At 38.4% G+C, this 487,500-nt stretch overlaps 3 protein-coding genes across 7 annotated transcripts in view; all 3 read right to left on the bottom strand.

The window, feature by feature from the left end:
* Positions 1-15,182: 15,182 nt before the first annotated feature.
* On the bottom strand, positions 15,183-331,181 carry LOC128660121 (gap junction gamma-1 protein). Of its 3 annotated transcripts, XM_053713763.1 has the most exons (3): positions 331,151-331,181; positions 253,163-253,265; positions 15,183-21,680 (listed from the first exon to the last, which is right to left on the bottom strand). In XM_053713763.1, the coding sequence occupies exon 3, from the start codon at positions 21,657-21,659 to the stop codon at positions 20,421-20,423; it is 1,239 nt and encodes a 412-aa protein (XP_053569738.1). In that variant the 5' UTR covers positions 21,660-21,680; positions 253,163-253,265; positions 331,151-331,181; the 3' UTR covers positions 15,183-20,420. The 3 variants fall into 3 exon arrangements, with proteins under 3 accessions (XP_053569738.1, XP_053569739.1, XP_053569737.1); XM_053713764.1 differs by lacking the exons at positions 253,163-253,265; positions 331,151-331,181 and adding an exon at positions 222,454-222,575; XM_053713762.1 differs by lacking the exons at positions 253,163-253,265; positions 331,151-331,181 and adding an exon at positions 58,083-58,575.
* On the bottom strand, positions 163,373-165,444 carry LOC128660120 (60 kDa heat shock protein, mitochondrial-like). The gene has a single exon (XM_053713761.1). It carries the CDS (start codon positions 165,387-165,389, stop codon positions 163,653-163,655), a length of 1,737 nt encoding a protein of 578 aa, XP_053569736.1. The 5' UTR covers positions 165,390-165,444; the 3' UTR covers positions 163,373-163,652.
* Positions 331,182-463,805: 132,624 nt separating the features above from the next.
* LOC128660119 (5-beta-cholestane-3-alpha,7-alpha-diol 12-alpha-hydroxylase) overlaps positions 463,806-487,500 on the bottom strand; it is a 35,102-nt gene continuing 11,407 nt past the window's right edge. For 2 of the 3 annotated variants that reach the window (XM_053713759.1, XM_053713760.1), the window contains exon 2: positions 463,806-466,690. In XM_053713759.1, coding sequence (XP_053569734.1) covers positions 465,147-466,682 — 1,536 coding nt within the window. In that variant the 5' untranslated portion in view covers positions 466,683-466,690 and the 3' untranslated portion in view covers positions 463,806-465,146. Of the gene's footprint in view, positions 466,691-486,829; positions 486,904-487,500 lie in introns of those variants that run through there. The other variant, XM_053713758.1, reaches the window with a different exon arrangement.

Raw genomic sequence — 487,500 nt, 5'->3', positions numbered from 1 at the left:
TGTATGTTTATCTATCTATATTAGTGTGCATAAATAGGAGCATGCTTTAATTTTTCATTAGTAGGTCTTTGGCATGGACAATAGTTTTGACTATGGAACTCTGGGGCTTCCCTTTATATGATTTCTGGAAGTGCCTCTGTATTAGATAGTTAAAAATTGCCATTTCCCAACTAGAGTTGCCACCTTTGCGATAATTAGCATTACACCTGCATAACTCAAAACTCAAAAACGTATTTTCATTTTAAAGTACCAGCTGGGTAAGAACCATATTCACAACCATTACTACCACTGTGCGTGTTGCCCATGTGACCTGGAGGTCTTAGTAATGCATGGAGGGCTTGCTGTACTCTTAGGGGATGTACCTCTTAGGGCCTTATAATGAGATAACCCTAAATTCATCCTGGTTTAGAGCTTATCGTTGTAGTGCAGAGTTTGTCAAAGTCACAAATATTTATTATACATCCTTAGACAACTCACATATAAATACAGGAGCAAGCTGATAATTCATAAAACACAATCTAGCATTCTAGACTAAGACAGCAGAGTGAGATTCCAGCCACAGTTACCTACAATTATCCTGGTTGCTCAGCCTTATTTTGATCTGATACACAAGATGCCCAATAACCAAAACTGACGAAGAACACAAATAATAACAACCTATATCAATCAGTAGGGGGCGCAGAGGCACCTGACTTACTGTAAAATGGGGAAAGAGGAGAGTCCAGTTTTTTAGTGTCAGAAATTATATGTTTGAGGTCATTGTGTTTTGGGTGATGATGTCTCACAACATGCAGACTAGCCCAGGAGCAGTGGCATATCCACATTGCTAGTAGTGCAGGGAAGAAGAGAGTCTGTCAGAGTATATAGCTCAACCTCTGCATCACATTTAGAGGGACTAGACCCCTTGTTTGAAAAACAGGAGGGTCCAGCCCTTTCAAGTGAGGGTCTTTTTGTCTCTCTAACCTGCAAGTGATGACTGTAAAAATGGTGATCGCCTGAATCTGCAGCTAAACTACAATTTTGGATGAAGGGCCCCTCTGTTTGACCTAGAGGGACAAGTAACTGCCCATTTAATTATATGATAATTTTTGGTGTAATTATGTTAGGTTTGGTGTTTTAACTAATTTTTATTACTCTAGGTGAGTTTGGACAGTGTAGGAGTAGGCAGACGTTTTTACGTTACAGTAAAAAGGTTTGTAGCAACTGCACAGCATATTGTTAACAGCAATGCACAGAGCATATTATCCATGTGTTGGTTTACTTTCCTCAGAAGACACCCATCCAATGCAAGCTTTATTTTAAATTGCATGATGGTGTCTAATGCAGCCAATCTGAAGTCATACCCACTGAGTCATGCGTCTCTGCTTTAGCATATGTGTAATGTTACATGTGCAAACTGTCTCCCATTACACAGCCACTGATACACTGGTATGTATGTACAGTGGGTATTGAAAAGAATCACATTTTGTTGCTTTTCAGCCTGAAATAAAGACAGACACAGTTTTTGTTTATCCAGTTGTAATTGCTCAGTGCAATTTATAACATCCAAGTGAAAGATATAACACCAACATGCCACGCAAATTTTTTTTTCAAAAACAAAATCACTGAGTTGCAAAAGGATCACCCCCTTGTGTCAGTATTTTGTTCAACCACCTTTTGCTTTAATTACAGCCTTTAGTCCGTTGGGATATGTCTCTACTAACTTTGCACATCTGAACTGTGCAATATTTTCCCACTCTTCTTTGCAGAACTGCTCCAGTTCCTTTACATTTGATGGTGCCCTTTTGTGGACTGCAGTCTTTAAGTCATGCCTCAGATATTCAATGGTCTTTAAGTCTGGGCTCTCACTAGGCCATGCAAGGACATTCACCTTTTTCTCCTTCAACCACTGTGTGGTCATTTTTGCTGTGTGCTTTGGGTCATTGTCATGTTGAAAGGTAAATCTTCTTCCCATTGACAACTTCCTAAAAGAGGGCAGCAGATTTTCCTTAAGAATTTGACGGTATTTTAACCCATCCATTTTTCCTTCTATCCTGACAAGTGTTCCAGTGCATGCTGCAGAGAAACACCCCCATAACAGGATATTACCACCTCCATGCTTTACTGTAGGTATGGTGTTATTTGGATGGTGAGCTTTATTGGATTTCCTCCAGACATATAGTTTGTTGTTGAGGCCAAATAATTCAGTTTTAGTCTCATCTGATCATAACACCTTTTCTCCATGTGGCCTCAGAATCTCCTAGGTGTGATATGGCAAAGCTCAGTCGTGACTGCATGTGGCCTTTCTTAAGGAGTGGCTTTTTTTCTTGCAACCCTCCCATACAAGCCACATTTGTGGAGAATTTGTGATATTGTTGTCACATGCACACAATGACCACTCTTTGTCATAAATTCCTGCAACTGCTTCAAAGTTGCTGTTGGCCTCTTGGTAGCCTCTCTGACCAGTTTCCTTGTGGCTCTTTCATCCAGTTTGGAGCGATGTCCTGATCCAGAGAGGGCCTGTGATGTACCAAATACCTTCCACTTCTTAATAATAGACTTAGCTGTGCTTCTAGGCATTGATAAAGCCTTTGATATTTTCTTGTGTCCATCTCCTGACTTGTGCCTGTCCACAACATTATCCCAGAGATCTTTTGAGAGTGCCTTGCCACCCATAGTTGATTGTTTGCTTCAGTTACACTACCAGAGACTGAGATACTCCAGGAAAGCTCTTTTCATGCTGAGCTAATCAATATGCCCACAGCTGATCACAGTTGAAGGTCAAATGGCTTTGTGTGTGCCGTTGAGAAGGGAATTAGCTACACCTGATTGAGTTTACAAGTAACTTTAGAAGGGGGTGATCCTTTTTGCAACTCAGTGACTCAGTTTTTGAATTGTCTTTATTTTTGCCTGACATGTTGGTGTTATATCTTTCACTTGAATGTTATAAGTTGCACTGAGTAATTACAACTGGATAAACAAAAACTGTGTCTGTCTTTATTTCAAGCTGCAAGGCAACAACATGTGATATTTTCAAGGGGGTCGTTATTTTCTATACCACTCTATATGAATATACATAAATAGCAAGGATTAATATGCTGTGTACTACTCTAAGCAATATTCTGTGCAGTTCATATGAACATTTACTATCCTTTCACCCCTCTGTGAAACCAGAATTTTGGTAAGTTTAAAATATATATCTAATATTTTATGGTTACATATTTCACCTGTGCCCAGTTTTTGGAAAAACTGCAGGATGAGGTAAAGTGACAAAACTCATTTTCTAATTTCTCCAACATAGGTGTGTCCGGTCCACGGCGTCATCCTTACTTGTGGGATATTCTCTTCCCCAACAGGAAATGGCAAAGAGCCCAGCAAAGCTGGTCACATGATCCCTCCTAGGCTCCGCCTACACCAGTCATTCTCTTTGCCGTTGCACAGGCAACATCTCCACGGAGATGGCTAAGAGTTTTTTTGGTGTTTAAATGTAGTTTTATTCTTCAATCAAGAGTTTGTTATTTTAAAATAGTGCTGGTATGTACTATTTACTCTGAAACAGAAAAGAGATGAAGATTTCTGTTTGTAAGAGGAAAATGATTTTAGCAACCGTTACTAAAATCGATGGCTGTTTCCACACAGGACTGTTGAGATGAATTAACTTCAGTTGGGGGAAACAGTGGGCAGACTTTTGCTGCTTGAGGTATGACACATTTCTAACAAGACTTGGTAATGCTGGAAGCTGTCATTTTCCCTATGGGAACCGGTAAGCCATTTTCTTAGTTTAGTATAAGAATAAAGGGCTTCACAAGGGCTTTAAAGACTGGTAGACATTTTTCTGGGCTAAAACGATTACTTTATAAGTATATTTAATGGATGTTAACTATAAATAGTTCTTTTAATCTTGGGGATGTATTAAAAAAACAGCAGGCACTGTATTGGACACCTTTTTCACTGGGGGCCTTTTCTAGTCATAGGCAGAGCCTCATTTTCGCGCCACTAATGCGCAGTTGTTTTTGGAAAGCAAGGCATGCAGATGCATGTGTGAGGAGCTAAGAACCACTGAAAAAGCTTATTGAAGGCGTCATTTGGTATCGTATTCCCCTCTGGGCTTGGTTGGGTCTCAGCAAAGCAGATACCAGGGACTGTATAGGGGTTAAATGTAAAAACGGCTCCGGTTCCGTTATTTTAAGAGTTAAAGCTTTCAAATTTGGTGTGCAATACTTTTAAGGCTTTAAGACACTGTGGTGAAATTTTGGTGAATTTTGAACAATTCCTTCATACTTTTTCACATTTTCAGTAATAAAGTGTGTTCAGTTTAAAATTTAAAGTGACAGTAACGGTTTTATTTTAAAACGTTTTTTGTGCTTTGTTATCAAGTTTATGCCTGTTTAACATGTCTGAACCATCAGATAGACGATGTTCTGTATGTTTGGAAGCCAAGGTTCCTCCCCATTTAAATATATGTGATGAATGTGACATAGTGTCCAGACAAAGTAGGGACAATGATGCCACTGATAATGATGTTGCCCAAAATGATTCCTCAAGCGAGGGGAGTAAGCATGGTACTGCATCATCCCCTTCTGTGTCTACACCAGTCTTGCCCACACAAGAGGCCCCTAGTACATCTAGTGCGCCAATCCTTCTTACTATGCAACAATTAACGGCTGTAATGGATAATTCTATTAAAAACATTTTGTCCAAAATGCCTACTTATCAGAGAAAGCGCGATTGCTCTGTTTTAGATACTGAAGAGCATGAGGACGCTGATGATAATGGTTCTGACATACCCTCACGCCAATCTGAAGGGGCCAGGAGGGAGGTTTTGTCTGAGGGAGAAATTTCAGATTCAGGAAAAATTTCTCAACAAGCTGAACCTGATGTTATTATTTTTAAATTTAAATTGGAACATCTCCGCGCTCTGCTTAAGGAGGTGTTATCTACTCTGGATGATTGTGACAATTTGGTCATTCCAGAGAAATTATGTAAGATGGACAAGTTCCTAGAGGTCCCGGTGCCCCCGATGCTTTTCCTATACCCAAGCGGGTGGCGGACATTGTAAATAAGGAATGGGAAAGGCCCGGCATACCTTTTGTTCCTCCCCCTATATTTAAAAAATTATTTCCTATGGTCGACCCCAGAAAGGACATATGGCAGACAGTCCCCAAGGTCGAGGGGGCGGTTTCTACTCTAAACAAACGCACTACTATTCCTATAGAAGATAGTTGTGCTTTCAAAGATCCTATGGATAAAAAATTAGAGGGTTTGCTTAAAAAGATGTTTGTTCAGCAAGGTTACCTTCTACAACCAATTTCATGCATTGTTCCTGTCACTACAGCAGCGTGTTTCTGGTTCGAAGAACTAGAAAAGTCGCTCAATAAAGACTCTTCGTATGAGGAGGTTATGGACAGAGTTCAAGCACTTAAATTGGCTAACTCTTTTATCTTAGACGCCACTTTGCAATTAGCTAGATTCAGGTTTTGCTATTGTGGCGCGCAGAGCGCTTTGGCTAAAGTCTTGGTCAGCGGATGTGTCCTCCAAGAACAAATTGCTTAACATCCCTTTCAAAGGTAAAACGCTATTTGGCCCTGACTTGAAAGAGATTATTTCAGACATCACTGGGGGAAAGGGCCACGCCCTTCCTCAGGATAGGTCTTTTAAGGCTAAAAATAAGCCAAATTTTCGTCCCTTTCGCAGAAACGGATCAGCCTCAAATTCTACACCCTCTAAGCAAGAGGGTAATAGTTCTCAAACCAAACCAGCCTGGAGACCGATGCAAGGCTGGACCAAGGGTAAGCAGGCCAAGAAACCTGCCACTGCTACTAAAACAGCATGAAGTGTTGGCCCCCGATCCGGGACCGGATCTGGTGGGGGGCAGACTCTCTCTCTTTGCTCAGGCTTGGGCAAGAGATGTTCAGGATCCTTGGGCGCTAGAAATAGTTTCTCAAGGTTATCTCCTGGAATTCAAGGAACTACCCCCAAGGGGGAGGTTCCACAGGTCTCAATTGTCTTCAGACCAAATAAAAAGACAGGCATTCTTACATTGTGTAGAAGACCTGTTAAGAATGGGAGTGATTCATCCTGTTCCATTAGGAGAACAAGGGATGGGGTTTTACTCCAATCTGTTCATAGTTCCCAAAAAAGAAGGAACATTCAGACCGATTTTAGATCTCAAGATTCTAAACAAATTTCTCAGGGTTCCATCGTTCAAGATGGAAACCATTCGAACAATTCTTCCTACCATCCAGGAAGGTCAATTCATGACCACGGTGGATTTAAAGGATGCGTATCTACATATTCCTATCCACAAGGAACATCATCGGTTCCTAAGGTTCGCCTTTCTGGACAAGCATTACCAGTTTGTGGCACTTCCATTCGGATTAGCCACTGCTCCAAGGATTTTCACAAAGGTACTAGGGTCCCTTCTAGCGGTGCTAAGACCAAGGGGCATTGCAGTAGTACCTTACTTGGACGACATACTGATTCAAGCGTCGTCTCTGTCAAAAGCAAAGGCTCATACGGACATTGTCCTAGCCTTTCTCAGATCTCACGGGTGGAAAGTGAACATAGAAAAAAGTTCTCTGTCCCCGTCAACAAGTGTTCCCTTCTTGGGAACAATAATAGACTCCTTAGAAATGAAGATTTTTCTGACAGAGGCCAGAAAATCAAAACTTCTAAGCTCTTGTCAAGTACTTCATTCTGTTCTTCTTCCTTCCATAGCGCAGTGCATGGAAGTAATAGGTTTGATGGTTGCGGCAATGGACATAGTTCCTTTTGCACAAATTCATCTAAGACCATTACAACTGTGCATGCTCAGTCAGTGGAATGGGGATTATACAGACTTGTCTCCGACGATCCAAGTAGATCAAAGAACCAGAGATTCACTCCGTTGGTGGCTGAACCTGGACAACCTGTCACAGGGAATGAGCTTCCGCAGACCAGAGTGGGTCATTGTCACGACCGACGCCAGTCTGGTGGGCTGGGGCGCGGTCTGGGAACCCCTGAAAGCTCAGGGGCTATGGTCCCGGGAAGAATCTCTTCTCCCGATAAACATTCTGGAACTGCGAGCGATATTCAATGCTCTCAAAGCTTGGCCTCAACTAGCAAAGGCCAAATTCATAAGGTTTCAATCAGACAACATGACGACTGTTGCATATATCAACCATCAAGGGGGAACAAGGAGTTCCCTGGCGATGGAGGAAGTAACCAAAATAATTCAAGGGGCGGAGAATCACTCCTGCCACTTGTCTGCAATCCACATCCCAGGAGTGGAAAATTGGGAAGCGGATTTTCTGAGTCGTCAGACTTTCCATCCGGGGGAGTGGGAACTCCATCCGGAAATCTTTGCCCAAATAACTCAATTATGGGGCATTCCAGACATGGACCTGATGGCGTCTCGTCAGAACTTCAAGGTTCCTTGCTACGGGTCCAGATCCAGGGATCCCAGGGCGACTCTAGTAGATGCACTGATAGCGCCTTGGACCTTCAACCTAGCTTATGTATTCCCACCGTTCCCTCTCATTCCCAGGCTGGTAGCCAGGATCAATCAGGAGAGGGCTTCGGTGATCTTGATAGCTCCTGCGTGGCCACGCAGAACTTGGTATGCAGACCTGGTGAATATGTCATCGGCTCCACCATGGAAGCTACCTTTGAGACAGGACCTTCTTGTTCAAGGTCCATTCGAACATCCGAATCTGGCTTCACTCCAACTGACTGCTTGGAGATTGAACGCTTGATTTTATCAAAGCGTGGGTTTTCAGATTCTGTCATTGATACTCTTGTTCAGGCTAGAAAGCCTGTAACTAGGAAAATTTACCATAAAATATGGAAAAAGTATATTTGTTGGTGTGAATCTAAAGGATTCCCATGGAACAAGTTAAAAATTCCGAAGATTCGATCCTTTCTACAGGAGGGTTTGGAGAAAGGATTATCTGCAAGTTCTTTGAAGGGACAGATTTCTGCTTTATCTGTTTTACTTCACAAAAAACTGGCAGCTGTGCCAGATGTTCAAGCTTTTGTTCAGGCTCTGGTTAGAATTAAGCCTGTCTACAAACCTTTGACTCCTCCTTGGAGTCTCAATTTAGTTCTTTCAGTTCTTCAAGGGGTTCCGTTTGAACCCTTACATTCCGTAGATATTAAGTTACTATCTTGGAAAGTTTTGTTTTTGGTTGCAATTTCTTCTGCTAGAAGAGTTTCAGAGTTATCTGCTCTGCAGTGTTCTCCTCCTTATCTGGTGTTCCATGCAGACAAGGTGGTTTTGCGTACTAAACCTGGTTTTCTTTAGAAAGTTGTTTCTAACAAAAACATTAACCAGGAGATAGTTGTGCCTTCTTTGTGTCCGAAACCAGTTTCAAAGAAGGAACGTTTGTTGCACAATCTGGATGTAGTTCGTGCTCTAAAATTTTATTTAGAGGCTACAAAGGATTTCAGACAAACATCTTCTTTGTTTGTTGTTTATTCTGGTAAAAGGAGAGGTCAAAAAGCAACTTCTACCTCTCTCTCTTTTTGGCTTAAAAGCATCATCCGATTGGCTTATGAGACTGCCGGACGGCAGCCTCCTGAAAGAATCACAGCTCACTCCACTAGGGCTGTGGCTTCCACATGGGCCTTCAAGAACGAGGCTTCTGTGGATCAGATATGTAAGGCAGCGACTTGGTCTTCACTGCACACTTTTACCAAATTTTACAAATTTGATACTTTTGCTTCTTCGGAGGCTATTTTTGGGAGAAAGGTTTTGCAAGCCGTGGTGCCTTCCATCTAGGTGACCTGATTTGCTCCCTCCCATCATCCGTGTCCTAAAGCTTTGGTATTGGTTCCCACAAGTAAGGATGACGCCGTGGACCGGACACACCTATGTTGGAGAAAACAGAATTTATGCTTACCTGATAAATTACTTTCTCCAACGGTGTGTCCGGTCCACGGCCCGCCCTGGTTTTTTTTTTAATCAGGTCTGATGAATTATTTTCTCTAACTACAGTCACCACGGTATCATATGATTTCTCCTATGCATATTCCTCCTTTATGTCGGTCGAATGACTGGGGTAGGCGGAGCCTAGGAGGGATCATGTGACCAGCTTTGCTGGGCTCTTTGCCATTTCCTGTTGGGGAAGAGAATATCCCACAAGTAAGGATGACGCTGTGGACCGGACACACCGTTGGAGAAAGTAATTTATCAGGTAAGCATAAATTCTGTTTTTCATGTAATGAAAAACATATGTATGAAATTCTAAATGTTGGGTTTTTTTAAAGGTGAAGTGATGCTAAATGTAGAACCATAAAGCGTGTATTTTACCGTAATTGTCCTGAGTATAGGCCGCACTTTCCCCCCCTAATTTAAATCTTTAAATTATTAAACTAGGGGTGCGGCCTATAATCAGGATGTTATCGACGATGTCCAATGTCATTTAATATTATCGATAGCTGCTACATTCGATAATGCTATTTCAAATATGCTTTTTGATTTTTTTACGCCTTTGACTGCAATTGGAATATCACTGTATGTTTTTATCTTTGTTTGTATACATTTATGTGTTGTTAATTAAATTAATGATTGTTACCATAGTTTAATTGATCACTTTTACTCTCAAATCTTTTTTTAAAGGGGATAATGGTTTATAAAAACAGTACAGCTACCGTATTTCTGTGAGCATATATATGCCGTCAAAAGCAGGACTAACTGCATAATTGATACTAAAAGTGTTAAAAATACTGGTACACGTGTTTTCCTATTCTTTAAATAAACTACTGTTTTACTGTTCTACTAATGTGTATATTTTCTTTCAAAATAAAATTTTCTTTAAAATGGCACCAAACTTTAAGGGTGGGGCTTATAATCTGGTGCGGCCTATACTCGGGACAATAGGTAAATATTCAGGAAATAATAATGACCACATTGTTGCTTACTCTGGGGGGTAGTTATCAACGTGTCAACTTTCCTGCCTTCGCCGGCCCAATACGCCCGCCTAAGCTCGCCTCACATCGCCGCCGCGGACATGAAAAATTTCGCCTAAGTTATCAAATAAAGCTGTCAAAAAGCCGCGGGGCGATGAGCAGCGGACTGTGAGAGTTATCACTCATCCGATCTCGCTGCTCTTCGGCTTTTTCCCAGCTTTATTGCTAGCCTGTCACTAAGCACCCACACTAACTACACTGTTCTACCCCCTATACCGGTGCCCCCGGAGCCCCCCGCAACTCAATAAAGTTACTAACCCCTAAACCGCCGCTCCTAGACCCCGCCGCAACTCTTATAAATGTATTAACCCCTAAACCGCCGCTCCTAGACCCTGCCGCAACTCTGATAAATGTATTAACCCCTAAACCGCCGCTCCCGGACACCGCTGCCACCTACATTATACCTATTAACCCCTATCCTGCCCCCCCTACACCGTCGCCACCTATAATAAATTTATTAACCCCTATCCTGCCCCCCACTACACCGCTGCCACTGTAATAAATTTATTAACCCCTAAACCTAAGTCTAACACTAACCCTAACACCCCCCTAACTTAAATATTAATTAAATAAATCTAAATAATATTTATATTATGAACTAAATTAATCCTATTTAAAACTAAATACTTACCTTTAAAATAAACCCTAATATAGCTACAATATAAATAATAATTATATTGTAGCTATCTTAGGATTTATTTTTATTTTACAGGCAAATTTCAATTTATTTTAACTAGGTACAATAGCTATTAAATAGTTATTAACTATTTAATAGCTACCTAGCTAAAATAAAGAGAAATTTACCTGTAAAATAAAAACTAACCTAAGTTACAATTACACCTAACACTACACTATACTTTAATAAATTATTCCTATTTAAAACTAAATACTTACCTTTAAAATAAACCCTAATATAGCTACAATATAAATAATAATTATATTGTAGCTATTTTAGGATTTATTTTTATTTTACAGGTAACTTTGTATTTATTTTAGCTAGTTAGAATAGTTATTAAATAGTTATTAACTATTTAATAACTACCTAGCTAAAATAAATACAAAATTACCTGTAAAATAAATCCTAACCTAAGTTACAATTAAACCTAACACTACACTATCATTAAATAAATTAAATAAATTACCTACAAATAACTACAATTAAATACAATTACATAAACTAACTAAAGTACAAAAAATAAAAAAAGCTAAGTTACAAAAAATAAAAAAAATAGGTTACAAACATTTTAAAAATATTACAACAATTTTAAGCTACTTACACCTAATCTAAGCCCCCTAATAAAATAACAAACCCCCCCAAAATAAAAAAAAATGCCCTACCCTATTCTAAATTAAAAAAGTTGAAAGCTCTTTTACCTTACCAGCCCTTAAAAGGGCCATTTGTGGGGCATGCCCCAAAGAATTCAGCTCTTTTGCCTGTAAAAGAAAAATACAACCCCCCCCAACATTAAAACCCACCACCCACATACCCCTAATCTAACCCAAACCCCCCTTAAAATAACCTAACACTAATCCCCTGAAGATCATCCTACCTTTAGTCGTCTTCACTCAGCCGAGCCACCGATGGAACTGAAGAGGAGACCCGGAGCGGCAGAAGTGATCCTCCAAGCGGTGCTGAAGAAATCTTCCATCCGATGAAGTGATCCTCCAAGCGGCGCTGAAAAAGTCTTCCATCCGGGCGATGTCATCTTTCAAGAGGCGCTGAAGAAGTCTTCTATCCAGGCGATGTCATCTTCCAAGCCGGGTCTTGAATCTTCATCCCGCCGACGCGGAACATCCTTCTTTACCGACGGACTACCGACGAATGAAGGCTCCTTTAAGGGACGTCATCCAAGATGGCGTCCCTTCAATTCCGATTGGCTGATAGGATTCTATCAGCCAATCGGAATTAAGGTAGGAAAAATCTGATTGGCTGATTGAATCAGCCAATCAGATTCAAGTTCAATCCGATTGGCTGATCCAATCAGCCAATCAGATTGAGCTTGCATTCTATTGGCTGTTTCGATCAGCCAATAGAGTGCGAGCTCAATCTGATTGGCTGAATCTGATTGGCTGATTCAATCAGCCAATCAGATTTTTCCTACCTTAATTCCGATTGGCTGATAGAATCCTATCAGCCAATCGGAATTGAAGGGACGCCATCTTGGATGACGTCCCTTAAAGGAGCCTTCATTCGTCGGTAGTCCGTAGGTAAAGAAGGATGTTCCGCGTCGGCGGGATGAAGATTCAAGACCCGGCTTGGAAGATGACATCGCCCGGATAGAAGACTTCTTCAGCGCCTCTTGGAAGATGACATCGCCCGGATGGAAGACTTTTTCAGCGCCGCTTGGAGGATCACTTCATCGGATGGAAGATTTCTTCAGCGCCGCTTGGAGGATCACTTCTGCCGGTCCGGGTCTCCTCTTCAGTTCCATCGGTGGCTCGGCTGAGTGAAGACGACTAAAGGTAGGATGATCTTCAGGGGATTAGTGTTAGGTTATTTTAAGGGGGGTTTGGGTTAGATTAGGGGTATGTGGGTGGTGGGTTTTAATGTTGGGGGGGTTGTATTTTTCTTTTACAGGCAAAAGAGCTGAATTCTTTGGGGCATGCCCCACAAATGGCCCTTTTAAGGGCTGGTAAGGTAAAAGAGCTTTGAACTTTTTTAATTTAGAATAGGGTAGGGCATTTTTTTATTTTGGGGGGTTTGTTATTTTATTAGGGGGCTTAGATTAGGTGTAAGTAGCTTAAAATTGTTGTAATATTTTTAAAATGTTTGTAACCTATTTTTTTTATTTTTTGTAACTTAGCTTTTTTATTTTTTGTACTTTAGTTAGTTTATGTAATTGTATTTAATTGTAGTTATTTGAAGGTAATTTATTTAATTTATTTAATGATAGTGTAGTGTTAGGTTTAATTGTAACTTAGGTTAGGATTTATTTTACAGGTGATTTTGTATTTATTTTAGCTAGGTAGTTATTAAATAGTTAATAACTATTTAATAACTATTCTAACTAGCTAAAATAAATACAAAGTTACCTGTAAAATAAATATAATTCCTAAAATAGCTACAATGTAATTATTAATTACATTGTAGCTATCTTAGGGTTTATTTTACAGGTAAGTATTTAGTTTTAAATAGGAATAATTTATTAAAGTATAGTGTAGTGTTAGGTGTAATTGTAACTTAGGTTAGTTTTTATTTTACAGGTAAATTTCTCTTTATTTTAGCTAGGTAAGCTATTAAATAGTTAATAACTATTTAATAGCTATTGTACCTAGTTAAAATAAATTGAAAGATGCCTGTAAAATAAAAATAAATCCTAAGATAGCTACAATATAATTATTATTTATATTGTATCTATCTTAGGGTTTATTTTACAGGTAAGTATTTAGTTTTAAATAGGATTAATTTAGTTCATAATAGAAATATTATTTAGATTTATTTAATTAATATTTAAGTTAGGGGGTGTTAGGGTTAGTGTTAGACTTAAGTTTAGGGGTTAATAATTTTATTACAGTGGCGGCGGTGTAGTGGGGGGCAGGATAGGGGTTAATAAATGTATTATAGGTGGCAACGGTGTAGGGGGGGCAGATTTGGGGTTAATAAATTTAATATAGGTTGCTGTGGGCTCTGGGAGCGGCGGTTTAGGGGTTAATATGTATAGAGTAGCTTGCGGTGGGCTCCGGGAGCGGCGGTTTAGGGGTTAATACATTTATTATAGTTGCGGCGGGGTCAGGGAGCGGAGGTTTAGGGGTTAATATGTATAGAGTAGCTTGCGGTGGGCTCCGGGAGCGGCGGTTTAGGGGGTAATAACTTTATTTAGTTGCGGCGGTGTAGGGGGGACAGATTAGTGGTGTTTAGACTCGGGGTACATGTTAGGGTATTAGGTGTAGACAGTTCCCATAGGAATCAATGGGATGTCTGGCAGCAGCAAACTTGTACTTTCGCTATGGTCAGACTCCCATTGATTCCTATGGGATCCGCCGCCTCCAGGGTGGCGGTTTGAAAACCAGGTATGCTGGGCCGGAAAAGTGCCGAGCGTACCTGCTAGTTTTTTGATAACTAGCAAAAGTAGTCAGATTGTGCCGCACTTGTGTGCGAAACATCTGGAGTGATGTAAGAATCGATCTGTGTCGGACTGAGTCCGGCGGATCGAAATTTACGTCACAAAATTCTACTTTTGCCGGTCTCTAGCCTTTGATTACTAAGGCGAATCAGCCTCGCCACAAATACGCTGCGGAATTCCAGCGTATTTGAGGTTGACGGCTTGATAACTAGGCCCCTGTGTGTCCTGTAGATAATGACAAAACAACTACTTCATAAAAGTGCTTGGAGTGCTGAAAACACATACTTTATGTGGATAACTCAAATAAAAAGCATTTAAATTATGCATTGCATACAAAAGACCCAACACAGCTTCAGCACAGGTTTATAAAATGTCTGAGCAGAGAAGGTTTTAATCGTGTTAAAAAGCCAGCTTCCAATTATGGTGGGTTTGTCCCCTTTTACCCAGTCAATTCCTAGACACATTTTTAAGGGGAGTAGGTGTGTTATGAAGACGTGATAGGGGTGTGGTTTGTGGGTGTAGCTTCACACGCAGAGTGCAGACAAGCTTGTTTCCAGGGAGTAGTAGTGACTGTGGTCCTGATATTCAAAACCTTGCTGGCATGGAAAATCTTTTGAGTTTTTTCTAGACCATGTAATGTAGGAGTCTCTGTTTCATATAAAGAACACTAAATAGCAACATAAACATTTCTCAAGATAAAATTTGTGTTTCTAAAAATTTTTTAAGGGCCTCGCCGTACCGACGAGGATTCTTAGAATATCTCATCTGAGGGGCGAGGTTTTAAATATCAGGCCCTGTAAGAGAATGTTTGTTCTCCTCATCTCCTGAGAGTGGGCGGAGCCTGAAACCTGTGCAGATCACACCGGAACAGGGGACTTAAAACTGGAGCTACCCTGTCATCAGTGTTCCCTCTAAGACGAGTTTTGTGTCCCAGCAGTGAAACAGTTAATTAGGTAACCACACTCTGCAATTAGCAAACACTGCTCAATGCAGACTGCAAGGTATGGTTCTATTATTAACTGTTTCACTGCTGGGCTGCAACAGAAGCTGGCCTTAGAGGGAGCACTTCCTGTCATACCAGTATGGGTGAGAACCCTAACCAAGCAACGTTGGCCAATAATATTTCTATTTATGTATTAGGGCCTTTTCAAGTTTGTTTTCTGATGTATGAGTCATTGAACACCACAGGGATGATATAAAGAAACATTTTATTCAAGTTTTACCAGGCTTTATTAGTGTGCATTGTTACAGGTGAACACTGAACATTTATTGCAGATTAGAGATACAAGACACATACAGGAGTCCCACTTGCAGTCTCACTGAGTCTTTATAAATGTTTCTACCATTTGTACAATGTGACACCTCTAACTAGGCTCCTAGTCACCCAATATAAAAGTTAAACAAGACTTTTCCTAGATTGATATGTAAATATGATGTCATTTGATCATATTTCCCTACTCTGACTGTGCTATGTAAATTTTAAACTATTTACAATTGGATCTGAAGAGTAACCCTTTAAATATTGTTTGAGTTGACAAGGTTATACAAACACCAGGGACAATGTTATTAACCCTTTGGTTACCTGCAATGTATTGTTATGTAATGAGCTGAAATGTCGTGGATGGGGGAGACTAGATTATGTGGGAGGGTGAAAAAGGAATATGAAGATAGTCAACATGTGTTATGGGGTAAACTAGCATAATAATGTGTCCTACAGACTTAAACACGGGACTTCAAGACTTGCTTCAGAGAACAGACTATAGGGGCTGCATAAGTAATGCTCAAGAAGCACATATGGACCTGAGAACTCCACTTGTCCATCACTGCCCTAGTGTAAGGGATGTGGATTTTTGGAGGGTTTGTACTTTATATTATATAGAGAAATTCAGAGGTTTAAAGGGACATTGCACTCTTTAATAAAAAAAAAAGCCCCAAATAAACATGTTTTTTCTTTGCCAGAAAAAAATGTGAAGTTAAAGCATGCTCATTGTACCAGCCAATGAGCATTAGCAGGAAATACCTGTCAGCCAATAAGCATTAGCAGGAAATGCCTGTCAGCCAATGACCATTAGCAGGAAATGCCTCTTAGCCAATGAGCATTAGCAGGAAATGAGCATTAACAGGAAATACCCATCAGCAAATAAGCATTAGCAGGAAATACCTCTTAGCCAATAAGCATTAGCAGGAAATACCTCTCAGCCAATGAGCATTAGTAGGGTGTACCTATCATCCAATTCATATTCTTTAACTGCACATGGTAGATTTTTTAGTACAATATCCCATTTAGGAGAACAAATATATCAAGCTCATATGAGGTCGACTAGTATATAGGTTTGGAATGTTTTTGTCAGGTACAGTTTAAATATGTATATATAGCTGATAAAATGAATGCTTCCTAAGTACATTTACAGGTGATCAGGAGCCAGGTGCTAATGTTAATATTTAGTTTCCTTAAGATCCATTAACCTGAACTTTGTAACAGTCACTCAAATATGGCAATATAGAAACAAATACAAGTTATAAAAACATTTATCAAATATTTACATATTTTAGTAAAAAAAAACTTTCTTAATAAATGTAAAAAACGAACAGAAAATATAAAGAAGTTAACTGACTCGACAGTTTGAGAAAGCACCCAGGCAACTATGTATAATTTGTTTCTTACAGTTTTTGTGTTTACTCTCCCAGACTTCTATAGATTTTCCTGCAGTCTTACCAGAAATAATAAAATACATAGACATGTTCTTTATGGCTTTAAGACAGAAATAGCTGAAAAATAAAAAAAAGAACACCCTGTATATGGGGGACATTACTTATGTTTGTATCTAGCGACCTAGTAACATGTTGGATAATGCTACTTGGTCATCTTTTTCCACTGATTTTAGGCTTTGAGATCCACCATAATTATGTTTTTGCTTTGTCATTGATTTATTTGACAAAATGTTTCAACACTGTGCGTTTATTCAAATGTTGCAGTTCTGTACACAGCTTCAAAAGAATGGCTACTTCTGACTATACTATTTTATTTGCTTCATTGGCTACTTATTTTAACCCTTTATAGGCCGCTGGTTGTTGATGCGCCACATTTTCATACAGGGGGTCGCCATCTTGGAACACTCTTTTATTTTGCACTGTACAACAAAAGCGGTGAACAATCACAGATCAGTGATGTTGCTATTTCTTTCACAACTGTAGCCTGGTGCAGATTAACACACAGAATGCAAAGTGGAAGGTTGACATATTTGCAGCTTTTTATATAATAATAAAATAATGATTATAAATAATATAGAGCAAGGGTGATCAACCGTGGCCCTCCAGATGGTTTGGAACTACATTTCCCATGATGCTCAGCCAGCTGAAATGCTATCTGTGCATCATGGGAAATGTAGTTCCAAATCCCCTGGAGGGTCAAGTTTGATCACCCCTGATATAGAGCAATGCAGCCACTGTTCATATTTACATGGAGAGTAGTAACCATGCTATTGTAGTTGTGCTCACAAGTCTAATGTCCCTTTAAAGAGGCATTATTTACAAACATTATGCTTTGTTTCAGATATATATATATATATATATATATATATATATATTCATAACTTTCACTTCATTTTGACAATTTTAGCAGCTAGAAATATTTTCTTTTATTACAATGGATGCCCAGGATCATAATCATACCAGTTCAATTATTTAGAAAGCTTTTCCCTAAATTTAGATGTATAATGTATCATGTCATTACAAAACCAAAACACTGTTTAAGCAAAAATAAAACTTTTTGGGTGCTCAAGATTCCAAATCATCAGAAAAGTTATGTATTGCAGCTGTAGTGACATTTTGCGGTTTTACACACTGTAGCAATGCATAAGAGCTGTCATTTGAATTAAACAAATAAATTAAATTAGAAAATAATATCACAGCTAAATGTAAAAAAATATAAATCAGGAGTGTTCTACTGCAGGCTTTTCAAAGGATTTTCCACAAGCTTTTTTTTTTTTACCTTGACAAAGACAAAAGACGTGTTGTCACAGCAAAATTACAACACGAGGCATATTTATCATATGTTTGTCGGACCTGATCCGACAGTGCGGATCAGGTCCGACAGACATCGATGAATGCGGAAAACAATACGCTCTCCCTATTCAGCTTTGCACCAGCAGCTCACAAGAGCTGCTGGTGCAATGCCGCCCCCTGCAGACTCGCGGCCAATGGGCCGCCAGCAGTGGGGTGTCAATCAACCCGATCGTACTTGATTGGGTTGTATTCCGGCGATTCCTGTCCGCCTGCTCAGTCTTTAGACCGCTGCTCCATAACTTGTGTTTCTGGCAAGTCTGAAGACTCGCCAGAAAAATGGGCCCTCAAGCTCCGTTCGGCGCTTTATAGATAGGCTCCAATGGGTTCTTAGACACTGATATCAATTCATGACATGAATAAAATTAATTGTTTCTTTTATCTAATTGATGTTTAAAAGGGAAATTTGAACTATATTTCCTGCCTAGTATTTAACAAAGTGAAGTGAGCATGTGCAAGAACTTAATTATGAAAACAAAATGTAAACAGCTAAGAATCACCTCTAGAAATAGGTCAAAATGGATGATCAACAAGTCCATGATGTAGAATTTAAAAAGTTAAAAAGTAATTCTAAGAAAAGCTTCTGGAAAAGTGTTTCCTGACGGATTGGAATTCAGGTGTTGGTTTGTCTTCTAGCAAGATTTAGGGGGGGGGGAGTATTTTACATTTGAAAACCTTGAATGCCCCCTTTTGATCAATGCATCATTTTTATCTTAAAGGGACATGAAACCCACATTTTTTTCTTTCATGATTCAGATAGAGCATGTGATTTTAAACAACTTTCCAATTTACTTCTGTTATCTAATTTGTTTTGTTCTCTTAGTATCCTTTTGTTGACAAGGTTACCTTGGTAGTCTCAGGAGCTGCTGATTGGTGGCTTCACATATAGGCCTCATGTTGTTTGCTCACCCAAAGCATTTAGTTAGCTCCTAGTAGAGTATTGTTGCTTCTTCGACAAAGGATACCAATAGAATGAAGCATATACAAAATCTTACTAGGCATATACAAGACACATTTTCTCATCACATATTTACACAACATTCATGAAGCCTAAGAGCCCTGCATTTTATTTTTAGTAATCAAATTGTCCTTTAACAGGATGTTTATGAAACAATATTGCATAGCAATGTCTTTGCAGTGTAAAGCTGGATTAGAAAGTTGAATTCCAACATAGCTCCTCCTTAAACATTTAGTGATCCTATCACCAAGCACCAATTTCTATATAAGTTCACTTCTCGAGTATAAAGATGCCATCCAGTTAGTATAGTTACTGGCATGATGGGTAATTTTAAGATAGAATCCAAAATAGATATTAACAAATAAAGTTATTTTTGTTGAATGTTACTACATAATCTTGTACATTATTTGGCCATATTTATTACAACCAAGATGGTGTGCATATATTTGATTGCTAGATTAATTGTTTTACCAACTTCCTAATGTGTTTTTTTAAATTATTATATAAGCAGAAAAAAAAACGAAAAATTGCAGCTATTAAAAAAGTTTGTAATTGAAAAAGATTACATAGCCTTTCTATTAATTTGAGATGTATGTGTCATCTTCTCTAAACAAATTAATTATTTTATTAAATATATTCCATTCTTACCTTTCAATCTGTTTTTTAAAATTCACCTGACCACCAAAACAAAGTAACTAAATTAATATAATAAACAGTCTCTTTTGTTACAAATGCCCCCCCTGCTGTAAAGCGTTCTAAGCAAATAAAATGACTTATTATATTGAGATTATTCTTTTAAATTCATTTGTTTTTTTTTTGAGAGGGCTATTAAGAGATTAATCAAATACTCTTTTTTACTGGAGATGACACAAATAATTCAACTTCCTAAAAAACACACATTTATAATACAAATTTTCTTATCTGGGCTTTGTTGTCATGGTGACAAATGTTTAGTGAAAATATTTGAAAACAGATAACAGAAAGAACATCCATTTTTTAAATAAAAAGATTTATCAATAGGTTATAATTCTTATCAAGTAAATTTAGCACAACAACTCTATTTCCAGTCGATCAAAAGGACTTATTTAAAAACAAAAAATAATAATAATCATCATCATTTTTAATAAACTGATATTCTCTGGATGTTTGTAGCTCTGTAACACACACACACACATGAAACCTAAAAGATAATAACAAGTACACTTTTGAGCCGCAGAAAAAGGAAGACTGGGAAGTAAAAATATAAATCCTGGTATTTTGTTAGAAAAATGAAAATTTGGCATTTGTAAAAAAAAAATATTACTTAGTGCTTTCATTTACATAGTGCATCAGATCTGCAGTGGTTCAAAGTATGATACTGGCATATTAACAATACTTGGTCTTCCAGTGGAATATGCATTTAAGACTATTTATATCCATACAGAGGTTTTTCCATCTTTACTGCTGGTGCTGCCTTTTTCTGAGCTGGCTTTAGGCTTAGCTCCTTGTTTTTCATGAGCTGTATTAACCCTGTTTTGTTCCACCACTGTCCCACCAGACGCTGGACTACTGGTCCTAGAAGTTTGAGGATTTACTTGAGTATTATAGCTCTGGAATGCTATATCTAGTTGCTCCTGTGCAACTCTCATATGTTTATGTAAAGTGGACAGATCTGATGGCACGTTCTCATCTGGACTTGTGCACTCTTCTTGAGCAACATTGGCCAAGTTCTGTTTATGAGTAATCACACTATTTGGCATTTTTGTAGTTTTCTCTGATTTAACCACCATATTGTATTCTGGAGGACAGGATATGTTTTTTTGATATGAGTAATTATAAGGTGGCTGTCTTGTTCTATTTGTTCGTCTGCTGCGGATAGCGTCCCTTAGGGTACCAAAACCAATGTGAAACATCTCACAGATGTTAAGCAATAAGCATAGACAGCTCACTACATACATTATTAAGAGAAATATTGTCTTCTCTGTTGGTCTGGAAACAAAACAGTCAACGGTGTGAGGACATGGTTCTGTACTACACTGAAAAGAAGGTAAAACTTCAAAACCATACAAAAAATATTGGCCTGCCAAGAAACCAACCTCAAAAACAGCTCTTGCTAACAGCTGAAGGATATAAATCTTCATTAATCCGTCTTCCTTGATTCGACGGCGGCCATCATGCTTTTCATGCTTTTTCTGTTCCTTGTCCTTGGCCTCAACTTTCTCTGGTTCTGATGGTCCGTCATATATCATTGGTTCTTCTTCTTCTTCTTCTGGATCTTCAATGTTCTGACCAGATCGCCACTTTGAGTAGGATTTTTTTTTCTTTGATGGCTTGAATCTCCGTTCTTCTTCTGTAGCTCTGGCAATTTTATGTATTGCATAGCCAAGATACATCACAGAAGGAGCAGATATCATGATGATTTGGAAGACCCAAAAACGTACATGTGAAAGTGGTGCAAAGGAGTCATAGCAGACATTATCACAGCCAGGTTGCTTTGTGTTACAAGTGAACTTACTTTGTTCATCAGAGTATATTGACTCCCCACCAACTGCTGTTAACACTATACGGAAGATGATCAAAACTGTAAGCCAAACTTTCCCCACAAATGTGGAGTGATTGTGAATTTCTTCTAAAAGACGGGTTAAAAAGCTCCAGCTCATGTTGGGCATAAGGGCTACTCATTTATAAACCTATAAAAAAGAAAAAAAAATACAATCAAATATAACTAATAAGCAATTAGGCACTGTATTGCATAAGATCTGCATACATAATCATAATAAACATTTTAAAAGCATTTGTTATTTTATTTGCTGTAGCCAGTTAGGGGCAACAATGAGCGCTTTTACTGATTAAACAGTCACTGTGTAGCATGTATCAGTTTCAGGGCTTTGAATTCTGCTGTACGCACTTCAGCTTCTCCAGGGGGGTGGGGGTTGAAAAACACAATTTTTGTAGGTGAATTACAGTAAGGGCAGGCAAAATAACTACTCAATTTATAAAGTAATCTTTCTACTGTTTTTAACGTGATATTAAGCATTAAAGGGAAATGAAACCCAAAAATGTTCTTTCATGATTCAGATTGAGCAAGCAGCTGTGCACTACATGGAACTAGCGGAACACATTGATAAGCCAATCACAAGAGGCATATATGTGCAGCCACCAATCAGCAGCTAGCTCCCAACTTCTCAGTCTACCTAGTTATACTTTCAACAAAGCGAACAATGCAAATTAGATAAAAGTAGTAAACTGGAAAGACATTTAAAACTGTATGCTCTATCTGAATCACAAAAGAAAGATTTTGGGTTTCATGTCCCTTTTTAATAAATACTATATTAACCTGAGAACAGTATGTAGATCTATTTGCTTAAATTAATATATAAGTTTAAATCTTAAATATATAGTTGTAAAGTTTTAATTTATATAATGTACGTTAGTTTCTAAAACATAATAGGTGTTGCTACGTTTAGGACAGGGATAGGCACAGATAAAGTCTGTGGCGGACATTTTCCAAAGTACAGACCTTAGTCAAGGACACCAAGGTACATTTGAAATTAAAAACATTATTTTATAGTGCTTGGTGTTATTATACTGATGCAGATACCATTGACCCTATAACCAGCCCTCCTCTGGCTATACCCATGTGCCAGTGTCACTACTGTGTCATTATATAGTGCTTGGTGTTATTATGCTGATGCAGAAACCACTGATCCTATAACCAGCCCTCCTCTGGCTATACCCATGAGCCAGTGTCACTACTGTGTCATTATATAGTGCTGGGTGTTATTATACTGATGCAGATACCACTGACCCTATAACCAACCCTTGTCTGGTTATACCTATGTGCCAGTGTCATTACTGTATCATTATATAGCGTTGGGTGTTATTATACTGATGCAGATACCACAGACCCCATAACCAACCCTTGTCTTGCTATACGCATGTGCCAGTGTGACTACTGTGTCTTTGTATAGAGCTGGGTGTTATTATACAGATGCAGATACACATCCAGTATTTCACTCAGGCTTTAGTTATTCCATAACATCACCCAATATCGCTAGCAGTCTCTTGACAAACCACTAACTTTATTCACACTACATATTTTTTTTATTCCTATTATTCAATCAAAACATATACTAAGGTTGTGGAGGACACTGCAAGGGCTAGTCACGGACACCAGTTTGTTGTGTATGTGTCAGAGTATGTACGGACACCTTGCCTATCCCTGGTTTAGGGACATATCTAAAACAGACAAAAACATGGCATTTGCAAACAAAACTGTGTGGATAGTTACCTTAACAAACATATATTCCACACAGCCTTGTTTGCAAACTCTTTCTTATATCTGTCCTAAATTGTCCTCAGCCTAAAAGATAAGGGAAATACCTAGGTTCCAACATGGCAGCACCCACTACTCTACAGAAACTCATTGAGAAAAAACACAATCTAAATTAAAGCAATAGGAGACAAAATAAAGAATGAAAGTATATTGTAGTTCTTTACTTCACTTAATTAAACATGTATGTTACAATCTCAAACAATCACTTTAAACCCTGCTAAAGCTATAATTGCACAACCTAAGAAAATCATGTATATCCTCCAATCAACAACTGTGGAAAGACCCTAGATTAAACAACAAGAAAACAACATAGATCCTTAAATAAATGTAAGTACATACGAACACAAGAACATATACATAATATATACTTATAAGTCATATGTATACGCCTAAGGATAAACTAGTGATGGTCATACTCTGACACATACACAACAAACACTAAACACACTGTGGTACATACAAATACAACAATGTATAAACATTAGCAGAAACATAACCACACTTGGAGGGATTCCTTGACAACTTATATGTATTATTATTATTATTATCATTTGCTTATATAGTGGCACCATATTGCACACCTCTATGCCATTCAGAATTAAGCTGCAGAGTACAGTATTGAAAATACATTTATATAAATCATAAAGGGTAGAGAGCCCTGCCTGTTAGACAGTGTGAGCTGTAAACCACCTTTATATGAGATGATCAACAGGGCAGATGGACTTGTGAGCTTACAATCTAAAGTACATGGCACAGTTTAGGAGGAGGGATCAGAGACAGGGGAGGTTTCTTACTATCCCTAAACAGATATGTTTTTAAGGGAGCTTAACATTTTTAAAAAACTGAAGCAAATCTTACTGAGCGAGGCACCTTTTCCATGCACTGTAACTACTCTGTCCTCTCATGCAGCCTTTCATAAAACGCCTTTATCTTTTAGGAATTGAACAATGTCCCCTGTACACACACTAACATCTATCTTATATAAAGCAGGGATTTTTTCCCCATGTATATTTGTATGAGTAGATTGTGTGTCAGCTAAGTATAGCTAATGGTTCATTTATTTATTTATTTTTTAATTTATTTATATATTGTTAAAGGGACTATAAATTCAAAATTAAACTTTCATGATATAGATAGAGCATGCAGTTTGAACAAATCTTTACTTGTATTTCTAAATTGTACTCAGTCTTTCTATATATACACAATTTCTGAGGCACCAACTCCTACTGAGCATGTGCAAGAGTTTACAGTGTATACAGTATATCAGGCCCATTTATCAAGCTCCGTACAGAGCTTGAAGGGCCGTGTTGCTAACTCGCCAGAAACGCAACTTATGAAGCAGCGGTCACAAAGAGCAGGCGGACAGGAATCGCCGGAAATCAACCAGATCGAATACGATCGGGTTGATTGACACCTCCCTGCTGGCGGCCGATTGGCCGCGAGTCAGCAGGGGGCAGCGTTGCACCAGCAGCTCTTGTGAGCTGCTGGTGCAATGTTAAATGCGGAGAGCGTATCGCAGTGTCGGATCAGGTCCGCAAGCCCTTTGATAAATGGGCCTGTAAGTCTGGGATTTGCTGTTAGCTGGAAAATGATACAGGGAGAGTGAAATAGAAGGAGATTTTTAAATTTTGTCAGAAAAAAATCTACTTCTTATTTGAGTAAGTACAATTTCATTGTATTTTGATTATGCATGTATTGATTATTCAGTTTTATTGCTTTTAAAGGAACTTCAATTATCAAATTTACTTTGTTCTCATGGTATTCTTTGTTGAAGATATATCTAGATAGGCAGTGTGCACATTTCTGGAGCAGTGCATGGCAGAAAACACTGCTGCTACCTACTGTTCTTTTCAAAAACATAGTTATAAAACTACTGCCATATATTGCTCTAGTCACATGCACACTCCTACACCTTCTTAGCTGTTCTTCAACCAGCGATACCAAGAAAACAAAGTAAATTTGATAAAAGATTTGATAATAGAAGTAAATCAATTTGATAATATAAATAAATCAAGTTTTTAATTTTAAATTCTATATGAATCAGGGAAGGATTTTTTTTTAATGTCCCTTTAATAGTCCTTTAAGGGTTTATACTGTATAGCAAGCATATGTTCAGATTCATGAAAATGTGCTATACCTATTCACTAGACATGGAGGGGCCAAATTATCAAGGGCCAAATGGCCCTGAATACCTCTGTTTCAGCGTGAGCCTTGAGGCTCGCCGGAAACAACAGTTAAGAAGCAGCGGTCTTAAGACTCCTGCTCCTTAACTGGTCCGCCACCTCTGAGCGGCGGACAGCAATCAACCCGATTAGATACGATCAGGTTGATTGACAACCCCTGCCAGCGGCTGCAAATCTGCAGGGGGCGGCATTGCACAAGCAGTTCACCAGAACTTCTTGTGCAATGTTAAATGCCGACAGCGTATGCTGTTGGCATTCAGTGATGTCTGGCGGACAAGATATGCTACAGCATATCAAGTCCACCACACATTGATAAATCGGCCCCAGAGTATTTGATATATAAACACCAGTGAATGGTGGGTGGACTGAGGGCAGGGACATAACTACAGGGGTCTCAGAGGTCCCAATCAAGGCCAGCTCATACTAGGGGTCCTGTAATCAGAATTGATTTTGCTACAGGGGGTCCTGGTGTGGCTTGGGCTGTGCCTGCATCATGCCTGGCCCCTCTGTGTGCCCACCTGCAAAACAGGGCTCACAGTGTAAGGAAAGTGTATGGATTTGCCTTTACAAGTATGGGAGAATGGTTTCCATGATAGTGCCACAGTGTTGCTGTACAAAAAAACCTGCCAACATATTTGTACAGGAAAGTTGCACAAGTGCACTGCATATCGTCTGCCGATGACTAACCAAGGGGAAAGGAAGACTCACAATCACAGAGAAGCAGCTCTTTCTACTATGAGCCCCATTTATCAAGGGGTCGGAAGCGCCATCAGATGCAGGTTCGCATAAGCAAACCTGTACTCAAGATCCAAGAAGCAGCGGTCATTAGACTGCTGCTTCTTAAACCACTTCTCCAACTATTATGTGGCATAAGTCATTCCCCTCCGGACTATTCTGACCAGTGAGATTGACTGACCTTGCTCTTGAACGATTGGCTGCACGTGAGCAGGGGACAACATTGCACACTAGCCGTATTGCTGCCCGCTAGATGTGAAGCCATGGTGATAGGGTTGAAGGTGTACACCTCTGTCCGGCTTACTTTCTTAAATTTGGCCCTATGTGGCTCATCTTCTACTTATCATAAAGAGCAAGAAAGGGAACTGTTGAAACAGAAGCTTTCGCTTTGTTGTGGGGCCTAATTAGTTTTTTTTTATGCCCCTGACTAAGGGATATACACATTAAACTTACTTCCTGAAAGAAAGTACAGAATTACACAATCTAAGAGCAAGTACACACTATCTTTTATGATTTAAAAAATATAAGTGGTCAGTGATATATTGATAGGGACCTAGAAAGCTTGTGCAATTTGGACATTATGGGGCCGAACGGCCCCTGATGCCCCTGTTTTCGCGCAAGCCTTCAGGCTCACCGGAAACAGCAGTTATGAAGCAGCGGTCTCCTTAACTGGTCCGCCGCCTCTGAGGCAGAGGACATCAATCCGCCCGATCCTATACGAACCGCTATACGAACCGGTTGATTGACACCTCATGCTAGCGGCCAAATCTGCAGGGGGCGGTATTGTACAAGCAGTTCACTAGAACTGCTTGTGCAATGTTAAAACATTCAGCAATGTCTGGCAGACATGATACGCTACAGCGAATTATGTCTGCAAAAAAAATGATAATTCGTCCCCTATGGCTGCACTTTTAAGTACAATAATTACATATTTTGGCATATGATATGCAGCAATCTTTTGATTAAAAAAAGTGTAAAAACTTGTCAAATATCCCTCTCTTGTACATACTCAAACCTAACTCTCATTTGATATTATCCGTCTTTCACTACTTTTTCTTCAACTTTTTCATGTTAACAAGAAAAGACAATGCAATTTATTATTTCCGTTAATTCTAAACATAAATTTGAGTAATTTAATACTAATTAGGTGACACTTTCAACCAGAAATTGTTACACACTAGTTTGCCCAGTAACCCTGACATAAAAGAGGAGCAAGGAGTGAATACCAAGTGACTTTTTTTTATTAGAGTAAAAAAATTAGTGGTGTTAAAGGGATAGTATACACCTTTTAATTACAAGACACTTAGGCCCCAATTTATCAAAGGTCTTGCGGAACTGATCCGACACTGCGGATCAGGTCCGCAAGACCTCACAAGAGCTGCTGGTGCAACGCCGCCCCCTGCTGACTCGCGGCCAATCAGCCACCAGCAGGGAGGTGTCAATCAACCCGATCGTATTCGATCAGGTTGATTTCCGGCGATTCCTGTCCGCCTGCTCAGAGCAGGCGGACAGGGTTATGGAGCATCGGTCTTTAGATCGCTGCTTCATAAGTTGTGTTTCTGGCGAGTCTGAAGGCTCGCCAGAAACACGGCCCTTCAAGCTCCGTACGGAGCTTGATAAATGGGCCTGTTAGTTATAGTCTAGTTATAGAATAACATGTATGCCAAGTCTAAACATTTTTAAAACTAATTAACATCTTCATTTCTGCAATTGTTTCAATAGCCAAACTCCACCCACCACCAGCCTCATTTGGAGGAGCCAATCTAGGCTTGAGTATGCAGCGGACAAGGCTAGCCACAGTCATTATGTTAGAATTAAGTACACTGTTTTGCAGTTCTAATCTGTTAAAGCAAATTTGTTAAAGATATGTAGCAGGTTTTTCCTTAAAGGACAATTAAATACATTAGAATCACATAATCAGCAAGTCCATAATGGAAGACAAAGCAAAAGCACTAAGTTTAAATTTCTAATAAGTAGTAGATTTTTTTTCTGACAAATTTTTAAAGCATCATGTGACAGTTATCAGCCAATCACAAAATGCATAAGTATATACAGTAAATTCTCACACTTGCTCAGATTGTGCATATTTTGATAATGGAACTGAATTGGAAAGTTGTTTAAAACTGTATGCTCTATCTGAATCATGAAAGCTTTATTTGGACTTGTGTCCCTTTAACTTACATGAAATAATGAAAGTGCATTGCAAAGTTTATACTCATTACTAAATCTTTTATATTAAATCTCAAGGTTTTTACTCTCCCTTTATTTTTTATTACAAGAAGTGAGACTGCCAGCCAGTGGGGTCTGGTTTGAGATTGAATATGGTCATGTTTATTTACGTAAAGTATTTATTTTGTTAGAGTCTGGGCCACAGGAGAGCAGCTGGCTGCAAGTCTTAAAAAAATAATAATGTGGTTTTATGGAAGGGAAACTGCATGATTAATATGAATAACTTGTAGGCTGAGAACAGGAATAAAGGAAAGGGCAAACTTTTAGAAAATGGTAAAAAATAATAAGCCTGCTGGTTCTAAAAACTGTGCAAATATGATGTCTAACTACTTATCTATCTATCTATCTATCTATCTATCTATCTATTTACCTATGTATCTTTCTGTCATCTATCTACCTACCTATCTTTATATATGAGAGTGCATATCAGACTTGGTTAAGTCTTTGAAATATATAAATATATATATATATATATATATATATATATATATACATATATACATACTGCTTACAGGATCTGTATTTCGAAAAATCTGAAAAACATAAATTATGACACTCATCTATTCGCAGAATTTAAAAAGTTGCTTTTGCGATATATATATATATATATATATATATATATATATATATATATATATATATATATATTTATATAGTTACAGAATGCCCTTATAATTACATATGTATATTTATAAATGTGTGTGTGTGTATGTGCATAGACACTATATTCTGTTATTATCCAGCATAGGAGGTTGCTATACGCCTGTTTGTTTTGTCTCCAAGTTACCCAAATAAAAGCCGTTGCAGATAATGATTCAGTTCTACTAACCCACATCATAACTGTGCTGATTTCTACTGGAATCCGCTTGGCAGAACCAGAACACGTCATCAGCTGATGACTACTATATTCTGCAGACAATTGTTCTTTGCCTGTTTATTTAACCTTCCAGGAATTTGGTAATTTTAATTTTTATTCTCACTGTGAGGGCTTTTCCTACAGGCGTTTGCCAATAGATTTGTGTCTGTAAAAAAATAATATTATAGTATTGGGAAATCAAACAGCTATTTTATTACTGATGTAAAAAAATGTTGTAAAGTCTTTGATGTGGGAGGATTTCCCTTGCTTGTTTACCCAAGAGAGCATACAGTAACTCAAGTGCCCATTTATATACTTTGGTTTGTCTCCAAACAAATGACTCTAAGGAATGTGTCCTTAAACATATCTGTATATTGGGGGGACATTCCAAAAGCAAATACCAGCTACATTGTTTTTCTTGCTAAGGCAGAATGGGGCATTTTCTGGTGGAACTTCTGAAACTGTTACATTTAACATTTCAGGGGCATTACTAGAAAGATAATGTAGATGGAGCCTTAGTCCAGTGAAACAAATCAGCCCGATACATTGCTATTTCACCATTATACACAAAGACACAACTTATAGTTGAAGAGTCAAGAAAAGGCAAAAGCAAATGAAGTGACTGAAACCAAGGGCTTAAAGGGACAGTCTACACCAGAATTTTTATTGTTTTAAAAGATAGATATTCCCTTTACAACCCATTCCCCAGTTTTGCATAACCAACACAGTTATATTTATATACTTTTTACCTCTGTGATTATCTTGTATCTAAGCCTCTGCAAACTGCCCCTTTATTTCAGTTCTTTTGACAGACTTACAGTTCAGGCAATCAGTGCTGGCTCCCAGGTAACTTCACGTGCATGAGCACAGTGTTATCTATATGAAACACATGAACTAACACCCTCTAGTGGTGAAAAACTATTAAAATGCATTCTGAAAAGAGGTGGCCTTCAAGGTCTAAGAAATTAGCATATGAACCTCCTAGGTTAAGCTTTCAGCTAAGAATACCAAGAGAACAAAGCAAAATTGGTGATAAAAGTAAATTGGGAAATTGATTAAAATTACATGCCCTATCTGAATCATGAAAGTTTATTTTGGACTAGACTATCCCTTTAACTCAACTGGACTCAGGGCTTTAGCCCCTGAAAGTCCTTTAGACACCACTGGTACATCCTCTATTCTTATTTGATGCAATAATAACTGACTCAAGCTCCATACTGGAATCTCTAATGAATGTAGATCCCCAATAATAATTTTGACCAATTTTTCCTACTGAGTCTGCTATACTTGCTGTTAGGAGGTTAGTATTCTTTCACAGCATGATAAAATGTGATAGAATATACTATACAAATATTAACACATTAATATATATGTATATAAGCATATACATATAAATTTACAGGAAACACACAGTTTTCATAGACATTTTTTAGGGCCTTTTTTTTCTAACACCCCACTGCCGCCAACTTTACCCACAAAATACTGCCTATTGCAGTTATTTTAATAAAAAATAAAAATGCTACAATTTTTATTTTGTAATAAAATACTCTCCACATTTGGGGGCTTTTGGAGCACATTTTTAAAATTAACCAAAGATCTGTCCTCTGGTTAATTTTATAAGTGCTAATTGCTATCGCAAGTTCCCGGTAGCAATAACCAGCCACTTGTAATGGCAGGTTATTTATCGCGCTCCTGCAAATTAGTGCTCCATTTGTAATCTAGCCCATTATTGCTTGAAAGACTTTTAAGGACTAACTCTGGGACTATAAAGCGTACCTTTAAGAATTTTCCTATATTAGCCCTGAGTGGTAGAGAAACCCATTATGCCTGTTAAAGTAAAGTCAGATTTTCATGATGTCCGCCACAGAAGAAAAGTAATGCTGCACATGTGACACTTTACCATACATGTACAGTGTCAGATGTCAGTAGTTAATGACAGCGGTCACCTACATAAGTACCATGTACAGCAGCAAAGAACGGGTAAGTACCACTGCTACAGAATATTTCCACTGAATGTGTTACTGGCACAAGATGGATGATACCACTGCACTACATGTTATTGCCACACAGTAGTTAAATTACTGCTCTGTGTTCAATGCAAAAAAAAAAAGGAAAAAACTCTGCTCTTTGTGTTATAGGCACAAAAACTGCTGTGTATATTACTGACACAAAGGAGGTAAATTGCTGCTCTATATACTGCAGTCACAAAATGCTCTATGTATTACTGGCACCAAGAGGTTAAATCACTGCTCAGTTTTACAGCCTCAAAATATGTTAAATAACTGCTGTATGTTACTGGAACAAAGGGGGCTAAAACCATGTTTTTATATTTGTTACCTACGCAAAAGAGTTAAAGCACTATTATATTTGTTATATTCCCAAAAAGGTTTTAAACTGGTCTATGTTACTTTCACTTGAGTTAAATACAAAATGGTTAAATCATTGATTAATGTGTAATTGTCAGAAAGGGGTTAAACCACTGTTCTCTACATAACTAGCATAAATAATTAATTCACTGTTGTATGTGTTAATAGCATGCTGAGGGCTAAATCATGGTTATCCATGATTGGGTCAAAAGAGAATAATCATTGTTGTATGTGTTACAACATGGTTAAATCTGTACAACATGTGCTACATATGGCATTGCTAGAGAGGAGCCAATAATTAGGTTTTGGGAAGGGGTGTTTGAATGTATCCATGGATTAAAACACTTGGGGGTCAATTTATTAAATGCCAGGTGGACATGATTCGCTGTAGCGAATCATGTCTGCCCGGTATCGCTAAATGCCGACAGCATACACTGTCGGCATTTAACATTGCACAAGCATTTCTTGTGAAATGCTTGTGCAATGCGGTCCCCTGCACATGGCCGCTAGGAGGGGGTGTCAATCATCCCTATCGTATCTGAATGCGGTGATTGCAGTTCACCACCTAAAAGGTGGCGGAGAAGTTAAGGAGCAGGGGTCTTACGACCGCTGCTTCTGAACTTCTGTTTCCGACGAGCACGAAACTACGGGGGTATAGATAGCAGCATCTGCTGCTTATAAAATCTACCCCCTGGTCTTTTCACAAATTAGAAATGCTGCTTTCAACAAAATATTCTGATGATACATCCTGTCTGCCAGACAACTCCCATTTTTGTATTCTCCAAATTTATTTTCAACATGGGAATATTAGGTAGAATGTCAATAAACCTCAAAGATTTTAAATATCATTATTTTTGGTAATTTGCATAGTTTCAAAGTAAAAATAGGCATCATATTTCAACAGCTTGGAGATCCTCTGTAGAGAAGGGACATGATCAGCTTAAATCATGCACACATCACCTTCCACCTCGCAAGTGTTTGTATAAACGCTATCAGATGCCTCATTCTGACCTTCAGTTCCTTTCTACACCAAACTGTTTCCTTCATTATTGATAATGAAAATGACTGTAGACCCTGAGAGACTATAAAAAATGATGAATTGTTTACTTGGTTGTAAATGTACTGTAGAAGAATGTGGCAGAGGCCAAGCATGACAATATAAAGACAGAAAGGTATTATAACAAAGCTAAAGTGGAAACACTATTAAGAACAAAATGTTTATACTTCCAGTAATCTGCAACACAATGCCAACTGGTCAGCTTCAAACATTACTGTGGTTTAAAGTAGGAATGGGCAAATATCTGTTTTTGCCATTTGTACAGTATAAGAAATGTATAAGAAATGTTCCCCTTGATGTCTGTTTTTTTTTTTCCAACTGATTGTTTGGATGTGTCATTAAAATTTTGAATGTAACAATCTAAAACTCAAATGTAATGTTTGACTATTACATTTGATTATTGATTCCCACAAAGTTATACTGAAGCCTGTGAGAAACAGCATTTAAAATGTTAAATCTGATAAAAAGAAAAATTCACTTATGAATGTTAAATGCTCACAAACTAATGTGAACAAGAATGGTGCTGGCCCATAGTTTAAAGGGACAAGGAAGTCAACATTGAAAGCTTTCCTGATTGCAATTTACTATTGGCGATATCCCCCCAACATAATGGCTGGTTCCCACATGTGCCCCAATACTGACTTATCTGAATCATGGAGCAGGAGGTGGCGTCGCACATTTTTAAAAAAATAAAATGTTTTACCAGGAAAAATACATCAAGATTTCTCTTATTTTCAAGTATGTTATTGGATATGCCAGCAATACATTACATATTGTACAAATAGTTACATTTTAATGCCCCCAGTCAGAGAAGCCCAGGGGGCTCGAGAAACGCAAATTCACAGTTGGCGTAGCATGTTAAAGTCTATCAGTGTCTATTACATCTCCACAAGGGAGCAAAAGACATTAGCGATCTGCTTCGCTGACGTGTTACACAACCTCAATTATTTAACAATAGCTGGGTATTACTGTGCAAGTCTCATATAATAAATACAGCAAAAGAGGACTCCGTCAGGAACGCCTGACGCACATTTCACATCACAGCTTTGACAAATCAGGCCTTTGACAAAGCTATGATGCAAAACGTGCATCAGGCGTTCCTGGCGGAGCCCTCTCCTTACTAAGGACACTCTATATTTGGAAAGTTTTCAGATAAGTATACAATTGTTTTTTTATGTATATATTATATGAGTATAGCACTGAAATAAACACCTATTGTTAAATAATTGAGGGGGTGTAACACGTCAGCCGAGCAAATCGCCAATCCCTTTTGATCCCTTGTAAAGATGTAATAGACACTAGTAGACATTAGTTAGGGATGATTACCCACATTGTGCTTGTCTCAGTGTAAAAAAATAGATATTGTTGACATGCATTAACTATGGTAAGGTGATTTGGATTGGACTCACCAGGTAATTTTTTTAATATATTTTTAACTTTTTTCTCTTATCTCTTCTATTCTGTATATAGTTAATAAATATTAAGTTTTATTCTGAATTCAAATTGTAGATTTGGGCTTGTGAGACATTTATGGTATATTTCTTCTTGAGTGCTTAGGAGATGCTATTTCCTCTTTCCTATTTTTTGACAAGATTTTTTTATTGCATCCAGCACTTACTAATTGGGGTCTTCCCTCTAAGGTATTTTATTGAATAAATCCACCTTTCTTCTCTTACTTTCATGTGTTTTTTTTAATGTCTCTTTAATTGCGATATGAATATGCAGAAATAAAAATAACTTTAATGTCTATTTAATACACTTTGAAATTCAATTTAAATTAAAAGAGCATGCAAGGCAAAACTATCTTTCATTACTAAGATAGAGCATGCAATTTTAATAAACTTTTCAATTTACTTCTATATTAAATTTACTCTATGATCTTTGCATGCTTTGTGGAAAAGCATATCTAGATAGTCTCAAAAGCAGCAATGTACTACAGGCTAGTGATTGGCGGTTAAACACATATGCCTCATCATTAGCAGGAGTGCATTGCGGCTATGAAGCTGACTTTAACTTTATGTTTTTAACATGTAATTATATGCAAGCAATCTTGTAATATTAGAATGTATATACAGTAAACACATAATAATAAAATTAAAATAAACAGATCAAAATAAATTGCATATAAACACAAAAAACTTTTATTTTTGCACATGTATGTCCCTTGAAGAGTTTCCTATTCAGAAAATGTAAAGAGCTTGTGGAAGGCTTCACAAGCCTAACCCTGAAATGTATCTGTCCCTAATTAGCTTTAGCAGAGATTATTAGGTAAGGAACTACAAAACAATGGTCTGGTTATTTTGCCAACATAATGACTGCTACAAGTTCATATTGGTTCCTCTAAATAAAGTAAGTGGTCGGTGGAATTAATTTATAACATTTTAAACTTACCCACTATGGCAATTTATTGCAAGACTGCATAAAAATGTAATTACAATATATTCACTCTCCCTTTGCCTTAAAACAGGCAAATTAGGAGTGAAATTATCATTTTCAGACGTTCTAGATTGCATTGTTCCCCTGCAGCCCCCCCAGTACTGGCCTGTTCTTGGTATAAATACTCCCCTGTAACCAATGCTTGAGACTTGTTACATAGGCATTAGGCAGCTGATGCCAGACTGAAAGCCTTCACCTGCATTTTAGAGTGAATATTATTTGGAGGAGGAAAGAACATCATGTCTCTCTTTTAAAGATATATGAAACCCTTTTTTATGATTCAGATAGAGCATGCAATTTTAAGCAACTTTCTAATTTACTCCTATTATCCTCCTATTTTTAGTTCAGCACCTGGGCAGTACTTGCTAATTGGTGGAGGTGGGAGGAAGGGGGAGAGGCCCTACACAACAGAAAAAAGGGTACATTACAGAAAAAGGGTGTAATGGGGGAGCACCCTACATAACGATCAAAGGTTTGGGGGAGGTAGGTTATGCCTGCACTACAGAAAAAAAAATACATTAAAAAAATAAATAAAAATACCATTAAACTATGTACTGGCAGAAAGATAATGATTTTTTTTTTATATGAACATATTTCGCAAAGAAATATACCAAAATGGGCCTAGATCAATACTTTGGGATATCTACTAAATATATTTTTCTCTTGTTAAGTGTATTCAGTCCACGGGTCATCCATTACTTATGGGATATATTCCCTTCCCAACAGGAAGTTGCAAGAGGATCACCCAAAGCAGAGCTGCTATATAGCTCCTCCCCTCACATGTCATATCCAGTCATTCTCTTGCAACCCTCAACATAGATGGAGGTCGTGAGAGGAGAGTGGTGTTTTATACTTAATTATTTCTTCAATCAAAAGTTTGTTATTTGTAAATGGCACCGGAGTGTGCTGTTTTTTTCTCAGGCAGTATTTGGAAGAAGAATCTGCCTGCGTTTTCTATGATCTTAGCAGAAGTAACTAAGATCCACTGGCTGTTCTCGCACATTCTGAGGAGCGGGGTAACTTCAGAAAGGGAATAGCGTGCGGGGTCTCCTGCAAATAAGGTATGTGCAGTAAAATATTTTTCTAAGGAATGGAATTGACTAAGAAAATACTGCTGATACCGATGTAATGTAAGTACAGCCTTAAATGCAGTGAAAGCGACTGGTATCAGGCTGATTAATGTATATTCAGTAAAGTAATTTTCTAAGGAATGGAATTTGACTAAGAAAATGCTTCTAATACTGAAGTAATGTAATAAGCCTTAAAATGCAGTAGAAGGACTGGTATCAGGCTTATCAATAGAGATACATACTCTTTAAAAAAGGATGTTTAAAACGTTTGCTGGCATGTTTAATCGTTTTTGTGAGGTACATTGGTGATAAAACTTATTGGGGCATGAATTTTTCCACATGGCTGACTTATATTTCTGCATAGAAACAGTTAACTGAGGTTCCCACTGTTGTAATAATGAGTGGGAGGGGCCTATTTTAGCGCTTTTTTGCGCAGTAAAAATTCAGTCTCAGTCTTCCTGCTTCTTCCTGCATGACCCAGGACGTCTCTAGAGAGCTCAAGGGCTTCAAAAGTCATTTTTGAGGGAGGTAATCAGTCACAGCAGACCTGTGACAGTGTGTTGACTGTGTTAAAAACTTTTTTTTCTCTATTTGATTATCCGTTTTGGGTATTAAGGGGTTAATCATCCATTTGCAAGTGGGTGCAATGCTCTGCTAACTTAATACATTTACTGTGAAAATTTGGTTGCTATAACTGATTTGGTTCATTGTTATTTCAACTGTGACAGTTTTTTGTGCTTCTTAAAGGCGCAGTAGCGTTTTCTATATTGCTTGTAAATTTATTTAAAGTGTTTTCCAAGCTTGCTAGTCTCATTGCTAGTTTGTTTAAACATGTCTGACACAGATGAATCTGTTTGTTCACTATGGCCTAGATTTGGAGTTCGGCGGTAGCGTCAAAACCAGCGTTAGAGGCTCCTAACGCTGGTTTTGGGCGCCCGCTGGTATTTGGAGTCAGTGATTAAAGGGTCTAACGCTCACTTTTCAGCCGCGACTTTTCCATACCGCAGATCCCCCTACGCCATTTGCGTAGCCTATCTTTTCAATGGGATCTTTCTAACGCTGGTATTTAGAGTCGTTTCTGAAGTGAGCGTTAGAGCTCTAACGACAAAATTCCAGCCGCCTGAAAATAGCAGGAGTTAAGAGCTTTCTGGCTAACGCCGGTTTATAAAGCTCTTAACTACTGTACCCTAAAGTACACTAACACCCATAAACTACCTATGTACCCCTAAACCGAGGTCCCCCCACATCGCCGCCACTCTATTTAAATTTTTAACCCCTAATCTGCCGACCGCCACCTACGTTATACTTATGTACCCCTAATCTGCTGCCCCTAACCCCGCCGACCCCTATATTATATTTCTTAACCCCTAACTTGCCCCCCACAACGTCGCCGCAAGCTACTTAAAATAATTAACCCCTAATCTTCCGACCGCAAATCGCCGCCACCTACGTTATCCCTATGTACCCCTAATCTGCTACCCCTAACATCGCCGACCCCTATATTATATTTATTAACCCCTAATCTGCCCCCCTCAACGTCGCCGACACCTGCCTACACTTATTAACCCCTAATCTGCCGAGCGGACCTGAGCGCTACTATAATAAAGTTATGAACCCCTAACCCGCCTCACTAACCCTATCATAAATAGTATTAACCCCTAATCTGCCCTCCCTAACATCGCCGACACCTACCTTCAATTATTAACCCCTAATCTGCCGACCGGAGCTCACCGCTATTCTAATAAATGTATTAACCCCTAAAGCTAAGTCTAACCCTAACACTAACACCCCCCTAAGTTAAATATAATTTTTATCTAACGAAATAAATTAACTCTTATTAAATAAATGATTCCTATTTAAAGCTAAATACTTACCTGTAAAATAAATCCTAATATAGCTACAATATAAATTATAATTATATTATAGCTATTTTAGGATTAATATTTATTTTACAGGTAACTTTGTAATTATTTTAACCAGGTACAATAGCTATTAAATAGTTAAGAACTATTTAATAGTTACCTATTTAAAATAATAACAAAATTACCTGTAAAATAAGTCCTAACCTAAGATATAATTAAACCTAACACTACCCTATCAATAAAATAATTAAATAAACTACCTACAATTACCTACAATTAACCTAACACTACACTATCAATAAATTAATTAAACACAATTCCTACAAATAAATACAATTAAATAAACTAGCTAAAGTACAAAAAATAAAAAAGATCTAAGTTACAGAAAATAAAAAAATATTTACAAACATAATAAAAATATTACAACAATTTTAAACTAATTACACCTACTCTAAGCCCCCTAATAAAATAACAAAGCCCCCCAAAATAAAAAATTCCCTACCCTATTCTAAATTAAAAAAGTTACAAGCTCTTTTACCTTACCAGCCCTGAACAGGGCCCTTTGCGGGGCATGCCCCAAGAATTTCAGCTCTTTTGCCTGTAAAAGAATAAATACAATACCCCCCCCCCCAACATTACAACCCACCACCCACATACCCCTAATCTAACCCAAACCCCCCTTAAATAAACCTAACACTAAGCCCCTGAAGATCTTCCTACCTTGTCTTCACCATACCAGGTTCACCGATCCGTCCTGAAGAGCTCCTCCGATGTCCTGATCCAAGCCCAAGCGGGGGCTGAAGAGGTCCATGATCCGGTCAAAGTCTTCATCCAAGCGGGGCAGAAGAGGATCTTCCATCCGATTGAAGTCATCATCCAGGCGGCATCTTCGATCTTCTTCCATCCGGAGCGAAGCGGCAGGATCCTGAAGACATCCAGCGCGGAACATCCATCCGGACCGACGACTGAACGACGAATGACTGTTCCTTTAAGGGACGTCATCCAAGATGGCGTCCCTCGAATTCCGATTGGCTGATAGGATTCTATCAGCCAATCGGAATTAAGGTAGGAATTTTCTGATTGGCTGATGGAATCAGCCAATCAGAATCAAGTTCAATCCGATTGGCTGATCCAATCAGCCAATCAGATTGAGCTCGCATTCTATTGGCTGTTCCGATCAGCCAATAGAATGCGAGCTCAATCTGATTGGCTGATTGGATCGGCCAATCGGATTGAACTAGATTCTGATTGGCTGATTCCATCAGCCAATCAGAAAATTCCTACCTTAATTCCGATTGGCTGATAGAATCCTATCAGCCAATCGGAATTCGAGGGACGCCATCTTGGATGACGTCCCTTAAAGGAACAGTCATTCGTCGTTCAGTCGTCGGTCCGGATGGATGTTCCGCGCTGGATGTCTTCAGGATCCTGCCGCTTCGCTCCGGATGGAAGAAGATCGAAGATGCCGCCTGGATGATGACTTCAATCGGATGGAAGATCCTCTTCTGCCCCGCTTGGATGAAGACTTTGACCGGATCATGGACCTCTTCAGCCCCCGCTTGGGCTTGGATCAGGACATCGGAGGAGCTCTTCAGGACGGATCGGTGAACCTGGTATGGTGAAGACAAGGTAGGAAGATCTTCAGGGGCTTAGTGTTAGGTTTATTTAAGGGGGGTTTGGGTTAGATTAGGGGTATGTGGGTGGTGGGTTGTAATGTTGGGGGGGGGGGTATTGTATTTATTCTTTTACAGGCAAAAGAGCTGAAATTCTTGGGGCATGCCCCGCAAAGGGCCCTGTTCAGGGCTGGTAAGGTAAAAGAGCTTGTAACTTTTTTAATTTAGAATAGGGTAGGGAATTTTTTATTTTGGGGGGCTTTGTTATTTTATTAGGGGGCTTAGAGTAGGTGTAATTAGTTTAAAATTGTTGTAATATTTTTATTATGTTTGTAAATATTTTTTTATTTTCTGTAACTTAGATCTTTTTTATTTTTTGTACTTTAGCTAGTTTATTTAATTGTATTTATTTGTAGGAATTGTGTTTAATTAATTTATTGATAGTGTAGTGTTAGGTTAATTGTAGGTAATTGTAGGTAGTTTATTTAATTATTTTATTGATAGGGTAGTGTTAGGTTTAATTATATCTTAGGTTAGGACTTATTTTACAGGTAATTTTGTTATTATTTTAACTAGGTAACTATTAAATAGTTCTTAACTATTTAATAGCTATTGTACCTGGTTAAAATAATTACAAAGTTACCTGTAAAATAAATATTAATCCTAAAATAGCTATAATATAATTATAATTTATATTGTAGCTATATTAGGATTTATTTTACAGGTAAGTATTTAGCTTTAAATAGGAATCATTTATTTAATAAGAGTTAATTTATTTCGTTAGATAAAAATTATATTTAACTTAGGGGGGTGTTAGTGTTAGGGTTAGACTTAGCTTTAGGGGTTAATACATTTATTAGAATAGCGGTAAGCTCCGGTCGGCAGATTAGGGGTTAATAATTGAAGTTAGGTGTCGGCGATGTTAGGGAGGGCAGATTAGGGGTTAATACTATTTATGATAGGGTTAGTGAGGCGGATTAGGGGTTAATAACTTTATTATAGTAGCGCTCAGGTCCGCTCGGCAGATTAGGGGTTAATAAGTGTAGGCAGGTGTCGGCGACGTTGAGGGGGGCAGATTAGGGGTTAATAAATATAATATAGGGGTCGGCGATGTTAGGGCAGCAGGTTAGGGGTACATAGGGATAACGTAGGTTGCGGCGGTTTACGGAGCGGCAGATTAGGGGTTTAAAAAAATATGCAGGGGTCAGCGATAGCGGGGGCGGCAGATTAGGGGTTAATAAGTGTAAGGCTAGGGGTGTTTAGACTCGGGGTACATGTTAGAGTGTTAGGTGCAGACGTAGGAAGTGTTTCCCCATAGGAAACAATGGGGCTGCGTTAGGAGCTGAACGCTGCTTTTTTGCAGGTGTTAGGTTTTTTTTCAGCTCAAACAGCCCCATTGTTTCCTATGGGGGAATCGTGCACGAGCACGTTTTTGAGGCCGGCCGCGTCCGTAAGCAACTCTGGTATCGAGAGTTGCATTTGCGGTAAAAATGCTCTACGCTCCTTTTTTGGAGCCTAACGCAGCATTTGTTTGAACTCTCGATACCAGAGTTAAATTTATGGTGCGGCCAGAAAAAAGCCCGCGGAGCGTTAGCAGCCCTTTTACCGCCGAACTCCAAATCTAGGCCTATGTTTGAAGGCCAGTGTGGAGCCCCATAGAAATATGTGTACTAAATGTATTGATTTCACTTTAAATAATAAAGGTCAGTCTTTATCTGTAAAGGAATTATCACCAGACAACGAGGGGGAAGTTATGCCGACTAACTCTCCTCACGTGTCAGTACCTTCGCCTCCCGCTCAGGAGGATCGTGATATTGTGGCACCAAGTACATCAGAGACGCCCATACAAATCACTTTACAAGACATGGCTACTATTATGAATAATACCCTGACAGAAGTATTATCTAAATTGCCAGAATTAAGAGGCAAGCGCGATTGCTCTGGGATAAGGACAGAGCGCGCTGGTGCTGTGAGAGCCATGTCCGATACTGCATCACAGTTTGCAGAACATGAGGACGGAGAGCTTCATTCTGTGGGTGACGGATCTGATCCAGGGAAACCGGATTCAGAGATCTCTAATTTTACATTTAAGCTTGAGAACCTCTGTGTATTGCTAGGGGAGGTTTTAGCGGCTCTGAATGACTGTAACACAGTTGCAATTCCAGAGAAATTATGTAGGCTGGATAGATACTATGCGGTGCCGGTGTGTACTGACGTTTTTCCTATACCTAAAAGGCTTACAGAAATTATTAGCAAGGAGTGGGATAGACCCGGTGTGCCTTTTTCCCCACCTCCTATATTTAGGAAAATGTTTCCAATAGACGCCACTACACGAGACCTATGGCAGACGGTCCCTAAGGTGGAGGGAGCAGTTTCTACTTTAGCTAAGCGTACCACTATCCCGGTGGAGGATAGTTGTGCTTTTTTGGATCCAATGGATAAAAAATTAGAAGGTTACCTTAAGAAAATGTTTGTTCAACAAGGTTTTATCTTACAGCCCCTTGCATGCATTGCGCCTGTCACTGCTGCTGCGGCATTCTGGTTTGAGTCTCTAGAAGAGGCCATTCACACAGCTCCATTGGATGAAATTATGGACAAGCTTAAAGCACTTAAGCTAGCTAATGCATTTGTTTCTGATGCCATTGTACATTTAACTAAACTAACGGCTAAGAACTCCGGATTCGCCATCCAGGTGCGCAGAGCGCTATGGCTTAAATCCTGGTCAGCTGACGTGACTTCTAAATCTAAATTGCTTAATATTCCTTTCAAGGGGCAAACCTTATTCGGGCCCGGCTTGAAAGAAATTATTGCTGACATTACTGGAGGTAAGGGTCATCCTCTTCCTCAGGACAGGGCCAAATCAAAGGCCAAACAGTCTAATTTTTGTGCCTTTCGAAACTTCAAGGCAGGAGCAGCATCAACCTCCGCTCCAAAACAGGAAGGAACTGTTGCTCATTACAGACAGGCCTGGAAAACTAACCAGTCCTGGAACAAGGGCAAGCAGGCCAGAAAACCTACTACTGCCCCTAAGACAGCATGAAGGGATGGCCCCCTATCCGGAACTGGATCTAGTCGGGGGCGTGGCAAGAGATGTCCAGGATCCCTGGGCGTTGGAGATCATATCTCAGGGATATCTTCTGGACTTCAAAGCTTCTCCTCCACAAGGGAGATTTCATCTTTCAAGGTTATCAGCAAACCAAATAAAGAAAGAGGCATTTCTACGCTGTGTACAAGACCTCCTAGTAATGGGGGTTATCCACCCAGTTCCGCGGACGGAACAAGGGCAAGGATTTTGCTCGAATCACCTTTCAAGATTATCTGCAAACCAGATAAAGAAAGAGGCATTCCTAAGCTGCGTACAAGATCTCCTTGTAATGGGAGTCATCCATCCAGTTCCGCGGACGGAACAAGGACAGGGGTTTTATTCAAATCTGTTTGTAGTTCCCAAGAAAGAGGGAACCTTCAGACCAATCTTGGACTTAAAGATCTTAAACAAATTCCTAAGAGTTCCATCATTCAAAATGGAAACTATTCGAACCATCCTAACCATGATCCAAGAGGGTCAGTACATGACCACAGTGGACTTAAAGGATGCCTACCTTCACATACCGATTCACAAATATCATTATCGGTACCTAAGATTTGCCTTTCTAGACAGGCATTACCAGTTTGTAGCTCTTCCCTTCGGGTTAGCTACGGCCCCGAGAATTTTTACAAAGGTTCTGGGCTCACTTCTGGCGGTTCTAAGACCGCGAGGCATAGCGGTGGCTCCGTATCTAGACGACATTCTGATACAAGCGTCAAGTTTTCAAATTGCCAAGTCTCATACAGAGATAGTTCTGGCATTTCTGAGGTCGCATGGGTGGAAGGTGAACGTGGAAAGAGTTCTCTATTACCACTCACAAGAGTCTCCTTCCTAGGGACTCTTATAGATTCTGTAGAGATGAAAATTTACCTGACGGAGTCCAGGTTATCAAAACTTCTAAATGCTTGCCGTGTCCTTCATTCCATTCCACGCCCGTCAGTGGCTCAGTGCATGGAAGTAATCGGCTTAATGGTAGCGGCAATGGACATAGTGCCATTTGCGTGCCTGCATCTCAGACCGCTGCAATTATGCATGCTAAGTCAGTGGAATGGGGATTACTCAGATTTGTCCCCTCTGCTAAATCTGGATCAAGAGACCAGAGATTCTCTTCTCTGGTGGCTTTCTCTGGTCCATCTGTCCAAGGGTATGACCTTTCACAGGCCAGATTGGACGATTGTAACAACAGATGCCAGCCTTCTAGGTTGGGGCGCAGTCTGGAACTCCCTGAAGGCTCAGGGATCGTGGACTCAGGAGGAGAAACTCCTCCCAATAAATATTCTGGAGTTAAGAGCAATATTCAAAGCTCTTCTAGCTTGGCCTCAGTTAGCAACACTGAGGTTCATCAGATTTCAGTCAGACAACATCACGACTGTGGCTTACATCAACCATCAAGGGGGAACCAGGAGTTCCCTAGCGATGTTAGAAGTCTCAAGGATAATTCGCTGGGCAGAGTCTCACTCTTGCCACCTGTCAGCGATTTACATCCCAGGCGTGGAGAACTGGGAGGCGGACTTTCTAAGTCGCCAGACTTTTCATCCGGGGGAGTGGAAAATTCATCCGGAGGTGTTCCTTCAGCTGGTTCATCGTTGGGGCAAACCAGAACTGGATCTCATGGCGTCTCGCCAGAACGCCAAGCTTCCTCGTTACGGATCCAGGTCCAGGGACCCGGGAGCGGCGCTGATAGATGCTCTAGCAGCCCCTTGGGTTTTCAACATGGCTTATGTGTTTCCACCGTTTCCACTGCTGCCTCGACTGATTGCCAAGATCAAACAGGAGAGAGCATCAGTGATTCTGATAGCGCCTGCGTGGCCACGCAGGACCTGGTATGCAGACCTAGTGGACATGTCGTCCTGTCCACCATGGTCTCTGCCTCTGAGGCAGGACCTTCTAATACAAGGTCCTTTCAACCATCCAAATCTAATTTCTCTGAGGCTGACTGCATGGAGATTGAACGCTTTATACTATCAAAGCGTGGCTTCTCGGAGTCAGTTATTGATACCTTAATACAGGCACGGAAGCCTGTTATCAGAAAAATTTTCCATAAGATATGGCGTAAATATTTATATTGGTGCGAATCCAAGAGTTACTCATGGAGTAAGGTTAGGATTCCTAGGATATTGTCCTTTCTACAAGAAGGTTTAGAAAAGGGCTTATCTGCTAGTTCGTTAAAGGGACATATTTCTGCTCTGTCTATTCTTTTACACAAACGTCTGGCAGAAGTTCCAGACGTCCAGGCTTTTTGTCAGGCTTTGGCTAGGATTAAGCCTGTGTTTAAGACTGTTGCTCCGCCGTGGAGCTTAAACTTGGTTCTTAAAGTTCTTCAAGGTGTTCTGTTTGAACCCCTTCATTCCATTGATATTAAGCTTTTATCTTGGAAAGTTCTGTTTTTGATGGCTATTTCCTCAGCTCGAAGAGTCTCTGAGTTATCTGCCTTACATTGTGATTCTCCTTATCTGATTTTCCATTCAGACAAGGTAGTTCTGCGTACTAAACCTGGGTTTTTACCTAAGGTAGGCCTAGATTTAGAGTTCGGCGGTAAAAGGGCTGTTAACACTCCGCGGGCTTTTTTCTGGCCGCACCATAAATTTAACTCTGGTATCGAGAGTTAAAACAAATGCTGCGTTAGGCTCCAAAAAAGGAGCGTAGGGCATTTTTACCGCAAATGCAACTCTCGATACCAGAGTTGCTTACGGACGCGGCCGGCATCAAAAACGTGCTCGTGCACGATTCTCCCATAGGAAACAATGGGGCTGTTTGAGCTGAAAAAAAACCTAACACCTGCAAAAATGCAGCGTTCAGCTCCTAACGCAGCCCCATTGTTTCCTATGGGGAAACACTTCCTACGTCTGCACCTAACACTCTAACATGTACCCCGAGTCTAAACACCCCTAACCTTACACTTATTAACCCCTAATCTGCCGCCCCCGCTATCGCTGACCCCTGCATATTATTATTAACCCCTAATCTTCCGCTCCGTAAAACGCCGCCACCTACGTTATCCCTATGTACCCCTAATCTGCTGCCCTAACATCGCCGACCCCTATGTTATATTTATTAACCCCTAATCTGCCCCCCACAACGTCGCCGACACCTACCTACACTTATTAACCCCTAATCTGCCGAGCGGACCTGAGCGCTACTATAATAAAGTTATTAACCCCTAATCCGCCTCACTAACCCTATCATAAATAGTATTAACCCCTAATCTGCCCTCCCTAACATCGCCGACACCTACCTTCAATTATTAACCCCTAATCTGCCGACCGGAGCTCACCGCTATTCTAATAAATGTATTAACCTCTAAAGCTAAGTCTAACCCTAACACTAACACCCCCCTAAGTTAAATATAATTTTTATCTAACGAAATAAATTAACTCTTATTAAATAAATGATTCCTATTTAAAGCTAAATACTTACCTGTAAAATAAATCCTAATATAGCTACAATATAAATTACATTTATATTATAGCTATTTTAGGATTAATATTTATTTTACAGGCAACTTTGTAATTATTTTAACCAGGTACAATAGCTATTAAATAGTTAAGAACTATTTAATAGTTACCTAGTTAAAATAATTACAAATTTACCTGTAAAATAAATCCTAACCTAAGATATAATTAAACCTAACACTACCCTATCAATAAAATAATTAAATAAACTACCTACAATTACCTACAATTAACCTAACACTACACTATCAATAAATTAATTAAACACAATTGCTACAAATAAATACAATTAAATAAACTATCTAAAGTACAAAAAATAAAAAAGAACTAAGTTACAGAAAATAAAAAAATATTTACAAACATAAGAAAAATATTACAACAATTTTAAACTAATTACACCTACTCTAAGCCCCCTAATAAAATAACAAAGACCCCCAAAATAAAAAATTCCCTACCCTATTCTAAAATACAAAAATTACAAGCTCTTTTACCTTACCAGCCCTGAACAGGGCCCTTTGCGGGGCATGCCCCAAGAATTTCAGCTCTTTTGCCTGTAAAAAAAAACATACAATACCCCCCCCCAACATTACAACCCACCACCCACATACCCCTAATCTAACCCAAACCCCCTTAAATAAACCTAACACTAATCCCCTGAAGATCTTCCTACCTTGTCTTCACCATCCAGGTATCACCGATCCGTCCTGGCTCCAAGATCTTCATCCAACCCAAGCGGGGGTTGGCGATCCATAATCCGGTGCTCCAAAGTCTTCCTCCTATCCGGCAAGAAGAGGACATCCGGACCGGCAAACATCTTCTCCAAGCGGCATCTTCTATGTTCTTCCATCCGATGACGACCGGCTCCATCTTGAAGACCTCCAGCGCGGATCCATCCTCTTCTTCCGACGACTAGACGACGAATGACGGTTCCTTTAAGGGACGTCATCCAAGATGGCGTCCCTCGAATTCCGATTGGCTGATAGGATTCTATCAGCCAATCGGAATTAAGGTAGGAATATTCTGATTGGCTGATGGAATCAGCCAATCAGAATCAAGTTCAATCCGATTGGCTGATCCAATCAGCCAATCAGATTGAGCTCGCATTCTATTGGCTGTTCCGATCAGCCAATAGAATGCGAGCTCAATCTGATTGGCTGATTGGATCAGCCAATCGGATTGAACTTGATTCTGATTGGCTGATTCCATCAGCCAATCAGAATATTCCTACCTTAATTCCGATTGGCTGATAGAATCCTATCAGCCAATCGGAATTCGAGGGACGCCATCTTGGATGACGTCCCTTAAAGGAACCGTCATTCGTCGTCTAGTCGTCGGAAGAAGAGGATGGATCCGCGCTGGAGGTCTTCAAGATGGAGCCGGTCGTCATCGGATGGAAGAACATAGAAGATGCCGCTTGGAGAAGATGTTTGCCGGTCCGGATGTCCTCTTCTTGCCGGATAGGAGGAAGACTTTGGAGCACCGGATTATGGATCGCCAACCCCCGCTTGGGTTGGATGAAGATCTTGGAGCCAGGACGGATCGGTGATACCTGGATGGTGAAGACAAGGTAGGAAGATCTTCAGGGGATTAGTGTTAGGTTTATTTAAGGGGGTTTGGGTTAGATTAGGGGTATGTGGGTGGTGGGTTGTAATGTTGGGGGGGGGGGTATTGTATGTTTTTTTTTACAGGCAAAAGAGCTGAAATTCTTGGGGCATGCCCCGCAAAGGGCCCTGTTCAGGGCTGGTAAGGTAAAAGAGCTTGTAATTTTTGTATTTTAGAATAGGGTAGGGAATTTTTTATTTTGGGGGTCTTTGTTATTTTATTAGGGGGCTTAGAGTAGGTGTAATTAGTTTAAAATTGTTGTAATATTTTTCTTATGTTTGTAAATATTTTTTTATTTTCTGTAACTTAGTTCTTTTTTATTTTTTGTACTTTAGATAGTTTATTTAATTGTATTTATTTGTAGCAATTGTGTTTAATTAATTTATTGATAGTGTAGTGTTAGGTTAATTGTAGGTAATTGTAGGTAGTTTATTTAATTATTTTATTGATAGGGTAGTGTTAGGTTTAATTATATCTTAGGTTAGGATTTATTTTACAGGTAAATTTGTAATTATTTTAACTAGGTAACTATTAAATAGTTCTTAACTATTTAATAGCTATTGTACCTGGTTAAAATAATTACAAAGTTGCCTGTAAAATAAATATTAATCCTAAAATAGCTATAATATAAATGTAATTTATATTGTAGCTATATTAGGATTTATTTTACAGGTAAGTATTTAGCTTTAAATAGGAATCATTTATTTAATAAGAGTTAATTTATTTCGTTAGATAAAAATTATATTTAACTTAGGGGGGTGTTAGTGTTAGGGTTAGACTTAGCTTTAGGGGTTAATACATTTATTAGAATAGCGGTGAGCTCCGGTCGGCAGATTAGGGGTTAATAATTGAAGGTAGGTGTCGGCGATGTTAGGGAGGGCAGATTAGGGGTTAATACTATTTATGATAGGGTTAGTGAGGCGGATTAGGGGTTAATAACTTTATTATAGTAGCGCTCAGGTCCGCTCGGCAGATTAGGGGTTAATAAGTGTAGGTAGGTGTCGGCGACGTTGTGGGGGGCAGATTAGGGGTTAATAAATATAACATAGGGGTCGGCGATGTTAGGGGCAGCAGATTAGGGGTACATAGGGATAACGTAGGTGGCGGCGATTTGCGGTCGGAAGATTAGGGGTTAATTATTTTAAGTAGCTTGCGGCGACGTTGTGGGGGGCAAGTTAGGGGTTAATAAATATAATATAGGGGTCGGCGGGGTTAGGGGCAGCAGATTAGGGGTACATAAGTATAACGTAGGTGGCGGTCGGCAGATTAGGGGTTAAAAATTTTAATCGAGTGGCGGCGATGTGGGGGGACCTCGGTTTAGGGGTACATAGGTAGTTTATGGGTGTTATTGTACTTTAGGGTACAGTAGTTAAGAGCTTTAGAAACCGGCGTTAGCCAGAAAGCTCTTAACTCCTGCTATTTTCAGGCGGCTGGAATCTTGTCGTTAGAGCTCTAACGCTCACTGCAGAAACGACTCTAAATACCAGCGTTAGAAAGATCCCATTGAAAAGATAGGCTACGCAAATGGCGTAGGGGGATCTGCGGTATGGAAAAGTCGCGGCTGAAAAGTGAGCGTTAGACCCTTTAATCACTGACTCCAAATACCAGCGGGCGCCCAAAACCAGCGTTAGGAGCCTCTAACGCTGGTTTTGACGGCTACCGCCGAACTCTAAATCTAGGCCGTAGTTTCTAACAGGAATATCAATCAGGAGATTGTTGTTCCATCATTATGTCCTAATCCTTCTTCAAAGAAGGAACGACTTTTGCATAATCTGGACGTAGTCCGTGCCCTGAAATTCTATTTACAGGCAACTAAAGATTTTCGTCAAACTTCTTCCCTGTTTGACGTTTACTCTGGACAGAGGAGAGGTCAAAAAGCTTCGGCAACCTCTCTCTCTTTTTGGCTTCGTAGCATAATACGTTTAGCCTATGAGACTGCTGGACAGCAGCCCCCTGAAAGAATTACAGCTCATTCCACTAGAGCTGTGGCTTCCACCTGGGCCTTTAAGAATGAGGCCTCTGTTGAACAGATTTGCAAGGCTGCGACTTGGTCTTCGCTTCACACTTTTTCAAAATTTTACAAATTTGACACTTTTGCTTCTTCGGAGGCTGTTTTTGGGAGAAAGGTTCTACAGGCAGTGGTTCCTTCCATTTAAGTTCCTGCCTTGTCCCTCCCATCATCCGTGTACTTTTGCTTTGGTATTGGTATCCCATAAGTAATGGATGACCCGTGGACTGAATACACTTAACAAGAGAAAACATAATTTATGCTTACCTGATAAATTTATTTCTCTTGCAGTGTATTCAGTCCACGGCCCGCCCTGTCTTTTTTAAGGCAGATCTAAATTTTTATTAAAACTCCAGTCACCACTGCACCCTATGGTTTCTCCTTTCTTGTCTTGTTTCGGTCGAATGACTGGATATGACATGTGAGGGGAGGAGCTATATAGCAGCTCTGCTTTGGGTGATCCTCTTGCAACTTCCTGTTGGGAAGGGAATATATCCCATAAGTAATGGATGACCCGTGGACTGAATACACTACAAGAGAAATAAATTTATCAGGTAAGCATAAAGTATGCAAGTTTTTCTCTGAAATTCCTGGTAGAGACTAGAGGGGGGGTTAAAGGGACACAAAACCAAAAATGGTTTTATTTCATAATTTAAATAGAGCACGTGATTTCAAACAACTTTTTAATTAACTTTCATTGTCAAATTTGTTTAATTAGTATTGTTTGTCGAAGCACTAGCTGAGTATTTCCAATGAACCAATGAAAAGAGGCATTTATGTGTACCCACCAATGGGCAGCTATCTCCCATTAATGCATTGCTGCACCTGAGCCTACTTAGGTATTTGTTTCAACTAAGGATACCATGAGTGAAGCAAATTTAGCTAAAATAAGTAAATTGGAAAGGGGCATGAAATCTTTTTTATTTCTTTCATGATTCAGAAAAAGCATTTTCATTTAAACAACTTTTTAATTTACCTCTATTATATAATTTGTTTTGTTCTCTTGGTATTTTTTGTTGAAAAGGATACCTAGGTAAGCTAAGGAGCTGCTGATTGGTGGCTGCACATATATGCCTCATGGTATTGTCTCCCCGAATGTGTTCTGCTAGCTAGTAGTGTATTGCTGCTTCTTTAACAAAGTATACAGGAGAAGGAAGCAAATTAGAAAATAGAAGTCAGTTGGAAAGTTGTTTAAAAGTGTATACTCTATCTGAATCATGAAAGAAAAAGTTTGGATTTCATGTCCCTTTAAATAAATTGATAACTTGAGTAAATTGCATGATCCCTTTAAAGTTGGTACCAATAATATAAGTTACCACAGTTGTATAATATGTCTGAGAACAATTGTTTTTCTTACATTTTTAAAGGGGTATTAAAGACATTGTTGTATATATCAACAATTAAGCATTGAGCAAGCAAGATCCACATGTTCCTCCAATGACCAAGCAATCAACATGTATAGTGTTGCAGGGTTCTGTATCCTGCAGGATCTACCCAATCTTTTATGATGGGCAAAGGGAAAACTACAATGTACAAAAATAAATATCTAGAGTGTGATCTTGGGAATAGGCAGTAAAAGAGCACTTAATTTGTCCCCAGGGTAAAAAAGGGGCATGTGAGAAATCACTTGACCCTCTGTCTCAGCAAAAAAATAAATAAAAAAGAATCCATACAACCATGAGACAAATGCCTCAATACAATCTCCTCTTTCAAATGAGCAATCTCTTGGCCCACTAGATAGCACGCAGTTAATGTAAAATGTCAATTTCATAACCAGTTATACATCAGATTTACAGTTAAAAAAAATCTATTATCAAATTTGCTTTATTCTCTTGATATCAATTGTTGAAGAGTAAACAAAGCTAGGCTCAGGAGCAGCAATGTTCTACTGGGAGCTATCTAAACACAGTGGGTGAGTCAATGACGCTGTGCAATATGTACAAAAGAACATTTAAATCATTTGACACATGACCCTTTAGATATGATATGATTGACGTGAAATGTGACTTTTTTTTTAACCTCTCCACCCTAGAAACATTTCTGACGATAAGTGTTTCACTATATTTGAATAATTCTTTTATACTTAAAGTGAAGGTAAACTTTATAGTTTGTAGTTACAATATTTGTAATCATAAAGTAAAAGATGGGGACTTTCATTCATTGTTAATTTTTTTAATAATTACCCTTTCATATTTTCATACATTGCACTGTTTTCTGCCCGTAACGGATACTCTATTTTTTCCTTCACTGACGATTCACGCTGTAGCCAATCTTATTGCGCCCCTTTTGGCGTCCAGCAAGTAAATTATAATGCCCCTGGTTTTGGATGCCAAAGGGGGCGCAATACGATTGGCTACAGCCTGAATATGGGCAGAGGAATGGTGCAATATATGAAAACATGAAAGGGTAATTATTAAAAAAATTAAGCATTTACTAAGCCTTTCATGAATGAAAGTCCCGATCTTTTACTTTATGATTACAAATATTGTAACTACAAACGATGAAGTCTACCATCACTTTAAGTAAAACCTCTCTATAGGTTAACAAGGGGAACCAGAGATATTTATCTCACTTCAGAGTCCTCTCAATCTAGATAAAAGTTGCAATTCCTAAAGCTCAATACAAGTGTAGAGGAGTTTGGTGTCATTTTTACTGGCTGCTGATAGCATTAATATAACATCAGGTCTTACAAATGGTCCTTTGTTGGTTACAATACATAATGTATTACATTGTGTGCCTGAGCTTTAAAGCTATGATTTTATTTTATGTTATCTCAAGTTAATACACGTTGTGTACAGCCTTTTAGCATAAAATAATGTATACATTTAGATCAGTTTATTTTCTTACCACATTCCTTTCAAAACTAATTGTAATAGGATATGAATAATTAATACTAAACCTCAAGATGGGAATGCGACCATAACACATAACGGGGAGGTGAAGGAAAGTAACACGTAATAGCACAGAGTTTATGTTTTTTTTACTCTGCAGTTATTTTTTATTCCAGACAAGACACATTTGCCAAGTAAATGAGAAATCAGTCTTGGGACAGTAGTTTAAAGGACATGAAAGTCAAAATTAAACTTTCATGGTTTAGAAGAAGCATGCAAATTTAAAAGAATTTTTAATTTCTCAGTGTCTTTTGTTGAAAAGCATATTTAGGTAGGCTCCGGATCAGCGATGAACTGCTGGGAGCTAACAGCTGATTGGTGGCCTCTTATAATTGGCTTACCAGATGTGTTTTGCTAATTCCCAGTAGTGCATTGCTGCTCTGGATGTGACTTTCATCTATTTAAAGGGACATAAAACCCAATTTATTTATTTCAGGATTTAGATAGAGCACACAATTTTAAACAACTTTACAATTTATTTCTATTATCAAATCTGCTTCATTCCCTTGATAACCATTGCTGACGTTACAGCACTGCACTACTGAGAGCTAACTGAACACATCTAGTCAGCCAATCACAAAGACAAATATGAGCAGGCACCAATCACCAGCTAGCGCCCAGTAGTGTAGGATTTGTACATATTATTTTTCAACAAATGATACCAAGAGAACAAAGTACATTTGAACATAGAAGTTAATTTAAAAGTGTCTTAAAATAACATGCTCTATCTGAATCATGCAAGTTGGATTTAGACTTCACTATCCCTTACTCTCTTTTCAGGGGTTAAACACGTAGTCATACACAAGCAACAGTTCTTTGTTTGCAAGGAGCAGAGAAAGAGAAATACTGTACCAGCCTCATCTAGGGAAGGTTTACCTTTGTGAGAAAACAGAAAGCTAAGTATACATGGAACTCCATTAATAAACATGCTGCTACCTAACCCCTCTGCCACCTAAAGTGAAGCAGATTTCAATAATCTTGATCAGGTCAGATTGGGATGATTAAAAGCGCCACTTCCGCACAATCGGCCATGTGCGAGCAGAGGTAGGCACAAGCAGCGTCTTGCCGCGAGGCCGGGCAGATAAGGTTCATGATAGCGAACCTCGACTGCTCGGCAATTGATAAATGGAGTCAATGATCTGTATATGGACTAAGTAAACTGTTGGTGCAATTAAACTTTCATGATTCATATAGAACATGCAATTTTCAACAACTTTCCAATTTACTCATATTATCTCATTTGGTTTGTTCTCTTGCTATCTTTTATTGAAGCATACCTAGGTAGGCACTACTAGGAGCTAGCTGTTAATTGTTTTTTGTACATACATATCTCTTGTCATTTGCTCACTAGGGGTTAGATTACAAGTGGAGCGCCAACTGTAGCATGCAAGCGATATCAGCTTTTTGCTTGCAATGGAAATAACGCTCATATTACGGGTTGAAAGTAAATGCGTTCGCTCAAGTGTAACTGTGATTTATGCTTGACAGGTTAATGCGACTTCAGAGCTCGCATAAAGGGTAAGGGAGGAAAAAGTTGCATTGGACATAACATAAATACATGTAAAAGTACAGTAACACTCATTAACACTATCAGATAAAATGTATTAAAAAAAGTTATAAAAAAGTTATAAGGGCACAAAGATATATGGCATAAGGTTTTTGGAAAAAAAAAGGGCTGCAAAGAGCTTTATCATATATATACATACATACACATATAAACAGATAAATACATACTATATGTGCACACATAGATACACATATATATATATATACAGTATATCTATATACAGTATATATGTGCATCGGTGCCCTTTGCAGTCAGAAACCTGAAAACATGAAAAAACATATTTATTCAGTATTAATATTTTATAATGGTTTAAACTGTGTATTTACTGTAAATATTTCACATTCCAATGTTCTTCACAAAGGGGAATATCTTCTATGTATTTTTAAATAGATATTCCTATATATCTGTATATATCTATAGCTATATATATATATATATATATATATATATATATATATGTTTATTTAAGAATAACTAGAACATAATCTTTTATGTGAAGTACATTGAAATGTGAAATATTCATATTTCATGTCGGGTTTGGTGCTCCTGAATAAACGCGATTGGCTTAGCGTGTGAGTATGTGTTAGTCTCCCCCTCCCCCTGTTTTTGTACGCTCCATTGAAGTCTATGGGAGAATACGTTAATGCTGTCACGATATTCGAAGTTCAAATTTTTGCATGCATCAAGCTTTCGCTCTCACGTTAACTTTTTACTTTCAACTTGTAATACTAGCGCAACTTGACACACGTAAATAGATTACTTCTAGCGAAGTTAATGCATGAGCCGGAGTGCTAAATAGTGCTCCACTCGTAATTTAGCCCTAGATGTTTCCGCTAGCTTTCACTAGTGCATTGCTGCTTCTTCAACCAAGGGTACTAAGAGAATGAAGCACATTTGACAATAGAAGTACATTGGAAATGCATTTAAAACTGGATGTTCTATCTGAATCATGAAAGAAATTTTGGATTCATAAAGGACATTATGGGGCCGATTTATCAAGTGTCTGGCGGACATGATCCGCTGTAGCTTTCATGTCCGCCAGACATCGATAAATGCCAACAGCATACACTGTCGGCATTTAACATTTCACAAGCATTTCTTGTGAAATGCTTGTGCAATTCGGCCCCCTGTACATTCGCCCCTGCACATGGCTGCTAGCAGGCCGTATCTGATTGTATCGTATCTGATCATGATGATTGCAGTCCACCTCCTAAAAGGCGGCAGAGAATTTAAGGAGTAGTGGTCTTAACTCTTAACTCTTGTTTCCGGTGAGGCTGAAGGCTCGCACGGAAATAGGTGCATTAGGCACAATACAGGCCATGATAAATCGGCCCCTATATATCAAATTGTGTAATTAGCAACACAATACATGTCACTGTTAGCTCTGAGTAGGCATAAGCTGTGACAATAAGTGAACGTTTTTACTAAACATACTTTTGCTAATATTGCAAAAATGTTTCTAATTAAAACTCACATGCCCTGATGTACTCTGTTTTATCTACAATGTCCCTTTAAAGCAATTTATCATATTGCACCCATTTTTATTATATAACCTATATGTGTTATTCATACACTGAAGAATATGTTAAGGCTTTTATAAGTAAATGAAAAATAATAAACCATTACAATTTATATTATTAAGTATGTTCTTTAAAGGGACGTGCTTCTCTGTTCCATCTAAAAAAGAATGTTTCATAATGTATTACTTTTGTTTTGCTTTTTGTTTGTTTTTTAAAACTGATGTTCCTGTTCTGAATTTGCCAATTTTATTTGTGGGAGTTATCTTTATCAACCAGTGATCAGGAATCTGTTGGAATGTGTCATTGTTTTAAATTAAATATATCTATTTCCTCTTTACAGCATACAGTATATGTTTTGAAGAGGGCAAAATTGCTGTTGAATTTATGTATTTAAAATTCTGACATCTGTGCAAAAAACAGGGCTGCATAATGGTGCAAAAAATGTGATGGTGTAACGCCAGCCAGTTTCCTGATGAATACACAGGAAAAAGGGCGTTAAGGAAGGATATTGATGGACAATTTTTGGATTATTCATGAATCTGCTGATCTAATGAGTCACAAGATGCTTACAATGGACCATGTGCGTCTCAAACCATGCGGCTGTTATTGAAGCAGTCAGACACTAACTAGCCTTGTTAGCTCAGAAAACCACTGGAAAACAACATTTGTACAGCAAGCTTTGTACAGACCCTCTACATGTTGTGAATATTAGGATTGTCACACCCAGATCTGCCAACTTTTAAATATATTTCACAATGTGTGCAATGTGTACATGGATATCTGGAGGAGGGGGATAAGAGGGGACAAATACCACCATTTCGCTCAATCAGCATCGGCACTAACTTAAGTCACTCTTTCTACACCAATGAAACAATGTGAATCTCACGTGTACGGCCATGTTGCCGCTAATATTTTGTTCAGAGCCTATCCCCACCCCCAACATGAGTGTGTTTTAATTTGAAGCCACAGAGAATGCCATTACAGGGATAAATGTAGCATAAAATAAAAAAAATATAAATATAAAATATATATTAATAATTAAACTTTTTTATCTGTTTCATTTTTATTTGGGTCTTAGAGAAATATTTTTTTAACATATGTTGTTTGCTACTCAATATATTTTAAAAAGTGATAATCCAGGAACCAGAATATGTTCTAATATATTAGATTCATATATATTTACTTATTTTTATTATTTTAAAACAGAACAAACTAATTAAATGTAGTAAAGTCTCATTGTGAAACCTGAAATATATTGTAAATTAGGTGTCATTCAAAATTAAAAAGATATTAATTTATTTATACAGCAGTTTTGTATATAGTATTTGTATACAATTTATAAAATTAATTTTATTTAAGGTTTCAAAACCATTTTAGTTGATTTAATGTGACAGAACAATATTAGCTGTTATGCATGAGATTTTTTTTATTTTTTATTAAATAGTGGGATTTTTTTTATCCATAGTGTGGTCTGAAGAACAGACTTTAAATAGTGTGTCACCTTGTCTTATGGCCTGATTTAAGACCTCTGCACCTAGCTTGTATATCAGCAGCATGCCAAGTAATTTTATCATTTTGGCCCATGTAGATAATAAATACAAATAATATTAATACAGGCCTACTTTTTGTTGATAGTGCATTAAAGTTCCATTGAATAATTTAAATTAAAATAAAATCATTTTAAACAATAGATACAGTTATAGTTCCCAAATAAAATCACTTCTAAATTTGCGATAAATTATGTTAATTACTAAGGCCATATTTTTTTTAAGAGTCAAACATTTTAAAGGGAACTATCAGTTAGAATTAGAAAATAATTAAAAACCAAAATAACTAAAAATGGCACAAGAAAAAGTACAAGGAAAAATGAACACAGCATGCATTTTTTTTCAACATAGGTCCCACATTTTAAAGGGATTATTAATTGGTAAAGAAAACAATTAAACATAAGCCTTGAATTATATATATATATATATATATATATATATATATATATATATATATATATATATATATATATATATAAAGCCACAGCCTGTAATCATTAAGCTAAAAGAGGTATTTCATTAAAAAAATTAAAACACATAAAGTTATGTTAACATTTCTCTGGACATCCCCCCTCCCCCAATTACAAAAGCTTCTAAAATATTTTTTTTTTTCAGTCCAGTGAGGGAGCAAGTTAACAAAAGATCTACTTTGAGCTTTACTAAATATAAATACTCACCGGCAACTCTTCTCTCACGAGAACATTTTCACTTTACGGTACATAGATGAATCTAACAAAGATTGGTTTGTTTTGAACATTTGAAAAAAGGCAAAAAAAAGAATTTAAAACATTGCTGGGAAATATATTCATGTAGTAACAACCACGGACAAGCTTTTCTGAGTATTAAACATCCTGTCAGTGTGAACTATACATGTACCATCTCAATACATCCTGCTCAGGCAAGTTTACATTTTCCTCCCTCCTGTTGCTAAAAAAATCTTCTTTTGTGCTTGAATAAAATTCATCCTTTTGTTATTTCCCCTTGAACAGCCGCTATTCCACACAAAAAAATGATCCCCTCTGGATAGGTTTGGGATAAATCTTTGATGGGACACAATGTAGTAGTGACAAGGAATCTCGTTGCCTGAGAGTGAAGCCTGGAATTTGATGGGGGATTTTTTCTTCTCCTTTTTAGTCTCTCAAGAGAGTAAACAAGTTAGCAGAGCACTGTCTTAAGAGGCTGGACTAAGAAAGAACTACTAATGTGAAACATATCCCAGAAAAAGAAAGCTCCACACGTGTCAGTGGCCTAGAAACAGTGCCCACCCCTCAAAATGAAAGAAAACATATGGATGAATATGAAGAATATAACATAAATCTATTTAAAAATAAATACATAATAATAAAAAAAAGTAACAAAAAAAATATATATACAGTGCTTAGTTTTCTACAACATATGTATTTATAAAACTAAGAAAAAGCTTTGAAATACAAACTGAGGTCACCACCACTGTTGCAGATACAAATTATATGGCACCAGTTAAGATAAAGGTTTAGTGTTAAGAGTTAGAGGTACTGTTTTATAGTGGCCCTGCTTTGCTGGCCACTCTAGTGTCCAAGGGGTTAAGTACATTAGACCAGACAAGAAACATTTTTTAAACATTGACAGAAATTCTCACATTACTAGTGCTGCCATCATGGATAACAAACTACTATTACATTTTATAGATGTGAGTTTATAGTAAATGGTAAAAAAAATATCATTTGGAGCCTTAGCACATTTGTGCAGTGAGATAGCATTTATTATTTTTACTTTTGTCACGGATACCAGGCTGCCAGGGCAACCCCTTTCCCTATTTGGATTGTTCTGCTTCCTACCAGACTGCTTTGTTTTTTTTGCAGTAATTGAACTTTGCACTGAAAGAGCAGGGGCCCGATCCGATATGCAGCGTCGCCCGCAAATGCCGGCGACGCTGAATTTTGCGCTGGTTTGGTATCCTATATACGGCGTAACCTAGAAGTTACGCGCGTATATTTCTGCTGTCGTCCGTAGTTTTTTGGGCCATAGGCAGGTATACCAAACCAGCGCAGTTTGGTATCCAATATACAGAGTAAGGACTTACGTGGCGAAAATGGAGAAATCTTACTCCATTTTCACCTCGCCACAAAAAGCAGCCGTAGTAAGCCTTACGCTGTCTATTGGAGCCCCGTAACTCCCTAAATTAGCTACAAAATAAACCTAACACCTAACGCATGCGCAATGTCTAGCTGACACCCGCGATCTGCTAAATAAAACCTAACACCTAACGCATGCGCAATGTCTATCTACCTGTCAACCGCAATCCCCCACCGCAATCCCTAATAAAGTATTTAACCCCTAAACCACCGCTCCCAGACCCCGCCGCCACCTACAATAAAAGTAAAACCCCCTAATGTGAGCTCCTACCCCGCCGCCAACTACATTAAACTACCCCCTAAAGTGAGCCCCTTACACCGCCGCCATCTATTTTTAAATTATTAACCCCTAATTTAATCCCCCTACACCGCCGCCAGCTATATTAAATTAATTAACCCCTAATTTAATCCCCCTACACCGCCGCCAGCTATATTAAATTAATTAACCCCTAATCTAATCCCCCTACCCCGCCGCCACCTATATTAAATTATTTAACCCCTAAATTACTAAACCAAGATGGCGTCCGTCGAATTCCGATTGGCTGATAGGATTCTATCAGCCTATCGGAATTAAGGTAGAAAAATCTGATTGGCTGATTGAATCAATTGAACCAATCAGCCAATTGGATTGAACTTGAATCTGATTGGCTGATTCAATAAGCCAATCAGATTTTTCTACCTTAATTCCGATTGGCTGATAGAATCCTATCAGCCAATCGGAATTCGACGGACGCCATCTTGGATGACGTCATTTAAAGGAACCTCATTCGTCGGGAATTCGTCGTGCCGGATGGATGCTCCGCGGCGGAGCAGCGAAGAAAGAAGATTGAAGATACCGCTTTGCTTGAAGACATCACCGGATGGAAGAAGACTCTCTGCCGCTTGCTTGAAGACATCGCCGGATGGAAAAAGACTTCACTGCAGCTTGCTTGAAGACATCGCCCGGATCGGATGAAGAGTTCTGCCCGGCGGGGTGAATACAAGGTAGGGAGATCTTCAGGGGGGTAGTGTTAGGTTTATTTAAGGGGGGTTTGGGTTAGATTAGGGGTATGTGGGTGGTGGGTTGTAATGTTGGGGGGTGGTATTGTGGTTTTTTTTTTCAGGCAAAAGAGCAGTTTTCTTTGGGGCATGCCCCGCAAAAAGCCCTTTTAAGGGCTGGTAAGGTAAAAGAGCTAACTTTTTTAATTTAGAATAGGGCAGGGAATTATTTTTTTGGGGGGAGCTTTATTATTTTATTAGGGGGCTTAGAATAGGTGTAATTAGCTTAAAAATCTTGTAATATTTTTTTTATTTTTTGTAATTTAGTGTACGTTTTTTTGTAATTTAGTTTAGTTTATTTAATTGTATTTTAGTTAGATATTTGTAGTTTATTTAATTTATTGATAGTGTAGGTGTATTTGTAACTTAGGTTAGGATTTATTTTACAGGTAAATTGGTAATTATTTTAACTAGGTAGCTATTAAATAGTATAACAGTGGAAAAAAGAAATGTCCAGACCGGCTCCTCCTTAACAATCTCGCTCTTTATTTGAAAAACCAAAGAGCTAAAATACAGCACAATATAATAACGACCATGTCGTAGCACCTACAGGCAAAGGTAAAAAACAGAGATTTTGACAGGTACCCCCTCACATCTACGACATGGTCGTTATTATATTGTGCTGTATTTTAGCTCTTTGGTTTTTCAAATAAAGAGCGAGATTGTTAAGGAGGAGCCGGTCTGGACATTTCTTTTTTCCAGTGTTATACAAATTTGACCGGTCCATAGGGCTCTCCAATAGCAGTTGTTCGAATACTCGGAGAACGCTACCTGGACTTTGAACCGGAAGCAGACGTGCAGCACTCTCGGAGCAGCGGTGGTGAAGAAGGGAGCGGCACAACTGATGAAGCTGCATCTCGTGTAAGTCCGCTTTGAATATTCTTTATATTTTCATATTCATATTGAGAGTGTTGCACTTGATTTACTATATCTTGCATGTGGTAGCGTACACAGCGTGGGGTTGTATCCGAGTGTCTTAGTGCCAATTGTCTAGTGCTGGTGCTATAGAGGAGTTTGGAAGCTATTAAATAGTTATAGTTATTAACTATTTAATAGCTATTGTACCTAGTTAAAATAAATACCAAGTTACCTGTAAAATAAATATAAACCCTAAAATAGCTACAATGTAATTATTAATTATATTGTAGCTATCTTAAGGTTTATTTTATAGGTAAGTATTTAGATTTAAATAGGAATATTTTAATTAATAATATTAATATTAGATTTATTTTAATAAGAGTTTAGTTAGGGATGTTAGAGTTAGATAGGGTTATTATGCTTAATATATATATATATAATATAATAACTATATTAACTATATTAACCCTAATATAATTAGGGTTAATATAGTTAATATATATAATATAATAACTATATTAACTACATTAACCCTAATATAATTAGGGTTAATATAGTTAATATAGCTGGCGGCGGTGTAGGGGGATTAGATTAGGGGTTAATGTGTTTAATATAGGTGGCGGCGGTGTAGGGGGATTAGGTTAGGGGTTAATACATTTATTATAGGTGTCGGCGGTGTAGGGGGATTTAGATTAGATGCAAAAGAGCAGTTTACTTTGTGACAAAGCCCCACCAAAAGCCCTTTTAAGGGCTGGTAAAAGAGCTGATTTCTTTGGGGCATGCCCCGCAAAAAGCCCTTTTAAGGGCTGGCAATAGAGCAGTTTACTTTGGGGTAATGTCACGCAAAAAGCCCTTTTCAGGGCTATTTGTAGGGTTAGACTTAGGTTTAGTGGTAGGGATAGTTTAGTAATTTAGGGGTTAAATAATTTAATATAGGTGGCGCAAACTACGCTGCATATCGGATTGCGCCCCAGATCGCTACCTCGCTTTACCCCCTTATGGTCTTGCCGAGTCCCAGTCGGGATTTTATGGAACTATTCGCCGGCTTAGTTCGCTAGAGATTCCTGCTGGACTTTAACCTAGGTCGCTCCAGAAGCCCTTTGCTCCAGAGCTCCGCTCTTCTGGGGACTTATTATACCTTTGATGGACATGAGTTGGGGTGATTACTAAGAGGGAGATCACTCGGGAACCTGGGGTTTTTGACACCCCCCACTTTGGACTGTTCCTGAATACCCTTTGCCAGGCTGCCGCTCCGGTCCCCAGCAATGGATCAGGTTGCTTTCTGGACTGTGACCTCTAGGGACCTGGAACTCTCTAATGATACCCTGGGATAGCCGCCACTCCCTAGGGATCACCCCGAAACTACAACCTAGTTGTTGTGGGGATCTCTATGTTCCTATGGCTTCTATGGAGGCGCCAGCCTGTCTGGAGGAGGCAGGTCTCTCTTGATCAGTTAAGGCTCTTATCAGATGGCAGATGTGTATATAAGCTGTGTGTTTGTCTCAATAAATGAGTTCTTGTTTCACCTTAATACTGGTCTTGTCTGGTTATTAGGGTGGGATACTTGCTAAAACTACACTCCACTCTACAGCTACAGTTTCCAGGGTCGAAGAAGGTCTCTTTTGGCGGAGATACCCAGTCCATCACAACTTTGGTTAACATACTTTTGTGATTGGTTCAATGAACTGTATAATGCCTCTATATGACCACATCAGATCTCAGACCAGATGCATAACCCTGCAGTCCCTTTATGTCTACTATGTATTCACAATATCATACCCCCAAACCAAATTCATGCCCCCAGTAACACCATTCTGTCAGCTACATACTTAGAAAGACCTCAGATTGAATGCATGCAACCTCTCCGTGCCAGAAATATACCAAAACATTAGCACCTAACCCAGATGCTACAGAAAAGTTTAAATGTCAGATACATGATCAAACATACCTCTGATCAGATGCATACCTTCTTACATTTTTAGCTAGGTATTAGGGACTCAAGACGGAGGTTGATGGGGCCATTAACATGTTGTAAATGGGGGGGTTGTTGAGATGGGACGGGGTCATGGGTGTATGGTGGACGGGATTGTGGGTGTATTTTGCGTTTTTTAGGTGTGCCTGGTTGATTTGTAGGTGTGTCTATGTGTGGGCGGGGCTAAGGGAGATTCTGCTAATTGGAGCATATGGCTAAGGGACAGTGGGACAGAGCTGAGAATGAGGGACTGCCACTCTAAAAAAGGGACAGTTGGGTCGACTGCAGATGTGTGTCCCCAGCAACCGCCTTTTGCCATCCTCTTTGTGAAAAACAAACTTCAGAGCAGATTTATGTTATTAACAGCACTTTTATGCCATCTAACTACTAACCAGATGAGATGAATGACCCAGCAACTCCTATGTACACTATCTACACCCCAAGTCATATGCATGTCCCAGTAAACATTTTAATATGGCTGACAGAGGAATGCTGGGTAAAGGGTCTGATTTGATATGGTAATTTAGCTGACAGAGGTACTGCAGATCCAGTGGTCTGATGAAGGGGAGTTTGCAACTCTAAATGTGGGGTCCTATTCTTAGCACCATGGTACAAGATTGCATATGCGGCGTCGCCCGCAAAAGCTGTCGATGCCGGTTTTTACGCTGTTTTGGTATTACATATACGGAGCCGCATTCTAATCCACCATTAACCCACAACGCAATAAACCTAATAAAACTATTAACCCGTAATCCGCCATTAATCCACAACGCAATAAACCTAACAAAACTATTAACCCCTAATCTGCCAAACCCACACAACACAATAATCCTAATAAATCTATTAACCCCTAATCCACCAAATCCCTACAACGCAAATAACTAATTAAATTACTAAACCCCCTAACCTAACACACTCTAAATTAACCCTAATTACCTAAATTAAAAAATACTAAGTTACAATTAAAATAAAAACGCTTACATTACTTTAAAAAATAAATTTAAAAAATTTAAATTAATCTAAGATACATAAAATAATAAACCAAATTATCAAAAATAAAAAAAATAAACCTAATCCCTATGAAAATAAAAAAGCCCCCCCAAAATAAAAACACCCCCTAAACTAATACTAAACTACCAATAGCCCTTAAAAGGGCCTTTTGTAGGGCATTGCCCTTAGTTAAACAGCTCTTTTACCTTAAAAAATACTAAGTCCCCCCTCTAACAGTAAAACCCACCACCGAACAAACCCTCCAAAATAAAAAAAACTAACACTAAAAATCCTAAACTACCCATTGCCCCTAAAGGGGCATTTGTATGGGCATTGCCCTTAAAGGGCATTTAGCTCTTTTAAGAGTGCCCAATAAATCCCTAATCTAAAAAAAAAAAAAAAAAGCTTAAGTTTAGCCCCTAAATAGGTACTTACCATTCCTAAAGTCTGGAGGAGAAGGTCCTGTTCCAGGCGGTGAAGTCTTCTTCCAAGCAGCCGATATCTTCTTCCACTTCCTTCTTCACCCAGGACCAAGCCGGCGCAGAGCGGAGATGAGCACGGAGCAGGACCAGAGACCGCGAACCCATGGAGCGTGGAGGATCCCCTTCATACATTTGCCACCATACACTGAATTGTGAATTCAAGGTACTGAAATCCCATTGGCTGATTAGAATAGCCAATAGGATTTCAGTAGCTCTCATCCTATTGGCTGATTTGAATTTGAAGAATCAAATCAGCCAATAGGAATGCAAGGGACACCATATTTAAACGCGTGCCTTGAATTTACTTTTCAGTGTACAGGGGTGATCGTAGGAAGAGAATCCTCCATGCTCCATGGCTCCGCGGTCGCTGGTCCTGCTCCGAGCTCATCTCCGCTCCGTGCCGGCTTGGTATGAAGAATTAAGTGGTCCCTGCTGGAAAAATATGTCAGCCGCTTGGAAGAATACTTCACCGCCTGGAACAGGACCTTTTCCGCCGGACTTCAGGAACGGTGAGTATCTATTTTGGGGTTAGATTTAGGCTTTTTTTTTAAGATTAGGGATTAATTGGACACTCTTAAAAGAGCTGAATGCCCTATTTTATTATTGTATGCAATTTGGGGTTAACTTAGTGGGTGTTAGGTTAGGGGGGCTTTTTTATTTTTATAAGGCTATTAGTTTTTATTATTGATAATTTTGTTTGTTATTTTTTCGTAATTTAGTGTTTGTTATTTTTTGTAATTTAGAATTTTTATTCTTTGTAATTTTAGACTTAAATTTTTTTAGTAGGTTTTTTTAATGTGTAATTTAGTTTTTTTTAATTGGTAGTTATTTTAATTTTAGTATAATAGTTTAGTATAATAGTTATGTTAGGTTAATTGTTAGTTAAACAAAAAAAAATTCACAGGTAAGTTTTTATTTATTTTACGATAGGGATATTGTAATCTTATTTTAAATTTAGGTGGTGATAGGTTTAGGGGTTAATAGTTTAATTTATTAGTGGCGATGTGGGGGGGGGCTGGCGGTTTAAGGGTTAATAGTTTTATTTAGTAGTGGCGATGTGGGGGGGCTGGCGGTTTCGGGGTTAATAGGTTTAGTTAGTGGTGGCAGTGTTGGGAAACGGTAGAATAGGGGTTAATAACTTTATTATAGTGTGTCGGGGAGCGGCAGAATAGGGGTTAATAACTTTATTATATTGACGGGGATGTGGGCGGGCGGCAGATTAGGGGTTGATAAATTTAATATAGCGTTTGCGATGCAGGAGGGTGGCGGCTTAAGGGTTAATAGGTAGTTTATGGATGATAGTTTACTATGTAACAGTTTAGTTATGAGTTTTGTCATACATTTTTTGTTACATAAAATCCATAACTACTGGTCTCAGATGGCGTAATGGATTATGTCGGTATAGGCTGTAACGCAAGATTTTTAGCCTTACCGCACAACATGTAATACAGGCGCTATGGAAATCCCCCACAAAAACGTCATTTTTTTTATTGCGCCATTGACGTTGCGTTACAGGCTACAATGCTTGCAGTATAGCTATACCGAACCGACTTGTAATGGCTGCGTTACTGTTATTACGCTGAAATTGTCATTTTTTAGCGTTAAAACCCTAACGCACAACTCGTAATCTAGCAGTTTGTTATTTGTGTTGTGGGGATTTGGTGGATTAGGGGCTAATAGGTTAATTAGGGTACTTGCATTGTGTGGGTTTGGCAGTTTAGGGGTTAGTAAATTTTATTAGGATTATTGCGTTGTGTGGGTTTGCCGGATTAAGGGTTAATAGATTTATAAGGTTTGTTGTGATGTAGGTTAATGGCGGATTATGGGGTTAATAGTTTTAATAGGTACTTTGTGATGTGGGTTAATGGTGGATTAGGGGTTAATACATTTATTAGGTAGTTTGCAATATTGAGGTTTGTGGATTTAGGGGTTAATACTTTTACTAGGTAGATGGCGATGTGGGTGAATGGCAGATTAGGGATTAATAGTTTAATTTGGCATATTGCGTTGTGGGGGGTTGTCGGTTTAGGGGTTAATACTTTTATTATTAGTTGCGATGTGGGGGGATTGCCGATATAGGGTTTTTTACATGTTAGGTTTATTTTTGGGAGGCGTGTTAGACTTTTACGAGAGATTTGATACATTTTTTTTATTTTCTTAGGCGCCGGCAGTTTCTAAAGTGCCGTTAGTCACTGGCGACTCCATAAGTGTGTATTTACGCACATTTCTGCACATCGCTAGTTTATCCAACTTACGGCACTTTATGGACTGCCGGCACCGTATATGTGATATCCTGATGTGCGAGGTGAAGTTACGGGCGGCGCGGGTTTCAGCAGTTACGCTTAAGCATGCGCTGCATATGTAATCTCGCTCCATATCTTGCTCATGATTGAACATTATTATAATATAGAATATAAATAAAAAGGGAAGCAGATAATCTAATTTGGTTGCCAATAAAGGCTGTATTATAAATCAATGGCTCATTGGTTATGACACCACTGCAATAAAATTGTCTAACTTACTTTCCCTAAAACAACTTGATGTATAGATAACAAATAAATCCACATAGTTCTCTACGTGCTGTCAGATGTCAGTGCCACATTCACATTCTTTCATAAATACATGCCAGATGTTTACTAGTTCCTAGCAGTTTCTCCAGATGTCCTGCTTCACATAGCCCTATTTAACCACTCACTGCTCGCCACATTTGCAAACTGATAACTAGATCATATACTTAAAAAGGCACCGCTGTCAACAAGTTTGTAAGATAAAATGCAAGAACCTAAAATACGTTAGCTTGGAAAAAGGCATTAAGCATGTATTGGTTTCTTTGAAGAGTATCAGTTGAGTAAAATCAAGTAGACATAAAGGTAAGCAATGTACTCATATTCATAACATGAGGGTACAAGACATCAGAAATTAGCTGCTGAGTGCCTGCTAAATAGTGTCAGGCTTACTAGGTAATTTCCAAAGGTGTGAGTGGGGTCACTGCAAGATATTTTTTATGTATCACTTGCACTGTATTATTTTTATAGCACATTTCTGCCCAAGGTTAGAATACAGTTTAGGAATACCCAAGTTTATAAATCCCAACAATTAAAAAAAACAAAACCCTGTGCTGCTAGTGATAGGGTTTTCAGAAGCTCTGGGGGCACATCTGGGAGTTCCAGGTCCTGGAGGTGAGCTTACTCTGAGCATCAAGACTGCCTGCTACTTAGAAGTGTTCTAGGCACTATATTTTATAATTGTGGCAAAAAGGGAGGTGGGTTTAAGGAGAGAAGTTCCCTTATGATCAGCGAGTGTCTCGTATAGCGAGGAATGGTCAGCCCTCTGCAAATGAAAGAGGCATTCTAGCAGTATACTTTGGCTGTATGGCCTCAGTACAGTTTAGAAGCAATTTATGTTAAATCTAATGGCTGATTTATAGTTTCTTTTTTTTTTCTTAAACTGTTATTGGCACTTATTTACAACCACCCTTGCCAAGCTCAAAGCATTCACAGCTGCTCTGTAGATGAGCTAGATAACACATGTTAGATTACATGTTCTAGATTACATATACAGTACTACAGTACACATGCTAGATTAAATGTGATAGAGTACAAATGCTAATTTACCCATGCTATAGTACATGTGCTAGATTACAAATGCTATAGTATACATGCAAGATTTCACATGCTAGAGTACACGTTCTAGATTGCACATACTAGAGTACATATGGTAGATTACACATGTTAGATTGTACATTCTAGAGTACATGTGCTAGATTACATGTGCTAGAGTACACATGCTAGATTTCACATGCTAGATTACACATGCTAGATTTCACATGCTAGATTACACATGCTAGATTTCACATGCTAGAGTACATATGATAGATTACACATGCTAGATTAAACATGCTAGAGTACATATGATAGATTACACATGCTAGAGTACATATAGTGGATTACACATGCTAGAGTACATATGCTAGATTACACATGCTAGAGTACATATGCTAGATTACACATGCTAGAGTACATATGGTAGATTACACATGCTAGAGTACATATGATGGATTACACATGCTAGAGTACATATGGTAGATTTCACATGCTAGTGTACATATGCTAGATTACACATGCTAGATTGCACATGTTAGTGTACATATGCTAGATTACATGTGCTAGATTGCACATGCTAGAGTACATATGCTAGATTACAGGTGCTAGATTACACATGCTAGAGTACATATGATAGATTACACATGCTAGAGTACATATGATAGATTACACATGATAGAGTACATTTAGTGGATTACACATGCTAGAGTACATATGCTAGATTACACATGCTAGAGTACATATGATATATTACACATGCTAGAGTACATATGGTAGATTACACATGCTAGATTGCACATGCTAGAGTACATATGGTAGTTTACACATGCTAAAGGACATATGGTAGATTACACATGCTAAAGTACATATGATAGATTACACATGCTAAATTACAAATGGTAGATTACACATGCTAGAGTACATATGATAGATTACACATGCTAGATTACACATGCTAGAGTACATATGGTAGATTACACATGCTAGAGTACATATGATAGATTACACATGCTAGATTGCACATGCTAGTTTACATATGCTAGATTACACATGCTAGAGCACATATGATAGATTACACATAATAGAGTACATATGATATATTACACATGCTAGAGTACATATGGTAGATTACATATGCTAGAATGCACATATGCTAGATTGCACATGTTAGAGTACATATGCTAGATTACAGGTGCTAGATTACACATGCTAGTGTACATATGATAGATTACACATGCTAGAGTACATATGGTAGATTACACATGCTAGAGTACATATGATATCTTACACATGCTAGATTGCACATGCTAGTGTACATATGATAGATTACACATGCTAGAGTACATATGGTAGATTTCACATGCTAGTGTACATATGCTAGATTACACATGTTAGTGTACATATGCTAGATTACATGTGCTAGTTTGCACATGCTAGAGTACATTTGCTAGATTACAGGTGCTAGATTACACATGAAAGTGTACATATGATAGATTACACATGCTAGAGTACATATGATAGATTACACATGCTAGAGTACATATAGTGGATTACACATGCTAGAGTACATATGCTAGATTACACATGCTAGAGTACATATGATAGATTACACACACTAGAGTACATATGGTAGATTACACATGCTAGATTGCACATGCTAGTTTACATATGCTAGATTACACATGCTAGAGCACATATGATAGATTACACATAATAGAGTACATATGATATATTACACATGCTAGAGTACATATGGTAGATTACATATGCTAGAATGCACATATGCTAGATTGCACATGTTAGAGTACATATGTTAGATTACAGGTGCTAGATTACACATGCTAGTGTACATATGATAGATTACACATGCTAGATTGCATATGATAGATTACACATGCTAGAGTACATATGGTAGATTACACATGCTAGAGTGCATATGATAGATTACACATGCTAGAGTACATATGGTAGATTACACATGCTAGAGTACATATGGTAGATTACACATGCTAGAGTACATATGATAGATTACACATGCTAGTGTACATGTGATAGATTACACATGCTAGAATACATATGGTATAGAGTACATATGCTAGATTACAGGTGCTAGATTACACATGAAAGTGTACATATGATAGATTACACATGCTAGAGTACATATAGTGGATTACACATGCTAGAGTACATATGCTAGATTACACATGCTAGAGTACATATGATAGATTACACATGCTAGAGTACATATGGTAGATTACACATGCTAGATTGCACATGCTAGAGTACATATGGTAGTTTACACATGCTAAAGGACATATGGTTGATTACACATGCTAGAGTACAGATGATAAATTACACATGCTAAATTACAAATGGTAGATTACACATGCTAGAGTACATATGATAGATTACACATGCTAGATTACACATGCTAGAGTACATATGGTAGATTACACATGCTAGAGTACATATGATAGATTACACACGCTAGAGTACATATGGTAGATTACACATGCTAGATTGCACATGCTAGTTTACATATGCTAGATTACACATGCTAGAGCACATATGATAGATTACATATGCTAGAATGCACATATGCTAGATTGCACATGCTAGAGTACATATGCTAGATTACAGGTGCTAGATTACACATGCTAGTGTACATATGATAGATTACACATGCTAGATTGCACATGCTAGTGTACATATGATAGATTGCACATGCTAGAGTACATATGATAGATTACACATGCTAGAGTACATATGGTAGATTACATATGCTAGAATGCACATATGCTAGATTGCTCATGCTAGAGTACATATGCTAGATTACAGGTGCTAGATTACACATGCTAGTGTACATATGATAGATTACACATGCTAGATTGCACATGCTAGTGTACATATGATAGATTGCACATGCTAGAGTACATATGATAGATTACACATGCTAGAGTGCATATGATAGATTAGACATGCTAGAGTACATATGGTAGATTACACATGCTAGAGTACATATGATAGATTACACATGCTAGATTGCACATGCTAGTGTACATATGATAGATTGCATATGCTAGAGTACATATGATAGATTACACATGCTAGAGTACATATGATAGTTTACACATGTTAGAATACATATGGTAGATTACACATGCTAGAGTACATATGATAGATTACACATGCTAGAGTACATATGGTAGATTACACATGCTTTATTACACATGCTAGAGTATATTTGGTAGAATGCACATGCTAAATTACACATGCTAGAGTACATATGGTTGAATACACATGGTAGAGTACATATGGTAGATTACACATGCTAGAGTACGTATGGTAGATTACACATGCTAGATTTCACATGCTAGAGTACATACAGTAGATTACACATGCTAGAGTACATATGATAGATTATACATGCTAGAGAAGATATGGTAGATTACATATGCTAGATTTCACATGCTAGAGTACATACGGTAGATTACACATGCTAGAGTACATACGGTAGATTACACATGCTAGAGTACATATGGTAGATTACACATGGTAGAGTACATATGGTAGATTACACATGATAGAGTACATATGGTAGATTACACATGCTATAGTACATATGATAGATTATGCATGCTAGAGTACATATGGTAGATTACACGTGCTAGTGTACATATGCTAGATTATATGTGCTAGATTGAACATGCTAGAGTACATATGATAGATTACACATGCTAGAGTACATATGGTAGATTACACATGCTAGATTGCACATGCTAGTGTACATATGCTAGAGTACACATGCTAGATTTCACATGCTAGTGTACATATGCTAGATTACAGGCGCTAGATTACACATGCTAGTGTACATATGCTAGATTACACATGCTAGATTGCACATGCTAGAGTACATATGCTAGATTACAGGTGCTAGATTACACATGATAGAATACATATGATGTAGATTATGATGTGCAGGGTTTAACCCACTCTGCATTCTTTACCAGTTTGTCACAGAAACGGTTAACCAATCGTTTTCACCTTAACCAGTTTGTCTCAGTCTAGCCACTCGAGGCAAGCCTATGACTTAGTTCAGTGGGTGCAAGAGCTAACAAACACTATCTCGCCGGTACTAGACCCAGAAAATGCCCAAACTCCCCAATAATGCAACCCACACTAAACTATCTCTGCTGCCACCACTTTAAGATTATTATATGTGAACTTCTAATTAAAAAACAAGACTGACAGATTAAAATCCCAAAAACACAATTTGGCAAAAATCTAAAAACACGATACTGTTATTACTAGTTGATAACTTGGTATAAATATTAGACAAAGGCAAAAATGTACATTTATTTTGAACAAAAGAGTCACAGTGCATTTAGATGAAAAAAAAGGAGTTAATAAACACAATTGCACAAGATAAAACAGTTTTAGAAAAAATTAACAAAACCTATAACTTTACCAGAATAGCCTCTGTTCCAGGGAGATGGCAAAGATTTGCAAGATTACACGTGCTAGATCTCACATGCTAGATTACAGGTGCTAGATTACACGTGCTAGAGTACACATGCTACATTTCATGTGCTAGATTATACATGCTAGAGTACACATGCTACATTTCATGTGCTAGATTACACATGCTAGAGTACACATGCTAGATTACATGTGTTAGAGTACATATGATACATTTTATGTGCTACATTTCATGTGCTAGATTACAAATGCTAAATTACACATGCAAGATTAGATTTGCTAGATCTCACATGCTAGATTACACATTCTAGATCTCACATGCTAGATTACACATGCTAGAGTGCACATGCTACATTACATGTGCTAGATTACACATGTTAGAGTACACATGCTACATTTCATGTGCTAGATTACAGATGCTAGATTACACATGCTACATTTCATGTGCTAGATCTCACATGCTAGATTACAAATGCTAGATCTCATATACTAGATTACGGGGTGCTAGATCTCACATGCTAGATTACACGTGCTACATTACACATGCTGCATTTCATGTGCTAGATTACACGTGCAAGATTACACATGCTACATTTCATGTGCTAGATTACACATGCTACAGTACCCATGCTAGATTACACGTGCTACATTACACATGCTACATTTCATGTGCTAGATTACACATGCTAGAATTAACATGCTACATTTCATGTGCTAGATTACACGTGCAAGATTACACATGCTACATTTCATGTGCTAGATTACACATGCTACAGTACACATGCTAGATTACATGTGCTACATTACACATGCTACATTTCATGTGCTAGATTACACATGCTAGAATTAACATGCTACATTTCATGTGCTAGATTACACGTGCAAGATTACACATGCTACATTTCATGAGCTAGATTACACATGCTAGAGTTCACATGCTACATTTCATGTGCTAGATTACACGTGCAAGATTACACGTGCAAGATTACACGTGCTACATTTCATGTGCTAGATTACACGTGCTACATTTCATGTGCTCGATTACATGTGCAAGATTACACATGCTAATGTACATATGCTATATTACACATGCTAGAATTAACATGCTACATTTCATGTGCTAGATTACACGTGCAAGATTACACATGCTACATTTCATGTGCTAGATTACACATGCTAGAGTTCACATGCTACATTTAATGTGCTAGATTACACATGCTAGAGTACAAATGCTAGATTACACGTGCTACATTTCATGTGCTAGATTACACGTGCTACATTTCATGTGCTCGATTACATGTGCAAGATTACACATGCTAATGTACATATGCTATATTATACATGCTAGATTGCACATGCTAGAGTACATACGATAGATTACACATGCTAGAGTACATATGGTAGATTACAAATGCTAGATTACACATGCTAGAGTACATATGATAGATTACACATGCTAGATTACACATGCTAGAGTACATATGGTAGATTACACATGCTAGAGTACATATGATAGATTACACACGCTAGAGTACATATGGTAGATTACACATGCTAGATTGCACATGCTAGTTTACATATGCTAGATTACACATGCTACATTTCATGTGCTAGATTACACGTGCTACATTTCATGTGCTCGATTACATGTGCAAGATTACACATGCTAATGTACATATGCTATATTATACATGCTAGATTACACATGCTAGAGTACATATGATAGATTACACATGCTAGAGTACATATGGTAGATTACACATGCTAGTGTACATATGATAGATTACACATGCTAGATTGCACATGTTAGTGTACATATGCTAGATTACATGTGCTAGATTGCACATGCTAGAGTACATATGCTAGATTACAGGTGCTAGATTACACATGAAAGTGTACATATGATAGATTGCACATGCTAGTGTACATATGCTAGATTATACATGCTAGTGTACATATGATAGATTGCACATGCTAGAGTACATATGCTAGATTACAGGTGCTAGATTACACATGCTAGAGTACATATGGTAGATTATACATGCTAGAGTACATATGATAGATTACACATGCTAGAGTACACATGATAGAGTACATACGCTAGATTGCACATGCTAGAGTACATATGATAGATTACAAATGCTAGAGTACATATTGTAGATTACACATGCTAGAGTACATATGATAGAGTACACATGCTAGAGTACATATGGTAGTTTACACATGCTAGATTGCACATGCTAGTGTACATATGCTAGATTACACATGCTAGATTGCACATGCTAGTGTACATATGCTAGATTGCACATGATAGAGTACATATGCTAGATTACAGGTGCTAGATTACACATGCTAGAGTACATATGGTAGATTACACATGCTAGATTACACATGCTAGATTACATATGATAGAGTACACATGCTAGAGTACATATGATAGAGTGCACATGCTAGAGTACATATGCTAGATTACAGGTGCTAGATTACACATGATAGTGTACATATGATAGATTGCACATGCTAGTGTACATATGCTAGATTATACATGATAGTGTACATATGATAGATTGCACATGCTAGAGTACATATGCTAGATTACAGGTGCTAGATTACACGTGCTAGAGTACACATGCTACATTTCATGTGCTAGATTACATGTGATAGAGTACACGTGCTAGAGTACACCTGCTATATTTCATGTGCTAGATTACACATGCTAGAGTACACATGCTAAATTACACGTGCTGCATTTCATGTGCTAGATTACATGTGCTAGAGTACACATGCTACATTTAATGTGCTAGATTACATGTGATAGAGTAAACATGCTAGAGTACACGTGCTAGATTTTATGTGCAAGATTACACATGCTAGAGTACACATGCTACATTTCATGTGCTAGATAAAACGTGCAGGATTACACATGCTACATTTCATGTACTAGATTACATGTGCTAGACTACACATGCTACATTTAATGTGCTAGATTACACGTGCTAGAGTACGCATGCTACATTTTATGTGCTAGATTACACGTGCTATAGTACACATGCTAGATTATATGTGCTATATTTCATGTGCTAGATTACACATGCAAGATTACACATGCTACATTTCATGTGCTAGATTACACGTGCTAGAGTACACGTGCTAGATTACACGTGCTAGAGTACACGTGCTAGGTTACACGTGCTAGATTACATATGCTACATTTCATGTGATAGATTTCATGTGCTAGATTACACATGCTAGATTACACGTGCTATATTTCAAGTGCTAGATTTCAGGTGCAAGATTGCACATGCTGTATTTCATGTGCTAGATTACACGTGCTAGAGTACACATGCTACATTTCATGTGCTAGATTACACGTGCTAGAGTACACATGCTACATTTTATGTGCTAGATTTCACGCTCTATAGTACACATGCTAGATTACATGTGCTACATTTAATGTGCTAGATTACACATACTAGATTACACGTGCAAGATTACACATGCTAGGACTCATTTGCTAGATTACACGTGCTAGATTACATGTGCAAGATTACACATGCTACATTTCATGTGCTATATTACACGTGCTAGAGTACACATGCTACATTTCATGTGCTAGATTACACATGCTAGAGTATACATGCTACATTTTATGTGCTAGATTACACGTGCTATAGTACACATGCTAGATTACACATGCTACATTTCATGTGCTAGATTACACGTGCTAGAGTACAAATGCTAGATTAAACATGCTACAATTCATGTGCTAGATTACACATGCTAGATTACACATGCTACATTTTATGTGCTAGATTACACGTGCTAGATTACACATGCTACATTACATGTGCTAGATTACATGTGCTACATTACACATGCTACATTTCATGTGCTAGATTACATGTGCTAGAGTACACGTGCTAGAGTACACCGGCTATATTTCATGTGCTAGATAACACATGCTAGAGTACACATGCTAAATTACATGTGCTGCATTTCATGTGCTAGATTACACATGCTAGAGTACACATGCTACATTTAATGTGCTAGATTACATGTGATAGAGTACACATGCTAGAGTACACATGCTAGATTTTATGTGCAAGATTACACATGTTAGAGTACACATGCTACATTTCATATGCTAGATAAAACGTGCAAGATTACACATGCTACATTTCATGTGCTAGATTACATGTGCTAGATTACACGTGCTAGAGTACACATGCTAGATTGCACCTGCTACATTTCATGTGCTAGATTACACGTGCTAGATTGCACCTGCTACATTTCATGTGCTAGATTACACGTGCTAGAGTACATATGCTACATTTCATGTGCTAGATTACACGTGCAAGATTACATATGCTACATTTCATGTGCTAGATTACACATGCTAGAATAAACATGATACATTTCATGTGCTAGATGACATGTGCTAGATTACGCATGCTACATTTCATGTGCTAGATTACACGTGCTAGATTACCTGTGCAAGATTACAGATGCTAGATTTCACATGCTATATTACAGATGCTAGATTGCACATGCTGTATTACAGATGCTATATTACAGATGCTAGATTTCACATGCTATATTACAGATGCTAGATTGAAGATGCTAGATTTCACATGCTATATTACAGATGCTATATTACAGATGCTAGATTACAGATGCTAGATTTCACATGCTATATTACAGATGCTAGATTGCAGATGCTAGATTTTACATGCTATATTACAGATGCTAGATTTTACATGCTATATTACAGATGTTAGATTGCAGATGCTATATTACAGATGCTAGATTACAGATGCTAGATTTCACATGCTATATTACAGATGCTAGATTGCACATGCTATATTACAGATGCTAGATTGCAGATGCTATATTACAGATGCTAGATTACAGATGCTAGATTTCACATGCTATATTACAGATGCTAGATTTCACATGCTATATTACAGATGCTAGATTGCACATGCTAGATTACAGATGCTAGATTACAGATGCTAGATTTCACATGCTATATTACAGATGCTAGATTGCAGATGCTAGATTTTACATGCTATATTACAGATGCTAGATTGCACATGCTAGATTACAGATGCTAGATTACAGATGCTAGATTTCACATGCTATATTACAGATGCTAGATTGCAGATGCTAGATTTTACATGCTATATTACAGATGCTAGATTGCAGATGCTATATTACACATGCTAGATTTCACATGCTAGATTACAGATGCTAGATCTCACATCCTAGATTTCACATGCTAGATTACCAATGCTAGATCACAGATGTTAGATTTCACATGCTAGATTACATGTGCTAGATCACATGTGCTAGATCACAGATGCTAGATTACACGTGCTAGATTACAGATGCTAGATTTCACATGCTAGACTGACAGGCAAGCAAGTGTACAATTTCCCAATCAGTTGCTCTCTAGACTAAAAGATCAGCACCGGGATTTTGTTAACATGAAAAATATTGCAAATGGTTTTTTAAGCCCCATAATAGTTTTTTTTCTCTCTAAAATGCTCTTTGCATTGCAACAAAATCTGTTTGTTTTCTTTAACAAATATTGAACTATTTATATTGATTTTATTTTTTATGACTCTAATAGAAAACTATAATTTGTGGGTGGCAGTTGATGAATTATACACCAGTACAGATTTCTATATTTCATTCTAGGTATGACTGCCACTACAGTTTTATGAAGAATGGGATAACAATTTTACAGTTTTACAAATTGGTGGATAGAGCCATATGTTTTAATTTTCTTTTTGTGCTTTGTCCTTAAATAAACTAGTCACTGGTAAAGTTATTTAAGGTCACAGGATTATTTTATATTTTACAAACTAGAATGCCAGTTTGAGCAGTAAAATAATATACAGTGGGGTGCTTTGTTTAAACAGTTTATAGTTCACATGACCTTGGGTAGCTTTTCAAGAATATATCTAATAAATTCAATTGCCAAAGTCATTGTCATGCAATTTTATTCCCACGAGAAAAGAACAATGGTAGCTGATATTTTAGAATTATTACTGATATTAATGATACATTCAAGTTTTTTTTTTTAAACTTAGGTTGTAAAATGTAGGAAAATGCAAACGTATGTACTGAAGATTCATTAATGTACAATCTGGGTATTAAACTCAGAGAAAGACATAGGCTAAGTGATTCCTCCTTCCTTTATTATTTGTACAGTTTGAGCTTACACACTAGTGTAGTGACTGTGTGGGCATGTTATGTGGTTTCTGCGTGTGCTGAAAGAACCACAATGAAAATGCATAGGACAGCTTAGTATGGCTTGGCAAAAAAACTGCTGCTAATAACCACCCTCTTACTTTCACTGGTAACTAATCAGACAACTTCCTGCAAGTTCTCATTAGTCATCACATCAGCACTGCCCAGTATGATGGGGTCCTGTTCTAAAATGATCCTTACCAATGCCACACCTAGACAGTGGTCTAATGTCTGACTCAACATACAACCACGTCTGACCACTCCTATACAGTCTTCATGCCTTTACACTTTATAATCATTTAAACTTTAAAGTTACATTCAAGGGTAAAAATAAAATACTGTAATCTGTTAAGAGTATTTTATTTTTTGAATAGCTTCCCTTCTTTAATATGTGTTTAACTGATTCAAAAGGGTTTTACACCTAGTCAAAGGTTTACTCCTGAAACATTACCATTCTGCTTGAGATGATGGTACAGCCAGTGGTTGGAACATACACATGTATTCCTGCTCCTGATTGGCTCATTAGCTGTATCCTGCATGCTCTTATGTATTTAACCAATTTGCAGAGGTTAAATACAAAGTAAAAGGGAAAATAATTTGATAAAAATAAAATGCACTAGTGAAATAGCATTTTAGATTTATACAAAAATGTTGTTTATCCCTAAAAAAAATCATTGCAATATGTATTATTCATCTATTTAAATGGATTTTTTTTACACATTTGTGCAGTGTCTATTACTTCCTGTCACAGCCCTACAAGGAGGAGGGGGCATCTGCAGGAAGGTTTATCTTAGCCTTATGTCATAATGCATCTAGGGGCTACACTGAGAAATTCTAAGTGATCATTTTGCAAGAAAACAAGTAAGTTATTTGCTGTTCTTTTACACAATCCATTTTTTTAATGTCTACTTTGATTTAATATATTTGTTTTGACCATAGAAATAAAAATATATAGAGGGCACCCTTGTAAAATAAAGTAATATGTGCAATTATGATTAAAAATAATATAAGTAGATAGGAACCAATAGGATAATATATACAGTTATAATTATGACTACAATAGTGGATTTTGACTGGTGGCAAATGTAATCATACACCGTCTTAGTAGAAATAGACAAATAACATAAGGACAATAATGTGTTAAAAAGTGAACTCAGTAGAAAAATTCTACTACCAACACACAAAAAATAAATATCAGGGTGCAAAATGTCCATATATAGCTATTGTATGGTGTCAATATTGAAGGATGGCAAGTCCAGAAGGCAGCTATCTGTAGGGGATCAAGGCCGCGATCCAAAGTCAGTAATCTGTAAAGGATAGAGAAGGACAGAAGTGCCACATGGCCTAATACTGAGAGATAAAAATCAGAATAATGGAGGTGATGGTTTCACTCGCATGTACTCAGACACCCCTGGTGGTGTGGAAGGAGCAGTCTAGGATCAATAACAGTCACCCAGAAGACTGGCCTCCGATCAGAGTTTAGTAATCTGTGTAGAGGATAATATAAAACACAAAGGGTGCCTATATGGCCTAGTACTGTAGATACACAATGAGTGGTGGAAATATATGAAATTCCCTCACAATAGGTGGAGCACCTCCTTTGGTGCTGCAGAGGCAAGCTGGGATCAATATGGTCACCCAGTAGACTTAAACTCCAGCAGTTCAGGAACTCACAGTTGTCCAAAAACCAGATTGGTAGGAAAATGGAGTAGACTATAAACAGGCAGCAAGTGGAAAGTAATAACTTACTTTATTAAAAATTAAAATAAATAGCAACGCATTTCTCAGCCACCAGTGGCTGTTTCATCAGTGCTCCACCTATTGTGAGTGAATTTCATATATTTCCACCACTCATTGTGTATCTACAGTACTAGGCCATATAGGCACCCTTTGTCTTTATATTATCCTCTACAGATTACTAAACTCTGATCGGAGGCCAGTCTTCTGGGTGACTGTTATTGATCCTAGACTGCTCCTTCCACACCACCAGGGGTGTCTGAGTACATGCGAGTGAAACCATCACCTCCATTATTCTGATTTTTATCTCTCAGTATTAGGCCATGTGGTGCTTCTGTCTTTCTCTATCCATTGTTTTGACCATAGGAGCACTATTTAAAGGGACATGAAACCCAACAATTTTCTTTTATAATTCAGATAGAGCATAAAATAAAAAACTATTTTTCAATTTACTTCTATTATCAATTTTACTTCATTATTTTGCTATCCTTTATTGAAGGAAAAGCAATGCACTACCAATCAAAATAGACATTTTTGTGCAGCCACCAATCAGCAGCTAGCTCCCAGCTCCTGAGCCTACCTAAGTATACTTTTCAGCAAAGGATACCAAGAGAACTAAGCAAATTAGATAATAGAAGTAAATTGGAAAGTTGTTTAAAATTATATGCTCTATTAAGAAAGAAAAAATATTGGGTTCCATGTATCTTTAATGGAGACAAAAACTTTATACTTATATTTTCAGTATTTAAAAAGTAATAAACATTATACATGTGCATTTGCTTTCAGACAAATTAGTATTAAACCAAATTTATATCTGTTCGGTGATTTGTCTGAAAAACGAATCACTGAATATAATAGCGAATGAGAGGAATATGTGAATCAATTGATTTGTTTGTTTAATTTATAACCATACCAAGGGGCAGGAAAGGGAGAATGAGCTGATACATTTGGCTAATCAGCTTTGTTTACAAAGATGCACAGGGGGGGGTCTGTTCATTCATGTGTCAAATTTCTCCTGTCCAATCCCGCCATTGTATTATTAATTATTGATGCTAGGTATAGCCAGTCATGCACTAAATGTTGATTTTAGTCATACAGGCTTGTTCAATCAAGCCTTAAAGGGATACTAAACCCATTTTTTTTTTAATTTTATGATTCAGATAGAGCATTCAATTGTAAGCAACTTTATAATTTACTCCTATTATCTGTTCTCTTGCTATCTTTATTTGAAAAGCAAGAATGTAAAGCTTAGGAGCAAGCCCATTTTTGATTCAGGACCCTGGGTAGCTCTTATTGGTGGCTACATTTGGTCACCAATCAGCAAGCACTACCCAGGTGCTGAACCAAAAAAAGTGTGTTTAGTATCCCTTTAATCTATCATTGGGAGGTGGGAGACTAGGGAATCACATTTTCAATCACTTTGAGTAGAGCTTTTGTAAAGTGCAGTTGTGTGCTCCTGGAGTGTTCAAGTCATTTGAAATCTCTTTGTTCCCCTCAAAGAATATTTTACCAAATTGCCAGTATGTAACTTTTTAGACTTACTCCCAAATTTACACAAATTTGGAAGATGTAATTATCATGTGCTTTATCTATGCAAGGATAAAGGGACAAAAATTTGGAGAAAGCTATAGTAAGTTTTATAAAAGTGACATCCGGTGATAAAAAGACCTTCTGTTTATAATGTATCTTCTCTTAGACTGCGCTGTTGTTGGTTATATAAAATTATTCATAAAATTAGTTAGTTATATGTTGTGTTAGCATTAAAAGATAGGCTGTTTAAGTTGTTTAAATTCTACAATATAAGATTTTTTGCTAAAAATGTGTTGTATATTTTGCTTTTCATTCTAAACAATGGGAACAAATATACGGCTAGATTACGAGTCTTGCATTATGAGTAAAAAAGCAGCGTTAAGGCTCATAACGCTGCTTTTTTACTACCGCTGCTATTACGAGTCTTGTAGGTACAGCTGTCCCGCACACTTTTTTGGCCTTACCGCAAATCAACTTACGCAAATTGCGTATAGTCTTTTTTCTATGGGACTTCCATAGCGCCGGTATTACGAGCTTGTCCTGGGAGGCCAAAAAGTGAGCGGTACAGCCTACCCGGTCAAGATTCATACCGCATTGTAAAGTCAATAGTTATGAGTTTTACACTACAAAGCTGTAGCATAAAACTCATAACTAAAGTGCTAAAAAGTACCCTAACACCCATAAACTACCTATTAACCCCTAAACCAAGGCCCTCCCACATCGCAAACACTAAAATAAAATTATTAACCCCTAATCTGCTGCTCCGGACATCGCCACCACTATAATAAACATATTAACCCCTAAACCGTCGCACTCCCGCCTTGCAAACATTAGTTAAATATTATTAACCCTTAATCTGCTGTCCCTAACATCGCCGCCACCTACCTACATTTATTAACCCCTAAACCTCGCTGCCACAATATTATATTTATTAACCCCTAAATCTAAGTCTAACCCTAACACCCCCTAACTTAAATATAATTTAAATAAATCTAAATACAAATTGCTATCATTACCTAAATAATTCCTATTTAAAATTAAATACTTACCTATAAAATAAAACCTAAACTAGCTACAATATAACTAATAGTTACATTGTAGCTAGCTTAGGGTTTATTTTTATTTTACAGGCAAGTTTGTATTTATTTTAACTAGGTAGAATAGTTACTAAATAGTTATTAACTATTTACTAATTACCTAGCTAAAATAAATACAAATTGACCTGTAAAATAAAACCTAACCTAAGTTACACTAACACCTAACACTACACTACAATTAAATAAATTCCCTAAATTAAATACAATTAACTAAATTAAATAAAATTAGCTAAATTACCAAAAAAACAAACACTAAATTACAGAAAATAAAAAGCAAATCACAAGATCTTTAAACTAATTACACCTAATCTAATAGCCCTATCAAAATAAAAAAAAGCCCACCCAAAATAAAAAAAGCCTAACCTAAACTAAACTATCAATAGCCCTTAAAAGGGCCTTTTGCGGGGCATTGCCCCAAAGTAATCAACTCTTTTACCTGTAAAAAAAAAATACAAACAACCCCCCAACAGTAAAACCCACCACCCACACAACCAACCCCCCAAATAAAACCCTAACTAAAAAACCTAAGCTCCTCATTGCCCTGAAAAGGGCATTTGGATTGGCATTGCCCTTAAAAGGGCATTAAGCTCTATTGTGGCCCAAAGCCCTAACCTAAAAAGAACCCCCACCCAATACACCCTTAAAAAATCCTAACACTAACCCGCTGAAGATCCACTTACCGGGATAAGTCTTCATCCAAGCAGCAAGATGTCTTCAATGAAGCCGGCAGAAGTGGTCCTTCAGACGGGCAGAAGTGGTCCTCCAGATAGGCAGAAGTCTTCACCCAGACGGCATCTTCTATCTTCATCCATCCGGCGCGGAGCGGCTCCATCTTCAAGGCATCTGGCGCGGAGCATCCTCTTCTTCCGATGTCTTCTTCTGGAATGACGGTACCATTAAGTGACATCATCCAAGATGGCGTCCCTTAGATACCGATTGGCTGATAGAATTCTATCAGCCAATCGGAATTAAGGTTGAAAAAATCCTTTTGGCTGATGCAATCAGCCAATAAGATTAAACTTCAATCCTATTGGCTGATCCAATCAGCCAATAGGATTGAGCTCGCATTCTATTGGCTGTTCCAATAGAATGCACATCTCTAATATACATCTGCATATTATTCTCAGACAAAGTTTTGCAATAAATACATCATTCTACCTAGGATTTACTTTTTAAGGACCCTTTAAAGGGAGAATGTACTCAAAAATCAGTCTTCCTTATGAAAGAGCAGAATCAAAACATGTTGCACATATGTATATAGACACACATGAAAAAGTATAACACTGTAAACGAAAGCACTCTCAGGACTTCTCAATAGTGGGTAAAAAAACAGTGTTTATTAACGTTTCGGGGTTCACACAGACCCTGATGAAGGGGTCTGTGTGAACCCGAAACGTTAATAAACACTGTTTTTTTGACCCACTATTGAGAAGTCCTGAGAGTGCTTTCGTTTACAGTGTTTTATATATATATATATATATATATATATATATATATATATATAATATATATATATACCGTATATATATTTATATATATATATATATATATATATGTAATATATATATATATATATATATATATAAATATATATATATATATATATATATATATATAAATATGTATATATAATTTGCATGGAAAAATATGAATTCAAATCTGTTCAAATTGAATTTAAAACTAACATAGTTATATCAATTATGTACCTCTTTCAAGAGCTCATTGGCTATTGGCTGATAGACTTTTCTAGCTACAGCTGATTGGTTAATTGGTACTTCTACACTGCTAATGCTCAAGTGAATAAGTGCACAATTGATATTTGTATGATAGTTGAAATTTACACAGATTTTACTTCATATCTATTGTGCAATATAAATGTTAATAACATTGAGCAGCAGAACATATTTCAGTAGAATGTTCCTTTAAGTGATAATATGCAGTTGTCAAGTACCCAATTGCTCTCAGACGCACATACTTTACCAGGCGCACTCACTTGACAAGTGCACGTAGTGCAAACATAATCTGTCAGACACACATGCTCATGACGACAATGTATCAGATGTAAAGAATTCTGGGAATGTGATTCACAAACTTGCACTACTTTTATATACATATTTTATGTTTTAGCTAAATTTTAAATATTATAGTATTTTAGAAACAGTACTAGAAATGGATATTTTAACTGTGCAGCAGAGTATTCATCTTGGTATAGGATTACTGAGCAAACCACATGTATGACCCGCTGTCCTGTGAATACGGAAAGGTAGGGGAGACAGAACTTGGTTTGGTGCAGTCAGACAGACTTTACTGATGCTCTGTGTTGTGTAAAGCTGTGTATGGGCCTGACATTGCATAAGTGTGTGTGCTGTTTTCAGTTTATGACGGTTGCCAAGGGATGGATACAGTCTGTAAAAGTAACCTGACACCACCATACTGCTGCAAAGCTGCCTATAAAACTCTTATACTGTGTATGTTCAAAATACGTCTATGCAACAGTTATTGAATACTCTTAACCCCTTCCCAACCAGCGACATACCCTGTATGTCATGGTTGTTAAGGGGTTAAAGGACATTTTATTTAACCAACTAAAGAAACTAAAATGTAACTGATATGTTAAAGTACAAACTAAACTTTAGCTAAATACAAAAATAAGGTACGAAATACTTAATGGATGCTGTATGTTCACATTAGATTAAATGCATTAACCGGACAATAGAGTATATCAGCAGGCTGTCTAGTAAAATCAATACAAAAATACTGGACACTATTTTTTTTATAGTCTCCAGAGTGTCAGCTAAATTTGAAAGGGCCCCTATTACTCCAAAGCATTACAAATATGGACGGCAAAGAAGCGACATTGTGCATATTCTACTCTATGTGTAACTGGCAGCCAGAGATGGTAAAAAATAATCCTTTTTCGTTTGTGTTTCTAGTCTTGGAGAGTGTTAAATACTGACTTGTGTGCGTTATGTGTAGCAACTGCGGTAAAATCTCTGCTCAATGTGTTTTCCGCTGGAAACTATGGGGGTGTAAAAACACTGCTCTTTGTGTGCTACTGGCAGTAAGAGGTGGTAAAATCACTGTTGTGTGCTGCGACAGTCAAAGAGGTAAAATTATTGTTTGTTACTGGCAGCCAAGGGGATCAAATCACTGCTCAGGTGGGTTCTAAAGTCTAAGAGCTTTAGAGAAGGGCCATATTGTGTGACTCAGTCACCTACAGGTTGACCAGTATTTTATAGAGGACAGTTGGCAACTCTAGGTAGCCACCACTCACATTATTAGCTTACCATAGGCCTCTGATTTGCTGTAAAGTCCACAGGGGACGGACTGAGGGCTGCAAGAACAGGTCATTTTCATATAAAATATGCATGGAAAAAAGTATGCTTTAAATGCTTCCCCCTAACATAGCCACTCTAGGGAATTTAAAGTGATGCATTAAAGTTAATGAATCATTACAATATCCCTTTAAACAGGGCCGGACTGGGAATAAAAAGCAGCCCTGGAAACCAGCCCTATATTTCTCAAAGGGGATTATTGGGGTACTCCATCCCCCAATAGTTTTTTCAGAATTATATTATATTTGTATTTTTAAAAAAAGTGCAATGTTGTTATTATATAGGCACCCTATAGCCCAATTCAATCCATTAATCACCACTTTATATTGTAGCTTTCCAGCCCCAGCTGCTGCAGCCCACTGGGAAATCTCCTGGTATCCTGGTAGGTCAATCCAGTCTTGCCTTTAAAGTACCTCAGATATGATTGGGATGATTGACACCCCCTGCTAGCGGCCGATTGGCTGCAAATCTGCAGGGGGTGGCACTGTGCAAGCATTTCACCATAATAGCTTGTGCAATGTTAAATGCCGACAGTGTTTTGCTGTCAGCATTTAGCGATGCAGGGCAGACATGATACGCTACAGCGAATCATGTCCCCCCAGGGTTTAATAAATCTACCCCCATGACTTTAAAATTCTGTCAATTATCAGTTAGCACCCAGGTATGCTTTTCAACATAGAATACCATGAGTAAATGTTATAATTGAAGTAAATTGAAAAGTCTATTAACACTGCCTGCTTGATCTGAACAAAAAAAAACAAAAAAAAGTTTCATTTTTATGTCCCTTTAAGTTCTAGAAGAATGTAGGTTTTTATTTTGGGTCTAACAATATAAGTTAATAGCATGTGTGCAATTAAAGGGTTACTAAAGTCAAAATTAAAGTTTTATGATTCAGATAAAGTTTAATTATCAAAATATGCACATTTTTTTATATGTACACTTTCTGAGGCTCCAGCTGCTACTGAGCATGTGCAAAAGTGCACAGTTTATGCGTATATGCATTTTGTAATTGACTGATAGCTGTCACATGGTACAGGGTGTAAGGTGAGGGGAGGTGTCTGGAACTCAGTATTTAGGAATAACAACCAAAAACAAGGAAGTATTTCTAGAGTAACCTTTACTGAAGGAATGATATGCAGAAGCAGATTAATCAAATAAGAGAACAGAGCTGTACCAGAACAAATCTTACAATGCAATTTTAAACTAAGTCTCTCAACAAGCACAGAACTCAGTGAGTACTGTTGGTGAGGTATATTGTGAAATGTCCAGAAACAAAATAGCATATAAAAGTAGGTACAAGATTCAGTTGAAGAATAAGTATTACAACAGGGGTCTTTGGTCTCAGCGGCAGTATAAGCATACCCAAGTATGTCAGCAGAGGTCTTTGGTCTCAGCAGTAGTAGAAGTATACAACAGTATTACAACAGGAGTCTTTGGTCTCAGCGGCAGTATAAGCATACCCAAGTATGTCAGCAGAGGTCTTTGGTCTCAGCAGTAGTAGAAGCATACAACAGTATTACAACAGGGGTCTTTGGTCTCAGCGGCAGTATAAGCATACCCAAGTATGTCAGCAGAGGTCTTTGGTCTCAGCAGTAGTAGAAGCATACAACAGTATTACAACAGGGGTCTTTGGTCTCAGAGGCAGTATAAGCATACCCAAGTATGTCAGCAGAGGTCTTTGGTCTCAGCAGTAGTAGAAGCATACATCAGTATTACAACAGGGGGTCTTTGGTCTCAGAGGCAGTATAAGCATACCCAAATATGTCAGCAGAGGTCTTTGGTCTCAGCAGTAGTAGAAGCATACATCAGTATTACAACAGGGGGTCTTTGGTCTCAGCGGCAGTATAAGCATACCCAAATATGTCAGCAGAGGTCTTTGGTCTCAGCAGTAGTAGAAGCATACATCAGTATTACAACAGGGGTCTTTGGTCTCAGAGGCAGTATAAGCATACCCAAGTATGTCAGCAGAGGTCTTTGGTCTCAGCAGTAGTAGAAGCATACATCAGTATTACAACAGGGGGTCTTTGGTCTCAGCGGCAGTATAAGCATACCCAAGTATGTCAGCAGAGGTCTTTGGTCTCAGCAGTAGTAGAAGCATACAACAGTATTACAACAGGGGTCTTTGGTCTCAGCGGCAGTATAAGCATACCCAAGTATGCAGCAGAGGTCTTTGGTCTCAGCAGTAGTAGAAGCATACAACAGTATTACAACAGGGGTCTTTGATCTCAGCGGCAGTATAAGCATACCCAAATATGTCAGCAAAGGTCTTTGGTATCAACAGTAGTAGAAGCATACATCAGTAATTCAACAGGGGTCTTTGGTCTCAGAGGCAGTATAAGCATACCCAAATATGTCAGCAGAGGTCTTTGGTCTCAGCAGTAGTAGAAGCATACATCAGTATTACAACAGGGGTCTTTAGTCCTAGCGGCAGTATAAGCATACCCAAGTATGTCAGCAGAGGTCTTTGGTCTCAGCAGTAGTAGAAGCATACAACAGTATTACAACAGGGGTCTTTGGTCTCAGCGGCAGTATAAGCATACCCAAATATGTCAGCAAAGGTCTTTGGTATCAACAGTAGTAGAAGCATACATCAGTAATTCAACAGGGGTCTTTGGTCTCAGAGGCAGTATAAGCATACCCAAATATGTCAGCAGAGGTCTTTGGTCTCAGCAGTAGTAGAAGCATACATCAGTATTACAACAGGGGTCTTTAGTCCTAGCGGCAGTATAAGCATACCCAAGTATGTCAGCAGAGGTCTTTGGTCTCAGCAGTAGTAGAAGCATACAACAGTATTACAACAGGGGTCTTTGGTCTCAGCGGCAGTATAAGCATACCCAAGTATGTCAGCAGAGGTCTTTGGTCTCAGCAGTAGTAGAAGTATACAACAGTATTACAACAGGAGTCTTTGGTCCCAGCGGCAGTATAAGCATACCCAAGTATGTCAGCAGAGGTCTTTGGTCTCAGCAGTAGTAGAAGCATACAACAGTATTACAACAGGGGTCTTTGGTTTCAGCGGCAGTATAAGCATACCCAAGTATGTCAGCAGAGGTCTTTGGTCTCAGCAGTAGTAGAAGCATACAACAGTATTACAACAGGAGTCTTTGGTCCCAGCGGCAGTATAAGCATACCCAAGTATGTCAGCAGAGGTCTTTGGTCTCAGCAGTAGTAGAAGCATACATCAGTATTACAACAGGGGTCTTTGGTCTCAGCGGCAGTATAAGCATACCCAAATATGTCAGCAGAGGTCTTTGGTCTCAGCAGTAGTAGAAGCATACAACAGTATTACAACAGGAGTCTTTGGTCCCAGCGGCAGTATAAGCATACCCAAATATGTCAGCAGAGGTCTTTGGTCTCAGCAGTAGTAGAAGTATACAACAGTATTACAACAGGGGTATTTAGTTCTAGCGGCAGTATAAGCATACCCAAGTATGTCAGCAGAGGTATTTGGTCTCAGCAGTAGTAGAAGCATACAACAGTATTACATCAGGGGTCTTTAGTCCTAGCGGCAGTATAAGCATACCCAAGTATGTCAGCAGAGGTATTTGGTCTCAGAAGTAGTAGAAGCATACATCAAGGGTCTATGATTACAGCAAAGGAGCAGGAACCAGGAAAGCACCTACCAGCAGTAGTAGAAGCATACAACAGTATTACAACAGGAGTCTTTGGTCCCAGCGGCAGTATAAGCATACCCAAGTATGTCAGCAGAGGTCTTTGGTCTCAGCAGTAGTAGAAGTATACAACAGTATTACAACAGGGGTATTTAGTTCTAGCGGCAGTATAAGCATACCCAAGTATGTCAGCAGAGGTATTTGGTCTCAGCAGTAGTAGAAGCATACAACAGTATTACATCAGGGGTCTTTAGTCCTAGCGGCAGTATAAGCATACCCAAGTATGTCAGCAGAGGTATTTGGTCTCAGAAGTAGTAGAAGCATACATCAAGGGTCTATGATTACAGCAAAGGAGCAGGAACCAGGAAAGCACCTACCAAGTCAATAACTCAGTGCAGAATGAAGCACTGAGTAGCCTTTTATAGGAACTCCAACACCTGTGCCTTTCAGGTGGGAGTTCTGTAATCAGTTACTGGCCCCTTAAATCTAGGCAGCGTGCGGCCGCACGCGCCTAGAGATTCACAGCTGCTGCTGCTAGCAGACTGGTCTCAGCGGCTCTCCACGTGGGACGCTGAGACGGATAACTGGGGCCTGTCTTCACCGCAACAGCAGCCAGAGACCCAGCATTAGCCGCGACGGCGGCCAGGTAAGTCAGGAATCCTGACACTGGGGGAGGGAGAATTGTGTTTAAATGTGTAAGAAAAAAATCTACTGCTCATTTCAAATTCAAAGTATTGCATTGTCTTTTTTTTGTGTATCTCTCAGTTATTTAATTCCACTGTATTTAGTGGTCCTTTAACAAATGTTAAATCAGAATAATTTTATATTTAAAGGGACAATAAACTGCTGGGCACAACTGTAATTTCATGGTTACTACGTACCAAGCTCCATTTGCTGTCTGATTGTTCCAGAGCTCTTTAAGAATCTCCTTTAATCTGCCATTTATTAAGAGAATCTAACAGCACCTGCTACAGCTTGCTTTATATTATAGAAGCTTCATGTAGATAATATATATACAGGCAGCCATTTACTTTAGCCCCATGTCCTGCGGCTGAGGTTGGGGAATCTCGCAGAGTATAGCGTTCAATATCTACTAAGCTACTCTACAATTCATAGATCTGGAGTATGTTCCTTTACTTTGTTCAAAGTCCCACATAACGTATAGACTATGGATATACATAAGACTCTACAATAATACATTCCTGATGGGATAGCTTAGGGCCCCACTAGTTCACCCAATAATTAAAATAAAATACCACTCTAGTTTTATATAAACGTTCTCTTAGGACACTTGTCCATATCTCTTTTGACAAAAGCAACCCTGCAATTTGGATGTTAAGGTGCTGGTTCAACTTTTCTTTATTTTTATATTTTTATTTTCTTCTGGTTTTCTTGATGAGCGGAGAGGAACCCTAAATGTATCTTTTCTTTTCTCACTTGCTCTATAATTTCTTAAACTTGCAATATTTGAGTTAATAAATATTGAAGAAGGTTCATGAGAGACCTTCTTGAAATAAAACTCTATATTAAATAAGATGTTTAGATCTCAAAGGTACATGAGTGACCTTAAGCTTCATTAATAGGGTCAAAAAGAGGACACCATTATTGTCTGCTTAGTATTGTTTATTATCTTGCAAATAAATAAATAAAACACTCAACACACACACACACACACCTTGTACACAACTTACAGGCATCTACCTCTTTCCTTTTATTATTAGTGACATTGTATTTTTGTAAATATCCCTCTGTCATTGTGCACTTGTAGATTATGTTGACAATTTTTAATTAGATAATGATAATTTATCCATCATGCAATCTATCATGGATGCCTCTGCCAGGCTCATCTTCCTTCTGCATCGTTCCTCATCTACTGCACATCTCTGCTAATGTCTCCACCGGCTTCCTTGCCTCAGGAATACAATTCAAAATTTGCTCCCTACGCTCTGCCCACAGCCTACTTCTCTCCTCATCTCTCATTACTTCCTCACACTCTGGTCTGCAAGAATTTTCTAGAACTGCACCTATCATGGAACTCCATTGCCTCGCTCAGTGAACCAAAGATTTAAGCCTTTCTTAAAAACATACCTGTTCAGGGATGCATAACACTATAAAGGGACCCTAACCACTACATACATTTCATGCACCTCCCTCTAATCATGGGTGCTGCCATTACGGAACCTAGTATCCTTCAGATACTTGCAAACACTTCTGCACTGCAATGTACTGAAGATTTCAAAATGGCGCCACCCATGATTAGAGGGAGGCAGAGCATAACCTCAATGCTTAGAAAATATATGTAGTATTTAATTCCCTTTAAGATATCTATCCTGCTTCTGTTCCCTCTTCATTAACTCCCCTACATACAGTACTTCCGTTAGAATGTAAGCCCACAAGTCCACCTGTCTTGTTGATCATCTTATGTAAAGAAGGTTTACAGCTTACAGTGACTAGGGATGGGCAAATGTTTCGCAAAATTCGAAAAATGAAACGAATTTTAACACATTCGTTTGTTCGAATCGAATTTCGAATATTTACATAACATTCTAACATTCGAATTTATATATTTGTAATAGTATTTTTAGTGCATTCTTTAAATGTAATATTCGAATTATGCAATATTCGAATTTATATATTTGTAATAGTATTTCTATAATGCTTTATTTAAATGTAATAATCGAATTATGCAATATTTGAATTCGAAAAATTTGAATTTACATGTTTGTAATAGTATTTCTAATGCTTTCTTTAAATGTACTATTCAAATTATGCAATATTCGATCGAAATAGAAACATTCGAATTGATATATTTGTATTTATTATGTATCTATTTACTAGATTCCCTAACACATGAACTATGGAACTTCTGAATAGCATTTGTTAAATAGAATGTTAAATTCGAGATTTCGAATGTGGACATTCCATCTAATTATAAACATTCGAATTCGAAAGTGACATTCGAAAACTGTAAAGAGCATTCGATTATAGAATTTTTAAGAATATTCAATGGTATCAGTATTCGGATTTGTAATTAGAATTTCGAAAATTACATTCGTTCTTACATTCGAATTCGGAAATGTACACATTCGCCCATTCCTAAAAGTGACACACAGGATAGGGCCTTCTACAGTTTTTTATTTATGCACAACTGTATACTTAATGTTACAGCGCTGCATAATATGTTGATGCTTTATAAATAAACAATAATAGAAACATTTTTAAGTGAAAAAAATATTTTTAACACAAATACTTGCTGTTATTTCATATACATAGTAGAAAATACAGTAGCCTACAAAGATTAACTGACGGTTGCTTCACCTGATGTACCAAACATATTGCTGGTGGGCGTTCCCAGTAAATGTAAATATTTAACTGTAGAATATTCTCGTGTCTGTTATAGACAGAATGAGAGGATGACTGGGTGGTGACCGTGGGCATTCTGGGCATTCTGAGAGCGTGATAAGCATTTTCACATATACCTCAGCTAAGCATGTGGAATTTATAAAGGCATTTCTGACTATTTCAAAGCTGATTCTATATTTTTTACTTCATTTTTCTTTTACTTTTTCACAGTTCAATGCCACGGAATTTGGTGGCATTATACAAATAAACAGTAATAATAGTAAACAATTATTCTTTTCAATATATTTTAGTATGGATTGTATTTTATAGGGTGTATTTTTTACTTTTTAGTTTTTGTAATGCTGATACCCTTGACAGTGACAGGGCAAAAAGTGAGTGGTTGCAAGATAGATGCGGTTGCATTGATTATAATAGAATTGAAAATACAACAACGATGAAGGGCAGGTACAAATCTCTTTTTATTTCTGCAGTTTTTAAGTTGTGATGTGTCAGAATTTTTTTCTGCAAACAGATTTAATTTAATTTTATCAAATCAGTCCAAGGGTGATTTTTCCTCCACCGATTCTACATTAAAGGAGAGGCTTTAGGAAGCAGCGATCAGCATTGGCTCCTTAGTATAAGGGAAATGGTGGGTATAGAGCAAGAGTTGAAAAACAATTGCAGCAAACAAGGTTTAGACTATGCTGATATGTTAATTTATTAGAAAACTGTAATAAATGTATTTATAATGTTTTTCCTGAATTGCATAAATTGCTAAATCACACTTCTATAAAAAATGTGTATGAAATCTGGAGTCATCATGGCAGACATTGCAAGGGTATAAGTCATTAGGGGGAGAAGTGTGCGGTGATAGGTACACATAGATTCAACATCCCAATAATTACACAAGGAATCTCTGTGTACCTGGCACAGTCTCTTGTGTAACAGACTTCATCACACAACTGTCATGTTATAAGCAGGGGGTGTTACTGAAATATATAAATAATATACACATTGCACATATTCCAGTAAGAGTCAAAGCAGAGCTGAGAAAATATGGGCTGGAAAACAGTAAAACAGATTGAGTCATTCAACAAGCATTTTGCATGTATATATATATATATAAATATATGTATATATTTATACACCTATATATATATATACAAGCAGAACTCCAAAGGAATTCTACCTTGAATCATTTTTGGAACATTGCTTTTCTTTACCTATTATATATATATATATATATATATATATATATATATATATATACACATACATATATATGCTTTTCTCAAAGTTATTGAGCAGAATATATCAATCAATAATTAATGAGTACCGACACCTTTTTTTTTTTTTGGAGTACCCGCACCTTTTCTTTTACAAAAAGCACTGTGTATGTATATATATATATATATATATATATATATATATGATAGAAATAATAGAAATCAGCGCTAGAAGTTTATGAGTATGCTGCTGGTCTTACTATATCTTCCCATCCACTACTGGAAAATATATATATATATATATATATATATACACGCAAGACACTTGCTAGTTAGGCAGCAAACAGTCTCATTCAGTCAAGTGTGGCAAGTCTATGGATGTGTATTATTCATTAATATCCACAATGCTAGTTCCTGTGTGCTGTGGAGGAGTAGGCTGCTCGTCTGAGAGAAGAAGAATGATCCCCCGCAGGGCAAGGTTCCTCTTAGTGATCTAGAAGAGTGTGAGACAAAACAAGCGCCCAGAGGCACACTTTGTGTAGTACGTTCAAATAAATTACTTATACTGTAACAGTTGGAAAAAATCCGCTCTCACCTGGTTCAACCTCAACTTATGAGGTATGTAATAGGCACTTCTGTTTATATACTCTTGTCCCGTATCGTCCTCCTATAAGTCCTCAGGTCTCCAGTTCTTCCTAGGAGTCTGCAGAGTGTTCCTGGAACTCTGCAGCCTATATTTAGAAGGGGACTAGGGCATAGGAGTAGGGTAATGTGTAGTGTTTAAAATATACAACTACCAGGTGATAGAGATAAAAACAGGTGTTTTATTTATATACAAAAAGTAATTTTTAACAGTGCAAGATAAAAAGCCCCTGCAGGCCTTTCTTTTTAAAAAGAGAAAAAGATATTCCACGTTTAGCAGAAAAACACTATAGAGCTGTAGTCCTACAGGTGTTACATCCAGCATACAGTGCTAGAAACACTGGTGACTAAATCGCTCTGATAAACATATGAACAGGTATGGAGCACCAAAGGATATTCGCAGATCTGCTTTATATGAGTGTATATTAAAGCAGTCCAATCCTTTATGCAGCTCCGTGTAGATGTGTAGGCACAGCGTGCAATATCAGCGTGTGGCGGGGGGCGGAGCCTAACGCGTTTTGTAACCAATGGGTTACTTCATCAGAGGTGAAGTAACCCATTGGTTACGAAACGCGTTAGGTTCCCTAGGAGTGCGCTTTGTTTTTTCTGTTTTATATATATATATATATATATATATATATATTTATTTATATACATACATACATGTTAGAGAAATGTATTCGTTTTCATACGAAAAGACATTCATGACAAAAATCGGATATTCATTTTCGTTTTAATTAAATTAATATCTGTATGAATGCAAATTAAAGACAAACATAAAAATACTGATGAAAATTATTAGTATTTATTAATTTCCTTTCATTTTGTTAAGGGGTAAATTCTTACCTTAATGTGCTTTAGAGAGAGCGCTAACCCATCCTCTTCTTGCCAGTGCCCTGACCCGGCTAACAGGAGCCTTAGCACTCTCTGCTCCCATAGCTGCGACTAACGTTAGTGCAGGTGCTGGGAGCTGAGAGCGTTAAGCCTGCTGTTAGCACAGCCGGACTATGGCAAGAAGAGGATCAGGTTAGTGCGCTCTCCAGGGCACATTAAGGTAAGAATTTGTAGCTACAGGTGAACTTTTCTGTATCTCTGAACATTTACATTTGTTTTAACGAAAATGAATGTAAATGTTTAACTAAAATTCAGTATTTGTTTTGTTTTAATTTAAAGGGACAGTTTAGTCAGCAAAAACTTTCATGATTCGGATAGGGCATGTAATTTTAAAGGGACAGTAAAGCCAAAACTAAACTTTCATGATTCAGATAGGGCATGTAATTTTAAACAAATGTACTTTTATCATTAATTTAGCTTTTTTCTCTTGGTTTTCTTAGTTGAAAGCTAAACCTAGATAGGCTCGTATGCCAATTTCTAAGCCCTTGAAGGCCGCCTCTTATCTAAATGCATTTTGACATTTTTTCACAACTAGAGGACGTTAGTTCATGTGTGCCATATAGATAATATTTAGCTCATGCTCGTGGAGTTACCTAGGAGTCAGCACTGATTGGCTAAAAAGTCTGTCAAAAGAACGGAGATATGGGTTCAGTCTGCAGAAGCTTAGATACAAGGTAATCACAAGTAAAAAGTATATTAATATAACCGTGTTGGTTATGCAAAACTAGGGAATGGGTAATAAAGGTATTATCTATCTTTTTAAACAATAAAAATTCTGGTGTAAAATGTCCCTTTAATACTGAACAGAGCAGCCAACAAATTTCAGACGAAACGAATATCCCTGAAAATTCGGTACCAAAATTTCAGACAAAACTAAAATTTCTTGGCTGCACAAGTCTAATATATATAAATATGTTATACAAATATTTACCTTAAAGACCAGCAACCTAGCCTGTACGTCGCTGGTCTTTCTATGGTGGTGTCTTTTCAATAGCACTATTTTAGTAAGCTTACAGGAGGAAGATAGGCTCTACGTTTTGCTCGTGGCAAGACTCACGCTATTTTACCCAGACAATCCCTTAACGACCAGTGACGTACAGGGTACGTCACGGTTGTTAAGGGGTAAAGCCAACTAAATATCTGAAATAAATATTAAATAAGAAACAACATATACCATCTAAATAATGAATCTTTCATAATCAGAAAGAGCTTGGAATTTTAAGAGACTTTTCATTTTTTTTTTTTTTTTAAATAACACTAAATACATTTTGGGCCAGATTAAGAGTGGCACAAGCAAAAAGGTGTTTATTGTGGGTGTTTGCACATGGCGGCTTTATCGCTTGCATTACAAGTTCAAAGAAAATGCGAACTCGTGAGTGCGATCGCAATTTAAGCTAAAATGATTGCTGCGTCAGAGCTATGGTTAACTGGTTCGCAAAACAAAAACGTATCAGAAAACACATCAAAAATACATTACAAAGTACAGTTACACTATATATATATATATATATATATATATATATATATATATATATATATGGCAAGCAGATGACAGCACTCTCTGGCCTTAATAATCAAGTAGATTTATTTAATATATATATGTGTGCTTTGGAGCCCTTTGGTGACAAGTAGATGCAAACATTAAAAAACATATTTATGCAATATTCATATTTAATAATGTGTTATACTGTGTATTTACTGTAAATATTTCACATTCCAATGTTCTGCACATAGGGGAATAAGTGTTTTTAAATAGATATTCCTATATATATCAGTATATATCTATAACTATATATAATTATCTATATATTGGTATAGATAAATATTGTATCAAAATACCATCAGATATAGGTAGAAATTTGTATTTATGAATAAATAGAACATATTCTGCTATGTGATCAACATTGGAATGTGAAATATTCATATTTTCATGTCGGGTTAGCGCACTTAAGAATATGCGATCGGGTTTGCGTGCTAGTAGGGTGTTAGTTTTTTCCCCCATTTTTTTGCTCCATTGACTTCTATGGGGAATACATTAATGAGCGCAATATTCTAACTTCAGCTTTTTGTGCACATCGGGTTAGTGCGCAAGCGAAAATGTAATACGAGCAGTAGCATTAAACACAGCTCCACTTGTAATGTGGCCCTTTATAAGCACAGTAGTGAGGTTATTCCCCGCCTCCCTCTAGTTATGGGTGCTGCCATGTTAAAATCTAGCTTTCACTGCATTCCACTGCTGATCTGTTTGCTCATGTGCAGCAACTCTCCTTCAGATACCTGCAGTGTAACCTAGATGACAAAATGGTGGCATAATTAGAGGGAGGTATATTGAATGTTTTTAGTGTTTAATGTCCCTATAAATACTTTTTATAGAGAATGGGACAATTACAGGGAGTGCAGAATTATTAGGCAAGTTGTATTTTTCAGGATTCATTTTATTATTGAACAACAACCATGTTCTCAATGAACCCAAAAAACTCATTAATATCAAAGCTGAATAGTTTTGGAAGTAGTTTTTAGTTTGTTTTTAGTTATAGCTATTTTAGGGGGATATCTGTGTGTGCAGGTGACTATTACTGTGCATAATTATTAGGCAACTTAACAAAAGACAAATATATACCCATTTCAATTATTTATTTTTACCAGTGAAACCAATATAACATCTCAACATTCACAAATATACATTTCTGACATTCAAAAAAACCCCAAAAACAAATCAGTGACCAATATAGCCACCTTTCTTTGCAAGGACACTCAAAAGCCTGCCATCCATGGATTCTGTCAGTGTTTTGATCTGTTTACCATCAACATTGCGTGCAGCAGCAACCACAGCCTCCCAGACACTGTTCAGAGAGGTGTACTGTTTTCCCTCCTTGTAAATCTCACATTTGATGATGGACCACTGGTTCTCAATGGGGTTCCGATCAGGTGAACAAGGAGGCCATGTCATTAGATTTTCTTCTTTTATACCCTTTCTTGCCAGCCACGCTGTGGAGTACTTGGACGCGTGTGATGGAGCATTGTCCTGCATGAAAATCATGTTTTTTCTTGAAGGATGCAGACTTCTTCTTGTACCACTGCTTGAAGAAGGTGTCTTCCAGAAACTGGCAGTAGGACTGGGAGTTGAGCTTGACTCCATCCTCAACCCGAAAAGGCCCCACAAGCTCATCTTTGATGATACCAGCCCAAACCAGTACTCCACCTCCACCTTGCTGGCGTCTGAGTCGGACTGGAGCTCTCTGCCCTTTACCAATCCAGCCACGGGCCCATCCATCTGGCCCATCAAGACTCACTCTCATTTCATCAATCCATAAAACCTTAGAAAAATCAGTCTTGAGATATTTCTTGGCCCAGTCTTGACGTTTCAGCTTGTGTGTCTTGTTCAGTGGTGGTCGTCTTTCAGCCTTTCTTACCTTGGCCATGTCTCTGAGTATTGCACACTTTGTGCTTTTGGGCACTCCAGTGATGTTGCAGCGCTGAAATATGGCCAAACTGGTGGCAAGTGGCATCTTGGCAGCTGCACGCTTGACTTTTCTCAGTTCATGGGCAGTTATTTTGCGCCTTGGTTTTTCCACACGCTTCTTGCAACCCTGTTGACTATTTTGAATGAAACGCTTGATTGTTCGATGATCACGCTTCAGAAGCTTTGCAATTTTAAGAGTGCTGCATCCCTCTGCAAGATATCTCACTATTTTTGACTTTTCTGAGCCTGTCAAGTCCTTCTTTTGACCCATTTTGCCAAAGGAAAGGAAGTTGCCTAATAATTATGCACATCTGATATAGGGTGTTGATGTCATTAGACCATACCCCTTCTCATTACAGAGATGCACATCCCCTAATATGCTTAATTGGTAGTAGGCTTTCGACTCTATACAGCTTGGAGTAAGACAACATGCATAAAGAGGATGATGTGGTCAAAATACTCATTTGCCTAATAATTCTGCACACAGTGTACACTCTATCTACTGCTGGCAATACATTATTTCTGTACAAAAAAAGTAAATATAGGTTGTTCTTAATTTACTTTCCCAACAGCTGGATCACATAAGCCAACATTTTTTGTTTTGTAACCCATGCTCCAGTATTGTAGATTAATTTCCTGTCCAGTAATGTGTTTGAGCCTTTCTTTTATATCAATTAACAATGGCTGGTTGGATAGGAAGCGAAGGTCTAACCTGATGTCATCACTGTGGGTCAGAGAGCAATCTACATGTAACCACATTTCCCTGACTTATTATTATATAGTCTAAAGAACATATGGACTGTACATTTTGTTAACAGATTTATAGCATATGTACTGTATTTGTAAAAAGACACCACATTTTACAGCTATAAACCATAAAACATATACTGAGTTTAAAAAGGCACTGAGATAACTTAACTGTATCAAAAATATTTTAAAGCATTTTTATTTAGTCACTTTCATTTTAATGTAAAAGGACATAAAATGACAGTAACATGCTGAGGCTGTACTGTGAATAAGCTTCTATTTATTTGTTTATCATCATGGTATCAGGTACATGCACACAATGTTGATTTCTTTGCTTATTGGTACAACTGTCCCTATTTCAGAGGGACTGTCCCTAATTCTGAGCTCTGTCCCGCTGTCCCTCTGAGGCAGACATATGTCCAGATTTGTAGAAGTTCCCTTATACCCGCTCCATAGACCACCCAAACATGCACATGAACAGCCCAGACACACCCACTGACTGCCCAGACACACCCACTGACTGCCCAGACACACCCATGATCTCACCAACTATCCACCTGTGACCCTCCCCTCCAACACTGCTCCGCCCACTAAGCAGTGGCTGCCCTCTCAATCTCTTGAGTCCCTAATAGCTATCCACAAATGTCAGAAAGTATCAATATGTGCAGCGGAGTGTGCATGTGCATGGAACATACTTACTAGTCAGAGCCTGTGTGTGCACTGGGCACACACACATAATGTCAGTAAGATGATAAAAAAAAAATCATTTTTATTTGCCTCTATGCACAGCACACTCCTGTATCTGTGTGTCTGCCCGGCCTCTCTGAGCAGACATCTCACGCATGCGCATAGTTCTCTCTCACTGGCACACACAAAGTAAACAGTGAATCGCATGCATGTAGCAGTGAGATACACTGTTTGTGTTGTAAACTAGTTGCAGTGTGCCAGTCCTGTGCGAGAACAAACCCCTTCTGATATAACTAAACAAGAGGTTAGTACTTTATAAAGTTACTGTACAGGAAAAATAATAATAATAAATAATAAGAATAATTTAAAACTAATAATTATTTATTTAATTTACATTATTAGCTTATAATTATTAATGACTTTAAAAAAAATATACATAAATAAAAAAAATACAGATAATTTACATAGGTATCTCTTCAACAAAGAAAATCATGGGAACAAAGCAAAGTAAATTTGATTTTTTTTAAAAACATTGTATGCTTTTGTCTGAATCACAAAATATTTTTTAATTAAATTACAGAAAAAGGAAGCAAAATAAATGATGACAGTATATTGCAAAGTTGTATTACTACACATAGGGGCATATCTATCAAGCTTTGAAAGGAGCTTGACGGCCCGTGTTTCTGATGAGTCTTCAGACTCGCCAGAAACAGCAGTTATGAAGCAGCGGTCACACAGACCGCTGCTCCATAACCTGTCCGCCTGCTCTGAGCAGGCGGACAGACATCGCCGGAAATCAACCCGATCGAGTACGATCGGGTTGATTGACACCTCGCTGCTGGCAGTCCATTGGCCGCGAGTCTGCAGGGGGCGGCGTTGCACCAGCAGCTCTTGCATTCAGCGAGGTCTGGCGGACCTGATCCGCAATGTCGGATCAGGTCTGCCAGACTTTGTTAAATAGAGGCCATAATCACATAATTAAACATTTAAATTGTCTACTTTCCCAAAATATTAGGCATCAACAGAAGCATATTTATGTTATTTAAGGGCTTTCTTGGGTCAAAGTATAATATATAAAAAAAATGCAAAATGTAATATATATATATATATATAAAAATATTATAAATATTTAAATGATTATTGCTAAAGAGAAGTATAGTATATTGCTGTTCCCACCCTATAACTGTGCACTGATTTTCTGCTGCATAAAGCATCTCCGTGACCTGCACTTCCCAGGAAGCTCACACCAGCTGCGCTTTGTGCCTAAGGAGACAAATTCCTGCTGCTTGGAATGTGCTCTCCATGACACAGTGAATTAGGTGAAATTTCTTTATACCTGTTTCTGCCTTCCTAACTTCCTGTAGCTAGTGCTATGTGTTTCAAAATCAGCTTTATAACATATGATTTTTAGAAGAATCATCAATAAATACAAAGATTATGAGGAAAAAGTTGTGTTATTGCATTGTATTCTGTGTGAAAGGGACAGTGTATGGTAAAATTGTTTTCCCTTAAAGGACCAGTAAATACAGTAGATTTGCATAATCAACGAATGCATGATAACAAGACAATGCAATAGTACTTAGGGGCGGATTTATTACAGCCCTAAAGGGGCCGTATACCCCTGTTTCCACACGAACCTTGAGGCTCGCCGGAAACAGTAGTTAAGAAGCAGCGGTCTTAAGACTGCTGCTCCTTAACTCATACGCCTCCTCTGAGGCTGCGGCATTAATCTGTCTGATCGTTTACGATCGGGTTGATTGGCACCCTCTGCTAGCAGCCGATTGAGGCGGCCGTTTGGGGCCGATTTATCAATGTCTGGTGGACATGATCCACTGTAGCGGATCATGTTCGCCAGACATCGCTGATTGCCGACAGCATACGATGTCGGCATTTAACATTGCACAAGCAGTTCTAGTGAACATTCGGCCCTTGATAAATCGTCCCCTTAGGGTCATATTTATTAAGCTCCGTATATAGCTTGATGCCCCTTGTTCAGGCTCACTGGAAACAGAAGTTATGAAGCAGCGGTCTAAAGACCACTGCTCCATAACCTGTCCGCCTGCTCTGATGTATTCGATCGGGTTGATTGACACCCCCTGCTAGCGGCCGATTGACCGCAAATCTGCAGGGGGCGGAATTGCACCAGCAGTTCACAAGAACTGCTGGTGCAATGATAAATGCCGACAGCATATGCTGTTGGCATTTATCGATGTGCGGCGGACATGATACGCTACTTCGTATAATATCCGCTCGCACATTGATAAATATGCCCCTTAGGCCTCTAGTTATGAAGCCGTCTTCTTAACTGCATTCGCCGGCTCAATACGCTTGCCTAATCTCGCCTACCATCGCTGCCGCGGACCTGAATACATTCACCAAAGTTATCAAAAAATCTATCAAGAAGCCGCGCACCAAGTACGGAGCGATGAGCAGCGGACTGTTTTTAACTGACCGTCATCGATCTCGCTGCTCATCGGCTTCTTTGCAGCTTTTTTGATAGCCTGTCACTAAGCACCCACACTAAACTACACTGTTTTACCCCCTAAGCCGCCGCTTCCGGAGCCCCCCACAACTAAATAAAGTTATTACTCCCTAAACCGCCACTCCTGGAACCTGCCGCAAATATAATAAATGTATTAACCCCTAATCCGATGCCCCCGGACCCCGCCACCACCTACATTATACCTATTAACCCCTATCCTGCCCCCCACTACACCGCCGCCACCTATATTCAAGTTATTAACCTTTATCCTGCGAATTCCGGACCCCGTCGCAACTAAATAAATTGTTTAACCCCTAAACCGCCGCACCCGGAGCCCACCGCCACCTATATTAAAGTTATTAACCCCTATCCTGCCCTCCACTACACAGCCGCAACCTACATTAAACTTATTAATCCCTAACCCGCCGCTCCCGGACCCCGCCGCAACTAAATTAAATGTTTAACCCCTAAACCGCCGCTTACCTGTAAAATAAACCCTAAGATAGCTACAATATAACTAGTAATTATATTGTAGCTATTTTAGGTTTTATTTTTATTTTACAGGCAACTTTGTATTTATTTTAACTAGGTAAAATAGCTATTAAATAGTTAATAACTATTTAATAGCTACCTAGCTAAAATACTTACAAAATTACCTGTAAAATAAATCCTAACCTAAGTTACAATTAAACCTAACACTACACTATCATTAAATAAATTAAATAAATTACCTACAATTACCTAAAATGAAATTAAATTAAATAAACTAAACTATAGTACAAAAACAAACAAACACTAAATTACAGAAAATAAAAAAGAATTAAAAGAAGTTTAAACTAATTACACCTAATCTAAGCCCCATAAGAAAATAATAAAGCCCCCCAAAATAAAAAAATGCCCTATCCTAGTCTAAATTACAAAGTAACCAGCTCTTTTACCAGCCCTTAAAAGGGCTTTTTGGGGGGCATTGCCACAAAGTAATCAGCTCTTTTACCTGTAAAAAAAAATACAACCCCCCAACATTAAAACCCACCACCCACATACCCCTACTCTAACCCACCCAACCCCCCCTTAAAAAAACCTAACAAGATCACCCTACCTTGAGCCGTCTTCACCCAACCGGGCCGAAATCTTCATCCAAGGTGCGCAGAGGAGGTCCTTCATCCGGTAGAAGTCCTCATCCAGGTGGCGTCTTCAATCTTCATCCATCCGGAGTGGATCGGAGCCATCTTCAAAGGAGCCATCCTCTTCAACCGACGACTGAACGACGAATGAAGCTTCCTTTAAGGGACGTCATCCAAGATGGCGTCCCTCGAATTCCAATCGGCTGATAGGATTCTATCAGCCAATTGGAATTAAGGTAGGAAAAATCTGATTGGCTGATTGAATCAGCCAATCAGATTGAAGTTCAATCCGATTGGCTGATTGGATTCAATCAGCCAATCAAATTTTTCCTGACTTAATTCCGATTGGCTGATAGAATCCTATCAGCCAATTGGAATTCGAGGGACGCCATCTTGGATGTCGTTCAGTCGTCGGTTGAAGAGGATGGCTCCGCATCGGCTCCTTTGAAGATGGCTCCGCTCCGGATGGATGAAGATTGAAGACGCCGCCCGGATGAAGGACCTCCTCTGCGCACCTTGGATGAAGATTTTGGCCCGGTTGGGTGAAGACGGCTCCAGGTAGGGCGATCTTCAGGGGTTTAGTGTTAGTTTTTTTTAAGGGGGGTTTGGGTGGGTTAGAGTAGGGGTATGTGGGTGGTGGGTTTTAATGTGGGGGGGTTGTATTTTTTTTTACAGGTAAAAGAGCTGATTACTTTGGGGCAATGCCCCGCAAAAAGCCCTTTTAAGGGCTGGTAAAAGAGCTGGTTACTTTGTAATTTAGACTAGGGTAGGGCATTTTTTTTATTTTGGGGGGCTTTATTATTTTATTAGGGGGTTTAGATTAGGTGTAATTAGTTTAAACTTCTTTTTTATTTTCTGTAATTTAGTGGGGTTTTTTGTACTATAGTTTATTTAATTTAATTTCATTTTAGGTAATTATAGGTAATTTATTTAATTTACTTAATGATAGTGTAGTGTTAGGTTTAATTGTAACTTAGGTTAGGATTTATTTACAGGTAATTTTGTAAGTATTTTAGCTAGGTAGCTATTAAACAGTTATTAACTATTTAATAGCTATTGTACCTAGTTAAAATAAATACAAAGTTGCCTGTAAAATAAAAATAAATCCTAAAATAGCTACAATATAATTATTAGTTATATTGTAGCTATCTTAGGGTTTATGTTACAGGTAAGCGGCGGTTTAGGGGTTAAACATTTAATTTAGTTGCGGCGGGGTCCGGGAGCGGCGGGTTAGGGATTAATAAGTTTAATGTAGGTTGCGGCTGTGTAGTGGAGGGCAGGATAGGGGTTAATAACTTTAATATAGGTGGCGGTGGGCTCCGGGTGCGGCGGTTTAGGGGTTAAACAATTTATTTAGTTGCGACGGGGTCCGGGATTCTCAGGATAATGGTTAATAACTTGAATATAGGTGGCGGCGGTGTAGTGGGGGGCAGGATAGGGGTTAATAGGTATAATGTAGGTGGTGGCGGGGTCCGGGGGCATCGGATTAGGGGTTAATACATTTATTATATTTGCGGCAGGTTCCAGGAGTGGCGGTTTAGTTTTAAATAGGATTAATTTAGTTAATACGAGCAATATTATTTAGATTTATTTAAATAATATTTAAGTTAGGGGGGGTTAGTGTTAGACTTATGTTTAGGGGTTAATAATTTTAATATAGGTGGCGGCGGTATAGGGGGGGTAGGATAGGGGTTAATAACTTTAATATAGGTGGCGGCGGGGTCCAGGAGTGGCAGTTTAGCGGTTAAACAATTTATTTAGTTGCAGCGGGGTCCTGGATCGGCAGGATAGGGGTTAATAAGTTTATGTAGGCGGCGGTGGTATAGGGGGCAGCGGTTTAGGGGTTAACATGTTTATTATAGTTGCGGCGTGGTCCGGGAGCGGCGGTTTAGGGGTTAACATGTTTATTAGAGTTGCGGCGGGTTCTGGGAGAGGCGGTTTAGGGGTTAATAAGTTTATTTAGTTGCGGCGGTGTAGGGGGGGGGCAGATTAGGGGTGTTTAGACTCGGGGTACATGTTAGGGTGTTAGGTGCAGACATCTCCCATAGGAATCAATGGGATATCGGGCAGCAGCGAACATAAGCTTTCGCTATGGTCAGACTCCCATTGATTCCTATGGGATCCGCCGTCTCCAGGGTGGCGGATTGAAATCCAGGTACGCTGGGCTGGAATAGTGGCAAGCGTACCTGGTAGTCGTTTGATAACTACCAAAAGTAGTCAGATTGTGCCGAACTTGCGTTCGGAACATCTGTAGTGACGTAACCATCGATCTGTGTCGGACTGAGTCCGGCGGATCGTATGTTACGTCACTATATTCTACTTTTGCCGGGCAGTAGGGCTTGATAACTATGGCGAATCAGCCTCGCCACAAATACGCTGCGGAATTCCAGCGTATTTGCGGTTGACGGCTTGATAACTAGAGGCCTTAGTCTGAACTTCAAGTGAGTAGTAGATTTTTTTCTGACAAATTTCAAATTTATGTCTTATTTTCCACTCCTGTATCATGTGACAATCCACCAGCCAATCACAAAGGCATAAAGGTATATTCTGTGAATTCTTGCACATGCTCAGTATGTGACTCAAAAAGTGTAAAAATAAAAAGACTGTTCACATTTTGTGAATGGTAGTAAATAGGAAAGTTGTTTAAAATTGCCTGTTCTGTCTGACTAATGAAAGTTTAATTTTGACTTGTGTCTCTTTAATGTGTTTACAGTCACTTGTTATACCAGCTGCAGAGTTTAAAATTTATGGGAAATGGCTCATTTAGGTATACTTTTGTGTATGAAATAACAAATACTGTATTATTGGTTTTGTATTACTTGCTAATATTGGAAGACTGGCTAAGGGCTAGGTAACTGTAACACGCAAGAGATATAGGGGCCAATTTATTTATGTGCGGACAGACATGTGTGAAATGCTTGTGCAATACCGCCCCCTGCAGATTCGCTAAGAGGGGGTGTCAACCAACCCGATCATATCCGATCGGGCTCTTTGCTGTCCGTCGCCTCAGAGGAGGCGGACGAGTTAAGGAGCAGCGGTCTTAAGACCGCTGCTTCTTAACTCCTGTTTCTGGTGAGCCTGAATGCTCGTGCGGAAACAGATACATTCTGATCAATAAGGGGCATGATAAATTGGCCCCATAGTTTTTTCCCCCTGCTGTTTGCGTGCAATGTAAATAGAGTGCGTATTATGATTTGAAAGTAAACACATTCGCTCAAGTACAATCGAATTTAACGCGTCAGGTTAGCGCGATTTCAGAGCTTACATAAAAGGTAGGGGAAGAAAAATAAGTTGCATACAACACAACATGACTACGTGTAAAAGTCCAGTTACACTCATACAGGGAGTGCAGAATTATTAGGCAAGTTGTATTTTTGAGCATTAATTTTATTATTGAACAACAACCATGTTCTCAATGAACCCAAAAAACTCATTAATATCAAAGCTGAATAGTTTTGGAAGTAGTTTTTAGTTTGTTTTTAGTTATAGCTATTTTAGGGGGATATCTGTGTGTGCAGGTGACTATTACTGTGCATAATTATTAGGCAACTTAACGAAAAACAAATATATACCCATTTCAATTATTTATTTTTACCAGTGAAACCAATATAACATCTCAACATTCACAAATATACATTTCTGACATTCAAAAACAAAACAAAAACAAATCAGTGACCAATATAGCCACCTTTCTTTGCAAGGACACTCAAAAGCCTGCCATCCATGGATTCTGTCAGTGTTTTGATCTGTTCACCATCAACATTGCGTGCAGCAGCAACCACAGCCTCCCAGACACTGTTCAGAGAGGTGTACTGTTTTCCCTCCTTGTAAATCTCACATTTGATGATGGACCACAGGTTCTCAATGGGGTTCAGATCAGGTGAACAAGGAGGCCATGTCATTAGATTTTCTTCTTTTATACCCTTTCTTGCCAGCCACGCTGTGGAGTACTTGGACGCGTGTGATAGAGCATTGTCCTGCATGAAAATCATGTTTTTCTTGAAGGATGCAGACTTCTTCCTGTACCACTGCTTGAAGAAGGTGTCTTCCAGAAACTGGCAGTAGGACTGGGAGTTGAGCTTGACTCCATCCTCAACCCGAAAAGGCCCCACAAACTCATCTTTGATGATACCAGCCCAAACCAGTACTCCACCTCCACCTTGCTGGCGTCTGAGTCAGACTGGAGCTCTCTGCCCTTTACCAATCCAGCCATGGGCCCATCCATATGGCCCATCAAGACTCACTCTCATTTCATCAGTCCATAAAACCTTATAAAAATTAGTCTTGAGATATTTCTTGGCCCAGTCTTGACGTTTCAGCTTGTGTGTCTTGTTCAGTGGTGGTCGTCTTTCAGCCTTTCTTACCTTGGCCATGTCTCTGAGTATTGCACACCTTGTGCTTTTGGGCACTCCAGTGATGTTGCAGCTCTGAAATATGGCCAAACTGGTGGCAAGTGGCATCTTGGTAGCTGCACGCTTGACTTTTCTCAGTTCATGGGCAGTTATTTTGCGCCTTGGTTTTTCCACATGCTTCTTGCGACCCTGTTGACTATTTTGAATGAAACGCTTGATTGTTCGATGATCACGCTTCAGAAGCTTTGCAATTTTAAGAGTGCTGCATCCCTCTGCAAGATATCTCACTATTTTTGACTTTTCTGAGCCTGTCAAGTCCTTCTTTTGACCCATTTTGCCAAAGGAAAGGAAGTTGCCTAATAATTATGCACACCTGATATAGGGTGTTGATGTCATTAGACCACACCCCTTCTCATTACAGAGATGCACATCACCTAATATGCTTAATTGGTAGTAGGCTTTCGAGCCTATACAGCTTGGAGTAAGACAACATGCATAAAGAGGATGATGTGGTCAAAATACTCATTTGCCTAATAATTCTGCACTCCCTGTATAAACACTGTCTGATATTTTAAAAAAATAATAAAAAAGTTATAATTGCTTAAATATAGATGGTATAAGGTGTTTGAAAAAAGGGCTACAAAGGGATTTACCTTATATATGTATACATACACATGTCTAAATATGTGTATGTATGTGTATATATATATATATATATATATACATATATATATATATATATATATACATATGGATGTGCTATGTATAGTAGAGCTGATCTATACTACCATATTGCTACTTGCAGATTTAGCCCTAGTATAATCCTTTCTAAAGGTCATCTCACATATACACACACACATACACACCTACACTCACATATACTCACATATACACACGCACACCTACACTCACATATACACACACACTCACATATGCACACACCCACACTTACATATACACACACAGACACTCACATATACACACACCCACACTTACTTATACACACACACCTACACTCACATATACTCACATATACACACGCACACCTACACTCACATATACACACACTCACATATACACACACCCACACTTACATATACACACACACATACACTTACATATACACACACACTCACATATACACACACACTCACATATACACACACACACACTTACATATACACACACACACACTTACATATACACACACACTCACATATACACACACACTCACATATACACACACACACACTTACATATACACACACACATACACTCACATATACACACACACTCACATATACACACACACTCACATATACACACACACACACTTACATATACACACACACATACACTCACATATACACACACACTCACATATACACACACACTCACATATACACACACCCACACTTACATATACACACACACCTACACTCACATATACACACACTCACATATACACACACACTCACATATACACACACACTCACATATACACACACACACACTTACATATACACACACACATACACTCACATATACACACACACTCACATATACACACACACTCACATATACACACACCCACACTTACATATACACACACACCTACACTCACATATACACACGCACTCCTAAACACGTGCAAATATACACAGACATACACACTACTACTAACTACTGTATAGTTTGGTAATTTCCTGCGTACAATTTTGTTGATTCCTAAATCTTCCTTCATTTTTTGAAGAAAGGTTGTTAACCCTAGTATCACTTCAATAGAGAATACCATAGGAACAAAGCAAATTTGATAGTAGAAGTAAATTGGAAACTCTTTAACATTATATGCTCTGTCTGAATCACAAAATAAACTTTTATAGAAAAATTATTAGATAAACTTCTCTAAATGCTTTTGATCAATCCCATAGTTCTGATCAAGCAATAGTACAATAAAAACATGTTAAAACGCATTATATCTTTTTATTATTTAATGTCCCATTAAGGATTATATTTTTAAGTATAACAGTTTAAAGGGACATAGAACTATTTCCTGTCATGTAGTACTCCAGACATGTGCATAATACCTATCTAGATATCTCTTCAAAATAGAATACCATGAGACAGAAGCAAACTTGATGATAAAATTGAACCGTTTTTTTAAATCGTACTCTCTGAATCATGAAAGAAAAATGTTGGGTTTCATCTCCCTTTATTGCATATTTACAGTTATAAAGTGTTTGAAGTTTACCACTTTTGATCAATAATAAAGAGAGAAAAAAGCTACTTATTTTTTCCCATCATTAACAGAGATAGCGCACCAAGTGTATTTCCACAGACCCCCCCCCCAGGCACTTATCAAGAAAGATAACCACTGGGAATTAAAAAAAAAAGACAAATTTAGCATCGGAAAAAGAGTGTCCATTCTCATGAATTGTACAGACCATAAACAGATTCTGTGAAAGTTCATAAAATGCACAATAAGTCAAAAAATAAATTGTTTGTTTCTCATTTTCAGCCTTATCTCATTATCTGTTGTAACATTTTCTCCCATGTTTCTATGGGAAGAAGAAAAAGGTCAGTCAACCCGCTAGACTTCAAACACGTGGTTTATACCAAATTAGGGAATTTGATGGCTGCCATCTTGAATTTATTTTAAAAGTAAAATGTTATTCTACCCCCAAAAAACTGGTATGGGATTACTTTACAGGTCAGTGTTTCTGAACTCCAGTCCTCAAGAACCCCCAACAGGCCAGATTTTCATGATATCTTAACTGGTGCATAAGTGAAATAATCAGGTGTTGAATAAGAGCAAGTTAGTAGCCATGGTTACTGATAGGCTGATTATTTCACCTGTGCTCTAGTACAAACATCATGAAAATCTGGTCTGTTGCGGGTACTTGTGGAGTGAAGTTGAGAAACACTGTTATAGGTTACTAAGAGCTAGATTATGAGTGGAGAGCTATTTAGCGCTCCTGTTTGTGCGTAAACTTCGCTAGAAAATATATATTTTTTAAAATAGTTTTTATCAGACAATGTTTATAGGAGTGTAACTGTACTTTAAATGTATTTATGTTGTGGTTAGTGCAACCTTTTTTATTTTTTTATTAAGTCAGCCATTCATGAGTTATCTTTTGAAAATCACAAATGAACATGTAAATGCTTGTTTTATCTTAATACCACCGTTGAATCCAGTTAGGAACGGATATGTAACATAGGGCATGTTTCCATTGAGGTGGTAAATTGTGGAAACCGGTGATTAAAACGTTTATCTCCATTAAAGTCTATGGAGATTTTTACCACAAGTTTCCAAACTTTACCACCTCAATGGAAACTAGGCCATAGTTAGGCAAGTGAAATCTGCAGTGTGCACTTCCAAATCTCAGAATTGGAAAACCCACAATTTTCATATATTTTGCAAAGTTGCTTTTTTACTATCATATTCACACACACACACAAACAAACACACACTAGTGCTCTGTAATTATCTTTATACATTTGTAATATTTAAAATAATAGTTCTGTATCATAAATTCAAAATGTTACCTATCTATAAAACAAAACTATTTAATATATGTGTGCCAATTAATTAATGAGCTCCTGTACAGATCAAATAACCACTGTGTGGCATTTTGCAGGGTCAAAATCAGAATCAGGCAGGATGCACTCCAGCCTCTCCATAGAGACTCAAAAAGCCACAATTTCCATTACATCACAGAAAAAAACAAGCAAAATAAATAATAAAAGTTGATTACAAAATATATTTACTAAGCATTTTATGGGGGTTTAATTTTGAGTGTAACATCCCTTTCATAGAGTATCTACTTCTGCTTCATAACATTCCATTCTTGTCCTCTAGGTCACTTGTTTTTTGTTTTGTTTTTTTGTAAATTAGTAAGACAAGTACTTTAAATTGCTTGTTTTTTATATCTGTCCCTTTAAAGCTCGAATGTGAGTTGATTATTAAATTTCCATTTAGATCCATATGTTTGGTTCAACTGATCCTGCCAGAGGCCACTTTGGATCAAAGCATCATATGATTTGAATAACATCCTCTTTCGTTGGCCACAAAGACCTATTCTAAGACTGTAGCAAATCACATTAATCAACTTACAGAACAACCTTCTGGTTTATCGAGTATAAAAATAAAGTTCCAAACCTGGCTCTACGCATTCCATATGTACAGTTTAAAACAAGTTCATTCCAAGCATTGCTTTGTCAGTTTTAAAACACCAACTCTTATTCTACTGTAGATGTAATATATACAAATTATTATAATATTATATTTAACGTATGAGATTCCTGACTGTACTTTCCCAACTTTTTTACTAGCAGAAAAGTTAAAAGGAAGAATCTTGTATGTATTCTGGTAAATCTCAACTGTCTGCAAGATCTAATCATTTCTCCAAAATATTTTCCTGGAAACGATAAAAAATACTAATCTGTTATTGCCATAATTTACTTGATATATCACCACAAAAATAAAACAAACAAAAAAAATATTTCATGACGCATTCTATTCTAAAATAATTATATTTGAAACTATAAAATGTTAAGAAAATACATTAAAAATCATTAAAAAAGGAGAAAAAAGTCTAAATATCATATTACTTTAGAGTATAGCGAAAGAATATTAAACACTAAATAAATGCTAGATAGAATGATGCATTCAACGAAAAGATTAGTTTGAGAATAACATGTAGATATATTTTTTAAAGTTTCAGTATTCTAAATATTGACAAAATAAGTGTCAAGTTTTAGGGTGCAATTACATATACGGCGCAGGCTTCTGCGCAAGAGCTGCAACCCGCGCCGCCCGTAATTTTATCTTGCACATCGGGCTATTACATATACGCCGCCGGCAGTTCACAAAGTGCCGTAAGTTGGATAAACTAGTGGGGCGCAATCCGATATATGGCGTAGCGAGGGAACCCGCGCCGCCCGTAGTTTCACCTCGCACATCAGGGTATTACATATATGGCGCCGGCAGTTGCTAAAGTGCCGTAAGTCTGATAAACCAGCGATGTCCAGAAATGAGAGTAACTACAAATTTCTGGAGTCGCCAGTTACTTACGGCACTTTAGAAACTGCCGTCGCCTAAAAAACTAACTAACATATCAAATCTCCCGTAACTGTCTAACACGCCTCCCAAACATCATCCCGACACGTATACCCCTATATCCGCAATCCCCCCTCTCACTCCTAATAATAAATGTATTAACCCTTAGACCGACAACCCCCCACAACACAATAAGCCTAATTATTAACACCTAAACTGCTATAGCCCACACCGCAATAAACCTATCCTAGTATTAACCCCTAGACCGCTGCTCCCGGAGCCCACCACCACCTACATTATATGTATTAACCCCTAAACCGTCGCTCCCGGACCCCATCGCCACCTACATTAAATGTATCAACCCCTAATCTGACTCCCCTACACCGCCGCCACCTACATTAAATGTATCAACCCCTAATCTGACTCCCCTACACCGCTGCCACCTACATTACATGTATCAACCCCTAATCTGACTCCCCTACACCGCCGCCACCTACATTAAATATATTACCCTCTAAACCTAAGTCTAACCCTAACACCCCCCTAACTATATTATTATTTAAATAATATTAACCCCTTAATGACCACAATGTACCCTGTATGTCACTGGTCGTTAAGGGTTTTTTCAGGACATAATAGCACAAGTCTAGCATGAACACACTATTAATGCACTCCCTCCAGCAGGCTTTGTGGAATAGAGCAGTCTCAACGCTGGTAGCAAGACCACGCAATAAAACAATCAAGTCCCAAAAAAAGGCCAGCGACATACAGGGTACGTCGCTGGTCCTTAAGGGGTTAATATTATTAACTAAATTATTCCTATTTAAAACTAAATACTTACCTATAAAATAAACCCTAAGATAGCTACAATATAATTAATAATTACATTGTAGCTATTTTAGGATTTATATTTATTTTACAGATAACTTTGTATTTATTTTAACTAGGTACAATAGCTATTAAATAGTTAATGCGAGGTCAATTCTATTGGCTGATCCAATGAGCCAATCGGATTGAACTTCAATTCGATTGGCTGATTAAATCAACCAATCAGATTTTTCCTACCTTAATTCTGATTGGCTGATAGAATCCAATCAGCCAATCTGAATTCGAGGGACGCCATCTTGGATGACGTCATTTAAAGGACCAGCCATTCGTTGGGTAGTCGTCGGGCGAGAAGGATGTGGTCTTCGAGATGGAGCCGCTCATCGCCGGAAGGATGAAGATAGAAGATGCTGCTTGGATGAAGACTTCTGCCGGATGGAGGACCTCTTCTGCCCCGATCGGATGAAGACTTCTGCTGGTGCGGATGTCCTCTTCTGCCGCATCGGATGACCAGTGGTGCCCGGCTGGGTGAAGACGGCTCAAGGTAGGGTGATCTTCAATGGGGTATTGTTAGGTTTATTTAAGGGGGGTTCGGGTGGGTTTTAGAGTAGGGGTGTGTGGGTGGTGGGTTGTAATATTGGGGGGGTATTGTATTTCTTTTTTTTTACAGGTAAAAGAGCTGATTACTTTGGGGCAATGCCCCGCAAAAAGCCCTTTTAAGGGCTGGTAAAAGAGCTGATTACTTTGTAATTTAGTTTAGGGTAGGGAAATTTTATTATTTTGGTGGGCTTTTTTATTTTATTAGGGGGCTTAGATTAGGTGCAATTAGATTAAACTTCTTGTAATATTTTTTTATTTTTTGTAATTTAGTGTTTTTTTTTTTGTAATATAGTTTAGTTTAATTAATTGTATTTTATTATAGATAATTGTAGTTAATTTATTTAATTAATTTATTGATAGTGTAGTGTTAGGTGTATTTGTAACTTAGGTTAGGATTTATTTTACAGGTAATTTTGTAATTATTTTAAGTAGGTAGCTATTACATAGTTATTAACTATTTAATAGCTATTGTACCTAGTTAAAATAAATACAAAATTACCTGTAAAATAAATATAAATCCTAAAATAGCTACAATGTAATTATTAATTATATTGTAGCTATCTTAGGGTTTATTTTATAGGTAAGTATTTAGTTTTAAATAGGAATAATTTAGTTAATAATATTAATATTATTTAGATTTATTTAAATAATAATTAAGTTAGGGGGGTGTTAGGGTTAGACTTAGGGTTAGGGGGTAATATATTTAATGTAGGTGGTGGCGGTGTAGGGGGTCAGATTAGGGGTTGATATATTTAATGTAGGTGGCGGCGGTATAGGGGAGTCAGATTAGGGGTTGATACATTTAATGTAGGTGGTGGCGGTGTAAGGGGGTTAGAATAGGGGTTGATATATTTAATGTAGGTGTCGGCAGTGTAGGGGGGTCAGATTAGGGGTTGATATATTTAATGTAGGTGGCGGCGGTGTAGGGGAGTCAGATTAGGGGTTGATACATTTAATGTAGGTGGCGGCGGGGTCCCTTTATTAGGGAATGCGGTTGACAGGTAGATAGACATTGCGCATGCGTTAGGTGTTAAGTTTTTTTTTTGGAAGGCATTTTAGGGAGTTACGGTGCTCCAATACTCAGCGCAAGGCCTGCTATGGGTGCATTTTATGGGTGAAAATGGAGTAAGATTTCTCATTTACGTAAGGCCTTGCGCTGGATATTGGATACCGACTTACGACGCAGTCCCATGTTAGCCTATGGGAGTAAAATTTGCGGGCGACGGGTGAAATATACGGGCATAAGTTGTATACTACGCCGTATATGTGATACCAAACCAGCGCAAAATCTAGTGTTGCTGGCTTTTGCGAGCGATGCTGCATATCGGATCGGGCCCGTGATGTCTAGAAATGAGGGTAAATTTTCTGGAGTCGCTAATGACTTACGGCACTTTAGAAACTGCTGGCGCCTAAGTAAACTAAAAAAAAATCTAATCTCCCGTAAAAGTCTAACACGCCTCCCAAAAATAAGTCCGATACGTAAAACCCCTATATCCGCAATCCCCCCTCTCACAACTAATAATAAATGTATTAACCCCTTAACCGACAACCTCCCACAACGCAATGTCTAATTAAACTATTAACCCCTATATCCGCCAACCCCAACATCGCAAACTACCAATCAAAAGTATTAACCCCTAAAACGCCAAAACACAACGCAAATAAATAAATTACTAAGCCCCCTAGCCTAACACCCCCTAACCTAATTTAATTTTGCTTCATTTAGGGGGTGTTAGGTTAGGGGGTGTTAGGCTAGGGGGTTTAGTAATTTATTTATTTGCATTTTGGGTTTTTTGCAGTTTAGGGGTTAATACTTTAATAGGTAGTTTTCGTTGTGGGTTAATGGCGGATTAGGGGTTAATACTTTGGTTAGGTTTATTGCGTTGTGGGTTTTGGCGGTTTAGGGGTTAATACTTTAATAGGTAGTTTGCGATGTTGGGGTTGGAGGATTTAGGGGTTAATAATTTAGTTATTACTTGCGGTGTGGGTTTGATGGCGGATATAGGGGTTAATAGTTTAATTAGGCTTATTGCATTGTGGGGGGTTGTCGGTTAAGGGGTTAATACATTTATTAGTTCCGATGTGGGTTTGATGGCGGATATTGGGTTTAATACAGTTTATTAAATATTGCAGTGGGGGATTGCGGTTGACAGGTAGATAGATATTGCGCATGCGTAAGGTGTTAGTTTATTTTTGCAGCCAGTTTCGGGAGTTACGGTGCTCCCATACTGTCTCCATTTTCGCCACGTAAGTCCTTGCGCTGAATATTGGATACCGATTTGCGACGCGGTCCCATGTTAGCCTATGGGAGTAAAAATTGCGTCCGACGGGTGAAATATACGTGCCGCATTTATATGCGGCGCTGTTTATAGGATACCAAACCTGTGCAAAAACCGGCGTCGCCGACTTTTGCGGGCGACACCGCATATGCAATGGGGCCCTTAGTGTCTATAAAACAATGGGAACTGTTACTTTCTCTGCTGTGGCCAATTAGGGACTGTTATAAATAGGTTACTAGAGTGTGCAGCTGTGTAGAATATAACAGTGTTTGTATTTACCACCTCTAATGGAAGTTTATTCCATGAATCAACCACCCTTTCTGTGAAGAAGAGCTTCCACAAATTACACCTTAACCTACTACTCTTCAACGAGAGATCATAACCCCTTGCTCTCCTTAATGTACTTGAAAGTCACTTTCATATAACCTCTTTCCCTTCTCTCCTCTAAGCTATACACATTAAAAGGGCACAAAATCCAATTGTTTTCGTTCTTGATTCAGATAGAGGGGCCAATTTATCAAAGTGCGAGCAAACATGATCCGCTGTAGAGCTTATGTGAGCTTGCTAATACAATTTAAAAAACTGTAAGACTGATGCCATCAAAAGTTAAGAAGCTCTAAGACCAATTTGATCAGGATGATTGACAAACACTGCTCTCACGTGATTGGTTGCATGAGAGCAAGGGGTGGGTCTGCACAATCACCTGCTTGTGCAATTATAAATATGCATGGCAAATGATGCCTTGCAATCCCAGAATGAAAGCGGACAGGCTCCCTGCTTTTATTATTGTTCATTTAGTAATCATTTTTTTCTCCATGCCTTCCCTTTCTTCCCTTCATGTGAAGCAGCACTGTGCTGTTGATTTGTTATTGATAGATTAATAGATTTACCTTGGCTCCTCACATCATATTATGGTTTTTAAATCTTGATGTGAAAGCATGGTAAAAATAGCAATATAAAATAACTATATAATTGTTACTTCTGTTCTTATAGAACAACCATTTCAAGATGTAATTCAAACAAATACTCATCTTTATTCAAGTGTATAGAAAATCTGTTCATTACCCCCACTTACAAAAAGCTTCCTGCTTATGTTAATAATATGATATATAGGGGCCGATTTATCAATGTCCGTCCGACATGATATGCTGACAGACATCTCTGAATGTATACGCTATCGGCATTTATCATTGCACAAGCAGTTCACCAGAACTGCTTGTGCAATGCCGCCCCCTGCAGATTCGCGGCCAATCGTCCCCTAGCAGGGGGGGTCAATTAGTCCGATCGTATAGGATCGAGCATATTGATGTCCGCAGCCTTAGAGGCAGAGGACCAGTTATGGAGCAGCGGTCTTTAGACTAGACATGTGCATGGCGGAAAAATACGGTTCGGTTCTGATCGAATCAGATTTTTTCGAATTTCGGTTTGGAGCGATTTGAATTCGGAAAAATTTGAATCGATTTGGTTTGGATTTGTTTCGGATTCATTCGGATTCGAATAAATTCGGTTTGGATTTGTTTCGGATTCATTCAGATTCGAATGAATTCGGCTGGATTGGGATTAGACTAGTATTATGTACTGTACATTAGGTGTAACCCATAGCAGAGTGATATAACCTAATATACTGTACAATACTAGTGTAATCCATAGCCATCCGAATCTACCGAATAAATCCGAATAAATCTGAATAAATCCGAAGTTATTTGGATTTATTCGGTAGATTCGACACTATTTTAATTCGGCGATTCGGTTCGATCCGAATCTGCCGAATTTTCTGAATTTCCGAATCGAACCGAACCGAATCGCACATGTCTACTTTAGACCACTGCTTCATAACTGTTGTTTCCGGCGAGCCTGAAGGCTCGCACGGAAACAGGGGCATCAAGCTCTATTCAGAGCTTGATAATTCGGCCCCAATGGCTTCTACTTCTGGGTAACAACGTTAAATTCTGACATCTGTTCTGAATGTTATAACACTTGATTTGGAATATCATTGGGCCTGGGAATGGCATTGATGCCAAAGCTAACTAGATAAATCAGATAACAAATAATTACAACAGCGTCTTTTTGCTTTTGTTTTCTATTATATTCTCATGATTCTTGGTCTTGGAAAAATCTCTAGACAGTCAGAAAAAGTAACCATCTCAAACAGAACAGTGATGGATGTAGCAATAACAAAACACTATGTTTAGTCACTGGGGGATATGTATCAAGCTGTCAACTATGTTGCATTCGCCGGGATCAATACGCTCGCCTAACATCGCCTAACATCGAGGCCGTGTATCTCAATATGCTCTCCTTATTTATGAATAAAAACCGGCAAAAAGACGCGCAGCAAGTACGGGGTGATGAGCATCAGACTGTTGTTAACTAACAGTCATCGATCTAGCGTCTATTCGGCTTTTTTACAACTTTATTTATACCTTGTCACTAAACGCTGCCACTATAATAAAATGTTTAACCCCTATTCTGCTGCTCCCCAACATCGCCGCAACCTAAATAAAGTTATTAACCCCTATCCCGTTGCTCCCCGACACCGCCGACACTAAAAAAAACGTATTAACCCCTAAACCTCTGGCCTCCCACATCACTACCACTAACTAAACCTATTAACCCCTAAACCTCTGGCCTCACACATCACTACCACAAACTAAACCTATTAACCCCTAAACCATCAGCCCCCCACTTCGCCAAAAACGAAATTAAGCTATTAACCCCTAAACCTAACAACCCCCTAACTTTAAATTACAATTACAACATCCCTATCTTAATATAGATTAAATGTAGAATTAAACTATTTTAAACTATTAATTAACCTACCCTAACTATTATACTACAATTAAATTAAAATACCAATTAAATAAACTAAATTACATATTAAAGAAACCTAACCCTACTCAAATTATTTAAATATACAATTAAACATTATTAAAAGTCCTCAATTACAGTGTGTACAGTGTGTGTGTGTATATATATATATACTGTATATATATATATATATATATATATATATAAATAAATATATATATATATATATATATAATGTGTATATATATATATATATATATATATATATATATATATATATATATATATATATATATATATAGCTTTAAAATAATAATTAAAAAGATGGGGTGTAATAGCAATGTACAAGAGAATAAACAATATAGAAAGGAAGTAGTGAAGACCTTTATACACAAATAGTAATAAGGAAAAGTATGTAGTGCTAAAAGCAGGTAATCCTTTATTCCAAACATTTTGTAAAAGCACAGAAGTAGAAAACCATAAAAACAAGTGATATTCTAGTAAATAGTCCATAGTTCTGGTCGGACTCAGCACATTGTGCCAAACATGTTTCAGGCTTTCTCTCAGCCCTTGTTCACTGGCATAGGGAGTTATATTTCCTAACACTAAAAAGTAACTTTCCATCCATACACAAATGGTTTCTATCATGGTCTCAATAGTGGAGATAAAAATGAATACTGAAAAAAAGTCTTGGAGCATTTACATTCCACAGTATATAAGAGTTGTATGTCCCTGCCTTACCAGTGCAAGAGATATAGGGGCTGATTTATCAAGGGCCGAATGGCCCCTGATGCCCCTGTTTCGGCACGAGCCTTTAGGCTCACTGGAAACAGCAGTTCAGAAGCAGCGGTCTTAAGAATGCTACTCCATAACTAGTCTGCCGTCTATAAGGCTGCGGAAAGCAATGAACACGATCAGATGCGATCGGGTTGATTGACACCCCCTGCTAGAAGCCGATTGGCCGCAAATCTGCAGGGGGCAGCATTGCAAAAGCAGTTCCCCTGAACTGCTTGTACAATGTTAAATGCCGACAGTGTAAGCTGTCGGCATTCAGCACTGTTGGGCTGACATGAGCGTGTTATGATTTTTTTGCATGCAATGTGGTCTTTTCGCAATCAATTTCCATTGCACATGTATTACAAGTCTGAATCATGATTGCGCACGCGCATTTGCCTTTTACGAAACAATTTGCCTTTTAAAATTGTACAAGCAGTTCTGGGGAACTGCTTGTGCAATGCTGCCCCTGCAGATTTGCGGCCAATCGGCTTCTAGCAGGGGGTGTCAATTAACCCGATCGCATCTGATCGTGTTCATTGCTTTCCGCAGCCTTATAGACGGCAGACTAGTTAAGGAGCAGCATTCTTAAGACCGCTGCTTCTGAACTGCTGTTTCCGGTGAGCCTAAAGGCTCACGTGGAAACAGGGGCATCAGGGGCCATTCGGCCCTTGATAAATCAGCCCCTATATCTCTTGTACTGGTCAAGGCAGGGACATACAACTCTTATATACTGTGGAATGTAAATGCTCCAAGACTTTTTTTCAGTATTCATTTTTATCTCCACTATTGAGACCATGATAGAAACCATTTGTGTATGGATGGAAAGTTACTTTTTAGTGTTAGGAAATATAACTCCCTATAAAGGTTATCAACCGTACATTTTAGCACACAAATTAACAAATTTTATTGTTTATTATATACAACAGTGTGGTGCTTTTCGGTGAATATATATACCAGACACACTATGCTATAACTGCTGATAACATACTTGCTTACTCACAGGGGTCAATTATTTGTATAAACACACATATCATTAATATCTCTTGTGAGTAAATGACATGCATTAAATAGGTGCATTCTTGATATTTGCACTTTCTGAGTTTCAGCAAGTTTTAATTGTATGTGTGTGTGTGCGTGAGTACTAGTCCAGCTGGACTATTATATTTCTTCTCCCAATAAAGTTATTTAGTGTGAATGAAGATGTCTGTGTTATTTTAAAGTATCTAAATTTTCACATTACTCATTTGAGAATATCCCAGCAGTGTGTCTTAGTATTAAACTAGTCCAGTAACCAACAGTCTTTTCTTTGTGCTGCAAACCTCTTTTTTGCATCTCTTAGTACATTCTGATGTATATTACTGTTAAAGGTTCTGGAATTTAAGGGTTACAAATAATAATAAATAATTTTGATCCATCCCTTAAATTTAGATTAACATAACCCACTCAATCTTCCCTCACCTTTTCCATTACAAACTATGGTTCCAGTAATTGCCTGCTTGTCTTCAGAAAACTGTTTACGGGCTTTCTTGTGCATCATCTTTAGAAGCCATGCAGGTCAATTTGATGCAGTGTGCGGCGTATGGTCTGAGCACTGACAGGCTGACTCCCACCCCTTCAACCGCTGCAGCAATGCTGGCAGCACTCATACGTCTATTTCCCAAAGAGAACCTCTGGATATGACGCTGAGCACGTGCACTCAACTTCTTTGGTCGACCATGGGAGGCCTGTTCTGAGTGGAACCTGTCCTGTGAAACCACTGTATGGTCTTGCCCACTGTGCTGCAGCTCATTTTCAGGGTCTTGGCAATCTTCTTATAGCCTAGGCCATCTTTATGTAGAGCAACAATTCTTTTTTTCAGATCCTCTGAGAGTTCTTTGCCATGAGGTGCCATGTTGAACTTTCAGTGACCAGTATGAGAGAGTGTGAGAGCGATAACACCAAATTTAACACACCTGCTCCCCATTCACACCTAAGACCTTGTAACACTAACGAGTCACATAACACCGGGGAGGGAAAATGGCTAATTGGGCCCAATTTGGACATTTCCACTTAGGGGTGTACTCGCTTTTGTTGCCAACAGTTTAGACATTAATGGTTGTATGTTGAGTTATTTTAAGGGGACAGCAAATTTACACTGTTATACAGGCTGTACACTCACTACTTTACATTGTAGCAAAGTGTAATTTCTTTAGTGTTGTCACATGAAATGATATAATAAAATATTTACAAAAATGTGGGGGGTGTACTCACTTTTGTGAGATACTGTATATATATTCATATACATATCTCGCTAGAAATAGATATATCTGTCCAAATATCATCAAATATATAGAGAAATATTTATTTAGAAATAAATAGAACATATTCGCATTTTCATGTACACTTTTCAAGAAGAATACGTCATAAGCTTTGCGCCACATTAAATTTTTTTTTCTATTTGTCTTCTCCATTGACTTCTATGGGGAATACGTTAAAGCGCACGCAATTTCATGGTTTGCATTACGTGGCTTAAGAGCACGCAAAATAAGTTATTTTGCAACCTGTATAACTCTGCAACCCCAAATGTGAAAAAGTCATAATGTGAGCGCAAACTGATTTTCCGCGCGACTTGTAATCTTGCTCAATGTAAGGTAATTACTCCTTCGTGCCTTTACAGTTAGATAGGTATATCATTAACCAGTGAGGATGAAAAGCTTTCCCATATCACAATCTGCATATGCATTGACTGGGTAGCAGCTCTACATATGCAGTGGGGGATCTGACCCTGCAAAAATCTCTTCCTTCAGCCCTTTGCAGTGGAGTATGAGGGCATAATTGTATTAATATGTTGGTCTGCATAAAGTCCTGCTCCTTTGTCATTTGTGATGAGTTGGTTTACTTAGTGCATTTTTAAAACAGAACACAGCAGAGAGAGAGGAAGATTTGTTTCATGGTTTATTACATTATACATGTTTACGATGCCAGCTGGCACGTGCCAGCATAGTCTTGGCAGAATGAATAAAGAGTGGAAAAAAATGAGTAACTCTTTATATATACCACATACTTTTATAATATTTGTGTGTTCTATCTGCTTTCCTAAACCGTCCCTTCAGATGTAGTGCTTTCCCTATGTATTTAAAAGGATATGCTTAGGTAGACAAACTCATTTACAGAACCCTACTTTGTCACACAAGCACAACAAGGTTTTCTAGTAGTTTTGCAAATCTGTAAAGTGGCATTTTTAAGAATGCGTTAAAACATTTAGGCCTAGATTACGAGTGGAGCGCAAAATTGCGCTTTCATGAGCATGATATTTGCGCTCCACTCAGTAATACCATTGCATGCAAATCTGCACTGGTATTACAAGTTAGGCCCAATACGAACACGACCTCAAGTTCCCATTGCCTGGAAGCCTTGCGCTCACTAGAGCGCACTTCCATAGGCTCCAATGGGAGCCTTGTCCTGATGCTGTGAGACACGGCAGAGAACCTAGCGCAGGGGGTAAGTCGTGCAGCGTTGGGCAGCAAATTAAAAATATATATAGATATATATGTAGCTGATGAATATATACATATATATGTATGTGTTTATATGTGTATATATAAAGAGGCAAGGAGGTAGTGCTGTGACCTACAAGTTTCTTATTAGCTATACACCAGTATAACAAATAATGGCGTCTTCTTACCAGAAAAATAGAGCCCAATGCGCTTATACACGTAAAGGTAAGTTCCAAGTCTGGATCCCTTCGTGAGGAGGCAACACCACACTGCAACTCTGTGAGGAGTGTATCTCACCGTGTCTACCTGCTCTCCCCACTACTGGAACCTTGTCCCTCTCCGTACTCTGATATTTGCACCATGGCAGGCTCCTCTGGCAACCGTTAGTGACGTCCCACACAGTGCGCAATTCAAATATGACTGGGATATGTTACCGCAGGTGAAAAGGGTATGTGCAGGCTCTGATGTTTAGGTGTGGGCGTGCAAAATGTAAACCCTCTGAACATGTCCTTGTCACAAATATTTTTTCTCCATCCACGACTAAACAAACATTCCAAATTGATAGTTGCCTAAATTGCATCTCAACCTTTGTCATTTATCTTTTAATATGTAATCTGTGTGACATTCAATATATAGGTCTCACAACACAGGACATCAATTCAAGAATCAGAGAAACCTATACACTATAGGTGCAGGAAAATCCTCTACCCCTCTTGTTCAGCATTTTGCTTTTCACCACAATAAAAAAGTAGACGTTTCAAAACCTAAAGGCTTAAAGGTGTGATCACACATTCCCTTTTATTAGTTATTGCTGCAAATAAGTTCTAAAAGTTCATGTATGCATACCCCATAATGAGACTTATGCATATATCTATTTATCCAAGTAACATTGTTGCAAATATGTTTTTATATGGTTGTATACATACAATACATTAGTTGATGTAACAGATGTGTAGATATATTTTTATTAATCTGTGAAATAATGTTGTTATGGATACTTTGTATATGGATGTGTACACACCAATAATAGATTCTGTACTAGAGATATCGTTTATTCGGCCATAGGGGATCTTAAACACAGATATGAGCCTTGAGGGACCCGTTATGACATTGTTATCTATATGCCCCCTAAGCTAATATTATTTGAAAGAAACAAAGAGCTTTGGCCAAGTATCTATGGAGCCTATTTATCAATGTGCGAGCGGGCATGATACGAAGTAGTGTATCATGTCTGCGGCACATCGATAAATGCCGATAGCATATGCTGTCGGCATTTATTATTGCACCAGCAGTTCTTGTGACGTTCAGTTCTTGGCCGCTAGCAGGGGGTGTCAATCAATCCGATCGTATTCGATCAGGTTGATTTCTGTCCGCCGCCTCAGAGCAGGCGGACAAGTTATGGAGCTTGATAAATGCCCCTATATGTTTAGTTGAAATATACCCCTCCCTTTTTTCTTAAAGGGACATAATACTCATATGCTAAATCACTTGAAACTGATGCAGTATAACTGTAAAAAGCTGACAGGAAAATATCACCTGAGCATCTCTATGTAAAAAAGGAAGATTTTTTACCTCACAATCTCCTCAGCTCAGCAGAGTAAGTTCTGTGTAAAAAGTTATACTCAGCTGCTCCCAGCAGCAGGTAAAAAAAATTAAAAAAATGAAGAAATGAACAGCAGCCAATCAGCATCAGCAGTGCTGAGGTCATGAACTTTTACTGTGATCTCATGAGATTTGACTTAACTCTCATGAGATTTCATAGTAAGCTTCCTTTACCTGATTGGTGAAATAATATGAGAGTGCATGATGCTCATACTTTCAGTTGTCCCGGGACAGACATACTAATATGCTGCTTAGAAATCCTTTACAATGGGAGGTGGCTACTGAGGAACTTTTGAGGTAAAATATCTTTCTTTTTTACATAGAGATGTTCAGGAGATATTTTCTAGTCAGCTTTTTACAGCTATGCTGCAGCACTTTCAAGTGTTTAAACATTTGGGTATTATGGCCCTTTAAATTAATATACTGTTTGTTCATGTTTTTTGTATAGATTGGTTTAGCTTAAATAGTTTCATACATTATGTATAACTGAAACAACATCATTCTATGTAGCATTCTGATGTAAATATCACTTTAATCTTGAAGGTGTTTGTTTTCTTTTAAATCTTTTTACCCAATCAGGTAAAAGAACCCATTACTTAAGATGCACCAGGTGTGGTATAGCACAGGGCTATGACTACAGCTACCACCCGAAACGCATAAGCTGTGATTATCTCACCACCTTCTTCCTTATGTGTGAATCTCCATGTTTAAATTATGGAAAATAAAAGTCAAGTTTTATCTACTTCGGATGTCTGAGCTTACTTTCTTTTGAATGGACTTTATATGTGTATATACACATATTAACAAATAAATATATACGTATATAAGCATATACATATATATTTGCAGGGAACACACAGTTTCCCATAGACCGCAATGTAAACGCACTTACACCCCACAACCCTTAACCCCTCATAACTGATTCATGCTGTTATTTTTCTAAAAAGATGCTCATACTTTTTATTTTAATAAAGCAACTGTACACTTTATTTGGGGGCAATTGAAGGACAATTTTTTAATTAACCAGAGGTCTGACCTCAGGTTAATTTCGCTTAGTGCAAAGTGCTCCCGCGAGCTCACGGTAGCATTAACCAGGCGCTTGTAATGGCTGATTATTTAATGTGCGCCCGTAAATGGGTAAATTTGCCCCTTTATGAGTGCACGTTAAAATATCGCTTTACTTGTAATCTAGCCCTTATTTTGTATGTAGGTCTTTTGCAATTCAGTATTTAAAAGGACATGAAAGTAAAACAAATAAATAAATATATTCAGATATAACATACAATTTTAAAAGACTTTCCAATCTACTTTTATTATCAAATTAACTTAGTTATTTTGGTATCCTTTTTTTTTTTAAAGTCTCAAGAGCAGTAATGAACTACTGGAATCTAGCAGGTGATTTGTAGCTTCATACATATGCCTCTTGTCATTTGCTCATCAGCAGATGTGCTCAGTTAGCTCCCAGTAGTGCATTGCTGCTCTGGAACTAACTTTAACAATATGTTTTTTATTTATTTATTTATTTATTTTTAAAATACATTTACAACCAAACATTAAAGGGATACTAAACCCAATTTTTTTCTTTAATGATTCAGACTTAGAATGCAATTTTTTTTTTTTTTTTAATCAAAAATTTTTTATTGAGACAAATGTACAAGCAAGACAGTAGTGCTGTTACAGAATGGCAGATATAGGTCATCAATAATTTAGTTCGACAAATAAACTAGTAAACAAATAGAAACAACCATAAAAATAATATATAAAAATAGGCACAATATATAAAACCAAGGGTCTCTTTTTTTTTTAGGGGGTTAGTATAAAGTATATAGCAAGTAGCCTTTTCAATAATTGGTATTGGAGCAATATTAATAGATATTATGTAAGGATAAATGAATGAATGAATCGGATTTGGGGAAGGTGTAAAAGGGAGGGGAGGATAGGGAGAGGGAAGGAGGAGGAGAAGAAAAAAAAAATTCTCTTTCCCCTTTTTTCCCCCCTTTTTTTTCTTCCTTTTTTCCCTTTAAGAAAGGGGAGGTGAGCGGGGTTTCTTAAATGGTATTTTGGGGTCTGGTGTCCCACTGTGGGAATTTTGTGATCCAAGGGGACCAGATCCCGTAGAAGGAGTCAACTTGATCTAAGACTTTGTAAGAGTACTGTTCCATTTGTCCTACGAAGTGTACAATGGAGATCACCTAAGAGAGAGAGGGAGGTCCGTCCTGTTTCCAGGCTCTGGCAAGCACCAGTTTCGCAGCCATGAGAACATAGATTGTAAGCGCCTCCTCTGAGGGAGATAATCTAGGCATGGGCATGTGAAGGAGGGCTACTTCTGGAGTATACGGGGGAATAAGATTTAGTGAAAGAAAGAGTGCATAGACTTTCCTCCATAGGGGTTGGATTACAGGACATGCCCACCAGGTATGGAGTGCCGTGCCAATGTCTCCACAGTTTCTCCAACAGAGAGGGGAGTGGGAAAGGTATATCCTGTGTAGAGTGACTGGAACCAAATGCCAGCGGACTAACACTTTATAGTAAAGCTCCCATAAGGTGGCACAATGCAGGAGTTTTTTGGTTGTCATAATTCTAAGGTGCCAGATGTCTATTGTTACTGTGAACCCAATCTCTCTCTCCCAGGCGCAGTGTTGTGGAATTTTGTGTAGGATGTGTATATTAGTAAGGAGGTTGTAATGGAAGGATAGTAGGTGCTTTAGTTCATGTATTCCCTGCCAAGCCTTCTCCCACGTTGTCAGAGGATGTAGTGATGATTTTGGGTAGCCCCAAGTGCGGAGGCACGTGCTCAGGCGGAACGCCTCAAAGGCAAGCCTGGGGGGGAGTTGGAGTTTGGTGCAAAGTGCAGGGTGAGATAGCCAAACATCATTCTCATAGAAGTTCAAGACTAAAAGTGTATGTGGGTTGGGCCATAATTCAAAGTGAAAGTCCGGGAGACAGAAAAGTGCAGCGGAAACTGTGAGCAAAGGAGAAGGAAAAGGGGAGATAGCAGGGTTGTGTCTGATCTGGTCCCAGAATCGTAGTGCATGCTTAAATATAGGATGCAGGGAGTCAATGTCATGTCTGTGGTGGAGAGGGATCCAGAGTAGGTCAGATAGGCATAGACCAGGAGGCAGTAATGAGGATTCAAGGGCAAGCCAACTAAGTTGTCTTTCAGGGTTATTCCAAAGGAGGATATGTGATAATCTGGCTGCATTATAGTAGGATATTATGTTTGGTAAGGCTAGGCCTCCCTGTGAAATCGGTTTTTCTAAAGTATGTCCGGAAGTTCTGGGTCTTCGATCTTTCCATACATATGCAGTTATTAGGCTTTGAAGTCTATTAAGGAGCATTCTAGGGATATTATATGGAATGGATCGGAATAAATATGTAATCTTCGGGAGGAAGGACATTTTGATGGCCGCAATGCGACCTGTCCATGAGATCTCTCTGAACTCCCAAGTCTCAAGGAGCTTTCTATATTCTGCAAGCTTGTCAGAGTAGTTTTGCGCTATGACCACCGCAGGGTCTGGGCTCAAGTGAACCCCCAGAATCTTGAGAGAAGAAGTTTTCCATTGGAGGCAGAATGTGGTTTGTAATAAAATAAGAGTATCGGGGGGGACATTTATGGGTAGGACCTCTGTTTTGGAGACATTGAGCTTATAGAAGCTCAAGCCTCCAAACTGTTGTAGGGTAGTGAATACTGCAGGGAGAGATTCTTCGGGGGATGTCAGGAACAGGGTAATGTCGTCGGCATATAGGGAAATTTTGTGCATAGAGGTGCCGACAGAGAGGCCTCTAATTTTAGGATCTTGCCGGATGGATTGGGCTAAGGGCTCTATTGATAAAGCAAACAGGAGAGGGGACAAGGGGCACCCCTGCCTAGTGCCGTTTGAAATCGTGAACTTGGGAGATTGGAACCCAACCCCCCGTATAATGGCCGAGGGGTTGTTGTATAGGGCCTTAACCGCCACAATGAAAGTAGTGGGAAAGCGGAAAATTCTCATGGTCTCCCATAGGTAATCCCACCTGACCCTGTCAAACGCCTTTTCGGCATCTAGCGACAGAGCCAGGAAGGGAGAGGAGCCCTGTGATGCAGTGTGTAAGACATCAAGGATTCTTCTTGTGGCATCGGAACCCTCTCTATTTGGGATGAATCCTACTTGGTCATTGGATATAAGGGGAGTAATAATTTTAGCAGCTCTACTGGCTAAGAGTTTGGCGTAGATCTTGGTGTCTATGTTAATCAATGAGATGGGACGGTAACTACTACAGAGGTCGGGCGGTTTACCGGGTTTCAAGATCGTGATTATGACTGCCTCTAGGAATTCTGTTTTAAACGAAGCTCCAGAAAATATCTCTTGGAGAAATCTGTGTAGTACGGGAGTTAGGAGGGGGAGAAAGGTTTTATAAAATCTGGCTGTAAAGCCATCTGGGCCTGGGGCCTTACCTAGTTTTAGATTTTGGATAGTATTCTTGACTTCCTCGATTGTTAGTGGGGAGGAAAGAGAGGAGATGGCCTCTTCCGAGAGAGAAGGAAGTGAGAGAGAATTAAGGAAAGTAGAAATTTTTCCTAGAGCGGTAACTGGGACATCTAAATTAGCTTCAATATTGTAGAGTGAGCAGTAATACTGCTTAAAGGAATTTCCAATGTCTGTCGGGGCTGATACATTCACTCCAGATGGGGTTTGAATGGACCGTATTCTTGCTTGAGCTGTACGGTGTCTAAGCTTAGTGGCTAGTAGAGTAGAAGCTTTCTTACCCTGATGGTAATAGATTTTTTTGAATTTTTCCATCAGATTGTGGACCCTTTTAAGTTTCAGGACTTTGGAGATTTCGTCATTTATGACCTGAGAATAGGAGTGGGAGAGTTCTATCTTTAATTTTCGGAGTTGGATGGTCAAGGCAGGTAAAGTGTATCTATACTTTAGGCGGGCTTCAGATTCATACCTCATGAGATGCCCTCTTATCACTGCCTTCAGAGTGGCCCACAAGTTCTGTGAGGAGGTCTGATTATCGTCGTTAAGGGCAAGGAAGTCAGTTATGTGTGCCTGTAAAGCCGCCTTGATGGTTGGGTCTGTGATAGTCCAGTCCTGCATGCGCCAAATATTGGGGGAGGGACTAGATAATGGGCCCAAGTGAAGATGTATAGAGTCATGGTCAGACCAAGAGACTGATGTGATGAGTATGGAGTGAATGTTTTCTAAGAAGGTAGCCTCAGTAAAAAAATAATCTATACGTGTGTGTGACTTGTGTGGAGCAGAGTAGAACGTAAATTCCCTATCTTGTGGGTGTAAGGCCCGCCAATTAGAATGCAATTTTAAGCAACTTTCTAGTTTACTCCTATTATGATTTTTTTTTTTCGTTCTCTTGCTATCTTTATTAATAAAAGAAGATATGTAAACCTTTGGAGCTGGCCCATTTTTGGTTCAGAACCTGGGTTATGCTTGCTTATTGGTTTGCTAACTGTAGCCACCAATAAGCATGTGCTATCTAGGGTGCTGAACCTAAAATGGGCCGGCTCCTAATCTTTACATTCCTGCTTTTCAAATAAAGATAACAAGAGAATTAAGAAAATTGGTAATATGAGTAAATTAAAAAGTTTCTTAAAATTGCATGTTCTATCTGAATCATGAAAGAAAAAAAAAATGGGTTTAGTTTCCCTATAAGATAAAGAATTTAAATTGAAATAATTAAAATACTAAAGTAAAATAAAATATTTCTGTATACACAGTTTCCCTTGAAATAATATTACATAAATCGTAACACATTAGAAGGTAGACACAGTGATAAACTCAAATCCACTAAGCAATTCTACTATCCCTAATCTTATCTGACCACAGTGAGAGATGGTGATTTACTAGAGAGATTTACCTTGATTATTGAGATATTCATCCCTCAAAAATGTGAAAATCTCCATCCTATGGATATATTCCATTCGTTTTCCAGTTATTTTAGTATGTATAGGGATTGAGGCAGTTTAACTATTTGTTTAACCTATTTGTATGGGTTAGATATACTGCTAGGTAAAAAATATTAGCGCTCTCGGGTTAGCTCTGGTATTACAAGTTGAAAGTAAAATGACTCAGACTAGCTAACTTCAGGACTTCAGGCTATTGAGACCGCGCTAACTCCGTCTCCCCATAGACATCTATGGGGTGTGCTGGAGAAATACTTAGAACAAAAAACCAAAACTGGCACTACACTGTGTATTAGGTGAGATAAGGAATTCAATAATAAATTCCGGTGCTACCCCTTTAAGGCAAGTACATTTAGGCTAGAAAGAACAGAAAGATCAGGGGTTAATAAAGCACTCACTCTAACTCAAAAATATATATGTATAAAAACATTCATACTTTATTATTTAAGGTTAAAACCGGGATGTGACTCCCTGTAAAAAGATTAAACTACCCACAACCTATTGAACCTATACAAACTTAAAGGAAATTAAACCGCTAATCACTCCTCTGTTTCCTGGCCGATAACAGGAAACATCAGCATCAGGTGACTGGAGTGACCTAGCGGCTGTGAATCTAAAGTTATAAAACAAACGCGTTTCGGCTTGGTTAGCCGCTAGGTCACTCCAGTCACCTGATGCCGATGTTTCCTGTTATCGGCCAGGAAACAGAGGAATGATTAGCGGTTTAATTTCCTTTAAGTTTGTATAGGTTCAATAGGTTGTGGGTAGTTTGATCTATTTACAGGGAGTCACATCCCGGTTTTAACCTTAAATAATAAAGTATGAATGTTTTTATACATATATATTTTTGAGTGAGAGTGAGTGCTTTATGAACCCCTGATCTCTCTGTTCTTTCTAGCCTAAGTGTGCTGGAGAAAGCCTTTTTTCTTTTATCGCTCACACGCTAACCTGAAGCTGTGCTAAAGCTGAAGATGCGTTAGGAATACTTCACTAAGATTTTTTATTTTAATCTGTTTACTTGCATAACGTTGCGCCAGTTTTGAACAATATCATTAAAGGACTATAATATCCTATAATATATAAAACTGACAAACATCTCATCTACCTTTTGTGAAAAAACAAACACATTTTCTAATCTCTTTTTATGTTTTATGGAACTGCATATATTTTTTTATTTTGGGCCAGATTACAAGTGGTACGCTATTTAGCTTGCCCGTAAACACCTGCCAGAAGTAAACTTATTGAAAGTAAAATGTTTACGCGCAAGTGAAATATAAAGTGCGCTAACTGTTGGACTTCGGCTATCACGGCAGTGATAACTTCTTCTCCCCAGCAGAATTTTAAGTGTCTAGGGCAGCAAAAAACCTAAATACGCCACTGATAACATACATATATGTGAATATATATAGGTATATACAGATATATATATATAGGTATATCTATTTAAAAATACATAGAGCATTTTTCCATATGTGAAAAACATTGGAATGTAAAATATTTACAGTACATACACAGTAAAACACATGATTAAATATTAATTAAAAAATGTGTTTATTGTTTTCAGGTATTTGAGTGGAAAGGGCTCCAATGTGTGTGTATATATATATATATATATATATATATACGTGTAAATATGTGTATACATATAAACACATATAAATACATAAATACACATGTTTGTGTGTGTGTGTGTATATATATATATATATATATATATATATATGTATATACGTGTAAATATGTGTATACATATAAACACATATAAATACATAAATACACATGTTTGTGTGTGTGTGTGTATATATATATATATATATATATGTATACGTGTAAATATGTGTATACATATAAACACATATAAATACATAAATACACATGTTTGTGTGTGTGTGTGTGTGTATATATATATATATATATATGTATACGTGTAAATATGTGTATACATATAAACACATATAAATACATAAATACACATGTTTGTGTATGTGTGTATATATATATTTATATATAAAAATGGGAAAATGTTATAAAATAATCAGGCTGGGAGAGATGAGGGAGCACAGATTTATATGTCCCTAGAGCAGCACAGACCCTTCTCTCCCCTTACTATTGTTTCACTATAAAAATCAAACACCTCTATGTAGACTGCAGATGACTAAATAGCCACAGTATATGGGCTTAAAGGGACATTCCAGTCAAAATTTAAATGTGCATAGATTAATTACATATTTGAATGGAAACATATTTGCAATATACATGTGTTAGCAAAAATGCTTCTAGTAAAAGTTATCATTGTTTTAGTGCTAACATTTTTCTCTGCACGTGCATGTGAAGCATAGCTAGATATTCTCAGTGCACCTACATTTTAAATACTGCAGCTGCTCAGATCATCACTGGGGCTTGTATCATGTCAGAAATTAACAAATTGAGTCATTACCAGATGGTACAAGCACCTTAGGCTCTCCGAGCAAGTGCTGTGTTTAAAATGCTGGTGCACGTTGCATACTTAAATACACTTTTGAAACAGCTACAGCTTTTATAAGAAGCATTTTTGCTAATGCATGTATATTGCAAAATTGCTTCTGTTCAATACCGAAATGCACCCATATGGTTTCCAATTGTGGCTGGAATATCCCTTTAAAGGGTCAGTAAAGTCAACATTAACCTTTCCTGATTCAGATAATTGCAGGGCAGTTTTAAAAACTTTTTAATTTACTTCACTTATGACATTTTCTTCATACTATTGATATCCTATTGTTGAATACCTAGGTGAGCTCAGGAGCATCAATGCACGACTGGGAGCTAGCTGCTGATTGGTGGCTCCTCATATACGCCTCTTCTCATTGGCTCGCCTCATGTGTTCAGCTAGCTCCCAGTATTGCGTTGCTGCTCCTTCTACAATGGATACCAAGAGAATTAAGCAAATTTGATAATATTAGTAAATTGGAATGATGTTTGAAATTGTATGTTTTTGTTGTATACGCATTTTGTTAGACATTGATAAGATTTCAGATGTTATTTCCTCCCTATTTCCTTCAAGAGATTCAACTCTCTTGCCTAAGTCGTTTGGTTATTTTTTAAGATCAGCACATTTTTCTTTGATACACAGCTTTACTTGATTAATGAGTGACTCCACCAACGTTGTTGTTGTTGTATGTCCATGTCAGTGTTTGGGAGTAATGAGGTATTAAGATCTAGTGGATTATCTGGGGTTTCCTCATTAGGTCTAGATTTGTCTGCTGGTTTAAAAAAGGCAGAGACGTTGGTCGGAGTGGTTTTAGTAAGCTTATCCTGCCCAGGCAGTCTTCTAGAGGCCATCTCTGTAGTCACTTAAAAAGGCTCAGTACAGGTAATGTGCAGATTTTACTTTGAATTAATGCTCAATTATTACTCAGCAAAGCACTGTATCTTATTGTAATAAAGTTCATCAAATGTGTATACCTCTGTGTCTATCCGGGTTGTAAGAAAATACAGTAGACAAATGTAGTATGCAGCCAGTGTCATGAGTGGTGTTTTTTACTGCATTTGGATATATTTTAAAGCACCCTAATGATGTAGCCATTAGCCACGTAGTGTTGCTTTCCGCAATCTCCCTTCACCCACAGATGCGTTTCTGGGTGGAAATGAAACATCAGTTCCTGGGAGGTAAGTATGGATGTATATACTTATGTTCAAGCTTACCCAGTACAAAGTAGAAAGGCTCTCTTGGCATCCGCCTCTCTCAGGTAACGGGATCCGCCATAGCCCAAGGGATCTGTGTGAGCAGGCCGTAAGTTCCGTGTTGCCCTAATAGGGTACCGAAAATATCCGTTGTGTAGATATTCCTGTTCAGAACTTTACTTTTACCCTCTGGATCTTCTTAAAGCACTAGGGTGCTATTATTCTTGCCTCACAGCTTACCACCGACAAGAGCATTAAGAGGACGCGGCCATCTTAAATGGCGTTCCGGCTCCGCCCCTGAAATTGTATGTTTTATGTCAAACATAAAAATGTCTAATTTTGCTTTTACTCTCCCTTTAATAACCCAATCTCTGTGGCAGCTGTTTTTATGTAGCACATTGCTTCCAGTGAATAAAGGGACATTGTACACTAGATTGTTCTTTGCATAAATGTTTTGTAGATGATCCATTCATATAGCCCATCTGGTAGTAGTTTTGTAAAATGTATACTTTTGCTTATGTTTACATTTTACAATAGCTAATTTTCAGACTCCTAACCAAGCCTCAAAGTTTTAGATGTATACTGATGTATACAGACTTCAGATTGCCTCTGTTTGTATAATGGGTCTTTTCATATGCAGGGGAGGGGGGAAGGTTCTGCTCTTAGCCCCTTTTAGTGGGTGTCCCAGCCTATCCTCATCAATAGTGCTAAATTGGGAGCTTCTAGCTTTCTAAGTTAGTTTAATAGGGTTTAATACTGGATTTTTATATCAGTATCTGTGCATATTTGTCTTTATAGTAGTGTCTATCACATGCAGTTAAATACTGCCTTTAACTCTGAGGTGTCTACAATAGCCTCATTATTTAGTACCATATAATAACGTACTGTGGCACAATGAAGAACGTATGAAATGTCAAATAAAAATCACGCTGGAGTTTTCTGCCATTGCTTTGTTAGAAAACCGGATACAACATATTTAGGGGTAGATTTATCATAGTGCGAGCGGACATGATACAATGTAGCGTTTCATGTCTGCTGCACATCGATAAATGCTGACAGCATACGATGTCAGCATTTATCATTGCACCAGCAGTTCTTGTGAACTGCTGGTGCAATGCCGCCCCCTGCTGATTTGCGGCTGCTAGCAGGGGGTGTCAATCAACCTGATCGTATTCGATTGGGTTGATTTCTGTCTGCGGCCTTAGAGCAGGCGGACAAGTTATGGAGCAGCAGTATTTAGACCACTGCTTCATAACTTCTGTTTCCGGCGAGCCTAAGGGCCCCTTAGAATTAATGTTAATAGGAAAAAGTCATAAATATATCCCATCATGTTACCACAAGCAAAACACTGTAATAGCTCCTATTATGAGAATCCCTGATGTTCTGTCTATTATATGCTTATTATGTTCATGTTGATGACATCTGGTGGTTTCATGTTGCAATTACAGCTTGGTTCTTCTCAAGAATAAAACAGGAAGTGTTAATAAAGTTTGTTAATAGAAGGTTTACTTTCAGTTTCTCAGCAGCCATCTTAGCTTCAAGAAGCATGGAAATCAGCTCTTAATATTTGCCTCTAAACATACATATACCTGTAAGTTATTGTTTGCTAAGAGTTTATTGTACATTTGAATTGCATTGCTATTTGCTGTAAGGATTAAATGTAAGCTCTCTGTATTATTTATTGTATTGCAAGCACCACGTGTAACTACATATTGTAATTTCAACTTTTCTTATTGTATTGCAGTTTTACAAAATAACTATTCAGAAGTAAAATCAGTTTGGAATAAACACAAAGCTATTTCTGTCTGGTTTGTTAACTAGCTGTCTAGTTATCAGTTTATGAGGACAGTACAGTAAAAAGGCAGGCTATATCAGGGGAAGATACAGAGCTGCATTGCAAAGTAAAACTCATGCTATATTAAGGGAAGATATAGGAGCTGCATTGAAAAGTGAGAAGCAATAACAAGCAAGATACAAAGGCTGCATTTTAAAGTAAAAAGCAGTAAATAACAAGCAAACATACAAGACCTGCAATTTAAAGTGAAAGGCAGTAAAAATAATTTGCACAAGATCTGCATTTAACATATTGTGCTACTTTAACCTGATCACTATGAACCAAGATAAGAGTGTTGATATGATGCAGCAAACTTTAGAGACCAGATCCTATGCCTCTGGCTCTAAATATTCAATGCGCTACAGCAGATCATCAGCCAGTTCTGCAGGACTCAGAGCCCGTGCTAAAGCGCAAGCAGCCCAGGCACAAATTTCTTATGCTGAAAAAGAAGCAGACATGATAAAGCAGAAAGCATCACTAGAAGCAAAGGCAGCTAGGCGCAAAGCAGATATGGAAGCAGAAGCAGCTAGGCGCAAAGCAGATATGGAAGTTGAAACAGCACAAAGCAAGGCAGAGTTTGAAGCTAATATGCATGTGCTAAAGATTCAAAGGGCAGCAGTTGCAGCATCTGCAGAAGCAGCAGTCTATGAAGCAGCAGCTGAACTAGAAGAGGAACCACTTCAAGATTTTACAGAAATAACTACCCATGATTCAGTACAAAGGACTCGTGAGTATGTACAGAACCATGCTCTAGACCAAGATAAAACAGAGCATGCTCCTATCCAACATATGTCCAGCATAATTCCACAGTTTCCTGACTCAACATATTTACAGTCTACTCCAAGTATTCCTGACCTGCACCCTCCTTCCCAGACTGACACTGCAAATGTCTCTACACCAAGAGTGCGCTTCCAAGAAAGCAGAGGTTATGCTGATCCACAATATTCATCACATTATATGGACTCTCACATATCCCCTCTCAGAAATAGCACATTAGGAACTTCAGAGACTACTGACCTAGCAAAGCACCTGATTCGTCGAGAGTTAGTGAGTACAGGGCTACTAACATTTGATGATCGACCAGAGAACTACTGGGCATGGAAGACATAATTCCAAGGTGTCACCAGAGATCTTAATCTTACAGCCAGAGAAGAGCTAGATCTTTTGACTAAGTGGCTTGGACCAGAGTCATCCCAACAGGCTAAGAGAATCAGGTCAGTGCATGTTCATAACCCAATTGATGGAGTTAAAATGGTATGGCAGAGACTAGAAGAATGTTATGGCAGCCCTGAAGCTATTGAGAATGCACTGTTAAAGAAGCTAGAAAACTTCCCCAAAATCTCAATCAAAGACAACATAAAGTTAAGAGAACTTGGGGACATGTTTTTGGAGGTGAATGCAGCTAAGACAGGAGGCTTTTTGCCAGGACTGGCATACCTAGACACAGCTCGTGGCATCAAACCAATTATTGAAAAACTGCCATATAGCCTGCAAGAAAAGTGGATTTTTCAAGGTTCCAAGTACATCATGTCTCCTTTCCACCATTCAGTTTCTTCACCAGATTTATTGTCAACCAAGCAAAGACCAGAAATGATCCAAGCTTCATATTCTCAACATGCAGCAACCAATTTCCAGTAAATACAGAGAAGTCAGGAACAAGGTACAGCAACAGACCAACGGTGTCTGTAAGAAAGACAGAAGTGTCAGCTACTAATGCAACTCCACAAGTGAACAGCCCTGCAAGGAAATCCATGGAATCAGACAGTCCATGTCCAATTCATAATAAACCACACCCACTGTCAAAATGTTGTGGGTTCAGAAGCAAGCACATTGATGAACGTAAAGCTTACCTGAAGGAGAATTCTATCTGCTTTAGATGTTGTGCATCCACCAGACACATTGCCAAAGACTGCAAAAATAACATAAGATGCAGAGAATGCAACAGTGACCAGCATACTTCAGCTTTGCATCCAGGTCCAGCTCCCTGGGCAGTAGAGACTCCTTTACCAAAGGGAGAGCAAGGTGGGGAGCAAGAGGAAGCTACTCCACCCACTATTGTATCCAAGTGTACAGAGGTATGCGGGAAAGGGACAAGGCCCAGATCATGTTCCAAGATTTGTTTAGTGACTGTATATCCCTCTAATAAACCTGACTGTTCTGTAAAAATGTATGCAGTGTTAGATGATCAAAGTAACCGTTCTTTAGCCAAATCAGAGTTTTTTGATGTGTTTAACCCCTTAATGACAACTGACGTACCAGGTACGTCATGCATTAACAAGTAGTTAATGACAATGGACGTACCTGGTACGTCAGTTGTCTAGGAGAGTGCTGGAAGCGATCGCAATCGCTTCCAGCAGCTCTCAGGGTATTGCAGTGATGCCTCCATATGGAGGCATCCTGCAATACCTTTTTAGAAGACTCCGATGCAGAGAGGGCCACTCTGTGGCCCTCTCTGCACCGGTAGTTTGTTGGTGGGTGGGAGCGCAACAGGGAGGTGGGTGGGCGGCCCATCGCTACCCGGCATCCGGTTCCTAGAAGTGCAATGTGCACGCCGGGTGCCGGGAGCGTGCGGGGGGCGCGCGTGCGCGTGCACGCATTAGCTGGCCACTGACACCAATGAGGGAAGAGGGGGGGGGAAAGATTTTTTTTTTAAATCATATAAAAGGATCTGGGAGGGGGGTAGGGGTATTGTGGGGGGGCTGCTACACTACAGAAAACCCCGCAAAAAAGCAAAAAATACTTTTGTTTTTGTGCAAATTGGGTACTGGCAGACAGCTGCCAGTACCCAAGATGGCCGCAATTAGATAGGGGAGAGGGTTAGAGAGCTGGGGGGGGGGGGGATCATGGAGGTTGGGGCTAAGGCAGGAGTCCATCACAGCTAAAATATTTTATTTTTTTTATAAAAAAAAAAAAAAAACTCCTTTTATTTAGTACTGGCAGACTTTCTGCCATTACTTAAGATGGCGGGGACATTTGTGGGGTGAGGGAGGGAAGAGAGCTGTTTGGGAGGGATCAGGGGGTGGGATGTGTCAGGTGGGAGGCTGATCTCTACCCTAAAGCTAAAATTAACCCTGCAAGCTCCCTACAACCTACCTAATTAACCCCTTCACTGCTGGGCATAATTTACGTGTGGTGCGCAGCAGCATTTAGCGGCCTTCTAATTACAAAAAAGCAATGCCAAAGCCATATAAGTCTGCTATTTCTGAACAAAGGGGATCCCAAAGAAGCTTTTACAACAATTTGTGCCATAATAGCACAAGCTGTTTTTAAATAATTTCAGTGAGAAACCTAAAATTGTGAAAAATGTAAAGTTTTTTTTTTATTTGCTCGCATTTGGCGGTGAAATGGTGGAATAAAATATACCAAAATGTGCCTAGATCAATACTTTGGGTTGTCTTCTAACAAAAAATATATACATGTCAAGGGATATTCAGGTATTCCTGACAGATATCAGGGTTCCAATGTAACTAGCGCTAATTTTGAAAAAAAAGTGGTTTGGAAATAGCAAAGTGCTACTTGTATTTATGGCCCTATAACTTGCAAAAAAAGCTAAGAACATGTAAACATTGGGTATTTCTAAACTCAGGACAAAATTTAGAAACTATTTAGCATGGGTGTTTTTTGGTGATTGTAGATGTGTAACAGATTTTGGGGGTCAAAGTTAGAAAAAGTGTGTTTTTTTCCATTTTTTCCTCATATTTTTTTTTTTTTTTAGTAAATTATAAGATATGATGAAAATAATGGTATCTTTAGAAAGTCCATTTAATGGCGAGAAAAACGGTATATAATATGTGTGGGTACAGTAAATGAGTAAGAGGAAAATTACAGCTAAACACAAACACTGCAGAAATGTAAAAATAGCCATTGTCATTAAGGGTAAGAAAATTGAAAAATGGTCCGGTCATTAAGGGGTTAACATTAGTGGTGAAACATTTTCCTACACTCTAAGAACATGCTCAGGCATTACAGAGAAAACAGGGTGTAGGGTATCCAACTTCACTGTTCAGTCTATTGATGGGAAAACACACATAAAACTCCCCACACTCATTGAATGTGACATGATACCTGATGACAGGTCAGAAATACCAACACTTGAGATTACACAGCATTTCCCTCATCTGAAATCCTTAACAGACAAGATCCCAGCACTTGATCCTAACGCACAAATACTTCTCTTGTTAGGAAGAGACATTCTGAAGGTGCACAAAGTACGTGAGCAGATTAATGGGCCTCACAACAGTCCTTATGCACAACATTTAGACTTAGGTTGGGTCATAGTTGGGGAAGTATGCTTAGGAGGAGTTCATAGACCAGCAGATGTGAACTCTTTCAAGACAAATGTGTTGCCTAGTGGGCGCACTTCTCTGTTCAGCCCATGCACTAGCTATATACAGGTAAAAGAGACCTTTAATGCTTGTAAACAACAATCATACACCCCCTCATTGTGTTATTTAGGAACTGCAACTCACAATGTGGGCAGTTTAGATGATAATGTGTTTGTTACTACTCCAAACGATGACAAACCTGCTATGTCTATTCAAGATTGTATGTTCTTTGATGTAGTAGAAAAAGAGATGTTTATTGATGAAGCAAATTACTGGGTAGCACCCCTACCATTTCGCTCACCTCGACTTAGACTACCAAACAACTTAGAGCAAGCCCAGAAAAGACTACTTGCTCTACAGCGTTCCTTTGTTAAAAAACCTGAAATAACTTTATGCAAAAGATCTTTGACCATGACCAAGCAGAACCTGCCCCACCATTGGAAGCAGGTGAGGAGTGTTGGTACCTACCAATCTTTGGTGTCTATCACCCTCAGAAGCCAGGACAGATCAGAGTAATTTTTGACTCAAGTGCTCAGTTTGAAGGCATCTCACTGAATGACACACTCCTCAGTGGGCCTGATTTAAATAATACACTACTAGGTGTCCTTTTACGTTTCCGCAAAGAGCAAGTTGCAATTACCACTGATGTACAACAAATGTTTTACTGTTTCATGGTTAGAGAAGATCACCGTAACTATTTGAGATTTCTTTGGTTTCGTGACAATGACCTTAACAAAGAAATTACAGAGTTCAGGATGAAGGTACATGTCTTTGGGAACAGCCCTTCCCCAGCCATAGCCATTTATGGTCTAAGACAAATAGCAAAGCAAGGAAAGAGTGAGTATGGTGAAGATGTAGAACAGTTTATCTTGAGGAATTTCTATGTAGATGATGGACTCGCATCGGTGCCTACTGAGGCTGAAGCAGTCAGTCTCCTGCAGAAAGCTAAGGACATGCTCGCAGGATCAAATCTCAAGCTACACAAAGTGGCATCCAACAAAAGTCCAGTAATGGAAGCATTTCCTGCAGATGACAGAGCTAAAGATCTAAAGGACCTTGTTTTAGGTGTCGATCCTCTACCCCTCCAAAGGAGCTTAGGAGTAAGTTGGAACTTACAGACCGACAGTTTCACTTTTCAAGTGTCTAAAGAGGTAAAACCTTTCACACGGAGAGGTATCCTGGCTACAGTAAACAGTCTTTATGACCCACTTGGGTTTGCATCTCCAATCACTATGCAAGGTAAATCTTTATTCAGAGAACTCTCAACAGACCAATGTGACTGGGATTCCCCACTCTTACCAGATAGAGAAGCTCAATGGAGAGCATGGACAGAAGACCTGATCCATCTTGAAGATCTCAGTATTCCCAGACCCTATGTGCCAGTGTCACTATCGTCCACAGTAAGAAAGGAGGTATGTGTTTTTTCTGATGCTTCTACTGTAGCGATAGCAGCTGTAGCATATCTCAGAGTCATAAACATCAGTGGTCAATGTCATGTAGGCTTTATTATGGGCAAATCTAAACTAGCTCCAAGACCAGCCCATACAGTGCCACGTCTAGAATTATGTGCAGCTGTTTTGTCAGTTGAGCTAGCTGAACTTATTACTGAAAAAATGGACATTGAACTTTATGCAGTTAAATATTACACTGATAGCAAAATTGTGTTAGGTTATATTCACAATACTTGTAGGAGATTTCATGTATATGTCTCAAACAGAATAATTCATATTAGAAAATCTACTAATCCAGATCAGTGGCATTATATTAACACCAGTCAGAATCCAGCAGATCATGGTACTAGACCAATTCAGGCAGCTCACCTAAAACATACCAACTGGTTCTCAGGCTCAGGCAGATTCAGGAGATCAATCTGAAGCTGAAGTATTTGACCTCATTGAACCAGATTCTGACAGTGAGATCAGACCTGAAGTGACAACTTTAATAACTGAAGTGTATGAATGCCAGTTAGACTCGCATAGATTTCTCAGATTCTCAAAGTGGAAGTCCCTTGTGAGAGGTATAGCAACACTTATTCACATTGCTAAGTCATTTTCCAGCAGCACTCAAAAGGAGTCGTGTACAGGCTGGCATTGCTGCAAAGGGTTATGCCATTCATTAGATTTCTTGCAAGCTGAAACAGTGACTATCAAATGTATCCGAACATGGAAATATAGGAAATGGAAAAAGAAACAAAACGTTCAAGAAGGAGATCTTGTATTGTTTAAAGACTATCAAGTAAAGTGCAATGGATGGACAATGAGTCTTATTATAAAAGCCATTCCTAATGGTGATGGTAGAGGTCAAAATTATTAAACAAGGGACTGCTAAAGTATACCTTAGACCTGTGTCAGATTTGATTGTTCTTTTTCAAAGTAAAAAGTTATCTGGTTGAATTTAATAATAATTTATAGATCATCTAATAGTGGTATATGTTTATACCAGGCGGGAAGTGTTCTGTCTATTATATGCTTATTATGTTCATGTTGATGACTTCTGGTGGTTTCATGTTGCAATTACAGCTTGGTTCCTCTCAAGAATAAAACAGGAAGTGTTTATAAAGTTTGTTATTAGAAGGTTTACTTTCAGTTTCTCAGCAGCCATCTTAGCTTCAAGAAGCATGGAAATCAGCTCTTAATATTTGCCTCTAAACATACATATGCCTGTAAGTTATTGTTTGCTAAGAGTTCATTGTACATTTGAATTGCATTGCTATTTGCTGTAAGGATTAAATGTAAGCTCTCTGTGTTAGAAACATGTATTATTTATTGTATGTATTGCAAGCACCACATGTAACTACATATTGTAATTTCAACTTTTCTTATTGTATTGCAGTTTTACAAATAACTATTCAGAAGTAAAATCAGTTTGGAATAAACACAAAGCTATTTCTGTCTGGTTTGTTAACTAGCTGTCTAGTTATCAGTTAATGAGGACAGTACACCTGATATAAGCATCTCAGTCTCTCCTCACATAATATTTCATGGGAAGCAATACTGTACAGTGTCCTGGAATATGGAGCAACCCTCCTATGTGCTGTCATCTTGAATGTGGTCTTGATGAATTAATAACAGATATGTTGAACTCACAGAAATTGCTTATCTGCACATGTTCTTGGTATCTCCTTAGCTGTCAGCTCTTTGTAAATGATATTAAGGTCAAGTATAATCATGTCTGACAGATAGTTTCACAGAGAGGGATTCGAAGGCTAAGCTGGCAGTGCAGTCACAGGAATTATCAGTCAAAGAGTAGAAAGTATGTAGGTGTACATACAGTGTATGTGTGTGTTTGTAGGTGTATGCATCTATATGTATATACAGTGTTTTTGTTTCTGTGTATGCATCTATGTGTATATATACAGTGTGTTTGTTTCTGTGTATGCATGTATGTCTATATACAGTGTGTTTGTTTCTGTGTATGCATCTATGTGTATATATACAGTGTGTTTGTTTCTGTGTATGCATGTATGTCTATATACAGTGTGTTTGTTTCTGTGTATGCATCTATGTGTATATATACAGTGTGTTTGTTTCTGTGTATGCATGTATGTCTATATACAGTGTGTTTGTTTCTGTGTATGCATGTATGTGTATATATACAGTGTGTTTGTTTCTGTGTATGCATGTATGTCTATATACAGTGTGTTTGTTTCTGTGTATGCATGTATGTGTATATATACAGTGTGTTTGTTTCTGTGTATGCATGTATGTCTATATACAGTGTGTTTGTTTCTGTGTATGCATGTATGTGTATATATACAGTGTGTTTGTTTCTGTGTATGCATGTATGTCTATATACAGTGTGTTTGTTTCTGTGTATGCATGTATGTCTATATACAGTGTGTTTGTTTCTGTGTATGCATCAATGTGTATATATACAGTGTGTTTGTTTCTGTGTATGCATGTATGTCTATATACAGTGTGTTTGTTTCTGTGTATGCATGTATGTGTATATACAGTGTGTTCGTGTATGTGTGTGTATATACAGTGTGTATGTGACTGTGTCTGTGTGTATGTATGCATATATACAGTGTGTGTGTTTGTGTATGTATATGTGAGTGTATATGTATATAAAGTCTTTGGGGCCGATTTATCAAAGCTGCAACTGTGAATAAGCTGGAATTCCGTGTCAAATTAGACGCAAAATTGATACGCCGTAGTTATCATGGAGTCCTACAAAACATTTGATCCCGCGACTCAAATTGTAAGCAAATCGGTATTCCATCGTACAACTGCCAATCCGCTCTCACATGTGACTCTATTCAACCAAATTAAAATTTATCAATATTCAACAGGTACGCTCACGTCTATTCTGACGCCGCAAACCTACTGTTCAATCCGCCACCTTTTAGCTTGCGAATGCTATTGAAAGCAATGGGATGTTACTGCATTAAAGGGACATTAAATGCTTTGAGATTGTAATATAAAATGATAAATCATATGTATAGAAAAAACTAAATATACTTTCATTATTTATTTTGCCCCCTTTTCCTGTAATTACATTCTGAAATTGTGAGCTTTTCAGGTTCTGTTAAAAATGGAATTGCAGAACACTGTTATATTCCATACAGCCATTGGCAGCACACACTAGTGACCGATTTATAACTGTCCCTAACTGGCCACAGCAGAGAAGGTAACCTAAGTTACAACATGGCAGCTCCCATTGTTTTATAGACACTAAAACTTTACACTTATTTTGTCAATATTTAAACAGCTAATGAACCTTTAAAAGCACATCTACATGTTATTCTCGGATTCATCTTTTCTTTGAATGCATCATTCTACCTAGCATTTATTTAGTGTTTAATGCCCCTTTAATGAACCAGGAACAGGCGCAAACAAAGACGCATGTTCAGTATCTAAATAATATGTTAAATAACATTATTATAATCATATAATTTAGAAATCTTTGGTTTATTCTTATTTGTCTTTCCATCATTTTAGCCTGCCATGTAAGTTTATAATGACTAAACCACCTATAATGACAGGTAATGCCTGTCTGGCAGCAGCACTAGAAGATATAGGGATAACAATAAAATAAATACATCAGATAATATAGCTAACTTCCTTTTTTTGATAAATCTATTTGCACCATGTTGAACGCATGGAATACAAGTCCCACTATTTAACGCATGGGGATTGATTTATGAAAGTGGGGACGGACTTGATCCGCTGTAGCGATCATGTCCGCCGCACATCAATAAATGCAGACAGCATACACTGTCAGCATTTATCATTGTACGAACAGTTCTGGTAAACTGCTTGTGCAATGCCGCTCCCTGCAGATTTGCAGCAAACTGGCCGCTAGCAGGGGGTGTCAATCAACCCGATCGTATGCGATTGGGCGGATTGCTGTCCACCGCCTCAGAACAGGCAGATGAGTTAAGAAGCAGCAGTCTTAAGACCGCTGATTCTTAACTCCTGTTCCGGCGTATTCGGAGCTTGATGAATTGGCCCCATGGAATATGTCCCACTCTATACTTTGCACCAAATTTGATGCAATACTCAAAATCCTAAACAACCCACAAACTAGTAAAAATTTCCTCCAATTTTTATTGGGAAATGCATAATCACGTGATTAATGAAATCAGCCAATCTGATTTAAATATACATTTTATACTATCACTAATTAATCAAATTACTCTATACTTATGTCATTGATCACTCATCAGAACTTGTAAGTGCCATTTGTTACATTGTGTATTATACTTTGAAAGTATGTATATGTGAAATTAGTATTAAAGATAAACATTTATGATGACATTAGGCCACACAGTAATATTTTTGACAATGATTTTAATAATCGAATGATACTTGATTCACTATAACCTTAAACTAAAAGCTCAAAGGGATAGTCTACCTAACATTAAACTGTCATGAATCAGATACAGCAGAAATTAAAATCACCTCTTTAATGTCATCCTATTTTCAGTGTTTTCTTGCTTCTCTTGAATTTCATTTTCATTAAGAAATGTCATCTTAAATGCCAGCCCATTTTTTAACACCTGTGAAGAGGTGGTGTTTAAAACTAGACTGCAATCAGGAAGTGATACACAGGTGCAGAAAGAAAACTAGCCCAGCTCTTAAAATATCCATTGTTTGCAAATAAATACATATGACACCCTGATTACATGTTATATTCACAATTATTCTTCCTCAGAATAATAATATATTTACAATATATATATATATATATATATATATATATATATATATATATATATATATATATATATATATATATATATATAGTGGTATAAATAAATAAATATAAATAAAACAGAGATATGAAAGACAACATTGTTTAGAATAAAATAAAACAATGTAGGGACATGTAAATATGTTTGTAAAAGATTTCTGACATAACACACACACACACACATATATATATATATATATATATATATAGATATATATATACAAACAAGTATGTGTAAAGATATATGTACAAATTCTAGCATTAATAATTATTTAATAAAAAAAAAATACATGAGATAAGCAGATCATGATTTCTAGAAATACAAATACATATTAATTTATGTGAAAATATTATATATCAGATTTTTTGTATAAAAAAATAAATAGAAAAATAACTTTCTATGAGATATTATTGTTTGTTCAGGTATAAATCTAGCTATTTCTTGGACATTAACAGATGAAAAACAGAAGATTAGCTTTAGAGAAATGTGCTTGTTCATGGACAGTTATGAAATGGTATAAATAAATTTGGGAAAAACAGACAAAACTGTCTTCATTTGATGGACCTTCAGGGTAGATAATTTAATAAATTTGTATGTCCTTGTCATTGATGCCTCTTATTTATCATGTGTGTGTGTGTGTATTTGTGTGTGCAACTGTGCATGTATGTGTGTGTATGTGCATGTATGTGCATATACAGTGTGTGTGTGCATGTGTGTGTATGCCTGCGTATATTCTGTATGTGTGTGCAACTGTGCATGTATGAGTGTGTATGTGTGTGTTTATATCTGTGTATATGTGTGTGTGCAACTGTGCATGTATGAGTGTGTATGTGTGTGTTTATATCTGTGTATATATGTGTGTGTGCGTGCAACTGTGCATGTATGAGTGTGTATGTGTGTGTGTATGTGTATGCGCGTATGTGCATATGCAGTGTGTGTATATGCATGCATGTGTGTGTATGTCTGTGTATATATTTGTGTGTGCATGTGTGTGTTTGTGTGCAACTGTACATGTATGAGTGTGTATGTGTATGTGTATGTTTACAATAGTCTCTGTAATTAGGCACTGAGTTCTGTCTTTGGGAAATTACACAAAAACATGTCATTTCTTTTAGTGCTATACAAATAGCACTAAAAAACTCTAAATATCCCCACCGCTGCTAGCCAGTTTGTGACAAATCAAACCTTCTCAGCATCACAATAGAGGGGTGTGGGCATGAAGGGGTTAATGACACACAGCTCTGGTTCCCTTAACCTTGCAACTCTACAAAAGGACCTTAAAAGAGACACCACATTAACCCCAAATCCTGTCCACACTGCTCTAACAATTTCTGCTGCCACCACCAAAACGTCTAAATTATAGGGGCGTTTTGGGAACCCCCAAAAACTCACACAATTTAACAATTAGGTAACGTGCCTTTAACCTTGTCTCAACAGGAGTGTGAATTTGGATATTAGAGCCCAGAAGACAGAATGAGATTTTCTATGTGTTTAATAACAAAAAATATCAATACAGGTTACACAGTGCGAAATTATAAAGACATTCAAAATAACATATAATTGCAAAGTTACAATTCTTTAAAAAGAATAGGGGACATAAAAATAACAGAAACACAATATCTTACTTATTATCAAATTCCTTTAGATATGTGGAGAGCTGCTGATCATGATGTTAATGGCTTTGGTTCTGCCCAAAATGTCTTTCTGCTGCATATTTAAACTAAAACCTTCTTTGTCTTGTCAAAGACACCGCCCTTGTTATAATTTACAACGAGTTCACAGTACCAGTCTCCAAGGGGAGGAGCGTTTTGCATTCCTACACAGTGTTACACAAAAAACACTAGGCTAAGGAGTGGGGGGGGAAGGGAGGCGGGTCTCAGCTTACAGCTTTCCTGTAAACAGATTTCACACTAACCCTTTCCAGACCACAATACCACCTCTGACGGGTAGTCAATCCAGGTAGCAACTACTCCACATGATTGTATCATGACATATACATTTTATACTATCACTAATTAATCAAATTACTCTATACTTATGTCATTGATCACTCATCAGAACTTGTAAGTGCCATTTGCTACATTGTGTATTATACTTTGAAAGTATGTATATGTGAAATTAGTATTAAAGATAAACATTAATGATGACATTAGGCCACACAGTGTAATATTTTTGACAATGATTTTAATAATCGAATGATACTTGATTCACTATAACCTTAAACTAAAAGCTCAAAGGGATAGTCTACCTAACATTAAACTGTCATGAATCAGATACAGCAGAAATTAAAATCAACTCTTTAATGTCATCCTATTTTCAGTGTTTTCTTCCTTCTCTTGAATTTCATTTTCATTAAGAAATGTCATCTTAAATGCCAGCCCATTTTTTAACACCTGTGAAGAGGTGGTGTTTAAAACTAGACTGCAATCAGGAAGTGATACACAGGTGCAGAAAGAAAACTAGCCCAGCTCTTAAAATATCCATTGTTTGCAAATAAATACATATGACACCCTGATTACATGTTATATTCACAATTATTCTTCCTCAGAATAATAATATATTTACACTATATACATATAGTGGTATAAATAAATAAATATAAATAAAACAGAGATATGAAAGACAACGTTGTTTAGAATAAAATAAAACAATGTAGGGACATGTAAATATGTTTGCAAAAGATTTCTGACATAACACACACACATATATATATATATATATATATATATATATACACACAAGTATGTGTAAAGATATATGTACAAATTCTAGCATTAATAATCATTTAATAAAAAAAAATTACATGAGATAAGCAGATCATGATTTCTAGAAATACAAATACATATTAATTTATGTGAAAATATCATATATCAGATTTTTTGTATAAAAAAATAAATAGAAAAATAACTTTCTATGAGATATTATTGTTTATTCAGGTATAAATCTAGCTATTTCTTGGACATTAATAGATGAAAAACAGAAGATTAGCTTTAGAGAAATGTGCTTGTTCATGGACAGTAATGAAATGGTATAAATAAATTTGGGAAAACAGACAAAACTGTCTTCATTTGATGGACCTTCAGGGTAGATAATTTAATAAATTTGTATGTCCTCGTCATTGATGCCTCTTATTTATCAACAGTCCGATGATATTCGCGTTGAACTTGACGCAGGTAAGTTTGACAGACGTGTTGATAAATAAGACCGTTGAATGTAGATTCGCGTCAGCGATGTCTGGCGAGCGTATTGACCTCAGCGAATGTGTCAAGATTGATGCCTTGATAAATTGGCCCCTATATATGTGTGTGTGTATGTGCATATACAGTGTGTGTGTATATGTGTGCATGTGTGGGTATGTCTGTGTATATATATATATGTGTGTGTGTGTATGTGTATTTGTGTGTGCAACTGTGCATGTATGTGTGTGTATGTGCATGTATGTGCATATACAGTGTGTGTGTGCATGTGTGTGTATGCCTGCTTATATTCTGTATGTGTGTGCAACTGTGCATGTATGAGTGTGTATGTGTGTGTTTATATCTGTGTATATGTGTGTGTGCAACTGTGCATGTATGAGTGTGTATGTGTGTGTTTATATCTGTGTATATATGTATGTGTGCATGTGTGCAACTGTGCATGTATGAGTGTGTATGTGTGTGTGTGTGTATGTGTGTGCGCGTATGTGCATATGCAGTGTGTGTATATGCCTGCATGTGTGTGTATGTCTGTGTATATATGTGTGTGTGTGCATGTGTGTGTGTGTGCAACTGTACATGTATGAGTGTGCATGTGTATGTGTCTGCGTGTATGTGCATATACAGTGTGTGTATATGTATACATGTGTGTGTGTGTGTATGTCTGTGTATATATACTGTATGTGTGTGTGTGTGTTTAACTGTGCATGTTTGAGTGTGGATGTGTGTGTGTAAAACAATAATATTGTCACTAGAGATTAATACTGCTCTTTTCTTTTTATAATAATGTTCTATCATCATTCTGGGCATGATAAATAACATCACTACTGATATTATCTATGGCAGTGTATTGATCTTTCTTTTCTACTTTTTTCTGTACCTGAATAAAGCTATTAGTATATAATTTAATACAAGGCACATTATTTAGTACATGACTTAGTGTGTCTCTGATCCTCACTAGGCTCCAACTGACTGTGATCATATTATCATATAAAGCCAGCGGCATAGGTTTGATTTTTAAGGTTAAGGTGTGAGAGTTATTGAGGGCCAACACAAATTACACATGATACTACTTTTCTGGGAAGGGGGGTAGATAGGTCCTGGCACTACTGTTACAACTGAGGGTCTCCTCAGAAAAGACCAAAACTAAAATACCTAAATATAAGAATATCAGTTGCGTATCGTGCAGCAGCAGAGAGTTGTTTGTAGTACACATGACCAACTTACTTTATAAACGATTGCTCATGGGCTCATTGGCATCAAAAGAGTGACTCAAATTGGTGCTTATGCTTGAATATAAAGAGTAAAATTTCAGGGGGGGGGGTGCATTTTCCCTTTCTTACCCTCTTTTGGTTACAACAGTGGATATATTACAGGTAAATATTTGTCACTATGTTTTTGCAATAAATTGACTTGAACATTTTCTGAATACATTAACACATTATTTTGAGCATTTTTCCCAATGGGCAACCCCCCACATAGGGTTAGATTACAAGTGGTGCGCTATATAGAGCTTTTGCTCGAGCGATAACACCGCTGTGTGTGCACAGATTTACGCTTATATTACAAGTTAAAAGTAAAACTTTTGCGAACGGACGAAACTCGACGCGTGCTAACTATAAAATGTGACGGTTATGCCTTTCTGCTCAGCCGTGACTGTTGGGAGAGTGTGGGCATGAAGGGGTTAATAGCACTTAGCCTCTATTTCCCTTAAATCTCTGCAAGGACCAGCTGCATAACTGAGCCTGGCATCTCTCAATAAGAGTACATCTTACCTCAGGGGAAACCAGAGGAGAGTCCCCTTCTCCTGTCCCTCATTCACCGCACTCAGCTGGCACACCACACTCAGGCACCAGGCATGTCATATTAGCCATCCTGTCCCACTCCACACATCCTATTCTTTCCTGGGGTATAGTAAACTCAGCCCCCAGTGCCTCTTCGCTAGGTCCTGGCGCTGAACACACAATACCACTCTCTCCCCCTTGGGCATGCAATACTGGTTCAAGCATATATGGGGCCACACACTCAGTCTGTCCTTCCTCCCAGCCATGCTGCCCCCTCACATGTCCATGCATTCATCAGACACCGCACTCCCACAAAATCCAGGAACTCCCAGGGAAACCTCCCCTCTCAGCTCCCCACTCTCACCCTTAAGTGGGGGAAAACCAAGCTCTCCCACCAGTCTCTCCACTCCAGGTCCTGGCACCTGGCACACATTGCCACTTTCATCTGCACTACAACCTTTCTCACTGGAACAAGACATTACTGGTTCAAGTTCAAACACAGGCAGAGCTGCATTCATTCTTTGCTCTCCAAGCAACCATGTTCAAGAGAATTAATATTGCAATCGCCATTCACAGTACATTCCATATCACTTGAACTTGACAATACTGGTTTAAACACAGATACATTTACATTAACTCTCTGCTTTACACCCCAGCAATGATGTTCAAGGGAAGTATTCTCCATCCTTTGGTAGGATGCCTCAGGCCCTGGTGCAGCTGGAGATTTGTCCGTCCACAGCCTCCCCTCAAGGTCCCCCAAAGTTTTACACAGTACCTCAAATGGGGCTGGGCCCTCTGTTAGCCCTTCCATGTCACAGGTGTAGTCTTCTGAAGCATAATGACAAATCATTCTGCCCAAATCATCTTCCAGTAAAACATTGACAGGAATATCCTCAGAGATGCCCACTTCCTACAACCCTATTCCCACACCCCAACCAAGGTACACTTGTGCCACAGGCACCACGGGGCAGACTCCCCCAATTCCTTGGATGAGCACAGTCTTCCCTGGTATGATGTCCTCCGGCTTTACCATTCCAGGACACCCCAAGGTAAATGAAGATCCACTATCCATGAGTCCTGTTACCACCTGGTCACCTACATATACCCTCTGTAGGTTATTTATCCGATTCATCTTTGAGAACCCACCCACAAACAAAAAAGATTCTGGTTCCCCAGCCACATTCCCACCCTCAGGCTTCTTCTTCTCTGGGCAGGTAAAACTCAGATGCCCCATCTGGTTACAATGAAAACACTGGTGGGTATCCTCCTGACCCTATGTGGCCCCTGCCCTCCTGGCTGTGGATGTGTTGGAGATGATCTCTCTACTGGCTTTGGGGTCAATGGTTGAAATGCTGCTCTTTTCCATTTAGGGGACCCAGTTTGTGCGGTTGCACTCCGGACTGCAGGTGCTCTGTGTTTAACATAATCATTAGCCAGGTCTGCTGTTTTGGGCTATATGTCCAGAATACATTTTTTTCCCCAGGACTCAGATACCAAGAGAACGGAGACAAATTGACAATAGAAGTACATTAGAAAGTTGCTTAAAATTGCCTGCTCTATCTCATTAATGAAAGAAAATGTTTGGGCTAACTATCCTTTTAATATAACCCATGTTTGGTTAGCGCATATGAAGAATGAATTTGGGTTTATGTGCTTACTTTAGTAATAAAATATTCTTAAAAATCTATAGAATATATGTGTATGTATATATGTACTGTATATATATACTGTATATATGTTATGGGTAAAGTAAGATATCTGGGTAATCCTAGTATTACCCGGGTAAACAGACATTACCCAAGCGGCTGTGGGTAAAGACAGATGCACTGTAATTCCCCCATCTATACTATTTATTTTGCCTCCGTGTGAGGGGGGTCAAGGAAGGTGCCCGCCGGTCCTCTGGCATCCACCCCAAGTGAACCTTGGGGAATGAAGTTTACAAGTGGGTCTTTGCTCCTTGAACCCCCCCCCAGGCAGTGGCAAAAAAGATAGTGAAGAAGGGGGAATTACAGTGCATGCTACATATGTTTGATGCAGTGACTCCACACTCTGAGGGAATTTATGATAATACATCAGGCTTTACCCGCAGCACCTTGGGTAATGTCTGACTTTACCCACAACATACATATATATATATATATATATATATATATTGTTGTTTTATTATTATTATTTTTACAGTAACTATAATTATTAATTATTTTTTCAACATTTTATATTGAAAATGTTGGGGCGTATGATTGTCATAGTAGCACTTTCAGTATTTCAAATACAATCACTCTATTACCTAGCAACTTCAATTTCTGATTTCCCAAAAAGCAGCATGGTTCTAGATCATATAGTGCAGATAATTTGTACGCCGATCATATTACCTGATCATTTTCATTGTGACTTAATCCTAAGAGAATACCACCCTCTCCTTTGTTGGAGGCAGGAAGCAAGTATAATAAATAATGTAGGTGGAATCTAATTTAGAATTTACTGTATGTTCACCCTACCAGCTGGTATTCAAAACCAAATACTGTTCTGATTTATTACGTAAAGCACAAATGACAGTTATGCAACCCCAGTGTACTTAACAGACACACTATATTCTTGTCCCTTAGGCCCACACCAGGAGTATGTAAATCCTCTGAGGGTGTGAAACAGAGTAGATTATGTGAAGATGAGAAAAGGAGAGAGAGAGCAGATGTTTTGTAGAGTATTATAGAGGGTAGATGGTTTTATAGTGATGGGTAAACCTGGGATGATTTTCTTTCCTAAAATATATATATATATATATATATATATATATATATATATATATATGTGTGTGTGTGTAGTCCAGATGGTTGCAATGCTACTACAAAATGTTTTTGATATTGAAACCTAAAAGCCGCCCACACTGTGCATGCACATATCCCTTATTTCATTGCCTAGAGCGCCAAACAAGTAAAATGGGCGTTAGAATACATTTTATTAAAAAGATGCATTTTATACACAGACTTCTTACATTTTAATTAGACTATATTGTCCCTTAAACAGATAAGGTACATAAAGATACAGAGATTTTCCAAGATATGATTCATGGGGCAAAAAGTTGTCCTGGTGATGAGCACTGAGAAGGTATCTGACTGTATTCACTATGGCCCACGATGTATGCAAGCTAACCAATACCCTATAACACCATGCTGCAGATAGTCTTTTTTATTTATTTTTTTAAAATTAAAGCTTTACTTCCCAATGCTATTGCATGTATGCACACACATATAAATTATTACTAGCTAAAGCAGAATGTTTATTTCCACCACTGATGTTTAAGGGACATCAAACCCCAAATCTTTCTTTTTTTATTCAGAGAGAATGCAATTATAAATAACTTTCCAATTTACCTATGTTACAAAATGTGCTTTGTTCTCTTGGTGTCCTTTGTTGAAAGGCATATCTAGGTAGGCTTATGAGCAGCAATACACAACTGGGAGCTAGCTGCTGATTGGTGGCTGCACATATATGACTTTTATCATTGGCTCATCGGATGTGTTCCGCTCCCAGCAGTGCATTGCTGCCCCTTCAACAAAGGAGAATGAAGCAAATTTGAATATAGAAGTAAATTGGAAAGTTGTTTAAAGTTGTATGGTTTATCTGAATCATGAAAGAAAAAAAATGGAAAATTGGAAAGTTGTTTAAAATGACATGCCCTATCTGAATCATAGAAGTTTATTTGGACTAGACTGTCCCTTTAAACAATCAATTGTGATCAATTTCAAAATACCTTGTTGTTTTTAGTTAGGGTTTTAGGCACACAGCATCTATGTAGTGGTGTCTACCAGACAAAAGTATGTTTTGGTGCCCTTTCATGTAACATTCATCTGATATGAAACCCAAAAACGTTTTTTTTTCTGATTCAGACAGAGCATACAATTTTTAAAAAGTTTCCAATTTATTTATTTTATCAAATTGGCTTTGTTCCCATTGCATTCTTTGTTGAAGAGCTACCTAGTTAAGTGTCTGGAGCAGTACATGGCAGGAAATAGTGCTGTTATCTATAATGTATAACATTCTTGCAAAACTGCTGCCATTCAGACACGTGCACACTTCTGAACTTGTGTCTCTGCTTTTTAACAAAAGATACCAAGAAGTATCTAGAAAGTTTTTCTTTCACTACTTACACAGAGAATACAATTTTTAAAATGGTTTCTAATTTACTTCTATTATCAAATTCGCGTCATTCTCGTGTTATTCATTGTTGAAGAGATATCTAGATAGGTAGCGTCCGCATGTCTGGAGCACTACATGACAGAGAATAGTGCTCCCATCTAGTGCTCCTGCTAATGTATAACATTTTTGCAAAACTGCTGCCATATACTGCTGTAGACACACGTGCACGCTCCTGATCTTATCTTTCTGCTTTTCAGCATAGGATACAAAGAAAACAAAGAAAATGTGATAATATAAGTATATTGGAAAGTTGATTAAATTTGCATGATTAAAGGGACATGAAACCCACATTTTTTCTTTCATGATTTAGAAAGAGAATGCAATTTTAAACATCTTTTTAATTTACTTCTATTATCTAATTTGTTTTATTCTCTTGATATTCTTTGCTGAAAAGCATATCTAGATATGCCCAGTGGCTGCTGATTGGTTGCTGCACATAGAAGCCACATGTGATTGGCTCACCCATGTGCATTGCTTTTTCTTCAAATAAGGATATCTAAAAAAATGAAGCAAAATAAATAATAGAAGTAAATTGTAATGTTGTTTAAATTTGTATGTTCTATCTGAATCATGAAAGAAAGATTTTGGGTTTAGTGGCCCTTTAAATTTGTATGCCCTATTTGAATCACAAACGGACATTTTTGGGTTTCATATCCCTTTAATTGGCTGTTGTCATGTAATATGAAAAATAATATTATAATCTGAATAGCTGCAGCCAGATATATTGTATGCTTGTAAAAACAAGCGGTTGTATATGCACTATGCTTTGTTACAACCTTAGAGACAGGATATTTTATATTCTGTAGAATATAAGTCTAGTATTTTATACAAAATCTATTCTATATCTATCTATCTATCTATCTATCTATCTATCTATCTATCTATATCTATCTATCTATCTATCTATCTATCTATATATATATATATATATATATATATATATATACTGTATATATATATCATTACAGTACATAATAGTATACAGTATGTATAGATTTCACAACACTAAATAGGATGAAAGACTCCTAATACAGAATAACATAACCAATAGAGGATCAAATAGAGAACCACTAAGTGACTTACACCCATCTCATGACTCACTCCAACTCAAGGCAAAACCCATTAAGGCCAATGAAACATTTCAGTGCAAAACAATTATTCAAATAGGGGAGTTTCATTATTTTTCAACTCAAATGGAACATTTAACAATCAATACCATTGTCCAGCACAGGAAAAAGTAGACTATAAAATGTCTGTATGCTAAACTTTCAACTTTAATTCAATCAAACACAATGGTCTGGAAAAAAAATAATAGGCTACATCATAAAATGCAAATCTTGGCCTTTTGCTAAGTGTTCGGTTATTTTATATTTTTTTCTGGAACGAAGAAGGTTCCAATGGGATCCTCCCCTATTAAAACAGATGAATTTGTGTTAGTCACATCCATACACAAATGGCTATAATATCAGAAAATACTGTAATGAGCACTCTTCATTAGCAGTGAAAAAATGATAATTGGTGGAGGCCACCAGGGAAGCCAATCAGAAGGATCTACATGTAACGTTCTGATTGGCTGCACTGTCTGTGCTGGCCATCTTCTTTCATCAGATCAAAATGGAGGAGGAATAGAATTATTTCTTTTTTGCCAGTTACTTATATTGAATATTCACAAAAAACTGCAGTCTCCCCACTGGCAGTAGATGCTTAGAGGGACAAACCCAAATATTTTCTTTCATGACCCAGATAGAATATGACATTTTAAACAAATTTCCAATTTATTACTAATATCTAATTTGTTTTGTTGCTTTGTGTTCTTTGTTGAACAGTATAACTAGGTAGGCTCAGAAGCTAGCTCCCAGTAGTGCATTACTGCTCCTTCACCAAAGGATACCAAGAGAATGAAGCAAATTAGATAATAGAAGTAACCTCAAAAGTTGTTTAAAATGTTATACCCTGCCTATCTGAATCATAAAAGACACATTTTGGGTATCATGTCCCTTTAAAAATGTGAATTTTGTTATCCTTTTCTATCTTGTCATATTTTCAGTTTGCTTCCAATTTCCATCTATTTGTTTTAATAAACCCTTTCTACATAAAACCCACCCCAAGGTTTATGTTTAAACCATAACGTGCTTTTGCCTTCTTGACATTATTGACATCTTTGGAAATAACCTCAATTCCAGTTGCGATTCTGGAAACTTAAAATATGGAGACACTGCTCCAAATGTCTGGGGACCGCTACCTTTGGAGCAGTATCTTCATATTTGAATCTGTTTGCTCGCCCTCTGATTTCCCTATGAATAGTGGCATGTCTCTTTAGAATCACTACATTCAGTGAGATAAACGTAATTGTTGCTCCCGGATTGTAGGATCTTAGCTTGACTTTAGGGGATATATTGTTGTGGAACTTGTAGTCTTGATTATCAACTTGCCGGCTATATAATACACATTATTTGTCTAATAGTGTCAGATCAATTTGTTTTTAATGAAGTGTGAATGTTTGGATGTTAATAACAGTATCATTATCGCCAAATATATTTTTAGTATGTTGTAATTAAAAGTTACATTTTAATCAATACTATTCTTGTTAGCTACAAAACAAATAAGTTAATGTGTTAAGACTTGCTTTGAAGTCATCCTTACGGACTTAGTAAATCTAATTTGCTTGAATTGTTGCTGTATACATTGACTTGGATAAAATGCAATTATGTGCATTGATTGGGATGTTTGGTTGGTACAATGTGCATGAGGTTTGATAAATTCCTGTTGTGTGCCTTGATAGGGAAGGTGCAGTATGAATTGATTAGATAAGACTGAGTACTGCCGTGTGCATTCATGGGTTGGGTATACCTAGTGCAGTGTGCATTGGGTGCTTTGATTAGACTAGTGTACACTTACTGGTATAATTTAATTGGCACTGATTCATTGAGATGTTCTGATTACTGCAGTGTGATTGCTTGGAATAATTTGATTGGTCTACTGTACATTGCTTGAGATTATTTGCTGTGCTTTGGCTGATTTAGAGAACTTTTATCATGTATTTTGGCTAATATATCTTGTATAGACACTCTTGAGAACTATAAATATTTGCTCATAATAATGTAAATTACTAGACTACAGGCACATACTAATTTCCTGTACAAGCACTGCACATTTAACTCTCTGAGAGACCTCTGAGTTACTGGGATTTGCTCCATCTAAGAATGACTCAGTTATGTTATATTGTTCCAGCAAAAAACAAACAAACAAAAAAACAGCCAATAATCTGTCCTAAAATATATAAAAAAAACATAAACACAACTATTTTGTCTGTTATTGGACTTTTTAATGTTATTCACTATTATATGAATCTATGTGAAAATGTGGCAAATCTATAGAACCAAAACATACAGTATTTGACAAATATCAGTAAGCATCAGATCTAAAGAAAAGGAAATCTCATAAACTGGATTAATACTGGATATATATCCAGATTCAGGGGCACTCCATCATGACACAAATCCTTCCTAGTGTTCCAATAAGAGTTGACATTAAAGGGACACTGAACCCACATTTTTTCTTTTGTGATTCAGATAGAGCATGCAATTTTAAGCAATTTTCTAATTTACTCCTATTATCAATTTTTATTCATTCTCTTGCTATCTTTATTTGAAAAAGAAGGCATATAAGCTGTGTTTTTGGTTCAGACCATGGACAGCACTTGTTTATTGGTGGGTGAAATTATCCACCAATCAGCAAGAACAACCCAGGTTGTTCACCAAAAATTTGGGTTCAGTGTCCCTTTAAGATTTGTCACATATATTGGTTATATACTTTGTGATATTTATTTTCACGTGTTCATATTTTGGCTTATTTTACACATTTATTGTATTTCCCATGATTTTAAATGGAAACAAAGCACATTCAGTCTCAAACAATTTGAAGGCATATCAACGTGCTTTTTAGCATTATACGGATCACTTTTATTATCTTTACAGTCTTGGTGGAGAGGTGTGTCACATATTTTGCATAACATTGAGAACCAAAACATCAGCTAACCTTTTGCTGTACGTGCTGCAGACAGCTGCCCATGCTACCACGTGCAATAAGCTCTCACTACACCCTTGCTATGTTCCTTCTGGCTACACACGGGACACACCCACTGTGCAATTCAGAGGCAAAATCATTTGTGAGTGGCCAACTCAATGTACTGGCTGCAGAGGGATCTTGCCTATAAGCCACTAATATACTCACAAGTGGATCCAGTCAAACTCTGACCCAGAAGTGGCACCTCCCTGAAAATAGTACTGGATCTAGACCCGGTTCCAATTCAACTGGCGCGCTTGCAGCACACATGAAAACAATGGTTTTAGAGTATTTCAGAAATAAATAGAAATGTTCACAAATTTGCCACCATGATAAGAAATCGCACAAACCTTATATTACAGACCTTATATTGTAATATCTCCTACAAATATAAAAATCTCTCAAAGTAAAATGAGATCTTCTAAGATTCTTTTGAGGGACCTCGTCGTACTGTTGAGACATCTAAGATTATATGATCTAAGTAGAGAGCTTCAGATCATCAGGCCCTTGGTGTGAGGACCCAACTTAAAACGACATGAAACACAAAAATGTTCCTTCATAATTCAGATAGAGAATACAATTTAAACAACTTTCCAATGTATTTCTATTATCTAATCTGCTTAGCTCTCTTTGTGTTCTTCTTTGAAAATCATACCTAGGTAGGCTCAGGAACTGAGTGCTATCTGCCTATTGGTTGATGCATATATATGCCTCTTGTTATTGGCTTAACAGCTAACTTCCAGCAGTGCATTGTTGTTCCTTCAACAAAGGATTCTAGTAGATTGAAGCAAAATTAATAATAGAAGTAAATTTGTTGTTTAAAAATCTATGCTTTTTTTGAATCACAAAAGAAAAATATTAGGTTTCATGTCCCTTTAAAGTAACAACTATTATGGTCTTATATTTTTTTATTTCTTGTAATATAGCACAAATAATAGTTATTATAATTCATGTCACATGTTAAACCAATGTCTGGATTAAAGTTGTAACACCCAGGGGTATTTTAACATTAAAGGGACATGAAACCCACATTTTTTCTTACATGATTTAGAAAGGGCATGCAATTTTTCTCTTTCAAAGTTTTTATTTTGACCTAATAGATCTGCATAAATGTTAAAGTTTCTACTTAACTTAGTATCCTGTATTTTATTTTTTTCACTTCATAATTTTCAATATCCCACTGTAGATTCCCCCCCCCCCCCCCAAACCCCATTTTATTTACATCTCCAAATAGCTTAGAACAGCCCACTAATACATATGCAGAAATAGGACTTGACACATTTTTGATGGCATTTCAAGAGAAGCATCAATAAAACTAATGAAGCTTTAGTAAAAATTAATTCTAATTTAATCAAGTGCTGAATGTTGGTATAGGCACCCAATTAAAAGGAATGTACAAAGGTTCTCCAAAAATACAAAATAAATTATGTAAAGGCATGGACGATGACAGCGGTAAACAATTACATAATCTCAACAAGTCTTCCAATAACTTTTGCAGCCATGTGTCACAGAGCACTTGGACTTCGTCAGGTCTCCTCTACAGAAAACGTTAGCGCTCATAAGCATGATGAGAATACGGCAGTATAACAGTTCAGATGTCCTAATTTAGAACATTCCTCCTCCCATGCCTCCCATTCCACCCATGCCTCCCATTCCACCCATGCCTCCCATGCCAGCATCCTTCTCCTCCTTTGGAATTTCTGTCACAACAGCTTCTGCAGTCGTTAAAAGTGAAGCAACACCAGCAGCATCCATCAACGCCGTCCTTACAACCTTTGTGGGGTCAATGATTCCTTTCTCTACCATATTTACAAATTCATCATGCATAGCATCATATCCAATCTCAACAGGACTCTGTAGAATTTTCTCAACAATCAACGATCCTTCAACCCCAGCATTTTTGGCAATGGTCATTGCAGGTATTTTTAAGGTCCTCCTTATGATTTCAATGCCAACTTTCTGGTCTTCATTGGATGGAGTCAGAGCATCTAGTGATGGGATACAGCGAAGCAAGGCACAACCCCCTCCTAAAACTATTCCTTCTTCTACTGCAGCACGAGTTGCATTTAACGCATCAGTTACTCTGTCTTTTTTTTCATTTACTTCAACATCACTGGTCCCACCAACCTTTATTACTGCTACACCATCAGAAAGCTTGGCTAGCCTCTCATTTAATTTCTCTTTTTCATATTCACTGTTTGTACTTTCCAACTGCTCGTGAATTTCTTGTATGCGTTTTTCAATATTTGCTTTGTCGCCTTTTCCTTTCAACAGCATGGTATCGTCCTTTGTTACAATAACTTCTCCAACTTTCCCAAAATCATGAGGCTGAATGTCTTCAATATTTAAGCTGAGTCCATCCTCTCCAAACACAGCTCCTCCAGAGGCAATGACCATGTCCTTGAGTTGGTTCTTCCTATTGTCACCAAAACCTGGAGCCTTAACTGCAACCACCTGAAGGCCAACTTTTAAGCGATTTAAAACCAATGTGCTTAAAGCTTCCCCATCAACATCTTCAGCTATTATAACCAAGGGTTTACGGTGAGCGTTGGCAATTTCTAGAGCGGGTACAATTGACTGAACACTTGAAATCTTTTTTTCACTAAGTAAAAGATAAGCATCCTGGAATTCACATTTCTGGCCTTTAGCAGTATTGATAAAATATGGAGATATGTAGCCTCTGTCAAATTTCATGCCTTCAATAATCTCCAACTCATCGTTAAGAGTTTTACCATCCTTAACTGTAATAACACCTTTACGACCAACTTTTTTCATGGCATCAGAAATAATTTTGCCAATTTCCTGATCTCCATTTGCAGATATTGTAGCTACCTGAGCAATCTCTTCTGGTGTGGTAACAGGTTTTGACTGCTTCTTTAATTCAGCAATAACTGTATCTACAGCCAGCATAACACCTCTTCTAATTTCTATTGGGTTTGCACCTTTACTGATTTTGTCAAAACCCTCTTTAGCAATAGATCGTGCAAGAACAGTCGCTGTGGTAGTACCATCTCCAGCTTCTTCATTTGTATTGTTGGCTACATCTTGAACTAGCCTGGCGCCAATATTTTTGTATTTGTCTTTAAGGTCAATTGCTTTTGCAACAGTTACACCATCTTTGGTTACTTTAGGACTCCCCCAACTTTGTTCAATAACTACATTTCTTCCCTTGGGTCCCATTGTTACAGCTACTGCATCTGCCAGAAGATCAACTCCTTGAAGCATAAGAGCTCTTGCCTCAGCCCCAAATTTAACATCTTTAGCATAGGCCCGGGTCAGATGAGGCGCTAAAGCTCTAGATACAGGTCTCACCTGGCGAAGAACTGTTGGTAACCGAAACATTTCCAGTAATGGTCTGCAGGAACTGATCCACTAGATGTTAACACACACGTGCCTAAGAGCGACTGACCAAGGGCATGCAATTTTAAACAACTTTTCAATTTACTTCTATTATCTAATTTGCTTCATGTAAAAAAGGAAGATATTTGACATCAACATTTCCTCAGTAGCCAAATCCCACTGTAAATTAACTTTCAAAATCCAATCAGGATACTAGTCCCAGGACTTGCAGGGGAGTGTGCATCTGGCATGTTTAGACACAGTCACCTTCTTTCCCTCCTCAGTTTAAGGATGTTTATTATAAAATCTCATGAGATCATGGTAAAATACTATGAGATCACAGTAGAGCAAAGTGTGAACTCAGCACTGATGCTGCTGATTAGTTGCTATTTTTCACTATGCAGACGACAATAAAAAGAGTAGCTAAAGACTAACTGCTCACAGTGCACTGACTGGTGAGATGACATTTTGAGAAATAAAAGTTGCACTAAACACAACATAATTATATTAAAATAAACTTTTACACTAATATAAACACTATCTGATAAAAATTCTTAAAGGGACAGTCTAGGCCAAAATAAACTTTCATGATTCAGATAGAGCATGTAATTTTAAACAATTTTCCAATTTACTTTTATCACCAATTTTGCTTTGTTCTCTTGGTATTCTTAGTTAAAAGCTTAACATAGGAGGTTCATATGCTAATTTCTTAGACCTTGAAGGCCACCTCTTTTCAGAATGCATTTAAACAGTTTTTCATCACTAGAGGGTGTTAGTTCACGTATTTCATATAGATAACACTGTGCTCGTGCACATGAAGTTATCTGGGAGCAGGCACTGGTTGGCTAAACTGCAAGTCTGTCAAAAGAACTGAAATAAAGGGGCAGTTTGCAGAGGCTTAGATACAAGATAATCACAGAGGTTAAAAGTATATTATTATAACTGTGTTGGTTATGCAAAACTGGGGAATGGGTAATAAAGGGATTATCTATATTTTAAAACAATAAAAATTCTGGTGTAGACTGTCCCTTTAACATGAATATTAATAAAACATTTTTATTATGGTTCAAAAGTATATGGTATATGACCATATAATTGACTGCAAAGGGCTAATATATATATATATATACTGTAAATATTTCACATTCCAATGTTCTCCACAAACAGGAAAATGTCACTTTTATTTTAAAGACATATACATGAAGAAATAGTGTACTCCTGTCATCATCGCTAAATTATTGCGCTCCCACAAAAGGGCAAAGTGGCTAATTATAGTTACCGCAAGCTTGCGGTAGCAATTAGAGCTCCAAAAATTAACCAGAGATCAGATCTCTAGTTAATTTTCTAAAAGTGCCCAAAATGCCCTCAAAATAGAGGGCATTATAGTTTTTTTATTATAAAAAATGTAGCATTTTTTTTATTAAAAAAAAAAAACTGAACTAGGCAGTTTTGGGGCTTTAAAGTTGGTGGGAGTGAAAAGTGCCTTTACATTGTGGTCTATGGGAACTGTGTGTTCTCATAGACAGCAATGTAAATATATATGTATATGATCAATACATATATATTTATGTGTTACTATGTGTATATATACATATTATCACATACATATATATATTTAAAAATGCTGCCTATCGCTGCGCTTCTTACCCCCTTCGCTGCGCTAGATTCTGATGACATCTCTAACGGCATCAGAACAAGGCTCCCATAGGAGCCTATGGAACTGCGCTCTCATGAGTGCAATGCTTCCTCACAATGCAAACACAAGCTCGCTTTCACATTGAGATTTACTTGTAATACCAGCGTACATTATCGTGCTCCACTTGTATTCTAGCCCTAATTCTTTATGTGCGCTAACCCAACATGAGTTATCTTAAGGTGCATTATGTATTTATTAAATATAAAATATTGAGAAATATTAATTAAATGTAAATAATTATTATAGATGTACTAAAATATTCTAAAAAATGCATATAGTATAAATGTAAATCTTACAGTATCTATAAGAATTATTAATAATTATTAATATTTTTGTATTTATTTCATATTTAATGTTTCAATAACATGCTTTAAGAATTATGAATGTGCGCTAACCTGACACTGCAATAGACCTAAAGTGCGAAATCTGAAGTGCGTTACACATATTTTACATTCCTATGTTCTTGTAAAAAATTTTTATTAAATATATATTTCTAGATATATTTGATCATTTTAATGTAAAAAAGATATCTATACCTATATATCTTTAGGAATATATATATATATTTAAAATAAAAAAACATTGGAATGTGAAATATATGTTAGTGTGGTTGTGATTTTCAAAGTTTCGTTTGCGTGCAAAACTTTTACTTTCAGATTATAATAGGCACGCTAACCCCATGCATAAAGATTACTTCTGGCGGTGTTTATGCTCGAGCGAGAGCGCTAAATAATGCTTTACTTGTAATCTCTATGGTTTTATTTAATTTGTGTAGATTAAAAATGGAAACATAATTTCAACTTTATCTTTTAAAAAACTGTTTATTAACATGAACTGAGCAAACACAAAAAACTCTAACATCAACAAAAAGCTAAGCAAACTGTCAAAAATACCACACTCGGGGGCGTGTCTGAACAGTGATCGGAACCGGTCACACTTTCCTGAGCTCCAGCGGAATCTCTTTAAAATCCGCCGATTTCAAGAGTAATTTCACAGCAAAATCTTCAAATCAGATCCAACTATTAACCCACTATATTGTGGTGCTCTAATTAACTTGTGCAAGCTGTATTTGTGAAGCCGTAGTAAGGAATCAGACAACAAAGGCCTGGTGCGGTGGCACCTTCCAGGCGACGCTACCCCCCTCGGAACTCCGAGGTTCTCAGCTGCAGCTGGACACACAAATATACCTACAGGGACCTACAAGCCACTATCTTTAAACCCAGAGAGATATCAAGGACAAGAAAGAACCTACAGCTACCCATCGTCACCAAACATAAATAGAAACGCCACGACGTATAGTGTCTAAAATGGCCGACAAGGAGGAAACTGATTTCCAAGACATTTTCAATAATGAACACTGGCGCAGATTTGAGGCGCTCTGCTTGCGCCTCATAGAAAAAGCTCCACAGGATCTGCTGCTAAGTAGGTGTACCTCTGTGACTCTTATACCTTTAGATGAGATCCTGCAGCAAGAAGACAATAGAGAAAGTATCGCTACTTTATCCGGGGACTTACAGTACAGCTTGGAGGCCCCAAAGATACTGAAAATCACGCAAGCCATAGCCTCCAAGGATATAGGATCTACAACACCAACTATGCCGGCATTGCTTGACAGAGAGAGCAAACCTCAGCGAGCGACAAAACACTGCTCACGAGCCGCGGCCCTGGGGGGTTACGGGGGGGACCCCTTGGACACCGGGGCTGAAGAGTACATGCTGTGTGGATCTGCTGATTTGCCTGATAGCTACGGTTTCTGTAGTCTACCACCGGTGCCCTATGGAACGATATTTTAACTCACCAGATACTATCGTAAACTGAAAACAATATACTTGGCGGGACTCCCTCTGCTTTGGAAACCGTACATCAAAGATACTTTACAAGATCGCCAGACCTCCTTAGCTCATCTTTTCTGGCAAACAAAGGCATGGGGATAAAAGACCTTAGGATTCATGCTGTAGATTACAAACGGCAACTGAATTTAATATTGGGCTTGGAAGCCGCTGCCGTTATCCCAATCTTACAGTTATAACTTTGTTGGTGAATATAATGTTTTAGCATTAAATTGTAATAGATTATAGTCACTGTTCCCTAGATGTTTATAAAATATAGCCCACTTAGGTATCTTCAAATCCATATGCAAGACAAGTAGTAATGGATTCAATTGCATAGCACAGAGTGCAGATTTACCTTTTTGACCTAAAGCATTAGTTGCCTAGCTATATTCTGACCTAAAATTTAAACTGCTAATATGGACTGATTAATGTTGTTACTTTAAAATGTAATATATTTTATTCTTGGAATGTTTACAGTTTATAGTTTATATGTCCTGGGCTAAACAGCACATTAGCACATAGATGAACATAATGATTGGGTAAGTGGAGATACACACACCTGATGCCTTTCTATTAATATACTTAGGCGCTCCTCACACATACAGGTCGAAGTGCCTCATTCTTTATAATTCTATATTAGCAGGGTTTACTTGACGTATCATTTAGGATTCATACAGTCCTGTTTTTGGATCTGGTGGCTTGCGGCCGGAGCTGCTGTGAAAAGGACAGGCCTGATATACTTGGGACTCAGCCCTACACCTGGAAGTATTTAGTAAATATTTCTGTCGGGATAAATCCTCGCATTAAATTAAGTGCTATTTAAGACAATAGAACCTATAAAGCGCCCCATGCGATATAGTCTATCTCCTGAAAAGGCGACCTAATTATTAGAAGTCCCGGCTCCAGGGCTCATTTCTTGTACTCCAGTCAACCTTACAGCTTAGCGGTATGGGGACTATAGCTATCAAATATCCATCCTCTAACACCTATTAAATACATTTTCACTAGACAGTCAGTGGCATGTAGAATTGTGGAACATATTGTGTAGGTGTCTAGCTGCAGCTCTTGCATTGTCATCGTTAAGTCTGTTAATCTACATGTATTTAGAACAATGCATTTTTTGTTTTTCTTGTTATGTTTATTTTTCTATAACACCCCAGGCATGTACACCGAGTTTATATCTCTGGTCCAAGAGTGACCAATTCTGTTATTAGTTGGGGAAAAAAAAGGAGAACTTTATTATTTTTGAGGGTATGTAACAGAGTTCATATACCGCTGTAAAATGTCACAGATACCCGCAATGTTTATTTGTATGTATTTCTTTATGTTCTCAATAAAAATTTAAAATAAAAAAAAAAAAAATACCACACTCAACCACTAAAAATGCTTTTTTTTATATAATAATAATTTTTTTTTTTTTTTTAGATTTTTGTCAAATACAATAAACACTTGATGTCCACTAACAAAAATTGTAGTAGTAAAGATACATTACAATCCGGCTAATGTATAAAAGAGTACATGCATGAGTAGTTTCTATACAGTTTCTATACAGGCATGCTTAAAACTTTTTCGTGTATATTAACATAGAGAGTAGTTAAAGTAACAGCGTTAGTAATAATTGTATTTACACTAAAAATATTTTTTTTAGTATGAGCATAGTAGTTGGACTAGAGTTGTAACACCTCCCAAGCAAAACCAGGTCACTCTTGTACCCAAGCAAAGTAATATGATATAGGGGAGGGTCTCATTGATACATACGTTCACTCTTGGACCACTGGTTAAGAAAATACATTAGCATCTGGAACTTAATATTGAAAAGTTAAGTGGACTAGTAAGTTTAACACTTATAATTTGTAGTTGTATTTAATAGACATGTGCATTTCGATTCGTTCCGAATCGAAATTCGGACAAATTTGTTAAATTCGGAGATTCGTATCAATTCAAATTTCCGAATTACGGTAGTACCGAATCTACCGTATAAATCCGAATTAGTTTGGATTTATTTGTTACATTCGGATGGCCATGGATTACACTAGTATTGTACAGTATATTAGGTTATATCACTCTGCTATGGGTTACACCTAATATACAGTACATAATACTAGTCTAATACACAGCACATCCCACCTAACACATACCGAAATTCTGAATTTCCGAATCGAACCGAATCAAGCAGAATTTATTTTAATCCGAATGAATCCGAAATGAATCGGAAACAAATTAATTCATATTTTTCCGAATTCGAATCGATCCAAACCGAAATTCGAAAACATCCGAATTGATCCGAACCGAACCAAATTTTTCGGCCATGCACAAGTCTACTATCTAACAGAAATAGTAATAATGATTTAGATACTGCCAAAGCTAGTAATAGAGCAAATAAATGATAAACCTGGAACTGGTGACTATGTAGCATTGTAGGATCTCTACTATCTCTTAGCAGGTAAAGGGAAAAATAATCACACTTTGAGAAGATAACAGATAACATTAATAGTCCAGTAAATACGCATACCATTATATTTAGATAAAAACTATTTCAGCCCCAGCATGATGTATTCCTGTAAAAAGTGCGTAGAGTGGAATATAGCTGTATAGTGTACGTTCACATTAATAAAGGTGCTGAAAGGTAGAGTTTGGAACTTTAATAATAGGTTGGGAATTGGAGTCTGCATTGATATGTTAGTGGGCTACCTCCAAGTGTGTAATGTTATTTGTAGCGGACTATAATCCAATATTTGACTTGTGGTGTAAGTTATCTATCTGGTGACTGTAATATATAATTAGGGTAGTTAGCTAGGAGCCCATTAAGAGAATATGGGATGGTAGCAGTTCATCACAATTATTACATGTACTGCCTATTCTCTGCTGGGTGATTTTCTTACAGTAGTGGTTCGATATATAAAGCTTATAAAAGATCATATTTCCCAGGCAGTAATCCAAAGTAAATTAATGTAGGGAGGAAGGGAACCAAAACATATAGCAATATATAAACATTAGAGTAAAAGTTTGGAGCTTATACTCAAACTGAGAATTATCTATTAACCTTAAGGAGGGATATGTGTCCATATAGTTAACCCACACCTTTCCTGAGTGGATAGTATATGTCGAGTAAATGGTTCAGAGAAAAGCTGTAGAGTCCATGAGGGAGCCAGAAGTCATGTAGGATTGATCGGTCAATGACTACGAGTAGAGGGATCTGTGGTCCAAGTGCTGTGACGGACTCTGTCTCTGTAAAGTCACTTTGTCCCCTCTGTATTGAAAGGGTTACCATTGTGCCAATCTGATCTATGTCAATAGCGCAATTGTGCTCCTGGGGGCCGGCCGCACCTTCCCGGGAGACAGCTTGAGGAGGCACTATGGAATAATCCTTTTGTGATTCAAGGCCTTAGAACCACTCCCCAGACAGGGAATCGCTGGATCCATGATAAATACTGTGATTGCCTGTTTCTCCGTTTTCTTACTGGACTTGAGTTAACTATTAGCTAGGTCAGAGGTGTGAGATCCGGCTTTGCCCTGAGCTTCCTCAGGTTCTCTGATGGATAGGATCAACCTCTGCTCCTCTGATTTCTGTACGGTCCCAGTATTGCCTGTAGACTTAGGGGAAAGGTGCTGCGCAGCTGATCTGGGTTCCTCATGCTGTGTAGCTATACCACTAAATCTGGTTATCTTAAATGTGTGTTAAACTCCCTCACTCCATGGTGTTCTTGTAGTGTAGCTGAGCTTGTAAAAATTTTGAAGCATCTGTTGCTCAAAGTGTTGACCCAGTCTTTATCCAGTCAGTGAACTAACACGGAGGGGGGGGGGGGGGGGGGATGGTGAGCTGATGGTATTAGGCCGCAGCTTTCACAGACTGGCCAGAATAAGTTTTCTGCTTGTTGGAACAAGGTGGTATTAGTTTTAGTCAGCTCCTTGACTTCTTCCAGATTAATATCCTAGATTATGTAGGAAAATGGTTTATTATGGAAGAGATAATCAGCAGATTAATAAGCTATTTTAGGAGCTTCCCTAGTTTGCATCTCATTATGACTGCGGCTTGGACACGCTCCTAAAAATGCTTTAATCAACAGGCACAAGTTACTGAATTTGAAGTAAAAAAATCCTTTTGAAAAACTTCTGGAAATTGTAATACTGGTGTCACGATGAACAGGGTACATATATTATTGAGTGTTTTGTGAGTTTGAATTTGACAACCACAAATGCCTCGACATTTCCAGAGGCATTTACAGGGCTTGTGGGCGGTAGCCAAAGATGCTTTATGGACTGAAGAAGCAGAGTAACAGGAAACAAGAACATTTGCCCTGAAGAGGAAGTAGCAGGAGGGATGCCATAACTATGACAAACCTGAAAAATGTGGGACGGTTGAGAGCTCTTACATCTCACAAAGGGACCAATATTCAAAGCATCAACAGACTGCAGAGAAACTGCCTTTCTGCCTTTCTGGCCTTGTTGGCTTCGCAATCCGTTGATATTTTCTAAAAATGGGGGTGGACACCCGAAGTGCTGGTAAGTGGTGGTTTGTGTCCCATGGGATATAATGGGGAGCGATATGTTAGCTTGTCACTTGGAGTCACTTTCTGCGGTGGAAGGGGACCGTATTTGTTCCAACAAAAAACAGACAGTGCCCTCACTGAAACCAAAAACGGTTTCTATATCAGAACACTTCAAATAATGCCTGTGTGACCTAACTTTACACTACACCTATACTACCTGCCTCACACTGTAAAGTCTCGCCACTGTAAAGGTGGCGAGACAAAAATGGCTTACTCCATACTCACAACCTGTACTGCAGAGATTGGAATATATCCCATTGCTGGTGCTTTATCCAGATCAAAGAACAGGTTACACCCCCTGGAATGCCTGACTAACTCCCAAACAATATCTACACCTATGTCATACTCTAGTTATACTCCCCTGAAATGCCTAGCTAACTCCCTAATACCGCCCACACCTACCTCATGCCTTAGCTACACTTTCATAAATAGGGGTTAATAGGTTAGTGGATATTGGCAGTATAGGGATTAAGTAGTGTAGGGAGCGTTTGCGGAGGGCTATTGGCAGTTTAGGGGTTTAAAGGGTTGGAAAGTTTATTGCGATGGGCGGTGGTTTAGGGGTTAATATAGTTATTAGGTTGTTTGCTAAAGGAATCCTAAAGTAAAGGGATCCTTTACTTTACATCGCCAATGTCAGTGCCAATTCTGCTTGGAATATTTTGCCAGCATCGCCAACCATTGTGATGTATAGTAAAACGCCTTTTGGCGACACAGCCATGAGAATTCTGTTTGAATCAAGTGGGGTCTATAGTTCTGTTTTAGTTCTGAATTCTACAGGATTCTTCCTCCATTACTAAAAAATGTGTGCTTCACTAGTTAATTTACTTTAATTACGCCACATAAATACAATTTCAAGGCTGTGAATAATTAAATATAAATGATAAACTTTGTTTTAATATATTTTCCGGAAAATGCATCCTTTATGTCTAATTCATTTTGCGATTTAACAAAACAATTATATAAAAATAGTGTTAAATGTTAGTACTGACTGAGGGGCATGATGCGTGTGACTGCTTGGCATGTTTCATGAATGATACAACATGTTTTGTCCTGAGAGAAATCTGAATGTATTTTCCTTCTTAGTCTCCAGCACTCTGATTCATGGTCTGAAAGCCTCTGTCAGCTATTTGTACACATCAGACCTCAGAAACGACCCATAGTCCTAGTCTGAAAGCCCCTGTCAGCTATATGTGCACATCAGACCTCAGACACAAGTAAACCTATGCTCTGAAAGCCTCTGTCAGCCATATGGCCACAGATCTAATCCATGGTTCAAAACCCCTGTCAGCTATATGTGCAAATCAGACCTCAGATATGATCCATTGTCAGAAAGCCCCTGTCAGCTATATGTGGACATCAGACTTCCAATTTAACCCATGATCTGAAACCCCCTGTCAGCTATATGCCCACATCAGACCTCAGATATGACCCATGGTCGGAAAGCCCTGCAAGCTATATGCCCACATCAGACCTCAGATATGACCCATGGTCTGAAACCCTATGTCAGCTATATACCCACACCAGACCTCAGATCTGATTCATGGTCTGAAAGCCCTGCCAGCGATATGCACACATCAAACCTCAGATCTAACCCATGGTCCAAAAGCACTGCTAGCTATATGAACACATCAGACCTCAGATACGACCCATGGTCTGAAACCCCATGTCAGCTATATGCACACATCAGACCTCAGATTGAACCTATGGTCCGAAAGTCCCTATCAGCTATGTGTGCACATCAGACTTCAGATCTGATTCATGGTCTGAAAGCCCCTGTCAGCTATATGTGCACATCAAACCTCAGAACTGATTCATGGTCTAAAAGCCCCTGTCAGCTATATGTGCACATCGGACCTCAGATACAACACATGGTCTGAAATCCCCTGTCAGCTATATGCACACATCAGACCTCAGATTGAACCTATGGTCCTAAAGTCCCTATCAGCTATGTGTGCACATCAGATTTCAGATCTGATTCATGGTCTGAAAGCCCCTGTCAGCTATATGTGCACATCAAACCTCAGAACTGATTCATGGTCTGAAAGCCCCTGTCAGCTATATGTGCACATCAGACCTCAGATACAATCCATGGTCTGAAAGCCCCTGTCAGCTTCGGGCCGCCATCAGGGGGTGAAAGGGGTGACTCCTGTCAGGGGCCCACTGGGCCAGGGGTCCCAATGAGGCAAGCACAACTATTACTAAAAAAAAAAAAAAAAAATTTTAATGTTGGCTGCCACCAGAGGGCGCTACAGAAGATTGCTACTGAGCGTGGGAAATGTCATTACAAGGAGTAAAGCATTAGCATTAGAGAGGATTGAGACAGACTTATAGTTATATATATATATATATATATATATATATATATATAACTTATAGTTATATATAGTTAACCCACACCTTTACTGAGTGGATAGTATATGTCGAGTAAGTGGTTCAGAGAAAAGCTGTAGAGTCCACAAGGGAGCCAGAAGTCATGTAGGCTTGATCGGTCAATGACTACGAGTAGAGGGATCTGTGGTCCAAGTGCTGTGATGGACTCTGTCTCTGTAAATTCACTTTGTCCCCTCTGTATTGAAAGGGTTACCATTGTGCCAATCTGATCTATGTCAATAGTGCAATTGTGCTCCTGGGGGCCGGCCGCACCTTCCCAGGAGACAGCTTGAGGAGGCACTATGGAATAATCCGTTGTGTGATTCAAGGCCTTAGAACCACTCCCCAGACAGGGAATCGCTGGATCCATGATAAATACTATGATTGCCTGTTTCTCCGTTTTCTTACTGGACTCGAGGTAACTTGCTAGGTCAGAGGTGTGAGATCCGGCTTTGCCCTGAGCTCCCTCAGGTTCTCTGATGGATAGGATCAACCTCTGCTCCTATGATTTCTGTGACCTGTCTGGTCCCAGTATCGCCTGTAGACTTAGGGGAAAGGTGCCGCGCAGCTGATCTGGGTTCCTCATGCTGTGTAGCTATACCACTAATTCCGGTTATCTTATATCATGGTGTTCTTGTAGTGTAGCCGAGCTTGTCAAAATTTTGAAGCATCCATTGCTCAAAGTGTTGACCCAGTCTTTACCTAGTCAGTGAATTAACACGGGGTGGGGGGAGGGGATGATAAACTGATGGTATTAGGCCGCAGCTTTCTCAGACTGGCCAGAAAAACTTCTGGAAATTGTAATACTGGTGTCACGATGAACAGGGTATATATATTATTGAGTATTTTGTGAGTTTGAATTTGACAACCACAAATGCCTCGACATTTCCAGAGGCATTTCCAGGTCTTGTGGGCGGTAGCCAAAGGTGCTTTATGGACTGAAGGAGCAGAGTAACAGGAAACCAGAACATTAGCCCTGAAGAGGAAGTAGCAGGAGGGATGCCATAACTATGACAGACCTGAAAAATGTGGGACGGTTGAGAGCTCTTACATCTCACAAAGGGACCGATATTCAAAGCATCAACAGACTGCAGAGATACTGCCTTTCTGCCTTTCTGGCCTCGTTGGCTTCGCAATCCGTTGATATTTTCTAAAAATGGGGGTGGACACCCGAAGTGCTGGTAAGTGGTGATTTGTGTCCCATGGGATATAATGGGGAGCGATATGTTAGCTTGTCACTTGGAGTCACTTTCTGCGGTGGAAGGGGACCGTATTTGTTCAAACAGAACGCAGACAGTGCCCTCACTGAAACCAAAAACAGTTTCTATATCAGAACACTTCAAATAATGCCTGTGTGACCTAACTCTACACTACACCTACACTACCTGCCTCACACTGTAAAGTCTCGCCACTGTAAAGGTGGCGAGACAAACATGGCTTACTCCATACTCACAACCTGTACTGCAGAGATTGAAATATATCCCATTGCTGGTGCTTTATCCAGATCAAAGAACAGGTTACACCCCCTAGAATGCCTGACTAACTCCCACAGAACATCTACACCTATGTCATACTCTAGTTATACTCCCCTGCAATACCTAGCTAACTCCCTAATACCGCCTACACCTACGTCATGCCTTAGCTACACTCTCATAAATAGGGGTTAATAGGTTAGTGGGTATTGGCAGTATAGGTATTAAGTAGTGTAGGGAGCATTTGCAGAGGGCTATTGGCAGTTTAGGGGTTTAAAGGGTTGGAAAGTTTATTGTGATGGGCGGTGGTTTAGGGGTTAATATAGTTATTAGGTTGTTTAGAGGAAAAGAGGGGGGGGAGTAAAAGGGAGTAGAGTTACAAGAATGGTACCAGGTTTAGCCTATATTAATTTGTAATAATAGTATTCTAATTACTAGAATTTGAGTTTGTATATAACAACAGCGAGACCTGGAGTGGATTATTCAATAGGGCAACTGACAACAACTAGACAAACTAGTTGTAACTGAGAGTACAACAAAGTTTAAAGAGAGAATAATTCCACTAAGTATTATCAGACTAACTCTACTAATATCAAAAAGTGTTCAAAATAATTAAATCGTTCCCAATCATTCATACATTAAAGTTTATTAAATTAACTAAGGAACTCACACTCATTCAGTAGCAAAGGCTGTGAATTAAAACCACTTGAACTCTGTGGTTTGCGTAATAGCTATTAGATATATCAGTCCACTATTCAAAATCCCCAATCCGTTTTTGAATTAGAATTAACTAAGCCCTTACAATCCGAGGGCTGTATTAATATTAATATATGATAATAAAGGATTGGAGGACATAAATTAAACCACTTCTTAATCTATTTTCCACAAGAGTAAGCACATTAAAAACAAAACAACAGGAGAGACTAAGCTGCCCCTGCCGGACCCCTGACGCGCGTTTCACGAACGCTTCCTCAGAGGGGGTGCGGGCCGCTGCTACTCGGCGTCTTTTATTTAATTGCAATGCCCACCACTCATACCGGATTGGTTAAACGAATGGGAGTTGTCTCCCTATGATTAGCTGAATATCCTATCCATCAAAGCATCAGCATCTTACGTATAAGGAACTCGAGATTCTGGTCATCGCTTAGTCATAGCGATCCACAGCAGAGTTGTCATTCCTATACGGGGCGTGAAAGTTAGAGCTAATGTGATTGGACGATCAAGTGTCTCAGCACTATTTGTAAATATCGAGATTCACGAATTATAAATTCATCTGTAAATCTCTTTACACATCTACAATAAGTAATTTTCGAGACTATTGTTTTTTACCCGCTCTGAAACGGATTAATAACAGGGTATATTAATGCAAAATGTGATATAAGACATGCAGACATTTCCTACCCTTATTACACCTAAACGGCTCTAATGATCCACAATTAAAGCTTACTATAATATACAAACTGGTTATTCAGAGGTTTACGATGTTTGTTGTTACTTTATCTTATATTCATTCACAGTAGATAATCACTGTTATATTGTTATTTATTATAAGGGTCTCAAATGTGCTCTTAAGACAGATATCAGTATATTTAGTTTACATTGGGTGTTTGTACTGCATGATTTTTTATATTGCATTGTAAAGTTTATTCCTCCTATCTTAGAGGTTAGTGTTAATGCACATACTGTCAACATAATATTTGCTTTTTTGCAAAAGGTCTTAGCTACAACTGCGTGTAAGAATACCTATGTTGTTACAAAAATATCTGTTGAACCAAAAATCATGACTGCAAATCCTATTTACTAGATTAGCTAATAGAGGAAGGGGTATGATATGAGTAAGAAATTTTATTAATTTACAGGAATTCAATATATTATCCTTATATTATGAGGACAGATAATATACCTAGATAAATAAAGATAAGAGATATAAGTGAATATTTATATTTATCTTAGCAGTGGCAGTATTTGGAACTTGATACTAATGTGTACAAAGGAGAATTTTTGTGTATAGTGGAGAGATTCTGTCTCTTTGTGATAAGTGCAAAAAATAAAAAAATACGAGGAATAAAAAGGGAAATAAACAACAATAGACCCAAAAATCTATTACTAGTGCAAAAGTCTTGTGGTAAGTGTGATTTATTTATAAAGTAACATAATTGCGTTACTTTCATATATGATGGGGTTAATAGAAACCCATTATAATAGTGAAAAAATGGTATATAATTAATATATTAATTTTATAAGGAATATCTGTTTCGAGTATCCTTACGTGGTGGTTATCACTTTTATTAGGAGCATCTTATTAGAGTCTCCTTGTGAGATAACTGTAACTTTTACCCAGGTGTAAAGTGCTTTATAAATATAATTTAATACTAAATAGTGAAATGGTGCAAAAAAGCATGTTCGTTCAATTCCTTATTTGCATCGAGGTATTGTAACTTGTATTTATTATTACACATGGTGTTATATATTGATTTATGATATTTTTTAATTAATTTTATTACTTGATCATGCCTTATTATATTGACTGTAATTCCTGATGTCTTGCAGAGAATGGTTCACAGATAAACAAAGTAATTGTTGTAGTCATTCATTCCATTCGGTTTGACAGTATTTAGTAAGTAAATCCACTTGCATTCCATTTTCAGCAATATTTTTTCTATATCGCCTCCTCGGATACCGAGAGATGCTTTTTGGATTACTGTGAATTTCAAATCTTTGGAAGAGCTCTTATGATATAATAAAAAATGTTTGGCAACTGAGGTTATTTTTTTGCCCTTTTTCAGATCCCGTTCAGCTGTTTTAATATTATAGCAGTGTTCCAAAATTCTTGTTTTTACCTCTCTGGTAGTCATGCCAACATAAAACATTTGGCACGAACAGTGTAGTGCATAAACCACTCCAATGGTAGTGCATGAGAAATGACAGGGTATCTTATGTACTCTGCCAGTTTTATCAGTTAGAGATTTGACTTTCCACACATATTGGCACGCTGAACAGGTGCCACAAGGATACATGCCTGGGTCCCTATGTTGTTTTTTTGCAGATCTTACAAAATGACTCGATACCAATTTATCTCTTAGGTTATTGGGTCTTTTGTATCCTAAGGATACTCTCTCTCCAATGAGGGGTTTTAAGGTTTCATCATTTTGTAGAATTTGCCAATGATCATTTATGATTTTTGTCACATGTCTCATCTGGGGATTATATGTAGTTATTAATCTAGGATGAGATTCGGTTTTTGTTTTATCCTTGGGTACTAGTAATTCATCCCTGCAAACTTTGAGCGCTTTGTATTTTGCTCTTTTTACAGACTTTTTACTATATCCTCGCGATATTAGCCTTTGTGACAGTGCAACACTCTCTGCCATATAAATCTCTTTATTTGTGCAATTACGGCGGAGTCTCAAAAACTCACCATATGGGATCGCTCTAAGAGTATTGGGTGAGTGGGCACTCGAATGGTGTAAGAGAGTATTGGTTGCTGTCTCCTTTCTGTAGATTGTAGTATTTATAAGGCCTTCGCTATTTTTGAATATTTTCAAGTCTAAGAAACATATCTCCTGCTGACTAGCAGAATATGTCAGTTTTATATTTAAATCATTTTCATTGAGTTTTTGCATGAATAGTTGTAAATCATCAAAAGTACCCTCCCAGATGAACAGCACATCGTCTATATACCGTACCCACAGTGGTATACATTCTGTATATGTTTGTAAATGATCAGAGAATACACGAAAGCGTTCCCAAAAACCAAGAAACAAATTTGCATACGTAGGTGCACATGCAGTGCCCATTGCGGTACCCTGTGTTTGGAGATAGTACCTATCATTAAATGTGAAGAAGTTATGTGTTAGAATGAAATGTAACAACTGAACTATGAAGGCATTGTGTGCTTCATTTTCTAGACTGTTAGACGCTAGGAAGTATTTGATGGCTTCTATGCCATCACTGTGCCTGATGTTAGTATAAAGTGACTCCACATCTGCTGTAACTAACCACATATTGTCTGTTAGTTCAATATCTTTTACCATTTGTAATACTTCCATGGTGTCACGGACATATGATGGTAATGTGGTTAGATATTCCCTTAGTCTAAGGTCTATAAATTTGCTGGCATTTTCAGTTAAATTATCATTTCCAGACATGATAGGTCTGCCAGGAGGTATTACAGGGTTTTTGTGCACTTTCGGTAGAAAATACAGGGTGGCAATCTTAGGGTTCTCTTTTGTCAAAAACTTCTTCTCAGAATTGGAGAGTATATTGTTCTCCCATGCATCCTTAATTATTCGGTTATACTGTATGAGGTAAGAGCTTTGGGGATTGAATATTAGTTGTTTATAGCAGGAATTATTAGATAGTTGTTTTGTGGCTTCATCTATATACATCTGTTGTGGCCATAAGACCACATTCCCACCCTTGTCTGATGGTTTAATCAGGATATCTTGCCATGATTCAATCTCCCTCAAAGCTTGCATTTCAAGACTGCTCAAATTGTTATTAACATTATATATAGGTATCTGTTCAATTTTCTGGCAAACCATTTTACAAAACACTTGTATTTCAGGTGATAAAGATAAGGATGGAGTATATGTAGACTTAGGTTTAACATTTGACTTCCAGACTTGTGGTGTCGGTGTCAAATTCTCATTATCCATGTCAGTACTGCTTTCTGATAATTCACATAATAAATCAGCTGTAACTAAATCATCTGCATTGAGGATATTTGGATTGTAGGCATATATTTTCTTAAGTAGCATCTTTCTAGAGAATAAGTGTATATCCTTAATCAGTTCAAATTTATTAAGCGAGTTGACAGGGCAAAACGATAGCCCTTTAGATAGTACTGATTTATGTGTTGTGCTTAGTACATGATCTGATAAATTAATAACTCTCATTTGTTCATCCTTATCTTGCTGAAGGGACTCAGTTCCCTTCTTCTTGTTGATTGTCTCACTGGGCCTGAAAACTTTCTTTTGTTGCCTCTGTTCTGTGTGGGAGTCTGATTGGTCTGTGTGACCGGTTGAGTTGTGTTGTGTGGTGTGGTGGACAAAAAAGAGGTAGAGGAGGAGGTGGAGGAGGTTATAGATTGTGCAGAACTATAACTTCTAGGTCTGATACTTGATGTACTAGGTGTTATGTCATTAGGTTCATCTCTAGTCACATGGTCTGAATCTCCATCAGAATTGTCACTTTCGCTCTCAGCACTACTTTCAGGTTGCTGCACTATGTACCTGTTAGTTCTCTGTCTGAATGCAGTGTTAGTGTTATTACGCCAACGATAAACTCTTTGACTTGAAAAATCTTCTATATCTCTTTGAAGTTTCTGTTTTTTAGTGGCTATTATTTCAAGCTCTAGTTTATCCAGTTCTTTCTGATATTTATCATATTGTGTTTTATAGTCAATTTTATCATCAAATTGGGACAACTGAGCATTATATTCTTTTATCTCAGTATCAAGTTTGGATAACTCTAGTTTATCATGTTTGATTAATATTTGTATTAATTTAAGAGAGCATTCTGATAGTGCTGTTTCCCATTCTTTGACCAGAACTTCATTATTGAGATTGAATGCAGGAAATACCTTCATTCTCAAACCTCTTGGTATAATGTTTTTCTCTGCATACTTCTCAAAGAAGTGCCAGTTCCACCACCTTTTAGATTGTTTATGTAATGTTTGATGTAATTTGCATAATACATTATTTAGTTCCTCCTCATTTATTACTATATTGTCCTTAGTTGAGACATTAAAAATAGAATTTAATTCTTGCAGTCTCTTTTGGTGGCGATTCGCCATATCATTTTGAATATTCATTATTAAACAAATAATTGATCCCCCCAGAAGAAGAGGGCTAAACTCAGTAAAGAAATCTGAGTATATTCTCCCAAAATACAAATTGTTTAGAGGAAAAGAGGGGGGGGGAGTAAAAGGGAGTAGAGTTACAAGAATGGTACCAGGTTTAGCCTATATTAATTTGTAATAATAGTATTCTAATTACTAGAATTTGAGTTTGTATATAACAACAGCGAGACCTGGAGTGGATTATTCAATAGGGCAACTGACAACAACTAGACAAACTAGTTGTAACTGAGAGTACAACAAAGTTTAAAGAGAGAATAATAGTTATTAGGTTGTTTGCTAAAGGAATCCTAAAGTAAAGGGATCCTTTACTTTACATTGCCAATATCAGTGCCAATTCTGCTTGGAATATTTTGCCAGCATCGCCAACCATTGTGATGTATAGTAAAACGCCTTTTGGCGACACAGCCATGAGAATTCTGTTTGAATCAAGTGGGGTCTATAGTTCTGTTTTAGTTCTGAATTCTACAGGATTCTTCCTCCATTACTAAAAAATGTGTGCTTCACTAGTTAATTTACTTTAATTACGCCACATAAATACAATTTCAAGGCTGTGAATAATTAAATATAAATGATAAACTTTGTTTTAATATATTTTCCGGAAAATGCATCCTTTATGTCTAATTCATTTTGCAATTTAACAAAACAATGATATAAAAATAGTGTTAAATGTTAGTACTGACTGAGGGGCATGATGCGTGTGACTGCTTGGCATGTTTCATGAGTGATACAACATGTTTTGTCCTGAGAGAAATCTGAATGTGCTTGTATTTTCCTTCTTAGTCTCCAGCACTCGTTGCCCCCTGCAAAAATCAGTTTTATAAATAGATTGTATTTGGCCTAAAGGGAGAATTTGAGATTCCATCTGATAAAACACAGTACTATGTGTGAAGGGCAGTAAATAGTTACAGGGAACAAAAACACCCAGTCTACAGTGTAGGATAAACCAAGATTTTTATTCATATAATTTTCCCAGGGCATTTTATTCGCCACATTTCAAAATATCAAATTGATATTCAGATTTGGTTCTGTTTTTGTGTTTCTCTAGGGTTCCCAGCTCTTGTGTATGCAACTACTGAACAGCCAGCAGGTGACCAGACAAAAGCAATAGGTGAGTCCTGATCAGACAATAGATGGCATCACAGCCCCTGCCAGCCATATGCCCACCTCATATATGACCCATAGTCCTAGTCTGAAAGCCCCTGTCAGCTATATTTGCACGTCAGACATCAGATATGACTCATAGCCCTAGTCTGAAAGCCCCTTTTAGCTATATGTGCCCATCAGACCTTATATCTAACCCATGGTCCGAAATCCCCTGACCTCAGATATGACCCATGCACTGAAAGCCCCTGTCAGCTATATGTGCACTTCAAACAATTTGGAAAACAGCACACCTGTCCTTTGTTGATGGGCACGGAATGTCAGACTTGCCAAGTCCACTTATCCAAACTGCAACAAAGTGATTTTAGACTCCAATACTTGAAGTATACATGACTAAGGGCCTAGTACAGGCCTGAAACGTTGTATTTCTTTCTCTCTGGACCCCATGTAAAGAAATAAAGGTCTTTTTTTGCCACATTGGAGGCTGGAATCACTTTGTTGCAGCAATATGTGCACATCAGATCTCAGATCTGATTCATGGTCTGAAAGCCTCTGTCAGCTATTTGTACACATCAGACCTCAGATACGACCCATAGTCCTAGTCTGAAAGCCCCTGTTAGCTATATGTGCACATCAGACCCCAGATACAACACATGGTCTGAAATCCCCTGTCAGCTATATGCGCTCATCAGACCTCAGATACAATCCATGGTCTGAAAGCCACTGTCAGCTTTGGGCCTCCATCAGGGGGTGAAAGGGATGGCTCCTGTCAGGGGCCCATTGGGCCAGGGGGCACAATGAGGCAAACACAACTATTATTAAAAAAAATGTTTTTTTTTTTAAATGTTGGCTGCCACCAGAGGGCGCTACAGAAGAGTGCTATTGAGCGTGGGAAATCTCATTACTAGGAGTAAAGCATTAGCATTAGAGAGGATTGAGACAGACTTGGCACTTCAGTTTGTACAGTGTGTGCCTGATTTAGACGGCAGATCACTTTCATTTGCAGAGGAGGTAGGACTTACTTAGTAAATGTTTTTTTATTTCTTGGTGCAATTTTGGATTGTAACTTCAGTGTGGTAATTGTATGGGGGGGAGCAAGGGTCCATAAAAACATTTTTTTTTAGCAATATTCAGCAGTGTATTTATGATTATTTGACAATGCTGTAGAAATTCTATATTCAAAACCATGCAGAAATGTTTCCTCCTCAGTACACAAATGCTAGGTGCCTATGAGGCTGAGTACCACAGCTTATGGTTCCACCAAGACCATATAGAGTACAGAATTTTCAAAATCCATAAGTACAACTGACAGATGCGAACATTTGTACACCAGATTTGAAGTGGTGCTCTTGGTTGGAGAAAATGGGGGGGGGGGGGGAACCCCAAACATATGTCAACCTTTCAAATGTACTTTTCTTCATCTACCCATTCTGAGAGATCATTAATGTACAATTTTGAATTCACTGAACTTTTTTTGTTTGCACATTTACAAATATGATTCTTTAAAAAGTGATCTCTTAATTTCTGATATTTTTTTATCATGCATGTCACAAACTGTTGATTTAGGGCAGAGGTTTCCAAACTTTTCATGTTGGTGACACACTTTTTAGACCTACATGATTTTGAGACACAGTAATTTAGTTGTACTAGCAAACAGGAGGTTAAACTAACTTGTTTTTAAGAGATACAGACACATACATAAATTATATAATAACAAAATGTATTTACAAGTAACAGTAAGTGCAAGAATTAAAAAAAAAGTTTAATAACACCAATAGCTACTTACTATTTTAATGGGATGTATGAGGTTGATGGGATGAACACAGTTTCTGAATATTTGGTGGAATATTAGATAAAGACACTCGCATTTCATCAAGCAGCTGTACCACTCACTGACTACACACGCGGTCACAAGCCGATTGAGGAGACCACACGTGCAATCAGGAGCCAATGTGCCATCAAAGCCACCAATGGGAATAGTTTCAGTTCCCGCTGAGCTGTGCCTATAGTTTAAGTTGATCTGTGACCCACTAGGTATCAATCATGTGTCAACCATGTGATATGCATAGCAGGCAGGTGAAAAGTCGGAAACCAAAAAAATATAAAAATGAATTAAAAAAAAAATAGTGCTGAAGCAGGGACACACCTACCCACTAATGTGTCATGACACACAATTTGGAAAGCACTTATTTAGGGGATGGCAATGTGCAGACATTTTACCTCCTGTGAGTGTTTCTGTGGGTGTCTGTGTTTATTCTTTGTGCTTTTGTTGGTGTCTCTATGAGTGTGTATGTATTTTTTTTCTGTGGGTCTCTCTGTGATGGTGTGTGTGTCTGTCTTTGTGCATTTTCTGTGGATATCTCTGTGAGGGTGTGTATGTCTTTGTGCATTTTCTGTGAATGTCTCGCTGAGGGTGTGTGCGTATGTCTTTGTGCATTTTCTGTGGGTGTCTCTGTGAGGGTGTGTGTGTATGTCTTTGTGTGTTTTCTGTGTATGTCTCTGTGAAGGTGTGTGCGTATGTCTTTGTGCATTTTCTGTGGGTGTCTCTGTCAGGGTGTGTGTGTATGTCTGTGGAGGGTGTGTGTGTATGTATGCATGTCTCTGTCTTTTATGTGGGTGTCTCTGTGTGTATGTATGTCTTTGTGTGTTTTCTGTGGGAGTCTGTGAGTGTGTATGTCTTTGTGTGTTTTCTAAGGCATTCTCTATGGGTGTTTCCTTGGGTGTATGTGCAAGTTTGTGTTTGAGTTTGTGTGTGTCCATTGTCTGTTCCTTTTTAGGACATTTTGACCTTACTACTGATTATTCACATCTTTCTACAGACTTTGAGACTAATGAGACCTTTCGGGAAGTCACCAATCCACCACTTAACCTTTAAATTATTGTTTAGGCAGTTCAGGGCCCTTCCTTTCAGCCACTGCATGCTGTTGTCATCATTTAGTTGGCATCTTTCTTGACAAAAAGATAGCCAGAACTCCATATTTTGTCTTGTAAATCTCCGTTTTTGACAAAACTGTAGTCTACCTCATTACTTGTCAGGTCAATGTAAACAAGTGCTGAGTGCCTGTGTCTGAGTGTGTTTGTGTGTTTCTTTGCATGTCTGCTAGAGTGTCTATATGTGAATCCTTATGTGTGAGTGTGAGTTTCAGTGTATGAGTGTGTCTGTGTGTTTCTGTGTTTGTGTGTTACTACCTTTACAACATTTACAAGTTTGACTACGCTTAAGAATAAAGTGAATATATGTTTTAGTCACTTGGTCAAAAATTGCACATGTCAAGGGGAGGGGGTGTCTGATCAATGGTTAAGTAAGGGCCCCCAAAATTTCTAGTGGCGGCCCTGTGCGCTCGTATTACAAGTTGAAAGTAAATGTGAACGCTCAATCACATTTACCTCTTAACCTTAAAGGTTGCGTAAAGAGTTTGTCCAGTGGAAACAGTTGCACTAAACTACACTATTAACACCTAAACTGCCACACATTGCAACTACCCTTTTTTTTAACCAACTTTACTGAAATAATATCGAATTACAATGTGAGAGACGCAGCTCCCTGTGTATAACATACAATAATCAATGGTTTTTGAACATGTAAATTAAAAGGAAAAGAAAAGAAGAGAAAAAAGAAACCTTTCGTTTTTGATGCTTCTTGCCAATTTAGTCCTGTTTACACAATGGGGCAGATTTCATGTCCGCCCTGCATTGCTAAATGCAGACAGCATACGCTGTAGTCATTTAACATTGCACAAGCAGTTCTGCTGAACTGCTTGTGCAATGCCGTCCCCTGCAGATTAGCGGCCAATAGGCCACTAGCAGGGGATGTCACTCAACCTGATCGTATACGATCAGGCAGATTGATGTCCGCCATCTCAGAGGAGGCGTACGAGTTAAGGAGCAGCGGTCTTCTTAACTCCTGTTTCCGGCGAGCCTGCAGGCTCGTGTGGAAACTGGTGCATTAGGCATGTTAAATTGGCCCCTATGTGATATCATTGAGAAGGTTGAAGAAAAGAAAAGGAAGAGAAAGATGCTACATTACTTTGTATTATTTATTAATTAAATAGAGTATAAAATTGTGAAGGTCGACTCATCATTGAGTCACATGATTGTTGTCACATCATTGAGTCATATGATTGATAGGATTAGCTAACCGTAGTTCCTTCATTTGTTTAAATAATTGGAACTTTTATGATTTGGTGTGTTGTTATATTATATGGTTTCTAATAAACATGTCATCTCCTACCTTAATTGTGCGTGTTTTCAATTCTTAGATAATGTTCCCATGTGTTCAACATTTCTGCATATATATCCATTTTAGCAATTTTTTTTTTTTATTATTTAGGCACCTTATCTATTTTTTATTTTTTTTTAAAAAAAATCTTTATTAAAGTTTTGAGAAAATACAATAAAAATTGCAAATATACAGAAAGAAATAGTGGCACGGTATTAGAATTTGCTGAGTAATGATACAAATGTCATTTGAAAACTTGTCAAACAAAACTTACGGCTAGATCACAAGTTTGGCGTTAGCCTTAAAAAGCAGCGTTGAGAGGTCCCAACGCTGCTTTTTACCGCCCGCTGGTATTACGAGTCTGGCAGGTACAGGTGTACCGCTCACTTTTCTTCAGTGACTCAAGGCTGCCGCAAATCCCCTTACGTCAATTGCATATCCTATCTTTTCTATGGGATTTGCCTAACGCCGGTATTACGAGTCTTGGAAGAAGTGAGCGGTAGACCCTCTCCTGTCCAGACTCCTACCGCATATAAAAGTCAGTAGTTAAGAGTTTTATGGGCTAACGCCGGAAAATAAAACTCTTAACTAAAGTGCTAAAAAGTACACTAACACCCATAAACTACCTATTAACCCCTAAACCGAGCCCCCCCCCACATCGCAAACACTAAAACAAATTTTTTTAACCCCTAATCTGCCGACCGGACATGCCGCCACCTACATTATACCTATAAACCCCTAATCTGCTGCCCCTAACATCGCCGAGACCTACATTATATTTATTAACCCCTAATCTATCACCCCAACGTCGCCGCCACCTACCTAAATTATTAACCCCTAATCTGCCGACCGGACATCGCCGCCACTTTAATAAATGTATCAACCCCTAAACAGCCGCACTCCCGCCTAGCAAACACTATTTAAATTTTATTAACCCCTAATCTGCCCCCCCAACGTCGCCGCAACCTACCTACATTTATTAACCCCTAATCTTCCGACCACAACGTCACCTCTACTAAAATAAATTTATTAATCCCTAAACCTAAATTTAACCCTAACCCCCCCTAACTTAAATATAATTTAAATTAAACGAAATTAATTTAAGATAATTAAATAAATTCATCCTATTTAAAACGAAATACTTACTGATAAAATAAACCCTAAGCTAGCTACAATATAACTAATAGTTACATTTGTAGCTAGCTTAGGATTTATATTTATTTTACAGGCAACTTTGTATTTATTTTAACTAGGTACAATAGTTATTAAATAGTTATTAACTATTTAATAACTGCCTAGCTAAAATAAGTACAAAATGACCTGTAAAATAAATCCTAACCTAAGTTACAATTACACCTAACACTACACTATCATTAAATAAATTACCTAAACTACCTACAATTAATTACAATTAAATTCAATAAACTAAATTTCGAAAAAAAACAAACAAACACTAAATTACAGAAAATAAAAAAGAATTACAAGAATTTTAAACTAATTACACCTAATCTAATCCCCCTAATAAAATAAAAAAGCCCCCCAAAATAATAAAATTTCCTTACCCTATACTAAATTACAAATAGCCCTTAAAAGGGCCTTTTGCGAGGCATTGCCCCAAAGTAATCAGCTCTTTTACCTGTAAAAGAAAAATACAATACACCCCCCAACATTAAAACCCACCTCCCACACACCCCTACTCTAAAACCCACCCAATCCCCCCCTTAATAAAACCTAACACTACCCCCTTGAAGATCACCCTACCTTGAGCCGTCTTCACCCAGCCGGGCACAAGTGGTCATCTGATGGGGCAGAAGAGGACATCCAGACCAGCAGAAGTCTTCATCCTATTCGGGCAGAAGAGGACATCCGGACGGGCAGAAGGCTTCATCCAAGCGGCATCTTCTATCTTCTTCCATCCGACAAGGAGCGACTCCATCTTGAAGACATCCAGCGTGGAGCATCCTTCCAGCACGACGGACTAACGACGAATGATGGTTCCTTTAAATGACGTCATTCAAGATTGTGTCCCTCGAATTCCAATTGGCTGATAGGATTCTATCAGCCAATTGGAATTAATCAACCAATCAGATTTTTCCTACCTTAATTCTGATTGGCTGATAGAATCCTATGAGCTAATCGGAATTCGAGGGACGCCATCTTGGATGAAGTCATTTAAAGGAACCGTCATTCATTGTTAGTCCGTCGTGTTGGAAGGATGCTCTGCACCGGATGTCTTCAAGATGGAGTCGCTCCTTGTCGGATGGAAGAAGATAGAAGATGCCGCTTGGATGAAGCCTTCTGCCGGTCCGGATGTCCTCTTCTGCCCGGATAGGATGAAGACTTCTGCCGGTCTGGATGTCCTCTTCTGCCCCATCGGATGACCACTTGTGCCTGGCTGGGTGAAGACGGCTCAAGGTAGGGTGATCTTCAAGGGGTAGTGTTAGGTTTTATTAAGGGGGGATTGGGTGGGTTTTAGAGTAGGGGTGTGTGGGTGGTGGGTTTTAATGTTGGGGGTGTATTGTATTTTTCTGTTACAGGTAAAAGAGCTGATTACTTTGGGGCAATGCCCCGCAAAAGGCCCTTTTAAGGGCTATTTGTAATTTAGTATAGGGTAGGGAAATTTTATTATTTTGGGGGGCTTTTTTTATTTTATTAGGGGGATTAGATTAGGTGTAATTAGTTTAAAATTCTTGCAATTCTTTTTTTATTTTCTGTAATTTAATGTTTTTTTTTTCGGAATTTAGTTTATTGAATTTAATTGTTATTAATTGTAGGTAGTTTAGGTAATTTATTTAATGATAGTGTAGTGTTAGGTGTAATTGTAACTTAGGTTAGGATTTATTTTACAGGTAATTTTGTACTTATTTTAACTAGGTAGCTATTAAATAGTTAATAACTATTTAATAACTATTGTACCTAGTTAAAATAAATACAAAGTTTCCTGGAAAATAAAATAAATCATAAGCTAGCTACAATGTAACTATTAGTGTATTGTAGCTATTTTATGGTTTATTTTATAGTATTTAAGTATTTAAGTATTTAGTTTTAAATAGGAATAATTTATTTAATTGTAGTTATTTTATTTAGATTTATTAAATTATATTTAAATTAGGGGGGTGTTAGGGTTAGGGTTAGACTTAGGTTTAGGGGTTAATAAATTTATTATAGTGGCGGCGACGTTGGCGGCGGCAAATTAGGGGTTAATAAATTTAATATAGTTGCGGCGATGTTGGGGGGGCAGATTAGGGGTTAATAAATTTAATATAGTTGCGGCGACGTTGGGGGGGCAGATTAGGGGTTAATAACTATAATGTAGGTGTCAACGACGTTGGGGGCAGCAGATTAGGGGTTTATAAGTATAATGTCGGTGGCGGCGGGGTCCGGAGCAACAGATTAGGGGTTAATAGTATAATGCAGGTGGCGACGATGTTGGGTGTGGCAGATTAGGGGTTAATAAGTGTAAGATTAGGGGTGTTTAGACTCGGGGTTCATGTTAGGGTGTTAGGTGCAGACATAACTTTTATTTTCCCATAGGAAACAATGGGGATGCGTTAGGAGCTGAACGCTGCTTTTTTGCAGGTGTTAGGTTTTTTTCAGCCAGCTCAGCCCCATTGTTTCCTATGGGGAAATCGTGCATGAGCACGTTCAGCCAGCTTACCGCTATCGTAAGCAACGCTGGTATCGACGTGAGATGTGCAGCTAAATTTTGCTCAACGCTCACTTTTTCTGAGGCTAACCCCGGCTTAAAGAAAACTTGTAATACCAGCGTTGTTTAAAGGGAGCGGTAAGAAAAAAAGTAGCGTTAGCACCGCACAGCCTTACTGACAAAACTCGTGATCTAGGCGTTTGATTGTTCGGTTGCCTAAATTTGTTCTTTAGAAGAAGTTGCATAACGTATTCTGCTATTGAAAAGAAAAAGCGGCAATGCCATCAAACAATGTAGCTTTTAGGTGAAATATAGAGAAGATTAGGGAATAAGTAGAAGTATGAGAGAAGAGGGGGTGGATTAGATAGGGGGAAAAAAAAAGAAAAAAGGGGGGGGATTCCCAGGCTTCTAGGACAGGGGCAGTGGAGGGGTGTGATCTTAGAGAGCTATACATAGGTGTGGGTAGGGCCATCATATAGTTCTGTTCCAGAGAGACAGAATTATCTCGTGGGCTGCAAGGTTATGTGTTTTGAGATAATGGTATTTTTCCAATATGATAAGTTCTGCTACCTGTGACTTCCAGTCTCGAATGGAGGGGGTGGTCTGGGTCTTCCAGTTTTTTGGAATTAATTTTTTGGTGGCTGTTAGCATTATCAAAAGGAGGGCTTTATGGGCCGAACTATTTGTTTTAGGTAATGAACAGAGTAAGAGGGTCTCTGGGCAGTTTGTAATTTGTGCAGTGAGTATCTCAGACATTTTGTGGAACACTTCTGTCCAGAAGTTCTGAATCTTGGGGCAGGGCCACCAGATATGGTGTAGAGTGTCCTCCTCGCCACACCCCCTCCAGCAGGACGCATTCAATGTGGGGAATATTTTATGGAGTCTCGCCGGGGTGAGGTACCACCTACTCAGGAATTTTATATGCATTTCCTGGATTTGTGCCGAGACTGAAGATTTAACAGTATCTTTAAAAGCTTTAAGCCAGGTTTCAAGTTCTAATTCTAGGTTTAGGTCTTTCTGCCAGGCAGTAGTGTATGATGGAAGGGTCGTTAGGTCATCTATGGCTACAATTTTATAGAGGGTTGAGATGAGTTGTTTAGGTGTAGTAGGTAAGATGAATAGCTGTTCTTATGGTGTGGGTTTCCTTCCCATCTCACCCTTGTCTCTATGGTGTGTGATGTAATGAAGGAGCTGGTTGTAGTGAAGCCAGGACGTGAAGATTTCCTTGTGGGTTTCCTCGAGTGCTGCTCGTGATGTGGTTTTTCGTTCTCTAAAAGGTAGTGCATGGAGCTTATTCTTAGGCTATAAGGTTGTTTGATTCTATGACTCAATTGGTTATATGGAAGATCGAGGTTTTCTATGATCAGTGTTAAAGGGCCCTGTCTAGATGAAATGTGAGTGCTTGTGGCAATCATTTTATCCCATTCGCCTAGTGTCACAGAGGGTATGGCGTATTTAGTTAACGTTTTAGGTTTTTTCTGTGACGGAGTCCGGGCTAGGGTGCTAAAATTATTGAATTTAAAGATTTGTCTTTCTAGATCAACCCAAGCTTTTTGATTGGTATTATGTGCCCACTCAACGATATGTTGGAGTATAATCACCTTTCTGTAATCTATCAGTTAAGGTAAACCCAATCCCCCTCTATTTCTGGGTAAGTACATAGTTCTTTTAGGGACTCTGGGTCTAGTCCCTGCCCAAATATATTGTTCTAACAGCTTCTGAAGTTGAACCAGATAACCCTCTTGCAAGGGGATAGGGAGTGTTTGAAAGATGTATAGGATCATAGGTAAGATGTTCATTTTTACCACTCCTATTCTACCAAGCCAAGTGAGGGGCTTATTTTTCCATGAGGAAAGATCTTTGGAAATGTTTTGCTTTAATTTGAGGTAGTTATACTTAAGTAGATCTTGTGAGGAGGCGGACAGATATATACCAAGATACCGTAGTTTGTGTTGGGCGATGGAGATGTTGTATCTGTTTTTTAAATGTTGTATATGGTGTAAGGGTGTGTTGATATTTAAAAGTTCAGATTTACTTATGTTAAGGCTAAAGTTAGAAATCCCACCATATGATTTCAGTTCTTTAAGAAGTTCAGGAATTGAATTCTCCACCTCTGTTAAGGAGAATAGAATATCATCTGCAAAGATAGCTTGTTTGAATTCCCTATCCCCCACAGACAGGCCCCTAATCAGCTTATTGTTCCTAATCTTTTGTGCTAGTACCTCTAAGGAAATGTCAAATAAGAGAGGGGAAAGTGTTTTTCTATACTCTGCCTGTTGATTTTGGCCTTATGCTTTATGAGGACGCCATGAAGAACTGATTTGTGAGCTTCCCATTCTACTGTGGCGGACGTGGATGAGTGTGCGTTCAGTCTAAAGTATTCCTCCAGCTCTTTCCGTGTTTCCTGCAGTATTAACGGGTTATCTAAAAGTGTATTGTCTAATCTCCAAATTCTAGATGTTACTGGGATATCTGGCCAGAGAATTGTGCATGTTACTGGTGCATGATCGAACCATGTGATTGGGCCTATTTCGCAGTGAGTGGTGATTGCAAGACCGCTGGAGTCTGTGTAAATGTGATCTATTCTAGTGTAACTATTGTGGGGCGAGGAGTAAAACGTATAGTCTCTGGTGGTTGGGCGTAGGGTTCTTCAGGTGTCATGTAAATTAAGGCCATTGAGGGTATTTTTCACTGCTCTATGGTTTTTTTTTGGAACACACAAGCTATTTTTAGACGAGTCCAACACAGGGTCTAGCGAGAGGTTAAAATCTCCTGCTAAGAAGATCGTCCCTTTTGCATGATCCAACACAGAGTTGGCCAGCTTCTTGAAAAATATGCTTTGGGTTTAATTTGGAGCATATATATTGACAATTGTAACGTGATGACCAAAGAGTGTCCCCACACTGAGGATATATCTCCCTTCAGCATCTTTATCAATGTGTAGGGGGATAAGGGGGAGGGATTTGTGTATTAATATTCCCACCCCATTTTTCTTGTTCAGGCCTGAGGCAAACAGAGCTGTGGGGTATAGGGGGTTGTTCCATCTGGGTTCTTTCCCCTTATGGAAATGTGTTTCCTGTATTAATAGGATTTGGCTTCTAAGCTTGTTTAGTTCCCTAAATGCAATAGACCTTTTACCAGGACTGTTGAGTCCTTTAGCGTTTATTGAGGTCATTTGGATGGTGTGCTCCTGGAATCTACTATGTTTAGACATCTTAGGTCTGGGAGGGGGAAAAAAAAAAGACAGTAATGGGAAATTAGGGGAAGAGGAGACAGAAAAGAGTAAGAAAGGGAATAGAACAAAAGAATGATAGGTAGCTACTTGATCAGATTCGGGATTGACTACAAAGTATGCCAAATCCAATAGGGGAAGTAACCCCATAACCGGTTAAAGTTTATGCAAATTTTTAAACCGTTAATTTAATACCTGGCGTATGAAAGGGCTGAAAAATGGTATTGGGGGAAAGGTCTGGGGGAGGGCAGGAGGGATGGGAGGAAAGGAAGCGAAGGAAGGGAGAGGGAAAAGAGTAGGGAGAGGAGAGGATAAGATGGGAGAGGGGGGGAGGGGGAGGAAGGGGGGGGAGGAGTAGGGTAGGCTGGGGGGTGGGAGGTGGAGTAATGGGTAACAGATCTACTATTTGATCATGTGAAGGAATGGGTGTTAGGAATTATGTGGGTCGCCACCAAAGATTAACTGGGAGGTGGGATTAAACCAATTGAGGTGTCTGAGCGTGCACAATTAACTTAAGTGTGCAAAAGCAGGCCCAGAAAAAAGAAAGAAAATAAAAAAGAACAATCTAACAGCCATGCTGAACTACTAAATAGTGCAGTTGCATACCCAGATAAACAGTAGTTCAGTGCAGTTACATACTCAGATTAACAGTAGTTCAATTAGTTTTAAAAAATGTTGTTAACAACAAGAAGTTACCCTTTTAATATTACTTTCTAAAGTGTTAACATTTCCGAAGACGGATTTTTGCTATGGCATGTTACCGTCATTATCTGTCCTAAGGAGTCAATGTGGTCTGATTAAGGTTAGCTGTCTGGGTCAGTATTGCTGTCAGGATCTCTGAAGAAAGAGGCACGTGGTGAGAATGCACTTATAGAAGACACACAGGAGGTAGTGGAAAGGGTAGTTAGAAGAATGTTTGTAAGGTATGTAGTAATTCTCGTATCGGTCTATGTCATCAAGGTATTGTAGCTGATTAGGGTCTGGATTTCTTGTTAGTATTTGAACACTGTATCTAGACAAAAGGCATTGATTATTATTACAAGAGTATGATACATTTCCCTGCCCTTAAATATTTGTTGTACAAGAAGGAAGAACATTACGAGGTATTGCAACACAACTTACTTATCAACATATTATATGGATTAGGTATAATTTGCAGGCTCATTTCATTATGAATTCACGTATTGATGTCATGTTAAGAGTAGAGTGAGAAATAGTTAATGGGTAATATGAGTCGTGCGTGTCAGTCCCGTCAGTGTAATGTCCAGGTAATGTTGTTGTCAGGGTTCAAATTTTTGTAATAACATTCAAACAGTTTACAAGAACAGGAAGTGAACATTTGAGCCGTGCAGGATGAAAACAGATTCCAGCTTAGAACCGCTGATCTACCTTATAATAACCTTGTGAAACATTTCAGCAGAACAAAGGAACAAAAGAAATACATTATCTAACAATGGTCTATGCAATTGGTATGTGCGTTACAGTCCCTTTTCACTATGCCTACATACCCAGTGTTTCTTTGGGGTAATATCAGTGTTTATCTCCTAATTATTGTAGGCAAGATGGTGATGAAAGTGGGGGTTTGCACACCCCAAGATCAGGGGCAAAGTCCAGGACCTTAACAGGACATTAGGCTGTAGGCTGTAGAAATCCATCGATTACAGGGTTTCCAGGACTCTGGGACTTCACATATTTGAAAAATCTATTTTTAGGGGAAAGAAAAGGGGATATACACCAGGTATTTAGTGTTTAACCGGCATTGGTTATTGGAGCCCTTTCACAGCACGGCCATCTTCCAGCGCGGCCAGACTCCGTCCATTTTAGCATTTTTAATGAAAAAATATTCTTCTAAGTCTAATAATTCCGAGACCTGTTGTGTCTACAATGTCAAAGATAGAGCCTCTCTACTCTTCCAATTTCTGGCTAAGAGGTATTTGGCGCTATTGGTAATTATGTAAAACAACTTTAAGCTGGGTTTATATTTAATTCTTGGGGGTTTATTTAGGAGCCATATCAGGGGGTCTAGTGGGAATTGTGTATCTAATATTTTTTCTATTTCCCCAATAACTTCTCTCCAAAAGTTTTGAATAGTGTTGCACCACTACCACATATGCGCCATGTCCCCATCTCCAACAGTGGTTTGATCTATTGTGAAAAAGGCGGTATAACTTTGTTGGGTTGAAATACCATCTGTGTAGTATTTTAAACTTTACTTCTTGTAATGACAGTGAGATTGAAGTTTTAGTTATATTTTGGAAGAAAGTTATGCTGGTTTGTGGTAGAATTATAATGCCCAGTTCTTCTTCCCATTTTTAAAGATAGGGAGGTAAATGTCCTGGTGGGTTATGAGTCAGCAATTTATAAAGCAGTGAGAGGGTATGTGATAGTGGGGGTGGTGTGACACAGAGGTTTTCAAAGTTAGTCAATGGGCTAGTCATATTTCTGGATTGCTTGTGAGAGGTAATAAAGTGATGAATGTGATTATATGTAAGCCAATTTTGAATGCAGGTATATCCTTTATCAGTTAGATCTGATTGTGTCTGTACTTTTACCCTTCTACTCTATTAACCCCTAACCCACCACATGCCTACATGGCAAACTACCCTTCTACACTAATAACCCCTAAACCGCCACACCCCACATTGCAAACTATCCTTATACACTATTAACCCCTAAACCGCCATACCCCACATTGCAAACTATCCTTACACACTATTAACCCCTAAACCCCACATTGCAACCTATCCTTATACACAACCCCTAAAACACCACACCCCACATTGCAAACTATCCTTATACATTATTAACCCCTAAACCCCACATTGCAACCTACCCCTATACACTATTAACCCCTAAAACACCACACACCCACATTGCAAACTATCCTTCTACCCTATTTACCCCTAAACCACCAGCCCCCACATCACAATTTACCCTTCTACCCTAATAACCCCTAAACCCGCCACACCCCACACCGCAAAGTAACCGACTAACATCCAAACCCCCTAACCTAACACCCCTTAAGTTACCCCAAAATAGACTAAATTACCTTTACTAAAAAAAAACTACATTTAAAAAAATAAAAACTTACCTGAAAAAACCTTACCTTTACAACAAACATAGACAAAAGAAGGTATAAGACAAAGTTATTAAGAAAATTAACAATCAGCTATAGTAATTAAAGATGATTGACAATGAAATTTTCATGTTCAGATACAGCTTACAATTTTAAGAGACTGTTCAATTTACTTCTAATGTCGATTTTACATGGTTCTCTTGGTATCTGTTGTTATAAGGAATCCTAGATATGCTCAAGAGCAACAATGAGGTACTGGGAGCTTGATGCTGATTGGTGTCTACATATATGCCTCTTATTCTTGATCTTTAGCTGACTTTAATTATGTGTTTAACCACTTTGCAGTTACATGCAAGCAATAGTACAAAATGCTCTAACACATTAGAGTATTTTCTTTTTGCCCCTTAATAGCTCTTTTAAAAATTCTTATAAATTTATATAATGGGAGGCTTGGAGCATATTGGCTTAGCTACTTCATGCTGACAAATTTTCTCCACTCACAGCTCTTAGTTGTGTGAATGTATTTGTTCATGTTTGTGTATGTATATAATTTTGTTTTGAGTTATCCAGCCTCTCTCATTATTAATATATTGTTATTATACTGTGAAATTATCGGGTCATACTTGAGAAGATTTTATATCCACTAAATAGAATAAATTTGTCCTGCAGCACTTAGACTACATGCCAGCCTCTCTAAGTTGGGATTTAAAGCATATGTCATTTGTCATGATGTACGCCTGAGCTGTTTCCATTTATAAAAAAGCTTTGACTTATGTTGTGGTTACCAGTGACCAGTTGCCATAAAACTTCGGCATAATTGGACCTAAAAGTTTTCCACCCAACTACTACAGACAGGAAAACACCTCCCAGACCTGAGCTGTTCCCTTGAGAAGACTCTTCGTAATTTCCACTGTCTTACGCTGATCATTTTTAGTAGATCACAGCTTTCACAAATAATTGTTTGTATATGAATAGGAATGATGTAATATTATTGTTGATGGTGCTTATATTTTCAGCTGATACAAACAGGCCAGAAATATCAGTTTGACAAACAACATGAAGTGTTAAATTACAATTTCATTAATTAAACAAGTGTTGGTTGGAAAATTGAGTGAATCTCTGATTTTATTACAGCATCAATAAATTGAAATAGTTTTAAAAATTAGGAGCCAGTGATTGAACCTCTGGACAGAAGTGAATTAACATCATAATTGCAAGGACACATGCATGGGTAACTAAAGGGTTAAAACACCTGCTAAAATGATTTAACTCCCTGATTCCCAGAAATATATGTAGCTGTTATTTAACCCTTTGCTGGAAGACACAAGCAATGTAATTATGGTTGCCCAGAACACACAGGAAATCATTTAGTTAAATTACTGCTCAGTGGCAGAGATGTATCCCTTTGATTGGCCAGAAAACATGCTGCGGTGGTTTAACCGCTTATCTGCCTCCATATAACCACCTTACATTTGCAGGCTCATGATGGCTCACTTGTCCGTAGTACGTAACATTGCCAGGAGTTCAGTTTTCAGTATTTTAACAGGATGTCCATAACAATCTGTACAATAATACTGGACACATAAATGTCCATAAAAATTCCCAGATTGGCAGCTACATTGTTATTATTATTATAGTATTGCCAGAAAGAACTGCACATGCACATACTTCTGGTAGACACAGAAAGTAAAAAAAACCCACTGCCTTATGTGTTACCATCACTGATTTATGTGTTACTGACAATGGAATAAAATAATCAATTGTAAAAATAAATATAACAAGATCAAAGGTGGGGCCACAGGTAGAGATTTGGAGAGGAGCCATTGTGTGGCCCCACCTACCACCCAAGCCCAGTGCATTATTTTTGTGGAGGACAGCTGGCGACCTTACCTGTGAGCTTCCTCAACTGTACGTGCATACCACAAAGGGGACAAATATAGTTGTGATCACTGCTGCTCTTCCCATCAACTATAGCACTATCAGATGGGCATTTTACTAGATGTCAGGGCTCTTTTTCTAAGCACCATGGCGACCAACATTTGTCAAGCCCTGATTTAACACATTATAAAGTTATATGTACTTTTAGGTTCAATAGATTCTTTTCTCTTTTCACCCTTAGAAAACATATTTTGAATTGACCTCACAATTGGTTTTATGTTTTTAAAGCATCCTGATTTTGTAAAATGCTTTTTTATCCCTGTGTTAATAATTATTAGTTTTAAAATATATTAATAATTATTGCTAATTAAAAGGTAAAGGATTTATCATAAACATACATACATTCAGTGGTTTTGTATCAATTATTTTTCAATTATTATCTACATTACAGCACCTTGCTCAGAATCTAGCCTTAATGATGTATAAAGAAGCAAATACTCTTACAGGCAAGAGGAAGGGCTTAGTGTATATATCTATTTATCTGCCTGTCTGTCTATCTATAAACACACACTTACAACAAATGCCCTTTTGTCAGAGAATAGTCTGGTCTAATGATACATATAGTCCTAAGTGTTTCATTACTTTATTAAAAGTGCCAGATGAGTGCTGTCACAAGCAAATTATTTTATTTTGAATATATATATATATATGTATATATATATATGTGTGTGTGTGTATATACATGTATATATCTATCTATGTGTGTATATGTGTATATATTTATATAGATACAGTAGATAAACGTTACACTTTGAAATAGAACCAGAGAGTGCAAGTTTCTTCAATTTTATATATATATATATATATATATATATATATATATATATACTGTATATACACACACAGACAGACATGCTATTTCAGGCTCAGCACTGTACCCTGACATCTGAATCTAATTTCTTATAGCTAATTTATCCAATGACTATAAAAGGCAAAAAACAGAAAGTAAACATTTTACATCCGCTGCCAGCTCAGCACAGCCAGTGGTTTGAATGTGATGTATGTGTTCACTTCTAGACACAGGGACACTACTATAGATTGCAGAAAATGATCATTAAAGAAAAAACAGGCGTCTGTGTTATTTATATTTCTTATCCAAGTGAAGAGAAAAAAAAAAAGATCCAACCCAAGCTTGGTGACTTCTGGAATTGATCAGAGATATACAGTGTGTGTGATGCAATCTGTTTTTTTTATGTCAATGGAAATGTATCCAAAATAGAAGCACCAATACCTTTTGTATTATTTAAAGGTCTCCAAAATAAAAATACCAATACATCTGATCAATTATTGTACAATGAGATTTAAAACTGTTTGTCCATTGACTAAAGGGGTAGATTTACAGTGTATGCTGTTGGCATTTAGCAATCTACCCCAAAGTATCAATCAGCATAGACTTTTCAGCTTTCTATGCCCAAAAAATAAATAATTCTATAATATTTAGAAAATGCTTCTCCCTCCAAACTAAGAAACTTGCACACTGGGACATGCAATGACCATGGGCATGGTACAGACAGTCTTAAAAGGGACAGTAAAGTCAAAATTAACATTAAAGGGATATTAAACCCAACATTATTCCATCATGATTCAGATAGAGCAAGTGATTTTACAACTGTCTACTTTACTTCTATTATCAATATTTCTTTGTTCTCTTGGTATCTTTTGTTGAAAAGCAGAAACGTAAGCTCAGGAGCTGTCCCATTTCTGGAGCACTATTTGGCAGCAGTTTTGCATTAATGTTATCCATTTGCAAGAGCACTAGATAGATGGCTGCACTTTTTCCTACCACGTAGTGCTCCAGACACCTAGGTATCTCTTTAACACAGAATGTTATGGGAACAAAGCAAATTTCATAATAGAAGTAAATTAGAACTTTTTTTTTAATGGTATGCTCTGTTGCTTTTCATATCCTTTTAATGATATGCAATTTTAAATAAATTTCCAATTTACTTCTGTTATCTAATTTGATATAGCAATGCACTACTGGGAACTAGCTGCTGATTGGTGGCTGCACGTGTATGTCTAGCTCCCAGTGGTGCATTGCTGCTCATTCAACAAAGGATAACAAGATAGTGAAGCAAATTTTATAATAGAAGTAAGTTGGAAAGTTGTTTTAAATTGTATGCTGTATCGGAATCAAAAAGGAATTTTTTTTGGTTTCATGTCCCTTTAAAATATAGGACTACAAGTGGAGCAAAAATTTATCGCGCACCCGTAAACAGGCAAATTCACATTAAATAACCAGCCATTACAAGTGCTCGTCGTAGCAATTACCACTCCCAAAATTAAGCAGACGTCAGACTTCTGGTTCATTTTCTAACTATCCCACAATTTCCCCCAAAATAAAACATATTGTAGGTTGTTATTAAAAACAAAATGTAGCATTTATTTTAATAAAAACAAACTGCACAAACCAGTTTTTAGGGGTTAATTGTCGGGTGCAGGTTGCGCTAGTATTACTAACTTGTGCGCAAATATCACTTTCGCAAAATCGATTTTTTGCGCTCCACTTGTAATCTATCCCATGGTATGGTAGTTTTACGAAGGATTTTATGAATATTGTAGGACCAGTTTCTTAGTCTCAACATGTGGTATGCTTGTCCCAGGAGGTAGGTGCACCAAGTGAAAGTAAAAAAAAAAAACTTTCATGATTCAGATAGGGCATACAATTTTACTTTTATTATGAAATTTGCTTTGTTCTCTTGGTATTCTTTGTTGAAAGCTAAACCTAGGCAGGCTCATATGCTACAACTAACAATACCAAGAGAGCAAAGCAAAATTGGTGATAAAAGTAAATTGGAAAGATTAAAATAAATGCCATATCTGAATCATGAAAGTTTATTTTGGACTTGACTGTCCCTTTAAATTCTAAGAAAATATTGTTGTAACAGCTAGCTAAGAAAAAAGTTTTTATTAAAGGGACAGTCTAATCCAAAATAAACTTTCATGATTCAGATAGGGCGTGTCATTTTAAACCACTTTCCAATTTACTTTTATCACCAATTTTGCTTTGTTCTCTTGGTATTCTTAGTTGAAAGCTAAACCTAGGAGGTTCATATGCTAATTTCTTAGACCTTTAAAGGGCCACTAAACCCAAAATCTTCCTTTCATGATTCAGATAGAGAATAGAAATTTAAACAACATTACAATTTACTTCCATTATTTATTTTGCTTCATTTTTTAGATATCCTTAGTTGAAGAAAAAGCAATGCACATGGTGAGCCAATCACACGAGGCTTCTATGTGCAGCAACCAATCAGCAGCTAGTGAGCATATCTAGATATGCTTTCCATCAAAGAATATCAAGAGAATAAAACAAATTAGATAATATAAGTAAATTAGGAAGATGTTTAAAATTGCATTCTCTTTCTAAATCTTAAAAGAAAAAATGTGGGTGGCATGTCCCTTTAAGGTCGCCTCTTATGTGAATGCATTTTGACAGTTTTTCACCACTAGAGGGTGTTAGTTCATGTGTGTCATAGATAACACTGTGCTCACGTACTTGGAGTTACCTAGGAGTTAGCACTGATTGGCTAAAATGCATGTCTGTCAAAAATACTGAGATAAGGGGGCAGTTTGCAGAGGCTTAGATACAAAATAATCACAGAGGTAAAAAGTGTATTAATATAACTGTGTTGGTTATGCAAAACTGGGGTATGGGTAATAAAGGGATTATCTATCTTTTAAAACAATAAAAATTATGTTGTAGACTGTCCCTTTATTGGCAGCCATTTATTCAGTACACTGAGCATGTCTCACATACAACTGCATGTTGTAATTAGTAAGGAATCACATGACCTTGGCCCTCTCATAAGGAAACGTGACCTTATTATGCATATTTTTGCTACAAAGGAATTTAAAAACTCTTGTGATAGAGTTAGTGCTTTCCTGACTTTCAGCTATGACAAAGAATCAAGTAAGTCCAATATTTAAAGAAACATTCTATTGTAAATTTAATATACTTTATTTGCTTACAAGATTTTTTTTTTTTAATAAACTGCATTCCTTCACTTTGTTGATGATTTTTAAGGGGTTGAACAAGTAGTCAAAACTTTATAGCTGGCAAGTTCCCCTGCTGTTCCATAAGAGTATACAAGTTCCCTTGCTGTTACATATGAGTATACAAGTTCCTCTGCTGTTACATACGAGTATACAAGTTCCCCTGCTGTTACATATGAGTATACAAGTTCCCCTGCTGTTACATACGAGTATACAAGTTCCCCTGCTGCTCCATACGAGTATACAAGTTCCCCTGCTGTTACATACGAGTATACAAGTTCCCCTGCTGCTCCATATGAGTATAAAAGTTCCCCTGCTGTTACATACGAGTATACAAGTTCCCCTGCTGCTCCATACGAGTATACAAGTTCCCCTGCTGTTACATACGAGTATACAAGTTCCCCTGCTGCTCCATATGAGTATAAAAGTTCCCCTGCTGTTCCATAAGAGTTTACAAGTTCCTCTGTTGTTACATAAGAGTATACAAGTTCCCCTGCTCTTACATACAAGTATACAAGTTCCCCTGCTTTTACATACCAGTATACAAGTTCCCCTGCTTTTACATACAATTATACAAGTTCCCCTGCTGTTCCATAACAGTATACAAGTTCCCCTGCTGTTACATACGAGTATACAAGTTCCCCTCCTGTTACATACGAGTATACAAGTTCCCCTGCAGTTACATATGAGTATTCAAGTTCCCCTGCTGCTCCATACGAGTATACAAGTTCCCCTGCTGTTCCATATGAGTATACAAGTTCCCCTGCTGCTCCATACGAGTATACAAGTTCCCCTGCTGTTCCATATGAGTATACAAGTTCCCCTGCTATTCCATACAAGTATACAAGATCCTCTGCTGTTCCATACAAGTATACAAGTTCCCCTGCTGCTCCATACGAGTATACAAGTTCCCCTGCTGTTCCATAAGAGTATACAAGTTCCTCTGCTGTTCCATATGAGTATAGAAGTTCTCCTGCTGTTCCATATGAGTATACAAGATCCTCTGCTGTTCCATACGAGTATAAAAGTTCCCCTGCTGCTCCATACGAGTATACAAGTTCTCCTGCTGCTCCATACGAGTATACAAGTTCCCCTGCTGTTCCATAAGAGTATACAAGTTCCTCTGCTGTTCCATATGAGTATAGAAGTTCTCCTGCTGTTCCATATGAGTATACAAGTTCCCCTGCTGTTCCATATGAGTATAAAAGTTCCTCTGCTGTTCCATACGAGTATACAAGTTCCCCTGCTGTTCCATACAAGTATACAAGTTCCCCTGCTGTTCCATACAAGTATACAAGTTCCCCTGCTGTTCCATAAGAGTATGCAAGTTCCCCTGCTGTTACATATTAGTATACAAGTTTCTCTGCTGTTACATATGAGTATACAAGTTCCCCTGCTGTTCCATATGATTATACAAGTTCCCCTGCTGTTCCATACGAGTATACAAGTTCCCCTGCTGTTCCATACAAGTATACAAGTTCCCCTGCTGTTCCATACGAGTATACAAGTTCCCTGCTGTTCCATATGATTATACAAGTTCCCCTGCTGTTCCATACGAGTATACCAGTTCCTCTGCTGTTCCATACAAGTATACAAGTTCCCCTGCTGTTCCATATGAGTATACAAGTTCCCCTGCTGTTCCATACGAGTATACAAGTTCCCCTGCTGTTCCATATGAGTATACGAGTTCCCCTGCTGTGCCATACGAGTATAAAAGTTCCCCTGCTGTTCCATATGATTATAAAATTTCCCCTGCTGTTCCATACGAGTATACAAGTTCCCCTGCTGTTACATATGAGTATTCAAGTTCCTGTGCTGCTCCATACGAGTATACAAGTTCCCCTGCTTTTCCATATGAGTATACAAGTTCCCCTGCTGTTCCATACGAGTATACAAGTTCCTCTGCTGTTACAGACGATTATACAAGTTTCTGTGCTGCTCCATACGAGTATTCAAGTTCCCCTTCTTTTCCATATGAGTATACAAGTTCCCCTGCTGTTCCATACGAGTATACAAGTTCCCCTACTGTTCCATACGAGTATAGAAGTTCCCCTGCTGTTCCATATGAGTATAACATTTCCCCTGCTGCTCCATATGAGTATTCAAGTTCCCCTCCTTTTCCATACGAGTATACAAGTTCCCCTGCTGTTCCATACGAGTATACAAGTTCCCCTGCTGTTCCATATAATTATACAAGTTCCCCTGCTGTTCCATACGAGTATAGAAGTTCCCCTGCTGTTCCATATGAGTATAAAATTTCCCCTGCTGTTCCATACGAGTATACAAGTTCCCGTGCTGCTCCATAGGAGTATACAAGTTCCCCTGCTTTTTCATATGAGTACACACAGATGCAAATGCTGCACTTTGTAACTAAACCACTGATTCAATGCAAATAATATAGCTTGGCTGATACAATAAGTGGATATCATATAGCTTGTAACAGGTGCACTGAACAGAACCGTAACCAATGTAGCATGTAGTCAATGGAAGTAATCACTTGTAACAAACTGAGGGTAGAATTTCTTAATCAACTTCATGATTCAAATATGGTAAAAATCAAAAATAATAAATATAAATTAATGATTACAAATTAATATTTCAACAAATTTTTATTATTACACGATATTTAGTATCACATTTCAGAAAGCCTCAAAACGAGGCATTTCTGATTTTGTATTTAATGTTCAATGCAGATGCATCTTCACACTAGAATTATGGGTTTTTCTATTTCACTTTATTAGAATTTAAATATCACATTTTTTTCACGAAGATACACCCCTTGCCCATTATTTCCCAACGCTCAATGTAACTTAATATATTAGTTGTCGGAGGAATAGATACAACAATATCACTTAAATGTATAAAAAGTTTTTTGTTTAAGTGTCTCCGATTTCCAGTTGTCTGCTATATGTATATAACAATATCCCTGGTACCAATATAGTTTACGTGTATATTACCAATATTATTGAAACCACGTATGAGATTTTATTTATTTCACTTTTTGAAAGTTTGATACTAGAATCAACTCCCATTTCCTCTGAGAGTCTGCAGTACATTGTTATAACAATAAGTTCAGATTTTTTATCTTATATTTTTTCATTTTTCTTTTCAACTTATTTTTATTGACATTTGTTTTTGTCTACCTACGGAGCAATTTTATCTTAACATCCTATTAACCGCGTACCGATATAATTAACATCTTGCTTTTATGGTCATTAGACGTTTATATTATATTGTATTCCCATAAGTAATTTACATTGATACAAGATTCATATACATTGAATACTTAGAATCCAATATTAACTTACGCTAAGCCCTTTAAAAAGGTTCTCATTTTGACCTAGCATTATTCCGTTCCCACAGACAGCAGCAGCTGTCCCTTTAATTAAAGTACACAGGTGCTCCCATTGTGACGTAGGCAGGCAAGCCTTTTTAAGTTGTTTAATGTTTGTACAAGTTAAGTCCCTGACGAAGTGCCTCCGGGCAGGAAACGCGTCGGACATTTGCTATTGTTTCAGTGTACCCCTGAGTTTGTTTGACACCCTGTTAATGATCTTACAATAAAGATATTATTTTTTACTTGCACAAACCCTGCGGCTGCAATTTGTCCCACCAAAAGGTAACCTTTATTGCTTATTTTCATATGAGTATACAAGTTCCCCTGCTGTTGTATACAAGTATACAAGTTCCCCTGCTGCTCCATATGAGTATAAAATTTCCCCTGCTGCTCCATATGAGTATTCAAGTTCCCCTGCTTTTCCATATGAGTATACAAGTTCCCCTGCTATTCCAAGAGACACCAGAAACGATGCACCCCATCCAACAAAGGGAAAGATATGCAAATCAGAACACACCGATTCATGATATGAACGAACAACACCGAGCATCCACATCAGGGCATTCTTTTTTAGGGAAACCACAACAAACAACCAAAGAATTAGACAGAACTTCGACCAAAAGGAAGAATTCATGTCCAAAGGAAGAATTCATGTCCAGAAGAATTCCAAACTCCTATAGAAAAAAGAATACTCACAGAGGCAAGAGGGGGGGAAGGAAATTGAACAAAAGAACAATCCTTCCCACTGACATTGCCAATCCCCCGTCTAAAGGAATATTCAATTTAAGCACAAAAGAACTAACAGACAAAGAATCCTCAGTATTGAACTATGGACTATCATTTGCTCCATCCAAAGGTCTTAACAAATTTGATAAGTTTGTGAACGCTAAGGAATTTGTCAGGAAACTGACACTCAAGAGACATTTTATGAAGTCTCCATCAGAAATGCACAGATCGTATCAAAACAACATAACAGTTAATGAGAGCATTTACTTACATACTGATCTGAAACCAAAATCTTCCTTCTTCCCAGTTACCAGCAAAGGGAATGCCATTGAGACCTTTGACACAATAGTGTGTAATGAGATCAGAGATCTAAAACAACACAAATTGAATAAACATAAGCAGAATCTTTCGAGGGAACAGTTCAACACCATCAAAACCCTTGAGAATAATCACGACCTCATCATTAAACCTGCGGATAAAGGTGGGGGTATCGTTATCCTCAACAAGGTCGACTACGATCAAGAATGTGACAGAATTCTGTCAGATAGACAGACATATGAAATACTCAAAGGGAACCCCATAGATGGTTTTAAGAAAGAATTGGATGAAACTCTAAGAGGAGCCAGGGAGATTGGAATCCTGAACGATAAGGAATTCAAATACATAAGCATTAAACACCCCATCACGCCGGTGTTGTACTATCTCCCTAAAGTCCACAAATCACTAACCAAACCACCAGGCCGACCTATCATATCGGGCATTGGTGGTTTGTCAAGCAACTTGTACGAATAAGTGGATAAACAATTACAGAAATACGTGGTACAACTACCATCATATGTGAGGGACTCTACTCAAATACTAAACATTTTGGAAGGTATACAATGGGAAGAAAACTATATATTAGTAACATGCGATGTTACTTCCCTTTATACCTGTATACAGCATGAAGGTGGTATTGAGGCAGTTAATTTCTTCCTCAATAAAGATCCAGAGCTACCTGAACAACAAAGAGACTTTATCATTGAGGGGATACATTACATTTTAACCCACAATTACTTCAACAATAGAGGAATCTACTATAGACAAGTTTGTGGGACAGCCATGGGGACCAGGTTCGCGCCCAGCTACGCCAACTTGTATATGGGTTACTGGGAACGCATTTTCTGGGACTCATGCCCAGCGAGCGCGGACCTGGTCCTCTACAACAGATACATTGATGACATCATCATGATCTGGAAAGGATCAATAGAAGATCTAGAGTACACTATCAAAGTGATGAATACCAACATGCACAACCTTAGATTCACTCATGAATTCAGCAAACATGAGATTACTTACTTGGACTTAAAAATCGTAATTAGGAATGGCAAATTGGAAACGTCTACATTCTTCAAAGAAGTAGACTGTAACAATTATATCCATAAAGATAGTTGCCATCTTAACAGATGGAAGTCGAACATACCTAAGGGGCAACTGCTGAGATTAAAGAAGATTTGTTCAGATCCTAAGAAATGGGAAGAGCAAGCCATTATTCTAAAAAACAGATTTATGGAACGGGGATATGAAGAAGAAGCCCTCGAAAATGACATAGAAGAAGTGAGACAGAGAGATAGGAAGGATCTCCTGTCATATAAACCAAAGAAAGTCTACAGTAATTTGGATGGAGACCAACTGACCATCCCCTTTATTATGGAATACAGCAAAAATAGACATATTGTGGAAAAGATCGTAGAGAAACATTGGCCACTATTAAGAAACGACGAAATTATAGGGGATAGGCTAACGCCTCGCCCAGTATTTATATACAGAAAAACAAACAATTTGAAGAACAAACTTTCTCCAAGTATACCCAGGAACGCAATAACCAATACAAGAGATGTATATGGTAGAGAAGTCAAAGGTTTTTTTCCGTGTGTGAGTTGCAAAGCCTGCCAGAGGGGAGTGAGAACAAAGGAATTTACCTCGTTTAACACGAAGGTTAAATATAAGATCAAGGACCTTATAAAGTGTAGCAGCAAAGGAGTAATCTATATGATATGGTGTAGTTGGGGTTTCCAATATATAGGACAAACATCCAGAACCCTGAGAGATAGAATCAGGGAACACCTATTAAAGATTAAACACAAAAACACAGAAACAGCATTATATAGACACTTCCTAACCCAACACCAGGCTAAGCAAAAAGACTTTAGCTATATTGGCATCCAACTAGTCACACCAAATTGGAGGGGTGGAGATCAAGAAAAAAGACTACTAACTGCAGAATCAAGATGGATCTTTAACATAGACTGCCTACACCCTAGGGGTCTGAACAATAGGGAAGACCTGTCACACCTATTGAGCCTGAAATGAATCTTTATGGAAATGGGAATTAGTCCATTTGAGGGTACTTAGCATGTATTTTCATACTAGCTAGAACAGTTACTTTTTGAAGGACTATCAGATGTTAAATAGGGATAGGCAGTCCATTAGGCACCATAGGGCATTCTTGTTTCCTAGTATACCCCTTATTGCCATGTCGTACACAAATTTTTCTGAACCTCGATCTTTAATTAGTTTGGAAGATATAATGTACTTTTAGCCCATGCATTTTCTAGTCGTATCTTTTAGTCACATCTTTTAGCCACTTTTTTAGCTAGTTTTTTACACTTTTAGATAGTACTATTCGCTGATTGTATTCCCTATTTTAATTCTAATCATTTTAATTTTAATTCTAATCTTTTTAATACCTAACATGTGCAGGATTTTAGGAGTATGTTATAATATATTATGTACAGGTTTATGTGTTAATTGTCCCCTTGTATATTTTTTAGACTGTCCGTATGCAAATTCATCCAGTTTTTAAGATTTTTTCTCTATGTCATCAAGTATATTTTTAAGCAGATTTTTAAGTACACTTGTTAGTGTTTCTCTATGTCACAATTATATAATCGGATGTCCAAACCTTGTATATTCATGCCGATATTTAATGTATGCGACATTCACATATGTATTCAATTTGACTTAGTTCCATTATCGTTTTTATTTTTATATCTATATATGTATTTCCCCAGTATTTTATCAGTACGATCTAAGTTCACCTGATCTTATTTAAGTTCCGGATATACTACTGGTTTGGCCAATCAGTTGTTCTCGTAAATTGTTGTTTTTTTGGACTAGCCGGTTCTTTACTGTTATACCCGCTAATTAGGCACGCGTGCCGCTAACTGCCCAATACCATCACAGGAAGTGATACCCAAATTTAATGGAAACAATAAAGAGCGAAACCGTAAACAGTTTTGACACGAGGTAAGCTCTAGACACTTCCGGTTTTTATCGAGCGTCAGAAACGATCTATATACTTCCGGTTTATCGAATCTTAGCAACCAAGTAATGAAGATATAAACAAAGTTTAAGGCTACTACTGTTTGCACCGACATCTGGTTCTAAGTGTTTGGGAAGTATAAATCATAAAGGAACATCGCTTCCATATTGGGAATTAAGATACACATATTCCCTTCCGGGTCGGTACTAAAGAATTGGCGCCAAAAGATGACAACACTGATTGGCTAGCCATAATCTTAAATAGAGCCACCATTATACACCATCCATAGTCTTGAAAAAGACCCAGATAAGGGCCGAAAAGCGTTGGCAAAAATTGGTGAGCACTTTTCCTAAATTATTTGTTTATGTATTAGCATTATTGCACTATTTTAGATTTCTTTTACAGGTTGAATTGAGGAATTGAGGGATTGAACCCAGGGTTAACCGGACATCCCCTCACTTACTACACAAACACTTGTATGGACTCAGCTTGAGGACCAACTCAAGGAGGATTTACTAACAGATACACACATTTTTTTCATTCTCACATTGGATTTGACTTTTCACCACCATCACCACGGTCACATATTTTTATAATATATTTTTTATTTATTTTTTATTTTTTCATTTTTCATTTTTAATCAATTTTTTTGGATTTTAAGAATTTTTGACCACATTTTTTTATCACTTTTGTACCACTCTTTTTCACTGTCACATCGATATGACTTTTTAGGGACTTTTTATATTTTATTCCCACTGTCTTTGAACATTCCACATTGTTTATAGGGAATATTATTTCCCTAGGATTTCCCAACGATTTCTATTGTCAGCCATTTGTGTAATATCAGTTTTTTATCATCATATATTATGTGTTATTGTTTATTATATTGTAACATGGATCCATGATTTTAAATTTAATCTATTTGTATTAAATTTTAATTTTAACCAAGTTAAGTTGAATTTGTACTAATCCAAGTAAAGCTAATAGAGCTATTTGAGACGTCATAGAACATCTCTGACCTATTTTTAAACCTGCTTAGTTTATATCTAGCTTTCTGTTTGATTCTATTTCCTCGGCCTATGTTAGGCGCTCCTAGGTCTTTCTTACATTACATACCTCTTTCTAAGGGATAGCTAGGTTCCCTTTTGTACCCAGGAGCTAGTAGGAATACCGTGTGAGCGCTGTGAGACATCATATTTATATGTTCCATACGAGTATACAAGTTCCCGTGCTGTTCCATACGAGTATAGAAGTTCCCTTGCTGTTCCATATGAGTACAAAATTTCTCCTGCTGCTCCATATGAGTATTCAAGTTCCCCTGCTGCTCCATATGAGTATAAAATTTCCCCTTCTGCTCCATATGAGTATTCAAGTTCCCCTGCTTTTCCATATGAGTATACAAGTTCCCCTGCTGTTCCATACGAATATACAAGTTCCCCTGCTGTTCCATACGAGTATAGAAGTTCCCTTGCTGTTCCATATGAGTACAAAATTTCCCCTGCTGCTCCATATGAGTATTCAAGTTCCCCTGCTGTTCCATATGAGTATAACATTTCCCCTGCTGCTCCATATGAGTATTCAAGTTCCCTTGCTGTTCCATATGAGTATAAAATTTCCCCTGCTGTTCCATATGAGTATAACATTTCCCCTGCTGTTCCATATGAGTATAACATTTCCCCTGCTGCTCCATATGAGTATTCAAGTTCCCCTGCTTTTCCATATGAGTATATAACTGGATAAGAAGCAGAATATATACATAACTGGAGAATCTGAAGCTATTTTACTCTTGATTGGCTTACTGGTTTTATACTAGGGCTGTGCAATTGTGATTTTTATTAAAATATTTTGAAAACATACATTTTGCATTCAAAAACGGATTTAAACAGCTTGTTCCCCTTGCACTTTGCACTGCAAAGTGAATAGGCAAGAAGAAAGAACACTACCAGTCCGCCACCTTCCATTTCTGTGCACACATCCGGACGTTTTAGAACACAAAAATCAAACCACAACATACAGGCATATGCCCATAGAAAACAGTGATAGTTTTTAGCAGAAGCATTTTTGATAATACAAGTATAATGGAAAAATGTTAACATTCAAAATTGAAATACACATTTCAATTTTGAATACTGTGTCCCTTTAAGAATAGCGGAAACACTGTTCAACATTGTAACAGCAACATGCTACAATACCCTTTCAAAGGCTTATTCTAAGCTAAATGCTGAATTAGACGCAACGTTTAGCATTTCCCATTATATACACAGGCTGATGATAACAAAATGAACAGCCTTTTGTAAAACCCAGGTAATTTAATCTCTATTTCTGTGGGTAAATGTCCCAACCTCCACCCTGGTACTATTAGTCTAATGTAATGGTCCCTTGAGAGACTGAATATAATTCAGATGAGGAACAGTCTGTTCAATATGAAATGTTATAAAACAATCTTCATGTACAAGTCATACAGGGTGTCTCAGGAATTGCTACATTTTTTCCCAATTGATCATAAAATGTTTCATTAATTCCATGCCATCTAAATTCCTTGTAAACTACTCAAGTAGAATGAATGCTTCACATTTAACCCCTGTACTTCTATTTTCCTGGCCTGGAGCAGTGATCTAAAGCCACCAGTGCACAATAAAATTTGTATTTTAAAAATCTTACAAAATGAATAATTGAACCACGCACACAAAAATATACAGAAAAAAATGGTATTGTTAAGTTGCATCAAAAATCGTACCAACATCTTCACCAAAAATCGTAACAAAATTCTTCAACAAAAATAGTAATGAAATTCTTCCACCAAAAATCGTATTTTATCAAAAACTTAAAATTTGTATGTAAATTACTCAGGAATAAATCGTATTAAATATGTACAACGTAAATTGTAATTTAAGTACACTTGATGCGCAAAAAAACCCACATAAACTCATACTTATAAGTACAAAATACAAACCGTAATTGTTGTTTTTTAGTAAAATTAACTCAACATGGGCATATAATGTCTCTCTAATCTCAGCATAATTCTGTTAAAATTTTCGCACTGCAGATCTCAGTTTTTTCTCACTAACTAAAAGGTGGCAAGCTTTTCTCAAAACACTGAAAATAATTATAACCTTAATTTTCATGCTTATGAAAATATAGATAATTGTAAGATGCTTTACGCTGAAATTAGCATAATGTGGTTTATATTGGCTGCAGGATTTACTTTTAAAAGTGTGCCCCCTGCAAACTGCTAACCGCTTTATGGAGCAAAGTGTCCCTGTCCAGTGAGCTCCATTACTTAACAAAGGAAACATCTCGCCACTTGGAGAGTTTGCCCCTTTTTTCCGATAATTCCACCAGGGCAGCCCTTGTAAGGTCGGCGAGAAAAAACATCTTGCAAAGTTTAGATCATCTGGTCCATAGTTGTTACTATGGGGTAGATTTATTAAGCAGCGGATGCTGCATTCTACGCCCATCATTTCAGGTCCACCTTTAACGAAAGTTAAGAAACAGCAGTCATAAGACGGCTGCTCCTTAACTTCTACGTCACCCTTTAGGTGGTGGACTGAAATCATCCGGATTCGTATGGGATCGGGATGATTGACAGCTCCTGCTAGCAGCCGCCGGTGAGCAGTGGGCGGCATTGCACAAGTATTTCACTAGAAATGCTTTTACAATGATAAATGATGACTGACTATGCTGTTGGCAGTCTTGAGAAAGGCCTAGAGGAGGCCGAAATGCGTTGACCACAGCTGGTAAGCACTATTCTGATTTTATATAAGTTTTTAGTACCATCTACACTATTGTTGTTTTTATTTGCTTTTAGGCTTAATTTATGATTTAAAAAGAAAAAAAAAGAAAAATTATTTTTTTTTGGATTGGAGTTTCTCCCAACCACCAAAGGTTCTCACCATCAGGAACAGGAACACTAGCCCATTAATTGGGTTTGACCTAAAAGACCGTTGACTTTATTATCACCATCAGGAACCTCAGACGGACTCTCACCACTAGGAAAATAAGGTTTCCTTTTCTACACATTATTAACTTTTGACTTTTATTTGGATTTTCACATTTAGCCTTTTTTAGGATTTTGTTTCTTGGATTACAATCACTGACTTTGTTCTCTTTTTTCCTTTTTTTTTTTTTTTTGATCACTGACTTTGTGCTCTTTTTTTCATTTTTTGAGCAGCATTTTTTCATTTTTTCCTTTGTAATGTTTTCAATTTTTCACATAATTTTTTTCACTTTTGATTAAGCAAGTTGACACTCTGTTTTCTTTATATTTGCAATCACTAAGGATAATTTTTCACTCCCTTTTTTATACACATTATCACCACCAACACTGGTACACAATGGGGGGATAGTTATCAACGTGTCTACTTTTCCTGCCTTCGCCGGCCCAATACGCCTGCCTAAGCTCGCCTCACATCGCCGCCGCAGACCTGCAAAAATTCGCCTAAGTTATCAAAAAAGCTGTCAAAAAGCCGCGCACCAAGTACGGGGCGATGAGCAGCGGACTGTGAGAGTTATCACTCATCCGATCTCGCTGCTCTTCGGCTTTTTCACAGCTTTCTTGCTAGCCTGTCACTAAGCACCCACACTAAACTACACTGTTCTACCCCCTATACCGGCGCCCCCGGAGCCCCCCGCAACTAAATAAAGTTAGTAACCCCTAAACCGCCGCTCCTAGACCCCACCACAACTCTTATAAATGTATTAACCCCTAAACCGCCGCTCCTAGACCCCGCCGCAACTCTTATAAATGTATTAACCCCTAAACTGCCGCTCCCGGACACCGCTGCCACCTACATTATACCTAGTAACCCCTATCCTGCCCCCCCTATACCGTTGCCCTCTATAATAAAGTTATTAACCCCTATCCTGCTGATCCCGCACCTCGCCACAACTAAATAAATTTATTAACCCCTATCCTGCCCCCCATTACACCGCCGCCACTGTAATAAAATTATTAACCCCTAAACCTAAGTCTAACACTAAACCTAACACCCCCCTAACTTAAATATTAATTAAATAAATCTAAATAATATTTCTATTATGAACTAAATTAATCCTATTTAAAACTAAATACTTACCTTTAAAATAAACCCTAATATAGCTACAATATAAATAATAATTATATTGTAGCTATCTTAGGATTTATTTTTATTTTACAGGCAAATTTCAATTTATTTTAACTATGGAACAAAAGCTATTAAATAGTTATTAACTATTTAATAGCTTACCTAGCTAAAATAAAGAGAAATTAACCTGTAAAATAAAAACTAAAACCTAAGTTACAATTACACCTAACACTACACTATACTTAAATAAATTATTCCTATTTAAAACTAAATACTTACCTGTAAAATAAACCCTAAGATAGCTACAATATAATTAATAATTACATTGTAGCTATCTTAGGATTTATATTTATTTTACAGGTAACTTTGTATTTATTTTAGCTAGTTAGAATAGTTATTAAATAGTTATTAACTATTTAATAACTACCTAGCTAAAAGAAATACAAAATTCCCTGTAAAATAAATCCTAACCTAAGTTACAATTAAACCTAACACTACACTATCATTACATTAATTAAATAAATTACCTACAAATAACTACAATTAAATACAATTACATAAACTAAAGTACAAAAAATAAAAAAAGCTAAGTTACAAAAAATAAAAAAAATAAGTTATAAACATTTTAAAAATATTACAACAATTTTAAGCTACTTACACCTAATGTAAGCCCCCTAATAAAATAACAAACCCCCCAAAATAAAAAAATGCCCTACCCTATTCTAAATTTAAAAAGTTCAAAGCTCTTTTACCTTACCAGCCCTTAAAAGGGCATTTTGTGGGGCATGCCCCAAAGAATTCAGCTCTTTTGCCTGTAAAAGAAAAATACAACCCCCCCAACATTAAAACCCACCACCCACATACCCCTAATCTAACCCAAACCCCCCTTAAAATAACCTAACACTAATCCCCTGAAGATCATCCTACCTTGAGTCGTCTTCACTCAGCCGAGCAGCGATGGAACCGAAGAGGAGACCCGGAGCGGCAGAAGTTATCATCCAAGCGGCACTGAAGAAATCTTCCATCCGATGAAGTGATCCTCCAAGCGGCGCTGAAGAAGTCTTCCATCCGGGCGATGTCATCTTCCAAGAGGCGCTGAAGAAGTCTTCTATACGGGCGATGTCATCTTCCAAGCGGGGTCTTCAATCTTCATCCCGCCGACGCGGAACATCCTTCTTTACCGACGGACTACTGACGAATGAAGGCTCCTTTAAGGGATGTCATCCAAGATGGCGTCCCTTCAATTCCGATTGGCTGATAGGATTCTATCAGCCAATCGGAATTAAGGTAGGAAAAATCTGATTGGCTGATTGAATCAGCCAATCAGATTCAAGTTCAATCCGATTGGCTGATCCAATCAGCCAATCAGATTGAGCTCGCATTCTATTGGCTGTTCCGATCAGCCAATAGAATGCGAGCTCAATCTGATTGGCTGATTGGATCAGCCAATTGGATTGAACTTGAATCTGATTGGCTGATTCAATCAGCCAATCAGATTTTTCCTACCTTAATTCCGATCAGCCAATCGGAATTGAAGGGACGCCATCTTGGATGACGTCCCTTAAAGGAGCCTTCATTCGTCGGTAGTCCGTCGGTAAAGAAGGATGTTCCGCGTCAGCGGGATGAAGATTGAAGACCCCGCTTGGAAGATGACATCGCCCGGATAGAAGACTTCTTCAGCGCCGCTTGGAGGATCACTTTATCGGATTGAAGATTTCTTCAGCGCCGCTTGGAGGATAACTTCTGCCACTCCGAGTCTCCTCTTCGGTTCCATCGCTGCTCGGCTGAGTGAAGACGACTCAAGGTAGGATGATCTTCAGGGGATTAGTGTTAGGTTATTTTAAGGGGGGTTTGGGTTAGATTAGGGGTATGTGGGTGGTGGGTTTTAATGTTGGGGGGGGTTGTATTTTTCTTTTACAGGCAAAAGAGCTGAATTCTTTGGGGCATGCCCCACAAAATGCCCTTTTAAGGGCTGGTAAGGTAAAAGAGCTTTGAACTTTTTTAATTTAGAATAGGGTAGGGCATTATTTTATTTTGGGGGGGGTTGTTATTTTATTAGGGGGCTTAGATTAGGTGTAAGTAGCTTAAAATTGTTGTAATATTTTTAAAATGTTTGTAACTTATTTTTTTATTTTTTGTAACAGCTTTTTTAATTTTTTGTACTTTAGTTAGTTTATGTAATTGTATTTAATTGTAGTTATTTGTAGTTAATTTATTTAATTTATTTAATGATAGTGTAGTGTTAGGTTTAATTGTCACTTAGGTTAGGATTTATTTTACAGGTAATTTTGTATTTCTTTTAGCTAGGTAGTTATTAAATAGTTAATAACTATTTAATAACTATTCTAACTAGCTAAAATAAATACAAAGTTACCTGTAAAATAAATATAATTCCTAAAATAGCTACAATGTAATTATTAATTACATTGTAGCTATCTTAGGGTTTATTTTACAGGTAAGTATTTAGTTTTAAATAGGAATAATTTATTAAAGTATAGTGTAGTGTTAGGTTTAATTGTAACTTAGGTTAGTTTTTATTTTACAGGTAAATTTCTCTTTATTTTAGCTAGGTAAGCTATTAAATAGTTAATAACTATTTAATAGCTATTGTACCTAGTTAAAATAAATTGAAATTTGCCTGTAAAATAAAAATAAATCCTAAGATAGCTATAATATAATTATTATTTATATTGTAGCTATATTAGGGTTTATTTTAAAGGTAAGTATTTCGTTTTAAATAGGATTAATTTAGTTCATAATAGAAATATTATTTAGATTTATTTAATTAATATTTAAGTTAGGGGGGTGTTAGGGTTAGTGTTAGACTTAGGTTTAGGGGTTAATAAATTTATTACAGTGGCGGCGGTGTAGTGGGGGGCAGGATAGGGGTTAATAAATGTATTATAGGTGGCGACGGTGTAGGGGGGCAGATTAGGGGTTAATACATTTAATATAGGTTGCGGCAGGGCCCGGGAGCGGCGGTTTAGGGGTTAATACATATATTATAGTTGCGGTGGGCTCCGGGAGCGGTGGTTTAGGGGTTAATATGTATAGAGTAGCTTGCGGTGGGCTCCGGGAGCGGCGGTTTAGGGGGTAATACATTTATTTAGTTGCGGCGGTGTAGGGGGGACAGATTAGTGGTGTTTAGACTCGGGGTACATGTTAGGGTGTTAGGTGCAGACGTTTCCCATAGGAATCAATGGGATGTCTGGCAGCAGCGAACTTGTACTTTCGCTATGGTCAGACTCCCATTGATTCCTATGGGATCCGCCGTCTCCAGGGTGGCGGTTTGAAAACCAGGTACGCTGGGCTGGAAAAGTGCCGAGCGTACCTGCTAGTTTTTTGATAACTAGCAAAAGTAGTCAGATTGTGCCGCACTTGTGTGCGGAACGTCTGGAGTGATGTAAGAATCGATCTGTGTCGGACTGAGTCCGGCGGATCGAAGTTTACGTCACAAAATTCTACTTTTGCCGGTCTCTAGCCTTTGATAACTAAGGCGAATCAGCCTCGCCACAAATACGCTGCAGAATTCCAGCGTATTTGAGGTTGACGGCTTGATAACTAGGCCCCTTTATCTCTTACGGTATCCTCCTCCTAGTTGATATCAGCAATCCATTCATTTGATTTACTGCATTTTTTAATCCACACATTGGATTGATTTCTTTCAGACATTGTTTGGAATTTTAACTTTCTCATATTTTTATTGGGGCTACGATTATTATTGCCTCTGCATCATTTTATATTCAGTGTTTTTATATAGATATATTCAATATTTAATTTGTACAAGAGTGGATCCACATCTTATTGTTTTTATTGTCATTTATTACCACTGTACCCGCCGTGGCATGTTTTATTCTTGTGTAAAGTACTAGATTTACAATTAAAATATTTCTAAATACACACTCTACACATTGTACAACACCTAGCCCATTTGAGGCGCTCTGAACACATTTATTTTAAAAGAAAGGAATTTGTTGAAACATTTTAATTTCACAATAGCTATGGAAGGCTTTCGCTCCTAAATGGCAGGCACATTATTTATACTGAAGTGCAATGCCAAAGTTCAACCAAAACATTTCTTCAGTAAAGCTTTTAAAGTACATCTTACTGTGGAAAATTAGTAAGAAAATCACATTTAGAAGATTTAGGGACTTCAGCCCATAATACTCCTAATTTTATGAGAATAAGTTGATGATATGTCGACAGGTATAGTTAGTAATTACCCTGACTCATTTTCCTACAAGCAAATTGTATTACTTTGAGGAGAAAATGAGAGAGTTGTGTGGAAAAAACTTTCCACACTAGTGTGTTACTAAATAATATTCATAAGGAAGGGATTCATTTAAAGCACTGGTTTTTAAACCTGCTCTCAGGCCTCCCTAACAGGACAGATTTTTAGGATATTTGAACTAGAGCACAGGTGAAATAATCAGCTTATTATTAATATAATTATTTTACCTGCTCTCACATAAGGTAATCCTGAAAATCTTGTCTGTCAGGCAGGACTGAGGACAGGCTTGAAAACCAGTAATTTAAAGAAACAAACATTTTCGTAACATAAAGGAGTCTGCCCTATTTTTTTTTAATCTACCTACGAATTCAAATGTAATACTCAGAAGAATCTTACGTATAACACCAGCACAAGAGTTTTAATTGTATACCACTTCTGCTGGAAGACTATTCTGGTTATCTACTATATTTGGCGTTAAATAGTGCTGTTACAAATTACTCTTGGGGGGAAAAAAGAACTTAAAGAGCCACTAAACCCAAAATCTTTCTTTCATGATTCAGATAGAGAATAGAAATGTAAACAACATTACAATTTACTTCCATTATTTATTTTGCTTCGTTTTCTAGATATCCTTAGTTGAAGAAAAAGCAATGCACATGGTGAGCCAATCACATGAGGCTTCTATGTGCAGCATCCAATCAGCAGCTAGTGAACATATCTAGATATGCTTTTCATCAAAGAATATCAATAGAATAAAACAAATTAGATAATATAAGTAAATTAGAAAGATGTTTAAAATTGCATTCTCTTTCTAAATCATAAAAGAAAAAATGTGGGTGGCATGTCCCTTTAACATTACAATGACTTAGGTTGGTTTTCCAATAATAATAAATTAAAGGGATATGAAACCCATTTTTTTTTGTTTCATGATTGAGATAGAGCTTGAGATTTTAAACAACTTTCTAATTTACTTCAATTATCAAATTTTCTTCATTCTCTTGGTATTTTTTTATTGAAAAGAAGGGACGTAATGCTTAGAAGCCAGCCCATTTGTGGAGCACTATATGGCAGCAGTTTTGCAAGAATGTTATCCATTTGCAAGAGCACTAAATAGGAGCACTATTAGGGATGTAAGCTCAGGAGTGTGCACGTTAGGATCACTATATGGCAGCAGTTTTTTAAGAATGTTATTCATTTGCAAGCGCACTATTTGCTGACATGTGATGCTTCAGATGCCTACCTAGGTATTACTTTAACAAATAATACTGTAACAACGAAACAAATTTGATAATACAAGCAAATTAAAAGCCTTTTTTTAAAAAGTATGCTCTGTGTAAATCACAAAAAAACATTCTTTTTATCCCTTTAGCTTCACCCTATTTCTCTTTATCTTACAGAATAACAAAGGTACATACTCAGAAATGTGCAGCCATGAATCTTTCCCAGCTTGTCTTGCACCAAAGAAATTCTTTTTAGAATAAAAATAAAAAACCATGTGTATAGGGACACTCTATACCTTGATTGATTCTTCTTTTGGGATCTTTTTAAACAGTTGGACTTTTCTTTTCGGAAACTGTGTATCTTCTTGGCGAAACGGTTACACATATGGGAAGTGACAAGGAGAATTGAGTCATAAAGTCAGACTTATCCCCACAGCTGGAGTTTTGATTCAGAACAGCACTTAATGAAAGCATCAGTTTTCCTTCAATAAAAGATTATACACTGGATGAAAGGGAAAAAATGTCTTTCATTTTCAAGATTTAGGTTTTTCCAGCACCTCAGCAGGGGGCACGATAAAAACTTCGCTAAATAAATGTCTAGTAAGCAGATATTTCTGCCCTTTTCTTTTACAGATGCATAGCTGGCTACGCACAATCTCCTAAACCAAGCAGTGTCTGGAATGTGACTCATTCCAGGATTGGTTTCCAGGGTTAATTTTGAAACATTATTACTCAGACGTACATGCTGTTTATTGCTTGGTTACTTGTTTTATTTTCTATGAGGATCTTAGAGGGCCAACAGGGATAAGTTTTGAGGGGGTCAAGGAGAGCAAATGCCCCCTTCCCTTGTTTGCGCATCTGCAATCTAATACCTATCTAGAGGCAGTAGAAAACCTCTTGCAAACTAGGCATAATAATTTGGCTCTCCTGCTCCTCTTTGCCACTAGATTGACGAGAATGTGACATTTTTTTAACACATTACACTACACTTGTGATCTTTATATTTTTTCCTGTTACCAAATGTAAAAACATCATGTTCTATTATAAATTGAATGCTTTATTGGGATTAATATGTCTGATACATAATATAAAAAAACTAATGCTTTAGTCAATACATTATTTATAGTTAATCATCTACAACACGTCCCTAAGCTACATACCCAAAATATATTATTTGGTATTTGAATCCTAGAACAAATGTTCCCCTAGTTTGTACTATTGAATGTTTTAAATGTTACCTTTCACAATTTGAATGCAACATTTGATTTTGGGATCACCCATTCATGAGATGAAGTACTGATTTGAATGTTAATTATCAAAGTCTTATAGTATAAGAAGCAGCAATATAATATTACAATGAAATGCCATCACTTTTAAAATAGGGAAATTTAACATTTGTTCGCAACAGTGATTTTCCGAATGCAAAGAAACCAGACAGATGCAACAAACATTTATTGCTGGGCTGCTTAGACTGTGGCACGTGTGCCGTGTCTGACTATCGAAATGTTCATGTGTCTCTCAGCGCCACTTAACACAAAAAAGGCACCAGCAGTTCCCCACTCTCATTAGGAAATATCATGTGTATTGGTAGCAAATTCAGGAAATTATAGTATATACTGTTAAAATAATTTCATTAATTCCTTTTGTGTATAATGTTTAATTAAAACTTGGCTAGATTACGAGTTTTGCATCATGAGTGAAAAAGCAGCGTTATGGCTCTTTTTCACAACCGTCTTGTAGGTGCAGCTGTACCGCACACTTTTTTGGCCCTCACGCTATGTAAATTCCGCACTTTTTAAACAGTCCTTTTTCAATGGGACTTCCATAGCGCAGGTATTATGAGTTTGCCTGTCCGGCCAAAAAGAGAGCGGTACAGCCCATAACTACAAGATCCATACCGTAATCTGAAAGTCAGTAGTTATGGGTTTTACGTTACAAAGCTGTACCATAAAACTCATAACTAAAGTGTTACAAAATACACTAACACCCATAAACTACATATTAACCCCTAAACCGCCACACTCCCGCATCGTAAATACTAGTTAAATATTATTAACCCCTAATCTGCTGCCCCCAATGTCGCCGCCACTATACTAAAGTTATTAACCCCTAAACCTCTGGCCTCCCACATCACTAACACTAAATAAATATATTAACCCCTAACCCTAAGTCTAACCCTAACACCCCTAACTTTAATATAATTAAAATAAATCTAAATAAAACCTACTATTATTACCTAAATAATACCTGTTTAAGACTAAATACTTACCTGTAAAATAAACCCTGAGCTAGCTACAATATAACTAATAATTATATTGTATCTTGCTTATGTTTTGTTTTTATTTCACAGCTAAGTTTGTATTAATTTTTTACTAGGTAGAATAGTTAGTAAATAGTTATTAACTATTTACTAGCTACCTAGTTTAAATAAATTCAAATTTACCTGTAAAATAAAACCTAACCTGAGTTACACTAACACCTAACATTACACTAAAATTAAATAAATTACATTAAATAAATACAATTAACAAAATTACAAACCCCCCCCACTAAATTACACAAAATAAAAAAGAAATTATTAAAAATTTAAACTAATTACACCTACTCTAATAGCCCTATCAAAATAAAAAAGCCCCCCCCAAAATAAAAAAAAACCCTAGCCTACACTAAACTGCCAATAGCCCTTAAAAGGGCCTTTTGCGGGGCATTGCCCCCCAAAAAATCAGCTATTTTACCTGTAACAAAAAATACAAACAACCCCCTAACAGTAAAACCCACCACCTACACAACCAACCCCCCAAATAAAATCCTATCTAAAAAACCTAAGCTCCCCATTGCCCTGAAAAGGGCATTTGGATGGGCATTGCCCTTAAAAGGGCATTTAGCTCTTTTACATTGCCCAAAGTCCCTAATCTAAAAATAAAACACACCCAATAAACCATTAAAAAAACCTAACACTAACCCCCGAAGATCCACTTACAGTTTTTGAAGACCGGACATCCATCCTCAACGAAGCCAGGAGAAGTCTTCATCCAAGCGGCAAGAAGTCCTCAACGAAGCTGGGAGAAGTCTTCATCCAAGCGGCAAGAAGTGGTCCTGCAGGCAAGCAGAAGTCTTCATCCAGACGGCATCTTCTATCTTCATCCTTCCGACGCGAAGCGGGTCCATCTTCAAGACATCCGGCGTAGAGCATCCTCTTCTTTCGCTATCTACTGAAGAACAAAGGTTCCTTTAAATGACGTAATTTTCCCTTGGGTAAAAAATCTTATTGGCTGATGCAATCAGCCAATAGGATTGAGCTTCAATCCTATTGGCTGATCTAATCAGCCAATAGGATTGAGCTCGCATATTGGATCAGCCAATAGGATTGAAGCTCAATCCTATTGGCTGATTTCATCAGCCAATATGATTTTTTACCATTTAATTCCGATTGGCTGATAGAATACTATCAGCCAATCGGAATTCAAGGGATGCCATCTTGGATGACGTCATTTAAAGGAACCTTCATTCTTCAGTAGACAGCGAAAGAAGAGGATGCTCTGCGCCGGATGTCTTGAAGATGGACCCGCTCCACGTCGGAAAAATGAAGATAGAATATGCCGTCTGGATGAAGACTTCTGCCTGCCTGGAGGACGACTTCTTGCCGCTTGGATGATGACTTTTCCCGGCTTTGTTGAGGACTTCTTGCCGCTTGGATGAAGACTTCTCCCGGCTTCGTTGAGGATGGATGTCCGGCCTTCAAAAACTGTAAGTGGATCTTCGGGGGTTAGTGTTAGGTTTTATTAAAGGGTTTATTGGGTGGGTTTTATTTTTAGATTAGGGTTTTGGGCAATGAAAAAGAGCTAAATTCCCTTTTAAGGGCAATGCCCATCCAAATGCCCTTTTCAGGGCAATGGGGAGCTTAGGTTTTTTACATAGGATTTTATTTGGGGGGTTTGGTTGTGTGGGTGGTGGGTTTTACTGTTGGGGGTTGTTTGTATTTTACAGGTAAAAGAGCTGATTTCTTTGGGGCAATGCCTCGCAAAAGGACCTTTTAAGGGATTTTGGCAGTTTAGAGTAGGCTAGGGTTTTTTTTATTTTGGGAGGGCTTTTTATTTTGATAGGGCTATTTGATTAGGTGTAATTAGTTTAAATATTTGATAATTTATTTTTTATTTTGTGTAATTTAGTGTTTATTTTTTTTGTAATTTAGTTAATTGTATTTAATTAATGTAATTTATTTAATTTTAGTGTAATGTTAGGTGTTAGTGTAAGATTTGGTTAGGTTTTATTTTACAGGTAACTTTGTATTTATTTTAACTAGGTAGCTAGTAAATAGTTAATAGCTATTTACTAACTATTCTACCTAGTTAAAATAAATAAAAACTTACCTGTGAAATAAAAATAAAACCTAAGCTAGCTACAGTGTAACTATTAGTTATATTGTAGCTAGCTTAGGGTTTATTTTACAGGTAAGTGTTTAGTCTTAAATAGGTATTATTTAGGTAATAATAGTAAGTTTTATTTAGATTTATTTTAATTATATTAAAGTTAGGGGTGTTAAGGCTAGGGTTAGACTTAGGGTTAGGTTTAGGGGTTAATATATTTATTTAGTGTTAGTGATGTGGGAAGCCAGCGATTTAGGGGTTAATAACTTTAGTATAGTGGCGGCGGTGACGTTGGGGGTGGCAGATTAGGGGTTTAATAAATGTATGTAGGTTGTGTCGACATTGCGGGCAGCATATTAGGGGTTAATAAGTGCAGGTAGGTGGCGGCGATTTCGGGGGCAGCAGATTAGGGGTTAATAAGTGTAATGTAGGTGTCGGGGATGTCGGGGGTGGCAGATTAGGGGTGTTTAGACTGGGTTTATGTTAGGGTGTTAGATGTAAACATAAATTTTCTTTCCCCATAGGAATCAATGGGGCTGCGTTACGGAGCTTTACGCTCCTTTTTTGCAGGTGTTAGGCTTTTTTTTAACCGGCTCTCCCCATTGATGTCTATGGGGAAATCGTGCACAAGCACGTAAAACCAGCTCAAACCAGCGCTGGTATTTGTGTGCGGTATGGAGCTCAACGCTGCCATATTGCCTGCTAACGCCGGGTTTTTGCAAACCTGTAATAGCAGCGCTATTAAAGGTGAGTGGTGGAAATAACTTGCAAGTTATTACAGAGCCGCTCATAGCGCAAAACTCGTAATCTGGCCGACTATTCTTATAATCTAAATTTATTCTGAGCCATTATCTTTAGCATAAGTGTGAGTATAATCTACTGTGGCCCTATTCTTAAGTGCTCTGAAACATTCACCCATTACAACCTTTGCATGCTACAAGGAGTGCAGGCAGCTCAATATAAACCATCTCGTGGACCAGTGCTGGGTCCCGACTCTTGGGGACTGATCATCAAAAACCTTCAGGCATGGATAGAAATCACACAAAATCTTTGGCGTCTTTTTTAAATGTATATGAAACCCCAAAATTTTCTTTCATGATTCAGTAAGAGCATGTGATTTTCAGTATCTTTCTAATTTACGTTTATTATCAATTTTTCTCTTGGTATTTTTAATTGAAAGGCAGGGACATATGCTTAGGAGCCGGCCCATTTCTGGATGCAGTTCTGCAAGAATGTTATCCATTTGCAAGAACACTAGAGGGCAGCACTATTTCCTGCCATGTAGTGCTCCAGATGCCTACCTAGGTATCTCTTCAACACAGAATATCATGGGAACGAAGCAAAATTGGTAATAGAAGTCAATTGGTGACTTTTTTAAATTGTTGTGCTGCCAGGCCAGAGAGCTTTAGGTCATTAGACCCTTAGTTTAAGGTACCCTGCATTAGACAAGTAGTTTAGAGATACAAATATGTGATGTCTCCGTAACAAAGCCTTTCTCTAGACCATGCCCATGTGACACTTCCTTGTACAGAGAAGTACAGCAGGGTTTGAAACAGTGTCTAACATTCACAATTTTATCACACCTCATAATCACCTAGATTACAAGTGTTGCGCTAAACAGGGTGTGAAACTAACGCCAAAAAAATGCGTTATTGCACTCTCCATAGCGCTGCTATTACGAGTTACTGAAAAGCCTCCTTGTGCTGTACGTTATGGTGCGTTAAGCTCCATACCGCACAAAAGCCAAGGGCTGAGTTTACGTGCTCATGCACGCTTTTCCCCCGTAGTCATTAATGGGGAGAGAGTGTTAGAAAAAAAACTAACACCTGAAGGGCGGAATGGCAAATCACCGTAACGCAACCCCATTGATGTCTATGGGGAAAAGAAAGTTACATTTAAACCTAACACCCTAACATAAACCCCTAGGGGTAGGTTTACCAATGTCTGTCCGCGTATCATGTCCGACAGACATCACTGAATGCCGACAGCATACATTGTCGGCATTTATCATTACACAAGCAGTTCACCAGAACTGCTTGTGCAATTCCGCCCCCTGCAGATTCGCGGCCAATCGGCCGCTAGCAGGAGGTGTCAATCAGCCTGCTCGTATAGGATTGGGCGGATAGGAAGACCGCAGCCTCAGAGGCAGCATATAAGTTATGGAGCAGCGTACTTTAGACCGATGTTTCATTTTTAAATCTACCCCCTAGTCTAAACACTACTAGTCCGCCGCCCCCCGGCATCGCCTTTTTAAAGGGAACATTCGGCCCTTGTTAAATTTACCCCCTAGTCTAAACACCACTAGTCCGCCGCCCCCCTACATCGCCGACACTAATAAAAGTTATTAACCTCTATTCCACCGCTCCCCGACATCGCCAACACTAATAAAATGTATTACCCCTATTCCGCCGCTCCCTAACATCGCTAACACTAATAAAAGTTATTAACCCCTAATTCGCCGCTCCCCGATATCCCCAACACTAATAAAAGTTATTAACCCCTAATCCGCCGCTCCCTGATATCGCCAACATTAAATTTAATTATTAACCCCTATTCCGCCACTCCCCGACATTGCCGACACCTAAATAAACCTATTAACCCCTAAACCGCCGGCCCCCCACATTGCAAAACACTAAATTAAACTATTAACCCCTAAACCTAACACCCCCCCAACTTTAAATTAAAATAACAATATAACTATCTTAAAATAAATACAAATTTACCTGTGAAATAAAAAAAAAACTAACGCCTAGATTTAGAGTTCTGCGTTAGCCGTCAAAACCAGCGTTAGAGGCTCCTAACGCTGGTTTTGGGCTACCGCTGGTATTTAGAGTCGTGTAGGTAAGAGTCTAACGCTCACTTTGCAGCCGCGACTTTTCCATACCGCAGATCCCCTTACGTCAATTGCGTATCCTATCTTTTCAATGGGATCTTTCTAACGCCGGTATTTGGAGTCTTGGCTGAAGTGAGCGTTAGAAATCTAACGACAAAACTCCAGCCGCAGAGAAAAGCCAGGAGTTAAGAGCTTTCTGGGCTAACGCCGGTTCATAAAGCTCTTAACTACTGTGCTCTACAGTACACTAACACCCATAAACTACCTATGTACCCCTAAACCGAGGTCCCCCCACATCGCCGCCACTCTATTACATTTTTTTAACCCCTAATCTGCCGACCGCACAGCGCCGCCACCTACGTTATCCTTATGTACCCCTAATCTGCTGCCCCTAACACCGCCGACCCCTATATTATATTTATTAACCCCTAATCTGCCCCCCAAAACGTCGCCGCCACCTACCTACAATTATTAACCCCTAATCTGCCGACCGGACCTCACCGCTACTCTAATAAAGTTATTAACCCCTAATCCGCCTCAATAACCCTATAATAAATAGTATTAACCCCTAATCTGCCCTCCCTAACATCACCAACACCTAACTTCAAGTATTAACCCCTAATCTGCCGACCGGACCTCACCGCTACTCTAATAAAGTTATTAACCCCTAATCCGCCTCAATAACCCTATAATAAATAGTATTAACCCCTAATCTGCCCTCCCTAACATCACCGACACCTAACTTCAAGTATTAACCCCTAATCTGCCGACCGGACCTCGCCGCTACTCTATTAAATGTATTAACCCCTAAAGCTAAGTCTAACCCTAACACTAACACCCCCCTAAGTTAAATATAATTTTTATCTAACAAAATAAATTAACTCTTATTAAATTAATTAATCCTATTTAAAGCTAAATACTTACCTGTAAAATAAATCCTAATATAGCTACAATATAAATTATAATTATATTGTAGCTATTTTAGGATTAATATTTATTTCACAGGCAACTTTGTATTTATTTTAACCAGGTACAATAGCTATTAAATAGTTAATAACTATTTAATAGTTACCTAGTTAAAATAATTACAAAATTACCTGTAAAATAAATCCTAACCTAAGTTACAATTAAACCTAACACTACACTATCAATAAATTAATTAAATACAATACCTACAAATAAATACAATTAAATAAACTAACTAGTACTAAGTACAAAAAATAAAAAAGAACTAAGTTACAAAAATAAAAAAATATTTACAAACATTAGAAAAATATTACAACAATTTTAAGCTAATTACACCTACTCTAAGCCCCCTAATAAAATAACAAAGCCCCCCAAAATAAAAAAATGCCCTACCATATTCTAAAATAAAATTAGAAAAGCTCTTTTACCTTACCAGCCCTTAAAAGGGCCTTTTGCGGGGCATGCCCCAAAGAAAACAGCTCTTTTGCCTGGAAAAAAAACATACAATACCCCCCCCAACATTACAACCCAACACCCACATACCCCTAATCTAACCCAAACCCCCCTTAAATAAACCTAACACTAAGCCCCTGAAGATCTTCCTACCTTATCTTCACCACGCCGGGTATCACCGATCCGTCCAGGCTCCGATGTCTTGATCCAAGCCCAAGCGGGGGCTGAAGACGTCCATCCTTTGGCTGAAGTCTTGATCCAAGCGCCGGCTGAAGAAGTCCATCATCGGACAGAAGTCTTCATCCTATGCGGGCAGAAGAGGAGATCCGGACCGGTAGACATCATCATCCAAGCGGCATCTTCTATGTGCTTCCATCCGACGACGAGCGGCTCCATCTTCAAGACCTCCGGCGCGGATCCATCCTCTTCTTCCGACGACTAGACGACGAATGAAGGTTCCTTTAAGGGACGTCATTCAAGATGGCGTCCCTCGAATTCCGATTGGCTGATAGGATTCTATCAGCCATTCGGAATTAAGGTAGGAAAATTCTGATTGGCTGATGGAATCAGCCAATCAGATTCAAGTTCAATCCGATTGGCTCATCCAATCAGCCAATCGGATTGAACTTGAATCTGATTGGCTGATTCCATCAGCCAATCAGATTTTTTCTACCTTAATTCCGATTGGCTGATAGAATCCTATCAGCCAATCGGAATTCGAGGGACGCCATCTTGGATGACGTCCCTTAAAGGAACCTTCATTCGTCGTCTAGTCATCGGAAGAAGAGGATGGATCCGCATCGGAGGTCTTGAAGATGGAGCCGCTCGTTGTCGGATGGAAGAACATAGAAGATGCCGCTTGGATGATGATGTCTACCGGTCCGGATCTCCTCTTCTGCCCGCATAGGATGAAGACTTCTGCCCGATGATGGACTTCTTCAGCCGGCGCTTGGATCAAGACTTCAGCCGAAGGATGGACGTCTTCAGCCCCCGCTTGGGCTTGGATCAAGACATCGGAGCCTGGACGGATCGGTGATACCCGGCGTGGTGAAGATAAGGTAGGAAGATCTTCAGGGGCTTAGTGTTAGGTTTATTTAAGGGGGGTTTGGGTTAGATTAGGGGTATGTAGGTGGTGGGTTGTAATGTTGGGGGGGGGTATTGTATGTTTTTTTTCCAGGCAAAAGAGCTGTTTTCTTTGGGGCATGCCCCGCAAAAGGCCCTTTTAAGGGCTGGTAAGGTAAAAGAGCTTTTCAAATTTTATTTTAGAATAGGGTAGGGCATTTTTTTATTTTGGGGGGCTTTGTTATTTTATTAGGGGGCTTAGAGTAGGTGTAATTAGCTTAAAATTGTTGTAATATTTTTCTAATGTTTGTAAATACTTTTTTATTTTTTGTAACTTAGTTCTTTTTTATTTTTTGTACTTTAGTTAGTTTATTTAATTGTATTTATTTGTAGGTATTGTATTTAATTAATTTATTGATAGTGTAGTGTTAGGTTTAATTGTAACTTAGGTTTTGATTTATTTTACAGGTAATTTTGTAATTATTTTAACTAGGTAGCTATTAATTGTACCTGGTTAAAATAAATACAAAGTTGCCTGTGAAATAAATATTAATCCTAAAATAGCTACAATATAATTATAATTTATATTGTAGCTATATTAGGATTTATTTTACAGGTAAGTATTTAGCTTTAAATAGGATTAGTTAATTTAATAAGAGTTAATGTATTTCGTTAGATAAAAATTATATTTAACTTAGGGGGGTGTTAGTGTTAGGGTTAGACTTAGCTTTAGGGGTTAATACATTTAATAGAGTAGCGGCGAGGTCCGGTCGGCAGATTAGGGGTTAATACTTGAAGTTAGGTGTCGGTGATGTTAGGGAGGGCAGATTAGGGGTTAATACTATTTATTATAGGGTTATTGAGGCGGATTAGGGGTTAATACATTTATTATAGTAGCGGTGAGGTCCGGTCGGCAGATTAGGGGTTAATAATTGTAGGTAGGTGGCGGCGACGTTTTGGGGGGCAGATTAGGGGTTTATAAATATAATATAGGGGTCGGCGGTGTTAGGGGTAGCACATTAGGGATACATAGCTATAATGTAGGTTGCGGCGGTGTACGGAGCGGCAGATTAGGAGTTAATAATATATAGCAGGTGTCAGCGATAGCGGGGGCGGCAGATTAGGGGTTAATAAGTGTAAGGTTAGGGGTGTTTAGACTCGGGGTACATGTTAGGGTGTTAGGTGCAGACTTAGGAAGTGTTTCCCCATAGGAAACAATGGGGCCGCGTTAGGAGCTGAACGCTGCTTTTTTGCAGGTGTTAGGTTTTTTTTCAGCTCAAAATGCCCCATTGTTTCCTATGGGGGAATCGTGCACGAGCACGTTTTTGAAGCTGGCCGCGTCCGTAAGCACCGCTGGTATTTAGAGTTGCAGTGTCGGTAAATTATGCTCTACGCTCCCTTTTTGGAGCCTAACGCAGCCATTCTGTGAACTCTAAATACCAGCGGTATTTAAAAGGTGCGGGGGAAAAAAAGCATGCGTAGCTAACGCACCCCTTTGGCCGCAAAACTCTAAATCTAGGTGTTAGTTTAAACTAATTAACCTAACATAACTATTTTAATAAAATTTAAAAAACTACCAATTAAAAAATCTAAATTACAAATTTAAAAAAACCTAACACTACGAAAAAAATGTAAAAAATTTAAAATTATAAAAAATGATAAACACTAAGATTACAAAAAATAATAAACGAAATGATCAAAAATGAAAACAATTACACCTAATCTAATAGACCTACAAAAATAAAAAATAAAATCAGCCAATAGGATTTCAGTAGCTCTCATTCTATTGGCTCTTTTGAACAGCCAATAGGTTTTCAGAAGCTCTCATCCTATTGGCTGATTTGAATTTGAAGAATCAAATCAGCCAATAGGAATGCAAGGTACACCATTTTGAAACGGTTACCTTGCATTCAACTTAAGTGTACGGCGGTGACCATATGAAGAGGATGCTCCGCGCAGGATGTCATCGCCTGTCTAGGATAGCTCTGCTCCACGCCGCCGAGATGAAGATAGAAGACGCCCCCGTGATGGATGAAGGTTGTCCCCGCCTGGATGAAGACTTCTCGCCACCTGGATGAAGACTTCTTGCCGCCTGGATGAAAATGGATGTCCGGACGTTAGGAACCGTGAGTAGATATTCTGGGATTAGTGTTAGGTGGGGTTTTTTTTTTTTTTAGCGGTGGTTTTTTTTCAGATTAGGGCTTTGGGCAAAGTGTAAAAGAGCTGAATTTTATTTTAAGGGCAGTGAAAAAGAGCTGAATGCCCTTTAAAGGTCAATGCCCTTACAAATTCCCCTTTATGGGCAATGCCCTACAAAAGGCCCTTTTAAGGGCTATTGGTAGTTTATTGTAGGTTAGGGGGTGTTTTTATTTTTTGGGGGGGATTTTTATTTTTTAGGGCTATTAGATTAGGTGTAATTAGTTTTATTTTGATAATTTCGTTTATTATTTTTTGTAATCTTAGTGTTTTTTATTTTTTGTAATTTTAGTGTTTATTATTTTTTGCAATCTTAGCTTTTTTTAATTTTTTTCGTAGGATTATTTTTTTTTAAATTTGTAATTTAGGTTTTCAATTTTTTCGTAGCGTTATGTTTTTTTTCATTTGTAATTTAGTTTTTTTAATTGGTATTTTCTTAAAATTTTATTAGAATAGTAATGTTAGGTTAATTTATAGTTAAATATTTATTTTTATTTCACAGGTAAGTTTTTATTTATTTAAATATAGTTATATTGTAATTTTAATTTAAAGTTAGGGGGTGTTAGGTTTAGGGGTTAATAGTTTAATTTAGTGTTTTGCGATGTGGGTGGCTGGCGGTTTAGGGATTAGTAGGTTTAATTTAGTAGTTACAATGTGGGGGGCTGGCGGTTTAGGGGTTAATAGGTTTATTTATTGGCGGCGATGTGGGGGGCCGGATGTTTAGGGGTTAATAGGTTTATTTAGTCTCTGCGTTGTCATGGAGCGGCGGTTTAGGTGTTAATATTTTTTAATAGTGTTGCGATGTGGGTTGGCAGCAGATTAGGGGTTAATAACTTTATTTAATAGTCGCAATGTGGGTGGGCATCAGATTAGGGGTTAATAGGTTTAATATAGTGTTTGCGATGCGGGAGGGTGGTGGTTTAGGGGTTAATAGGTAGTTTATGGGTGTTAGTGTACTTTGTAACATTTTAGTTATGAGTTTTGTGAAACATTTTGTTTCACAAAATTCATAACTACTGGTCTCAAATGGCGGTATGGATTGTGTCGGTATAGGCTGTAATGCAAGCATTTTAGCCAAACTGCACAACCTGTAATACGGCACTATGGAAAATCCCGCACTCAAATGTCATTTTTTTAAGTTGCAAAATGGACGTTGCGTTACAGGCTAAAATGCTTGCAGTATAGCTATACTGCCGCAACTCGTAATATGCGTTACTGGCCATTCCAGCATAATGGCCAATTTTTCAACGTTATAAGCTGTACCGCAAAACTCGTAATCTAGCCAACATCTGGAAAAGTTGCATGTTTAGGGCTAGATTACAAGTGGAGCACTAACTATAGCGAGAAAGTGATACTGTATTGTTTTTTGTTTTTTGTGTGTATTACAAATTAAAAGTAAACGTGAATTTGAGAGCACAATCGCGATTTACACTCATCAGGTTAGCGCAACTTCAGAGCTCTTGTAAAGGACTTTAATATGTCTAAATATGTATGTGTATTGTTAAGCTAGCCCATATTCGGCTACTATAACATATACTGAAACAATGTAACAATCAACAGAACAGAATCTGATGATAAGGTATAACATTACACGTAACCATTTCATGGTGCAGTATGCTGTTTCTCAATAAGCTTACTGAAGACAGAAACAGCAACTATTTCTATCGTTGCAACGTAAGACTAAGGGGCGTGTTTAGTATGCATTATGATCACATATATGTACAATTTGAAGTGCATTGTGATGCTCCTAGCATATGTGATCATCATACATACTAAACACGCCCCTTGGTCTTATGTTGCAACAAGTGCTATACCATGTGTCCCATACATATAACGTGCTCTTTGCTGTGGAGTTGTGCATGACACAACACTAACTGGCTAAAATGCAAGTCAAAAGATAATAAATAAATAGCCATGTGATAAGGGAGCTGTCAGAAGAGGCTTGGATACAGTGTAATCACAGAGGTAAAAAGTGTATAAATTTAATAGGTGATAAAGGGATTATCTATCTTTTTAAAAAATAAAATTTTTGGAGTTGACTGTCCCTTTAAGGAAATATAAAACATTTTCTTCTATGTGAAGAACATTGGAATGTGAAATATTCATAATTCATGTCCGCTTTAATAATCTTGAATAAACGTGGTCAGGTGAGTGCTTTTGCGCTCCATTGAAGTTGCGATATTCAAACTTTGGTTTGGGCACATTGGTTTTTAATTTTGACTTTTAATACAAATGCAAAAAGCCTCCATCTAGTGAAGTTAATATGCAATCAGGCATGCAAAATAGCGCTCAACTCATAATCGAAATCTAGCTTTGCTAAATTACTAGTCAGACATTTTCAGAAGCAGGATGAGAATAGTGTTAAGATAGTGTGTGATATTACTGCTGTGGGACAGCATATGAATATGCATAGTACAGATTTATGAGCACTAATACAACAATAAGAGTAAGCCAATGAGCAAGAATACAGTTGTAAGTTTTAGGCACTGAGCATTAGTACAGTTAGCAGCAACAGCTAATGAGCAATAATATAAATGTAAGTCAGTCAATGAGCATTAATATTGTTGTTAGAGTCAGTTAATGAGCATTAATTTTGTTGTTAGAGTCAGTCAATGAGCATTAATATTGTTTTAAGACTCAGCAAATGAGCAATAATATAAATGTAAAAGTCAGCCAATGAGCAATAAAATAGTTGTATGAGTCAGCAAATGAGCATTAATATCGTTGTTAGAGTCAGTCAATGAGCATTAATATTGTTGTAAGAGTTAGCGAATGAGCATTAATATAGTTGTAAGAGTCAGCAAATGTGCATTAATATAGTTGAGTCAGTCAATCAGCGAATGATCATAAATATAGTTAAGAGTCAGTCAATGGCCTCTAGTTATCAACGTGTCTACTTACCTGCATTCGCCGGCCCCAATACGCTCGCCTAAGCTCTAAGCCTAACATCGCCGCCACAGACCTGAATACGTTCGCCAAAGTTATCAAGAAAGCTGTCAAAAAGCCACGCACCAAGTATGATGCGATGAGCAGCGGACTGTTGTTAACTGACAGTCATCGATCTCGCTGCTCATCGGCTTATTCGCAGCTTTCTTGCTAGCCTGTCACTAACCACCCACACTATACTATACTGTTTTACCCCCTAAACCGCCGCTCCCGGAGCCCCCCGCACCTAAATAAACTTATTAACCCCTAAACCGCCGCTCCCGGACCCCGCCGCCACTATAATAAATATATGAACCCCTAAACCGCTGCTCCCGGACCCCACCGCCACCTACATTATACCTATTAACCCCTAATCTGCCGCCCCTATACCGCCGCCACCTACATAAAGTTATTAACCCCTATCCTGCCAATCCCGGACCCCACCGCAAATAAATTAATTGTTTAACCCCTAAACCGCCGCACCCGGACCTCTCCGCCACCTACATTACATTTATTAACCCTTATCCTGCCCCCCTACACCGCCGCCACCTACAGTACATTGATTAACCCCTAATCTACCCTCCTACACCGCCGCCAATATATTAAATGAATTAACCCCTAAACCTAAGTCTAACCCTAACCCTAACACCCCCCTAACTTAAATATTATTTAAATTAATCTAAATAAATATTCCTATAATTAAATAAATTAATCCTATTTAAAACTAAATTCTTACCTATAAAATAAACCCTAAGATAGCTACAATATAACTAATAATTACATTATAGCTATGTTAGGGTTTATTTTTATTTTACAGGCAACTTTGTATTTATTTTAACTAGGTACAATAGCTATTAAATAGTTATTAACTATTTAATAACTACCTAGCTAAAATAAATACAAAATTACCTGTAAAATAAATCCTAACCTAAATTACAATTACACCTAACACTACACTATCATTAAATAAATTAAATTAATTAACTACAATTACCTAACATTAAATAAAATTAACTAAAAATAACTAAAGTACATAAAAAAAACCTCTAAATTACAGAAAATAAAAAATTTTTACAAGAAGTTTAAACTAATTACACCTAATCTAAGCCCCCTAACAAAATAAAAAAGCCCCCCAAAATAATAAAATGCCCTACCCTATACTAAATTACAAATAGCCCTTAAAAGGGCCTTTTGCGGGGCATTGCCCCAAAGTAATCAGCTCTTTTACCTGTAAAAATAAGAATACAATACCCCCCCAACATTACAACCCACCACCCACACACCCCTACTCTAAAACCCACCCAATCCCCCCTTAAAAAAACCTAACACTACCCCATTAAAGATCACCCTACCTTGAGACGTCTTCACCCAGCCGGGCACCAGTGGTCATCCGATCCGTCCAGTAGTCTTCATCCGATGGGCCAGAAGAGGACATCCAGACCAGCAGAAGTCTTCATCCTATCCGGGCAGAAGAGGACATCCCGACCGGGAGAAGGCTTCATCCAAGCGGCATCTTCTATCTTCATCCATCCAACGAGGAACGGCTCCATCTTGAAGACCTCCGGCATGGAACATCCTTCTAGGCCGACGACTAACGACGAATGAATATTCCTTTAAATGACGTCATCCAAGATGGCGTCCCTCGAATTCCGACTGGCTGATAGGATTCTATCAGCCAATCGGAATTAAGGTAGGAAAATCATATTGACCTCGCATTCTATTGGCTGATCCAATCAGCCAATCGGATTGAACTTCAATCCGATTGGCTTATTACATCAGCCAATCGGATTTTTCCTACCTTAATTCCGATTGGCTGATAGAATCCTATCAGCCAATCGGAATTCGAGGGACGCCATCTTGGATGACATCATTTAAAGGAATATTCATTCGTCGTTAGTCGTTGGCCTAGAAGGATGTTCCGCACCGGATGTCTTCAAGATGGAGCCGTTCCTCGTCGGATGGATGAAGATAGAAGATGCCGCTTGGATGAAGATGTCTGCCGGTCCGGATGTCCTCTTCTGCCTGGATAGGATGAAGACTCCTGCCGGTCTGGATGTCCTCTGCTGGCCCATCGGATGAAGACTATTGGACGGATCGGATGACCACTGGTGCCCGGCTGGGTGAAGACGTCTCAAGGTAGGGTGATCTTCAATGGGGTAGTGTTAGTTTTTTTTAAGGGGGGATTGGGTGGGTTTTAGAGTAGGGGTGTGTGGGTGGTGGGTTGTAATGTTGGGGGGTATTGTATTCTTTTTATTACAGGTAAAAGAGCTGATTACTTTGGGCAAAGCCCCGCAAAAGGCCCTTTTAAGGGCTATTTGTAATTTAGTATAGGGTAGGGCATTTTATTATTTTGGGGGGCGTTTTTATTTTATTAGGGGGCTTAGATTAGGTGTAATTAGTTTAAACTTCTTGTAATTTTTTTTTATTTTCTGTAATTTAGAGGTTTTTTTTGTACTTTTAGTTAATTTTATTTAATGTTAGGTAATTGTAGTTAATTCATTTAATTTATTTAATGATAGTGTAGTGTTAGGTGTAATTGTAACTTAGGTTAGGATTTATTTTACAGGTAATTTTGTATTTATTTTACCTAGGTAGTTATTAAATAGTTAATAACTATTTAATAACTATTGTACCTAGTTAAAATAAACACAAAGTTGCCTGTAAAATAAAAATAAACCCTAAAATAGCTACAATGTAATTATTAGTTATATTGTAGCTATCTTAGGGTTTATTTTATAGGTAAGTATTTAGTTTTAAAAAGGATTCATTTATTTAATTATAGGAATATTTATTTAGATTAATTTAAATAATATTTAAGTTAGGGGGGGTTAGGGTTAGGATTAGACTTAGATTTAGGGGTTAATTCATTTAATATATTGGCGGCAGTGTAGGGGGGTAGATTAGGGGTTAATCAATGTACTGTAGGTGGCGGCGGTGTAGGGGGGCAGGATAGGGGTTAATAAATGTAATGTAGGTGGCGGAGGGCTCCGGGTGCGGCGGTTTAGGGGTTAAACAATTAATTTATTTGCAACGGGGTCCGGGATCGGCAGGATAGGGGTTAATAAATTTATGTAGGTGGCGGCGGTATAGGGGGTGGCAGATTAGGGGTTAATAGGCATAATGTAGGTGGCGGCGGGGTCTGGGAGCGGCGGTTAAGGGGTTCATATATTTATTATAGTTGTGGTGGGGTCCGGGAGCGGCGGTTTAGGGGTTAATAAGTATAAAGTAGGTGGCGGTGGTGTAGGGGGGGCAGATTAGGGGTGTTTAGACTCGGGGTACATGTTAGGGTGTTAGGTGCAGACACTTCCCATAGAAATCAATGGGATATCAGGCAGCAGCGAACATGAGCTCTCGCTGCTGTCAGACTCCCATTGATTCCTATGGGATCCACCGCCTCCAGGGTGGCAAATTGAAAACCAGGTACGCTGGGCCGGAATAGTGGCGAGCGTACCTGGTTGTTCTTTGATAACTTCCAAAAGTAGTCAGACTGTGCCGAACTTTCGTTTGGAACATCTGAAGTGACGTAACCATCGATCTGTGTCGGACTGAGTCCGGCGGATCGTAGGTTACGTCACTAGATTCTACTTTTGCCGGTCTGTAGGGCTTGATAACTATGGCGAATCAGCCTCGCCACAAATACGCTGCGGAATTCCAGCGTATTTGCGGTTGGCAGCTTGATAACTAGAGGCCAATAAGTATTAATATAGTTGTAAAAGTCAGCAAATGTACATTTATATTGTTGTAAGAGTCAGCAAATGAGCATTAATATCATTGTTAGAGTCAGTCAATGAGCATTAATATTATTGTAAGAGTCAGCAAATGAGCAATAATATAAGTGTAAGAGTCAGCCAATGAGCATTAATATTGTTGGTAAGAGTCAGCAAATGAGCAATAATATAAATGTAAGAGTCAGTCAATGAGCATTAATATAGTAGTAAGAGTCAGCGAATGAGCATTAATATAGTTGTAAGAGTCAGTGAATGAGCATTAATATAGTTATAAGAGTCAGCAAATGTGCATTAATATAGTTGTAAGAGTCAGCAAATGTGCATTAAAATAGTTGAAAGAGTTAGTCAATGAGCATTAATATAGTTGTAAGTGTCAGCAAATGAGCATTAATATAATTGTAAGAGTCAGCAAATGTACATTAATATAGTTGTAAGAGTCAGCGAATGAACATAAATATAGTTAAGAGTAAGTCAATGAGCATTAATATAGTTGTAAGAGTCAGCAACTGTACATTAATATACTTGTAAGAGTCAGTGAATGAGCATAAATATAGTTAAGAGTAAGTCAATGAGCATTAATATAGTTGTAAGAGTCAGCTAATGATCATAAATATAATTGTAAGAGTCAGTCAATGAGCATTAATATAGTTGTAAGAGTGAGCAAATGAGCATTAATATAGCTGTAAAAGTCAGCAAATATACATTAATATAGTTGTAAAAGTCAGTCAATGAGCATTAATATAGTTGTAAGAGACAGTCAATGAGCATTAATATAGTTGTAAGAGTCAGTCAATGAGCATTAATATAGTTGTAAGAGTGAACAAATGTGCATTAATATATTTATAAGAGTCAGCAAATGAGATTAATAGTTGTAAGAGTCAGCAAATGTGCATTGATATAGTTGTAAGAGTCAGCAAATGAGCATTAATATAGTTGTAAGAGTCAGCAAATGTGCATTAATATAGTTGAGTCAGTCAATCAGCGAATGATCATAAATATAGTTAAGAGACAGTCAATAAGTATTAATATAGTTGTAAAAGGCAGCAAATGTACATTTATATTGTTGTAAGAGTCAGCAAATGAGCATTAATATCATTGTTAGAGTCAGTCAATGAGCATTAATATTATTGTAAGAGTCAGCAAATGAGCAATACTATAAATGTAAGAGTCAGCCAATGAGCATTAATATTGTTGGTAAGAGTCAGTAAATGAGCAATAATATAAATGTAAGAGTCAGTCAATGAGCATTAATATAGTAGTAAGAGTCAGCGAATGAGCATTAATATAGTTGTAAGAGTCAGCGAATGAGCATTAATATAGTTGTAAGAGTCAGCAAATGTGCATTAATATAGTAGTAAGAGTCAGAGAATGAGCATTAATATAGTTGTAAGAGTCAGCAATTGTGCTTTAATATAGTAGTAAGAGTCAGAGAATGAGCATTAATATAGTTGTAAGAGTCAGCAAATGTGCATTAATATGGTAGTAAGAGTCAGAGAATGAGCATCAATATAGTTGTAAGAGTCAGCAAATGTGCATTAATATAGTTGAAAGAGTTAGTCAATGAGCATTAATATAGTTGTAAGAGTCAGCAAATGTACATTAATATAGTTGTAAGAGTCAGGGAATGAACATAAATATAGTTGAGTAAGTCAATGAGCATTAATATAGTTGTAAGAGTCAGCAACTGTACATTAATATAGTTGTAAGAGTCAGTGAATGAACATAAATATAGTTAAGAGTAAGTCAATGAGCATTAATATAGTTGTAAGAGTCAGCTAATGATCATAAATATAGTTGTAAGAGTCAGTCAATGAGCATTAATATAGTTGTAAGAGTGAGCAAATGAGCATTAATATAGCTGTAAAAGTCAGCAAAATATACATTAATATAGTTGTAAAAGTCAGTCAATGAGCATTAATATAGTTGTAAGAGTGAACAAATGTGCATTAATATATTTATAAGAGTCAGCAAATGAGCATTATAGTTGTAAGAGTCAGCAAATGAGCGTTAATATAGTTGTAAGAGTGAGCAAATGAGCATTAATATATTTATAAGAGTCAGCAAATGTACATTAATATATTTATAAGAGTCAGAAAATGTGCATTAATATATTTATAAGAGTCAGCAATTAAGCATTAATATAGTTCTAAGAGTCAGCAAATATGCATTTATATAGTTGTAAGAGTCAGCAAATGAGCATTAATAAAGTTGTAAGAGTCAGTCAATGAGCATTAATATAGCTGTAAGAGTCAGTCAATAAACATTAATATAGCTTTAAGAGTCAGCAAACGAGCATTAATATAGCTGTAAGAGTCAGCCAATGAGCATAGAATGTTCTCACAAATATCCCTGCATACTCAGCAACTTGGTTTACTGGGAGGTAAGATTTGATTTGAAATACATTCCACTAAATGCATAGCAACCTCATCTACTGAGTTGATTTGTTTGCAGTCTCTCGCTGCCTTTGCTCTTATTATCTACAGTGTTCTCTCGTTCCTAAGGCTGTCAGCCAGTGACCTAAATATAGATGGCCAAATATAACATACAAATACAGGAAGTCATGAATCTTCACATCTTTCCGTCTCTGCTCCTCCACTCAGACACACGCACAGCATCTAATCTCCTCAAGGTGTATCATGTGACAATTCACTATTTAACAAACTTGGGAGCACAATGACTCTATATTGTCCTCTCTATGACATTTTTAGATTAGTAAAAAACATTTGCATATTTTAGATAATTCAAAACATTCCATGCATTTAAATTTGCTTTACAGTCTACAGAGTTATTCTTTTCAACTCTTGTCTGTATTGCGATATCCTTCGAAGAATTTTAGCTTGAAAGCTCTTTATCTTACTATACAGTGTTCTAAATGTAAAGGGGAGATACAGGACCAGACTGGGAATAAAAATCAGCCCTGGAAAAATTGGAGACCAGCCCTATTTTCTGCTAAGTCCATAGACTGCACAAGCCTTTTTTTATTTTTTAAGGGAATTAATGGGATACTTCTTCCCCCAATATTATTTTCAGAATAGTTTGCAATAATAAAAAAATACCAGATTGTTGTTATATAGACACGCACTAAAGAAAACAGTTACAAAAAATGCACATCATCAAAAGAAAACAGTTTAAGAGAAATAAATAAAAGAACGCACAACATCGTCAATTTTGAAATTGCAAAATATGACTGAGAAATATTTCACATGCTAAATGCTGGGCCTAAGTGTAGGTGAAAAATCCCAACCACCCGTTTAGAATGCACTAGAACACATGGTCGGCCCCTCGAGACACCTTTTGTTCTTTTCAGTGACACTACTTTACCATAACAAAACAGCAATGTGAATATTTACATATGTAAATATGTACAGCTACTTACTTAAACTGTTTTGCAACTTTATTTCCTAAATTTTACAGTTGTAATTATTGTTTTTTGCCCAGTAACAAAAGACAGGAAAATATAGATAAATTGATGCTCATTGAATTTCAAACATGACCTTACCTTTGCAAGAAGGCCTCATATCTATATATTTAGGCCATTGTCTGGCATACAATATCACCATTGCAATAATGTCACATCAGCAGTAATATTGCTGTAATATATTAGCCTAACAATTTGTGGATTAGGGTTTTGTTAATGTTTAGCGTTAGACCCCGGATGGTATTATAAACTATAAAACTTAAATACAAAGCTAAATATCAAGGGTGCTGAGAGGTACCAAGTGTGGACCTTATCGTCTACATAGTGTTGAAGGAAAGTAGGTTCAGAAATAAATTGTGGAAGTACTTCTTCACAGAAAGTGTAGTTGGAATAAACCATCATTTGAGGTGGTAAAGACAAACATTGTGTGGGACATCAAGAATGCCTGGTTCTTGACCCCTTAATGACCAGCAACCTACCCTGTATGTTGCTTGTCTTTTTATGGGGATTGTGTTATTAATAGTGTGGTCTCGCTTGCAACTATTAGAAACAAGAAACTCTTAACGACTGGCGACATAGTTGGTACATCGTGGTCATTAAGGGTTTAAATTTACACATTATATTTGCCATCAGAATCTATGTTTGTGTTATTTATGTCTTTATTTGTTTAGAACACACATTCATTTTCTTTACCTCTCTCTTTTTCCTGGGCAGAACATGGGACATGAATAAAATGGACAGGTAAAGGGCAGCCGGAAACTTTAATGTTTAGGTGTACTACAGTAATCAGTGGTTGTGCTAAGCAACAATCCCCCACCCCACATTTTTTTTTGTTAGGAGTGGGATTAGGGTTAATAAAAAAATAGGCACAGGGTTTACCCATTACAGGCCAGAGAGGGTTTATATTTAACCTTTTGGGTTCTAAAGAAAGCTGCCCATATTGTATATTTCTGGTATACAAAGAGTTAAAACCTGAATTTGTTTTATTTTATATAGATAGGGGTGTTTACAAGGTCTCAGAGGTCTCAACTGAGGTCCACACCTCTATGGGCCTTATCTGGTTCTACAAACATTAGTGATGTTGATAGAGGCTCGAGAAAGGGTGGCCCATCATAGCGCCCCCCCCCCCCACCACACTACTGGAAAGCCATCATAGTTTAAGAAAAGTGTATGGATTTCCCTTTATACTATGGTGGAAGGATTTCCAAGATAGCTGTCACTGTGTTGCTATACAGAAAAACCTGCCAACATATTCATACAGGAAGACTGCATAATCTGGCACAGACTAACCAAGGAGGAAGCATTATTCATAGTCGCAGTCCCATTTTCTCCTATCTGGAAGCCATCTTAGCTTCTGCTGATGGCAAACAACCAGAATAGCGCTGTTGAAATGGGAGGTAAGGTCTAATAAAAACCACTATATATAGGATAAGTAAAATGTTCATATTGATTAAAATATATTTTTAACCCTACTTCAACAGCACATGAACAGCACAACAACAGCACTTGAAGTGACACATGTATGACATTGCCAGAGAACAGCGCCAAATACTGATCTACAATAAAAACAGCAGTGAAATGGGGAACTGTCACAAGACAGGGCTGGTCCTAGACACAACTGGGCAATTGCCCCCTGGGTATGAATTATTTTGCTATTTAAAATCACACTGAAGGATGAACTGGGTCAATGAATCATGAACTGATATAATGTGATCTGCCCTTAAGCTTCAATGTTAATAGTCATCCCATCATGTTTCAGCTTCTTTTTTTGTTTAAAAGAAGAATAAAAAAACTCCAGTTTTCTGAGAATAGAGTAAACACAACTTATATAATTAAGGGAAAACAAGATCTTAAAAAATGACACTTCCCCTTTAAAGGGACATAAAATACTAAGGCCTAGATTACAAGTAGTGCACAAACAGATTAGTGCTATTGGGCGCTAACACTGCTCAAGTTAAATTAATAGCGCTTTTTTATTTTTGCTCTCATATTACAAGTTGAAGTAATATATTAGCGATACAGTGAAAAGGCTACAATGCGCTAACATCTGTATGTTGGATAGCGAGGGTTCCCTAAATTCCTCATATAATAGATATATATTAGGGTGCTGTGCTAAATCCCTCATATAATAGATTTATATGGGGGTGCGCTAAATCCCTCATATAATAAATTTATATGGGGGTACGCTAAATCCCTCACATAATAGATTTATATGGAGGTGCGCTAAATCCCTCACATAATAGATTTATATGGGGGTGCGCTAAATCCCTCACATAATAGATTTATATGGGGGTGCGCTAAATCCCTCACAGAATAGAATTATAAGGGGGTGCACTAAATCCCTCACATAATAGATTTATATGGGGGTGTGCTAAATCCCTCATATAATAGAATTAATAGGGGGGGTGCGCTAAATCCCTCATATAATAGATTTATATGGTGGTGTGCTAAATCCCTCACATAATAGATTTATATGGGGGGTGCGCTAAATCCCTCACAGAATAGTTTTACAAGCGGGTGCACTAAATCCCTCACATAATAGATTTATATGGGGGTGCGCTAAATCCCTCACATAGTAAACTTTAAAAATAATGTTATATAATTCTGCACATAGTGCAGAATTATATAACATTATATTAGCCAAACATTATTAAAACATAATTTCCCCTATTTGTTTTTTAAAAAAAGCGCTGTTTCACAGACCCGCAGAATGATATAACAATAATATTAATATTAGCCAAACATTATTAAAACATAATTTCCCCTATTAATTTTTTTTAAAAAGGCGCTGTTTCACAGACCCACTCTCTGCTCTCTGCTGAGCGGGGTCTGTTATATTTACTCAGCGCATCGGGCCAGCTGTATAGTCACAGCCCGGCCCGACCGCGCCATAAGACTAAGTGCAGCTCGCTCCTGTCACATTAATTAATAGGGGAAATTATGTTTTAATAATGTTTGGCTAATATAATGTTATATAATTCTGCACTATGTGCAGAATTATATAACATTATCTTTAAGGTTTACTGTCCCTTTAATATGGGTGTGCGCTAAATCCCTCACATAATAGATTTATATGGGGGTACACTAAATCCCTCATATAATAGATTTATATGGGGGTGCGCTAAATCCCTCACATAATAGATTTATATGGGGGTACGCTAAATCCCTCATATAATAGATTTATATGGGGGTGCGCTAAATCCCTCACATAATAGATTTATATGGGGGTACGCTAAAATACTCTTGTTGGCCATTGCTTGAGCTCTCAGCTGATGGTGCGCTAAACCAAAGGTGCGCTATGCTGAAGGTCAAATAGTGGAATTCTTCACATACCTTTAAACTACGATTTGATCTGGAATTATAAGTTTAAAATACACGCACATGCATGCATACATATGTATGCTCACTTACACATAAACACATACAAATACACACACTTACATGCATACATATGTATGCTCACTTACACATAAACACATACAAATACACACACTTACATGCATACATATGGATGCTCACTTACACATAAACACATACAAATACACGCACATACATGTATGCTCACTTACACATAAACACATACAAATACACGCACATACTTGTATGCTCACTTACACATAAACACATACAAATACACGCACATACTTGTATGCTCACTTACACATATACACATACAAATACACACACTTACATGCATACATATGTATGCTCACTTACACATAAACACATACAAATACACACACTTACATGCATACATATGGATGCTCACTTACGCATAAACACATACAAATACACACACATACATAAACACATACAAATACACGCACATACATATACACATACAAATACACACACATACATATACACATACAAATACATGCACATACATATACACATACAAATACACACACATACATAAACACATACAAATACACACACATACATAAACACATACAAATACACGCACATACATATACACATACAAATACATGCACATACATAAACACATACAAATACACGCACATACATATACACATACAAATACACGCACATACATATACACATACAAATACATGCACATACATATACACATACAAATACACACACATACATAAACACATACAAATACACACACATACATAAACACATACAAATACACGCACATACATATACACATACAAATACATGCACATACATAAACACATACAAATACACGCACATACATATACACATACAAATACATGCACATACATAAACACATACAAATACACACACATACATATACACATACAAATACACACACATACATATACACATACAAATACATGCACATACATATACACATACAAATACACACACATACATAAACACATACAAATACACACACATACATAAACACATACAAATACATGCACATACATAAACACATACAAATACACACACATACATATACACATACAAATACATGCACATACATAAACACATACAAATACACACACATACATATACACATACAAATACACACACATACATATACACATACAAATACATGCACATACATATACACATACAAATACACACACATACATAAACACATACAAATACACACACATACATAAACACATACAAATACATGCACATACATAAACACATGCAAATACACACACATACATATACACATACAAATACATGCACATACATATACACATACAAATACACACACATACATAAACACATACAAATACACGCACATACATGTATGCTCACTTACGCATAAACACATACAAATACACGCACATACATGTATGCTCACTTACACATAAACACATACAAATACACACACATACATATACACATACAAATACATGCACATACATAAACACATACAAATACACACACATACATATACACATACAAATACATGCACATACATAAACACATACAAATACACACACATACATATACACATACAAATACATGCACATACATAAACACATACAAATACACACACATACATATACACATACAAATACATGCACATACATATACACATACAAATACACGCACATACATATACACCTTTGAGCCCTTACCAGTCCAACACCTTTTCATGTACCATATCCCCTTAAATGACTGTTGAAACATTTATTGGAATAATAAACCTTTATTTAACACTTTAAGAGATATGAAACCCAAAAACTTTTGTTTGTGATTCAGACAGAACATATCATTTTAAAAAAGTTTCCAATTTACGTCAAATGGATAACACTCTTTCAAAGCTGCATCCATATAGTGCTCCACAAAAGGGCCCGGCACCTAAGCATACATCCCTGCTTTTCAACAAAATATACCAAGAGAATGAAGAAAAATTGATAATTGAATTAAATCAGAAAGTTGTTTAAAAATGCTGCTCTATCTGAATCATGAAAGAAACATTTTGGGTTTCATATCCCTGTAAAAATATCAGTAAAATGCTTTCTTTGAATATATTACGTGTTTTTTATACATATATTCAAGCGTTAACATTTTACATCAGGTCTCCAAAAGCGATACATTTTCCAGCGCTTTTATGTATTGCGCTTGAGCACCACACATAATTCTTGTAATATGAGCAATAATAGCGCAACTTGTGCTATAAGTCACTTAAAAATGCCAGTCGCGTTAAAGGGACACAAAACCCCAAATTTTTCTTTCATGATTCAGATAGCACATGCAATTTTAAACAACTTTCCATTTTACTTATATCACTTAATTTGCTTCATTCTGTTGGTATCCTTTGTTGAAGGAGCAGCAATGCACTACTGGGAGCTAGCTGCACACATCAGGTGAGATAATCACACGAGGCATAAATGTGAAGCCACCAATCACCAGAAGCTCCAAGTACTGCATCGCTGCTCCTTAGCATACCTAGGTATACTTTTCCACACATAATATTAAGAGAACAAAGCAAATTAGATAATATAAATAAATGAGAAATTTGTTTAAAATGTTATGCTCTTTCTAAAACATGGAAGAAAATTTTTGTTTCATATGCCTAAGAGGTTAAACACATAGGTAAAGCCCAGCTTCAGAGCTGCAAGTCTTTTAGCTCCTGAGCAGGACATGTCTGGTAAAACAATCAGAAGCAGCCATCACATGACCCCCACCAGCCACTGATGGGACTTTATCTGTGCCTGATTATCTAAAGATCTCTGGGTTTGCAAGATGTTCTAAGAAATCTCACCACTACTATAAAGCCCCTGCTGGAATTCTATAAAGGCAGTTTTTGACCATGAGAACAAAGTAGTTCATTCCCCATATTTAAGTTACAATAGGGCTAAAAAAATATTTATTTAGAAATGTTATGACACAAAGAAAGGAGATATTAAAATAAAAAGACTGGGGATGGACGAATGTACTGAAAGTGTAATTCATTTGGTAGAACGAATAGTTCTATTAACAATTGAATGTTGTTAATAATAAGAAAAAACCAATAAAATTCAGTAATCGAATGTTATTTCCGGTTTTCCAGAGTTACTTTCATTTTTGAATGTTCACAATTAGATCTAATGTCCACATTCGAAATTTTGAAAGTAACATTCGATTTAACAAACACCATTCTGAAGTTCTATAGATTATGTGGTAGGGAATTTTGTAAACTGATACATAATAGATACAAATATATTCATTTAAAATTTCTATTTAGCATATTGCATAATTCGAATTTTAAATTTACAGAGAGCATTATAAATAATATTATAAATATACTGATTCTAATTTTTATTAGAAAAATTCAAATTGTATATTACATTTAAAGACTGCATTAGAAATACTATTACATTCATGTTAAAATGTCGTACAAACATTCTAAATTTGAAATGAACAAACAAATGTGTTAAGATTAATTTTATTTTTCAAATGCTGCAAAACCCGTCCCTAAATAAGACCCAGTAAAAAAAAAAACTGCATTGTTAAATCTCATTAAAAATTGTAAGGACATTTTTCTGCAAAATTCAGGTTTTACGGAGAAATAAATATATTGAAATTACACAAGAAAAAACTATAATAGAAAGGGAAAAAAACAATATAATGCACATGCACACAGTAGAGCTTGTGATAAAACTACATTGTACAAGTTAAAGATGCTTTTAAATTCCAAGTGTATTGTTTTATTTATTGTAAAATAAGTTTCGCTGTCTCTGTTCTCTGCAAGGTCTTGATGTATTTTTTAACCATGTAATGTTTTGATGTTTGTTGAGCAATGCATTGTAGCGTACTGTGGTAGCTAAGTACAAAATGAGAATTAGGAAAAAGAAACAAACAAATGTTTTGGTCGAATAATTTACAAAGTTACAATAACTGTATTTATGAGTGTGTTGATTCATAGAACATGCAGAAATAGACACAGCAAATGATGAAAACTACTGACGGGCTGCCAAGAGGAAATGCACAGTATAACTACATTTTTGCAGGTACAGATCATGTAATAGATATTTTTATAACTGGAATCTCTCAAATTTATCTAAATCTGTGATTCATTAAATCATTACATTTCCTCTTGTCATTTGTTATATGACTGCTGTAGAGCATAATTAAAATGTCCCTAGATTGCAGTCTATATTTTCTGAAAACCCTGTTAAATGGTTTTCATCACACAAAAGCTATAACAGTAAAACTATTTCTTCTCTCTATATAGAAATGTGAATATTACAGCCCCTTACTCATGCATATGGTGTCAACCAATAATGGGCTTAATTACAATGTATCCGTGATTTGCTCCCAAATACGCTTTTTTTTTATTTTGTACAAAGGGCTAGTTTCCAGTGAGGTGGTAAATATTGGAAACTGGTGGTAAAAACATTTATCTCCATTAAAGGGACAGTCAACTCAAAAAATGTTATTGTTTAAAGATAGATAATCCCTTTATTACCAATTCCCCAGTTTTGCACAGAAAACAGGGTTATACTAATACACTTTTTACCTCTGTGATTACCTTGTATCTAAGCCTCTTCTGACAGCCCCATGATCACATGACTTTTTATTTATTATCTTTTGACTTGCATTTAAGCCAATAAGTGCTGTGTTGTGCACAACCCACGGGCGTGAGCACAATGTTATCTATATGACTCACATGAACTAGCACTCCCCTGTTGTCAAAAGCTAATAAAAAAGCATGTGATTATGGGGCTGTCTTTAGTGACATAAAACAGACAGAAATGTACAGATTTAAAGGCTATTAAGGGGTTGTGCAAAGCTTGGCAATGGGTAGTAAAGGTATTATCTATCTTTCTAAACAATAACAATTTTTGTGTTGACTGTCCCTTTAAAGTCTGTGGAGAATTTTTATGTTACCACTATTTTTTATATTTTATCACCTAAATGGAAACTAGGTGCAAATTGGTAGCCAAGTTCCTTGAGTGATCTCAATGCTATGTGGTTTTGTTTGTTAAAAACCCTCTTCCTCAAGTGCGTTTTCAAGCGAAAAGTTCCAATAAAGGACTTTTAGTGCGTTAAGTCCCTCTTTTCGAAATAGAAACTGGGAGGTCTCCATAAACTGACATATATGATGTTAAAAAATAAAAAAGGTAAAATCCTTTTAAAATGAGGAATACTACAGATCTCAATGATTTCTTTAACCTACTGCTTAGTGCTTTTTGTATTACAACAATGAAACAGACTGTTTAATATCTCCATAAATTTGTGTTTGTCTGAAACAAGAGATAACTAACAAAATAAAACAAAAACATACAAAATAATCTAATGTTTAAACACAATCACAAAAAACAATGAATAGCTAACAGTACCATTAGTCTGTAATTTGTTTCTTAACAACAGGACATTAAAATATGAAAGTGAAACATGATTTACTTTACTTATTTGTTACATAGGTTGCTGTGTGTATTAGACCCTTATTCCTTTACTGCATGTTTTACTAATACAGAGATGCATTAGTTCAGTCATCTGGTGCATACATTACCTTTCCACAAAGAAGAAAAAAAAAACAGATAGTTAAGAGCCCAGGCTTCTCACAGCATCCCCAGGAGAATGTGATTATGTGACGGGTGACGATCTCTTCGCCTCTGAAAGAATAAGAAAAAAGGAACAATTCAGTATTCTTTTCGTGGGGCCATCAATGCTCTCACGGCCAAGCACAATGAGTGTCATGTCCTGTCTCAATTGCCTGATTGTACCAGTGATGAGGACAGCATGGCAGAGCAATACGGCCTGTGAATGAGCAACATTATGGGCTTGTCCGCAGCTAGCGCAGTTGTAACCTGATGGAAGCTGGCCCGGACAAAGCACAATAAAACAAGGCAATCTGAAATAAAGTTTAATGTGTGAAACAGGCTGCTGGACTCTCATGAGTACATCAAGATATTGTTCTTTACATCATACAAATGTTCATGACATAACAGAGAATTGTACATGTATTAATGCACAAAGGGGTTAAACACACAGTTGAAGTTAGTCCAGGAGTGGCAATTCACTTTAGGATAAGATACATTTTTAATGTACTATCTCTGAGATAGTACAGAGGCAATTTTTGAGTATCATGTTTCTTTAACATTTCTTAAGTCAGAAAACACTTCCCAGTTGACTTTGATGATCAAATTTACCGCTTTCTCTTGGCATACGTAACTCCTTTACAGGACTTCATACTGAGGTAGGCTCAAAGCATACAAGTGTCTCTATCTAGCTGCAGTGTTTGCAATCATTTTTTGTAGCAATTTAATTTAAATATTTTTGTTTTTATATTGGAAGTTCTTTTTTAAAGCTCAGGGGATTGTCTAGGGCGCTCTAACATTTGTATGTTGAATAGTACAGGTGCGCTGAATCCCTTGCAATATGCAGTAAAGACTTCTGTGGGGGCTGTCAGTAAAATTCATGTTGGATATTCCTTGGGGCCCTAAACTTACAACACAACTTGCAATACAACCTCAGTGAGCACACTAAGGCCTCTAGTTATCAAGCCGTCAACCTCAAATACGCTGGAATTCCACAGCGTATTTGTGGCGAGGCTGATTCGCCTAAGTTATCAAGCCCTACAGACCGGCAAAAGTAGAATTTAGTGACGTAAGCTTCGATCCGCCGGACTCAGCACAATCTGACTACTTTTGCTAGTTATCAAATGACTAGCAGGTATGCTCGGCACTTTTCCAGCCCAGCGTACCTGGTTTTCAATCCGCTGCCCTGGAGGCAGCGGATCCCATAGGAGTATGACCATAGCGAAAGTTCATGTTCACTGCTGCCCGACATCCCATTGATTCCTATGGGAGCTGTCTACACCTAACACCCTAACATGTACCCCGAGTCTAAACACCCCTAATCTGCCCCCCTACTCCGCCGCGACATATATTACACATTCTAACCCCTAAACCGCCGCTCCCGGAGCCCACCGCCACTCTAATAAACTTTTTAACCCCTTAAGCGCCGCTCCCGGACCCCGCCGCAACTATAATAAATATATTAACCCCTAAACCGCCGCTCCCGGACCCCGCCGCAACTATAATAAATATGTTAACCCCTAAACCGCCGCTCCAGGACCCCACCGCCACCTACATAATACCTATTAACCCCTATCCTGCTCCCCTACACCGCCGCCACCTATAATAAATGTATTAACCCCTATCCTGCCCCCCCAACACCGCCACCACTATAATAAAATTATTAACCCCTAAACCTAAGTCTAACCCTAACCCTAACACCCCCTAACTTAAATATTAAAGGGACACTGTACCCAAAAATTTTCTTTTTTGATTCATATAGAGCATGCAATTTTAAGCAACTTTCTAATTTACTCCTATTATCAATTTTTCTTCGTTCTCTTGCTATCTTTATATGAAAAAGAAGGGATCTAAGCTTTTTTCTTGGTTTAGAACTCTGGACAGCAGTTTTTGATTGGTGGATGAATTTATCCACCAATCAGCAAGGACAACCTAGGTTGTTCACCAAAAATGGGCCGGCATCTAAACTTACATTCTTGCATTTCAAATAAAGATACCAAGAGAATAAAGAACATTTGATAATAGGAGTAAATTAGAAAGTTGCTTAAAATTGCATGCTCTATCTGAATCACGAAAGAAATTTTTTGGGTACAGTGTCCCTTTAATTAAATACATCTAAATAAATATTATTCTTATTAACTAAATTATTCCTATTTAAAACTAAATACTTACCTTTAAAATAAACCCTAATATAGCTACAATCTAACTAATAATTATATTGTAGCTATTTTAGGATTTATTGTTATTTTACAGGGAAATTTCAATTTATTTTAACTAGGTACAAAAGCTATTAAATAGTTATTAACTATTTAATAGCTACCTAGATAAAATAAAGTCAAATTTACCTGTACAATAAAAACTAACCTAAGTTACAATTACACCTAACACTACACTATCATTAAATAAATGATTGCAATTTAAAAATAAATACTTACCTGTAAAATAAACCCTAAGATAGCTACAATGTAATTAATAACTACATTGTAGCTATCTTAGGATTTATATTTATTTTACAGGTAACTTTGTATTTAACTTAAGTTACAATTAAACCTAACACTACACTATCATTAAATAAATTAAATTAATTAACTACAAATACCTACAATTAAATACAATTAAATAAACTAACTAAAGTACAAAAAATTAAAAAAAAACTAAGTTACAAAAAATAAAAAAATATTACAAGATTTTTAATCTAATTACACCTAATCTAAGACGCCTAATAAAATAACAAAGCCCCCCAAAATAAAAAAATGCCCTACCCTATTCTAAATTACAAAAGTTAACAGCTCTATAACCTTACCAGCCCTTAAAAGGGCCTTTTGCGGGGAATGCCCCAAAGTAATCAGCTCTTTTGCATGTAAAAAAAATACATCCCCCCCAACATTAAAATCCACCACCCACATACCCCTAACTCTAACCCACCCAAACCCCCCTTAAAAAAACTAACACTAACCCCTGAAGATCTCCCTACCTTGAGTCGTCTTCAGCCAGCCGACCACCGATGGAACAGAAGAGGACATCCGCAGTGGCCGAAGTCATCATCCAAGGGGCGCTGAAGAGGTCTTCCATCCGATAGAAGTCTTCATCCATGCGGCATCTTCAATCTTCATCCATCCGGAGTGGAGCGGAGCCTTCTTCAAACGAGCCGACGAGGAGCCATCCTCTTCCAACAACGCCTACCCGACGAATGGATATTCCTTTAAGTGACGTCATCCAAGATGGCGTCCCTCAAATTCCGATTGGCTGATAGGATTCTATCAGCCAATTGGAATTAAGGTAGGAAAAATCTGATTCAAGTTCAATCCGATTGGCTGATCCAATCAGCCAATCAGATTGAGCTTGCATTCTATTGGCTGTTCCGATCAGCCAATAGAATGCGAGCTCAATCTGATTGGCTGATTGCATCAGCCAATCCGATTTTTGCTACCTTAAATCCAATCGGAATTCGAGGGACGCCATCTTGGATATGACGTCACTTGAGTGATAACTATCTCAGTCCGCTGCTCATCGCCCCGTACTTGGTGTGTGGCTTTTTGACAGCTTTTTTGATAACTTTGGCGAGCGTATTCAGGTCTGTGGCGGCGATGTGAGGCGAGCTTAGGCGGGCGTATTGGGGCCGTCAAAGGCAGGTAAGTAGACACGTTGATAACTAGAGGCCTAATAGCGCTCCCTGTTTTATCCAATAAAAATATAGGGCACAATAAAAAAAGTTTTGGTTGCGTTAAGAGGCTTTGGTTAAAATATTTAACCGTTTACTTGTAGTTAAAGATTGTGTGTTATTCTTTGCACAAGATCACGCAATAGATAGCGCACCTTGCAATATCGATCGGGTGCATAATGCTTAATACACATGACTCTCCTGAGCCTACCTAAGTATGTTATCATGGAAAGGAACTTTGTTAAAAGGATACCAAAAGAAAGAGGAAATTTGATTATAGAAATAAATTGAATTTTATTTTATTGCATCCTCTGTCCAAATTAGGAAAGTTTAATTTTGACTTCTGTATCTCTTTAATGAAATTTTATCCATCTCAGTCAGCAGGTGAATGAATATTAGAAATACAATAAAAACAAAATTATATATATGCCTCAAATGAGCAATAATTTAGCTAGACATGCGCCTTTGGGGCCGAATTATCAAGCTCCGAATGGAGTTGATGCCCAATGTTTATGGCGAGCCTGAACAGAAGTTATGAAGCAGCGGTCTAAAGACCACTGCTCCTTAACTTGTCCGTCTGCTCTGAGGTGGAGGACAGAAATCAACCCGATCGAATACGATCGGGTTGATTGACAACCCCTGCTAGCGGCCAATTGGTGAACTGCTTGTGCAATGATAAATGCCGACAGCGTATGCTAGTAATATTAGAATATTTTTTATTGTTCAGCAAAAGAGGGCTTGGGGTGGATAAACCTACTTTAGACAATAATTAAAAGCTGTAAATTTGGACTTAAAGGGGGCAAAAAATGAAATGCCCCTCTAGTACTTTCCTCTGCTCACAAAATGTGTGCATCCATGAACAATGGCTCCTGATTGGTCACACCCACTCCCAGCCAATCCAGTACCTTTGGCATTTTCCAACGTTGGATCTCCAATATTCTAGTTAGTGTACTTATTTGTATACACTTACAGCGTCAACTTTTAAATGTACAGATATTTATGCTCCTTTATTAGGGTCTTAATGTTAAAAAATGGGAGCCAAAAATTTTTAAAAAATAAAAATACTTTTTAAATTAGATAACATACTCCAATAATTGAAGGCAAGTTTACATTGAACATGATCCATGGGGGTCGATTTATGAAGCAGCGGATGCTGCTTCCGACCCACTCCACTTCCGGTCCACCTGAAGCAGAAGTTAAGAAGCAGCGGTCATAAGACCGCTGCTCCTTAACTCATCCGCCAGCAATCAGCTGGCGGATCAGATACGATTGGGTTGATTGACACCCCCTGCTAGCAGCCGATTGGCCATGAATCTGCAGGGGGTGGTATTGCACCAGTAGTTCACCAGAAATGCTGGTGCAATGATAAATGTCGATAGCGTACGCTGTCGGCATTTATCAATGTGTGGCGGACATGATCCACTACAGCGGATCATGTCCGCTCGCACATTGGTAAATCGGCCTCTTGGCATCAAAAATTCAGGACATACATGATCAAGAAGGCTTTGATCCTAAAGCTGGCAATAGCCATTTATTCTGAAAGCCTTGGCTGGGAACTATCTCACACAGATTTTATAAATAAAATAAAAATATTCATATAAATATTAATTTATTATATTTATAAGGGTTAAAAGGTATATGGTATATGACAAGGTGTTTGAATTGAAAGGGCTAAATATATCTATATACATATATATTAATGTCTAAATATGTGTATGTGTGTTTATATACATATGTATATGTGTATATGTATACATGTGTGTTTATATGTGTATATATGTATATACACATGTATACACAAATATACTTATGTATATATACTTAGAGATCTTTTAATTCAATTTCTGTATATATCTGTATATTTATCTAAACCTGTATATATTCATAAAGATATTTAGATATAGATATATATTTTATGACAAAACATCATATATATATATATATATATATATATATAAATATCTATAAATAAAAAGGACTCAAATATTTATTACTCACTTGGGGTTAGCGCTGTAGGTATAATGCAGTGTCGGGTTAGTGCGCAAGCAAAAGGTGTTAGGTTTTTTAAAGTTGTGCTCTCCCTTGAATTCTATAAGTGGAAAATAAGTTAGCATGGTCACAATATCCGAAGTCGACTTTCGTTTGCACGCAAATAATTTATTTTCAACTTGTAATAAGCACTAAAAGTTTACACACAATAAAAGTTTACTTCTGGTGTTTACGCATGTGCGAAAACACTAAATAGCACGCCACTTGTTATCTAGCCCTATATGTATAACAGTAATACTGTAAACATGGTTGCTATATAGAGAACAATACACGTGCACACTCTTGAACCTGTCTCAACATGTTATCATGGAAAGGAGCTCATTTTTAACAAAGCATACAGGAGATAGAGATTCATAATAAATAAAAAATAAAATAAAATTCCAAAGTAACAGTACTGAACAGAGCACAGCACCGAAGCTACGAGGGTGATACCACTAAACTATAAATAAATATACCTCATTCTTGGATATATATCCATAAGATCCTTATTTCCATATTGAAAGGGGGATTATTTCTCAAATATAGATACATTTTCCCTCACAAGTACACACATATGCAATACCGCAACCAAATAAAAAGTACAGTACATTTTGGTACAAAACAGTCTTCTGTACTGACAGTGAGCCTCAAGAGAATCCAAATGCATCTGTTTACAATGTGTTTGGATGGGAAACATAAATACAGGCATAGTCATTGTATCTGCAATTCCCAGAGGTAGCTCAACGCAAATTAAGAGGTCAAAGAACCCAACAGTTCCATTTCTATCTTGAGAAAATATTTTAAAATATGTTTGGATTAACGATATCCATCTGGCGTAACTGGACGTTAATGAGAGCTATTCAATTGTCAGTAATTAAAGAGAGTTTATTCATAGTAAAAATGCCATCAATGGGAACAAATATGTTTTACCCAATTGTCTGTGTCTTATGGGAAAAATGACTAGTTTCCATTAAATGACCCCCAGAAGATTCCTACTACAAAAACAATGAGATATGCTTGAGGATAATATTGAGATACAATATGAAGAAAGAGATTAGAGATGTTTTTGTTGTTTAAAACTATGGGAAATAAAAACATATTTATAATTAGTTCTAAGTAAAAATAAAATATTTCTGCCTCTGAACAAAAAGTCTATAATTAACTAATACTAAAAAGAATATGTATGAGAATTGTTATGTACAATTATGTTGTTTGTATCCAATACAGTCCAATCCAATTTTATTGTATAAAAGATAGATAATCCCTTTATTACCCATTCCCCAGTTTTGCATAACCAACAAAGTTATATTAATATACTTTTTATGTATGTGATTATCTTGTATATAAGCATCTGCAGACTGCCCCTTTATTTCAGTTCTTTTGACAGACTTGAATTTTAGCCAATCAGTGCTGACTTATAAATAACTCCATGAGAGTGACCACTTTGTTATCTATATGACACACATTAACTAGCACTGTCTAGCTGTAAAAATCTGACAAAATGCACTGAGATAAGAGGAGGTCTTCAAGGTCTTATAAATTAGCATATGAGCTTACCTAGGTTTAGCTTTCAACAAAGAATACCAAATGAACAAATTAAATTTTTTGATAAAGAAAATTGGAAAGTTGTTTAAATCTGAATCATGAAAGGGTAATTTTGACTAGACTGTCCCTTTAATAAACATTTTATTTCTTTAAATAAAAAGTTAAAAGTAAACTTTTAAACTATGAAACATATACTGTACCCAAACTGAATATGCGAATCTAAATGTTCATTAATGGGACATGAAACTCAACACTTTTTCTTTCAAGACTGAGATACAATTTTAATTTATAATTTACTTTTATGATCAAATTTTTGTTGTTTTCTTGGTGTATTTTGTTAAAAAACAGGGATGTAAGCTCAGGAGTGTGCAATTGTCTGTAGCATTATATGGCATTAGTTTTGCACGAGCACTAGATGGCAGAACTATTTCCTGTATTGTATTGCGCCAGATGCCTACTTAGGTATCTCCTCAATAAAGAATATCATGGGAATAAAGCAAATTTGATAATAGAAGTAAATTGAAGTAAATATTCTATGCATTGTCTGAATCACAAAAGAACATTCTTGGGTTTTATATCCCTTTAATTACTCATATGTCATGTATGTGTCTTTTGCTTCTGTAAAAGTCTCAGAAAAGAGTCAGAAATATTCACAGTAAGGGGCATATTTATCAAAGTGCGGGCGGACGATACGATGTAGTGTATCATATCCGCTGCACATCGATAAATGCCTACAGCATTTATCATTGCACCAGCAGTTCTGGTGAACTGCTTGTGCAATACCGCCCCCTGCAGAATCGCGGCCGCTAGCAGGGGGTGTCAATCAACCCGATCGCATTCGATTGGGTTGATTTCTGTCCACTGCCTCAGAGCAGGCGGACAAGTTATGGAGTCTTTAGACCGCTGCTTCATAACTTCAGTTTGGCTCGCCAGAAACAAGGGGCATCAAGCTCCATTTGGAGCTTGATAATTCGCCCCCCATATGTCTGTAGCAGAAGAAACACAACAAATTCAACAACTGTACCAACTAATACCACACATTTCTTCTGCTTTTAATTCTCATAAATTCACAGAAAATGAAGGGCTAGATTACAAGTGGAGCTCTGTTTAATGCTCCTGCTCGAGCGTTAACAGCGCTAGAAGTAAGCTTTTTGTGCGCATCCGGTTGCGCTCGTATTATGAGTTGAAAGCAAGCTGTTTCGCTCGCGCGCTAACCTATTCCCCCATAGAATTCAATGAAGCAAAAAAGTTAGAAAAAAAACTAACACCTTACGCGCACAAACACAATCCCATATTCCCAAGTGCACTAAACCGACATGAAAATGTGAATATTTCACATTCCAATGTTCTTCACATAGAAGAAAGTGTTCTATTTATTTATAAATAAATATTTTGACATATATTAAAAGGTATTTTGGTACAATATATATCTATACCTATATTTATACATGATTATATATAGGTATAGATATATACAGATATTTATACAGATATATATAGGAATATCTATTTTAAAAAAAAGAACATATTATGCTATGTGCAGAACATTGGAATGTGAAATATTTACAGTAAATACATAGTTAAAACCTTTATTAAAAATTTATATTGCATAAATATTATTTTTCATGTTTTCATCTACTTGACTGCAAAAGGCTCCAATGCACTTATATATATATGTCTATATATGTATACATATGTATTTATCTTCTTATTTTTATTATTATCAGGTATTTGTAGAGCGCAGCGCTATGAACATAGGTGGTATATAAAAACCATTACAGGGATCAAATGGGTAGAGGGTAGTGCCAAGAGTTGCACTGTTGTAGTCGGCTCTTATGAAGGTGGACTACAAACAGCTGGGCTCATAGGCTAACATGCTATGGGGTTTAAGAGGATAGCAGTGGAGATAGGAAAGTTAGTGTAGGTTGTATGCATCCCTGAATAGTAGAGTCTTCAGGGAGCACTTGAAGCTTTTAAAACTAGGGGAGAGTCTTGTGGAGCAAGGCAGAGAGTTCCATAAGATGGGAACCAGTCTGGAGAAATCTTGTAAATGGGAATGTGAGGAGGTAACAAGAGAGGAGGAGTGTAGGAGATCATGAGCAGAGCGAAGGGGTCGGGAGGGAGAGTATCTGGAGGTCTGAGATGTAGGGGGGGAGCAATGCAATTGAGGGCTTTATAAGTCAGAGTGAGAAGAGAAGTTTAATCCTGGAGGCAAGAGGAAGCCAGTGAAGGGATTGGCAGAGAGGTGCGGCAGATGAAGAGCGACGTGTAAGGAAGATGAGCCTGGCAGAGGCATTCATTATGGATTGTAAAGGCACTATGCGGCAGCTAGGGAGACCAGAGAGGATGGAGTTGCAGTAGTCGAGGCGGGAAAGGATGAGAGAGTGGATTGAAATCTTAGTTGTGTCTTGTGTAAGGAAATGTCTGATTTTAGCAATGTTTTTAAGGTGGAAGTGACAGGCTTTAGCCAAGGGCTGAATGTGAGGAGTGAAAGAAAGATCTGAGTCAAGTGTGACCCCAAGACATCGGGCATGTGAGGTTGGGGTAATGATGGGGTTATCAACAGTAAAAGAGACATGGGGTGTGGAGATTTTGGAAGAAGGGGGGAAAATAAGGAGCTCAGTTTTGGAGAGATTTAGCTTGAGGTAGTGAGAGGACATCCAAGATGATATATGAGAGAGACAGTTAGTGACATGGGTTAGCAAGGAAGGAGATAGTTCTGGTGCAGAGAGGTAGATTTGGGTATAGTCGGCATACAGATGATAGTGAAACCCGTGGGACTTTATTAAGGAACCTAATGAGGAAGTGTAGATTGAGAAGAGAAGGGGACCGAGGACAGAGCCTTGTGGTACCCCAACAGAAATAGGTAACGGGGCAGAGGATGCCCCAGAGAAGGCTACACTAAAGGTATGGTTAGACAGATAGGAAGAGAACCAAGAGAGAGCTGTGTCGCAGATGCCGAAGGATTGGAGGGTATGGAGAAAAAGAGGGTGGTTGACAGTATCAAAGGCTGCTGACAGATCAAGGAGGATAAGTAGAGAGAAGTGGCCTTTGGATTTTGCTGTAAGTAGGTCATTAGTAACCTTAACAATTGCTGTCTCTGTTGAGTGAAGGGGGCGAAATCCAGATTGCAGTGGATCAAGGAGGGAGTTTAATGTAAGGAAATGGGATAGACGTGCAAATACTAGTTTTTCAAGAAGCTTTGAGGCAAGAGGGAGTAGGGAAATAGAGCAATAGTTGGATAGGGAGGTTGGATCTAGAGAAGTTTTTTTGAGGATAGGTGTGACTAAGAGATGTGGGAACTATACAAGTGATGAGGGAGAGGTTGAAGATGTGTGTGAGTAAATTTATGGCTATGTGGGTTTTGGACGATTGTGAGCTTTTGAGGGGGTGGGAGACCGGTAGTGTATTGAGAACTGATTTCATTTCTGATGGAGTCGATTTTGTTGTTGAAGTAGCTTGCAAAATCTTGAGCTGAGAGAAAAGTTGTGGTTGGAGGTGGGGGTGGGCGGAGAAGAGTATTGCAAGTGGAGAACAGATGTTTTGGGTTTGAAGAAAGAGTAGAGATAAGAGTGGAGAAGTAATGTTGCTTATATAGATTATGGGCAGAATAGTAAGAGTTCAAGATGAATTTATAGTGAAGAAAGTCAGCAGAACTCCGAGATTTCCTCTAGTCTCACTCAGCAGTACGGGAATATTTACGTAGGTACCATGTCAGAAGAGTATGCCAGGGCTGAGGATTAGTGTATGTTTTCCGAGCTATGGTAGGTGGGGCCAGATTATCAAGGACCAATGTAAGGGTGGAGTTATAGTGGTAGATAGATTCATCAGGACAGGGAAAAGAGGGGATAGAAGAGAGAAGAGACTTCCAGGAAGAGGCGGAGCAAGCAGGATGCTTGCGATTTCGCGCTTCTTCCCCGAGTTCGAGCATCAGCTGTTAGGCGCAGTAATCCTTGGCCGCTACAAGCAGGCGACCCGGATAGTTTGCGGATTGCAGGAGCAGTCAGTGCCTAGAAGTCAGCCACAGTCAGGCTCCTGAAAGTGGAGCAACTTCATTGTTTGCTGTAATCTGGGGTAACATAGTGCCTAAGTTACCGAGTAGGCGGTGGAACCCTAACAGCAGAGTAAAATCGTAGAGGCGGCAGCAGGCTGGGACTGAGGAGATAGTTCGTGGCAAGTACTGGCTGGGGTCGGATCCTGGAACAGCGCTGTGGGCCTCTGTTAAAACGCTGATAAACCCCCCCCCCTGGACGATCTGGTGCTGGGCTACTCCAAGGAGGTATGTTTTCCCTCGCAAGGTGAGCGGGGTAGTTACTGAAGGCCCCTTTTACGGCGGACTCCTTTTGGACACACAGCGGATATCAAGGTACTGTTCAAAATTATCAAAACTAAGTAAAATAAAAAGGGACAGAAAGGAAAGGGGGGGGGGAGAGAAGAGACTGTTCATAATATCCCTGAAGTGAGGCCCACAACAAGGGAAGCAGGCAAGCCAGTGATATGGAGGAGTAAAAAAAAAGGGCAAGCTGCAGCCTGAGAAATGGAATTGTATTTGTATTTGAGCAGCTGGGAAGGTCCCTAATTGTTTTGCTGGATTAAAGAGGCTGAGACACAGAAAGAGGAAAGGAATAATAGTTTTTAAAGCATCAACCACTGGCGTTACAAGTGTTGTGATACACTCCCATAACCCTCACGGGTAGGAGTACAAAATAAAACTCCCATAACCTACGGGTAGGAGTTAAGAAGCTAGAGAGGCCTAAAAAGCTGATATCCAGTATACTGTCATTCAGAGAAATACCATTATATAACAGTTTGCTGGGACTACCGGTACCCCTACTGATTGCAGATAATAAAAGAAGCAGAACTTAAGAAGTTACATTTCTCTGCAGAGCCAAGTGTGTTGGAAATTCAGTGACAGGGGGGCTCAATCTGGAAAAGAAGGAGAGAGGGAGAACCAAAAGAAGGAAGAAAAGAGGGACTTTGTATTTTTATGTTATTGTGGTTTCTCTCATATCTCTTTTCCCCAACTTTGGATATTCCTGCTACAAGGGGGAAACAAAAAAGTTATACTGAAACATAACAACTTTGAGTTACTGATTATGTTAAACGCATAATGGCGTGTGCATAAATGGTAACAGATAACAACATATATGAGAATGAGATACTTTGTAATTTGGTTGAATACCACTTTTTGTAAACATTGTTTGAATTAGGTTGTGTGTAAAGCAAAGTTTGAATAGTGCTAGACTGTTTTGTATAGCCTAATTGGGGAAGCTGTTCAGATGCTAAAGTCTACTTAGGTAGGAATACAGAGAGATCTATCAGGGAAGCACTTAATTTGTCTAAGTATACTTAGGACGAAACATAGAGTGATCTATCTGTACTGTCACTAAAGCATCAGAGCTTAAGAGGCAAGTCCTAGAGTGGGTGACAGAAACGATTGTATAAGTGTGATAACACAGAAATATTTTAAAGAATTTTTTCTTCTTTTCCTAGCCTTAAATCATAGTTAGAGCTTAATCAGCAAAGGGAGAATCTAAGACTATATTATTGTTTAATTGGGCACAAGTCTCGGAGACAGGCCGTATTCACTTAAATATCACTTAGCTTCACTTAAATTCACTAAAGGTATATACACAAGAGTTGAACAAAATGTATTTATAGTTATAAGGTAGATGCTCTGGTAAATTCAGAGCCATATTTTTGCTGCACTTTTTTTTTTTTTTTCCTCTCACAATTTCACATATTTATTTTTTTTCTTTTTTTTTCTTTTTCTTTTCTCTTTTTTCAAACACTGATTTGCACTTGCTCCCGCAAAATTAATAATACACTCTGATGGATAAATATATAGCGACCTCTAAAGGGAGCTCTCCAGCTATGCCGCCGAGACATAGAGAAAAAAAGAATAACCCTAAAAATATAGAGGTAGGACCTGACACATTACAAGTAGACACTGAGACCCAGCCACTCACAAACAACACAGCTGAGATAGTAGCACAAATATCTAAGGTGTTTACACTACAGTTAGATGCTCTAAAAGTGGAGATTAAACATGATATCAACTCCTTGTCATCTGAAGTTAGGCAGTTTACTGCGAGAATAGAAGAGGTAGAGAATAGGGTCTCAGATCTAGAAGATAGAATGTCCCAGATGGAGCAGTCTAACTCAAGAATGCAAGTTAACATAGACACTATGCAGAGAAAAGTAGAAGATTTAGAAGACAGGGCACGACGAAATAATATTAGAATCATTGGGGTCCCTGAGAATGCTGATTTTAAAGATTTGGTTCACTTTATTACTAATACACTTCCTAAAGCTTTGAACATGTACTCAGAATCTCAACCCCTACAAATTGAAAGAATACACAGAATGGGGATAAGCCATAGAAATCCAGATGGCACGCTACATCCGAGGCCTATAATTGTCAAATTATTAAAATTTACAGATAAAGTTAATATGATGAGGAATTATAGGAAAACATTCCCAGTTGTGATAGAACAAAATAAAATAATGTTATTCCAAGATTTCTCGGCAGAGACCTCAGCCAAAAGGAGATTAATGTCACCCTTCTGTTCTAAGCTGATTAAAGCAAATTTCAATGTCAGATTAGTATACCCGGCTAAGCTAATTATATTAATAGATGGGGAACCTAAGACACTTGAAACCCCCCAGGAAGCGAGAACATTTTGCAGAGACAAAGGGATAGAGTAATATAGTATAGATGGAGTACAAGTGGACGCCATAATATATAATGTATGTATTTTTGTCTAACTTATAAGAAGAGGGTAGCCAAGTACATGACAGGAAAATTTTCTAGTGGGGCCCGGTTTAATAATATACTTCTGAAGCAGCATTTTAGTACTTATAAGATAAAAAGGAGCATAAGGGGGGATAAACTAAGGAAGTATAGATTCAATAGAAGGGGAACTGGAGGGTTGCTGAATTGCCATATAAGGAGGGTAGTGAACTACACAAACGGAAGGCTTGCTAGACAGATTTTATTTGAACAATGGTTGTTGATGTTTTATTTTTATATGTGCAGGATGTTTTATCCTATTGGTAATATGAAGATGATATTTCTTAGACTATATAGGGAGGGGGGAGGGGAGTGCTTATATTTTTTTTTTTTTTTTCCTTTCTCTTTTTCTCTCTCGCAATCCCTTTCAACTATTCAAAACTAGTATGTAATAATGAGTATTAATCTAACTAATTTAGTGTAAGTAGAGTAAAATGAGTGAGAATTTAAAAATAGCCTCATGGAATGTGGGCGGTGTATCATCTCCAATAAAACAAAAATCAATTATTAAGCTACTAGGAACATATAAACTACACATAGCGATGTTACAAGAGACACACTTGTCTGAGAAAGAAGCAAATAAATTAAAGACTAGATGGGTAGGAGAGGTAATCTCGTCTGACTATGATAATAGGAAAAATGGAGTAGCAATATTAATAAATAAGGTATTAACATATAAAATAATTAAAAAAATAATAGATCCGTTAGGTAGATTCCTGATTGTTCATATTGAAATCGACAGAAAGCTGTTTATTTTATGTAACTTATATGGACCAAATAAGGTAGATCGGCAATTTTGGGATACCCTAGCAGGAAAATTAATGATATATAGAGATCAAGAGCTGATTATTGGAGGGGATTTCAATTTGGTATTCTCACCTAATCTAGATAGGTTAAATAATAAATGTAGGGCTAGAAGAGACAGAGAAACACGAATCCTATATACATTCTGTCATAAAACTGGAACAAAAGATATTTGGAGGCTCCAAAATCCTAATAATAGAACCTTTACGTGTATGTCCAAATCACACCAGACATTCTCGAGGATCGATATGTTCCTAATAGCTGATATGATGACGGGAAAGAAAGTAAGGGCAGAAATTGGTGATATAAAGATATCAGATCACGCGGTAATCTTTTTAGATTTAGAATTAAAAACCTATCAAAAACAAACTAATAATGATGTATTTTTTCCCAGATATTTGGCAAAAAATATTGCGTTCCAGAATTGGCTGAAGAGCAGATGGCAGGAATACGCTTTGCATAATAGGTCATATGAAAATAAGGCTGAAATATTTTGGGAATGTGGCAAAGCGGTATTAAGAGGAGAGGTGAAGGCATATCTTTGTAAAACTAAAAAAAAAATAAACAGCAGGAAGAACAGCTCTCCAATGCAGTAAGGAATAGTTTTAACTGCTATACAGCCCAGCCAGGGAGAGTGCTCTGGGAGAAATATATAAAGTTAAAGTCCCAGAGAGATTTACGCATAAAACAAAACACGATACAGGAAGAAATGCGTTTAAAATCACTATATGGTGGCTTTAGGGGAAGATCAGCTAAATACTTAGCTTCTATAACTAAAAGCAGAGTCAAAAACAATATAGGAGCAATTAAACAGGAATCATTTAGAACCACTACAAATAAAGAGATACAGAAGGTTTTTGTAGATTTTTTTAAGAACCTGTATACAGCAGAGACATTTAATCCAGAGGTTAAAAATAAATTCTGGGAAAAAGTAAAATTACCTAAATTATCACAGGATATAATGGAAAGTATCAATACTCCAATTTCACTTGATGAAATTGAACAAGGGATAAAAAACCTTAAAGGTAATAAAGCTCCAGGGCCGGACAGACTACCGGCGGAATTCTATCAAATACTAGTAGAAGAAGTGACCCCAGTTTTATATAATGTATACAATAGCTATTTTTTACATCAGAAGCAATGCTCCTCCGGCTTTGCCGCGTCCAACATCTCACTTATCCTTAAAAAAGATAAAGACCCAGAAAACCCAGCATCTTACCGCCCGATTGCATTATTGAACATAGATTATAAATTACTGACTTCTATAATTGCTAACCGCTTAAAACCATTCATATCAGAAATTATTCATGATAATCAAACCGGATTTATGCCCGGGAGAAATCCTGTCAAAAACATCCGTAAAACAATGTTGATAATAGAATATATGCAAAATAAAACTAAGAAAGAGATAGGTCGTGGGATGTTGGACGCGGCAATCTTAGCTGTTGATGCTGAGAAAGCCTTTGATTATATCAGCTGGGATCATTTATTCACTACATTAGAAAAATTTGGCTTTAAAGACAATATCATAAATTTAATAAAAATCTTATACAAGAACCCAATGTCAGCGGTAATAGTTAATGGATTAACGTCGGATAAGTTCGGGCTACAAAGAGGGACGCGACAGGGTTGCCCCCTATCCCCCCTGCTATTTAATCTATCAATAGAACCATTTGCAATTCGTTTAAGAGACTGCCTGGCAGGAATCCAGATTGGTGATCAAAAAATGGTACTTTCTCTCTATGCAGATGACCTTTTAGTATATTTAAGTAATATCGAAAAAACATTACCAATATTATTGTCAGAAACGCAGGTATTTAGCGAGATATCAGGCTATAAGATTAATTATGGGAAATCAGAGTTGCTATGGTTAAAAAAGCCCTTGAATTTTAAAGGGCCATTACCTTTTAAAGAAAAAGCACAGATTAAGTATTTAGGTATTGTATTGTCTAAATATATGACGGAGTGTTAAAAATTAAACTACCCTAGAATTTTTAGGGAATGCCAAAGAAAATTATTAATGTGGTCTAATCTTCCTATATCTATAACAGCTAGAATAATGTTAATCAAATCTGTGATATTTCCCAAAATTCTATACTTATGTCAGAATATTCCAATACTATTATATAAAAAAGACATTAGAGATTTTAATAAACAATGTACCCAATTTATCTGGGCTGGGAAAAGGCCACGGATAGGGTTAGACAAATTACAACTTAACAAACTAGCGGCTGGGCTGGATTTCCCAAATTTAGAGATGTATAATTTAGTGACCACACTTAAATATGCAATGGACTGGATAACGTCCAAAGACTATGTGACAATTGGTAGTTTAGAAAACTATATGGTCGAACCATTTAGGCTGGGTACACTTCTACATTGCCCTATAAATAGAATACCTAAGAAAATTGTAAAAATGATAATTTTTACCAATACTATAAAGGCATGGCAACAGGTTTGCCACAAAGTACAGGTTAATCCATTCTGTACAAATTTTCTCAGCATTTGTGGCAATCCCGAATTCCAACCTGGTGTATCACAAGCAGTTTTCCATCGGTGGAAAAGGAAAGGTTTAATGTTTATTAGACAATTAATATCAGAAGATTTGACAGTTAACTCATTCACAAATCTAGCTAGAATTTTTGACCTGTCGAAAAAGGATTTTTTCGCGTTTCTACAAGTACGCCACTACATTAACAGCTTACGAACTAAATACAAACCCAATTGGTCTATGGGGATGTTAGATAATATTATTAAGCTGTATGAAAATGGCAAGATATCAATCTCAATAATCTACAAAGCAATTAATTCACTTAATAATGAAGAACATCTGCAGGGGATAAAAGAGAAATGGCATAGAGAGTTCCCAAATTTAACGACAAATGAAATAGGTCAATCTCTGAAGTTGACTTATAAATTTTGGGTCCCAACTAACTGGAGAGAGTCACACCTGAAATTGATCAGGAAAGTATATATAACTAATAGAAATCTAACTAGGTGGTATGGGACTACATTAACCTGCCCGAAGTGTAACGCAGAGGAAGCAGATATTACTCATTATTTTTGGAAGTGTCCGAAAATTAACCAATTATGGAGACAAGTCAATTATTGGATTAAAAGGAAGTTGGATATTGAGTTTGAGATTCAAATATTCCACGTCTTTTTTCTAGTAAAATATTCAGATAAAGTTAAAGAGAATGATTTAATTAATACTATAATTTTTATAACTAGGAATCTAATCTTGAAGGACTGGAAAGGGACAAAAGCCCCCAAACTGGTGGCATGTAAAAATGGAGTGGTTAAACAGTGTATGTTAGAACATTATGATTCACGAGAGCCAGCTAGCCCGTTAGAAGAAGTTTTTTTTAAGAAATGGAAAAAGTTAATTCTATCTTTACCGTTGCATATACAAATCCAATTGACAGCCCCTTTTAGGAATACAGAATATGTTATGATCAATATTATAACAGGCTTATTCCCCCCAAGTTGGGGTGGAATGTAAAAGCGCTAGAGAGAGCGAGAGAGGTAAGGGATGTGAGGTTTTTTTTTTTTTTTTCTTCTCTCCTCCCCCCCACCCTATCATCTCTTCGAGATGGTTGTAAGACCAAGAGGATAATTTATGATTACAAACTTTGGCTGTTTTTCTTTCTTTTCTGCATATACTTAATATTAGAATAAGGCTATGTTTAAGACACTAGATGATAAGTTACTGGTGTCTTTCATTAGGGGAATTATATTTAACTCTTGATACAAACAGTCAAACCTTGTACTAGTCAGATTATAATTATTTATGGTACTATAAGAAGTATATTTTTTTGGATCAGATTATTTGTAAAGGTGAACAATGAAGAATGTATAATTTAGTTTTTTTATTATTTAGTTAATTTTTTTGGATCAGATTATTTGTAAATATGAACAATGAAGAATGTAGATGCTTTTTTCTTTTTCTGTATGTAATTCTGGAAATTGATACTAATAAAGCGTTTAAAAATTAAAAAAAAAAAAAAAAAAAGAAGAGAGAAGAGGTTCAAGAGTGCAAGCGAGCTGTTGCTGATCTAGTGACTTGATACTTCTGTGAAGTTTAGTCTGAGGTGAAGAAGGAGGGAGAGTTGTAGGGAGGGAGGTGATGTTACAAGTGAGGAGGTGTTGGTCAGAAAGAGGAAAAGGTGAGTTTGTGAAGCTTGAGATAGCTGAAAATCAGATCAAGAGAGTGACCATCTTTGTGAGTGGGCGAGTCAGTCCATTGTGACAGGGCAAAAGAGGAAGTGAGTTGCAGAAGTTGTTTTGCAGAGGAGGCAGTAGGATTATCAACAGGGAGGTTGAAGTCGCCAAGAAGGAGGGCAGGGGTATCCGAGGAAAGGAAGTAAGGTAGCCAGGTGGCAAAGTGATCTAGAAATAGAGCTGCGGAGCCAGGGGTGCGGTATATGACTGCAACGTGTATAGAGAGGGGAGAGAATAAGCGACATATTGTTAAAATATTGTTCCTGACATATTGCATCTCACTCAATGCCATTTTAGGTGTTAGCTAATACGTTGCAAGGTTTAGTGTTTTTAATGTTTATATGAATTTACTCACCTGCATATTAAACTTTTAGTCCTTTATATAGTATAAAAGGTATCATAAATTATTAAATTTTATACTATCTCATTTACGGCTAGATTTAGAGTTTTGTCGGTAAGTACCCGCGTAGCTAACGCCGGCTTTTTTCTGGCCGCACCATAAAAATAAATCTGGTATTGAGAGTCCACATAAAGGCTGCGTTAGGCTCCAAAAAAGGAGCGTAGAGCATTTTTAACGCAACTTCAACTCTCGATACCAGAGTTGCTTATGGACGCGGCCAGCCTCAAAAACGTGCTTGTGCACGATTCCCCCATAGGAAACAATGGGGCTGTTTGAGCTGAAAAAAAACCTAACACCTGCAAAAAAGCTGCGTTCAGCTCTTAACGCAGCCCCATTGTTTGCTATGCGTAAACACTTCCTACGTCTGCACCTAACACCCTAACATGTACCCCGAGTCTAAACACCCCTAACCTTACACTTATTAACCCCTAATCTGCCGCCCCCGCTATTGCTGACCCCTGCATATTATTATTAACCCCTAATCTGCCGCTCCGTAAACCGCCTGCTACTTACATTATCCCTATGTACCCCTAATCTGCTGCCCCTAACACCGCCAACCCCTATATTATATTTATTAACCCCTAATCTGCTCCCCACAACGTCGCCTCCACCTGCCTACACTTATTAACCCCTAATCTGCCGAGCGGACCGCACCGCTACTATAATAAAGTTATTAACCCCTAATCCGCCTCACTAACCCTATAATAAATAGTATTAACCCCTAATCTGCCCTCCCTAACATCGCCGACACCTAACTTCAATTATTAACCCCTAATCTGCCGATCGGAGCTCACCGCTATTCTAATAAATGTATTAACCCCTAAAGCTAAGTATAACCCTAACACTAACACCCCCCTAAGTTAAATATAATTTTAATCTAATTAAATTAATTAACTCTTATTAAATAAATTATTCCTATTTAAAGCTAAATACTTACCTGTAAAATAAATCCTAATATAGCTACAATATAAATTATAATTATATTGTAGCTATTTTAGGATTAATATTTATTTTACAGGCAACTTTGTAATTATTTTAACCAGGTACAATAGCTATTAAATAGTTAAGAACTATTTAATAGTTACCTAGTTAAAATAATTACAAAATTACCTGTAAAATAAATCCTAACCTAAGTTACAATTAAACCTAACACTAGACTATCATTAAATTAATTAAATAAAATATCTACAATTACCTACAATTAAACCTAACACTACACTATCAATACATTAATTAAATAAAATACCTACAAATAACTACAATGAAATAAACTAACTAAAGTACAAAAAATAAAAAAGAACTAAGTTACAAAAAATAAAAAAATATTTACAAACATAAGAAAAATCTTACAACAATTTTAAACTAATTACACCTACTCTAAGCCCCCTAATAAAATAACAAAGCCCCCAAAATAAAAAAATGCCCTACCCTATTCTAAATTACTAAAGTTCAAAGCTCTTTTACCTTACCAGCCCTGAACAGGGCCCTTTGCGGGGCATGCCCCAAGAAGTTCAGCTCTTTTGCCTGTAAAAAAAACATACAATACCCCCCCCAACATTACAACCCACCACCCACATACCCCTAATCTAACCCAAACCCCCCTTAAATAAACCTAACACTAAGCCCCTGAAGATCTTCCTACCTTGTCTTCACTCTGCCAGGTTCACCGATCGGTCCAGAAGAGCTCCTCCGATGTCCTGATCCAAGCCCAAGTGGAGGGCTGAAGATGTCCATGATCCGGTCGAAGTCTTCATCCAAGCGGGGCAGAAGAGGTTTTCCATCCGATTGAAGTCTTCATCCAGACGGCATCTTCTATCGTCATCCATCCGGAGTGAAGCGGCAGCATCCTGAGACCTCCGACGCGGAACATCCATCCTGCCCGACGACTGAACGACGAATGACGGTTCCTTTAAATGACGTCATCCAAGATGGCGTCCCTCGAATTCCGATTGGCTGATAGGATTCTATCAGCCAATCGGAATTAAGGTAGGAATATTCTGATTGGCTGATGGAATCAGCCAATCAGAATCAAGTTCAATCCGATTGGCTGATCCAATCAGCCAATCAGATTGAGCTTGCATTCTATTGGCTGATCGGAACAGCCAATAGAATGCGAGCTCAATCTGATTGGCTGATTGGATCAGCCAATCGGATTGAACTTGATTCTGATTGGCTGATTCCATAAGCCAATCAGAATATTCCTACCTTAATTCCGATTGGCTGATAGAATCCTATCAGCCAATCGGAATTCGAGGGACGCCATCTTGGATGACGTCATTTAAAGGAACCGTCATTCGTCGTTCAGTCGTCGGGCAGAATGGATGTTCCGCGTCGGAGGTCTTCAGGATGCTGCCGCTTCGCTCCGGATGGATGACGATAGAAGATGCCGCCTGGATGAAGACTTCAATCGGATGAAAGACCTCTTCTGCCCCGCTTGGATGAAGACTTCGACCGGATCATGGACATCTTCAGCCCCCCGCTTGGGCTTGGATCAGGACATCGGAGGAGCTCTTCTGGACCGATCGGTGAACCTGGCAGGGTGAAGACAAGGTAGGAAGATCTTCAGGGGCTTAGTGTTAGGTTTATTTAAGGGGGGTTTGGGTTAGATTAGGGGTATGTGGGTGGTGGGTTGTAATGTTGGGGGGGGGTATTGTATGTTTTTTTTTACAGGCAAAAGAGCTGAACTTCTTGGGGCATACCCCGCAAAGGGCCCTGTTCAGGGCTGGTAAGGTAAAAGAGCTTTGAACTTTAGTAATTTAGAATAGGGTAGGGCATTTTTTTATCTTGGGGGGCTTTGTTATTTTATTAGGGGGCTTAGAGTAGGTGTAATTAGTTTAAAATTGTTGTAAGATTTTTCTTATGTTTGTAAATATTTTTTTATTTTTTGTACTTTAGTTAGTTTATTTCATTGTAGTTATTTGTAGGTATTTTATTTAATTAATGTATTGATAGTGTAGTGTTAGGTTTAATTGTAGGTAATTGTAGATATTTTATTTAATTAATTTAATGATAGTCTAGTGTTAGGTTTAATTGTAACTTAGGTTAGGATTTATTTTACAGGTAATTTTGTAATTATTTTAACTAGGTAACTATTAAATAGTTCTTAACTATTTAATAGCTATTGTACCTGGTTAAAATAATTACAAAGTTGCCTGTAAAATAAATATTAATCCTAAAATAGCTACAATATAATTATAATTTATATTGTAGCTATATTAGGATTTATTTTACAGGTAAGTATTTAGCTTTAAATAGGAATAATTTATTTAATAAGAGTTAATTAATTTAGTTAGATTAAAATTATATTTAATTTAGGGGGGTGTTAGTGTTAGACTTAGCTTTAGGGGTTAATACATTTATTAGAATAGCGGTGAGCTCCGGTCGGCAGATTAGGGGTTAATAATTGAAGTTAGGTGCCGGCGATGTTAGGGAGGGCAGATTAGAGGTTAATACTATTTATTATAGGGTTAGTGAGGCGGATTAGGGGTTAATAACTTTATTATAGTAGCGGTGCGGTCCGCTCGGCAGATTAGGGGTTAATAAGTGTAGGTAGGTAGCGGCGACATTGTGGGGGACAGATTAGGGGTTAATAAATATAATATAGGGGTCGGCGGTGTTAGGGGCAGCAGATTAGGGGTACATAAGGATAACTTAAGTAGCGGCGCTTTGCGGTCGGCAGATTAGGGGTTAATTATTGTAAGTAGTTTGCGGCGACGTTGTGGGGGGCAGATTAGGGGTTACTAAATATAATACAGGGGTCGGCGGTGTTAGGGGCAGCAGATTAGGGGTACATAAGTATAACGTAGGTGGCGGTCGGCAGATTAGGGGTTAAAAAAATTTAATCGAGTGGCGGCGATGTGGGGGGACATAGGTAGTTTATGGGTGTTAGTGTACTTTAGAGTACAGTAGTTAAGAGCTTTATGAACCGGCGTTAGCCCAAAAAGCTCTTAACTACTGACTTTTTTCTGCGGCTGGAGTTTTGTCGTTAGATTTCTAACGCTCACTTCAGACACGACTCTAAATACCAGAGTTAGAAAGATCCCATTGAAAAGATAGGATACGCAATTTACGTAAGGGGATCTGCGGTATGGAAAAGTCACGGCTGAAAAGTGAGCGTTAGACCCTTTTTTGAGTGACTCCAAATACCGGAGTTAGCCTAAAACCAGCGTTAGGAGCCTCTAACGCTGGTTTTCACGGCTAACGCCAAACTCCAAATCTAGGCCTTAGTGATCACCTTATATATTAGGTATCATATACATTTTTATACATTATCACATATTTTATTTTCTCAATTTGCTATTAATTTAGCGCTCACCTTATCGCTTGCACACTTGTAACTTGTATGCAGAAAATGTTTGATTTGACCATAGCCAACAAATCTTTGTGGTTAAATATTTGCATATGCTGAAGAACAAACTGCTAGTTTGTATTCACAATGTATGTAGGTTTTTTTAGTTTCAAAACATTTCATATGATTGGGTCTGAATTTGGCAACATAATTCACTTTAAAATGTCTGAAAGTTATTTGAATGAATTGTTCTATGGGCTGGATGCATAGTCAGTTTTTGGCATTTTTATCCCACGATGCACACTCTCCCTAGGCCTAAATTACAAGTGGAGCACTACGGGTAGTTCAGGGTGAGCACATAATCTAAAAATTACAAGTGAATGGTAAAATAGTTTTACCAGAGAATGCTACCACAGCTGACATGGTTTTAGCGCACCCTATACTTTCAATGGATATTGCATTGTGCACTAATATCGCTCATATTAAGTGGTAAGTTATGTGTTTCGCATCAGCAGTATTTAAGGGAACAATAGATTCTTCAAGAACAGAGAAACTTTTATCTATGATATGTACCCAAACATACAATTGCACTTTATTGTTTCATAACTACTGAGGAATAGGGACCGGGTTATCAGCTGTCCTTCACAAAAATATTTGACAACCATTGGGTGACCAGAGAAACTTTAGGCTATGAAATTTGACACAAGAAGACATTGGGGATTAAAAAAAAAAATTCTAGCTGCTAAATTAGAGCTAATAAATTGCTTATAGTCGTACACTTGCTTTATTCTGTGCATTACTTTTGTGTAATTCTGTTTGTAAAGCATATAACAGAATGCTGACTCTTTTGCTTCAGCTATTTTATGGTTAAAGAAAGTTTTGTATTTATAAAAAAAAAGACTTCAAACAAGCTTTCAGCCGTTAGCAAAGGAAACGTGGCAACGCGCAGATCCCTAGGCACTTACACAGGCAGGATGAATTGCCAGATGTATCGGATTCAGACGTCTGGTGCTGCAGGAGGGAGTGGTGCAGTGATTTGTGGTAATTGGATCATTATTAAAAAGGCAAACATGCAAAAATAGAACATGAAATTTTGCAGATCAGCTGGAAATTTCAGCATAAGAATGTTTAGGAATGTACCAGACAGTTAGATAGGCAGCAATAATATGTCCACCATGTGAATATATAATGCTATTGCTTTCTGCCTAGCATATGGTATGTCTGAGACTACTTCCTGCAATTGCCTTTTGGCATCATTACTGCCAGCATTACTAGGGGGCAGAATGGCATAGAATTCAAGGGAGGGCGCCAGAACTCTGACACAAAAACATTATACAGGACTTAAAACAGGGACATTAATGTCAGAATTCAAATTCTCACTCAATTCCAAAAAGTCGTCATTACTGCACAATTGTACAAGGGAGGATTTAGTTACAGCAGTTGACCAATAGATTATAAGCACAAATGTCCAATCAAAACAGTATTTATGTCCTGAACTTCTTACTGTCTTCTAATACTACTTGTAAATTGTATGTGTAAAAGTGTGACCCAGGTAATAGGACGTGCACCCCTGTTTATTGTTAGAGTGCTGCCCAGGTGATAGGAAGTGCACCCCTGTTTATTGTTAGAGTGCTGCCCAGGTGATAGGAAGTGCACCCCTGTTTATTGTTAGAGTGCTGCCCAGGTGATAGGAAGTGCACCCCTGTTTATTGTTAGAGTGCTGCCCAGGTGATAGGAAGTGCACCAAGGTTATTCTCAGAGTGTTGCACAGGTGAAGTGCACCCAGTTTATTCTAAGGGGCCAAATTATCAGTCTCAGAATGGGCTCGCCTGAAACAGCAGTTATGAAGCAGCGCTCTAAAGACCGCTGCTCCATAACTGATCCGCTGCCTCTGAGGCTGCGGGGGCCGATTTATCATCAGTCTGTCCGACATGATCCGCTCAGTGGGTCATGTCCGACAGACATAGATGAATGCCGACAGCATTCTTGTGAACTGCTTGCGCAATGCCACCCCCCTCAGATTTGCGGCCAATCAGCTGCTAGCAGGGGGTGTCAATCAGCCCGATCGTATGTGATTGGGCGAATTGATGTCCGCAGCCTCAGAGCAGGCGTACCAGTTAAGGAGCAGCGGTCTTAAGACCGCTGCTTCATAACTGCTGTTTCCGGCGAGCATCAGTTCTGGTGAACATGCTTGTGCAATGTAAAATGCCAACAGCGTTTGCTGTCGGCATTCAGCGATGTCTGTCGGACACGATATGCTACAGCGTATCATGTTGGATAGACATTGATAAATCGTCCCCAAAGAGTGTTGCCAGGGTATGTGAAGTACACCCTGAAAATGTGGCTCAAGTTATGGGTAGTGCACCCAGGTTTATTCTGAGAGTGTTTCCAGGTTATTGAAAGTAGACCCTGTTTATTCAGAGAGTGCTGCCTGAATTATGGGAAATGCAGTTTTTTTATGAAATTGCTACCCAGGACATGTGATGTACACACCCCAGTCTGAGAGTGCATTTCATTACCAGGTTATGTATCCATTTCTATCAATGCCTCCTTCTGCTACAACATCCTTACAGGTGCAGTTTGCAAGCAACATAATGATAGTAATAAATAGGGCCTTATATTCATAAGCTCTGAGGTGAGATGATCTCATCAGTATGGAGAGGTCCCTAAAAAAAATGTTATTTTAGTTTGAAAGATGTTTATCTCACTATGCAGGGTTTTGTATGTGAAGGAGAGCCATTTACATTACAATATAAGGTCTAAAGATTTTGCATGATTTTTCTCCATGCCGGCGAGCTTTTGAATATCAGGCCCTTAGAGAGGTAATTTGTCATTAGGAGCACACAGTGTACAGTGTGTTTAGTGTACAGGCCTTGGACTTAAAGGGAAATTAAACGCTAAACAAATGCTAGACAGAATGATGCATTAAATGAAAACATTAGTCTCAGAATAACATGTTGGTTTAAGTTTCATTAGTTGTTTAAATATTGACAAAATAAGTGTAAAGTTTAGTGTCTATAAAAGAATGGGAGCTGCCATGTTGTAATTTAGGTTACCCTCTCTGCTGTGACCAATTAGAGATAGTTATAAATAGGTCACTAGAGTGTGCAGCCAATGGTTGTGCTGGATTTAATAGTGTCCTGCACTTCCATTTCTAACAGGAACTGAAAAGCTCACAATTTCAGAGTGGAATTACAGGAAAAGGGGGCAAAATAAATAATGAACATATTTTGTAGTTTTCTTTATATATATGATTTATAATTTTATATTACCATCGGAAAGTGTTTAATGTCCCTTTAAACTAGTTAACATCTATTATTTATCAACTGTTGATACTAATATGCAATGTAATGGTTTTTGATGTATCTGGAAAGGATTGAAAGCGAAGTGGGATGAGCACCTGTGACCTGAGGTTAGAACAGGTATTAAAGTTGCCTGGTTCCATGACATTCAAATTTTCCTTTTAATTTAAGTATTCATCAAAATAGATTTATATAGCTGCCAATGTTGTGTATAAAATATAATAAGATTTGGTTAAGAAGACTAAATAACTATAACAAAACAGACACTTCAGCACTATATAGAAGCAGTGTTTGCAATGTTGCAAACACTGCTAGTGTTTAAAACTGTATAACAGTCTTAAAAACATTGTTGTAAATGCAGCTGTCATATAGTGCTCAACATACATGCAAACTCCTGAGCATATCTAGATTTGCTCATCAACAAATGATATCAAAAGAACAAAATCAACGTAATAATGTAGTAAATTGGAAATGTATTTAAAATTGCATGCTCTTTCTGAATCATACACATTTAATTTTGACATTAATTTCAATTTCATTACATTTCTAAGTTAAATGGGATCCCAACCATAAGGTTTTGTATCAAAGAATTTATTTATCTCAGGAAAATGATCTTTCGGTTGGTGGTTGGTAAAAAACAGATATTCCCAATGGACATGTTTACTGCAGACCAAATAGATGTAATAACCATAGGCACCAGTCGGTTGTGTAGGGGTATATTTATTGTGAGACTGATCTCATGGCTTTAAAGGGACACTGTAACCAAATTTTTTCTTTCGTGATTCAGATTGAGCATGAAATTTTAAGCAACTTTCTAATTTACTCCTATTATAACATTTTCTTCATTCTCTTGGTATCTTTATTTGAAATGCAAGAATGTAAGTTTAGATGCCGGCCCATTTTTGGGTTGTCCTTGCTGATTGGTGGATAAATTCATCCACCAATAAAAAAGTGCTGTCCAGAGTACTGATCCCAAAAAAAGCTTAGATGCCTTCTTTTTCAAATAAAGATAGCAAGAGAACGAAGAAAAATTGATAATAGGAGTAAATTAGAAAGTTGCTTAAAATTGCATGCTCTTTCTGAATTACAAAAGAAAAATTTTGGGTTCAGTGTCCCTTTAAGGAAAAACTACAAAGTAGAAAATTATTGGGCCAGGAACAAAGTTCTCTGGTATTTGAAATTATAAACCCTTAGAAGTACAGAATTGTTAATGCCATTTCTTCAATAACACAGTTTCTTAGAATAATAGATCAAAAGAGGCAGGAAGAGAACATAATTTTTCTTCTAACAGCTTTGAAATTGAGACATGACTGCATTTCCTAGTGTACACAAGAAGCAATTGCCTAGGGACCTGGGAAACAGTGGATACCTGTTGCCAGAACATAAATGCTTAAATGACACTGCTGGATATCCCTGATAGTGTAGATTATAGGTGTCCAACCTATTCAAATAATGGACCACAAAGGGATTTGCTTTTACATGACAAGTTTAAAAAGTATCTTAATTTAAACAAGTATATACATTGTCATAAAAGTAATTCAGAAGATGAATACTTTAATCATATAAGTGTTTTAAGCTAGAAATATTCACATGCATATACATACATAAACACACACATACACATGCCCACACACATATACACATACACACATATACACACAGACACACACATACACATGCACAAAAACACCCATACACACACATACACATGCACAAAAACACCCATACACACACATATACACACACAGACACATATACATGCACATGCACACAAACATATACGCATACACACACGCACATACATACATATACACCCACTCACACCCACATGCACACACACATATACATACATAAACACACACATACACATGCCCACACACATATACACATACACACACATACACACCGACATAACCATACACATGCACACACACACCCATACACACATATACACACACAGACACATATACATACACATGCACACATACATATACGCATACACACATGCACATACATAGATATACACACACCCACATGCACACATATACACTCATTCATACAAACACACATATATACACATGTACACACACAAAACATGGTAATGCTCTGCTCTCTCAGTATAGAATAGATGTACTTTTAACCAGTCTGCTCTGGGCATAGCTGTCTGTGCCAGAGGATGTGTCCCCAGTGTACTCTGAGGTTACTTCTCATTCACCTCCCAAGCACCGTGCTGGATTATCATAGACTGGGAGGTGTGGCTGCTTCCTGCCCACAGCCTCTCTGTGTCCGGGTTTGTTGGTACAAACCGAGTCACGCCTACTGTCCATCCAGACACGCCCACAACCCACCCAGACGTGCCCAAGGATCACACGTAATCCTGGCCCTTTGTATGTTATATGTGGTCCTGTCTACAAAACACCAGCAGGCCTCTGCCTACAAGCTCTTAGTTGCCCACACAGGTTGGGAGGTATGAACATGTGCCATGACCAGTGATTAGGACAAAGAATGTGCACCCAGTGCATTTTGATATTCACTTCATTACTGTGATTTATATTTATTTTCTAGAGAGACTATGTAGCTTGAGGGCTCATACACAGACACAATTAACAAGCATTACTGAAAGCCAGATGAAAAGCTAAGGCTGGGGCCCAAGCAGTGGAGGAACATTAATGTGGTGTTTAGGCTTGACATGTATTGGCAATTAACTTATTCTTTATTTACTTACGGCTAGATTTGGAGTTTTGTCGGTAACGACCCGAAAATCTAACGCCGGCTTTTTTCTGGCCGCACCATAAAAATAACTCTGGTATTGAGAGTCCACATAAAGGCTGCGTTAGGCTCCAAAAAAGGAGCGTAGAGCATATTTAACGCAGCTTCAACTATCGATACCAGAGTTGCTTACGCAAGCGGCCAGCCTCAAAAACGTGCTCGTGCACGATTCTCCCATAGAAAACAATGGAGCTGTTTGAGCTGAAAAAAAACCTAACACCTGCAAAAAAGCTGCGTTCAGCTCCTAACGCAGCACCATTGTTTCCTATGGGGAAACACCTCCTACGTCTGCACCTAACACTCTAACATGTACCCCGAGTCTAAACACCCCTAACCTTACACTTATTAACCCCTAATCTGCCGCCCCCGCTATCGCTGACCCCTGCATATTATTATTAACCCCTAATCTGCCGCTCCGTAAACCGCCGCTACTTACATTATCCCTATGTACCCCTAATCTGCTGCCCTAACATCGCCGACCCCTATATTATATTTATTAACCCCTAATCTGCACCCCACAACGTCGCCTCCACCTGCCTACACTTATTAACCCCTAATCTGCCGACCGGACCTGAGCGCTACTATAATAAAGTTATTAACCCCTAATCCGCCTCACTAACCCTATAATAAATAGTATTAACCCCTAATCTGCCCTCCCTAACATCGCCGACACCTAACTTCAATTATTAACCCCTAATCTGCCGACTGGAGCTCACCGCTATTCGAATAAATGTATTAACCCCTAAAGCTAAGTCTAACCCTAACACTAACACCCCCCTAAATTAAATATAATTTACATCTAACGAAATTAATTATCTCTTATTAAATAAATTATTCCTATTTAAAGCTAAATACTTACCTGTAAAATAAATCCTAATATAGCTACAATATAAATTATAATTATATTATAGCTATTTTAGGATTAATATTTATTTTACAGGCAACTTTGTAATTATTTTAACCAGGTACAATAGCTATTAAATAGTTAAGAACTATTTAATAGCTACCTAGTTAAAATCATTTCAAAATTACCTGTAAAATAAATCCTAACCTAAGTTACAATTAAACCTAACACTATACTATCATTAAATTAATTAAATAAAATACCTACAATTACCTACAATTAAACCTAACACTACACTATCAATAAATAAATTAAATACAATTCCTACAAATAACTACAATGAAATAAACTAACTAAAGTACAAAAAAATAAAAAAGAACTAAGTTACAAAAAATAAAAAAATATTTACAAACATAAGAAAAATATTACAACAATTTTAAACTAATTACACCTACTCTAAGCCCCCTAATAAAATAACAAAGACCCCCAAAATAAAAAATGCCCTACCCTATTCTAAATTACTAAAGTTCAAAGCTCTTTTACCTTACCAGCCCTGAACAGGGCCCTTTGCGGGGCATGCCCCAAGAAGTTCAGCTCTTTTGCCTGTAAAAAAAAAAAATACAATACCCCCCCCCCAACATTACAACCCACCACCCACATACCCCTAATCTAACCCAAACCCCCCTTAAATAAACCTAACACTAAGCCTCTGAAGATCTTCCTACCTTATCTTCACCATACCAGGTTCACCGATCCGTCCTGAAGAGCTCCTCCGATGTCCTGATCCAAGCCCAAGCGGGGGGCTGAAGAGGTCCATGATCCGGCTGAAGTCTTCATCCAAGCGGGAGCTGAAGAGGTCCATGATCCGGATGAAGTCTTCATCCAAGCGGGAGCTGAAGAGGTCCATGATCCGGATGAAGTCTTCTATCAACGGCATCTTCAATCTTCTTTCTTCGGGAGCCATCATCTTCCATCCGACGCGGAACATCCTCTTCTCCCGACGCCTACTAGCCGAATGACGGTTCCTTTAAGGGACGTCATCCAAGATGGCGTCCCTCGAATTCCGATTGGCTGATAGGATTCTATCAGCCAATCGGAATTAAGGTAGGAATATTCTGATTGGCTGATGGAATCAGCCAATCAGAATCAAGTTCAATCCGATTGGCTGATCCAATCAGATTGAGCTCGCATTCTATTGGCTGATCGGAACAGCCAATAGAATGCGAGCTCAATCTGATTGACAGATTAGGGGTACATAAGGATAATGTAGTTGGCGGTCGGCAGATTAGGGGTTAAAAAAAATTAATCGAGTTGCGGCGATGTGGGGGGACCTCGGTTTAGGGGTACATAGGTAGTTTATGGGTGTTAGTGTACTTTAGAGTACAGTAGTTAAGAGCTTTATAAACCGGCGTTAGCCCAGAAAGCTCTTAACTACTGACTTTTTTCTTGAGTTTTGTCGTTAGATGTCTAACGCTCACTTCAGCCAAGACTCTAAATACCGGAGTTAGAAAGATCCCATTGAAAAGATAGGATACGCAATTGACGTAAGGGGATCTGCGGTATGGAAAAGTTGCGGCTGAAAAGTGAGCGTTAGACCCTATTTTGAGTGACTCCAAACACTCGAGGTAGCCTAAAACCAGCGTTAGGAGCCTCTAACGCTGGTTTTCACGGCTAACGCCAAACTCCAAATCTAGGCCTTAGTAATTGGTTGCTTTTTGCATGCAACTTAGTGCCAGCTGCTTTGTGTTGCAGCTTGTAGATAGATAGACAGATACAGGGGGTGCAGAGGTCGCAATTTTTTTTTTTTTACAATAAAAAATGTTGACCTGCCACTGCCTGCACTGATATCATGTGAGTGTGACATGATGCTTTCTAGTGTCTCTGACTACAGGGGTTAGTGTTTCTGTTTTACCCATTGGTGTTTATGTGTGTGTGTGTGTATGTATGTATGTGTGTATGTATGTATGTGTGTATGTGTGTATGTCACTGTGTGTGTATTTATGCATGTATGTGTGTGTGTGTGTGTGTATGTGTGTATGTGTATGTATGTGTGTATGTGTGTATGTGACTGTGTGTGTGTATGTGTGTATGTGTGTGTGTGTGTTTGTGTATATATTTGTATGTGACTGTGTGTGTATGCATGTATGTGTGTGTGTATGTATGTGTGTATGTGTGTATGTGACTGTGTGTGTGTGTGTGTGTATGTGACTGTGTGTGTATGTATGTGTGTATGTGACTGTGTGTGTGTGTATGTTTGTGTGTATGTATGTATCTGTATGTGTGTGTGTATGTATGTGTGTGTGTATGTGTGTATGTGACTGTATGTGTGTATGTGACTGTGTGTGTATGTATGTATGTATGTATGTGTGTGTGTGTGTGTATGTTTGTGGAACCAGCAAATTACAGACCTTGTTACTACAGCATGGGGGGGGGAGGGCGTAAACAGTGTCACTATACAGTACCACTATATACAGTACGGGGGGGGGGGGCTGGACCATGTCACAGACTACTGTGGTCACTTTATAAAGTACTGGGCGGGTAGGGTCAGGCCAGCCATCTCACCGGCAGATTACAGACTGTGTCACTGACTCACTATATACAGTACTGGTGGGTTAAACAGTGTCACTATATACAGTAATAGGGGGTCAGACCATCTCACAGACTGTGGTCACAGGGTACCTCCTTTTGCAGACATGTAATCTGATTCACATTTTTTTCTGTCTTAAATGTAAAAAAAAAGATATGTATCAAATTCACTTTTTTTGGGGGGGAGGGGTGGGGGCCTTTCTTAGATTCTTGCACCTGGGCCCTGTGGTTTCTAATTACGCCTCTGGACAGATAGATAATAGACAAACAGATAGATGATAGATACATGGAAAGATAGATAGAGTATAGACAGATAGATAGACAGATAGATAGACAGATAGATAGATTGACAGACAGACAGACAGACAGACAGACAGACAGACAGACAGACAGATAGATAGATAGATAGATAGATAAAAAAACAGTTATTATTTTACCATGACCATTTTTTAAATAACATACAGAAAACAGATATTAGTTTACCATGCCTATTTTTTAGATATCAAACATCTGTCAGCCATAATTAAATTTATGAAGCTCAGTTATGCTTTCCTTTGATAAGAAGTCAGTCACAGCCAGAAGAACTGTAATTCACAGAATCACCACAGTTCCTGAGGTAATCCTGAGACAGCCAATCAGTTGGCACACAGGAGTCCGATGACACTGGTCTAGTAATTCATGGATCTTTTTAGTCTTTACAAACGGCAGAAGTATTGTGCAGCACTAATGAGATATTGTAACTACAGACTTTTGCAGCACTATACAAATACATGATAATAATAATAATAGTAATTGTGTCTAACTGTTGATTAATCACATCACTGCCACTGGTTTCACATAGCATAGCAGTGAAACCGTATGGATTCTTGTTAGCAGGTAAAATGTATGGTGTTGGCATTACTCTGTATAAATATGTTAAAGATCTGATAACGTTAGAAGATGAAACTACATTTGTAAATTTATTCAAAATACTTAAAAGATAGCCCCTGCATACTATTACGCACCTCACAGCATTTGCCATATGCCTTTAGGACTGGGAGGTCTAGACTAAATGAGTGGCAAGGTGGGGTAGGGATGGAGGTGGGGAGGTCCCCTATACTTTTAAAATAACATCTAACATGCAGATGTTAGTATGCCCTTGACCAGTAATGGTTAACCCCAGATGTTTTGACCTTATATTTCCCATGATTCTTAGGCACTCTGCAGTCTACTTGAGCATCATGGGAGATGTAGTTCCAAAAACATCAGGTGTGCCAAAGTTACGCATCACTGCCCTACTGATAAAAAAAATGACTTTGGACTTGTAATATGAGTGCAAAAATAGGAGAGCTATTGATTGCGCGTATCGATTGCGTTTGACCGTCGTTAATCCCCAATTGTGCGAACATTTTTAAGCTCCACTTTTCATCTAGGCCAAAATGTTTTAGTTGCGTGTATTCAAAATCTTTGTCATGTACTTTCATTTTTTTGCTCATCTTTTCTGTAATTCAACTCTGAAAATTGTGTCTATCTGTCTAACTGACCACAGCAAACAAGATAACTTCAGCATATTCAAAGAAGATTGTTTAATTGATTTGCCGCTGGACTACTAAAGAATGCAACATGTGCTAATAAAATGATAGCTTAAACACTTATAAAGCATTTAATTTCTATATACATATTTTGTAATGCAGGGCTTAAAGGGATAGTCTTTCATGATTCAGATAGGGAATGCAATTTCAAACAACTTTCCAATTTACTTTTATCATCAAATGTGCTTTGTTCTCTTGGTATTCTTTGTTGAAAGTTAAACAAAGGTATGCTCATATGCTAATTTCTGAGCCCTTCAGTGCATTTTGACAGATTTTTACAGCTAGAGGGTGTTAGTTCATGTGTGTCATATAGATAGCATTGTGCTCATGCATGTGGAGTTACCTAGGAGTAAGCACTGATTGGCTAAAATGAAAGTCTGTCACGATCTGAGATAAGGAGGCAGTCTGCAGAGGCTTAGATACAAGGTAATCACAGAGGTAAAAAGTATATTAATATAACTTTTTTGGTTATGCAAAACTGGGGAATGGGTAATAAAGGGATTATGTATCCTTTTAAATAATAAAACTGTCCCTTTAACTGCTAAAAAATATAAATAATCTCTTTATTGTCTCTTAAATCTCTGCTGCTCAAGCTTTTCTGTAATATAGTTATAAATTCAGGTATATTTTTTAACACAAGTGACCTTGTTTTGAATCGCACACCAGATGACTTTAAACAACCAGTGCACATATAAATAAACAATACTTATATACTTCATAGAGTTTGTTCTTAAAGGGACACTGTACCCAATTTTTTTCTTTTGTGATTCAGATAGAGCATGACATTTTAAGCAACTTTCTAATTTACTCCTATTATTAAATTTCCTTAATTCTCTTGGTATCTTTATTTGAAATGCAAGAATGCAAGTTTAGATGCCGGCCCATTTTTGGTGAACAACCTAGGTTGTCCTTGCTGATTGGTGGATACATTCATCCACCAATCAAAAACTGCTGTCCAGAGTTCTGAACCAAGAAAAAAGCTTAGATACCTTCTTTTTCATATAAAGATAACAAGAGAAAGAAGAAACATTGATAATAGGAGTAAATTAGAAAGTTGCTTAAAATTGCATGCTCTATCTGAATCACAAAAGAAAGTTTTTGGGTTCAGTGTCCCTTTAATGAAGTTGTTCTACACTGAAAGCCACACACAAAAATGATACTGCTATTTACTGAAGTAAAAACAGTTGTTTGGTTTGAACAGGGGTCAAGAAACAAAACAAGAGACCACTAATCTCCAGGGCACCCAGGCAAAAAACAAACATTGATTTTGATGGATCATAGGATCAAGAAGGTTTGTTTAAACTGTATGTGTTTTCATCATTAATTGTAGGATAGCTTTATGCATATTCCAGGTATTATCAAGTTACATTATAGTATTAGAAGTCTTTTCACTAAACGACAAATTTGCATTGAAGTGTTTCCACAAATCACTCATGTACCTACTATCACCTAACTTTAGATCATTACCTCCTGTTATAGTGTTGCTCCTATTTTGTGAAAAAAAATATTTTCTCTTCAATTGCATTGATTCCTTTAAAGTGTCACTAAACCCAATTTTTTTATTTCATGATTTAGATGGAGCATGCAATTTTAAGCAACTTTCTAATTTACTCCTATTCTTATAAAAAATGTCTTCATTCTCTTGCTATCTTTATTTGAAAAGCAAGAAACTAAGCTTAGAAACCAGCCCATTTTGGTTCAGCACCTGGGTAGAGCTTGCTGATTGGTGGCTAAATGTAGGCACCAATCAATAAGCGCTATCCATGGTTCTGAACCAAAAAGGGCCGGCTATTAAGATTAGATTCCTGCTTTTTCAAATAAATATACCAAGAGAACGAAGAAAAAATGATAATAGGAGTAAATTAGAAAGTTGCTTAAAATTGCATGCTGTATCAGAATCATGAAAGAAAAAAATTGGGTTTAGTATCCCTTTAAATGGACAGTAAAATCAAGCCCTTTTTCCCAATAGAATTTCAGAGAAAAATTGCCCAAAATATCGAAGAATTTTTACCATTTTTTCTATCATTACATGTAAACAGAAATAGAATCTTTTTTTTTATTTACCTATCAAAACATATATATATATGGTATTGATCTAGGCCCATTTTGGTATTTTCATGCCACTGTTACGTCGTTAAATGCGATGAAATTATTTTCACACAACAACTGTAGTCATAAGAAAAATCGTGGTAAAGCTTTTAGTTTAGAAATAGCAGACATGAATGGCTTTGCAATTAGCTTTTGTCAATTAGAAGGTGGAATGGGGGGGGGCGTGGCTAGGCTGCGGCCATGACTGGTCGCAGATTATGAAGCTCCTGGTGTATCTCCAACAATATACTTGATATCCGACAAAATATATCTTAGAGCAACTCACACTCACATGATTCAACTACCCTGTACTCGGATGGTTCTAGAGATATCAAGATCACTTTATCTTTCTGATGGATGCCCGGGTTCTGATCTAGTTTATGGCGCAATCAGGCGGTGGCCTCTTTCAATGCCTTTAACAACCCTCCTGGTCTACCTAATAAGAGCGGCTAAATCTACAGTTTACTAGGCTATCCTCTCTCTCTACAAACAACCTTAGTGGACTATTTGAGCCTAGAACCGTTCCCTATACCATCTGGAAATGGAAGCCCCTGAGAATTTCTGCCAGCTGGTATGGACGCTGCTAGGGGACTTTGAGAGACAAATGGATGAAAACTTTAGTGAGCTCTCAGCCCTCCTACGTCGGATGCCTGTGGAGCAAACCAAACACTGCACCTCATCAACCGATGACTTGCCTGGAGCCATATGTTTTTTTGATACGGACCTTGCCCCACCTACTCTGCCTGAAAGAGAAGGAGTTACCGTACCTTATGGGCCTGAGGAATGTTCGATCGACTCTACGGAGCTCGCTAGACCCCCTTCACTGCTAATGGAGATGGTGGCTGATCAGAAGATTCAACATATTCGAAGCGATGTGGACCTGCATGCCGTATATCCCTTTCTGCCACTTCTCGAGGAGGACTCTCTCATGCGACCCGTCTCACTTTTTCTCCTACAGGGGCAGCTGAAAGAGCCGCTAGCCCTGTCTCCTCAACCCAGTCAGCAAACCTCTGGCCTCAACTTAGAAAGTCATGGCGTCTGTGGAGCTCTATCCGCCAGGAATGGGCTCTGTCTGCAGAAACGGCGGAGACGGTCTGAGTTTCAATATGTTCATAGTGCAGACAGAGCAGGAGTCGGCTGAACTTGCCAGGAGCATTCTGTGAGTACTAACTTACAAGTACCCGATACTCTACACTACTCTTACGTTCTGAACTATAGTTAGAGACATACTATCGCCATGAGAATAGCCTCTATAACGTCACTGTTATACCTGGATGATGGCCCACAGGCTTGAAGATACGGGACTGGGGACTTTATTTTCGATATGGCCCTCCATTGCAGTTTACTTTCTGTTTTTGTTTTTTATCCCTTTCTGGCTCCGCATACGGTTTAATTCAACATTAACTTCTTTTGTTATTAGACTTTTGTATTGCACCTTTTTTGGAAAAAACATGATTTTGATGATTGTTACCTGGATTGTATGATACCTGTGCATTTGTGTATATGCCAGCCACACAGCCTGTACAGATATAGATGCCACCTATGGTAATACACACTCATAAGTATTCCTGCAATATGCTTAAATAGCTTACCTTTATCACAGGTGAGCAAAATCCCTTGCCTATGACCATAGGACATAATAGGAGTTAAGTAGTTGTACCATTGCCTAGATCTGAAATGAGACAATCCCATACCCATATGCTCTCAGTACTCTGATTTAACTTTAGCTCTCCTATACGTAGTCTCCTATACTTGCAGGAATCGGACAATGGCTACTATTGCTATCTAAACTACACAGGTATACAATACTTCTTGTCCCCTACAAAGCTAGAACTCCTGATCGGTCCATCCTGCACATTGCATTAGATCTTTAACCCACTCATGAAGAGGTCAGACCTGCAGGCATCCCCATATAATTATACCTAAACCATACTTCCTCAGAGTGTGATTGTTTTTAGATTAAGGAGGTATGTAGCCTTACACACAGACAAGCTCTAGAATCCACTCATCTCCTCTGGGTCCTTGGCCTGTTACACATTAGTCTAACTCCTCTCCTGTTAACGTACTACATATGGAGCCATATAGTTAGTGACTCATCCTCATAAGCCATGTTCTTCTCTTAGTCTCTTTATTGTCACAGACCTACACATGGGAGCTTTCCCATACGCTACCCTCCTGTAAGAGAGATGCAACCCACTGCTACACTAGCCTACAGTCTTGGGTTCCCACATAGTTGACGACTAAGGATAACCAGGTTATGAATGGGTAGAGGCCCTGAGTTTAATCAAATTGAGTTTTTACTTGTGCGCCTTCCTTAACTTGCGGAAACTCATAAATGGAGATTACATATACTTATTTTGTGCAGCAAAGTGACGCCCACTGGGTCAACTACTTTAGTCAAGTTTGGTTTCCTCCATTAGGAGACAGTCTGGATTGGTCCTAGTATTCTAGCTGATGATTTACATTGTCTTGGATATGTATTTTTTTCTTTTTTTTTTCTTACAGAAAGATAACCTACCCAGCTTCCATACTAAGCATCAAAGTGTATATCTAATTGCAACATTAACTTGCACCGCACTGAATAGTACTATTTTTAAGACTGCTTCAGATTAGGAATCCTTGGATTGAATCATGGCAGACATGTCACACCCAGGCTAACCCATTGACCCATATACTTAGCACCTTAATTTAAAGTCTCTGCATAGGTATCCGCAGAAGTATGTTACACTTACAGTATACTAGAGGCCAAGCACCTATGTCATATTTCAGACCAGGTTCTTAGTATATTTCAGAATATAGACTTACACTTTGGATATCCTTCAGTAGCACTCAATTGTTGCACCCAATCTCTAATGTCAGTTGTCTCCTTACTAACATAGTTGTGTGTCCCCTTCTCACACTACTTCTTAATGTCAATACCATAATCCCTACAAACTATATTAGCTGTTAGCCGCTAACATTATTCAGGCGAAGATTCATTTTATTACATGTAGATGATAAGTAACAACTATTCAGAATAATAGCTTATAGGCCTATATGTTTCCTATAATGGTGTATTCCCTTGATGTGTCTTAGCCCTCTCTCTATACATATATATGGCTTTCTGTTGGATCCAAGAGAAACCTGCTTATTAATCTACCCTATTATATTTACCACAATATCATAGAATTCCCCGGCCACGCTCCCCCTCCCCTTCCTTTTAACTCTTGAGCGGCCCTTGCCCGCTGATATCCCCCCAATTCTTCCTTTGCTCTCACTATTCCATTTTAAATATCCATCTTACCAAAAAAGAGATTCCATTAAGATCAGCCCATTTACTCATTTCTTAGTTGACGCTCCTAGTAATCCCATAAGTAATCATATATTATCATACTTACCTAGTTATTCACTATTCCCTTCAAATGATTCATTACATACATAGATATCTCAGGTTCTCAAACTGGTAATATAGATTTTATGTAATATATCAGCATGCTTATTTTATATATATATATATATATATATGTTTATATTTACTGCTACTGTAAATGGACAAAAATATATTATTGTATTGTCTGAAATCTCAATAAAAAATATGTTTAAAAAAAAAAGAAAAAAAAAAAAAAAGAAGGTGGAATGGGAGCTAGGGCAGAGTCAGGGAGGGGTGGGACGGAGCTTGAGCAGAGTCAGGGAGGGGTGGGACAGAAGCTTTGGCAGAGTCAGATAGGGGTGGGATGGGAGCTTGGGCAGAGTCAGGTAGGGGTGGGATGGAAGTTTGGGCAGAGTCAGGGAGGGGTGGGATGGAAGCTTGGGCAGAGTCAGGGAGGGGTGGTATGGGAGCTAGGGCAGAGTCAGTTAGGGGTGGGACAGGAAATTGGGCAGTGTCAGGGAGGGGTGGGACGGGAGCTTGGGCAGAGTCAGGGGTGGGAAGGGAGTAGGGTTGCCACCTCAGCCATGTTTTCCTGGACACTTATGAGTTACACATGCTGCAGGGTGTGCAGGGAGGAACATGTATTGTGTTTCTGGACAGCACTATTTATATTCCTCCCTGCACACCCTGCTGCATATGTAACTTATAAGTGTTCTGTATTTTAAGGGACGGGTGGCAACCCTAGATGGGAGCTTGGGCAGAGTCAGGGAGGGGTGGGACGGAAGCTAGGGCAGAGTCAGGGAGGGGTGGAATTGAAGCTAGGGCAGAGTCAGGGAGGGTTGGGACGGGAGCTTGGGCAGAGTCAGGGAGGGGTGGGACGGGAGCTTTGGCAAGGCCAGGTAGAGGTGGGATGGGAGCTTGGGCAAAGTCAGCTACGGGTGGGATGGGAGCTAGGGCAGATTCAGGGAGGGGTGGGATGGGAGCTAGGGCAGAGTCAGTTAGGGGGGGACAGGAAATTGGGCAGTGTCAGGGAGGGGTGGGACGGGAGCTTGGGCAGAGTCAGAGGTGGGGAGGGAGCCTGGGCAGAGTCAGGGAGGGGTGGGATGGGTGCTAGGGCAGAGTCAGGGAGGGGTGGGACGGGAGCTAAGGTAGAGTCAGGGAGGGGTGGGATGGCAGCTAGGGCAGAGTCAGGGAGGGGGGGGATGGAAGCTAGGGCAGAGTCAGGGAGGGGTGGGATGGGAGCTTGGGCAGAGTCAGGGAGGGGTGGGACGGGAGCTTTGGCAGAGTCAGGTAGAGGTGGGATGGGAGCTTGGGCAAATTCAGGTACGGGTGGGATGAGAGCTTGGGCAGAGTCAGGGAGGGGTGGGATGGGAGCTTGGGCAAAGTCAGGGAGGAGTGGGATGGCAGTTAGGGCAGAGTCAGTTAAGGGTGGGAACGGGAGATTGGGCAGAGTCAGGGAGGGGTGGGACGGGAGCTTGAGCAGAGTCAGGGGTGGGATAGAAGCTTGGGCAGAGTCAGGGAGGGGTGGGATGGAAGCAAGGGCAGAGTCAGGGAGGGTGGGACGGGAGTTAGGGCAGAGTCAGGGAGGGGTGGGATGGCAACTAGGGCAGAGTCAGAGAGGGGTGGGGCAGGAGCTTGTGCAGAGTCAGGGAGGGGAAGGACGGGAGCTAGGGCAGAGTCAGGGAGGGGTGGGATGGGAGCTAGGGCAGAGTAAGGTTGAGGTGGGATGGGAGCTTTGGCAGAGTCAGGGAGGGGTGGGATGGGAGCTTGGGCAGAGTCAGGGAGGGGTGGGACGGGAGCTTTGGCAGAGTCAGGTAGAGGTGGGATGGGAGCTTGGGCAAATTCAGGTATGGGTGGGATGAGAGCTTGGGCAGAGTCAGGGAGGGGTGGGATGGGAGCTTGGGCAAAGTCAGGGAGGAGTGGGATGGCAGTTAGGGCAGAGTCAGTTAAGGGTGGGAACGGGAGATTGGGCAGAGTCAGGGAGGGGTGGGACGGGAGCTTGAGCAGAGTCAGGGGTGGGATAGAAGCTTGGGCAGAGTCAGGGAGGGGTGGGATGGAAGCAAGGGCAGAGTCAGGGAGGGTGGGACGGGAGTTAGGGCAGAGTCAGGGAGGGGTGGGATGGCAACTAGGGCAGAGTCAGAGAGGGGTGGGGCAGGAGCTTGTGCAGAGTCAGGGAGGGGAAGGACGGGAGCTAGGGCAGAGTCAGGGAGGGGTGGGACGGGAGCTAGGGCAGAGTAAGGTTGAGGTGGGATGGGAGCTTTGGCAGAGTCAGGGAGGGGTGGGATGGGAGCTTGGGCAGAGTCAGGGAGGGGTGGGATGGGAGCTAGGGCAGAGTCAGGGAGGGTTGGGATAGGAGCTTGGGCAGACTCAGGGAGGGATGGGATGGGAGCTTGGGCAGAGTCAGTTAGGGGTGGGATTGGAGCTTGGGCAGAGTCAGGGAGGGGTGGGACGGGAGCTTGGGCAGAGTCAGATAGGGGTGGGATGGAAGCTAGGACAGAGTCAAGTAGGGGTGGGATGGGAGCTAGGGCAGAGTCAGGGAGGGGTGGGATGGGAGCTTGGGCAGAGTCAGGGAGGGGTGGGATGGAAGCTTGGGCAGAGTCAGGGAGGGGTGGGATGGGAGCTAGGGCAGAGTCAGTTAGGGGTGGGACAGGAAATTGGGCAGTGTCAGGGAGGGGTGGGACGGGAGCTTGGGCAGAGTCAGGGGTGGGAAGGGAGTAGGGTTGCCACCTCAGCCATGTTTTCCTGGACACTTATGAGTTACACATGCTGCAGGGTGTGCAGGGAGGAACATGTATTGTGTTTCTGGACAGCACTATTCATATTCCTCCCTGCACACCCTGCTGCATGTGTAACTTATAAGTGTTCTGTATTTTAAGGGACGGGTGGCAACCATAGATGGGAGCTTGGGCAGAGTCAGGGAGGGGTGGGACGGAAGCTAGGGCAGAGTCAGGGAGGGGTGGAATGGAAGCTAGGGCAGAGTCAGTGAGGGTTGGGATGGGAGCTTGGGCAGAGTCAGGGAGGGGTGGGACGGGAGCTTTGGCAAGGCCAGGTAGAGGTGGGACGGGAGCTTGGGCAAAGTCAGCTACGGGTGGGATGGGAGCTAGGGCAGAATCAGGGAGGGGTGGGACGGGAGCTTGGGCAGAGTCAGATAGGGGTGGGATGGAAGCTAGGACAGAGTTAAGGAGGGGTGGGATGGGACCTAGGGCAGAGTCAGTGAGGGGTAAGATGGGAGCTTGGGCAGAGTCATGGAGGGGTGGGATGGGAGCTAGGGCAGAGTCAGGGAGGGATAAGATGGAAGCTAGGACAGAGTCAAGTAGGGGTGGGATGGGAGCTAGGGCAGAGTCAGGGAGGGGTGGGATGGGAGCTTAGGCAGAGTCAGGGAGGGGTGAGACGGGAGCTTGGGCAGAGTCAGTTAGGGGTGGGATGGGAGCTAGAGCAGAGTCAGGGAGGGGTGGGACAGGAGCTTAGGCAGAGTCAGGGAGGGGTGGGACGGGAGCTTGGGCAGAGTCAGTTAGGGGTGGGATGGGAGCTAGGGCAGAGTCAGGGAGGGGTGAGACGGGAGCTTGGGCAGAGTCAGGTAGGGGTGGGATGGGAGCTAGGGCAGAGTCAGGGAGGGGTGGGATGGGAGCTAGTACAGAGTCAGCGAGGGGTGGGATCGGAGCTTAGGCAGAGTCAGGGAGGGGTGGGATGGGAGCTTGGGCAGAGTCAGGTAGGGTGGGATAAGAGCTAGGGCAGAGTCAGGGAGGGGTGGGATGGTAGCTAGGGCAGAGTCAGGGAGGGTTGGGATGGGAGCTTGGGCAGAGTCAGTTAGGGGTGGGATGGGAGCTTGGGCAGAGTCAGGGAGGGATGGGATGGGAGCTTGGGCAGAGTCAGGTAGGGGTGGGATGGAAGCTAGGACAGAGTCAAGGATTGGTGGGATGGGAGCTAGGTCAGAGTCAGTGAGGGGTAAGATTGGAGCTTCAGCAGAGTCAGGGAGGGGTGGGACGGGAGTTAGGGCAGAGAGAGGGAGGGGTGGGATGGCAGCTAGGGCAGAGTCAGGGAGGGGTGGGGCAGGAGCTAGGGCAGAGTCAGGGAGGGGTGGGGTGGGAACTAGGGCATAGTAAGGTTGGGGTGGGATAGGAGCTTGGGCAGAGTCAAGGAGGGGTGGGATGGGAGCTTGGGCAGAGTCAGGTAGGGGTGTGATAAGAGCTAGGGCAGAGTCAGGGAGGAGTGGGACGGGAGCTAGGGCAGAGTCAGTGAGGGTTGGGATGGGAGCTTGGGAAGAGTCAGTTAGGGGAGGATGGGAGCTTGGGCAGAGTCAGGGAGGGGTGGGATGGAAGCTAGGACAGAGTCAAGGAGGGGTGGGATGGGAGCTTGGGCAGAGTCAGGTAGGGGTAAGATGGGAGCTAAGACAGAGTCAGGTAGGGGTGGGATGGGAGCTAGGGCAGAGTCATGGAGGGGTGGGATGGGAGCTAGAGCAGAGTCAGGGAGGGGAGGGACGGGAGCTTGGGCAGAGTCAGGTAGGGGTGGGATGAGAGCTAGGGCAGAGTCAGGGAGGGTGGGATGGGAGCTTAGGCAGAGTCAGGGAAGGGTGGGATGAAACCTTGGGCAGAGTCAGTTAGGGGTGGTATGGGAGCTTAGGCAGAGTCAGGGAGGGGTGGAATGGAAGCTAGGGCAGAGTCAGGGAGGGGTGGGATGAAAGCTTGGGCAGAGTCAGTTAGGGGTGGGATGGGAGCTTAGGCAGAGTCAGTGAGGGGTGGGATGGAAGCTTGGGCAGAGTCAGTTAGGGTTGGGTTGGGAGCTAGAGCAGAGTTAGGGACGGGTGGGACAGGAGCTTGGGCAGAGTCAGGGAGGGGTGGGACGGGAGCTTGGGCAGAGTCAGTTAGGGGTGGGACTGGAGCTTGGGCAGTTTTTGGTTTCACTCTGGAAACTGGGATCCTCCATCCCATAATCCCCTAGCATTCAGCCCATATTGTGACAATGTCAAACTAATTAAATTAATAACATAATAAAATCACAAAAAAAATCACACACAAAAAAACTGTTTTGTAATTATAGTGTGCTATGTACATGGCATATTGTAACAAAAAAATTTAAGTGCTCAGAACCAGCACTGTATACATAGACAGACATCTAGATAGGCAGCTAGACAGCGATAGACAGCGATAGATAGACAGATAGATAGATAGATAGATACATACACATAGATTGATAGATAGATAGATAGATAGATACACACAGATAGATAGATAGATAGATAGATAGATAGATAGATAGATAGATAGATAGATACACATAGATTGATAGATAGACAGACAGATAAACGACATACAGATAGATAGAAAGATAGACAGAGAGACAGACAGACAATAGATAGATTAATATATACATAGATAGATATATAGATAGATAGATAGATAGATAGATAGATAGACAGACAGATAGTAAGACAGACAGATAGATAGACAGACAGACAGATAGTACAACAAGAAAGGTTGCTTATACTCATGTATAAATCACAGTTCCTGTAGTTTGAATAGTTTCCATAACAATCTGAGAACTACAGTACATATTCTCTATGTTGTCCACCAAATGAACTTTAGAAAAATGGAGGAAACTTTTCCTATCCAGCAAATAAAACATAACCATAGATGCTGGCTTTATGCTAGAAAATTTCACATTTTTAACATTCTGTGTGCCAATTGCATTTTCTGAAACAGCAAATAGAAATGTGAGTTTTAAGAGCCAGAGGAGTTATGTGAATGTCTCAGCCAATAAAATGCCAATGGGGCTGGTAACTGAGATTCTCTCAGTAGCAGTTGATTTCACGGCTGTGTAACACTGTTCCCTGCAGTGTCTAGCGCATGCATCTGAAGCTAATTAGCGCAGCCCAGCTTCTGCTGCTTATGGGCACCCACCTAATGAATGGAAACAGATTTGCCATTTACAAAGTTTACATTCACATCTAACAGTATTGAATTTTCTTGGAAACAAATGGACATGCTTTTTGTAACAATAATCCTCCGGCTATGTGACCTTTGACTCTTTTATACTACTGAATTCAATAACACATGCATTATATTGATGGTATTTCCTAATACGCAGAACACACAGGCACACAAATACAGACTTCATATTGCTTCCCAAAATGGAAAAATAAATAAATACATTTAAATTAAATTTAACTTATGAAATGATACTTCTGTGCAGCAATCCTGATTTTTTATTTATTTTGTAGAAAACGTGCACATAGGTCATAAGTGTAAAAGGTTTAGCAACAGTATTTAATTTGTGCAAGAAATATTTATAAATATATCTATATGGGGCATACCACAAAACCCTGTTCTGGCTGTTCGTTCATTCGCTATCCCGGAGGTGCGCTAAGCCAAAAGTGCATTAAGAAATAATTGAAATAACATTCACTCAGAAGAGTGATAGATATATAGGTATAGTATAGGTATATATAGGAATATTTATTTAAAATAAAAATAGCATTTACCTGTATGTGAAGACCATTGGAACGTGAAATATTAATAACTCCTGTCGGGTTAGCATGCAAGTGATGTTAGTTTTTTTCTTCTGCATTCTCTATTTAAGTCTATGGGAAGAATAATTTAGCGCAGACACAATATCCAAAGTCCTTTGGTTATCGCACATCAGGTTTTTATTGCACATAAAACTTTTAACCTGCACATGCAAAACGATACTCTAGCAAAAGTGCTAAAGAGCGCTCCACTTGTAATCTAGCTCATACATAGATAGATAGATAGATAGATAGATAGATAGATAGACAGATACATGCCAAATATATATCTTTATCTATATATCTACAAGTTTCATATAAAATGTACCGTATTCATTTTCACATCTGTGCAAATCCAGTGAGTGTGGATCCATCGCTGTATTATGCTAAATCTTATCCTGATACCCTGCTATAGTTGGCATTTGGAGGTGAGGATGTGAACAATGAGGTGACAAATTTTGGAAACTAATAGTAACACATTTATCTCCATTAAAGTCTATGGATAATTATTATGTTACCACCAGTTTCCAAAGTTTACCACCTCAATGTTATTGTGCTACTATGTAATCTCAACCACAGAAAATAATTAACCGAAAAAATTCTCTGATGAAACAAGAGCATTTTATATATTTATCTCACTAGAATGTCCCTCACAATTGAAATGTTCTAAACAATGTGAAGAACCTAATACCTATTGTAAACTAAATGTGGAGCTATATTTAGTGACCTGCATGTTCTGCATCAGCAGACTTTTATATGGGTGATATCATTCATTTCTTACATTAAAAACATGTTACTGTCTATAATTTGTAACAATCAGCTCCTTTAAAGGATAAGAATGATTTTAATGGGTTAGATAGTACATACATTTTTAAAAGAAATTTGAAATTAATTATATTATCATATTTACTTAGTTCTCGTTGTATCCTCTGTTGAAGAGCAAAGCTATGTAGGCTCAGGTGCAGAAATGTTGTAATGGAGGTTAGCTGCTCATAAATGGCTACACACATATGCCCCCTTTCTTTGGCTCATCAGAAGTGTTCAGCTAGCTCCCAGTAGTGCATTGCTTCTCTTAAACTGACTTTAACTATACGTTTAACCCTTTTGCACATGTTAAATATATATGTAATGTTTTGGATCATATCACAAATCCTTGCTATTGTCTACCCCTATCTCTGTACCCAGCGCTACAGAATGTTGTGGCGCTATCCAAATAAATGATAACAATAATATACATGCACCGATGCAATAATAAAAAGCTCTAACGGATTAGGACATTTTCTTTTTGCACTTTTTTGCCTTGTTCAGTAGTGTCTTCAAATTGTGTTTATCTTTAGACTGTGTATTACACAAAGATAAAGCTATACAAAGGCTCTGTTCCACAGCAGTACTAACCTTTGCATAAACATATGAGATTGAAAACCTGGAAGCATCTGGCTCAGGAGATGATTTTTGGGGTCATGTGGTGACAATACTACTTCCTCCCTGGGGTGATAATAATCCAGGAGCAGTGATAAACAGCAATCACTAACCAGGAAGTCACAGATTTCCACCCACCCCCTTTGTATACATTTTTTATTTGCATAAGCCGACTCAGCAATACACTTTCTATAACCAATTCACCTTTAATACTGCCCCCTGCCCATCCTCAGTATCTCAATAACACAGATAAAACTGTCCCAAACTATCTTGCACAGTACCCCATATATCCCTTGCAATGCTTCAAGTCCACCCCATATATCCTGCAATGCTTTAATTGCACCCCATATTTCCTGCAATGCTTTAAGTGCACCTATATCTCTTGCAATGCTTCAAGTCTACCCAATATCTCTTGCAATGTTTCAAGACCACCCCATATCTCTTGCAATGTTTCAAGTCCACCCCCTAGCTGTTCACCAATTCACCTTTAATATTTCCCCCAGCCTAGCCTCAGTATCCCAATAACACTCACAGAGAAAACTGTCCCATGCTATCTTGCACAGTACCTCATATTTATTTCAGTGCTTCAAGCGTACCCAATATCCCTTGCAATGTTTTAAGTCCACCCCATCTCTTTTACAATTATTATTATTCTTTATTTATAAAGCGCAAATAGATTCTGCAGCACTGCCCATGGGTACAATGATAACAGTACAATGGAGAAACAATATGATAAAAGACAAAATTTTACAGACAAAATACAGGGGGAATTGAGGGCCCTATTCCCGTGGGAACTTACAATCTAGATGGGTAGGAGGATGGGAAACAGGAGGTGGGGACTGCAAAGGTGAGAATGATATTAGTGAGGAGATAGAGGGCAACTGTTAGTTAAGTGAAGTTAGTTTGTTAATAAGTAGGGTGATAAGCTTCCCTGAACAGAAAGGTCTTTAGGGAATGTTTAAAGGAGGAGAGGTTAGGGGCAAGTCTAACAGCACTAGGAAGTGCATTCCAGAGGGTTGGTGCCGCACAAGAGAAGTCCTGTAGCCTAGCATGGGAGGAGGTGATGGTAGAGGACGCAAGAAGCAGGTCATTGTTGAATCTTAGGGGGTGGGCAGGAGTATATTTGTTGATGAGTGAGGACAGGTAGGGTGGGGCAGCATTGGTGAGAGCGTTGTAGGTCAGGGTGAAAATTTTGAATTTAACTCTGTTGTGAAAGGGGAGCCAGTGAAGGGACTCACAGAGAGGTGCAGCATAAACAGAGCATCGAGAGAGGTGGATTAGCCTGGCAGATGCATTTAGGATGGATTGGAGGGGAGAGAGGCGGGAGAGAGGGAGGCCAGTTAGTAAGTTGTTACAGTAGTCAAGTGGGGAAATTACCAGGGAGTGGATTAGCTGTTTAGTAGTTTCAGCACTTAGAAATGAACAAATTTTGGAGATATTGCATAGATAGTTGCGGCAGGATGAAGAGAGCAATTGGATGGGGGGAATGAAGGACAGATTTGAGTCAAGCGTGACTCCGAGGCAGAGGACTTGGGGTGATGGGGAGATTGTGGTGCCGCCAACAGTGATAGAAAAATTAGAAACTGGAGTAGAGTTAGAGGGGGGAATTAGAAGTAGTTTGGTCTTGGACATGTTTATTCTTAGGTGGTGAGAGGCCATCCAGGAGGAAATGCCAGATAAGCAGTCGCTGATGTGAGAATTGACAGAAGGAGAGAGTGCAGGGGTGGAAAGGTAGATCTGGGTATCATCAGCATAGAGATGATAGCTGAAGCCATAGCTGTTGATAAGTTTACCCAGTGAAGAAGTGTAAATAGAGAAGAGTAGAGGACCCAGGACAGAGCCTTGAGGTACTCCAACAGACAGAGGCAAAAGAGAGGAGGAGTCACCAGCAAAAGAGACGGAGAAGGATCTGTTAGAGAGATAAGAGTGGATCCAGGAGAGGGCAGTGTCACAGACCCCAAGAGAGCTGAGAGTTCGTAGGAGAAGGGGATGGTCAACAGTGTTAAAGGCAGCAGAGAGGTCAAGTAAGATGAGTATAGAGTAGTAGCCTTTGTTTTTAGCAGAAAGGAGATGGTTAGTAACCTTGGTGAGGGCAGTCTCAGTTGAGTGTTGGGGACGGAAGCCAGATTGATATGGGGCGGTAGTTTGCAGGGGAGTTAGGGTCAAGGGAGGGTTTTTTGAGGATGGGGGTGACCTTTGCATGTTTGAAGGAGGCAGGGAATGAGCCGGTAGAAAGGGATAGGTTGAATATGTGAGTAAGAGCCGGAGTGAGGGTGGGAGACAGAGGGGGAATTAGATGTGAAGGAATAGGGTCAAGTGGGCAGGTAGTGAGGTGTGAGGAAGACAAAAGGGAAGCCACTTCACTCCCAAATGCACTCTCAAAATCTATTGCACGTCTTTAAGTCCACCCTATATCTCTTGCACGTCTTTAAGTCCACCCCATATATCTTACAATGTTTCAAGTCCACTCCATATCTCTTACAATGCTTCAAATGCACCCCATATATCTTGCAATGTTTCAAGTCCACCCCATATCTATTGAAACGCTTAAGTCCACTCCATATATATTGCAATGCTTTAAAGGGGTGGTATACACCAACTTTCATTTAACTGCATGTAATAGGCACTACAATAAAGAAGAAAAGAAAAAATCCAGTATAAAACCTTTTAAAAACTTACTTAGAAACTCCCAGTTTAGCACTGCTGATGAGATTAGCCTGGGACACCCACTGAAAGAGTCTGATAACAGAACCTCCCCCCTCCCCTGCATATGAAAAGATCCATTATACAAATAGAAGCAGTCTGAAATCTGTATACATCAGTATACATCTAAAACTTTGGGGCTTGGTTAGGAGTCTGAAAACCAGCACAATGTTATTTAAAAATAAAGAAAACTATATATTGTTACAAAAATACACAAAGATGGCTATATGAATGGATCATCTACAAGACATTTATGCAAAGACAAATCTAGTGTACAATGTCCCTTCAAGTGCACCCCATATATATCTTGCAATGCTATAAGTCCACCCCATATCTGTTGCAATGATTCAAGCAAAAAAAAATTGCGACCGCGTTAACTTCTCCCATAGAAGTCAATTGAGTGTGAAAATTAAAAAAAAAAAAAAACTATATTCAAGAGTGCTAAACCAGACATAAAATATTATTATTTCACATCCGAATGGTGTTCGAATAGCAGAATATATTCTATTTATTCTTAAATACATATTTCTATATATACCTGTGTATACCTATTCCTATTGATATATAGGTATATATATGTATTTTACTTGAACATAATCAAAGATATAGAAATATATATTTAATATTAAAAAGTACATTATTTTCTATGCAAAGAACATAGTAATGTAAAATATGCGTTTTGCACATCGTGTTTCACGATTTAGATTTTAACTCTGTCGGGTTAACGCACATGAAAACTTGTTATTAAAAATTATTTCAAAATATTAAACATACTGTACAATATACATATAGTATATATTATATGTATTATTTAGAATATTTTACAGTATGTTTAACAATTTTTAATCATTTTAAATAATTTTCATTAATATTTTATATGTACATATGCACACATATATATACAGTATATATATATATATATAAATAAATATTTACATACATATACATATTTAGACATGTATATGTATGTATCTCTATGTGAAAGCCCTTTGCCTGCCTATTTTTTTTCAAACACCTGTGACGTCATACTGTATCTTTGAGCCCTTACAACTTTTTAATGCAATTTTTTAAAAACAAAAAAGTTTTAGCGGATTGTGTTTTTATAAGTGTATCTGTACTTTTAAATGTATTTTTGATGTGTTTCGTGCAATCTGTTTGTCTTGAGTAACAGTTAACCAGAGCTCAGAAGTCGTGCTCCATATGTAACACACGTTATATTTGATTGCGCTTAAGTGAACGTGTTTACTTTCAACTTGTGGGCGCTACTTCCGAAATGCGCAAACATCCACAAAACACCCCTTATCGCTTGCGTGCGCTCCACTCGTGGTTTAGCCCTAAAATTAGCTCAACTTGTCGACAGAGCAGACACCTGTACCTTATCACTCTATACAACCACAGAGCTTTCTTATCTAATCCCTGCCTGTATACACAAAACCCAATACTTAGGGCCCAGTGATCAAAAACTCACCGACTTGGAGAAAAATCACACCAAATCTGTAGTTTAAAACCTCATATTGTAACGTATGTGTGTCTCTTTCACATCCAGAACCTTGCATAACTAGATAAACAGCTCTAAAGCTGAAATTTGCCTTTATAAAATTATTTGAGGTACCTTACAATAATGACTTTTAAAACATAATAATCTCACCAGAGAGAAATAATTGAAAATGAACATTTTAGTACCTTTTTCTCCTACCCTCTACTGGGAGTGCAATTGGTTTTGCTTCGTCTGGTTTACACAGCTTTTATATACCCACAGCTTGTATGTACCCACAGCTTTTATATACCCACAGCTTTAATGTACCCACAACTTTTATATACCCACAGCTTGTATGTACCCACAGTTTTTATGTACCCACAGCTTTTATATACTCACAACTTTAATGTACCCACAGCTTGTATGTACCCACATCTTTTATATACCCACAGCTTTTATTTTACCCACAGCTTTTATATACCCACAGCTTTTATATACCCACAGCTTTTATTTTACCCACAGCTTTTATTTTACCCACAGCTTTTATATACCCACAGCTTTTATATACCTACAGCTTTTATATACCCACAGCTTTTATATACCTACAGCTTTTATATACCCACAGCTTTTATATACCCACAGCTTTTATGTACCCACAGCTTTTATATACCCACGCTTTTATGTACCCACAGCTTTTATATACCCACAGCTTTTATATACCCACAGCTTTTACATACCCACGCTTTTATGTACCCACAGCTTTTATGTACCCACAGCTTTTATGTACCCACAGCTTTTATATACCCACAGCTTTTATGTACCCACAGCTTTTATATACCTACAGCTTTTATATACCCACAGCTTTTATTTACCCACACCTTTTATGTACCCACAGCTTTAATGCACCCACAGCTTTTGTGTACCCACGTTTTTATGTACCCACAGCTTTTGTGTACCCACAGCTTTTATGTACCCATATGCACAAAGGTAAAGGAGCTACAATTTTACATTCCCAATCTGCTTATTAAACATACTAATACAGTACAATAATGATTTATATCACACACTACCCTCAATGTGTCTGCTTCACCATCAACCCACCTATAAAGCAGAAGCTCATTGTCTGTAAAGGAAAACTCCCACAGCCCTATTGGTGGACAGTGACACAAGTCACAAGCATAAAAAAGTGTTTGCTTTTCTTTCCTAAATTCTAGATAATCTGATTTACAAAAGAAAAACCCCCCAAATAATAAATCTTACAATGTAAAAGAAAATTACTAAAAATGTGTTTCCAGTCTCTTACAGCACTTAGGGCTAGATTTATCAAAGCCATTCTCCTTTAATTCCGTCCAAAATAGCTCATACAAACTGATCGTCATATTCATCAAAGCACTCTGCGCCTATAATTGCGCAAATCTGAAAGAAACTTCTCCGCACTCAGCGTGAATTCGCCTAGGCGCACAGGCGCGCTCCCGAGTGCTACAATTTACATTAGTAATAGGGGTAATTTAACAGCCCGACCTACAAATACGCCCAGTTTCTTATTTATCATTGCTTTGCGCCGATAGGGAACTGCAATTTCGGCTTCAATTGCCATGCAGACTGAGGCGAACACCATTATAATACATGCTTTTACATCTTGTGATGCAGTACTTTCTTCTTTTAACTAATTTTTCAAAGGCTCAGCGCCAAGAAGAGACTGTTATTGCCAGAAATTTGCGCTTCCACTGGCGCATATGGGTACCAACAGTTATATATATAGATCGATATTTTAATATATTTATTTTTTGCGATCTTAAATTATCAACATATATAAAAAACAGCACAGAAACATTATATAGTATAAATATAAGCTAAATATTAACTTAAAAACACTTTTTTAATAATCAAAACATGGCGGCGTAAATATTTATAGGGATGTACTGTGATAAATAGGGAGTAAATGCCGTTTCCGACAGGCAAAATCTATCATTATTACGCCCCTGCTCGCCTGCACAAAGTTACCTCTATTTTTATGATAAATTCAGGCGCACATGTTCGCTTCTCCGGAGGCGAGCTGGGGCGCAGTTACAGGCGAAGCACATACAGAGTTCGCCTAGCCTTTGATAAATCTAGCCCTTAATCTCCACCAGCCTTATAGGATCTCCAGCGTCACAGGTTCCTACCATTCTGATTCATTAAAGCTCTCTCCTCTCCCTATTCTTTTGAGAATCAGACACATGAAATAACATAAGAGCTGGGAATGCTGTAAAAAGCTCTTAGTGAATAATTTTCCAAATTAAAAAAGAAAAAAAATGGTTTTATGTTTAGTGTCAACTATTGTTTACAAGGAATTGTTATCTCTGCTGAATTGTGATAGACTGTTTAAAGGAACAGTAAAGTCAATTTTAAACTTTAATGATTCAGATAGAGAATACAATTTTAAACAACATTTCCATTTACTTTTATTATCAAATTTGCTTCATTCTCTTGGTATCCTTTGTTTAAAAGCATACCTAGATACACTCAGGTGCAGCAATGCACTACTGGGAGCTACCTAAACACATGGATGAGCCAATGACAAGAGGCATATAAGTGGAGTCACCAACAAAGGATTGCTCTACTACCATTTAAAACTGAAATGTACTGAAATGTACAATTCAATTTTGACCAGTATTTCCCTTTAAATCTTGAGTACACCGGAGTATAATTTCTAGGATTGCAACTCCCTTACACTCCTATTTGCTGTATAGTGATTGTTGATATGCACAGGAACTTCTTATATCTGTCCCCAACTGACCAACTCTTAATTGGTTTTCAAAGGGTTTGTCCCTAGACTATAAAAAAATCCATATTTTGCTAACAAAATTACAGTTGAAACACTTTTACAATATTTACTTTGTATGCTTATTTTTAGTAATGTAATAATTAATTGTGGATGCAAAATTACAAAATAATATTGTTCCTTTAGCTCCCGAATATTATATACTATGGAAAAAAAATTGTGTGAGTGTAGTAACTTTACTTTGATCACTATGTATATATTTATCTCCCTCTATGGTCACATTATCAGCAAATGACAAAGAAAAATAATTAAAATATATCATAATTAAATCAATATCTTCTTTTTTATAACAATTTGATTATATATACAGTATATATATAATAAAGTACAAACCAGTTTTTTTCTGCATCAGAAAACTTTAACTTCTCAGATCATTAAAGGGATATAAAAACCAAAATATTTATTTCATGATTCAAAAAAGAGCATGTGATTTTATATAGCTTTCTTATTTTCTTTATTCTCTTGGAATCTTTTGTAGAAAAGCAGGGATCTATGCTTAGGAGCCGGACCATTTTTGGAGCACTATACGGCAGCAGTTTTGCAAGAATGTTATTCATTTCCAAGAGCACTATTTCCTGCCATGTAGTGCTCCAGATACCTACCTAGGTATCTCTTCAACACAGTATATTATGGGAACAAAGCACATCTGGTAATAGAAGGAAACTTATTTAAAACGGTGTGCGATGTCTAAATCATAAAAACATTTTTTTCTCCCCGTTTAAGAGATTTCTGGATCTCCATTGAAAGATTCCTCACTAAATGATATCATCCCACCTTTAAACGTACTCCCACAATAGTTTTATTTAGTGATAGACCAAACACAAATGTAAAATAAAGCAGCTGCTCTAGATTTGCCTAAATGGAGCAAAATCTCTAATTGCCAGAAAATGGAAATCTGTACTAATCCCCACCGAGGATGAATAGAAAAACCGCCAAATAGACTAGATTACTGTAGTCTAAACTGTATTAACAAATGAACTAATGTTTACCTCCAATTAACACATAATTGCTCATGCAGACACCTTTCCCCTTCTCCGCTTCCCCTCTCTAACCTCTCTCTTACCCCCCACTAAGACCGGTTGCTATCTTTTTCTTTAATTCTCTTGTTCTTTATTCTAATTTATTTTGTTTTTCTCAATCTACTGATAATCAGCAGAGTTCTCCAAATATAATTTCTCACTCAAATAAGATGTCATATCAAGCTTTCATGCTGCTTTTAGTATGTTTAAATATTGTCTTTTACTTTTCGCATTATTAACGTTTAAATGCAGATGCCTAGATTACGAGTCTTGCGTTAGCCTTATAAAGCAGCGTTGAGAGGTCCCAACGCTGCTTTTTAACGCCTGCTGGTATTACGAGTCTGGCAGGTACAGGTGTACCGCTCACTTTTTTTCCGCAACTCGAGCATACCGCAAAATCCACTTACGTAAATTGTGTATCCTATCTTTTCAATGGGACTTGCATAACGCCGGTATTACGAGTCTTGGAAAAAGTGAGCGGTACAGCCTCTCCTGTCAAGACTGATACCGCATTTAAAAGTCAATAGTTAAGAGTTTTATGGGCTAATGCCGTAACATAAAACTCTTAACTAAAGTGCTAAAAAGTTCACTAACACCCATAAACTACCTATTAACCCCTAAACTGAGGCCCCCCACATCGCAAATACTATATTAAAATTTTTAACCCATAATCTGCCTAACCGGACATCGCCGCCACTTCAATAAATGTTAATACCCTAAACCGCCACACTCCTGCCTCGCAAACACTAGTTAACTATTATTAACCAATAATCTGCTGTCCCTAACATCGCCGACACCTATTTACATTTATTAACCCCTAATCTGCCGACCCCAACGTTGCCACCACTATATTAAATTTATTAACCCCAAAATCTAAGTCTAACCCTAAAACCCCCTAACTTAAATATTATTTAAATAAATCGAAATAAAATTACTACAATTAAATAAATTATTCCTATTTAAAACTAAATACTTACCTATAAAATAAACTATAAGCTAACTATTTAATAACTTCCTAGTTAAAATAAATACAAATATACCTGTAAAATAAATCCTAACCAAAGTTACAATTATACCTAACACTACACTATAATTAAATAAATTACCTAAATTAACTACAATTAATTACAATTAAATAAAATAAACTAAAATACGAAACCCCCCCCCCCACACTAAATTACAGAAAATAATAAAATAATTACAAGAATTAAGGTAGAAAAAATCCTATTGGCTGTTCCAATCAGCCAATAGTATGCAAGCTCAATCCAATTTTCTGTTCTAATCAGCCAATAGGATTGAACTTCAATCCTATTGGCTGATTGGATCAGCCAATAGGATTTTTTCTACCTTAATTACGATTGGCTGATAGAATTCTATCAGCCAATCAGAATTGAAGGGACGCTATCTTGAATGACGTCATTTAAAGGACCCTTCATTGTTCCAGTCGCCATCGAACAAAGAGGATACTCCGCGTCGGAAGTCTTGAAGATGGACCCGCTCTGCTCCGGATGGATGAAGATAGAAGATGCCGCCTGGAGGAAGACTTCTGCCCGTCTGGAGGACCTCTTCTGTCCGGATAGGATGAAGACTTCGGACCGTCTGGAGGACCACTTCTGCCCGGTTGGGTGAAGACGTCTCAAGGTAGGGTGATCTTCAAGGGGATAGTGTTAGGTTTTATTAAGGGGGGATTGGGTGGGTTTTAGAGTAGGGTTGGGTGTGTGGGTGGTGGGTTGTAATGTTGGGGGGGTATTGTCTTTTATTTTTACAGGTAAAAGAGCTGATTACTTTGGGGCAATGCCCCGCAAAAAGCCCTTTTAAGGGCTATTTGTAATTTAGTATAGGGTAGGGATTTTTATTATTTTGGGAGCTTTTTTATTTTATATGGGGGATTAGATTAGGTGTAATTAGTTTAAAAAACTTGTAATTATTTTTTTATTTTTTGTAATTTAGTGGGGTTTTTTTTTTCGTAATTTAGTTTATTTAATTTAATTGTAATTAATTGTAGTTAATTTAGGTAATTTATTTAATTATAGTGTAGTGTTAGGTGTAATTGTAACTTAGGTTAGGATTTATTTTAAAGGTATATTTGCCTTTATTTTAACTAGGAAGTTATTAAATAGTTAATAACTATTTAATAACTATTGTACCTAGTTAAAATAAAAACAAAGTTGCCTGTAAAATAAAAATAAATCCTAAAATAGCTACATTGTAACTATTAGTTATATTGTAGCTATCTTAGGGTTTATTTTATAGGTAAGTATTTAGTTTTAAATTGGAATAATTTATTTAATACTAGTAATTTTATTTAGATTTATTTAAATTATATTTAAGTTAGGGGGGGTTAGGGTTAGGGCTAGACTTAGGTTTAGGGGTTAATAACTTTATTATAAAGGCAGCGACGTTGGGGGCGGCAGATTAGGGGTTAATAAATGTAGGTAGGTTGCAACGACATTGGGGAAGGCAGAATAGGGGTTAATAACTATAATGTAGGTGTCGGCGATGTCGGGGGCGGCAGATTAGGTGTTAATAAGTGTATGATTAGGGGTGTTTAGACTCGGGGTTCATGTTAGGGTGTTAGGTGTAGACATAAAAAGTCTTTCCCCATAGGAATCAATGGGGTTGCATTAGGAGCTGAACGCTGCTTTGTTGCAGGTGTTAGACTTTTTTTCAGCCGAATCAGCCCCATTGACTCCTATGGGGAAATCTTGCATGAGCACGTTTTTCCAGCTTACCGCTACCGTAAGCAGCGCTGGTATTGAGGTGAGATGTGGAGCTAAACTCTGCTCTACGCTCACTTTTTTGCGGCTAACACCGGGTTTCTAAAGACCCGTAATACCAGCGTTACTATAGGTGAGCGGTAAGGAAAACCTATGCGTTAGCACCGCACACCATTACCAACAAAAACTCGTAATCTAGCCGAGAGAATCTATAAAATATAGACCTTAGACATTACGAAAATTAGTAGAACGAGGCATGTAATCATTCTTCTTTGTAATAGTCAATATTGTTTTATGATGTATATGTTTATAAAACTTTAATAAAAACTTTATAAATAAGAAAAAACAAAACTTTTTTTTTTCTTTTTCATATCCCTTAAATTTTCCACTCAAAACACCCCCCTCTGTAGAGATTAAAGTTTTTTTTTCTAAACTGGTGTCAGACGTCTGTAACAATCGGCTCTTTAAATAATACCCTCTAATGATTTTTATCACATAACACAGGGATTACACAAAGATAAAGCTATACAAAGGCTCTGTTCCATAGCAGGACTAACTTTTGTATAAACATATGATATTGAAAACCTGGAAGCATCTGGCCCAGGAGATGGTTTTGGGGTCATGTGGTGACAATACTACTTCCTCCCTGGGGTGATAATAATCCAGGAGCTGCGATAAACAGTGATCACTAACCAGGAAGTCACACATTTCCACCCACCCCATTTCTGTTTGCACATGTCCCCTCAACAATACACTGGCAACAGCTCATTCATTTTGATTATTGCCCCCAGAGAAGCTTCAGTAACCCAGGTCTTAGTGTCCCAAACCACACATCAAACTGTCCAAAGCCATCATTCACAATATCCACACTTGTACTCAAGCCAACTCATGGGAAAAGCTAAATACACTCCATCCTCTTGTGCAATGCCTCAGCTATATCCCAGCCCACTTACATTCTCCTGAGCCCACTCAGGTATTATTTGCCACATCCCGTGCCTCATTTGCACTACCTACTGCCCACTTACACTGACTCAAGCACACTCATACTGAAGACTACAGCTTGCTTGCATTTAATAAGCATTGCGCCCACTATCTGCTTACCATGCTACTACAGGCCACTAAATATCACCACCTATGACAACTCCCTATGCACACTGCCATTGCCAAGTTTGCTACATATGAACCCATTAACTCATCTATAGTCTAAAAAAACAAAAAGAGACAGATGCGCCACATGGCCCAATATTGTTTGCTCCAATAATATCCATATACAATAAATGATATAGTCAATGCTCTAAATGATAATAAGTCTCTGATATTAGTAGGGTGTTGATGAGGCAGCAATCTGTGATGATCCAGGCCAGGATCCAGGAACAGTAGTCTAAAAAAACAAAAAGAGACAGATGCGCCACATGGCCCAATATTGTTTGCTCCAATAAGATAATGCTTATGCGTAAAAGAAATACACTCACATATAATAAAGCACCTCAATTAGTGCTGTAGAAGCAGTCTGGGATCTATAACAGTCACCCAGCAGACCGGCCTCCTTAGATTAGTGTGGAATCTGTATAAAGGAGATATGAGAGACACAGGGTGCCAATATGGCCTAGTACTGTTTAGCCAAAAAGTGTATGCAATCAGAAGTATAAGTTTGCACTCACATTTGTTGTAGCATCTCCAGTGATGCTAATAGACCAGGCTGGTGTCAATTCAGTCACCCAACAGACTTAGTGACTTTTGGTTTCCTGATTGCCTTTGAAACTAAGTCTGTTGGGTGACTGAATTGACCCCAGCCTGCTCTATTAGCATCACTGGAGATGCTACAACAAATGTGAGTGCAAACTTATACTTCTGATTGCATACACTTTTTGGCTAAACAGTACTAGGCCATATTGGCACCCTGTGTCTCTCATATCTATCTCCTTTATACAGATTCCACACTAATCTCAGGAGGTCAGTCTGCTGGGTGACTGTTATAGATCCCAGACTGCTTCTACAGCACTAATTGAGGTGCTTTATTATATGTGAGTGTATTTCTTTTACACATAAGCATTATCTTATTGGAACAAACAATATTGGGCCATGTGGCGCATCTGTCTCTTTTTGTTTTTTTAGACTACTGTTCCTGGATCCTGGCCTGGATCATCACAGATTGCTGCCTCATCAACACCCTACTAATATCAGAGACTTATTATCATTTAGAGCATTGACTATATCATTTATTGTATATGTGATATTTGTATTACCACAATTGTGCCTTTATATGCATAATTGTTCATCTACAACTGTACTTATAAATATTCTCTGGTTCCTTTCATAAGGATAGCTTTTTGAATAGTCCAGTTATAATATTGGTTATTCTGATTATATAGTCTATTGTGGCATTAAGAATAGATAGATTTATTCTATTAACTCTACACATTGTGTTAGTCCCTTTGGACAGTAACTAGAAAGAACACTGTGATCTCAAGGGCGCCCCCTAATATATTTTGTAAACTCATCTATAGTGTTGGCTGCTGCAAACACATTTATTATGCATGTTCACCTCAGCAGAATACCCCTACCTATTCAGGATGTTCTCTGTCCCAGACCACTTATAGTGCAAAATACCCCAGCCTAATCAGGATGTTCTCTGCCCCAGATCACTTGTAAAAAATATCCCAACTCAATCGGGATGTTCTCTGTCCCAGACCGCTTATAGTCCAGAATACCAGAGCCCCATCAGGATGTTCTCAGGCTCAGACCACTTATAGTGCAGAATACCACAGCCCAATCAGGATGCTCTCTGTCCAAGACCACTTATAGTTCAGAATACCCCAGTCCAATCAGGATGTTCTCTGCCCAAGACCACTTATAGTGCAGAATACCTCAGTCCAATCAGGATTTTCTGTGCTCAAGACCATTTATAGAGCAGAATACCCTAGTCCATTCAGGATGTTCTCTACCCCAGTCCACTTATAGTGCAGAATATCCCAGCTCAATCAGGATGTTATCTGCCCCAGACCACTTCTAGTTAAGAATACCCCAGTCTAATCAGGAGGATGTCCTCTGCTAACAAACAGCCCTGTCCAATCAATATGTTATTTATCCCAGACCACTTAAAGTGCAGAATACCCCAGTCCAATCAGGATTTTCTCTGTCCCAGACCACTTGTAACAAATACCCCTGCCCGATCAAGAGGTTCTCTGGCCCAGATCAGTTATAGTACAAAATACCCCAGCCCAATTAGGATGTTCTCTGGCTCAGACCCCTTATAGTGCAGAATATCCCAGCCTAATGAGGGTGTTCTCTGTCCCAAATCCCTTATTGTGCAAAATATATCAGGATGTTCTCTGTCACACATCATTTATAGTGCATAATATCCCAGTCCAATCATGATGTTCTCTATCCCAGATTACTTATTGTGCAGAATACCTCAGCCCTGTCCCAGACCACTTGTAACAAATACCCCTGCCTGATCAAGAGATTATCTGTCCCAGATCACTTATAGTACAAAATACCCCTGCCCATTCAGGATGTTCTCTAGTCCAGACCACTTGTAACAAATACACCTTTACAATCAATGTTCTTTATCCCAGATCACTTATAGTGCAGAATACCCCAGTCCAATCAGGATGTTCTCTGACTAAGACCAATTATAGTACAAGACTACCCCAGGCCAATCAGGATGTTCTCTGGCCCAGACCACTTATAACAAACAGCCCTGCCCAATCAATATGTTATTTATCCCAGACCACTTATAGTGCAGAATACCCCAGTCCAATCAGGATGTTCTCTGTCCCAGACCACTTGTAACAAATACCCCTGCCCGATCAAGAGGTTCTCTGGCCCAGATCAGTTATAGTACAAAATACCCCAGCCCAATTAAGATGTTCTCTGGCTCAGACCCCTTATAGTGCAGAATATCCCAGCCCAATCAGGATGTTCTCTAGCCCAGACCACTTGTAACAAATACACCTTCCCAATCAATGTTCTTTATCCCAGACCTATAGTGCAGAATACCCCAGTCCAATCAGGATGTTCTCTGGCCAAGACCACTTATAGTGCAAAATACCCCAGTCCAATCAGGATGTTCTCTGGCCATGACCACTTATAGTGAAGAATATCCCAGCCTAATCAGGGTGTTCTCTGTCCCAGATCCCTTATTGTGCAGAATATCCCAGCCCAATCAGGATGTTCTCTGTCACACATCATTTATAGTGCAGAATATCCCAGTCCAATCAAGATGTTCTCTGTCCCAGATTACTTATTGTACAGAATACCTCAGCCCTGTCCCAGACCACTTGTAACAAATACCCCTGCCCGATCAGGAGATTCTCAGGCCCAGATTACTTATAGTACAAAATACCCCAGCCCAATCAGGATGTTCTCTAGTCCAGACCACTTGTAACAAATACACCTTCCCAATCAATGTTCTTTATCCCAGACCACTTATAGATGGCCAAGACCATTTATAGTGCAGAATATGCCAGCTTTATCATGGTGTTCTCTGTCCCAGATCATTTATAGTGCAGAATATCCCAGTCCAATCAGGATGTTCTCCGTCCCAGATTACTTATTGTGCAGAATAACCCAGCCCAATCAGGATGTACTCTCTCCCAGACCACTTATAGTGCAGAATACCCCTGCCCAATCAGGATGTTCTCTGCTACATACCACTTATAGTGCATATGCCCTAAGATATTCAGAGTTTTCTATGCCTCAAACAAAAAGCAACATATACCAGTCCATTCAGGATGTTCTATGCCTCAGTCCACTTGCAATGCACCTGCCCAAGCACTATACACACTAACCCAATATGTAAGTAAGTATGTGGATCATGCCCTGTGCACACTCAGTCTAATGCAAATAATGGAATTCTGCCCTCTGCACACTCAAACAGGTTGAGCCATCTGTGCCTGTATATATGTATGTACTGTATATATGTATGTCAATAATTATAGGAGAAATACCTCAAAATCACAGGCTATTTGGAATGTTGTGTGGATTCAAGTGCTTAATATATTTTTAAACTGATGAGAAATTCTTACATGTTTTACATAGGTAACATTTTTGAATATATATATATATATGTTTAATTGAAAAATATCTTTCATTAGATATTTGTGAAAAATAATTTGCAATTTTATCATTTATGTTTGTAATAATAAATAAATGTATTATTGGTTGTAGTGTACAAATTTCAGTTAAGCTATTAACACATTTATAATACATTGTGGAAAAATATAGATAATTAGTGTTGCATATAGTCCACTGTAAAACATTTAATTTACATGCAAGCAATTGTGCATATTCAAATTCTTTGTTTTTAAAAACTTTACTTCCTAATTATTATTATTATTTTTTTTAAATTGTGGCAAAGTTTAATGGTAAATTTACCCTTCAGCATCTCAAGAACAACGTGCAATTTAATTGTAACATAAGGAGATGTATCTGCAGTGTAAATATGTAGCATAATGTGTGCTACTGAAACCTTTTCCAATTTGGTGTATGAAATACATAAGAAATATCACCGTGAATTCTGCGTGACACTCTTAGCTAAAGGCTGTGAAACCCCATGGCATCCTGATATTCTTTTAGCAAATTCCTTCTCCAGATTTGTCTCAGACAGTGTGAGAAATATAAATAGCTTTAAAGGCTTTTGCATGTAAAAAATATATAGGAAATACATAATCTACAAAAGGCATTTGTTCTTCCTTGGCTATACTTACACAAGCAATGCTAATTATATGTTTATTTTTTTCCAACCAGCATAGGAGTGGAAATAGACACAACCTTGAAATTTATCAGTAAAAAATCTACTACTCATTTGAAGATCAGACTAAAGGGACAGTCAACCATAGAATTGTTATTGTTTTAAAAGATAGATAATCCCTTTATTACTCATTCCCCAGTTTTGCATAACCAACACAGTTATATTAATGTACTTTTTACCTCTGTGATTACCTTGTATCTAGGAACCTTCTTCCAGCCCCCTGATCACATGACTGTGACTGTTTACTATCTATTGTCTTAAATTTAGCATTGTATTGTGCTAGATCTTAAATAACTTTCTGTGCCTGAACACAGTGTTATCTATATAGCCCAAGTGTACTTTCTGTCTCTTTGTGTTGAAAAGAGATTTAAAAAGAATGTGATAAGAGGCAGCCCTCAAAGGCTTAGAAATTAGCATATGAGCCTACCTATGTTTAGTTTAAACTAAGAATACCAAGAGAAAAAAGCAAATTTGATGATAGAAGTAAATTGGAAAGTCAATTAAAATTAAAAGTCCTATCTGAATAATGAAAGTTTAATTTATACTTGACTGTCCCTTAAGTCAGATTGCATTGTCTATTTATCATGCATTTGTTGATTATGCAAATCTACTGTATTCACTGCTCCTTTAATATACAAATTAGATGTGATTTTGGATGAATTCATTGTTACATTTTGTATAATCTATTTATTGTTGCAAAATAATAGTTTAAAAATGTTGTAATGTGTATCCACTGTTGAAACTGCATCACTAAACACAAATAACTAAACATTGAGAATTTGAATTCATTTAAGCAGATTACAGTTGACATATTTCCCTAGGCAGCGTTATATCACTAGTATATATGAAGGCGCAATGCCACCCACAGAGAATGCAGAGAAATTGTACTTACACTGCAAAAGAGAGGTGTTCTGTGAAATGAGGGCATAATACATCCCACTAACTATATAAATGAGAGTATTTCCTGACTCATTTCCATCCTCCCCACCCCTGTTTTCATTTATATTACTGCTAAAGACCTGTATTCCCCTTGCACAAAAAAACATTCTTAACCCTTTCATTGTGATACTCTGATACACAGTGTTATTATTATTGTGCTCTATTATATTATTAAAGATAGGGTGTAGAATTAACTGTTAAACGCATAGAAAACTATAATATACAAACTATATGCAGTGTGGAACCTTGGTGGAAAGTTTTGGGACAACTCGGGGTCAATGAGGTTAGGGTAATTGCAGTGGTGGGTTGTGTTACGGTTCAGGGTAAATTTAGGTGGGATGATTTTGGTAGTGTTGGGTCAGCATTGTTATGGGGATATGAATAGTCAGAGATAGGGGTAAAACTTAAAGGGACAGTCAACAACAAAATTGTTATTGTTTAAAAAGATAGATAACACTTTTACTACTCATTTCCCAGCTTTGTGCAAAAAACATTGTTATATTATAACATTTACCTCTGAATTTCTGCTTGTTTCTAAGCCACTACAGACAGCCTCTTATCACATGCTTTTTTTTTATTGGCTTTTCACAACAGGAGACTGCTAGTTCATGTGGGCCATATAGATAACATTGTGCTCTCTTCCATGGAGTTGTGCAGGACACGGCACTAATTGGCTAAAATGCAAGTCAATAGATAATAAATAAATAGCGATGGGATCAGGGGGCTGTCAAAAGAGTCGTAGATACAAGGTAATCACAGAGGTAAAAAGTATATAAATATAATCATGTTGGCTGTGCAAAACTGGGGAATGGGTAATAAAGGGATGATCTATTTTTTAAACAAATCTTGAGACTGTCCCTTTAATTGTTTTGTGTGTTCTGGGTGCAGTTCTAATGAACTGGGTGTGGGGGTCTAAATAATTGTGATTAGGTTGAAAGTGGATGGGGGAGTCATCTTCCTAGTATATCATTTTTAGGTGCAGTTAGGGGAAAACAAATGCACAGATATGGTAAATGGTGGTAGGTAAGGACCCAGTAATCACTATCCAAGCGTTAACACCATTTTGAGATTGGAAAAGTTCAGTCTGATCAGAGCAGATAGCGGGAAAATTGCCCATACGATGCATACACAGCGATTGACACATCAAATTCAACACAAAGGGTGTTGATAAAGTGCAAGATGATTTGGAATAATTCTGTTTTCTTTCTTATGTACTCTGAAACGTTTACAGGAACGTCTTTAGACACCATTATAGATGTATATATCAATATAAGGTCTAGATTAATTTAACCTATTGTATAGTCCCTCAGTAGTGGGCGGGACAGACATTTACATGTATATGTATTTAATAGACAGATATGTGATATCTTATACAGCAAACAAGATCTGCAAAAAACACAAGGAAATGGAAATCACGACCAAAACATCGATAAATGGCTTTTAGCAAACACGCTCTTATTATCTTTTTTTAAATTTCATGTTTGCATTTTTTGGATTGTAAAGTACAGTATTCTTATCTGTAGGAACAGGGTTTTTCTTGGCAATTGCGTCATTGTGATCAGGAGTAAAGTATTTGCCAATAAGTGTTAAAATGCGGCAAAGAGAAATTCTGTGCTGCACAGAGAGAGTGAGGTTTTGAAATAGCGCTCGTTCTGCAAATTTGGACTATCTGTAAAATCTCGTTTTAGAAGATGAGATGAGTTGTTTCCTCTTTATTCTTAAAGAACTTAATATCCCACAATGTTCTTCTTAATTTAAGAGGTTTTCTTAATCAATTAAAAAAAAAAAATACTTTTAACATATTAAACATTTGAAAAACATCATTGATCAGACATGTCCAGTATGCCCATCGTGCCCATATACACATGTCATTCATATTGGTTAACACATCATAAACACCGCTATATTCAAGTGCTAAACACAACCGGAGTCCTTTAAACCCATTAGCCCATTTTTTATTACAGTTAACGGCATCCATTATCGGCAATTCTGTGTGCCGTTGTGGGGAAATGGAGATTGAATTTTGTGTGAGTTAACAATCTTGGCTGTATTTGAAGCAGAAAACTTGTGATCACTTTGAGTATAGAGACCAGGAAAAAATAATGAATGAGCTGCTTTGGGGCCCTTAGGAATTAGGTTGGACAAAGTCACCAAAGCGTTTATTGGCTGACATTAGTTACTGAATTAAAGTTAACATCTGATATCTGAAAATATAACCCATTTTACCTATGGACCACATGCACAAGTACACAGCGGATTATTGTCACCCTCCCATAGTAGGGTTCTAGGGACAGTAAGCACCTTGAGATTTTTATATAAAATGTTTAATTTTGTATTAACTTTATGACTGTGACCAGCCTTGTTGTATGTGGACTTAACCCCAGATTGGCTCCACTGAAAAATAATTGCAATAAAAAGGATGTTAATTTGTTTTAAAAACAGTTGCAGACAACATGGTCAGGGATATCATATAAGTGAATCCCTCACCATGTAATGTGACCCAAATTGTCAAGCGGTCAATCAGGAAAATAATGAGTTAGGAGTTTGTTACAAATGTATATTTATTCAAAATAGTTTCCTTTTAGTAACAAATATTTAACAGAGATATTTTCATACGAATGCACATACATTACAAAAATCGGATTTTTGTTTTTGTAAAACTAAAAGGAATATTCGAATGAATTCACCAGCAAAATTTTGAGAAAACGAAAAAATACTGACAAAATGTGTCAGTACTTATTTGTTTCCTTTAAATTACTTTTAAAGAGTTAATACTTACCTTACTGCACTCTGGAGAGCGCGCTAACCCAATCCTCTACTTGCCAGGTCCCTGACCACGCTAACAGGAGGCTTAGCACCCTAGACCTGGACCTGGGAGCCAAACACACTAAGCCTCCTGTATGGCCAGGACTCTGGCAAGGAAAGGATCAGGTTAGCGAGCTCTCCAGAACAGAAGAAAGTTTGATTAAATAAACAGGTAAAATGATCTTTTATCTAGTTCGCATTGTTCATTGTGTGTATCATAATGCCTTTTACTAAACATGACATGACAGCAATAGTCATGAAATACGGGCACCATAATAACGAGCTAGCAACTGGGCTTTCAAACTTAGATGATTTTAAAAGCACAGTAGTGTGGGAGCTTTTTTGATATGGAATGTGTTGTGATTGTAAATAAATGTTTATTTTTATTAGGATGTTGTCTTGATAAAGCCAAAACGTCAATGAAAATATTTTAAAGAATTTCAAATAAATATGTACAGTATATTTTTACCAAAGACCTGTGAGTGCCCTCAAGTGTAAAATTATATATATATATATATATATATATATATATATATATATATTCAAAAAATTTCCAGCTCAGCCCACCAAGCGTCAACCGCCTGGGTGCAAATATAAGCAATATAAGTAACCCAGTCAAATGCACTCTCAGGTCTTTTCAATAGATTCTTTAATGGAACGTTTTCGGGGTTCACAACCCCTTCATCAGCATGAGCAAATAACCAAATATCACACATACAAAGCAATGTATATATGTTTTAATCATGTCGCAAAACCGGAAGTGACATAACTTCCGGTTGGCATGATCACGGTGGAACGCAAGATGCGTTCCACACTCGATATTTTGGCGCACTTTTTGGAAGCAACAATTGTTTGGTGAGACACTGTTTTGATACACTATAAATTGTGTGATATTTGGTTATTTGCTCATGCTGATGAAGGGGTTGTGAACCCCCGAAAACGTTCCATTAAAGTATCTATTGAAAAGACCTGAGAGTGCATTTGACTGGGTTACTTATATTGCTTATATTTGCACCCAGGCGGTTGACGCTTGGTGGGCTGAGCTGGAAATTGTTTGAATATTATCTATTGATCAGCGGAACCCCCTGCTTTTGACTTCACTTGTTTCTATTGCTCCAGCGCTCTAAGTTTGTGGTTGTAGCTTGCTTTATGACTGTTTAACATCTGGATTGTTATCAATCGTTTTTGCAACTTTGTGTTTTCTCATTTATATGGACATTTTCTTTCTGGGACCTGGCTGCTGACTATATCTCACCATCAACAGATATTACCTCTACTCTTGCTCTACATCTGTGCATTAATAATCTCACATATTCAGGAATTCATTGCCTTGTCTTTGTACCTTCTTTCCTGATTACAGTATGTCTACATCACAGACACAGGAGGAATATATTGAGCAGCAAGTACAAAGTGAGGATTTAACCTGTCAAGCAGTGGAAGCCCAGACTGGAACTGTATCATACACACCAGATGATGCTGCCCGGATCTTGTTCGCACCAATCTCCAAGACAGTTGGTGAGACCCCAATCAATTTATATCACACTTTATTGAAATTAAAAAAGAGAGAGGTTGACTTAACTTTACATGGTAGTTACCTTTCTGATTACTTTAGAACAGGGCACATACCCCGAGGTTTTAGGGTCCATAATGTACCTACCATCGGGCGAGAAAATCCAGAGTTCAGAAAAAAATGGTGCTTTATTCTGAACAAGTGCTCCTTAGACTTAATTCTACTTGTTATAGAGGAAGTCACTTCTATCCTAGGTAAAGTCAAAGTTGAAATACAGACTTTTGAAAACACATATCAGGCTACACTCACTAGTGACACACAAGAAAACTGGTTATCTAAAATCAAAACACAAATAGATAAATACCAGACAGATTTAATAACCTTCAAAAACAGGAAATTGGAAACAGTAAATCAGGACTATAAACAAGGGAAAGTCTATAAATGGTTAACTACCACACCAGATATAAGAACCAGAAGGAGACAGAGAAATAGACGGGTCCACTTTGATACTGTGGATACCAGTGGGGGAGAGTCTTCTGACACTGACAGAAACCCTGGCAATACTTCTCTGACTCCACCTGGATCATATAGACCTCTTAATCAATTTTCTACACATACATCTAGGGAACACTCCACACCCAACCATCATTTTTTAGGGGTAACTACTCGCTCCCGGGGAGGGGGCGGCACAATAGACCCCATATTAGGCGGGCGGGGCATAAGACACCGACAACCAAGACACCCACGACAGAGGACATAGTAATCAATTTAAGTACACATCATCTATCAGACAGTGAACGTAAAGTTTTGAACAGGGGCTTATCTTTTGTGCCTAGCACAGCCCTTTCTGAGTTTGATTTAAAATTGGACCTGTATAAATTGAACAAATCACTTAAGATAAGAGAGTTTTTTCAAAACTCCACATCTAGTTCAACACAGGTAGAACTTCAATGTAAAATCCCTAGCTCTTTTGAACCAACGAATAGCAGTCCAAGCACCAAAACTTTTATCAGACTGGCCACCCAAGACCTTGATACAGCTAGACAACAATCCCTTTGGACACATAATATGTCTAGGGAAGAACGACAGGCGATAAATTCAGGATGACCCAAGTATAGTAATTAGGCCCGCCGATAAGGGCGGTGCCATAGTGATACTCAACTATGAGGATTACCGTACTGACATTTTGACTCAGTTGACAGATATACAAACTTATTCCGTATTACCTAATGACCCCACTACAAGGTTCAAAATACAATTGGATTCATTGATCCAGATGGGTTTTGAACAAGGCTGGCTATCCGAACATATTCGTGATTTTTGTATCACCACTTACCCTAAAATACCTATCCTATATTCCATCCCTAAGATACACAAAACACTGGATCATCCACCAGGCCGCCCGATTGTGTCAGCAAGGGATTCCTTGACACAGCCGGTGGCACAACTGGTGGATATCTTACTACAACCTGTTGTTAGGGAGGTAAGATCATATATCATGGATACAGGTGACTTTATACGTAAAATACGGACTGTTGACGTCCAAACTGATGACCTATTGGTCTGTTTGGACGTCAACAGTCTGTATACTATTATTCCCCACACTGAGGGTCTGAAATCAATTGAGGAACATATCACCAATAACCCTCTTTATGAGGGCCCACCAATTAAATTCTTTCTTTCCTTGATAGAATTCTGTTTGTATAAGAATTACTTCAGATTCGAGAGTAATTTCTATTTACAAACAGCTGGTACAGCCATGGGTTCCTCCATGGCCCCCGCGTACGCCAACCTGTACATGTCTCAATTTGAAAATCTGTATCTATGGAACACTACCAATTTGGCAGTAGTATGTTATTACAGATATATTGACGACATTTTCATGGTATGGCGGGGGACCATGGAGGAACTACAAATTTGGTTTGAAACATATAACACGGCCACAAGCAATGTTAAATTCAAAATGACGGTTGATACACAGTCCATTAATTTTCTGGACTTGACTGTGTTTAAAAAAACACATCAATTGGGCACGACCCTTTATCATAAACAAACCGATCGGAACTCTATTTTGAGCGCTGACAGTTGTCATCCCCCTGCCCTTTTGAAGGGCATAGTCAGATCTCAATTTGTGAGAACCATGAGAAATAATTCAGACATACAAACTGGGGTCTCTCAATTGGCAGGAGTGGGAGAAAGATTCCGCGAGCGGGGATATAAACCTTCCATTATCCAAGAAAACATGAGTACAGCATCCTCACTCACTCAGGAAGAACTTATCAAGCCCACACCAAAGAGGGACACGAGTAATAAACTAATTATGACCACTACATTTACTCCAACTACCAAAAATACAGGACGTATTCTACATCAACATTGGCCTATCATGACGTCAGACCATAAGTTAACATTTACCCGGCAGGTATAACCAATGGTGGGCTTTAAGAGGGGTATTAATCTTAAAGACCTCTTGATGCGCACTGATCAAAAAGCTAGCTACACCACAGGGGCTAAAATAAACATCAAAGGATCATACAGATGTTTAGGCTGCACAACGTGCAATGGTTTGGTCAGTACTAAAACCTTTCATCACCCACATACGAATCGAAGATATGTGATTAAGCACTCTATCACGTGCACTACCACACACGTGGTGTACCTCCTCTTTTGCCCATGTTCTTGTTTTTACATGGGCAAAACCACAGGCACGTTACGTGAACGAATGGCAAACCATAGGCACGCAATCAGATCGGCACTCAAACAGGGGGATTCTGACCAACCTGTTGCACGCCATTGTGCCAAGCAAGGCCATGCTGTATCTTCAATCCGCTATATCCTCATCGATCATATACCCCCACTTGATCGGGGAGGGGATAGGAGCAAGATACTACTTAAACGGGAAGCCCAATGGATCTTTAAATTGGGGACTATCCATCCAGGCGGATTAAACACTACCCCAGATTTCAAAAATCTTACTTAAGGTTATATGGTAGTGCTACATGCTTGGGGTATAACCCAGGGTCATTGTGGCTACGTTTAGCTCCCAGCTCTATGGCTCTTCTGAGCGATGTGAGCTGGTCGCTTACGACACACCAGGATGGAGGAATATCTCCCCCATCTGGGTTGTGGAAGCCTGGTCTCTGAGGTGAGATTACCCAATTTTGCACTTTATACCTTATGCCGGGAATAAATCAATCTAACTGCAAATACTAAGGAGCTATAAGATGGACTGTTCTTATGTGTCCACACTTGGTCATCTATATGTTGGACATTGTTACCTGTTTCATCTTGGTGTAATAAGAGATCATATCCTAGATACAGTCTAAACACATTTCCATACACCATATAATGTATAAAACAGCTATAGGCCACATTAATATATACATAGAAATAGAGGTACAATATTGTCATGATCTAATATGCCTCTCTTTGTCCTAGTATGTTAATCTAGATCCCTTGGTGTATTCACTATATCATTAAGTGAATTTTTCGTAGTGGGCCACATATCTGTATCATATTACTAATATACAGAGAAATAGATGTACTTTTTTTGTTTGCTAATTTTGAACGCTAACATAACAAGTTATGCTAAACTAGCCATAGTACATCATTTATTTATTTTTACATTTAGGGTAAAACACAACAGAATAATGTTGCAAATCGATATCATTGATATACTGCCTATATAAGGTACATGTACTATCCTGCAGGTAGTGTACATTTCTATATGTATTGATAACAAGTAGAGCAAGAACCGCCACTTTTTAAATTTACTTCTATATTTAATTTCCTTTCTTTATGTATTTATGTATATAAATTATTGTGCATAGTTGTGAAGGGACATGACACAGAATGTTTAGCAAATAGTGTCACTGTATATGCTTGCTGCACTAGATAATTCACTATTATATAAATACACTAACTTGGGTATGTATCGTAACCATGGTTACGGTTACTTTGACATTTTATTTACACTATAATATTCAATGTGCAGATCACAGGTAATTACATTACGTTTGTTGGCATCATTTTTAATACCTATAAGGTAATTTTGAGCACATTGTAGATTGTTATTAAATGAAATACAAAGCAATGTATATATGTTTTAATCATGTCGCGAAACCGGAAGTGACATCACTTCCGGTTGGCATGATCACGGTGGAAAGCAAGATGCGTTCCACACTCGATATTTTGGCGCACTTTTTGGAAGCAACAATTGTTTGGTGAGACACTGTTTTGATACACTATAAATTGTGTGATATTTGGTTATTTGCTCATGCTGATGAAGGGGTTGTGAACCCCCAAAAACGTTCCATTAAAGTATCTATTGAAAAGACCTGAGAGTGCATTTGACTGGGTTACTTTTATATATATATATATATATATATATATATATATATATATATATATATATATATATATATATATATATATGTATGTATAAAGGTGTGTATACTGTGTAGGTATGAGTATGTGTGTATGTGTGAGTGTGTTCATATATGTATGTGAGAGAGAGTTTGACTGTGTGTGTAGTGTAAATATGTATAAATATGTATATGTATGTGTGAGTGTGTGTATGATGTATATGTATGGGTGTGTGTGTGTGCGTGTGTATAATGTATATGTATGTGTGTGTGTGTGTGTGTGTGTGTATAATGTATATGTATGTGTGTGTGTGTATAATGTATATGTATGTGTGAGTGTGTGTATAATGTATATGTATGTGTGTGTGTACTTGTGTTTGTGCTCATATGTGTTGTGTCAGAGAGTGTGACTGTGTGTAGTGTATATGTATAAATGTTTATATGTATGTGCATGTGTGTATGTGTTAGTGAGTATGGGGTATATAGTGTATGAGTGTGTTTATATGTGTTGTGTGAGACAGTATGACTGTGTGTAGTATATATGTATAAGTGTGTGTGTATGTATGTGCATATGTATGAGTGACTGGATGTGTGTGTAAAAAGAGATGAAAGCAGATCAGAGAGTTACTGGTGTGAGGTTGTCTTTTGCTCACTACAGATATTGATAAATGAGCAGGGTGCACACAAAACGTATGTTCTGATGACATAAAAAAAAAACAGAATGCGGATTAAGTTTATGTATATTTCCTCCTGAAGTGTAAATGTAACTAATTCTCAGGATATGCATTTCCCAGACATTAATGTATTCCCTTTGCAGTACCTGTCCTTATTGCCACTACTGGAATTCAGTTCTATGAATAATCCACCTTTTCTGTAAACAAGTGCTTATGTAGATTATACATCAACCTGCTACCCTAAAGAATATATACCAACAGGTATGTAATAGGGTATATTCCCTTTAATCTAGCTAATTAGGTTTCCAGATACCTAGTCATGCTGAGAGTTTTCTCAAGGTCATAAGGGACAAAATTGTTAAGGGAAATTTTCACTGATGTTTTTTGTTTTGTTTTGTTTTTTTATCAATGGGGCCCAGGATCCGGCCACAAGAATTGGTAAAGAGTACATGTTCCAATACTTGGGATGCCATGTGTCCAGTATTAAACTGGACAGTCCAGTTTTTCGAAAGACATTCCTCTAAAATCTATACAAAATATACTGCACACTTAAGTGTACTGCATTTAGGTCCCTTGGACTGCAGCTAAATATGTAATCTTTTATTCCTTTAATAAATATATTGTCAGTGCTAATGCACTGCATTATTGTGCAAGCACAATGCCATTTCTGTCTAACCGTCTCTATATTGATTGAGGGAACAGTGATCGGTGAGCAGGAAATCTGGCTTGAACAGCGCAAACAACAATAACTACCTTTACCGTCAGAAAACCACTGCTCTCTGTGATTAAGGAATATAATGGACAACATAAAACTGAAATCTCTGCATCTCTTAGCATTAAACATATGTAACTGGTGTGGATACTCCCATATCCCACATATATACACCACATCCCTAATAGTAGTAACAGTCATATTAAACAGCTACTCTAAAATTCACTACACTTCTTTTATATATCTTGTGGGTCTGTCTTTTGTTTAATGACAATGTTGTTTGCCATTTTACTAGTCCCTCTTTATTAATATAGCATACAACTATAGTATCATGTATATATAATAATCAGTTGATTTCTTCATAAAAAGCTTAAAGGACCAGTCAACACAGTAGATTTGCATAATCAACAAATGCAAGATAACAAGACAATGCAATAGCACTTATTCTGAACTCCAAATGAGTAGTAGATTTTTTTTTTTACAATTTTAAAAGTTATGTCTTTTTCCACTCCCCCTGTACCATGTGACAGCCATCAGTCATTCACAAATGCATACACGTACCATGTGACAGCCATCAGCCATTCGCAAATGCATACACACTTATTCTTGCACATGCTCAGTAGGAGCTGTTGACTCAAAAAGTTTAAATATAAAAAGACTGTGCACATTTAGTTAATGGAAGTAAATTGTAAAGTTGTTTAAAATGGCATGCTCTATCTGAATAATGAAAGTTTCATTTTGATTGAGTGTCCCTTTAAATTTACACATCAGTGATTTGGAAATAAACACAGAAATGAAGAATATTTCGGAATCTTATTTGCTTGACTACAGAACCTTTCTATATCCTACAAATACGTGTAAACACCTGTATAAAAACATGTATGCTATTAAACAGGGTGAAATTATGCTGAGTAGCAGTAATACTGAGCTGAATCTAATAGGGAGACAGTGGGTTGTACATATTTACTGGTAGTTATACATATCTGGGCTGGTACAGTGCATGGGATGCAAATAACAGTTTTGCAGTATAGCATTTTATTTTATTCGGTAATTATTACATATTAATAAATAAGCTTTTGAGAGTCTCTTACTTACAACTGCAGCAATACTGATCAGTTTGATGTGAACTGTAAATGCTACATTGATTTATTATATGAAGTTATGGGAAACTTAAACGTGGTACAGTTTTTAATCTATGCAAAAAAAAAATGGTGAAAAAAGCAATACTGTATTTAATGTGATATTTTCTCTGAATTCAATATATATGTCTGATCTATACACCCTCTATGTAGTATATGTAGTAAAGAAAACAGTATATATATATATATATATATATATATATATATATATATATATATACACTGTATATATATATAGTTCTCTTTCTGCCCAAATTAGAGTTCTCTTTTATTGGAAAAAAGTAGTTTCAATTAATCTATTTCGTTTATATCCAAATATTCTAAGCTGAAGCACATATCATCATGTATCAGCTGTAGTCCACCAGGGCAGCTGTAATATATTGCAGAGTAGGAGCACAAAAAAACAAGGAATATTTATAAAACCTATAGAATTTGGGTAATTTTATGCTCACTTTGCTGTCACCTAGTTTTACACTGTCATCTGGGATACTGGGAAATCTAAATACAGAAACAGAGATTTTAACAGCCATTCAGTTTGCTCATATTTCTTTCAGAAGTGTAAGGTTTATTAATTAATTAATTAATTAATTAATCTTACACTTCTAAAAGAAATATGAGCAAACCGAATAGCTGTTAAATAATTAAATTAATAAATTAACTAATTAATAAATTAATTATTAGAATACCCTTATGCATATCTTAGGCATTTTTGTTCTATATTATTTCTCTTTACCAGCTCTGCTGGAAGGTTATTTCATGAATTAACCATCTAATTTATTTAATAAAGTACATCTGTCTGTAACAACATTTCCTTTACTGTGTTTTTGTTAGATTCTTAATCAATTGCTGCTATATAAAAGTAGAATCCAATGAACCAAAATGAACCTTAACATGCCAAGAATATATAAATAGTTTTCTTCCAAAAATGTAATATACATGACTACATTTTTTTCTTTTGGGCAAACAGACATATTTAGAGTTTAAAACATAACGTGTAATATATTTCACAAGACATCATTACATATTAATTACAAAGCTTAGTGCTACAGTACTATACTATGCTATAGTTTGAAAGAAGATAATAAGTGTATGGCCAATAGAATATTAAATACGTCTGGGTCACCTGTACAATCTGTAAATGCCTGTACATACCTGGTATTCTAGGTGGAAATGCTTGGAAAGCAGCTCATTGTCAGCAGTTACCCATGAGACTCGTCGGTTGCATTAAGCTTTCATCAACAGATAAAGTGGTCAACAACAATATTACATTGGAAGTAGATGTAGGACAAGTGTAGGAATTAAAGTGAGCAATGAATGACAGCTCAGTCCCGAGGCTGGATGTCATATAATCAGTCAGTCATTCAATGGGAACACAACAAAAATGGCCTGAACACACTGTTAGCAGAGGATATTTCTGCAGCTGTGTCCGTTCCATATAATAATTGTGTCAGGGCTACATGATAACCCGTTCAGTGCCAGAGGAATGGGCCGTTATTCTGACATCAAAATATATTCATCATAATTTAGTTTTAGCATTATTTTAGACAAATACTGTATCATATACAAACATAGCCTCTTCTTACTGGTATAATGTTATCTATAGATAAATTGTTTTTTTTTTTGTTTTGTTTTACATTTTGCTGTTGTTTTATATGTTGTTAAATATATGAAATAAAAAGTAAAAAATGCTACATTTAGCCACCAATCAGCAAGCGCTACCCTAGTACCCAGGTGCTGAAACTAAAATGGGCGGGCTCCTAAGCTTTCATTCCTTCTTTACAAATAAAGATACCAAGAGAACGAAGAAAAAATGATAATAGGAGTAAATAAGAAAGTTGCTTAAAATTGCATGTTCTATGCAAATTATAAAAGAAAAAATTTGGGTTTAGTATCCCTTTAATTTAAAAAAAAAAACTTTACATTATGTGTAATGAAAATAATTTCTTGTTGAGAAAATGTGTAACTACTAATTATACAGTCCGCAAAATCATATTAAAGAAACAACAAAGATTATTCCACATTATGCCACGTAGCTTTTTATGGGACAGACAACTCAAAAAAATTCTTCCACGTATAGAAACGGACACTATTTAAAATGTTAAAACTTTTTTTTGCATGAAAAAGGTATTAAATCTGTTTATTTATATTTTGAAACTAACAGAAAATACAGCTCTGCCTCAAGGCATGAATGCTCACTGGCTAATAAACTGATGTCCCATCGCTTTAGTAACAGATAGTAAAACCCATAGAAACAAAAAATCCTAGATTACAAGTGGAGCACAAAAAATGAGTGCTACTGTACGCTTACACCACTTAAGTTAAGCACTTTTATTCTTCACTCATATTACAGTTTATAGTTATATGTTAGAGCTTGAGCGAAGGTCTAGGACAGTGATGGCAAACCTTGGCACTCCAGATGTTTCAGAACTACATTTCCCATGATGCTCGACTGGACTTCAGAGTGCTGAAGCATCATGGGGAATGTAGTTCAGAAGCATCACTGGTCTAGGACGTGCTAACATCGGGATGTTGGATAAGGCGCATATGCTAAATCTCTCACATAATAGACTTCTATGGGGGTGCAATGAAAAACTTGTGTTATTTGTCACTTGAGCACTATTAAGGTGCACTAAGGCTTGAAGTCATTTAAATAAATTATATTAAAGGGACATAAACATCAATTTGTTGTTTAATGATTCAGATAGAGCATACAATATTAAACAACGTTCAAATGTTCTTTTAATATACAATTTTCTTTGTTTTCTTGTTATCCTTTGTTATAAAGCAGGATGGTAAGTTCATGAGTATGCACATGTCTGCAGCACTACATGGCAGTAGTTTTGCAACAGTGTTATACATTAGCAAGAACACTAGATGGCAGTAGTGTAGTGCCCCAGACATGTGCACGCTACCTATCTAGATAGCTCAATTTGATAATAGAAGTAAAATGGAAACTTTTTTTAAACTTGTATTCTCTATTGGAATCATGAAAGAATAATGTTTTTTTGTGTGTGTTTCTTTAAATTTATTTTTAAAGGACAGAAAGATGAGGTCATTCAGTTATACAGAGATTAATCAATACAACAAAAATAACAGGGAAAGCCTAAGCAGCTGAACAATACATATAGGTAATCTGCCCTTTTTATCCTTATAGACAACGAGCAGTGCCACTCTTGGGTCTGTTATAGCAAAGGAATCCGGATAACGAGATATTATTATTATTATTTATTTATAAAGCGCCAACAGATTCCGCCGCACTGTCCATGGGTGATATAGAGAGTATTTTAAAGTTAGTGTTACTCATGAACCCATTGTAGAAATACTCAAAATTACTTCTGAAGAAAGCATTAAACTGTGCTGGATAATTAGTGTAGTTGATAGAATTTTACTATTACAATTGTTTTAAAATACGAGGAACCACACCATGTAGATACGTCTTTATGCGAAGAGTAATGTGGCTTAGTTTGTTGGTGATATACATTAAAATACTCCTTGAGACTGGGAGGCAATATCGAATGGTATAGGGAAACAACCTTTGAATGTTATATACCAGTCAGAGGCTGAAATGTAAACATGGTCATCTAGTGGTTAAAACGGTTAATTAAGCTATTATGGACATATAAAATATTTATATCTTGCCTTTAAATACCTGAAAGGGATCAAGAGGGTTAAGATCTCTGAAGGCAATAATTGAAATGAAAAAATGGATTTTATGATCCTAAATAAGTAGGCAGCCTTCTATACAGTGTAATATAATGGTTTGCTCTCATTTATGTCCCCGGCCGCCGGCCATGAGACAAGCAGTATTAGTTTGGCTGTGTTTATACTGTAGTGATGATAGGGCTAAAAAAATATAAAAACAGACCTATGTACAATTAATTCCAGAGGGATTGATATAATAAGAGGACCATATTTCCCTGACTGCTGCTGATCATAGTTCAAAATTGCCACCTGAGCGTTCTCCAGTCTATATTTTAGCATTAACACTTGCAAAGTTAACTTAGAACATTTTATAAGAATGATCTAATATGGAAACCTGAAATTGAATTCTATAAGAATGTTAAACCACAAAAAGGAGTATTAACGAGATATCAAACTGTAGCACATGCTGCTGGAGATATCAAGGTCCAATTACAAGTAGGCATTTACGTTTAACCCCCTACTCTTACATTTCTTCTCAGGGTACCTGTAGCAGAACATAAGTATCAGCCTTTAGAGTCTCATAATAATTGCTGTGTAGGAATGTAGACCGTTCTTCAAGCAAGGTGAACTCCTCAAGCATTGTGTTCTGATCATAGTGTAGGTTTTGATGTTTTCGTGAGTTTTCTTAAAAACGGCCTTTTGTGATTTAGTTTTTTCTCAAATAAAACCCCCCCACATACACCAATCTACAAGTAAAAGAAAAGATATGACAGAGGGGAAAGAAAGTGTAAAGAAAAGACTTAGCCTAAGAGAGAAGGGCGAGGGTAAAATGGGAGCTTGAAGAGAGGAGGGAGTTGAGAGAGTTAAGAGAGAGAAGGAAGGGATAATAATTATTTAAAAATAAAAATCTCTAGGTCGGCTATGACCTTCTATGAGCAGCACTCTCTTCCCTCTAAGTTCAACAACTTTTTTTTTTTTTATATCCAGCTGTTGTCTTCCCCAGAACCCCTAGTTGATGTTGCAAACTGCTTTGCACTTATTTTTGTTAATTTATTACTGTATGTAGAAATATTTAATTTTTTATGGTATAAATAAAAACAATATTAAAAATGACTGCACAATAAGGTGATTCACAATGACTAAACATATGTGCAGAAAGGGGGTGGAGCAGTGGGCGTGGTGTAAGTAGTGGGTGAGATCAAGTGGGGAGCAACATTTGGTACTGGCTAGTAGTTTAGGATTGGATATTTTGAGCCCTTATGTATGCATCTCTATGTAAAAGCCCTTTGCCTGCCTTTTTTTTTTTCAAACACCTGAGACCTCATATCTTTGAGTCCTTATAACTTTCTTGTGCAATATTTTTTATAAAATTATTTTTTATTAGTGTTATTATGAGTGTAACTGTACATTGTAATGTATTTTTTTGTGTGTTTTGTGAGACTTTTTTGTTTTGCGAAACAGGTAACCAGAGCTCTGAGGACGCCCTATCCTGATGTGCGTTAACTTCAATTGTACTCAAGTGATCACGTTTACTTTCAACTTGTAATTCGAGTGTGACATCCAACACGCAGAAGCATCCGTTATAAGCCCCTTTTTGCTTGTGCGTAATTGTTAGTACTCCACTTGTATTCTGGTCCTATATGCGCTAATGAACTGTAGTTTGTCATTTTTTATTCAAATGCCTTTTTAAGTGAACAATGTTTCCATTAAGAGCTAAACTCAAATGAACTTCCCCAAAATTTTTGCCTAAACCATGCATGCAACATTATTATTATTTTATTTTATTTAATAACTTTATTTATTGTAATAAAGATCATTCACATACATAATAAAAAAAATGAAGATATTGAAAGTGCATGTTGCTTGTATGGTTCTTTTACATAAACCTGGAGTCAGTATACATTGCAAAAGATTTAACTCAGTGAAGAGGGAACAAATCCACGTTTGTCTTGCAGAGGCTAGGATCCATTCTTCAATTTTCCATTTAAACAAAAACAAATATAACCAATAATAAAAAACAAACAAAACTATAACAGAATAGTTATCTAATATATTTTCACTTACCCGGAGCTCCTCCAAATCAGGAATATACACACTCAAATGTTATTTGAACAGGCAGATACGAAAGGGGATCCGGAAAAGAGAATCAAACGGTTTCTACATGAATGGGAGGCTTAAATAAAATATCTACCAGTACCTGTTAGGGACAGAGTCATTTACCCATTTAGGAACAGTCTCTATTTTCTAAATGAGAATCTCAAAGGCAAATGGTGTTTATCTAATTGTCAAACTTAACTTTAGTAAAATGCGACTATATTATAGTGTCTACAATGTGGGGGGCAGTACCTGGCCTATAATATAGTCGCATTTTACTGAGAATTTAAGTTTGACAATTAGATAAACATAAGTTGCCTTTGAGATTCTCATTTAGAATATAGAGACTGTTCCTAAATGGGTAAATGACTCTGTCCCTAACAGGTACTGGTAGATATTTTAGCTAAGCCTTCTATTTATGTAGAAACCGTTTGATTCTCTTTTCCGGATCCCCTTTCGTATCTTCCTGTTCAGCTAGCATTTGAGTGTGTGCTGCTGGTGCAATGCTGAATACGGAGAGCGTATTGCTCTCTGTATTCAGCGAGGTCTGGCGGACCTGATCCGCACTGTCGGATCAGGTCCGCTAGACCTTGTTAAATATAGGCCAATGTTTGCACTGAAAGTATATGAATCTATGTGTATGTAAGAGACCATATCGATTTTGTAATTCTTGAAAAGACGTAATTTCTAAGGTTACAGGGTTGAAGAGTTGGTTGAGTTTAGTGAGTTGTCTCTGTTGCCATGTTCTAAATACTTCCATCGTGTACCCAAGTAGGAATTGTAAGTTACAACACTAGGGTAAACAATGGCACTACAAATGGGCAATCTCTCAGGTTTATAACTATTTGTATTCGTAAGGTATGTTCATTTTAATAAACCTTAATGTCTGAGAGTGGTGCTAAGCATAATGTGAAATAGAAAAATGGGTAAACACCAATAAAAACTAAGAATAAACAGCACATATAATGTTTTCTCTGGAAATCAGTTTATAAGGTATAAGCCTTTGTATCAGTATCTGTTAAATAGTTATCCAGAGAATGATTATTAAATCAAGGAGAGGTGGTCTAGGTATAATGGCACTACTGGTTATGAAATGGTTAACATACTAAGATGATTTAATAACTGTTGGCTTAGTGTTAAACGACACAAAATCCATGCAGAGGGAATAATTATACCAATGAATATGGGTATCCCTACTATTTCTAGGATGTAGTATTGGTCTGCATATTCACTGAGCAATACAAATCACTATATGGCAAATGTAAATGCCTACATCTTAGGATGGCTATAAACTGAGGTAAAATGTCAGTCTTAAGTCCAATTAACGTTTAGTTTGCATGAAGTGTGGATAAAAGTATTAACAATCACAATTGCAGCTATCCTATGGGTTAGAATAGTGAGGAGTAAATTGGGCACTGCTTGTCTCCGTTATAAATGTCCCCTATATGAGGGATAAGGGATATTAATAAATGATTGAATCAGAAACTGAGTATGGTTAGAATAGTTAAGGCTATACCCCTGACAATTAATTCATATACAGTATGATAGAAAACATACAAGGTCAGTATGGGGTTCAGCCGATCTGATTAAATAGGGTAAGTGATAGCAATGCAAACATCCGCTATTGCTGTAATCTACTTAAACCATATAGAGATTGAAAATGATCTGAGTAATGTTAATATCCGCTATTACTCTTCAGTGTAGTGACGAATGGCTAGGGAAATAGTATACCATATTAATGGTATAATAATATTCTTATAACCATAAGTTGTGCTTATAGTTTGTTTAATCTTGTGTATATTATGTTCTGAGGGAATATTCACTCTATTGAACAATAGCTAAAGCTTCAATATAAGGAGATTGTTATAGTACTAACGATCTATTATATGATACACATAAATCTATATTGCACAATTATTCACCCTGAGGTAATCTTGGATGAGACAATGTATCAGCGTGAGCTTGTTGCAGTGATGGTAGCTGGATTTAGAAATGCCTACATTCGCTTTTGCTTTATGCATCTGATTTAAGTGATCTTAAATGAGAAAATGAGGGATACTTATCAAGCCGTCAACTGTGCTGCATTCGCCGGCACCAATACGCTCGCCTGACATCGCCTAACATCGCTGCCGCGGACCTGAATACGTTCTCCATAATTAAAAAAAAAGCTGTCAAAAAGCTGCGCACTAAGTATGGGGCGATGAGCAGCGGACTGTTGTTAACTGACAGTCATCGATCTCGCTGCTATTCGGCTTTTTCACAGCTTTATTTGTATACTGTCACTAAACACAAACACTATACTAAACTGTTTAACCCCTATCCCGCCGCTCCCGGACCCCGCCGCAACTAAATAAAGTTATTAACCCCTAAACAGCAGCTCCCGGAGCCTACGACCACTCTAAAAGAAGTTATTAACCGCTAAACCGCGCTCCCGGAGCCCACCGCAACTCTAATAAATGTATTAACCCCTATTCTTCCGCTCCCGGAGCCCACCGCCACCTACATTATGTTATTACCCCCTAATCTGCCGCCCCCTACACTGCCGCCACCTACATTACACTTATTAACCCCTAATCTGCCACCGTCTATACTGCCACCACCTACATTATGTTATTAACCCCTAAACCGCCAGCCCCCCACATCGCCATAAACTAAAGTAACCTATTAACCCCTAAAGCTCACAACCCGCTAACTTTATATTAAATATTAACTCATCCCTATCTTTTAATCAATTTAAACTTACCTTTAAAATTAAACTATATTAAACTAATAATTAACCTACCCTAACTATTATAATAAAACTACATTAAACTATATTAAATTAATAATTAATCTAACCTAACTATTATAATAAATCTATTGGAACAGCCAATAGAATGCGAGATCAATCCTATTGGCTGATTGGATCAGCCAATAGGATTGAAGTTCAATCCTATTGGCTGATTGCATAAACCAATAGGATTTTTTCAACCTTAATTCCGATTGGCTGATAGAATTCTATCAGCCAATCGGAATCTAAGGGACGCCATCTTGATAAAGGCTACGGCCGAAACGCGTAGAGCTGCCTACACTCTGAAACATTGTACCTTTAACCGGGTATTTTTGAAAAAAAACAGTTATTTGCAAAAACCGTTCAGTTATAATTAGCCGGTCACATCTGAAGAAAAGCCGGTACTTTGAAATTTGAACCTGTTTTTGCCGCCAAACGGATCGTAAGAAATCCAACTGCTGCTACATTACTGCTACATTACAGGTGCTGCTATACACTGGTTCACCTAAGAAATTCAACTGCTACTACATACTACATACAACTGCTACTACATACTGGTGCTGATATATACTAGTTCATGCTGATATATACTAGTTCAGCTAAGGATCCAGAAGTCCATACTGACAGAGAGCATTGGGACACAGGAACATCTAGAGAATTTTCTACTTCATCTGCAAACTATAGTCCATACTGACAGAGAGTATTGGGACACCGCAAGCTACAGAAAAACCCACAAGACTTTTAAACAAAGAAAACTCCATTTGGAATTAGATACCTGCTACCAGACCGGAGTCCATACTGATAAATAGTATTGAGACCACCACCATCTACAAAAGAACCTTTTTTAGCTATTACTAATAGCATATCCACATGAATGTCTTTCAACGGATCCCACTATACCACTAAGTAGTTTTGGGAACCACTACTTTCTAAGGTACTTTCTAAAAAGTGTTTAAAAGGCACTGTCCTAATAATCAACCGCCCCTATAAACACTACTCTTTTTTATCCATTTTTTATTCATTTTTATCCACTGCAGTGAGATACACACTAGCCACATATACAGTGTGTAAATATGTATTTTATGTATTTTATGTCTTTTTAACTTGGCATTTTTAAACTAGCCTATTTCTTGTATTCTTTGTATTTTTTGCAACTTGTAATTGTTTCAACTTGTATCTGCTACATTGCACAATATAAAAAGTGTCACATTTTGTACATTACCCATGTCTCACCTTCCTTTTCTTACCACCACACTCATTAGTTAACATATACAAATTTTGTATTTTCAATATCAGTTTAGCTATCACGTTGTAATACGAATAAAAGCACTTTTTTAATACATATATATATATATTTTTTTCAATCCTTTTTCTCAAAAACATTTTTATCAATTGATATACGGCTCCCCTTCACTTGTTCATTTTCTATGACGTCATTTAAAGGAACATTCATTGTTCAAGAAGACGTTGATGGAAGAGGATGCTCCACATCGGATGTCTTGAAGATGGACCTGCTCCTCGCCGGATGGATGAAGAAAGACGATGCCGTCTGGGTGAAGACTTCGGCCGCTTGGATGAAGACTTCTCCCGGCTTCGATGAAGACTTCTGCCAGCTTCTTGGAGGATGGATGTCGGATCTTCAAAACTATAAGTCGATTTTCAGGGGTTAGTGTTAGGATTTTTTAAGGGTTTATTGGGTGGGTTTTATTTTTAGATTAGGGTTTTTTAAGGGCAATGCCTTTTCAGGGCAATGGGGAGCTTAGGTTTTTTAGTTAGGGTTTTATTTGGGGGGTTGGTTGTGTGGGTGGTGGGTTTTACTGTTGGGGGGGTTGTTTGTATTTTTTTTACAGGTAAAAGAGCTGATTTCTTTGGGGCAATGCCCCGCAAAAGGCCCTTTTAAGGGCTATTTGTAGTTTATTGTAGGTTAGGGTTTTTTTATTTTGGGGGGGCTTTTTAATTTTCATAGAGCCCTTAGATTAGGTGTAATTAGTTTAAATCTTTGATAGTTTCTTTTTTATTTTGTGTAACAGTGTTTATTTTTTTGTGTAACTTAGTGTTTGTTATTTTTTGTAACTTAGTTGTTAGTTTGTTGTAACTTAGTAATTTTTTAGTGTAGATTTAAATTATTTCAGTAGGGTTAGGTTTCTAAATATATAATATAGTTAATTTAATTTGTAGCTTGATGTAATTTTATTATAATAGTTAGGTTAGATTAATTATTAATTTAATATAGTTTAATATAATTTTATTATAATAGGGTAGGTTAATTATTAGTTTAATTTTAAAGGTAAGTTTAAATTGATTATAAAATAGGGATGAGTTAATATTTAATATAAAGTTAGCAGGTTGTTAGGTTTAGGGGTTAATAGGTTAATTTAGTTGTGGTGGGCTCCGGGAGCAGCGGGATAGGGGTTAATAACTTTATGTAGGTGGCGGCGGTGTCTGGAGCGGCAGATTAGAGGTTAATAAGTATAATGTAGATGGTGGCGGTGTCGGGGTGGTAGATTAGGAGTTAATAAGTATAATGTAGGTGACGGCGGTGTTGGGGCGGCAGATTAGGGGTTAATAAGTATAATGTAGGTGGCGTCGGTGTAGGGGCCTGCGGATTTGGGGTGTTTAGACTCGGGGTACATGTTAGGGTGTTAGGTGTAAACGTAACATTATTGTCCCATAGGAATCAATGGGATATCGGGCAGCAGCAAACATGAGCTTTCACTGCTTTCAGACTCCCATTGATTTCTATGGCATCCGCCGCCTCCAGGGCGGCGGATTGAAAGCCAGGTACGCTGGGCCGGAATAGTGGCGGGCGTACCTGGTAGTTATTTGTTAACTTGCAAAAGTAGTCAGATAGTGCCGAATTTGCATTCATAACATCTGTAGTGACGTTAGCATCGATCTGTGTTGGACTGAGACCGGCGGATTGTATGTTACGTTACAAATTTCTACTTTTGCCGGTCCGTAGGCTTTGATAAATAAGGCAAATCAAGCTCGACACAATTACGCTGCGGAATTCCAGCGTGTTTGCGGTTGACGGCTTGATAAATACGCCCCAATGTATCAATGTGAGTTCATTACAGCAATGGTAGCTAGATTTAGCAATGCTTACATTCGCTAATGCTTTATTCTCGTGAGGGACTGGATATGTGTATTATAATATATGATTTAGATTGTCACTTTTACATTCAATATCTCCTATGTGATACGATTGAAAAAATCCATGGATGTAATTATACTCAGCTGTTAAATAATATTGCTTATTTACCTATTATTGGGATTTACGTGTAAATGAATACCCAGATATTTGAACAAGCCGACTGTGATTTTAAGTCTAGTGTCAGTCAAAATAGTGTTTTGTGAATTCTGTAACCAGGTTACTTCGGACTTGTCTATGTTAATTTTATAGCCCGAGAAGGTGCCGAAACTGCCAATGATATCTAATAGTTTTTGTAAATTGATATTAGGGTTGCCCACATAAGCAACAAATCGTCTGCATATAACTAGAGATGTTGTTTGTGGCCTAACAGATCTAATCCATCACAGTGTTGTCTGATGTAACATGCCAGCGCTCTATGGCCAGGTCAAATAATAAAGGGGACACCCCTGCCTGGTACCCCTTTGTAGTTCAAATGATGGTGAGAGTCTCCAATTGATTATTCAGGATGCTTTTGGAGCAGAGTATAACCTTTGAAGAAAAGTCGACAAATTTCCGCTAATACCAAATTGTTCTAATGATGTATATAAGTGATCCCACTCTATCCTATCAAATGCCTTTTTTCATGTCCAACGCCAAAAGGCACGCGTCTTATAATTTAGATGGGTTTTATGAATGAGTGTTATACCAGTAATGTGAAGTGAAGCTAATATTTTGGTTAACAATTTATAATCGCCGTTTAGTAGCGAGGACTTGAGAGTAGGGTCCCTGACAGGCTTAATTAAAAGACAAATATTTGCTTCAGTGAATCTTTTGTGCAGCACCTTCTATGTAATCTATGTATAAAGTGGACAGAGTGGGGGCTATATCATCCCCGAGGAGCTTGTAATATTCCAAAGACATTCCATCCGGGCCCGCAGCCTTCCCCAGTTTAGTATTTTCTATAGCCTTGATTACTTCATGTGTGTGTATGCGTGCATTCAGTAATGATTTCTGCTCTTCTCGGCTCTTCTGTGGGAAGTTGTATTGAGTTCCAGAAGTGCTTTTTCACTTCAAGATCAAGCTTTTAACTGGTGTATAGAGATGTATAGTATTTTACTAATTCTGCCATCATTTCTTTTTATTATTATTATTGGTTATTTGTAGAGCGCCAACAGATTTCGCAGCACTATAAACATAGGCGCTATACAACGTAACAAGTATTGAGATCAAATGGGTAGAGGGCCCTGCCTAGAGTGGCACTGTTGTAGTCAGCTCTTGTGAAGGTGATCTGCAAGCTGTGGGGCTCTTAGGCTTACATTCTAAGGAGGTTCATGGCGGATAGCAATGGAGGAGAGGAACTGGTATTAGGGAAGGTTAGTGTAGGTTCAACAAGATGGGAGCCAGTCTGGAGAAGTCCTGTAAATGGGAATGTGAAGAGGTAACAAGAGAGGAGGAGAGTAGGAGGTCGTGAGCAGAGCAAAGAGGACGGGAGGGAGAGTATCTGGAGACAAGGTCAGAGATATAGAGGGGAGCAGTGCAGTTGAGGGCTTTGTATGTCAGAGTCAGAATTTTGTGTTTAATCCTGGAGGCAAGAGGAAGCCAGTGAAGGGATTGGCAGAGAGGTGCAGTAGATGAAGAGCGACGAGTAAGGAAAATGAGCCTGGCAGAGGCATTCATTATGGATTGTAAAAGAGCTAGACGGCAGCTAGGGAGACCAGAAAGGACGGAGTTGCTATAGTCAAGGCGGGAAAGGATGAGAGAGTGGATTCAAATCTTAGTTGCGACTTGTGTAAGGAAATGTCTAATTTTAGAGATGTTTTTTAAGGTGGAAACGGTAGGATTTAGCCAAGGCCTGAATGCAAGGAGTGAAAGAAAGATCTGAGTCAAGTGTGACCCCAAGACATTGGGCATGCGGGGAAGGGGTAATAATGGAGTTGTCAACAGTTATAGAGAGATGGGGGGTGGAGATTTTTGAAGAAGGGGGGAAAATAAGAAGCTCAATTCTGGAGAGATTTAGCTTAAGGTAGGGAGAGGACATCCAGGAAGAGATGTGAGAAAGACAGTTAGTGACACAGGTTAGCAAGGAAGGAGATAGGTCTGGAGCAGAGATGTAGATTTGAGTGTCGTCGGCATACAAATGATATTAAAACCCGTGGGACATTTTTAGGGAACCTAATAATGACGTGTAGATTGAGAAGAGAAGGGGACCGAGGACAGAGCCTTGAGGTACCCCAACAAAAAGTCATAACGGGGCAGATGAAGCCCCAGAAAAGGCAACACTAAAGGTACGGTTAGACAGGTAGGAAGATAATTACGAGAGGGCTGTGTCTCAAATGCCGAAGGATTGGAGGGTTTGGAGCAAAATAGGGTGGTCAACAGTATCAAAGGCTGCAGACAGATCAAGGAGGATAAGCAGAGAGAAGTGGCCTTTGGATTTTGCTGTGAGTAGGTCGTTGGTAAACTTAACGATTGCTGTCTCTGTGGAGTGATGGGGGCAAAATCCAGATTGCAGTGGGTCAAGGAGGGAGTGTAATGTGAGGAAATGGGATAGGCATGCATGTACTAGCTTTTCAAGAAGCTTTGAGGCAAGAGGGAGTAGCAAAATAGGGCAGTAGTTGGATGGGGAGGTTGAATCGAGAGAAAGTTTTTTGAGGATAAGTGGGACCAGTGCATGTTTTAGAGATGAGGGAAATATACCGGTGCTGAGAGAGAGGTTGAAAATGTGTGTGAGTATAGGGGTAAGGGTAGAACAGAGGGAGGGGAGTAGCTGTTAGGAGATGGGGTTGAGGGGGCAGGTAGTGAGGTAAGAGTGCAGTATAAGTGCAGAAACTTCTTTTTCAGTAACAGGGGCGAAAGAGCTAAATATATGGCTATGTGGGTTTTGGTTAATTGCAAGCTTTTGAGAGGGTGAGAGCCTGGAAGCATGCTGAAAGCTGATTTCATTTCTGATGGAATCGATTTTGTTATTGATATGGCTGGCAAAATATTGAGCTAACAGAGAAGTTGTATTAGGAGGTGGGGGTGGGAGGAGGAGAGTGTTGAAAGTGGAGAACAGATGTTTTGGGTTTGAAGAAAGAGTGGAGATAAGAGTAGAGAAGTAGTGTTGCTTATAAAGATTAAGGGCAGAGTAGTAGGAGTTCAAGATGAACTTGTAGTGAAGAAAGTCAGCTGAACTCCGAGATTTTCTCTAGTGCCGCTTAGCAGTATGGAAACATTTGCATAGGTACCGTGTCAGAGGAGTATGCCAGGGCTGAGAGTGAGTGTGTGATTTCCAAGCTGTGGTAGGAGGGGCCAGATTGTCAAGGACCGATGTAAGGGTGGAATTATAGTGGCAGTCGCAGATAGATTAGCCAGGGCAGGAAAAGGAGGAGAGTTTCGAGAGAACTAGCGAGCTGTTGCTGATCTAATGACATAATGCTTCTGTGAAGTTTGGTGTGAGGGGTAGAAGGAGGGAAAGTTGTAGGGAGGTGTTAGGCTTCCCTGAATTATATTTGGTTGTTAAATAAGTTTTGTTGCTGTTATAGATAATGCCAGATAAAATGGTAATGAATCTGGATAAATATCTTTATAGCAAATTTATACTAGTAATTTGTAAATATGACCACAGTGCTTTAACTATATTTTCCAATGTAAACTTATAGGTTCCGGTAAAGGAAAGAGATTCAACAAGTGGAAACTTGGAGATTGATTAAACAGGTAAATACAAGTTGCCGACAATGGCAATATTAAGGAATTGCGGGTATAATCAAAAATAAGTTAAAATAGAAAATAGAACCCAAATTAGAGCACAAGATCATAGGAGACTCTAGCAAAGATATGAGGCTTGAGGATAAGTTCAGAGATCCACAGCAGTGGCACACACTTCAATAATCAGGCAATGATAGGTGTTAGGTGTTGCCTGAAATAGTGTTCTTATGTAAGAAGATGGGGTCAGACTTAAAGAGATATCACATACCCCCCTCCTCAAGGATTCCCCTCTGGGGAATCAAGTCGTTGCTTCAATGGGTATTTTCAATGGAAGTTAGCAATTAATCATGGTGCATGAACATCTGATCCATCTTGCGAAGAATTTTCCTAAGGACCATAACCCTTCCATTTTATCAAATATTCAACATTTCTGTGTCTAATACATGAATCAATAATATTTTCTACTTTGAATTCCTCATGATTGTGAAAATTGATTGGAGGAGGAGGTACAACATCACTGTTAGAACGAGTATTTGGGGAGTGAGGCTTAAGAAGTGAGACGTGAAACGTTGGATGTATTTTGTAATGGTCTGGTAGCTTGAGAGTTATTGCATTGGAATTTATGATTCTTTTGACAAGGAAGGGTCCGATAAACTGGTTGGATAACTTTTTGCAAGGTGTTTGTAATTTCAGGTGTTTGGCGGAAAGCCAAACTAAATCTCGGATCTGGTATTCCGGACTTGGTCTATGATGTGAATCATAGTAGTATTTTTGTCTTTTCTTGGCTTCTGAGAGATGTGTCTTTAGGACTTGTAATCAATCTTGCAAAGATGTTAATTAAGTGGTGGCTGCTGGAGAATTGACGGTTGTGTTGCTTATTGATATAGTTAAGGGATGGTATCCATAAGTAGCAAAGAAAGGAGTCATTTTTGATGAGGAGGATACAGAGTTATTATATGAGAACTCTGCCATTGATAAATATGATAACCAATCATCTTGAAGATGAGTTACATAAGATCTTAAATATTGTTCTAATATCTGGTTTATCCTTTCAGCCAAACCATTAGTTTGTGGATGGAATGATGTGGATAGCCTAAAGTAACCTTTAGTATTTTACAGAGAGATTTCCAGAAAGTTGAGGTGAATTGTGTACCCCGGTCAGTGATTATAGTTGTAGGTAATCCATGTAGTTTAACTATAGAGTCTAAGAAGACAGTAGCTTTTGTTTTAACTGTAGGTAAACCTTTTAATGGAATAAAGTGAGCTAGTTTAGTGAGGTGTAGGAAGAAATTATAGTGTTCTGCGCCTCGTGACAAGACCGCACAGGCTCACTGGAGGTGATCGATAGCACAACACAATCGTTCCTAATATAAATATACAAAATGCAAAGTAGGAGCCTCATCTGCATAAGATGAGTGGCTTAAGAGCAGCGTAGAAATGTATTATATATGCAAGTGTAACTTTATATAGAACATGCATACAGTACCTGGCAATATGTCTGACCATGTGCAGTTACAGGATGCACAAATTATATCAGTTATATTCAATTATAAGCAAGAGCATGTACTTGAGAAACTTATTAAACAAAAAGTTATGCATAAATCAACAGAAGGTGCAAAATCAAAAACATTTTTTTTTTTTAAATTAAAAATAGAGAAATAAATCATAAAGGCTCCACTATGTGTGATCGTACACAGTGTGCCAGAAATAATAAGTGGTTTGTGAAATAAATGTCAAAACATTATAGCTACTTGTATATAAAAAATGTATATATATATATGTTACTTTTTAATATGCAAGTAGCTATAATGTTTTGACATTTATTTCACAAACCACTTATTTCTAGCACACTGTGCACGATCGCACACAGTGGAGCCTTTATGATTTATTTCTAGAAATGTGCGATTCGTTTCGGATCGATTCGGAAATTCGGCCAAATTCAGTAAATTCGGGATTCGGATCGATTCGAATTTCCGAATTAAAATAGTGCCGAATCTACCGAATAAATCCGAATTAGTTCGGATTTATTCGGTAGATTCGGATGGCCATGGATTACACTAGTATTGTACAGTATATTAGGTTATATCACTGTGCTATGGGTTACAGCTAATATACAGTACATAATACTAGTCTAATACACAGCACATCCCACCTAACACTTACCGAATTTCCGATCCGAACCGAATCCAGCCGAATTTATTGAAATCCCAATGAATCCGAAACGAATCTGAACCGAATTGATTGAAATTTTTCAGAATTCGAATCGATCCGAACCGAAATTCTAAAAAATCCAAATCGATCCGAACCGAACAGAATTTTTTTGCTATGCACATGTCTATTTCTATATTGTTTTATTTTTTAATTTTGTTTTTTAAATTTTGCACCTTCTGTTAATTTGTGTATAACTTTTTGTTTAATAAGTTTCTCAAGCATGTGCTCTTGCTTATAATTGAATATAACTGATATAATTTGTGCATCCTGTAACTGCACATGGGCAGACATATTGCCAGGTACTGTAGGCATGTTCTATATAAAGTTACACTTGCATATATAATACATTTCTACGCTGCACTTAAGCCATTCTTCTTATGAAGATGGTGCTCCTACTTTGCACTTTGTATATTTAGTTTAGTGAGGTGGTCTACCACTACTAAAATTGTGTTATATTGTTGGGACTTTGGTAACTCAACTATGAAATCAATAGAAATTGTTGTCCAAGGTGTATCTGGGATTGGGATGGAAGTTAAATAACCAATGGGTTTTCTATGTTCCATTTTATTTCTGGCGCAGACCTCACAGATTGTGACATATTTATATATGGAGGTGTCCATTTGTGGCCACAAAAAAACAAAATTTATGCTTACCTGATAAATTTATTTCTCTTGTGGTGTATCCAGTCCACGGATCATCCATTACTTGTGGGATATTCTCCTTCCCAACAGGAAGCTGCAAGAGAATCACCCACAGCAGAGCTATCTATATAGCTCCTCCTCTAACTGCCACTACCAGTCATTCGACCGAAGACAAGCAAGAGAAAGGAGAAACCATAGGGTGCAGTGGTGACTGTAGTTTAAAAATAAAACACACCTGCCTTAAAATGACAGGGCGGGCTGTGGACTGGATACACCACAAGAGAAATAAATTTATCAGGTAAGCATAAATTTTGTTTTCTCTTGTAAGGTGTATCCAGTCCACGGATCATCCATTACTTGTGGGATACCAATAACAAAGCTATAGGACACAGATGAAGGGAGGGACAAGGCAGGTGCTTAAACGGAAGGCACCACTGCCTGCAAAACCTTTCTCCCAAAAATAGCCTCCGAAGAAGCAAAAGTATCAAATTTATAGAATTTTGAAAAAGTATGAGGCGAAGACCAAGTCGCCGCCTTACAAATCTGTTCAACAGAAGCCTCATTCTTAAAAACCCATGTGGAAGCTACTGCTCTAGTAGAATGAGCTGTAATCCTTTCAGGAGGCTGCTGGCCAGCAGTCTCATAAGCTAAGCGTATTATACTCCTTAGCCATTAAGAAAGAGAAGTTGCCGAAGCCTTTTGGCCTCTCCTCTGTCCAGAGTAGACAACAAACAATGCAGATGTTTGACGAAAATCTTTAGTAGCTTGTAAATAAAACTTTAAAGCACGAACCACGTCAAGATTGTGTAAAAGACGTTCCTTCTTTGAAGAAGGATTAGGACACAGTGACGGTACAACAATCTCCTGATTGATATTTTTATTAGATACCACCTTAGGTAGAAAACCAGGTTTGGTACGCAGGACTACCTTATCGGAATGAAAAATGAGATAAGGAGAATCACATTGTAAAGCAGATAACTCCGAAACTCTTCGAGCCGAGGAGATAGCTACTAAAAACAAAACTTTCCAAGATAAGAGCTTAATATCTATGGAATGCAAAGGTTCAAACGGAACCCCTTGAAGAACCTTAAGAACTAAATTTAAACTCCAAGGCGGAGCAACAGGTTTAAACAAAGGCTTAATTCTGACTAAAGCCTGACAAAACGCCTGCACGTCTGGAACCTCAGCCAGACGTTTGTGCAAAAGAATAGACAGAGCAGAAATCTAGAAGAGAATAAAAAACAGAAGCGCCAACATGGCCTAGTATCGCCAAAACAAGATGTAAAATCAGCAATGAGAATGTGAATACTCACAAACAAAAAGCACCCGATGGTGCTAGTGGAGCAGGCTGGAAACTTAGCAGTGATCCAGCGCACTGAGACCTAGGCACAGGAACAATCCTAATCCTTCTGGATGTCAAGTATTCAGATTCCTATATATGTATAAGAAGACAAACCAAACATGGTCCAATATCGTCAGGACAAAGTTAGAGCAGAAATCTGTCCATTTAAGGAACTTGCTGACAAACCCTTCTCCAATTCATCTTGGAGAAAAGATAATATCCTAGGAATCCTGACCTTACTCCATGAGTAACCCTTGGATTCACACCAATGAAGATATTTACACCATATCTTATGATAGATTTTCCTGGTGACAGGCTTTCGCGCCTGTATTAAGGTATGACCGACTCGGAGAAACCACGCTTTGATAAAATCAAGCGTTCAATCTCCAAGCAGTCAGCCGCAGAGAAATTAGATTTGGATGGTTGAAAGGACCCTGAAGTAGAAGGTCCTGTCTCAGAGGCAGAGTCCATGGTGGAAAGGATGACATGTCCACCAGATCTGCATACCAAGTCCTGCGTGGCCACGCAGGTGCTATCAAAATCACTGATGCTCTCTCCTGCTTGACCTTGGCAATCAGACGAGGGAGCAGAGGAAATGGTGGAAACACATAAGCCAGGTTGAAGGACCAAGGCGCTGCTAGAGCATCTATCAGCGCTGCCTTGGGATCCCTGGACCTGGATCCGTAACAAGGAAGCTTGGCGTTCTGGTGAGACGACATGAGATCCAGTTCTGGTTTGCCCCAACGTTGAATCAACTGTGCAAACACCTCCGGATGGAGCTCCCACTCCCCCGGATGAAAAGTCTGTCGACTTAGAAAATCCGCCTCCCAGTTCTCTACTCCTGGGATATGGATAGCTGATAGGTGGCAAGAGTGAATCTCTGCCCAACGAATTATCTTTGAAACCTCCAACATCGCGAGGGAACTCCTTGTTCCCCCTTGATGGTTGATGTAAGCTACAGTCGTGATGTTGTCCGACTGAAATCTGATGAACCTCACTGCCGCTAGCTGAGGCCAAGTCTGAAGAGCATTGAATATCGCTCTTAGTTCCAGAATGTTTATCGGAAGGAGAGCCTCCTCCTGAGTCCATGACCCCTGAGCCTTCAGAGAGTTCCAGACTGCCCCCCAGCCCAGAAGGCTGGCATCTGTTGTTACTATTGTCCAATCTGGCCTGCGGAAGGTCATACCTTTGGACAGATGGACTCGAGATAGCCACCAGAGAAGAGAATCCCTGGTCTCTTGATCCAGATTTAGTAAAGGGGACAAATCTGTGTAATCCCCATTCCACTGACTGAGCATGCAGAGTTGCAGCGGTCTGAGATGTAGGCGGGCAAATGGAACTATGTCCATTGCCGCTACCATTAAGCCAATTACTTCCATACACTGAGCCACCGAAGGGCGAGAAGTAGAATAAAGAACACGGCAGGAATTTAGAAGTTTTGACAACCTGGCCTCTGTCAGGTAAATCCTCATTTCTACAGAATCTATCAGAGTTCCCAGGAAGGAAACTCTTGTGAGAGGGGATAGAGAACTCTTCTTTTCGTTCACTTTCCACCCATGAGACCTCAGGAATGCCAGGACAATGTCCATATGGGACTTGGCAATTTGGAAATTCGACGCCTGTATCAGAATGTCGTCTAAGTAAGGGGCTACTGCTATGCCCCGCGGCCTTAGGACCGCCAGAAGTGACCCCAGAACCTTCGTAAAGATTCTTGGTGCCGTAGCTAACCCAAAGGGAAGAGCCACAAACTGGTAATGCCTGTCTAGGAAGGCGAACCTGAGAAACCGATGATGATCTTTGTGTATCGGAATGTGAAGATAAGCATCCTTTAAGTCCACTGTAGTCATGTATTGACCCTCCTGGATCATAGGTAGGATGGTTCGAATAGTCTCCATCTTGAAAGATGGGACCCTGAGGAATTTGTTTAGGATCTTGAGATCTAAGATTGGTCTGAAGGTTCCCTCTTTCTTGGGAACCACAAATATATTTGAATAGAATCCTTGCCCCTGTTCCTCCTTTGGAACTGGGTGGATCACTCCCATAACTAGGAGGTCTTGAACACAATGTAAGAATGCCTCTCTCTTTATCTGGTCTGCAGATAATTGTGATAGGTGAAATCTTCCTTTTGGGGAAGAAGCTTTGAAGTCCAGAAGATATCCCTGGGACACAATTTCCAACGCCCAGGGATCCTGGACGTCTCTTGCCCAAGCCTGGGCGAAGAGAGAAAGTCAGCCCCCTACTAGATCCGTTACCGGATTGGGGGCCAATCTTTCATGCTGTCTTAGAGGCAGCAGCAGGCTTCTTGGCCTGTTTACCTTTGTTCCAAGCCTGGTTAGGTCTCCAGACTGGCTTGGACTGGGCAAAATTTCCCTCTTGTTTTGTATTAGAGGAAGATGATGCCGCGCTTGTCTTAAAGTTTCGAAAGGCACGAAAATTAGTTTGTTTGGTCCTTAATTTGTTAGACCTATCCTGAGGAAGGGCATGACCTTTTCCTCCAGTAATTTCAGAAATGATCTCCTTCAGTCCAGGCCCGAATAGAGTCTGCCCCTTGAAGGGAATATTGAGAAGCTTAGACTTTGAAGTAACGTCAGCTGACCAGGATTTAAGCCATAGCGCCCTACGCGCCTGAATAGCAAAACCTGAGTTCTTAGCCGTTAGTTTAGTTAAATGAACAACGGCGTCAGAAACAAATGAATTGGCTAGCTTAAGCGCTTTAAGCTTGTCAAGTATATCATCCAATGGAGTTTCTACCTGTAAGGCCTCTTCCAGAGACTCAAACCAGAAGGCCACAGCAGCAGTGACTGGGGCAATGCATGCAAGAGGCTGGAGAATAAAACCTTGTTGAATAAACATTTTCTTAAGGTAACCCTCTAACTTTTTATCCATTGGATCTAGGAAAGCACAACTGTCCTCGACAGGGATAGTTGTACACTTAGCTAGGGTAGAAACTGCTCCCTCCACCTTAGGGACCGTTTGCCATAAGTCCTGTGTAGCGGCATCTATTGGAAACATTTTCTTAAAAATAGGAGGGGGAGAGAACGGTACACCTGGTTTATCCCATTCCTTAGTAATAATTTCTGAAAACCTTTTAGGTATTGGAAAAACATCAGTGTAAACAGGCACTGCATAGTATTTATCCAATCTACACAATTTTTCTGGCACTATAATGGTGTCACAGTCATCCAGAGTAGCTAAAACCGCCCTGAGCAACACGCGGAGGTGTTCAAGCTTAAATTTAAATGTTGACATATCAGAATCAGGTTGAAGCATCTTCCCTGAGTCAAAAAAATCACCCACATAAAGAAGCTCTCCTGCCTCAGCTTCTGCATATTGTGAGGGAATATCAGACATAGCTACTAAAGCGTCAGAGTGCTCTGTATTTTTTCTAGCCCCAGAGCTGTCTCGCTTTCCTTGTAACCCTGGTAGTTTGGACAATACCGCTGTAAGGGTATGATCCATAACTGCCGCCATGTCTTGTAAAGTAAACACCATGGGCGCGCTCAATGTACTTGGCACCTCTTGAGCGGGAGTCCCTTGAGCGGGAGTCAAAGGTTCTGACACGTGGGGCGAGTTAGTCGGCATAACTTCCCCCTTGTCAGTTTCCTCTGGTGATAAATCAAGACAGAATATGATCTTTATAACTTAAAGTAAAATCAGTACATTTGGTACACATTCTAAGAGGGGGTTCCACAATGGCTTCTAAACATAATGAACAAGGAGTTTCCTCTATGTCAGGCATGTTTAAACAGGACTTCCGGTAGGAGGGCGGAGAGAGCAGAAGCAGAGAAAAAGAGCTCCGCTGCTTCCAGCCACTGAACGGGAAAAACCCTACAGATCGCCCCAGAAAAAGCTGACACCCTTGGCAGGGACACCCTTCACTGCCCGGACATACACCAGCAGGGATTCTGACAGCTGAATCCCCTACCGGAGAAGCAGAAACTCGACCGGAGTGATCGTGAGTAGCGGCTGCAGTCGCGAGGCCACTAACCAGACAGGGGCAACAAAAGTGACTCCAGACAGCACAAGGAGCGAGGTAATAAGACCCCATAACACGGGTACGAACCTGGACACCTGTTAGCGCAGTGTGGGACACAGAGTTAGACACTTCGCTAACGGCGGGAACGCCGCCATATTGCCCCACTGTTGCGCACATAAACAAGTCAACGGCAGAAGCTGGCGACATCTCCTCACTGCACACTAGTGCGATTTAAGCTTGAAAATAATAGAAGTTAATACCAGGCTATACGAGTGTTGACCTCCTTACCTTGCACAGCCCTCAAAGACCTAGAGGATATTTGAGCTAAGGACACTGGAGATAGACCCAGACACGCAGGGGAACACTAGTAGACACACTGTATAACCCTCGGCTGGTACAAGATTAATCGCAATTGCTGGTGCTGAAAACAAAATAAAACGCAGTCCTAATCATCCATAAGCACGTCACTCCCCAACCCCAGGGAAAACATTGTCTGTAAAACTTGAAATAACATAGAGTGTGTAAAGCTGCATAGGAGACAGGAGGAGTATGAACTTTGAGACATTGAAACCTATATATTTTTAAGAGTCATCACAGACTACCACACCATGAGAGGCTAGAGGGCGCAGGCCTGTCCTCACCCTACCCACCCAGCGCTTAACAAGCATCACAGTGAAATTGCATTCAAACCTATTTTGAGGGCTGGAAAAACAATAGAGGAAAACAGCAAACTAGTGGTGTTTCAGGCACAGGGGTATCACAGTACTGGCGAAGTCGACTGACGAAATATCAAAGCTGCATGCAAAAGTATTATAACTCCTATATAAAAACAACAGGGACAATGACAGGCAGACTCAAAAACGCAGAGAAAAAAAAGAGTCATATAGAGACACCACAGACCTCAATGGAGCCGGAAGCCTTGGCAAATTCTAACTCTATGGATACCCACCCAATTGTCACACAGATATCTGCGTTGTTCCTACCAAAAATTGAGCAGTTACAAACAGGGATGGACTCGCTTACAACTGAGGTTAAGTCATTTAACAGCAGACTAACGCAGGTAGAACAGAGAGTGGCAGAAGGAGAAACCCGTCAAAGAGAAACGGAAACCAACATTCGAGTACTGCAACAACAAAATGATCGGTTGTGGGTGAAGATTGACGACTTGGAGAACAGGTCGAGAAGAAACAACCTAAGAATTGTAGGAGTCCCTGAATCCGTCCCGGGTTCGGAATTAACAGAATTCGCAGAAAACATCCTCCCAAAGCTGCTGCATATGCCTCAGTCCTGCCTCCCATGCGTAGTGGAGAGAGCACATAGAGTGGGGGACCCACGAAAACAAGGAGAAAATAACCAACAATCACGCCAGGTGATGGTGAAATACCTTAATTTCAAAGCCAAAGTGGCGATACTACAGGCCTATAGAAGGGCTCCATCATTGGAATACGAGGGCCGAAGAATATATTTATTCCAAGACTACTCAGCAACAGTTGCAGCCAGAAGAAAAGAATTTACACCCTACTGCAAGCAACTTATAGAGCAAGGCAGAATGGCAGCCCTCTTATACCCGGCGAGGCTGAGACTTCAAACAGCCAACGGCCCCCTGTTCTTTGAGTCACCAAATCAACTCAAACTACATCTACAGAGAGAAAATAGGCAGCGTCAACCACAAGATCGCGAAGATCAGCCGGCTGATACTTAAAAAAAAAGGAAAACAGAGACAGTTATCAAGGCCTCAGAAGTAACAGAGTGAAGCTTTTTAAATTAAAAGACATGTTTAAACAGACTAGCAATGAGACCAGCAAGCTTGGAAAACACATTTATATAAATGTAAACAAGCAAAAAATAAAAACGGTACTGTGCCTTTAAGAGAAACAAATTTTGTCAGAAATTGAAAAACAGTGATAAAGAGCAGTAAATCATACGAAATTTTTACAGTGTGTATAATAGACTAACAGAGCATTGCACCCACTTGCAAATGGATAATTAACCCCTTAGTTTCAAAACCGGATAAAAAAAACGATATAAACGTTTTTCAACAGTCACAACAAACTGCCTACCTGCCCATATAACAACTTTGAAAGGCACAAAAACCCTTTAGAGAGGTCCTAAGTGTTCAGGGGACTCCTTCAGGGAAACTGGATGTCTCAAGCTGCAAAATCTAATGCGCATTTAGGCGCGAAAATAGGCCCCTCCCAAAGCCCCAATAATTTTTTTTCACCAATATGTATAAAAAAAACGTTTAAACACTTCCAGCAAACGTTTTATTTTTCAGTAATGTGAGAAAGTAATAAGAATATTACCTTTTACAGCAAGCATGATACTAGTCGTTATTAAATCACTGTAATCAGGCTTACCTTAAATAAATCCGGTATTAACAGCATTTTCTAGCATATTCATTTCTCTAGAAAAATTTAAACTGCACATACCTCATAGCAGGAGACCCTGCACGCCATTCCCCCAGCTGAAGTTACCTCTCTCTTCAGTTATGTGTGAGAACAGCAATGGATCTTAGTTACAACCTGCTAAGATCATCAAAAACCACAGGCAGACTCTTCTTCTACTTTCTGCTAAAATAGTACAACTCCGGTACCATTTGAAAATAACAAACTTTTGATTGAAGATAAACTAAATAAAAACACCACATCTCTCTAGCTACTTCCTTTTTTGTCGAGAGCTGCAAGAGAATGACTGGTAGTGGCAGTTAGAGGAGGAGCTATATAGACAGCTCTGCTGTGGGTGATTCTCTTGCAGCTTCCTGTTGGGAAGGAGAATATTCCACAAGTAATGGATGATCCGTGGACTGGATACACCTTACAAGAGACATACCTTCTGATCAATTCTATGGTCTTTTTAACGCCAGGGTGTCCTGCCATAAGGTTATCATGGCAATGTGAATAGATGGTTTCTCTGAGTTTTATTGGTATGTACATTTTGCCTTTATGATAGTACAACCCAGAGTTAGGTTCTAATTCACAGTTCTCTGGCACTTCTGGGTTAGATTCCAGTGCTTCCAATATCTCTTTTTCTAAAGGAGGTAAGGTTTTCCAAGAATTTTTCTGGTGGAATTATTTGAGTTAGAGAATCTTTAGGAGGGTTGAAATCATGTATTCTAGATAGAGCATCTGCTCTGCAGTTTTGGGTACCAGGTCTATAGGTGATGCGGAAATTAAATCTATCCATGAAAAGGGCCCATCTTACTTGTCGTGAAGACAAAGTTTTGTTTGTTTTCAAATATTCTCGTTTTTTATGATCAGTATATATCAGAAAAGGTTGAGTTGTTCCTTCTAGTAAATGTCTCTAATTTTCTAGTGAGCATTTAATGACCAAAAGTTCTTTATCTCCAATTGAGTAGTTACACTCAGCTGGGAAAAGTGTACGTGAGTAGAAGGATATAGGATGAAGTTTGGATGTTTGTTCATTACGTTGTGACAAGACAGCTCCAATTCCTGAGTTTGATGCGTCAACTTCTAGAATGAATTGGGGATATGATTAGGGAGTGTTAAAATGGGGGCAGTGGTAAAACTTTTCTTTAAGTAGTCAAAAGCTTGTTGTGCTTCATCTGTCCATGAAAATTGTTGTTGTTTTTTAGTAAGCTTTGTTAATGGTTTTGTTATTGTTGAGTAGTTGGAGATAAACTTTCTTTAAAAATTGGAGAACCCAAAACCTCTGCAGAGTTTTACAGTAGGGGGGGTTGGACCAATTTGTAATTATAGCAACCTTTTCTGGGTCCATTTGGATGTGGTTAGGTGATGATATATCCTAGGAACTTAATTTTGTTTACGTGAAATTGACACTTCTGTAATTTCGCAAATAGTCTATGTTCTCGTAAGCGTGTAAGCACCCAACGTACATGCTTTTCATGTTCTTGGAGGTATTTTGAATATATGAGAATATCGTCTAGATATATGATAACACATAGATCAGTCAAATCTCTGAATATTTCATTTAAGTGTTGAAATGTGGCTGGGGCATTACAAAGCCCAAATGGCATTACATTACACTGGTAAAGACCATATCTAGTACAAAATGCTGTTTTCCATTCGTCACCTTTTTTTATACGTATTAAGTTGTAGGCCCCCTTTAAATCTAATTTGGTGTAAATGGTGGCATTTGTTAGTCGTTCGAGTAATTCAGGTATAAGTGGTAAGGGGTAACATTTTTTAATTGTAACAGCATTGAGGGCTCTATAATCTATAATGGGTCTTAAGGTATCATCTTTATTCTTCACAAAGAAAATACCAGCTGCAGCTGTAGATGTAGAGGAAGATATAAAAACTTTTTTTAGGTTCTTGTCAAGGTATTGACGTAAATGAGTTAATTCATTCTGAGATAAAGGGTAAATTTTACCATGGGGTATTTGTGAGCCAGGGATGATGTCTATGGGGCAATCAAATATCCTGTGAGGAGGTAAAGTTTCTGCTTCTTTCATATCAAAAACGTCAGAAAGATCCTGATACACCATTGGTACAACAATCTCAAGACTGGAAAGTAATACATGTGAGAAACAAGTTTTTAGGCAGTAATCAGATTGGAACATTGTTTTGCAGTATGTCCAGTCAATCTTTGGGTTGTGTTTTTGTAACCAGGGAAACCCTAACATAATGGTATGATTCGATATAGGAATAATGTCAAAAGTTATGTACTCTATGTGTCCTTCAGTTGTTGACAGTAACATAGGTATGGTGTGATGTGTTATGGGTCCCTTTTGTATGAAAGATCTGTCAATAAATGTAGATATATTATTTGATTTAACAAATTAACGGCTAGATTACGAGTTTGGCGTTAGCCTTACAAAGCAGCGTTAAGAGGTCCTAACATTGCTTTTTAACGCCCGCTGGTATTACGAGCCTTGTAGGTACAGGTGTACCGCTCACTTTTTTGGCCAGACACGGAGGACCACTTCTGCCCATCTGAAGGACCACCTCTGCCCGGTTGGGTGAAGACGTCTCACGGTAGGGTGATCTTCAAGGGGTTAGTGTTAGGTTTTTTTAAGGGGGGATTAGGTGGGTTTTAGAGTAGGGTTGGTTGTGTGATTAGGTTGGTTTTAATGTTGGGGGGGTATTTGTACTTTTTCTTTACAGGTAAAAGAGTTGATTACTTTGGGGCAATGTTGTTTAGATGTTGGGGGCAGCAGATTAGGGGTTCATAAGTATAATGTAGGTGGCGGCGGTTTCCGGAGCGGCAGATTAGGGGTTAATAATATAATGCAGGTTGCGGCGTATCGGGGGCGGCAGATTAGGGGTTAATAAGTGTAAGATTAGGGGTGTTTAGACTCGGGGTTCATGTTAGGGTGTTAGGTGTGTGTGTTAAAGTTTTTTTTCAGCTGGCTCTCCCCCATTGATTCCAATGGGGAAATCGTGCACAAGCACGTTTTACCAGCTCACCGCTAACGTAAGCAGCGCTGGTATTGAGGTGAGATGTGGAGCAAAATTTTGCTCTTCGCTCACTTTTTTGCGGCTAACGCTGGGTTTGTAAGAACCCGTAATACCAGCGCTGTCTGTAAGTGAGCGGTGAGCATAAACTGCTCGTTAGCACCGCACGCCTGTTAACGCCAAACTCGTAATCTAGGCATAAGAATTTATTAATAATCCACATGCTCCAGAGTCTATTATGGCTTCAGACTGAATAAATTAGTTTTGTTGCTGTAATAGATAGAGCCAGATAAAATGGTAATGAATCTGGATAAAAATCTTTATAGCAGATTTAAACTAGTAATTTGTAAATATGACCACAATGCTTTAACTATATTTTCCAATGTAAACTTATAGTAGTGAACATGGATATAGTTTAACATCAGATGGAAAATATAATGCTTCCGTATAACTGTTAGCGACTGCAAAGTAGTTAGCACTTTAAATTCAGATAGGCCAAGCTGACGTTTAAAGAGAGTGGTAAGTAAGCCTCAGCGTTCATGTATCAGATTCACAGAGAAGGTACGTGTTGAATACAGTCTGTGGAATATACAATAACAACTTAGTAGCGGTATTGATGTTATAATACTTGTGGTTCAGAAGGCAGCGAATGATACAGGTAATAGGATGATCAGTTCCAGATGAAAAGGATTTGGTGAGCGTGGAGAGTCTGCAGCGAGGTACGTGGAGAATGACTTCGGAAGGATTGAAATCCCGTGGAGCAGTTCAGTGAACTGTGAGAGGTTCCGGTAACAGGTTAGGTTCCGGTAAAGGAAAGAGATTCAACAAGTGGAAACTTGGAGATTGATTAAACAGGTAAATACAAGTTGCGGACAATGGCAATATTAAGGAATTGCGGGTATAATCAAAAATAAGTTAAAATAGAAAATAGAACCCAAATTAGAGCACAAGATCATAGGAGACTCTGGCAAAGATATGAGGCTTGAGGATAAGTTCAGAGATCCACAGCAGTGGCACACACTTCAATAATCAGGCAATGATAGGTGTGAAATAGTGTTCTGATGTAAGAAGGTGGGGTCAGACTTAAAGAGATATCACAGGAGGGATGAGATGTTGCAAGTGCGGAGATGATGGTCATAAAAAGGAAAAGGGGAGTTTGTGAAGTTTGAAAATGTGCATCGATAGCTAAAGATCAGATCAAGGGACTGACCATCTTTGTGAGTGCGAGAGTCAGTCCATTGTGAAGGAAGTGAGTTGCAGAAGTTGTTTTGCAGAGGAGGCAGTGGGATTGTCAAGAGGGATGTTGAAGTCAAGAAGAATGAGGGCGGGAGTATCGGAGGAAAGGGAATAAGGTATCCAGACACCAAAGTGATCTAGAAATCGAGTTGAGGAACCATATTACTGAAATACATATAGAGAGGGGAGAGAATAGACAAATCATGTGGGTTTCAAATGAGGAAAATGTCAGGGAATAGATGGGTTGTATTTGTTGAAAGGTGCAATGAGAGGAAAATAAAATACCTACACCACCTCCTTGTCTGTTACCAGACCTAGGGGTATGATTGAAGTTGAGACCCCCATGTGACAATGCAGCAGTGGATGCTGTGTCTAAAGGAGAGAGCCAAGTTTCTGTGAGAGTCAGAAAGTTGAGAGAGTGGGAGATAAAGAGGTCATGGATAGAAGTGAGCTTGTTGCAAACAGAGCGAGAGTTCCAGAGTGCACAATGGAAGGGGGTAGTGACTTTAGATACAAGAATGTGAGTGAGTTTACCAGAGTTTTCTTTTCTGGGTCTATGGAAAGTTACACATGGATGTCCATGGCTAGGAAGTTGTTGGGGGCCAGGATTAGAGGAGATGTCACAGCAGCTAGCATGAGCAAGAGGGAGAGTGACATGAGGTGAGATGCAGATTTGCAGTAATGAGACTGTTTTTGGAATGAGGTTCAGGGGGGAGAGATAGTGTTTAGGAATATGTAAAGTTCATGAGTACAAAAGTAAGGTGAGTTTAAAAGAGATGGACTAATGAACAGAGCAGGTGGTGAGGGGGAAGGAGTAATTAAGTAAAGTAGTTTGTTATAGAGGCAAGAGGTAGCAAAAAGGAATATGAATAAATTGAGCATTTTTACAAAAGTGGGAGCCAATTAAAGACATAAAAGACAGAATTACAGCAGCTCATGTATAAGGAAACAATGAGGTACTTAAAACACAAAATTACAAAGGTACTTGCCTTGTGTCTTGCCCCTTGTCCAATCCTTGTTTAATTCTTGTATAATTCTTATCTTAGTGCCTCACTTATAAAAATGTTCACTTAATTCTTGTATAATTCTTATCTTAATGCCTCACTTATAAAATGTTCACTTAATTCTTGTATAATTCTTATCTTAATGCCTCACTTATAAAATGTTCACTTCAGAAATGTGAACATATGATATTGTAACAATGCATACTGCCCAAGCAATGCACGTCCAGTGCAATGCACAGCCCAAGCATATAGGCTGGTCAGTCAGCTGGGCCCACTAAATTACTTGATTGCTAAGTCAAAAGATATTTTTAAAAGACAGGGATACTATTCACGTACCAAAAGAGAGAGTTACAGGAGAGGAGAGAGCACTAGAACGCAGTGAATAGGTTGCAGATGATCAGGGATACTATTCACATACCAAAAGAGAGTTACAGGAGAGGACAGAGCACTAGAATGCAGTGAATAGGTTGCAGATGAGCAGGGATACTATTCACGTACCAAAAGAGAGTTACAGGAGAGGAGAGAGCATTAGAATGCAGTGAATAGGTTGCAGATGAGCAGGGAAACTATTCACATACCAAAAGAGAGTTACAGGAGAGGAGAGAGCACTAGAATGCTGTGAATAGGTTGCAAATGAGCATGGATACTATTCATGTACCAAAAGAGTTACAGGAGAGAGCACAAGATTGCAGTGAATAGGTTGCAGATGAGCAGAATTACTATTCACGTACCTGAAAGCAGAAGAGAGAGAATATGATTAGCTTGATGTAGTGTACATTTCTTCAGCAGATGTCAATAGGGATAATGTAGTCATAATAAGCAGCACTGTGGTGAGTGCTGAGTATAATTCTTGTATAACTCTTATCTTAATGCCTCACTTAAAAAATGTTCACTTCAGAAATGTGAACATATGCTATTGTGACAATGCACACTGCCCAGGCAATGCACCATCAGTGTATCTGATGTTAAGTGGGTTTGGTAGTTAATGGATACTATGTAGGATGTGGGACTATAGAACTTGGCCAATTTTGCTAATAGTTTGCCAGATTTGTTACTGTGTCTGTATATGTTACATTTTATTGTCTTGATGTGCTAAAAAGGTGTCTCTGGTTTGTTTAAGATCATAGTAATTCTGCTTGGATGCCGGTGTAGGGTCGGAGAGATATTTATTGTATGCTTCTGTAAGTTTTGAGAGGAATTCATTGTCTACTTTTTTAATGTTTTTATTGTAATGTGCTGTAAAGGACGTCGTAATATGACCCCTCATAACTGCCCTTGAGGAATGCCAGAACAAGTAAGAATTGTCTTTATGTTGGTCATTGTCCAATGTATATTGTATCCAAGAGGTTTTAAGGTGTTGGCGGAAATTACTGTATAGATAGTATGGAAATCTCCATGTTTTTTCTGGGCTTTTTTTAGGGGTAATGGTTGAAGTATGAAGCTAACTGGAGCATGATCTGATATCATTATTTGTCCTATCTTTGTGAAATGGATCTGAGATATTAACGTGGAGGAGGTTAAAAAATAATCAATTTGTGACATTGTGTTATGTATTTTAGACATACAGGTGTAGTCCCTCCCACCTTGGTTTTTCACCGTCCATTCATCTATTAGATCTAAAGTTTCCTTGAAATTCTTAATTAAAGTCAATTCCCGTTTATATCTGGTTATGTGCATTTTAGAAGTTCTTATTATGGAAGGATCCTTGAACCTGTCCAATGGTAGGCCCTGAGCCATGTTGAAGTCTCCCCCCATGATTATAGGAGCATTATATGTGACCAGTTTGACTATTAGTGTTGTCCAAAAGATCAGACAGTGTTCTTTAGGACCATAAACATTACAGATAGTATATGTGAAAGTGTTAACCTGTAGGAGAGCAATGATATATTGGCCCTTTTGATCTACTTCAACCTGAAAAAAGGATATCGAGAGGCCTTTCCTAGCCAGAATGGCTACTTTTCTTTTCTTACCTTCAGTTGGAGAGTAAATTATCTGACCGACCCAGTTTTGTTTCCTGAAGCTATGCTAAATCTATGTGTATTGATTTTAGGTGTTGTAAGATCATGCTTCTTTTCACTGGTGAAGTAATGCCCCCTACATTCAACAATATTACATTAAGATGTAAGGCCATAAAGAGTGTTTAACAGTATTGTAAGCGGGTGTACAATGTTAGTAATGTAGGATGCAGATGGACGTTCAATGTGGGCCAATAAAATGTTAAGTTCTTTGAGTTTGTCTAAGAAAGGGTCTTGGGTTAAGGCCACGGTTTCTGTTATATTCATTGGAAACTGACTATTAACTTCAGATTTATTTAAAGGGTCTGCTTGAGAGGAAGGTGTGAGAGCTATGCTAGGCAACACCAGTCGATATGTGGGGTGTATGTGGAAACTCACTGTTTGATTATGTGAGAGGATGCCTTTCACAGAAAGGTGGTCTGTGGAGGGTGAAACTGCAAGCAATCCGGCGCTAGACTGGTGAAAGCAAGAAAAGAGGACAATGACTTTAGGAGAGAATGGCAACATTATCCACGACAGAGAAACACAATCAAGACAAGGCAACAGCACTTGTCTTGATTGTGTTTTTTCAGCATGATAAAACAGAACCGTTGTACGAATAGTTGCAAGCGACAAAATTGGCCAAGGGAGAGTAATTGTAGTGTATTACTATTAAGAATAAATACTAGCTGCGGGTGACTGTCGACTGCTATGTGGTTTAGAGATCGGCTTATTGGAGATATGCTGATAGAGGGAGGTGGCGGTGAAATAAATAGTAGAGGATAGCAGCCCTTAGAGAAAGGGGGAAATGACACTGTGAACCCAAATGTGATGGGAAGTTTGACATAGAAATTAAAAATTAAACTTAGGAGGACTGGCAGGGTTTAAGAGCTTATTAACTCTGTCACATAATAGAATATCTTACAACAGATAAGTATATGAAAATCAGTTAAAATCGTAAGTGGCGCGCATGGTAAACTTAAGGGGAATTGCCAGAAGGACAAGTATTACAAAAGCGATACCAACCGGGGAAATAACAAGAGTGTGATGCTCTTAAGAAGTGCAATGTATAATGTGTATTTAGGGCCTATTAATTTTTCTTTACAACCGAACATTATATTATAACTTGAATGATATAAAACTATTAAAACTATAAAACTATTAAAACGAAAATTGTCAGAGGTAATAACATTTGTAGGTAGAAAACAGTATACATTGTGCAACAAAGCATAAGTTACAGTTAAATATATAAGTACTCAGCAATGACTCATCAGCCAGTGTCCTGTCCTCCTTCAGAAGCCAAGTATGCCTGTACTGCTGCTGAAGTATGGAAAATCTTAGGTCAAGAAGTAGCAGGGGTCAAGTCGAGCGGGAACGCATGGGAACGGAGTTCCTGCACTATTTTTGCAGGAGGAACTAAGTTCCCTCTGGACAGAGAACAGAAATACTTCAGTAAACACTGCTGCTGCTTGTAGGAGGAGCTGGAGCATAATCTGGTTAGAGGGATAGTGAGATCCTCTAGTAATGGGTATTAACACTTCCTACAATACATTCAATGCAAGCCGGTCAGCAGTCCTGCTGTGTGATCACCCTGAACTGTGTGAAACACATGGTGCTTACATTTCTCTATGGCTTGCTCTGGAGTTATTTAGCTCCCCTCAGCAGAAATAGAACTATTGCACCTTAAGTGGGGGAGACTCTGTGACAGAGGAGGATTCTTAGGCCCAAAGACAACCATTCAACCCTTCATTGGATTTAATTTGCTTTCATTAACCAAAGTGTATAGATTATATACATATGAATACAGTGTGTGTGTTTATAAAACAATATTAATTGTGTGTGTGGAGGGGGGAGGGAGTCTTGGTGAGTTCCCACACTTTTTCTTGTAGAACTTGACCCCTGAGAAGTAGTCTGAAGTTTCAGTTTTGCTGGGTAAAGGACGGAAACCCTACGTCCCTGTTCATGGAGGCGAGAGCAGATTGGTGCAAAATCTTTGCGTCTTCTGGTTATCTCTGCAGAGAAGTCCTGGAACAGTAGAAGACGATGATCTTCGAATTTGATCTCTTTCATAGCCCTATAAGCTCTCAGTATAGCTAAATTGTCCTGGTTATTTAGGCATTTAAAAATAACTTGGCGGGGCCTCTCTTTAGAGTTACCCAAGTGTCTGCCTGGGCCTATGCGGTGTGACCTTTCAATGTCAATTGGTAAATAGTCTGGAGACATTCCAAGTAACTTGGGGAGGGTGGAAGCTGTAAAGTTAAGCAGGTCTTCATCTCTGACAGTCTCAGGCACCCCACTATGTGCAGGTTGTTTAGTCTACTGTGATTTTCCAAGTGCGTTACTTTATCTTGTAGATATTGGTTTTGTTTCAATAGTTTTTTTAAGGAGCTTTCCGATTCCTGTTGCCTATCTTCTAGTCCTGATATTCTTTGTTCTGCAGCTGTGAGCCTTGTAGAAAACAGTCTGACTTCACTAGTCAGCGTCTCTACCCCTGCCTGTAGGGAATCAATTTTCGGTAAGAAAAAGGCTTTAAGTTCCTGCAATAGGGTACTATAATCTCCTAGAGAACTGCTTCCATTTTCTAGTTGAGATGTATTTGCCGCATGGATTTCTGCAGTGAGTCTCAGTCTTTTTTCTTGTGTTTTTGATTTATAGACGAGGACAGCTTTTGGAAATAATTGTCAACTTTCATAGAATACGAACAGGGAATATGTCAGGTGTTATATTTTGTTTAGGCCACTAGATGGCGCTGTTAGCTCCGTCAAAGAAAGTTAAGGCATGCAGATAGCATAATCAGTCTCTGTGCATATACAAAGTAAAATAAGGCAGACTGTAGAAATATTCAATCTCTTCTCTGTAATATAGATGATTGTTTCCTTTACTTGGCAAAATGTGTAACAGAGATCACTTGCTCAAATCTCCTAAACAGGAGTAATTACAGTCCAGTGGAAGTAGGGTTGCCAGGTGTCCGCCACAAAAATACAGAACACCTAAGAAAAAAATGCAGTGGGGGAGGAGTTTGAGGTGAAATATATAGATAGATAGATAGATAGATAGATAGATAGATAGATAGATAGATAGATAGAAAACCAGGGCATTGAATAGTGCATTTACTTATTTACTGCAGAATAAACTGTTAAAAAAAAAAGTTTAAAAAAAAAAACTTACAGAGCATTACAAAAGATTAAAGTAAAACTTATAAACACACTATTCAGGCCCCTTAAAGTGAAGGTAAACTTTGGTGAATGAAAGCCCGTAAAAATACTATTAAAAACAGGGGCACTTTCATTCATCAAAGTTTACAAAGCAGCCGTTTTGATTAAAAACTTACCTTTTTTTTTCTTTTCACAGTCAGAGCATCTTCCTCCTCCTGGAAATCCTCTCTTCACTCGTCAGCAATGACTAATCCGGCTTCCTCCAATCACGGCTTTTCCCCCAGGGTGGTTATTGCCTGAGGCCATGTTGTGATTGGAGGAAGCCGGATTAGAAGCCAGATTAGTCATTACTGATGTGTGAAGAGAGGGTTTCCAGGAGGGGGAAGCTGCTCTGGCTGTGAAAAGAAAAAAAGGTAAGTTTTTAATCAAAACGGCTGCTTTGTAAACTTTGATGAATGAAAGTGCCCCTGTTTTTAATAGTATTTTTAAAAAACGGGCTTTCATTCATCAAAGTTTACCTTCACTTTAAGTACCAGAGAGAGTTGCACATCTGCTACAGCCATCTCAAGCGCTTAGTGGGTTAAACAGTGTGTTTAATTAGACTAAAACTAAATGAAAGTAAAAAAATATTTATGGCTTACAAGTTACAAATCACAGGGCATGGAGGTTTAGCTAATCCTCACCTCTCTTCTGCCTGTGTGTAGGGAGAACAACACTGCACACTCCACAGACTCCTCTGTGTGTTGCCCCTCCCCCACAGCAAACGGAGACCTGTGAATTGTAACAGGTCTCTGAAAGGGGGAGGGATGTGCAGATCGTATCTCCCTCTTGTCAACCCCATGCAGAGAACTTATAGAAAGCATGCAGTTCTTCACTTGCCCTGGTCAAAGGATAAGTAAATGCTACTGTAGGGGGCTATTTAAAATGTCCGGTTTTTCAATAAAAATTTTACCGGGCAGCTGGTTGAAAAAACGGACTGTCTGGTCAAATACCGGACACCTGGCAACCCTAAGTGGAAGTGACCATGTGATACAATGTTTTCCAGCTACACGATATATCAAATTGAACATCACATCCACCTCACATTAAGATATACAGACAGCCACTGTGTTTCCCAGCCTTTTGTTTCCTGCTGTGCTAATGCCTGTGTCTGGCGTGTGACTCTCACCTGCACAGATGTGGAGTGAATAGGTCTGGTAACAGGGACCGTATCCCAAGATAGCTTCCGTTCATGTTGTTTGCCCTTCGCCAGCGCCGGTGGTGTCTGCATAAAATGCGCAGGCAGATTCACTTCGCCCCTTGTTCGAGTGTAATGGTTGGTGTGTGCTGCAAGTTCAGCGGGGACCTAGGCTGTAGAGAGGTCCGTGGAGCTGCTTTTCAATATGGCACCCGTTCGTGCCTCTTCTCCACTCCCTCCATAGACCAGGACTAGGTGTTAAGTCCTATGTGCAAGATTTTTCAGCCAGAGTGCACCGGCGGTGATACCAACCTCCTTCCTGGCAAGAAAAGAACACAGGGGCCATCTGGAGAGCATTATGTATTACTTTTAAAAGTTGTGGTTACGGAGCTCCGCTCTGCTGCTGCTTTGCAGACGCTCCACCCACCGGAAGTCCCACATTCATTTAAATTTTAGTTTAATTTCAGGATCCATTGTTAAAAACAACATGTATATATTATTGCATATCTTAAAATGAGCATGACCTTTTAAGCAACTTACTTCTATTATCAGCTTTGCTTAGTTCTCTTGATATCATTTGTTAAAGAGTAATCCTAGGTGAGTTCAGGAGCATGTACCATCTGGCAGCAGTGTTTGCAACAATATTTAAAGCAATGTTAGACATAGCTGCAAACACTGCTGCTACAGACTGCAAAAGACACATGCACACTCCTAAGTACCTATCAGCTTATCTTGGTGTACACTTCCACAAAGCAAATTTGATAATAAGGGGCCTATTTATCATGATGCGAGTGGACATGATCTGATATTGCGGATCATGTCTACTGCACATCGATAAATTCCAACAGCATACGCTCTCGCCATTTATCATTGCACCATCACTTCTGGTGATCTGCTGGTGCAATACCACCTCCTGCAGTTTTCGCTAGCAGGGGGTGTCAATCAACCTGATCGTATTGGATCGGGTTGATTTCTGGCGATGTCTGTCTGCCGCCTCAGAGCAGGTGGAAAAGTTATGGAGCAGCGGTCTTTAGACCGCTGCTTCATAACTTGTGTTTCTGCCGAGCTTGAAGGTTCACCAGAAACACAGGGCATCAAGCTACTCTATCTGAATTATGAAGGTTTAATTTTAGCATTACTGTCCTATTAATTGCTCTCAGTCTCATTAAAATGTATGCTTAGCTATTTAAGACACATATAAATGTCACACTTATAACCCATTAGCAAGGTTGTGAGTTCAAATCATGTTGAACACTAGTGATGTTGCGAACTTAAAATTTTCCATTCGCGAATGGCGAACGCGAACTTCCTCAAATGTTCGCGAATGGGCGAACCGGGCGAACTGCCATTGACTTCAATAGGCAGGCGAATTTTAAAACCCACAAGGAGTCTTTCTGGCCACAATAGTGATGGAAAAGTTGTTTCAAGGGTACTAACACCTGGACTGTGGCATGTTTGGAATAACGTGCTTTAAAACATCAGGTATGATTTTGTATCGATCAGGTAGTGTAAGGGTTACGCCCGCTTCACAGTGACAGACCAAACTCCCCATTTAACGCACCGCAAACAACCGCAAACAGTCCATTTGAACAACCGCAAACTCCCCATTTGTACAAGGTTGGATACCAAGCTAGCCATGTCCCGTTCCTTGTCCTCACTGATGTCATTGAAGGTCTCTTCCTCCACCCAGCTACGTACAACACCAAGGGTCCCCGAAAGGTGACAACAAGCCCCCTGGGACGCCTGCTGTGTTTGGTCTTCCACCTCCTCAAAGCCACCTTCCTCCTCTGACTCCTCTTCTTCAGACTCCTCTCTCTGCATTGCCTCTCTCTGCGTTATTATAAGGTGTGTTAAGTAGTACTATTCTTATCAGTTTTATCCCTGTTACGTCCCCTATCAGGGGATGTGTATATGGCATGGATTTTAGGAACTGGGAGATGGAAAAAGATGCTTGGTCGGTCCTCCTACTTCAAATTTGGGGCACTGCGCGTGCAATCTGCTGTGCCACCAGATATGAGTGGTGGCACTGGGCAAGTGGGCCTGGCACACACGCTGGCAGGCAGGCAACTGCAATTAGATTACACTAGCAGACTGATGTTTCACAGTCAAAAAAGTTTTTTTTTTTTAAATTTACACTACTGTTACACCAGATATGAGTGTTGGCACTGGGAAAGTGGGCCTGGCACACACGCTGGCAGGCAGGCAACTGCAATTAGATTACACTAGCAGACTGATGTTTCACAGTCAAAAAAGTTTTTTTTTTTAAATTTACACTACTGTTACACCAGATATGAGTGGTGGCACTGGGCAAGTGGGCCTGGCACACACACTGGTAGGCAGGCAACTGCAATTAGATTACACAAGCAGACTGATGTTTCACAGTCAAAAAAGTTTTTTTTTTTAAATTTACACTACTGTTACAACAGATATGAGTGGTGGCACTGGGCAAGTGGGCCTGGCACACACGCTGGCAGGCAGGCAACTGCAATTAAATTACACTAGCAGACTGATGTTTCACAGTCAAAAAAGTTTTTTTTTTTTAAATTTACACTACTGTTACACCAGATATGAGTGTTGGCACTGGGCAAGTGGGCCTGGCACACACGCTGGCAGGCAGGCAACTGCAATTAGATTACACTAGCAGACTGATGTTTCACAGTCAAAAACGTTTTTTTTTTTTAAATTTACACTACTGTTACAGCAGATATGAGTGGTGGCACTGGGCAAGTGGCTTGGCAGGCAAGCAACTGCAATTAGATTACACAGGGGAAAAAAATTATGTTCTAGCCCTAAAAAGGGCTTTTTGGGGTGCTGTCCTTACAGCAGAGATCAGATGAGTCCTTCAGGACTGTAGTGGACACTGAATACACTAGCCTAGCTATCAATTTCCCTATAAAATCAGCAGCAGCTACACTATCCCTCCTCTCACTAAGAAAGCAGCTTCCAAATGAATCTAAAATGGCTGCTGTCCAGGAGCTGGGAGGGTCTGGGAGGGAGGGTCTACTGCTGATTGGCTGGAATGTGTCTGCAGACTGTGAGATACAGGGTCAAAGTTTACTCAATGATGACGAATAGGGGGCGGATCGAACATTGCATATGTTCGACCCTCCGCGGCGAACACGAACATGCTATGTTCGCCGGGAACTATTCGCCGGCAAACTATTCGCAACATCACTATTGAACACCTATAAATTTATGATTCTCTGTTTTAAGAAATATGTATGTGGATGTAATATGCATTGGACACTATTTGCAGTGATTACATTAAAGGGACACTAAACGCAAATGTTTTTTTTAATGATTCAGATAGAGCATGCAATTTTAAGCAACTTTCTAATTTACTTCTATTATACATTTTTCTTTGTTCTCTTGCTATCTTTATTTAAAAAGCAGGAATGTGATGCATAGGAGCATTTTTGGTTGAGGACCTGGGTTATGCTTGCTTATTGGTGGGTATATGTCAGCCTCCAATAAGCAAGCACTATCCATGGTGCTGAACCTAAAATGGGCTGGCTGCTAAGATTTACATTCGTGATTTTCAAATAAAGATAACAAGAGAACGAAGAAAAATTGATCATAGGAGTAAAATAGAAAGCTGCTTAAAATTGCATGCTCTATCTGAATCATGAAAGAAAGAATTTGGGTTCAGCGTCCCTTTAAAGGATCAGTAAACACAGTAGATTTGCATAACTAACAAATGCATGATAAAAACACAACGCAATAGCACTTAGAGGCCTATTTATTAAAGGTCTGTCGGACCTGATCCGACAGTGCGGATCAGGTCCGACAGACCTCGCTGAATGCGGAGAGCAATATGCTCTCCGTATTCAGCATTGCACCAGCAGCTCTTGTGAGCTGCTGGTGCAACGCCGCCCCCTGCAGATTCGCGGCCAATCGGCCGCCAGCAGGGAGGTGTCAATCAACCCGATTGTACTCAATTGGGTTGAATTATGGAGCAGTGGTCGTTAGACCGCTGCTTCATAACTGCTGTTTCTGGTGAGCCTGCAGGCTCACCAGAAACACGGCCCTCAAGCTCCAATCGGAGCTTGATAAATGGGCCTCTTAGTCTGAACTTTAAATAAGTAGTAGATTTTTTTCTGACAAATGTCAAAGGTATGTCTATTTCCACTCCCCTGTATCATGTGACAGACATCAGCCAATCACAAATGCATATAAGTATATTCTGTGAATTCTTGCACATGCTCAGTAGGGGCTGGTGACTCAAAAAGTGTAAATATAAAAAGGCTGTGCATATATTTTTAATGCAAGTAAATTGGAAAGTTGTTAAAATTGCTGTTCTATCTGAATCACAAAAGTTTAATTTTGACTTGAGTGTCCCTTTAATAGCATTATATCTAATGTCAGTGGACAGTACTGTGACTGAATTGCTGACTGATCTGCAGAAATATAAAAAACGTGTAGTAGATATTGGAAATTCTCCATGACAAGCAATTTTGGAGTTTTGTTTTAGTATAATTTAAAAGAAACTTGTGTTGCAGAGGGGTGGCCACAATCTCCATAACAGTTTCTTATAACGCAATACAGGAACAAAAAAACGTTTCCACCAGTTTTGCAATCAAAGCGGCTAATTCCATTGTTACTTCCAGTTATGAAAAATATAGACTTACAGCTATGTTATAATATTTTTGTTTTCATTCATGCTACTTATAAAATGTGCTGGCTGACATGCAAATATAAAATGTGTTTCCTCTCAAATGAAAACCCTAGGAGATAACCAATGAGAGAATAAAAGGCAAGATTACAAGTGGAGCACAATCATTAGTGTAGGGTGTGTTATCTTTTGCACAACAAATTGCGCACAGTCTAGCATTCAAGTCTATGGTTAAATATAGTAACCAGACGTGGACTCCTTGCCCAATGTGCTTAGAGGGATATGGCTGCACCTCACTGATGAGGCCCAAAGGAGGCCGAAACGATCGTCTGGGGTTGTCATGTTCCTTGTTCAGAGGAGAATTGACTGGTATTTCGGGGCTGGACTGACCATGTCGGCGGGATCAGATTGATATACTACAGGAAAGTTTTCCTCTGTGAAAAGCACAATTGGGCAGAAAGAAGCTACTACCAGGTGGCAACCGGGCCATAGAACAAGTTATTGATGCTGCTGTTCGTTCCTGCAGACTGCTTCTCATTCTGTTTTGCATATGTAAATATAGTAACAAACGCATCTTAACTCAGCTTTTAATCGATAGCTCAGGGAGTGACATTAGAGCGCTCATTTCACTCGTATTACAAGTGGTGAGTTAAAGTGAATCTCAACTTTCATGAATCAGAGCCCGGTTTTTAAAAAAAAATATTAAAAACAGGAGCACTTTCATTCATGAAAGTTTACATTAGACCAGATTTTACAAATACTTATCTTCTCCTGAAACACCAGATCGCCGATCGCCCCATCTGCTTCTTCTTGCTGTACTAACACAGCAATGACGAAACCGGCTTCCTCCAATCACGGCGTGGCCTCACCAGATGAACGCTCCTGGGGGGGAAGCCGTGATTGGAGAGAGTCGATTTCGTCATTGCTGACGAAATACAAAGGAGCTGCAGGCATGGGATCCGTGATCCGGTGTTTCAGGAGAAGGTAAGTATTTGTAAAATCCGGTGCAATGTAAACTTTCATGAAGAAAGTGCCCCTGTTTTTAATAGTTTGTTCACTGATTCATGAAAGTTGACATTCACTTTAAGTGTTGCACACAAGGTCAATCGAAAATATCGCTGTTAAATTTAGCACTTTTTAAGACCTGAAGTAAACCATTCGCTCAAGTGATATCCAAAATAATTTTACTGAGCACCTCCTAGAAGACTGTTATGTAAGGAACTATCTGACATGCAGATTAACACCAATGCTATACATTTTATTATTTCATTATTACTATTATTATTGTTAATAATAATAATAATGATAATAATATTAATAATAATAAAATGTATAATTAACCCCATACCTAACTATCTGTCATTGACAATAAAATGGTACTTAAGATATTTCTAATAACATTTTGTAAACACATAACCTCACCATACCTCATTATGGGCCAGATTACAAGTGGAGTGCTAAATATTACTTTCCTGAAATGTGCGCTGGTATTACAAGTTGACAGCAATGTGAACGCGAGCTCGCATTGCTGGGAAGCATTGCGCTCATGAGAATGCCCTTCCATAGGCTCCAATGGGAGCATCGTTCTCATGCCATCAGACACAGCATGAGAACTAGCGCAGCGAAGGGGGCAAATAGCGCAGCAATGGCAGCAAAGTGTAAATATATATGTATATGACGATATATACATATATTTATGTGCAAATATGTATATATACACATATTAAAACATAAATATATATATTTACTGGGAACACACAGTTCCCTTACACCGCAATGTAAATGCACTTTTCAGTGCCATTTTTTCTCTAACACCCCACTCCCACCAACTTTAACCCAAAAATACTGCCCAGTGCAGTTTTTATTTTATTTGGTTAATTTTCGGAGCACTAATTGATACCGCACGCTTGCAGCAGCAATAACCAGCCACTTGTAATGGCTGGTTAAATATCGCGCTCCCGCAAACGGGCAAATTTGTCCGTTTGCTGGAGAGCGATAATTTAGCGCTCAACTTGTAATCTGGCCCTTAGTAATCTAAAAAATAGTGTAGTCCCCTACATAACAGTGTATACTTCTTAGAATATCTTGCCTGAGCAGCGAGGTTTTGAATATCAGGCCCTGAGAGAGAACCCCTGCTCTCATGCAAAGCTGGATCACTTTTTAAATGATACCACAAGGTGGCGAACTTGTAACGTGATTAACATCATTATTGTTGCATTTGTTTTCATACTTTCTTTTCAACTTTAATACATTGTTTATTAAATGTTATACATACTAACATAAGAAGAAGACAGTTACTCAACACTGAGTGATAGTTATATACTAGTGCATTCACATTAACAATTGTTATGTAATCTCATGGTTGCTTTGCGCTTTCTTCTAAAAAAAACTCCCAAAAAACATTTGCTAAGATTACAAGTTTTGCGCTAAACCGTGTGCGTAAATAACGCAAAAAATGAGCATTATCACACATTCCATAGAGCTGTCATTACAAGTTACAAAAAACCTTCTCTTGTGCGATAAGCTCCATACCGCACAAAACCCAAGGCCTGACATCAATGGGGAGAAAGAAAAAAACTAACACCTGCGATCGCGGAATGGAGTTTACCGAAATGCAACCCCATTGAGGTCTATGGGGAAAAGAAAGTTATGTTAAAACCTAACACCCTAACATATACCCCTAGTCTAAATACCCCTAACCCGCCACTCCCCGACATCACCAACACTAAATAAACTTATTAACCTCTAATCCGCCGCACACCTGCATCGCCAACACGTAAATAAACCTATTAACCCCTAAACCGCCACCCCGACATCGCAGACACTATGTAAACCTATTAACCCCTAAATCGCCGGCCCCCCATATCGCTACTACTATAATAAACCTATTAAACCCCCTAACTTTAAATTAAATTTATAATATACTAACTACCTTAAAATAAATAAAAACTTACCTGTGAAATTAAAAAAAAATAAGATTAAACTATAAATAAACCTAACATAACTATTTTAATAAAATAAAAAAAAACTACAAATAAAAAACCTAAATTACAAGATTAAAATAACCTAACACTACGAAAAAATAAAAAAATTCTAATGTTACAAAAAAAAAAAACACTTAAATTACGAAAAATAAAAAAACACTAAGATTACAAGAAATAAACGAAATTATCCAAAATAATAAAAATTACACCTAATCTAATAGCTTTATAAAAACAAAAAAAAGCCCCCCAAAATAAAAACACCCCCTAACCTAACAATAAACTACCAATAGCCCTTTAAAGGGCCTTTTGTAGGGCATTGCCCGAAGTTAAACAACTCTTTTACATTAAAAAATTACAAAGTCCCCCCTAACAGTAACCCTCCCTTACCCAACCAACCCCTCAAAATAAAAATACCTAAGTCTAAAAATAAAACTAAGCCACTCATTGCCCTTAAAGGGGCATTTGTATGGGCATTGTCCTTAAAAGGGCATTCAGCTCTTTTACTGCCCATTAAAATAAAAAGCCCTAATCTAAAAAAAAAACTAACACTAATCCCAGGAAATCTACTCACAGTTCCTGAAGTCCGGACATCCATCTTGATCCAGGCGGCGAGAAGTCTTCATCCAGGCGGCGTTATCTTCCTCCATCACGGAGGCATCTTCTATCTTTATCCCGCTGGCGCGGAGCTGTGGCGGCGCAAAGCGGTGCTGTCCAGGACCAGCGGCGACATCCATCGTGGAACGACCGCCGCACACTGAAGCTTGAATGCAAGGTACCCTTTTATATTGGGGCACCGTTGCATTCCTATTGGCTGAAAAATCCTACTGGCTGTTCAAATCAGCCAATAGGATTAAAGCAGCTCTCGTCCTATTGTCTGATTTGAATTTTTCAGCCAATAGAAATGCAACGGTACCCCAATATAAAAGGGGTACCTTGCCATCAAGCTTCAGTGTGCGGCGGTCGATCGCATGAAGAGGATGTTCAGTGCTGAATGTCACCGCCGGTCCTGGACAGCTCTGCGCCGTCAAAGCTCCGCATCACCGGGATGAAGATAAAAGATGCCCCTGCGATGACGCAGCCTGTATGAAGACTTCTTGCTGTCTGGATCAAGATGGATGTCCAGACTTCAGGAACTGTGAGTAGATTTCCTGGGGTTAATGTTAGTTTTTTTTTTAGATTAGGGCTTTTTATTTGAATGGGCAGTAAAAGAGCTGAATACCCTTTTAAGGGCAATGCCCATACAAATGCCCCTTTAGTTTTTTTTTTAGACTTAGGTTTTTTATTTTGGGGGGTTGGTTGGATGGGGGTGTGTCATTTTTTAGTGTAAAAGAGCTGTTTAACTTAGTGCAATGCCCTACAAAAGGCCCTTTTAAGAGCTATTGGTAGTTAATTGTTAGGTTAGGGGGTGTTTTTATTTTGGGGGGGGCTTTTTTGTTTTTATAGGGCTATTAGATTAGGTGTAATTTTTATTATTTTGGATAATTTCGTTTATTATTTTTTGTAATATTACGGCTAGATTTGGAGTTTTGTCGGTAACGACCCGAAAAACTAACGCTGGCTTTTTTCTGGCCGCACCATAAAAATAACTCTGGTATTGAGAGTCCACATAAAGGCTGCGTTAGGCTCCAAAAAAGGAGCGTAGAGCATTTTTAACGCAGCTTCAACTCTCGATACCAGAGTTGCTTACGGACGCGGCCAGCCTCAAAAACGTGCTCGTGCACGATTCCCCCATAGGAAACAATGGGGCTGTTTGAGCTGAAAAAAAACCTAACACCTGCAAAAAAGCCGCGTTCAGCTCCTAACGCAGCCCCATTGTTTGCTATGCGGTAACCCTTCCTACGTCTGCACTTAACACTCTAACATGTACCCCGAGTCTAAACACCCCTAACCTTACACTTATTAACCCCTAATCTGCCGCCCCCGCTATCGCTGACCCCTGCATATTATTTTTAACCCCTAATCTTCCGCTCCGTAAACCGCCGCTACTTACATTATCCCTATGTACCCCTAATCTGGTTCTCTAACATCGCCGACCCCTATATTATATTTATTAACCCCTAATCTGCCCCCGCAACGTCGCCTCCACCTACCTACAATAATTAACCCCTAATCTGCCGACCGCAAAGTGCCGCCACCTACGTTATCCTTATGTACCCCTAATCTGCTGCCCCTAACACCGCCAACCCCTATATTATATTTATTAACCCCTAATCTGCCCCCCTCAACGTCGCCTCCACCTGCCTACACTTATTAACCCCTAATCTGCCGACCGGACCTGAGCGCTACTATAATAAAGTTATTAACCCCTAATCCGCCTCACTAACCCTATATTAAATAGTATTAACCCCTAATCTGCCCTCCCTAACATCGCCGACACCTAACTTCAATTATTAACCCCTAATCTGCCGACCGGAGCTCACCGCTATTCTAATAAATGGATTAACCCCTAAAGCTAAGTCTAACCCTAACACTAACACCCCCCTAAATTAAATATAATTTAAATCTAACGAAATTAATTAACTCTTAATAAATAAATTATTCCTATTTAAAGCTAAATACAAAGTACTAATGGCACTGCTGAAATTTGGCAATTAGGGTATCCTGTTAATGTCTGGGTTTATTGATGGGATATAATATCCACCAATTTATATTTTTGGCCCAGATTGAGTATATTACAAAGTGGCTGAGGTGCTGTGTACTGGTTTGAACAAAAGAACAAAATCAATCCTGGGATTGAAGAAAGTGTACACTTGTTTAGCACTCTTTCCCTAATTAATGGTGGCAATAATTGAACAGTATATAGGTATACTAGAGAAGGAGGTGTGCTTGGATTTTTTAAAATATAACCTTTATTGGGTAATTTAAAATAAAAACACAGACAAAATCACACACATACAGTTAAGTTAAAAATACAGGTTTGGGTCAATTGGTTTAATTTAATAATCTTGGATTTGGAAAGGAGTTGTGGCATACACAAGGTATGATTCAAATAGAATAATTCTCTGTTTGGAGTATTGAGTAGAAGTCCAATAGGGAACTTATATTCTTCACACTTGTATTCTGATAGTTGGAACTTTTGACCACTTTCTTGTGGACTTTGCTATATATTTTTTATCTCTATTTCAAGGTGGGATCCCAAGTTGTAACACTTTTACATTTAAAAACTAGCAGTTATCAGGTTGGTACTATATATGGAATTATATATGTCACTGTCTAGGGACTCTAGGTGGAAGTTTCTAGTTACTTGTGAGATGCTTTGTATCTTCTTGTCTATTACACTATGCGTGAATTATATGCATCAATTTTTTGGACTTCCAATTTTGTTCCTGGTGTCTAGTATATTGTTCCATATATCTGAGACATTGTAAACTGCTATAGTAATGAATGCAGTATAGTGTTCCCCCTGGGGTAAATAATACCAGCAGTCTATAGACGTGTTTAAAGTAATGAACTTGCGTCTGCTACTATTATATCTTCTGTATATACATGCTACCGATGTATATCTTAAGTGAGTTTGAAGAAAATATTAACTGGGCTCTCAAGCCTGTTTGAGAGTTTGCCACTTGTATAGAGCTAGGTTGATCTAAAAGTTCTTTTATTCCTTTTTTTCTATACAGATTTTTCTATTCTCTTGGCATAGATTTTAGTGAATTACGTTTTCTAAAATAAAAGGTCACTTTGTATCTGGCCAAGTAGAAAATAAGCTGCTTGATTCGCCAGGTGAAAAAGATGTTAGTATATTATTGTAACCTAACTCAACTTAAAAATTGTCCTTTGATTTAGCACAACTTATATTTTCTCAATTTTGTAATATATGTTCAGTATTATGGTACAATATCTGGACAGAGTTTCTTTTACTTTACTTTGTATTTGAATCTCTTTCTGATGATAATATTTAAAATAGACTGTTAGGTAGTTAAATCTTAGGAAACACTGTCTGAATTGTTCTTATATTTCACTACTATATGATAGTATTTCACCGGTAACTTCTTACTGCTGTTTGAGTGATTAGTAAGACTATACAGACTGTATATTCATAAAGGGTGAGAAAAATATATCCCTACTGCATCTTCGCGCTAAATATTACTGGTAACTTCTTATGGTCATTAGGCAGAATAGAGAGAGTATTAAGACTGTAAGTTCATATAAGTTACATATGATAATTTTATGGATGTTTAGATTAACAGTCCGTTGATTCTACTCCGTATTTAAAGTGTCTTATTCACATATGGTGGTTATAACAGTGACAACAATCTCTAGTCATTCATAAGAGTATAGTATGTTTGTTACAATTAAATTAGGTTGGTGCGATATACTGATTTCCCAGCCCCTTATTGTTAGTCTAGTAATAATTTGTTTTGCTGCTAGTAGCAAATTAAGTGATTGCTGCTGTTACCAGATGGATCCCAACTCTGAGGACTTATCCACATATAGCGGTTATAGTAATAACTTAAGTGCACCAATCAAGGTGAATTTTGTATCTTATTTTTGGTTACACTGTTGCTTAAATTGTTCCATATTGTATATCTATCTTCAGGCAGTCTAAGTTCTCATGAACACTACCATAGATATAAACTAATTGGTTTTGTTTTTAATGTATAATATATTCGTTTTCAAGTCTCATATCTATGGCTTTATCAATAGACTTTACTGCCGGTAATAAATTAAATCTACCTTGCTATTTGCTCGATAGGACCCAGCTCAGGGGTCAATTAATTTGTCTATGTTTCCAAATCTGCCTTGCTATGTGCTCGATAAGACCCAGCTCAAGGGTCGATTAATTTATCTGTATTTCCAAATCCTAATGTCTAAATATGTTAGACCGGCATTCCTGCTATTTAAAAAATGCTAACATGCATTCACACCAAACAATTCCCTGACATGTTTCGCCACTAACGTGGCTTTCTCAAAGGGTACGGCGCGGCCGAATCTGTGTCTTTTTATTGGCCTGCACTACCCCTCCCCTTTGACGTCTTTAGACGAGTTGAGGGATTCGTTACAAAGAACCAATTACTCCCTGTGAAAGCGCTTGTATATGTGCAAGGGAGAATTTGATAGGACGAGGCTGTCTTGTCATTTCTACAATGTATATGTGATTTTCAAAACGAAAATTATTTTATTTCAAAAAGAGAATTATAGTTTGAGGTAAAGCACAATCTTCCGCTATTTCATCGGATATTGTAGGGAGATACTAATCACATATTGATGGTTAAAATAAACGGCTTGTTATTTATGGTGCTTTTGTGTTATTTTCACTTATCTTGTCACTCTCTGCACTTAAAGAGTAATGTAGATATATGAATCGGGGAGAATTTATTACAGGAGTGGGAGCTTATATCAGAGTGTGATCTTAGGCTCTAATGTATATTAGTCATACTTGAGGATAATAATTTTTATACTGTAAGGTATCATACATAATAGCGATTGTAAGAATAGGACAATACATTCTGACATAGTCTGTGTGGTTACATGCTGATTATCCCTGCTTTGCATGTTTGTAAAGGATATTGAGTATGATGATCAGAGAGAATTGTAGTCTGAAAAGGTCATTCTAGACTAGTCTGAATGTCTTTGAAAATATGATACAAACCTCTAATACTAGGATATATATTTATAGTTTATACTTATGAGGTGCAAATGTGTACGGTTTACAATGAAAGGGAGGTGTAGTTTTAGGATGTCTGTGTGATGTGACAATGAGTGGTCTTAGCGATTGCTAAGTGGCCAAACTGAAATATTCATCTTATAAAGGGTGGTGAATAAAATAATGACATTGACAATAAGTTCTGTTACTGACAGATAAGGTGTCAAAGTACGATTTAAAGTAACAGAGTGAACATTTAACGTAAATGTGCTCATTTGGAATGATGTGGACATAAACTCGTGTTGACAAATATAAATAAAATCTAGAGCTCTAAGCTAAAAAATGCTCTATGTAAGTGAGGAATTGGGAGTGGAGGTTAAATGTTGTGCCATGGAAAAGAATGTGCTAGTGACAGTGTATATAAATAAAAGTGGCTTTGTTAAATCAATAGTGCTTAAGAATTTGGTTGTTTTCCTTTTTTATTTTTGATCATATTTTCTACTTCTTGTTGTTCACTAAGAATTCTCATCTTCTGCCCCTCTTAAAGATATGAAAAATAATTATTGTGTTCATTTAGGCCATTAGGTTGTATGGAATTAAGCAAATAGATCCATCTGCTTTCATATTGCAGTAAGCTTGTTTCCTTGTCTCCTCCTCTGATTCCAAAGTTAATTTTTTGTATACCACAGCAACTAAGTTCTTCAGCTTTTCCTTGATGAAATTTATAGAAATGTTGTGCTACTGATGAAATAGCCTTTTTGTTTTTTAGGTCTTTGGCTGCATTTCTGATGTTTCGCACATGTTCCTGTAGCCTCGTGCGCAATTTACGTGTCGTCATTCCGACATAGATTTTTGGGCATTTACATTGCAAAACGTAGATTACGCCTGTGGTGTTACAATTAATAAAACATTTGATTTGATGTTTTTTATCAAATCTATCTGTGATTGTTGTTGTTTTTTTCAGAAATTTACAGCTGATACAATTTCCACATGGATAGGAACCAGGTTGTATGCTGCTGGTTGTAGATTTCTTTTTGCGAGTGTAGTGACTGGGACTTACTAAGTCTTTTAGATTTTTTGTGCGTCGGTAACTGATGTCAACTCTGGGTCCTATAAACTGACCTAGAGTGTTGTCTGCTTGCAGGATGTGCCAATGTTTGTTGATTATGTCAATTACCTCCTTGCTTTGTGCATTGTAGGTTAAAACTAATCTAGTTTTATTGTCATTTGTGCGAATCTTAGGTTTCAAAAGATTCTGACGTTCTGTTTTTCTTGCCTTGTTCTTTGCTTTTTTGATTAGAGTTTTACTGTACCCCCTCTGGCTAAGACGATCTGTTGTTTCCTGAGCTCTGATCTTATATAACTCCGGTTCTCAACAGTTTCTTTTGACCCTTAAGAACTCCCCGGTTGGGAGAGATTTAATAGTGCAAGGGGCATGGGCACTAGTATTGTATAGGATAGTGTTGGTAGCTGTCTTCTTTCTATACAAATCTGTCCCTAACATGCCATTGTTTTTTTTGAAAATTCTCAAGTCCAAAAACGAGATTTCAGTCTGGCTGGATTCGTAAGTCAGTTTAATATTCAAATTGTTTCGGTTTAGGGTCGTCAAAAATGTGTCCAGTTTTTCTTTGGGTCCTTCCCAGATTAGCAGGATGTCATCTATATATCTTAGCCAGAGGGGGATATGTCGAGTGAACTCGTCGTTATCGTCAATGAAGACAGTATTGAGTAGAAGTCCAATAGGGAACTTATATTCTTCACACTTGTATTCTGATAGTTGGAACTTTTGACCACTTTCTTGTGGACTTTGCTATATATTTTTTATCTCTATTTCAAGGTGGGATCCCAAGTTGTAACACTTTTACATTTAAAAAACTAGCAGTTATCAGGTTGGTACTATATATGGAATTATATATGTCACTGTCTAGGGACTCTAGGTGGAAGTTTCTAGTTACTTGTGAGATGCTTTGTATCTTCTTGTCTATTACACTATGCGTGAATTATATGCATCAATTTTTTGGACTTCCAATTTTGTTCCTGGTGTCTAGTATATTGTTCCATATATCTGAGACATTGTAAACTGCTATAGTAATGAATGCAGTATAGTGTTCCCCCTGGGGTAAATAATACCAGCAGTCTATAGACGTGTTTAAAGTAATGAACTTGCGTCTGCTACTATTATATCTTCTGTATATACATGCTACCGATGTATATCTTAAGTGAGTTTGAAGAAAATATTAACTGGGCTCTCAAGCCTGTTTGAGAGTTTGCCACTTGTATAGAGCTAGGTTGATCTAAAAGTTCTTTTATTCCTTTTTTCTATACAGATTTTTCTATTCTCTTGGCATAGATTTTAGTGAATTACGTTTTCTAAAATAAAAGGTCACTTTGTATCTGGCCAAGTAGAAAATAAGCTGCTTGATTCGCCAGGTGAAAAAGATGTTAGTATATTATTGTAACCTAACTCAAAGGGTACGGCGCGGCCGAATCTGTGTCTTTTTATTGGCCTGCACTACCCCTCCCCTTTGACGTCTTTAGACGAGTTGAGGGATTCGTTACAAAGAACCAATTACTCCCTGTGAAAGCGCTTGTATATGTGCAAGGGAGAATTTGATAGGACGAGGCTGTCTTGTCATTTCTACAATGTATATGTGATTTTCAAAACGAAAATTATTTTATTTCAAAAAGAGAATTATAGTTTGAGGTAAAGCACAATCTTCCGCTATTTCATTGGATATTGTAGGGAGATACTAATCACATATTGATGGTTAAAATAAACGGCTTGTTATTTATGATGCTTTTGTGTTATTTTCACTTATCTTGTCACTCTCTGCACTTAAAGAGTAATGTAGATATATGAATCGGGGAGAATTTATTACAGGAGTGGGAGCTTATATCAGAGTGTGATCTTAGGCTCTAATGTATATTAGTCATACTTGAGGATAATAATTTTTATACTGTAAGGTATCATACATAATAGCGATTGTAAGAATAGGACAATACATTCTGACATAGTCTGTGTGGTTACATGCTGATTATCCCTGCTTTGCATGTTTGTAAAGGATATTGAGTATGATGATCAGAGAGAATTGTAGTCTGAAAAGGTCATTCTAGACTAGTCTGAATGTCTTTGAAAATATGATACAAACCTCTAATACTAGGATATATATTTATAGTTTATACTTATGAGGTGCAAATGTGTACGGTTTACAATGAAAGGGAGGTGTAGTTTTAGGATGTCTGTGTGATGTGACAATGAGTGGTCTTAGCGATTGCTAAGTGGCCAAACTGAAATATTCATCTTATAAAGGGTGGTGAATAAAATAATGACATTGACAATAAGTTCTGTTACTGACAGATAAGGTGTCAAAGTACGATTTAAAGTAACAGAGTGAACATTTAACGTAAATGTGCTCATTTGGAATGATGTGGACATAAACTCGTGTTGACAAATATAAATAAAATCTAGAGCTCTAAGCTAAAAAATGCTCTATGTAAGTGAGGAATTGGGAGTGGAGGTTAAATGTTGTGCCATGGAAAAGAATGTGCTAGTGACAGTGTATATAAATAAAAGTGGCTTTGTTAAATCAATAGTGCTTAAGAATTTGGTTGTTTTCCTTTTTTATTTTTGATCATATTTTCTACTTCTTGTTGTTCACTAAGAATTCTCATCTTCTGCCCCTCTTAAAGATATGAAAAATAATTATTGTGTTCATTTAGGCCATTAGGTTGTATGGAATTAAGCAAATAGATCCATCTGCTTTCATATTGCAGTAAGCTTGTTTCCTTGTCTCCTCCTCTGATTCCAAAGTTAATTTTTTGTATACCACAGCAACTAAGTTCTTCAGCTTTTCCTTGATGAAATTTATAGAAATGTTGTGCTACTGATGAAATAGCCTTTTTGTTTTTTAGGTCTTTGGCTGCATTTCTGATGTTTCGCACATGTTCCTGTAGCCTCGTGCGCAATTTACGTGTCGTCATTCCGACATAGATTTTTGGGCATTTACATTGCAAAACGTAGATTACGCCTGTGGTGTTACAATTAATAAAACATTTGATTTGATGTTTTTTATCAAATCTATCTGTGATTGTTGTTGTTTTTTTCAGAAATTTACAGCTGATACAATTTCCACATGGATAGGAACCAGGTTGTATGCTGCTGGTTGTAGATTTCTTTTTGCGAGTGTAGTGACTGGGACTTACTAAGTCTTTTAGATTTTTTGTGCGTCGGTAACTGATGTCAACTCTGGGTCCTATAAACTGACCTAGAGTGTTGTCTGCTTGCAGGATGTGCCAATGTTTGTTGATTATGTCAATTACCTCCTTGCTTTGTGCATTGTAGGTTAAAACTAATCTAGTTTTATTGTCATTTGTGCGAATCTTAGGTTTCAAAAGATTCTGACGTTCTGTTTTTCTTGCCTTGTTCTTTGCTTTTTTGATTAGAGTTTTACTGTACCCCCTCTGGCTAAGACGATCTGTTGTTTCCTGAGCTCTGATCTTATATAACTCCGGTTCTGAACAGTTTCTTTTGACCCTTAAGAACTCCCCGGTTGGGAGAGATTTAATAGTGCAAGGGGCATGGGCACTAGTATTGTATAGGATAGTGTTGGTAGCTGTCTTCTTTCTATACAAATCTGTCCCTAACATGCCATTGTTTTTTTTGAAAATTCTCAAGTCCAAAAACGAGATTTCAGTCTGGCTGGATTCGTAAGTCAGTTTAATATTCAAATTGTTTCGGTTTAGGGTCGTCAAAAATGTGTCCAGTTTTTCTTTGGGTCCTTCCCAGATTAGCAGGATGTCATCTATATATCTTAGCCAGAGGGGGATATGTCGAGTGAACTCGTCGTTATCGTCAATGAAGACAGTACTGTGCTCCCACCAACCTAAGAATAGGTTGGCGTAAGTTGGTGCACAAGCTGTCCCCATGGCTGTCCCCCTTGTTTGCAGATAGAATTGGTCATTAAAAACGAAGTAGTTCTTTTTAAGTACAAATTCAAGTAATTTCAAGACAAAATTGTTGTGATTTTCATCTTCTTCTGATCCCAGATTCAGATAATATTGGACTGCTTCTAGTCCTAATTCATGTCTAATGCTGGTGTAAAGGGCCTCTACATCTGCAGTGACAAGCCATGATGTCGGTCCTAATACAATGTCTTGTAGGTGTTGAAGTGTCTCCATAGTATCCTTTATGTAAGATGGAATTTCTGTCAGAAATACTCTTAATCGCTGGTCGATATATTTACTGGCTTTTTCTGTCAAATTTTCGTTGCCTGATACTATTGGACGGCCCGGTGGATGTTTGGCATTTTTGTGCACCTTGGGAATTAAATAAAAGGTGGCAATTTTTGGATGGTTTACAGTCAGGAATTTTTTCTCTTTTTCACTGATAATGTTGTTCATCTTGGCTTGAGTAATGAGATCTTTGTATTGTGTGAGGAATTGTTCTGTTGGATTGCTCCACAGTTTTTTATAGCAGGTTTCATTAGTTAACTGTGTGTTTGCCTCTTTTAAATACATCTTAGTGGGCCAGAGAACAATATTGCCACCTTTGTCCGCTTGGCGGACTATGATGTCATCCCAATTTTGAATTTCGGCTAGAGCTAGTTTCTCTCCTTTAGTTAAATTAGTTGGGGGAGATTTGACTTGTAAATCGGATATTTCTTTGCAGACAATGTTATTAAAGATTTGAATACTCGGGCTTGTGGAAGATTTAGGTATGTACTTAGATTTATTGATCAAATTATTTCGCCAGTTACTACTGCCTTCTGTTTCATTTTCTTTTAATAGATCTTCTAGGTCTTGTAGTACTGTTAAATCCTCTATAGTCCATTGATTGTCTGAGCCTGGTTCTTTCTGATTTTTTATGTCTGCATATTGTTTACGTAACAGTAATTTTCTTAGATATAATTGTATATCCTTTATGTTTTCAAACTTGTCGAGTGTGGTACTTGGGCAGAAAGATAGACCTTTGGCTAATAATGATAGGTGATCTTCAGACAGCATTTTGTTAGATAAATTCAACACTTTCATTGCTTCATTTTGATTTTGGAGAAAGGACTGGGGCTCCTTTTGTAAGGTTTGTTGCTGTGTCTGGTTTCTCTGACACTTCTGGTTCTTGTTAGTTTTTTGTTTGCTCCCCCTACCTCTTCTGGTGGGTCTGGATTTATATTGGTACCTTCCTCTAAAAAACCTTTCCTCTTTCTGTTTTCAGATTGTACTGGGGCAGAGTTAGTAGGTCGCTCAGGGGTTACTTCGTCTATAGGGTTATCAGATTCTTCACCCTCTGTTTCAGTGTCACTTTGTATGAAAGTCACTCTTTGACGATTTATAGGGGTATTAGGATTGAATTTTCTTTTCCATCTGTATACCCTATTATTTTGGAAATCTTCAACATCCCTATTTAATTTTCCCATTTTGGTTTGTTTGATTTCTGCCTCATATCTGTCCAGTTCTTTTTGGTATTTTTTATAGGAGGTTTCAAAATCTTTAAGTGTCTCAAATTGTTTCAGTTGTTCATTCTGTGATTTTATTAATTCTTCTAGTCTATCAAATTCTGCAGTATCATGTTTAATGAGAATATTCATTAATTTGTTAGAACACTCAGACAGCGCTTCCTCCCATTCTATAGTCAGTTCTTTTTGCTTAAATTCAAATGCAGGAAAGAGTTGTATTCTGAGTCCTCTGGGAATCAATTTCCGTTCTATGTACTTATCAAAGAAATGGTGATTCCACCATACTTTGTCTTGTTTGTAAAGATTTTTATGGAGTTCACGTAGTAATTGATCCAATCTATCTGATGTTGGTTCTGTATTGAGTGATTGTGGTTCATTAAAGACTTCTTGAAAGTCTATTAGACGTTTATTATTTCTAGTTATCCTGTCTTGTTCCAATTTGTTTGCCATATTTTTAATCTTTGTATTCACAAGTGCGTGCTCTATTAGTGTGACCTAGCTTACTAGGGAAAGGATTCAACAACGAAAAACAAAGTACTAATGGCACTGCTGAAATTTGGCAATTAGGGTATCCTGTTAATGTCTGGGTTTATTGATGGGATATAATATCCACCAATTTATATTTTTGGCCCAGATTGAGTATATTACAAAGTGGCTGAGGTGCTGTGTACTGGTTTGAACAAAAGAACAAAATCAATCCTGGGATTGAAGAAAGTGTACACTTGTTTAGCACTCTTTCCCTAATTAATGGTGGCAATAATTGAACAGTATATAGGTATACTAGAGAAGGAGGTGTGCTTGGATTTTTTAAAATATAACCTTTATTGGGTAATTTAAAATAAAAACACAAACAAAATCACACACATACAGTTAAGTTAAAAATACAGGTTTGGGTCAATTGGTTTAATTTAATAATCTTGGATTTGGAAAGGAGTTGTGGCATACACAAGGTATGATTCAAATAGAATAATTCTCTGTTTGGAGTATTGAGTAGAAGTCCAATAGGGAACTTATATTCTTCACACTTGTATTCTGATAGTTGGAACTTTTGACCACTTTCTTGTGGACTTTGCTATATATTTTTTATCTCTATTTCAAGGTGGGATCCCAAGTTGTAACACTTTTACATTTAAAAAACTAGCAGTTATCAGGTTGGTACTATATATGGAATTATATATGTCACTGTCTAGGGACTCTAGGTGGAAGTTTCTAGTTACTTGTGAGATGCTTTGTATCTTCTTGTCTATTACACTATGCGTGAATTATATGCATCAATTTTTTGGACTTCCAATTTTGTTCCTGGTGTCTAGTATATTGTTCCATATATCTGAGACATTGTAAACTGCTATAGTAATGAATGCAGTATAGTGTTCCCCCTGGGGTAAATAATACCAGCAGTCTATAGACGTGTTTAAAGTAATGAACTTGCGTCTGCTACTATTATATCTTCTGTATATACATGCTACCGATGTATATCTTAAGTGAGTTTGAAGAAAATATTAACTGGGCTCTCAAGCCTGTTTGAGAGTTTGCCACTTGTATAGAGCTAGGTTGATCTAAAAGTTCTTTTATTCCTTTTTTCTATACAGATTTTTCTATTCTCTTGGCATAGATTTTAGTGAATTACGTTTTCTAAAATAAAAGGTCACTTTGTATCTGGCCAAGTAGAAAATAAGCTGCTTGATTCGCCAGGTGAAAAAGATGTTAGTATATTATTGTAACCTAACTCAACTTAAAAATTGTCCTTTGATTTAGCACAACTTATATTTTCTCAATTTTGTAATATATGTTCAGTATTATGGTACAATATCTGGACAGAGTTTCTTTTACTTTACTTTGTATTTGAATCTCTTTCTGATGATAATATTTAAAATAGACTGTTAGGTAGTTAAATCTTAGGAAACACTGTCTGAATTGTTCTTATATTTCACTACTATATGATAGTATTTCACCGGTAACTTCTTACTGCTGTTTGAGTGATTAGTAAGACTATACAGACTGTATATTCATAAAGGGTGAGAAAAATATATCCCTACTGCATCTTCGCGCTAAATATTACTGGTAACTTTTTATGGTCATTAGGCAGAATAGAGAGAGTATTAAGACTGTAAGTTCATATAAGTTACATATGATAATTTTATGGATGTTTAGATTAACAGTCCGTTGATTCTACTCCGTATTTAAAGTGTCTTATTCACATATGGTGGTTATAACAGTGCCAACAATCTCTAGTCATTCATAAGAGTATAGTATGTTTGTTACAATTAAATTAGGTTGGTGCGATATACTGATTTCCCAGCCCCTTATTGTTAGTCTAGTAATAATTTGTTTTGCTGCTAGTAGCAAATTAAGTGATTGCTGCTGTTACCAGATGGATCCCAACTCTGAGGACTTATCCACATATAGCGGTTATAGTAATAACTTAAGTGCACCAATCAAGGTGAATTTTGTATCTTATTTTTGGTTACACTGTTGCTTAAATTGTTCCATATTGTATATCTATCTTCAGGCAGTCTAAGTTCTCATGAACACTACCATAGATATAAACTAATTGGTTTTGTTTTTAATGTATAATATATTCGTTTTCAAGTCTCATATCTATGGCTTTATCAATAGACTTTACTGCCGGTAATAAATTAAATCTACCTTGCTATTTGCTCGATAGGACCCAGCTCAGGGGTCAATTAATTTGTCTATGTTTCCAAATCTGCCTTGCTATGTGCTCGATAAGACCCAGCTCAAGGGTCGATTAATTTATCTGTATTTCCAAATCCTAATGTCTAAATATGTTAGACCGGCATTCCTGCTATTTAAAAAATGCTAACATGCATTCACACCAAACAATTCCCTGACATGTTTCGCCACTAACGTGGCTTTCTCAAAGGGTACGGCGCGGCCGAATCTGTGTCTTTTTATTGGCCTGCACTACCCCTCCCCTTTGACGTCTTTAGACGAGTTGAGGGATTCGTTACAAAGAACCAATTACTCCCTGTGAAAGCGCTTGTATATGTGCAAGGGAGAATTTGATAGGACGAGGCTGTCTTGTCATTTCTACAATGTATATGTGATTTTCAAAACGAAAATTATTTTATTTCAAAAAGAGAATTATAGTTTGAGGTAAAGCACAATCTTCCGCTATTTCATCGGATATTGTAGGGAGATACTAATCACATATTGATGGTTAAAATAAACCGCTTGTTATTTATGATGCTTTTGTGTTATTTTCACTTATCTTGTCACTCTCTGCACTTAAAGAGTAATGTAGATATATGAATCGGGGAGAATTTATTACAGGAGTGGGAGCTTATATCAGAGTGTGATCTTAGGCTCTAATGTATATTAGTCATACTTGAGGATAATAATTTTTATACTGTAAGGTATCATACATAATAGCGATTGTAAGAATAGGACAATACATTCTGACATAGTCTGTGTGGTTACATGCTGATTATCCCTGCTTTGCATGTTTGTAAAGGATATTGAGTATGATGATCAGAGAGAATTGTAGTCTGAAAAGGTCATTCTAGACTAGTCTGAATGTCTTTGAAAATATGATACAAACCTCTAATACTAGGATATATATTTATAGTTTATACTTATGAGGTGCAAATGTGTACGGTTTACAATGAAAGGGAGGTGTAGTTTTAGGATGTCTGTGTGATGTGACAATGAGTGGTCTTAGCGATTGCTAAGTGGCCAAACTGAAATATTCATCTTATAAAGGGTGGTGAATAAAATAATGACATTGACAATAAGTTCTGTTACTGACAGATAAGGTGTCAAAGTACGATTTAAAGTAACAGAGTGAACATTTAACGTAAATGTGCTCATTTGGAATGATGTGGACATAAACTCGTGTTGACAAATATAAATAAAATCTAGAGCTCTAAGCTAAAAAATGCTCTATGTAAGTGAGGAATTGGGAGTGGAGGTTAAATGTTGTGCCATGGAAAAGAATGTGCTAGTGACAGTGTATATAAATAAAAGTGGCTTTGTTAAATCAATAGTGCTTAAGAATTTGGTTGTTTTCCTTTTTTATTTTTGATCAGTTCTTCAGCTTTTCCTTGATGAAATTTATAGAAATGTTGTGCTACTGATGAAATAGCCTTTTTGTTTTTTAGGTCTTTGGCTGCATTTCTGATGTTTAACATGTGCGAAACATCAGAAATGCAGCCAAAGACCTAAAAAACAAAAAGGCTATTTCATCAGTAGCACAACATTTCTATAAATTTCATCAAGGAAAAGCTGAAGAACTTAGTTGCTGTGGTATACAAAAAATTAACTTTGGAATCAGAGGAGGAGACAAGGAAACAAGCTTACTGCAATATGAAAGCAGATGGATCTATTTGCTTAATTCCATACAACCTAATGGCCTAAATGAACACAATAATTATTTTTCATATCTTTAAGAGGGGCAGAAGATGAGAATTCTTAGTGAACAACAAGAAGTAGAAAATATGATCAAAAATAAAAAAGGAAAACAACCAAATTCTTAAGCACTATTGATTTAACAAAGCCACTTTTATTTATATACACTGTCACTAGCACATTCTTTTCCATGGCACAACATTTAACCTCCACTCCCAATTCCTCACTTACATAGAGCATTTTTTAGCTTAGAGCTCTAGATTTTATTTATATTTGTCAACACGAGTTTATGTCCACATCATTCCAAATGAGCACATTTACGTTAAATGTTCACTCTGTTACTTTAAATCGTACTTTGACACCTTATCTGTCAGTAACAGAACTTATTGTCAATGTCATTATTTTATTCACCACCCTTTATAAGATGAATATTTCAGTTTGGCCACTTAGCAATCGCTAAGACCACTCATTGTCACATCACACAGACATCCTAAAACTACACCTCCCTTTCATTGTAAACCGTACACATGTGCACCTCATAAGTATAAACTATAAATATATATCCTAGTATTAGAGGTTTGTATCATATTTTCAAAGACATTCAGACTAGTCTAGAATGACCTTTTCAGACTACAATTCTCTCTGATCATCATACTCAATATCCTTTACAAACATGCAAAGCAGGGATAATCAGCATGTAACCACACAGACTATGTCAGAATGTATTGTCCTATTCTTACAATCGCTATTATGTATGATACCTTACAGTATAAAAATTATTATCCTCAAGTATGACTAATATACATTAGAGCCTAAGATCACACTCTGATATAAGCTCCCACTCCTGTAATAAATTCTCCCCGATTCATATATCTACATTACTCTTTAAGTGCAGAGAGTGACAAGATAAGTGAAAATAACACAAAAGCATCATAAATAACAAGCCGTTTATTTTAACCATCAATATGTGATTAGTATCTCCCTACAATAACCAATGAAATAGCGGAAGATTGTGCTTTACCTCAAACTATAATTCTCTTTTTGAAATAAAATAATTTTCGTTTTGAAAATCACATATACATTGTAGAAATGACAAGACAGCCTCGTCCTATCAAATTCTCCCTTGCACATATACAAGCGCTTTCACAGGGAGTAATTGGTTCTTTGTAACGAATCCCTCAACTCGTCTAAAGACGTCAAAGGGGAGGGGTAGTGCAGGCCAATAAAAAGACACAGATTCGGCCGCGCCGTACCCTTTGAGAAAGCCACGTTAGTGGCGAAACATGTCAGGGAATTGTTTGGTGTGAATGCATGTTAGCATTTTTTAAATAGCAGGAATGCCGGTCTAACATATTTAGACATTAGGATTTGGAAATACAGATAAATTAATCGACCCTTGAGCTGGGTCTTATCGAGCACATAGCAAGGCAGATTTGGAAACATAGACAAATTAATTGACCCCTGAGCTGGGTCCTATCGAGCAAATAGCAAGGTAGATTTAATTTATTACCGGCAGTAAAGTCTATTGATAAAGCCATAGATATGAGACTTGAAAACGAATATATTATACATTAAAAACAAAACCAATTAGTTTATATCTATGGTAGTGTTCATGAGAACTTAGACTGCCTGAAGATAGATATACAATATGGAACAATTTAAGCAACAGTGTAACCAAAAATAAGATACAAAATTCACCTTGATTGGTGCACTTAAGTTATTACTATAACCGCTATATGTGGATAAGTCCTCAGAGTTGGGATCCATCTGGTAACAGCAGCAATCACTTAATTTGCTACTAGCAGCAAAACAAATTATTACTAGACTAACAATAAGGGGCTGGGAAATCAGTATATCGCACCAACCTAATTTAATTGTAACAAACATACTATACTCTTATGAATGACTAGAGATTGTTGTCACTGTTATAACCACCATATGTGAATAAGACACTTTAAATACGGAGTAGAATCAACGGACTGTTAATCTAAACATCCATAAAATTATCATATGTAACTTATATGAACTTACAGTCTTAATACTCTCTCTATTCTGCCTAATGACCATAAGAAGTTACCAGTAATATTTAGCGCGAAGATGCAGTAGGGATATATTTTTCTCACCCTTTATGAATATACAGTCTGTATAGTCTTACTAATCACTCAAACAGCAGTAAGAAGTTACCGGTGAAATACTATCATATAGTAGTGAAATATAAGAACAATTCAGACAGTGTTTCCTAAGATTTAACTACCTAACAGTCTATTTTAAATATTATCATCAGAAAGAGATTCAAATACAAAGTAAAGTAAAAGAAACTCTGTCCAGATATTGTACCATAATACTGAACATATATTACAAAATTGAGAAAATATAAGTTGTGCTAAATCAAAGGACAATTTTTAAGTTGAGTTAGGTTACAATAATATACTAACATCTTTTTCACCTGGCGAATCAAGCAGCTTATTTTCTACTTGGCCAGATACAAAGTGACCTTTTATTTTAGAAAACGTAATTCACTAAAATCTATGCCAAGAGAATAGAAAAATCTGTATAGAAAAAAGGAATAAAAGAACTTTTAGATCAACCTAGCTCTATACAAGTGGCAAACTCTCAAACAGGCTTGAGAGCCCAGTTAATATTTTCTTCAAACTCACTTAAGATATACATCGGTAGCATGTATATACAGAAGATATAATAGTAGCAGACGCAAGTTCATTACTTTAAACACGTCTATAGACTGCTGGTATTATTTACCCCAGGGGGAACACTATACTGCATTCATTACTATAGCAGTTTACAATGTCTCAGATATATGGAACAATATACTAGACACCAGGAACAAAATTGGAAGTCCAAAAAATTGATGCATATAATTCACGCATAGTGTAATAGACAAGAAGATACAAAGCATCTCACAAGTAACTAGAAACTTCCACCTAGAGTCCCTAGACAGTGACATATATAATTCCATATATAGTACCAACCTGATAACTGCTAGTTTTTTAAATGTAAAAGTGTTACAACTTGGGATCCCACCTTGAAATAGAGATAAAAAATATATAGCAAAGTCCACAAGAAAGTGGTCAAAAGTTCCAACTATCAGAATACAAGTGTGAAGAATATAAGTTCCCTATTGGACTTCTACTCAATACTCCAAACAGAGAATTATTCTATTTGAATCATACCTTGTGTATGCCACAACTCCTTTCCAAATCCAAGATTATTAAATTAAACCAATTGACCCAAACCTGTATTTTTAACTTAACTGTATGTGTGTGATTTTGTTTGTGTTTTTATTTTAAATTACCCAATAAAGGTTATATTTTAAAAAATCCAAGCACACCTCCTTCTCTAGTATACCTATATACTGTTCAATTATTGCCACCATTAATTAGGGAAAGAGTGCTAAACAAGTGTACACTTTCTTCAATCCCAGGATTGATTTTGTTCTTTTGTTCAAACCAGTACACAGCACCTCAGCCACTTTGTAATATACTCAATCTGGGCCAAAAATATAAATTGGTGGATATTATATCCCATCAATAAACCCAGACATTAACAGGATACCCTAATTGCCAAATTTCAGCAGTGCCATTAGTACTTTGTTTTTCGTTGTTGAATCCTTTCCCTAGTAAGCTAGGTCACACTAATAGAGCACGCACTTGTGAATACAAAGATTAAAAATATGGCAAACAAATTGGAACAAGACAGGATAACTAGAAATAATAAACGTCTAATAGACTTTCAAGAAGTCTTTAATGAACCACAATCACTCAATACAGAACCAACATCAGATAGATTGGATCAATTACTACGTGAACTCCATAAAAATCTTTACAAACAAGACAAAGTATGGTGGAATCACCATTTCTTTGATAAGTACATAGAACGGAAATTGATTCCCAGAGGACTCAGAATACAACTCTTTCCTGCATTTGAATTTAAGCAAAAAGAACTGACTATAGAATGGGAGGAAGCGCTGTCTGAGTGTTCTAACAAATTAATGAATATTCTCATTAAACATGATACTGCAGAATTTGATAGACTAGAAGAATTAATAAAATCACAGAATGAACAACTGAAACAATTTGAGACACTTAAAGATTTTGAAACCTCCTATAAAAAATACCAAAAAGAACTGGACAGATATGAGGCAGAAATCAAACAAACCAAAATGGGAAAATTAAATAGGGATGTTGAAGATTTCCAAAATAATAGGGTATACAGATGGAAAAGAAAATTCAATCCTAATACCCCTATAAATCGTCAAAGAGTGACTTTCATACAAAGTGACACTGAAACAGAGGGTGAAGAATCTGATAACCCTATAGACGAAGTAACCCCTGAGCGACCTACTAACTCTGCCCCAGTACAATCTGAAAACAGAAAGAGGAAAGGTTTTTTAGAGGAAGGTACCAATATAAATCCAGACCCACCAGAAGAGGTAGGGGGAGCAAACAAAAAACTAACAAGAACCAGAAGTGTCAGAGAAACCAGACACAGCAACAAACCTTACAAAAGGAGCCCCAGTCCTTTCTCCAAAATCAAAATGAAGCAATGAAAGTGTTGAATTTATCTAACAAAATGCTGTCTGAAGATCACCTATCATTATTAGCCAAAGGTCTATCTTTCTGCCCAAGTACCACACTCGACAAGTTTGAAAACATAAAGGATATACAATTATATCTAAGAAAATTACTGTTACGTAAACAATATGCAGACATAAAAAATCAGAAAGAACCAGGCTCAGACAATCAATGGACTATAGAGGATTTAACAGTACTACAAGACCTAGAAGATCTATTAAAAGAAAATGAAACAGAAGGCAGTAGTAACTGGCGAAATAATTTGATCAATAAATCTAAGTACATACCTAAATCTTCCACAAGCCCGAGTATTCAAATCTTTAATAACATTGTCTGCAAAGAAATATCCGATTTACAAGTCAAATCTCCCCCAACTAATTTAACTAAAGGAGAGAAACTAGCTCTAGCCGAAATTCAAAATTGGGATGACATCATAGTCCGCCAAGCGGACAAAGGTGGCAATATTGTTCTCTGGCCCACTAAGATGTATTTAAAAGAGGCAAACACACAGTTAACTAATGAAACCTGCTATAAAAAACTGTGGAGCAATCCAACAGAACAATTCCTCACACAATACAAAGATCTCATTACTCAAGCCAAGATGAACAACATTATCAGTGAAAAAGAGAAAAAATTCCTGACTGTAAACCATCCAAAAATTGCCACCTTTTATTTAATTCCCAAGGTGCACAAAAATGCCAAACATCCACCGGGCCGTCCAATAGTATCAGGCAACGAAAATTTGACAGAAAAAGCCAGTAAATATATCGACCAGCGATTAAGAGTATTTCTGACAGAAATTCCATCTTACATAAAGGATACTATGGAGACACTTCAACACCTACAAGACATTGTATTAGGACCGACATCATGGCTTGTCACTGCAGATGTAGAGGCCCTTTACACCAGCATTAGACATGAATTAGGACTAGAAGCAGTCCAATATTATCTGAATCTGGGATCAGAAGAAGATGAAAATCACAACAATTTTGTCTTGAAATTACTTGAATTTGTACTTAAAAAGAACTACTTCGTTTTTAATGACCAATTCTATCTGCAAACAAGGGGGACAGCCATGGGGACAGCTTGTGCACCAACTTACGCCAACCTATTCTTAGGTTGGTGGGAGCACAGTACTGTCTTCATTGACGATAACGACGAGTTCACTCGACATATCCCCCTCTGGCTAAGATATATAGATGACATCCTGCTAATCTGGGAAGGACCCAAAGAAAAACTGGACACATTTTTGACGACCCTAAACCGAAACAATTTGAATATTAAACTGACTTACGAATCCAGCCAGACTGAAATCTCGTTTTTGGACTTGAGAATTTTCAAAAAAAACAATGGCATGTTAGGGACAGATTTGTATAGAAAGAAGACAGCTACCAACACTATCCTATACAATACTAGTGCCCATGCCCCTTGCACTATTAAATCTCTCCCAACCGGGGAGTTCTTAAGGGTCAAAAGAAACTGTTCAGAACCGGAGTTATATAAGATCAGAGCTCAGGAAACAACAGATCGTCTTAGCCAGAGGGGGTACAGTAAAACTCTAATCAAAAAAGCAAAGAACAAGGCAAGAAAAACAGAACGTCAGAATCTTTTGAAACCTAAGATTCGCACAAATGACAATAAAACTAGATTAGTTTTAACCTACAATGCACAAAGCAAGGAGGTAATTGACATAATCAACAAACATTGGCACATCCTGCAAGCAGACAACACTCTAGGTCAGTTTATAGGACCCAGAGTTGACATCAGTTACCGACGCACAAAAAATCTAAAAGACTTAGTAAGTCCCAGTCACTACACTCGCAAAAAGAAATCTACAACCAGCAGCATACAACCTGGTTCCTATCCATGTGGAAATTGTATCAGCTGTAAATTTCTGAAAAAAACAACAACAATCACAGATAGATTTGATAAAAAACATCAAATCAAATGTTTTATTAATTGTAACACCACAGGCGTAATCTACGTTTTGCAATGTAAATGCCCAAAAATCTATGTCGGAATGACGACACGTAAATTGCGCACGAGGCTACAGGAACATGTGCGAAACATCAGAAATGCAGCCAAAGACCTAAAAAACAAAAAGGCTATTTCATCAGTAGCACAACATTTCTATAAATTTCATCAAGGAAAAGCTGAAGAACTTAGTTGCTGTGGTATACAAAAAATTAACTTTGGAATCAGAGGAGGAGACAAGGAAACAAGCTTACTGCAATATGAAAGCAGATGGATCTATTTGCTTAATTCCATACAACCTAATGGCCTAAATGAACACAATAATTATTTTTCATATCTTTAAGAGGGGCAGAAGATGAGAATTCTTAGTGAACAACAAGAAGTAGAAAATATGATCAAAAATAAAAAAGGAAAACAACCAAATTCTTAAGCACTATTGATTTAACAAAGCCACTTTTATTTATATACACTGTCACTAGCACATTCTTTTCCATGGCACAACATTTAACCTCCACTCCCAATTCCTCACTTACATAGAGCATTTTTTAGCTTAGAGCTCTAGATTTTATTTATATTTGTCAACACGAGTTTATGTCCACATCATTCCAAATGAGCACATTTACGTTAAATGTTCACTCTGTTACTTTAAATCGTACTTTGACACCTTATCTGTCAGTAACAGAACTTATTGTCAATGTCATTATTTTATTCACCACCCTTTATAAGATGAATATTTCAGTTTGGCCACTTAGCAATCGCTAAGACCACTCATTGTCACATCACACAGACATCCTAAAACTACACCTCCCTTTCATTGTAAACCGTACACATGTGCACCTCATAAGTATAAACTATAAATATATATCCTAGTATTAGAGGTTTGTATCATATTTTCAAAGACATTCAGACTAGTCTAGAATGACCTTTTCAGACTACAATTCTCTCTGATCATCATACTCAATATCCTTTACAAACATGCAAAGCAGGGATAATCAGCATGTAACCACACAGACTATGTCAGAATGTATTGTCCTATTCTTACAATCGCTATTATGTATGATACCTTACAGTATAAAAATTATTATCCTCAAGTATGACTAATATACATTAGAGCCTAAGATCACACTCTGATATAAGCTCCCACTCCTGTAATAAATTCTCCCCGATTCATATATCTACATTACTCTTTAAGTGCAGAGAGTGACAAGATAAGTGAAAATAACACAAAAGCATCATAAATAACAAGCCGTTTATTTTAACCATCAATATGTGATTAGTATCTCCCTACAATAACCAATGAAATAGCGGAAGATTGTGCTTTACCTCAAACTATAATTCTCTTTTTGAAATAAAATAATTTTCGTTTTGAAAATCACATATACATTGTAGAAATGACAAGACAGCCTCGTCCTATCAAATTCTCCCTTGCACATATACAAGCGCTTTCACAGGGAGTAATTGGTTCTTTGTAACGAATCCCTCAACTCGTCTAAAGACGTCAAAGGGGAGGGGTAGTGCAGGCCAATAAAAAGACACAGATTCGGCCGTGCCGTACCCTTTGAGAAAGCCACGTTAGTGGCGAAACATGTCAGGGAATTGTTTGGTGTGAATGCATGTTAGCATTTTTTAAATAGCAGGAATGCCGGTCTAACATATTTAGACATTAGGATTTGGAAATACAGATAAATTAATCGACCCTTGAGCTGGGTCTTATCGAGCACATAGCAAGGCAGATTTGGAAACATAGACAAATTAATTGACCCCTGAGCTGGGTCCTATCGAGCAAATAGCAAGGTAGATTTAATTTATTACCGGCAGTAAAGTCTATTGATAAAGCCATAGATATGAGACTTGAAAACGAATATATTATACATTAAAAACAAAACCAATTAGTTTATATCTATGGTAGTGTTCATGAGAACTTAGACTGCCTGAAGATAGATATACAATATGGAACAATTTAAGCAACAGTGTAACCAAAAATAAGATACAAAATTCACCTTGATTGGTGCACTTAAGTTATTACTATAACCGCTATATGTGGATAAGTCCTCAGAGTTGGGATCCATCTGGTAACAGCAGCAATCACTTAATTTGCTACTAGCAGCAAAACAAATTATTACTAGACTAACAATAAGGGGCTGGGAAATCAGTATATCGCACCAACCTAATTTAATTGTAACAAACATACTATACTCTTATGAATGACTAGAGATTGTTGTCACTGTTATAACCACCATATGTGAATAAGACACTTTAAATACGGAGTAGAATCAACGGACTGTTAATCTAAACATCCATAAAATTATCATATGTAACTTATATGAACTTACAGTCTTAATACTCTCTCTATTCTGCCTAATGACCATAAGAAGTTACCAGTAATATTTAGCGCGAAGATGCAGTAGGGATATATTTTTCTCACCCTTTATGAATATACAGTCTGTATAGTCTTACTAATCACTCAAACAGCAGTAAGAAGTTACCGGTGAAATACTATCATATAGTAGTGAAATATAAGAACAATTCAGACAGTGTTTCCTAAGATTTAACTACCTAACAGTCTATTTTAAATATTATCATCAGAAAGAGATTCAAATACAAAGTAAAGTAAAAGAAACTCTGTCCAGATATTGTACCATAATACTGAACATATATTACAAAATTGAGAAAATATAAGTTGTGCTAAATCAAAGGACAATTTTTAAGTTGAGTTAGGTTACAATAATATACTAACATCTTTTTCACCTGGCGAATCAAGCAGCTTATTTTCTACTTGGCCAGATACAAAGTGACCTTTTATTTTAGAAAACGTAATTCACTAAAATCTATGCCAAGAGAATAGAAAAATCTGTATAGAAAAAAGGAATAAAAGAACTTTTAGATCAACCTAGCTCTATACAAGTGGCAAACTCTCAAACAGGCTTGAGAGCCCAGTTAATATTTTCTTCAAACTCACTTAAGATATACATCGGTAGCATGTATATACAGAAGATATAATAGTAGCAGACGCAAGTTCATTACTTTAAACACGTCTATAGACTGCTGGTATTATTTACCCCAGGGGGAACACTATACTGCATTCATTACTATAGCAGTTTACAATGTCTCAGATATATGGAACAATATACTAGACACCAGGAACAAAATTGGAAGTCCAAAAAATTGATGCATATAATTCACGCATAGTGTAATAGACAAGAAGATACAAAGCATCTCACAAGTAACTAGAAACTTCCACCTAGAGTCCCTAGACAGTGACATATATAATTCCATATATAGTACCAACCTGATAACTGCTAGTTTTTTAAATGTAAAAGTGTTACAACTTGGGATCCCACCTTGAAATAGAGATAAAAAATATATAGCAAAGTCCACAAGAAAGTGGTCAAAAGTTCCAACTATCAGAATACAAGTGTGAAGAATATAAGTTCCCTATTGGACTTCTACTCAATACTCCAAACAGAGAATTATTCTATTTGAATCATACCTTGTGTATGCCACAACTCCTTTCCAAATCCAAGATTATTAAATTAAACCAATTGACCCAAACCTGTATTTTTAACTTAACTGTATGTGTGTGATTTTGTTTGTGTTTTTATTTTAAATTACCCAATAAAGGTTATATTTTAAAAAATCCAAGCACACCTCCTTCTCTAGTATACCTATATACTGTTCAATTATTGCCACCATTAATTAGGGAAAGAGTGCTAAACAAGTGTACACTTTCTTCAATCCCAGGATTGATTTTGTTCTTTTGTTCAAACCAGTACACAGCACCTCAGCCACTTTGTAATATACTCAATCTGGGCCAAAAATATAAATTGGTGGATATTATATCCCATCAATAAACCCAGACATTAACAGGATACCCTAATTGCCAAATTTCAGCAGTGCCATTAGTACTTTGTTTTTCGTTGTTGAATCCTTTCCCTAGTAAGCTAGGTCACACTAATAGAGCACGCACTTGTGAATACAAAGATTAAAAATATGGCAAACAAATTGGAACAAGACAGGATAACTAGAAATAATAAACGTCTAATAGACTTTCAAGAAGTCTTTAATGAACCACAATCACTCAATACAGAACCAACATCAGATAGATTGGATCAATTACTACGTGAACTCCATAAAAATCTTTACAAACAAGACAAAGTATGGTGGAATCACCATTTCTTTGATAAGTACATAGAACGGAAATTGATTCCCAGAGGACTCAGAATACAACTCTTTCCTGCATTTGAATTTAAGCAAAAAGAACTGACTATAGAATGGGAGGAAGCGCTGTCTGAGTGTTCTAACAAATTAATGAATATTCTCATTAAACATGATACTGCAGAATTTGATAGACTAGAAGAATTAATAAAATCACAGAATGAACAACTGAAACAATTTGAGACACTTAAAGATTTTGAAACCTCCTATAAAAAATACCAAAAAGAACTGGACAGATATGAGGCAGAAATCAAACAAACCAAAATGGGAAAATTAAATAGGGATGTTGAAGATTTCCAAAATAATAGGGTATACAGATGGAAAAGAAAATTCAATCCTAATACCCCTATAAATCGTCAAAGAGTGACTTTCATACAAAGTGACACTGAAACAGAGGGTGAAGAATCTGATAACCCTATAGACGAAGTAACCCCTGAGCGACCTACTAACTCTGCCCCAGTACAATCTGAAAACAGAAAGAGGAAAGGTTTTTTAGAGGAAGGTACCAATATAAATCCAGACCCACCAGAAGAGGTAGGGGGAGCAAACAAAAAACTAACAAGAACCAGAAGTGTCAGAGAAACCAGACACAGCAACAAACCTTACAAAAGGAGCCCCAGTCCTTTCTCCAAAATCAAAATGAAGCAATGAAAGTGTTGAATTTATCTAACAAAATGCTGTCTGAAGATCACCTATCATTATTAGCCAAAGGTCTATCTTTCTGCCCAAGTACCACACTCGACAAGTTTGAAAACATAAAGGATATACAATTATATCTAAGAAAATTACTGTTACGTAAACAATATGCAGACATAAAAAATCAGAAAGAACCAGGCTCAGACAATCAATGGACTATAGAGGATTTAACAGTACTACAAGACCTAGAAGATCTATTAAAAGAAAATGAAACAGAAGGCAGTAGTAACTGGCGAAATAATTTGATCAATAAATCTAAGTACATACCTAAATCTTCCACAAGCCCGAGTATTCAAATCTTTAATAACATTGTCTGCAAAGAAATATCCGATTTACAAGTCAAATCTCCCCCAACTAATTTAACTAAAGGAAAGAAACTAGCTCTAGCCGAAATTCAAAATTGGGATGACATCATAGTCCGCCAAGCGGACAAAGGTGGCAATATTGTTCTCTGGCCCACTAAGATGTATTTAAAAGAGGCAAACACACAGTTAACTAATGAAACCTGCTATAAAAAACTGTGGAGCAATCCAACAGAACAATTCCTCACACAATACAAAGATCTCATTACTCAAGCCAAGATGAACAACATTATCAGTGAAAAAGAGAAAAAATTCCTGACTGTAAACCATCCAAAAATTGCCACCTTTTATTTAATTCCCAAGGTGCACAAAAATGCCAAACATCCACCGGGCCGTCCAATAGTATCAGGCAACGAAAATTTGACAGAAAAAGCCAGTAAATATATCGACCAGCGATTAAGAGTATTTCTGTCAGAAATTCCATCTTACATAAAGGATACTATGGAGACACTTCAACACCTACAAGACATTGTATTAGGACCGACATCATGGCTTGTCACTGCAGATGTAGAGGCCCTTTACACCAGCATTAGACATGAATTAGGACTAGAAGCAGTCCAATATTATCTGAATCTGGGATCAGAAGAAGATGAAAATCACAACAATTTTGTCTTGAAATTACTTGAATTTGTACTTAAAAAGAACTACTTCGTTTTTAATGACCAATTCTATCTGCAAACAAGGGGGACAGCCATGGGGACAGCTTGTGCACCAACTTACGCCAACCTATTCTTAGGTTGGTGGGAGCACAGTACTGTCTTCATTGACGATAACGACGAGTTCACTCGACATATCCCCCTCTGGCTAAGATATATAGATGACATCCTGCTAATCTGGGAAGGACCCAAAGAAAAACTGGACACATTTTTGACGACCCTAAACCGAAACAATTTGAATATTAAACTGACTTACGAATCCAGCCAGACTGAAATCTCGTTTTTGGACTTGAGAATTTTCAAAAAAAACAATGGCATGTTAGGGACAGATTTGTATAGAAAGAAGACAGCTACCAACACTATCCTATACAATACTAGTGCCCATGCCCCTTGCACTATTAAATCTCTCCCAACCGGGGAGTTCTTAAGGGTCAAAAGAAACTGTTCAGAACCGGAGTTATATAAGATCAGAGCTCAGGAAACAACAGATCGTCTTAGCCAGAGGGGGTACAGTAAAACTCTAATCAAAAAAGCAAAGAACAAGGCAAGAAAAACAGAACGTCAGAATCTTTTGAAACCTAAGATTCGCACAAATGACAATAAAACTAGATTAGTTTTAACCTACAATGCACAAAGCAAGGAGGTAATTGACATAATCAACAAACATTGGCACATCCTGCAAGCAGACAACACTCTAGGTCAGTTTATAGGACCCAGAGTTGACATCAGTTACCGACGCACAAAAAATCTAAAAGACTTAGTAAGTCCCAGTCACTACACTCGCAAAAAGAAATCTACAACCAGCAGCATACAACCTGGTTCCTATCCATGTGGAAATTGTATCAGCTGTAAATTTCTGAAAAAAACAACAACAATCACAGATAGATTTGATAAAAAACATCAAATCAAATGTTTTATTAATTGTAACACCACAGGCGTAATCTACGTTTTGCAATGTAAATGCCCAAAAATCTATGTCGGAATGACGACACGTAAATTGCGCACGAGGCTACAGGAACATGTGCGAAACATCAGAAATGCAGCCAAAGACCTAAAAAACAAAAAGGCTATTTCATCAGTAGCACAACATTTCTATAAATTTCATCAAGGAAAAGCTGAAGAACTTAGTTGCTGTGGTATACAAAAAATTAACTTTGGAATCAGAGGAGGAGACAAGGAAACAAGCTTACTGCAATATGAAAGCAGATGGATCTATTTGCTTAATTCCATACAACCTAATGGCCTAAATGAACACAATAATTATTTTTCATATCTTTAAGAGGGGCAGAAGATGAGAATTCTTAGTGAACAACAAGAAGTAGAAAATATGATCAAAAATAAAAAAGGAAAACAACCAAATTCTTAAGCACTATTGATTTAACAAAGCCACTTTTATTTATATACACTGTCACTAGCACATTCTTTTCCATGGCACAACATTTAACCTCCACTCCCAATTCCTCACTTACATAGAGCATTTTTTAGCTTAGAGCTCTAGATTTTATTTATATTTGTCAACACGAGTTTATGTCCACATCATTCCAAATGAGCACATTTACGTTAAATGTTCACTCTGTTACTTTAAATCGTACTTTGACACCTTATCTGTCAGTAACAGAACTTATTGTCAATGTCATTATTTTATTCACCACCCTTTATAAGATGAATATTTCAGTTTGGCCACTTAGCAATCGCTAAGACCACTCATTGTCACATCACACAGACATCCTAAAACTACACCTCCCTTTCATTGTAAACCGTACACATTTGCACCTCATAAGTATAAACTATAAATATATATCCTAGTATTAGAGGTTTGTATCATATTTTCAAAGACATTCAGACTAGTCTAGAATGACCTTTTCAGACTACAATTCTCTCTGATCATCATACTCAATATCCTTTACAAACATGCAAAGCAGGGATAATCAGCATGTAACCACACAGACTATGTCAGAATGTATTGTCCTATTCTTACAATCGCTATTATGTATGATACCTTACAGTATAAAAATTATTATCCTCAAGTATGACTAATATACATTAGAGCCTAAGATCACACTCTGATATAAGCTCCCACTCCTGTAATAAATTCTCCCCGATTCATATATCTACATTACTCTTTAAGTGCAGAGAGTGACAAGATAAGTGAAAATAACATAACACAAAAGCATCATAAATAACAAGCCGTTTATTTTAACCATCAATATGTGATTAGTATCTCCCTACAATATCCGATGAAATAGCGGAAGATTGTGCTTTACCTCAAACTATAATTCTCTTTTTGAAATAAAATAATTTTCGTTTTGAAAATCACATATACATTGTAGAAATGACAAGACAGCCTCGTCCTATCAAATTCTCCCTTGCACATATACAAGCTCTTTCACAGGGAGTAATTGGTTCTTTGTAACGAATCCCTCAACTCGTCTAAAGACGTCAAAGGGGAGGGGTAGTGCAGGCCAATAAAAAGACACAGATTCGGCCGCGCCGTACCCTTTGAGAAAGCCACGTTAGTGGCGAAACATGTCAGGGAATTGTTTGGTGTGAATGCATGTTAGACCGGCATTCCTGCTATTTAAAAAATGCTAACATATTTAGACATTAGGATTTGGAAATACAGATAAATTAATCGACCCTTGAGCTGGGTCTTATCGAGCACATAGCAAGGCAGATTTGGAAACATAGACAAATTAATTGACCCCTGAGCTGGGTCCTATCGAGCAAATAGCAAGGTAGATTTAATTTATTACCGGCAGTAAAGTCTATTGATAAAGCCATAGATATGAGACTTGAAAACGAATATATTATACATTAAAAACAAAACCAATTAGTTTATATCTATGGTAGTGTTCATGAGAACTTAGACTGCCTGAAGATAGATATACAATATGGAACAATTTAAGCAACAGTGTAACCAAAAATAAGATACAAAATTCACCTTGATTGGTGCACTTAAGTTATTACTATAACCGCTATATGTGGATAAGTCCTCAGAGTTGGGATCCATCTGGTAACAGCAGCAATCACTTAATTTGCTACTAGCAGCAAAACAAATTATTACTAGACTAACAATAAGGGGCTGGGAAATCAGTATATCGCACCAACCTAATTTAATTGTAACAAACATACTATACTCTTATGAATGACTAGAGATTGTTGTCACTGTTATAACCACCATATGTGAATAAGACACTTTAAATACGGAGTAGAATCAACGGACTGTTAATCTAAACATCCATAAAATTATCATATGTAACTTATATGAACTTACAGTCTTAATACTCTCTCTATTCTGCCTAATGACCATAAGAAGTTACCAGTAATATTTAGCGCGAAGATGCAGTAGGGATATATTTTTCTCACCCTTTATGAATATACAGTTTGTATAGTCTTACTAATCACTCAAACAGCAGTAAGAAGTTACCGGTGAAATACTATCATATAGTAGTGAAATATAAGAACAATTCAGACAGTGTTTCCTAAGATTTAACTACCTAACAGTCTATTTTAAATATTATCATCAGAAAGAGATTCAAATACAAAGTAAAGTAAAAGAAACTCTGTCCAGATATTGTACCATAATACTGAACATATATTACAAAATTGAGAAAATATAAGTTGTGCTAAATCAAAGGACAATTTTTAAGTTGAGTTAGGTTACAATAATATACTAACATCTTTTTCACCTGGCGAATCAAGCAGCTTATTTTCTACTTGGCCAGATACAAAGTGACCTTTTATTTTAGAAAACGTAATTCACTAAAATCTATGCCAAGAGAATAGAAAAATCTGTATAGAAAAAAGGAATAAAAGAACTTTTAGATCAACCTAGCTCTATACAAGTGGCAAACTCTCAAACAGGCTTGAGAGCCCAGTTAATATTTTCTTCAAACTCACTTAAGATATACATCGGTAGCATGTATATACAGAAGATATAATAGTAGCAGACGCAAGTTCATTACTTTAAACACGTCTATAGACTGCTGGTATTATTTACCCCAGGGGGAACACTATACTGCATTCATTACTATAGCAGTTTACAATGTCTCAGATATATGGAACAATATACTAGACACCAGGAACAAAATTGGAAGTCCAAAAAATTGATGCATATAATTCACGCATAGTGTAATAGACAAGAAGATACAAAGCATCTCACAAGTAACTAGAAACTTCCACCTAGAGTCCCTAGACAGTGACATATATAATTCCATATATAGTACCAACCTGATAACTGCTAGTTTTTAAATGTAAAAGTGTTACAACTTGGGATCCCACCTTGAAATAGAGATAAAAAATATATAGCAAAGTCCACAAGAAAGTGGTCAAAAGTTCCAACTATCAGAATACAAGTGTGAAGAATATAAGTTCCCTATTGGACTTCTACTCAATACTCCAAACAGAGAATTATTCTATTTGAATCATACCTTGTGTATGCCACAACTCCTTTCCAAATCCAAGATTATTAAATTAAACCAATTGACCCAAACCTGTATTTTTAACTTAACTGTATGTGTGTGATTTTGTTTGTGTTTTTATTTTAAATTACCCAATAAAGGTTATATTTTAAAAAATCCAAGCACACCTCCTTCTCTAGTATACCTATATACTGTTCAATTATTGCCACCATTAATTAGGGAAAGAGTGCTAAACAAGTGTACACTTTCTTCAATCCCAGGATTGATTTTGTTCTTTTGTTAAAGCTAAATACTTACCTGTAAAATAAATTTGAGGGACGCCATCTTGGATGACGTCCCTTAAAGGAACCGTCATTCTGCAGTTGGACGTCGCCGGAAGAAGATGGGTCCGCGGTGGAGGTCTTCAGGATGGAGCCGGTCGTCATCGGATGAAGATAGAAGATGCCGCTTGGATCAAGATGGTTGCCGGTCCGGATCGCCTCTTCTTCCCGGATAGGATGAAGACTTTGGAGCCTCTTCTGGACCTCTTCAGGCACCGGATGATGGATCGCCAACCCCCGCTTGGGTTGGATGAAGATTTTGGAGCCAGGACGGATTGGTGATACCTGGTGAGGTGAAGACAAGGTAGGATGATCTTCAGGGGCTTAGTGTTAGGTTTATTTAAGGGGGGTTTGGGTTAGATTAGGGGTATGTGGGTGGTGGGTTGTAATGTTGGGGGGGGGTATTGTATGTTTTTTTTTTACAGGCAAAAGAGCTGAACTTCTTGGGGCATGCCCCGCAAAGGGCACTGTTCAGGGCTGGTAAGGTAAAAGAGCTTTTAACTTTAGTAATTTAGAATAGGGTAGGGCATTTTTTATTTTGGGGGGCTTTGTTGTTTTATTAGGGGGCTTAGAGTAGGTGTAATTAGTTTAAAATTGTTGTAATATTTTTCTTATGTTTGTAGATATTTTTTTATTTTTTGTAACTTAGTTCTTTTTTATTTTTTGTACTTTAGCAAGTTTATTTAATTGTATTTATTTGTAGGAATTGTATTTAATTAATTTATTGATAGTGTAGTGTTAGGTTAATTGTAGGTAATTGTAGGTAGTTTATTTAATTAATTTATTGATAGTATAGTGTTAGTTTTAATTGTAACTTAGGTTAGGATTTCTTTTACAGGTAAATTTGTAATTATTTTAACTATTTTAGCTATTAAATAGTTCTTAACTATTTAATAGCTATTGTACCTGGTTAAAATAAATACAAAGTTACCTGTAAAATAAATATAAATCCTAAAATAGCTACAATGTAATTATAATTTATATTGTAGCTATATTAGGATTTATTTTACAGGTAAGTATTTAGCTTTAAATAGGAATAATTTATTTAATAAGAGTTAATTTATTTCGTTAGATTTAAATTATATTTAATTTAGGGGGGTGTTAGTGTTAGGGTTAGACTTAGCTTTAGGGGTTAATCCATTTATTAGAATAGCGGTGACCTCCGGTCGGCAGATTAAGGGTAAATAATTGAAGTTAGGTGTCGGCGATGTTAGGGAGGGCAGATTAGGGGTTAATACTATTTATTATAGGGTTAGTGAGGTGGATTAGGGGTTAATAACTTTATTATAGTAGCGCTCAGGTCCGCTCGGCAGATTAGGGGTTAATAAGTGTAGGCAGGTGGAGGCGACGTTGTGGGGGGCAGATTAGGGGTTAATAAATATAATATAGGGGTCGGCGGTGTTAGGGGCAGCAGATTAGGGGTACATAAGGATAACGTAGGTGGCGGTCGGCAGATTAGGGGTTAAAAAAATGTATTCGAGTGTCGGCGATGTGGGGGGACCTCGGTTTAGGGGTACATAGGTAGTTTATGGGTGTTAGTGTACTTTAGAGCACAGTAGTTAAGAGCTTTAGAAACCGGCGTTAGCCCAGAAAGCTCTTAACTACTGACTTTTTTCCTGCGGCTGGAGTTTTGTCGTTAGATGTCTAACGCTCACTTCAGACACGACTCTAAATACCGGAGTTAGAAAGATCCCATTGAAAAGATAGGATACGCAATTGACGTAAGGGGATCTGCGGTATGGAAAAGTCGCGGCTGAAAAGTGAGCGTTAGACCCTATTTTGAGTGACTCCAAATACCGGCGGTAGCCTAAAACCAGCGTTAGGAGCCTGTAATGCTGGTTTTCACGGCTAACGCCAAACTCCAAATCTAGGCCTTAGTGTTTTTTTATTTTTCGTAATTTAAGTGGGTTTTTTTTGCTAATGTTAGATTTTTTTATTTTTTCGTAGTGTTAAATTATTTTAATCTTGTAATTTAGTTTTTTTATTTGTAGTTTATTTTATTTTATTAAAATAGTTATGTTAGGTTTATTTATAGTTTAATCTTAGTTTTTTTTTATTTCACAGGTAAGTTTTTATTTATTTTAAGATAGTTATATTGTAAATTTAATTTAAAGTTGGGGGGGTGTGTTAGGTTTAGGGGTTAATAGTTTAATTTAGTGATTTGCGATGTGGGGGGCCAGCGGTTTTGGGGTTTATTGTAGTAGTAGCGATGTGAGGGGCCGACGGTTTAATAAATTTAATATAGTATTTGCGATAGGGGATGGTGGTTTAGGGGTTAATAGGTAGTTTATGGGTGTTAGTGTACTTTGTAACATTTTAGTTATGAGTTTTGTGAAACATTTTTGTTTCACAAAAACATAATTTATGTTTACCTTCTAAATTTATTTCTCTTGTGGTGTATCCAGTCCACGGATCATCCATTACTTGTGGGATATTCTCATTCCCAACAGGAAGTTGCAAGAGGACACCCACAGCAGAGCTGTCTATATAGCTCCTCACCTAACTGCCATATCCAGTCATTCGACCGAAAACAAAAAGAGAAAGGAGAAACCATAGGGTGCAGTGGTGACTGTAGTTTAAAGTTAAAAAATACCTGCCTTAAAATGACAGGGCGGGCCGTGGACTGGATACACCACAAGAGAAATAAATTTATCAGGTAAGCATAAATTATGTTTTCTCTTGTAAGGTGTATCCAGTCCACGGATCATCCATTAGTTGGGGGATACCAATACCAAAGCTAAAGTACACGGATGAAGGGAGGGACAAGGCAGGTACTTAAACGGAAGGTACCACTGCCTGTAAAACCTTTCTCCCAAAAATAGCCTCCGAAGAAGCAAAAGTATCAAATTTGTAGAACTTTGAAAAAGTATGAAGCGAAGACCAAGTCGCCGCCTTTCAAATCTGTTCAACAGAAGCCTCATTTTTAAAGGCCCATGTGGAAGCCACAGCTCTAGTAGAATGAGCCGTAATCCTTTCTGGAGGCTGCTGGCCAGCAGTCTCATAGGCTAAGCGGAATATGCTTTTTAGCCAAAAAGAAAGAGAGGTTGCCGAAGCCTTTTGACCTCTCCTCTGTCCAGAGTAGACAACAAACAAAGCAGTTGTTTGACGAAAATCTTTAGTAGCTTGTAAGTAAAACTTTAAAGCACAAACCACGTCCAGATTGTGTAATAGACGTTCCTTCTTTGAAGAAGGATTAGGACACAAAGACGGAACAACAATCTCTTGATTGATATTCTTATTAGATACCACCTTAGGTAAAAACCCAGGTTTGGAACGCAGAACTACCTTATCTGCATGGAAGATCAGATAAGGAGAATCACATTGTAAGGCAGATATCTCGGAAACTCTACGAGCCGAGGAAATAGCTACCAAAAAAAGAACTTTCCAAGATAAAAGTTTGATATCTATGGAATGAAGAGGTTCAAACGGAACCCCCTGAAGAACTTTTAGAACCAAATTTAAACTCCATGGTGGAGCAACAGGTTAAAACACAGGCTTGGTTCTAACTAAAGCCTGACAAAATGCCTGAACGTCTGGGACATCCGCCAGACGCTTGTGCAAAAGAATAGATAGCGCAGAAATCTGTCCCTTTAAGGAACTAGCTGACAATCCTTTCTCCAATCCTTCTTGGAGAAAAGATAATATCCTGGGAATCCTGACCTTACTCCATGAGTAGCCCTTGGATTCACACCAATAAAGATATTTACGCCATATCTTATGATAGATTTTCCTGGTGACGGGCTTTCGTGCCTGAATTAAGGTATCAATGACTGACTCGGAGAAACCACGCTTTGATAAAATCAAGCGTTCAATCTCCAGGCAGTCAGCCTCAGAGAAATTAGATTTGGATGGTTGAAAGGACCTTGAAGTAGAAGGTCCTGTCTCAGCGGCAGAGTCCATGGTGGAAAGGATGACATGTCCACCAGATCTGCATACTAAGTCCTGCGTGGCCACGCAGGCGCTATCAAGATCACTGATGCTCTCTCCTGCTTGCTTTTGGCAATCAGACGAGGGAGCAGAGGAAACGGTGGAAACACATAAGCCAGGTTGAAGGACCAAGGCGCTGCTAGAGCATCTATCAGCATTGCCTTGGGGTCCCTGGACCTGGATCCGTAACAAGGAAGCTTGGCGTTCTGGCGAGACGCCATGAGATCCAGTTCTGGTTTGCCCCAACGATGAACCAATTGTGCAAACACCTCCGGATGGAGTTCCCACTCCCCCGGATGAAAAGTCTGTCGACTTAGAAAATCCGCCTCCCAGTTCTCTACACCTGGGATATGGATAGCTGATAGGTGGCAAGAGTGAATCTCTGCCCAGCGAATTATCTTTGAGACTTCTAACATCGCTAGGGAACTCCTTGTTCCCCCTTGATGGTTGATGTAAGCTACAGTCGTGATGTTGTCCGACTGAAATCTGATGAACCTCATTGTCGCTAGATGAGGCCAAGCCTGAAGAGCATTGAATATCGCTCTTAGTTCCAGAATGTTTATTGGAAGGAGTGACTCCTCCTGAGTCCACGATCCCTGAGCCTTCAGGGAGTTCCAGACTGCACCCCAACCTAGAAGGCTGGCATCTGTCGTTACAATTGTCCAATCTGGCCTGGGAAAGGTCATACCTTTGGACAGATGGACCCGAGATAGCCACCAGAGAAGAGAATCCCTGGTCTCTTGATCCAGATTTAGTAGAGGGGACAAATCTGTGTAATCCCCATTCCACTGACTGAGCATGTAGAGTTGCAGCGGTCTGAGATGTAGGCGTGCAAACGGCACTATGTCCATTGCCGCTACCATTAAGCCGATTACTTCCATGCACTGAGCCACCGAAGGGTGAGGAATGGAATAAAGAACACGGCAGGAATTTAGAAGTTTTGATAACCTGGACTCCGTCAGGTAAATTTTCATTTCTACAGAATCTATCAGAGTCCCTAGGAAGGAAACTCTTGTAAGGGGGGATAGAGAACTCTTTTCCTCGTTCACCTTCCACCCATGCGACCTCAGAAATGCCAACACTATGTCCGTATGAGACTTGGCAATTTGGAAGTTTGACGCCTGAATCAGGATGTCGTCTAAATAAGGGGCCACTGCTATGCCCCGCGGCCTTAGGACCGCCAGAAGCGACCCCAGAACCTTCGTAAAAATTCTTGGGGCTGTAGCTAACCCAAAGGGAAGAGCTACAAACTGGTAATGCCTGTCTAGGAAGGCAAACCTGAGAAACCGATGATGATCTTTGTGTATCGGAATGTGAAGATAAGCATCCTTTAAATCCACTGTAGTCATGTATTGACCCTCCTGGATCATAGGTAGGATGGTACGAATAGTCTCCATCTTGAATGATGGAACTCTGAGGAATTTGTTTAAGATCTTTAGATCCAAAATTGGTCTGAAGGTTCCCTCTTTTTTGGGAACTACAAAAAGATTTGAGTAAAATCCCTGTCCCTGTTCCTCTTTTGGAACTGGATGGATCACTCCCATAACTAGGAGGTCTTGTACGCAGTGTAAGAATGCCTCTCTCTTTATCTGGTTTGCAGATAATTGTGAAAGGTGAAATCTCCCTTTTGGGGGGAAGCCTTGAAGTCCAGAAGATATCCCTAGGATATAATTTCCAACGCCCAGGGATCCTGGACATCTCTTGCCCACGCCTGGGCGAAGAGCGAAAGTCTGCCCCCTACTAGATCCGTTACCGGATAGGGGGCCGTTCCTTCATGCTGTCTTGGAGGCAGCAGCAGGCTTTTTGGCCTGCTTACCCTTGTTCCAGGTCTGGTTAGGTCTCCAGACCGTCTTGGACTGAGCAAAAGTTCCCTCTTGTTTTGCATTAGAGGAAGTTGATGCCGCACTTGCCTTGAAGTTTCGAAAGGCACAAAAATTAGACTGTTTGGTCCTTGATTTGGACCTATCCTGAGGAAGGGCATGACCTTTTCCTCCAGTGATATCAGCAATAATCTCCTTCAAACCAGGCCCGAATAGGGTCTGCCCCTTGAAGGGAATGTTAAGCAGCTTAGACTTTGAAGTAACGTCAGCTGACCATGATTTAAGCCATAGCGCTCTGCGCGCCTGGATAGCAAAACCAGAATTCTTAGCTGTTAGTTTAGTCAAATGAACAATGGCATCAGAAACAAAAGAATTGGCTAGCTTAAGTGCTCTAAGCTTGTCAAGTATGTCATCCAATGGAGTCGCTACCTGTAAAGCCTCTTCCAGAAACTCAAACCAGAACGCCGCAGCAGCAGTGACAGGAGCAATGCATGCAAGGGGCTGTAGGATAAAACCTTGTTGAATAAACATTTTCTTAAGGTAACCCTCTAACTTTTTATCCATTGGATCTAAGAAAGCACAACTGTCCTCAACAGGGATAGTAGTACGCTTTGCTAGAGTAGAAACTGCTCCCTCCACCTTAGGAACTGTTTGCCATAAGTCCCGTGTGGTGGCGTCTATTGGAAACATTTTTCTAAAAATAGGAGGGGGAGAGAACGGCACACCTGGTCTATCCCATTCCTTAGTAATAATTTCTGTTAACCTTTTAGGTATTGGAAAAACATCAGTACACACCGGCACTGCATAGTATTTATCCAGTCTACACAATTTCTCTGGCACTGCAATTGTATCACAGTCATTCAGAGCAGCTAAAACCTCCCTGAGTAACACGCGGAGGTGTTCAAGCTTAAATTTAAATGTAGAAATATCAGAATCAGGTTGCATCATCTTCCCTAAGTCAGAAACATCACCCACAGAAAGAAGCTCTCCTTCTTCAGCTTCTGCATATTGTGAGGCAGTATCAGACATAGCTCTTAAAGCGTCAGTATGCTCTGTATTTCATCTAACTCCAGAGCTATCTCGCTTTCCTCTAAATTCAGGTAGTCTGGCTAATACCGCTGACAGTGTATTATCCATGACTGCCGCCATGTCTTGTAAAGTAAACGCTATGGGCGCCCTAGATGTACTTGCCGCCATTTGAGCGTGACTCCCTTGAGCGGGAGTCAAAGGATCTGACACGTGGGGAGAGTTAGTCGGCATAACTTCCCCCTCGTCAGATTCCTCTGGTGATAAATTTTTTAAAGACAAAATATGATCTTTATTGCTTAAAGTGAAATCAGTACATTTGGTACACATTCTAAGAGGGGGCTCCACAATGGCTTTTAAACATAATGAACAAGGAGTTTCCTCTATGTCAGACATGTTTATACAGACTAGCAATGAGACTAGCAAGCTTGGAAAACACTTTAAATCAAGTTAACAAGCAAATATAATAAACGGTACTGTGCCTTTAAGAGAAACAAATTTTGTCAGAATTTGAAAAACAGTGAAAAAAGGCAGTAAATCAAACGAAATTTTTACAGTGTGTATAATAAGCTAACAGAGCATTGCACCCACTTGCAAATGGATGATTAACCCCCTAGTTCAAAAAACGGATCAAAAAAATGATATAGACGTTTTTTAACAGTCACACCAAACTGCCACAGCCTTGCTGTGGGCCTACCTTCCCCAACAAACGATTTTGGAAAGCCTAAGAGCCCTTTAGAGATGTCTTATAGCATTCAGGGGACTCTGGAGGAAGCTGGATGTCTCAGTCTGTAAAAGTTACTGCGCAAAAAAGCGCTAAATTAGGCCCCTCCCACTCATAGTAACAGTGGAAAGCCTCAGGAAACTGTTTCTAGGCAAATTTAAGCCAGCCATGTGGAAAAAACTAGGCCCCAATAAAGTTTTATCACCAAAGTATATATAAAAAGGTTTAAACATGCCAGCAAACGTTTTATATTGTAAATATAAAAGAGTATTACCTCAGAAAGTAAGCATGATACCAGTCGCTATTAAATCACTGTATTCAGGCTTACCTTACATAAATTTGGCATCAGCAGCATTTTCTAGCATTCACATCTTCTAGAAAAATCTTAACTGCACATACCTCATAGCAGGATAACCTGCACGCCATTCCCCCGCTGAAGTTATCTCTCTCTTCAGTCATGTGTGAGAACAGCAATAGATCTTAGTTACAACCTGCTAAGATCATAGAAATCACAGGCAGATTCTTCTATTTTTCTGCCTGGAACAAAATAGTACAACTCCGGTACCATTTAAAAATAATAAACTTTTGATTGAAGTAAAATAACAGCTACATTTCACCACTTCTCTCTTACTACCTCCATGTTTGTTGAGAGTTGCAAGAGAATGACTGGATATGGCAGTTAGGGGAGGAGCTATATAGACAGCTCTGTTGGGAATGAGAATATCCCACAAGTAATGGATGATCCGTGGACTGGATACACCTTACAAGAGAAATCCATAACTACTGATCTCAGATTGTGGAATGGATCGCGGCAGTATAGACCATAACGCTAGCGTAATAGCCGGACCGCACAACCTGTAATACAGGCGCTAAGAAAATCCCACACTCAAAAGTCATTTTTTGAGTGCGGAATGGAGAGTTGCGTTACAGGCTAAAATGCTTGCGGTATAGCTGTACTGTAGCGACTTGTAATATGGGTAGTGTGACTATATTGCCGCTTTAAAAAGGGACACATATGAAAAAAACATATGTCAGGGCTGTTTTCAGGGCTGTTTAAAGAAATGTTTTGTATAAGAAGCCTGACATATGTCTTTTTTATATGTGTCCCTTTTTTAAGCGGTAATATGGTCAGCCTAAATATGGGAGACCTGCCAATTTGTCAGCGGTATAGCCGTACTGCACCGTAACGCAAAACTTGTAATCTTGGTGATTGCTTCTGTATAATACTTTTTTCACAAGAGAATCCTGATGCATTGGAAACAAGGCATATGAGTGTAACACTTAGGGCTAGGTTACAAGTGGAGTATAGTCAGTTATTTATTTTGCCTTTTCATGTAATTTAGCTCTGAAGATTTAGACATTTCTAATTTTTAGAAATTGAAATGTACCCTGTTGACTTCTCAGGGCTAACCCTTCTACATATATTTCCCTAATTGGATTTAAATAATAGCAAAAGCAAACCAATGTACTTCATAAAAATACAGGTACAAATCCCCAAATCTGGAATTCCAAAATCTGGAATTATTTGGAAATTCAGATTCTATCATTAATATTTAAAAAAAGAAAATTCTTAAAATTGACCATTTGTCCCCGCCAGTAAGTTACAATCTTTGTCTTTAGTTTGGTTTTTGTACTATACAAATGCTGGTCTATATAATAACTATTACCTGATCTGATTACAGTACTGTACTTTCTTTCTGATGGTGCTATGTGTACAAAAGTATTACACATTATATAAAACTACCTTTAGGTTACATGTATAAGCTGTATTATGACATGTAAATATTACATAAGATAGTGTTGTTTACACCTGGTCACATCCCCTCTCCAAACTGTCCGATTTTACAGATGTAAATATACAAATATCCTGAAATCTGAACTATTCTGAAATCCAAACCTCTTCCAGTCCCACGCAGTGTGGATAAAGGGTTTTGTTCCTGTATTATGTCCATGGTGGCTAACCTTGTTGTCTGCAAACTAAATCCCAGATTGGCTCCCCCAAATGAGGCATGTGGTGGGTGGAGTTTGGCTATTGAAAAATGTGGCAAAAAGGATATTTATTTGTTTCCAAAACTTTTAGACTTGGCTGAAATGTTATTCTGTAGCCACACTACAGAAATGTCTTATTACACTGTGTTTGCTGTCCTTTTAATGCTTAAAGGGACACTGATCCCAAAAATGTTCGTGATTCTAATAGAGCATGCAATTTTAAGCAACTTTCTAATTTACTCCTATTTCAAATTTTCTTCATTCTCTTGCTATCTTTATTTGAAAAAAGAAGGCATCTAAGCTAAGGAGCCAGCCAAATGTTGGTTCAGAACTCTGGACAACACTTGTTTATTGGTGGGTGAATTTATACACCAATCAGCAAGAATAACCCAGGTTGTTCACCAAAAATGGGCCGGCATCTAAACTTACATTCTTGCTTTTCAAATAAAGATACCAAGAGAATGAAGAAAATTTGATAATTGGAGTAAATTAGAAAGTTGCTTAAAATTGTATGCTCTATCTGAATCATGAAAGAAAAAATTTGGGTTCAGTGTCCCTTTAAGGCGGCCTATACATTTAATGGCTAGGGCTATTAGAACATTATGTAAGTGCGAGCGGACATGATACGATGTAGCGTATCATGTCCGCTGCACATCGATAAATGCCGACAGCATACACTCAGCATTTATCATTGCACAAGCAGTTCTTGTGAACTGCTGGTGTAATGCCGCCCCTGCAGATTCACGGCCAATCGGCCGCTAGCAGGGGGTGTCAATCAACCTGATCGTATTCGATTGGGTTGATTTCTGTCAGCCACCTCAGAGCAGGCGGACAAGTTATGGAGCAGTGGTCTTTAGACCGCTGCTTCATAACTTCTGTTTCTGGTGAGCCCGAAGGCTCGCGCGGAAACAGGGGGCATCAAACTCCATACGGAGCTTGATAAATCAGCCCCATTGTGTTTGTATTACAAATGATGCACCTGAAAAATCCAAAATACTGCTTTAAAATTTACAGCTTTTAGAGACATGAAGCAAACAATTATATGTTGTTAGTTTACACAACAAAACACATGAAAAGTTGTACTTAGACTTAATACTTAGGAAACAGGTTTATTAATAAAAATAAAAAAAAGTTTTATGGCAGATACGCTATATGACAAAAGGCAGGACTGGAAAGGGGCCAAAGTTGTATAAATATATATAACCACTTTGAAGCCTGGCTTCAACATTTTCTCTCTTCTAATGTCCCTTCTCTCATCTTAGGGAACTTCAACATACCCCTTGATAATCCTAACATGCCTGCTGCCTCTAAACTTCTATCCCTTACCACCTCTTTAGGCCTGTCCCAATGGACAACTTCTCCAACACACTGTGAAGGCAACTCCATAGACCTGGTCTTCACAAATCTCTGTGCTGTTTCCAACTCCCTTAACCTCCCCTTTCCTCTCTCTGACCACCATCTACTAACTTTCTCTCTTACTCTACCTGCTACATCTTTGCAAGCCCCCAAAAAACTGCTACCTTACAGGAATTTAAATGACTTGGATCTCACAGACTTTTCCACTCAACTGAGTCCTCTGCTCTCTGACATTTCATCCCTCTCTTGTCCAAACCTCGTGACTCTACAGTATAATTCGGCACTAAAATCAACATTTGACAAAACTGCACCCTCCACTCTTCGACGTACATCAATCACATGACGGCAACCGTGGCACACTAAACAGACCAGATATATTCAGTGATGCTCACGGGCTGCTGAACGGCAGTGGAGGAAATCACGCACCTGTGCTGATTTCCAGTATTATAAATTCACCCTTAAGTCCTACAACTCTGCACTCAACCTGGCCAAACAAGTCTATTTCTCATCCCTTGTGTCATCTCACGCATACAACCCCAGAAAGCTGTTCTCAACCTTTAGCTCTATGTCTGCCTTCTAATTGACACCATTAGAAAAGAGATCTGCACCTCACACCCCTCAAACCCAGCAATCCTACCCACCCCTAATATTAACAAAAATCTATGCTACTTCCCTCCTGTAACAGAGGAAGAAGTCTCTGCACTCCTATCCTTGGCTCATCTCACAACCTGCCCACTTGACCCTATTCCTTCAGGACTTATTCCCTCTCTCTCTGCTTCACTAACCCCTACCCTAACTCATCTCTTTAACCAGTCTCTCACCGCTGGCATATTTCCTGACACATTCAAGCATGCGTCAATCATACCAATCCCTATCGGCCGGTCTCCTAATTTCCCTTTGCTTCAAAATTATTGGAACGACTAGTCTATAATCGGCTAACTCAATTTCTCACAACTAACTCCTTACTTGATCCACTACAATCTGGTTTCCGCCCTAAAAACTCAACAGAAACTGCTGTTGCTAAAGTAACAAATGACCTGTTATCAGCTAAAGCTAAAGACCAATACTCCTTACTAATTCTTCTTGACCTATACGAAGCTTTTGACACAGTTGACTATCCTCTCCTCCTAAAAATACTACATTCATTTGGCATCCGGGAAACAGCCCTCTCCTGGTTTGCATCATATCTGTCAAACCGCTCGTTTTAAGAAAAAATTATAGCCTCCTTTGGATTCCAGTACCACTTGTATGCTGATGATACTCAAATCTATCTTTCCTCTCCCGATATCTCTCCTCTTTACTCCAACTCAATCTGTCCAAAACTGAGCTGCTTCTTATCCCCCCCACTTCGAGACATCCAACACCTGACATTTCTCTGATGGTTGGAGACTCTATTCTCAACACCTCACCCCAGGTCTGCTGTCTTGGGGTCACACTAAACTCACATTCAACCCACATATACAAGCGCTTACCAAATCCTGCCGTTCACACCTACACAACATTTCCAGAATTCATCCCTTCCTTATTCAAAAAACTGCAAAAATACTTATTCATTCCCTCATTTTGTCACACATTGATTATTGCAATCTACTCCTAAATGGCCTTCCAAAACACTGCCTCTCCTACCTCTGCTAGACTCATCCACCTAAGTCGCCAATCTACATCAGCTGCTCCGCTCTGCCAGTCTCTACACTGGCTCCCCATACACTCCAGAATACAATTTAAAGTATTAACCCTAACTTACAAAGCACTCAACAGTCTAACTCCCAACTAGATTACCTCTCTCATCGTGAAATATTCCCCATCCCGTCCTCTTCGGTCAACCTCTGACCTACGTCTCTACACTCCTGTTATCTCTACGTCCCACTCCCGCCTCCAAGACTTCGCACGTGCTGCTCCTGTCCTCTGGATTTCTCTACCCCGCTCCATAAGACTGTCTCCAACCTTGTATAGCTTCAGACGCTCCTTAAAAACTCACCTATTCAGAGAGGCTTACCATCTCTCCTCCATCCCTTATCCAAACCAAACTAATACATGAACTGCCTGACTCACTGCTGCAAATACAACCGATGTAACAAGCTACCCCAACCTTATGTCTCTGCACCCTTAACCTATAGACTCTGAACTCTCCGGAGCAGGGCCCTCTTCCTCCTGTGCTAGATTTGTTTAGTTTTGTTATGTTTTGTATTTTATCACAAATCTTTGTCATTGTAAACCCCTATCATTGTATCCAGCGCTACGGAATTTGGCGGCGTTTTACAAATAAATGATAATTATATATATATATATATATATATATATATATATATATATGTGTGTGTCTGTGTGCATGTGTGTGTGTCCGTACGTATGTGTGTGTGTATATGTATATGTATATATATATATATATATATATATATATATATATATATATATATATATGCAGCCAAAAGAAAATGCACTCTCAGGACTTTCATAAACAGGTTACTTTTATTTCTGTAACGTTTTCGGAGGTCTTGCCTCCTTCATCAGCAAGACCTCCGAAAACGTTACAGAAATAAAAGTAACCTGTTTATGAAAGTCCTGAGAGTGCATTTTCTTTTGGCTGCATATCTTCTACAAATTTGCACCCAGGCAGTTTTCCTTTGTGGGCGAGTTCTGGTGTTTTGGATACCTATATATATATATATATATATATATATATATATATATATATATATATATATATATATACATATATATATATATATTATTTTTTATTCTTGGATATGTATATACACAAAGAAAACAATCATAACATTTAAACAATGTATATATAAAAAAAACTTTATTTTTTTTATTTTCTACATCAGCCAATAAATATGTAAAGATGTTTCTTTAAATCTAATTGATTCAGGTCTAATTAGAGGCACTTGGCTTTAAATAGTAGTCTGGTTGGTGTCTGTGTGTATGCCGGTGAACAAGGGCTAGGCCAGAAAAATGTTTGGCACTCTTTTCCACAAGACCACAGATTTCTATTGATTTTATGGCTTTTTGGAATTTTTAAACTGTTCAAAATAAATATTACTGTTTACTATTTTGGGATCTCCTTCATTTTGAGAGGTGTGGAGAGTACTTGTGTATACAGTATATATATATATATATATATATATATATATATATATATATATATATATATATATATATATATATATATATATATATAAATCAATTCTGTTCTACAGATCCACCTAACAAACGACAGATACCTCGGTGCAGTTATGTCCTTAAATACTTCCACAAAAAAGTGCACTCACAGGAGTTTAGGATAATAAAAAGCAAAAGTTTTATTTATCGTTTTCGGGGAAATTACATCCCCTTAATCAGAATAATATAAGTAAACATAAACCCCTCTTATATAGTGCATACAATCAAAAAGTTAAAGCGTGTACATACCCCTTCCAAATTAGTGTGGCGCCAAACAAACTGTGTTGAAACACAAACATGCGTTCCACTGTTACGTGAAACCGGAAGCGTCTATGCGTCACTTCCGGTTGTGTTTATAGCTGTTGATCAATGATAAACTGTACCAATCATATATTCAAACAGCAACAATACATTAGTGTGTACTTATAACACCTATTGGTATTATTCCCAATGTGTTACTTATATATCTTGTGTTAAAAGCAACTTGGTCATTACGATCATGCAAGATCGGCCGTATACTGTTGCCATGGTTAGCAAAAATTGCGTAAATAAACAAAGCTCATATGCTATTGTTATTAAAGGGACATTAAACACTTTGAGATGGTAATATAAAATGATAAATAGTATATATAAATGAAACTCTGCAATATACTTTCATTATTTATTTTGTCCCCTTTTCCTGTAATTCCATTCTGAAATTGTGAGCTTTTTAGTTCCTGTTAGAAATGGAAGTGCAGAACACTGTTATATTCCTACACAGCCATTGGCTGCACACTCTAGTGACCTATTTATAACTGTCCGTAATTGGCCACAGCAGAGAAGGTAACCTAAGTTACAACATGGCAGCTCCTATTGTTTTATAGACACTAAATCTTTACACTTATTTTGTCAAACTTTAAACAACTAATGAAGCTTTAAAAAATACATCTACATGTTATTCCCATACTAATCTTTTCTTTAAATGCACCATCCTATCTAGCATTTATTTTGTGTTTAATGTCCCTTTAACTACCTATGTTTATTTACACATGTTTGTGTTTTCCCAATTAAGGTTTGTGTATCCTCCTCAGTGTGTATAAATATTTACAGTGAAGAATTTAATAATACAATCGTTAGGTGTGCATATGTCTCGTTGTCATAGCAACCCTCATAGACAAATACAAATTGTGATCTAAAGTGATTCCATTCATTACCACACAGCACTCATATACTTTGTGCCTTACATTATCTGGGGTGTTTTTTTAACTTATAAATCACCCACGTTTGAACAAAATAAATAAAACTAAACTTGTTGCCGTTAATACCTACTAAGAAGTATATATGCCTAACGTGCATGTAGATTTTCCCTTATCCGACTCGGATACAAAATTACTTATAATAAATAACCAAAAAGTTTATATACAAAAGTAGCAAAAAACTTTTGTATATAAACTTTTTGGTTATTTGGTTATGCACACCTAACGATTGTATTAGTAAAATCTTCCCTGTAAATATTTATACACACTTTGTATTAAAGGGACGTGGGTGAGCAGCCAGGGATAAAGCCGAAACGCGTAAGCCACACTGGTGTTGCGCCTCCTCTGTGTGGATGTTGCTGTTTCCATTGCTTTTAATTTTTGCAAATAAAGCTTGCATTTTTATATACACGGACTGTCCGATTATCCTATACCTGTTGCTGACAGGTAAAGGGACGTGAGTCAGCAGCCAGGGAGACAAATAAAGCAGAGAAGCATACCAGAGTATTCTAACAGATTGATTAAAGGGACATGGGTCAGCAGCCAGGGAGACAAAGAAAGCAGAGAAGCATACCAGAGTATTCTAACAGACAGATTAAAGGGACGTGGGTCAGCAGCCAGGGAGACAAATAAAGCAGAGAAGTATACCAGAATATTCTAACAGATTGATTAAAGGGACATGGGTCAGCAGCCAGGGAGACAAAGAAAGCAGAGAAGCATACCAGAGTATTCTAACAGACAGATTAAAGGGACGTGGGTCAGCAGCCAGGGAGACAAATAAAGCAGAGAAGCATACCAGAGTATTCTAACAGACAGATTAAAGGGACATGGGTCAGCAGCCAGGGAGACAAAGAAAGCAGAGAAGCATACCAGAGTATTCTAACAGATTGATTAAAGGGATGTGGGTCAGCAGCCAGGGAGACAAATAAAGCAGAGAAGCATACCTGTAGAGAGATGAGATTAAATAGGATTAGAACAGTGCTTCATGTTGTAGAATTCTGAATGAAAGCATTGTGGATATAACTCCAGTGAGTAACTCTGCCACTTTGAGCACAGAGCCAAGGTTTAGAGAGCCTGTGGTCTGCTTTATTTAGCAGTGAGCTCTAAGTTGTAATGATCTGATTCCAAGCAGCTGCTTATAAACAGTCTAGCTAGCTAGACAGGGGTTACACACACTTGCAAATTAGATTGGGGGGAATGGCAAGATGCACTGAAATTAATAGCCAAAATACAGACTACAGAATAAATACATACCAGAGTATTCTAACAGACAGATTAAAGGGACGTGGGTCAGCAGCCAGGGTGACAAATAAAGCAGGGAAGCATACCAGAGTATTCTAACAGACAGATTAAAGGGACGTGGGTCAGCAGCCAGGGAGACAAAGAAAGCAGAGAAGCATACCAGAGTATTCTAACAGACAGATTAAAGGGACATGGGTCAGCAGCCAGGGTGACAAATAAAGCAGGGAAGCATACCAGAGTATTCTAACAGATAGATTAAAGGGACATGGGTCAGCAGCCAGGGTGACAAATAAAGCAGGGAAGCATACCAGAGTATTCTAACAGATAGATTAAAGGGACGTGGGTCAGCAGCCAGGGCGACAAATAAAGCAGAGAAGCATACCAGAGTATTCTAACAGACAGATTAAAGGGACGTGGGTCAGCAGCCAGGGAGACAAAGAAAGCAGAGAAGCATACCAGAGTATTCTAACAGACAGATTAAAGGGACGTGGGTCAGCAGCCAGGGAGACAAAGAAAGCAGAGAAGCAGACCAGAGTATTCTAACAGACAGATTAAAGGGACGTGGGTCAGCAGCCAGGGAGACAAAGAAAGCAGAGAAGCAGACCAGAGTATTCTAACAGACAGATTAAAGGGACGTGGGTCAGCAGCCAGGGCGACAAATAAAGCAGAGAAGCATACCAGAGTATTCTAACAGACAGATTAAAGGGACGTGGGTCAGCAGCCAGGGAGACAAAGAAAGCAGAGAAGCAGACCAGAGTATTATTTAGGATTAATAATAAATAAAATGTGCAGATTTACAAGTGGGTAACTCTGAGCTGCCTAAAGAGAATGTTAAAATTAAACTTTCATAATTCAGATAGAGCAAATAATTAAAAAAAAAAAAAAATCTTTCCATTTTCCTTCAGTTATTAAAATGACATCTTTATTTTGGTCTCTTTTGTTGGACTGTTCTCAAAAATGTGTATTTGTCTAGCGCACTATATGGCAGCAGTGTGTGTAGCAATTCTATACAATCATCCAGTAGAGTGAGCTTTATAGTGCAGTAGTAGCAATAGTATAGTAGCAATTCTATACAATCATCCAGTAGAGTGAGCTTTATAGTGCAATAGTAGCAATAGTATAGTAGTATTGTAGCAATTCAATACAATCATACTGTAGAGTGAGCTTTATAGTGCAGTAGTAGCAATAGTATAGTAGTATAGTAGCAATTCTATACAATCATCCAGTAGAGTGAGCTTTATAGTGCAGTAGTAGCAATAGTATAGTAGAATAGTAGCAATTGTATACAATCATCCAGTAGAGTGAGCTTTATAGTGCAGTAGTAGCAATAGTATAGTAGTATAGTAGCAATTATATACAATCATCCAGTAAAGTGAGCTTTATAGTGCAGTAGTAGCAATAGTATAGTAGTATAGTAGCAATTCTATACAATCATCCAGTAGAGTGAGCTTTATAGTGCAGTAGTAGCAATAGTATAGTAGTATAGTAGCAATTCTATACAATCATCAAGTAGAGTGAGCTTTATAGTGCAGTAGTAGCAATAGTATAGTAGTATAGTAGCAATTCTATACAATCATCCAGTAGAGTGAGCTTTATAGTGCAGTAGTAGCAATAGTATAGTAGTATAGTAGCAATTCTATACAATCATCCAGTAGAGTGAGCTTTATAGTGCAGTAGTAGCAATAGTATAGTAGCAATTCTATACAATCATCCAGTAGAGTGAGCTTTATAGTGCAGAAGTAGCAATAGTATAGTAGTATAGTATCAATTCTATACAATCATCCAGTAGAGTGAGCTTTATAGTGCAGTAGTAGCAATAGTATAGTAGTATAGTAGCAATTCTATACAATCATCCAGTAAAGTGAGCTTTATAGTGCAGTAGTAGCAATAGTATAGTAGTATAGTAGCAATTCTATACAATCATCCAGTAGAGTGAGCTTTATAGTGCAGTAGTAGCAATAGTATAGTAGTATAGTAGCAATTCTATACAATCATCCAGTAGAGTGAGCTTTATAGTGCAGTAGTAGCAATAGTATAGTAGTATATTAGCAATTCTATACAATCATCCAGTAGAGTCAGCTTTATAGTGCAGTAGTAGCAATAGTATAGTAGTATAGTAGCAATTCTATACAATCATCCAGTAGAGTGAGCTTTATAGTGCAGTAGTAGCAATAGTATAGTAGTATAGTAGCAATTCTATACAATCATCCAGTAGAGTGAGCTTTATAGTGCAGTAGTAGCAATAGTATAGTAGTATAGTAGCAATTCTATACAATCATCCAGTAGAGTGAGCTTTATAGTGCAGTAGTAGCAATAGTATAGTAGTATAGTAGCAATTCTATACAATCATCCAGTAGAGTGAGCTTTATAGTGCAGTGGTAGCAATAGTATAGTAGTATAGTAGCAATTCTATACAATCATCCAGTAGAGTGAGCTTTATAGTGCAGTAGTAGCAATAGTATAGTAGTATAGTAGCAATTCTATACAATCATCCAGTAGAGTGAGCTTTATAGTGCAGTAGTAGCAATAGTATAGTAGTATAGTAGCAATTCTATACAATCATCCAGTAGAGTGAGCTTTATAGTGCAGTAGTAGCAATAGTATAGTAGCAATTCTATACAATCATCCAGTAGAGTGAGCTTTATAGTGCAGTAGTAGCAATAGTAGAGTAGTAGAGTAGCAATTCTATACAATCATCCAGTAGAGTGAGCTTTATAGTGCAGTAGTAGCAATAGTATAGTAGTATAGTAGCAATTCTATACAATCATCCAGTAGAGTGAGCTTTATAGTGCAGTAGTAGCAATAGTATAGTAGTATAGTAGCAATTCTATACAATCATCCAGTAAAGTGAGCTTTATAGTACAGTAGTAGCAATTTATGTTAAAGCTCTATGGTAAACTAAACTGTAAAGAGAGAATCATTTTAACCCCTTAACTGCAGAGCCATTTCCACCCATGTTATGAGCTGTTTTGGCATTTTTAGATGCTGTTCACATTTAAGCCCCACTGTGTTCCATTTTTTAGTGCAAAACCCACACACATAATATATTTTTATTTCAACACACCCAGCAGATTCAAACTATACCCTTATTTTGTGTATATATCATGACATGTAAGAACTCTATATCAAAATGTGTGAAAAAATGTATATGTTAATAAACATGGTTGTAAACAATTGTGTGTGTGTTTTTTTTTCTACACATTATAGCCAAAACAATAAGGAGTTATCCTCATATAAATTAGGGTCTTTGGATATATTTATATCACTTTGATGTGCATGCAGGAGCTCCAATATTGGTGACACACCCTAATGCAGCTGACACTAGACTAAGCTAAATGACAAAACAGGCGCCTGTTCACAGCTGAGGGCCGCACTGCTTGTGATGCCAGTGTGTGGAAATGTTTTCTACCTACTGCAGAGAGATTATAGTGCCCATCCTGTTAAATTCGGAACCCTGACTCTGCTACATGTCTCACAGTGAGTGTTTGTTATGAGCTAATTTATATGTGTAGGTGTTCAGCGTCTTCAGAAGTTCATATTCTTTATACAAATAGCATTTGCTTCTAATTAGCACTATGCAGAATCCAAGAGGTGGTTATAGTAAGGACATACCTCTACTATGGTATAATTATTTATTAATTTATTTATTCTGGAAAGGATATTAGTACTAAGGAAGTTGTTATGCATAATAAATGGTAGTGAATAACAAAAACTGTACATGGCATTTCTTTTTAACACTGTTTATGCACATATGTTATTCTGAGAAAATTGTTATAAGAATGTGCAGTGCCTAGGGCTGCACAAATTGTAAATATGCCACTTCATTGATTCATGTTTGATGCGCATATAAAAAGCACTTTATAGATAGTGTAAGGCACAACTGTCTATGCAGTGACATAAGGGAGACTTGTAGAGTATGTGAGAGCATTGAGGCAAATGTTGTGTTGGGATTGTACTCACCACAGAAAAGTGCAAGAAATATCTGTCTCTTGCTCATTGGCTTTCTGGACTGCAGTGATTTTTTGTGTTCTTCTCAGGCTCAGTCAGTGGGTGGCAGCACTGAGAGTAATGGCCGCTATATGGTTGCTTCATTTGCTATGACGTGGGCTTGGTTAGTCATGCTGGCGTTTAAAGGCCCAGAGCATTAAGATTTGATGCATATTGTAAGGCTCACACTGATGGGGACCCTTAAGGTTCAGAGTCTATTTACCCATAGGCATTTGCAGCAGCCGCAGCCCAGTAAAAGAGCAGTATCCATATGGCATGTGGACAAACTAATGTGAGGGGCATGTTACATCAGGTCAGAGCCTGGGGGCCCTCTCTGATGGTCTGCTGACCATCCAATCTCCTAAAGAGGCCTTCTGCTCTTTGTGGGCAAGGCTTAGCCAGGGGCTCCGAAAGATTGACATGGGGCCACTCACCTCTATAACGCCTAGATTTAGAGTTCTGCGGCCAAAGGGGTGCGTTAGCTACGCATGCTTTTTTTCCCCTGCACCTTTTAAATACCGCTGGTATTTAGAGTTCACAGAAGGGCTGCGTTAGGCTCCAGAAAGGGAGCGTATAGCATAATTTATCGCCACTGCAACTCTAAATACCAGCGGTGCTTACGAACGCGGCCAGCTTCAAAAACGTGCACGTGCACGATTCACACATAGGAAACAATGGGGCCGTTTGAGCTGAAAAAAACCCTAACACCTGCCAAAAAGCAGCGTTCAGCTCCTAACGCAGCCCCATTGTTTCCTATGGGGAAACACTTCCTATGTCTGCACCTAACACCCTAACATGTACCCCGAGTCTAAACACCCCTAACCTTACACTTATTAACCCCTAATCTGCCGCCCCCGCTATCGCTGACCCCTGCATATTATTATTAACCCCTAATCTGCCGCTCCGTACACCGCCGCAACCTACGTTATCCCTATGTACCCCTATATTATATTTATTAACCCCTAATCTGCCGCCCCCAACGTCGCCGCCACCTACCTACAATTATTAACCCCTAATCTGCCGACCGGACTTCACCGCTACTATAATAAAGTTATTAACCCCTAATCCGCCTCACTCCCGCCTCAAAAACCCTATAATAAATAGTATTAACCCCTAATCTGCCCTCCCTAACATCACCGACACCTAACTTCAAGTATTAACCCCTAATCTGCCGACCGGACCTCGCCGCTACTCTAATAAATGTATTAACTCCTAAAGCTAAGTCTAACCCTAACCCTAACACCCCCTAAGTTAAATATAATTTTTATCTAACGAAATAAATTATTTCTTATTAAATAAATTATTCCTATTTAAAGCTAAATACTTACCTGTAAAATAAACCCTAATATAGCTACAATATAAATAATAATTATTGTAGCTATTTTAGGATTAATATTTATTTTACAGGCAACTTTGTATTTATTTTAACCAGGTACAATAGCGATTAAATAGTTAATAACTATTTAATAGCTACCTAGTTAAAATAATTACAAAATTACCTGTAAAATAAATCCTAACCTAAGTTACAATTAAACCTAACACTACACTATCAATAAATAAATTTAATAAACTACCTACAATTATCTACAATTAAACCTAACACTACACTATCAATAAATTAATTACATACAATTCCTACAAATAAATACAATGAAATAAACTAACTAAAGTACAAAAAATAAAAAAAGAACTAAGTTACAAAAAATAAAAAAATAATTTACCAACATTATAAAAATATTACAACAATTTTAAGCTAATTACACCTACTCTAAGCCCCCTAATAAAATAACAAAGCCCCCCAAAATAAAAAAATGCCCTACCCTATTCTAAAATAAAAATTGAAAAGCTCTTTTACCTTACCAGCCCTTAAAAGGGCCTTTTGCGGGGCATGCCCCAAAGAATTCTGCTCTTTTGCCTGTAAAAAAAATAAAAAAACATACAATACCCCCCCCAACATTACAACCTACCACCCACATACCCCTAATCTAACCCAAACCCCCCTTAAATAAACCTAACACTAAGCCCCTGAAGATCTCCCTACCTTGTCTTCATCACGCCGGGTTTCACCGATCCATCTATGGGTCTGATGTCTATGTGCTTATATTACAGGGTTTAGTAAGCCACCAATTGATCTTTGGGTCTGATGTGTATGTGCTAATACAGGGTTCAGTAAGCCTACATTTGATCTATAGGTCTGATGCCTATGTGCTAAAACAGGGACCAGTAAGCCACCAATTGATCTATGTGTCTGATGTCTATGTGCTAATACAGGGTTCAGTAAGCCTACAATTGATCTATGGGTCTGATGTCTATGTGCTAATACAGGGTTTAGTAAACCAAATTGATCTATGTGTCTGATGTGTATGTGCTAATACAGGGTTCAGTAAGCCTACAATTGATCTATGGATATGATGTCTATGTGCTAAAACAGGGTTCAGTAAGCCACCAATTGATCTATGTGTCTGATGTATATGTGCTAACACAGGGTTCAGTAAGCCTACAATTGATTTATGGTTCTGATGTCTATGTGCTAATACAGGGTTCAGTAAGGCTACAATTGATCTATGTGGCTGATGTCTATGTGCTAATACAGGGTTCAGTAAGCCACCAATTGATCTATGTGTCTGATGTCTATGTGCTAATACAGGGTTAAGTATGCCTACAACTGCTCTATCGATCTGATGTCTATGTGCTAATACAGGGTTCAGTAAGCCACCAATTGATCTATGTGTCTGATGTCTATGTGCTAATGCAGGGTTCAGTAAGCCTACAATTGATCTATGGATCTGATGTATATGTGCTAATACAGGGTTTAGTAAGGCTACAATTGATCTATGTGTCTAATGTCTATGTGCTAATACAGGATTTAGTAAGCCTACAATTGATCTGTGTGTCTGATATCTATGTGCTAATACAGGGTTCAGTAAGCCTACAATTGATCTATGGATCTGATGTCTATGTGCTAATACAGGGTTCAGTAAGCCTACAATTGATCTATGTGTCTGATGTATATGTGCTAACACAGGGTTCAGTAAGCCTACAATTGATTTATGGTTCTGAGGACTATGTGCTAATACAGGGTTCAGTAAGGCTACAATTGATCTATGTGGCTGATGTCTATGTGCTAATACAGGGTTCAGTAAGCCTACAATTGATCTATGGGTCTGATGTCTATGTGCTAATACAGGGTTTAGTAAACCAAATTGATCTATGTGTCTGATGTGTATGTGCTAATACAGGGTTCAGTAAGCCTACAATTGATCTATGGATATGATGTCTGTGTGCTAAAACAGGGTTCAGTAAGCCACCAATTGATCTATCGGTCTGATGTCTATGTGCTTATATTACAGGGTTTAGGAAGCCACCAATTGATCTTTGGGTCTGATGTGTATGTGCTAATACAGGGTTCAGTAAGCCTACATTTGATCTATAGGTCTGATGCCATGTGCTAAAACAGGGTGCAGTAAGCCACCAATTGATCTATGTGTCTGATGTCTATGTGCTAATACAGGGTTCAGTAAGCCTACAATTGATCTATTGATCTAATTTATATGTGGTAATACAGGGTTCAGTAAGCCACCAATTGATCTATGGATTTGATGTCTATATGCAAATACAGGTTTCAGTAAGCCTACAACTGCTCTATGGGTCTGATGTCTATGTACTAATACAGGGTTCAGTTTGCTTACAACTGATCTATGGGTCTGATGTCTATGTGCTAATACAGGGTTCAGTAAGCCACCAATTGATCTATGGGTCTGATCTCTATGTGCTAATACACGGTTCAGTAAGCCTACAATTGATCTATGGGTCTGATGCCTATGTACTAATACAGGGTTCAGTAAACCACCAATTGATCTATGGGTCTGATGTCTATGTGCTAATACAGGGTTCAGTAAGCCACCAATTGATCTATGTGTCTGATGTCTATGTGCTAATACAGGGTTCAGTAAGACTACAACTGATCTATGTGTTTGATGTCTATGTGCTAATACAGGGTTCAGTCAGCCACCAATTGATCTATGGATCTGATGTCTATGTGCTAATACAGGGTTCAGTAAGCCACCAATTGATCTATGTGTCTGATGTCTATGTGCTAATGCAGGGTTCAGTAAGCCTACAATTGATCTATGGATCTGATGTATATGTGCTAATACAGGGTTTAGTAAGGCTACAATTGATCTATGTGTCTAATGTCTATGTGCTAATACAGGATTTAGTAAGCCTACAATTGATCTGTGTGTCTGATGTCTATGTGCTAATACAGGGTTCAGTAAGCCTACAATTGATCTATGGGTCTGATGTCTATGTGCTAATACAGGGTTCAGTAAGCCACCAATTGATCTATGGGTCTGATGTCTATGTGCTTATATTACAGGGTTTAGTAAGCCACCAATTGATCTTTGGGTCTGATGTGTATGTGCTAATACAGGGTTCAGTAAGCCTACATTTGATCTATAGGTCTGATGCCTATGTGCTAAAACAGGGTCTAGTAAGCCACCAATTGATATATGTGTCTGATGTCTATGTGCTAATAAAGGGTTCAGTAAGCCTACAATTGATCTATTGATCTAATTTATATGTGCTAATACAGGGTTCAGTAAGCCACCAATTGATCTATGGATTCAATATCTATATGCAAATACAGGTTTCAGTAAGCCTATAACTGCTCTATGGGTCTGATGTCTATGTGCTAATACACGGTTCAGTAAGCCTAAAATTGATCTATGGGTCTGATGCCTATGTACTAATACAGGGTTCAGTAAGTTACCAATTGATCTATGGGTCTGTTGTCTATGTGCTAACACAGGGTTCAGTAAGCCACCAATTGATCTATGTGTCTGATGTCTATGTGATAATACAGGGTTAAGTAAGCCTACAATTGATCTATGGGTCTGATGTCTATGTGCTATTACTGGGTTCAGTAAGCCTACAACTGCTCTATATATCTGATGTCTATGTGCTAATACAGGGTTCAGTAAGCCTACAACTGATCTATGTGTCTGATGTCTATGTACTAATACAGGGTTCAGTAAGCCACCAATTGATCTATGGATCTGATGTCTATGTGCTAATACAGGGTTCAGTAAGCCACCAATTATTCTATGTGTCTGATGTCTATGTGCTAATGCAGGGTTCAGTAAGCCTACAATTGATCTATGGATCTGATGTATATGTGCTAATACATGGTTTAGTAAGGCTACAATTGATCTATGTGTCTGATGTCTATGTGCTAATACAGGGTTCAGTAAGCCTACAATTGATCTATGGGTATGATGTATATGTGCTAATACAGGGTTCAGTAAGCCACCAATTGATCTATGTGTCTGATGTCTATGTGCTAATGCAGGGTTCAGTAAGCCTACAATTGATCTATGGATCTGATGTCTATGTGCTAATACAGGATTTAGTAAGCCTACAACTGATTTATGGATTTGATATCTATATACAAATACAGGTTTCAGTAAGCCTACAACTGCTCTATGGGTCTGATGTCTATGTGCTAATACAGGGTTCAGTAAGCCACCAATTGATCTATGGGTCTGATGTCTATGTGCTAATACAGGGTTCAGTAAGCCTACAATTGATCTATGGGTCTGATGTCTATGTGCTAATACAGGGTTTAGTAAACCTACAATTGATCTATGTGTCTGATGTGTATGTGCTAATACAGGGTTCAGTAAGCCTACAACTGATCTATGGATATGATGTCTATGTGCTAATACAGGGTTCAGTAAGCCACCAACTGATCTATGGGTCTGATGTCTATGTGCTAATACAGGGTTTAGTAAACCTACAATTGATCTATGTGTCTGATGTGTATGTGCTAATACAGGGTTCAGTAAGCCTACAACTGATCTATGGATATGATGTCTATGTGCTAATACAGGGTTCAGTAAGCCTACAATTGATCTATGGGCCTGATGTCTATGTGCTAATACATGGTTCAGTAAGCATATGATTGATCTATGGATCTGATGTCTATGTGCTAATACAGGGTTCAGTAAGCCACCAATTGATCTATGGGTCTAATGTCTATGTGCTAATACAGGGGTCAGTAAGCCTACAATTGATCAATGGGCCTGATGTATATGTGCTAATACAGGGTTCAGTAAGCCTACAATTGATCTATGGGTCTGATGTCTACGTGCTAATACAGGGTTCAGTAAGCATACGATTGATCTATGGATCTGATGTCTATGTGCTAATACAGGGTTCAGTAAGCCTACAATTGATCTATGGGTCTGATGTCTATGTGCTAATACAGGGTTCAGTAAGCCTACAATTGATCTATTGATCTGATGTATATGTGCTAATACAGGGTTCAGTAAGCACCAATTGATCTATGGGTTTGATGTCTATATGCAAATACAGGGTTCAGTAAGCCTACAACTGCTCTATGGGTCTGATGTCTATGTACTAATACAAGGTTCAGTAAGCTTACAATTGATCTATGGGTCTGATATCTATGTGCTAATACAGGGTTCAGTAAGCCTAAAACTGATCTATGTGTCTGATGTCTATGTGCTAATAAAGGGTTCAGTAAGCCACCAATTGATCTATGGGTCTAATGTCTATATGCTAATACAGGGTTCAGTAAGCCTACAATTGATCTATGTGTCTAATGTCTATGTGCTAATACAGGATTTAGTAAGCCTACAATTGATCTGTGTGTCTGATGTCTATGTGCTAATACAGGGTTCAGTAAGCCTACAATTGATCTATGGGTCTGATGTCTATGTGCTAATACAGGGTTCAGTAAGCCACCAATTGATCTATGGGTCTGATGTCTATGTGCTTATATTACAGGGTTTAGTAAGCCACCAATTGATCTTTGGGTCTGATGTGTATGTGCTAATACAGGGTTCAGTAAGCCTACATTTGATCTATAGGTCTGATGCCTATGTGCTAAAACAGGGTCTAGTAAGCCACCAATTGATATATGTGTCTGATGTCTATGTGCTAATAAAGGGTTCAGTAAGCCTACAATTGATATATTGATCTAATTTATATGTGCTAATACAGGGTTCAGTAAGCCACCAATTGATCTATGGATTCGATATCTATATGCAAATACAGGTTTCAGTAAGCCTATAACTGCTCTATGGGTCTGATGTCTATGTGCTAATACACGGTTCAGTAAGCCTAAAATTGATCTATGGGTCTGATGCCTATGTACTAATACAGGGTTCAGTAAGTTACCAATTGATCTATGGGTCTGTTGTCTATGTGCTAACACAGGGTTCAGTAAGCCACCAATTGATCTATGTGTCTGATGTCTATGTGATAATACAGGGTTAAGTAAGCCTACAATTGATCTATGGGTCTGATGTCTATGTGCTATTACTGGGTTCAGTAAGCCTACAACTGCTCTATATATCTGATGTCTATGTGCTAATACAGGGTTCAGTAAGCCTACAACTGATCTATGTGTCTGATGTCTATGTACTAATACAGGGTTCAGTAAGCCACCAATTGATCTATGGATCTGATGTCTATGTGCTAATACAGGGTTCAGTAAGCCACCAATTATTCTATGTGTCTGATGTCTATGTGCTAATGCAGGGTTCAGTAAGCCTACAATTGATCTATGGATCTGATGTATATGTGCTAATACATGGTTTAGTAAGGCTACAATTGATCTATGTGTCTGATGTCTATGTGCTAATACAGGGTTCAGTAAGCCTACAATTGATCTATGGGTATGATGTATATGTGCTAATACAGGGTTCAGTAAGCCACCAATTGATCTATGTGTCTGATGTCTATGTGCTAATGCAGGGTTCAGTAAGCCTACAATTGATGATCTATGGATCTGATGTCTATGTGCTAATACAGGATTTAGTAAGCCTACAACTGAATTATGGATTTGATGTCTATATACAAATACAGGTTTCAGTAAGCCTACAACTGCTCTATGGGTCTGATGTCTATGTGCTAATACAGGGTTCAGTAAGCCACCAATTGATCTATGGGTCTGATGTCTATGTGCTAATACAGGGTTCAGTAAGCCTACAATTGATCTATGGGTCTGATGTCTATGTGCTAATACAGGGTTTAGTAAACCTACAATTGATCTATGTGTCTGATGTGTATGTGCTAATACAGGGTTCAGTAAGCCTACAACTGATCTATGGATATGATGTCTATGTGCTAATACAGGGTTCAGTAAGCCACCAACTGATCTATGGGTCTGATGTCTATGTGCTAATACAGGGTTTAGTAAACCTACAATTGATCTATGTGTCTGATGTGTATGTGCTAATACAGGGTTCAGTAAGCCTACAACTGATCTATGGATATGATGTCTATGTGCTAATACAGGGTTCAGTAAGCCTACAATTGATCTATGGGCCTGATGTCTATGTGCTAATACATGGTTCAGTAAGCATATGATTGATCTATGGATCTGATGTCTATGTGCTAATACAGGGTTCAGTAAGCCACCAATTGATCTATGGGTCTAATGTCTATGTGCTAATACAGGGGTCAGTAAGCCTACAATTGATCAATGGGCCTGATGTATATGTGCTAATACAGGGTTCAGTAAGCCTACAATTGATCTATGGGTCTGATGTCTACGTGCTAATACAGGGTTCAGTAAGCATACGATTGATCTATGGATCTGATGTCTATGTGCTAATACAGGGTTCAGTAAGCCTACAATTGATCTATGGGTCTGATGTCTATGTGCTAATACAGGGTTCAGTAAGCCTACAATTGATCTATTGATCTGATGTATATGTGCTAATACAGGGTTCAGTAAGCAGCAATTGATCTATGGGTTTGATGTCTATATGCAAATACAGGGTTCAGTAAGCCTACAACTGCTCTATGGGTCTGATATCTATGTGCTAATACAGGGTTCAGTAAGCCTAAAACTGATCTATGTGTCTGATGTCTATGTGCTAATAAAGGGTTCAGTAAGCCACCAATTGATCTATGGGTCTAATGTCTATATGCTAATACAGGGTTCAGTAAGCCTACAATTGATCTATGGGTCTGATGTGTATGTGCTAATACAGGGTTCAGTAAGCCTACAATTGATCTATGGGTCTGATGCCTATGTGCTAATACAGGGTTCAGTAAGCCACCAATTGATCTATGGGTCTGATGTCTATGTGCTAATACAGGGTTCAGTAAGCCACTAATTGATCTATGAGTCTGATGTCTATGTGCTAAAACAGGGTTCAGTAAGCCTACAATTCATTTATGGGTCTGATGTCTATGTGCTAATACTGGGTTCAGTAAGCCTACAACTGCTCTATAGATCTGGTGTCTATGTGCTAATACAGGGTTCAGTAAGCCTACAATTGATCTATGTGTCTGATGACTATGTGCTAATACAGGGTTCAGTAAGCCACCAATTGATCTATGGATCTGATGTCTATGTGCTAATACAGGGTTCAGTAAGCCACTAATTGATCTATGTGTCTGATGTCTATGTGCTAATACAGGGTTCAGTAAGCCTACAATTGATCTATGGATCTGATGTCTATGTGCTAATACAGGGTTTAGTAAACCTACAACTGATCTATGTGTCTGATGTGTATGTGCTAATACAGGGTTCAGTAAGCCACCAATTGATCTATGGGTCTGATGTCTATGTGCTAATACAGGGTTCAGTAAGTCACCAATTGATCTATGGGTCTGATGTCTATGTGCTAATACAGGGTTTAGTAAGGCTACAATTGATCTATGGGTCTGATGTCTATGTGCTAATACAGGGTTTAGTAAGGCTACAATTGATCTATGGGTCTGATGTCTATGTGCTAATACAGGGTTCAGTAAGCCTACAATTGTTTTATGGGTCTGATGTCTATGTGCTAATACAGGGTTCAGTAAGCCACCAATTGATCTATGGGTCTGATGTCTATGTGCTAATACAGGGTTCAGTAAGCCTACAATTGATCTATGGGTCTGATGTCTATGTGCTAATACAGGGTTTAGTAAACCTACAATTGATCTATGTGTCTGATGTGTATGTGCTAATACAGGGTTCAGTAAGCCTACAACTGATCTATGGATATGATGTCTATGTGCTAATACAGGGTTCAGTAAGCCTACAATTGATTTATGGGCCTGATGTCTATGTGCTAATACAAGGTTCAGTAAGCCTACAATTGATCTATGGGCCTGATGTATATGTGCTAATACAGGGTTCAGTAAGCATATGATTGATCTATGGATCTGATGTCTATGTGCTATTACAGGGTTCAGTAAGCCACCAATTGATCTATGGGTCTAATGTCTATGTGCTAATACAGGGGTCAGTAAGCCTACAATTGATCAATGGGCCTGATGTATATGTGCTAATACAGGGTTCAGTAAGCCTACAATTGATCTATGGGTCTGATGTCTATTTGCTAATACAGGGTTCAGTAAGCATATGATTGATCTATGGATCTGATGTCTATGTGCTAATACAGGGTTCAGAAAGCCTACAATTGATCTATATGGGTCTGATGTCTATGTGCTAATACAGGGTTCAGTAAGCCTACAATTGATCTATAGGCCTGATGTCTATGTGCTAATACAGGGTTCAGTAAGCATATGATTGATCTATGGATCTGATGTCTATGTGCTAATACAGGGTTCAGTAAGCCAGCAATTGATCTATGGGTCTGATGTCTATGTGCTAATACAGGGTTCAATAAGCCTACAATTGATCTATGGGCCTTATGTCTATGTGCTAATACAGGGTTCAGTAAGCCTACAATTGATCTATGGGCCTTATGTCTATGTGCTAATACAGTGTTCAGTAAGCATATGATTGATCTATGGGTCTGATTTTTATGTGCTAATACAGGGTTCAGTAAGCCTACAATTGATCTATGGGCCTGATGTCTATGTGCTAATACAGGGTTCAGTAAGCCTACAATTGATCTATGGGCCTGATGTCTATGTGCTAATACAAGGTTCAGTAAGCCTACAATTGATCTATGGGCCTGATGTACATGTGCTAATACAGGGTTCAGTAAGCCTACAATTGATCTATGGGTCTGATGTCTATTTGCTAATACAGCGTTCAGTAAGCATATGATTGATCTATGGATCTGATGTCTATGTGCTAATACAGGGTTCAGTAAGCCTACAATTGATCTATAGGCCTGATGTCTATGTGCTAATACAGGGTTCAGTAAGCATATGATTGATCTATGGATCTGATGCCTATGTGCTAATACAGGGTTCATTAAGCCAGCAATTGATCTATGGGTCTGATGTCTATGTGCTAATACAGGGTTCAATAAGCCTACAATTGATCTATGGGCCTTATGTCTATGTTCTAATACAGGGTTCAGTAAGCATATGATTGATCTATGGGTCTGATGTTTATGTGCTAATACAGGGTTCAGTAAGCCTACAATTGATCTATGGGCCTGATGTCTATGTGCTAATACAGGGATCAGTAAGCATATGATTGATCTATGGGTCTGATGTCTATGTGGTAATACAGGGTTCAGTAAGCCTACAATTGATCTATGGGCCTGATGTCTATGTGCTAATACAAGGTTCAGTAAGCCTACAATTGATCTATGGGCCTGATGTATATGTGCTAATACAGGTTTCAGTAAGCCACCAATTGATCTATGGGGCTGATGTCTATATGGTAATACAGGGTTCAGTAAGCCTACAATTGATCTATGGATCTTATGTGTATGTGCTAATACAGGGTTCAGTAAGCCTACAACTGATCTATGGGTCTAATGTCTATGTGCTAATACCATATTTCAGTAAGCCACCAATTGATCTATGGGTCTGATGTCTATGTGCTAATACACAGTTCAGTAAGCCTACAATTGATCTATGGGTCTGATGCCTATGTGCTAATACAGGGTTCAGTAAGCCACCAATTGATCTATGGGTCTGATGTCTATGTGCTAATACAGGGTTCAGTAAGCCACCAATTGATCTATGTGTCTGATGTCTATGTGCTAATACAGGGTTCAGTAAGCCTACAATTCATTTATGGGTCTGATGTCTATGTGCTAATACAGGGTTCAGTAAGCCTACAACTGATCTATGTGTCTGATGTCTATGTGCTAATACAGGGTTCAGTAAGCCACCAATTGATCTGTGTGTCTGATGTCTATGTGCTAATATAGGGTTCAGTAAGCCTACAATTGATCTATGGATCTGATGTATATGTGCTAATACAGGGTTCAGTAAGCCTACAATTGATCTATGTGTCTGATGTCTATGTGCTAATACAGGGTTCAGTAAGTCACCAATTGATCTATGGGTCTGATTTCTATGTGCTAATACAGGGTTTAGTAAGGCTACAATTGATCTATGGGTCTGATGTCTATGTGCTAATACAGGGTTCAGTAAGCCTACAATTGATTTATGGGTCTGATGTCTATGTGCTAATACAGGGTTCAGTAAGCCACCAATTGATCTATGGGTCTGATGTCTATGTGCTAATACAGGGTTCAGTAAGCCTATAATTGATCTATGGGCCTGATGTCTATTTGCTAATACAGGGTTCAGTAAGCATATGATTGATCTATGGATCTGATGTCTATGTGCTAATACAGGGTTCAGTAAGCCAGCAATTGATCTATGGGTCTGATGTCTATGTGCTAATACAGGGTTCAGTAAGCCTACAATTGATCTATGGGTCTGATGTCTATGTGCTAATACAGGGTTTAGTAAACCTACAATTGATCTATATGGGTCTGATGTCTATGTGCTAATACAGGGTTCAGTAAGCCTAAAATTGATCGATAGGCCTGATGTCTATGTGCTAATACAGGGATTAGTAAGCATATGATTGATCTATGGATCTGATGTCTATGTGCTAATACAGGGTTCAGTAAGCCTACAATTGATCTATGGGCCTTATGTCTATGTGCTAATACAGGGTTCAGTAAGCCTACAATTGATCTATGGGCCTGATGTCTATGTGCTAATACAGGGTTCAGTAAGCATATGATTGATCTATGGGTCTGATGTCTATGTGGTAATACAGGGTTCAGTAAGCCTACAATTGATCTATGGGCCTGATGTCTATGTGCTAATACAGGGTTCAGAAAGCCTACAATTGATCTATGGGCCTGATGTCTATGTGCTAATACAGGGTTCAGTAAGCATATGATTGATCTATGGATCTGATGTCTATGTGCTAATACAGGGTTCAGTAAGCCACCAATTGATCTATGGGTCTAATGTCTATGTGCTAATACAGGGGTCAGTAAGCCTACAATTGATCAATGGGCCTGATGTATATGTGCTAATACAGGGTTCAGTAAGCCTACAATTGATCTATGGGTCTGATGTCTATTTGCTAATACAGGGTTCAGTAAGCATATGATTGATCTATGGATCTGATGTCTATGTGCTAATACAGGGTTCAGTAAGCCTACAATTGATCTATAGGCCTGATGTCTATGTGCTAATACAGGGTTCAGTAAGCATATGATTGATCTATGGATCTGATTTCTATGTGCTAATACAGGGTTCAGTAAGCCAGCAATTGATCTATGGGTCTGATGTCTATGTGCTAATACAGGGTTCAGTAAGCATATGATTGATCTATGGGTCTGATGTCTATGTGCTAATACAGGGTTCAGTAAGCCTACAATTGATCTATGGGCCTGTTGTCTATGTGCTAATACAGGGTTCAGTAAGCATATGATTGATCTATGGGTCGGATGTCTATGTGGTAATACAGGGTTCAGTAAGCCTACAATTGATCTATGGGCCTGATGTATATGTGCTAAAACAGGTTTCAGTAAGCCACCAATTGATCTATGGGCCTGATGTCTATTTGCTAATACAGGGTTCAGTAAGCATATGATTGATCTATGGATCTGATGTCTATGTGCTAATACAGGGTTCAGTAAGCCAGCAATTGATCTATGGGTCTGATGTCTATGTGCTAATACAGGGTTCAGTAAGCCTACAATTGATCTATGGGTCTGATGTCTATGTGCTAATACAGGGTTTAGTAAACCTACAATTGATCTATATGGGTCTGATGTCTATGTGCTAATACAGGGTTCAGTAAGCCTAAAATTGATCTATAGGCCTGATGTCTATGTGCTAATACAGGGATTAGTAAGCATATGATTGATCTATGGATCTGATGTCTATGTGCTAATACAGGGTTCAGTAAGCCAGCAATTGATCTATGGGTCTGATGTCTATGTGCTAATACAGGGTTCAGTAAGCCTACAATTGATCTATGGGCCTGATGTCTATGTGCTAATACAGGGTTCAGTAAGCATATGATTGATCTATGGGTCTGATGTCTATGTGGTAATACAGGGTTCAGTAAGCCTACAATTGATCTATGGGCCTGATGTCTATGTGCTAATACAAGGTTCAGTAAGCCTACAATTGATCTATGGGCCTGATGTCTATGTGCTAATACAGGGTTCAGAAAGCCTACAATTGATCTATGGGCCTGATGTCTATGTGCTAATACAGGGTTCAGTAAGCATATGATTGATCTATGGATCTGATGTCTATGTGCTAATACATTGTTCAGTAAGCCACCAATTGATCTATGGGTCTAATGTCTATGTGCTAATACAGGGGTCAGTAAGCCTACAATTGATCAATGGGCCTGATGTATATGTGCTAATACAGGGTTCAGTAAGCCTACAATTGATCTATGGGTCTGATGTCTATTTGCTAATACAGGGTTCAGTAAGCATATGATTGATCTATGGATCTGATTTCTATGTGCTAATACAGGGTTCAGTAAGCCAGCAATTGATCTATGGGTCTGATGTCTATGTGCTAATACAGGGTTCGGTAAGCCTACAATTGATCTATGGGCCTGTTGTCTATGTGATAATACAGGGTTCAGTAAGCATATGATTGATCTATGGATCTGATTTCTATGTGCTAATACAGGGTTCAGTAAGCCTACAATTGATCTATGGGCCTGTTGTCTATGTGCTAATACAGGGTTCAGTAAGCATATGATTGATCTATGGGTCGGATGTCTATGTGGTAATACAGGGTTCAGTAAGCCTACAATTGATCTATGGGCCTGATGTATATGTGCTAAAACAGGTTTCAGTAAGCCACCAATTGATCTATGGGTCTGATGTCTATGTGCTAATACAGGGTTCAGTAAGCATATGATTGATCTATGGATCTGATGTCCATGTGCTAATACAGGGTTCAATAAGCCTACAATTGATCTATGGGCCTGATGTCTATGTGCTAATACAGGGTTAAGTAAGCCTACAATTGATCTATGGGTTTGATGGCTATGTGCTAATACAGGGTTCAGTAAGCCTACAATTGATCTATGGGTTTGATGTCTATGTGCTAATACAGGGTTCAGTAAGCATATGCTTGATCTATGGATCTGATGTGCCCTTATAGTTGTTATTTGGTATCTGATATCTCCATTTTACATATATATTTTTTAAAAAACTTAATAGTTTCAATAAATTATGCTTAATTTAATCAGTTTTGTTTCAATTGCTTTTATAAATAAATATAATTCTCTGTATGATTAAATATTCAGTAAATGTTCACCTAAAAAAGGAAAAGCTGCCTGAAAAATGTTTTGCATTTGGAGTGAGTGCACTGACAAGGTCACTGTAGACGGGAGGACCTTGGATACGATTTATGGTTTGGGAGTTGCTTTAGGTTGGGGGTTGCACTGGGGGATCATGTGGGTAGAGTTCCATTTGTATGTGAGCTTTGTATTGGGGTACACACAAAAGAGTTATACCACAGTGGAACCCTAAAGATAATTCAGGCTATTTGAAAGTACTGCTCTCCCTAATAGCCGTAAAAAGGTATGCAGAAAGGGTAAAGAAAAGTTACAGCAAGAAAAAATCAACCAGAGGGAAGATAGAGTATAAACACAATCGCCTAGATTACGAGTCTTGCATTAAGGTTAAAAAGCAGCGTTGAGAGGTCCCAACGCTGCTTTTTAACGCCCGCTGGTATTACGAGTCTGGCAGGTAAAGGTGTACCGCTCACATTTTTTCTGCGACTCGAGCATACCGCAAATCCCCTTACGTCAATTGCGTATTCTATCTTTTCAATGGGATTTTCCTAATGCCGGTATTACGAGTCTTGGAAAAAGTGAGCGGTACACCCTCTCCTGCCAAGACTCCTACCGCATTTAAAAGTCAGTAGTTAAGAGTTTTATGGGCTAACGCCGTAACATAAAACTCTTAACTAAAGTGCTAAAAAGTACACTAACACCCATAAACTACCCATTAACCCCTAAACCGAGCCCCCACCCACATCACAAACACTTAAATACATTTTTTAACCCCTAATCTGCTGACCGGACATCGCCGCCACTGTAATAAATATATTAACCCCTAAACCGCAGCACTCCCGCCTCGGAAACACTAGTTAAATTTTATTAACCCCTAATCTGCCGTCCCTAACATCGCCGACACCTACCTACATTTATTAACCCCTAATCTGCCGCCCCCAACGTCGCCGCTACTATATTAAATGTATTAACCCCTAAACTTAAGTCTAACCCTAACACCCCCCTAACTTAAATATAATTTAAAATAATCTAAATAAAATTACTACAATTAACTAAATTATTCCTATTTAAAACTAAATACTTACCTATAAAATAAACCGTAAGATAGCTACAATATAACTAATAGTTACATTGTATCTAGCTTAGGGTTTATTTTTATTTTACAGGCAACTTTGTATTTATTTTAACTAGGTAGAATAGTTATTAAATAGTTATTAACTATTTAATAGCTACCTAGTTAAAATAAATACAAATTTACCTGTAAAATAAAACCTAACCGAAGTTACAATTACACCTAACACTACACTATAATTAAATTAAAGGGCCACTAAACCCAAAATCTTTCTTTCATGATTCAGATAGAACATACAAATTTAAACAACATTACAATTTACTTCTATTATTTATTTTGCTTCATTTTTGAGATATCCTTATTTGAAGAAAAAGCAATGCACATGGGTGAGCCAATCTCATGAGACTTCTATGTGCAGCAACCAATCAGCAGCTACTGAGCATATCTAGATATGCTTTTCAGCAAAGAATATCAAGAGAATAAAACAAATTAGATAATAGAAGTAAATTAGAAAGATGTTTAAAAATGCATTCTCTTTCTAAATCATGAAAGAAAAAATGTGGGTATCATGGCCCTTTAATTCCCTAAACTAACTACAATTAAATACAATTTAAATAAATTATCAAATAATGAAAAAACAAACAAACACTAAATTACAGAAAATAATAAAATAATTAAAAAAATGTAAAACTAATTACACCTAATCTAATCCCCCTAATAAAATAAAAAAGCCCCCCAAAATAATAAAAAGCCCTACCCTATACTAAATTACAAATAGCCCTTAAAAGGGCTTTTTGCGGGGCATTGCCCCAAAGTAATCAGCTCTTTTACCTGTAAAAAAACATACAATACCCCCCCAACATTAAAACCCACCACCCACACACCCAACCCTACTCTAAAACCCACCCAATACCCTCTTAATAAAACCTAACACTAACCCCTTGAAGATCACCCTACCTTGAGACGTCTTCACCCAACCGGGCAGAAGTGGTCCTCCAGATGGGCAGAAGTCTTCATCCTATCCGGGCAGAAGAGGACCTCCAGATGGGCAGAAGTCTTCATCCAGGCGGCATCTTCTATCTTCATCCATCCGGAGCAGAGCAGGCCCATCTTCAAGACATCCGACGCGGAGCATCCTCTTCATCCGACATCCGACGACTAGATGACGGTACCTTTAAGTGACGTCATCCAAGATGGCATCCCTTCAATTCCGATTGGCTGATAGAATTCTATCAGCCAATCGGAATTAAGGTAGAAAAAATCCTATTGGCTGATCCAATCCGCCAATAGGATTGAGCTCGCATTCTATTGGTTGTTCCAATCAGCCAATAGAATGCAAGCTCAATCCAATTGCCTGATTGGATCAGCCTATAGGATTGAACTTCAATCCTATTGGCTGATTGGATCAGCCAATAGGATTTTTTCTACCTTAATTCCGATTGGCTGATAGAATTCTATCAGCCAATCGGAATTGAAGGGATGCCATCTTGGATGCCATCACTTAAAGGTACCGTCATTTAGTCGTCGGATGAAGAGGATGCTCCGCGTCGGATGTCTTGAAGATGAACCCGCTCCGCTCCGGATGGATGAAGATAGAAGATGCCGCCTGGATGAAGAATTCTGCCCATCTGGGGTCCTCTTCTGCCCGGATAGGATGAAGACTTCTGCCCGTCTGGAGGACCACTTCTGCCCGGTTGGGTGAAGACGTCTCAAGGTAGGGTGATCATCAAGAGGTTAGTGTTAGGTTTTATTAAGGGGGTATTGGGTGGGTTTTAATGTTGGGGGGGTATTGTATTTTTTTTTTACAGGTAAAAGAGCTGATTACTTTTAAGGGCTATTTGTAATTTAGTGTAGGGTAGGGCTTTTTATTATTTTGGGGGGCTTTTTATTTTATTAGGGGGATAAGATTAGGTGTAATTAGTTTAAAAAATTGTAATTATTTTATTATTTTCTGTAATTTAGTGTTTGCTTTTTTTTCATAATTTAGATATTTGTATTTAATTGTATTTAATTGTAGTTAGTTTAGGGAATTCATTTAATTATAGTGTAGTTTTAGGTGTAATTGTAACTTGGGTTAGGGTTTATTTTACAGGTAAATTTGTCTTTATTTTAGCTAGGTAGTTATTAAATAGTTGATAACTATTTAATAACTATTGTACCTAGTTAAAATAAATACAAAGTTGCCTGTAAAATAAGCTAGATACAATGTAACTATTAGTTATATTGTAGCTAGCTTAGGGTTTATTTTACAGGTAAGTAGTTTTAAATAGGAATAATTTAATTAATTGCAGTAATTTTATTTAGATTATTTTAAATTATATTTAAGTTAGGGGGTGTTAGGGTTAGGCTTAGACTTAAGTTTAGGGGTTAATATATTTATCAGTGGCGGCGGCAGATTAGGGGTTAATAAGTGTAGTTAGGTGGCGGCGACATTGGGGGCGGCAGATTAGGGGTTAATAAATATAATGTAGGTGTTGGCGATGTTGGGGGCAGCAGACTAGGGGTTCATAGGTATAATGTGGGTGGCTGCGGTGTCTGGAGCGGCAGATTAGGGGTTAATAATATAACGTAGGTGTCGGCGATGTCAGGGGCGGCAGATTAGGGGTTAATAAGTGTAAGATTAGGGGTGTTTAGACTCGGGGTTCATGTTGGGGTGTTAGGTGTAGACAAAAAATGTATTTGCCCATAGGAATCAATGGGGCTGCGTTAGGAGTTGAACGCTGCTTTTTTGCAGGTGTTAGGTTTTTTTTCAGCCGATTCTGCCCCATTGATTCCTATGGGAAAATCGTGCATGAGCACGTTTAGCCAGCTCACCGCTACCGTAAGCAGTGCTGGTATTGCGGTGAGATGTGGAGCTAAATTTTGCTCTCTGCTCACTTTTTTGCGGCTAACGCCGGGTTTAAAAAGACCTGTAATACCAGCGTTGTTTGTAGGTGAGCGGTGAGCATAAACTGAGCGTTAGCACCGCAAGCCTTACCGACAAAAACTCGTAATCTAGCCGAATGTGTCTTAACGTAATAAAATACCATATATAATTTAAAAAATTAAATTGTACAAATAGTACTCTTATCTAAGTTTAAAACAAACTAATGTGATAAAAACATAATTTATGCTTACCTGATAAATTCCTTTCTCCTGTAGTGTAGTCAGTCCACGGGTCATCCATTACTTATGGAATATTTCTCTTCCTAACAGGAAACTGCAAGAGAATTACCCAGCAGAGCTTGCTATATAGCTCCTCCCCTCACCTATCATACTCAGTCATTCGACCAAAGCAGACGAGAAAGGAGGAACCATAGGGTACAGTGGTGACTGGAGTTTAATTAAAATTTAGACCTGCCGTAAAAACAGGGCGGGCCGTGGACTGACTACACTACAGGAGAAAGGAATTTATCAGGTAAGCATAAATTATGTTTTCTCCTGTTAAGTGTAGTCAGTCCACGGGTCATCCATTACTTATGGAATACCAATACCAAAGCTAAAGTACACGGATGAAGGGAGGGACAAGGCAGGAACATTAAACAGAAGGAACCACTGCCTGAAGTACCTTTCTCCCAAAAATAGCCTCCGACGAAGCAAAAGTGTCAAATTTGTAAAATTTTGAAAAAGTGTGAAGCGAAGACCAAGTCGCAGCCTTGCAAATCTGTTCAACAGAGGCCTTATTTTTAAAGGCCCAGGTGGAAGCCACAGCTCTAGTAGAATGAGCTGTAATCCTTTCAGGAGGCTGCTGTCCAGCAGTCTCATAGGCTAAGCGTATTATACTACGAAGCCAAAAAGAGAGAGAGGTAGCCGAAGCCTTTTGACCTCTCCTCTGTCCAGAGTAAACGACAAACAGGGAAGAAGTTTGACGAAAATCCTTAGTTGCCTGCAAATAGAATTTCAGGGCACGGACTACGTCCAGATTATGCAAAAGTCTTTCCTTCTTTGAAGAAGGGTTAGGACACAGAGATGAAACAACAATCTCTTGATTGATATTCCCGTTAGTAACTACCTTAGGTAAGAACCCAGGTTTAGTACGCAGGACTACCTTGTCTGAATGAAAAAATCAGATAAGGAGAATCACAATGTAAGGCAGATAACTCAGACTCTTCGAGCCGAGGAAATAGCCATCAAAAACAGAACTTTCCAAGATAACAGCTTGATATCAATGGAATGAAGGGGTTCAAATGGAACGCCTTGAAGAACATTAAGAACTAAGTTTAAGCTCCACGGCGGAGCAACAGACTTAAACACAGGCTTAATCCTAGTTAAAGCCTGACAGAAAGCCTGAACGTCTGGAACTTCAGCCAGACGTTTGTGTAGAAGAATAGACAGAGCAGAAATCTGTCCCTTTAACGAACTAGTAGATAAGCCCTTTTCTAAACCCTCTTGTAGAAAGGACAATATCCTAGGAATCCTAACCTTACTCCATGAGTAACTCTTGGATTCGCACCAATGTAAATATTTACACCATATCTTATGGTAAATTTTTCTGGTAACAGGCTTCCTAGCCTGTATTAAGGTATCAATAACCGACTCCGAGAAATCACGCTTTGATAGAATCAAGCGTTCAATCTCCATGCAGTCAGCCTCAGAAAAATTAGATTTGGATGTTTGAAAGGACCCTGAATTAGAAGGTCCTGTCTCAGAGGCAGAGACCACGGTGGACAGGACGACATGTCCACTAGGTCTGCATACCAGGTCCTGCGTGGCCACGCAGGCGCTATCAGAATCACCGAAGCTCTCTCCTGTTTGATCTTGGCAATCAAACGAGGAAGCATTGGGAATGGTGGAAACACATAAGCCATGTTGAAGACCCAAGGGGCTGTCAGAGCATCTATCAGCACCGCTCCCGGGTCCCTGGACCTGGATCCGTAACAAGGAAGCTTGGCGTTCTGACGAGACGCCATGAGATCGAGATCTGGTTTGCCCCAACGACGAATCAGTTGAGCAAAGACCTCCGGATGAAGCTCCCACTCTCCCGGATGAAAAGTCTGGCGACTTAGAAAATCCGCCTCCCAGTTCTCCACGCCTGGGATGTAGATCGCTGACAGGTGGCAAGAGTGAGACTCTGCCCAGCGAATTATCTTTGAGACTTCCAACATCGCTAGGGAACTTCTGGTTCCCCCTTGATGGTTGATGTAAGCCACAGTCGTGATGTTGTCCGACTGAAATCTGATGAACCTCAGAGTTGCTAACTGAGGCCAAGCTAGGAGAGCATTGAATATTGCTCTTAACTCCAGAATATTTATTGGGAGGAGTTTCTCCTCCTGAGTCCATAATCCCTGAGCTTTCAGGGAATTCCAGACTGCTCCCCAGCCTAGAAGGCTGGCGTCTGTTGTTACAATCGTCCAATCTGGCCTGCGAAAGGTCATCCCCTTGGACAGATGTGGCCGAGAAAGCCACCATAGAAGAGAATCTCTGGTCTCTTGATCCAGATTTAGTAGGGGGGACAAATCTGAGTAATCCCCGTTCCACTGACTTAGCATGCACAATTGCAGCGGTCTGAGATGCAGGCGCGCAAATGGTACTATGTCCATTGCCGCTACCATTAAGCCGATTACTTCCATGCACTGAGCTACTGACGGGTGTGGAATGGAGTGAAGGGCACGGCAAGCATTTAGAAGTTTTAATAACCTGGCCTCTGTCAGGTAAATTTTCATCTCTACAGAATCTATAAGAGTCCCTAGAAAGGGAACTCTCGTAAGTGGTAATAGAGAACTCTTTTCCACGTTCACCTTCCACCCATGCGACCTCAGAAATGCCAGAACTATCTCTGTATGAGACTTGGCAGTTTGAAAACTTGACGCTTGTATCAGAATGTCGTCTAGGTACGGAGTCACCGCTATGCCTCGCGGTCTTAGTACCGCCAGAAGTGATCCTAGAATTTTTGTAAAGATTCTTGGAGCCGTAGCTAATCCGAAGGGAAGAGCTACAAACTGGTAATGCCTGTCTAGGAAGGCAAATCTCAGATACCGGTAATGGTCCTTGTGAATCGGTATGTGAAGGTAGGCATCCTTTAAGTCCACCGTGGTCATGTACTGACCCTCTTGGATCATGGGAAGGATGGTTCGAATAGTTTCCATTTTGAATGATGGAACTCTTAGAAATTTGTTTAGGATTTTTAAGTCCAAGATTGGTCTGAAGGTTCCCTCTTTTTTGGGAACCACAAATAGATTTGAATAGAATCCCTGCCCGTGTTCCGTCCGCGGAACTGGGTGGATTACCCCCATTAGTAAGAGGTCTTGTACACAGCGTAGAAACGCCTCTTTCTTTGTTTGGTTTGCTGATAACCTTGAAAGATGAAATCTCCCCCGTGGAGGAGAAGTTTTGAAGTCCAGGAGATATCCCTGAGATATGATCTCCAACGCCCAGGGATCCTGGACATCTCTTGCCCAAGCCTGGGCGAAGAGAGAAAGTCTGCCCCCCACTAGATCCGTTTCCGGATAGGGGGCCCTCTCTTCATGCTGTCTTGGGGGCAGCAGCAGGTTTCTTGGCCTGCTTGCCCCTGTTCCAGGACTGGTTAACTTTCCAGCCCTGCCTGTAACGAGCAACAGCTCCTTCCTGTTTTGGAGCGGAGGAAGTTGATGCTGCTCCTGCCTTGAAGTTACGAAAGGCATGAAAATTAGACTGTTTGGCCTTTGATTTGGCCCTGTCCTGAGGTAGAGCATGGCCCTTACCTCCCGTAATGTCAGCAATAATTTCTTTCAAGCCGGGCCCGAATAAGGTCTGCCCTTTGAAAGGAATATTAAGCAATTTAGATTTAGAAGTCACGTCAGCTGACCAGGATTTAAGCCATAGCACTCTGCGCGCTTGGATGGCGAATCCGGAGTTCTTAGCCGTAAGTTTGGTTAAATGCACAACGGCATCAGAAACAAATGCGTTAGCTAGCTTAAGTGTTTTAAGCTTGTCCATTATTTCATCCAATGGAGCTGAGCGAATGGCCTCTTCCAGAGACTCAAACCAGAATGCTGCCGCAGCAGTGACAGGCGCAATGCATGCAAGGGGCTGTAAAATAAAACCTTGTTGAACAAACATCTTCTTAAGGTAACCCTCTAATTTTTTATCCATTGGATCTGAAAAGGCACAACTATCCTCCACCGGGATAGTGGTGCGCTTAGCTAAAGTAGAAACTGCTCCCTCCACCTTAGGGACCGTCTGCCATAAGTCTCGTGTGGTGGCGTCAATAGGAAACATTTTCCTAAATATGGGAGGAGGGGTAAAAGGCACACCAGGTCTATCCCACTCCTTGCTAATAATCTCTGTAAGCCTTTTTGGTATAGGAAATACGTCAGTATACACCGGTACCGCATAGTATTTATCCAACCTACATAATTTCTCTGGAATTGCAACCGTGTTACAATCATTCAGAGCCGCTAATACCTCCCCTAGCAATGTGCGGAGGTTCTCTAGCTTAAATTTAAAATTGGAAATCTCTGAATCCAGTCTCCCTGGATCAGATCCGTCACCCACAGAATGAAGCTCTCCGTCCTCACGTTCTGCAAACTGTGACGCAGTATCTGACATGGCTCTCATCTCATCCGCGCGCTCTATCCTTAACCCAGAGCTATCGCGCTTGCCTCTTAAATCTGGCAACTTAGATAATACTTCTGTCATAACAGTAGCCATGTCTTGCAAAGTGATTTGTAAGGGCCTCCCTGATGTACTTGGCGCCACAAAATCACGCACCTCCTGAGCGGGAGGCGCAGGTACTGACACGTGAGGAGAGTTAGTCGGCATAACTTCCCCCTCGTCGTCTGGTGATAATTTCTTTACATGTAAAGATTGACTTTTATTTAAAGTAGCATCAATGCAATTGGTACACAAATTTCTATTGGGCTCCACATTGGCCTTTAAACATAGTGAACAAAGAAATTCATCTGAGTCAGACATGTTTAAACAAACTAGCAATGAGACTAGCAAACTTGGAAATACTTTTCAAAATTAATTTACAAGCAATATAAAAAACGTTACTGTGCCTTTAAGAAGCACAGAAAAACTGACACAGTTGAAATAACAATGATCAAAAATAGTTATAGCAACCAAATTTTCACAGTAAATGTATTAAGTTAGCAAAGGATTGCACCCACCAGCAAATGGATGATTAACCCCTTAATACCCAAAAACGGATAACAATTATATAATTAACGTTTTTCTCACAGTCAAATACACTGTCACAGGACTACTGTGACTGATTACCTCCCTCAAAATGGATTTTGAAGACCCCTGAGCTCTCTAGAGACGATCTGGATCATGGAGGATGAAGTAGACAGATTGTGACTGAATTTTTACTGCGCAAAAAAGCGCTAAAATAGGCCCCTCCCACTCATTACAACAGTGGGGAAGCTCAGAAACTGTTTCTATGCAGAAAACAAAAATGGCCATGTGGTAAAAATCATGCCCTAATAAGTTTTTTTTTTTTTTTTTATTTAATAATTTTTATTGAGATTAATCATATAAATAACAACAGTCAAAAGTTCAGTGGTGACTACATTAGGTACATCTTGAATTGGTTTAGTTATTATATTCAGACCTGAAAGGAAATAAGAGAAAAAAAAAAAAAACCATAATACAGGGTTGTCAACATACAGAGTACCAATCCATTCTGCACGTTACTGTCAGACTAGTGAAATGGAACCTCATTTTACTATTAAATATAATGGAAACGCACCTCTAATGTTTCAACAGGCCTCTCATGGACCCATTTAAATTAAATGATTTATGGAGGTGCTTAACTGTAAAACACGGTCACTTTTGGACCAAACATGGAAACAAAGGGAAAAAAAAAAAAACAGAACAAGAAACAAAGCAAGAGAGAGCATTATAAAACTTGAATCGCCCTAGAGACTATTATTAAATCAGGTTAACCTGAATTCCTTGAAACGGAGCCTGCACAGAGGTAGCTTGTTACCGCTATCACTACAACTGATCCAGCCAGCGCCCATCTCACGGTTCTGACAGCTGATTGAACAGCTGAGAAGGAAGGAGCCGGTGACGTCAGACGCCAAGTTACCGCGAGTGGAGCGGGACCCAGGAGGAGAGCGGAATACGAGCCGGAGGCAGCAAGAAAGGGGTTCTGTTTCACACATACCCACTACCCCGGAGGAAAAGCCAGCTCTCTGAGGACGGGCCAGACTCTGCGAGCAGCGGAAAGAGGCACAAATCAAGCCAATGTCTACAGCCAGGGGTGAGTCAGTTTATTGAGACATCTCCATCTTGGTGGTTCACAAGTTTGGGATTACTCACCGTAACAACTAAATTGACTGGGCGATTAAGTAGGTGCTCACACATTCATTGACTATTATTAAATCCCCTACAATTGAGCACATATGATCTCTTGGTTCTAGGTAATAGGGCATAATAGGGAGGGGAGTGAACAGGTTTGGGTTTAATACTACTACGGCATCTATCTGCAAATAACAGCAATAGTCATTATCTGTGACTGGCAATAAACCTAATATAGCAATAAATATATTCTAGTCTATATGTGGGGTGGGGGTGAAGATAATATTGTTGAGCTTACTGTCCGGCTTTTAGGTATATCAAATAATGGCCATGGAATCATGACAAAGCCTCAAGGATGGAACAGTTACACATGTTGATGGAAAACATAGAGAGTTCACTGCTACACAGTGTAGAAGTACCGCAACAGTCTGCAGTCATCCCCACTGTCCATATCATGTCACTATTCTTATACCATTAAGAGTCCAGTGACCAGAGTGCTGCAGGACCTAAGCCGTATAGGCGGAAGACAGCTGTAGACTGTGGCTTAGGTGCGCCGCGGCTCGGACCAGACCTAGCCACCGGGGTCAAAAAGCCTGTCTGAGATGTCTTCTGCCATGCCTCTAGCAAAAGCCCCCCCGCTCAACTCCTGTTCTATCAAAGCAGTAAGGCTGTATGGGAGCGTGGCAACGAACTGTCCCTTGGGATCCTGCCTCATCTGCATGTTCAACTGTACGGGAGGGACCCCCTGGCAGCCCCACACCGATAACTCTGCTGCAAATCGGCCTTTGGGATACCGCTGGGTGAGGATATGAGGTAACTCCTTCGGGAGGGGAGTTTCTCCCTTCTGGTAAGCCCCTATATGTAGTTGCAGCTTGTCTGAGGGAAAAAATGTAGCCAGGATTGATTGCGGGATCCGAGAACTGTGAGCCTCAGCAACGGGTACAGGAACGATCATTTCATCTAGGTACTGCTGAGAAGTATAGTTGCGCTGCTTAGATCTACCTCCCCACTCTCTGTAAGGGTGACTAGCGTCGCATTGTGATCCCTTTGCCAGGTCAGTCCCTCGGTAGCTGGATTCCCCAGGTTGGGGATCTAGATTCATATCCACTGAATTGCTGCAGATTCTCCCGCCCACACCTGTGGCAAAAGCCTCCGGGATGGATCCGGACCCCAGCAGGCCCACCGCAGAGGCGTCAGCCCCAGAAATGTGTGCCAGATCGATCCGGCGTTCAGGCTCTGTCGGCATGTATGGTAAGTGCGGCTCCTGATCTGCTATTAACGGTCGGACCTCAGCATTATATACCGTAACTGATTGCGACTCATAGGCACATTGAGTTGTACTACATATTTCCTCCTCTATGCGAGTTAGATGAGTTGCTAGTAGCTCTTCAAACAGTTGTAAGATATGCATCTCCATGCTTTGCAAATTCTTCCTATTTCTATAGGAAACCATGACCCCGGCAATGGGGGGGGGTTAATGTGCGGCAGCCCCAGACCTGCGTCCCACGAAGCTTAGCGTGTGTGAGTATCTCACAAAATAATCCTAATGGCTTGCAAAATGGCTTCTAGGCCTGTGGGGAGGTTCGACACGCAGCTGTCTCAAAGAACATAGGTCAAAACATAGTCAAATTATCCGCTCTTCTATGCAATCCAGACTCAAGCAATATAGAAGTCCAAAGTGTCAAATTAGTGTGATGTTTAGCAAATTTGCTGTGAGTAATCTATAAAAAGTCCTCTTGATCTCAGAGAGCTTCACTAAGACACATCTTGCCGCTTTGAGAGTAGGCTCCGCCCCCATGCCCTAATAAGTTTTATCACCAAGTACCTCACAAAAACGATTAACAAGCCAGTAAAACGTTTTAAACATACATTTAAAAGTTATGTATTATTATTTACAAGCCTGCTACCAGTCGCTTTTACTGCAGTTAAGGCTCATACATTATTTCAGTTGTTACGGTACCAACAGTGTACCAAGGTTAATACCAGATGACAACGTCCTGCATAGACAATCAGCACTTCACAACCTTGATCAGTTTCCCTGCAAACATGAGACCAAGCTCCACATTTCAGGTTTAAAACAGAATAACATTTATTAACCCCTTAAGGACCAGCGACGTACCCTGTATGTCGCTGGCCTTTTTTTGGGACTTGATTGTTTTATAGCGCGGTCTTGCCACCAGCATTGAGACTGCTCTATTCCACAAAGCCTGCTGGAGGGAGTGCATTAATAGCGTGTTCTTGCTAGACTTGTGCTATTATGTCCTGAAAAAACCCTTAACGACCAGTGACATACAGGGTACATTGTGGTCATTAAGGGGTTAAAGGCTAGATGCCTAGTATTTATACAGGTTTGACCCCCCCAGAAGGGGGTTGAAAAGAATCTTATACATTAGATGGCGGGAACACGCCTTTTGACATGATACAATAGAATTATTTACTTAAACACTTTAAACACAAGACACTCTTGGCTCTTCTTATCACTTAGGCGTTTTCTCTCTAAGGGTGATCAAACAATGGCAGGCTTATCGCTAACTAGATTATAGCTGGAGCCAGCAACTTGTATTAGAAAACAGAGTTAACACTTTCAGTCCTGACCAAAGGGTCTGTCACATAGCTCCCCCCTTGTGGAACACTCCGGCAGACCCGGCTTGACCCTTTGGCGGGTCAACTTGGGGATGACCGGACTAGGAGGTGGTAGGCATGTCAGTTTGCCGGGACAATCCATCTGCATTTCCGTTTAGCTTACCAGGCCGGTAGCTGATGGTGAAGTTATAGGGCTGGAGGGCTAAACTCCACCTCAGCAATCTACCATTGTCTCCTGAGACCCGGTTAAGCCAGACTAAGGGGTTGTGGTCCGTTATGAGGGAAAATTCCTGTCCGTATAGATAAGGGTTCAACTTCTTCAGCGCCCAGACTAGGGCTAAACATTCCTTCTCTACTGCCGCATAACTTACTTCCCGGGGTAACAACTTTCGGCTTAGGTATGCGACAGGATGCAGGGACTGGGGCAGCCAAGAAAGGGGCATTCACAAGGGCCTGCTTCAGTGCCTGAAACGCGACTTCACAAGCTGGAGACCACAGGACCTGTTTGGGGAGGTTCTTTTTAGTCAGGTCAGTCAGGGGCTTGGCGATAGTACTGTAGTTCGGGACAAAACGTCGGTAATACCCGGCCATCCCCAGGAAGGCTAGGACTTGGGTCTTGGTGATAGGTGTGGGCCAGTTAGCCACAGCCTCTACCTTGGCTGGCTCCGGTCTCTGGCTCCCACACCCCACTCGGTGCCCCAAGTACTGTACTTCAGCCATACCTAGATGGCACTTGTCCGGTTTCAAGGTCAGGCCAGCGGCCCGAATCTTGTCCAGAACCATCCCTACATGGGTAAGGTGTTCTTCCCAGGACTCACTGTAAACCGCAATGTCGTCCAGGTATGCACAAGCAAATTCCTGGAAGCCATCAAGGAGTCTATCCACCATACGCTGGAAGGTAGCCGGGGCATTCTTCATCCCAAAGGGCATGACCTTAAACTGGTACAGGCCGAATGGGGTGACGAAGGCCGACTTGGGGATAGCATCCTCAGCCAGGGGAATCTGCCAGTAGCCTTTACACAGGTCTATGGTTGTCAGATAGCGTCCCCTAGCAATACGGTCTAGTAGTTCGTCTACCCGGGGCATCGGGTAGGCGTCAGTGGTGGTCCTCTCGTTGAGCCGCCTGTAGTCCACACAGAACCGGGTGGTTCCATCTTTCTTAGGTACCAGGACTACAGGTGAAGCCCAAGGACTATCGGAGGGCTCGATCACTCCCAGCCGAGCCATCTCCTGTATCTCCTTCCGCATTCCTTCTCGGACTGCTTCGGGTATACGGTAGGGAGGTTGTCGCAGGGGATTCTGTCCAGGAGTCTCTACCTTATGTACAGCTAGGGTAGTGTAGCCGGGCTCTTGGGAGAACGTCGCCTGCTTCTCCCACAGGAGCTGTCTTGCCTGTACCCTCTCGGTGGGGTTTAACCGGTCCCCTAGCTGCACAAGACTAGTGAGGTCAGTCTGGGGGTCCTTCTCTAATAAGTCGGGTAGGGGTAAATTCTCTGGGTCGTCTGCAGCAGGGGCACATACTGCAGCTACATCCTCTGGCCTCTCCTGATACTCCTTCAGCATGTTCACATGAAAGGATCGCTGGATCCTCTCATCTGCACAGCTGGCTATAACATAGGTAGTATCACACACCTGAGATAACACTTTATACGGGCCCTGCCAAGATGCTTGCATCTTGTTGGCCTTCACAGGCTTGAGCACCAAAACCTTCTGTCCAACCTGGAAGACCCGCTGCCGGGCACCCTGATCGTACCACCCCTTCTGTCTTCCCTGGGCCACCTGGAGATTCTCTCTTGCCATCTGAGACAGTTTCTCCATGCGGTCCCGGAGTTCCAGAACATATGGCACGATGGGGGTTCCCTCCTGCTCTCTCTCTCCCTCCCAGTGTCCTCTAATGAGATCCAGGGGGCCTCGGACCCTTCTCCCATAGAGTAACTCAAAGGGAGAGAACCCAGTAGATTCCTGGGGCACCTCTCTGTACGCAAATAGCAGATGAGGCAGGAATCGTTCCCAGTCTCGGCACGTATCCGTGAAGGTCCTCAGCATCTGCTTGAGGGTGCCATTAAAGCGCTCGCAGAGACCGTTAGTCTGGGGGTGATAAGGCGAACTGAGCAACGGTTTAATGCCGCACACCTTCCACAGCTGCTGGGTGAGCACCGCGGTAAACTGGGTCCCCTGATCAGAGAGAATCTCCTTAGGGAACCCGACCCTAGTAAAAACCTTAACTAGGGCATCAGCGACTTTCTCTGCCTCTATATTCGACAGTGCTACTGCCTCTGGGTAACGAGTGGCATAGTCCACCACAGTGAGAATATACTTCTTACCTGATGGACTAGCCCTGGCCAGTGGACCCACAATGTCAACGGCTATGCGGGAAAAGGGTTCCCCAATGACAGGCATAGACATAAGCCTAGCTTTGGTGTGGTCCCCCCGCTTACCCACCCGTTGACAGGTGTCACACGTACTACAATATACCCGCACATCTCGGTTAAAATTGGGCCAGAAGAAATTCTGGGTGATCCTATGAGCGGTGCGGCGGGACCCTAGATGTCCAGCTAATGGTACATCGTGCCCAATCCGCAGAATCTCTTGCCGGTATTTCGCAGGCACCACCAGCTGCCGATTCTGTGGAGGGGCAGTACTTTTCTGGGTAGGTTTGGGGATTCTATATAGCCTATCCCCCACCCACTCATAACGTTCCCCGTCTACCCCCTCTTCCCCAGCATCGGCCCTAGCCCTGTATTTCTGAAGGGTCGGATCCTCCCGGGTTTCCCTCCCGTACGTTTCTGGGGTATCCCAACTTAAGGGGGTCTGGTCAAGGGTATAAGTCGGGGAAGAGAGTCTTACCTGGGTCTCAGCAGCAGGTGGGTCGGTCTCGGTGGCACGGGCCTGGGCAGTCACCGGGTTAACATCAACGGGACCCATGGGAGCGTAGGCCGAAACAAGGGGGGCCAAGTCATTTCCAAGGAGAACATCAGCTGGTAAATCCTTCATGACCCCCACATTCACATGTCTAGCGCCCACTCCCCAATCCAAATGTTCCCGGGCAACAGGTAGGCGGAACACAGTGCCCCCTGCCACCCTCACAGCCACAGTGTATCCAGTGTGCTGGTTCTCGGACACCAAGTTCTTTTGGAGCAAGGTCATGGTAGCACCAGTATCCCGTAGACCACTGACCTCCTTCCCATTTACTTTAACCAGTTGCCGGTGCTGTTGCCGGTTATCCCGATGGACAGCTTGTACGGGGTCTGCTTCATGTAGGATGCCCCAACACTCTTGATCCTCTACGCAGTGGGCAGCAGGCTGAGGGTTACGTGGGATCCCGCCGGCGGGTCTCCTCCAGGACTGTGCTTGGTTTGCCGTGTTGAGGGGACACTCCGACCTTTTGTGTCCTATTTGCTTACATCCAAAGCACCGGATAGGCTGGGAGTAATCCCGTGAGGTGAACCGGGCTGACTGAGGGTAGTTCGTGACCGGAGGCTGTGTGGCATAGCGGTGCGCCGGGGGTTGGTAATTGGCAGCTGCTGGGGTGGCCGGGGGTCCGTACTCCACTTTAGCAGGGGGCTTAGTGGGAGCAGTGTCCAGTTTGCGGGCATCCGTATACTCATCTGCCAAGCGAGCAGCTTCATGCAGGGTGGAGGGTTTACGGTCCCGAACCCACTCTCTAACTCCTGCTGATAAGCAATGTTCCAACAGGAATAGCTGCAGCACCTCTTCCCCAGACACGGCTTGGCACCCCGCCATCCAGTGCGATGCGGTGCACCTTACATGCCCACTCAACGTAGGAATCACCAGCCAATTTAACAGTGTCTCTGAACCGTCTCCGGTATGCCTCCGGTGTAACCGCATACCTGGAGAGCAGAGCCTCTTTCACAGTATTATAATCCCCAACTTCCTCATCTGGAATGGCCCGAAAAGCCTCACTGGCCCGGCCGGATAATTTTCCGGACAATATCGTGACCCAGTCCTCGGCGGGTACCTGGTGTAGTGCACATTGCCTCTCAAAATCCGCAAGGTACCCATCAATCTCTCCTTCTGTTTCCAGGAAGTTTTTAAAAGCTGCAAAATTTACTTTTCTCTTTTCCACTGGGTTTGCTGCAGCGCCGCTTTGGCGAAGTAGGTTGGCCTCCACAGCTGCTATGACCCGGTCGATAATTTCCGCAGATGGGTTGGGGCCATAATGTGCCAGTCTTATTTTAACCGCCCGATCAAAGCTTGCTTCTGCGGGGGTTCTGTCTGCTATGCTGGGCCCATTGGTTCCTTCTGTCCCTGGTACTCTTTCCATCTTAGTCAGTATTGTAATAATCCCCCTCTTCCTGAGGTTACTGGCTTGTGTAGTTGCTCTTCTGGGCGATAAGGTTCATTCCGTCGCTTGCCACCAATTGTTACGGTACCAACAGTGTGCCAAGGTTAATACCAGATGACAACGTCCTGCATAGACAATCAGCACTTCACAACCTTGATCAGTTTCCCTGCAAACATGAGACCAAGCTCCACATTTCAGGTTTAAAACAGAATAACATTTATTAAAGGCTAGATGCCTAGTATTTATACAGGTTTGACCCCCCAGAAGGGGGTTGAAAAGAATCTTATACATTAGATGGCAGGAACACGCCTTTTGACATGATACAATAGAATTATTTACTTAAACACTTTAAACATAAGACACTCTTGGCTCTTCTTATCACTTAGGCGTTTTCTCTCTAAGGGTGATCAAACAATGGCAGGCTTATCGCTAACTAGATTATAGCTGGAGCCAGCAACTTGTATTAGAAAACAGAGTTAACACTTTCAGTCCTGACCAAAGGGTCTGTCACATCAGTATTTACAGTATTTTCAGAGTCAATTCCATTCCTTAGAAAATACATTCAGTGCACACACATCAGCCTGATACCAGTCGCTATCGCTGCATTTAAGGCTGAACTTACTTTACAATGGTATCAGCAGTATTTTCTCAGTCAATTCCATTCCTCAGAAAATAAATTACTGCCATACCTCATTTGCAGGGGGGCCCTGCATGCTATTCCCCTTCTCTGAAGTTACCTCACTTTCCCTCAGATGAGAAACAGCCAGTGGATCTTAGTTACGTCTGCTAAGACCATAGAAAAAAACCCAGGCAGATTCTTCTTCTAATGCTGCCTGAGAATAAATAGCACACTCCGGTGCCATTTAAAAATAACAAACTTTTGATTGTAGAAATAAACTAAGTTAAAAAAAAACACCACAGATCTCTCACAGCTTCCTTTTTAGTTAGGCTGCAAGAGAATGACTGAGTATGATAGGTGAGGGGAGGAGCTATATAGCAAGCTCTGCTGGGTAATTCTCTTGCAGTTTCCTGTTAGGAAGAGAAATATTCCATAAGTAATGGATGACCCGTGGACTGACTACACTTAACAGGAGAAAAGAGTCTTTATCTATTAGACAATATAAAAAAACAGTATAACACTGTGTATGGGCGATATATGTGGTCTTAAAAGTCACTATAGTTTGATATCAAATCCTACTGTTGCAGTTCAAACTTGTATGACAATATGTTCAAAGTCGACCAACCTCTCCTCTCCACAGACCTGACAGCTCTGTTCAATAACCTGCTTATCAGGCCTCCCACTCTTAGCGGATGAAGAAAAAGAGTAATCTCCATGTGTTGGTGAAAAGTCATTTTATACAAGTCCTCACCTTGATTTTTCGTGTGGAGTAACTGTTCTTTTAGATGCTGCCGCGTCACGTGTTAATCTTCGGCCAATGGCTTAGCAGTGATTACCTGTTTTTGCTTCTTCCGCGTCACGTGTGACGATCCAGCCAATAGCTGCCTTCCAAAGTCGGCTTGTGTAAGTGAGCCCACGTAAGGTACTAAAGTTCTTTTTACTCTGTGCAGAGATACGGCTCTAATTGCTCGTGAGCCACTTAGACAGACACAGTCATTCAATTTGTATTGGGGTGCTACAAGGTGTAAGGAGGTGCGTTATGTATGGTGGGGGCAGCACCCAAATGGTATAAGTCAAATTCTGGGTTTAGCATCCAACAATGACCATAAGTTAGCAGCATTCAAATTTAGTCACCAGGTACTTTATACAGACAACAGAGAGTGGATTGGGGAAAGGTTTATGCAGTGAGGGAGATGGATTATGCACTAGGATTTACTGTTTCTATTGTAATGTTGTTCATAGTGAGCACTGAAAGTCATACAATAGTAAATCCTGTAATGTATAAATAAGGTTTCCTGATTAAATATATTTTACAAATAAAGACTATTCAGTGAATTAAATGCTGTTGTGTAAAAATAAAGTATTGTCTGTAAAAAAAATCAAAAAAATCACAAACAGAAAAATAATTCCAGTGTTTATTATCTGTTTTTTTTTATTATGTGTTAAAGATAGTTCAATAAAATGTCATGCATTATCTAAGAAAAATAGTTTATATGAACATATATTATATTTTATCAAAGTTTATAATAAAACATTAGAGAACTATTGTACAGCTGTTTTTTCCACTAATATTTTTATATATTCTGGAAAACTATTTGTATTTTTTTTAAAAACAAACAAACCCCCCCTGATCTAACTAAAATATGAAAATAACTGCCCCACCTGTTGATAAAAAGATGCTATTTATGGCAATCTACTTGCAACACTTAAAAGAGACTTAAGTCAAGATTAAACATTTATGATTGAGACAGAGGGGCATATTTATCAAGCTCCGAATGGAGCTTGATGCCCCGTGTTTCTGGCGAGCCTGCAGGCTCGCCAGAAACAGCAGTTATGAAGCAGCGGTCACAAAGACCGCTGCTCCATAACCTGTCCGCCTGCTCTGAGCAGGCAGACAGACATCGCCGGAAATCAATCTGATCGAGTATGATCGGGTTGATTGACACCCCCTGCTGGTGGCTGATTGGCCGCGAGTCTGCAGGGGGCAGCACTGCACCAGCAGCTCTTGTGAGCTGCTGGTGCAATGCTGAATACGCCGAGCGTATTGCTCCCTGTATTCAGCGAGGTCTGTCGGACCTGATCCGCACTGTCGGATCAGGTCCGACAGACCTTGATAATTTGGGGCCAGAGCGTACAATTGTAAACAACTTTCCATGGAAGGTGCAGGAGCTTCAATGCACAACTAAGACCTAGCTGAGCACATCGGGTGAGCCAATAACAAGAGATATATGTGCACCCACAAAAGCTAGCTCCTGAGCCTACCTAGATATGCTTTTCAACAGATTCCAAGGGAACAGATGTGATCATAGAAGTAAACTAGAAAGTGGTTTAAAATTCATGCTCTATTTGAATCATAAAAGTGTAATTTTGACTTCACTGTCTCTTTAATCATCTTATTGATGAAAAATAACTTGTGTTTTTCAAAAATTATATTTACCTTACATGAATTAAGCAAAATAATTTCTGTTACTCTGAAGTATTTACTGTTAAAAAAAACTTTTTATTTCCTTTTTTGCTGTTTTACACACTGATGGTTATTTTCAAGAGAATAACTGTAAATTACTGCTACCGAAAATAAGATATTTTATAAATTCGCCAAATATGTACACTAAATGTCTTCTCCATGTATCACTTATTTTTATAGATAAATGTCCTGTTAGAAAAAAAACCAGAGGATTATTTTATATACATATTAAGTGTTTTTTATAAACAATAAGAGAAACAAAAGATGAGTTGTTTAAGCTAATAACGTAGCCGGTACTTAAATTGGACGTCATAGGTTGGCTGCATGGAACCAAAGCCCCAACGGTTTGCATCAATGCCTGGAATCTCTTCTTTTGGATTCACCAGCTCAAACTCAAAATATGTCAACACCAGGAATACAAACTGTTTCAGTTCATTTACAGCAAAAAATCGACCTGGGCAAATTGTGGTCCCAGCTCCCCAAGGCATAGTAAAATATTTCAACTTCTTTCCACCCTTTGAGAATTCTGTTTTTTTTGTGCCGTCTGGATTGAGGAATCGGTCGTACTTGAACTGTTCAGGATCTGGGTGAACTTCAGGATCCATTTGAACAGCTATATACGGGAAAAGGGCAACTCTGTCTCCTTTTCTAATGGCATATTCTTTCCCATTTGCCATCTTGATATTCATGTTCTCTTTTACTGCTCTAATAAGAACAGGTGCAGCTGTCAGCCGAAGGGTCTCTTCCACCGCACTGTCTAGAACAGGAGTCTTGAGGAGCATATCTCTTGTGAGGTTAAGGAGAGGACCACCTGGCTTTACTTCTTGCCCTGTTTCCCGAATAACTTTTTCTACCTCTTCACGCACTGCTTGCATGGCTTCTGGGTGCTTCATTAAATATAGGAGAAGCCAGAAGCAAGCAGGTCCGGTGTTACCTTGAGAAGCCCACAGGAGCAAAAACATGAACCTGTCTTGCATATATTCTGGCATCCCATTTTCTGCTCTGTGCTGATACTGGTCAGAGATCCAGCCACTGATATTCTCTTTCTGCATGGTTTTGTTTACAGACAGCATGTTCCAGAACAGCCTCTTTAAGCGCTCTGCTTCTAATTTATCTTTTGGTGGAAGAACAGCATACGCTAACCGTGGGAACAATCGGTCGTACTTTCTGAACTCATTAAATAATTCTTCTGAGTGTTCTCGATCATAGGTTCTAGCGTTTTCTTTGCTGCCTTTACTTTTAGACGGCTCATTACCAAATAAAGCAAGGTAACCAGCTCTGAACACAATATTATAACTGTAGTTAAAGAGTCCATCCTGATGCCATTTCCTCTCTCCATTTCCACTGCCAATATCATGAAGCATTAGGTTTTGCAGGTTCTCCATCATAGCCTGGGTCATGAGCACCAGTCCATCACCCATGAGATGTTTTGTGCTTGATTTCTCTAGTAGTTTGTGATCATTGGTACCAGAATGGTAACCGAAGACCCTAGCAACCAACTCCTTAGCAAACTGTTCAAAATCCAACTTAGATCTGGCTTCCTTCACAATAGGCCCAAAAGAGAGAGGATCCATCACAAATGTGAAGAAGTAACCTGCAATCTGAACAGTGAAAACGTCTCCATGTTTTTTCTGCATCTTTTGCAAAAATGTTGCTGTGTTGTTTCTGAAGTCGAGTGCATACCCCAACCATGGGATGGTACCTTTGTCCAGGGGAGGTTCATTTGGAGCTCTCTTCCGAAACATTCCTAAGAGGTACAGACCACCAAGTACTGAAGCCAACAGAGCCAACAAAATTGACAGCAACAGAGCCATTTTGGATGCTGAAAACAAAAAATAATAATATTAAAATCTTCATTCACTTCAATGAGAACCCTATATTGTGAGAACTATTACAATTCCCAAGACTTTTTCATGGTAAATTTACAAATATTAATTTATTCGATCCTGCACTACTGTGTATTTAACAGGGGTGAAATGCACAGTAGAAATACCGCTTGGGACCCACGAGGACTGCAGAGCCCGAGCAGAACCCGCCGCTGATCCAATGAGCAGCACTAGTTGCACAACTCAGATTGGATCAGCGTCAGTTTCCACTCATTTTACAGAGGTATTTTGGATTGCACTCAAGCGGAACAGTAAAATATTTAACCACCTACTTGCAATACCAGATTAAGCATTGTTCTTTGCAGGAGGTTGAGCAAAAGACAAGGAAAATACGGAATACTAATATAAGAATTACATGTTCTAACAAATCTGACCATTACATTTTTGGATTATAATTTCTATTTAACCAATAACAATTTAACTGATATCTCATGCAACGTAGAATGGGTAAGATTGTATGTATCACTATTAACCTATGCACAGCCCTGTATATTTGCTTGCTGGAGGTCAGTACTGCTGTATACCTGCTGGCTGATGGGTAGTACTGCTGTATATGTGTTGACTGGAAGGCAGTACTGCTGTATATTTGTTGTCTGGAGGGCAGTACTGCTGTATATCTGTTGGTTGGAGGGCAGTACTGCTGTATATTTGCTAGCTGGAGGACAGTACTGCTGTATATCTGTTGGTTGGAGGGCAGTGCAGCTTTATATCTGTTGGCTGGAGGGCAGTACTTTTTATATCTGTGGGCTGGAGGGCAGTACTGCTGTATATCTGTTGGCTGAAGGGCAGTAGTGCTGTATATTTGCTAGCTGGAGGACAGTAGTGCTGAATAATTGCTGGCTGGAGGGTAGTACTGCTGTATATCTGATGGCTGGAGGGCAGTACTGCTGTATATTTATTGGCTGGAGGGCAGTACAGATGTACATTTGCTGCCTAGAGGTCAGTACTGATGTATATGTGCTGGCTGGAGGGCAGTACTGCTGTATATTTTCTAGCTGGAGGGAAGTACTGCTGTATATTTGCTGGCTGGAGGCCAGTACTGCTGTATATTTGCTAGCTAGAGGGCAGTACTGCTGTATATTTGCTAGCTGGAGGGCAGTACTGCTGTATATTTGCTGGCTGAAGGGCAGTACTACTGTATATTTGTTGTCTGGAGGGCAGTACAGATGTACATTTGCTGCCTAGAGGTCAGTACTGATGTATATTTGCTAGCTTTAGGGCAGTACTGCTGTATATCTGATGGCTGGAGGGCAGTACTGCTGTATATTTATTGGCTGGAGGGCAGTACATATGTACATTTGCTGCCTAGAGGTCAGTACTGATGTATATTTGCTGGCTGAAGGGCAGTACTGCTGTATATTTGCTATCTGGAGGGCAGTACTGCTGTATATTTGCTGGCTGAAGGGCAGTACTACTGCATATGTGTTGGATGGAGGGCAGTACTGCTGTATTTTTGCTGTCTGGAGGGCAGTAGTGCTGTATATTTGTTGGCTGGAGGGTAGTGCTGCTGTATTTTTGGTGGTTGTAAGGCTGTATTTTTGCTGTCTGGAGGGCAGTACTACTGTAAATTTGCTGTCTGGAAGGCAGTACTACTGTATATGTGTTGAGTGGAAGGCAGTACTACTGTATATGTGTTGAGTGGAGGGCAGTACTGCTGTATTTTTGCTGTCTGGAGGGCAGTACTGCTGTATATGTGTTGGCTGTAAGGCAGTACTGCTGTATATGTGTTGACTGGAGGGCTGTACTGCTGTCTGGAGGGCAGTACTTCTGTATATTTGCACCAAGAGGGCAGTGCTGCACTATATCTGTTGTCTAGAGGGCAGTACTGATGTATATGAGTTGGCTGGAGGGCAGTACTGTTGTATATTTGCTGGCTGGAGGGCAGTACTGCTGTATATTTGTTGGCTGGAATGAAGTACTGCTGTATATTTGGTGGTTTGAAGGCTGTATTTGTGCTGTCTGGAGGGCAGTACTACTGTATATTTGCTGGCTGGAGGGCAATTCTACTCTATATTTGGTGACTGGAGGGCAGTACTGCTGTATATTTGCTGGGTGAAGAGCAGTACTGCTGTATATGTGTTGGCTGAAGGGCAGTACTGCTGTATGTTTGCTGGTTGGATGACAGTACTGCTGTATGTTTGTTGGTTTGAGGACAGTACTGCATGTAGAGACAATGCATTACCTACTAGATCCCTACACTGTCAGAAAAAAGGGTACGGTCTGGGTCAGTTTGTGAACAGTTAGGGTATAACTGCTGTGGTTGTACTCTCAATGGATCATAATTACACCTTAAGGAACTAATATGTACCATTTTTAGTGGTAAATAAGGTACAAATATGTTTCCAACTGTCAAAGGGTCCATATCTGTACCATTTAATCCCCCCCCCAAAAAAGGTACAATCACTTGTGTGGCTAAAAGGTTGAGGGGGATGGGTGGTTCAAGGCTGCCAAACCCTGCAAGTCCATATAATTTGTGCACCTCAATTATTCATATTCACATAACTGTCAGTCACCCAAAATGAATGCAACATACATGTTGTACAGCAAAATAATTATGTTCAGTTGTTGTTGGTAATATGCAAGAAGTGGGCAAAGCAAAAAAAATACTTAAAGGGACAGTCTACACCAGAATTGTTATTGTTTATAAAGATGGATAATCCCTTTATTACCCATTCCCCAGTTTTGCATAACCAACACAGTTATACTAATATATGTTTTACCTCTGTGATTACCTTGTATCTAAGCCTCTGCAGACTGCCCCCTTATCTCAGTGCTTTTGACAGGCATGCAGTTTAGCCAATCAGTGCAGACTCCTAAATAACTACATGGGAGTGAGCATATTGTTATCTATATGATACACATGAACTAGTACTGTCTAACTGTGAAAAACTTTCAAAATGCTCTGAGCTAAGAGGCGGTTTTCAACGGTTTAGAAATCAGTTTGAGCCTACCTAGGTTTAGCTTTTGAAAAATACCACCAAGGGAACAAAGCAAATTTAGTGATAAAAGTAAATTGGAAAGTTGTTTACATTTTCATGCCCTATCTGAATCATGAAAGTTTAATTTTGACTACACTGTCCCTTTAATAACCCATACATTCAATGATACTGCGTTGCTGGTTCTAAATAGCAAACAAGCACTTAACATTTTAATGTTTATATTTAGAGCATCAAGATGTTAACTCTTAAACATAAAGCAAATGTATTAACTAAAATTACAAAGAATTTTTTTTTTAAACTCTATAAAATTAACAAGAGCTATTTAAGAACCTGTTTTTTTTTTAAAAAAAAAAAATACAATTGTAACCGTTCCCCAGTCACATACATGGACATTGTGCAACACGCCATAGCGCCATCTGTTGGTTCAAAGTTCCTTGACATGTGTAACACAGCTCCATCTATTGGTAGAAGGTTCATCACCAAAATGTGTATTGGGGAAATATACTAATTTGCATCAGGGCCGTCTTTAATATTGATTGGACCCTGGGCAAAAATTTTCTTGGGCCCCCCCCCCCACCCCATGCAATTTTGCTCTCCACCCCAACATCCCAAAAAACAATTAAATCAATTTTTTTTATTATTATTAGCCCAGCGGTGGATCATCCACTGCTGGGCTAATCATTTAAAAAAAAAAAAAAAATGCAATATGTGAAACTGGACCTAAGCAGTACTAATAAGTAAATAAATATAAAAATTCCTCCACTGTGGATTCATTTAATATTCTTTTGAATGTGATTCTGGTGTGAGGTTAGCTGGTTAAAGAGATTTAGGGCAGCCAACAGGAGCAAAGCAAGGTAAAGGAGGAAGCATGGAGGTGCAGACAAATAAGTTTACTGACTGGAACAGCAGAACTACTATGGGAAGCTGTAAAATCTGAGGCAGAGAGAAAATAAAAACTATAAAAATAAACCTTACATTAAATGTGTGAAGTATCAGCATGACTCTATACATCAGCCACACCAGCACATGTCGCTTCTTTGCTAAGAACAAGTTCCCTCTCACCCTGAACTAGACAATGCTGCATGGGGAGGGGCGTGTGTGCACTCACTTATTCTTCCCACTGACACCTTTCTACAAAGCACTATTCCCCTAACAAACTTCAGTTAGTTGATCTTAGGGCCACAGCAGAAAGAGCAGGGCTAAGGGGACCAGTAGACTGGATGCTGTCTGTCCAAGGCTGCATGGATACAGTGTGAGATGAGTCACACAGCCTCAAGACTGAAGAGAGCAGTGTATGCAGCTGCACAGATGCTCAAATCCTCATGTGCCTGCCGCTCCAGCTTTCTGCTGCATGCGCCTACAGTCAGCCCTACCCAAAAACAATCCCCACCACCAGAGCAGTTACCTGGTAACAGTGGTAACCCCAGTAGGATCTTTTCTGATGCAGTGGGAAATGGCTGGATGCCGAGTTAGGGCTTTGCATTCAGTGCTGCACAGTGCACATCTAAAACAGCACATGGCACTAGCTTGGCATGTCACATGACACCGGCACGGTCTGGCACAGTTTTTTTTAAAAATATAAGCAGAGTACTTTTGACTGACAGTATTAGGACTGAATGTGTGTGTTCCCCATGTCACATCAGCAGTCTGGTATGAACCATAACAAAAATTTATTTTTATTTTTTTTTAGGACTCTTGGGCCCCTCAACAGAGACTGGGCCCAGGGCAGCTGCCCCTTTTGCCCTGTGTTAAAGACGGTCCTGATTTGCATATATTTTGCATAGAGTGACAATTCAATGTATGGTTGCGAGTTTTATCATTTATCCCTCCCCCGAATCCCCCTTCTTTTCGTTAGAGTTATATTTTATTATGTTGTTTTCTATATGTTTTCTATATGTTTATGTTTTATGTGGCATGTCACCCTAAATTAAATGGGGTATTTTTAGAATCTAGTACAAAGTGATATAAAACACATTGAGTATAGTGATGTGCAGTTCGGTTCTTCTGGGTGAATCGGTTCATTTCGGACGGTTCGATTAACTGAACCGGTTCATGAACCGATTCACCACTTCACCTACTGAACATGAGGTAGAGGCTCTACTTCATGTTCAGTAGGTGAACTGTAGAGCCGCAGATTCGTTTCCTGCAGTGCTGTTTGTAAATTACTCATTTAGATCAGTGTTTTTCAACCAGTGTGCCGTGGCACACTAGTGTGCCGTGAGAGATCCTCAGGTGTGCCACGGCAGACTGACAACAGTGTGACATATTTTTTAAACTTTGCTTGTTTTTTACTCCCAGTGTAGGGGTAGTTTGTAGGAGGAATGACATAACAGCACAATATATACAGTATGTGTGTGTTTGTGTGTATGTGTATATATATATATGCTGTATTAGTCTACAATGTGTGATTTTTTTTTAAATTTTGGGATGGTGGTGTGCCACAGGATTTTCTAATGTAAAAAAGTGTGCCACGGCAAAAAAAAGTTAAAAAAATCACTGATTTAGATAACAGTACACTGATTCAAATATCAGGTCACACTCACAACGGTTCTCAACAGACCCCTGCATTTAGCATCCCATGTTTGTGTATATGTATATATATATATATATATATATATATATATATATATATATATATATATATATATATATATATATATATATATATATATATATATATATATATATATATAAATTTGTTGTTCTTCCTCTATATCTAAGCTAACTTTTACTTAGCAACAGCTACATATATATATATATATATATATATATATATATATATATATATATATATATATATAAAATTTGTAGCTGTTGCTAAGTAAAAGTTAGCTTAGATATAGAGGAAGAACAACAAATATATAATATATATATATATATATATATATATACACACAAACATGGGATGCTGAATGGGTTAATGTAAATGCAGGGGTCTGTTGAGAACCGCTGTGAGTGTGACCTGATATTTGAATCAGTGTACTGTTAGCTAACTCGTATGCAATGAATCAGTCTGTTAACAGTACACTGAGTCTTTGCAAACAGTTCACTTCTTTTGAATCAGTGAACTGTTAACAGACTGATTCATTGCAGACGAGTTAGCTAACAGTTCACTGATTCAACAACACTGGTAATATGATCCTAGAGTGAGATTCTGCTGTGTGATTCATTAAAGGAGGAGTTAGCAGAGCAGAACTCACTCTAGGATCGTATTACCAGTGCTGCTGATGACTCAGGAACTGAACTGTTTCAAACGAATCAGTTCAGTCTGGTGAACTGATTCATGCAGTTCAGTGAAAAGATCCGGTTCAAATGAACGATTCGTTCATGAACCGGACATCACTAATTGAGTAGTTCATTTTGGAACTGGTTGTTTAGCTTGGCTTAATCTGGTGGTTCTGGAGCAGTCTAGTGATGTGCAGTTCGGTTCTTTTGGGTGAATCGGTTCATTTCGGACGGTTCGATTAACTGAACCGGTTCATGAACCGATTCACCAGTTCACCTACTGAACATGAGGTAGAGGCTCTACCTCATGTTCAGTAGGTGAACTGTAGAGCCGCAGATTCGTTTCCTGCAGTGCTGTATGTAAATGACTCAGTGTACTGTAACTCTAATGAATCATTTAGATAACAGTACACTGATTCAAATAACAGGTCACACTCACAGCGGTTCTCAACAGACCCCTGCAATTACATTAACCCATTCAGCATCCCATGTTTGTGTGTGTGTATATATATATATATATATATATATATATATATATATATATATATATATATATATATATATATATATATATATATATATATATATATATATATATATATATATATATATATATAATTTGTAGCTGTTGCTAAGTAAAAGTTAGCTTAGCTATAGAGGAAGAACAACAAATTATATATATATATATATATATATATATATATATATATATATATATATATATATATATATATATATATATACACACAGATACTCGTCGACTTACAACCTATGCGACTTATGACCATCCATACTTACGACCATGTGTCGTACTGCAGACAGCAGTGCTTGTGTACAGGCCATACGAGAGTGACTGTCATAAGCAGCAGCAGCAGCCTTCGCATGTGTCGCAGCCTCTCACCATGTTGCAGTCCAAAATACCTGTGATGTGTAGCAGCAGACCTATCTGCCTAAACCCTACATTAGACCATTTTATTTACATGCCGTAGATATATCGTCCGACTTACGTCCAAATCGTCTTACGACCGGACGGTCAGAACGTAATGCGGTCGTAAGTCGACGACTACCTGTATATATATATACACAAATATATATATATATATACACAAACATGGGATGCTGAATGGGTTAATGTAAATGCAGGGGTCTGTTGAGAACTGCTGTGAGTGTGACCTGATATTTGAATCAGTGTACTGTTAGCTAACTCGTATGCAATGAATCAGTCTCTTAACAGTACACTGAGTCTTTGCAAACAGTTCACTTCTTTTGAATCAGTGAACTGTTAACAGACTGATTCATTGCAGACGAGTTAGCTAACAGTACACTGATTCAACAACACTGGTAATATGATCCTAGAGTGAGATTCTGCTGTGTGATTCATTAAAGGAGGAGTTAGCAGAGCAGAACTCACTCTAGGATCGTATTACCAGAGTGCTGCTGATGACTCAGGAACTGAACTGTTTCAAACGAATCAGTTCAGTCTGGTGAACTGATTCATGCAGTTCAGTGAAAAGATCCGGTTCAAATGAACGATTCGTTCATGAACCGGACATCACTAGAGCAGTCGTCTTTTGAATTGCTACATGGCTAGTGGGCTACAGTTAAGTATACAAACATTTTTTTAAAGTTGCAGTGTGGCTATTGTTTGTGATACTGCCTGAAAAAGTACACATTAAGTGAATGCATATTTGAATGTTATATAAAAAATTTAATAGAACAACATTTGTAGTATGCTGTGTTGAGTACAAATTTGCCATCATGAGGTACAAAGGGCTTGTCACGGGGGCAGTACCCTTAAAAGGCCAAATTTGCACCATTTTTAAGGGTACAATATGGTACCATAAAACTGAGGTCCAAACTAGTCACCAAAGGTACATATTTGCCCCCTCAAATGTTTATTTTTTCTTTCTTTTAATTCCCCTGAATGTAGCTCCATTTTAGAGGAAGAAGCACAGTATTCTGGGAGTTACATAGCATTCTGGAATTTAGAATTCACTATTTCCCTTTCAGTATTGTGCCACTGCAGTTCTGGACTGTAATTCCCAGCATGCATTGGGAGTGAGCTTCCTGAAAGGCAGAACATTTTGCATGTGGTTACGCTCCCGTCTGTGTGAGTGGTATGAGCCATGTTGGGGGGTTACATCAGACAATAAGGTATTTCTGCTCAGTATATGGCTCCAAAATGTTAATATTATGTGACTGGTAAGTGGTTATTAACACAACTGTGCATGTATCTTAAAAGCTATTAAACATTGCTTCATATGCAGAGGGTAAGCACTTAATACTTCTGTGTATATGACTGGTAAGATTTGTATGATATGACTTTTCATAGTGGGATTTTACTGATCTATATCTGGAGAACAGACCTTGTATAGAGTGTCACACTCTCTCTTTGGGTCAATGTTCTAATGATCGCCGGGTCCACAGAGAAATGCTAATTTCAGTCTCACCAGTCTTGCAAAGCTCCCGCTGGGTGAAATGTTATAAAAGAAATGGGCTGACCCTCGCTGTACATACAAGTGGCGATGTGCCTTCAATTGGAAAGTATAGGGGTTATTGCCTTTAAACAGTCCTAGCAAATCACCAGTGAGTGTGAATCTCAGCAGTGAGGATGGGGCATATAATCACCTAGATTACAAGTAGTGCATTCGCATTTTAACGCTGAAAAAATGGTAATTTCAGCGTTAAAACAGCACAGCAGCCATTACAAGTCTTGTCGGTATAGCTGTACCGCAAGCCTTTTAGCCTGTAACGCAACGTCAGTCCGTACACATAAAAATTTACGTTTTTTCATGGGACTTCCATAGCACAGTGATTATGAGTTTTGCGGTGAGGCTAAAAAGCTTGCGTTCCAGCCTTTACCGACAAGATCCGTTTCACAATCTAAAAATAGTTATGAGTTTTACGCTACAAAACTGTTACATAAAACTCATAACTAAAGTGTTACAAAGTACACTAAACACCCATAAACTACCTATTAACCCCCAAACCGAGGCCCTCCCGCATCGCAAATACTATTTTTAAGTTATTAACCCCTAGTCTGTCGCTACCCAACATCGCCGCTACTAATAAAATTTATTAACCCCTATTCCTCCTCTCCCTGGCATCGTCACCACTATAATAAAGTTATTAACCCCTAAACTGCCGCCCTCCCACATCGCAAACACTATATTATTAACCCCTAATCTGCCGTCCGCCCACATCGCCCCCGCTATACTAAAATTATTAAGCCCGACACCGACGCCACTATAATAAACCTATTAACCCCTAAACCGCAAACCCCCACAATGTAGGTGACCCCCACAATGTAGGTGACGGTGATGTCGGTGGGGGGCAGATTAGGGGTTAATAATATTATGTAGGTGACGGTGATGTCGGCGGGGGGCAGATTAGGGGTGTTTATGTTAGGGTTTATGTTAGGGTGTTAGGTTTAAACGTTATTTTTTTTCCCCCCATAGACATCAATGGGGCTGCGTTACGGAGCTTTTCTTTCCACGATCGCAGGTGTTAGGCTTTTTTTCTGTCCCGCTCTCCCCATTGATGTCTATGGGGGAAGTGTGCACGAGCACGTCAAAACAGTGCTTGGATTGTGTGCGGTATGGAGCTCAACGCAGCCATATCGCACGTACAACCAGCTGTTTGAAAACTTGTAATGGCTGCGCTATAGAGGGTTAAATAACGCAACTTTTGTTGCATTCGTAATCTAGGTGAATGTGTGCTAAGTAAATATAAAAATTGTTTCTGTTTTTTAATAGTTCAAATAATCTATATGCATACTACGTTTTACAGTAAATGAGGTACATGTCTTATAATTGCTCTTCTCACCACTAATAGTGTTGTAAGACAAGTATGTTCACTTAAAGGTCCACTAAACCCAAAATCTTTCTTTCATGATTCAGATAGAGAATATAAATTTAAACAACATTACAATTTACTTCTATTATTTATTTTGCTTCATTTTTTAGATTTCCTTAGTTGAAGAAAAAGCAATGCACATGGTGAGCCAATCACACGAGGCTTCTATGTGCAGCAACCAATCAGCAGCTACTGAGCATATCTAGATATGCTTTTCAGCAAAGAATATCAAGAGAATAAAACAAATTAGATAATATAAGTAAATTAGAAAGATGTTTAAAATTGCATTCTCTTTCTGAATCATGAAAGAAAAAATGTGGGTTTCATGGCCCTTTAACCCCTTAATGACCGGGCCATTTTTCAATTTTCTTACCCTTAATGACAATGGCTATTTTTACATTTCTGCAGTGTTTGCGTTTAGCTGTAATTTTCCTCTTACTCGTTTACTGTACCCATACATATTATATACAGTTTTTCTAGTCATTAAATGGACTTTCTAAAGATACCATTATTTTCATCATATCTTATAATTTACTAAAAAAAAAAAAGATAAAATATGAGGAAAAAATGGAAAAAAACACGCTTTTTCTAACTTTGACCCCCAAAATTTGTTACACATCTACAACCACCAAAAAACACCAATGCTAAATAGTTTCTAAATTTTGTCCTGAGTTTAGAAATACCCAATGTTTACATGTTCTTTGCTTTTTTATCAAGTTATAGGGCAATAAGTACAAGTAGCACTTTGCTATTTCCAAACCCCTTTTTTTCAAAATTAGCGCTAGTTACATTGGAACCCTGATATCTGTCAGGAATACCTGAATATCCCTTGACATGTATATATTTTTTTTTAGAAGACAACCCAAAGTATTGATCTAGGCCCATTTTGGTATATTTCATGCCACCATTTCACCGCCAAATGCGATCAAATAAAAAAAAAAAAGTTAATTATTTCACAAATTTTGTCACAAACTTTAGGTTTCCCACTGAAATTATTTACAAACAGCTTCTGCAATTATGGCACAAATGGTTGTAAATGCTTCTCTGGGATCCCCTTTTTTCAGAAATAACAGACTTATATGGCTTTGGGGTTGCTTTTTGGTAATTAGAAGGCAGCTAAATGCCGCTGCGCACCACACGTGTTTTATGCCCAGGAGTGAAGGGGTTAATTAGGGAGCTTGTAGGGTTAATTTTAGTTTTAGTGTAGTGTAGTAGACAACCCCAAGTATTGATCTAGGCCCATTTTGGTATATTTTATGCCACCATTTCACCGCCAAATGCGAGCAAATAAAAAAAAAACTAAATTTTTCACAATTTTAGGTTTCTCACTGAAATAATTTACAAACATCTTGTGCTATTATGGCAGAAATTGTAAAAGCTTCTCTGGGATACCCTTTGTTCAGAAATAGCAGACTTATATGGCTTTGGCGTTGCTTTTTGGTAATTAGAAGGCCACTAAATGCTGCTGCGCACCACACGTGAATTATGCCCAGCAGTGAAGGGGTTAAATTAGGTAGCTTTTAGGGAGCTTGCAGGGTTAATTTTAGAGATCAGCCTCCCACCTTACACATCCCACCCCCTGATCCCTCCCAAACAGCTCTCTTCCCTCCCCCACCCCACAATTGTTACCGCCATCTTAAGTACTGGCAGAAAGTCTGCCAGTACTAAATAAGAGGTTTTTTTTTTTTTTTAAATAAAAATAATAAAATCTTTTAGCTGGGATGGACCCCTGCCTTAGCCCCAACCTCCCTGATCCCCCCTCCAGCTCTCTAACCCTCTCCTCTACCTAATTACCGCCATCTTGGGTACTGGCAGCTGTCTGCCAGTACCCACTTTGGCCCCAAAAAACAAAGTATTTTTATTTTATTTTTCAATTAACTCTTTCTGTAGTGTAGCAGCCCCTCCACAATACCCCCACAATAACCCCACCCCCCCTCCCAGATCCATTTATATTTGAATTTTTTTTTTTTACCTTTCCCTGGTTTTTTGCCCTCATTGGTGTCAGTGTGGCTAATGCACGCGCGCCTCGTGCACACGCAACTCGTGCACGCACACTATGTTCACGTGCACGCGCGTGCGTACGCTCCCTCCTCTGCATCGGAGGCTTGTAAAGGGGTATTGCAGGATGCCTCCATATTGAGGCAATACCCTTCCTACCTTAATTCCGATTGGCTGATAGAATCCTATCAGCCAATCGGAATTCAAGGGATGCCATCTTGGATGACGTCATTTAAAGGAACCTTTATTCTTTGCTAGGACGTTGTTTGAAGAGGATTGCTCAGCGTCGGCTGGATTGAAGATGGCTCCGCTCCACTCCGGAAGGATGAAGATAGAAGATGCAGCTTGGATGAAGCCTTCTGCCATCTGGAGGACCTCTTCTGCCCCGATCGGATGAAGACTTCTGCCGTATAGAAGACCACTTGTGCCCGGCTGGGTGAAGACGGCTCAAGGTAGGGTGATCTTCAGGGGGTTAGTGTTAGATTTTTTTAAGGGGGGATTGGGTGGGTTTTAGAGTAGGGGTGTGTGGGTGGTGGGTTTTAATGTTGGGGGGTATTGTATTTTTCTTTTACAGGTAAAAGAGCTGATTACTTTGGGGCAATGCCCCGCAAAAGGCCCTTTTAAGGGCTATTTGTAATTTAGTATAGGGTAGGGAAATTTTATTATTTTGGGGGGCTTTTTTATTTTATTAGGGGCATTAGATTAGGTGTAATTAGTTTAAAATTCTTGTAATTCTTTTTTATTTTCTGTAATTTAGTGTTTTTTTTCTCTCGTAATTTAGTTTATTGAATTTAATTGTAATTAATTGTAGGTAGTTTAGGTAATTTATTTAATGATAGTGTAGTGTTAGGTGTAATTGTAACTTAGGTTAGGATTTATTTTACAGGTAATTTTGTACTTATTTTAGCTAGGTAGTTATTAAATAGTTAATAACTATTTAATAACTATTCTACCTAGTTAAAATAAATACAAAGTTGCCTGTAAAATAAATATAAATCTTAATCTAGCTACAATGTAACTATTAGTTATATTGTAGCTAGTTTAGGGTTTATTTTATAGGTAAGTATTTAGTTTTAAATAGGATTAATTTATTAAATTATGTTAAATGTATTTACTTTAATTTAAATTATATTTGTTAGGGGGTGGGGTTAGGGTTAGGGGTTAATAACTTCAATATAGTAGCGGCGACGTTGGGGGTGGCAGATTAGGGGTTAATAAATGTAAGTAGGTGTCGGCAATGTTAGGGATGGCAGATTAGGGGTTAATAAAATTTAACTAGTGTTTGCGAGGCGGAGTGAGGCGGTTTAGGGGTTAATACATTTATTAAAGTGGTGGCGATGTCCGGTCGGCAGATTAGGGGTTAATAATTGTAGGTAGGTAGCGGCGACGTTGGAGGCGACAGATTAGGGGTTAATAAAAATAATGTAGGTGTTGGCGATGTAAGGGCAGCAGATTAGGGGTTCATAGGTATAATGTAGGTGGCGGCGATGTCCGGTCGGCAGATTAGGGGTTAAAATTTTTTATTTTAGTGTTTGCAATGTGGGGGGCCTCGGTTTAGGGGTTAATAGGTAGTTTATGGGTGTTAGTGTACTTTTTATCACTTTAGTTAAGAGTTTTATGTTCCGGCGTTAGCCCATAAAACTCTTAACTACTGACTTTTAAATGCGGTCGAAGTCTTGCCAGGAGAGGGTCTACCGCTCACTTCTTCCAAGACTCGTAATACCAGCATTAGGCAAATCCCATTAAAAAGATAGGATACGCAATTGACGTAAGGGGATTTGCGGTAGCCTGGAGTCACGGAAGAAAAGTGAGCGGGGAGCCTCTACCTGTCAGACTCGTAATACCAGCGTTAGGTAAAAAGCAGCGTTGGGACCTCTCAACGCTGCTTTTTAAGGCTAACGCTAAACTCGTAATCTTGGTGTAAGATTTTACAACACACCAGTAAATCATTAGCTGCCCTAAAAGAGCAAATAAGCCTATAGTCCTGCTGGTGCCATTTAAAGGGACACTCAAGTCAAAGTTAAACTTTCATGATTTAGAAAGAGCATGCAATTTTAAACAAATGTCCAATTTACTTCCATTAGCAAAATATCCACAGTCTTTTTATATTTACACTTTTTGAATCCCCAGCTCCTACTGAGCATAGGCAAAAATTCACGGAATATACGTATATCCAATTGTGATTGGCTGATTGCTGTCACATGATACATAAAAATTTTGAAATTTGTAAGCAAAAAAATCTACTACTCATTTGAAGTTCAGACTAAGGGGCCTAGTTATCAAGCCGTCAACCTCAAATACGCTGGAATTCCGCAGCGTATTTGTGGCGAGGCTGATACGCCTTAGTTATCAAAGGCTCGAGACCGGCAAAAGTAGAATTTTGTGACGTATGCTTCGATCCGCCGGACTCAGTCCGACACAGATCGATTCTTACGTCACTCCAGATGTTCCGCACACAAGTGCGGCACATTCTCACTACTTTTGCTAGTTATCAAATGACTAGCAGGTACGCTCGGCACTTTTACGGACCAGCGTACCTGGTTTTCAATCCGCCACCCCTGGAGGCGGCGGATCCCATAGGAATCAATGGGAGTCTGATCATAGCGAAAGTACAAGTTCGCTGCTGACAGACATCCCATTGATTTCTATGGGAGCTGTCTACACCTAACACCCTAACATGTACCCCGAGTCTAAACACCATTAATCTGTCGCCCCTACACCGCCGCAACTAAATAAAGTTATTACCCCCTAAACCGCCGCTCCCGGAGCCCACCGCAAGCTACTCTATACATATTAACCCCTAAACCGCCGCTCCCGGAGCCCACCGCAACTATAATAAATGTATTAACCCCTAAACCGCCGCTCCCTGAACCCGCCGCAACCTATATTAAATGTATTAACCCCTATCCTGCCCCCCCTACACCGTCGCCACCTATAATAAATTTAATAACCCCTAATCTGCCCCCCCTACACCGTCGCCACCTATAATAAAATTTATTAACCCCTATCCTGCCCCCCACTACACCGCCGCCACTGTAATAAAATTATTAACCCCTAAACCTAAGTCTAACCCTAACGCCCCCCTAACTTAAATATTAATTAAATAAATCTAAATAAATTAACTCTTATTAACTAAATGAATCCTATTTAAAACTAAATACTTACCTTTAAAATAAACCCTAATATAGCTACAATATAAATAATAATTATATTGTAGCTATCTTAGGATTTATTTTTATTTTACAGGTACCTTTCAATTTATTTTAACCAGGTACAATAGCTATTAAATAGTTATTAACTATTTAATAGCTTACCTAGCTAAAATAAAGAGAAATGTACCTGTAAAATAAATCCTAACCTAAGTTATAATTACACCTAACACTACACTATACTTTAATAAATTATTCCTATTTAAAAATAAATACTTACCTGTAAAATAAACCCTAAGATAGCTACAATATAAATAATAATTATATTGTAGCTATCTTAGGATTTATATTTATTTTACAGGTAACTTTGTATTTATTTTAGCTAGTTAGAATAGTTATTAAATAGTTATTAACTATTTAATAACTACCTAGCTAAAAGAAATACAAAATTACCTGTAAAATAAATACTAACCTAAGTTACAATTAAACCTAACACTACACTATCATTAAATTAATTAAATAAACTACCTACAAATAACTACAATTAAATACAATTACATAAACTAACTAAAGTACAAAAAATAAAAAAAGCTAAGTTACAAAAAATAAAAAAATAAGTTACAAACATTTTAAAAATATTACAACAATTTTAAGCTACTTACACCTAATCTAAGCCCCCTAATAACAAACCCCCCCAAAATAAAAAAATGCCCTACCCTATTCTAAATTAAATAAAGTTCAAAGCTCTTTTACCTTACCAGCCCTTAAAAGGGCCATTTGTGGGGGCATGCCCCAAAGAAAACAGCTCTTTTGCCTGTAAAAGAAAAATACAACCCCCCCCCCCCCAACATTAAAACCCACCACCCACATACCCCTAATCTAACCCAAACCCCCCTTACAAAAACCTAACACTAATCCCCTGAAGATCATCCTACCTTGTCTTCACTCAGCCGAGCAGCGATGGAACCGAAGTGGACATCCGGAGCGGAAGAAGTTAATCCTCCAAGCGGCGCTGAAGAAATCTTCCATCCGATGAAGTCATCATCCAGGCGGCGCTGAAGAAAAGTCTTCTATCCGGCCAATGTCATCTTCAAAGAGGCGCTGAAGAGGTCTTCTATCCGGGCGATGTCATCTTCCAAGCCGGGTCTTGAATCTTCCTTCCGCCGACGCGGAATCTCCTTCTTCGCCGACGGACTACGACGAATGACGGCTCCTTTAAGGGACGTCATCCAAGATGGCGTCCCCTCAATTCCGATTGGCTGATAGAATCCTATCAGCCAATCGGAATTAAGGTAGGAAAAATCTGATTGGCTGATGGAATCAGCCAATCAGATTGAGCTTGCATTCTATTGGCTGTTCCGATCAGCCAATAGAATGCGAGCTCAATCTGATTGGCTGATTGGATCAGCCAATCGGATTGAACTTGAATCTGATTGGCTGATTCCATCAGCCAGATTCAAGTTCAATCCGATTGGCTGATCCAATCAGCCAATCAGATTGAGCTCGCATTCTATTGGCTGATCGGAACAGCCAATAGAATGCGAGCTCAATCTGATTGGCTGATTCCATCAGCCAATCAGATTTTTCCTACCTTAATTCCGATTGGCTGATAGAATCCTATCAGCCAATCGGAATTGAGGGGACGCCATCTTGGATGACGTCCCTTAAAGGAGCCTTCATTCATCGTAGTCCGTCGGTGAAGAAGGAGGTTCCGCGTCGGCAGAAGGAAGATTCAAGACCCGGATTGGAAGATGACATCGCCCGGATAGAAGACCTCTTCATCGCCTCTTTGAAGATGACATCGGCCGGATCGAAGACTTTTCTTCAGCGCCGCCTGGATGATGACTTCATCGGATGGAAGATTTCTTCAGCGCCGCTTGGAGGATTAACTTCTTCCGCTCCGGATGTCCACTTCGGTTCCATCGCTGCTCGGCTGAGTGAAGACAAGGTAGGATGATCTTCAGGGGATTAGTGTTAGGTTTTTGTAAGGGGGGTTTGGGTTAGATTAGGGGTATGTGGGTGGTGGGTTTTAATGTTGGGGGGGGGTTGTATTTTTCTTTTACAGGCAAAAGAGCTGTTTTCTTTGGGGCATGCCCCCACAAATGGCCCTTTTAAGGGCTGGTAAGTTAAAAGAGCTTTGAACTTTATTTAATTTAGAATAGGGTAGGGCATTTTTTTATTTTGGGGGGGTTTGTTATTTTATTAGGGGGCTTAGATTAGGTGTAAGTAGCTTAAAATTGTTGTAATATTTTTAACATGTTTGTAACTTATTTTTTTATTTTTTGTACTTTAGTTAGTTTATGTAATTGTATTTAATTGTAGTTATTTGTAGGTAGTTTATTTAATTAATTTAATGATAGTGTAGTGTTAGGTTTAATTGTAACTTAGGTTAGGATTTATTTTACAGGTAATTTTGTATTTCTTTTAGCTAGGTAGTTATTAAATAGTTAATAACTATTTAATAACTATTCTAACTAGCTAAAATAAATACAAAGTTACCTGTAAAATAAATATAAATCCTAAGATAGCTACAATATAATTATTATTTATATTGTAGCTATATTAGGGTTTATTTTATAGGTAAGTATTTAGTTTTAAATAGGATTCATTTAGTTAATAATAAAAATATTATTTAGATTTATTTAATTAATATTTAAGTAAGGGAGGTGTTAGGGTTAGTGTTAGACTTAGGTTTAGGGGTTAATAATTTTATTACAGTGGCGGCGGCGTAGTGGGGGGCAGGATAGGGGTTAATAAATTTATTATAGGGGGCGACGGTGTAGGGGAGGCAGATTAGGGGTTAATAAATTTATTATAGGTGACGACGGTGTAGGGGGGGCAGGATAGGGGTTAATAGGTTTAATATAGGTTGCGGCGGGTTCAGGGAGCGGCGGTTTAGGGGTTAAACTATTTATTTAGTTGCGGAGAGGTGCGGGATCAGCAGGATAGGGGTTAATAACTTTATAATAGAGGGCGACGGTGTAGGGGGGGCAGGATAGGGGTTACTAGGTATACTGTAGGTGGCAGCGGTGTCCGGGAGCGCCGGTTTAGGGGTTAATATATTTATAAGAGTTGCGGCGGGGTCTAGGAGCGGCGGTTTAGGGGTTAGTAACTTTATTGAGTTGCGGGGGGCTCCGGGGGCGCCGGTATAGGGATAGAACAGTGTAGTTTAGTGTGAGTGCTTAGTGACAGGCTAGCAATAAAGCTGGGAAAAAGCCGAAGGGCAGCGAGATCGGATGAGTGATAACTGTCACAGTCCGCTGCTCATCGCCCCGCGGCTTTTTGACAGCTTTATTTGATAACTTAGGCGTATTTTTTCAGGTCCGCGGCGGCGATGTGAGGCGAGCTTAGGCGGGCGTATTGGGCCGGCGAAGTCAGAAAAGTAGACGGCTTGATACACAAACACACATACATACAAACACACACACACACATGATGGTTGGGTTCAGGGTGGAGGAGGAGACTCCTAAGACTACCTGCTGGCTGGGTAATAGAAGCACATTAACAGTCAGAAATTGACTGAAACAAGCAGCAGCCTATGCGCAGCTCCTCTCATGCAACTGCTCCACCTGACTGGGTAGGGGCCCTAAGCAGAATGACAGAACAGGGCCCCTACCCAGAACAAAAAATGCTTCAAAGAAATGGGACAATGCACCATGAGCACAGATATACATCCACACTCACAGATATATATATATATATATATATATATATATACACATACATACATACATACATTTATATATATATACATATATATATATATATATATATATATATACACATATATATATATATATATATATATAAACACACACATACAAACAGTACACAGATACACACACATACAAGACACACACAGTACACAAATACAGACACACACAGTACACAAATACAGACACAGACACACACAGTACACAAATACAGACACACACAGTACACAGATATACACACACGTACACAAAGATACAGACACACACACAGTACACAGATACAGACACACAATATACAGATATACACACACATACACACAGATACAGACACATACAGTACACAGATACACACACACTTCAACAGTACGCATAGATACACATACCTCAAATTTGTCCTGTTTTTTTTCCACTGCCCTAAAAATACTGGAATGTATTGGCAAATCTATATGAGCTCCTGCAGTGATCCATAAATCACTGCGTAGAATGTTGCAATCTAGCATTTCTAGGGCAGTGGGGAGGCAGGAAAAATTGGAGGAAAATAGGCAAATCAAATAATGAAATGAATGAATGAAACATGAAAAAATAATGTCAGTAAATTGTCAGTAAAATTCATATATATTCATGTCCCTTTAATGAAATGCTCTAATCCAGTAATACATATTTTACAAATTGACACCTTTTACTTAAATCAACTAAAGCTGCAATAAAATATGTTTTTCTGTTTGTAACCTATAAATAATTAATCTTGTGCCAGAGTGCTGTCAGATGTAGGCTCATTAGTGTTTATTTAAAGGGCAGTGTATGTTCACTTAAAGTAATATTTTTATTGTTAAGCTTTAATGGTGATAGTTTTCTTCTACATTAAAAAACAAAAATATTGAAATAAAGGGGAAAGAGGAAAGAAAAGGAGAGATGATAAAAAGTGAAGGGGCAATGGAATAGAGAGAGACAGGAGGTGAGATAGTGAAAGAGAGATGAGGAGGAAAGCAGAAGAAAAAAAGAGGGAGAGTAGAGAAAAAGAATATAAATATTTTTCCCTGTTATGCAACACATTTATACAGTGTCCTGAACAGAGAATTCAAACACTAAGCAGCCCTTCTGCTCTAGGAGGGGTTAAAAGGCTGTGACCTTTGGTGAACTGCAGTGCAGCACACACACAAAAACGTATTTATTGCTGACCTCTGCCCCTCTCTTACCTCTCATTGCCTTCCTTTCATGTGGCTGATCACTGTTAGCTGCCTCAAAGCAAAAGAACCGCGCTTGGGCAGGAAGAAGGGGGAGAGAAGGGAGGGGACAGCTCTTAACAGGAAGTGCTGCTATAATTCAGGGAAATAGCTACAGAACACCAGCACACTGAATGTGCTGCTTATTACAACTTCCCCCATTCTGTCCAGGGTGCTCTTTCAGTTCCTCAGAGGCTCCCACAATCGCACTGCAGAACAGATTGCAAATCGGCACAGGCAGCCAGCAGTCTGCAGTTAGAGTCTAATAAAAAAAAAAAAACTCTTTGCACTGCAGCAGCCCTGTGTTTTGAGGGGGCACAGCATTCCATTTGGGTGGGCATTGCCCCCCAAAGCCCCCCCTTGGAGCCGACCCTGATGCTAATCTATAGTATTTACTGGTCCTGCAGCATATCCCAAGAGCAGTGTGTCTCAACCTTTTCAACAGCAAGCGGTTATAGAAATATTACATACTCCATTATCAGGTTACATTTTTAGGTTTATTGCTTGGGGCACTACACAGTCCCCTTACTGTAAAATCATTTGACAGAAAAGAGTATTTGTTTTAAAATGTATTGTCTAAGTTATGAAGCTCTCTTCCTCTTATTCCTGCCCTACATTTCACTGCCCTCAGTTAGTTTTTGCTT

The sequence above is a fragment of the Bombina bombina genome, chromosome 5, assembly GCF_027579735.1.
Source record: "Bombina bombina isolate aBomBom1 chromosome 5, aBomBom1.pri, whole genome shotgun sequence".
NCBI classification, from domain to species: Eukaryota; Metazoa; Chordata; class Amphibia; order Anura; family Bombinatoridae; genus Bombina; species Bombina bombina.
Note: the sequence above shows the minus strand (reverse complement) of the source record. Positions and strands in the feature narration are given on the sequence as shown.

Bases quoted from the DNA above. Each gene is read 5' to 3' on its own strand.
- LOC128660121 (XM_053713763.1), bottom strand. From the start codon at position 21,659: ATGCCCAACATGAGCTGGAGCTTTTTAACCCGTCTTTTAGAAGAAATT.
- LOC128660120 (XM_053713761.1), bottom strand. From the start codon at position 165,389: ATGTTTCGGTTACCAACAGTTCTTCGCCAGGTGAGACCTGTATCTAGA.